Consider the following 576,716-nt stretch of genomic DNA (forward strand, 5'->3'; position numbering starts at 1 on the left):
AACTCTGCAAATAGAGTTTTATTGAATAAATTTTATTTTATTGCCGTACTAAAGGATATCCTCTTGGTCTGAACTAACATCTGCCTCAAAGTTCAGCGCCGCTAGACGACAGCCGGCACACACACAAGGTTATTGCAAATATTTGATATTTGATAATGCGATTGTTTTATGTTGTTATATGACTGAGTATCACTTATATTTGCTTTGATACATTCTGTAAATATGTTTTTGGAGAGAACTAAAAGATATCAACATATACATCATCAGCCGATGTCCACTGCTGGACAAAGGCCTCTCCCAAAAATTTCCACGATGATCGGTCCTGCGCTGCCCTCATCCAACGTATTACGGCGATCTTGACCAGATCGTCGGTCCATCTTGTAGGGGCCTACAAACACTGCGTCCTTCGGTACGTGGTCACCATTGGAGGACTTTACTACCTCAACGGCCAACTGTCTGTCGAATTATGTGCCCTGCCTACTCCCACTTCAGTTTCGCAATCGTTTGGGCTATGTGGCTTTGTGTGTTATGGCTTTGTCCATATACAGAGAATAATGGCAAACATAAGCCAGCGCAAATTATTGCTTTTCTTTTACTTGCTGAGGCAAGACACACATTATTGCTCTTTAATTTGTTAGCTTTACTTAACTGTTCAATCGAACAGTTTATTTCTCAAGAATAGAATAACAACATCCATTTTTCTTTATAAATTACAAACATGCCAAACTAAAAAATATTTAACAATTTGTTTAAACCCATGCATTTTAATCTACTTCATTATCATTAATCATATATTACAAGTTTGCGTTTTACACATATTTTAAACTTTACCATCGTTTGATATATTCTAGACGTTAGGTTCACTATTTCATCGCCAATTTCTAGGATTTCGCTTGAAAAGCGTTATAAACATCTCAAATCAAATGCTGTAAAGACAAAACTTTAACTCTCATAAAATCTACCACTCAGTTTCAAGTAGTAAAGTAATTGAAGCGGTAACTATATAAAGTTGTAGTCAGATTACAACGCCGTCTAGACGAGGATTATTCACTTTACGTCTGCGGCGAGGTAAACGCTGTCCGATGTTCCACCTGTCACGTTTACATATTCATGTGCCAACATCTTGTTATCCCCGTAAGGTCGATATTTGCTTTTTATGACGCCAGGCGCTCAATATTGAGGGAATTGTCTAACGATCTTAAGACATATTACATACTATATAGATGTTCATTAAATCACTACAATTTTAATACCAAGTCCCCAGCAGTGTCTATCTGTCTGTCTGTTCGCGATGAATTCAAAAACTGCCACATACTCCTGCCGTTTTCACCGATGGATAGTATGGTTCTCGAAGAAGATTTGCTAAGTTTTTGTGTACATTAACGTTATTTGTTGGAGGTGTCGGAAAAAAATAATCCATCTGGGAGCTTTCAACGAAAACACTGCCTAAACCCTTTTAGATATAACTATAACTATATAATTTATATAAATAAATAATGTATGGTGGAATTATGTATCTTATATAGTTCTATTGAAAAGTCGATGGCATATGTCTCTTAAATAAAACACTTTTAATGGATTAAAACGTGTGTAATTTTAACTGTGTTTTTACAGTACATTTTTGTGTAAAAAGTACATTTTTTATTTTTATTTTAGTTAACCCGACGTATAAAGACCTTTCCAGATCTCGTTCGGGAGATCAACATTTTAACAGTACCATATCAATACATATTTGAAAACCTAATATTTGTGCATAAAAATATAGATCGTTTTAAAAAAAACAGTGACATTCATAACTGCAACACTAGAAATAAACATAATCTTGCTCTGATTCACACAAGGCTAACGAAAATAGACAAATCATTCAGCGGACTATGTGTCCGTTTTTATAATAAAATCCCTGAAGAAATTGGCAAACTACAATTAAAAAAGTTTAAAATATTTGTTAAAAAGAAACTTTTAAAAAAGCTTATTATACAATTAAAGATTATATAACAGATAAAAGTGCATGGGATTAAAGCAATGTTAATAATTTTAAGTATATTCTCTTGATATTATTATTATTATATTGATGACAGGATGACAGAGGAAGACCTTGTAAATGCGCTATAATAGAAAGAGAGACATCGGACACGACATGGATCCCAGCCAGGACTGTTGTGGGTAACTCCCAGATTGCGATGGTTCCCGTGTTTAATCCTCATGAGGACAAGCAAATCATTAGGAAGGGAACAGTGATCGGAGCTTGTGAGGAGATAGCTTGGTTAAGAAAGTATGAAGAAGGGAGGAAGACCGAAGCTGCAAACCAGGATGAGAACATACAGAAACTTCTGGATGTCTGTAAGGACAATCTTACCAAACTACAGTTAATAAAAGCGAGAAATGTCCTGCTACGCTACTCCGGGATTTTCTCAAAGAACGACGGGGACATCGGAAGAACTGATTTGGTGAAACACAAGATCGACACAGGAGACACTGTTCCGATACGCCAAAGACCAAGACGTATTCCGTTTGCACGCGAACAAGAAGTGGAAGACATGATTCGGGATATGAAAGAAAATGGTGTGATAGAACCGTCGTCGAGTCCATGGTGTTCTCCAGTGGTTCTGGTGAAGAAGAAGGATGTATCAACTAGATTTTGTGTGGACTATCGGCGTCTGAATGATGTTACGAAGAAGGAAGAATTGCCAAGAATCGATGACACCTTAGATTCACTTTGTGGCATGACGTGGTTCTCTACTTTGGATTTGAAAAGTGGCTACTGGCAAGTTGATCTGGACCCTAAAGACAAGGAGAAGGCGGCTTTTTCAACCGGAAAAGGATTATGGCAGTTCAAAACAATGCCCTTCGGATTATGCAACGCCCCAGCTGCTTTCGAAAGGTTGATGGAGTATGTGCTGGCAGGTATATTGGGAGAAACCTCCCTTGTCTACTTAGATGACATAATCATTATGGGACGAAGTTTTGAAGATCATCTTAAGAAGCTCGAAAAAGTCTTCGCAAAACTGCAGGGTGCCAACTTGAAGTTGAGTCCAAAGAAATGTTCCTTCTTTCAACGTCAGGTGAATTACTTGGGGCACGTTATCTCGGAGCAAGGCGTTGCGACGGATCCTGCCAAGAAAAGTGCTGTCAAGGACTGGCCGACGCCGACAGAAAAGACACATGCGAGGGCATTCCTTGGACTATGCTCTAATTATCGACGCTTTGTGAAAGGGTTTTCCGATGTTGCTAAGCCCTTACATCGACTGACTGAGGAGAAAAGAGCCCTTTCCTGGGATGAAGACTGCGAACAAGCTTTCTTAGAGTTGAAGAAACGACTATGTGAATCACCTATCCTCGGATATCCTGACACGGAGGGAAGATTCATAGTAGATACTGATGCTAGCAATTCTGGAATTGGTGGAGTGTTATCTCAGAAGAGGGGAGATCAAGAAGTTGTAATTGCATACTTTAGCAAATCTTTATCGAAGCCGGAGAGAAACTACTGTGTAACTCGTAGGGAGTTACTTGCCGTGGTGAAGACATACAACATTTTAAAAAGTACTTGTTGGGTCGCAAATCGCCTTAAAGTGTTTACTAGAATTCAAGAATCCGGAAGGACAAGTGGCCAGATGGATTGAGCAACTTCAAGAGTATGACTTTGAAATCGAACATCGAGGAGGAAAAACTCATGGAAACGCAGATGCTTTATCTAGAAGACCTTGTCCGACGGAATGCAAACATTGCATTCGTCAGGAGGAGAAAGAAAATCCAATAATCCGACTGATCAGAACAGATTCGATCAATGGGAACTGGAGCAACGATGCAATGAGGAGAGCTCAGGAAAATGATAAGGATCTTCAACCACTTTCACATTGGCTAGCAAGTGGATCACTTAAACCAAAATGGTCTGAAGTGGCTAGACACAGTACGGCTACCAAGAGCCTCTGGGCACTATAGAATAGTTTGGTGATGCATGACGGGTTGCTCTGCCGGAAATGGGAAACCCCGCAAGGAAAGGATTGCCATCTGCAACTGGTCGTTCCCAGGGAGAAGGTGAACGAGATCCTGAGAGCTTATCACGATGGTTCTTCAGGTAGACATTTGGGAATAAGAAGAACTCTCATAAAATTAAAGAACGATTTTACTGGTTGCATTGCCGTGATGATGTGGAAGACTGGTGCCGTAAATGCAAGAGTTGTGCAGCTGTCAAAGGACCTCAAACCCGGAGCAGAGGAGCTATGAAGTTGTATAATGTTGGGGCTCCGTGGGAGAGAGTAGCTCTGGATATAGCCGGACCGTTTCCAGTCACCAAAGCTGGAAGCCGTTATATAATGGTGGTGATGGATTATTTCACGAAGTGGCCGGAAGCATTTGCTCTACCGAATCAAGAAGCAGTTACCATTGCGACGAAGCTGGTGAATGAAGTTTTCTGCAGATTCGGTGTGCCTTTGGAGTTGCACAGTGACCAAGGGCGGAACTTTGAGTGACAAGTATTTCAAGAAGTTTGCAAGATCTTGTGAATCCATAAGACCAGAACTACGCCATATCATCCACAGTCGGATGGGATGGTGGAGAGGTTTAACCAAACATTGGAGCGACATCTGGCAAAAGTAGTGGACAGTCATCAGGATAACTGGGATGAGTACATCCCACTGTTTCTTATGTCGTATAGAAGCGCAATACACGAGACAACAACGGTGACTCCTGCGTATGCCAATTTTGGAAGGGAATTGAAATTGCCAGCTGATTTACTCTCAGGCTGTCCACCGGATACTCCGAAAAGTATAACAGAATATGTGGATGAGTTACGGAAAAAATAGTTGACATCTACGAGGAAATTAGAACAACTGGGCTTAAGGCAAGTGAACGGATGAAGACCCGCTACGATCGAAGAGCCAATATTCCTAGTTTTGAAGAGGTAACCCTGATTTGGTTACACAATTCTGTAAGGTGAAAGGGGAAGTCTCCAAAGCTCCAACCAAGTTGGGAGGGACCATACAAAATAATCACGAGGATAAATGATGTGACTCTCAGGATCCAGCGTACCCCTCGAAGTCCCCCGAAAATCGTACATGTCGATCGGGTGGCTAAGTACTACGGAAGCAACGATGATCGGGACGATCATGTCTTGGGAGGGGACAGTGTTTCGTAGCAACCCTTCGAAGTATAATACGAGATTTGTCAAACTTCAAGACATTGTTAATTTCAACAGCTCCGTCAGCAATACTCGTAGCTCAGCGGAAAAGTGTTTTCTTTAGACGCTGTAGACCCGGGTTCGATACACCTACCAGTGTATGGATTTTTTTGGGTTTTGTAAAGTTAAAGGAAATTTCTAGTAAGTTCAGGATCAAATCGAACAGAAAAAAAGGGATGGAAAATGTGTAAGCAGGATAAAAATTGTTAAAAGAATTTTCTAGTGCAATTTAAATTTAAAGATGGAATGGGAGAATCATTTTGAAAATAGAACGGATCCGGGGGTATATAAGCCGTACTAAGCGTGGCCTACGGCAGTTCTAGTTCTGACTCGAAAGTATAAAAAGAAGAAGAAGCAGAAGAAAAGAAGAAGCAGTGAAAAGTGGAAGTGTTCCAAGAAGAAGAAGATAGAAGAGACTTAGTGTTCGGTGCGGTGTGACGCGTTGAAGGTACCGCCACCCACAAGAGGAACAGCGGCAGACCGGCGAAGCGCAAGTTCAGAAAAAGTGAACGCAAATAAGGACTCGTTCCTATAAGCGGAGTATTATTTCCAATCCCTGACTCACTCCCGTGTCAATATGTATATTCTCTTGACTTCAAAAAGTTATCCTATTTTGAGAAATAAACTATTTGGATTTGAATTTGAATTCGTTAATCCTTTAAAAGTGTTTTATTTTAATGTGTAATACTCGCGTTAATCAAGGAAATAGTATATGTATCTCTCTTTAGAATAACAATACTTTAAAAAAATGGCATTTACAAAGCAGTAATGTAAAATCTGATTACACATAATAAAGGATATTTAATCCTTCTGATTTTATTACTACATTTTATAAAATCATTCAGAAATACGTTTTAGTGTCATTTTTAACTCTTTAACTTTAATTACACTTTTCAGAACAGCGTCTGACGGGTCAGCTAGTATTTACTTAAAATAGAACTGTCTATCATTAACTTCAATAACAAAATAACTTGTATGACGTGTTTTATTTGAACGCTGATTGAAACGGTATATACAAGACTGTAGGAGCTGACTCTAAACTATAAGCAAACAACGAATTGCTAGTAGATAAATCATGTTCTAACATAAACTAATACGTTTATGTAATCTGTTAAGGTTTGTAGAATGAAGTTTGCTCACCTCTGAGACTAAACTCGACTTCGATTTTATCAGTGAGACAGTTTACGGTGCGTATCTAAGCCATCAATTGCCTTTGAAGCAATATAATACTCTTACAACTACCCTGGTATAAGATTGCTCATCGTAAGCTGATATAATTGTGCATTAATATATACCTACTTGGTTTTTTAATTTAGACTGCTGTAACAATAGTTTGTCCAAATATATTCCAGTAAAAAAATAAACTACGTTTAAAAACACCGACTTCAAAAACTGAAAAGTATCAAATAACTAATAATTTAATTTAATACTTATGCAAAACTTTACCTTTAATATTAATTAAATACTATTATTTATATGTGCTACCTATTGATAGGTTTTAAGTCAGTGTCAAGCCCTAAACAAAATAAAACTTAATATTATACACAGCTTACTGTATTGATTTAGGTTGTCTGGTCTTGCGGGTCTGTCCGCTTGGGCTGTTTTTTTGTAGACTAAGCTATCCCGCTCAAAGTCACGCGTGGCGAGTGTAGGTATCTTTATTACATTTGGCTTGGCACCGACTTCAAAGCTATCAATATGTAGCACATACAAATAATAGTATTTTATTAATATTAAAGGTAAAGGTTTGCATAGGAGGTGTATTAAATTAAATTTTTAGATATGTGATACTTTCCAGTTTATGAAGTCGGTTTTTTAAACGTAGTTTATTTTTTATTTTTTACGTTTTAGTATCAGTTAATAATAATATATAATCAACTTGAATAAAAACTCCAAAAAAAGCCGTACACAGAAAACAATTATGTCATCCAGATAGACGAAAATTTTCATATAAATGTTCATAAAATGAAAACTACTGGGCTAAACTATGTAATTTTTTTATGGGACCAAATGGCATCTATTTCGCATCAAATAAAAGAAGAATTACGTAAATCGGATCATAAATCTCAGAGTCATCGGTGTACATACATAAAAAAAATACCGATCGAATTAATAACCTCCTCCTTTTGGAAGTCGTTTAAAAACGGTTTCTACTGAACTTTAATGTGTCAATAAATGATTAAAAGTTAAAAAATAATTAATTTTGGTACCGTCCAAAGTATATCAAGTATCTCAATAAATTATAATATACCAAGCAAGATAGATAAATCGACACAATATTGGCATAAACAACTACTCCTAAAAAGTATCACGAGTGTCTGGTGGTGTCTGTCGAGTGGAACTTCAGGCGAAATGGTTCCATACGTAAAGCTATGATGAAGTAAAAGCCTTTTCCGTTGGTTTTAGTCGTATATTAGTAACCTATTCCAAGCAGTTGCTCTAAGGGACTATACCTTGGTTGATTGTGAATTTGTGGGGTCCCTCAGGGTTCTCATTTAGTTCCAATATTTTTTATTTTAAACAATAATAACATAGCTAATAATAAAGCCATTAATTCTAATCTATTTTTATTTATCAAAGTTACGTTTTATTTTTATAACCTAATATTATATTTTATTACTTCATATATACTAGCCATATTCAAAACAATGAAAACAATAATTTTGATTTGTTATAAAATTAGTTTATGAAACTATAGGAGTCTATTTAATAGATCAGTGTAAAATATTAGAACTGTGACTGTTCGACTTACCATTGCGATGTTAAAAAGTCATTCGTGGATGTAAATCTTGTGATGTATATTACCAACGGAACGTCGAGGGTTAAAAATGTTTAACGATACTTTAGGCTATATTACAGTCCCAAAAATTTAAACACAATGATCTCATGTTTAGTCGGTTACGTTTGATGTGTGAGTTAACAGTGAGAGGAAACAGTTGAGACAGTTCCGCACGAGTGATATGTGTTTATTGTTTGTGTACTCGATCCCGCCCTGCACTTCAACAACATATCCTCACAGATCAGATTTGCGCAACGCTCATTATATTATATAAACGACCAGTCAACGATGTTTTATAACAAATATACTACTAAAGTGATATTGCACACATTAATTTCAAAAATATAGTCACGTATTTGAATAATAGAAGAGTAGAGCGGATTAGTGTGTTTTTGGTCTTCAAGGCGTGAGTTTAGTTTTTTTTAGTTAGAATTGAAACCAAGAATTAATGAGTCGAATATCACTTCCCCTCCCAAGAAGAACAAGAAGTTCCTAGCATTCGCTAGAAGAGCTAGTGCAGCTGGAAGACACAAGAAGTACCTAGCACCCGCTAGTAGAGCTATTATAGCTGTCAGCCCCGAGAAGTCCCTAGCACCTGCTAGAAGAGCTATTATAGCTGTCAGCCCCGAGAAGTCCCTAGCACCCGCTAGAAGAGCTATTATAGCTGTCAGCCCCGAGAAGTCCCTAGCACCCGCTAGAAGAGGTATTATAGCTGTCAGCCCCGAGAAGTCCCTAGCACCTGCTAGAAGAGCTATTATAGCTGTCAGCCCTGAGAAGTCCCTAGCACCTGCTAGAAGAGCTATTATAGCTGTCAGCCCCGAGAAGTCCCTAGCGCCCGCTAGAAGAGCTATTGCTATTCCATGCTTTTAAGCATCCTCTCACTGCAGCCAGGAAACCTTTAGCCGTAAGTCGATTGGTATTGTGAGTTCGCTTGATCGGCATTGAGAAAATCCATCCTGTGTACATTGCACGACGTACAGACAGCCTCTCTCTACTACCCAACTACCGTCTGTTACCCCAGGTCTCCTGGTGACAGAGTATGCCGTACTTATCGATATATTTATATATTTTGTTCGAACCCTATGGTTAGGGCTAGGGCGTTAGGAACACAATAGGAGGGACCCATAGGAACACAATTACATCTCAGCAGGGCGTTTTCATGTGGGAGGTGTTTGTCGATGAAAAATTATATTTTTTTTTTGATTTAACAATCACGATGTAATTGGATAAGTCAAGTAGTGTATAAATAAAAACACGTTCGGATCTTGGTGTAGTCGTTTACGAGTGTGGCATAAAAGTGAAATAAGAAGGTTGATCATTGCCAATGCTACAGTTGGCAGTTTTGCCCCTCAAGATGAGAAGCAACACCAAAGCGAAACCATGTAGTGTTACAATAAATCATATCTAACTTGTCATATGAAGATCGTCTTTGAAGAGATAAGTGACTAGAGAAACATATTTCGAATTGATTCGCCAATCATCAACACCATTCAGAAAATTTATAATTTCCTTAACTTTCAAAATTTTTACTAATGTTTATTTAGTTTTAACAATTATTCTTACAGTTTTGAACATCCAATGATTATTATGCATTAAAATTGAATATAAATTTTACCTGTATTTTTTTTTTGAATTTGTGCTAAATATTAAGCAATTAAGAACAATACGAGTAAACGTTTGTGGACGAGCCGGTACATTCAGACGCGAGAGACAAAGCACACCACAATTAAAAGTTTCCACCACGTTACGAGAACTACCAACTTTACCATTTAATTTGTTAATTTGATTTGATTGTAACTAGACCGACTGTAATCAGAAGCCAGCATCCATTAGACGACCCATATAACCAAATGGTTAGTGACCCTGACTACTAAGATAGAGGGTTCGAATCCCGGTAGGTGCAATCATTTATATGATAAATATATATGTTTGTTTCCAGTAATGGATGTTTATATGTATTTATCTTCGTTCAAGTAAGTATATTGTATAAATTATATCGTTGTCTTGTATCCATAGTACAGGCTATGCCTAGTTTGGGGCAAGATAATTTGTGTAAAAGTGTGTCAATATTATTATTATTTAGAAAAAGACGAAAGTTCAAGAAGATGTAAAGTGTAAATAGCCTAATACGATACTTACATTAAGAAAATATTTAAGTTGATATCTAAGTATGGGTGCAAAGAATATTCCACTGTAGTTTGATTGATATTACCTTGCTTTTGAAGTGTTTGGGCTTGTTTATAAAAACGAACGTCGACGCTTTTGTTTTTAAACAAGCTAGCGCTTTGTTAGATAACATAAACAATAGATACTGCGTAATTTGAACACATTTCGTATAAAGATATAACGAAATAAAAGTATTATTATAAAAAAAAAAACTTTAAGTATGTTTGATAGTGTTGATGTTTTGTATGTATTATTTTTTCACACAGACACACACACATACACACACACACACACACAAAATGCAATTTTTTTAATACCCAGTTCTATGGATATAGAATAGCGAGTTTTCTGCTACAAGTATTTTTATATTTAAAGGGCAGACGATTAAATATTAGCTATATTTAACAACTAGGATTGTTATAATATATTTCCCTCAAAATTAGAAATAACCAAAATGAGAACTGCACAAAAGTGCTACTAACATCATCATGTTTCCACCTCAGGTGTCGCTTGAGCGGGCGGTTAAAAATAAAGAGACCAATTTAGTTTCAATCGGCGGCACATAACGCGATAAAGTTGAAAGATCGTCACTAAACACGATTACGCAATGTGTAAACATACCACCTCTTTATGTCGCCTTACGTGACGCGCGCTGAATTTTCCAAATCACTTAATTATATCGGCTAGGGCTCGGGAATATTTAGAAGGTATTTCGCATTTGGTCGAACTCTCACGTAGAGATATTCGATTTGTGGTGAATGAGGGATATTATGTGGCAGAAATAAAATGATTGGAATTAAATGGATTATAATGCTGTGTTCTAAATATATAAAGACATTTTTAATTTAAAAGAGTGCTCGTTGACTTTCTTTTGTGTTCTTCTCAAGAACTCTAATTTTTTTTTAATATATGGTATATTAAAGCCTATTTCAATAAAGTTTATGTGTCTTTGACTAAATTATTATATTCGTTCCTAAGCAAAACTCGTAAACAAAACGTTAATTTAAATAATTATAACTTAATCTTCAATCTTCACTCTATTTAATTGTATTTGATTAGTTGTTGAAACTGTCACAAAATTAAGAGGTAATTCAGCTATACTTTTTATATAAGAAGAATTATTGTTTTTAATATAATTATAATTATTGTTACACGAAAAGCAAGTCATATTGAGCTGCCAATAGCAAGAAGTGATAATGGAAAACAAGCAAAAATCTTTGAGGTATTTCAGATAAATGACAACCTACCCTCGGAAAATGGAAATGCCAAAACATTGACTCAATAATTATGAAATGTTTCAATAGCCTAAGTAGGTTATTTATCTATTTCCCTATCATTGTTTTGCATTGTATACTTACAAAAATCGTTGTTTGTAAGTACCTACTCTAATTGCTACAATGTTAATTTCTCATGTAAGTGACAATAAGTCTTAATGAAAGTAAAGTTTATTTAAACATAATGTCAAGTATTTACTTTAACTGAAGAGCCTTACACACAAATTTCCACGGAATGTTCGCATTTTTGTGTGAACTCTCACTGAACAAGTTTGATTCATTTTGAATCATCACGTTAGTCAGTATTACTAAATGATCAATGGAGTTCTAAAATGATTGGGCAGTTTCTGCATTTAATATTTTTAAATTTTCGCAACAGTTGAGCTACGTTTTATGCAAAGAAAAATTGAAAAACTCCCGGAAATTCGGATGCTATTTTGTATAAAATCTAAATGCAAGAAATGTTTGATGTTTGGTTACACAGTTTCATGTTTTCACAGGATTGAAAAATTTCATACATTTACTTTTTTTATTTTTTCTGCTTTTGGATGTCACTTTATTATGGCGATTGGACTTATTGTACATTTTTGATTGATTTTGGTTCGAGGCTAAAAATGATGACGATAAAGCTCACTTAGGGTTTTTCTGCAAAAACCAAAGATCCACCATAAAGTTCTGTTAGAGTAGAAGTAAAACCGCACAGCTGTCACTACCCTTTTTATTAAACAGCGTTCGCCACCTCAGTTCTGCTGCACCACCATCAGTATTGAGGCAGTTACCCTAGGTGCTCAAGGAGTTAATTCTAAATAAACTTTTTTTGTAAGATATTTCATGGTCAAAATAGAGCGACAATAAATACATAGGACACACTAAAAGTCTTGCACTTCTAGCAATTCGGGAATTATTTGAATTTCGAATGTTATATTTTTTGAAACATTGCAACCTTCTTAGCAATAAAAAAACAGTCAATTGTTTTTTATCACACATCAAAGTTCTGCATACGCAACGAATATGCAATTAAGTCGAAATTATTTTAGAGCAATAATTTTTTATGATTTTAAAAGTTCTCTCTCTCCGCAAGACTGTACCGCTCGTCTTCAAAATGCTTTTGGGAGAGAAGCACGTTGCTTAATCACCGTGAGGCGATGGCTTGCTGAATTTGATAGAGGCCAGGTTTCTTTACATGATGAATTTCGTGAAGGGCGGCCTTCAACTGCCGTCAACGAAAATAATGTGGCTATTGTTAAGCGGTTAATTGAAGAAAACCCACGGATTACTTATGAGAGAATTCGAGGACTATTGAAGATTGGTATGACCCAAATTCAGAAAATTTTACACGAAGAATTGAAAGTTCGGAAACATTGTTGTCGTTGGATCTCTCATGAACGGGCTCACGTGGAATGGTGCTCACAGATGCTAATGAAGTACGATCACAGACATTTTAATGCTGTTTATGACATTGTCACAGGAGATAAAACGTGGATTTATTGTTTTGAACCCGTAAATAACCCGATAAAAAGTTCGCGTTCTCCTACATCATGACAACGCTTCTTCACACACGGCCATCAAAACTAAGTCATTTTTAGCTTTCGAAAAATTACAACTCGTCACCAATCCTGCACCTAGCATCGACCTAGCACCCTGTGATTTCTGTATTTTCCCCAAAATCAGAGATTTGATGAGAGGTTTCATCATTACCAATTCCGAAGAGGCAGTGATAGCGTTCAATCAGCACGTAGAAAACATGCCTTCAGATCTGAGGTTCTCTTGTTTTAAAAAATGTTTAAAATGTAAAAGAGCGTATTTTGAAACGCAATAAACATAACATTTTGGTTATAACATGTTGTTTTTTTAAGTTACGCAAAACTTTTAGTGTGACCTACGTAAAACTGTATCATATGCATAATGTTCTCCTGTTAGAGATTAATTGCAGCAAATAAATTCATTTATTAGATGATTTAGAGGTCTATGAAGTTATAGCAATGAGTTTGTATCATGGTCATGAGCGTACGCAACCAAATCATCGTGCATAAATTCTAAAACGTATACTCTAAGCAATATCCAGGTTTAACTACCAAAACATAACTTATTCTTATTAAGAGATAATAATCTCCTTCTCTGGTCTAGCGCACCCCACTATCAGCTCGATCCATTTGACCACGTGCAAGGCAGAGCAGCTCGAATTGTCGGGGACCCAGTGCTCTGTGAACGGCTGGATCACTTGGCGTTGCGTAGAGACGTCGCTTCATTGTGTGTCTTCTACCGAATTTATGACCGGGTGTGTTCCAAAGAGCTGTTTAACCTGATTCCTGCCGCCGAATTCCACCTTCGCACGACACGCCACAAGTTAGGATATCATCCCCACCATCTGGATGTGTGGCGGTCCTCTGCAGTGCGGTTTTCAAAGAGATTTATTCCACGTACTACAAAGCTGTGGAATGAGCTTCCTTGTGCGGTGTTTCCGGGTCGATACGACAAAGGTAACCAACCTTCAAAAAAACGCGTACACCTTCCTTAAAGGCCGGCAACGCTCTTGTGATTCCTCTGGTGTTGCAAGAGAATGTGGGCGGTGGTAATCACTTAACACCAGGTGACCCGTACGCTCGATTGTCCTCCTATTCCATAAAAAAAAATCTCCATTAATAACCTACGCTTTCCTAAATTTGACCCATTTAATTCATCCACAAAATATATTTAAAAAAAACATTACTAAGAAGTGGTTTGATGTGTCTACCTAACTGATTATTCTTATTAATTGATTAATAATGGAAATACGATTAACATTTTTTTTCATGCAGCATCCACATTACTAAGAAGTGGTTTGATGTGTCTACCTAACTAATTATTTTTTACTAATATATTAATTGATTAATAATGGAAATACGATTAACATTTTTTTTCATGCAGCATCCACATTACTAAGAAGTGGTTTGATGTGTCTACCTAACTAATTATTTTTTACTAATATATTAATTGATTAATAATGGAAATACGATTAACATTTTTTTTCATGCAGCATCCACATTACTAAGAAGTGGTTTGATGTGTCTACCTAACTAATTATTTTTTACTAATATATTAATTGATTAATAATGGAAATACGATTAACATTTTTTTTCATGCAGCATCCACATTACTAAGAAGTGGTTTGATGTGTCTACCTAACTAATTATTTTTTACTAATATATTAATTGATTAATAATGGAAATACGATTAACATTTTTTTTCATGCAGCATCCACATTACTAAGAAGTGGTTTGATGTGTCTACCTAACTAATTATTTTTTACTAATATATTAATTGATTAATAATGGAAATACGATTAACATTTTTTTTCATGCAGCATCCACATTACTAAGAAGTGGTTTGATGTGTCTACCTAACTAATTATTTTTTACTAATATATTAATTGATTAATAATGGAAATACGATTAACATTTTTTTTCATGCAGCATCCACATTACTAAGAAGTGGTTTGATGTGTCTACCTAACTAATTATTTTTTACTAATATATTAATTGATTAATAATGGAAATACGATTAACATTTTTTTTCATGCAGCATCCACATTACTAAGAAGTGGTTTGATGTGTCTACCTAACTAATTATTTTTTACTAATATATTAATTGATTAATAATGGAAATACGATTAACATTTTTTTTCATGCAGCATCCACATTACTAAGAAGTGGTTTGATGTGTCTACCTAACTAATTATTTTTTACTAATATATTAATTGATTAATAATGGAAATACGATTAACATTTTTTTTCATGCAGCATCCACATTACTAAGAAGTGGTTTGATGTGTCTACCTAACTAATTATTTTTTACTAATATATTAATTGATTAATAATGGAAATACGATTAACATTTTTTTTCATGCAGCATCCACATTACTAAGAAGTGGTTTGATGTGTCTACCTAACTAATTATTTTTTACTAATATATTAATTGATTAATAATGGAAATACGATTAACATTTTTTTTCATGCAGCATCCACATTACTAAGAAGTGGTTTGATGTGTCTACCTAACTAATTATTTTTTACTAATATATTAATTGATTAATAATGGAAATACGATTAACATTTTTTTTCATGCAGCATCCACATTACTAAGAAGTGGTTTGATGTGTCTACCTAACTAATTATTTTTTACTAATATATTAATTGATTAATAATGGAAATACGATTAACATTTTTTTTCATGCAGCATGCGAGTGAAATAAATGGTGTCTTCAAAACAAAAGTGTTTAACACTATACGTTTTCCCAATAAAATAAAAGAAATAAAGATATTAGCTAGTTAGCTATTTTCAAGCATTGCAATTATTTTAATTACTGTAATTTTGTTAAAATTACATACACGTGAGGATCAACTCACAAAAGGAATTTCAGTTCTTGAGGATAAGTTTAAAATGTTATCAAAATTTCAGTTGCGCATTTTAAACCTTCTAAAAATATTTTATTTTAGCACTGAACATCTCATAGACTATAAGTATATATATTCATATTTTTATGGATTATAAAGTTACAATGCTGCTTTACGGTTGGGTATTAGCACAGAGTACTTATTGCTTAAAAATAGCTATGGTACTTAATTAAAAGCTTACAATTTCTCGTTAATTCTTATCTCATTCCTTCAAATGCATAACTACGTAGCATGCCATTTCAATTGAGACACACAATAGTGACACTAAATTTATCAAGTACTGCACAATGAAATCTTACTGTAAAGTTAGTTAGTTATAAACAATGTCGAGATAGAAGCGCGCAATATATTCATGTAATACGAGAGAGCAGCCGGCTGAGAGAATTACATGACGGCTTCAACCGTACACCCGCACAATGCATCACTGCTGTGCTGCGGCTGTCGAGAGGAAATCATTTGCATATAGAGACACACCACAATGTCGAATACATTTCGAATACTTTTTCATTAGCAGTTTAGTGTTGGTGATATGTGTTGATAGTAATTAATTTAATCCTTACGACACACATGAATATTTCATGAATTTGTAAGGAGAAAACATCGCTTTTTTAATCATCGAGTGAACCCTTGCTTATAATAACATAGCTGGCCTTAGTGAGGAATCTCTCACTCAGACTACTGTGAATCGAAAGGACTATCGACATTAATGTGATAATCTACTGAAGAATACAGTCTGTGAAGAGGCGCGTGAAACCCAATATTGGTTCTAGGAGTCGGTAGGTTGAAAGTGCTGTGCGTGCGTAAAGGTCTTTACGCACGCACAGCACTTTCAACCTTTCACAGGTCTGGCAGGAACATTGAGCGGCAAAAGCTCGAGAAGTTCGGGTCAAGTTAGGTCATACACACATATTTTTCTTAATGTGACTGAATCTATCAAGTGACGTCTTTGGCTTAGGAAAGTGTTTTGTATATTTTTAAAAGTTCATTGTAGTTAACCCTTGGTTATAATAGCAAAGGTGACCTTAGTGAGGAACATCTCACACGAGACTACTGTGACAAGGACTATCAACATGGCATAATGATTACTCAGAAGCGACTTGACCCATGATAATGTTTTTTTTATGGAAAAGGAGGACAAACGAGCGTACGGGTCACCTGTTGTTTAATGATCACCACCACCCAGAATCTCTTGCAACACCTGAGGAATCACAGGAGCGTTGCCAACCTTTAAGGAAGGTGTTTGTGTTATGATTAGGTTTTAGTCAATATAGGGGTGGTTTAAATGAACGTAAATAAAAAAAAAAAAAAATTGTGTGTTTCACAATTTACTATAGAGTTCTGCGTTAACTTCATATTTCCATAAATACAAAGTAACTGATAATACCTTAGGAACATAAATAGGAGAGGCGTACAACCCTATTTTAATGAAATTGGAAGATGATCAGGAAGTGACCCATTTATTCATTTGGGTCACATGACGGCAAATAATCACCACTTCCAACGTTTCTTTGCAAACATACTGGAATCATAGAAGCTTTGCTGAAATTTTCTTAAAATTCGTTTCAATTAAATCATAATAGACCAATTTTCTATTTCGAGACAAAAAATCTGTTGGTTTTACGGGAATTAAGTTTTTATTATTAGATTAATTTTTAGTTTGTCTACTACTTCTACTATTTTGGCTTTTGCTTTTCATACAATTATAAAACGAAGTTTTAAACTGAGCTTATTATTTTCTTTTAAAAAATCAGTTCTATTCGTTTTTGACACATCGCTTGATTATAATACTGACAGTGCCAAAATTTTTAATACAAAAATCGTAATAGTTTCCCTGATAATGCCAACTATTTAAGATAAGGAATACATGAATAATTCTACAAGCATGCTGTGTCTCTAGATTTAATATTAAATATCTTTGAAACGTCTGCATTGATTTGAATTCGGTTCCTACTATGTATGATGTGTCTTTTGGCAAGCCCCATTTATATTTAATGTTTCTTTAATTGTATTTGAATTATAAATGAAAAAGAGATGCGTTTAAAATTTTATTATGATCGGCTCAGATCTTTGTTCATATATGTGAGGGCGACATATTTTCCATTATTTCTTCAAACACTTAAAATCAACTGACACAGTCATAATTTCTAATTGAAATTAACACTTTATAATCTTTAGAGCAGCTTGTGACCTCCCTGCTCGAAATTGAAATATTTCATAACATTCAGTACTAAATTTTTTCTGGTTAGTTCAAATACTTGATTGATAAACTGTCATAACCATAATGTTAACACCAGGAGCAGACATAAACTTATAATGTCTACTACTCGGCTAAGTCGAGTAAGTAAGTCTTTTATGGGTTGTATATGCTATTACAACAAGATCCCAGATAATGTTCAAAACAACATAATATGTATGACGAAAATCAAAAGAATTGATAAAAAACGTTTTGTGGTAAAGGTAACTATAACATAAATGACTTTCTTAATGATACCACAGATTGGGAATAGAGTGACCACCCTCAGGCTATTAAATAATAAGTTTAATTTTTTATGAACAAAAAGAAGCCCGCTAAGTTTGTTGGCTCGTTCTTCTCAGGTATGTCATATCCTATTATGAATAAAAATATTTGTATTTGAAATGTATATAATAAAAATATCACCTTGATTTAATCTAAAAATTAATAAATAAAATAATCCGGCAATTGCCAACATTCAGCATCAAAACATTCTCAATAGTCGTGAGCGTCAATAAAAGCGATAAAATTTATATCTGCGTTTAACAGTAGAGAGAATACGTAATGAACATTAGGAACAAAGCCGTGAGGAAACGCCGATAACCGGTATAGGTGTGAATTAGATAACCTAGCGACAATCGATTTTATACTCTATTACTATTGCACAGCATCTCCATTTCACTTCAAGATTATAAGCTAAAATGTTACTTTTGTTACTATAGGCCAATATAAACGCTGAGTCTATGGGTTTAGGATAAGTTTGCTTTGAGAGCACACTGAAGTATCGAAGATAAGGCGAGCCTGAGATATTAGTGTTGTGATGGTTTTCTTTGGACTGCAGTGGACCTTTTGTCGCTACGATAGCTACAACGTAGCACAACGTTGCTACGAGCTACGAGTTACGGCGTAGATAGTAGAGCAATTGTTACTTTGATCTAGATGCTTTGTTTTTAATTTGTACTTAAACCTTCTTTGCACATTCAGAGATATTTTAACAATAGTTTATACAATACAATAGTTTATAGTTATAGTTTAGGCAAATATAGGTTTATTAGTCAGTACGTGTCAGGGTCATGTCAATGCTATGTTTTTATAAGAGGTACGATGATCCATTAAACGAAAAAAACCACATAAAATGAATAACATCCATAGAGTTGGAACCTATATTTTAGTTTTAATTGGAGTATATTAGAATACAACATTCATGATTATTCATATCATTTCGAGGGACTTAGCTCTGAAATTCTGCCTTATTTAAATTAATTGGTAGAAAATATTAAGCAGGAGACTAGTTGTGGAGACAAACATTTTTGATACATAAAATTAATTTGATAATTTGAATGAAAAATAAACTATATTATATTCTGTAGCTTTTATGTTTTTGATTGGTGTTTGGAAGAAAACAATTTTTTGTTATTTATGAAACAGGTATATTTATGAAATTAAAACCGTTTGGAAGTTGCACAAGAGGAGTATTATTTCTACATTTACAACCTCAAGAACTTAAAGACTTTCATGATAAAATCATACTCTCACCTCAAATTCTAGAAACTCTCTCATTAAATCAATTCTTCTTCTTCTCACTTCTTAAGACTTAGGCGTTTCAGTAATTTTCTAGTATTGTGATAGAGGAAGGGTAAGGCTATCACAGCCCAAAAAATGACTTTTAATATCGTTTATCCATAAAACTATAAAAAAAATTCTTCCACCTGCACATAAGGTTAGAAAAAATATGAGAATAAATACTCCAAGCTCTTGTTCAAAAAAGGAAAACTTCCCGTGTAAATCTTTGTCAAACTCGTTATTACAATCACAAGTTCTGTAAATAAATAAGTGATGTAAAGAGAACGCCTGAATTACATGAATATAGTAAAAGGGCTTTGAACTTATGCCCTTTGATGTTTAACTGTGTAGAAATGTAAAAAGAAATTTATCGAACCTTCGAAGCGAATTTACATAAGCATTCGATTCGAACACCGAGTTATAAATTAGCTCAGGGCGCTAACCACTTCACGAGACTGACATAACTCAGGATAACTGCGTCGTTCGGTGGCGGTGACTAATATCTGACTTAGGACTTAAGGTGAATCTCAGTCCCACGGCACTCGGCAGCCGGCACCCGACTTCCAACTAACAAAAAAAACCTTTTTTATTAGATTTTTATGTTCTATATTAAGGTCAGGATAGTGTACCCGAAAGCAGTTTGTGAATACAATATTACTATTAATACTTAAACATGCAACGAAGTATCCGGCACAACAAAAGTATAATTATAATAGATAAATATAATTTGCTCTTGCTACTACATATTATCCACTATTTAAGCGAGGAATGGCATATTAATTGTATTACGTCATGTCCTAGCTTGAGGACTACGATATTTTGTCTTTGATTTCCGACTTAATTTTTTTTTCGACATCTAAGATACATCGGTTGTATGTTTAACTGTTGTTCATCTCATCAAAGCTCAGTACTTTCCGTTGATGAACTGGTTTTTCGCGACTGTGGTTTAGGGGTGGGGGTGGCTGGGTCTAGGCGTGCGCAGCCAGCAGTAACATTTTGATCACTGACCCAAGCGGACGGTTTGTATCCCGTCCGCGTTGAGCGCCATTCGAACGTATTCCGTGCTGTGAAAGTGCTGTGGTGTAGCAACAGTCACTCTAAAAGTGTTATTGTAAGTGCTGAAAACTTGTGTTGTGCACGCCAAGGTTTTTAAGACGAGTAAATAACTTGTTCTAAGTGACAAAATAACTGTAAGTACTAAATCTAATGATGAATTGTATTATTAGTTTTAAAAGTATTAATTTTAAGCCAATTTTAATTATTTCTATTACCGACTAATCGACTGCAATTCATAAAAATATTTAAGTTTTGTTTCTTATAATATATTCAAATATTTATGAAGTTATTGTCATATTGCAAAGTATTTCAATTCTTATAATATATTTTTGAATTGCTCAAAAAGTCTTGACAGAATCAGGAAGAATCATTGTCTGCATATTTTGTGTTAATCTAATAATAAAAAAAATCGGAATAAATTTAATTACAAAAGTATGTGAACGTAAAGCTGTGACGTTACCGGGACTCCGTTCACTCGGAGTTCACGTCCAACTTTCTTTTGCGGAACAATTAGTCGAGGACTCTACGTTCCACGCAACCCCGATAGATTTATGAGCAATTACGGAAATTGAAGTTTTCATTGAATGGATTGTGAAGGATTGCTTTCATGTTGAACAAATGTTAAGGAAAGCTTCGTTGTGCTTGCTACTAGAACAAGCTGACCTTATTTCCGTTAGAAGCTAATTTCTATAAAGAATAATGTAATTATATTTATGCGTAAATTTTACTGTATACCTTACATAATTAACTGTGTACACTTGAATTAATAAAGAGATAATTACCTTATATTATGCTACGCACTGTGCGGATAATATATGAGAATTAATGTAAAATTTGCGTGATTTATAATATTATAAATTTTTGACCAAGCTATTAGAGAGGCTTTCTCCTGCTATCATTTCTTTTCTGAAAGTTTGCTAAGCAATACCCACTATTATAGATACTGATTTTTATATTTTTTAATAGTGTAAAGCGTATATAAACGCATGAAAAAAAGTATTAAGAGCTCTTTGTTTGTAGAATTGTCAATTTAAAATGGCATTGGGCACGTCAAAATATGAAATCATCGCAACAAATTTTCGCTCTAGGATTTCGATATAGACTTATTCAACAACACAGTTATTATTAACTTTTATTATCATTTCATTATTAAGCTTCATCTTCTGCAACTTTACAACTAGTTTCATTTTATATAAAAATGTCAAACGGGCAAGAGGCTTGCGTGAAGGAAAGGTGAGGCAACCGCTCATAGACATCCGTAGCACCAAAAATCAAGAGATGTGTTGCCGGCCTTTATGTTGCGAGTATACACTATGCTAAAAGGTAACTTACTCGTACTGGTTTGGGAAAACTGTTGCGTTAGCGTAGTAGTAATAGTAGGAATCTTACTGGTGATCTTTGTGAGAACAGTCCTGCACCAGCGAAAACTAAGTCTAACATTTAATGTGTGGCGAGTGACAGGAGCCCGTAAGATAGTGAGAGTGATACACCATTAGATTCGGACTAACTTAAACATTAAAACCAGTCAAGGGCAACAATTTTACATCATTATTTTAGTATCATAAAGCTATGTACTATATGGACACCCGATGATTTAAAAGTTAAAGTTAAATAATATTTATTAAATAAGGTTTATATTAAGCGCTTTCGGAAAAAGTAGAGCTCGTGTGAAGAATATTCAAGAAATTCAACGGCCTCATATCAATCAAATAGAGTATTTTACAATGGCAGTAACATACATAACAAATTAGTCTGTAAGATGCTGTATCCAATATATGTATATTTTTTTTATGGAATAGGAGGACACACGAGCGTACGGGTCACCTGATGTTAAGTGATCAGAGCCGCCCACATTCTCTTGCAACACCAGAGGAAAGGAATCACAAGAGCGTTGCCGGCCTTTAAGGAAGGTGTACGCGCTTTTTTTGAGGATCGCCAAACATCCAGATGGTGAGGATGATATCCTAACTTGGAATTTGGCGGCAGGAATCAGGTTAAACAGCTCTTCGGGACACTTGATGATAATATATGATAAATGCGGTAGTAGACACACAATGAAGGGACGTCTCTACGCCCGTTATCTATAAATCCGTTTGTCCAACGTTTAGGAAGCCGTCGGATAGATTGGGGTGCTTGGAATGCTCTATATAACATCATCACAGGTCATGGAAATTTAACAAACAAATTTCGAACATGAAACTATAAAATTAATCAATAAACTTGTTTAAAATGTACTGTATGAACAAAAACAAGAGACATTACAGTTACAATGACCTATAACAACAAAAACTTACAAATGTTTCAACTTAACAGACATGATTAAATTTTACAACCCCATGTCAATGATAAGTAGTTATAACTATTGGATTAAAATAATTCTGTATTTTCTTAGGAGTGGCATTGTAATCGTGACAATAACTGTATCATAAAAATGGACAGTATTAAAATAGCCATAATATCGATTAATTATATTATATTGTAAAAGATTAGCGATATCGATGCAACATAAATCTTCAACACTAATTAATATTGTGTATCCATTTATAAGCTGAGTTTTACATGTAAATACAATTTTAGAGTGTGTACACTCTGCGTAAGGACCGGATCGCATTTGTGATATTTTTAGTATGATAAAAGATCAGAGGCAACGATGCTACGTGGGTTCATTTTCCTTCTTAAACTTCAAAAATAATAAGCTATTTCATCAGTAATTGTGAATAAAGAAACTATATATTCCCTCCGCTTGTATGTATTAGCATCAACACTAGCAACAGATAATATTTTCACTATCCGATTACTTTTATAGGCTGGATAGAGCCAAATGATACGAGAATAAGTCAATATTATAAGAAACGCAACACCGGAGTATGGGTAATATCTATCATGAGATTAATACTAAGAGCTTTTTGCGGTGAAATCTCCATGGTTTTGCTTACATACGATAATATGAATTATCTCTTGAGGGAATGCCTTCATACTTTTTATTATTGATAGTGAGCGATGCTTGCAAAGATAATAAGCTGAAACTCGTGAAGTTTGATTGTTTTATGAAATAATATATTTTTTAATTAATTTAACTGAGATGAAATAGAAAATGTAAATAAAATTGAAAGGACAGCCTACTATTTTTTATAAACTTTACATTTTTATAAAAATTAAATATTAAATACTATAAAATTTTTGATATCAATAGATGAATGAGTTTATCGTGGAATGTTAACCAACATAATTCAATTTTATACAATTAATTTCAGTGAACCTACAGTGAATTGTATTCATTTCATTATTTCTCCTGAAAATATTCCTATATTTCTCTGCAAAAACATATCAATTCATTTTAACAAATTTACATTATGTTTTGAACACCAAATTCTCAATAATCAACCTTAGTTTCTCGCTAGCAGATGGGCATGTAACCAACTATTAAAGTTGTAAGTTGTATTAAAAATAAGAACATATAATAGCTAATCTATTTTGAAAATAGCAACCTTAGAGTTTTTTGGTCATTCTTCTCTAAGAAAATCTGCCTTCCAAATGTATGAAAAAAAATTACATATTGCTTATAATAGTGATTTTCATTATTATAACACTAGAAATAATGGATTGCTTGTAACTAATTCTAATAGGCTTCATAAGATACATATTAGCTTTAAGGGTAAATGTATACTACTACTACTTTTATAATAAAGTCCCAGACACATTTCAGGCATCCTATATATAAATTAAAAAAGTTTTTTTTAAAAATGGCTCTATCGTAAATCTCTCCACAGCTGAATATCAAGCATATCTAGTGATCAGACAGCCTGGGACTAGATTATGATTATTTTATAGCAATAATTTTGTATATTTTTACTAAAAAGAACGCAAAAAAAGAATGCTGGGAGAGTTTCTTGCACCGCTTCTTCTCTCGCAGAGTGCCATTTGTTTCCGCAGCGGTAGTAGTATCTAGTATATTAGAAATGACATCAAAAAGAATTCTAAAGGAATCAATTTTGAGAAAATAAATGCCTTTTCAATATTATGATTTCAGTCTGAATTTGAATTTGAATTTGAATTTATGTAAACCTTCCTTGAGCTTCAACGAATCTATTCCAAAAGATTTCATTGAGATCGGTCGAACAGTTTAGGAGTTATTAGGGAACATACAAACACACATTCTCTTATATATATATATAGATAGCCTATGTGTTATTCTGATGTGAGGGCCATATTATTGTAAAGTTTCATCCAAATCCATTCAGTAGTTTTTGTGTTAAAGAAGTTCAAACATACATCCAGACATACAAACTTTCACATTTATAATATTAATAGGATATTATTATAAATATAACGGTGAGTTATTAGGCTTCTGTTTTCCCAATAAGACTTCAAAACATAATGTTATTATTGGTTGGTGTAGTATTATACAATATAAGCTTACATACGATACAACCTTTTATTTTTTCAATCACATCTTAATATTTTTTGAGCCATTGATTGATAAATTTCCATTTCATAGACATAGTCTCATGTGAATGAAGTTGACATCACAATCTCAGATAATACAGAGTGTATACATACATTCCAATACCATTTATTTTCTTATTTTTAATTATCTCCAAAAGGAGAAAATACATATTTTATACAAATATTTCAAAAACTAATAAAATAAAATAAATAACTAAAAGAATACAAATAAATATACTTCAAGTCCGCCTGCATTCTAGCAATCTATAAGACGGTTTCAAATCAGATCCGTCTACATAATATCGGGTATTACTCTCATCTTGGCTCTAGTGCGCTCCAGTATCAGGTTGAAACATTTGATCGCGAAACCAGAGCTGCTCGAATTATCGACCATCCAAGCCCGATCCCGAATAAATCATAGATGTGATTAATGATATTGGATCTTTCTGTATTCTCTACCGCAAGTGTCCTGGGAAGTGTTTGAGGGACTATTTGACCAGATCCGTTCTGCTAATATTTCACCATCACACCATATGTCACAAGGTAAAATACCACCGTTACCAGTTGGATTATAAAAGTTCCTCCACAGTGAAGTCTTCAATATATCAATCAAATATATTTTAGTACATTTATGATATGCTATTTCCAGGTTTATAAGCGTGGAAAGTATATTTCTTTTTATGAAAATAAGGGACGAGATGAGCAGGATGTTGATCAGCTGATGGTAATTAATACTGCCTGCCCATAACAATGCAGTTCCACTCAGGATTCTTGAAACACCCAAAGATTCTTAGTGGCACTACAATTGCGCTCGTCGCCTTGAGACATAAGATGTTAAGTCACATTTGCCCTATAATTTCACTAGCTACGGCACATATAAACCTTAATAGCTATCCCTGTGGTTTTTCTGGTGTTGCTTGAAGGCATAGGCTGCAGTGATCACTGACCATCAGGAGATACGATGCTCGTTTATCTTGGCAATATATAAACATGAGTCTTTAAAGTTAATGCAAGTGCTTCACATATTTTGTCAAGAGTAGACAAAATCTTTCATTTAGCTATAACAGTACTTACAATAATGGTTAATAAACTTTAAATCCGTCCCTTAAATACAGTATTGTTAAACTAATCAAAACATTATTTCATAGCTCTGCACAGGAACATTAAGTTACCTTTCATGTGTTCACAAGCGGGTTCACGTCGTATACATACGAGATTGTGTTAAATGAGGCGCAGTACGTGGCTTGGTATATCCCCCCACCTCCTCTCCCCAACCCCGGTATCTCTCCTCGCACGGGCAGCATCAGTGCTGGCTCAGTGAGTCGACAACGCAACGTTCTCCGCGTCTGAAGATGACGACAACTTTCTCACATCCTCTCAGTTACCTCTTCGTAATGCTGAAACTTTAGTAACAGCTTTGTACACTATCAAAATAGGTTACTCAATTTTGAAGGTATCTTTGTAACAAAAATGTGCGAGGAACACACCAATGTAACAAGATCATGATCCAGCAAGTCCTTAATTCCAGCTTTGAACAATACCAACTCTTGCACTTTTACGGCCCCAAAAATAAACTTGGTTTAAAGTTATATCTCAGAGTAAACCAAGAATATACAAAATATTAATTAAACGACAACAACACTGTCAATACAATGATAATTCTTAAATTTTCTGAATGTCAGGCAGCTTGCAAATAAACGCGAGAAACGTTATACGTCGACAAACCAATCATAAGCAAAATGTCTATTTGTAAGCATTTTGCACATCCTTAGTTTATTAACCGACTTCAAAAAAGGAGGAGGTTCTCAATGCGTCGGTATTTCATTATTTATTTTTTATTTTTATGTTTGTCCAGATATACAAAAATTTGGTCGAGATCTGACAGTTGCATCCATGAAATAAATCATAAAAGTCTTAAATTTGCTATGTACACGTATAGCAAATTGAATGATACATTTACGAATAAATAAATATCGCGCCAACCGATTTCGATGATTCTTTTTTTCTTGGAAAGGATATACTTCAAAGATAGTTTGGTGAGAGTTTGGTTAGGTTCTGATTACGGAATCCATGGCAAAGTAACGGAACTCGTCAATTCTTAGGAGCAAATCAACGATACTCGGCCGAATCTTTTTTCTGCTATCCGGATATTAAGTAGATGACTTAATTACTTGACCATAACATAGTTATTGTCGTAGTCGAATATGATGATCAATGGGATTCCTTAACGACTTACAGTAAGGGTGCGGATCTGTGGCAGAATTTCTAACTGTCTGTAATCAAATTGCAAAGCGCTTACGTTCATTGCTGCATTGAAAAATTTAGTATATCTGCACATATTTAGACAAGTTGTTAGTTAGTGTACTTCAATTTCACTAAAAATCAAAAAATAAAAAAAAAATAACAAAAAGCAACCGACTTCAAAAACACTATTCCAAAACAATAGATATAACTAAACTAAAAAGTTTAAAAATAATTACGTTTTAATTGTATACAATCTAATTTTAGTTACGATTATTGTAATTTTTGGACTCGGTGTCATCCAAGATTGGCTTGTAACTACATACATAGCTATAGGTGAGATGTGCTTGAGTCGTGAGGAGGTGAGAAGCGAGAGCGGGTCGCGGCGGAAGAACACCGATTCCAAACATTACAATAATCGTAACTATAATAAGATTGTATAAAAATACCCAATTATTTTTATACTTTTTAGTGCATGTTATATCTATTGTTTTGGAATAGCGTTCTTGAAGTCGGTTGTTGTTTTTTTAAAATTATTTTTTTCAGTCAGGAGATGCGTTTGAAAGAATTTTTTAGGTTACTGAATTTCATCAACTCACTTCAAATTGCTGAATTTTGCAAGAAACTTTTAGCCTCGTGGAATCATCTCTTCAAGAATACATCCGCTAACAACAAATACGATTTACAGACTTTCTAGCACAGAGCATGGTATCACTTCAAAAGTAGACAATACATACTTGACCTGTAGATATTGTCATGCAAATGTCCATTTTTGCAGTGGGCTGTGGTTCTAGTTTCAGACGAACCTATCGCCCACTCGCATAGCCACTCTAACATAAAAATATAAACTTTTTTTTAACCTGGTGTTAACTGATCATTATCTTGCAATACCAGAGGAATCACAGGAGCGTTGCTGACCTTTAAGGTAGGTGTACGCACTTTTTTGAAGGTAACCATGTCGTATCGTCCCGGAAACACCGCACAAGGAAGCTCATTCCACAGCTTTTTAGTACGTGGAAGAAAGCTCCTGTAAGTAAAGTACGTGGGATTCGGCGGCAGGAATCAGGCGAAACAACTCTTCGGAACACTCCTCGTGAAAAATGCGGTAGAAGACGCACAATGAAGCGACGTCTCTACGCAACGCCAAGTGATCCAGTCGTTCACAGTTAAATAAATGGCCTGTTAATGTGGAACTTCAAAATTTTTTAATATTTTTACAAAGCTTTCACTGGATGAGAAATCTTTTTCGATCATTAAATTCTTGTCAAGCTGGAAAACCTATTTTTGTTTGAAAAATATCGATTTCATTTCGTATTGCCATTCAGTCATTTGATAGGCTCTCTATTGCTCTATGAAATACGGCCCACTGGCTGTGATTTATAACCGAACTGTTTGAAAAATGAAGCATTTTCTGTTGCAATCAGATTTGAACCTTAATCGCTTAAGAGAAGGGTGACTGTTTTCCTATATCAGCATTTGGGAAATAAATTTAAACATGTGTTTTGTTCGGTCCTTGATTATGTTTTGTTCGATTTATTGTATTTTTTTCGGGAGCGTGAATTCTAAACGATTATTTTATTCCGATTGTATTGACAGTAAAGCAAAATAATATGATAAAATAATACCTACATTCTGTTGACTGTTGTCTGAAGTCTATTCAGATTAAGCAGAAAAATTTTTCAAGTGACTAATATAATTGTAATTTATTATGTTTTTAAAGTGATAACCCTCACTTCTAGGATTAATTCACAAATAAAATTTGAAAACAAAAATTTTACGAACCGTGCGGGACTCGAACCAACGACTTGCACGGAACGTGAGAGGTCCTGAACTAACCGTTCGAGTGACGTATTGTCATAAGTTCTTGTATGCTTTGTTCATCTCTCAGGTTGTGGCTTCATCTACAGTATCTACTTAACTGTTGATAACCTGCTCAACCCCAATATTTGCATGCTAGGAAATTGAATTCATTCAAATTTTATTTGTGTATATTATTAAAGTATTGAGCAAGTTTCCTTTGATTACTTTGTGGTTGCAAGAGAGCATGGGTGCGGAGGCCAACCTTTGAAGAGCATCGATCCTGATTGTGTAAAAAAACGAAATATGTAAGGAATTTGACAAATCATAAGCATATATATTTATATAAATGCTTAAGATTTTATATTTCCTTTCCTTATTCCTTATATAAGAGAGCATGGGTATATTTCCTTTCCTTTTTCCTTATATAAGAGAGCATGGGTGCGGAGGCCAACTTTTGTAGAGCATTGATCCTGAATGTATAAAGAAACGAAAAATGTAAGAAATTTGATAAATCATAAGCATTTATATTATTATACCTAATTATTGGAGAAATAAGCACTTAATCTGAGATCTGTTATGCATGTAAATGAGCTTACACGCACGCCCTAGCGACTGACTATTCTCATTGTGATGAAGCATTTATATTTAGTTTAAGAAGTATATACTTGGTCGTTCCCGCAATTAGTTTGCAAAGTCTTATCGCAATTGGATGTGCGGTATGTCGTAGTGTATTAAGAACAAAAAACACAGAATTTATAAATGTAAGCTTAAATAGTTCTTAGATCTTAATATTTCTTATTTTATAAAATGGACTCGGCTTTAAGTTTTTTTTTAATTTCACTGTCTTAAAATGAATTATAAGTTATAGTATATTACATTTATCAAATGCATTTTCTAAATATATTCACACAAGAAATTGAGTGCAACGTCATGAAGGGAACTTCATTACGTTGCACTCAATTTCTTGCCCAGATCACGCATTTCTGTATTTATACAACAGAATTCTCAACATAATTATTTTCCAGTCACTCCGTTAATACGTTAACGGCTAATCATCTTGTTTTTAACGCCATTTTCAGCTGTGAAGCAATAATGTGCAAGTATTATAATAGTATATCGCAGGTAGTGAAATTATTGTGCTCATCATATATTACATCTTATGTCTGAAATTGTCAAACGCAATTGCTATGCCTCTCAGAGTTTTGAGGCTTACAACAATGGAATTATTTTGTTGTAAATAGCAATATAGGACGTACTGCACTCCACACAAACCCAAGTTATAATACAGTGATATAACAATACTTTAACTTCATACTAGAGCGCCTGAAACGACGCACTCACACATACACACGATTTACACGGCCGCTAAGCAATCTTGGGGAGACAAAACAATTGAGTGTCACGCCGTTCAACTCGGAGACTTGGTGTAAGTTTTCTTGTATGTGCCAACCCTAGCGCTTAACGTAGAAGTAGGTATAAGTTTCAAGGATACTGACACTGCGTTACGCTACTGTTCCATAACTCGTATTGTGCCCAAGTAAATTTTTGTATTGTATTTTCCTTTATTTTCCTTACAATAAAAAAATTAATAAATAGGCTAGGCGTATTACGTACCATCAGGTCTGCTCTTCTCGTCACTTTCTCCTATAAAAAAATTTGGGTCACTTTTTCTCTCAATTAGCAATTTTAATGTTTTTGTTTCATTGGTATTATGAAGCAGATACAGGAAAGATAGTAAATCAGCTCCATCAGATGTCGTATCACTGTTTTCCCTTATATGAAAATACGATGTCAATCTGTCATCAAAATACAAACTTTACCTCTAAAATTCCTTGCAGAAAGGAATATAAAAAAATAAATAAAAGGGTAATTAGAAAAATTTCAACAAAAATCTAATAAATATTTCTGAATAACGACTAAAATATATAATAATCTACTTTTTTTTTTTAATTTTGACACACTTTTACACAAATTATCTTGCCCCAAACTAGGCATAGCCTGTACTATGATTGCAAGACAACGACATATTTGTTACTACTTAAATACTTACTTAAAAAACATAAATACATATAAACATCCATGACTCGGAAACAAACATCCATATTCATCATGTAAATGAATGCACCCACCGGGATTCGAACCCGGGACCTTTAGCTTAGTAGTCAGGGTCACATTCGGCTATATGGGTCGTCAAATTATAATTATTATGCTCAAGCACAGCCTAAAAAATCAAGCTTAGATACAAATCGCATCATCAATAAATAATGATGGAACAAATCAAAATATTCAGATACAATTTACGAGTATTTAATATTAAACTCTTATATTAAATAATAAATAAACTTCATTCCTTCAAATTCACTGGTACATCAAACATCTAACAGTGAATGATAATTTATCAATGACCACACCCATAAGTTACGTTATAGGTGGGCACTAAAAATAAATATATTTCTAAATAAAATACAGGAAAATCCGGCTCACGGTGAGAGCAATCCCAAGGCGTCAGGGAAATCTGTAAGTTCGTGATCCATGAGGAGTGGAGTGGAGTGCGTTGGTATTGTGGTCACGTGCACCGTCGATATTCTATCGAAGGAACCCTCACCAGTAATTTATGGAGCCGGAGAGGCGTGCCGTTATGAATTATGGCAGGAAAAGATAGACGCCACCTATGTTTACAAAGTTACATTTTTCGATACAGTCGTGTTTGGAATTGAAAGGTTAATGTTATGGCCGGGACAATATTGTGCGCTCTTGCTCCAAATATTGAAAATAGTTTCTATATTCCATAGGACCGGCTTCATTCAATGCCAATGATATTTTTATTATATCGCATACATATTCTCCGCTAAGGTTGAATTGGGGTTGAAAATTACCCGTATTTTTTTCAGTATTTTGAAAAATTACAAACGACCCATAGAATAATCTGTTGAACTATGTAAATATATTTTATTTTCATTACTTGAAACTTTCACAAAAGATCTCTAAGTAAAAAAAAAATCGTAAATATTTATTCAATCGTCATGCTGAAAAAATTCTAAAGATCTTTTCTAGAATCTCTTGATTCAAATTCAAATATTTTTATTTAAAATAGGATTTGACATCACTTATTGAAACTCAAAAACTATCCATTCCAAAAAGGATGCCTGAGAAAAATGGGCGCAACAAACTCAACAGGTTTTTTTCATCAAAAAATATGTTTATAAAATAATATTGTACAATTAAACTTATTATTTAATAGCCTGAGGGCGGTCGCTCCGTTCCCTAACTGTGGCATCATTAAGAAAGTCATTTATGTTATAGTAAGCTTTACCACACAAACGTTTCTTGAATTTAGATAAATACTCTATAACAAGCAGAACTGACTTGCCAAAAATGATTTTGGAACTGAATTTAATGTGAAATAAAGGCAACATATAGCAATGTTGGCTTATAAACAAACATAAAATAATAAATATGAAAAAATTATTCAACTCACCTTTAGAAGTTTAAGCTTGAAAAATTATGGAACTAAAAACATTTTATACAGATAGACTTTTTCGAGTAAATCATAACTCAAACAATCGCGTGTCCCACATAATAGCCATCATGTTTATAGCCCTGACGTTTTCGTCTGGAGCAACACAATAAGATGAACATGATTAGTATATAATTACGTGCCAGTATAGTTTTCTTCTTTCGTTGTCATATAAAAAAAGAAAAAAACGTCCAATTATAGAATATAACATACTAGTCTGAGGCAATTATTAGTGATTTTCTTTTTTTTTTATGGAATAGGAGGACAAACGAGCGTACGGGTCACCTGGTGTTAAGTGATCACCGCCGCCCACACTCTTTTTTTTTTTTTTTGAGAGGAGCAAATACGGGTACGTATTTACGCCCCGGAACGGGGCGTAATATGTCGGACTCGAGTGTCCGCGTAAGCGGACACCCCATACCGACTAAAACCTCCTCTGTGCTGTTAGCAGCCCTGGCTTTCACAGCGAAGTAGGACGTGGGCCGTGGAGGCTGCAAAGACTACGCAACAACAGTCGCGGGGCGTCTCCTAAGGAGACTCGAACCTCAGACCGGCTGTGTCCTTGTGGGAAGGAGAGAGAATGAAAATGAAGATGAAAGATGAAAAGGTGATAAGAACACACTCACCGGCGAGTGTGGTGATGTTTTGTGTAATGTATGTAAGTGTGTATGTATGTGTTTATGATTGTATGTATGTGTGTTTGTAAGTATGTACGTAGTGTAAATGTTTGTGTGCATGTATGTTTGTGTTTGTGTCTGTTTGTGGAGTGTGTTTGTGATTGTGTAAGTGGTGTATGTCAGTCCGTCAGTCAGTCCGTGTGTGAGTGAGTGTAGTGAAGCGATTACAGGACGAGGACTAACGTCTCGTCGAGTATCAAAACAATGTGTGGTGTATCTAGGGTGCGGGCCGCTGGCCATCGTCAGAGCGACAAGTGCCAGTGGTTTGCGGTGGTTGACCGCGCCTACGCCTGCGAAGGCGGTGTGTGCGTGTCTGTGTCGGTGTTTGTGTGGGTTTCGCGTTCGCGATCGAGATGTCGTCATCCGGGTCTACCGTTACGTGTCTGGGACGTCTTATTGGGTTGAGACTATGGTGAAGGGTGGTGTACCCGCATGCCTTCCTAACCAAGATGTTGGGATGGTTAGGCGCCTTGTCAAAGAAGCGTCGCGAGATCTCTTTAAAGTGTTGAGCTATTGTCGGAAGCTCTAGGTCGCGGTGAAGGTCAACGTTTCGGATGAACCACGGGGCTCCGGTTGCCATGCGCGTGAATTTATTTTGAACTACTTGCAAACGACGTAAGTAGCTCGGTCGGGTGTGCGCGAAAACGACGCTTGCGTATGACAGTATGGGCGTACGATGGTTTTGTACAGCGTCACTTTGTGTTTAAGCGGAAGTTTGCTTCGCCCACACACAAGTGGATAAAGGCGACTGAGGACAAATCGGGCTCTATTGCATACCGTATCAATATGTTTCTTGAAGTTCATATTGCTGTTGAACGTGACTCCTAAGTATTTGTAATCCTTCACCCACGGTATGGGTGTTTCATAAAATTTAATGACGTCGGTCGGTCGTTTTTTAGCGCGGATGCTATTCGCGTTACCGAAGAGTACCGCTGCACTCTTGGTGAGGTTCACTTCAATCCGCCATTTTCTGAACCAGTTGCCTAGTTCATCGACGGCGGCTTGAAGCACTTTAATATTCCTGCTCAAGGTTGAGCGGTTCCATAGAGCGGAGCCAAAGTAGAGTGCCGTATCGTCAGCGTACTGAGCGAGCTGGACACTCGGAAACTTGGGAATGTCGCTCGTGAAGAGCGAGAAAAGAGTGGGAGAGAGGACTGAACCCTGTGGCACGCCAGACCTGATGGGTCTGGGTGAGGATAGGGTGCCCTCTACTCGGTATCGGAAGGAGCGATCAGTAAGGTAGGCTCGTATGATGCGCACGAGCCTGTCTGGCACTCCCAATTGATACAGCTTGAATACTAAGCCGTTGTGCCATACCTTGTCGAATGCCTTCGCGACATCGAAAAACACGGCTGCCGTGGTAGCGTGAAGTTGACGCCGTTCGAGAATGTACTCGGTGAGTCGGTGAGCCTGCTGGGGACACGAGTGAGCGGTTCTGAATCCGAACTGTATTGTCGGGTATCAGGTTGAGCTCCGCGATGTAATGATTAAGACGCGCGAGAATTAATCTTTCGTAAAGTTTCCCGATCGAGTTAATTAAGCTAATATAGGCTATAAGCTAATAGGCTTATAGCTACTCGGATTAGCTTTAGGTTTATTGGGTTTTGGGATACCGATAACAATGGAATCCTTCTGTTGTTCGGGGAACGCGCTGTTAGACAATAGAATATTAAAAATGGTAACCAATAAAGTAATAAGAGTCGAGGGTAGGATTTGAAGAACCCTATTGTTTATAGTGTCGGGCCCCGGGGCCTTCTTGGAGTTAAGCTCCTTAATGATTAGCTTCACCTCTTCGTAAGAGGTGGGTTTTACTACATCGCCTGAAGGGCTCAGAGCGGAGCGACGTTCAACTTCACGATCAACTTCGTCAACGTGTGTCGGGTCGGCTGCTGCATTTGGAGAACACTGACTCTCGAGACTATCGGCGAGGCATTCAGCCTTCTCATCGTCATCGAGCGCCGGCTGCAGTCCCGGTCTGTCCAAAGGAGGCATGACAGTGGGCGGCTCCTATTTGAACGCGCGAGGCAGCTTCCAGAAAGCCACATGTGATGGCTTAAGGTTGCCGAGCAAGCGGTCCCAACGTTCGCCACGGTGTTCCGCGATACGTTCCCGTACCAGCCGCTGTAGGTAGCGGAGGTGGCGCCTATTCTCGACCGACGGATACCTATCGTAAAGTCTAGTGGCTCTGTGCTTCTGTGTGAGTAAGTTCCTGACCTCTGGAGGCAGGTTTACGCGATCCGGTTGCATCGTCAGAATCTGCCTGGAGCAAGCCTTGATCCTATTCTGTATATGTGACGTCACATGAGAGATAGCACTGTGAGCCGTGTCGACCGAGTCGATGACGTCCGGTATAAGGTCAAGGTCGTCGGACTTGATAGACTCGAGATCCTTTTCCAGCCATTGCCAGTCGATCACCAACAGTTGAAAGTTAACCGGTGGGCCTAGATTTAGGACGACGGGCCGGTGGTCTGACTCTAATTCGTGAAAAACCTCGATTGAATTTACATTGAGCGTTACGTTCTTAAGTAACGCAACGTCTAGAATGTCGGATCGGTGCGCGACGTTATCCGGATAATGTGTTGGTTCGTCGGGTGCTATTACTGAAAAGTTCAGCTTGTCTGTCAGCGAATCTAATAAGATTCCGTTTCTATTTGTGGCTCTACTGTTCCAGCTGGAGTGTTTGGCGTTAAGATCGCCGCCCACTATGACTGTGGCCCCGTGGCCGAGTAATGCTTCTATATCTGTGTATAATACTTGTTTGTTGGGCGGAAGATAAGCTGAAATAACAGTGATCGGCTGGTGATTCGCCATACTGACCCGGATGGCAGAGGCCTCGATGTTAGTGAGGACCGGAGGATCTATAGGTATACAGTGTAGAGACCTTTTAAAATAAATGAGGGTGCCGCCCATACGGGTGGTGCGATCATTCCTGACTAAGTTATAATTAGCGATACGCGGATCGCGTATACGTGGTTTTAGAAATGTCTCTTGCACTAAGAATAGGTCTAATTGATGTTCGTGAGCGAACTCCTTCACCAAGTCTAGTTGAGGCTTAAGGCCTTGGGCGTTAAAATACGCTATGCGGAGCGTATGTGGCTTAACCCGTCCGCTTACGTAATTAGGCATCGCGAATGTTTTTATACTTTCGCCCTATATCGGTGAGGGCACGGAATATTTTACCGTTGTCTGCCATAACTTGCAGGAGCGACGGCGGGTCGTCCCGGACAGCCTTGATCCTGCTGGCCAGGGCGATGATTTCATCTATGTCGAACAGCTCTGACAGTTCGAACATGAAGGCAAAGGTGCTGCCGCCTTGGTTAACTGTTGCCGCGGACGCGGGCGCCGGTGGCCTCGGTCGCGGGACCGATGCCACCGGGCGGGACGCTAGCGATGGCCGGAGGGGCGTGGGGGCCGCGAGAGTGGCCTCTGTGGCAGCGTTGGCAGCCGGAGGAGACCTCGCCCAGGCGTTTACCTTCGGAGGCGGCGCAGGTTTGAAGGTCGGAGTGAACTCCACCTTCTCTGCTCTGCCTTGCGGTGCCCTGGGTGACGCTTGTGTTTGGGTGCCTTGGGACACCCGCGATAGCTCGCGGGGTGCCCCTTCTCCCCGCACAAGACGCAGGCCGGGGGCTCCGCGCATTGCGCTGGTCGAGGGCACTCCGTGCCGTGTTTGCCGAGGCACTTCACACACCTCGGGGTGTGTTCGCAGTTGCGTGCCGAGTTGGGTGGCACTCCATGATTTCGGAGAGTAGGGAGGTAATAGCAATAGGCCTGTAGTTTGCCGGATCTGAACTGTCTCCTTTTTTTGGGATCGGATGGACAAGGCTGACTTCCATGAATCAAGGACTACGCCTTTTAAATAAGAGTGCCGGAATAAACGCGTTAGCACCGGCGTTTACTCAGAGGCACACGTTCTAAGCACGATTGGAGAAATGCCATCCGGCCCGCTCGACTTCCTGACGTCCAACGAAAACAGAGCTCGCCTAACAGTTTTCTGTCGCAACTGTACTTCAGGCATGGAGCTCTGACACCACGGGATGGTCGGCGGTGTTTTTCCGTTGTCGTCAAGAGTCGAGTTGGAGGCAAAAAGAGTGCACAGGAGATCGGCTTTCTCTTTTGCCGTATAGGCCAGGGTGTCATTCCTCATGTGCAACGGCGGCATGGACGGCTGGTTGAAGTTACCAAGAGCAGCTTTCGACAACGACCAGAACTTGCGTGTTCCAGTCGGGTAACTGGAAAGCTGCTCGCCAATTTTGACGACGTGCTTCGATTTCGCACGGGCGATTTGCCGCTTAAAAATCTGGGGGCACGGTTATATTTCCTCTTCAGAACTTTGCAGTTCGGATCCTTTGAGCCCAGCGCCGCCACCCAAGTTCTATACGCCTGTTTATTGCAGTCATCTGACTGCAATAGCCGATGTGATAGAGCAAAGCAGCATCTCTGCTTTAACTGACGCATCGAACCAGGGCTGTGATCTGCCACCGATCGGTACTACAGAGCTTGGTATAAAAATATCCATGCCCTGCAGTATCACATCGGCTATTGCAACGGCGCAGGTACTAGGATCATCCGAAAGGAAACAAACCCTGCCCCAAGGGTAGGATGCAAAAAAGGAACGCATCCTATCCCAATCTCCTGACTTGTAGTGCCAAACGCGGCGGGTCGCTGGTGGTCTACGACGTTGACGTCTGATAGGCACTACACTCCTGACCAGACAATGGTCGGATTTTTTTCTGGAAGACAGCGACGAGACAACGGTACAAACAAAATATTTCGTCAGTTTTATAGTTGTAAATAGTAATAACATTCTTTTTAAATCAAAGAATCGATACTCAAACAAAACTCTCAAACTCAAACTAAATGAAACACTCAAATGGCTCAGTACCAATTTTGGCCACGCCCCAAAAGACCCTTGTGGCACTGTAGTAGAGGTCAGTGCTGACAACACTGTCAATACAATGATGATTCTGAAGTATTTCCAATGTCAAGCAGACTTGCAAATAAACGCGGGAAACGTTATACGTCCGAATAAACCAATCATAAGGAAAATTTGTAAAATATTTGCAAATAATTGGTTTATTCTCAGGTACTACATTATATCAAGTTTATTTTTAAAGCCGAAATTGTTTGGCTTAGATCATTTATACGTCTAGAAAGACTGTGACAGCTGTAAAAACGTCGAAAAAAAATTAAGTTATCAGTTAACCTCTGTTTTGAGCAATGCACGCACGCTAACTGAATAAAGTAAAAACCATTCACGGGTGTAAGACACAGCTTATCACACACACTAAAGTAATAAACCTGGGATGTTTTCATGGGACATCTAGCAGCAAAAGGCTCTTTCTAGATGTATTAATTATCTAAGCTGTTTGGATTTGAAATAGCGAAATCTGAAGTAAATTTCCAGAAATGCAATAATTAGGATTGATCAGGTTATCGGTAAGGTAACCTTGTAGCTGGAGACACAGTTGGAAAGTTATGTTAGTAGGTAGGACAGTTGACTTAGTTATAACACCCACTGGGTAAATTGTTGAGTGGTGGAGGCGTAAGATCCATAGACACGTGTTTCAATCGCATCATTGTTCATAAGTTTTGGTGCAATTAAAATACTGTATCTCAACATAATAATGCTCAACCTTATTCAAGTCAGACTAATATATATTATACTGGCTGTTACCTGTGACTTCATCCGTATTTACCATGTAACCATATTAGTTGGTGGTCCAGTGCATAAAAAAATAAAGATAAACCATTTATTCAAATTGGACAGTGACGCTTATGAATGTCAAAGATTTTACCACAACTTTGGAAATGATGAAAAGAAGTGGCAAGAAACTCATTGCCACTATTTTAATTTGTATTTACAGTTTCAGCATTATATCATTATATTTTATACAGTGTACGTAAAGTGATGATGATGACGATACAGACAATTGAACAAGTAATAGAAAAACACAGAGAATTTAACAGACCACTCTATGTGGCGTTTATAGATTTTAGAAATGCCTTCGATAGCATCAGTCACATCTCTATCTGGAACGCGCTTTACTGTTTAAATATCGACCAGAAATATATTAACATAATAAAAAACGTGTATGAAAATAGTACAAGCAAAGTTAGACTGGAGACCAGCGGAGAACCATTCAAAATTGAACGAGGTGTAAGACAAGGTGACCCATTGTCTCTAAGCTTTTATAGCGGTTCTTCAAGACATTTTCAGTAAAATATATTGGACACACAAAGGAATTCTGTTAAATGGTAAATACCTCAATCATCTGCGATTTGCAGATGACATTGCGATACTGGCTGAATCACCTAAAGACTTAGAGGAAATGGTAACAACACTGGACCAAGAAAGTAAAAAAGTTGGTCTTGCAATGAACACAAACAAGACAAAAATAATGACTAACCATTACAGAAGGCCAATACAAGTAAACGGACACAAAATAGAATATGTTGACAGTTTCATCTATTTGGGGAAACAAGTCTCATTCAATACAAACAGCAACTTAGAAGAACTAAAAAGGAGAATAACATTATTGTGGAAAAAATTCTGGTCGCTTAAAGAAATATTAAAAGGCAACTATAGTCTGCATATGAAAAAAATCGTGACGGACAGTTGTATTATGCCATGCCTGCTATATGGCTGTCAAACCTGGGCATTCACAAAAGAAATAGAACAAAAAATAGAAAAGACAAAATAGCAATGGATAGAAGCATATTGCAGATCAGAAAACTACAAAACATTAGAAAGAAAACCAAGCTTACCGATGCACTAAGACACGCGCTAACATTGAAATGGCAATGGGCTGGCCTGCAATGGCAGGCTTCACAGGCAGAAGGTGGACAATAGAAACCACCAAATGGAAAGGACCACCAGGTAAAAGATGCACTGGTAGACCAAAGCAGAGATGGGCAGATGACATTGTGCAGTCGGTGGGGAGAAACTGGATCGATCAGGCCAAGGATAGGGAAAAATAGAAAAAGTTGGGGGAGGCCTTTACCCAAAATGGGGTCCATAACCAAAATTATATATAATAAATAATTAAACTGGTCACCTTAAATAAAATTAACACTAGATTTTAAGAACTTTATGGAATAAATGGCTTATTATTATTATTAATACGTAAAGTGATGAAACAAACGTTTTGACTTATTGTGTAAGTATCAAAAAGGGGAAAAAGATGTGATTAATCATAGAAAAAGAAAACAAAAAAAATAAATAATGCAGTAGAGGTATCTATTTGCATACAATTTATATGCGAGCAATTGTATATTTAAACAAAAAACTCTAAATGATATATTATCAATATAAAAACAAAAAATAAAACCCCCGAAGATAAAACTGACCAAGCACCAGAAGCAACGCTCATTCGCAAACAATACATACAAAACCATCATTTATCTCTCATCATTAGGGTAGCGTCATAAGAAACGGTTTTGTTCGACAGTTTCTTACGAAAGTTTGTCTGACTTACTTTGAAAATCCGAAAAAGAACCTCGAAAAATTCAGAAATATAGCCACTCTTAATTATAGAAAATTTTTTGAAGTAGGCGTTACCTTACGGATATCCATAATTATCCAAATGATTTGAGTTTTCTTTAGTGTTAATTCCGCCAATATTTGTCTTTAAACAATTTGACACGTGTTTCGCATCTACATCTACATCTACACGAGGCATTTTATATAATTGAATTGTCGTTGATTGCCATCACCAAAATTATTAATTTCACCCCATTCACATTTTATAGATCTAGAAATGTAAATGTAATTCTTCCATCAGCAAATTGCTCAGGAGGATTCCGAATTATAATTAACACTTAGAAACAGTTATGAATAATAATAATTTATCAAACAAGTGAATACAAAAAAGCTATTTCCACCAGCGTAAACTACAATCACACGCACACACGGGATATTATTTATATAATATAGCAAAGCTCACTTTAACGAGCACACATCGTTTGCGTAATATCCGTCCAATTAGAGCGCGCTGACGGGACCGCTTTGTCTGTGCATTCATTGATCTGTGGTCACCGTGTAATGACTACCGCCCGGCTAGCTTCCTATAATCCTTCAGATGAGCGCAAACTCTGTTTTATATTTATTCACTCTGCAGACACAGCTGATATTAATGTCCATGTTTACTGTGAACTTCCTTCTTGATTACTATTAAAACTACCTGAATTTTATATTTAATATTGCTCTCAATGTTTTTCTTCCTAGGTTCTGTACAAACATAATGAAATCGGCGATAGAAAGATTAATAATATATTCTGTCCGGCAATAAAATGAGAAAATTATCTTATGCATCAACGATAAGCCCAAATTAGTAGCATTCATTACTATGTAGACGGCAGCACGGCTTTGTTTCTTACACCAGCCTTGTCAAAATCTATCGGGGGATCGTAAAAGAGAACCGGAATAAACTTAAGTCTAAAATTTAAACTGTGATGTACAAAGCCGGCATCACATGCTCCAGCTTAACGATAAGAAAGAATAGGTTACTGCGTTCACTTGTAAAAGACCAGTATTTTTTAGTTTTTGATTTTTGTTGTTAATAGTAGGTCAAATTGCCCTCTAAAAACTTGGTTTACTGAGTAAGGTTACATATTTCCTCACTTCAAGCAGGCAGGACTTCAGGCAGTGGCCTGCAATTAAATAAAGTGGAAATTCACCCTCACACAGATTATTATTTTCACCTCTGGTCAAGGGCTTCCCAGTACAAGGGTTCTTCCATTTGACTGCATATTCAAATCATCAATCAATAAGTATTCATCTTCCATCGGCTTCATTCTTTTGTTTTGTGAAGAAATGTGAAATCTCTATACATCTCCTATCGTTTTAGGCTAGATAATACTATACTTCAAGCCAGCCAGGCACAATTTTTGTAGTTGTTAAATTCTATTTTTTCTCCTTTTTTGTGCATTTATCTCACACTATAAATGTAAGTTGAATTTATATTTATATCCTATAGTATGCTAATTTATTGCATTATGTCAAGTTATAAATAAAATATCCTACACCTTTAGGTTACCAGGAAGAGATCGCTAAATAGCTATAAGGTCGCCAAATTGTGCTACCATAACTGTTATACGCAAATTGGAACTTTATGTATTTTTTGCAAAACAACGTATTTTCATTCATTGTTCTCACCCCTGGGTAGAAGTACCAAATTTTCCCATTTGACCGCATACAACTGGCTCGAATCATTAGATCCACTGTTAATAATAATAATTATTGACCTCACATTTCATGACCGGGTATTACTAATGTATATGGCTGGTTTTCTTTTATTATCGTTTATGTGAGACAATTTCTCGTTTCCACAACTATAAAAGTTAAAATGTTTAGAACATCTGATAATACTTATTATTATAATATTTACTTGGAAACAGAGAGATGAAAATATCGTATTTTAAACTAATATTTGTAAGGAATAAACTAACAACAAACTCAACAGTAAACCACATAGTAAATATCAATAGCAAATAGAATGGTATGGGATCGTATCATCTCATAGATACACTAACGTGCCTCTGGAGGTTTGAAATCTAAAATGAAGGAAATTTTCTGTGTTCGGAAAAGAGCGAGCAAAGAGTGTAGCGGGCGAACTGGGGGCAGCTGTGACAACGACTCTCAACGGACTTTGTACCCTTTCTATTTGTGTCTGTGATCGAACGTGCTTAACAATAAAATATTATTGATATCTCATCATCGGGAATTAGTAATTTGTGAAAAATTACAGACTTTTAAAGTAAAACTAGCTGATCCAGCAAACGTTGAATAATAATAATAATAATATTGACACACCTTTCACACAAATTATCTTGCCCCAAGTTAAGCATATATAGCCTGTGTTATGGGTTACAAGAGAATGATATATTAAATACAATATACTTACTTAAACATACATAAATACATTTAAACACACATCTGAAACAAACATCCATATTCATCATATAAATGCTTGCACCTACCGGGATTTGGGAACCACTCGGCTATACTGTACTGCCATATAAAGTAATAAAAAAAAATTTTGGGGAGTAAAAAGTAGATAATAATAATAATAATAATAATCCTTTATTCAACTAATAATATGTGGTACAAAATGTTTTTGTGCCCTACCCTCTGTGATAGGATACCCTGAGTTGCAGAGGCTAGGTCCTTCCGAAAGGCTATCCATTATTAAACATAATTAGCAAACTCACTAAAAAGAGGTATGTGGGTGTGCGTGTATGTGTATGAGTGCGTGTGTGTGTAAGTGTGTGTGTGTGTGTGCGTGTGTGTGTGTGTTGCTGTGTGTGTGTGTGTTTTTTTTTTGTTTTTTTTTTTAAGTATTTGTTAGTATGTCAAACTGTGCACAAGATTAAATAAATGTTAGTAATTGAATATTAAGTTTTAATTTTAAGAACATTTTCTGTATCTTCGTATTTTAATACTATTAGCCATGATTTTAAAGATTTTGTTAACGAGAATTTATTTACTTTACTTATATTTTTATTATATTTACTGAAGTAGTTGTAAGCGTATGCCGAATTAAATTCATACTGTGACTGAGCAAAGCCTGTTTTAGTGATTGGGGTACGAAATGTGTTTATTCTGTTATTATCATTAGAATTTATATTACTTTTTACATGAAATCTTGAAATTATTCCATAAATATATTGCTGACGGACACTAAGAAGTTTACTCTCTTCATGTAATTGGTTGGTTGGGTACCTAAACGGCTTATTGAAAATTGTTTTTAGTAGAGTTCTGTGCGCTCGTTCTAACTGAAGCATAAACGTTTTGCCAGCTCCACCCCACGCACAAATGCAATAGGTCATGATTGGAACACAGAGAGATTGATACACCATCATAGTTGTCTCGACTGGTTCCACGTCTCTTAGGTTTCTAAATAATGGAATGAGACGTTTTATTTTATTTTTTGTATTATAAATGTGGGCCGTCCAATTAAGGTGTTCGTCTAGCGTAACACCAAGGTATTTTATGGTTTCCTCTTTGGCTAGGATGTTACATTTACAATAAGATCGATTGTTTTTCCGGTTACAAGGATACGTGTGTATTGGGAGAGTAAATTGTCCGTCAGGATTATTTCTGTTGGAGATATTGAAGCACATATATTTAGTCTTAGCAGTATTGACAGTTAGTATACTATTTTCCAGCCAAGACGTGATTTGGCTCAATCCTTCTTCAGCTAACGATTTCACGTCATCCCACTGATTTCCATGAAATAAAACCACAGTATCATCGGCAAAGCAAACGATACGTCCTGATGTGGGAGAAATCTTACAAAGAGGGTTGATGTAAGCTAGGAATAGTGTAGGGCCCAAAACACTTCATTGGGGAACTCCATAGTCAATGGTGATAAGATCACTAGTAAGATCGCCTATCTTAATACACTGCTATCTTCCATTAAGATAATTTTTGAACCAGTCCAAAGCTATTCCTCTTATTCCCAAATTGGAAAGTCTGTTGAGTAAGATAGGAATTGAGACTGTATCGAATGCTTTTTGCAGATCTAGGAAAACGCCTATGCATTTATTGCCACTATCTAGGGTACTAGTGATATATTTAGTAACCTCAAGTACTGCATCTAGAGTAGATCGATTTGACCGAAAACCAAATTGGTTTTGCGCAAGTAGCTTGTATTTTTCAAGAAACTTGGTTAATCTGATATTAACTATTTTTTCCAAGATCTTACTAAAAACACTCAGCAATTATATGGGTCTATAGTTTGAAGCAACTTTTTTGTCACCACTCTTATGAACCGGAATTACAACTGCCTGTTTAAAAACCTCTGGGAAAATGCCACTAGAAAGACTTAAGTTAATTAAATGAAACCGATTCTCAGACCTACCACATTTATCGTTCTACAATAATTATTGTAAGTATTGATCCATTGCCATCTTGCAACCCTATAGCGGATTTGTGGATGGAACAGAATAAAATCGCGATACAAAATTAGGGGTTGATCGTAGAGGGTTGAAAATTTAGGGTTATATGTATTTTTTAATGTCGTATCATAAAAAAATAAAAACAAAAAATTACGCCCAAAAAAATATAAAATAAATTTTGGAGTGGACCACCCTTAACATTTAGGGGGATGAAAAATAGATAGTAGCTGATTCTCAGACCTACTGAATATGCACATAAAATTTGGTAAAAATCAGTAAAGCCGTTTCGGAGGAGTAAGGTAACTAACATTGTGACACGAGAATTTTATAAAGTAAAATAAAGTAAGCATTCATGATACAACACTAAACATATAATAATGGCACAAAGGATCCGAACTGCACAGTTCTTAAGAGGAAATACAACCGTGCCTCCAGATTATTTAAGCGGCAAATCGCCCGTGCAAAGTCAAAACACGTCGTCAAAATCGGCGAGCAGCTTTCCAGTTACCCGACCGGAACACGCAAGTTCTGGTCGTTGTCGAAAGCTGCTCTTGGTAACTTCAACCAGCCGTCCATGCCACCGTTGCACATGAGGAATGACACCCTGGCCTATACGGCAAAAGAGAAAGCCGATCTCCTGTGCGCTCTTTTTGCCTCCAACTCGACTCTTGACGACAACGGAAAAACACCGCCGACCATCCCGCGGTGTCAGAGCTCTATGCCTAAAGTACAGTTCAGACAGAAAACTGTAAGGCGAGCTCTGTTTTCGTTGGACGTCAGGAAGTCGAGCGGGCCGGATGGCATTTCTCCGATTGTGCTTAGGACGTGTGCCCCTGAGTTGACGCCGGTGCTAACGCGTTTATTCCGGCACTCTTATTCTAAAGGCGTAGTCCCTTACTCATGGAAGTCAGCCCTTGTCCATCCGATCCAAAAAAAAAGGAGACAGTTCGGATCCGGCAATCATGGAGAGCATAATTAGCCGTCAGCTCTTGGTATACCTAGAGGGTCACCAGTTGATCAACGACCGACAATACGGCTTTTGCCATGGTCGGTCGGCAGGTGATCTTCTGGTATACCTAACACATAGATGGGCTGCGGCTATTGAAAGCAAGGGGGAAGGCCTGGCAGTTAGCCTGGATATAGCGAAGGCCTTTGATCGTGTATGGCACCAGGCGCTCCTCTCTAAACTTCCATCATTTGGGCTTCCCGAGAGCTTGTGCAAGTGGACCTCCAGCTTCCTCACTGGGCGTAGCATACAGGTCATTGTCGACGGACATTGCTCGAACCCTAAGCCCGTGAATGCTGGAGTGCCCCAAGGCTGTGCGCTATCTCCTACGCTGTTTCTTCTGCATATCAATGATATGTTCGACACCTCCAACATTCATTGCTATGCAGACGACAGCACCGGTGATGCCGTAGACACGGGCCATGCAGGTCTCTCTCGGGAAATCGTCGACCAGTGCATGGGGTAAATTGAACATTGTCCAATTTAACCCCCAGAAGACTAAAGTTGGCGCGTTTACCACTAAAAAAACCCCATTTGTCGTATCACCGCTCTTCGACAACACCTCCCTAAAAGCCTCGCCTAGTATCGGAATACTGTGTCTCGAAATCTCGAGCGATTGCCAATTTTGTGGACATCTGGAGGGCAAGGCCAAATTGGCTTCAAAGAAACTGGGCGTCATTAATAGAGCACGGCAATACTTCAAGCCGGCCCACATTCTAGCGCTGTACAAAGCGCAGGTCCGGACTCACATGGAGTATTGCGGTCATCTCTGGTCTGGCGCACCCCAGTATCAGCTCGATCCATTTGACCGCGTGCAACGCAGAGCAGCTTGAATTGTCACCCAGTGCTCTGTGAACGGCTGAATCACTTGGCGTTGTGTAGAGACGTCGCTTCATTGTGTGTCTTCTACCGCATTTATCACTGGGAGTGTTCCGAAGAGCTGTTTAACCTGATTCCCGCCGCCGAATTCCACTTTCGCACGACACGCCACAAGTTAGGATATCATCCCCACCATCTGGATGTGTGGTGGTCCTCCACAGTGTGGTTTACAAGGAGCTTTCTTCCACGTACTACAAAGCTGTGGAATGAACTTCCTTGTGCGGTGTTTCCGCGACGATACGACATGGGTACCTTCAAAAAAAGCGCGTACATCTCCCTTAAAGGCCGGCAACGCTCCTGTGATTCCTCTGGTGTTGCAAGATATTGTGGGCGGCGGTGATCACTTATCAACAGGTGACCCGTATGCTCGTTTGTCCTGCTATTCCATAAAAAAAAATACATATTAAAATTAACAAAATAAAAATATGATGTCGTGGATAGGACTATATTAGCGTTTTTGGAATTGTGATTAGGGTCACCCCATTTCCAACACTGATTCTCAGTAGGTACCTACAAAGTCGAACTGTTGACAGCAGCCGTAGACAACACGATTCCTTTTGAGGTCTTAAAAATAGTAGAAAAGAGAATAAAAAAGGATTAATTTCAATTAGAGTTTTATAAGATTTAATTTAATTTTATCAAGTTCTATTTAGAACACAATATTATTTTGAGTGAACAAACTTTTGTTATACTTGGTATGAGTGTGTCTCGTTAACCATTTGGTGATTTTTGATAATGACGTTGAGCACCTTAAATATTTGTCCTATTCGAATATTTTTATTCCACACTAGCTGATACCCGCGACTTCGTCCGCATAGACACAATGTGACTGAGCACGTAGTGCTTATAAATATTGTTGATTCTTAAAACTTTCGTTGTCAAAGAAGCCTTAATATATTTCTTAAATAAGTGCTCAGTGAGTCCTAGTATACTGTATGGTATTTAACTGTTAAATAAGAAACCAAGACCTATTTATTTTTCTAAAATTATAATCATATATAATATGTATTCTGAGAATAAGTATTCAATATTTTGAAGACACAAACCCATATTGCTTAAATTGGTAAGTTTAGTAATACGATAACCTATTTTATAAACATCCTGCACATAGCACAGCGGCAGGACGACATTATATGCGGAAACTGAATTTCCTGCGGCTCAGCTTAGAAACAGCGGGGATATTTCCATCGCGTCGTTATGTTACACAACGTCAAACAAGTTTATTTGAACAAGGTAAGAGGTCAACTGTTTGTCATTACCATAACTTATTTTATGTTGCAAAGATATTATCATTTACTTCTTAATAAAATATATTATGCACCTAAGCAACACGAAATCAGTTTGCAATCTTTGCAGTTGCAACGGAGCATTCATGTTGAAACTCCCTCACTACGAGGTACTAACTAAAGTTACAGTTTAATAATCTCTAACTAAAATTATTAGTTAATATACTTTAGAGTATAAAATTAATTAATGTAAGGCACTCTAGTATGATATGGTGGTTATTCAGAGATAACAGAATTCAAATCATAACAATAATAAATACTTATATTATCTTTTCTTTGCTTTCTCTGGTGTTGCAAGAGAGTAAAATACAAATGTCATTAGATGGTTAGTGTATCAGCCGGGGCTACTATAAATTTTGTGACATAATAACGGAAACTGTTATTCTATTACGTTTAATTATTAATTGACATTTCCGTCCTTAAGTATGGCAAACATAATACATATATAAATATCTTTTGTTCCACAGTTATGTTCGCGTTCTTGATAAATTTTAATATTTTTACACTCGTAACAGTATCATGGTCATTTATTTATATTACTAGCTGACCTGTCAAACGTTGTTTTGCCATATAAATTATATATATAAACCTTCCTTGAACTTCAACGAATCTATTACAAAAGATTTCATTGAGATCGGTCGAATAGGAGTTATTAGGGAACATACAAATATACATTCTCTTTTTTATATATATAGATTTATTTATTTATTGTTAACAAGGACGACCTATAATCAATTATAAAAAAAAAAAAAAAAAATAAAATGAAATCGTATTCACAATAACATAAAAACGTCAAAACGTCAAAATATCAAAACTAATAAGAAAATAATATTACGCACCTAGAGAGAAAAGTAGGTCATTCTCACCCGCGGAATATTGATGGTGACAATCGCAGGTGGCAATGTTCTACTTATTTCGCGTGGTGCGTATACGAATTTTTTTCCACCTGGATGAATAGCTCGCTTTTAGCACTGGTACGAGGGACAAAGTCGTCTTGCCGGGAGAGCCGGCAAGACGTTTACCTGAAGTTTTCACCAAAGATGTTCTTTAAGTACTTATAAAACCTATTCACAAATAAAATTTTCTTGATATGAATTGTTTAACATCTGACATAAATGTCCCTGCAAATTGAAAAGCCTCTTTTTCTTTATATACAACTACTATTTAATATTTATAATAAAAACTCACCAAATAGATGTCAAAACTTGTCAAAGTCCAGAATACAAAATGACGAAGAGTTTTTGCCTAGCTCTGAGCTGAAAACTTATAACTTAATACAAAGTTATAAACAATCCGACTTTCAAGTGAAATGTTACGTTGAAGTTAAGGAATATCTCGCGCGGAGTTCTTTTGTAAAGAGTTCAATAGAGTTTGGAAACATATTAATGTTGAACAGCTGTGCTCGTATTCGTGTTGGCAAAACTATTGTCACTCCCGCGACATTCATGTAACTAAAAGTATTCATCTGCATAACGTTTAATAGACACTAACCTACACAGCTCTAAGTAATGTTACCACGCAGCACTGCACTTTTTGAACTAACATCCTTTGCCAGCATTACCAGTTCAATGCGACCTGGCTACAGTAAAAAACATCCAAAGCTTACCAAGGTCGGTCCTGCTATATCTTTGGTTTTACATTTCATCACTAGTGATGATCACATACCTAAGAGATTTTCTTGCATATTTGCCTTCTTCTGTTCTTCATTTTATAATTAATTTATTTTGTTAGTACTTTTCCCTTTTTTCGTCTACAATAAATCAAAAAAGTCATTTTTCAACAGATTGTTTTTGTAAGTTATTATTGTTTTCATATTCTTCTATTTTTTTTTAAAGTTCTTAGTTAGTTAGTGACAACAAATTTCTCATAAAGTGATCCTTAAATTATACTAAGATACTCGGTTTCACCAGCCTACCTTACCTTAGATAGAAATTTGTAAGCAATAGGAAATTTACATGGCTCTGAGCATGGGTACTTGTCTGATTTTTCGTATAGACCGAGTTCCATGATACAGAAGGAGTACAAGCTTTCAAAAAACCACTCCATGTGTCCAGTATACACGCATAAAATTTACAAAAACTATAAAAAACCTCCCGGAACCAGCGAGCAATATGAAAAGAGTATTGAATGTAGGTGAGGCTTGTAAGGATATAAGCAAGTGCGCGTTCTGTTGTCTCTGCCTACCCCGTCGGAAAAAAAGCCGTGATGAATGTGTTATGTAAAAAAACCCTACGAAATTTTTATGTGTTACGCAAACAAAAAAAAACAATAAACCCAATGGCCATGAAACTATAGCCAATAGTATTTTTATACAATTCAGCTATAAAAAAATAATTTTTTTCACTTTGCGACTGATATCAAACAATTGTTCAGCCCAATTACATTGGCAACCTACAAAAAATATAATGTATGTAATTCTATGTAAATAAAACTGTATTAATGTTGCGCTGCGTTTTCTTTTCCCAGTAGACATTAAGTTAGCCATGAACTGCTCATTAGATGTAAGTTTCGCTTTTTTTTTTGTTATGGACATACCTAAGTAGCACTTTGTGTCCTACGGGTAAAATAAATATCGTTGCATTTTTGAATTAATGACTTATCTACGAATCTATTACTTTACTAACGGCTGTTTTCAATTACCTATAATTATTATAAACTAGGGTTTAACTTACTACACAAAGACAAATCTATCCTTTTACGCTTACTTACATTTCAAAAAAGGATTGGTGATTGGTTTTATGAAACAACGGTAAAAGTAAAATTTTTTTCACATTCTAGACATTTAACTTATAACAACATTTATTTAACTTATAACAACATTTACATTAAACACTAACAAACAACATTTACACTAAACACTCACAAAAACAAACAAAATAGCTTGGAACACTAAAGGCGAACTAAAAGCGCCGCCCGACCGTCACGCGACATGCAACACACAGATGAAAAAGTTTGAGACGATGTAATAAAAGTTTCACTTTAATAACCTATTGACAGATAGCATTGGTCTATAACTATATTGGACATAACTATGGATAGATAAATCTAAAAAAAATAAATAAATCTAAAAAAATCATTAAACGGTGACAGCAATGTATCCGTAAGTTAAACTAAGGTTAGATAGATCATTGAAAGCGGCCGTAAGTTGACATGAGACAAGAAAAACGTAGTTTGAGGCATGTGATGCGTAAATGGTATGGATGTGCAACACTTGCGTGATGAAAGCGATGGAATAGATAAAATGCAGAGATTTGTTTACGTAGTGCGAAGTGATCGATTATATCGTTTTATCGCAGTTTAAACAGTACTGGATCCCCGACCATTCTTGATTCTATTGCGGAAAAACAATTGCAACATGTTTCATAGAAAATGTCTAGTCAACTCAAACTCAGAGCTCACTTTAATTTCCGTCTCTCCTCAAATTTACTTCCGCTATCTCTTTGACTGATCTGAATTCTGCATACAGCCTCTCAAATATCATTTGTACTGAAGTTTATTTTAGATAAGCCTTTGTAACATAAATGTGGAAGTCACGGAAATTGAGTGGAAAATATTTGATGTCGCTTGTTGTTATTTCAACTGGATAAATACATTAATATAGAATACAATTTTATTATAAAAGCAATATCAAATAATAGTTTTGGATTTCCTGAGAATAAATTAGCATACTTTTTGTAGGAATCTCATTGTGAAACACTGAATTGTTAAATTGGTTGAATTGGAACTCACCAAAACGAACTTTATAATATTTGTTGGTGTAATTTAAATCAAAGCTGCTTTATTAGCAGCAATGTAAATAAATGCAGTTGCAATGCAGCTGAATCTCTGGTATAGCAACATTCTGGAAGCCAGTATAACGAGGCGAACAGGGCAGACAAAACGCTAGGTTAGAAAAGCGGAGGGTTTTGCAAGCCAACGTGCTCGAGCACGCGATTTGCATGTTATAACTATGAAACTAATGTTAGGTATTCCATTATTAAATTGCTGAGCTTTTGTAACTGTTTTCATAATATACTGAATTGTTGTTTAATGCATCATTTCTAGTACAGCTTAATTGCGAAAATATATGGGACTCGGTACGAGACTTAGAAATATTAAACATTTAAACAATATGTTATGTTTTTAAAGTGATAACCCTCACTTCTAGGATTAATACACAAATAAAATTTGAATAACAAAATTTTATGAACGATGCGGGAAAAAAAAATTAGTTTTTCAAATTTTATTTGTGTATTAATCCTAGAAGTGAGGGTTATCACTTTAAAAACATAATATATATTGTTTAGATTTACAAGATTGACATCTCAAGTCAATTTCCTAATATGCAAATATTGGGGATGAGCAGGTTATCAACTGTAAAGCGAATCCTGTAGATGAGGCCACAACCTGAGAGTTGAACAAAGCAAACAGAATTTTATTACGAGGCGGTACTCGAACGGTTAGCTCAGTTGGTTAGAGCACCGGCACAGAACGCCGGAGGTCGTGGGATCGAATCCCGCATCGTTCACAAAATTTTGTTTTTCAAATTTTATTTGTATATTAAACATTTTCTATACAAATTCGTTCGTTTGTGTAAGTATAATATAATACAAGATTAATTCTAAAGTAGACACAATATGTAATTAAATTATGACTACATTTCATTATTATTCTCTTCATAACTTGCAATTTCACGAAATATGGTGACACGTAATTCGCATGTTGCAGTAAGCCGTAATATTTGAGGTTATGTTAACATTTGCATTGGGATTGGGACGATTCGCTCGTGTTTAATTGTTACTACTGACATATTTACTTAGGTTGAGGTCCTTAACCTTCATTTCGCTTACATTTACCTAGTCTTAAAAGATTAGTTACTTACTTGAATTAATATAGAGATTATATAACTATTATTATATAACTTCCAATTTAATATAGAGATAAGTTAATAAATGGCCACGTCAGCTGATATATTATTTTGACGAAGTAAATATAAAATTATTTTTAAGTCAAGACAAAGAATTGCAATGAGAAGAAACTTTGATCAACAAATAATGAAAGGAAATATAATTTTCTATTTTTTTAATGCTTGTCCTTGAAAATGTTTTTAAAAATAAAACATATAGTACACTTACTGTTACAGAACTAATACAATTATATCCTGATTTACTGGTATTTCTGCCATACGCGAAAGGGGTTACTGATAAAATAGTATAGGATACTGAAGAAGAAATTTCCTGAAAGCCAGTAGAAACCACTGGATCAAGCACAACCCACGAGTGATGTCTGTTGAACGCCAATACATCCCACGGCTTGTTAGAGAAACTATTGAAATTATAAAACGTCCTAAGAATTTTAATAAGGAGGATGGTTTTAGACTTGCGCAAGCATGGAATCCAGTGGTCTCACTCTGCCATACAGATACAATAAAAAATACTCGAATGTATGGACACGTAGTGTATGGATTCAGTGATCTTACTCTGCCATACAGATACAATAAAAATACCCGAATGTATGGATGTGTGATAGATAGTGTATGGAGTGAATTAGGGAATCAAAGACCGAAGTGAATAAGACGCCATGTGGACATATTGATGTACTATTAGTGTCAAGTTGTCAAGAGTTTCTCGCCGCCTCCGCTGTCCTTCCGTGACCACCATTCATCGATCGAAATATCGCTTTCAAATATTTAAAATACTAGTTTTTACCCGAGACCTTGTCCGCGTAGTATTTTAACGATTCCAATTCATTTGGGCAGCAAATTTTATTTTTTAGAATACTTTGCAAATAATACACATACAAACTGCTGCGGCTAACTATAAATTGCTTATTTTAATACATTTTATTAACTACTTTATTATGTTTTTCCATCTTTTGCGGGTAGTAAAAATATTGTGGGTTTGATTTGATAAAGTTTCCCATGTGAGAAATATTTTCTTCTTAAAGTACCTACTCCTGTTAGATACTTTTTAGCGTTATATTTCAACCCCTGCAAACCTCTTATTCGAGATAAAAGGTTCTTTCCAATTTCTAGTCTACATCTGTACTAAATTTCATTAAAATCGTTTCAGTAGCTAAGACGTCACAGCGTAACAAACATATTTACATTCGCATTTATAATATTAGTAGGGATATGTCGTGAGTACTCGTTATAATAATAACTATGACCACGGGAAGTGTTTTGGGAATACCAGTCAGTATAACCACCAAACATAGTAAAGAAACGGCGCCTATTTCTGCCATGAAGCAGTAATGTGTAAACTTTACTGTGTTTCGGTCTGGAGGGCACCGTAGCTAGTGAAATTACTCAAGGTGACAAGCGCAATTGTGATGTTGCTCAGAATTTTTCGGTTTTTCAAGAATCCTGAGTGTCACTGCATTGTAATGGGTAGGGCGTACTATTTAACATCAGCTAAACATCCTACTCGTCTCGTCCCTTATTTTCATAAAGAAAAAAAAACAAAAAGAAAGTATTCGAGCTTTTGGTCGTGTCAGATTTTCAATACAACACGCTCTAAGGCAAAGAATAAAACAGTTCGAATACACTTCACTAGAAGCTCATTCTCATCGTAATAGTATCTTCAAATTAAAATAAAATAATAAAATAAAAATTGCTTTTATTTTTCAACTATTATGATTTTTAATTAATTGATATGATTGATATGAAAAAGAAAATTTTACGAACGATACTGGTATTCCGTGCCAGTGCTCTAACCAACTGAGCTAACCGTGCGAGTGACGTATCGTCATGAAATCTTGTATGCTTTGTTCAACTCTCAGGTTGTGGCTTCATTGGTTAAAGCACTGGCACGGAACGCCAGAGGTCCTGGGTTCGACTCCCGCATCGTTCATTCAAATTTTATTTGTGTATTAATCCTAGAAGTGCGGGTTAGCACTTTAAAAACATAACAAATTGCTTAGATTTAATAGGTTATTACTATAATTTTATTAAAATTTAAAAGTAGTTGTCGCTTCTGTAGCGTAGGCCTCTCTTAAATCTTTTCAAACTTCTCTTTCCCGTGCCGTCAAATTACTACCAATTGTCAAATATAAAAAATGGGTACTACAATATATTGTAGCCCATCGCCAGCCTACGACGTAGCGTCGTATCCTTCCGTTCAACTTTTGTTATATTCGCTTGTTCTTGAATTATGTAAACAAGGGTTGTTTATAACTTTCACTTTGCTGCGACCTTCATCAGGCTACAGTTTCCTGAACCTTGTTACAAACATCTATATTTATATTTCATCTACAAAAGAGTAACGAAGCCGCGTCCGTACCCGAATAATATTTCGTATGAAATTTTTATTGGAAAATGGATTGAAAATGTGCGTTGAAATAGAAATATCTTATATTTAATATTATTTCTCAAAGGTGTGTTTTATGAATGGTGATTTTTTATTGTTCATCATGAAATTTATTAATATAAACACAATTTTAAGACTTGTGTTTTGCCACTTTAGTCAAAATATAACAAATTGTATTAAAATAAATAGACAGATTTTTCAAACTAAATTTTTGAAAAATTTCAAGTACAATCTGTTGTTAGTATTCTAGTTTTATATATCATCCATATTTTCTTTTTATGTTTTTATATTTTGTTAACAATTTGTTATGTTTTAAAAGAGATAACCCTCACTTCCCTCACTTTTGGGATTAATAAAAAACATAAAAAACAAACATAAATAAAACTGCAAACAAAATTTATGAACGATGTGGGACTGGAACCCGCGATGATCCCAAAAGTGAGGGTTATCACTTTAAAAACATAACAAGTTGTTTAGATTCGCAAGAGCGACATCTTATGTCAATTTCCTAATATGCAGAGTTGAGTAGGCTATCAACTGTAAAGTAGATCCTGTAGATGAAGCCACATCCTGAGAGTTGAACAAAGCATACAAGATTTTATAAACGATACGTCTCCTTGATCGTTTGGCTCAGTTGGAAAGAGGGCTCGCACGGAACGTGTAACTACGGAATAATCTGCGTAGGTTTTAACAATTAAGTGTTAGCGTTGGTCTGTTACTGTAGCTTAGTGTTACATTATCCTCTCATTATTGAACAAGGCCTTTTTATTTCCCATTAACCCTAAGTTGAACTCATTATTACTTCGATGCTTCTACAAAATAGCAACTCGGCGCTCTAACTTTGCATGACAACAGATTTGTTAACCATAAGAAGTTAACACAAATTAACCCTTGACTTCATTAGCGTCCTTTAACAACTTTTCGAAATTTCTACCAAGCGGAACGGTCTGGGAAGCCCTCGCCTGATTGTTTTCGATAAATCTTCGCATTTCGGCCGTCCGCGCCCCCGCGTGCTCGGAAACGATTCAAGTTCATCAGTCATTATTTTATCAGTGCTATTCATAATGAGATAGAGAGACTCGTTATACAAGAACATAAATAGTTAAAAATAATGTACAGAATTATTTAGATAGCCGAAGAAAACCTGGAAAAGTGCGAAATATTTGAATTAGATTGTATCAACTTCAATAGGGCTGCTTCTAGTAATTTTTTTATAGAATACTAGCTAGACAGACGTTGTTCTGTCAATAAACGGCACGAGAGATATGGTAAATGCGTGGGTGGGATCGTGACACAACAAACTATATATGTAAACCTTCCTTGAGCTTCAACGAATCTATTACAAAAGATTTCATTGAGATCGGTTGAATAGTTTAGGAGTTATTAGGGAACATTCCCTTTTATATATATAGAGAGATATGTATCATATATAGAATATAGATGAGTGTAGAGCTATCATTAAAAATTATCAATATCCAAAATAGAACCTGATAGTTGAACAAGATATACCAAGATTTACGATCGATGCATCACTGGGACGGTTGGCTCAGTTGGTAAGAGCACTCGGACGGAACCCGAGAGGCACGGATTTGAGCATCGCATCCTCCATAAATTTTTGTACAAATTAAACTATTTTGTATCATAGAAATTTAAACTTTATAGACATATATCTTGTGAACAATATAACATAAATTCACATATTCAAACTTGTGCAATCCACCAGAAGACTCGAGGTTTGAGTTTTTTGAGTTGCATAGTACCTCAAAAGCCCCCAAATGTCGTATCACCGCATTTTGACAACACCCTCTTAATCACATGAGTTGTATCGGCTTACTGGATCTCAAAATCTCGAAGGATTGTTGGTTTTGCGGTTATCTGAAAAGAAAATCCAAGTTGACTTCCAAAAACTGGGAGTAATAAAAAGATCATGGAATACTTCAAGCCTATATTATAGCGCTCTACAAAACGCAGTTTCGCACTCTTGTATTAGCTTAAACCACTTAACAGTGTGCAACACAGACCTGCTCAAAATGTACATGTAGATATCCAGTGCGCTGCGAATGGTAAGATCATCTTTCGCTGCCTAGAAACGACGCTTGATTGTGTGTCTTCTATCGCATTTATCACCATCAGAAATGTATCAGGATATCATCTGGATGTCTGTATTTCTTTTATGTACAAACAAACTATGGAAGCAGCTTCCTTATGCGTTGTTAAAAGGACCATACGACATTTGTACATTCAAAGAAAGCGAAAACACATTTTTTAAAGGCCAGGCGGTAAAATTTCAGTACAATTTTAGGCGGTGGGAATCACTTAACACAGGTGAACCGTACGCTCGTTTGTCCTCAACCGCCATAAAAAAAAACAAATTGTTATATATTAGCAAAGTAATTCTATAGTGAATATAAGCACGGAGAAGATAATATTAAAAGAAGAACTATAATCGAAGCATATAACTATAAAAGGCGGTTATAGAAACTTATCTCTACTAGCGAAGTTCATACCTATAAAGTTTGCTGGGACACTTAAGGAAATGTGCCGATTTCTACACCGCTCATGTCGAACAACTAAGTTTTGACTTATTGCCGATCTTACGTCGACCCAGTAAACATGTTAACGGGATATTTTTATCGGTTTTCTGTGACAACTAATTTGGGAGCAATTCATCTGAAAAAAGATAATTTATAGCGAATCCAAACTTCGAATGAAGTTTGCGATATTCATAGATATTACATTAATATATTTGCACCTTTATGTGACCGCTTTTCGTACGTATTATAAATAATATTTGCAGGCAAATAAAATAGACACATAATTTATTTATCAGTAATGTAAATTTTTTTTTCTTGCTTCGGCAACTTATTTCTATATAAATGCTATGTCTACCTATCCTCCAAAATGTTTATTTTACTCCCGATGTCCGATTTTATTACAAAAGTTTTTACCAACTGAACTTGAAACTGAACTGAAATGCCACTTCAGTTTTGCAATCGTTTGGACTATGTCGGTTACTTTGGTTCTCCTACGGATCTCCTCATTTCTGATTCGATCTCGCAGGGAAACTCCGAGTATAGCCCTCTCCATTGCCCTCTGAGCTGATCTGTTTAAGGCGGAATAAAACAACAACTCAGTCGAACGGATCGTTTATTACTGAATCACTTATGACTTTATGACTAATAAGTAATGAATGGCGATTGTCACCGGCCGGGGTGCAGGAGGGGCGACAACAATCATACATATCACCAACCCAACCAAAACCAACGCTAAGTTTTTAACTAAACTTATGTTTTTTTATATAGTAAGTATTTTACTTATGCAACATATTTTCCCTGAGGTAGGTACAATATTATACACCCAATATCATGATTTGCCTGTGTGTTAAAATACAACGCTTAAAGGGCGTATCTGTTTATTTGACCTATGTTTATGCTCCTGAGAAAAACGATATTGACAGGCAGACAAGGAAGTAATCCCCTATGTGAGATTGCTTTTTTTATTACAGTAGTGCGTCACCTTAATATATTCATAACAAAATAAACTGTATATCATTAATGTATTTTATTTATATATGTTTATCATTTATACTATTTTATAAAATTAGAACACCGCCACTAATTATCACATTTGTTACATTTCAATTTGTTACATTTTAAAGTGATAACCCTCACTTCCAGGATTAATACACAAATAAAATTTGATAAACAAATTTTATATGAACGATGCGGGAATCGAACCCACCACCCCTGATTTCCTTGCCAGTGCTTGCCCAACTGAGCTAACCGTTCGAGTGACGTATCGGCATAAAATTTTGTTTTTCAAATTTTATTTGTGTTGTTACGTATCAGCTACACAATTTGTGAAGCACTCAGAAATTTTATTTTAATAAATTATTAAAGTTACAGCATACCGTAGTTTATTAGTTACAGCCATCACACATAGCTATTAATGATAAGCATAACGTCAATAAAATTAAATAAAAATAGATTAAAAAACTTAAAACACGCTTTAGTCGAAAAGACAATGGTCGCAATTTAAAATAAACATCAACTCCTGCCTTATCGACGATAGATGATAAAATTATATAAATTAACAAAAAACCTATCTTGCAAATTGAAAAATGGAATTATGTTATCAATTCAATGTATTGTCCACGGTTCTCGATAAATCTACGAAGTTTGAACCAAATCTGGGCGTTTAAAGTGGCGCCCAAATGAGTCAGTTACAAACAAACATACATACTGTTGAAGCTAATAAAAAGCGTGTAAAATGTGCCAATCACGCAAGAGCACATCTAGATTTCTAGCCGTCTTTTGTCTTTTATATCAACTCACAATGAATTGAACACTATACTAAAACATTTCTTAAAATACTCTCTCGATTATGATTGATTGAAAAACCGTCTCGACAACAATAACTAAACATCAAAATATTCAATGGAAATTCTTAAAAAAATAGCAAGTATTTACGTTTACATCTCCGATTGTCATTATCGTTACAATATAGCTTTAGAAACATCAGCCGAAGAATAATAATAGACACTGATGGTCCTTTGAACAGTGGACTTTTATAAATGTTTTAATTACTTCGTCCGAACTCTAGACCCCGGGCGTTGTGAAAGGGGCGGTGAGGGGGTGCGGCTAGAGGGGAGAACTGATCGAAACAATATCACAGGTCCCGAGAATTCGATAAACTTTATAAACTGTTGGTCACCAAGCTATCTCCTTAATATCAGATTTTGATGAACATTACAGTCTTATATTGGTAAATTATTTAAGGGATGAGACGAACAATACGTTCAGTTGATGGTAATTGATACACCCTGCCCATTACAATGCAGTGCCGCTCAGTATAAATGAAAAACCCAAAAATTCTGAGCGGCACTACAACTGCGCTCATCACCTTGAGACATAAGCAGTCAAGTCTCATTTGCCCACTAGCTATGGCGCCCTTCAGACCGAAACACAATTAAGCGTACACATTACTGCTTCACGGTAGAAATAAGCGCCGTTGTGCTACCCACAATCTAGCCGGCATCCGGTGCAAAGGAGCCTCCCACTGGCGAATTTTTTTATTTATTGTCACTCTTTCTTCGCATAGTTTTTATACTAAGTAATTATTGATCACTGAAAAACACCATTATAAAAATATTACAAAATATTTAGTGTATTTCTATAGGTACCTACAGCTCAACACTATTACAACAAAAAAATTAAGCTGTAATATCTCTAGTAGGTGCAAACATTAATAACATAATATAGTATAGTTATACAGCATGTTGCTACAAGGATGACATTAAATAAACCGACGGGTAGTACTTAACCGTAATCATAAAACATTCTAAAAGAAATTATGCATCATTCACCTAAATAATTCAATTTTCCATAATATCATTTCGGTACATCCTGTAAGAAATCTGGTAGCCAAGTGCTAGTGTAGGCACTGCCACCTTCGTGCTGTCTTTTGCGACCACGTAAGGTTGATTAAAATTTTGATTTCTTAATAATATATGTATATATACGAGTATATACTTTTGTTTGTTTGAAAATTTCGAAATTTACATTATTTGGTATTTTAAATTTTAGAATTATTTTGTTTCGATTACGGTTAGATAGCTCTACTTGTGTGTTGATTTAATGTCGCCCTTTTTTTATGAAAATACGGGCCGAGACGGCTGAAATAGGCGCCGTTGTGGTACCCATAATCTAGCCGGCATCCTGTGCAATGGAGCCATTATAGTGCCACACTCTATAATATGTTTGTTTCAAAATGTTGGTATGTTTATAAGTATTTATATATTATGTTTATCGCATTAAATATTGTATAGAATCCATAGTATGGGCTATGTCTAGTTTTGGGTAAGATAATTTGTGTGAAATGTGTGTAAATATTATATTACCTTCTCTCTGTGTATACAACCAATATTCCTATCAGAATTGGATCACGCCGGAGATGAGTTTTCCTTGTTGAATGTGATCTTCTAATGCTGCAATATATGTATATCAACCACTTGTAGAGAAATAGCAGGTTGAACTGATAGAAAAATAGTGCACACTTAACCTAATCACATTATCTGGAATGGAAAAGAATTCTGCATCATTTTTCACTTCTGTGTTGATCAAAATACATATTTGTACTGCCTTCTGCCACTAAATACCGGAATGCACTGAATACAGTAGGAGGCTCCTTTGCACCGGATGGTTATGGGTGACAGTAATGTGTATGCATTACTGTGTTTCGGTCTGAAGGGCGCCGTAGCTAGTGAAAGTACTGGTCAAATGGGACTTGATAACTTATGTTTCAAGGTAACGAGCACAGTCGTAGTGCCGATCATAATTTTTGAGTTTTTCAATAATCCTGAGCGGTACTGCATTGTCATAGGCAGGGCACTAGGTTTTTCAGATATACCAAAACCGAGAGTGCCGTACGGCACACTATTCCCTCACATAGTTCTGAGCATAATTATGTTTATGAGATGGTTTATTTTGCATGGTCTTTTAGCTTGTCTCAATAGCTTTCAGATACATTCACTCAAATCATCCTGATTATAAGCAATCTTTTAAAACACGTACAATAAAACGCATCGACAGAACGCTGCGCGAGCGCCAAAATCACACCGATGTAAGGCACATCGCGCGATCAGTGTTTCCTGGAACGAAAAGGTTAATGGGTGTCATCACAACCTGTTATTTCTGTTTGTTTCATTGCGAGCGAATGTGTGCGGTGATCATTTAACATCAGGTGACCCTTACGTTATTTCGTCCTCCTCTTCACCGCAATGCAACATATTTTATCTAAATTTTTCTATATGTATTGTAACAGACGTCACTAACATGAATTCATATTTTACTCTCTAAAATATTAGTTTGACTGCATAACATTTTTATAAAAGTATTGGTCCAATTTAATTGTAAAGTCAGAACGTGTTACGTGTTTTAGCTGTTAGCACGCGAAACAGCTAACGAACCACTTGCCGCAAATAAAAACCCTGAATTTTATTTAAAAAAAGTTATAATGTTGGATATAGGTTTGATAACTGACCGATTGTCACTTGAAGTTAGGTCTATCATCAGAAATCTCTGCCTTTATGGAAGGATAAAAAAAAATTATGTGATTACGATTATTCATTTTATAATGTTTCTGGATCTTATGTGTATTTCTATAATTATAGTTTTTATATTTATTATAATCGAAAATAAAATGCTCGCATAATACCTTTATTTACTTACAGTGTGTATGGATTGATGCATCTACTGTACTCATTAACTTTTGTGTTTTCACTTATTTATATTTTTATTTTACTTATTGGTATAAGGCATTACTTTACATATATTGTAAAGTAAACTAGTTGTTCAACAATGAACGTGATTGTTGATTTAAAAGAGTAGCATTGAGTTTCTAGCTACTTCTTCTCATTAACACTCAACCTTTTTCGAAGTGATGGTAAATGCAAATAAATTCATATAAAAGCAAACTTTGGGCATATGTATTACATGAAATTGCTGTATCAGCAATTTTATGTAATAAATTCCTTCACTACATACATAGTGTGATCACTATGATGATATTCTTAACTTTATCAAAAATTTACTCCTCTGACTGTGTTGTCATACTCGGGGTCAATATATAGTGACGTTCAGTTCCGTGTTCACTTGGAAGAAAAGGCATTACTGGCCTCTGACGAGACAGTACACACTATTATGGTACAATCCACCGCCCGCAACAATGTAAGGCGCAGAATTTGTCTCAAATTTAGTACTGTTTTCACCTCTTGGCGGGCGCTCACTAGTACCAGATTCTTCCATTAAACCGCATACAACGAGTAGCAGACCGAACCGATACGACTCAGGGCCCTTCAAAAAAAAGGGCATTCATACCATATTATAGGCTGAAAATGTATCTCTTGATCCCTGGTCATGGGCGATTGGTTCACCACAATCCATCAAGTGAGCCTCTTGCTCGTTTGCTCATAATATTATAAAAAACATAGTAAAATACTTCCACTCTATAAATCCGGTAAAACAATCTTTACACTAACCATACCAGACTTATATTTATGAAACCTTAATTATTTTTTTTTGGAAAAGATAATGCAAAATCAATTGTTCCATCATTTTTGTGAGTCATTAACTACATCCTAAAGTTGCTTGAATAGAAGGGCATTCAACAAGCGAAGCTGGTGAGTTGCTTGAAACTGGGAAGAGTCTAGGGATGCAGTTGGCGTTTTATCTGGTTTATCGAAGGCTATTTAAAAGGTTTTAAAAGTGACAAGACCAGGAAGACTCCACCTTATGGTGGGTGATGAGCCCTGCCAATTATATATAGGAATCTTGGTTGAAATTTTAAGTCTATTAGCCCCCTATTTTCATTAGCTACAGCGAAACAGAATAATCGTTTCACATTACTGCTTCACGGTAGAACATGGCCCCTCTGTGGTCCAACATATCTCGTTGAATCCTGTGCAAAAAGGTATCCCACTGGTGTGAATAAATTAAAAACAATATAACGAGGTATGTATATTGTGTGCCTACTGCCTAAATTATAATATTAAAGAGTCGAGAAACATGTAAATAGAAACTTGAAATTCGCATCTCATCTTTATGTTATACAAAGTAACTTGTAACTTTGACGTGAAAGTTTAATCATTTTATCATTTTGGGCAGAGTGGGCACAATACTTGTGTACGAACAATTGTGTAAATTCAACTGTCAACGGAAGGTGGTGGCGGGGGACGAGGCGAGGCAAGGCGGGGGGATGTGCCTGCTCCACTCCGGTAGTGGCCGTGCCTCGCAATGTAATTAATTTAAACCCTACCACCGCAATGTATCTCATTGTAGCGCTGTCTACGAAAATCAACTTTATTCGTTTTGTTACATGATTTACTAACCTACTCCTACAAATTATATTCTTGTGGAGTTCCCATAGTTCTATTTTGCGGCGACGCATTTTGTAATTTATTATAGGAAAGGTAAAATGGAGAAAAGCATTCGTTACGGCATCAATTTAGTTCGAGTCGTGATTTAATTAGAAAACAATTACTTTGGGAACATATTCTATCACTTATTGTTAGTTATACTTAACACCAAAAGCATTAGTGTTTAGAAAGGATATGTTGATAATTTTTTTTGCATGGATTTGCGACTAAAGATAATTGTAAGGCATGTAGCGTGCGTAGATAATCCATGAACGAGTATGTGAATATCGAGTATCAAGCAAGCAGTGTTTTCACTCGTGTGTTCTCGTGATTAACATTATATATATATTATATATATATATATATATATATATATATATAACACAACAACAAAGACACGAAGAAGAGATATGGCCACCGAGCACTAGGTAAGGAATAATACACGTTAGCTACAGATAAAATGTAATTGAAATGATTTCAAACGATGAAAATATAAATCTTGATTTAAAAAAGTGACAGTGAGTTGGCAAAGACGAAGTAGTGGTAGATTCAATAAGAAAAAATATTTTTTCACTTCTCATGCTCTGAAATTGCTTATTTGTGAACGATATGGGCTGCACAAAATCGATTTTTGTGCACAAGTGCACAAAAGGATCTACTCATAAATGTATCTATATTAAGGCAAAGAAAATGAGCCATACAGCCAAACACAATAAAAAGTTCAGAGATAGAATTTGTTATTTTATAATATTTACCCCGAAATTACGATCAGCCAACGAACCATTTTTTATCCGAGGCTAAAAGTCTCGTAAATAAAAAATGGTTCGTTTGTGCACTCGTAAAATCTACTATTTTTGACATTCATAAGTGTCATTTCCGTGACCTACATGAATAAAGTGATTTTGATTTGATTTTGATTATACATGTATTGCCTTTTACAAAGTTGACAGGTAAAATTATAATGAAATAATAAGTACTATATAATAACTATTATTACTATTATGGTAATTCTATAAAAAAATGAAGAAGTCCTGAATAATGTGCGCTTGTGATACATCATTATTAACCCGTCAGTGGCTAAGCTGCCACAAAGCGCGTGGCGCCCATGGCAGTCTTAAGCCGCCGCGGGTTATCGACGCCAAGGTCAACGGGCTCGGGCTACAATAAAATTTATTGCTTTTGAAGTGTTTCGGCTTGTTTATAAAAACATAGATGTGCGTATAGGGTGCAAGAATAGTAGTTTTCTGAATATGTGAGAGTGTTATGAATTGTGAGTAGTGTGTAGCGTTGAGTCGACATGTACATAGTATGTTAAGTTGAAGCATTTTATAGATAAGTTATTTGATTTTGACGACCAATATAGCCGAATGGTAAGTGACCCTGACTACTAAGCTAGAGTCCCGGGTTGGAAACCCCGTAGCTGCAATCATTTATACGATGAATAATATGGAATATGTTTGTTTCCGAGTCATGGATGTTTATATGTGTTTAAGTAAGTTTATTGTATTAAATATTTCGTTGTCTTGTACCCATAGTACAGGCTATGCCTAGCTTGGGCCAAGATAATTTGTGTACGAGTGTGTCAATATTATATTATTATATTTTAAACTACACGTAACGTCAAATAAGGCTTGAATCCTCATGAGTATTCGAACAAACGTCGTTGTGTCTTGAGTCATTTCACTCGTATCACCTTTTACTTGACAATATGAACTGACATTACGACAGTTAAAAGCATACAAATCCAAGAAAGTTTTCAAAGCTATATTCATGTGTTCATATGAGTAGTTATTTTTTTTTTCCCTGAAAAACCTTGTAACTACAATTAATAGATGTATAAGCTACTTATAAAAATATTACTGTGCCTGAAAATCTCAATAATTAAATATTTTTATGTAATACTAACATTTTAAATAATGAGTAAATAAATTTGAATTTAAATTTTTTTGATTAAAAATAGGATTTTATAATCATTTACTGATTGAAAAATCTACAAAATTTATGATTTTTTACTGTTCTTTAATCCGATTTAGTAAAATATAACTACAAAACTGTAGAGATCCTATTAAACCCTTTGTTGATTTTGCACGAATATAATATATTGGAGATAATAGTGTCAAATGAATAAGTTAATACTTAATTGAATACAGTTTCAAAAAAAGCCTAAATCAACACACATTTTCAGACTGAAGTTTGAATTTTTCATCTAATTTCCATTTACCAATCGGATAAATAATGCGCAAATTAACAAGAATCTAAATATATTGCGTACATTATTCTTTCTCGATTACAACGCTATGGCGGCTAAAGGTTCTAGAATATTGTTTTTAATTCATTCTAATAGAAATTTTGCCAATTAAAACGTAGTCAATAAGAAAATATGGCTCTTCCGTTATGGATTTCGTAATGGCCATGGGCGGCGTCTTTTTCTGCTGTGAAGTATTAATGTGTAAGCATTATTGTGTTTGGGTCTGAAGTGCGAAGAAACTTGTGGAATACTGGGCAAATGAGACTTAACATCTTATAAAAAACAGTAATGGTATCTTATATATCTCGGGACGCCAAGCAGACGTGATAACTTAAACTAAATTAAGTTGAACTATTTAATATTGAAATTGTTTAACTTGAGAAAAGCTTAAGTTATTACATAAATTTTATATATATTAAAATGATAATGTGAGGAAAGGTTAATTAATAAAATCTTTTATCATATAAATATATTTTATTCTTAGCTACAATTCTTGAATATGTCCTTTAGAAAATTTGTATTTGAACATTATTAGCATTATTATTTAATCCTATAAAAGTATTAATTGGTAAGAGTGAGAGAGAAGGAGCCTGCCTGCAGCTGTCGTATACGTGAGAGAAAGGGAAGCCAGATAAACTGCCGCCGTAACGCGTTACGTTACGAAACGGTATACCCTAACATGAGAAGTTATTACTTCAGAAAAGTCTCTATTACAATACTGTAAATTTAACATTTTTAATTAATCCTTGCGATGGACATACGACCGGTGATTACTCACACTCACGTAACCCACACTCTGGTAATGACCGCAGGAAGTTGCTCTGCGAGTGATTCTGACCGCCAAGTGAGCGTCAATATGTGGTATCAGTGATAGTTCTTATTACTGCCATATGTAAAAAGAGTTTTCACTAGAGTGTGAACAGTCAGCCATCAATTATTAACATTAACCTACAATATACTAAGTATTCTACTAATCATTATTACTTTTTATCAAATATTTGATTTACTTAAACACGACTCATATATTAAATGCAGCATCTTATAAACTAATTTATTATGTATATTACTAAGGCTGTCATTGTAAAATACTCTGTTTGATTGAAAACATTGGGCGTTGAGTTTCTTGTATGTTCTTCTCACGAGCTCTACATTTTAGATTTTATTAGATTCTGTAATTAAAATGAAATATTTATAGTGACGATTTAAAAGCGCTTTGCTGAAGCCTAATTGAATTCAGTTTATTTAACATTGACATTTAATTGCGTATAGACAAATTAACCAATGGGAGGCTCCTTTGAACTGGAAGCCACCAGCCACTGATACTACGGCGCCTATTCCTGCGGTGAAGCAGTAATGTGTAAATATTACTGGACAAATGAGATATAACATCTTATGAATGAATATACTGTAGATATAGATATATATATATATATGTGTCTCTTTTATTCACACGGAACATATATAGTATGTTCTCCTTTTAGTACACGGGAAAATAAATAAAAATAATAAACAATAATATACTTTTCTATATTACGAAGATAAAATCCCTTAGAAAGAAAACCGAGACGAAATCTGTGCAACGATTCCTTGGAATTATTTTTATAGAACAGGAGAACAAACGACAGTATAGAATTTATGTATCACTTAACATCAGATGATCTATAAGTATAGATTAACGGCCCAATATACTATATACAGATAGAGATAAATAACTACCTTCTACTGTCAGTAATTAGCTGTCAATGATCTGAAGCTGTCCCAATATACCCGATAACTCATTCTTGTCGCCTTATGTTGGGAAATTCTATCGCTGGTAAGCTATACGTTGTCCCATTGACAGACGGCGTGTACGGATAAGGTGAGTTACCTGATTTCTGACCTGGTTCATCGGCGAATTTGGTTGCGGGTCACGAGAGATTATAATCAAATGTAGAATAACACCCGGACCACCTCGTTAGTTGAAATTAGTCTGTATTTATGCAACATTATAATGTAAATGAATGCGGGATGCAGTGCCGCTGATAGCGGGGATAACATAATTCACAAACACGACCCGCTCCACGCGCACGAACCGGATACCGCCTCAGAACCGGTTACCGGTAACTGGTTCATCACGATGATGATGGTTTAGTTTAGTACGTGGGTGGCGCTGACTCTCACCACGGAGCTCCCGGTTCAATCGTCCCCCGCCACGTACCAATGTATTTTCAGCTTTCGATTTCATATGTACGTTAATTTGATACTTTATAAGGTGACCACTTACCATCAAGTCACCCGTATGCTCGTTTCTCGTTTCATGTCTACCTCTTCCATAAAATGTGACAGTTAATCTTCTTTAACCAGACCAGGCCGTCTCAGAAAGTTACAAGCCTTTTCAGAGTGATGCTGAACCTATATACATAGGTTGTTTTACAATTTACAGTGGCAGGTTGATGATAGTGTTGATGAAGTGATGTTTCTGATAAAGGCATAAAAGACATTTATTTTCTGAAAATTTATTCCTTTAGAATTCTTTTTGATATCATTTCTAATATACTAGATACTACTACCGCTTCGGAAATATATCACGCTCTGAGAGAGAAGAAGGGGCGCAAGAAAACCTGCCAGCAATTTTTTTGCGCTCTTTTTAATGAAATTTATAATATTGTACTGTGATTGCTATTGCTATAAAGTAAGCATAATCTAGTCCCAGGCTTTCGGATCACTAAGATTCAGCAGTGGAGTAGTTGGACTTACGATAGAGCCATTTTTAAATAAAACATCTAGATTTGTTTATAGATAATGCCCGAACAGTGACTGGGACTTTATAATAAATGTTTATACATTTACCCTTAAAACTACTATGTATCTTATGAAGCCTACTAGAATTAGTTACAAGCAATCCCTTATTTAAGAATAAGAATAATTTATTGAAGTACCATATTAGTTACATAGATTTACAAAATATCTGTTACAAAGTATACGTTGGTTTAATGTAAGTAACGTAAATTTTACAAGTATTCTGTCCTCACACTAGGATTCCCTGTGTCGTGAGATCCAGTCTCTTCCCCTATAATAGTACAAAATGAAAATAATATAAATTTGCGTGTATGTGTGTGTACGGATGTGTGTGTATGTGTTTGTGCTAAGTAAGATAAGAAAATTGCTAACGTTGGTATAATAATTTAAATTATTGTTTTTTAGTTTACAACATTTATAAGTTAACCAATCAAATATTACTTTTTTACAACTGCGTTTGGTCTTATCTATAGAACTCCTATTTTGTTTGTATAATTTACTGTACAGGTAAGGCCCCAGAATTTCTAGTATTATAATAATGAAAATCACTATGGAGAGCATAAAGGTGACGATTTTTGTGAAAGTATGTTAGATTTACATAATTGTACTGACAATGAAGAGTCATAATATTTATTTCTTTAAATTTTTCTTTGAGAGACTATCTATAACCAAGCTGATATATAGCATAAACAGCTCTCTCTCTCGGATTCAATAATGCCACACAATAATTAGATTTAAAATACACGTGACATTGCATTGTAACTGGCAGGGTTTCACTTACCATTAGGTTTCGTCACTTTTTCTCTCAAAAGAAATCGCCATAAGCTACGTAAGAAATGTATCACTTTTTATACATATTACTTGAGTTAAAAATTATTTGTTGGTACATTCATGAAGGCTGATGAATGGTGAAAGCAGATGGTGTGTGATCATGTAAAATCGATATATTTGTTACTATCAAGGAATTCATTTGCTATGTGCATAGTTTTGTGTATTCTATGACTTGCATTTGTAATTCTTAATTGTTATAAGACTCTTTCAGAGTGAATTTTGATGAATAATTTCCGAAAAACCAAGTTCTCCATTCTACCATATCACATGTCTTACGTCGTATGTTACGATGCATTTTGTGACCACCTGGTGATAGGGTTATCTACCATATCTAAACAAAATAGAGTATAGTACTAAATTTCATGAATGTGTGCTTTATAATCTATAGCATTATAAAAGTATCTTTAATTTATTTATTTATTACACTTTTTTGACACCACATTAACAAAATATAACTTAACTACTTACATACATAATTACATGATATGGTGCAAATGGCGGCCTTATCACTATATAGTGATCTCTTCCAGGCAACCATTTGTAATACAATAAAAGAGAAAGACAGTACATTAAAAGGGTAAGAAAAGTGTCAAAAATATAGACACACATAATATATATTATACTAAAATATAGATCAATTTATAAGAAAGTAAAATAAGTAAAAAGTAGGAACAATAATTAACATTGCAGAATTGTTGAATTATGTTGATGGATACAATACATACAGATAGATCTATCAAATAGAGGACAGATAATGTTTTTTAGTTGATTTTTTCTTTGAACATTATTTTTATAAAAGCTGATTATTTTAGCGCACGCCAGTCACGCTCAAAAGAAACGTAAAAAGAACTTTTTATTTACTTAACTAAATATACTGGTTGATAGCCAAAGCCATAAACTCGGACAATTTAAAAAAAACATGTTATTATTAATCTGTGTTCCTTATTTACCCGCCTTTAATAATATAAATTAATACTCTACTTTTTCGAGAAAGGTTGAAAGCCCTATCTGGCTAAGGTATAATCCCCATCAAACGATCTATTTATTCGGACAAAACACTCAGAAATATATGATAAAAAATTTAAAATATTGAAACAATATCGCGATTAACAATAAAAGACATTTACGCCGTTTCAGAAAAGTTGCCGATTAAAGAGAGTGTTTCGCGATCGAATTAATGATTTACTACGAACCACATTAATCTAAAACAATTTAATAGTATTGCAATGCAATATAGCAGAGTTTTTCGCCACGGCGTCGCTTGTATACCCAAAAACCAACTTGCATGGTTCATCGTACTGTACTGTACTTAAGTACAGCTCGTCCCGATTTCAAGTAAATAGTGAAGGGGGCCTGGGGTGGGCGGAACTGGGTTCTTGAATTTATATCATGGAGCCGTTACAAATCTTCGGTAAGCCACAACCGAAACAGTTCACTTTGCGAATTTCATTACGCCTCTAAACACAACTCAGATCCGTGTTGGATGTCGTATAGCTCACGATGTTGTACTGCCTGTCTTATTTCTTGGCTTTTGCTACGGAACCTCTTTGTGTCGCTTTTAATCTATATCAATAATTTAAAGTGAACTTCTTATACCACTTTGTAACGTAACGCGTTACGGCGCCACTCTGTCTGGCTTCCCTCTCTATCTCACTCCACTCAATTGTTACTTTTAAAGGACCAAATAATGATACTTAAAATATACATATAGAAAATTCTAATGTAGGTTAATATGCAAAAATTGACTAAGAATAAAATACATTTTATAATTAATAAATGATTTTTCACATAAATAAGCTTTCCTAACATTATCATATTATAAAATTTAAGTAGTTACCCAAGCTTTTCTCAATATAAACAATTTCAATATTAAAAAGTTCAACTTAGATGTTTTTTCATTCGATTTTTGCGTAAAAGTCTATTTATTATTAAAAATTATTACATTATTATCTATAAAATATTTCAAATTATTAACATATGACTTAATAATTAATAACGCTATTTATATAAATAATAATAAAATAAAACTTAAATAATCTAACAAAATTAATAAATTACAAATAGAAAATATCATTAAGATCGCTATCGGCAGGTAAGGTGCCCATGAAGCTGGCAACGTTACCTCTTTGTATAGCCAAACTTATCCTTTGACAGAGGTACGTCCCAGATCTTGGGTCACCTGTTAAATGGGTTAGACGCCTGGATTACTTAGATTACTTAGTTTAAGTTATCACTTCTATCTTTTTTTTTCAGAAAAATGAAGGGACGAGTGACGTAACGTAAGTGATATTTAAGTAATGCATACTAAAATGCATATGACTTTTGTTTGTACTCAAGATTTTCAGCGCAATCTTATACATAGGACAATAAAGGTCGCCCTTTTTGAACCACATAAATGTTTGCACAATGCTATTGCACAGTAGCAAAATCTGCCACCGTTGATAAATAAAAAGCCATCTGTCAGCATCCTAGAAAGAAGAGAAGAAGAGCTGGTTCAATGCTTATATCATTTTATAAAATGAGCAGATGTGATATTAGTGCGTGTTTAGAGTATATCTTTAATATGTGTCGCCCAGGATACAGACCATGGCCTTGTGTGACTAATTTATAATGAAAAACTTTCATATAGTTAGGTATTTGTAAATTCTATGCGTAATATTATCATTGATGTTATTTTAATAAGTTTTACTCAATTCAAAACGTTATTTTTTATACCATTTCATGGCTAATGTCAACGTTTGTTCTAATAAAAAAATTTTTAATTTAACTTTAAATACGGGTCACATACTCTCATCAAACAACAGTGGAATCACAAGAGCGAAGCAAACTAAATAGAACATGAAATTAACGGACATATTATGAATTTAAAAATCATAACTATTGGTACGCAGCCGTGATGGAGTCAAAGATTCTTCCTGCCTTGGTGGCGGCACCAACCCTTGAATAGATACCGATATTTGAAATGAAATAATGCTATTGTTTCGCAATTATGAAGTTCAATAATTATACATTTAAATGAATGCACAAACAGCCTCAGTTAAAATGAAATTAAGTGAAGCTTCTTGGTCGTGAAGAGTTCGCGATATCTGCCTCAATTTGTTGCCAGAATATAATTACACTGCTCGTAAATAACAGACAACAGAATTCCCGCAATGTTGGATAATAATTACTTCACGTGATTCAAGATTTATTTGTTTACATTCTAATTTAAACATCTTCTCATGTTTCCTATTATTTGTATAATTTGAGTACACAAGGAATCTTTAAAACACTAAATACTTAACTATGTGAGTGTTGTTGATGTTACAAATGAGCAAGTAATTGAATATTCGTTATCACAATATACGGTGACAGCAGAAATAGTCATTTAGTTAATTAAATTAATAAACATTCATTACGCATTTTAAACATTAATTCATTTAACGACGTACATAACAAATTAGTTATGTGGTTTTACGAAATGTCTAGTTTTATATTTACAAATGAATAACATACATTATGTCATAATTATTTTGGGATGTATCACTTCAGTATGCAAGGAAACCAGTTGGAGTAGCTTTTTTTACCTTTGTATCTTTGATGATCCATGCATTCTGTTTAGAAGATAGTATTAAGAGCTCTTAGTGATGAGTCTAAGATTTTCTTTAGAATTTAGATCTCCTGTGAACTCTCCGTATCCTGTGTCAGATCTTGTTTTTTTTATGTAAGAGAAGGACAAACGAGCGTACAGATCACATGATGTTAAGTGATCACCGACGCCCACACTATTTTGCAACACTAGATGAATCACAGGAGCGTTGACGGCGTATTAGAAAAGTGTACGCGTTTTTTTTGAAGGTACCCATGCCATATTATTCTGGAAACACTGCACAAGGAAGTTCATTCCACAGCTTGATTGGACATGAGTGAAATCTCCTTGAAAATCGCACTGTATAGGAACGCAATACACGCAGATGGTGTGATTCGGTGGTCGGAATCACTTTAATAAGGTCTTAGGAACACACTACGTGATAAATTCAATAGAAGACCCACATTAAACCGACGTCTCTACTCCAATGCCAAGAGATCTAGCCATTTAATTTGATCAGCTCTATGTTGCACACGGTCTAATGATTCGAAATGATACTGGGGTGCGCCAGACCAGAGATGACAGCAAAACTCCATAATTGACCGGACCTGCGCTTTGTAAAGTGTTAGAATTTGAGCTAGCATATAGTATAATCGTGTTCTATTTATTATAGCTAGCTTCTTCGAAGCCAGTTTAGTTTTATCTTCCAGATGACCATGGAATTGGCAATCGCTCGAGATTTCAAGACGCAGTATTCCAATACTAGGCGAGGCATTAAGGGAAGTGTTGTCGAAGAGCGGTTATTCAACAAATGTTGATTTTATTGGTAAACGCGCAAACTTCAGTTTTCTGGGGGTTAAATTGTATTCATTTTGCCCCATTCCGAGACATTCTCAAGAGAGTAAACGTTGTTTTCGAAACGTCAATGAAAATCGTGAGGTCTTTTATATCGAGACCTCCATCTAGTTCTTTGTGCTAACGGTTTTAATTTTTCTCTTCAATTATACTTTGGAAATCTGTCACCTACCGCCAATAGCAATGGTTCTTCTTATATCAGCTCATTTAGAATATCTGCATGTAAATTTGGAGATCACATATACTTTTACGGTATTATTAGGTAACCCACATCCTAGATTGTCTTCCAATCCTTTTAAAATACTTTAATACCACTGCATTTCTCGTGCTCTCCGCCAGCTTAACGTCACTCATTATAAGAGCAATGTACTCACGCACCTCGCAAGCGATCGCTCAAATATGAAACACTTTTCCATTTAAAAGTATGAAAGGATTACCGTCTGAATATATTTACAAGCTAAATACATCGAGCTGACAAGGCGTAATATTAACTTGTGTACTGTTTGATAAATGAGTCACGCAAGAACCAGTAACAGTCGCTACCGACTACCAGCCGTGCAGAACCTACATTTCACGCAATGTATAACGTTTTCACATTTACGACAATTAGTGTTGATATTATTATGACATTATGCCTGAAAATGGACATTGTGTTCAAAATGAAACACGCAATTGATAACCATAAAATATTCTTAGTTTGTTAATTAATAATATAAAATGGTAAAGTTTAATTTAGTTACGAATTACTACGGTACTAATTTATCCAATTCACAAATTTATTATGATGGAATACGTACATACGAAAGTAATTTTATTTCATGAAATTAGGACACGAAAGGAAAAGATTTACAAACTCGTTACATACACATATAAAGTCATTATTTACGTAAATTTCCTCAAATTTCTGTTCTTAAAAACATATGCAGAGGAGACTAAAATGAATATCATTAAACTTATACCCACTGCAATAATATCAACCAGCTGGGCCGTAAGTTTTAAAGATAGTACAGTTCGTTGTGGTTCTGAAACTGTTTGTAAAAGAATGAATGTTCATATTTTTACATAGGTTATATTAAATTAAAAAATAAGATGTTGAAATAAAAATTTAAAGAGATAAGTATTTGAGATTTATTTTCTAAACAATTTGTTATTTTTAAGCAAATATTCCAAACTTCTGGGAATAATTATTATATAAATTAAATTTGTAACCAAAATTTATAAACGAGCTAAACTCGAACCCGCGACCTGAGAGTTGAACAAGATATATCAAAATGTACGACCCTTGCGTACTCGAACGGTTGGCTCAGTTGGAAAGAGCGCTCGGACGGAACCCGAGATGTGGCGGGCTCAAGTCCCGCATCGTTCATAAGTTTTGGTTACAAATTTATTTTGTATTTATTTTATTGTTAAAATATAAGGCTCATTGGTTACATGAACCATTCAGGCTACAACATCGACATGCGTTGTATGAAAAATTCAATTGATCAATTTTGTAAGTATTTAATTGTACACTGTTCTATCGGTGGAAATTCTGTTTGTAATTTAGTTGAAGCACGTGTTAGGTGTCATCTGCCGCGCACCGTGCGGATGAAACGCCGCGCCGTCCGCATGATATATGCGAGCTACGTGCTCGGTGTACGACGACCCGAATAAACATCTCTTTAAAATTTAATATTTTTCATATTACTCAAAATGTGATAAGTTTGAATTTTTATACGTTTGTTTTAAAACTTACCACTACTAAGACCACGCGAACTCTCATATTTTTTGTTAACTTAGAAAAAGAAGTTGGGTTGTGAAATTTAAAAGTATTAACCTAGTAAGCATAAATATTGAAATAATCAGTGATCATACTGCTACACGCACTATCAATAGAATTTCTTTATTCTTCTCCTTTTCGAGTTTTATCTGACGTTTTTTTTTTTTACTATATAACGATATTCGGCAATGACAATTTTTATTTAACATGTATAAAAAAATATCATGAAATACCAAGTAAAATAGACTGCCGCAATAATCATTAAGCCTCCAATTAACTCTTTTGGGGATAAAAATGCAAATATATTCATAAATATATAATACTTTCTTAGTGTTAACCTGCGTCTTATCAGCTTTTCTTGTGTACAATTTCAACTTTGTAGTGTGACTTAGGCGTTGAATAAAATTTATTGCGTAAGTTCAAGTAATTATATATATTTATAATTATATAATAATTATATAGATACCATGGGTTCCAGGACATGCACAGATCGTGGGCAATGCATGTGCTAACGAACTTGCACGAAATGGTTCCAAAAGCACTCAAATTAGCCCTGAACCTTTCTGTGGTGTCCTAAGGAATCGTGTATAATTAATCCTTGACACATCATGTTTACGAGAGTGTTGTAAATTCTGTGTTGTAATGTCTGCACATGAGGCAGTAGGGCCAAGTAGGGAAATCTTACCTCTAACCTGGACCCAAATGGGGCACCGCAGATCAAACAAATAACTCTTAATCCAAGTGTAGATTCTGTAATAGTGCAAATGAAACCCTGTAACATATCCTCTCTGAATGTGGTCGTTTAATATGTAAACGTAGCATCACTTTGGGAAGACCAATTCTTCAACCACTTGAGATACGTCAGCTTACACTAAAAATATAAAAAGATTCACACTAGATCACAATAGATCACATTGGTCGCAATGAAATAGGGCTGCACTGAACTACTAAAGCCGCTTTTCCAACCATCACCATATGCATAGATATAGAAAGTTATATGATATTACCATAATACTGTTTCTATATTATATTGTACTTTTAGTTAAGACGCTAAACCCCACTCTACGGACGTATAACATGACAAATACCTCCAGATTTTATCGCAGCTCTCTCAATCAACATTAGCTGGTGTTGCCTTATTAATTGTGACATAACAGGCAAGTCCTTAAGTCGTTGGCTAGAAGAGGTGAGGTAGGCCATTCATCATACATTAACAAAGCGACTCGAGACCTCTCCCCCCCCTGCCCCCGGCAGCACCCCTACGCCGGCGCTGTACGCTGACGCACCATGATTTGTAACTTCTGAGCAACTCCAAGATGAGAAATTACCCTTATTTAAAGTTATTTATTCATTTATAAGTTTATATAATACTTGGGAACATTTTTTATTCCAGCCAATGGAATGGGCGTAATCTCTCTTCCCTGTTATGTAATTATATCATTGTTAACAGTTTGTTATATTTAAGTAATACCCCTCACTTCTGGGATTATTTATAAAAATTTAAATTGGACCAAAATTCATGGACAATGCAGCCCTCGAGCCTGCGCCTCCTGCGGTTCGAGTACCGCAACCATCTAAACCAACCGTCCTGTTGGCAACAAATTAACTTTGTATATACAATAAATGTGACAATAAGGACAGGCAAAGGGTTCAAGCCCATACAGCCGTATTCATTATTTAATAATAAATCAAATCTTATAACTATATTTACAATACTATGACTAATTACATTACATTACTAATGACAATAAATATTTATTAGTTCATAGTATATTTCAACTACTAGCTCTGATGAGATTCATGAGCTGAGGCTGAACATTACGCAATACACGAAAATGACTTATAAAATGTGGTTGATTACCATAGCGGCCGCACATTTAAAGCAACATCCAAATTTGGATGAACAGATATACAATGTGGCCAGCCGGGATTTCCTGCCAACCAGATTCCAGACAAAAAGACTCTTTTGACTTGGCTATTATCTAAAACAAGCCTACAATATCCAATTTTCTAACATATAAAATTCTCATATCGCGGTGTTTGTAGTTAAACTCCTTCGAAACGGCACGACCGATTCTCATTAAATTTTGAATGCATATTGGGTAGGTCTGAGAATCGGACAACATCTATTTTTCATCCCCCCAAATGTTAAGGGTGGTCCACGCCATTTTTTTTTAATTTTTTTGCAATTTTTTTTAAATTTGTTTGATTATGAGTCAACATTAAAAATACATACCACTTCAAATTTTCACCCATCTACGATCAACAGGTACTTTTGTATCGATTTTAATATCGGCAATACGTTTGCTGGGTCAGCTAGTTCAATATATTATTTAACGAACTATATTTTAAGATACATAAATTACACTTTTATATGTATCTCGTTCTAGCAATACTATTCTTATTCGTTTGTGATGAAAGACAGTAACCTATCTCTTACATCTGCAGTGGTCTCACTATAATTCTTGCTCAGTTATTTAACTGACTAAAGTCGATTTACAGTTAAAATTTTTTTAGTAATTGTAAGTGTTTTTACATTAGATTTTGTTAAAAAATACCTTTTTATTATTATTTTAGTTAACCCGACGTTCCAAGACCTTTCCAGATCTCCAGTCTCCTTGAAAACGAGATTCAAATCTAAATATAACTCGCGATAATCAAAGAAAATACTATTTCAAAAGTTTTAAACAATTTGTTATTTTTTAAAGTGATGACCTTCTGGGATTAATTACACAAATTAAACTTGAAAACAAAATTTGAAGTAGTGGAAGAGCGCTCGCTCGTAACGCAAGAGGACGCGGGTTGGAGTCCCGCATCGTTCATAAATTTTGTTTTCAAATTTAATTTGTGTAATTAAAAGTATTAGTTTCTGGGTTACATATATCTTTTAAGTGATCACAAATCTGTGATCGCATTTACCTTAATAACCGGAAAAGCAAACTTAAAACTTCATCATATCAACCGCTGAAGTACAGGATATTTTACTTTATGAGAGAATAATAAAAACATATATATAATTTGGACAGCGTAGATAATAGAAAGAATAAGCAATTCAAAAATAGTGGTTACAGTTCATTAAATAATTTATAATAAGCATTATTTTGTCAATGTAAATTCTACTCATTAACATTAAATTATTTGTCACTACAAGAAACGTTAACGGCCGTATCATCGGTTTGCGTGAAAACTACGATGCTAATTATCCATGCCCTGGAAACACCACACACTGCTATTTTCCTGTATTTCTATAGAGTCTATGTACTTATACTAGTGGGTGGCTCCTTTGCACAAGACGCCGGCTAGGTTATGGGTACCACAGCAACAGCAACAGCAGTAATATGTAAACATGACTGTGTTTCGATCTGAAGGGAGCCGTAGCGAGTGAAATTAGTCTGAGACTTAACATCTTATGTGTCAAGATGGAGAGTGTAATTGTAGTGCCGCTAAAATAAAATGGGTTTGTTAAGAATCCTGAGCGGCACTGCAATGTAATGGGCATGGCGTATCAATTACCATCAGCTGAACGCCCTGTTCGTCTCGTCCCTTATTGTCATAAAAATATACGTACTGGTACTAATTAACATAATGCACCATCAAACTCGTAAACATTTGATAACTTGTACCCGCGCTATTCGCCAACATACCTCCATTTTAGATTATAATCTTTATGTTGCTACACGATTCCCTGCTTAGTAATATTACGTTGTGGCAAATTAGCAAAGTCAGCATAAATTATAAGCCGCGCTGTAGTACAGTCGGGTTTAGCGACACTGTTTGCTTTTTAACCCTCTAATAGCTTCATCGTATCGCGATTACGTTCCACTCGAGTGTGGATAATGTGCCCATTAATGTATGAACAAAGCAAATTACTAAAACTCTACTTATTTATTCATGGGACCTTTTTACAAGTGTGTGAAATATTCAGTTTGCTTGGATGCTGGTGTGCTGAGATTTAATATGCGCTAGATTTTATTGATTGTTGAAATATTAATAAATAAATAAAAAAAAACAACCACTGATAATCATTTATTTATTTAATGGATCAACAACATTAGAAATAGTAGTCACATTGTTAATAATTACATTGCATTCATTATAAAATCTAACTTTTCCTACAATTTAATGTAATAACAGCATGCTTTGAGTTACAAAAATTATGAATAAGGAGAAATCTAGAAAAATATCGGTTTAAAGATCATTTATTCTCATTAAAAACATTACAAACTGTTACTTACATGAGAATAATATCTATATATATATAAATGAATTACTGTTAGTTAAATTTAGTTTTAATTAAAAGTAGTAATTAAAAGTCTCGCTAAATCTCGAGAAGGGCTGGACCGATTTAGCTAATTTTAGTCTTGAATTATTTGTGGAAATCCAGAGAAGCTTTAAAAGGTGAATAAATATGAAAATTCTCGGAAAATAGTATATATATATATAAAAATTTGGTTGAAAACATGAACAAACAAATTGAAAAATATAACAGCTGTTTCGAGATGACATCTATTTTTCATACCCGTACATGATTAGAGTATTATATAACCTAAATATATTTTTTGACATTTTATTTTATTTACATTACATTAAAAATACCATACCACTACAAATTTTCACCCATCTACGATCAACATCTATTTTTGTATCGATTTATTTTTATATAATTCTGTTTCATCCACAGAAATAGAGTTGCAAAATGCCAAGCGAATATAATAATTATTGTAGTACGATACATTTTATGTATATTTGGTAGAGAATCGGTCGACATCTAATTCTTATACCCCAAAAGATTTAAATATTAGTTTTGTTTCTTATTACTTTATATAGCAAGCTATAAATTCAATTAAGCTTATAAGTGAACTAGTTTATAAATATTAATCTATGAATCGTCCGTATGATAAACAAAGGTTTAAACCTAAATATAAGTGTGTGCACCAGACAAAGGAAGTATCATCTGTAATAGATTTCGCTAATCGAAGCTTGAATAAATTAAAAGTGCCTGCATCTTTGATATCCGAAGATAGTCCATTGTACAGTTTAGCACTTTCTTAAATATTTTTTTTTCAGTCCATAATTGGTCCTTGACTTTGGTAGTATGAAGTGGTCATTATTGCGTCTATTTTGTATTTGTTTATTTTTTGTAAATGTTAATCCTAAATGTATCTTTTTGTCAATAATTTTCCTAATTAGTATGCAGGTTGTGTACTATTAACTAAATATTGCTTAAATTAGTATATTACGAGTTATTTATATTAATTACAGTTCTGTGAATGCAATATTCCAACCCATTTATTATTTAAGAATACCTAAGTATTAAATTCTACAACTTAACACTTAATGAGCATATATTATGCCCAAACACAATCGTATCCCACACACACACAGAAGTAATATGCATACTAAATTTTCGCTCTTTGTCATATCTGTCTAATGAATTTTGTTTTACCTGTATAATAAAAACTGTTGGACAATGTTAATAGTTACTTTACGCAGAAATTTTTATTTTTTAATATACTCACTTTGCAAATAATACACAACAAACAGCTGTGGTTAGCACATTTTTATAAGCTGTTAACTTTCATCCCCCTTTTTCATCCCCATACAGGTCTAAATTTGAAAAACGCTAGAACAAATATTTATTTATTTCTTATCAAGTGCCTAAATACAAATTTTCATTGTGTTATCTTCGATAATAACGAACTTTCATACTTTAAATTTTCACCCTCTATTTCAACCCCGCCAAGCCTTTTATTTTCAACAAAATATAGCCTATGTACTTTCTCAAGCTCTTGTCCATCTCTGTACTAAATTTCATGAAATTCAGGCGTGAAAGCGTAACAAACAAACTTACATTCACGTTTATAATATTAGTAGGGATAAAAATAAGCGATGCCTATATTGCGTAGTGCCTTTTCAAGTCTCAGTTGTGACCCACGACCTCGAGGAGAGTCCTTGGTAACCCCACGTGTTTGTCCCGGTATGTGGCCATACTCTCACTTTAGAATAATGTGCACCTTCATCTCTTCTGCCTCTATGCAGACCCTGTACAGAAGACTGTCGGTGACACCTTTATTAAACAAATGTTTATCACCAAAATGTTTATAAGCAAGGCAGTCCAGTCCAGGCCGACACCAGTGATGAGAGACTTGAGTTATTTTACGTATCCTAATTTCAGGGTAAATTTAAAGACTGATAATCCAGCATTTTAATAAAAGAAAGCAGATCCATGATGATACAATAATAACACTTTTATCAGTCCTCACTGCTCGTTACAGCTACTAAATATATCTCAAATATTTATAGATAAGAAATACACGAATAAACGCAAAACATTTTAAAGAATAAAAAAAACGTTCATAAACTTAAAACAATGAACAAGTTTGTGTGAATTGAAGTGATTTAAACTGTGAGTAGCTTATTTAATGATGTCGTAGAATAACAAAAAAAATCAGTTCAACTAATTATATTAGTAAACATAAACTACATAAGACTCTACAAATATGAAAATTTATCACAAATAAACGGACTAGTAAAAAAAAACGACTCCGCGCCGTGATATTAGCAAGTGAAGCACCTTTACGCTAGTGTGTGTGCGGTTACGGTGTATACCAGTTACACAATTTTTCTCGCTTAAATAATCATATATCCACAAATACTTTTATAGTATTGTTTTTACAGTTTTTCACAACGCACGACGGCATTTTTAAAATATTTTATTGCGACGCAAACTGATCTGTCACAGACGATGTCAAATCTCATAATGGCGGCCGATCGGCTTGTATTAGTGTAAGTGTATGCGTGGGGCTATCTATGTATTTACACGTTTACCGGCTTGTTTCGGTGCCTCACTGTTATGTAAGGTGACACGGCCTTGTTTTTTACTCGTCCTTGAACAAATTTAGGACTTTTCTATTTTGAAGTTTTGCTACTGAATGCTAGTATAAAGGTTTCAAATTACATAAATGTTAAATTATTAAGCTTAAATAGGGTATCTGTGGATTGGGTAGATTTCAAATTAAGCCTATCGTTCTATTTACTTGTCTCTACACTCTTTTATATTTTCAACTTCAATTTTGGTCTCCATTTCGCAATAAAGCCAATTCTATAGCCATAGTACTATGGCATAAAACAGCCAAATGTTCTTATTTATTGTAACTTGACTGCCTTGATTATCTGAAGCATTTCAAGTTTACCTGTATATACTATCTGATCATAATGACTGTGGCGATACGGTACCGTACCGTTCCGCTGCGTGACACAACATGGCAACTCTCAGAACATATATTTCCGTGATATCAGCAGCTCCCAGCAATTAGGATAGTTTGCAAACGGTCTATTGCCAAATGATCTGCGAGTTACGAGCCAGCCTAGCTGCGCCCGTACCTAACGACAATGTAATGCTGACATATTTATCGGGGTGACAACACACGCTCCGACCCGCTCTCTCTGCAACTTTACGAGTGAGCGTTTTATGTAAAGTTTTGTTTAATGAAAGGTGTATATTATGTACTTAGATTAAACTTTGTTAGTTATCAGTAGCTACTCTCTGGGTTTTGTATTTTATCATATAATTTTTTATTCAAGTTCAGGTTTCGGCCGAATACATAATATAGAGAGTGATTCTCAAAAACCTCAACAATTTTCGCTCCGTTACATTTCAGAATATTTTTTCAGTATATTACACTTCCCTTACAGCCTGGCCTAGGTATCGAAATACTGGGTCTCGCAATCTCGAGCGATTGCCAATTTCGTGGCCATCTGGAGGACGAAGTCAAATTTTCACGTCACGGTACAGAAAAGGACATACATACATACATAAAGAAAAGGACAAAATGTTTAATCAAGAAAAATAAAAAGCGTGTAACTTACAAAAATAAACCAATTAAACTAAATCAAATAAATAACCAATTAAAATAAACCAAACAAATCAAAATAAACTGAAATTTTTAAATAAAGCAGTTTTTTACTGTTTTCAACGCGAGCGAAGATAAAAGCTAGCAATAAATGTATGTAAGTTTAAAACTATGCAACATCCTTCTTCCATTAAGTTAATGAAGTTTTAGCTTTTATCCCTACCATTCTAATTACTTCGTTCCAAAGCAAACTTCCCGAGATTCCTTATTTCGTTTAACTCAAAACAAGTGGCACCCAGCTCGAGGTAGAATAAGTTATTTTGTTTACGAATAACAAATACTCCAGGTGTGATTTTTTGTTGATGCCAATTAAAAGTTCGGGTTTTAAGTGCTTAAGACATTTAAATATTTTTAAGAGACAACTTGGGAGATATTCAATTTATTTCTCGTAAATTGTTTATCATTTGTTCTGGACTACTAAAGATTAACCCAATACTCACAGCTACAATAAAAAACAAATGAGCAGAAATTATGATGTATACGGCGAATAATCACTTACATCCCATTATGAATTAAAAAATAAAACAGTGTGTTCTTTAACCACACGATAGCAATAAAAACTTCACATACCACTTAGTTGAACCGAACTGACTCTATCCTAATAAGAGTTACATAACTGAGCATAACTGTAAGCAAGCTGAGTAGTAGGCTTCAATATTTATTATTATTTACTTATACTATTAATCATTTACAGAAAGAGTCTTAAGCTAATATAGACCCGCAAAACAGTTTGGAGAGTTTGGCGTGGGATCAAGTCTCTTGTTATACACAGATGCATAAATGAACATCGATTTAATACATGTGTTTTCAACAAAATTATTGATAACAATATAGAAAAAAATCTAATTTTAAGGCAGTGTTGATAAGAAATATTTCTGTTCTAGCGCATCATTGAACTTATTCGTCACATTTCATCCAAACTCCTTAAATTTATGTGTCGTTTATATGGTGAGGAACGCTTCCATGTATGCATTAGACAACCGTATCGCAAAGTGGTAAGTGAGCCTGTCTACAGAGCTTAAAGTCCCGGGTTTGAATCCCGGTAAGTGCAAACATTTTTATGATGAATATGGATATCTGTTTCCAAGCACAACAGCACAGGCTGTACCAAGTTTTTGGCCAGATAATTGTGTAAAATTGTATGAATATTATTATTATTATGCTTCTCTTTGTAGGTCAGGTAAAATCATGGGACACCCACTTTTCAAAGCTTTTCTATTTTACCGCTTTGATGGAAATGGATCAGTATTGTTGGGATGCTGTTATCAAAACAAGTCACTTATTCCTTGCTAGTTTGATGTGACTCGGCTTCTACCAACTTATTCAATTCATCATTATATTTTATTTTAGATGCAACTCAAAATTTTCTCATTTGAAGCGATTAAACCAAAAAATCGCGGTCTGCTTAAAAGTCACATCTCCAAATATTGATGTAGCGAGCTGTTTCTAAAGCTTTATTTTCACGCCAGAGCTAGTTTTCAAAAATTCCTCAAATTTTCAATGTTCTTACTTAAATTTTTGAAGCTCAATAAAAACAATTAAAAGTCAATCAGTCAAATGTTGAACATTTAATTTAAATCTATAATGATCTATCTATCCCATGAATCTATCACTTTGAAATCTACACCAAAGATGTCTCATGCTAACCATAAATAGCCCAAAAATGTCTATTATTTCTCCAATTTTTTTCTCACTTGGTAAAAAATTTTAAATATCGAAAAATACATGCATGCACTAAAAATTTGGATTAAAATAAAAAAGCTAATTTTATTTAATCCTTATAAAGATTCTACCCATATAATTAAGCTAATAAGTAAAACGGATCAAATCATTCGCAAAATTAAGGCGCTATTAATGTAGTTTATTTTTTTAGGACAATACAGTCAAAGAAAATGTATAATGGATAAGAAGAAATGCGTCTTATGACAGACCCAATAAGCTTTAGTTTTGAATACATGGTCTTACAAGGAGGTTCGATGCCTTCCTTCCGGCTTCATTACCAGATGAATTCGATGGAATTAATTCAATTAGAAGCCATTCAATTTGACTGATAATAGTCGCTTAACTATCTTGTCGCTATCTATAAAATACTATAATTATATCTATCTATATATGTAGGTATCTATGCAGATATTGAATTTTGAAAAAATCGCACGGAAAAATGTAAAATCTGCATATTTCTGTTACAGTATTTAAAGAACAGTAATGCCGTACAAATTGATCCTGGTCACGAATTTAATCAAGTAGCAAAATTGCATTACATTACGTAGGGCATTCAATAAAAAGGGAAAATGCATATGTTTCCTATACATTTTTGCAATCAAATGTTTACTTCGATATGTATATATAAATTAGGCATATCTTTTTCCAACCATGAAACTAATTTCTTTAAAAACTCTTATCCTGCACACCTAAGACTTCCGAAAGCAGCGACAGCGGTATTATCATTTTTGAATATCTGTCCTTACAAATAATCTTTTAATCTTGCAAATTCCAGAAATCACTGGGGCTTAGGTCGGGTAAATATGTAGGATGTTCAAGTATTTTGAAGGTAGCATCTCGAATTCCAGCCATTGCCATAACAATTTTTTACATGAAATTTAAATGAAATAAAATTTATTTCAATGACTCAAGGTAATATAGTCCATGAATGACATTAACCTATTTATTTTATAATATTAAACATTAGCCAATGATCTTTGCGGCTGAACCTTAAATATATTTAATAGTTTGGAGGTGATGGTCTCTTCAAGCTCATGAATTTGTTTCTAGATCATAATGGTGAAGCCACCTATCATTAAAAGTTATTAATTGAGATAAGAAAAGTTCAGGATCTTGTTACAGTTTAAAAGAAGCTCGAGAAACAGTCTCATTTGTTTTTGTGCTTCGGTAAGCATTCTGGGAACACAGTGCACGGTAACTATTTTCATCCCTGAGCATTCGTGTAAAATGCTATAATATTGACTACCTGTTAAAATCTTTGTTCCGTCCGCGTCGGTAATAAAAAGGACGATCTACTAAAACAATTTTTTCTACTATTTTAACCACTCGTTTGGTCACTAGCATTGTGCGCTGACCCGTGGAAGGGTTAACTTTGGTTGATGTTCTTCCACGCTTAAATTTGGCGTACCAACGTGTATCTTGTAAATTTTGATTAACTTCAATATTTCTATTTAGATACAATAACCGCATACAATTTTTTTTAATTTTGGACAATACGATTCGACAAACTGAAAAGAAAAGACTTTCATTTAATATAATGTTTTTCTATTCTTTATTCTAATTTATATTCCAACTTTACCAGTTTGTTTTTAGTAGTTTTGGTTCCAAAGATTTCGAATTTCATTTTCACTATTTTTTAAACGCCCCTCGTATTAAAATGTTTAATCGTCGTGTTTTGCATTACAAGTACATTACATTATAAGTAAAATAGCAACAAATAATAAAATGCACTATTACCCACTATATATAAAGGTGGAATAGTACTTTTGAGCTAGTTTGGTGTTGAAGCCAGAAGTTATCTATCATAACCACTTTAAAACAATGTTTTCTACTGCAATTTTATGTAGCTGCTGCTAGATTTTCTATACGATCCTAGACGCCTAGTTTTAACTATATATTTTACTTTAGACGTTAATCAATAAGTAATTAAAAATCGGCTTCGAATACATTTCCATATCTATACTATACTAGCTGTTCTGCATAGCTTTGTCCAGAATCGCGTAAGTACTTTAATTTGAATTTATACTATTTATATAACAACCTTTATAGTATCCCATAGGTATTAATTTTTCGAAGATCTTGAAACAAATATTTAATCATGTCTGTTTAGGAAGCTAAATAAAAGTTATCATTGGGGTTTTTTAAGAATCGACAGATTTTCAAACTTTCAAGTTAGGGGGTTGATTTCAACAATTTACAACTTTCTATTTCTTTATGTCTTTTCAAAAAGCTAAATAGTAGAATTTATAGTTCAAATTCGCCGTAGATTAAAATAAAATTACAACACTTATATAAAAATCCTATACGATTATTTTCTCCTGGTCGTCGGATTGACCCACGCTGTAGAAGAACATACTTATATGATTGCAATAGAAAACAACACGCTGTATTGTTATTAAGTCAGTGGTCTAATTTCCCTTATGTCTTTCAAAATTATTCATTATACCTAAATAGTCATGAATAGTTTATGCTCCTGGTATTTCGGTTTACAAGTGCCGTGAGAGTGCCAAGAAAACTTTCTGAAAATTTTCTACCATTCCCCAATTGAAAAAATTTAAATCAGTACTGTCAACTGTACAGAATTTTTTAAACCAATTGAATTTTTTTATATTTTAACATGCATTTCATATAGCTTTAAATTGGGGAGAACAAATTCTGTCGGTTAATTTTTTACATTACTACATTTATTTTGGAAAGTTCCTGTGGTCTTTTGTGGTTTTTAGATGTACCTTATAATAATACTTTTATAAAAACACATACAAAATAGGACATGCGTTACGTACGTATAGGATCACTCAATTTCAACCTGACTGTAGCAAACCTAACTAGATAGTGACTCGGTATAAAAGTATTTCAACAGAGAAGAGTGGAATCCTTCCTGAATATTCTCGAATATTCTATCAATTGACAAACTATTCACGAAGCCCAGAGCCCTAGCTACTTCACCGGTTTTCATTATTCGTTGCCCCGTAGGATTCGTTTTGATTGTGAACATGTCATGAAAGAAGCTGTGCAGATGTTATTACAAGTTTTAGTAATTCGATTAAACTTAATAAACTAAATTATGATTGATGCATTCAAATGTTGATAGATATCAATTTTAATACTGAGTTATTTCTGAACAGTTTGTTGTAATTTCCTTTTTTTTTAAACAAGGTCTAAAGTACAAAGTGAATTAACATTTATCACACATTCTAAAATTAACACAAATTTTAATTCATATATAAATTAATAGCAATGATCTGTGCTGGTGCGCAATATTTAATTCTAAAACTGATTGTGGACTATATCTTATTGTAAAAGTAAAATATACAATTATAAGGTTTACATTGTGTGGACACAGCCTTTGTGTTTTCAACAAAACATAAAGTAACACTTTATTTTGTGAGGGGCGTTAGCGCGTTCGCGGTCTGTTGTACAGTCTCTGCGAAAATTATTATTTAAATATTTTATCATGCATACATATATGTACGAAATCCATTTACATATTGTACAATACGAGGTAAGTAATAGATATCCTTTTAAACGGGTCATCTGCGTTTCATAATTTAATTTGTGAATTACACTGGCCTTAAAAAGTAAGTATCACACTTTTAAAATTGGGATAACGTTTTAAGTTCACAAGATATACTTTCGAAATAAAAAAGACTCCAAAGAGAATTTAATTTTGTATATAAAAACTTTATAGTCGGTAATCTTCTCTTAAGAATCGGCTGAAAAAAAACAAAAAAACAAAACCATTCCTTTTTCAAAGTAGACGTTTCCGAATTACAATTTTACCATTCACATTTTTCTTTCTGTTTTAAATTTTTTTCAAGATCGATGGGTCTTGTTTTAAAAATTTATGCTAAAAAGCACATAACATTTATTTATCATGCCTCTTTTAGTTAAAGAATGTGCTAGGATCATGGCTTTTCTGGAACTAGGCATCAGTATGCGTCGCACTGCAAGAATGGTGGGTGTGACGATACGAACGGTCCAGAAGGTAAAGCGAAGGTACGAAGAGACTCGACACCATCTGAGGAGACCTTGTAATGGCAGACCCAGGTGTACCAGTGCCCGAGAGACGGCTCATATCGTACAAGAGTATATTCTGGAGGTCGGTATCAGCGTGATGACTTGGCCATCAAGAAGTCCTGATGTCAACCCGATTGAACACGCCTGGCATGAGCTTGGGAGGCTAGTCAGAAATTGCTGACCACCACCTACTACCCTCAAGGCACTAAAGCAGGCCCTGGTAGAAGAATGGGAGAATATTCCCCAACATCGGCTCCGAAACCTAGTGTTCAGTTTGCCAAACCGGCTCGAAGCTGTAATCAGAGCTCGAGGAGGCAATACCAGTTATCAAAAATTAAATAACATGTAATACATTTCAGTTGAATTTTTTTACTCTAAACTAAAAATGTCTATTTTCATTGTTTTATATTTTTTTAAGTTTAAAATGTTACTAATATATAATTTTAGTTTCTAAGAATTAAAGCCTATAAAATTTGCAACAAAACGTTTTTAATCTTAAATCTCTACCTTCTATAGTTAAGAAAAAAAAATAATTTGTAAAGTGTGATACTTACTTTTGCAGGCCAGTGTATATTGTTTGTACCAACTGATACTGCTCCAAAAGCGAATAACTAAATAACTATTAAGTAAGGTAGGTACCTCGCTAGGTACTTACCTTATTTAGTAGTATTATAGAGTTATTTATAGAGTTGCTTGAGTAGGTAGTCAAAATGTGATCACTTCTCTAAAAGTAAATTCAAAAAATTCTAAAACATGCATGGTTATAAACGTTTTCAAGACCAAAACGGTTATAAAGGATTCCGCGATATTATCTGAACTGAGCACGGTGATTATGTTTTTTTTCTAGTTGTAAAACCTATGTACGGTACGTACATATGTGGACACAAAACTTTCGAAAGCACTTGCATTAACATTACATTTATATAATATAGTTATTTATTTTGTATCTGGGAAAATGAATGGAAATTAGTGAAAAGTATGGCTATTCCGTTTCGCAGTATCATAATATGAAGTTCCGAGAATTTTTGAATGCATGATATTTATGATTCGAATTTTTGCTTAAATATTTTAACCAAACGTTAACTCCAACCAAAAATCATTAGTCAGCCTGTTTTATTGTCTGCGGTTGAAAATATATTAATGTCTTTTAAGGTATTTTTTTGTTGTAATGAAGAGATCTACTTGATCAGAGATACTTATTTTGAAAATAATGGTGCGGATGATCTATTTATATCACTCCTTTCATTTTTAGGGGTCAACAAGCAATGACAAATTATATCCCATTAGCTCAAATTATTAAGAAATATGAAATGTATCGCCTTGTATTATTAAAATAGTACATTCGACATAAGTGTCGTGGTTCCATAGATGGAGTATCTAGGTGGGTAAATCTTGACTGGTCTACTTTGGTATTGTTCCACTTGTACCAATATTGACGGTATTATATCTTGCTTGTAAATTATTTACCTTATTTATCGTAAAAGAAAATACATACCATCTTTAGCACTATTATAAAGATAAAAAAAAGAAAGGTAAAAACCAACTTTTCAAATTAAGCTCACTGATAGACGGAAAATAAACGATATGGTATTTTTATTCAAACTCCTAACCGTACTCCACGGTCTCCTACTTCACTTTTTCCGCACCCAAACCACAGGATCAATTTCGGTCATCATTCTTCATTACCCCGATTATGCAGACTATATAATGTATTTATTAGTAGAGATGTTACGGGCATCGTGATTAACTGGGCATTATTAATAAGGACCGGCCATTATTAATCATGCCCAAGAGCGATGGACAAAGTGATTAATTTATCATTATTAATAGTGCCCGGACTTATCAAATTGGCCGTAATAGAGATAAGTACATCGATCTTTTTAGCGACAATATTACAAAATTTAAAGATAAATTAATTAAAACACTCAAATCTGCAGCAGTAGATGTCACACAGATAATAAGACTGTGGATATTTTATTATTTTCTTGTATTTTTATTTCTTATATACCTTTAATTTTATAAATTTAACATTAACATAACATTATTTAGCATTTACTTATTACATAAATTTTAACTTTTTGTACGATTTGTATTTATGTACAAGCTGTAACTGCCTATAAATTCACAATTCAAAAATTCAAAATCACATGTAATTCTTTTGGTAGGTTTTTTTTTTTTTGGAATCGGAGGACAAACGAGCGTACGGGTCACCTGGTGTTAAGTGATCACCGCCGCCCACTCTCTTCTGCAACACCAGAGGAATAGTTCATAAATATATAAATAAGTAATTATTATTTATTAAGAAGAAATCTTGAAGCTTAAATTATAAGCACAAAATCTAAATTATAATAAGTTACCAAAAGAAAAACATCGGCTAAAGAGCCAAATTATTCTGTTTGGTAAACCATAACATTTTCTCGTCTCTCTTCATTAATTTCTCAATTTAAGCCTTTTTATTAGAAAAAAACCACAAAATAATTATATCAGCAATCAAAAATAAGAAACCTTGTTGCTTCTTATTGTTGTTTCCAGCGAACATTGTGTATGTTATCACTGCTCTTCTCGTATCGTTCAACATTTACCTGAATCTCGGTAAATATTTTGTTTTCCTGCCGTATATTTACTCACCCGCGGTATTATGCTTATCGCACTAACGTTCCCGCGGCGAATACAAAATAGAGGTAAACTTTCTTACTGATAGCTACTTACAGTTTTACAATAACGCCAACTGGTCGGTCTGGAAAACAAAATTCCATTTCGAAACAGAATGGCCCGATAAGGATTAATAACAATGAATTTTATGACTTTTTTTTTTCTATTTACAAAAACGCTTAGCTTATTACAATTTAGTAGTATTTACGATTTTTTCTAATCGGTTCTATGGCTCATATTAGCCTTTTTAAGAAAACCTATAGTATGTATAAAGTCTTATGCTTATAGCAAAGAGCCACTCGATCCTCACCATAGCTGTACGTTAGTGAGAAAAGACAATTAATATTAAAATATGAATGACGCACCGCTGACCCATACCTAGGTGAAACGTGCTGGCAGTCGAAAACTATGAATATATAATTAACTAAAAACTATAATTCATAGAACAGTAGCGTAACTCCTTCAAATTCATGCCTACACCTGAGCGGAGCGCTAGGGTTGGTACATACAAAAAGAGTAACGACGCGGACAGCGTGGCGCAGCTAATTCAACTTGGACAGCGACCAGTCTCAGTGGCGTATGGCGTGGCACACAAGTTTTGCCATCCCAAGATTGCTTAGCGGTCGTGTAAATTGTGCGTATGTGTGCGTGCGGCGATTCGGGTGCTCTAGTATGAAGTTAAAGTACTGTATTTTGCGCATTGCAATGGTGATGTCATCATTGTGATCAACGTTGACGTGTCGAGGACTGGCTTGTAGATCTTGGGAGTCAGTATTACTACAGTCTCATATATTGCTCCCGAGCTTTACGAGTTAGATTAAATAGTTACTGTTGCAGGCAGAGGATGTTACTTAATGCACTGACTGGAACTTAAATCCCTTTCAAATTTTTGACATTAAAAGTACTTAGACTGCTTCGTAAAAAATGATACTCTGATTCCTATAAAAAATTAAATATAAAAAGATTAACCGAAGAACTTTAACAAGAATAACAATTTCAAAAGAACTTTAATTAAATACATATTTCCTATTTATGGTTGTGACGTCGACTGTACTCCTGAGCCCGCTCACCGCTCACCGCCTTGCGTAATTGGTATTCTAACGACGCGCGCGGACGGAACCGTAGCTCAGGATATTCGCTGTGTAAATGATGAAACTATTATATTCTTATCAGCTGTTCATTTTATTCTCATTTCGAACAAAATACAACGTTCGCTGTTGCATACTCAATGTTGTGATATCGCTTACAATGTTTATAACTTTAAACTCGATGTCAACACGAACGACGTGCAACACACTACGAGTACATTGTAGTAATAAAGGTTAAATCGCATCGAACTTTCGTCATAAATTAGATTACTTTTACGTAGAGCAGGGTCTTACTAAGATGTCTTATAAACTTTATACAAAAATTTATACAATTCTAGCTCTTTTTAAGCTGATATCTCAAATTAAACCCGTGAAACATTTGTCTTAGAAAAGTTTAGTGGCGGTCTGGTTAAATAATTTCACAACCGAAACAGGCGAAGAATTAAAAAAAATTTAAATTAGTTGCAGCTCTAATGGAAAAAAATGAACAAATTCTACAAGCCGCGGCACACAAAAACACCACATTTTTGCATTTAAGCAGAAATCAACTGTAAGCACAAAAATAACCTAGAATGACGAATTTCTACAAAGGACATCTTTTTGAAAAACGGTATGCAATTGTCTATGAACGCTGAAGTCGGCTTTCATAGGTTTCATACGGATATAAAGTCAAAATACAATGAAATTGCTAGGCCTTACCTAGTGGTACTGGGTTCAGAACAATACCAGGCAATGGAGATAGCATGTGCGTCAAACCAAGGAAAATCAAAAATATCGAAAGCGAGAATCAACATTTTTTTTCGATTTGTGATAATAATAACCAAATGAGTGAAAATTTATTCTTGTATATTTTAGGTAAAACAGGATCAGACCACTAAATTTAAATTTTAGCTTCAAAAATTGCGTTTTTTAGTTGAGAAACGGTTAAAAAGTGCAGAGGCCAGCTTCGGTGTTTTTTATAATACATATTACAAAATATTATATTTTTCATCTTTTGTATTATTTATAACGAAGTAAAAAATCATATAGCTATAAAACAGACTTGTGGGCAAACTGCATAGTGAGAAATAGAAAGAAACAGGACTGAGGGTCAGATAAAGAAGCTTGGTTTTTATTTAAAACAGAATATAAAAATGTACAAAAACTGTTGGGTAATATAATAATAATGAAATAGAATCAACAGATAGAATTATCAGATACAACTCTCAGAAAGCAAATACCAAAGCGTATACGATGGAAGTTTCACGAATCGAATATCTACCAATATTTGCAAGTAAAATAAACTAACTAACCGCAGTATCTACACCAGCTGATTGTCTGTGGTTCCCTACAATAATAGTTATTAGTATGAACATAATTATTGAATTAATTTGAGCGTTCAAAATGATCTGGTAATAAATTGGACGAGGCTATATGGGCTGATTGTGTATTACACGCCCCACCACACATGCGTGCTCCATCTATATATATTAAGCTATTATATTTTTAAGTTTTATGTAGAACAATGGAAGTCTCTAGACTTTTACCAAGTAGATATCACACAATATTGGAATCTAGTTCTAATTGAGAGTGTTCTCTTTGTGTAAATTAGAAAAATCATTTTGCAGTGAAATGTGAACTAGTTTTTTCCTGATTCACATCACATTGATTTCACTTTCAAATAAGAAGGTATTTGATTATAACTTTAAATACGTGTCTTTGAATGATTAATTAAATTTAAATCTAACAGCTTTGGTGTAGTAGCCGATATTCTAAAGACACTTGTATGAATTGTTGAACAATGACAAATTTAAGAGAATTTAAAAATATTTCGATTTGCCTGTTAGAGAGAGAATTCGGGTGTTAGACTAGTTGTACTAAGAGTGAAGTCAAAGGTAGATAGAATCTTTGGTTTTTGATTTGTGGCAATATTAAATCTTTTAAACAATTTTTTTTTTGTTTAAATTTGGAAATCGAGGAATTAATCACTTATATAAGTAACTGGACATTATTTAAAGAGACATTTTAAATAGTTTACTTTGTTGCGATTTTTTGCAATAAGTGTGCATGTTACAGACTAAATTGTGATTTGTGATGTGAATGGTGATATCTTATGTATTGAAAAACACGAGTTGAGAAACTTTCATATTTAAATGTTGCGTGGAGCTAAGTACCTTGAAAGAAATGAATATTATTAGCACAGAATAGATAATGATTCAAATGTTAAGTAGTAAAGCAATCTAGATAATATATTCTGTTTCATATATACTCTACATAGTATGAAATATTTGGTTTCCTGTCATTGGTATTATAGCCACTAGGCCACCGCTAAACAATCGCGTGGGTTGCTCGATATTAATAACCCTCGGTGAGAATTATAAAGGGATTTGGGGAATCTGTACTGGATTGTGGGCCATAATCGCTTCTCCACTCATCGTGCCACTTGACTGTTCGAAGTGTTTGGCAAATTATATTGTATTGTGAGGTATTACAAACTCTTAACCCTTTATGATACTCTCGCAGCTTGTAAATGTAATAATAGTATGAGGAACGATACGACAAGACAATATATATAAAGGACGCTTTGTTTTATAGAAACCTCAAATTTCACTTGGAGATGTTAATGACCTGTTAAGACAGTCAACAAGATTGAATATATTATGAACTTCATTTATTATTATAATCAAAATCCAAAAATACTTATTGTGTGTTTTACTCTAAAATACAATAGGTACGTTATTTAAAAAAGTCTTATTGAGTTGTGCTGGTGATGTTGCCACAATTACCAATTGTACTTTGGTGACACCGAGGACTGCGTTATATGTATCTAGTAGAAGCGAGTGTTCTATGTAACAGTGATGTATCAAACAGCAAAAAAATTAAGAAATCGAAGTATCAATTAACATCAAATAAATGTTTTGCGTCATGTCTTCGCAAAGAACAATTGCAAGTCTTGTTGATAAGAAAATAAAATTAAGTAGGCGTTACTTTGCGGAAATCCATAATTATCATAAATCGCCAAAATCTGGCACGAGACTCGTGTCAACACGTCCTGAGGATTCCTCGTGTAGAGGCGAAACACGTGTTGGATTGTTTAAAGACAAATATTGGTGGAATTAACACTACAGAAAACTCAAATAATTTGGACAGTTTGTTTATAAAAGTATTTCAACTCGCCAGTACCACTTTCTTTCAAAATATACAACAGCCCAAAGATAAACAAATCAAAAACACGTTACACGTGGTTTTTCATGCAATTTTCCTGAGCGAAGTGGTTATCACTCTACAAATAGTATTTTACACAACTTTTGTGGCCGAGTAGTAGTGCGAAATAAATGACGCTTGGGCTCAGTTGCTACATTTGCTGGTGTACGGCACTTTCCGGGAACGTTATAACGTTCCTGGATGAACTCCCTCGTATCCTCACATAGATTGATGGAACCACACATGACAAATACTTACTGCGTATGTAAACAAATGTCGCTATGGTGTGTGTATCAGCGCCAACACCACCACAATAGATAAAATTATATATTGCAACGACCCGCGGTAAATACATTATCAAAGCAAGCATGTGTATTACAAATGAAATTCCGTGTTCAAATAGTTAATCACGAAATTATAGTGAAAGGCTGACGTCACGAGCAGATGGCTCGCGTTAATTGCCCCCGAGGGGCAAGGGGGGGCGGTGAGTGTGGAGACACGAAGCAGGGGAGGGGGGTCGTGTAATAGTTCACACAATGCGACACGTTCGCGGTTAAATTGGAGAAGACGTTGCTAGCCCTTGTGCAATTCATAACTCTATCCAGATAAAACAGCAATGTAAAGATAAATAAAAATTTTACTTATAATTAAAGTATCTTTCTTCTACACTAGTAGTCTAATACTAAAAAATCTTAAATGTTTATCAAATTATTACTGTTATCGTTCCAACTATATTCTTCCAAAAACAAAATTATACAAATATAATAAAATTGTAATAAACATCAGCTGTTTTGATATTTTCTTTCTTTTCTTTACATTGTGTTTTTTGTGGAAAGGTGACCACAACTAAGAAATAATGACTTTCTACACACATATAAAGGCATATCATTTGCAGTCTGATAGCAGAACGGCAAAAGTGTGCTTAAAGACAACGTAAGCACACTTTTCTCCTTAGTCGTGTGTCACTGTCCGAATCAGGTTCTAAATTCAACATACGTAACCTAAACTGATTAAATGTTTTACATTACTGCTTTTTGACTAAGAATATATGGCTAGTCTATGTATCAGGCGCTTCTTGTGGTGCCAGGCGTGGTCCTGTCCCGGGGAATTTTTATTTTCAAACTGATAACATACCATTTAAAATTGTTAGTTTTGCTCACACAATTCCTTTACAGTGTGAGTATCATATAAGTATTGATACATATAAGTGAGTATCATATAACATAACATTATTATGTACATACATAACAGAGGGGGTCTTGTAACTGGATGTCGCAAAATCCTAGGGCTTTAGAACTATAGAATAGACTTAAGACGGGAGCCTCTTATGATTCACCGATGGGTAAAAAATGGAAATTCAATGTTTGCTGTGGGGTCTATAGTAAACGCCCCAAGTTTAAATCCGGCACAAACCTGGGGAGTTTTGCCTCCATATTTCAAGCAGAGATACACGCCATTTTAGAATGTGCGGAAACCAATATCTAAAATGGCTATTTCAACCAAAACATACACATTCACTCTGATAATCAGGCAGCATTGTTGGCTATAGACGCTGAATTGACGGCTTAAAAAAAAGTCAAAAATTGCATTGAATGCCTTAATTTATTAGGCATGAAGAACAAAGTTCTCAGGTGGGTCCCAGGGCATGCCGGAATCAGCTCACAAGAGCTGGAGATAAAGCAGTCCAATACGGTCCGGAACCTATTTGTGGACTGCCTAAGAGAGCCATTCGTCACACCTTGAGAAACCCATGTCAACAAGAAGCATTTAAACGCTGGAACAACTCAATTGGTTTAAACCATTCCGAAGCACTGAATTCAATCATTCAAAAACGATAAAACTTGCAGATTTTGCCTCGAGGCTGATAAAACGCCTCTTTATCTACTTCGTGATTGCGGCCCACTAATGCATAAGCGAAACACCATCCTTGGTAACTACACCCTGCTCCCAGATGTTGTTTGTAATACTCGCGTCAAGAAGATACTACGGTTCGTAAAGGCGGCAGGGCTTGATGACGTGCTATAGGTGTGAGTGGCGAACACAATAGTTCAATTTTGGACGCGGTGTTACTAGGAATCATTAGGACTAGACAATCCATCCTCTTCAAATAATAATAACAGTTCTTAAAAATAAGGTAAAGTTTGTCATATTTCAAACAAATTTAAAAATCTTTATTCTCCTTTGAAAATAAAACAGGTTTTATATAACTCCCACAGTACCAGATTATCATTCAATTTTTGAACACGATATATTCATATAATTATTGCAAATGATGATAAATAGAAATATCATAATTCATACAAACAAGTAATTAAAATGTTATAATTAATTTTTATCTGCTTTGGAGATACAATAATTAAATTTCTCAGTTAGGTTGTTTTAATGAGAAATATTTTACGTCAAACGAAACGTCAATTAATATTGTTTGACGTCTTAAAGGCCAGAGTAAACAGGAAATCAAAAGCAGGTGTACAGGGAAGCAGTAAATCCGTTGTGATCGGAACGGAATCAATCGACAGGCTATAAACCGCTGCCAGTATTGTCGCAGCGTTCTTATTGTACTTTATTGAGATCATAAATTGTGTAATAACCAAGAATTTTGTAAAATATAATACGTTTTGTATTTCTGTTCGTGTTTTATTTGACGAGTACGATACGCGTTACCCATAAAGATACCTGAAAAATCAACGGAATTAAAACATTACTAAGACCAGTCTTTATTATTATTATTTTTATCGTTCGCTAGAGGAATGGTTGATAATAATGCTTCTTTAGATATTTTCATATTGTACGGCTTAATCTGTGTTATATTTTTTTTAACCGACTTCAAAATGGAGGAGGTTTTCAATTTGATTCATGGTCATGATTCATGATCCGATTCACATAATTCTTCTTTACTTTGATGCGGAATGCTTGCCATTTGGTGGGACCAATATATATATATATACCTTTTTTTACATAATTTGGCCCAGTACTTTTTATGTTGTGAACATTTTTAGTGAATATTTTTGTTTAAGTGGATGATATAGTTATAGTTTGTGTATGGCTTTTTTCGAGTTTTCATGTAGGTTGATTATATATTCAGGATTAAGGCGTGTCCCAATAAGTGGACCTGTCATTCAAAGATAATAATCGTCTAAACTAAACTACGTCGCTAAAAATCGTCACGATATTTCAGTGTCTCACAAGAACGAAAATTAAAGTTTCGAACAGCATTTTTTCGGATTTTATTTTTTTTCAGTTTTCGTTTCAATCAACAAATCAACCCAATCGTGCCCGATTTTAACCCTATCAATATGTAGTATTTTATTAATATTAAAGGTATTAGGTTTGCATAAGACATGTATTAAATTAAATCTTAATTAAGTTATTTTATACATTCCAGTTTGAATCTTTAATAACACTTTTAAAGATTTTGATTGGAATTTAACGCTGATGTAGATTTAAACAGAGGAAGTAAAATAATACTCTTGTAAATTAACATTTTCTTTGGCATTTATAAAATTGATATAAATATTTTTCAAAGGTCGAATCTTTGAGAATTTATATTTATTGGTTTTTTAAATATTTTAATAGTGTATTGTTTTCAATTTATGACGAAAAATGAAAAAATACCTTCCTCATACTTTTTCATAAGTATACGTTAGTTTCTAATATGTACGTAATCGATGGGTTAGCCCGACTCGCATTGGTTTTTTCTTAAACAAGGTTAGCACTCATCTGTCAAATATTATTATTATGTGGATTATTTATTTTTAGCAATTTAACTCACAAATATGTTGTCATCTCATCGTAAGTATTTTGGATCACTTTCTTATTTTATATCTATATTTTTGCGAGCAAATCGTTCACCTGATAAGTGATACGCATTGGCCATTACAATCGAGTGCCACTCAGGACTCTTGACTGAACCTAAATTTCTAAGCAGGATCGCAATTGTGCTCACTTTGAGACAAGATGTTAAGAGGCCCCTCCCCGGTCCTGTCTATCGCCAAAGCGAACATGGTCAAAATGCATGCAGTTTCATCCAACGCATACCAACTGTTGACGGAAAGAAAGAGAAAGCGATAGCATTGAATGAAAAATAGTGTGCAGAAATTCAATTAAACTTCTGAAAGGAAATACGTGTTATTGAGTACTCCTTACAAATTTGTGTAATAAATGTTTTTCATATAGAATCTCTATTATTTGCGCTATGTTTCTATGGAAATGTTTTCATTACTTTTGCTTTTCTTTTTTTTTCAGATCATAGGAGGCTAATACTGAATTTGTTGCTTGAAATATTGTATTTTCTGCTTCCATAGAAACCTGGACACAATGCACAGTATCAGTAAAAATTTTTTTGGGAAAGATGCGTTAAAACGTACGAATTTAATGACGCTCGAGCATTTGTATGAAAATTATGACGGGTTGACCTATCTTAAGTCTTATAAGACCAATAACTTCACTAGCTACGGCGCTCTACAAACCAAAACACAATCAACTTCTACCGTAAAAGAAGTCACATCTATGTTTGCACATAATTGTAATACATTGATTCCATTTGTTCAATGACAAGTTAGTATATTGAAATGTCGCGTGAGAGTCCCTTCGGCCTCCAAATAACAAGTTCGGACACATGATCATTGTTCAAACATGAACCCGGTCCCTTTCAATTACGCGTACTTAATTAGAAGTGGTGGAAGGTTTGTTGGGGACGCTAAATTAGAGCAGCATTAAGTCGAAATGCTCCGATTAGTACCCGTCTGTATAGAGGATGTTTACACAGATCCGTTTTAAAATTGTATTATCCTGAGTGGGTTTCATTGGTTTTATTTGATTGTTGGGACCCCGCTCCCTTTGTTCCGTTCGGGACTGCTGTTGCAAACGACATGGACGGTTCTGTTGGTAACGACTTGAGTTTCATAATCATTGGCCACGGGTAACTGTCATAACTTCATGGTTCGATTGCCTTGTAGGCAAATGTTCTTTATTTAAATTTATGAATCTCGTTATCTATCTGAAACATCTTAATTATCTCTGGGCACTTTTTCAGTTTACAAATTCAAAAGAAATGTAGAGATGGTTTGATCTTGTAGGTATGGATAAAAGAAGATTAGTTCCATAAAATTTATAGAGATAATGTGGATGGAAGTGTTCGGAAAGGTCCTTCTAGATTTATGCTTCAGGACTGTTAATGTGAGAGTCCAGATGTAACGATCTCATATAGAAATCAATGTGTGTATGAGTATAGTTCCTAATATAATACAAACGGCTTCAGTTTTTTGTTTGAATTTGAAAAATAATATTTATAAAAAAACAAAGGTCATTACGTAGGATGCTTACGTATTAGCTTATCTGTAATCGTAACCAAATCATATGAATATGAAATTGTTGGTTTGCTCGTTTCATTCTTTCGACTTAGCGACTCATCCGATTTTCGTGAAATATTTGCACATCTTGTCAGGAATCTTTATCTATATAAAGATACACGGCGTATTTAATCGTGTGTTAACCCTATTGGAATATTCTGAAAGGAGCGTGATACGTATTTAACGCTAATGACTTAGAAATATTAATTCAATGGCATATTGGTGTCAATAAGTGTAATTGGGTGAAACCTTGGGCACGATTTGAAGCCCTTGTATTTGTTTCACCCAATCATGCTGTAAGCGCGAGTGTATGCAGATGTTGAGTCCATTCTCCTGGAGATTTGAGAGAACTTTATACATTAAGCACTCAGTTACATTAGCTTTATCCTCGTTCTTGTATATCTTTAGGTATCCTGGAGGAGATCGTTGGGTAGAGCAATAATTGTACTTACAAAGCTATTTTGTTTCAATTGAAAAATTATTTTTAGTGCATTGAAGAATTTTCATTGATTTACTCTCCGTTTTTATATAATACTAGCTAACACAGCAAACGTTGTATTGCCGATATTACAATCGCGATACAAAAGTAACTGTTGATCGTAGATGGGTGAAAATTTGAAGTTGTATGTATTTTTTAATGCTGACTCATAATCAAACAAATTTAAAAAAAATATCAAAAACTAAAAAAAAAATCGTGTGGACCACCCTTAACATTTAGGGGAATGCAAAATAGATGTTGTCCGATTCTTAGACCTACCCAATATGCACTCAAAATTTCATGAGAATCAGTCAAGCCGTTTCGGAGAAGTTCAAAGTTAAACACCATGACACGAGAATTTTATATATTAGACTAGCTGACCCGGCAAACGTTGTTTTGCCATATGAAGTATAATTCACGCGATAGTTTTATAAGTAATAAAATATTGCCTATATTATAGCATGTACATCATTTTGTTCTATTGTCAATAGTTTTTGAAGCGCACGCAAAAATAGGTTTTCGATTTTACACCTTGTGTTACAAAATAGCAATTTTATTACGGATCCCTAATTTTGAAAAAAAAAAACATAGCCTTCCTCGATAAATGGACTACCCAACACTGAAAGAATCATTCAAATCGGACCAGTAGTACCAGAGATTAGCGCGTTCAAACAAACAAACAAACAAACAAACACTGCAGCTTTATAATATTAGTATGGATTACATTACCGAAATTTAGTTTTAAGATCGCTATTATTATTGTTTTTTAATAGTAATTTATTTCTGCTAAACGTGCTGTGTACACACCCTCGTAGTTGCAGCCTATCTTGCATTACGCTGATAGTTTACTTGTATGTTGCTATGTGTTTGTTGTAATTCTGTTGTGTGTACCGTACCTATTAAAATAAATAAATAAATTCATATATTCAATTTCGTTAAAATCTGGAAAAGTCTATTCTAATGGCCAATGTCCAGGGCAAATAGATACGTGCTTGCTCTGGAAGAAGTAGGAGAGAATAATGACAACTTTGGTTTGAGATACCAAGCAGCAATCAAGAAAACCTGAAAGATTATTTAAGTAAACAGTCTGTTATCTAATATTTACGCACCAGTTTATTCAAAAATATTGTACAAATAAATAATAATCCACTTTCAATATATCTACATATAAATACCTTCCCAGAATTTCCAATTCACAGCCTACTCATATTTTCCTGTGTTTAATCGAATGTAACCAAAGTAACAATATGCTCAATATAGGCTTACATTGCTTGCGTGAGTGAGATTTTCTGAGCACAGCACTTGTACGGTATAAGGAGCCTTATTTTGATATGCATAAGCAATACTTTAATGTGTACAATATCGGATACTCGTAGCAGCGTGCGCCGTCGTAGCGTACATCGTTCTTCACTTATTTTACAAGTATCGCGTAATGGATTTACGGATTAGTTGGTGATACACAATATGTTCCGCTCGATTGACGCCGACAAATATCATATACATACGATACTCGCATTACTGACGAGCTTGTTACTGAGATACTCCTGCCGCGTGCGACTCATTGTCAAATGAATCACTTATTAATCACAAACTTTGCAAAGCATAGTCTCGATTTCAGACACAAGTTTGTTTCGGTTCTTGTTGACGCTATCTCGGGATATGTTGGCACGGCCGGTGTGGGAAGCACATCTTGTGCTGTCGTCTGCATAGCAATGACTACTACTGATTTGCAGAATATTATTGATATGCAGTAGAAACAGGTAGAGGAGAGCACACAGTCTTACAGGACACCAGCGTTTATGGCTTTTAAGTCGTAGCATGCACTGTCCATAAGAACCGTGATGCTCCGATTGGCCAAAAAGCTAGTGAACCATTTGCACAACCTCTCAGGAAACTCATAGGATGAGAGTTTCGCTATAAGCCCTTTATACCACACCCGAATGAAGGCATTCGTTATAATACCTATATTATATAACAAACGAAATTGTTTTATAATAAACATTTTATATATTTGATGATACTATAAGGACACATTCATCTCAGACCCTAATACATGAGTGATAAGAGCTAATTATTTTGATAATGCGACACATGTTGGTTAATAGACAAGTTGAAACTAAGAAGTTTAAGTAAAGACACGCGAGGGAGCGGGTGGCAGTCAGGGCGGCTGCATCAATTATTTAGGAAGCGATTATACGCCACATTACAGCCACTCTTGCTTTCACCCAAAACTTAAAGCTTTGCAAGCGATTTTTACACTTAACACATACATTTAAGGATCATTATACATCATGGGCTATCTCTATTTAAGAATTCAATCTAATGATACTTAGTTAAACTACAAATGTTCAGGTGCTAGATTTGTTTTGTGAGAAAAAGTGACAAGACGAGCAAGACGTTCACCTGATGGTAGTTGATAAAGAGCGCCATTGTAATTGCACTCGTCACTTTGAGACATAACATGCTACGTCTCATTAGCCCAGTAATTTCACTAGCTACGGCGCCCTTTAAACCGAAACATAATAATGTTCCCACAATACTATTACATGAAAAAATGTGCACCGCTGTGGGACCCTAGCTGGCATTCTGTGCAAAGTATCCCGCATTACAGATTAGTAAAAACAGTAGAAAATATAATGAGGTCATTCGTATTAATTTGGTTAACCGACATAGCCCTGATGTTTGCGAAACTTAAGTAGCAGTGGGCAGGGCACATAGTAGTTAATCCCTCGAGTGGCGACCACGTAATGAAAGACGAAATGTTGGTAGGCCTCCTACAAGATTAACTGATGACCTGATATCAAGATCGCCGGAATACATTGGATGAGGGCAGCGTAGAACTAACGGTGGTGAAGTTCTTTGGGAGTGGCCTTTGTCCATCAATGGACGTCTTTCGTTCGTCATTTTCGTAGTAAGCAAATAAAGAGCGCCTAAAAACCATTGCCATGTCCGCCCAATCTATCTTTACCTTTCACTTGAGGCTATAATTAGGTGTGACATATTAATTATGCCAAATAGTAAGTTTAGTAGTTTTATAAGAAGGATGCTTTACTGGATAGGATGTCAGCTATATGGACACAACAACGTTGCCTTTTCTGCCGTGAAGCAATAGTGTGTAAGTATTATTGTATTTTTGTTTACCATTACGGTGTAATTACTGGGCAATTGATAATTTACATTTTATGTCTCACCGTGAATGATAAATGACTTGCGTTGTTGTGATGCTGATAAGATTTTTGAGATTTTCAAGTTTCTGATCGGCACTAGTTATTCAGCATGAGTAAGATAAATAACTAATTTGATTCTTGGATTCATTTGTAATAAACCGATGTAAGATCATTTATTCTCAAACTCTCCAAAATCACTCATATAGATTTCGGAGGCGTAAAAAATTTCACAGTCGTATAGTTTGGAATATTTTTTAAATAAACGTGATTTAGAAGATAACTGATAGGAAATTTAGTACTCTTTTGAGAAGTTACGTTGTAATTCCCCTTCTAACAGCTTTCTAATAGACTTCGGCGCTTTATGTCTGCCGAATCAGTCGTCCTATAGATAACTTAATTATAGGTTGTTGAATAAACCTTATGTTGTTAATTAGCTGAAACTAAAATTAATAGGTCAGACTGCTTTCATTGAATCAACCTTAATTCAAATTTGCTCAAAATAAGTAACTCATCTTACTCTTATATCTATATCAAAAAGATTAGGTTATATTGAGAAGAGTATTGGGACTCATTGGTTTTCCTTGTATATAACATTTCAGTTACGATCAAAATGAGTGACCAGAACCCTCAAACACTCTTTTTAGATGAGTTTTTGAAGTGAAACTTCTTTAGAATCGTTGTGATTTCAAACCGGATGCAACGGAAAAAACGACAGGTAAGAGACACAAATACAAAAATGAGTAGGATGAAGCCGGCAAAGAATGAGACAGAAATATGCATTGAAGTGATAACTTCTTTAGCATCGTTGTGATTTGAAAGTCGATGAAACGAAAATGGGCGACAGTAAAAAGAGACAGACACATAAATTCATAAGAAAAGTGGGAGAAAATGAGATAGTAAGCATCATACAGTGTTTTGGTACCAGGCGATCATAGTTGAAGAAGAGATTGTCATATGTATGACGCGAGTACCTTAATAACGTCATGCGCACAACGTATTACTACATAGACACCAGGAGAACATAAATTTGGTAGCGGTAATAGTAATGTCTTTCATAGTCGTTGAAATCATATGTCATTCTAGCGACATGTACCAGGACTTCATATGCAGTTTAGAGGTTTATGCACAATGCTGGTTTCACTTCTGACTTGTGTACTTTGTACGCACGCATTTTTTTTATAATATATATGAGGAGACGAACGGGAAAGAGGACTCACGTGATGGTGCGACATCCGCAACACCAGGGGTCAAAAGATGCGTTGCCGGACTTTATCTAAAGGGAATCACGAAGTTATCAAGTCATGAATTTTTATGTTTGAACCTCAATACTACGTACTTTAAGAGCTGATTTGATTTTTTATTTATTTAAAACGGTCTCATTTTAAGACTTGGATCTGAAGATGAATTTAAAAAGTAGTTGAGATAACTTCTCGTTATTTAAAGGCATAGTGTTTTTTTTATATTTTTCTATTTCAATGTTAACTTATTTTATATATATGATTCCGAACCCGTCGTTCAAGGCCGCTTTTTATCGAGAACGGGATTTAATCAAGTTGTATTGAATTACAAATATCCACCTTCTTGACCCAAAATTATTAAATTTGCAAAAAGGCAAGTCCTTCGTAGTTATATTATATAAAACTATTATTTGAATAACAAATTTTCCCAAGAACAAAGTTCAGTTTGTAGCTTATCTTAACCGAGTCAACCTGGAACTGTAATTTAATTTTGCATTATTCTATATTTTATCTAAATTCAATATTGGAGAACTTCATTGTTGTAGACCAGGGGTGCTCAAACGGTCGATTGCGATCGACGGGTCGATCGCGAGTGCTTTTTGAGTCAATCTCGAGAAAAAATCCGATATAGAACTATTCATAGATTTCGTTTTAGGTAAATAAAACCAGTAATTATGAAAAGTATGCTCAGGAAATGAAATGTCATGCAGATTTAACATCCAAAGTCACTCTTTAGTTAAGTTTAGACCTTTAGACACTAGAACGCGTTTGGTTTCTAAGAACTAATTACTCGCAATTTTGAATAATCATGACTTTTTTCAGTGACATTTTAGAGCAGACCTACACTTACCTTGACTAAAAAACAGCATATTTTTGTGCACAAAACTAATATTTAAGTCATCGTGATAATCTACCTAGGCCACAATCCATCATCTCACATATTTGAAGCCTCTCAGAGTCGATCGATCGTAGTCTAACAATTTTGAGGTAGATCGGCAGCTGTTTAAGCTTGAGCACCCCTGATTTAGACAAAGTTACAACTACAATAAACGATGTTATTAGTTATCAAAAACCACATTATTAAACTAATAATAAATGGAGAGCCGTTTATTGCTCACTTATATTGCGAAACTAAAAAAAAACTAAATAAATCTTATACTATAAGATGCTGCATGATTGTAGGTTTTTAGTGTGTGATATGTTGGTGATTACTTATTCGGAACCTATATTACAATACAAATAATTCATTCGATGACATTTCATTTGCATTAAAAATAAATAAAGGGTCTGTTATAATATGCAAATACTTATTTTTGTGTTCGTAATTACGAGAAAGATTTTCTTTCCGTTATGGTTAACTTGGATAGATGCGTTGCAATTTTATTAATAGACGTAGATATTTGCGCGGCTTCGGGCGTCAGACGTGATCTACCCTCACTTATCAATCATCCATAATTTGACATAACAAAAACGTTGAGGCAAGAGGGGGGTGGGGGGTGGGGTGCTACCAGTGTACGCGGGGGATGTGCTCTCTACAGTATGTAGTGACGTAAAGAGGAATTATGTTGATGGGAAACAAAAAGATCGCTTCATTTTAGAGCCTTCAAGGCAGCCACCCTCCGGTCCAACTTATCCTATTTGTCATATAACCTAATGTAACTTTGAAGATGATAACTAATAAACGAGCTATTTTGTATACAAACTCGATAAGTCACGGGTAAACAAAGTCAAAATTTTAAGCTCTTTGTGAGTACGTCGGCTGCTTTTTTTTTAATGTGTTTCTACGCTGTGACTGTGTTGAAGTAATGTGGTGTATGAAAATTATTGTTAAAATAATTGTTACATTTATCTTTTTTCATTTATTGGCTTCATTTACCGCTGTTTTGCTGAATAAAGAGTCAGAATATCGGATTTATTTATTTATGAAAGATGAAAAAACAAATGAGCGTACAGGTCACCCAATGTTAAGTGATCACCGCCACTCACAGAGGAATCACTGAACAATTTCCGGCCTTTTAGAAAGTCTTACGCGCTTTTTAAAGGTACCCATGAAGTATCTTCCTCCATCGTCTACGCACAATTAAGCTCATTTAAGTGGGGTTTTACGTGGAAGTGAGTTTATTGAAAACGCAGCGTAGAAGAACGCCAGACATCCAGATGGTAGATATGATATCCTAATTTGTAGCATTTTTTTTATGAAAAAAAGGGACGAAATGAATAGGAAGTTCAGCTGATGGTAATTGATACGCCCTGCCCATTACAATGCAGCGCCAATTAAGATTATTGAAAAACTCAGAGATTCGGAGCGGCACTACAACTGCGCTCGTCACCGCTTTCACTTGCTACGGCGCCCTTCAGACCGAAAAACAGTAATGCTTACACATTACTGCTTCACGGCAGAAATAGGCAATGTCGTGGCACTCATAATCTAGCCGGCATTCGGTGCAAAGGAGCCTCCCATGTCGTGCGATGGTGGAATTCGGCGGCAGGAATCATGTCAAACAGCATGAAATATCCAAATGATGTTCAATCAATAAATATTGAGTTATCCGTAACTTTTCTGACGAGATCAGTATGACAGCTATCGTCGGCTTTACGAAATAAGAGTAAGCTACGAATTTTAATGGTGTCAATCAAATTGATTGTTCTTGACAGTCCACAGAAGCGTGTTAATTTAACGAGTATGGTTTGTTTGAGTATCCACAGCGCTGCCGGCTGATTGAGCTCCCGTTGTTGTTACAGTACGCGGCACAATTTGTTGAGGTTGTTGTGTTTGTTGCATTACTTACTTCATTTGATTAAAATACTTCTTAAATGATAAAAACGCGTGTTATTGTATCTATATCATTACAAGTATTCATAGTGACTTATGACAATAAGTGACGAGACGAGCAGGACGTTCAGCTGATGGTAATTGGATCGGCCTTGCCCATAACAATGAAGTGCCGCTCAGCATTTTAGAAAAAAATCCAAATATTCTGAGCGGCACCACAATTGCGCTCGTCACCTTGAGACATAAGATGTCTAGTCTCATTTGCACAGTAGCTAGTGAAATATCACTAGCTACGGTGCCCTTCTGGCTGAAACACAATAATGCTTACACATTACTGCTTCACGGCAGAAATAGGAGCCGTTGTCGTACTTATATTCTAGCCGGCATCCAAAGCAAAGGAGCCTCCCACTGGTAAAATTGGGCTGACAATTGCCTAAACCTGCACATTTTTGTCACCAAATGTCGGGATAAATAAATGGTAATAATAATTAAACTTAATATAAAAATACATTGGTTATAGTGACATGCGTTTTAATCCTTTTAAAAGTATTTTATTTAAAAATGTGAAACACTCGCGCTAATCAAAGAAAATACTCTGTTACGCACTTTATTTTAAGTTACATGTTATATTATGTGTTTAGATGTTTATTTTAGATACATATGTTTATGAGTATTGAAGTAATTCATTGTTATTTTAAGCCTATTTACTCTGTGGCTCAAGTTATCGCTCACCGTGTCTCTTGTAAATCACATCCACTCACATAAAATGAGCCCATTATTCGAGTGAAATATCATAGGCGTATATTACTGTTAACGAACTGGATGGTGGTTGGATTAAAATTCAAATATTTTTATTCTAAATAGAATTTCAAAACACTTCTTGAACGTCACAAACAAATACATATTCAAAATTTTATTCCTTAGACGAAATATCATATGAAAAGAAGGGGCGCTAGAAATTCAGCGGGTTTCTACTTTTTTTTGAATAAAATTTCGATAGAATTAAATGTATTATTTAGGTAGCATGGGGGCTGTCGCTCCATTAGCTTAATCGTTAACAAATTTCATATGTAGCAATGTCATTTATATTACACTGGCCTTCAAAAGTAAGTATCACACTTTTAAAATTGGGATAACGTTTTAAGTTCACAAGATATACTTTCGAAATAAAGAGGACTCCAAAGAGAATTTAATTTCGTAACACGTGTTACTAAAACATATACCTAAATCGCCTAGCAAAAGACTTTCTATCTCGACTAAACCGGGTAGTAGGCATAAGAAGTTTGATTCAATGATCCCGTCTGTCTTCGATGAATCTGCTTTATGTTTTCTTTATAATTGTTATTACGATACTCGACTATACAGTACTTTTGTGTTGTTTTTTTTACTACTTTATATTTACTTTTTATCTAGATCGTGTCTGTCATTATGTTTAAGCATTTTTGTTGCTGTTACAATTTTAATTATAGTATTTTATAAAACGATGCTGCTGCAGCATTAATTAAGCTGAAGACTTTACGAAGTGATTTTAATGGTCAAATGTGATAGTATTCATAACTCATTCTTTGACCCAAGGAGATAAAGTAAATTTGATTACATTTGAACTAATATGAACTGTAGTTTAGATCCACGCTAGGAACATTACATATTAATAAAATTAGTATGTGTCGCTAGTTGATTATAATATTGTTATGGTGACAACATTAATTGATTAGTTTAAGTTGAGCAACTTCTACGCATCCCCAATAAGTGTTCAAAATATCGTTTTGTAAATAGTTTCTCCTCAGTATCTGCTTATAGTACGCCGGCCATTTTCTCCTTAACTTGGATGTTAACCTGAAAACTCGATGGACGGCGCATTAAAAGTATTACAAGGGGTGGAGGTAATCACCCACTCTGACATGAACTCCATCCTCGATAGGATACTTATTTAAAAAAGGACCCATTCCGTATTCTTAAGTTAATGCGTCGTTACTATATTAGCAAGCAATTCCTCAGATTGCACTTCGATGAAAGTAAATTGGAAGGTACATTTGTAACGTTATGTGGTTGATCTGATACTACCCCCATTTACACATTACATTTCTCCTCACGAGTGACACTAGGATATTTTGATAATAAGATCTTTCTGATAAAAAATATTGATAAGTTTGCAGAAACGTGTTAAGATATAACTATGTACGCCTATTAATAATATCGTGTAATTAGTTTTCTCGAACATTGTTATATCTAATTGTGTTTAATAATTTAAAGAATTAATTTTTAAAAACAATATTTCTGCATATAATAAAAATAATTATTTATTGTCACCCGCCAATCTTTCCATATTGTTTGATTGTTACTTATTGAAATAGTGAGTTAGCGGATATCCTGGTTAATATGAAGCTCCCGATATTGCAAGTGGGGGCAATATATGCGGCGTGACTAGATATTACCGGTGTTATGGAGGGTAGAGGTAACTTTCTCCGTGTATCCATATATGTTTTATATGTCATGTTTGTTGGGTCCGGTGTTATTAATCTATTAATAACTCACATTTTTTTTTATTCCAATTCGGCTCAACTCTTTCAGGCTTTAATATATTCCAATAATCAGCGAAGCTCGGTGAGATTCAAAAGTAATTAGTTCTGAATTTATCTGCGATTTAATAATTGAATGTCGTGTTCAACTGTATGATGCCAGCAATTCACGGAACAATATTTGCATAATGATAATGGACGATGTATTAATTTTATACAATAAAAAATTAATATACCTACTTATTTTTCACTAATATATTTATTAATAATTAACCGACACAAATAGGCCAGCAATTAATGGTAGACGATTCTTATGGTTTCCCTCGTCGCAAACCTTTTATTTTCCATGCATGGGTGTAGTATCGCGTGGTACGGTTTGATAAGCAGCTTATTGTTGAATGAGTTACTTTTAATTCTCTGTTAAGGACTTGCGAAGGTTTTCAAACAACCTCTTTGTGTTTACAACTTTTTTCATTTATCTTCAAAACGCGTACGTAACAGTACTTTGGGGCTATTTCAATTGAATTAATATTTCTGAAGTCATTGACTGATATAGCACGTGAACTTTGTTAATTATAATTTTCAAAAAATTATACTTTAATTATGGTGGATTTATTGATACCCATTATTTTAACACACAAAACACTGTTTGATTCAGCAGTTTGCTTTCAATAAGCGATGCTTGTGTTACCTTTATTCATAATTTATTTGATTTCGGATACTAATCTTGAGTGTCGCCTAGCATCACCTGTGATTTATCCAAGCCTTCTTATTGTGTTGATCATTAAAATTTGTCAGAAGAATTCAACATTCTGGAATAAGCAATACAGCTTTGGTTATGATGATTTCCTACTTAAGCTGGAAGTAACGAGTGGTGAAGGAGAACTGAATGCAACTTCTGGATTAATTATAAAAATAGAAGTTCCACAGGGCTGAATTTAAGGACCACTTCTCCTCCTTATTTACATAAATTACCTACATTTTCTTGTTCATGAAAACTATATACTTGTATTATTTGATAATAACACATCACTTTACTAAATTCGCTTAACGTCAAATGTTGCAAACAAAAACATTTTGTAACTTTAAAGAAAAACTAGCTATAGTAGTCGAACAGACTTTACTATGCATAATACACATTAAGAAATTTAAGTTTATTAAAAAAGCTGTTGTTTATCGAACACTAGTTCTACGTTTACTCTATAATAATTCTCTGATAGCGGATTTGCATTCATTCTGCATTCATGGCAAGTAAAACTAACAACTCTTATTAAATTACTTAAACAATGTGAAACTGCTCGAATTTTCATTCAAAAAGAAATACATTGGGCAGCTTAAGCACATTAACAGGCTCTTTTTAACTTACAATTTATGATAATTAAATCCCCTCACGTTTGTAAATAATTCCCGGAGTCGCTTTAATTCCGCGGAAAATGGGAAAATACAAAAATCCGATGCACCCCCCTTCCCTCTTCTGTCCCACACTTCCCGCAACCCTCGGTGTACATAAGCTCGTTATAAACAAGGATTAACGGACACGCTCGGATCTGGCAGCTTTTCTGGATATTCCTGATAAAACTTTAACATATCCACAGCTCACTTACCTGACTTTCAGGAAATTCTTATCTTCATATTTTATTCTAAGATATTATCAATAAAAACATTCAAGACGTCTTTAACGTAACATTTGGATATTTTTCATATTATTTTCATTTCACTTGAAGAATTTCAGTCGTATTAATCCGATAGTTAACCATACATTGAGGACTATCTTTATCTATATCTATCTATCTATATCTTTAATATTTTTCCATCAAACCTTTTTACAATTATGATTATCTTTGGGATATTCCGCTGTGCATTTTTGGACTTCTTCATTAGTTCCACTTCATTACATTATTATTTTTATATGACGTGACAAGGCTGCTTAATACTGAAATATTTTAATCAATGATATTGTTTTTCTATGTAATCACAAAAAATTAGCTTAATATTTCTTGACACTTCTTCTCAGCTGAGTCGAGATAGTATAGCTTTAGTAAATTTAGAAAAAAGGAAATTGAAAGCTTATTGAAACAATGTATTTGTTTCTCTGTTTCTGTTGTTAATAGTCAATTTTTTAAATTTTAGGTGCCACCAGGTGCCGTACCTCGGATAGAAAAATATTTCTTTTTAGGATTTAATGTTGAGCTTTCCTTAAAAGAGTTCATTTATCGCGTATGTGGACATTCCCTTTTTGGCTCTAGCTTCAAAAAGAAATACCGCTTCTCGAATGATTTCAAGTATTCTGTCATGGCGGTATGAATAATGACCCCTATCAATGAGCACCTTACATCCCACTAAGTACCTAGCTGTGTCAATAATCTCTCCACATGGATAGCAATTCTCTGAGTTTCCCCGATACTAGGAGATTGTTTTGATGGGATGGGGGTAATTTGGAAGGCATTTACATATAATTTTAAGTCCACCATTGTTTATCAGCCGTAAGATTTGCGAACTGAGTGTCAGTGGATTGCCAAATTCAGGAATGGTAGTCCACTCATTCTGTATTGCAAAACTGATAGCATACACTGTCTCGGTCTTATCTTATATTTCTTCACTCTTGGTTTGCCTGAGTTCCAGCCAATAATTATTGTTAATGAAATTTAATTCGTGATTTAAGTCAAAGTATGATTTCAAAGTCAAAGTTAAATACTGTATCGAAAAAGGCATGAAATAAGTGCATTATAAATATTTGTTTTAATTACTGAATCTACCGTATAATTGGAAAAAGTAGAGCTCGTGAGAAGAACCTACAATAAACTCAACAGTCACTCTTTTAAATCAATGAGTATAAAATACTCATATAAATAGTTATAATAAACTAAACGAATATTTTTCTAAGTGCATCTTCTATATTATAATTCATTTGCAAAGTAATTAAATTAAATTAATTAAAGTAATTCATAAAAAGCAATAAAAAAATAAACTGATCAAATATAAGTAATCGTACTTTGAGCTTAATTTCTCAAGTTCTGTGGATGCATTTGTATTTGGACGGTGAAATTATTTTTAACTCTGGGATTTCTCTTTTTTTTATGGAATAGGAGGACAAACGAGCGTACGGGTCTCCTGTTGTTAAGTGATCACCGCCGCCCACAATCTCTTGCAACACCAGAGGAGTCACAGGAGCGTTGCCGGCCTTTAAGGAAGGTGTACGCGCTTTTGTCTTATACATGTAAAATAAATACACGTACATGATTCAGTTCTTTGTTAAAACTTTAGTAAAAAGCGAGTGTGTGTTATATTTACTATCAAGGTTTACAGATGGAACAAATGTGCGGTGTGCGCTGTTCCATAAACTAACTTAGCCGCTCTCAAAGGAAATGTAATTTTCCTGAAACCAATGCAAGATAGTCGTCGCAAAGTAATCCTGAGTGGAATAACTAAATATAAGGAGATCTGTTGTGAGTTGTGAGAGCTTTTTGTGTTGACATTAATTTTATCGTTCGTATTGTTATTCCTGTTATAAATATTGTTCTATTCGTCGTACAAACTAATGTGATTGAACTTTTTTAATGACAAGCAAATTAATGATTAATGACTACCAGTGGGAGGCGCCTTTGCACAGGATGCCGGCTATAGACATAATAATATATTATGGGTACCAAAACGGCGCCTATTTCTGCCGTGAAGCAGTAATGTGTAAGCATTACTGTGTTTCGGTCTGAAGGGCGCCGTAGCTAGTGAAATTACTGGGCAAATGAGACTTAACATCTTATGTCTACAGGTGACGAGCACAATTGTAGTGCCAGAGTTTTTGGTTTTTTCAAAAATACTGAGCGGCACTACATTGTAATGGGCAGGGCGTATCAATTACCATCAGCTGAACGTCCTGCTCGTCTCGTCCCTTATTATCATAAAGAAAATAACAAAAAAAATTAATAATCAAATTAATTTTATCCATATTCGTATTTTTTTTATAATTAAGCATGTCCCTATCCAATTTTTGGTGTAGGATGATCATCAAGTAAGGTACGAAGTAATATATTAACACGGCTTGCACCATCTGGATGTGTGGCGGTCCACAGTTCGGTTTTAAGGGAGTTTTCTTACACGCACAACTATGATAAGCTGTGGATTTAGCTTCCTAGTGCGGTGTTTCCAGGTCGATACGACATTCCAATCCTTCGAAAAAAGCGCTTATAACTTCTTTAAAGGCTGGAAATGCTCCTATGATTCCTCTGGTGTTGCAAGAGAATGTGGGCGGCAGTGATCACTTAGCACCAGGTGACCCGAGTGCTCATTTTTTCTCCTTATCCATAGTAAAAAAGAAAAAAATTTGGATTTGCCTTCCAGATCACTGCAGCTTCCAGAGCACTGCAACTTCCAGACACTAACCTCATAAAAAAGGTGACCTAGACAGTTTCTGCTTAAACCTTAGAATCTGGCCCGTCGTGGCCATTGAATGATTGGCCATGGTGAAAAGTGACAGTAAGGCTTTTACCATGGCAAAAGCCGTACTCATCGTCATCAACATACATATTATACTTAGATTGATTGTTGGACATTGTATGATTTGACACATAGAGCAGACGTCGTTATGCCTCAATGTCGCGTTTTTGGTGTGGTAGAGTCTACCAGTTCCAGGATGCTATAGTGAGTCTTCCTTAATAAAAAAATTATAAGGTATTGTGTAGTTAAAGTGAGGGATGAAGTATTCAAGTCAATGACAATACCGACAGTTGATAGGCTTTATAGCTGTCTTATAAGTTTATCTCAGAATGTTTTAGAGATGGAATATAATTATTTTTTACCTTATTATTCGTCATCCAGCAAGAATTGGTGTTCCCTATCTTATTCAGATATTTTCAACAACCTGTCACAAAATGCGACACACATTTTCATGTGCATTACCGAAATAAGTAAAAAGAAATAGGTTCTAAATAAGTAACGTTGTATTATATCTCTTAAACAGTAATTAAATTTCAACCATTCGGCACTGCACACTTCTATTATTGTTGAACAATAAAATAGATTCATTGCAAATAATCATAAAAGATATTTTTGTGTGCTGGATTTCAGCATTATCCAGAATGCAGCAGAGAGCAGTAAACAGTGCACCGTGAGCAGACGTAGTTTACACAAGTGATTTACGGAGAGCAGAGAAAATAAAATTTTGTTACTGATGATCTGCGTGCAGTGTGTTTCGAGATTAAGAGCTGGCGAATATTTGCTCAACGTGTTTTAATGCGAGTTGCGAGAGAATAATTGTGGAAAATTTATAATGTTATTGCTTTCCAGTAATTTATACAACTTTTTTCACTTCCGTGTTTTATGTGCCGCATTATCCTAAGTGAAGAATTATGAAAGAGAACATTCAATTTATTAAATTGTAAAACTGCTTTGCTTAAAGTGGAATTTCGATTATTTTTGCGAGAAAACTTTGCAAGTTGCAGGAAATTCTGTAACTGGTGTATTTATTTCATCTTGTCTGGATCACTCAGGTCATTATATTATTTTTAAATAGTTGACAATTAATCAGAACATGTACAATAAAAATATTTCGAGGGACAGTTTTTTTCGAAATATTGCCACCTAATTCTACCTTCCCAGTAGTAAACGATTTATATGACGAATACGACGAGTATGATTATCAATTTTCCAATGGCTTAAAATATTAATTTATAAATATATATATTTAAAAAAATCATACACATAACGACAGAAAAATCCTCTCAAATCAAGTTACTTTATTAAATTAAGATACAACTACGTATTACTACCACATTCTAGCGCTCTACAAAGGACTGTTCCTGCCACATAACGAATGTTGCTGTCATCTCTGGTCTCGCTCACTCCAGTATAAGCTCAAACCATTTGACCGCGTGCAACGCAGAACTGTTCGACTTCAAATCTGTAAGCGGCTAGATCGCGTAGCGTAGAGACGTAGCTTCAGTATGTGTCTTCTACCGCATCTATAACGGGGAGTGTTCCGAAAAGTTGTTTGAACTGATTCTTGCCGCCAAATTCCTCGTTCGCACGACACGCTACCAATTAGAATATCATCTCCAACATCTGGATGGGTGGCGTTCCTCCACAGTGCGGTTTTAAAGGTTCTTGTGCAGGGTTTTCGGGATAATACGACAAAACCCTCTTTAAGGACCGGCAACGGTTCTGTGATTCCTCTGGTATTGCAAGAGATGTTGGTGGCGGTGATCACTTAATATCAGGTGATCCGTAGGCTTGTTTCTCCTCCACTTCCATAAAAAGGTAACTATAGAGATCGTCGGCATCTACAGTAGTAGCATATCACAAGTTTGCTCGCGTAGCTCTTAAGCTACATCACAGGTGTAAAAATATCGTGTATAGTATCTCGTTGCGCAACAATAAGTTACAACAATGCAGAGACTGGGCCGCGACGCTGACGGGCGCAGAACAAGGCACGCGATACCCGCGTACTCTCTTACACGTAAATTGTTGCACACTAAATATATTCTGTATATAATATTTTCTACTGAGTTGAACGTTTTATGAAGGATGCTACAAAATGAAATAGCTTGAGATATTTCAAGTTTTATAGCTTATTGAATATGCTTGCAGGATGTAGAGACATGTTTTGTTGAGTAAACGATATTAGTATCAAAAGGGTTCGTGGAAATTCATGTCCTAAATAATATTGTTAGTTGTAGAGAGAATGTTGTAAGTTGCAGCAGAGTTGCTTATGAAACTGTGACACTCATTATATTTCAATCGATTTACATGTATTTGTGACAACACTGGTTGTTTCTGGAGCTATGATATTATATATTATTTACTGGCTAACCCGGCAGGCTTCGTACTGCCTAAATCGATAAATAAAAGACCTTAACTTTTGTATAAAATAAACTCAAAACAAACAAAAGGAATCATTTTTTAAGAGTTACCCGTGTTTTACGGAAGTATATTTTTTACCTCCTCAGAAAGTTAGAAAGATATAAAAATTCTTATTCGGTTGAAAATCAAAATTGTTGTTTTTATATAAAAATGGGGATTTTCATGTTTATTCAAACCTTTTAAGCCTTCCCTGGACTTCCGCAAATAATTCAAGACAAAAATTAGCCAAATCGGTCAATCCGTACTCGAGTTTTAGCGAGACTAACGAACAGCAATTCATTTTTATATATATAGATTAGGTTACCTCGTGTTTTTGAAGTTGGTATATCTGAAATTGGCCTGCATTTTAATTTCATACTTATGATTCATCATATGAACGGCTGGTTTTACCCTATAGGCACAGGTTAGAGTTACGCATCGTCCATAAGTCTTAGTACCATTCATATTTATCCACGATTATTCTGTCATTTCAATATATTTGGTAAAAAGAATAACCGCAATTTTCGTGTAGTGATTATAATTAAATTAAATTTGAAATTATAATTCAGTAACCGTCCTATGTCTTTAAAAATTCGACTTGTTCTTTTCTCAGAATATAAGCTTTGTTTCATGAACTAAATCCTACCTTAAAGCACTAGTTGAGATACCCAAATGCTTAACTTAAACTTAGCTCTGAGGTTTTGAATGAACGAGTTCTTGGAACTCGTGAAGTTTTGACCACTTTATTGAGTAAATAAACTTGTTTGCTCGAAACTTAGCTGCTATAGATAATATACAGCTGCATGTGTTTAATATTGTAAATGTATCCTGAATTGTGTAAGTATTAGAGACACGATAAAGATTGTTTTAAACTTATGAAACTATGTTTTAAAATGTCTTCTAATAAACGTTACAATATATAAAAAATCTATTTATAAATTCACACCACATTATCTAAATTTGAATTGAATTCAGATGTAGCAATTAAACTGTTGCTTCTCATTATATTGTTCACAGTGTGATGTATGTTTTTAGACACATAAATAAAAAGAACAGTTTTCAAGGAAATTTCTTCCATGAACAACCAGACTGTGGAATAAGCTTCCTTGTGCGGTGTTTCCGGGACGATATGACATGAGTACCTTCAAAAAGCGGCGTTGACCTTCCATAAAGGCCGGCAAAGCTCCCGTGATTCTTCTGGTGTTGCAAAAGAACTTAGCATCAGGTGACACGCACGCATGTTTGTCCTCTTTTTCCATAAAAAAGGAGGCTTTGGTGTTGTTTTTGAATAAAGTTACTTTCACGCAGATATGATACAAGACGCTTCTCTTGCTTCCATCCTATGGGCTTTCGGAGAGTTTTTGCAGCAACAAGTCTTCTTACGGGATGCACCATTAAGGTTGTTTTCGACGCTTTCTGATCAGAAAATAGCCTCGTGGATATCTATTTCCCAACGTTTCTCTATGCTATCCTTTAAACATAAGTTTAAACAACATTTTTTTTTCTTGTTAGTGAAAAAGTAACTTTATACAACTTGTATAAAGTTACTTTCGATACAGCAATATGGACTTTTATCGTGTATGATCACTTAAAAATACATAAATCTTTATCGCCTTAAAGAAAAATATATAATTAATAATATTTCATAAATTACCTACGTTATAAGTACTCCATACGTTGTCAAGGTATTGTATAGAATAACGGATACAAATTGCTGTTAACATACACATTACTTTGTTTTTTCAATCGCTTGCCAGAAAACACTAATAAATCTAGGTCCATAAATGCACACGAATTAATAAAGTCAACTTCATTCATCTAAAATACCTCATATTAAAAATTCAGCGAGAATTTAATTTAAATTTTCTCACATGAAAAATATTCCATAGAAGCTAAGTTTTAAAAGCTCAAATTGAAGAGCGCAGCACTCAACGACGCGGTCGCGTTAATAGCGTCTTTTTAAAAGGAAACGAAAATAATAAATTATTGACATCAGCCTTTTGCGCTGTACCACTTATTTTATTTTATATGTCGGTATAACAATTTTACTTCACGACCACGATACGACGCCGATAATGGATGGAGTACTTTGCGTCAGGAATATCGTCGTAATAGTGTTGTTAATAAATTATTCTTTGAAATGAATTCTGTGTTGCGGCAGACTGAAATGAATATAAATCGTTTTTTTTTTATATACTTGAATCATTTTCACACGAAGGTAAGGACATCATTTAGCCGCAGATTCTTTCTGTTTCTGGGACCGTACCTTTATAATAAGCTACACAAGGTATTTTGTTTGTATGGTCTAAACATGTACAAATGTCGGTCAACTGCACACGAATGGCTCCTTTTGCAAGATTACTGTCACACAGAGTTACTTCTGGAGGTCTTGGATAGTTAGCACACCTATAAACCGAGAACACCCTATCGTACGCAGGTTTGCACATACACCCTCTCTCTCTCTCTCACACACTCACACATACACACACACACACACACACATACACACACACACACACACCTCTATCCTTTGGAATTTCAAGCTTTTTAGTCACTGTGTAAAAGTGGAATCCTGGTGACCAGTAATACAGGTATTTTATTACCTACCACAGGCACCAGCGATCCACGACCAAAACTTATGTATCCCCTGTATTTTTAAGTTTTTCGCTATATTGTAATTTTGGTTGTTGGTGAGAAATAAAAGTTATTATTATTATATTTGTCTCTGTGTGCTTTTCAAGAATTGAATACTTGAAAATTTTTGTAACTTATTTATTTATTTATTTAGCGCACCAATAAAATGAGTTGTTGTCTTTCAAATACGGTAGTTAATAATTGAACTTTAAATAACGTTCAAATAAAAATGATTTGTGAAAAAAATATTATTTTCCAACTCCATCAAAATTGATAATTGCAATTCAAATATAAAATACAATGTAAGGGTGTTTTTTTTTATGCAAAAGGAGGACAAATGAGCGTACGGGTCACCTGGTGTTAAGTGATCAACGCCGCCCACATTCTCTTGCAACACCAGAGGAATCACAGGAGCGTTGCCGGCCTTTAAGGAAGGTGTACGCGCTTTTTTTGAAGGTACCCATGTCGTATCGTCCTGGAAACACCACACAAGGAAGTTCATTCCACAGCATTGTTGAACGTGGAACAAAGCTCCTTGAAAACCTCACTGTGGAGGACCGCCACACATCTAAATTGTGGGGATGATATCCTAACTTGTGGCGTGTCGCGCGAAGGTGGTTTTCTTATTTAACTACATTTTTAATTAATAATTTTTGTATATTACAATAAAAATTGTAATACTTAGATAATATAGGCCATGTTGTGCTAGTCACGTGACATATAAAAATCGTAATGAAGTCAGAAGCGAGGCTCGGTCGTAGCGAACGGAGGTCACCGAAGTGGAAAGACACGGCGAGTGTGTGAAATACTAATGGCTTTTCCGCCAACGTGTGATTTATTTCAAATTTTGTGTTCATTTATCTTGATATAATTGTAAAATGGTGGAAGAAATGGAAACGAATAATATATATGGTACAATTTAAATATTCTCATTTGAGAGAAATGGTTCTATTAAAGCGTATTTGCATTCTCTAAGAGTTATGTGATTATAATTTAGATATCGTAGCAGAACGAGGTACGTGTCCTCTGATCTCTATTATTGCCTCCAAAAGCCTTTTTTGGTTTTGTGAGCTTTCTTCCACGTACTACCAAACTATAGATTGAAATTCTTTGCGCAGTATTTCCAGGACGATATTACATGGTTAGCAATCCTGTTATTCCTCTGGTATTGCAAGTCAGTATGAACAATGATGATTTAGTTAATTAATAGTGAGTTAAACTTTATTTTTTTTCATCTTATATCTTAAGGTGACAAGCGCATTTGTAGTGCCGCTCAGAATTTTTGCGTATTTCAATAATCCTGTGCGGCACTGCATTGTAATCAGGAGGGCGTATTTATTACCATCAGCTGAGCGTCCTGCTCAACTCGTCCCTTATTTTCATAAAAAAATATGCTGCAACAATGGCTTTGCAATTGCTTCATGCAATCCTTTGCATGAAGGTTAAAGAATGTCTGTTACATCTATCGTAGATAGATGTTTATCAAAGGGACAAGGTAGGTGGAAAAACCAACAATTTTACCCCTGTGTAGTTTGATAAGATTGCGGGCAAACCTTTTTGATAACGATGCAACTGCATTCTTTGTCTGCCTGCATCCTTTACTGCCTTTCTATTCATTTAGGTGGGTTTGTTACGTTTTATCTGCCCTTTGATCCATTGCAGAGTGACTGTTTGCGATGGATTGCAGTGCGTTATGACATTCCAATATAAAGACGGACGTTATGTACGCTTGTTATTCTGTAGTGGTTGAAGTACGGATGCACTGCTTGAAATATTTAAGTTAACAAGTCTGAAATTGCTAGCTGCTGCCATCTTTGCCGCTCTAGTGATACCAATACATTTTGCTTGAAATGTTGTATTGAAGTTGTCTACTGTTCCTGACGGCTGACTCCGGCTCCAGCACCCTGTAAGGGTTTGGATCTTTTATATCGTATCTGTAGACGGCGAATTTGAACGCCATTGATAGCTTCATTACTTTAAAAATTATTTTACCGACGATCTTTGTAAAGCAATGCAATGACAATACTGAAAGGTCATGACTTACAAGAGCTAATAAAGAAAAACATAAGAGTTGTTATGCAAAGTACAGTACAGATCCATCAATCCACATACACTTCTTCAAAAACAATCCAGCTAACTTTAGTAAAGGAAGCAATCTGTTCCCAATATTCAGTCTATTTCTTGCTTGAGATAAAAATCGTAACTATCGTTGACTTTTCTGTCCCAATAAACTTATCGACGGTAACTCACCTTAACCGTATACGCTGTCTGTCAGTGAGACGACGTATAGCTTACCAGCGATACAAGTTTCTATGGAAATTGCAATTCACGCGTCCCAATATAAGGCGATAAGAATTACTTATCGGGTATATTGGGACAGCTTCAGATTATTAACAGCTAATTAGTGAGAGTAGAAGGTAGTAATTTATGTCTATCTGTAGATAGTATATTGGGAACCGCCATAAGTACGCATGTCAAACGCTACTACAAGAACTTAACCAAATAAGAAGTCATAACGTGTATCTACATTCATTATATAATGCTCACCGCTCGAGATTTGATTGAAAAAAATAGTACAATTCACACCGTAGCTTAATTGTCACAAAAATATACCTTTTTGTATTGTAATCGGTTTATTCTATAAATATTTAAGATTATCCATAAATTAAACAAACTAATATAAACTCAAATAATCATAAAACAGTACATTTTTCTCTCAGTATCATTTCGAAATATCTAATTGTTTTAACCATCCTATTAAATTTACTGACGTATTATTTGAACGGAACTTTGATCTTTCACGGACTTTCGGAATCGTTAGTGCGTAAATATCCCAGCCTAATCAACTTACTGAATCAATTTATAACTTTATTATATTTGCCCTATTTATAATATTAAGCTAAATATTTCTGTAAAATTATTTTTTGAACTTGGTGATAGGATAAATCTAATCAAAAGACATCGTAAAGCACTTCAATACGATTCAAAAATAACTCAATTTTAGTTAAAAGATAGTAGAGTGATTTTACTAAGAAGTTACAATTGGCTTAAAACGTAAGTGATCTCAAGGCGCCATTCCGAGTCCGTCTCTGCGATCGCTACAACGTAGTACCGCTCGTAGTTAGTTTGCGCTACGAGTAGTTAAACACGTCTCGCATCTGTTCCACTAAGACCCGGGCGCTCGTAGGCGCTCGTAGGCCCAAAGTGCCGCACTGTTTGCACTATTAGTGTTCCTCAACAGTTTTAAGTAGTGTTCGCAAACACTGGAGGGACTCGTGCGTTTCGTACGCGATACTATCTTTTAATGTAGTTTCTTGTTAGTTGTTGGGAACTGGGGAAATAACTAGTCTTAATCACGGCTCTTATGCGCGGCTGAGAAAGCCCCAATATTTACAACTCTTCTGACTGCACCTGTGTCTTTTGATTGCTTTTCGACTAGTTACATAACCGCTTGCATGTTTATTTTTCAAACTATAAAGAATATTCTCTGTTCATTGTAAAATTGTCAGGATGTGCTAATAAACACCATGATTTCGCTTGTTTGTTTTTTGCTTGTGGTCGCGTTGTTGAATAATCCCCTTCCCTAAAATTTGATGAGGGGACTGATATTTAGTTTATGTTATATATGTAAAAGTTAATTTACTCTGTATGAGATACAAGTCCGTCTTCTTAAGCAACTCCTTTTTAACCGATTACAAGTATCAACAGGATTTCACAACTCCACTATGTATAATCTTATACGGAAACTAAAACTTCCTTAGACGAGTTGAGTGCGTTTAAGTAAGGGTAACTTACGGGTGCTCGTCATGTTTTTATCTTGACATGTTCGTGACGTATAAATCGTAATAGAGTGGTCATCTCTATGTCCTCAAATGTATTTCCACGTCTCCCATCTGTTATTTAACAGAAATTTAAAAAATGAACCAAATGTATCCGTTTATTTTAGTTTATAAATATTTGTTTTTAAAACAATGATATTAACGCGGGAATTATAATTATTTCGATGAAATATGTTGAAAATCCATCATTTTATATACACATGATTATTTTATATACACTTTTATAAAATAACTAGCTGCCCGGACAGACTTCGTTCTGTCAAAAGTTAATAGTAGAAATTGAATAAAAATATCAAAGTTTATTCCGAGTAATCCCGTTACTTAAGACTCAAAATGCATTTTAAATCTGTAATATCTTCTAAAATATTTAATCGGAACTAGAATTAGATTAATTAATTAGATTGTATAAATATAATCAGAACTTAACCAAACTCTTACCATACTACCTTTGAAGTATATCGTTTCCAATAAAAAGAGAATCATCGAAATTGGTTGGCGCGATATTGAGTTTTCTCATGGATTCCAATGTCAGATCTGGACCAAATTACAATGGAACCACACGGGTAGCACCAGCTTTCAAATACAAATAGAATCATCAAAATCGGTTCACCCAGTCTAAAGTTTAGAGGTAACAAACATAAAATAAAAACATACCGACGAATTGAGAACCTCCACCTTTTTTGAAGTCTGTTAAAAATTATCAGTGTTTCTCTACTATATTATGCATGTATTATACATACAAAACTTCCTCTTGAATCACTCTATCTATTAAAATAACCGCAGTTTAAATCCATTGCGTATTTCTAAAGGTATAGTAAAGGCATACATAGGGACAGACAGCAGGAATCGATTTTTACTTCTATACTATTTCGTTAAAACCCAAGAATGACATAAATTGAGAGAAGCTTAGAAGTTTTTATTTCCGAGTGCAGTCCTACGACTGACATTTATTTATTAGATGTTATAATTTCAGATTTATGAGATCCCATTACCTTTGATAATGATATTTAGATTACATATAACGTAAGATAACCAAATAGGTTAAACTATAAATATTTTTATAATATACATATTGTCTATCTTGTCACGACAATGATGCAGTTTTTATGCATGCTATTGTTAATAAATACTAGCTGCCACGACAGACATTGTTCTGTAGATAATAAAAATATACTGTTGTATAGGAATTTGCAAATAATATTTCACATCTAGAACATCAAGAACTATTTCGTAAAAAATACTCCCTGTTGTTATAATGAAATTGTTTTACAGCTGAACTGTCTAACCGTGCGTCACTGAATTCTCTCATAGAAAATATATCCATAAAAAACAAATATTGAAAATAAAAATAATTATGGGTCCCAAATCGAAATAAAAACTATCCTATCTCTCAAGTTGGACCAAACTGCACTCCATGAAGTACTCCCCATTAAAATCCGTTCATTAGTTTAGGTGTCCATCGCGGACAAACAACGTGTCACTTAATTTATATACATATATTAAGATAAGATATATCGCACAAGTAGAATATGTAATCTGAAACTTAAAGACAAGTGCTCGATAATTTTATTTATTATATTTTAGAACGTAGTTAAACTTTCATTTTATTATTTACTTAAGCTAGCTAATGAAATTTCTCTTAAATTTTATCTACCCTTGCGGAGTGAACCAAATACTTTCAAAGCCTTAACATACAGCTATGTATTATAAGATGCTTCTGACGATACTTGAGAAGATTCTCATCATGATGTGTGGGTCTATGAAAAATATTAATTAAACTGGAGCTTAAACCAGAAAGCTTGGAATATATTTTAATAGATGTTAAGGTACTTTCACGTTTTATGATTATCGCGGTGCTAGTTCCTTATAGTCTGTGGAAGATATTTAAAATATTTGGTCAAATAGCCTATTCTAAGTATCCAACATCCATCCCTACCCTGTGCTATAACTATTCTCGGCAAAAATCTCTAAGACTAACCGTCTTGAGGGAAATACAGATGATGGTACTTTGCGCGTTTATATTTATCTAATGCGTATGCTGAAATGAATTATTCTATTGGACTAACAATGCTCCTGTCATTTTCATTCATTCCTCATGTATCATAAGTAGGCGGTGATCACTTTTAATCAGGTGATCCTTACGCTCATTTAAATTCATAAGTATCCCATTTAGCTATTCTAAATGCGAGTTTTAAGTTTGCACTAACAAAATTGCTATGTAAAACATAATATTAATTAAATAAGCCATGAATTTAAAATCTACAAATGACAAAACCTGTTTTGTGCTTAGCATATCCATTTGATAAAGTCACATTATTGCCCAAATAACAAACTTAAAGCTATACGAGAGTTGAGACACAAACATAATAGTAATTAAACAGTGCAAGCCATGAAGTGACCGAAATTGAACAATTCTAAGTGGTTCTGTTTTGTGGACTTAATAAATTTGGTGGAGACTGACAAAAAATCCTTGCTCGTGCCAAGTGCAGATCAGGCACTAGGAGGAGACGGGGGACGGGAGACCGAGTGGCGACTAACAATAATCGCACTTTGGCACCGCGCCGACAAAAGCTACCCGCTGCCCGATGTACGCTGTTCCTCCGCTGTACGCTACCGCTCAAATAGTTACTGTCTCCAATTTCATATGTTTACTTCACTGAGTGACGAATACAATTCCAATCTGTCCATTGAAGTCATCTGTCATTTGAAGGAGTCAAATCTTAGCCCCTAAAATTTAGATAGTTTTTGCAAATATTATATATTCGTTTGTTGATTGTTGCGTTATATGTTTGCACATTTGTAAGATTTTTCTTTATTGTTAACGCGAATATAAGATTTGAAGTAAAATATTATAGTGAGAAATACTGACGTAACAATTAAGTTTGTGAAGATTTCTTTAAATACTTAAGTTATCTTTTACTGTTTTTTCTCGAAAAAAATAAATAATCTATATATCTAACTAATGAGGTATGAAATTATGAACCTATATATAGAATATACTTAAAATTATTAATGTATAAAGTATATTCTAATGATTGTAAGCAATCCTTATGCTTAGCTCTTAAATTATAAGAAAGCTGTAAGTAAAATAAAAATTAAATAATAAAAACTTTTTAACTAAAAATTTTTTTCATTGATAATACAATAATACCCATCGGTACTTTCAAAAAAAAGAAGGTCGGTCCAATCATCCCGGAAACAAAAATATAATCAAATATTAAAATTTCATGTTAAAATAAAAAAATAATGGTGAAAAAAATTATAACAATTACCTGCGCATAATGTGTCGATTAAATTTATATTTCTTCTTGTGAGTACTAACACTGTTATAAAAAATACAGTTTAATTTCCTAAATTAATCCCATATTAATTTTTAGTATCCACTATCTTACATTAAATACCTATAATAACTATCTATCTATACTATATCTATACTATATAATATTATAAAGCTGCAGTGTTTGTTTGTTTGTTTGAACGCGCTAATCTCTGGTACTACTAGTCCGATTTGAATGATTCTTTCAGTGTTGGGTAGTCCATTTATCGAGGAAGGCTATAGGCTATGTTTTTTTTTTCAAAATTAGGGATCCGTAATAAAATTGCTATTTTGTAACACAAGGTGTAAAATCGAAAACCTATTTTTGCGTGCGCTGCAAAAACTATTGACAATAGAACAAAATGATGTACAGGCTATAATATAGGCAATATTTTATTACTTATAAAACTATCGCGTGAATTATACTTTATATGGCAAAACAACGATTGCCGGGTCAGCTAGTATATCTATAAAAATTTACGATCACTGACGTCTTAATACGAACCTTTAATTAACTCTCTGTTTTAATGAAGACTGTTTTTCTCAAACGGAACGTGGGGAAATTCAAGCTGAAACTATTTTAAAAGATACAATCAAGAACAAGGTTAAGTCGATCTAATTGAAGTAATGCTGAATACAGATTTGTGAATCGAGTGGTCGTTTTAATCAAAAAGCTCTTGAAACTAATAGCGGGTTCCACTTTATACACAAATACGGTCGGATAGTAATCGGACGGATTAGGGCGATTTGAAGAGGTCAGCTGATGAATCTCGACGGCAGAGCTTGTGACATGGCGGCGGTAATGGATCGAGATATCGCTAGTTGTTTCACAATTCATTACAACTCCAACTTTGACCGCTCGTGTTTTGAATACGGCCCGAGCAATTAAATAGATATTTCGATAGCCTTCAGCTTGTTCACGGGCTCATTTCGAATTTTGATGAATGTCTTAGATCATTATGTTATGAGTAGATTTATTTAACTAAACATAAGAAACCAAATGTTCTGAGTTTTCTTGAGTTGATAAAAGCACTAGTCTGGTGCCAGAATTCACCGAGTCAACATCATCTAAGGAGGCCTTGTGTAGAGGCGAAACACTTGTCGAATTGATAAAAAGACAAATCATAACTGAATTTACGTTCAATAAAGCCCACGACGTTTATAGATTTTCACAAAATAATGATAATAATAAATTTTCAACATAAGAAACTAAATCATTATAATATATTACTATTAAATAAAAATTTACCTATCTGAATGTTTAGTTTTAGTTTCATTCAATCTTTATATATAAAAGAGAATGTATGTTTATATGTTCCCTGATAACTCCTAAACTATTCAAGCGATCTCAATGAAATCTTTTGTAATAGATTCTTTGAAGCTCAAGGAAGGTTTACATATATAATTTATAAGACAAAACAACGTTTGCGAGGTCAGCTAATAGATATATAATAAAGTGCACGCTGTACGTGCCATAAGAAGTTTTCGATTCAAAAATATATATAATCGTTTTTCAATTTGGCACACAATATATTTAATTGCTACGAGGTGTGTACATTAAAAATCAATCATTAAGCATCAAATGCTAATATATATGCTGAGTTGGGACACTTTGTGACGTATAGAAAATAATATTTCTCAATGTTTTATTGTGCTATATCGTCATGAATAAACTTTTTTCTTTCTTTCTTTGTTTCATATAATTAACAAATAAAATTATATACTAACCAAACAGCTAATTCATGTCAAGAGCAACGTTATATTTGAATTACAAATCGGTGGTTGTTAAACACTATTAATCATCAGATATGACTTTAGAAGAAGATAAAATGCAGAAATAGTAAAAAAAAATAATTCAATAATGTAAATGTTGAAGATCATAGAATTATATAAAAAAAATCAAAACAAACTAACAAACACTTTATTTATTTACTGGATAAAGTGACACTATGTTTGTTTTGTAAGATTTCGAATGAAGATCATATTGTGTTCTGTTTAATGTGTCTTCACACAAAGGTGAAACTGCAATGAGTTCAAATGTATTTTACTTAAACGCTCTATAGAAGGATTAAGTTAAAAGGCTAACGACTGCCTAAGAAAATACTTCGGGTGTTGAATCCGATTAAAAGGAACGTTTTATTTACTGGTCCCTAATTCCAAGCCATTGCAGCTACAGCTTCACTTTGTATTTCGTTCAAAGATTTTCCAAAATCTCCATTTAAAGTTATTTTGTTGGCAGTGCATTTTGTGAATAATTATAATTTTTTTTCTTATTCTAAAATTTTGCAAACTGTCACAAATCAAATATAATATATATAAACTTCTCGTGTCGTGTTTGTAACCAAACTCCTCCGAAACAACTATTTGTATAAAATTTTGTTTGCATATCGGGGGCCTGACCAACATCTTTTTTATAGCCTATTTTTTTTAAGGTTTCTGGGTCACGTTTGCTGGGTCAGCTAGAATTAGATCAAAATAAAAAACGAAAGGGAAATCAGACAAGAATTTACTTTTTATATTTAACAATATTTTTAAATTCATGTTTAATAAAAATAATAAATATTATTGTTCGTGTTTGTTTGAGAGTAAGTTGAAGATATCTTCACAGCACAATCGTCTTTTGATATCGCTGTTGTATTCAGCAAAATTGTAATTTTGGCTTACAAATGACTCGAATTAAAATCAGCTTTAGATCATGGCGAAGCATAATCAATTATCCGCGCGTCAACAATATAATATTGATAACATTACAAAAGGGAATTACACCGTGAATTACTGAAGCATTCGTATTATAATTCAATCCAAACTCAGATAATTGGAGAACTAAACCAATGCGACGTCTCGTCAGCGTAATAAATGAAGCGCGCCATTCCTCCAGAGAAAGTAATTAATTTCCCTAATTTGTCCTTCGAGGCCTCAAGTTTCTTTTCAAAGAGAGCCTAATCCAGTATGGAGCATCTCGGTAATCTCTTGAATTAAATTAATGTGCCCCGAATGTTTAATTTTTCAGACGCAGAATTGCAGACACTTAAAAATATAGACAGAATGTTTTCGCTACACTTATATATCAGTCATGGACCGCAATCACCACCGTACCGATATACACAACAAACGGCCGGCCCTGTTATGGATAATATGTTCAAAAATATTTGTACAACTCTTGGATGAAGAATGGATACCGCTTTGCATACACCAACAATACTGTTAAGAAGAACTACATCTCTTAACTAGTGATTATCCTCCACGATTACACATTCTCACGAATGATTGACCTCAACGATACACAATTTCAGATATTATTATCCTACAGTATACATAGTCTCACAGGCGATTATCGCCCACGATACACTCTCACGAATGATTGATGTCCACGATACACTGTCTCTGACTTTATTATCCTCCACTATGTATAGTCTCACAGATGATTATTGCCCACGATACACTCTCACAAATGATTGATCTCCACGATACACAATTTCAGAAATTATTATCCTCCACTATACAAGTCTCACATGTGATTATTGCCCACGATACACTCTCACGAATGATTGATCTCCACGATACACAGTCTCTGACATTATTATCCTCCACTATACATTTACTTACATATTTTTTTGCTAGGTTGGCAACTAGTTATAGACAGTCTCTCAAAGAAAGATTTAAAGAAATCAATATTATGACTGTTTCATTGTCAGTACATTTATGAAAATTTAATATACGTTCACAAAAATCGTCACCTTTTTGCTCTTAATAGTGATTTTCATTATTATAACACTAGAAATAAGGGATTGCTTGTAACCAATTCTAGTAGGCTTCATAAGATACATAATAGCTTTAAGGGTAAATGTATACACTTCTATAATAAAGTCCCAGCCACTGTTCAGGCATTATCTATAAATAAATTTAAATGTTTAATAAAAAAATGGCTCTGTCGTAAATCCTATTACTCCACTACTGAATATCTAAATGATCGGACAGCCTGGGACTAGATTATGATTATTTTATAGTGATAGAAATGACTGTACAATATTGTATATTTTTATTGAAAAGAGCGCAAAAAAATCCTGGGAGAGTTTCTTGCGCCGCTTCTTCTCTCTCAGAGCGCCATTTGTTTCCAAAGCGGTAGTAGTATCTAGTAGTTATCAGAAATGACATCAAAAAGAATTCTAAAGGAATCAATTTTGAGAAAATAAATTCCTTTTATGCCTTTTTACATAGTCTCACAGGTGATTATTGCCCACGATACACTCTCACCAATGATCAACTTCCACGATACACAGTGTCAGAAATGATTATCCTCCACTATACATAGTCACACAGGTGATTATCGCCTACGATACACACACTCACAATTATTAATCATCTCTCTTAATAGATATAATATAAACAATTATTATTTTCCATTCCGTTAACAATATTGAATATTAAATAAATTAGTGTAAATGTGACTATTACAATAATTATGTATTATTGAAGTGTTATACTGTAACAGTTTATAATTGGTATCGTTAGATTACATGTATAAGCTTAGTATAGCGAAACTAATGAATAAATGTTCACTGGTTTACTCCTTGAAACGGTTAATGGTGAAGTCGGAGCGGTATATATGTATCTTATTTCCAATGGTTTATTGGCGAGTTTGTTTGACAAATGACGATATCCGACCTATACGTGTACGAAAGACTAGCGAACGTACGAGTAGCTGGCCACAAGTTTAAGACCAGCTTAACTTGATCCTACCTTCACATTTCACCTTCACAAAACTGTTGAGGTAGACGATGATGCGGCTAATCCGAAAGGTCAGGAGTTTCTGGGAGGCAGCACCGACGTCAATAACGTAAATGGCCCACATTTGCTACACGAGATTGTACCGACGTAGATCTTTATGGTGACGATAATGTTATGGGTACAAATGTTCCGTTTCTTCGATGTGTACAAACGAGTCTATTATTGTTGCTACGACTCGCACTTTACAGTTTGTTACTTACTAACTACAATTTGGATTTTTTTCTTTGTTAACAAATAATATAATCATAAATTGCAAATTTGTCATTTTAAATAAACAAAAATACTGAGTTATAAAACGAAATACGAAAGATTTCAGAGTAATTTATTACTGCAATTATTTATTGAATGCACTAGTTTAAGTATTTTAGAGTATACTTACGTAGTCTTGCAAAGACTAGAACACATAAAAAGATACTCACTTAATGCTTGGCAAATAGGGCTCAGTCATTTTAGTACTCTCGTCCAAGTAATGGTTTTATATATTGTCCTCAATTATTAGAAAATGTTACATTTGAAACCATTTTTATATAAAAAAAAAGCCCGCTGAGTTTCTTGCGCCCATTCTTCTCAGGTCTGAGGCAGTCTCTTTTGAATGGGTGGTAGATTTTGACTTTCAAGAAGTGATTATAAATCCTATTTTGAATAAAAATATTTGAATTTGAATTTGAATAACAATATGTCTGAATATAACCTCACATAATATAACTTATGTTACGATATAAATATAATACACTTATTTATTCAGACAAAACAAATCTTATAACTATATTTACAATAATATGACTACATAAAATTAAAACTATCATTACGTGGAAGCGTACCTAAAATACTGGCAGCATTTTCTAGTTGGATAGCAAGGCTGATCCGTTGACCGAAATAGTTGCCAGCGCTTGGGTTTCCAGTAGCCTTATTGAGGCGCGAAGATAGTATTTTTAACATTCTCCGCCCCTCTGGGCCCCACGATATAAATCATTGATTGACTGCCATATATTACTTAGCTTGAACTTTTCTCTTAGGATTACTTAGTACCTGAGGATTCCTAAGATAAATCATTAAACCTAATTCAACATTTAACAAATTGTAAGCACCTTAAAGCAAATAAATGACATAAATTTATGTATATACGAGGTGACTACGATATCATGAAATTGATTTGAAGTGAAATGGATTGAGATGACTGTCTCGTATAGAAGAAGCGATAGAATTATTTTCGTCTATATAATGACATTATTGATAAACATAAACATATTCCTTACAAATTTTATTCCTCCACTTACTACACCATGGTACCGCACGGCGAAAAAAAGTCCTCAAAGAAAATTTAAATTTCTTCAGAAATACAATATACTTAGTCTGGCCATAAGTACTGAAACAAAGAAAAAAATTATTACTTTTACATTGTGTTAGTTTAATATATAAATATAAAACAATTTAAAATATTAAAAGCTTATTCGAAGTGGTCTCCATTGGCTGCAATACAGTCCTTTAAACGTTGAGGCCAATAGAAATTTCTATGGGAGAATCCTTCACTGCCATCTTACAGATTTTTTAGGGACTCCAAATTATCATGGCGTTTAGAGCAAGCCGTATTCTCTAAAATTGACCATATATCATAATCCCCCTGGATTAAGATCGGGACTAGACGACGGCCAGTTTTCAGCTCCAAGACTGCGTAGACCGAGCTTTATGACCCGACGAATGGTATCTTCATACAATTGTCCCGATGTTTTGATATAAACCGTAAAAGAGTGAAACTTTAAGAAGACCCTAGTTATAAAATCTACATGGAAAGATGCGAAGAATCAATAACAAAAATCCTGAATTATTTTGGTCCTTGAACTAAATCCATAAAAAACAATTCTAACACTCTGCCCTCCCGTCTTTCTTATGAAAATCAATCGTCAGCCACAGGAGAACACAGAAGTTTGCCATCTCTTCTCAGCTTATTTTCAACTGTCCTTTATTTCTCTCACTACCAGCCAAAGTGCTCAGAATAGAGTTCAATCTGATGCTAGTTTCTCTAAAAGTAAAACAGAAATAATATCAAACGCACTAAATAAAATGTTGTAATCTCTTCTTATCTTCTTAATCTTAAATTCCTCCCATAATTGTTCGCAAAACCAAAGATGTACCAACTAAGCCTCTTACTATATTATTTAAATGCTCATTACAGGAAAAATCATCCATATATATCCCCGCACAGCATGGATTCATTGGAAAACGCTCTACTACGGCTAATCTGTTATGACTGCACAGATTTTCACAAAAGCCCAGTTTTTAAGTCGGAACCAAGGGTCACTTATACAGGTAGTTTATCTCGTATATTGATCGCAGGCTGTATATACAAGTGCTGACCCGAACGTTGTTTTGCCATATAAATAAATTACCCTGCGCCCGCTCATTGTATGAATTGACATATGTATTTAAAGTCATCTGCAGTCCTCCTGAAAACGAGATCTGGAAAGGTCTTGGAACGTCGGGTTAACTAAAATAAAAAATGTAACTTTTACGCAAAATCTAATCTAATGTTAAAGCAGTTACAATTACATGCGTTTTAATCATTTAAAAGTGTTTTATTTAAATGTGTAACACTCGCGTTAATCAAAGAAAATACTATTTTCATATGTTATTAAAGGTCTTGACTGAATTGTTTGTATTGTGAATATATAGATATTTCTAAGTCAATAAATATAGGCTCCGTAAAAATCAAATCAAATCAAAATAACTTTATTCATGTAGGTCACGGAAATGACAGTTATGAATGTCAAAAAAATATTTTCTTATTGAATCTACCGCTACTTCGTAAAGGGTTGAGCTAATGAGAAGAAGTAGCAAGAAACTCATTGCCACTCTTTTATATCAAGATTTACATTTCCATCGATTTACAAATGATTTCAATGACAATATAATATGTAAAATGATGCATCAAACACACTCAAACAAGTCAAAAAGTCAATTCCTTACACGAGTAAGTCGAAAAAGTAAATGTAAATTAATACAAAAGTTATTGAGTACAGTAGCTGCATCATCCACACACGCCGTAAATAAATAAAGGTAATCTGTGAGCATTATAAGCGATTACAATTATAAGTAATAATCAACATATGATTAACTTAAACCTTCTCCGCAACACGCTGCATCTTATCGTATAAGTATTTTTCCGATTTTGCAGTAAAACCAAAAATAAAAAATGGCTCTCCATTTATTAGTATAGATACGATTCCAATTAATTAATAAGGAAATTGTATAATGGTAACACTAAGTTTTCCAGATAAATAAAAGAGAATGCTCAAGTATTTCAAATCATATCGTCATCCATTTCAATGTATCAATTGCAGCAGTAGCCACAGCGGTCATAGGATCCAGGGGCATTATCTTGACGAAACAAAATAATCCATATAGTTTATTTATTTATTTAAAACATCACAAAATCTACAGAACTTATATTAGGTTATAATAATACTATTTTGTAGGGCTTACATCTAATAAGTGATATTTATAATAAGACATGATATTTGTGCGAATGTGGTTTGGTGTGTGTGTGTGTGTGTGTTTGTGAATTACTCTAAATTTAACCTTCCTTTAGATTTTTTATTAACACTCCTTTTAAAGATTTACTGTTATTAAAAAGTTCAGTACTATTGAATTGCTTATTATGGTTGCATAGATTGCGACAGGTTACCGAATTTTCATAATAATTAGTGTGACTCAGCGGGACTTGGAATAGAAACGTGTGTCTAGTGTGAACTGACGGCACTCGTAATTGTATCAATAGTTCAGTTAGCTCTGTACTGTCGATCCTACCATGAACTATGTTATGAAGGAACGAGAGATCCAGAACCTTGCAAACATTTATAGGGCTCAAATGTATCGAGTAAAAATAAATAAGTAATAATAATTAAACTCAGCCTCAACAATGCTTATTTTCAATGAGTTACTTTAGATTCATAAATATTAGGCCCAACGTAGCCATACAAGAGTCGACGACTGAATAAATACGCATAAAACGAAATTGAAAATCCCAGCTCGTATTATAAAAACCTTTTTTCATTCTTTATTCATCCGCGCCATTACTATTTACGGCTCAATAACTAAATGGCAATTTTTATTAACTATTCAAAACCACCAATGAAATACCGATAGCGATCCGAAATATTTTTCATCAAAAATATTCGTAACACACGTGAATTGAACACTTAGTTTGTGTTTCGCCTAGGCTTAATATCGTGCCAAATATGTCCGAGGAATTGGGTCATTGAATTTGCAATATGTGCCCTGTGGGTCCATGACATTTGATTGGAAACATTTATATTAATTCGGCTCCTCGGGTTATTCATGAGGTGATACTTCACGTCGTCTTCGTAGACGCTCTGCATCTTCGTATGGTCATTATTCGGCCAGTTTGAGTATTCTCTGCACTGTATTTCAGTTGCAAGGCAGCGATAAATAATAACCACGTGATCACCAATATATTTTACTTTCAGTGTATGTAGCGTGTTTAAATGCAAAGTCTCTTCAATAACGTTTCTGTATTTTTTGACGAAATTCTAAAAGTAGCAATTTTCGTACCATCGAAATATAAAAACTCTAATTTCGAGGGTAAGAATTAAGTACCTATGTAGGTAGGTTTACTGTCACCAACTTTAAAATATTGTATAGACCAGTTGTTTTTTTTTTTTTACTTTTTAACCGACTTCTAAAAAAGTTTGTTACCTGAAAACTTTCGACTGTGTGAACCGATTTTGATAATTCTTTTTTTATTTGAAACCTGGTGCTTCCCGAATGGTCCCATTATAATTTGGTCCAGATCTGACAGCGAAATCCATGACAAAACCATAAAAATCTTAAATTTTGCTATACATACGTGTAGCAAAGTGGATAATAAATTTACGAATAACTCAATATCGCGCCAACCGATTTCGATGATTCTTTTTTAATTGGAAAGCATATACTTCAAAGATAGTTTGATAGCATGACAAAGTAACGGAACACTGTCTGTAATCAAATTGCAAAGTACTTACGTTCATCGCTGCATTGAAAAATTTAGTATATTTTCACATATTTAGACAATTTGTTAGTATTATTAGTATTCCAAATTCACTAAAAATCATAAAATAAAAAAAAAATAAGAAAAAAACAACCGCCTTCAAATACACTATTCCACAACAATAGAATTGTAATGTGCACTAAAAAGTATAAAAATAAGTGCGTATTTTTATACAGTCTAAATTATTAACCTTATTCTAATTACGATTATTGTAATTTTTGGAGTCGGTGTCACCCAAGATAGGTTTGTTACTACATACATAGTTATAGGTGAGATGTGCTTGAGTCGTGAGGAGGCGAGAGGTGAGAGCGGGTTGCGGGCGAAGGACACTGATCCCAAAAATAACAATAATCGTAACTAGAATAAGATTAATTAATTAGATTGCAATTATTTTATACGTTTTAGCGCACATTTTATCTATTGTTTTGGAATAGTGTTTTTGAAGGTGGTTGTTTTTTTGTTATAAATTATCTAATACGGATTTTTAAATAGAATCAAGAATAATAAAGCCCACACAGATTAAATATCTCTATAAATAGAACAATGAACCCGGAAAACACTATAAAAATCTAAAGAAAGGGAATTTCAATATAGAAAAAGTAAGTCTCATGAAATTTCGTTTAAGTTCAAACCTTAGATAATTTATACGTCTAGATAGAGTCTCTTGTTGTTAGACAACCGATAAAAAAAGACCCGGTTTAATAGTTTACTGTGCGTGTCAAGCGACGTCTTACACTCGCGATTTGTATGACACTTTGTGTTAGTCAGCGTGAATTGCTCAAAATAGAGGATAGTTCTACACTAAATTTCTTCTGACGCTTTCGCAGCCGTCTAAGTCTATTTAGACATAATATAAATGATCTAAGATTCAAACTTTACTATTTATAACGCGCATAGCGCTAGAATAATATACATATCCTTTTTTTTAAATAGGCGCCGTTGTACCCATAATCTAGCCGGCATCCTGTGCAAAGGAGCCTCCCACTAGTGACGGATAACTCTTGTTTAAATTGCTGTCATTGCATTGAAATGCATTAAAGTGTAATTTTAAATAAATATTTTTAATAAGAAAGTAGAAGATCAACCACTACTCTATAAAATTATTAAACGAACTATTATTCTTTCATTTCAGGTAATAAGAACAATAAACAATAAAATGTGAAAAAAGCTGTCAAGCATGGACGAGAAAACGCGGAAAAGTGTGACAAAGAAGGGACGATATGGGATGAGAGAGAGTGAGTGAAGTAGAAAGAACAATGACGACGAAAATGTTGCTGTCGCTTTTGTTGCATTGCTTCTACGTCACAACGGCGTCGAGCCCCGGCGGAGGTGAGTAGCACTACATAGGCTATATAGAAGTGTCCTACCGTCTATCTCTTCCATAACACGTAAACGAAAATAATTTCAGGAAAATTTGATTTAATACCTAGCAATATTATTGTATTTAGAAAAATTTTAATATAAAAACAACCGGCTTCAAAAACACTATTCCAAAACAATAGATATAATATGCACTAAAAATAATTGCATATTTTTATACAATCTAATTAATTAATCAAATTCTAGTTACTATTATTGCAATGGGACCACAGGAGCTGAACAGGAGAAGCACGAGCTTTTAAATAAAAATAGCATTATCAATATTGGTTCACCAAGTCGAAAGTTTTCAGGTAACAAACATAAAAAAAAATACCGACGCCTTGAGATTCTTCTCCTTTTTTGAAGTCGGTTAAATATATATTGTGACAATACATTTCCACTCGAATTATTGATGTGTGGAACCTTGATTTCCGGGAATGTAGATTGCAGCACGTTTTTCATTGTGGAACATTCTATATACAAATGGATACTGTAACAATGATGTTCCGGTCCATAAAAAATAGAGAACCAAAAATCCTTATAAAATACAATACAACTTTATACATTCTCTCACCCCCAATATTGACAAAGTAATTATAAATTCTTAGATAAAGGATTGGTCACCGCTGCGCTCCAACTACATACCGTACTCAATAAAAACAATAGCTTTTTTATTACGGCAACTATAAGATGCTTGTGTGCGTCGCATCTTGACACTTAATAATAATAATAACATTGACACACTTTTTATACAAATTATCTTGCCCCAAGTTAAGCATATATAGCCTGCGTTACGGGTTACAAGACAATGATATATTTAATACAATATACTTACTTAAACATACATAAATTCATATAAACATACATAAATACATTTAAACATCCATGACTCGGAAACAAACATCCATATTCATCATATAAATGCTTGCACCTGCCGGGATTCGAACCTCTAGCTTAGTAGGTAGGATCGCTAACCACTCGGCTATACAGGTCGTCAATAATGGCATCTTTAAAATTTTGTAACATACGCTTCGTGTTCTTTCACATTAAAATTAATAAAAGACGAAATACTTACTAATGATATGTGATCCCAGTGTCTTTCTTATTTCTTTTTATTTTGTTCTGGCATTTTAGTTAGAATTATTAGCAAAGTTTAACAGAACATGTAGCACGTCAGCATCACATATTGCTCGAAAATTAATACAGGGCGTAGTATTAGTTGCCGCACTTTGTGACTACGCCTGCGGTACTAAGTTGAAGCGCGGCGGAGAACAATCCTTAATATAAGAATAAATTCCATAACATAATATGTCCACTCAATACAGATCAGTGCAAATGAAAAGTGTTTGAGTTCCTTTAAAGTCTCACTTATGACGAGACTAAAGAGCTCCTGACCGTATCAAGATTGAAAGGAAATATTATACTTATATAATTACTTACTTTTACTCAGAAATCTGTATCTCAGTCATTAATATGTCCATTCAAAAGGTGCCACATATCACACTTTTTTTTAATGAAAATAAGGGACGAGATAAAAGACGAGCAGGACGATCAGCTGATGGTAATTGATACGCCCTGCCCAATAGCATGCATGCCGCTCAGGATTCTTAAAACCCGCAAAAATTCTGAGTGGCACTACAACTGCGCTCGTCACCTTGAGACAAGATGTTAAGTCTCATTTGCCCAGTAATTTCACTAGCTACGGCGCCCTTCAGACCGAAACACAGTAATGCTTACACATTACTGCTTCACGGCTGAAATAGGCGCCGTTGTGGTACCCATAATCTAGCCGGCGTCCTGTGCAAAGGAGCCTGCCACTGGTAAACCTTACCCCCAATATAGACACACACCCTTTCACAATCACTCATTCACCTAGCATAGGACACAAATAGATACTCAGACCACAGATTACCATTAAAAGGTCCTATAAAGAGTACATAATATTCAATAGTACAGTAAATCCAAGAATTTAACTTAACTATCTAATTTAATTAGGATTAGGATTGGTTCTGTAAGCCAATGTACAGGTTCCTACTAGTTCGGCTCCTGATGGTAAGTATTTTGAACATTATTCTATTCATTTAAAATTATAATAAGTACGTTTGTGACTGTAAATAATTTGTTCAGCATTAATCAGCTTGGCAATTTAATGAGGCTTACATTTTATACAAACACGTCCCAGTAGACTGTGTTTATAAGTAAACCTCATAGGTACAATGAAGGAGTAAGGAATATTTATCAGGCATCAAATATTTCATGTGATATTGTACGTGAAGCCACAGATCGGCGCGGAATTGGCACTCTAAGTCGTCTCACAGACATCCGGCGTAGTCATTCGCAGCTCGTCGACATCGCGTCTCTTGGCTGCAACACTCTCTGAAATCCGTGTTCCTCACAACTCTTCACAGTTCCGTTCAGCCTACTTACATAACGTAATGTATCAATGTGTCAAACACACTCACACGCTACATATTCGCTAGTATTTCACTAGTTAAAGTTACAAAATAATAATATTTTCTCGCTTGCAATAAGCACTTGTGCGCTGGTTTTCGACTACGATATTTTGTTTTATACACTCTTATAATATTTGAAACAAATCTTATAACTATACTTAAAATACTATGATTTCATAAAATGAAAACTATAATTACGGGGAAGCGTATCAAGAATACTGGCAGCACTTCCGCGTTGGATAGCTAGGCTGATCCGTTGACCGAAATAGCTGCCAGCCCTTGGGTTTCCAGTAGCCTTAATCATTAGATAATTACGTTTAATAACTAGTGGGAGACTACATTACTGCCAAATAAAATCAAAATTACTTTATTCATCAAGTAGCTGACATTTAAGAATGTCAAAAGCTTTTTTCTTACCAGTTAGTATCACTTCGGAAAAGGTTCAGCTTTAATGAAAAGAAGAGGAAAGAAACTCATTGTCATTCTTTTAAATCAACATTTAGAACTTCATCATTTTGCAGATTATTTTTACTTCAGTATAAAGTGATATAAAAACTTAACAAAAAACAACTTACATCAAAAACACTATTCCAAAACAATAGATATAATATGCACTAAAAAGTATGAAAATAATAACGTATTTTTACACAATCCAATAAATTAATCGAATTCTAGTAACGATTATTGCTATTTTTGGAATCGGTGTCCTTCCGCCGCGGCCCGCTCTCGCTTTTCGCTTCGCCTCCTCACGTTGCGTGTGTGACTCAAGCACATCTCACCTATAACTATATATATGCATGTAGTTACAAAAATAAGAATAATCATTACTAGAATAGAACAACTACTTTGAATACAAATTTTTTACTTACATAGAAATAAATATTATTCAATTAAAATATATTTTTATGACTTTGATAGGTTTACAAACAGTTTTTTTAATTAGTACTAAGCCGAAATATTTTTTTTATATAAGGAAACAAAACCTTTTTACTAATCTTTTACTAATTTACCGATAAGGTAACGTGGTATCAAAATCTCGAAATCTCGAATTTAATTTTTATTGATATCTGTAATATTTAAGGTATAACCTATCACCCTGTATTTCAACAAATCATATCATTATCGGAGCAATTCAAATCTATTTTTTACCAATATAGTACTGGATCGGCAATGACGAAGGAAAAACCAATAACATGTTATCAGATAGAGACATCAATTCACTACGAATATCAATATCAAAGAGTGAAATAAATTTTCACAATCTACATATCACATAAGACATGCCTTATAAATACAATCCCTCTCACCCTTTACTAGAACCCGTCGTTCATTTACAGAAACATACATAATACATAGTATGTCAGAGCGCGCCACAGAGAACAATTCTTCATTCTGAATCACGCTTAAATATTCCCTCTAAAAACCTTTCCCCGAGATAAAAGAGAATAATATAACCATTGCTTCTTTCTGCTGCGCTTCGAAATTATTATGAGCATTGATGTGCTCCGCCGCGCGGCTCTGTCTATCTACAAGTGAACATATAACGCGGGGATCTTAATACCGGGAGCTCTTTGCGACACGTGAGGAATCGTCATACGAAATGTTTAAAGGCTTCTTGACAATAGTACAATAAGTCTAGGTTGCATCATAATATTAGCTGCTATAGTTAATGTTAAAGTCAAATGTAACGTTAACACTAACTGACTTTAGCATAGACTGAGGAATGTGTTGCACCATCCTATTCCTTGGTATAGTTAACTATAAAGTTAAATATCAAATCAATTTCGAATATTTATTTGACACTTTGGACAGGTGGCTATTTAACAGTAACAATAGCTTTAACCGGCGAAGATTGGGCGGTTACAGGTAACAAGTTATGACGTCATCTAAAAATTATCAAATACATTTTTTCCCCGTGGGTGCTTTAAGATGTTTGTCATTGTTAATAGTTATTTATGCAACTGTTGTATAATAATACCTAATTATCAACAGTTGCATACAAGACTTTATCTACACCCAGAATTTGAATCCTCTAAAACATTCTGAAACAGCTTACTGCTAACATTAAAACAGCCAGTCCTAGTAGTAACCTAATATCATCCATCACTGATTATAAACAAATTAACTAAGTATTAAGAAATAATTATTTATTTTTGTAGTAATTTACATTTTGTATAGTGCAATAATTAAAATTCATTTGAATATTATGTTCTTTTGCAGCGTTTAAAATGAATCGCTCATTTTTTGTAAACAAAACAATAAAAATATCGAAGAAAAATGGCGGGGATTCGAATAACCTACTTTTTTTTACGGCGCGCGACGTTCTGGTAGTGTGGAACGCGCCTAAACGAAAATGTTCTTTTTTTGAAATTCATACAGATACCACGCATCGAGCAATAAGAATGTGGCTGTCTGCTAAAACTCTTTGAGCGTGAAGGGATTGAAAAAAAAAAATAGGAGTGTTGTTATGAAATTCAGTACAACATTACAACACTCGTTTGGATGATGTAATGGTTATTAGAACATTGGGTGTTTTAATGTTGGCAATAAGCTAACTGTTTCAGAATCTTTAATAGAGAATTTAAGGCATGGGTGTAGATAAAGTTAGATGATGCAAACCATTATTACTATTATAAGTCTGACTTTAGTAATACAAGAGTTACACTATCACATTTGACACAGAGCCGCCCTGTTGTATTCTATCTTTATCATCAACATCATCAGCCACTGCTGGACAAAGGCCTCCCCAAAGATTATTTTGCCCTGTGCTGCCTCGGGGCGTAAAAAGAATAGGGTAGTCCCAGGTCCAAGGGTGTCGTAAGAGGCGACTACGGGCTTTTTGAAAGTGGGAGAGTCACGCTGCTGCCTTATGACGTCAGCACAATCGGGCCAGACTCGTCCGGGTTACTTACCACACTCGCACAGAATACCGGCGTGAAGTAGCGGCCTAGTGCCACTATGTTTCGCATAGGTTAGTGTCGAGGACCGGAGGCCATTCCCCCCCGTCCTTCCCCCCCCCCCCCCCAACAACATATGAGAGCGGTCCTAAAAAATAAATTACCCCAGGAGGGTACCGGCTCTTATAGAGCCGGAGAATCCCTCCCCGAGCATTCGCGCTCGGGCTGCCCCTCGTATTCTGGGGAGGGCACAGTACCGCGTATGTCACAGGACAAACAGGGCAGCAACACCACGGCACCCCGCTCCACTCTTAATGTGGACTTTTGTAACATCCGGGGAATTCACTCCAACTTAAACGCCGTCCACCACCACCTTGAGACGGCGCAGCCGGCCTTGTGTTTCCTTACGGAGACGCAGATATCTCGACCTAGCGATACGTCATATTTAACGTACCCCGGGTACAAAATTGAGCATAATTTCATGCCTCATGCCGGGGTATGTGTGTACGTTAGGGAGGATATCTGCTGTCGCCGTCTCGGCAATTTTGAGGGTAGGGGCCTGTCTACTCTCTGGCTCCGCGTAGATTTAGAGGACCGCGTCCGCATCTATGCGTGTGTCTACAGGTCCCATAGTGGTAACGCAGAAACGGATCACCTCATGGGCTGCGTTCAAGCGGCATTTGATGACGTGCTTGCTCAGATCCCCTCCGCTGAAATCGTAGTCTTGGGTGATTTCAACGGGCACAATGCCGAATGGCTTGGATCACGTACCACAGACTACGCAGGGCGATCTGTGCATAATTTTGCATTGGCGTATGGTCTGTCCCAATTGGTTGAGTCACCGACGCGGCTCCCGGATGTGGATAGCCACATGCCGTCCTTATTAGATCTTCTGCTGACTACACATCCCGATGGTTACCAGGTCTCTGTCGACGCCCCTCTCGGAACGTCCGACCATTGCCTGGTCAGGAGTGTAGTGCCTATCCGACGCCAACGTCGCAGACCACCAGCGACCCGCCGCGTTTGGCACTACAAGTCAGCAGATTGGGATAGGATGCGTTCCTTTTTTGCATCCTACCCTTGGGGCAGGGTTTGTTTCCTTTCGGATGATCCTAATACCTGCGCCGTTGCAATAGCCGATGTGATACTGCAGGGCATGGATATTTTTATACCAAGCTCTGTAGTACCGATCGGTGGCAGATCACAGCCCTTGTTCGATGCGTCAGTTAAAGCAGCATCTGACTGCAAAAAACAGGCGTATCGAACTTGGGTTGCGGCGCTGGGCTCAAAGGATCCGAACTGCAAAGTTCTGAAGAGGAAATATAACCGTGCCTCCAGATTTTTTAAGCGGCAAATCGCCCGTGCGAAATCGAAGCACGTCGTCAAAATTGGCGAGCAGCTTTCCAGTTACCCGACCGGAACACGCAAGTTCTGGTCGTTGTCGAAAGCTGCTCTTGGTAACTTCAACCAGCCGTCCATGCCGCCGTTGCACATGAGGAATGGCACCCTGGCCCATACGGCAAAAGAGAAAGCCGATCTCCTGTGCACTCTTTTTTCCTCCAACTCGACTCTTGACGACAACGGAAAAACACCGCCGACCATCCCGCGGTGTCAGAGCTCCATGCCTGAAGTACAGTTCCGACAGAAAACTGTTAGGCGAGCTCTGTTTTCGTTGGACGTCAGGAAGTCGAGCGGGCCGGATGGCATTTCTCCAATCGTGCTTAGAACGTGTGCCCCTGAGTTGACGCCGGTGCTAATGCGTTTATTCCGGCACTCTTATTCAAAAGGCGTAGTCCCTGATTCATGGAAGTCAGCCCTTGTCCATCCGATCCCAAAAAAAGGAGACAGTTCGGATCCGGCAAACTACAGGCCTATTGCTATTACCTCCCTACTCTCCAAAATTATGGAGAGCATAATTAACCGCCAGCTCTTGGTATACCTTGAGGGTCACCAGTTGATCAACGACCGGCAGTACGGCTTTCGCCATGGTCGGTCGACTGGCGATCTTCTGGTATACCTAACACACAGATGGGTGGCGGCTATTGAAAGCAAGGGGGAAGGCCTGGCAGTTGGTCTGGATATAGCGAAGGCCTTTGATCGTGTATGGCACAAGGCGCTCCTCGCAAAACTTCCATCATTTGGGCTTCCCGAGAGCTTATGCAAGTGGACCTCCAGCTTCCTTACTGGGCGCAGCATACAGGTCGTTATCGACGGTTATTGCTCGAATCCCAAACCCGTGAACGCTGGAGTGCCCCAAGGCTGTGTGCTATCTCCCACGCTGTTTCTTCTGCATATCAATGATATGTTGGACACCGCCAACATGCATTGCTATGCAGACGACAGCACTGGTGATGCCGTATACACGGGCCATGCAGGTCTCTCTCGGGAAAACGTCGACCAGTGCCGGGTGAAACTTGTGTCTTCTATCGAGTCCTCTCTCGAGAAGGTCGCGGAATGGGGTAAGTTGAACCTTGTCCAATTTAACCCCCAGAAGACTCAAGTTTGCGCGTTTACCACTAAAAAAACCCCATTTGCCGTATCACCGCTCTTCGAGAACCCTTAAAGCCTCGCCTAGTATCGGAATACTGGGTCTCGAAATCTCGAGCAATTGCCAATTCCGTGGCCATCTGGAGGGCAAAGCCAAACTGGCTTCAAAGAAACTGGGCGTCATAAATAGAGCACGGCATTACTTCAAGCATACAAAGCCTACTAGCGCTCTACAAAGCGCAGGTCCGGCCTCATATGGAGGATTGCTGTCATCTCTGGTCTGGCGCACCCCAGTATCAGCTCGATCCATTTGACCGCGTGCAACGCAGAGCAGCTCGAATTGTCGGGGACCCAGTACTCTGTGAACGGCTGGATCACTTGGCGTTGCGTAGAGACGTCGCTTCATTGTGTGTCTTCTACCGCATTTATCACGGGGAGTGTTCCGAAGAGCTGTTCAACCTGATTCCTGCCGCCGAATTTCACCTTCGCACGACACGCCACAAGTTACGATATCATCCCCACCATCTGGATGTGTGGCGGTCCTCCACAGTGCGGTTTTCAAGGAGCTTTCTTCCTCGTACCACGAAGCTGTGGAATGAGCTTCCTTGTGCGGTGTTTCCGGGACGATACGACATGGGTACCTTCAAGAAAAGCGCGTACACCTTCCTTAAAGGCCGGCAACGCTCTTGTGATTCCTCTGGTGTTGCAGGAGAGTGTGGGCGGCGGTGATCACTTAACACCAGGTGACCCGTACGCTCGTTTGTCCTCCTATTCCATAAAAAAAAAAAAGATTTTATCGACGATCGGTCCTGCGCTGCCCTCATCCAACGTATTCCAGCGATCTTGACCAGATCTTCGGTCCATCCTGTGGGGGGCCTACCAACACTGCGGCTTCCGGAATCTTGATTCAAATCTTTTTCTTATTCTTCTTTAGATCTAATGGATATTTTGACCCCAATTTTCATTCACTTTAAGACACCCGATTTAATGAATGCACTCGTATCAAGATCGGGTGGCAATTTTATCTTATATATCATATAATAGAATAACGCCATAAAATAAATTATTTAATGATGAAAATCTTAAAATTTCGTAGATATACTCGATTAAGAAAAAAAAATAAAAATGTGCAGTTGTAGAGACTGCCGATACAATTGAAAACTTAAAACTTTTACTATTAAAATTTGAAATTTCATAATGTTTCAATTAATATTATCAACACCAATCTGATTTTGAAATCTACTGACCCTCCGAGCAATAATTATATGTATGTTTATACGGTTTTTTTTAAATTCAAATATATTATATAATATTATTATTATATATTAATATACACACATATTATTTATGGAAAATATTTGTATTAACATAAATATCAATGATTTTTAAACATTGTCATCATTAATTTCAAAATTTTCAAACTCCGAAATAAATACGAGGATTTAAAATAATTTTCTGTTATTTTTTTTATCTTAAAACTATCAGTTAATTTATTTGGTACTCACTATTGTACTGCACAATGATTCTACAATTCAAATAATAATAAAATATAACACTATTTCAACAATGCACACTATATTATTGAAATTTTCACTAAATCCATTCAGTTTTACTTATAAGATATACACAACACCAAAACGTCAGCTGTATAGCTACAGATATACTGCTATAAGCATTCCAGTGACGCGAACTCACGAGATTACACCCATCAAAAAGTGACCAACTGTAGCCTATACGTATTCTTATTTTTAATTATCCATGTATCGCGTGCGCCAGTCATGAGCATGTCAGTGACGCGAACCCATAAGATTTTCCATCGATCAAAAAGTGCCCAACGCGGCTAATGAAGTTTTCAATTCAAAATTTGAAAAATAAGGTAATAAAACTGACAAAAATAGATCTGCGGTGAAATCCAATGAAAACCTTAATTATGACTTGAAATTACGACACGAATGTGTACGTTGTATGCTACCAGAAACCAGTTAGTGTATGAAGTTCGCGTGGTTTGTGTTCCAGCTGTATAAGCATGGCTCAGTGCAGTGTTGGTCGCTCCGATGCTGCCGGTCTTATAAAGCACGTTCTCCAACTTCCTTATGAGCTTTGAAGCGAAACTAATACAAGTGCAATATCGGGCTGAACTTTGTTCCTACTGTACCAAGTAAACACACGCCACTAAATTGTTTTAATTGACTGTTGAGCCAGCTATTACTTAGTCAATCACTTTATAGAAGGTATTACTCGCCAATATGGTCACATTTTAACCGACTTCGAAAAACGAGGAGGTTCTCAATTCGTCGGTATTTTTTTTTAAGGTTTGTTACCTCATAACTTTCGACTGGGTTAACCGATTTTGATAATTCTTTCTTTATTTGAAAGCTGGTGCTTCCCGAGTGGTCCCTAAGTAATTTGTTCCAGATCTGTAACCGACGCATATAGTAATTTTGGGAGTCGCTGTCATCCAAGATAGGTTTTGTTACTACATACATTATATGTAGTAACAAAACCTATCTTGTTATAGGTGAGATGTGCTTGAGTCGTGCGGAGGCGAGAGTCGAGAGCGGGTTGCGGCGGAAAAAGGCATAAAAGGCATTTATTTTCTCAAAATTGATTCCTTTAGAATTCTTTTTGATGTCATTTCTTATACTACTAGATACTACTACCGCTTCGGAAACAAATGGCGCTCTGAGAGAGAAGAAGCGGCGCAAGAAACTCTCCCAGCATTCTTTTTTTTTTGCGCTCTTTTCAATAAAATATACAATATTGTACAGTTGCTATAAAATAATCACAATCTAGTCCCAGGCTGTCCGATCATTTAGATATTCAGCAGTGGAGTAATAGGATTTACGACAGAGCCATTTTTTTATAAAACATTTAAATTTATTTATAGACAATGCCTGAACAGTGGCTGGGACTTTATTGTAGAAGTGTATACATTTACCCTTAAAGCTATTATGTATCTTATGAAGCCTACTAGAATTAGTTACAAGCAATCCCTTATTTCTAGTGTTCGGTGTTAAAGACACCGATTCCAAAAATAACAATAATCGTAACTAGAATTAGATTAATTATTTATATTGTATAAACATACGCAATTAGATTTATACTTTTTAGTGCACATTATATCTATTGTTTTGGATTTATGTTTTTGGAGGCGGTTGCTTTTTTGTTAATTTTTTTTATATATTTATTTTTACGGAACATGAACATCATGTTATATTTAACAATCAATGAGACTTACTTTATAAAGGAACAAACACTGATACACATGACTATGAGAGATGTACACAGTTTGGTTAGTTAGTAAAATTTAAATCAAAAACATAAAACTAAATAACAGTAATGGTTATAAGATCAACTAAAGTAATTTAATTTTTGAAGGTAATAAGGCTAAAAATTATCAGATTTTATTTTCAATTTAAAATTAAAAGAGAAATAACTTAATGTAAAAATGAATAAAAGTGCATCTTAAAGATTACAGTTAAAACAAATACTTAGGAATTGAATGAATTGAATGTCTAGATGTCATGTTCAACGCGTCAGGCACATAACATTAGGACACTTTTCATATATGTTTCACAAACAGATTGCACCGGGCATATTTATCTTGATCTGACTTTAAAAGAAGTATGTTATCCATTTATGTGTTTGCTACCTCAGAACTGCGCCGCGTATGAATCTATTCGGTTATTTTTTAGTTTTGTAATTGTTTAGTTTAGATTAGTCTCATAACGTAAAAGCTAATGGATATCCATTATACATATAGAAATTATATAATTTTTTTATTATTCGTGCCAACTTCCATAAATTGTGAAATATATTCGGCTTAAAGCCTATGCACATGGAGTTTCAATTGCGCACAAAAGCCGCGTGTTTAATGAACGCGTTAATATGCGCTGTTTTTTTAAATGAAAATAAGGATAATTGATACGCCCAGCCCATTACAATGCAGTGCCGCTCAGGATTCTTGAAAAACCCGAATAATTCTGAATGGCACTACAACTGCGCTCGTCACCTTGAGACATAAGATGTTAAGTCTCATTTGCCCAGTAATTTCACTAGCTACAGCGCCCTTCAGACCGAAACACAGTAATGCTTACACATTACTGCTTCACAGTATTAATAGGCGCCGTTGTGATACCCATAATCTAGCCGGCATCCTGTGCAAAGGAGCCTCCCACTGGTTCTTTACTAGACTGAATCGTTTTGAATAACGTCTTATTTTTTTGTGTGAGTTACCCCTTAATTCCCCGTCATTTATTCATAATTTTTTCATTTGAAAGAATGCTCCTATTTGTACTAAAACTGTTCTGATAATATTTTCATTAGAAATTGAAGGAATTCTTGAAATGTTGTAAGAACATAGCATAGATAATTTATACGTCTAGATAGAGTCTCTTGCTGTTCGACAAATGATAAGGACAGGCCAGGAATATTAGATTTTTATGAAATTTTGTGTTAGTGTGCGTGAATTGATCATAATATAGGTTAGTTCTAAATTCATTTCGATGTTTTCACAGCTGTCATAGTCTATCTAGACGTATTAATTATATGAAGCACACACATAGCAGTTCATGTATTTCTAACAATAAATGAAAAATATCATTAGGAAAATGATAAATAATTGATGAAAATGAGGCTAGTTCTAACGCAATGATAAGTATTATGAGTGGCAATAATATCTTATTGTGATATCCACAATAAATTTTTACAACAATTGCTTAATCATTTTTATGGTAACAATTTAATGAGCACTAAACAATTTGGTTTTTCATGGGGTCGCTCAACAACAGATGCTGGTGTTGAGCTTATTCAGCAAATTTTTGAAGCCTGGGAAAATTGTCAGGATGCCGTTGGCATTTTCTGTGATTTATCCAAGGCATTTGACTTTGTTCATCATGAAATCTTAATCAGGAAACTACATCATTATGGTATCAAGGGAGAAGCACTTGGCCTTCTGAAGTCTTATTTGGGCAACAGGTTTCAGATGGTTGAAGTGAACAGTAAGAGGTCAGCTGGATCTCCCATTACCATGGGCGTTCCACAGGGTTCGATTCTTGGGCCATTCCTATTCCTTGTATATATAAATGATTTACCATACTTTGTACAAAATAAACATGAGATAGTATTGTTTGCAGATGATACTTTTTTACTTTTTAAACTACATAGACAGCATACTGCTTTTGATGACGTGAACAATGCTATCTCCAAAGTAGTGGAATGGTTCACTACGAATAATCTCCTTCTTAATGAAAAAAAAATTTTCCCTGCATAATGTTAGACAGGTTGAAACAAATATGGTAGTAAAAGACGATGAGTTGAAACCTGTAGATACAACCGTATTTTTAGGGATTACCTTAGATATTCATATTATGAATTTGGCGAAAAAGCTTAGTTCTGCAGCATACGCAGTTAAAAAAATTCGGCAACTTAAGGATGAAAATACCGCGAGGTTGGTCTACTTCAGCTATTTTCATAGTCTGATGACATACGGTATTTTAGTTTGGGGACATGCTGCCGATGTTAACACCATTTTCACACTGCAGAAGCGAGCTATTCGTGCCATCTATAAATTAGGACCAAGAGTGTCACTAAGGGAAAAATTTAAGGAAATAAAAGTTTTGACTTTGACATCGTAATACATATATGAAAACCTTGTTTATGTAAAAAAAGATATAAATTCGTTTAAAAAAATTAGTGACACTCATAATGTCAATACTAGAAATAGAGATAGGCTTGCTGTTCATGTAAGTCGACTCCAAAAAGTCACAACTTCATTCAGAGGTCTGTGTACACGTTTTTATAATAAGATCCCTATTGACATTCAGAAGTTACCTTTAAATGAATAAAAATCAGTGCTAAAGAAAAAGTTGTATACAAAAGGGTACTATAAAATATCTGAATATCTGGATCTAAAGAAGCCTTGGGACTGAGCTGCTGGGCTGTTACATGTCTGTCTTAGTTTGATAAATGTCATTATAGTTATTTAAATATTAATATTGTTTCTGTTGTTTAATCAATTTTAATAATCATTATCATGAGTTATGTAATTTGAAACAAAATTGTAAATAGAGGCATTTAGTAAGTATTGCATAATATGTAGATGAACTTGAATTGTTTTGTTATTCGTTAGATTTCTCGTGGCAGGTATCGTCATGCTCGCTTAAATGCCTCTGCTTGTGGCGGCGACGTGGGGCGGGTCGTTCCCTTCCCTAAAATATGGTCGAGGGAGGCGATGGCTGGTCCATGCGTCATGCTCGTGAACGGGTGCTACTCGTGGGGGCTGGATGATCTTGTTACCGGGAGGTCTGCTTGATGTGTTTTTTTTATTATTATTATTTCCTTTAAAGTTAAAGTTATTATATATTTTATTTAATGAAATGCTCACATAATGCCTCTATTTATTCACGGTATGTGTGGATTGATGCATCTACTATACTCAATAACTCTTGTGTTTATAAGTATTAATTTACTTTTTTTTTCTTTTTTTGACTTACTCATGTAAGCCTTTCAGTTTTTGACTTTTGAGTATTTTTGTTGCGTCACTTTGCATATATTGTAATTGAAATGATTTGTAAAACAACTAAAATGTAAATCTTGACTTAAAAGAGTGGCAATGAGTTTCTTGCTACTTCTTCTCATTAGCTCAACCCTTTACGAAGTAGCGGTCAATTCAATAAGAAACAATATTTATATATATTTTTTGACATTCATAAGTGTCATTTTTGTGACCTACATGAATAAAGTGTTTTTGAATTTGAATTTGAATTTGAAAGATATCTTCTCACCGCTTCTCTTTAATTAATTAAGTGACTAACTAACCAGCTGATGACGTGGTCTAGGATCCGATCTCCCTTATGAAACAAAGAATCTTAGTCTTGTTGGGGGCTTATCGTAATTCTAATGACGCATACTTCTTACAAATGAAATAATTCAAAGTCAAAGTCAAAGTTTTTATTTGCATAAACATGTTAGATTGATGTTACATAAATATTATAAAGTACATGTTTGCCACATTTATGACGTGCAAATTTTATAAAATACATTTCTAAATCATTAGTAACAACAATAACAATTTAACAAAAGATTAGTAGCAGTATTATATAGTATATAGTCAAGTTTTTAGTTGAAAATATTCGTCTAATGAATATAAGCAGTTTTTACTAAGTTATATTTTCAATTTAGATGAGAAATTCCTATTTGACGATACCTCTCTTATTATTTTTGGGATGTGATTATAGATTTTTATGCACATACAAAAACAGTTTCTCTGAAATAATGTAGTTCTACAACAAGGTACTTGTGGTTTGGTTGGGTCCCTGGATGGGAAAAGAGAAGTGTTTTCCTGTTTACTGAATTCGCTAAATTTTTTTCGAACAAACATACAGCACTCAAATATGTATAATTCAACAATTGTTAATAAGTTATATTTTTTAAATACGGGTCTGCAGCTTTCAAGGGGTCCTTTTCCCGCTGCAGCCCTCAAACATTTTTTTGCGCTATTAAGACTCTATTTATTACTGTTGAGTTACCCCATATTATGATAACATTAGGTATATTATAGACTCCACGTAAGCGTGGTAAGCCGTTAAAGCCGCTTCTTCTACTTCCGATATAGTTTTTTTTATTCTCCTCATTGCAAAAACAATTGTTAATATCCCGCGTCATAATAGTACAACAGGTAAATCAACTTGATTCTCTTCAACGACAAGTTACCCCACTAGTTCTATTTAGATATTCAATCCATATGACAAAGAACAAAGGTTTTACATAAAGAAGTGATAGAAGTAAGAAATAAATATTTCCTAAAAAAGTGAACAAGATGATTCCTATTAAAATTTTGTCTTTAAAATATTGTAGTCCGGTCACTTTAGACCAAAAAATGAGAGTGAGTATAAAAGTTGTTATCGTCATAATATGTACACGTTTCCACGCCACCTATGAGGCTAGTGTACTTAGCGCATTTTTTTATAACTTTTTGAATCGTTATATCTCAGAAACGGTGGCTCGTAAGAAAAAAAGTGTTGATACATTTTTTATAGATAATTTTATGATTTCCAATTTTTGTCTAGGGTACTTTTATGATATAACTTACCGTTCTGCTGAAAATCGCGAAAAACTCATTTTTTTGACCTTTGACCTTGAATATTTTTTTTTCCATACATGGGAATGATGGGGAACTTTAAAACATTGTTTATAATTATGTTTTGAACAATTTCACTGATTTTCAGCTTGTTGGGACTTTATGTAACTTTGATTGTTAAATTGACCGGACTATTGTAGGAAATGTTTATTTATTCCTTTTTCAGTTGCCTTGTTTATATTTTATGTGATAAGAGAGAAACAGACTCAAAATACGCAATATATTTAGTTTGGCTGATTACACGTGCACTCGTTCAAGAGGTTCACGTAATGGGATGGAAAAGTAACCGCTCATAATCTCTAACAAATTTCAAATACAAATATTTTTATTCAAAACAGGATACGATATCACTTATTGAGTGTCAAAAACTACCACCCATTCGTAATAATACGCTTCAGACCTGAGAAGAACCGGCGCAAGAAACTCAGCGGATTTCTTTTTTTTTTCATAAAAAATATGGTTATAATGTAATATCATACAACAACCTCTTGGGTTCCGTACGGAGGTCGCAGGTTCTATAAACTAATAACTACTAATAGCGGGTGTATAATTAAGCCCAGAGGTGAGAGATGTCACTTTTAAAATAACAAATTGTTTTGATTTGAAAGAGCGACATCTCAAGTCAAATTCCTAATATAATAATAATAGTATTTATATTCTGTCTTGATGCCATCAGGAGCTGCTCAGCCCATCAAAAGTAGGACTATGAAGCAATTCTAGAATTAACCGTTAAAATCCCAGATTAGATTATAGTTTCTTACTTCTTTTTCTTATTGTCATAAATTACAAAATTATTTTGTAAAACAAAAATCTGGTGTTTATGGTATCCATTTAGACCCAGGCTTAAAGCGCAGTTATAAAAAAAACCAAGATTCATCTCTTTGGGCTTCCCTGTCACTTATCAAGTAAACAACCTCGATATACATTGATTGTTTAAAGCGCTCATTCAGGTAAAAACAGAGGTTAAGCGAGACGGCGGCGGAACGAAGCTCGGGCCATCAAAGGGAATGATTGTCGAAGGGTCCTTGAGCGAACGTTTTTGTCGAGTGTATTAATGGGTTGCGAAAGGTCGCTAAATGCTTTTGGGGGTTTATGGGATGGAAACTTGGTGCTTATATCCTTTACCTGTGTAGTTTGAATTGTGGCCCAGTAATTGTTGTCGGTTAGAGCGGCCGGCACGCAATATTATTCCTCGTTTTATATGGTCGAAGCTGGTATTTAATAAAACGAATATTATTAATGAGTGTTTCCAAAAATTGTGTGTGTACTTATGTGTGTACGCAAGAAGTTATACTTCTTTGGCCTAACAAAGAAAAAATCCTTAAAATTATTTATTCCTCGTGCTATTCTACGTTTGTAGAAAGAACAATGTTGTAAAAATCTTGCAAAGATGGCTCTGACAATTAATTCTTTAAATAACGAATACGGCTGTACGGGCTTGGACCCTTTGCCTGTCCTAATAATGGACGAAGAAACCAAAAAAAAAAGGAACCAACTTCAACCTGAATATATCTCATATTTTTTTATAACTTTCCTAAAGAAGTATAACATCAACAAAAAAATAAATTCACTTGTAACTTTTCTTGTACCTATAGTCCATGCTATGCAGGCAAGATAATTTCTGTAAAAGTGTGTCAATATTATATTATTAAACTGATTTATTAAATGTCAAGTTCTTCAGCAACGTCTTCATTATTATTCAAAGCTCGCGGCTGTGGAAGACTTATGTCTCAAACTGTGGTCAATATTTCCGTACGAAAGGCTCAGTTTTCTGCATCTCTCAAGTTGGTTGTAGCTTGGTTATACCATTGGATAGAGTATCAATGTTGCGGTCTTCTTTAGATTTTTAGTTTAATACGAAATTTTATGCTATTTTTAACCTATATCGATAAAATTTTATCGATATTTCCAATTCCCAAGTATTTTATTTATTTTATTTTATTAGGAAAACAAACAGTATTACATGACATAATAGGTTTATACAAATGATTTGATCCTCAGGACGTGAAGTCTCGCCTCGTGATGCCTGGCGTAGAGGCAAAACACGTGTCGAATTGTTTAAAAACAAATATTGGCGGAATTAACACTAAAGAAAACTTAAATCATGTGTATAATTATGGATTTCTGCAAAGTAACGCCTACTTCAATAAAATTTTTATTTATTAATATATATATAACCTATTGGTTTTAAAAAAGTATACATCTGTTTACCATTGACAGTTTCCGCATATAAGAAACTATAAGAGTATTACAAATAATGAAAAAAATACAAAAATAAATCAAAAAGTAATATAATAATATAGACGACCTATATAGCCGAGTGGTTAGCGATCCTACCTACTAAGCTAGAGGTCCCGGGTTCGAATCCCGGTAGGTGCAAGCATTTATATGATTAATATTGATGTTTGTTTCCGAGTCATGGATGTTTAAATGTATTTATGTATGTTTATATGAATTTATGTATATTTAAGTAAGTATATTGTATTAAATATATCGTATAAGCGCGTACACCTTCCTTAAAGGCCGGCATCGCTCCTGTGATTCCTCTGGCAAGAGATTGTGGGCGGCGGGGATCACTTAACTTAACAACAGGTGACCCGTACGCTCGTTTGTCCTCCTATTCCATCACATTCCTATCCTACACAGGCTATAAATGCTTAACTTGGGGCAAGATAATTTGTGTTAAAAAAGTGTGTGTCAATGTTATTATTAATAATGGACAAAATGAATGGAAATTATGGTATTCAGGTATTCAGCACTCAAAATAACACGCACTCATCCAACGCCTCGTCAATCTATACCTCGTAACGCGTTTGGTGACATCTTATAAAATATGAATGTTGCCTGTAATTAGTACTGCAATGACGAACGTATATTGTACATTTTGTCCTGGTGTAGTTATTGGGCGCTTTGATACCAATTTGTGATGTTAATTTAGAAGAATCTATCTTAGAGTGAAGTAACTTAGAGTAAAAAACAGTATCAGCCATTTGATGTCTTATTTGTAATGGAAGTATGCCTTATACATCATTTTATTATCTGTATCATATTTAATATTTATTACACTTATATTGTAAATGTCTTAAGAAACTAGTTTGAATATTTTTTTTATAATATAGCTTAAACTCTTTATCTTTAAACAATTTTATTTATATTATTTATTAATCATTACAATCACATCATTACCAAAACAAACAGAAAAAAAATATGTTTAAACTGTCGTGGAAATCTATGCTTTATTAAGTCACTACTGGTAAAAGTTTTCTTTAAATTAAAGTGTTAGTTATATAAAACAACATTGCTAACACAGTAATAAATAATAGCAGTTACATAAATTGAAATATCTTATGGCGCCCCATGACGTTGGTAGCCATTTTAACATATTTTTTGTAAAACCATGCTTTAAATCCTCTATTAAAGATTCTTAAACAGCTTATTGCAAACATTAAACACCCAATGTCCTAATAACTATTACATCATCCAAACGAAAGTTGTAATGAAATTCAGTACAACATTACATCATCCGTTTTCATAATAACACTCCTTTGGATGATATTATGGTTACTAAGACTGGCTTTTTTAATGTTAGCAGTAAGCAAACTATTTGAGAATCCTTTATAGAGGATAAATAGTATCGGTGTAGATAAATTCTTGTATGCAACTGTTGATAATTAGGTATTTAAACCCACATTCGTATTTTAAAACCCCTTATATCAAACATAAATAACTATTATATTAAGTAAACAATATAATATTATTTATGACATGTGTTAACTGTCATATCGCCTGCAGTCATTCGGATAGTCACCCACGTATTTATATAACGCTGGTCAAAGGCAGTAGAGATCATTTCAATTAACTCTAGTCTCGAGAGCGCACTCTGGCCTCTGTTCGATCGTCATCTCGGATATAATCGTGATCAATACGAGCCGTGTTTGCGTTCAGCGTCATCTTCGACGTCACCCAATATGCGGTATTAAGGCTTCGAGGTTTATTTGTGTTGGGGTACCTTTGAAGTACTTCTAGATGTATTATTGGAATGTTCGCAACCTATACAGGGGATGATTTTATATTATCTTTACCTTTATTTGAAGAAAGAAACAGATTGGGAATCGATCGATAGGAGCGACCGATGTAGGCTTTTTTTTGACAATATAATCATTTTATTATATTAAAATAATTTCGCACGAATTACTTTATTTATCAGTATAAAAGTACTAGCATTTATGTGGTTAAATACAATATTTATTAATTGCGCTATCGTACACAATAATGACAATTTATATAACATAAAAAGTTTAACACTTCAGAACCATTACAATTATTTTACATTATATAGTTTATCTCTCAGAAAAATTTACTTTCATCCATAATTTCAACGACTACGACGACGCGAGTTTAACATTTTATACCCATCTCAGAAGTGCTCAACACCGCTAAAGACGTTTTCACTTCAAACAGAAGAAGTTCGCTGAGGTTTTTACACACGTTCTTCTCGGGTCTGAGACATTCATTTCCGAATGGGTAGTAGTTTTTGACTTTCAAGTGATCACATAACTTATTTTTAATAATGTAAAATATTTGAATTTGAATTAGAAATATTCTCTTCTTGAAATTAAATATTCGTGGTTAGTAATAATATTATATATAGCTTTAACTGGACGTAATTCCAGAAAAACGTTCCAAACCACAATCATGTCGAAATTGAGTTAAGAACACAAAACTGGTCACGTGATTTATATTAACGGATTCACAAAAAATGGCAGCCCTACTCTCACTCTCTATATGTCATCACTTGTTAGTAGCCCAACCCACATGTATGAAATATACTAATATTTATTAAAATTTAATCACGAATTCCTTAAAATGTGATGATTGTGGCTTGGAACGTTTTTCAGTTACTAGGTCCAGCTAACGTTCTGTAACAATTTAAATAACTTTTAATTATTTTTACGTAAATAATTTAAATTAAACACACATTTTACCCAAACAGCGTCCAGTATTTTCTTTAATTAACACGAGTGTTACAAATTTGTAAATAAAATCCTTTTTAAAGAAATAGAACGTGTGTAATTAATTATAGATGTATTTACCACAAACCCTTAATAACGTGAGGTCACAAAGGTCACTAAAAGTCGAATTTATTAAAAGCATTGTCAGCTGTTGTAGGGACTGCCCATAGAAGTGAAAACTTATAACTTTTATTATTAAAATTTGAAATTTAATAATTTTTAAAAACAACGAAATAATATCAAATTATTTTCAATAATATATAAATCAAACAAAAACATTATTTCAAGGATGCACTATTCAACCATTCAATTTCTCTTATAAGATATACACAGCACTAATATTGCACAATACGTCAGCTGTATAGCTACAGATATACTGCTATAAGCATTTCAGTGACGCAATCTCTCGAGATTTCACCCATCTAAAAGTGTCTAAGTATATATATTTACATTTATTTTTTAATTATTTATTTATCGCGTCGTGTGCATGTTAGTGACGCAAACCCATAAGGTTTTCCCCTACCAAATTAACAATGCAATGCATAACGCCGTTAAAGAAGTTTTCACTTTAATAGTAATACACTTACAATAACACGCATTGAAATCGTACACACAAAATAAATCATAAAAATACCAATATAACCCCAGTGGGAGGCTCCTTGCACAGCATGCCGGCTAGATTATGGGAACCACAACGGTGCCTATTTCTGCCGTGATGCAGTAATGCGTAAGCACTTTTATATATGTTTCGGTCTGAAGGTCGCCGTAGCTAGTGAAGTTACTGGGCAAATGAGACTTAACATCTTATGTATCAAGGTGACGAGCGCAATTATAGTGCCGCTCGGAGTTTTTGGGTTTTTCAAAAATCCTGAGCGGTACAGCATTGTAATGGGCAGGGCGTATCAATTACCATCAGCTGAACGTCATGCTCGTCTCGTCCCTTACTGTCAAAAAAAAATCCTCTATTTTTTACTACGCCATATAATACAAAACTTATATAATAATGTTATTTTTTATTTGTAATTATTTATTAATGTTACCTAATTAATTAAGTAATGTTATATACTTACTTCAATACAAAATGTATAATAGACGGTTTATTCCATCTAAAATAATATATTTTTATTTTTAAAACTGTCAACATACTAACTTGAACATAAAACTCTGACAATATAACACACATAATATAAATATAAACCTGTTATGCACAAATAAAATTTGAAAAACAAAATTTTATAAACGGTGCGGGACTCGAACCCACGACCTCCGGCGTTCGAAGAAGCGTATCGTTACAAAATCTGTTACAAATTGTTTAAACCTATTGTGCTAAAGAATAATAAACAAAACTATCGATGTCTTGAACTAAAAAACCCTGACAATAGAACTCACCAATTTCAAAGTGGAAATCTGTCATTAGCACTCAATGTTAGTATGAATAATGGGACGCAAGGATATGTGACGCTTGAGTATCTTGAGATCAGGGCTGGTTATGACTGAACTTCATCAATCACATCCCGCATTTGTGAAAGTCATTCACGGGGAAGCACACGACTACCAAATAATTATTTTTTTAATGGAAAATATCATAAGACAAAGAGGATGTGCACCTAAGTAAGTGAAACGCCCTGCCCATTACAATCGTATTTGCGCTCGTCACTTTGAGACATAAGTCTTAGCCTAGTAATTGCACTAGCTACAGAGCTTCAGAATTTCTATGGAGAAACAACGCAATTTGTTTATTTCCACGAGCACTTATGGTCATATCTCACATGTAACATGTAGCTTATCAGTTGCTAAATTATGAATTGCGAGATGTTAAGACCGTCTGTGTCTCCGACTGTCTTTTATAAAAATAAAACAGAAGTTTCCAGATAGGGGGTGGGTAAGCTTTACCGCAGATCAAATGTAAATGATCGAATGGATGGGTAACTCTTTGCTTCCTCTCTGTATTTTAGAATATGCTTTTTCAGCTAATGATTGGTGTTCAAGCGCGGCTTTCAAAATGAAGTTGGCACTGGCTGTACAATTTCAGAGGCAAGAAAAAAGATTTGCGCAAATTTCTTTACAAACGATACATGGCCGCTATTGAAATTTGAAAGAGTTTTCGCCCAAATCATTATTTTTTGTACTTTTTTTCGGAACTGTATTCTTGAAAAATCTTCCGCTTTACGAATCGGTATCGTATATAGATATGTGTGTTGTTTCATAACAATATTTTAAATAAGTAAACAATAATTGCACAATACAAACTTAATTGGTCAAAGACGCGGAAACTTCTAAAAAATTATTTGATTGCTTAGAAGAGAACAGTGCCAAAATTAAAGCTATCCTTACCTTATGTATCGCTTTGTCTAATTATATACAGCGGCAAATTTCGCAAATGATTTATACATTTACTTATCACATATTGCACCGCACTTTTGTGTCGTTAATAACTTGACATCTCAATATGTATATTTGGGAACTATTACTTAAAATTAGATATAAGTCGACTTGTCAAAGTATTCACGCCGTGTACGGAAATATAATTACGGTAAATATAATATTCTGATACACATTCGATCACCAATTTAAAGGATACTAATAATCAAAATATTTAAATTATTCTTTTTATTTTAATAAATATGCCTTTATTACGCAGGCATATATTTAATGAAGGTGAAACATTATAATTTATATTTAAAAATAAATTTTGAAAAAGGTTCGGATGATTGCGATTCTTACGAACACAAATCGAGGGTTGTTATTGAAGAAATATATTTACGATAAACGAATAGTAGAAATAAATAATTTGCAAATATTTTTCTATTATTAGTACATTGAGATCTATTATCGATAATTGGTCAATTAGTGAAATCTGTACTCTGTATATGTTTATGTTTATATTGCAAGTTTAATTGTAAGTTTATTTGTAATTCTTCCAAAGACTTAGAGCGTTTTCACACTACGTCCGATCCGAATCCGATCCGTACCCATGAAAAGACAGTCCGGAGTAGTCGTAGAATATCTAGTCCATTTCAATGGTACTTTACTCACTAGATCCGGCTTCCATCACCCGATTTCTTTCCGTCAACCGTTACAAATATTTCTACGACTATACCGGACCGTATTTTCACGGGTACGGATCGGATTCGGATCGGACGTAGTGCGAAAGCTCTCTTAGTATCTGAACATAATTTCCACTTGGTATGGAATTCAGTTCTTGAGAAATTTGTCGTAACATATTGATAAATGGACGACGAAAGGTATGGGAACCTAAACAAATTCAATGTAAGCAATACTTACGGCTTTAAAGCAAATCGTAGGTACCTATGGAACTTTCTTCCACGTACTACAAAGCTGTGGAATGAGCTTCTTTGTGCGGTGTTTCAGAGACGATACGACATGGATACCATCAAAAAAAGTGTGTCCACCTTCCCTAATCAGCAACGCTGCTGTGATTCCTCTAGTGTTGCAAGAGAGTGTAGGCGGCGGTGATCACTTAACACCAGGTGACCCGTACGTTCATTTGTACTCCCTTACCATAACAATAACCTATTAAATATCAATAAGATGCTATAATAAGCGCCGCACACACATCTCCAACACATTAATTACAAAATAGATAACAATAATTAATGAAGTAACAGATTGAATACTCTGAGCTATACAGAAACAGCTACATGATCTTTGTGTACATCGCTGTACGCCATCTAATTAATGATTCATTAACTTGTCATTAAATTATGCTCACAGTTTATAATGTGTGGTATGGTTTTATTAATTAATTCTTATCTACATGAACGATACAAATAGGAAATTATATCAATATTTAATTCTTTCTAAATGTTCTAATACTTACAATTAATACTATTACTAAATAAAAAAATGTGTGTGTACTCATGTACGCACTTACAAATACCGTTCGACCAATAGGTTCTCTTAGGTTATGAGCTATGGTAGCCTGGCAGGGATAGATTCTTGTATCAGTGAATTTTAGGTTGTTGGAAGTCATAATATTAGTACAAATATCAAAATGGAATATAAGCGCGGGAAATACGTTTATTTTGATACTAAGTAGGTTCACAGGATCAATATAATTGTGCGCATATTCTTATGATCATAGATAATAAAGCACCACACCTTTTACTTTAGGAAACCAATCGTCAAGCGTATTTGCTACTTATTTCATTTTACTTTTTGGTTATGTGGAGGATGCAGTTCTCGAAAATTGGCGAAATTCTTAAAAGAAAAGCTGTATATGGGGTTGCACTAATCACCACATTATGTCAACAAAGAAATATCGCCTTTCTGACTTTTAAAATGTTGGAGTTTTTCTTTGGTTAACACGCATGTTATATATATTTAAACAAACTACTAAAATTATAATTAAAGGATTAAAACGCGTGTAATTGTAACTCGAATTTAGCATAAGGATTTTGCGTAAAAGTTACATTATATACAAAATGTTTATGATGTATTATAAGTAATAATCATGAAATATTTATATTGAAAGAACGATCATAATATACTCAAATATAGTATATTATTTATAAATCTTTTCAAATCATAAAGTTAACAGAGACGGATCGCTGTTATAGCAAACTTCGTCGTTCTTCGTGTAACTTTGTAATATTATAACAAAAATATTTTCATTATCAAATGAAGCAATAGTTTTGTGTTCGGATCTTAAGAATAATATAAAGTTATAATGAAAGAAGAAGTAAAAAATAGTTCTATCGACTTTCTTGATTAAATTAGTAAAAAAGAACTATTTACAATAGACACTTCAAAACATAACTATTTTACAAGTTTTTACAAAAATAATACCTATATTTTTTTTTAATATATTACGTGTGTTTTTTCATGGAGACCGGCAAACTTTGTGTGCATGACAATTAATGACGTCTTATACTCGCGATATGTATGTTACTTTGTTATAGTGTGCGTAAGTTGGTAAAAATAGAGGTTAACAGTTCGTCGCTATTTATTTCGACGTGTTCACAGCTCTATCTAGACGTATAAATTATCTAAAGGAAAGAAATTTTGTCAAATAGCCCGTAAAAACTTTTATGAACTCTCAAACATTCGCTTCGCTCTGATACATTTATATAAAACAAGTAAACTACAAAATAAGAATCTCATAAAACAGGCAAAGTTATGCGCATACACGAGTCTCCAGAGATATTTGGCACAAGACGGGCTTTATAGGCCTCTGCGATCACAAATAATAGCATACAGTCGGCTCGTCTAGCGACGGCTTAAACAGCTTACTGTCTCGTGTCAGATGCTCCATCTACGATGCAATATGTTGCGATGTCTGTGGAGACTTCAACTTGCGTTTTATTAACTACTATCCGTCGTTCAACAGTTTATCTAAGCTGAATCTACCGTAAGTTATATTGCATTCGTGCGAGTATCGAAGGAGTGGTTTTCTGAAAAAATACTGGCTTTGTTTTTTTTAGCAATATTACAAAAATATTAAAGAAGTTTTTTATAACGTAAGTACTCTGTTACAGAAACGTTCATGAAAAATTTAGAGGACCCATATGGTCCAGTGATTATTGAAGCTGACTTAATATGCTTCGGTGTAAGCATTTTTATTATGATGAATGTTTATTTCCGAGTCATGGAGTTAAGCAATAGAAAGGAACACATAATATGAACATAAAATGAAAGCATTAATTCTATATACATGATGGGAGAAGGCCGGTCATTGTCAGGATCTTCGCGGTTGTCTATTGTTGTGGGTATTTACATGACAGCAAGTAGAACACAGTTTTACTAACATACGGTATAATAATCAGCATTTCACTTCACAAAAGCAGCTGCTATAAAATATAACGTCATAAGAACGTGGTGTCCCCGAGATGCGCTTCCGACACAACCGTCTCGCTCGATAGTTCTTCCCTGACTGCCTGCTCAGTGCTCACCCGACGTCTGCTCTCGCCCGTATTCAAACCGCACTCTGATTACAAGTGAGCTAAGACGAATACCGAATACATATACAGTGAAACCTGGTTAAGTGAGACATCAAGGGACCAGCAATGTCGTTTCACTTATACAGGTATTCCACTTACCCAGTGTCTCAGATATACAGGTATAAATAAATATCTGTCGCATTTACAGAGGGTTCCATTAATAGAGGTGAGAATACAGGTTATTTCAGTTATACAGGTGCGATCGTTAAATAAAATAACGTGTTATGTATGTAAATGAGTTTTAATAAAAAAAATATTATGTACTTAAAGGTAATCATACAAATGTAATCAACAAAAATATTCAAGCACGTTTTTACACGTAATATGTATGTACGAATATGGAAACAGAATGTATCAATTATAATTTGCTTAACCCATGTTAGCAAACACTATTCAAGTTCAGGATATTCTGATAAACGTACACGTTTTAGTTTTCCTTGTCCTTCAGAACATTGTGATTCAATTTTATGTTTACTCTGAATTATTCTACAAAGAGTAGATTTTGGCACATTAAATTCGGCACAAACTTCTTCGCGTGTCTTCCCACTTTCATAAACCGATATTAACTTCAGTTTTTCACGTAATGATAACGATTGTAGCTTTCGTTTTGACATTTTTCAAATAAACATCTGTATGATAGTAAAGCGAAACTAAAACTGAAGGTAATTGAAGCTCAAAATTTGTACTTACGTACTTGGAATTACGTGTGGAATTTGTGGGTAGAATAAGAATGAGTAAACAAACAATGTTATCTATGATGATAAATAGAAAGAACAAATCCCAGATATAGAGGTTTACCTCGTCCCACTAACAGAGGTAATTGGTGCCAAAGTGTTGGGACCTCAGCATGAGTTCCAGTTATGGAGGTTTCTCACTTATCCAGGTCCCACTTAACCAAGTTTCACTGTATATATATATATACTAGCTGACCCAGCAAACGTTGTATTGCCGATATTAAAATCGCGATACAAAAGTAACTGTTGATCGTAGATGGGTGAAAATTTGAAGTTGTATGTATTTTTTAATGCTGACTCATAATCAAACTTTAAAAAAAAATGTAAAAAAAACTAAAAAAAAAATCGTGTGGACCACCCTTAACATTTAGGGGTATGAAAAATAGATGTTGGCCGATTCTCAGACCTACTCAATATGCTCACAAAATTTCATGAGAATCGGTCAAGCCGTTTCGGAGGAGTACGGGAACGATCATTGTGACACGAGAATTTTATATATAAGATATATGCGTTCGTATGTGTATTGTATTAAATACATCATTGTCTGACATCCATAATACAGGACATGAGTAATATTTATAGGGCTAGATAATGTCTGTGAAGGTTTCTAAAATACATTTTATTTATTCAACAACAAAAGACGTACGTAAAGGAGGAAACCCAACGTAACTAAAGTGCCTCGAACCAAAACAACGCTACAAGTTTGCTAGCGCACAATACAATAGTCTATCAGCTCAAATTTATAATAAAATAAATAAGAAGCTACATATCCACTCAAAACAATATAACAATTGTAAAATAATCGTAGAGACGTGGTTAAAGTCTCTCGACGTGAGGCCACGGAGATTTTACTGCAACAACTTAAATAATGTAGATAATATTATAAATTAACCAATTTTTACATAGATTAGACAGAAAATAATTCAAACGCACATAACATATATACACATGCACACAACACTCACAAAAACACACACTATCGCACGCATACATACACACACTCACACATAGGTACATACATTTATCATTTAAGTTTATAATAATTAAAAGTACTTACCTGTTCTTTAAGAATTAAAAATTGTAATTGTAAATCTATGTCGCTGTAGTGTTAAGGTGTTCAAAAATAACTTGCCAAATATTGAAATTTTAAATTTTTATTCTTTCATAACCTTATTATATTCATTTCATAACTTTATTATTATTTTACTCCCATGTTAATAAAACTTTTGTTATATTTTTAACACACATTGCTGAAATAGAAAAGCGGAGACACCTGGTACAGGCATTATTTGCCTAAAAGGTTACTAGCTCCTGTATACCTATGTTTTAAGAGATTCATTATTAATATTATTATTATAAATCAAATATATTAATTATTATTATAAATCAAATATATATTATTTATAAATTACAATAAATATTTTTTGGCAAGGGAATTAGATGACACCTTCGTGAATACGGTCTCGATTAAATGTCGGCATTCGACGGTAAGCAAGTGACAGGTGCGATAGTGCTATCACTTTACATAACAGATAACAGCCAAACTAAACATATTCAAACGTAAAACGGGGTCATGAAAGTTTAGGCGATAAAGTAGCACCAGGTGCCAACTATCGACTTGAATATTTAAAGAGAAAATCTCGTGTAGGACAGGAGTCGGCGGGTTATTCATGAGCAGATGCACCGCCGGGAGACAAATGACGTGTGGCTCTGATATGCGCGACATTAGTGTCCTCTCTCGCAGGATAGCATCACCACTGACTGCCACTCCATCACTTTCACTGTGGACTATATATTTAGTGTTCGTGTTATGAGTTGCCTATGTTGCTGGTCTTTGTATTTCGTGTTAATTTTATTTACACAACGAATACATAGTTTTTTTAAGAAAATGAATGATTATTTATTATAGAGTGCAAATGGTGCTGAACCTAATGACAAATTAGGTAATACCGGAGGTATTAGACACACATTATCACCCTATGTCGAGAATTAATAATGATGAGAGCTTAAAGATTCCTAAGTCTTATCGGTTTGTTGTTCAGGTGTTTTCTCGAAGTTTCTGTGCAAGACAAAAAATGTTTCTTGTGGATTGTGTGGTTGTGTCATAACAGGGATTTCACATTTAAATGTGATGTTCAGTAGTTAGACTTAGGTGCTATTATAAAACGCACAATACCTCCAAACAACGAACGGTGGTAGTCTAAAACGAACAACTTGTTGTAGGAATATGCAGGGAGCACACGTTGCAACACAATATTTAGTCTGGAAGTCAGTCACTGACGATTGTCGTTAAAATTACTTTTTTATCACACAGCACTTATCATTGTCCTGAACAACTTTCGAAAGCGCATGGTTGGTACGCATCAGACGAATAACTGACCCTTTAAAAAATTTATCAATTTAATATTTTGTGAATCTTACCCATATTTTTGTAAACCGCCAAAACTTGAGTTTTGGCCATTGCGAGAGATTGCAAAAAGAAGATAGATGCTCTGGAAATATAGTGCTGGAGAAGGATGCTTCCTGTGTCGTGGACCGAATTTCATACGAACGTTTCGATATCCAGAAACTAAAAATCAAACAGCGTATATTTTCCATGGTGTAATCCTTCGTTGAACATGTGTCGAAACGAGGCAGTCTGTCCATAGAACGCCTTATCGTGCAGAATAAAATGGAAGACATCAGACTATGGAAATGACTAGAGAGAGACTAGACTATGTAAGATGTTATGTACCGATCAGACCAAATCTACTGTGGTCGGCCCTGAGTCCACTCGAATGACTTCTAAAAGAGAGAGATGGGGAGAAATTGTGAGGAACATAAAATCTGCCCGTATTGATACTCCTAGGAAATTACCACCGAGTCAAGAGTCTATCGACAAAAAAAAAAGAATCATGAATATAAGTTTGTTATGAAATTCGTTTATGCATTTATGCTATAGTAACCTTTCCCACACAAACGTTTTTTAACAATTCTTTTAAATTTCGTAACACATTTGTTTTGTACATTTTCTGGGATCATATTGTAGAAGCATATACATCGATAAAAATTAAAAATTGATAGTACATTTTTTTTTGTCGAAGTATTACGGCCATAACATTTTAATATAGAATCTGATCTAAAAAGCTCTCTCTTGCACATAAAAAATTTGACACAATGAATATTTGTTGCCAGTACTTGTTGAACTTCAGTTTCATATTTAACCCTCTTTTATTAAAATAATTTTTGATATTATATAATTAAATCGCATAGCCATTCAAACATGCATCGACATATTAAGTAGAAAATATTGGAGGTGTAAAGTGTGAAACCATCCCTGCATAGTGACATAAAAATAGACTGAGAATATAAGGAGTACTTGGCATCTAAATATTAGATGTACTTGCCTGAACGTATAAAAGTCTATTTAATAGTAAATAAACCTTTTCATTCGAATCTAAATGTTAAGATATTCGTTCTAAATGTCCGGTCACAAATACCACTTATACTAAATATATCTCTCGGACATAAATAAAGTTAAGGGTTGAAGGAAATTGTAAGTAAGTGGTTGGGGCGAGGAGGGGCTGTGGGGGGCAAGGGGGGTCGACTCACTATAACATAGCCTACGTCCGGTCAGCGCCAGATCAGGACTTATGTGCTTGTAAACCTTTTAGCTAGGGGCTTTCTTGCGATAATATTAATATTAAATAAAACTAATATTCTTGCACTCTACAACATGTCTTTATTAGTGACCATAAATTACTCGAGGGTGTGTGTCCTCTTGAGCTTATCCTACCGGCAAGAATTTACTATTAGTTAATACTAATTCTATTTTCATTAAAATATCATGTTAACGCACACCTTCAATTTTGTATGTCAAAATCACCCCATGATTGAACTACATGGACATCATTTGCAATATCTCATAACAATAAAAGAATATCAATAAAGCTAATAATAATGTCATATGTATATTTTCAAATCCGTGATATTAGAATTAAACGGTAGATTATCAATCGACTTCATTTCTTACAATTTAAGAAAATCATTGCAGAAATATTCGAATGCGATAGAGGTATACACATTATTGCATTTTTATACTTACTTAAATTTAGTTCTTACAGTCGTATTTTAAGTAGCCTGAGCTGGCCATCGTGGCAGAAGACCGTGCTCGCGGCTGCGCCGACACCAGCAGCGGCTTATCATTTTATCATGTGTTTTTGGTTTGCGAATTCGTATGTAGGTACGTCTATTTGAAAAAAAAAAAAGACATGTGGCACTCGGGGACTGTCACGGTAAAGCTATTGCATAGCATATTTTATCAACTTATGCAATTATAATTATTTATTTATTGTATTTATGCAGTATTTATTTATTTGATAAAAGTAATTTTAAAAAAAGCAAACGGGAAGTGAATTATTAACTTGCAAGATTGCAGACAACGGCACATATGAAACTAAATAAAAATGCTTGGCATAATAATAAAAATTAAAAAAACGTGATAAAAAAATAAAGAAATTAAAAAAAATCAAGATGTATCCCAGGCTCGAACCTGGGATCTTCTGCACGAAAAGCAAACGTGATAACCGCTGTTCCACGGCAACTGTAATAATCGTTGGGAAATATCTATATACATCTAGTAAGTAAGTGTTAGGTTATTTTCGTTACGGAATTTCTGGATTCGGTCTCCACGCTCAAGGAAGCTATGCAATAGCTTAAAATGTATAATTTTCTTGCTATAAGGTTGGCAACACTCTTGTGATTCCTCTGGTGCTACAAAGGAGTTTGGGCTGGTGATTACATACCATTAGGTGACCCTTATCCTTGTTTGTTCTACTATTCCATAAAAAACATATCTAATCCTTTACTGTGCAGAGTATTTAAACTAGCAGATGCCAACAATATTCATAAATATGTATGAGTTTGTGGGGAGCAGATACTTTGATCGTTACCGGTACTGAAGCAACACACGTCACACTGGCTGAATCGAGCCACACTTTTGTAGATGCAGTTTTATTTTTATTAATACAGGCAGCTCGTCCCGGCATTGTCCACTTGAAATTTGGAAAAAAATAGAGGTGAATTTAAAGCTACTGCTTTTGATGATAGAATTTTTCGTTACATAATATGACTATTTTTTTTTGAAAGTGATATGCGAGAGACCACCTTATTGCAACAAAATTATAGATTAAATATAACCTTTTAGAGCACAACAGATCTCCGTATTGTGGCATAGATAGAGAAGGTAAATTGGACATTAAATGAAATTTTTTGGGGATTTTATCTGTGGGCGTAAATTTTTAGTGTTCAGCCTTCATTACAATAATCAAAGTCCCTAAAAGAAGTCATTACTGAGTCGAAGTAAATATCACATAGGCAGAATTGTAGAGAGACTTGCGCGCCTTCCCTCAGGAACTCATATGATGTTCGGGGTCTTTCACCAAAGTTCTCGAAGGAAACTTCTATAAGCCTGCTATTTTGCAAATCCACAGGGACGGAAATTGCTGGCTCATGACGCAATAGAGAAATCTGATCTTCTGGCATCTCTTTTCGCATCCAACTCAACTCTGATGACCAAGGTTCCACTACACCATGGCTTATTTGCGGTACGATCGGATGTGAAGTTCATGCTAGAGGTGAATTTATTCCCCCGATAGGGCTAAGGACATGTGCTTCTGGAATGGCATCAATCAGTACACGTCTCTTCCTGCTCTCCTTTATATCAGGTGTAGCCCCAATATTATGAAGAGTGACTTTAGTACTCCCGATCCCTAAGAAAGGAGGAAGCTCAGATCCATTAAACTGCCGCCTAATTGCCATCACTTAACTTTTCTCCAAAAGTATTGTGCTTACCATTCACCAGCTGTTGGGATACCTAGAGTACCACCAGCTAATCATCAGAAATTTTTATGCTGTCCGTGGGCGGCAATGATCTGGAAATATGTGATAGCAGTTATAGATCAATATCTCAAAAAAAAAAGAAACAAAATTCAAATTACAAAATATGTATTCCGCGTAACGTATTATATTGTAGTGAAAGGAAATATCACACACAATTTAGCGGACGAAAACGTTGTGAAAGCGAAGCTAAGTATCCACAATTACGTAAGTTTCTAAAGACCAACTAAGATTACATAAAAATGCGCGAAGGTATTTTTATTTTATTTCAAAGCAAGTGCAATTTGAGCCGGCCGAAGCGAGCTCGAGGGGCGAAATCCCGACTTTGCGACTCACGAACCTGCCCTCCCCCCGTTCACTCACACACGTACACACGTTACCTCACCCCCCATCACCTACGCAGTCACTACCACTTAAGAAGATTTATGTTTCATGGCATATATATTGCTGAGATTGCAGCTCAATTAGATTACTTATAACCTGCAATCTGAAATTATTATAAAAAAATTGTTTGAAATGTTAGACTGGGCATACGATTCTCTGCGGAGCTCACGTCAGTAGTCAACGCCGTGACAAGTCGAGCTCCCCCGCAATATCAGCTAATTAAATTTGAAGTAACCTTTGTGATAGAAATATTTATATAAGAAGAATTCATAATCTTTATATTTCAAACATCGTTCGCATTGTTATATTAAGGACATAATAAAATAACATTAGTACATTTAAAACCATACTAAATGACTGTTTCCTTTGCCGTTTGGCAGTCACAGAGTATTAAAATAAAACACTTTTTAAAGGATTAGAACGTGTAATTGTAAATTTGTTTTTACAGTAAATTTGACCTTACAGGTTAGCTAAAATAATAATTAAAAATGTAACTATTACGCTAAATCTAATGAGTAACACTCGCGTTAATCAAAGAAAATACTTTGTGCACAAAGTATTTACGAGTAGAAAGTGGTCGCTTTTTAAGTATTAATACGTAAGGTTTTAAAACGCCAATTTCATATGTAAGGAACCAATTAAATTGGCGCTTTTCGTATTGGCCACTATGATATGAAATATATCCTCTTTGGTTAAGAATTCCAATTTCATATCTATAAATCCATTTAGCTGGTACAATTTTGAGTTGCGAAAACAATCATTCTTGACGTGTGTTTTCTTTGACGACGCACGTATTACCAAATACAAAGATTGCAAAATCGTTTTGTTTACAAGTATGAGTTCTACCGTGAAACAAGTACTGCGGAAAAAACAGCTCGAAGAATGAGCGCTGTTTATAACGCTGGTGGTATAATCAGAAATGAGGAGATCCGTAGGAGAATCAAAGTTACCGACATAGCCTAGATGATTGCGAAACTGAAGTGGCAGTGGGCAGGGCACATAGTTCGTCGGACAGATGGCCGTTAGGGCAGTAAAGTCCTCGAATGGCGACCACGTCCCGGAAAACGCACTGTTGGTAGGTCCCCAAGATGGATCGACGATCTGGTAAAGATCGCTGGAATATGTTGGATGATGCCTTTGTCCAGCAGTGGACGTCTTCCGGCTGATGATGATAAGGCTGGTGTCACGTTTTTGGTTCCAATGTTTTCGTTATGGAAATTTCGATCTTCAGAACAAGCCCCGTCAATAACCGGAGACTTACATTTATTATTGTTAAGCAATATAATAAATCGTAACCGTGGGATCTGTATTTTATTCCGCTTCACTTAACCTAAACTTCGAGTCCCAGTAAAGATGTCGTAGTTAATTATAAAGATGCAGATAACAACTATATTATTCTATACAATGATTATAGTTTTAATAGAATAGGTATAGAAATAAGTATTAGGGTCATCTGATAGGAACTGATCACTGCCAATGTTGGTAGTAGAGGCTGATGAACAGCCTCTAAATACTGCATAAGGAAGTCAAGTCACATGTTCGTTATATGTGATTGAAAGTTCTTAGAAAACCTTACGGTACCGAAACACCACACGTCTAGATAACGAATACAATATTCAAGTACGTGTCAATCATTTTTTGGCAGCAGGCATCAGGTCAAGCAGTTCATGGAATCACTTCCGATGATAAATAATTCTGAAGAAAAAAAAGTATTCCCGCTAGGAATCTTCATATCTCGCGATAAATATTTTAGTTTTTATTTGCAAGATTTCCGCGAAATCTGGCGTTAACAGCCTTTTAGTTCTAATCTCATGGGACCCTAATGTTTTATGGTCTTCTACAAAGGATTTGTTGGTAAATCTATAGATATTACGATATGGGAAAATAAAACTGATTCCTAGCTTTTGAAGTAGCTTAGTATGACTAACGGCTCCATACCCACTTCGTGTATCGCAATCTCTGCAATTCTGTTTTTTCAGACTCTCCATTTACCATCTTTGTCGTTTAAAATCAATGTAACACTGAAAATATCAAGAAAATGAAAAACGGCTTAATGTAGAAAGTTGCCAATACTTTAATTGTTTTTCGAAGTAATTTCCGTTCCTCTCTACACATTGCATCGTCGCATTCGATGGAACCACTGAGAAATGCACTGGGCCCATTCTTCCTTAGGGGTCTCTTCTATGGTATTTTCTTACACTTTCACCGCATCTTCAAGGCTCGTAAAGCGAATATCTCGAACATTATCATTAGTTCTTGAAAATACTGTATGGCTCATGACTCATTATCTCGACATCAGTCCATGCGATGGTGTTTCTGGTCGTCGGTTAAAGTATGGAGAATCCATCTGGTACAAAGCTTCCTGACGCGTAAATGTTCGTGTAATATTTTTTGAACTTGACTCATACGAATGCGTAGGCTTGCCCGTATCTGCTGATAGGTCACTCTCTTATCTTCCTCTATCATGCGTCGCACAGCACTGATGCTATCTTTAGTAGTCGCTGTTAAAGGATGTCCCTCACGCGGATCATCATTGAGATTGCTACGTCCACGCTTAAACTCGTTAAAACAATTGTAAATAGTGGCACGAGATGGGGCTTCATTAAGAAATGCTAACCGCAGCCTATCATAGCTTTGTTGTTGAGTAAGCCCACAACGAAAGTCATAATAAATCATTGACCGAAAATTTTCTCGCGTTAGGTTCATTTTCACAAGTTTTAGATTTGCCGTCAATTCAAACAAATGACAAATGAATGCAATATACTACATTAGGTTATCAAAGAGTTCTAAAATTGTAATTCAAAAAAGTTTTCATTAGCAATGTTTCTAACTGGCCAGTTCTAAACATTTTCAGTGTTACCCACGTATTAACATCGAAAATAATATGCAAAGTGGTGGGAAATGATGGATATGCCTGATATAACAAACGCGTTCTGAATTTTAATTTAAGGCTGCTTTTAGTACTCGACCGACGGTGAGCGCTGACGACGGTGCAGCGTAGTGCGTGTCTGTTATCCGTACGCACTGGCCATGTTGCGTTTAATGCTCAGCTGAGAGCAAACTTAATTGCCTGTATAAAATTGCACTATATAATCACCATAGCGCGTCAGTGGACCGACGAACTCGACTGACGTTTCTCGTCAACATGAATCAGCTGTACGCGCGTAGCGATACATCAGTGCTGGACTATGCATTCATATTTTAATAATAATATTGACACACATTTACAAAAATTAATATCAGATCGGGTACAAGACAACGATATATTTAATACAATATACTTACTTAAACATACATAAATAGATATAAATATCTATAACTTGGAAACAAACATCTTAATTCATGTAAATTTCTTGAAGTAGGCGTAACTTTGCGGAAATCCATAAAAAATAATTGAGTTTCTTTTTGTGTTAATTCCGCCAATATATGTCTTAAAACAATTCGACACGTGTTTCGCCTCTATACGAGGCATCCTCAGGACGTGTTGTCTCGCCAAAATCTGGCACGAGACTGAATCAAATGAGCCGGAAACCGCTCTTTTATACCCTCGTCCCATGAAATGACGCGCTGTGATTGGTCGGCTGTTGTGACGTATTACCCCCGGAAGAGATACGTAACAATGGTGAAGGGACCAAATTTGTTTGTTCATTCAACAATTTAAAGATATTGTTATTTTCGTTTTTTATGATTTCTAATTGCTCTAACACATTCAAGTGAAAAGCTTTTTCACACGTATGTAAAATATTCAAATTATAATTGTTTCCGAGTGAGTGACCGGTGTCAATTAAATCTATATTCATCATATAAATGATTGCACTTACCGGGACCTCTAGCTTAGTACTCAGCGTCACTAACCATTTGGCTATATGGGTCGTCAATTTTATGTTTTCATTGTTATAGCTACGGTTGACTGATGTCAGCATTGACCATCGGTCGAGCACTAAATTCAGACTAAAAATAAAAATTAAAGTTTTAGTTTTAACCAAAGAGAATTTAAACACTACGTGTTTTAACAATATAGGGCCTGACTAGTTAGGTACTTATGATGGTGTTTTTTAATACTCACATGTAAATTAAATTCTATAGTTTCAAGAAAATAACTGATATTCTATAAAAATAAATATTCCGAATAGATTTTATTTAATTATTTAATACCAGTGGACTTTATATTGATAAGGAATGAACTCTCTATATTTCAAAATTAGATTCTGTTCTTAAAACATATTTCTTATACTATAATCTATAATGTATCGGCTGATTTCCAGGAGTAGGCGAAAACACCTTTGAGAATAATTTCCAGAATAAAAACATGGTCTTAATAATTTTACAAACTATTATTTAGTTCACAAATAAAATTTGAAAAACAAAATTTTATGAACGATGCGGGATTCACGACCTCCGGCGTTCCGTGCCAGTGCTCTAACCAACTGAGCTAACCGTTCGAGTATAGCCTCGTCATAAAATTCTGTTTGCTTTGTTCAACTCTCAGTCGCATCGTTCGCAATACGCATCGTTCATAAAATTTTGTTTTTCAAATTTTATTTGTGTATTAATCTTAGAAGTGAGGTTTATCACTTTAAAAACAAAACATATTGTATTATTTAGTTTAATAATTAAAAATCACAAAATATTTTTGCAGCAAGATACACGATTTAAGTGTTTAGTATTATTTAAAAAAGTATCAGTTAAACTATCAAAGATCAAAACAAATATAAATATGTCCAAGAAAGCGTCTAAAGTAAACTTATCATTATTTCAATTAAAAGTTACCTTTCATCTCATAAACTATACAAATGGCATAAAAGGCATTTATTTTCTCAAAATTGATTCATTTAGAATTCTTTTTGATGTCATTTCTAATATACTAGATACTACTACAGCTTCGGAAACAAATGGCGCTCTGAGAGAGAAGAAGAAGCGCAAGAAACTTTCCCAGTATTCTTGATTTGAGCTATTTTAAATAAAATATACAATATTATACTGTCATTTCTATTGCTAAAAAATAGTCATAATCTAGTCCCAGACTGTCCGATCATTTAAACATTCAGCTGTGAAGTAGTAGGATTTACGACTGAGCCATTTTTTAATAAAACATTTAAATTTATTTATAGATAATGCCTGAACAGTGGTTGGGACTTTATTATAAAAGTTTATACAATTACCCTTAAAGCTATTATATATCTTATGAAGCCTACTAGAATTAGTTACAAGCAATCCCTTGTTTCTAGTGTTATAATAATTAAAATCACTATTAAGAGTAAAATGGTGACGATTCTTGTGAAAGTATATTAAAATAAATTATATGTTAGAAGGTAGTGTACCTACTAGTGTACTAACACCATACAATATTCAACATAAAACGTGACGCCCTCACACAGATAGTGTTGTAATTTTTGTGCCCAGTGGACTGAATAAAAGGCCATAATTCACTTTTCACAAAAACTCTTCGACAATGAACGCTCCAGATAGCGCTCAAAGAACAGAATTGGACACATTTCCGCCATTTTAACTAAGCATAAATCACAATTTTCTATACTCGTGTAGCGGGAGTTGGTGAGGGCGAAACGGGACTCACCTCACAATAATAATGGAAGAGCTCTTAGCCCGGCCAGCTACATGGGGGACATTTTTCCGGGAGTTTTGTCCCTCACTTAGATTATGATCGAAGAACAGATTATTGACTCCTGCTGTGTTATTTAATATGTTCCAATATCGCCCTCGCATCCAGATTGATCCATATCTCATACATAACTCTATATAATATTTATTGTAACCTAGTATAACATAAACTCTTGACACTTATTGTACATATCAATTTGACAAGATATAAAGAGAGTAAATAAACTACTTATTTTGTGTTAAATACACCAATCTTATAGAGATAAATTTTGCTTATGTAAGTATGTCAATCGATTATATATAAAAAAAATCTAGACACGTACCCCAGGCTCAAACCTGAGACCTTCTGCACAAAAAGCATACGTGATAACCGCTGTTCCTCGGCAACTGTAATGACCGTGGCGAAATATCTATATAGATCTAGTAGGTAAGTATTAGGTTATTTTCGTTACGGAATTTCTGGATTCGGTCTCCACGCTCAAGGCCCGCGATAGAAGCTATGCAATAGCTTAAAAAAACGTACTTGTTTATACTGAGCCTTTTGTAATAATAATATAAAGAAGGGAGAACACGGACAAGGCTTATTATATATTTGAACATTTCTGCAAACATTTATTATGCTGTATGAACTTGCCGCAGCAGTATCAGAAGTGGGATGATTAAAGTATTCATTATAATAATAATACTAGTGTCTATATATTTTGAAGATTTACACTTTACAATATATAACTAAATAAATTATTTACTAAAATACTGTGAAATGTACTCACTAAATATGCCGGTAGTTTAGAATCTAAATGTTATATATATTATATAATAGGAGATGACTTTTAAATCCTAAAATAATACAACTTTTCTGTTTGTCATTTAATATAATATATAATATTGACACTCACTTTTTACACAAATTATCTAGCCCCAAGTTAAGCATATTACAAGACAATGATTTATATTTAATACAATATTCAAATTCAAATATTTTTATTCAAAATAGGATGTGAAATCACTTATTGAAAGTCAAAAAACTACCACCCATTCCAAAATGAATGCCTCAGGCCTGAGAAGAATGGGCGCAACACACTCAGCGGGCTTTTTTTTTCATCAAAAATATGTTTTACAATTAAAGTAACACAATAACATTGTACAATTAAACTTATAATTTAATAGCCTGAGGGCGGTCGCTCCATTCCCAATCTGTGGTATCATTAAGAAAGTCATGTATGTTATAGTAACCTTTACCACACAAACGTTTTTAACAATTCTTTTGAATAACGTAATACTTTTGTTTTGAACATTCTCTGGGATCCTGTTGTAAAAGCATATACATCGCCCCACAAAAGACTTGTTAACTGTGTCTGTTCCTGGTGTTAACATTATGGTTATGACAGTTTCTGGCAAATTCACTTATGTGCCTATGAACATACATTACATTATCAAGAATATATTGAGAATATATTGTTATACTTACTTTAACATACATAAATTCATATAAACATACATAAATACATTTAAACGTCCATGACTCGGAAACAAACATCCATATTCATCATATAAATGCTTGCACCGGGATTCGAACCCGGGACCTCTAGCTTTGTAAGTAGGATCGCTAACCACTCGGCTATACAGGTCGTCGGATTTAATATAAACTAATTAAAAAAACTATTGCTATATATTATATATATATATATATATATATATATATATTCGTGGAGGTCGCTGGAATTTGTTCTACGTTTTAAACCTGCAAAAGCAATATTGTTTATTTTTAAAACTGATAGTACAGACAACACGTTCTATTTTTGATTATAATTATTTACAAAGAACAAATACATAAAATAAGTTTATGTACCTTGGTACTAGTAAACATTTTACTAACGTTTATTGATCAAGCAGCTTTTATTTATATCGTTATCCCCTTATTCATAATAGTCTGCTAACTTAAAGCATTGCTAATTCTCACTCTGTCTTCTTCTATTGACCTAAGTCTGAATGAGAAAAAACACTCCTAAGCAGCTGTTTAAAGTTAGCGGACCATAAGGGTTATGAATAAGGGGGTATATCTTTAAACGAGCAATTCATGTATATTATATTTATAATCTGAATCTCGGAAACGGCTCCAACGATTTTAATAAAATTTTGTATACAGGTAGTTTTCGGGGCGAGAAATCGATCTAGCTAGGTTTAAATGTTTTTAATGTCGTTTCATCCGTGTTTTAATGAGAAACTGCTACAATAACAGAAGAATACAAAGGTAAATTTCGCCACTATATACAAGACTATAATAGCTCACATGGGACATTGGGTGATCTGGAAAGCAGAAGACGCCGATTCGAATCCAGATGTCCTATTATTTTTTTTTTGTTTAAGTTTTGTACCTTCTTTAAAACTCGAGCAGGGCTTGCTCATCCGGATATTTTCATTTAATCAGTATATTTGACAATTATCACACCACCACAGGTCGCATACCGGACCTGCGCTATAATGACCAGACCCACTGGACTGAATGCTCATTAGCAATTATATTCTAACATTTCAAGCTATTAATTGCTTGTACATTCTCAATGGTTATTGCACACGCTCGCTTTATTCATAATTGTATTCTAATTGAACGTAAACCACAAACAGATACATTGTATTCGAATTTAACAATCAAAACTTTGGTATCACATTATGTAGAGCCCTTGGCTCTAACCATGGCGCTCCCAGTTAGATTCTCGTCCGCCACGTACCAGTGTTTTCGGTTTTTGTATTCATATGTATATTTATTGTCGCTTTAAAAGTTCGGCAATGCTTTACAGATATAAATTGAAGTGAGAGTTAGAATTTTGTGTTTAATAAAATAGAAAACATATTTATTTGGTTCAAAAATATATTTACAAATATAATAATACCCAAAGACATAAACTTTGAACTAAAATGTCTTCTGCTCATAAATATAAGCAGGTTGTGAAACTATCCACAACGGTGGTATTCTGCAGACGCCTATGGGTTGGTTGCTACGCAAGTGAATATAATAAATCAGTTCTCAAAAACAAAATTAAAATTATAAACAGAAATCAAATTGTGAACAAAAATATAGTAGAAAAACGACACATAACACCTAATTCTTGACACGAACCCAATAATTTCTAATTATTGGGTTCGTGTCAAGAATTACAAAATTACTAATGACAAATGAAAAATTAAAATAAAAACATGGTAATTAAATATAATCTGAACATTATAAACGGAATATTTTCTAAAATTCTGATACATTTTTTCCATTCGATATTTTTTTTACAGTTTTTCCCCATAGCAAACTTGTGTCTTTTCTTTGTTAGAGGGTTATCAAACTTGAGACCAGTAGCAACATCGTGGTGATTAATAAAACCGGTTACTATAATTATATTCGCATATAAAAAATCATATCTTTACTGCTGACCTATGAAGAATTCCTCAATGGAGACCTTAACCTGGACTTTCAGATCTTGCATATAAAAATCTATTGTCATTGGATCTGAGCCAACATGCATAACTTTTGCTTAATGAGAACAGGATAACAGATAAAAAATTTAGCTGCCTGATTTATGAATAACGACTTGAAATATATAATAATTATTATCTAGAAAGGAACAAAAAATAAACTTTTTGACATTTATATTAAGTACTCGGTTGAAAACAAAACTTTTAAAATCTTGAATCTCTATATTTAAAAATAGAAGAAATTAATTTATAGGATTGCCGGATAAATTATGGGTACCACAACGGCGCCTTTTTCTGCCGTGAAGCTGTAATGTGTAAATTATTGTGTTTCCGCCTGTAGGGCGCCGTAGCTAGTGAAATTACTGGGCAAATGAGACTTAACATCCGATGTCTGAAGGTGACGAGCGCAGTTGTGGTGCCGCTCAGAATGTGGTTTTTCAAGAATCCTGAGCAGCACTGCATTGTAATGGGCAGGGCGCACAAATTAGTGGGAGAGTCACGCTGCCGTCTTATGACGTGAGCACAATCGGGCCAGACTCGTCCGGGTTACTTACCACACTCGCACTTATGTCGCTACTTCAGGCCGGTCAGAAGACCGGCGTGAAGTAGCGGCCTACCGCCGCTATGTTTCGAATAGTTTAGAGTCGAGGACCTGAGGCCACCCCCAAACAAGATTATGAAAGCGGTCCTACAAGAGATACCCAATATATATGATACCAGCTCTACCAGAGGCGGGGAATCCCTTCCCGAGCATTCTCGCTCGGGATTCCCCTCGTATTCTGGAGAGGGCACAGTACCGTCAAACAGTATGTCAATGGACAAACAGGGCAGCAACACCACGGCACCCCGCTCCACTCTTTATGTGGACTTTTGTAACATCAGGGGAATTCACTCCACTTTAAACGCCGTCCACCACCACCTTGAGACGGCACAGCCGGCTTTGTGTTTCCTTACGGAGCGAAGCAAATGTTTGAGAGTTCAAAAAAGTTTTTACGGGCTATTTGACAAAATTTCTTTCCTTACATAATTTGTACGTCTAGATAGACTGTGATAGCTGTGAGCAAGTCGAAAAAAATTGTGACGAACTGTTAACCTCTATTTTCAGCAACGCATGCAAACCAACACAAAGTGACAAACATATTACGTGTATAAGATGTAACTAATTGCCATGCATACTAAAGTAATTAACCTGGCCTGTTTTCATGCGTTGCCAAATAGCTACATGCTCTATCTAGACGTATAGTTTTTATCTTAGTTACTTTCATGGAAATGTTGTTTGGAGAAGAAATGATTTGAATGATGAAAATTTGCACTCATTTGAAATACCTCAAGCGGTGCAATTTTTTAAAACGGAGACAAACTTTTACTAATACTTATATAATTACCAGTGGGAGACTCTTTTGCTCAGGATGCCGGCTCGATTATGGGTACCTCAGCGGCGCCTATTTCTGCCGTGAAGCAGTAATGTGTAAGCATTATTGTGTTTCGGTCTGAAGAGCACCGTAGCTATTGAAATTACTAGGCAAATGACACTTAGCATCTTGTCTCAAGGTGACCAGCGCAATTGTAGTGCCGCTCAGAATTTTTGGATTTTTCAAAACTCCTGAGTAGCATTGTAATGGGCAAGGTGGATCAATTACCATTAACTGAGCGTCCTGTTCGTTTCGTCCCTTATTGTTTTCTTGTTATTAAAAAAAAAATTTTCAAGCATATGGAACAGCCTGTCCAGTGGTATTTATACAGGTGAGTGTATAGAGTACATACCCTATTTTACAGTGCGGTTGGCAACCCTACACTCGGATGCCAATTCTACAAACAAAACCTATAAGACAGCTATTATGTTCGTATTGCAATAACCACAGTGACGTATCTGACAGCTGACTTTAGAAAGTCAAGTGCTAATCTTAATATATCTAAATTACGTGACACGTTGTTTGTCCGCGATGTACTCCTAAACTAATGAACGGATTTTAATGGGGATTACTTCATGGAGTGCAGTTTGGTCCAACTCGAGAGATAGGATAATTTTTATTTCGATTTGGGCCCCATAATTATTTTAATTTTCAATATTTGTTTTGTATGGACATATTTTCTATGACAGAATTTAGTGACGCACGGTTTGACAGTTCCGCTGTGAAACAATTTCATTATAATAACAAGGAGCATACGTTACGAAATAGTTCTTGATGTTTTGAAATATTATTGGCAAATTCCTATAAAACAGTATATTTTTTAGCTACAGAACATCGTCTGTCGGGTCAGCTAGTAGTATATAGTGCATATCGCGACCGCAGAAATGAAAATATTTAAATTCGGCCGTCACAATGAAACAGGATTACTTCGCACATTATGCCCCCTTTTTATAATGGTTGAACAATGTGTTAATAGTGGATAAAATCTCACGAAGAAGATTTTATGTTACTGTCAGCTGAATGAGTAACATTTGACTTATTTGTCCTTCGTGTGGTAGCCTTGGGATTTCCCTTACGATGTAATTAAAAAATCACCTTCACTGCTAGTGTTACTCTCACTGCCTAGCGAAATTCGATGCCATATAGTGCTTTTCACAGAGTAAAATCTTTTACATGGATGTCGTGAGAGCTACCCATATTTCGTTAAGTCGTATGTAAGCTTATAGAACCTACTTTTCTACTTTCAATTTGTGGTCCTCAAGTATATATTATTTTGTTGTGTACGCGAGCTCTTACTTAGTAACGTATTTTTAAATCAAACGATTTTTTTTTCATATCGAAACGGTAAAATAACTTTAAGTTTTCCAGTATCCATGAAGAAACACACACATATATTTTGAACAGATTGGCATTATTTTTGTAAAAACTTAGTGTAGTAAAGTGTCTATTGTAAATAGTACTTTTTTCAGAATTTAATCAAAAAAGTGGATAAAACTGAGTCTTACTTATTTCTTCTTTAATTATATCATTATATTATTCTTTAGATCCGAACACGAAACTATTACTTCATTTGATAATGAAAATATTTTTATTATGATATTACAAAGTTACACGAAGAACGACTAAGTTTGCTATAACAGCGATCCGTCTCTGTTAACTTTATGATTTGAAAAGATTTATGAATAATCTATATATTACTAGCTGACCCAGCAAACGTTGTATTGCCGATATTAAAATCGCGATACAAAAGTAACTGTTCATCGTAGATGGGTGAAAATTTGAATTTGTATGTATTTTTTAATGCCACATTATAAAAAAATAAAAACAAAAAATTTCGTCCAAAAATTTAAAAAAAACTTTAAGGGTGAACAACCCTTATTACTTAGGGGTATGAAAAATAGATGTTGGCCGATTCTCAGACCTACTCAATGGCTCACAAAATTTCATGAGGATCGGTCAAGCCGTTTCGGAGGAGTACGGGAACGAACATTGTGACACGAGAATTTTATATATAAGATATATAAGAGATTTCCACGTATATAGTCACTCATCACGATATCTCTGGAACCATTAGGCGTAGAGACTTGAAATTTGGTAGGAATATTCCTTTCGCCGAGTAGAGGTCAGCTAAGAATGGATTTTACGAAATTCCACCCGCAAGAGTTTTTTTTTATATGAACAGAACAACGTGTGTCGGGTCAGCTAGTATACTATATTTATTTTTATTATGTACGTTCTTTCAATATAGATATTGCATGATTATTACTCGTAATACAACATAAACATATTGTATAAAATACAACTTTTACGCCAAAGCCTTATGCTAGATTCGAGTTATAATTACACACGTTTTAATCCTTTAAAAAGTATTTTGTTTAAATTTATAACACTCGCGTTAGTCATAGAAAAAATCCAATTTTATTCCTCCAACCTTTTACAATTCAGAAGGGCGATATTCTTTTCTTGACATAATGTGGTTATTTGCCCATCCACATGTGAAGGTTTTTTTTAAGAATTTCGCAATTTTTCCAGAACTGCATCCTCCACATAACCAAAAAGTAAAATGAAGTAAGTAGCAATACATTTGACGATTGGTTTCCTAAAGTAAAAGGTGTCGTGCTTTATTATCTATGATCATAAGAATATGCGCATAATTATATTGACCCTGTGAACTTACTTAGTATTAAAATAGACGTAATTCGCGCGCTTATATTCTATTTAATATTTGTACTAATATTATGACTTCAAACAACCTAAAATTAACTAATACAAAAATCTATTCCTGCCTGGCAATCAACTAAAGCTCAATGTTTAAGTTACGACTTAGTATCTTGTATATTGTATTAGAACATTCAGAAACACTTAAATATTTATATAATTTCCCATTTGTGTCGTTCATGTAGATAAGAATTAATTAATAAGACCATACCACGCATTAGAAACTGTGAGCATAATTTAATGACTAGTTAATGAATCATTAATTAGATGGCGTACAGCGATGTATATAAAGATCATGTAGCTATTTCTGTATAGCTCAGAGTATTCAATCTGTTACTTCATTAATTATTGTTATCTATTTTGTAATTAATGTGTTGAAGATGTGTGTGCGGCGCTTATTACTCTTGTTGATATTTAATAGGTTATTGTTATGGAAAGGGAGTACAAATGAACGTACAGGACACTTGGTGTTAAGTGATCACCGCCGCCCACATTCTCTTGCAAAACCAGAGTAATCACAGGAGTGTTGCTGGCCCTTTATGAAGGACACACTTTTCTTGATGGTACACATGTCGTATCGTCCCCGAAAAACACCGCACAAGGATGCTCATTCCACAGCTTTGTGGTACGTGGAAGAATGTTGCATAGGTACCTACGATTTGTTTAAAAGCCGTGAGTAAGAATTGCTTACAATCAATTTGTTTAGATTCCCATACCTTTTGTCGTCCATTTATCAATATAATACGACACTTTATCTCAAGAACTGAATTTCATACCAAGAGGAAATTAAGTTCAGATACTAAAGGTCCGGTGTAGTCGTAGAAATATTTCTAACGGTTGACGGAAAGAAATCGGGTGATGCAAGCCGGATCTAGTGAGTGAACTACCATTGAAATAGACAAGATATTCTACGATTACTCCGGACTGTCTTTTCATGGGTACGGATCGGATTCGGATCGGACGTAGTGCGAAAGCGCTCTAAGTCTTTGGAAGAATTACAAATAACCTAACAATTAAATTTGCAATATAAACATAAATATATACAGAGCACAGAGTTCACTAATTGACCAATTATCGAAAATAGATCTCAATGTACTAATAATAGAAAGATATTTGCAAATTATTTATATCTACTATTCGTTTAACGTAAAAATACTTCTTCAATAACATAACCCTCGATTTGTGTATCATCCGAACCTTTTTCAAAAGTTATTTTTAAATAGTAATTATAATGTTTATTATTATAATGATTTGAAGAGGGTGGCTATTTCCTAGTCCTAAAGATTCCTAGTAACACCGCGTCCAAAATTACGTCAAGCCCTGCCGCCTTTACGAACCGCAGTAATTCCTTGACGCGAGTGTTGCAAACACTATTTGGTGGCACAAAGTAGTCGCCAAATATTGTTTACGCTTATGCATTAGTGGGCCGCAGTCGCAGAGTAGATGAATAGGCGTTTCATCATCCTCAAGGCAGAATCTGCAAGTTTCGTCGCTTTTGATGCCGACCACACTGAGGTGCTTGTTTAGGCGACAGTGCATAGTGTTTAGCATCCTAGTGAGTATGCATAGATTTTTCCTGTTCAAAGATAGGGCTTCATTTGCATAGCTGCTGTTGAATGCCCTTATCAGTGCTTAAGAGTGGTTTAAACCTGAAGAGTTGTTCCAGCGTTTAAGTGCTTCTTGTTTATATTGGTTACTCAGGGTGTGTCGGATGGCGCTCTTAGGCAGTCCACAAATGGGTTCCGGACCATATTTAGCCCAAGCTCTTGCGAGCTCATCGGCCATTTCATTGCCTATGATTCCGGCATGCCCTGGGACCCATCTGAGAATCACTCTGTTTTTCATGCCTAATGAATTCAGGCATTCAACGCAATTATTGACTAACTTAGACGTCGTCAAGTCAGCGGCTAAAGCCAACAATGCTGCCTGACTATCAGAGTGAATGTATATGTTATGATTGAAGTAGCCTTTTTGGATATTGGTTTCCGCGCATTCCAAGATGGCGTAGAATATGGCTTGAAATATGGAGGTAAAGCTCCTCAGGTTTGTGCTGGATTTAAGCCTGGGGCGTTCTCCATAGACCCCACAGCCAACTTCATTTTCCATTCTGGAACCATCGGTGAACCACATGAGGCTCCCGTCCTTCCACGAGACTTTGTTGTTCATCCAGTCGTCCCTGGAAGGTAGTTCCACGATATGGTGTTTAACAGAGATTAATTGTGGAATCATCTGATCAGGTAACATGCCTAATATGTGGTCTCGCAGAACTGAGTCTTCTAAAGACTTAAGAGTTTGCGACATCCAGTTACATGAACCCCATTGGGTGATTGCCCTCAGCATGCTTGCCTTCGTCTCTTGCTGTATAAACAGTGGAAGAGGCGGTAGGTTTAGCATCGCTTTAATGGCCGCACCAGGAGTAGACGTCATGGCCCCGGTTAACAACATACAGGCAAGTCTCTGCAGGCTATTTAGTCTGTCTGCAATTGTTTTCTGGCTGGCTTTGTTCCACCACGCAATGGAGGCGTATGTGAATGTTGGTCTCACAATTGCTGTGAATAGCCATAGGAGGATCCTTGGGCGCATTCCCCAATGTCTCCCTAACAGACGTCGACATACACCCAAGGTTGTTTTGGCCTTTTTACGGCTTTGTCGATGTGAGAATTCCATGTGAGTTTCTGGTCGAATGTGACTCCCAGATACTTAACCTCAGCTGAGAATTCTAGAGTAGAGCCGTTCAAGGTGGGAGACTTCAGTTTGTTAAGTGTTCGTTTCCTCGTGAATGGCACAATAACAGTCTTTCCTGCGTTGACTGACAGTTTGTTGGCTGTACACCACTGTGAGATGGTGTTTAGCGCCTTTTGCAATATAGAGCTTAGTAGGCTTTGGTAGAAACCTCTGACGATAATAACTAGGTCTAACTAGCTAGACCTTACCCATTTGACAGTGGTGGAGTATATGGTTTTGTTAATTAGTCCCTTTACTAGCGTGTCTATCGGGGTATTGTCAAAGGCGCCCTCAATGTCTAGAAACGCACATAGTACAATTTGTTTGTCTTGTAACGCTTTCTCGATTCTATCCACAAGTTGTAGAAGGGCCGTTTCTGTGGACCTGCCTCTACAGTAGGCGTGTTGAGAACTATGATTGGGTTTAGGCTTAGAACATCCCCTCTAAAGTGTCTGTCCAAGACTTTCTCAATAACCTTCAGGAGAAAGGAGGTAAGGCTTATGGGTCTGAAGGAGCTTGGCAGGGAGAAGTCTTTTCTGCCTGCCTTAGGTATAAATAGTACTTTAGCCTTAGTCCATTGTTCTGGAAGATAGCCCCAAGCAAAGCTTACCCGGTATATCTTGACTAGTAGCGGTACCAGGATATCCAAGCCTTTTTGAAGAAGCGCTGGAAAAATGTTGTCTAGACCGCTTGACTTATAGGGTTTCAGAGTTTTGATGGCGCACCTTATATCCCGGGGTCTGATTATCTTTGCCGCTCTACGCCAGTCCTCGTCAAGAGGCCGTTGTGTAGGCGTTGCTACAGGTGGTTGATGGGTAGCCCCTGGAAAGTGGTGGGCCATCAGTACTCTTACGTTTTCTACCTCGTCGGCTGTAAAAGATCCATCTGGTCTCTTAAGCAGGCCGATTTGGCTAGGTTTGTCCTTGGCGAGCAGTTTGTGTACTTGCTTTGCTCCTTGGGGAGTTTTAGATAAATCCTCGTAAAACCTCTTCCAAGATACTCGTTTGGCCTTCCTAACTTCTCTGTTTTATTCTGTCAGGGCTTCTTTGTAGGGTTCCCATTCTTGGGTCCTTTTAGCCCTCTTAAACAGCCTTCTGGATTTCTTCCTTAGTTTGTTCAAGTTTGAATTCCACCAAGGCACTTTCCTGTTTGAGTGTTGTAAGGAGAGAGGGCAGCTAGCCTCGTAGGCGTCAGTGATGCCATCCGTGGTTAGGGATGTTCTCCAAATTACTCCTGAGTTTCTCCAGACAGTCCAGTTTGTTTTCTTTGGATCCCTAAACGTATATGTTTGTTTTTTCACCTTGACTAAATATATGCCTACGTAATAAATATATATTTTATTTTAACAATTCATATTTTTTTAAGTGATAACCCTCACTTCTAGGATTAAACACAAATAAAATTTGAAAAATAAAATTTATGAACGATGCGGCATTCGAACCCGCAACCACTGGCGTTCCGTACGAGTGCTCTTCTAACTGAGTCAACCGTTCGAGTGACGTATCGTCATAAAATCTTGTATGTTTTGTTCAACTCTCAGGTTGTGGCTTTATAGTTCATAAAATTTATTTGTGTATATTTTATTTATATAAATAAAAAGAATATTTTTAATATTTTGAGTATTGTTTGTAAGTGCCGTTTAAATTTGTGATAAATGTTTATCAGAACTATATTATATAACCTACCATAACATATTCTCTTATAAGCTTGTGGCCAAGTGGCGTACATTTCAGTTATCGAACACCCGAAGCCGAGTTCGAACCCCGTTGGGAACATCGCATATTTTTTCACACTTATCTCTTGTACATAGACATCGTAGATAATATATCCGTCTCTTACTGTTAGGCAACACATGACAACAGGCCTGATTTTTATTTTTATTTGCGTGACAGCTACGTCTTACAATCGCGATACGTTAGTTACTTTGTTTTTGTATGCTTGCATTGCTGAAAATATAGGTTAGGAAAGGCGCGATTTTTTTTAAATAAAATACTTTTTAAAGGATTAAACGCATGTAATTGAATTTTACATTAGGTTCGCGTTTCAATCCTTTAAAAATTATTTTATATAAGTAAAAGTAAATACGCAGTATTCGGAATTTTGTAGATGTCTTATGTAAATGCCAGAGTGGCTCCTTTTTGTGTCCTGTGCAAGAATTATTCTGTTTCGATTTGAAGGACTCCTTAGCAAAATTTTCACTGCATTGTAATGGGCCGGGCGTATCACTTACTTACAGGACGTGCCTGCTTGTCTTGTGATATTTTCCATTAAAAAAATAATTATTTGGTAGTCGTGTGCTTCCCCGTGAATGACTTCCACAAATGCGGGATGTGATTGATGAACTTCAGTCATAACCCACCCTGAGCTCAAGAGACTCAAACTTCACATATCAAGGATTCCCCGTCCCATTATTCATACTAACATTGACTGCTAATGACAAATTTCCTCTATGAAATTGGCGTGTTCTATTGTTAGGTTTTTTAGTTCAAATATGTACAATAACATCGAATATTATGTTTATATAATATACTAGCTGAACCGACAGACGTTGTTCTGTACATAATAAATAATAAACTGTTTATGAATTCGTGAATATTTCGTAATATCAAGAATTATTTCCTAAAATATGCTCGCTGTTGTTGAAACGAAATTGTTTCACAGCACAACTGTCAAAGTGTGCGTTTAAATTCTTACATAGAAAATATGTCCATACAAAACAAATATTGGAAATAAAAATATTTATGGGTCCCAACTCGAAATAAAAACTTTCCTATCTCTCAAGTTGGACCAAACTGCACTCCATGAAGTACTTCCCATTAAAATCCGTTCATTAGTTTAGGAGTCCATCGCGGACAAACAACGTACCACGTAATTTATATATATATTACTAGCTGCCCCGACAGACGTTGTTCTATAGATATTAAAAAAAAATACTGTTTTATAGGAATTTGCCAATAATATTTCAAAATATCAAGAATTATTTCGTAAAAATGCTCCCTGTTGTTACAATGAAATTGTTTCACAGCGGAACTGTCAAACCGTGCGTCACTAAATTCTCTCATAGAAAATATGTCCATACAAAACAAATATTAGAAATAAAAATATTTATGGGTCCCAAATCGAAATAAGAGCTATCCTATCTCTCAAGTTGGACTAAACTGCACTCCATGAAGTAATCCCAATTAAAATCTATTCATTAGTTTAGGAGTCTATCGCGGACAAACAACGTAACACGTAATTTATATATATTAAGATATTTATGTGCATTCTATTGTCAGGGTTTTGTGTTCAAGTGAGTATGTTGACAGTTTTGTATAAGATTCTATGGCGTAGTAATTAATAGAGGTTTTTTTTATGACAGTAAGGGACGAAACGAGCAGGATGTTCAGCTGATGGTAATTGATACGCCCTGCCCATTACAATGCAGTACCAATCAGGATTTTGAAAAAACCAAAAACTCTGGCACTACAATTGTGCTCGTCACCTGTAGACATAAGATGTTAAGTCTCATTTGTCCAGTAATTTCACTAGCTACGGCGACCTTCAGACCGAAACACAATAATGCTTACACATTACTTCTTCACGGCAGAAATAGGCACTGTTGTGGTTCCATAATCCAGCCGGCATCCTGTGCAAAGGAGCCGGGTTATATTGGTATGGGGTTATATTGGTATTTTTATGATTTATTTTGTGTGTACGATTTCAATGCGTGTTATTGTAAGTGTTTATTTTGTTTACATTTCCCGTTCTTTCGTGTTTTGCGCAAAAGTTTCATTTTATTACTCTTGAATTAAAAATTTCTTTAGTCTTTATTGGTAGGGCATATTTTCAAAATAGGATAAGTGACCATTTATTGAAAGTCAAAAACTACTACCAATGCAATGTCTCAAACCTGAGAAGAACATGCGTAAGAAACTCAGCGGGCTTCTTCTTTTTGAAGTGAATAATTATTCAGCGGCGTTGAGCACTTTTCTGGGAATGGGTATAAAATGTTAAATTCGCGTCAGGACACGCGACCTGATCTTAAATTCGTAACTATGAATTAAAATTGATTTTTCTGAGAGATAAACTTTTTAATGAAAATAATTGTAATAGTTCTGAAGTGTTAAATTGTTTTTGTAATGTAAATTGTCATATTTGTGTACGATATTATAAATGAATATTGTATATAACGGCATAAATATGTACTTTTATACTGATAACTAAAGTAATTAGTGGGAAATTATTTTATTTTAATAAAATTACTATACAATGAAATATATAATTTAAATAGCCTTACAGCGGTCGCTCTTCAATTAAAGGTACAGATATAAAATCATCCTCTGTAGGTCCATAGGTTGCGAACATTCCAATAATACATCTAGAAGTACTTCAAAGGTGCCCCAACACAAATAAACCTCGAAGCCTTAATACCGCATATTGGGTGACGTCGAAGATGACGCTGAACGCAAACACGGCTCGTATTGATCACGATTATATCCGAGATGACGATCGAACAGAGGCCAGAGTGCGCTCTCGAGACTAGAGTTAATTGAAATGATCTCTACTGCCTTTGACCAGCGTTATATAAATACGTGAGGGACTATCCGAATGACATAGCAGGCGATATGACAGTTAACACATGTCAAAAATAATACTATATTGGTTACTTAATATCTAAACGATTTGTTATGTTTTAAAGCGATAAGCCTCACTTCTGGCCATAACCCTACTAATATTATAAATGTGAAAGTTTGTATGTCTGGATGTATGGATGGAAGTTTAAACATATCAATGATATGTTGGATACCTCCAACATACATTGCTATGCAGACAACAGCACGGCCATGCAGGTCTCTCTCGGGAAATCGTTGACCAGTGCCGGGAGAAACTTGTGTCTTCTATCGAGTCCTCTCTCGAGAAGGTCGTGGAATGGGGTAAATTGAACCTTGTCCAATTTAACCGAGAGAAGACGCAAGTTTGCGCCTTTACCACTAAAAAAACCCCATTTGTCGTATCACCGCTCTTCGAAGCTTCCCTTCTTTAAGCCTTCCTTAAAGCCTGGCCTAGTATTGGAATACCGGGTCTCGAATTCTCGAGCGATTGCCAATTCTGTGGTCATCTGGAGGGCAAAGCCAAATTGGCTTCGAAAAAGCTGGGCATCATTAATAGAGCACGGCAATACTTCAAGCCAGCCCACATTCTAGCGTTCTACAAAGCGCAGGTCCGGCCACACATGGAGTTTTGCTGACATCTCTGGTCTGGCGCACCCCAGTATCAGCTCGATCCATTTGACCGCGTGCAACGTAGAGCAGCTCGAATTGTCGGGGACCCAGTGATCTGTGAACGGCTGGATCACTTGGCGTTGCGTAGAGACGTCGCTTCCATGTGTGTCTTCTACCGCATTTATCACGGGGAGTGTTCCGAAGAGCTGTTTAACCTGATTCCTGCCGCCGAATTCCACCTTCGCACGATACGCCACAATTTAGAATATCATCCCCACCATCTGGATGTGTGGCGGTCCTCCACAGTGCGGTTTTTAAGAAGCTTTCTCTCTCCTGTGATTCCCCTGGTGTTGCAAGAGAATGTGGGCGGCGGTGATCAATTAACACCAGGTGACTCGGTTGCTCGTTTGTGCTCCTATTCCATTCCAATAAAAAAAATCGTACATAATAATAATATCTCCGTTAATGAGGCTTTTTATGAAAATTGGCATTTAAATTCTAATTTAGAATTAGTAAAGTGCCTGTTTGAACTCAAAGCTGTAAGTAAAGTAAAATACAATATACTTCAAACATTCAAACACTCAGTAAAAGCCGATAAGAATTGTTTTCTTTGCAACTTGTATATAGTTGCACGCTATTTTATATATTATTTCTCACAAAATTATTATGCAAAATTTCCTAAATTTTATATTTAACAACATTATTATAATGTGATGTCTCACGCTCATTATCATAAACCCTAAATCCCAATATTTGCATTTAGAAATAATTATACATTTACCAAATTTTGAAATGAAACAAATATTTAATCCGGCGAAGCCTCGGCCGTTAAGCGATGCGCGATTGCAACTATCATTAGTGGTATTATATAAACAGCCTGCATGAAGCAATTATACCTTTAATTAAAACATATTATATTCCCCAATATATTGCACAATATTGCAACAAAACATGCACATTAATGTAATAGTGGCTATAGAATGTAATTTAATTCAACAATATATTTACGTTCAAAGATTGTAATACAAAACGAAAACAAAGTGTTTGAGACAGATTATCGTATTATGTGATGTTTGGGGTTAACTTAGATAAGGCTAATTGATGACTATATTTTTTTTTCAATTTCATAGAATATAATTTTATATTGAATTTATAAAATATACGGTTTATGACACATTTTTTTACACAAATTATGTTGCCCCAAGTTATGCATATATATAGCCTGTGTTATGGGTAATGATATATTTAATACAATACACTTACTTAAACATACATAAATTCATATTAACATACATAAATACATTTAAACATCCATGACTCGGAAACAAACATGCATATTCATCATATAAATGCTTGCACCTACCGGGATTCGAACCCTTTATTTATTTATTTATTCTGCCTTTTAACCCAGGAACGTTGAGAGCTTTTCAGTATGGAAAACCAATCTCTTACTTCAGGGATATATCGCTCGTTTTTCTTTAATTTCACATTATACCCATATTGTGAAGGATCAGCTTTAATATTGTTTGATCAGAACGCAATTTTGAACAAGAGTAAAGAATCCACATGAATTTAAATTATATTGACAGAGAAGCCTTTGAGAATATATTGTAACCTAGAATGGTTATTTATATCACTGTACAACCAGAACTATATGTTGTAATAAACTGCATGCTTTACTGGTAAAGAAGATCTGAAGAACAACAAGACGATGCGGGAATCAAACACGCGCCTCTCGAGTTACGTTGTAGTGCTCTTACCAACTAAGTCAACAGTGAGTTGTCTGAGTTGAACAAACATACCAATATTTAAAGAGCATGCGTCATGCGAATGGATGACTTGGTTGATAAGAGCGCTCGGAAGTTACTCGGGAGGTGCGAGTTTGAATACCGTATCGATCATTAATTTTCGTATAAATTAAATTCGTATAATTAATCCCAAAAGTGAGGGATATCACTAATAAATAACAAGCTTGTAAGAACCAAAGCCTATCACTGGCTAAGCTCGCCACAAAGCGCGTGGCGCACATGCCCGTCTTAAGCCGCCGCGCGTTACCGACGCCAATTTCAACGGGCTCGTGTTACAATAAAATTTATTGATTTTGAAGTGTTTCGGCTTGTTTATAAAAACGAACGTCAATGCTTTTGTTATTTAACAAACTAGCGCTTTGTTCGATTACATAAACAATAGATAGTGCGTAATTGAAACAAATTTCGTATAAAGTAGGGCTAAACATCTGACCGCATTTTGACGGCTTGTCGTATTTACACAGATAGAGTTTTAAAATTAAATATTCTTATTTTTATAGTCTGTTAAATTATCTTTCTTGTGGTATATCGTGAAGCTTGTCTTACTCTGTGTATATTTAACGAAAAAATATCTGCTACCGTTGTGTGCCAAGCAGACGTACGACGTCTGGTTTGGCATTCAACGGTAGTTTTGATAGCAGACGTCAGACGTCTGATTGGCAGCTCGAAAGAATATTAAATCAATTTAATTTATGTTAAATTATTCATAGAGGTACTTGCAGCGTAACGTTACAAATGCAAAAAAGATATTATATTATATTATAAATGGGTCAAGGAAAGACAGAAGACAATGCTCGCACACCTTGTTCAAGAGTGTGCCGTTGCACAATGTATTGGCATTAAAGGCATTTATTTTCTCAAAATTTATTCCTTTAGAATTATTTTTGATGTCACTTGATAATATACTAGATACTACTACCGCTTCGGAAATAAATGGCGCTCTGAGAGAGAAGAAGCGGCACAAGAAACTCTCTATTGTACGAAGCATGCACGAGGGGTCATTGAAACAAAGCTCGAAGTCATGCGTGAAAAAAGTTTCATAAATGCCAAGATTTGAAATTGCTCCACAGATTAAACACACAGCTAATATCGAGTTAAGGGAAATAACCCGAGAATACATTTAACTATAACGAACCCTTAACAACCATGTCTCATCATAAAGAGATTCTTCTATCTTGCTTCTTCAACCTTGATCTACCCAATACTGAGTAAAGGTCTCTTCCATGTCCTGCGTTTTCGGCATCGAGTCCTTCCCAGCCGCTCACACCAAATCGTCCGTCCATCTTGCTGGCTGTCTCCCAACATACCTGAACCCTTTTCGTGGTTTCAACTCCAACAACTTTTTCCCCATCTTCCATCGACAAATGTGGCGCGTCCACTTCCAATTCCTAGAGATTATTCTATTGATTCACTTAAAAATCTTGTTCGTTACTAAACCACCGTTGTAGTAAAAATCAACCCGGCGCTCCACTGAACGAACGTGAAATAATGGACGTGTAAGCCGACAACATCCAGATGTTCGATGAGATCTTTAAAGTTCTCGAATTAATAATATGCTAATTCAAAGTTTATAAAAGTACAATAATTGTAATATATTGCAGAACGTTCTGTCCAGTGACGTTTAATTCAAATTCATTTAGCACAATGCTTAATGCTTCAATTAATGGATAAGGATCGTTAATATTAATTTTGTGAACGCATTCGGCTCAGGGATGTAATGCCGTTAATAAATAACAGGAATTGCCTGACACCTGCATTCATTAATTAAACCCGTATTAAAGAGATGCAAATTCTTCACGTGATATACATCTGAACTCATTATCTTTTAATTAAATTTTGTACGGTGGTAATTTAGTTGTGAAATTTGATGACACTGTTGAAATTACTGAAGTTTTCTGAATTCATTATGGAATTATGTTAGATACTCAGCAGGACACGCCTTTAATATTAAACTTATCTAATAATAATACATCAAGCATTTTAATTGCAAAAATGAATTTGCAACTGACAGTATAAGATACGTTTTACAAAAACGAATATAGATTGTTCTGTCTGTGTTTTGCCTTGTGCTTCGGCGGTGCGGTTCTAGAATGCCAGACAACAGCGTGATGCAAATGGAATTTTGTATTTTCACCGAATATCTGGTGGTGAAACTCGGCTGCTGGTATCAAGCTGAAAATCTCCTCCGTCCCACGTACAATAACCACACCACCACAACAAATAATCAAGCCAGTACACCAGGGATAGAAAAATGTAGACATTTTTGAAGTGAGAACTTCATTAGCATCGTTGTGATTTGAAAGTCGATGAAACGAAAAAGCGCGACAGTAAAAAGAGACAGACATATAAATTCATAAGCTTTAACGAAGAAAAAAATGAGACAGGAAGCATGATACGGCGTTTCTTATGTTCGTGGTTCTCTTTTTTTTTAACTTTTGCCTCGGTTACGCACAACGTGTATTAAATTGTATTTTAAAAAAATACACAACTAGGCAAGCTTACGTTTTATATATATTATATTACAGAAAATTTTGTAATCTTATGATATAATAACATCCTAGGTAGGTATAGGTATTCACGGGCTACTTTCCGCAACTCGACGACTGCTTTGCGCCTATTTTGCGTCATAGGGTTGGGTTGCTAATCTTGCCATCCCAACTCCTCAAGGAAGTTACTCAAACCTCTGATGTCACCTATGACCTCAGGGAGAGTCCTCGGTGACCCCAGGTGTTTGGCCCGGTGTGTGGCCACACCGCAGCACTCCAGGATGAGGTGTGTGGCCGTTTCTTCTGTCTCCGTGCAAGTGCTGCACAGGGGACTGTCAGTGACACCTATATTAAACAGATGTTTGTTAAAGGGGCCGTGACCCGTTATTACATGAGTTATCTTACGTAATCTTGATCGTGTGAGTTTCACCAGCTAACGAGAGAGCCTCTGATCTATGCATGGTAGAGCCTCTTTTGCCTGTCTGCATCCACTCATCTTCGTCCAGTATTTATTATGTAGCTCCTTGGTGTGCTGCCTTATGACTGATGTGGGCCAACCAGAGGGGAGAGGGACTATTGGTTCCGGTCCAATGGCTATCATCTCTGAGCCCCTCCCTGCTAATTCGTCAGCGGCATCATTACCTCTGGAGCCAATATTACAATTCATATTAATATACCAATATTACTATTCATATTACAATCATAGGGCCTAATACTGAAAAAACAGTATCACTGTTCCTATGTATATATACATCTATCTATTTTTACCATAATATCTATAAATCATAACTGAAAGTATTAAAATATACACATGATGCAAAGAGTTTCTCTAAACGAACATTCAATATGCATTTGAAGCTATTTTCCATTTACTAAGAAAATATTGCGAAAGTTTTCTTGACTCAAAGTTGTCTCACTCCATCTCACAATTAGGTCGATATACACAAGTCTGGCAACAAAGCAAAATTATAAACGAACTAGCAAAACAAATAATGAGTTACTTTCTGTTGCATAATCTTGAAAGTTGGCACAACGACTAACAATCTGCTCTCGATAAATCTTGCTTGAAATGTTGCTCAAGTTTGCTGCTGCACTGTGCAGTCTGTAGTTCTACCCGGCCCATTCAAAACTGTAACTGCTACGATGGAGTACAAGCCGGGCCTAACAAAAGAACACAAAGTTTTAATTAATCGACGCTAACTTACAAATCCACACGAATTGATATAATGAGGCGAACCGGAATCTATCCCGTCGCTGGACTACGGCCAACTTTTAATGAACACTAAATTATACACATAATGGAATAACTAATGAGCTAAATAACAGTGTACATACGTTAATACAGCTCCACAGGATTTGTGAATAGACGCCTCACCACTTTGTTTGTAACATCCAACATACTCGCACAAATGTAAACAGTTTTGCTGAGTAGTTGCATCGCAGAAGCTGTTTTCAAATTTAATTTGCTAAATGAACTTTTTGAATTACGCAAGTTATGACCGAGCATAATGTTGAAATGAATGCAATCTGTAAAATGTAAGTTGCTAATATGGCTTTAGAATTGAAATTCAATATTCATTTAGCTACTGGTTCATGTTCTTTATTTTTATTTCAAGGTTTTTCAATTTTAAGTAAAATTTAGATGTAATTCACTCGTCTAATTTTATTACTATAAAGGGTTGATTATATAATACAAATTTTCCGGCAGTTTTGGATGGAAATATTATATAACTTAGTTTTAGTTTTCATTTTCTTCATTATAGAAATCGGCACGTGACTAACCGTTAAATACAAAACTCATATGCAAAAAAAATGAAAGTAAGCTTAATGATAATTAATAATATTATCAAAGTTCCAAGCGTCAACAAAAAGCTTGTGAGTACCACTCATGATATCTATGTCTATATTTAATTTGGATATAGATAATTAAATAATTAACTCACCATTTGCGTGAGAGTAACTTGAATTGAATCACTTGTCAAATGAGACGTGACCCATACGAGGTCACTAGTATGGGTACCAGTGCAGAAAGGCATTTAATTAAGCGAAATAGGTGACCAACTAGCTAAGGAACATATCTCCTCCCCTTTAAAGGGCAACCCCCTTTCTGTGGTGCTGAGAAGACTATACGCGGATCCCTAAGCAATATGAAAACCTTGATTAAACAAGAACTATTTCAAGCTAGATGATGGATTTTGTTACCAGGCCCTCAAGCCATTGAAGGCGTATTAAAATGTGTGCGTGTGCAGAGTACTAGGCGACTACTAGGAACTCACCGATTTCCTCTCTCGCATTTACAAGCTGAATAGGCACCTAGCCAGACCAGACTAGTCTATGATACCACAGATTAGAGATGGAGCGACCGCCCTCAGACTATTAAATAGTAAGTTTGATCTTACAGTATTCCATTGTAAACAAAAGTGATATAATATCCTATTTTGAATACAATTATTTGAATTTGAATTTATGCAGATTCTTCTTGTAGGTCTTTCAAGACCTGTCATATTCTGTTGTAGTATAAGAGCATTGACGATGGAAGAGTGATGTGAGGTGGGAAAGTTAATAAGGTTCACACCCCAACTGAACCTCTGAAAGTTAAGTATGTGGCTTAACACTCCACTAGAGCAAAATGTAAACTACATCACTCATAGCTTCGATCTCCTCACATACGAGCTTCACCAATTGTGTGTTTAATATGCAAAGCTGTGAATGAGTCTGCATGATGTACATAAAATATGAATTTAAGCTGCAAAATGCAAGTATTGGATTCAGTTGAGGGTAGTGAGGGTATAATTATAAAATATCATAATTAATTAATAATACAACAGTAATAATGTCGGGTACTTAATTTTAACCTCATAAGAACAATTTTATGATCCAAGCCTATTGATTTATGACAAATTTGCTAAAGATCTTTATATTAATATGTAAAGCGAAAACTTTGTACCCATTTAAATAAAAATTAAGCGAACAGACGAACGTGGAATTGAAGACAGTTAAAGTTTGTATAGAGAAGTGCGTAAGTAAAGCAATTTTTCTTACTTACTAATATAAAATGCCTTTTAAATACATATTTTAGTGAATTAAAAACACACACTACTGCTTGAGTAACACACAACACGTGTGTGTGTGTAACACATACATAATAGACGTATTTGACAAGTAAACCTTAATTATGTTCAAAGTTAAAATTAAACGAATTATGATCGAATTTCTACTTATTTTGAAATAATAAAAACAGGTTTATAATATATAATTATAAAACTAATAAACTCAAAATAGTAATGTATTTGGGAAATATAACATGTTCAAGGGAATTTCGACCTAAAATCGAAAATGACATTAAGGTGGGTCACGATGCAATTTTTCGATATTATATCAGGCATGACCGAAAAATCGACTTTTTCACAAAAAAGTTCCAAATTGTTCGGCATTCTAATACAAAAACCCATATGAAGGCGGGGGGAATGCTCAGCGGTGGCGCTCGCGGCGGTAATCTAATTCAGATGTGTCCGCTTCTCTTTTGTTTTGCAATGTCGTTTTCATTTATATTCGAAACTAGGTTTGCTCATGAATCAGTTCACTTCAACGGGATAACTATCTGACCTACTTCCAGCCAGGTTCCACCGTTCGCGTAGGAATATAACTGTAAGGTGTGGTCTACACTTTCTTAAGTTTTGCCGATAACAAGTTTTGTATGGTGTTACATTTATTGACATCTGAAATATTTCAAATTCCTAAGTGAGTGATCCATATCTTAACTCAAAAACAAAAAACTTATCCGTTCATCTCCAATAGGAGGTCGTTCACACATAGAAGCAGTAACATATTGTTACCACCTATTTTTCATTTGTTTTCTTCCTGTTAACCCGGCGAGCATGAGCCAGGGTATTTCACACCCTGGTAACATTTTAAGGTAGTGTATTTTTTTTAATCTTTGTCTGGCAACCCTCGCTCCCTCAGTAGCTGGAGGCAGGGGCGTGAGGGAAAGGATTAATTGCAAAAACTGTGCTGATCTGGACTGTATTAATTAATCATATGTCTCAAATAGTTTACGTTTTACAACGAACAGAATTTTATTATCTTTTGTTTTTCATGTTGAATTACAATCCAAAAAATAATATTTTTCTTATAGTGTTGATTTTTGTGAACCTCAAAATTAAAGTTTCTATAATTACTTAGTGTAAGAAAAACATTAATAATAAAAAAATATTTCATGATTAAAAACTTCTTTTACTGAATTTCATTAATTTATTCATTATGTGACTAAATAAGGTCAACAAAATTAAGAGATAAATTATAAATTCTATATCATGGTACATCAAATTATGGGTATGACATACCCTGCCTCATTCTATATGTTACTCTTTTTCACCTCATGCTGGCCGGGCTAAAATGCAAAGGGTCTGATGTAAAAATCCGAAACTTTTCATATATTATTACAAAAAAGGAAATGCAACGCAAGCCGCAAAATTATAACGTTTATACAACGAATGCAGTGTCTATAAAAGTAGCGCAAAGTTGGCTAAAGCATTCAATTTGGTGATTTTTGTTGTCAAATGTGCACCTCGCTCTGGTCGCTCCGTTGCAACTAAATGGAAATCAGTTTTTGAAAAGTGAAGTAAAATTGATAGTTTCAGTAATTACATATTGCTGAAGAGCTTAGATAGTTTATACGTATAGACAGAGCCTCTTGATGTTATCCAACGCATGATAACAGGCCAGTCTAACACTCGCGATACGTATGTCGCTTTGTTTTAGTGTGCGTGCTTTGCTCATAATAGAGGTTAACTCTATACTCAATTTTTTTCAACGTTTTTACAGCTGTCATAGTCTATTAAGACGTATAAATGATCTAAGGTTTATACGTGTAGATAGAGCCCCTTGCTGTTAGGCAACGCATAACAATAGACCAGGTTTATTACTTTAGTATGCATGACATGTTACATCTCACACTCTAGATACCTATGTCAATTTGTTGTAGTGTGTGAGTGCTGCTGAATATAGAGGTAAACAGTTCACCGCTATTTTTTTCGACTGGTTCACAGCAGTCACAGTCTATCTATATAATATATATTGTATAAGTTATATGAGCTGGGAATAGTCGACAAAACCGTTTTCAAATATTTGAAAAATGCTACGTAAAGGAAAAATCTCGATATTTGGGTTCGACACGGGCTCACTGAAAGAAACCTAGTGAACCTTGAACTTATTGGCTATTATATATTGAACTGAAATATTTTTGAAAGGATTGGTAACTGGTGGTGAAAAGTGGATCACTTTTAAGAAGAATCTCTGGAAAAAGTTGTAAGCAAAGGTGGGTTAGGTCTTAACTGTTGCAAAATTCGCGTTTATACAATAAGATATACATGTTTATTATCAGCTTTTATTGCGGGCAGAGCCTTCGATTGGAAACTTTTCAAATTACAACTGATGAAATAAATGCAAGAAGTTGAAAGAAAGCGATCGGAATTGATCAAAAGAAAGGTCGCGGTTTTTCATCCACACTTCTTTAGCCCCTTCAGATTTCCACTACAAAAATAAAATATTCAAAAGATACGATATTCTTGTTTGCTTTGTTCAACTCTCAGGTTGTGACTTCATCTACAGTATCAACTTTACAGTTGATAACCTGCTCAACCCCAATATTTGCATATTAGGAAATTGACATGAGATGTCGCTCTTGTAAATCAAAACAATTTGTCATGTTTAATGCTTTAAAGTTATAACTCTCACTTCTAGGATTGATACACAAATAAAATTTGAAAAGCAACAAAATCTTTTTGAAGCCACAACCTGAGAGTTGAACAAAGCATTCAAGATTTTATAACGAGACGTCACTCGAACGGTTACCTCAGTTGGTTAGAGCACCGGCACGGAACGCTGGAGGTCGTGATCTTCTTGCTTTTTAATTCGTTATAGACCCCGGTTTGAAGCTTACCTCCTTAAACTCTTTTTATCTCACATCCCAAAGAAACATAACAAGAGAGTGTTGTTCCCGGAAAGAGCAGCATTAAGTACATACTAACGGCCGTTCGCAACATTTTATCTACAGATAGAGATAAATTACTGCCTTCTAAGTCAGTAATTAGCTGTCAATAATCCGAAGGTGTTCCGATACGCGGGAAAGGTGAATTGTGATTTCCATACAAACTTATATCTCTGGTAAGCTATATGTCCTCCCATTGACAGACAGCGTGTACGGATAAGGTGAATTACGTCGATATGTTTATTGGGACAAAAAATCAACGATAGTTGCGACTTTTATCTCAAGTAGGCCACAACCGTAGATAGACTGAATATTGGGAACGTCCGTAAGTCTTCACGTGACTCAGTGTATACTGCAGTTGTGGGTCGAAGGTAATACATACGATTTATAAATATTCATTCAGGCTAGCAATACAATATAAAACGCTCATTTATTTATATAATCACCGAATTGACGAAAATAACCTGAATACCATCGCGTGTTGCCGTCATTCATCCGTGCTCGAGTCACTCCGCAGCGAAAAAACCTGTTTTAAAAACTTTCTCGTACACATATACACAAGTATACCTAATACTTTGACGTCTTTTTTGAACTATAATTAAACGCCATTCTATTGTTCTATCTGACAACCCGAAGAACATCAGTCAAGAAAGTATGCCCGTACGGCCGTGATGAAGGTTAGCAATATTTCGTCACCAATTATAAAGATCTGTTAAAATTTCTATTGACTAAAATTAATAAAAAAAGTCACATAAATACGTACAAATTAAAACATATGTGGGCAAAATCTAGGATCTTATGTACCGTACTGCTATAAGAACTTAATCAAAATCATTTTTTTTTTATGGAATAGGAGGACAAACGAGCGTACGGGTAACCTGTTGTTAAGTGATCCCCGCCGCGTAGTACGAGGAAGAAAGCTCCTTGAAAACCGCACTGTGGAGGACCGCCACACATCCAGATGGTAGGGATGATATCCTTACTTGTGGCGTGACGTGCGAAGGTGGAATTCGGCGGCAGGAATCTGTTTAAAACAGCTCTTCGGAACACTCCCCGTGATAAATGCGGTAGAAGACGCACAATGAAGCGACATCTCTACGCAACGCCAAGTGATCCAGCCGCAGCAGTGGAATGGCCACCGGTCCTCGATACTAACCTATGCGAAATATAGCGGCCGCTACTTCAGGCCGGTATTCTGTACGAGTGTGGGTAATTAACCCAGACGAGTCTGGCCCGATTGTGCTGACGAAATAAGACGGCAGCGTGACTCTCCCACTTCTAAAAAGCCCTAAGTCGCCTCTTACGACACCCATGCGTCTGGGACTCCCCTGTTCTTTTTACGCCCCGGGGAAAGTACAGGACATTAAAAACAAAAAACACTATTCATTTAGGTGAAATAAAAAGTCTAAATTATACATTTTACAGATCAAATATACCTAATATTATACATAAGTAAAAAGATAATGCACACTTCTTATACATATTATTCAGAATACTAATTGCTGAAATTTCGCCTTATGTATTATTCTGTAAGCCCCTGTTACTCTCTAAAATTAATGACTTGATCAATTGACTATTTAGATTTACCCAAGTGTTACAATATTATGCTGAAAAGGTTGTATCTTGTAATTGGGTTAATTTAGATGTATAGACCCCTGAAAAATAGAACTGATTAAACAAAAGATATATAATATGTTAAAGATGATTATAAACAAAATCGTATAAGAATTTTATGTCTGAGTTTATATAAAATATTAAATTATAATAAACAAAATACCTGTGATAAATCTTTGAAATAAAACAAACTCTTCAATCAAAATAGGATTTCAATTGAATGATCAGTTTTGTTGTTTGTTTGTTGGAACAATACAAAGCGTAGAATGGAGCAGGCGTGAAATGAATGAGGAATGAACCGCAACTGGGACGTGCTGGCGTAGTGACGTAGAGCTGACACAGAGCGACACAGCCGACTCCGTCTGATACAAAGAGAGCCGATAACAAAGGTAGGCTGGATTGAAGTATGCATTGATACTGCGTCGATCCATCTAGACGGAAATTCGACAAACGAATGTGAAAATAATTCCATTTCAAGCCCTTTCTAATTGGTTTACCAGTTGGCTACACTTCACTGATTTTGTACAAATACGTATGTACTGTACTGTTGAGCAGCTCTCTCTTATAGGTTCGTGTATTTTATGGTTCAAAGGTGTAACTTCTACTTATCATATTCTTTTGTCTCTAAATAATTTAATTTTAAGCTAGGTTCCGCTGTTTTTATATAGTTTTAGGACAATAAGGTACGAGACGAGCAGGACGTTCAGCTGATGGTAATTGATACGCCCTGCCCGTTATAATGAAGTGGACTCAGGATTCTTGAAAAATCCGAAAAACTCTGCGGAGCAACAATTGCGCTCGTCTTCTTGAGACATAAGATGATAAGTCTTATTTGCCCAGTAATTTCACTAGCTACGGCGCCCTTCAGACCGAAAAACAATAATATTTACCCAATATTACTGCTTCACGGCAGAAATAGGCGCCCTTGTGGTACCCATAGTGGCATCCTGTGCAAAGGAGCCTCCCACTGTTCAAAAGTCACGCCAATTAAAAGTATTTAAGGTGGCATGAGAGAACTTTATGCTTCATATAGAATCCTCATAAACAATCAAAATATATAACCAAGCAAGTTGAAGTTAAGACGCACACTTAGCCTACTTCGGGCTCGGTTCATACTGCGGTGTGCATCTTAGTTTATATAGCACATACATCAAATCTTAGATTAGTGATGGGTCTCCACTGCGCTCCAATTAGATATCACAAGTGAAGTCGCAAAGTGCTACGCCAAATGAGCGTTCTCAATCCAGTTTCGAACAGTGAGTCACGTTGACGTGCCTGTTATCTGTTAAACTTAGCTGATAATTGAAACTAAAATGCCTTGGTTGCGTAGGAATACTTTGTAATAAATAATACTACAAGAAATGAGAAAGACACTGGGATCATATCATCAGCACGGACTAGTAAAAAAAGAAAGACTCCGCGTCGTGATATTAGCAAGTGAAGCACCTTTATGCTAGTGTGTGTGCGGTTACGGGGTATACCAGTTACACAATTTTTCTCACTTAAATAATCATATATCCACAAATACTTTTATAGAATTGTTTTTACACTTATTCACAACGCAATGACGGCATTTTAAAAATATTTTAATGCAACGCAAACTGATCTGTCACAGACGATGGCAAATCACATAATGGCGGCCGTTCGGCTTGTATTATTGTAAGTGTGTGAGTGGGGCTATATATTTATATGTTTACCGGCTTGTTTTGGTTCCTCACTGTTATGTATAGTGACACGGAGTCCTTATTTTTTTACTCGTCTGTGATCATCAGTAAGAATTTTGTATTTTATTAAATTCAATTTAAAAAGATGCCATTTAGTGCCTAGATTCCACGCACACAACCATCTAATAGTTGCTGTTATTAAAAAGCTATTTTTCGTAGGTAGTGCGGTATCCAATTGGAGCGTAGTGGAGACCAATCCTTAATCTAAGCATCAAATAATATAAATTGAACGTTGAAGACGTATCATAGTGAAGATTCAATAGGAGTCAGTAAACTGTCACGCTACCAGCTGTCATGTCAATATAATATAAATAATGACAGCTGTCAAATATTGAACTTGGTAGATGCGTATTAATTTACTACGGCATATTATGATACGGTAAAGAGATCTCTGAAAAAACGTAATACCGGTGATGTCGATCATATTATGGATGTGGTTTTCAATTGACGGTTCAATTGTGCAAAACTTTTAATATTTTTTGCTTTTATATATATATATATATATATATATATATATATATATATATATATATATATATATATATATATATATATATATATATATATATATATATATATAAATATATATATATATATACTAGTGGACCCGACAGACGTTGTCTTGTGCACAGGTCTTAAATTTGAAATATCTGTCCAGCCGTTAGGAGGAGTTCACTAACATACACATGAGCAGGAGCATTATATTATATGGACGGAATTGAGGATCAAAACCAATCTCAAATTCACTGGAACACACAAAAAAATCATCAAAATCGGTCCAGTCATTTAGGGGGTATTTCAATTGTGAATCTAAACCATTCTCAAATCCACCTGAAGAGACAAAGAAAGTTTCATTAAAATCAGTCCAGCCGGTTAGGAGTTCAGTTACAACAGACGCACATAATAAATATAAATATTAAGATTTTTATAAAAAAGTCCTATAAATAAGTTAAGTAAGATTATAAAACATGCCCAAAACCTTAGATAATATATACGTCTAGATGACGCCTCTTGCTGCTAGACAACTAATGAAAACAGACAGTTTATTACTTTAGTGTGCGTGACAAGCTACGTCTTACACTCGCGATTTGTATGTCACTTTGTTATAATGTGCGTGCATTACTCAAAGTAGAGGCTAACTGTCAATCGCATTTTTCTGCCAAATTGAATTTTTTTCGACGTTTTCACAGCTGTCACATGTCTTACTAGACGTTATTAACTTATCTTACAAATAGAATATCTTACAAAATGGTTAATAATTCCGGTTCCCTTACAATTATTTACATTACCACTATAAACCTTATTATTAATGCCTTTTCCCATATTATTAATAATTATAAAGGCCTAACTACAGCTGGAATATACAACAGGGCGGTGATAGCCTCGAATTACACAAAGACGCGTTTAATTAAAATATTTTTGAAGAACACATAATATTTTTCACGTTCTCTACGCAAGAATGCTTTTAATTTTTGTATTTATATGCTCCTGAGGCTGGCCCCCGTTTCGTAAGGGTTCGCTATAGTTTTGGTAAAATACAGGTATTGTTATTTTTCATTATAATTCTTGTTAAAGAACACAATGCGGTTTCATTTTAAAGACAGCTTGCTTTTAGTGCGCGCACGCGAAAAGATTAAATTCTTTAAAATATTGCGCCATTATCCTGTACAAAATGTTTTCATGTGCTTTGTATCGCTCACTACATTTTTAACTATCTTGTTATTATTATAGCAGAAGTTTGCGATTAAGGCAAGTATGGTAGAAAGGGGGGGTGAGGTGGGGAGGAGTTCAGGAAACGCTTTCATGCGATCACAATGTTAGTAAAAGATCAGGTCAAGATTGCCAGAATACGTTGGATGAGGGCAGCGCAGGACCGATGGTCGTGGAGATCTTTGGGGAAGGCCTTTGTCCAGTAGTGGCAGTCTTCCGGGTGATTGGCAGGTGGCAAGTTATTTTTATTTCATTTCATTATTTTCTGTTTGTATGTAAGGTAGCCTTAAAAGGTATAAAAAGTCACTGAAGGTTACGTGTGTCTTAATTTTATGTAAGCAAAGCTGCGAACAAATTGAATTTCTTGAAGATTAATTGTTTCTAAACGCGATGTGGACATCTCTAGGTACCAGATTTATCTTCTCACATTCCAATCTCTATAACATCCTCTCCTGTCTCCTTCACCAACGTTGCTAAGTCATTTCTTTAAGAGAACGTTTAAAAATTTAAACTAAAACTCATTTTAGTACTCGTAATAATCAAAACTCTGAAAACTAGACATGAAAAAATCTGCTGATGTTTGGGTTATTTATTATTATTATTCACATTTTTATAATTTCATCTTATTTTATATAAAAATATATATAAAAAAACAATAGTACAAATATTAATATAAAAAATAGAGTCCCGCCGGCGTTGGTTCACGACAATTCCGCCGGTGGTAAGGGCGACAGACTAAGGAACTTCCGCACGATGCGTGCTCTTCCCAAAACAGCTGCTTTCTGTAACTGACCCTTTATACAGTTATTAAGCGAGAGCCTCTTAAGATGATGGTCGAGGCTCTTTTCTATTACACCGTTTACGGAAACGATTATTATTATTAGAATAATTAGTTCCATATTTGATATATGGCTTGTTTCCATACAGCACTTCTGCCGCGAGTAACTATCGTCCTGTTACGATATGAAAATTTTATCAATATTTTTTGAAAAAAAATTATTTTAATGCATGTAAGCATTTTTACAATATACTCTAACTCTTAATTTGCTTAATATAAAACAGTTTGACACCTTTACTAAGAGACGTTCAAGTATGGATACAGCTGCTGCGCTTTTCATAAATATTTTTGAAGACTGTTACTGGGGGTCACTTTAATTATACCATACCGTGGAAATGTAGCGACCACCCACAGGCTATTGAATGAATAAATTTACTTGTAATGCAATTTTATTACCAAGGCCCCCCCGGAGCTTCTTGCACCCGTTCTTTTCAGTCCCAGGCATATCTTTTAAATTAAATCGAATGGGTTTGACGTTCAATAAGTGACTTTAAAATCGTAATATGAATAAAAGTATCTGAATTTGAATATGAATGAGTAATATTGAACTTAAAAGCTGTTGGATAAAGCTGTTTAATTAATATCCATTAGTATTAATATTATATGAAAGAGATTTTTGTAAATAGGTGTATAGTATCGCGGAGTCTTTTGATAATCTCTAATTTGGACTCAATATTTTTAATAATACGTTATTTTTGCTTACGTTAAGTGTCACACTCGAATAGTGCAGTTTTAATGCACTTTTTTCTAGTATTAGTATTAAATTCTAGATGAGCAGTGCAACCCTGTCACAACCAAATCACCTGACGCATGACTAATTTTGATTTGTCAATGTGTGGTTTAGCTATTTTAATATTCGAAGTACTAATGAGCTTATACCAAACATGGCTGACTATTTACAACTTGTCAATCAAAATCAGTTACGAGGTGTTCTTCTTTCTCGAACACTTTGTTTTTTCAGTCTATGTTGCAACCCTTAGATTAAGCATTGGTCACCGTTCTGCTCAAACTAGATACCACAGGTGGTAGCAAAGTGCTGCAACTAATACTACGAACAATGTTTCACGTTAACGTACCATATGTTCTGTTAAACTTTGCTAATAATTGAATCTTAAATCTGCCGGGTTGTGTAGTAAAACTGCAAAAATAATACTACGAGAAATAAGAAAGACATTGGGATCACATAACATCCGTTAGTATTTTCTATTTTATTCATTTCAATGTAAGATAACTACGAGCGTATTTTAGAAAATTTAAAAGATGCCATTGAGTGTCAAGATGCCACGCACACAAGCATCTAATAGTTGCCGTAATAAAAAAACAACCGACTTCAAAAACACTATTTCAAAACAATTGATATAATATGCACTAAAAAGTATAAAAATAATTGCGTATTTTTATACAATCTAAATAATTAATCTGATTCTAGTTACGATTATTTTTGGAATCGGTGTCCTTCCGCCGTGACTCGCTCTCGCCTCTCGCCTCCTCACAACTCAAGCACATCTCACCTATAACTATGTATGTAGTTACAAACCTATCATGGTTCACCCAGTCGAAAGTTTTAAGGTAACAAACATAAAAAAACAACATACCGACGAATTGAGAACCTCCTCTTTTTTTGAAGTCGGTGAAAAACTGTTGTTTTTAGGTAGTGAGGTATCTAGATGGAGCGCAGCGGAGACCAATCCTTAATCTAAGTTGCAACCTAATAATTAATAGTACATGCATACAATCATACATTATATTTATACAGTATCAAGCTTGTCTTCCAGGGTTAGGCAGAGAATATGGGCTATCATTTGCCAAGGTCCTGACAAGCCAAACCAAGATAATTGAAAATTATACTATTATTAGAGATGTATATTCTTTTTATGTAAGAAGAGGCCAACGGACAAGGGGAAGATAGGTGAGGCAATCTCCCAGGGATAACAACAGGTGTCAAGAGATGCGTTTCCAGTCTTTAAGGTGTATGCTCTTTTCTTGAAGGTCCCTAAATCTTATCGGTTCGGGAAACACGGCAGCCTGTAATTGATTCCAGAAAATGGCTATGCCTGCCAAGAAATTTCTTGCAAAACGTGTGGCTGTGGAAACTAATTTAAAAAGAAAACCAAAATAATTCTAAAGCAATAATTATAAATATGTTTTAAGTTATTATATATATACGTTACCATATATTATGCAAAGGAATAAAGAACAATAAAAAAACATTACATATAAAAACCCAAAAAGATGCTCTTTCGTAAGTAGACCGAACTATATAGAAGAATATGTTTTTTTTTAATATTACAAGTCTATTCTTTACCGATATAAAGTTAACTGAGTTTTTATTATAATAAACCGGTGCACTTTATATCGCTATAAAACGAACTTTCCATACTTAAAATTAATATTCTATTTTCATTGGCTAGTTATTGTAGTGTTTTTAACCTCTGGTTTTCTTTTTTACTTTCAAAACAGCATAAAACATAGAGATTAGATTATAATTAAATAACTTGAATTATTTTTTTATAGTATGTGAGTCGATAGTTTTTATTATCTTTGTGATATCGGTAAAGAGACAAGGCTAAAGTTATGATTATTATATTGGATTCACATCGATCTATAACACGTGTGAAAATTGATGGAGTAAGGGAGGCATTTGAAGGTGGTAAAATTACGTTGACAGATAATATATAACATATGAGTAAAGCTTACATTAAAGCGAATAGGATAAATATAACATGTATGTTTAAGTCTATGCCAAATAATATTTACTCAAGTTGATTGCTCAATACACAGTTGGTTCATCAGTTAAATTTCCTAATACTGTCACTGATTCGTAATGCAAATGTCAGAGAAACACGACAGTAATTGCAATTTTAAAAATATTATCCAAATAAAGCTGCAAATTATTATCCAAATGTAATGTGCTAAACCTGCTAAGAAGCATCTTAGCGGAATTAGCATGGAAGAAAGCATTTATATAATTGTATACTTCAAATTAAAACCTTATTGGATAAACTTTTAAAAAATTATTAATAACGAAAACGTAGTGTTGGCAGGCCCCCTACGAGTACAACATGGACCAACGATCTGGTCGCCGGAACAGGATGTATACCGCAAGACCGACATAGCGATCGGGTAGGTGTTTCCAGCAGTGCACGTCTTCCGGCTGATATGATGATGATGATTAATTATGGTAATTGAAACGAAAGTGGTGGACTGCAGCAGCCTCGGCCGCGCCCCGCTCCTGCATGGAGATTCCGAGTAGTTCGACAACTACCGTTCCCATTATCGAGAGCTATTTTACTCGCAGCATTGTTCTTTAATGTATCGACTCGATAAATACTAGCGCTATTGTTTCAATGAATGACTCACTCCTTTACTGTTTCGTGATTGGTGACTGTTAATGACAGCGGATTCGTTGCTACTTCACTTATCGACAATACTTTTGTATTTCTTCATGTTTTTATGTTGTCATGAATATATCTTGAAATTTAATTCACTAGTTGGTAGCAAATTCTACCACCGCACTACCTCAAAATGCGAAATTCCACGAAATTTCTTGCCTCGCACAGTCACTTTGTGGAATCAACAATCGGCTGAAATTAATTAATTAATTAATTAATGGGCAGGGTGTATCAATTTCCATCAGCTGAACGTCCTGCTCGACTCGTCCCTTATTTAAAAAAAATGCGTCTCTAAAACCCCTGGTATTGCGGATATACATAGGCTTACCATGCCTCTTTTATAAAAAATCATGGCATATGTTTAATGTTTAGCGAAATATCTATCATCTACATTCCAAATCAAATTATATCAGCCATTAGGTAAATAATAAAATATAAGGTCATTTTTTCACTGCGTCAAATATTTTCCATTTAAAAAATATTATTTTATTTGTTGACTTGGAGAAGCATCCATGCTTGTTTATGTCTTGTATCTAAATACATCTGCGACTGATATTATGTATTCTAAAAAATCATCTTCTGTCCGTGACCAGTGTAACAACATCTCCAATATTATAAACAATAAAAATGTACATTGGAGAATGAGATGTAAGTCGTTACCTGCGAGTACCTGAGAGGTGAACAAAGCATTCAAGATTTTAGAATGGTTAGCTCAGTTGGTAGAGCACTTGCACGGAACACAAGAGGTCGTGGGTTCGAGTCCCGCATCGTTCATAAGATTTTGTTTTCAAATTTTATTTGTGTTAATCCCAGTAGTGAGGGTTATCACTTTAAAAACATAACAAAATGATAGTTATTGTTAAGAATCAAAAATAGAATCAGAGATACCAAATCACTGATACGCTCTATAAATAGCATGCCATTAAAGATCAAAAAACTTGAAAATATTTTATATTTATTAACTTATTTTTTAATAATGGAATAAACTGCTTTTAAAATGAACTACAGTATTTTCCATCAAGAAAGTTAATAATTATATTTCATTATGAAGTTGATTCTTTGATAAAATTATTTTTGTAATTAATGAACGCCACTTAGCGTCACTCGCGGTTCGTGATTGGTGTTGAGCGGTGACGTAGCAATATGGCGGATAAAGCGGGCTGTGACGTCACAATAACCCGTCCACTTGCCGTTATGTTTAGAATGCAATTAGTATTGTTGTCGCAGCACAAACGACCCTTAATGGAAAATTAACTTTGATACGTGTCGGCTGCGCGGCCTGCTTGTTTGTGAGAAACATTTTTAATAATTTACTTGTATTTGATTCTGATGTTGACATTCGTTTAAACTTTCACGTTTCGTTTGGATTATGCTCACATTTTTATTATTTTTACACTGAAATGTCTTTTTCCTTAATTTACGAGTTCTATAACTTTTAGGCATCAATAATGCGCAGTGCATGACCAATAACGACACTTATAAGTAAACTTTTGATACTTTGGACTACATTATTGCAACTATCGTTCAAACACAATAACTCTTTTAATAAAAGAATTACTTAGTTATGTATTTTTCTATAGATGAAAAAAAAACTAATCTCTTTACGATATAAATTAACATAAACAGTTTTCAATAGTACCAACTAAATCAGGTAGAGCCTGAAAATAGTATGTCATTTACTTTAAACTTTTTTGATGCAGAACAAGTGATTTGATTTCAAAAAAATTAAATATTGCTTTATTTAGAGTTAACGACTTATTTTTTAAGGCGATAATAGGAAATACATATATTTTAAAAGTGCCAATTACCGCGATGGTGTCACAATTTTTTATTCTATCTTAATAATAATAATTGCCTTATTTATAAATAAAGCAATTCTAATTCTAACTTATCCTATTAGCAACATTCTAAATCAAACTTAGAAATTATTCTAGAATTTGCTGCTTTTTTATTTTCTGTAGATCTGTTTGCCAATCGGCAAAGTCCTTCTCCAATCTTATCTATTCTGATTTTTCATCAACCACTCTGTTCCACATCGCCCTGCCACTTCTCTGTTCATCATCCCACATTTATGGAATAGGAGGACAAACGAGCGTACGGGTCACCTGGTGTTAAGTGATCACCGCCGCCCACACTCTCCTGCAACACCAGAGGAATCACAGGAGCGTTGCCGGCCTTTAAGGAAGGTGTACGCGCTTTTCTTGAAGGTACCCATGTCGTATCGTCCCGGAAACACCGCACAAGGAAGCTCATTCCACAGCTTTGTAGTACGTGGAAGAAAGCTCCTTAAAACTGCACCGTGGAGGACCGCCGCACATCCAGATGGTGGGGATGATATCCTAACTCGTGGCGTGTCGTGCGTAGGTGGAATTCGGCAGCAGGAATCAGGTTAAACAGCTCTTCGGAACACTCCCCGTGATAAATGCGGTAGCAGACACACAATGAAGCGACATCTCTACGCAACGCCAAGTGATCGAGTCGTTCACAGAGCACTGGGTCCCCGACAATTCGAGCTGCTCTACGTTGCAAGTGGTCAAATGGATCGAGCTGATACTGGGGTGCGCCACACCAGAGATGACAGCAGTACCGGTGCCATGTGTGACCGGACCTGCGCTATGTAGAGCGCTAGAATGCGGGCTGGCTTGAAGTATTGCTGTGCTCTATTAATGACTAGCTTCTTCGAAGTCAATTTGGCTTTGCCCTCCAGATGGCCACGAAATTGGCAATCGCTCGAGATTTCAAGACCCAGTATTCTGATACAAAGCGAGGCTTTAAGGGAAGTGTTGTCGAAGAGCGGTGATACGACAAATAGGGTTTTTTTAAGTTGAAGTTTTGAAGTGAACTTGAGTCTTCTGGGGGTTAAATTGGACAAGGTTCAATTCGCCCCTTCTCAAGAAAGGACTCGATAGAAGACACAAGTTTCTCCCGGCACTGGTCGACGATTTCCCGAGAGAGACCTGCATGGCACGTGTATACGGTATCACCAGTGCTGTCGTCTGCATAGCAATGTATGTTGGAGGTGTCCAACATATCATTGATATGCAGAAGAAAATGCGTGGGAGATAGCACACAGCCTTGGGGCACTCCAGCGTTCACGGGCTTCGGGTTCGAGCAATATCCGTCGACAACGACCTGTATGCTGCGCCCAGTGTGGAAGGTGGAGGTCCACTTGCATAAGCTCTCGGGAAGCCCAAATGATAGAAGTTTCAAGAGGAGCGCCTTGTGCCATACACGGTCAAAGGCCTTCGCTATATCCAGGCTAAATGCCAGGCCTTCCCCTTGCTTAGAATAGCCGGCGCCCATATATGTGCTAGGTATACCAGAAGATCACCAGCCGACCGACCATGGTGAAAGCCGTACTGTCGGGCAACGGCGCATGCACTGAGATTATTCGAAGGGAAACAAACCAAAAAAAAAACAAAGAAAAAAAAGGGTAGGATGCAAAAAAGGAACGCATCATATCCCAATCTGCTGACTTGTAGTGCCAAACGTGGCGACGTTTGATTGTGACACGTCGCTGGTGGTCTGCGACGTTGGCGACGGATAGGCACTAACTCATGTTACAAAAGTCCACATTAAGCGTGGAGCGGGTTGCTGTGGTGTTGCTGTCCTGTAGGTCCTTTGACACGCGCGGTACTGTGCCCCCCCCCTAGAATACGAGGAGCAGCGCAAGCGAGAATGCTAGGGGAGAGATTCTGTGGCTCTGGTAGAGCCGGTACCCTCCTGGGGTAATATCTCTTTTATGATCGCTTTCATAATCTTGTTGGGGGGGGGATGACCCGGACGAGTCTGGCCCGATTGTGCTGACGTAATAAGATGGCAGCGTGACTCTCCCACATTTAAAAAGACCGTAGTCGCCTCTTTCAATACCCTTGGGCCTGGGACTGCCTTATTCTTTTTAGATTTGAGGCTATTAGAAGATGAAAATATACTATAACATTTCAATAATAATAATAATACTGAGACATTCTTACACAAATTATCTTGCCCCAAATTAGGCAAAGCCTGTTCTGTGGGTACAAGACAACGATATATTTAATACAATACAGTTACTTAAACATACATAAATACATATAAACATCTATGACTCGGAAACAAACATCTATATTCATCATATAAATGATTTCATCTACCGGGATTTGAACCCAGGACCTCTAGCTCAGTAGGCAGGGTCACTAACTGGTCTATAAATTCAAATTCAAATTCAAATATTTTTAATTCAAAATAGGATTGAAAATCACTTATTGAACGTCAAAATCTACCACCCATTCAAAAGAGACTGCCTCAGACCTGAGAAGAATGGGCGCAAGAAACTCAGCGGGTTTTTTTTATTTTGAATATAAAATATGGATTACAATGTAATATCGTACAATAAACATTTATAATTAAAGAGCCTGAGGGTGTTCGCTTCATTCCCAGTCCGTGGTGTCTTTAAGAAAATCGTTTATGCTATATTAACCTTTCCCACACAAACGTTTTTAACAATTCTTTTAAATTTTGTAACACATTTGTTTTGTACATTTTCTGGGATCATATTGTAGAAGCATATACATCGCCCAACAAAAGACTTACTAACTCGACCCAACCGAGTAGTAGGCATAACAAGTTTATGTTTGTTCCTCGTTATGTTTGTTAACATTGTGAATGTCACAGTTTCTAGAAAATTCCTCAATGTGCTTATGAACATACAAAACATTATCGAAAATGTATTGAAAAGCAACAGTCAAAATGTTTATTTCTTTATATTTTTCTCTTAATGATTCTTTAGGACCTAGGTTATAAATCGCGCGAATAGCCCTCTTCTGCAGCACAAAGATAGTATTAATATCGGCCGCACTGCCCCATAACAATATACCATAGGACATAATACTATGAAAATAACTAAAGTATACTAATCTCGCCGTATCTATGTCAGTTAACCGTCTAATTTTCTTAACCACATATGCTGCAGAACTAAGCCTATTCGCCAATCCTTCAATATGGGGGCCCCACTGCAATTTGGAATCAAGAGTAATGCCAAGAAATATAGCAGATTCCACTGGTTTTACCACCTCTCCATTTAATAAAATGTTCGCATCTACATTTTTGACATTTGGCGCGGTGAATTTAATATATTTGGTTTTATGATTATTTAACAATAAGTTATTGGCGCTAAACCAGTACACGATGTCAGATAGAGCATTGTTTACTTCGTCATACAAAACTTGGCTTCGTTTCACTTTGAATATAAGTGAAGTGTCATCAGCAAACAATACCACCTTGTGTTTTTTTTCTACAAGGTTAGGTAGATCATTTATATAAATTAGGAAGAGGAAGGGTCCAAGAATAGACCCTTGTGGTACCCCCATACCGAGAGGAGTCCCAGGAGATCTCCTACCATTCACCTCGACCCTCTGAATCCTATTATTTAAATATGAGATCAGAAGATCGAGTGCAGATCCTCTTATACCATAGTGGCATAGCTTCCTGACCAGCGTTGAATGCTATACACAATCAAAAGCCTTAGATAAATCACAGAAGATGCCAAGTGCATTCTGTGATTCCTCCCAGGCCTCAAAAATATTCCCAATGAGTTCAACACCTGCATCCGTAGTCGAGCGTCCCCTAGTAAAGCCAAATTGCTTTATATGAAGTAACTTATAAGTGTTAAAGTGAGTAAGCCTTTGGCTTAAAATAATTTTCTTTTCAGAAATTTTACTAAGGGTCGGCAACACCGAAACTGGGCGATAGTTATTCGGGTCAGAAGTGAGTCCCGATTTAAATATTGGTGTAATTTTACTATACTTCAGAAGGTCAGGAAACACGCCATGATCAATACAGCTATTAAAAACTAGTGCTAGATGCTATGACGTCAATAACAGAACTTATTATTTTTACAGATATATCAGCAGTTTTTTTCATTTCTTTGTCTGAAAGTTTTAATTATTTCTGCTGGGCTAACAACACTGAATTTGAAATTTTGTTTACATTTCTCAACATTTTCCAAAAGAAGTGACTCGGCAACACTGGTGGAGGAGACAAGGGTGCTTGAGATGGAAACTGGAATGTCAGAAAAAAAATTCTCAAAAGCAGAAGCTACTTCCTGCTTAGAGTGGATTTTTGTATTGTTTATTATTAGATTATATTCAAACTTGCAGTCTTTCGCTCTTCCAGATTCCCAGTTAATAACTTTCCAAGTCATTTTTATTTTATTTGAAGCATTTTTTATTATTTCTCTAATATGCATTGACTTAGCAATAGTACATACTTTCTTAAATAATTTTGAATATTTTTTCGCATATGCAAGGAAAGATACATCATGATTACATGATGATCTCTCACTATATAGTTCATATAACCGTTGTCTGCTCCTATGAATACCAGCTGTTGCCCAGTTGTTAAATGACAAGAGACCACCCGAGTTGACTGTCTTTGAAGTAAATATAGAAGCAAACTCTGTTTTAATTATTTTAAGTAACTTACCATACATCTCATTTGGAGTACTGTTATAAATCAAATACAATATTGAGAGTTTTTCTGAAACATTGCCTCTATATTTCTCCATTCGCCTATTGTTTACCGGAACAAACATAAACTTTTTAGTTGAAGTACATTTGTTTCCCTCAATATTAAAAGAGGCTAATTGACCAAAGTGGTCTGAGCTCAGTTTACTAATTATTGATTGAGAAATAGGTTTATAATTAGTAAAAATATTATCAATACAGCTTTAAGAGGTGCTGGTTACTCTAGTAGGTTCTAAGAAAATATTTGATAAATTATATGATTTAAACAAAGATTTGAATCTAATACTCGTGATGGATTTTTCTAATAAGTTAATATTAAAGTCACCACAAATCATAATACATTTCTTAGATTCTGATAATTTTGATAGAACCTCCTCCAATACACTCTCAAATAACTCATATAATGCATCGGGGGGTCTGTATATGCTTACAACAATGGCACACTCAAGCTATAGGAGTCGTCTATCTATTTATTAATATTTATTGATTATAATCCTATAATATCTTTGTTTATGTAAACCAAATATACTACGAAGATGAAAAGCATAACAGATATTATTCATCGATATCCGACATAGCAAACGTCAACATCACTGACGTTTGTGACACCGACAGTACGATCAGTGTTACCAACCACAAAAATAAAATATACGGTTTCCTACTGTCATGTTTCAATATACGCTGACACAACTGCATAACAATATTATGGTAGATCAATTAAAAATATTGCTTTACAAAATGAAACCTGAGAAATTTATAGCTAAACTGCTGAATTTTAAGATCCTATCATAAACTTATCTCTCTTATGACTATTAATTAAATTTACAAATTGATTCACAAATAATTATTTATAATACAGTAATCGCCCCTATAACGTGATACCCTTATAACTTATTACGCGATTTCGAATATCCATATAACGTGGGGCGTAAATCCCCACATACATACACATTTCAGTAGTTTCTGTGAATTTTATAATGATTTGTTCAGTTCATAATTAGCTTCGCGTACCTTTGTGCGTACGTGTGTCAATATTATTATTACACGAATATATTATTTTAGAAATTTGTGTATGAAAAACCTTAATAAAAAATTGGAAATTCTTGTTACGAATTGTGATTAATTATTATTATAATTACGAATTTTGAGGTCGTAAAAACACGTCATACGAAAATAGCGCGGTACCACTCTACCGTGTATAAAGTACAATAGTATATGGCACATTACCTGTATACCTACATATCAGCAATACGTAGCGATAAGTAATAACACAGCAATTCGTGAGTACACCTACTTGCTTAAAGAATTCCAATTAACGTAAGTCAAAGAAATAATAATGAAACGTCTATCAAAACTCAGTAATTACTTTCAAATTTAATAAACCTCAATTTTCTCAATATCACTTCACAATATCGACTTTTATAACTTTATAGATACGAGATTTTATCTTAATACGATAACGCACTCCTAAGGGTATTGTTTCATAACAAATTCAATCCGAGAATAGCTTGAAATATACCTCACAATATCTAGAGAAACTTTATTAACGGCATGAATCTCTGATTAATTGTAGCTTCAGTGCTTGAGTAGAACCTAGATCTTATACGAGCTTAAAATAAAGAAAGAGAAACACTTCAGCATGCTAGTGAAGTGAAGGATATCCAACTTTTGATTACTTGAATCGAATAAAGTTTTGAGAACAAGAAACAGATTCACATGGAGGCAAATAATTAGCAACGCACTCGTAACAACCAGTGAACGTATTGTTTTTAAGCAGTTACTGGTATCAACACGTAATGAAAAATAAAGGATCCGTTATATAATCCTGTTTTTTTAAATTCTAAGAGGTTTCATGGATTGCCTTTGCTTGCTTGCACACACAGATATTCTTGGTTGTTCCCAGACAAGTAATTATAGGCCCTTTTATGTAATGAATACCAGGACCAATTTGAGTCAAAACGGCTTGCTCATGTTTCACAGTATACATATTTTTTAACTAAATTTAAAAGTAACTTATATTCAAAATTTTCGTAATGGTTATGTTACTGTTGGCAAACCTTATAAATAAATAAATAATATACACTTAATGGTCTCTAATATACACAGAAGAATAGAATATTTAAGAATAAATGGATTCGTAATAGAACTTAAAATAGATATCATTTTGGCACTAAATGGGTCAGTTAAAATAGCAGCTGTTGTGGCGCTTAACATGAGAAATCCAAACTGTTAAGTTCTGAAAGTCCAATAAAACTGTTACCACCATTTCAAAAATAAATGGCATTTAACACTTCTGGATTTATATTCTATGCTTTATTGAAAAAAAATACTATTAGTATAATTATTATGTTATTAATAACCTTGGTACTAGCATTCTGATAAAGTGTCGTAATACCCCGACACGAAGTTTGAAATATGCATTTGTCTCAACTATCGTGGACAATAATATGTGGGTGGTAATATTATTATTATTATTTTAGAAACAATTTTTTGAATAATGTTGAAATTGAGAGAACAAGCCTTTGTTGTAAGACAAATCTTTGAAAAATGCAACATCTTTCTCTCTAGGGATTCAATCAAACTGCTATTGCAAAATCATTATTCAGTGTAGTGCATTATAAAACACCTAGATTGAGCTCCCGCTCGAGATACTCGACTCTACAACAGTACTAGGCTGACAGAATCTGAGGGCTCACACATCACATCGTGGATATCAATTAACTTGTGGCTATGAACGGTGTTTGACGTCATGGATTGGACAGACTCTATTCTAGCGAGAACTCGCTGTGAGCTGTCATTGGTCACTCATCGAGTGCTCGGTCTGGCTGGCATTTACGAACTTCTTTGTCCTACATGTTCCCCTAGTCCCTTGTATGCACATATTACAAATAGTTACCTTAGTACTTCTATTGAAAAAGTTAATTGTGTAACATAAATAGGTGTGAAAGTAGATACTATTTTCAAAGTTTTATTATTATCAAATTGAGAGTTTTACTTGGAAAATTATGCCGTCTTAGTTCTTAGAATTGCAGCCAATACATTAAAGTGCTAATACTTTGCGTTGCTGGAATCAATAGTGGATTATGCGCTTGGAAGCTATGGACTTACTTTTAAAATATATAGAGATAGATATCGAATCACTTCGAATATAATTTTTAAAATTTCTCGTAAGTAAAAAGTTAAATATAATTGTAGAAGAAATTATAGAATATTATTTAAAATATGTAAAGTATTGCCAGTAAGCTTAAATTATTAATACTTATAAGTAATGACCCAGTATATAACCAATCCCTAATTATGCATAATCACGATACTCTATCGCTGGTAAGTCCGAAGCACTTACAACTAATAACTACAATGATGATAGAACTTCTAAAAACGCCTTCTCTAATTAATGAACAGTTTGCCTGAAGAGATCTAACTAGAAACCAGTAAATAAAATTATACCAAACTTAAAATTTGTATTATTAACACTGCCATAATTTTTTTTATTACTATTATATACTATAACATTGAAATAATAATACTAATACTGAGACACTCTTACACAAATTATCTTGCCCCAAACTAGGCAAAGCCTGTACTATGGGTACAAGACAACGATATATTTAATACAATACAGTTACTTAAACATACATAAATACATAATATAAACATCTATGACTCGGAAACAAACATCTATATTCATCATATAAATGATTTCATCTACCGGGATCCGAACCCGGGACCTCTAGCTCAGTAGGCAGGGGCATTACCCACTGGGCTATAGGAGTCGTCTATCTATTTATCAATATTTATTGATTATAATCTAATAATATCATTGTTTATGTAAACCAAATATACTACAAGATACTTGATCCTGCAGACAAACAATTTAAGCATCTTTGTGGGTACCACATTATTTCTGTTAATAATTAATAATATTGAAGGATTAGAGAACAGACTTAGTTCTGCAGCATACGCGGTTAAAAACATTAGACAATTAACTGACATAGATACGGCGCGACTAGTACGAGTATACTTAAGTTATTTCCATAGTATTATGTCCTATGGTATATTGCTATGGGGCAACGCTGCCGATATTAATACAATATTTGTGCTGCAGAAGAGGGCTATTCGCGCTATTTATAACCTAGGTCCTAAAGAACCATTGAGAGCAAAATTTAAAGAAATTAACATCTTGACTGTTGCTTCTCAATATATTCTTGATAATGTAATGTATGTTCATAGGCACATAAGTGAATTTGCCAGAAACTGTCATAACCATAATGTTAACACCAGGAACAGACATAAACTTATGATGCCTACTACTCGGCTAAGTCGAGTTAGTAAGTCTTTTGTGGGGCGATGTATATGCTTTTACAACAAGATCCCAGAAAATGTTCAAAACAAAAGTATAACGTTATTCAAACGAATTGTTAAAAAACGTTTGTGTGGTAAAGGTTACTATAACATAAATGACTTTCTTGATGATACCACAGATGGAGTGACCGTCAGGCTATTAAATAATAAGTTTAATTGTACAATATTACTTTGTAACCATATTTATTCGATGAAAAAAAAAGCCCGCTGAGTTTCTTGCGCCCATTCTTCTCAGGTCTGAGGCATTCATTTTGGAATGGGTAGTTTTTGACGTTCAATAAGTAATGTCACATCCTATTTTGAATAAAAATATTTGAATTTGAATTTGAATTTATAAATAAATTAATATAAGAATGGCTGCTTTTCAATATGTATTATAGATCAAAGTGTAATTTATTTTAAATGTAAATTAGTAAATAATCAAGTCAATAGTGATCTTTTATTAACTTCATTTATGAAAACTACACAATCGTTAAGACAGAAATTGTAACCAAACTCACAGTAAAACATTGTTTTGACAGATTACTCGTTGAAATGCATAAAATAATATGTATTCAATCATGTTCGTATCGGCTTGGTCGTAACACCGCGAGAACCTCATCTTGACCACGTATTATATATAACTTTTTGTTATATGTCTATTAAAATAACATTTATTTTTTATAATATCGTTTCTCAGAAGCACAAAATGCTATTGTGAAGCTCTCTAATGTTGTTTCCTTAAGCTTTGGCAAAATTCCAAAATAGTTCGCTTTTATCACTAAAGAACCGGCGTTTATTTTTATTTTGATAATTTACCTAAATAACTCGTTAGAAGTTCTATGCGAAGCGGAATTAAGATGATATAAGTTCTGACTACTCACTAATTAAAGTCCACTTAAAAGTTTTCTGAGCCAGTGCTGTGCAACCATTGTGCAAATGTGTAAATTAAGCTATGTCGATTTGAATTTATTTTTATACAAATGATTTAAGTTTTTTCTTTAGTGTTAATTCCGCCAATATTTGTTTTTAAAACAATTCGACACGTGTTTCGCCTCTACACGAGGCATCCTCAGGACGTGTTGTCTCGCCAAAATCTGGCACGAGACTGATTTTGGCGAGACTACTGGATTATTATGGATTTCCGCAAAGTAACGCCTAATTCAATAAATTTTCTGAATATATTTATGGCTTATGAAAGGTTATCAAAGTACACAGCATTTGAAATATTGTATCGATTTAGAGGTGTATATTACAATTTCTACACAAATAATTTTCTTTCGCGTGCTATTGATGATTTTCCGACTCCGCGGGCACGCTACTTCACCTGGCTACGCCAATCTGCTACACTGTGCTGCTACGCGTGTCGTCTCCGCAACCGTGCTACAAGGCGGTACGCTACATAGTTATCAATCACACCCACAAAGGTAATAAATAATAAAATATGGTTTGTAAAAAATCGTTTGTTTTGCTGATAGCTGCTCTAAGAAAACAGCATAATAAAGTATATATTATAATATAATAAAGTATATAAAATAGTATAGTAAAGTATGTTAGATAAAATAAAAACAATTCTTCCATCAAAACGCAGAAGTATTATCAAAATATTTTTTATTTCGTATCGGTATACGGTACTCCAGATTAAGTTGTGTCCATCCATCACACAGTCGACCGTTGCGAAATTAAACAAGTTTCAGTGATCAAAATATCTATTGAAGTAAGGAAGAAACGAAAACGATTTTATTAACTTTGTCCAATATTAGAAACCTCGACTTTAAATTTCAGTCCAACGTGACGCAATATCGTCACCTGATACCAAATGACGGCCGAAGATTTTCCGTGAAAAATTCACAAGGCTCACAGGCTTTATAAAGAGAAGTCTAATTCTATTGAACAAGGTTGATTTTTGCTTAGCTACAGGTTCATCAATTATAGTTTTTGTGAAAATGAATACACCTAGAACAAAGTTCCTCGCATTCTGGATCACCTTGCGACTAGCACAGAGCTGGTTCGCCATTGAGTCGGTTATCACGTTACTTAGTTAAGCACATTCCAAACTCAACCTTACTATACTTTCGTCCCTTCTCTAAAGCGTAGCAGCCTCTATACTTGGAACACTTGTTCTGTCAAGTACAATACTTGTGCCTGATTTATATCTAGAAATACTGACAAACCCATCGACTATATTGCTTTTTGTCACATAGTAACATACCCTTACTGGCGGGATTATACATATAATCCCTCCAGTGCTAAACATAAACTTTTTTTCGTTTGCCCACATTCTCTTGCAACACCAGAAGAATTATAGAAGCGTTGCCGGCCTCTTAGAAAAGTGCACACGCTTTTTTTGAAAATACTGTTGTATCTTCCCGGATACACCGCATTGGGAGCTCATTCCACAGCTTGGTCGTACGTGGAAGAAAGCATCTTAAAACCACACTGTGAAGGACCGCCACTCATTCAGATTCAGGACGAATCAGGTCAAACAGCGTCATAAATGCGTTAGAAGACACATCTAGCCGTTCACATAGGACTACGGATACCCGACAATTCGAGCAGCTCTGCATTGCAAACGTAAACTTTTTAATTGTGTTTTAAATTAACTACGAAAACTTATATTTTCTCACAAGTAAATTAATAACTGTAACTTTCGGTGATTACAACAATATGAAGTGAGCTTGTGTGTTGAGTTTTCAGCGTACACTCCAGGCTATGGCAGATCCCACGTTATTATTCCCGTGTAAGAGCGTACGAGATCGCTGTCATGACACAACATTCAACTTACAGTCCTCTCACTTCCATTAGCGTCGCTTGTCATATTTGCATTTTATTACATCCTGGTACATGCTCGTCGCAGTTATTACACATTTTAATTCAACTTAATTACTCTCTCTTATTAATAATCGTAAACGATATGCAGTTTCTCCGGGTACGTTAACATCAAATATTTTTTTAACGTTAACTACAAAAATTCAATATATTTAGCTATGCCCCTTCCAAACCATGGAGCTTTATTTATGCCCGTAGAAAGTTATATCAATATTTTTCATATGAGTCGTTGTTACTCATATTGATAAAATATAATATCCTAAAAACTTGTCATTTGACACAAATTAACATATTCAAATTAGAATTCAAATATTTTTAGTCAAAATAGAATTTAAAATTACTTATTGAACGTCAAAAACTACCACCCATTCAAAATAGTATGCCTCAGACCTGAGAAGAACGGACCCAAGAAATCTAGCGAGCTTTTTTTAGTTACAATTAAGTAATAAAATATAATTATAAGCCAATAATATATAATTAATAATTATAAGCCTATAATTATAGCGTTCGCTCCATTCCCAGTGTGCGGTATCGTTGAGAAATAATTTATGTTATAGAAACTTATAGCATTACCATACAAACTTTTTTTTAACAATTCTTTTGAATTTGGTAACACTTTTGTTTTGTAAATTTTCTGGGATCATGTTGTAAAAGCATATACATCGCCCAATTAAAGATTTACTAACTCGTCTTTACGAAGTAGTAACCGAGTATCATGCCACAAACTAGGCATAGATGAAGAATGGGTACCAGAAAACAGACAAATTTATTTCAGAAGTCCAACTTTCCAAAGTCTTTAACAATTCAGCGTACAAGATGTAACACTGTATATACATATTGTATGATGGTTCTTAACTATGTGTGTGAGTCCGCCTCACAATTTACCAGTTTATTTTATTATTACTACAAGAACGCAAGTCGGTCAGCGATTAATACTTGTATAAAACTGTTAGATTAAAAATGTATGACATCTATTTTTTTCCGAACAAAACAAAGGTTCCATAATATATGAAAAGAAAGTAATAACGATTTAAAAGAGCTTAATTTTAGCTGATTTTATATAGCTTCTTTGTTTTCGTGCTTCTTAGTTGTAGTAATTGTTACTATCGATTGCTGAAACCAAAGATATATTGCTTGCTATTGTCTCAAGTAGATCTTTCGATGAAACACTATTCTTCCTATTTATGATTAATAAAGAATTCTGCTTTTCAATAATTTCCGATCATATTTTTTATTAGAAAATGTGGCTAAGTTTACTAGCTACAGTGAACTTCGAACTGAAATCATTTCTGCTTCACGACGGAAACAGGCACGACTGTGGAACTCAACTGGCCATCATCATCCTGTTCAAAGCAGCTACTTGGTACAGAAAATAACATTGAATATTAATACTTTTGAACAAAGTAAAATGAATACGTCGAATAGCGGCGGTAAAAAAATAGCGGTTCACTGTGAGCCTTTATCTTCAGCAACGCACGCACACTAAAACAAAGTGACTAACGTATCGCCAGTGAAAGACGCACACTAAAGAAATAAGCCTGGCCTGTTGCCATGCGTTGCCAAACAGAAATGGGCTATATATATATTAATAATAATAATTCCTTTATTTCAGGCTACAAGGCCCATAAAATAAATACCTTATAGTCTAACATACAAATGATATATAACTTAAATCTACGTCACATTTTCGCGGCGATGTGAGGCGCGGGTTCGGTAGCTTCCGGCGGTCGGCGACGTCCGCGATACTTGCGGAACACGACCCCCTTCGGCCAGAGCTGCACGTGCAGGAAGATTGATATAAATTCTTTCGGGACGCGAACAAAAAAAGTGTTGAAGTCTACTGCGTGACGCGTCACCAACTTTTCGACCTCCAACCGGAACCTTGTCTTCTCCACCAAGTACTGAACAATGTCGGAAGCCTTGAGGAGGAGGTGTGGTTAAAGCGAGAGACGTAGATATACGTCGCTGGGATTACGGGACGCAGGAGCTGGTTCTGTCCTATCGGTGCTGTGCCACATTGGTTATGACTAGGTTCTTCCGCTCCACCTTGTAATCCATCCTCAGAAATGACCTGTTCACCAGTCTTGCAAATCTCCTCGCATTGATTTCTTCTGATGCTGCATCAATTTTTGGCGCAATTCTGTTACATTTTGAATTGGTTTTGAGTAGACCTTTTCTTTTATGCATCCCCAGTAAAAAAAATCTACTGGATTCAGGTCTGGGGACCGAGGGGGCCATGAAATTGGTCCAAGGCGTCCGATCCATTTACCGGGATATAATTCGTTTAAATATTCTCTTACAGGCCGGGCATAATGTGCTGGGCAACCATCTTGTTGATACCACATTTCTCTGTAGATGTTGAGTGGTACATCTTCTAGCAATGTGGGCAAATCATTTTGAAGAAAATGCAAGTAGGTGGCGCCATCTAAATTTTCAGTGAATTCAAATGGTCCAATTATTTGACCATTTAATATTCCTGTCCACATGTTGACTTTAAATTGGTATTGGGATCGATCCTCACGCTTCAAATGCGGGTTTTCCGTATGCCAACTATGAAGGTTATGTAAGTTTAAATAACCATCTCTTTTAAATGTCGATTCCTCAGTCCACAAAACTTTATTTAGAAAATCCGGATCTTCACGAATTTTCGCTGACATGGTTCTGCAGAAATCAACTCTGAGTGCGTGATCACGTGGTAACAAGCTCTGCACACGTTGTACATGGTAAGGATGAAAATCGTATCGTTTTAAAATTCGATGTGCGGTACTCTTCGCCACACCCGTTGCAATTTCAATCGAACGTACTGAGGTACTGGGGTCATTTTCAACTTCAGCGTCGTAGTTTCTTTGAGGTCTCCCACCAGATGTACGAGCACTGGGTAATCGTCCTTCCGAGTATGATGCGTGCACATTTAGGAAGACACGATAATCTGGGTGCCGCTCCACATTCGGGTACCTCTCCCGATACAGTCGAGCTGCCGCAGAGGCATTACAATGGCACTCACCGTAGATAAGATGCATATTTGCATACTCTTGCGGTGTGTACAAATGCGGCATGTTGTTCACACACAGTTTGCACAGCACAAAGTCCAAATAACAAAGCCAGAGTCGTCAAGTACGGATAGAGTATCAAGTCCAGGGTAACACAAGCCAAAGTCGATAGTACGAAAGTAACACGATTACGAGAGAAGCGCAGTAAACGAAGAAACGATGCGTACTAAATGTTATTGTTTAAATTTTATTATGAACGACTGATGAGTCGTTGTGAGTGAGACGGATAGTGACGTCTCGTTTTGACAAATACCATAACTACTATCCATTTCTTTTTATCATTTTTGTTCATTACAAACAATGGAGACTTCGAACTTTTCAAACAAAAGAATATCAGGTATTTTTTTTTACTGAGGGATCCCTACGCATATCATACGAAATAGCAGGTTTATTGGCAAGAAAAGTGGCAAGTGTTGTACTATTTTGAAAACTAGACTAAATGGGCCATCTTTTAAAAAAACTTGCCATAGGTAGTGTAATACATTTTTTTTCCAACGTAGAGTGTCAAAGTTGACTGACATAAATTTTATAAACCATAACTCGTCAAAATTTAATTTATTTTACTTAGTTAACAATGATTATTACTTGCATTTGTGGTTACCATTAGTAGCACTGTTATTTGAGATAACATTATTAAAAAAATCACTATTAAATTGTGAAAATTGCGATCACAGTACATAAAAATGCGACAAAGGGTGTCAAATTTTTAACATTTTCGAAAAATGTCTATCATCGCTTGACTAAGTGACATAGATTTTTTTTCTTATTTTTTTCATAACTGGTATACCTTGGCCTCTCGCCCGGTACCAGGTTATCGTTGAGTTTTGGGACACCCTGTATATATATATATATAAATATAAAGACATAAAAATTATCTAAGTGATGCACATAGCTCACGTACTACCATTTTACAAATGGGTTTACAAAATATAATTCCAAATAAGGGATCTGTCTGTCTGGAAAGTTTCGCCAGTTTAGTTTCTTATTCAGACGGTTTTTCCAAACAGAGTGATCACAATTATTAGATAAGATCAGTCAACGAAAGTTGCGAGTCTTTATCGAAAACTGAGTTGGAAACTTTTATCTTGTGTTTTATCGTAAGTTGCGACCGTCGTACACTTAACGCAGACCCGAATGAACAAAGAATAAAGAATAGTACAGACTCATCAATTGAAATGTATCGAAATGGATTCTGTTTCACATTCTCCAACATTAAGGAGACATGGATTCTGTTTCACCTTAAGGACACATTCCAACATTAAGGAGACAATCAATATACGAGACTTCAGACTTGATTATTTATCTTATTTTAATCATAACAAAAACAGCGTACAGTTGAAAATTATTACAAATAAGCCCAAATACAAGTTCCACCTTATGCAAGAGTTCAAGCGAAGAAGCTTCTTTTTATGGAAAAGGAGGATAAACGACCGTACGGATAACCTGGTGTTAAGTGATCACCGCCGCCCACATTATTTTGCAACATCAGAGGAATCACAGGAGTGCTTCCGGGCTTTAAGGAAGGTGTACGCACTTTTTTTGAAGATACCTATGTCGTATCGAACCGGAACACCGCAGAAGGAAGCTCATTTCACAGCTTTGTAGTAAGTAGAAGAAAGTTCCTTGAAAACCGCACAGTGGAGGACCGCCAAGCAGCCAGAGAGGGGATGATATCCTAACGTGTGGCGTGTCGTGCGAAGGTGGAATTCGCGCGGCAGGAATCAGGTGAAATAGTTCTTCGAAACACTCCCCGTGATAAAGAAAAATGAAGAAGGAAAATTATAATAGAATTTGAAAAAGAAACACATAATAATTTAATAATATTAAGACACAAAAAAAAAACTCAAAAAAAAAGCCGTACACAGAAAACAATTATGTCATCCAGGTAGACGAAAATTTTCATATAAATGGTCATAAAATGAAAACTACTGGGCAAGACTATGTAAAATTTTTAAGAATTACGTAAATCACATCATTAATCTCAGAGTAATCGGTGTACATATATAAACAAAATACCGATCGAATTGATAACCTCGTCCTTTTTGAAGTCGTTTAAAAAACATAACAAAGTGGTGGAATATAAGTAGTTGACATTAGTTGCATTCTTGCTTGCATGAATGTCCCACAGATGTTATTAGTCTTGATAAATCTTTCGAATAGATTTTTGTTTGAAATCGCCTTAATCTTGTTATCACACAATATAAATACAATTTACTCTATATATGGATATATAGCTGTATAAAACTTTAAATCACACTTTTGGCTATATGTTTCTACAATCGTTTATTTGTTCAAAATTTAAATGTAATTTCCCATATTTTGGGTATAATTATTACTAATATGAAAACTTGGCTGCATCAGATATATAAAAATACACAGACTACATCCCCAGGACTGTGGTGATTGAATTAAGATTCTCATTTCGATTCTATTTCCAAAATAGCCACCAAGACCCCGGCCATCTTGGCCACTTGCGTATTCTACAAACAAACCATTGGGTCGACACTAACAATAACCATTCCCGTATTAAGACAAAGATCATCAAGATAGAGGGCACTCGCTGTATTGGTCAAGTTTCTTCAACTTCAAATAAAATCTTTATGTTTTAACTATTTTTAAGATATTATATTCTTGTAAAGTTTTGCCAATTTCAGCAAAAACTTTTAACAGTGGCTCCAAAGGAATCCCCTAGCATGTCCTGCAGAATAATGTACTAGATTTTTAAGTGACCACCTATCCATCACTCCATCGAGTAGATTGAGATCAACTTAATACTGTCTTGTAAAAATATAATTGTTTATACTTATGGTATTCAGGATAATATTCACAATATCCAATAGTCATGCAACAATTTCCGTACTGTACTCTGATGTATACTAATGCCATTTCTAGATCCTGTTTATAAATTAATTTAACTAACAAGCTTAATTGACAGGTTTTTAGAGTTCAAAATCATTCTGAGTTCACCTTAATCCGTAGCGAGGATCGTTCCATTCCAAAGATTGCATTTATTTTACCTACAGTTATGCAATCGAACGTTTTATTGAAGTTATCTCCAAGAAGAATTCATGGTAGATATCTTGTGGGAGGATGTGAGCTATATGTAATCCAAAGAGAGGGATAATTATGCCTTCTGTGAACTGGAAACTTCATTGAAATGCAATAGCCTTGTTGTGTAGTTTGTAGTGTTCAACTCTAGTTGTTAGTCTAGAACCTGTCAATGTTTCTATTTCTAAAGTTCTCTTCGTATTCAACGCAGTCTCTACTCATATCGCGTATAAAAAGCTAGACAGTTTTATCAGTAATGCAAGACAACTGCCAAGTCATTAAGGAAATTAATACGTTACTTTAAATTGATACAGCCACTATGAAATACTAAATTAATTAATAATTAGGTAACAATTTATGACAAAGTTGTTTAATGAATGGTCCCTCACAAAAGTAATTAATATTATTATTGCTATATATATTATTTATCTCATTTATTGGTAATCCTCATTTTTTAGTTTCTGGTAATATTTATCTATGTCAACTTGGAAGGCTTGTCCAAGAATTTTTGCCATCAGTATAAGACATAAAAGAGGCATGGAAGGCATTTATTTCTCAAAATTGATTCCTTTAGAATTCTTTTTGTTGTCATTTCTAGACATGATAAGACGTGAATACTGAAGACAAAGATATTATACTCAAAGGCAATATTACTTTGTTTTATAGTCGCTTATTAAATCAACGCAATATATTCCGTATAAATGCTTTTTTTTTGATAAATTTAATAACTGGATATGAATAGCTATTACTTCATCGTATCAGATTTTCTTTCGCAATGAAACCAATTCGAAAGTGTACACACAAAAAAAAAGTCCAGATCAATTTATTAACGAGGTTACAAACAATCAAAATAAATGAATTTAATTCGTCATTCTTTTTGAAATCGATCGAAAAGTGGAAAAAGTTCAATCTAATAATATGATACATGTGTATTTATGTATGTTTAAGTAAGTTTATTGTATTAAATATATCGTTGTCTTGTACACATAGTACAGGCTATGCTTAGTTTGGGGCAAGATAATTTGTGCAAAAGTGTGTCAATATTATAAGATTAAACAAGTCAACAACAAGACAATATTATCAGAAATTGAGAGACGCTGATATGAACACAACTGGGAACAAGAATTGGTGAGGAACATTGAGAAATAGTAATAACCCGAACATGGCTGTCGCGGACAAGCCTCTAATCTTTGTTCCATATCTTCACAATAATTGTGTTTCAATGAGCGCGCTATTTGTCGAGCCATTGTTAACGGGACAAAGGTAAATCACAAGAATTATCCCAGCTTTTAGATTTTTTCCCATTGTAAAGGAGATCTGGTCTTGCCCGACAATAGTCTATTATTAAAAGCACTCGGGATTAACTTGACTTCGCTGGGCTTTTAGAATGGCATACCTAGAGACATTTAGAATTATATCTGATGAACTTCCCCGTCTCTTTGTGCGAAAATATTATTCAATGAAACAATCTTAACATATTGAACAATTATTCCAAGAAACGTAAAAATTTTTGCTTCTCATAACACAACATACAGAATCTACCAAGCGTATATTAATAAATACCTAAATATCGTCAAAGTATAATAATTTCTTTCTTTGACTTATTCTTTTTTGTTTCTGGGAATATCATATAAATTATCAGAATATAATGCAGATAACACAAACAAACATTGTCTCTATTTCTTCTTTGATGTGATTTATTTAAAATTATTTAATAAAGCCCACAGAGACAGGACGAGGTCTATTGGAGTGGACTTTCCAAGCTGATATAGATAAATTATACCTAAAACTAAAAAATGAGGATTACCAATAAATGAGATCTCACGTCTCAGCTTATACAGCAATAATAATATTCATTACTTTTCTGAGGGACCGTTCATTTAACAACTTTGTCATAAATTGTTACCTAATTATTAATTTAATTAAATTTTATTACAACAAAAAAATTGTTTAGATATACAAAATAATTATTGAAAAATATACTAACATTATCAACAATTTAACCAATACTTTTAATAATTTTAATACAAATCATCCTGTATTACACACAAAAAACACCGACATCTTCATCTTTGTACCGTTTGGTGTCGAGACACTTGGCCCAGAGGCACTGAGAATGTACAAAGTACTATCTTCTCAATTGGGCTACTGGAAACCAAAGCGCTGGCAGCTATTTCGGTCAACGGGCCAGCCTGCCAGTATTCTTGGTACGCTTCTCCGTAATGATAGTTTTATTTTAATGTAATCATAGTATTGTAAATAAAGTTATAAGATTTGTTTTGTTTGAATAAATATTATAAATAATAACACTGATTTATTAAAATTTAATTTATTCGAGTTTTTCAGAATCATTGTTCCTATATTGCGTTAACTGACCTATACATTCTGGCAGACCTAGACATACTTCAGTTGGAGAGGACGTTATTACTATGAATATCTTTTATTGGCTGGTCGACAAGTCGTTAGAACAGTAAAGTTATTTTACAGACACCTTCAATTTGTGCTAAGCTTTCATTTAAATTAGTTCTTCTGTTTGAGTTGAAACCGTAATTTATAACTGTGGGGAAATTTTACGCTAATTTTGGAAGAAACTCTCGCTTACCACTAACTTTACCAATTAAACAGGCTTCGATTTATTTTGCTTAACGAATTCCCGAGCGCCACAGCCCACGGAGCCTCGTAATAATTAAGTTTTAACTCAAACATCATAACTCTATACAAAGTGGGTTCCTATAACTTTGAGGAGATAATAAAGCTTCGGTTAGTGCAAAATATGGGTGATATGCATTATATATATAAATAAAAAACGCGTGGCGAGTGTAGGTATCTATTATTACATTTGGCTTGACACCGACTTAAAACCTATCAATGGGTAGCGCATATAAGTAATAGTATTTTATTAATATTAAAGGTAAAGGTTTGCATAAGAGGTGTATTAAATTAAATTTTTAGTTATTTGATACTTTTCAGTTTTTGAAGTCGTTTTTTTTAAACGTAGTAGTATTTTATTTTTTAAAGAGCGAGAACGTGTATTCTATCTCATTTCCTCCCCGGCTGAATCCTATAGGATACCTGTTTGTGTTTCCATAGTCTCTCGTTTTCGTTTCATCTAGTTTCAAATCACAATTATTGTAAAGAACTTTAAAATTATCGCAATGATATAGTACCAGAAGCCTATTGCATAAGTTTACTAATTATATTTGTGTTGCAGAACAATTTTAGTTTTTGATACAAGAATAATACTGTTATTTAAACTGCTAATAATTTTACTAAACTACAAGTTATGATATCAATTTACTAGTACTAATGTATTCTGTTGCATAAAGTATTTATCCGAACTAGAAATATTGGTGCTAATATTATCAGCAAGACAGTGGAGACTAGTACAGTAATACAGTTGTTATCTAAGAGAATGTTCACCACCATTGCTTCTTTGTTGAATGTTAAGACAAATTGCTTGAAAAATACGCTTGGCTAACACCACATTTCATAGAAGTGTGCACTATATCAAAAGTGAAATTTTTCGCTGTCGCCGTGTTTGTAGGTGCAATAATTATTCATCTTCTTTTGCATCTGCTGATGAATTCAATAAACTATACATTGTCGCTCAATGAATACCTTAATAATATTGCGCCCCTTAGGTACGCAGAAATCTTTACAAGTTTCTTATAACAATTTATATTTTCAGCTTCATACTGCAACAGAAACTAGTAAATTTCACTGACTATTATATTAGTTATTAGTACTGTTGCCTAGCCACTATCAAAACTACTAATAGTATTAGCTTGTACTTTGTTATGCAATAGGCCCCTGATGAGCTATAAAGTGTACAAGGACTAACTGAATTTGTAAGGTTTGCTTTGATTGGTACTGAAACCACTTTTCGTAGAAACTTAGCAAAAATAACAAAATATCATCTCATTTCACGGTACTAATACTAATAAAATCTTGTAAATAAATTCCGACCGTACCGTATGATTTATAATCTTATAAAACCTTTTATTTCATTCGCGTTTCATTGTTTAGGAATTATATTATACTTTATCGTTATAAAGTATAATTTTTTTTTGCAAAAATTCATTTACTCTTTACTCTAACTTTAAAAAAAACATAATATTCCAGTATTCTGATATAATTTCTCATTCATTTTATCTCATATTTGTTAATAGCAATAATTTTAAGAAGTTAACACAAGTATAAAGACTTATTATTTATTTTATTAGCTTAATTTAGTAGATATTTACCAACCAGTTTACCAGGAGGCTCCTTTGCACAGGAAGCCGGCTAGATTATGGGTACCACAACGGTGCCTATTTCTGCCGTGAAGCAGTAATTTGTTAACATTACTGTGTTTCAGTCTGAAGCGCGACGTAGCTAGTATAAGTACTGGGCAAATGAGACTTAACATCTTATGTTTCAAGGTGACGAGCGCAATTGTAGTGCCGCTTAGAATTTTCAAGAAGCCTGAGCAGCTGAGGGCGTAACAATAACCATTAGCTGAACGTTCTCGTCTCAACCCTTATTTTCATAAAAAAAAATTAAACATATATCATATGTCTCCGTTTAGTGGTTAAATCAAATTGTAGGAAAAGAAATTCATTCAAAGGTTTACAATTATATAATGTCGCAAAGATTTTAGAGCAAATAAAGGAAGTTTTTGCAGAATACGACAATTAAAATTGTATAGAACCATTTTATAGCAAAAAGCAAGAAGGTCGTAAAGCAGAGAGGCACGTTGCTAGGCAACCGTTTATACAGAAGTATCCGAGGAGCAAGTCCGTAGGCACTCATTTCCCGAGGAGTCACATTAATTGTGCTCTTGTCCGTTTGTACGTTTAAATGTCGCGATTCACTGAATTTTTTATTCAAGACGTACTTGAGAGCATCCAATTAATATTTTACAAAATATTCATGTTATAATTTTATTGCGACTTTATATCCGTGATGAAATTACTAAGTTTTTTTAAAGTTTTGTAGTATTACAATTGCTTATTAGAAATTTGCCAACTTTATTCACCATAAGGTGAGGTTAGCTACACATAGAAATATATATCTCGCATTAGATTTAGTGATTAAAACATTTAATCTGTTCGAGAGAACAGCGGGCCTACCATGAACTCTTATTGCGATTCAATTGACAACCTAATATGATCTGCTTTGCTTCAAAAACACTATTGCAAAACAATAGATATAATGTGCACTACAAAGTATAAAAATAATTCCGTATTTTTATACAATCTTATTAATTAATCTTATTCTAGTTACGATTATTGTTATTTTTGGAATCGGTTTCCTTCTGCCGCGGAGCGCTCTCTCAAGCACATCTCACCTATAACTATGTATATAGTAACAAACCTTTCTTGGATGACACCGACTCCAAAAATTACAATAATCGTAACTAGAATTAGATTAATTAATTAGATTGTATAAATATACGCAATTATTTTTATACTTTTTAGTGCACATTATATCTATTGTTTTGTAATAGTGTTTTTGAAGTCAGTTGTTTTTTGTTAAGTAATTTTTTATTTTTTGTGAATTTGAAGTACACTAACTAACAATTTGCCGAAATATGTGTAGATATACTAAATTTTTTAATGCAGCAATGAACGTAAGTGCTTTGCAATTTGAGTACAGACAGTTAGAAATTCTGCCACAGATTGCACCCTTACTGTAAGTCGTTAAGGAGGAGTAGATGACTGAAATATCCGGATAGCATAAAAAAGATTGGGCCGAGTGTCGTTAATTTGCTCCTACGAATTGAAGAGTTCCGTTACTTTGTCAAGGATTCCGTAAGCAGAACCTAACCAAACTATCTTTGAAGTATATCCTTTCCAAAAAAAAATCATCGAAATCGTTTGGCGCGATATTGAGTTATTCGTAAATTTATAATCCACTTTGCTATACATATGTATAGCAAATTTAAGACTTTTATGGTTTTCTCATGGATGCCATTATCAGATCTGGACCAAATTACAATGAGGCCACACGGGAAGCACCAGCTTTCAAATAAAAGAATTATCAAAATCAGTTCACCCAGTCGAAAGTTTTGAGGTAACAAACATAAAAAAAAACATACCAACGAATGGAGAACCTCCTCCTTTTTTGAAGTCGATTGAAAATAATAAAATATTAATAGAAAATTACTAATGTTTTTAAGTAATAGTTACATAAATTTTAAAGTTAGTTAAGAGATGCAATATTATTTAATACAAATAAGAATAATTAAAACTAAGACATTTTCTTAATTTGTTCAATCAATTTCTGTAACGAACCTGAAAAGTAATCAATTGTATTCTTGTAACAGTATTCTTTGTCGTACAATAAACAAGAACGAAAAATGAAGCCATTTTGAGCATAGTTAGTGCGTGTATCTTGTAAGTTAAATAATGATTTAAGTCGCGAATATTGTCTTGGACATCGGAAATTAAGGAAATAAAGAAATATATTTTGATCCATTAAAAAATATCCACAAATGATCAAAATTAATCACGAATGTAAATGCATAAAGTTTTCTAAATCAGCTGTATTTTATTATGACGCTGTGGTATCAAACGATTCAAAGTTCAACAACTCGGAACAGAGTCTGAATGTTATGTCTGTCTGTGTTGTAGTCAGTCGATGAACCCTAATGATGATATCTCACATACCCCACCTCCTACAATCCGGGCAAGTCACACTGCACCCCTCACCCCCTAAGCACTGACCCCTCGCCCGTCCAGTCAGACCACAACAATCTGCAAATCCTCTTTATTTATTTTTTCGTCTCAATCTTATATAATTATGTTGATGGTTTCTTTTGATTCCTATTTTAGATTTTCACGAAATCGACTTTGTACGGGGTCACTCTGCTTGGTTAGGTTCAACTATTTTCTATAATAAGTCAAATTATATTTATGATAAGTACTTTATTGATATATGTTTACGTACCTTATAGATCGCTCACTTTACTTATGAGGACATTGTAAACTTAAACATAAGTCCTTCTTACACTGACTTAGTATGTACCAAGGCAATATGTACAATATGTTACAGATAATATAATTGGAAGCCTAGCTCTGATAACTGAATCAATGATAAAAATCTATACTATAATAAAACTGTAAAGTCGACTCTATGTACATTGAATATTATTTCCAAAAATCTGTAGGGTATTAAGGGAGTCAAGCTGTAAACAAAAATACAAATTAAAAAGCAAATGTACGATGTCTGTCTATTGGTTGGAACTAGTAGACAGACTTTTATGAAATTTCTCGTATGCCTTCGGCGTAAACTGGAGCAACATTTAGGTTTTATTTGATCAAAATCAGTGTACGGTAAATAAGTTATGTTGAAAACTTAATTAACAAGAGGTCGGGGAACATAAAGGCAACATATTTTTCACGCTAGATGCAGATTTTTTTTTTTACATATATATCTACAAATACTATAGCTTGCATAGCGCTTGGATACGCAATGGTATATTATACTGAAAATTATTGATGGAGTACCCGTGAAAGAATATTAGAAGTTTTAATTAGCATTGTGATATATTTTGTCTCATCATCATCAAAGGTCTCCACGACGATCGATCCTGTGCTACCCTCATCTGAGATCTGATCTCTCCCATCAGTCCATCTTGTAGACCTCCCAACACTACGTTTTCCCGATACGTGGTCGTCATTCGAGGACTTCCTGGCCATCTATCCGTCGAGCTATTGCCCACTGGCACTCACTTTATTCTCCTACGGATCTCCCCATTTCTGATTTGATTTCGCAAGGAAACACCGACCATAGCCCTTTCCATTGCCCTCTGTGCAACCATGAGCTGTCTCATTGATTTTTTGTCTGAATCCGACGATTTCCCTAATAATCTGACATCATTTTTCCAATTGTAAAGGTGTGTGAAAGTTGTTCGGTGAATGTATCCAGCCAACGTAATCGTAGTTCGTAATACTTTCGTTCATCTTTCAACTAGTTTGCCGGAACGTGTTTTGATTCACAACAGCCACGAGAGGAAATATTGCTTAACTTTAATAAATACTTCTTGCTTCTAACGTTTTAACTTTACCGCTATTGTATTCAGTTGATGACTCAATTGCTACGTTTTATTTTTCCTGTACAAATGCAATTATATAGTTTATATTTTATGAAACAAGCTTGGTCTGTTACTTATTAATACAATAAAGTCTCTGATTTCATTTGATATAAATCCACATGAGAGAAAAAATATAAAATAGGGTTTAATGGGATAAAAGTCATTCCTTTTGTGAGGAGAGGCTTGATACACTGTGCGTCCTTTGCACAGGAAGCCGGCTAGATTATGGGTACACATATTTCTGCCGTGAAGCAGTAATGTGTAAACATTACTGTATTTTGGTCTGAAGGGCGCCGGTAGCTAGTGAAATTACTGGACTAATGAGACCTAACATCATATGTCTCAAGGTGACGAGCGCAATTGTAGTGCCGCTTAGAATTTTTGGGTTTTCCTAAAATCCTGAGCAGCACTGCATTGTAATGGTTAGGGCGTATCAATTACCATCAGCTGAACGTCATGCTCGTCTCCTCCCTTATTTTCAAAAAAAAATCACACACACTCACTCACTCATATGCACACACACACACAGTTTTCAGATTTGTTTTAATTGTGGGATTTTTGTAAAATTTTGTTTTTAATCAATAAATATAAATTTTTTGTTTATTTCTATATTGTTTATTAATTATTATGTATCCGCTAAGCAAGTTGCGAGATATTACCAATACAAGTGTCCTATGACAACATAATGAGAAGCCTCAACCATAAAAATGTATATGCAATGTTTGAAATAAACGAAATTTACTATCTATAAATTATTTTAAATTTAAATCTATTTGGAGTATTATACAGGTTTATATGATATGAGCAGGTGTTGGATGAGGTCTACGAATCATTTTCGATCAGGTAAACAACAAATAGATATTTCCTATTTATAGAAAAAATATTCACAGTCACATTTAAGTGAATTAAGTTAAACCAGGGCGCACTGCTACGCAAATAGAAAGTTTATGTAATCTAATAGAAAACAGATCATCTGTAAAGCAGGAGTGAGCATAATAATATCAGTAATAAAAAAGGGACCGCGTCGTAAAATATAGCAACTCGTAATAAAATGCCTCTTCACATAAACCGCCGCAAAATTCTGTCTAACTTTAAATTGTCCAATGAAACGCGGTGGTTATGCCTTACTTATTTCTTGTAGTTTACAGACAGCTTTGGTTTGTTGATTCGGACTGTATTTAAAGCGTTGCTGTTGACGAACTGATATATAAATATTTGTCACTAAATACTTTCAAATAAAATTGTATGAAATAATAAAATGTGAAATGACGGGGTTGAGGGCATTGACTCGGGTTTGCATTCAAGTACGTGTAAACTTATATGTTGTAAATATTTTTTTTATGTAAAAGAGGACAAGCGAGCGTACCGCGGGTCACCTGGTGTTAAGTGATCATCGCCACCCACATTCTCTTGCAACACCAGAGGAATCACGGAAGCGTTGCTGGCATTTAAGGGAGGAATATGGATGTTTGTTATCCGAGTCATGTATTATTGTATGTATATATTTTAAATATATATATCATGTTAAATATATCGTTTTCTCGCACCCATATTAAACCTACTCAAAGGGTAAGATCATGAATTGTATAAATTTGCTCGCGCGTACAGTTGGGTGCAACCAGAACGAATGCGAATTTGTGAAAGGCGCTGTAGAGACACAAATCAATGAATCTCTAGTATGCTATTGCTTTGTAGTTTGACAAGCATATCATACAGGCCTTTGGGTGGACGGCATTCTGCAAGCGTTGCGCTGTTGTAAGAGTTGCTGTGTTGCTACAGTATGTAATTACAATCAGCTCTGTTCAGTGCCTCATTGCGTGATGGATTTGTGTTGAACAGAGCTTCTAGATTATTCTGGATTTTTTTTTCGAGAGGAGTAAAATACATTTACGTATTGGAGACCCCGAAATGGGGCCCATATGTCGGGCTCGGGTGTAAGCACCCCCTACCGACTAAAAACCTCCTATGTGCTGATAGCCCTGAAGGCTTTTACAGCGAAGCCGGGCGGGGGCCTTGGAGGCCGAAAATGCAGCTCACAGGCGCGGGGTGTCTCGGAAGGAGACTCGAACCTCGGACCGCCTGCTCACTAGGCTGGATGAAGAGAAGATCACTAACGGTGAGACTTCGCACTCGCCGGGTGCGGTTATATATGTATTATTCTGGAGATAAGATTATTAAACGTATTGAAGTAGAACTTATAATTCACATTGACGTGTCTGTTGATTCTTACTAGAGGTCACCCATAGTTCATTCAACCGTAGCTTATTTAAAATATGAAAATATAATATTCTATGAGGTTTATTAAACTTTTTATTAGTTAATTCCAAAGTCTTACATCATACTGGTGTACAAAGTACAATTTTGATTGCTGAAATTTAATTTGTATTATTAATCTCAGAAGTGAGCGATATCACTTATATATTATGTGATTAATAATTTAACTTTTGATTTTGAATTAAAATTAAATCTCATATAACTTGTACTACAACCCAAGATCCTGTCTTGAGTTGTTACTTTGTATTTACTAATAATCTCGTTACTCATTTATTGTATTTGTTAACCGTCATTTGCTTTTGTGATATATCACTGTCTCCTCACACTAGATTATTGTACATATTATAAACCACTAACCCTTATTCATAATGGTCCGCTAACTTTAAACAGCCGCTTAGGAGTGTTTTTTCTCATTCTGACTTAGGTCAATAGAAGACAGAGTGAGAATTGGCAATGCTTTAAGTTAGCAGACTATTATGAATAAGGGGGTAATTCTTTATACTTACCACATATTCATACCGGATAAGTAATTAATACTAACCTTATTTTTTATTTAACTTATCTCTAATGCTAGTGACCTTTTTTGTCACAATGGGAAAAGAATTCCATAAACCAAAATTACGAATATAGAACAGGTATTGGTACGTAAGGCGCGTGTGGGTACAACAAACAAAACTATAATCGGCACACAGCCTGCGGGCGAGAACTTTCAGCCCTCGTCGGCACGTAGTGGCACGGTCCACGCTCCACGCTCGTAAATAAATTCCAAACTCGCCAAATTGTTGCGATTGCTGGACAAATACCTACATTGTTTTAAATATACCTTGATTTTATTTTATTTGCAACGCACATTTTAATGACTATGTCACCCATTTCGGAATGTACAAATACAACTGTTTAAATTCAAATATTTTCATTCAAAATAGGATACTAAACCTTTTCGAAATAGTATGCCTCACACCTGAGTATAACGGGCACGAAAAACTCAGCGAGCTTTTTTTTTTGTTACAATAAAACGTACACTAAAATTTATAATTAAATTGCCTGAGGTCGCTCCATTTCCAATCTGTGGCATTATTAAGAAAATCATTTATACTATAGTATCCTTTACCACACAAACGTTTGTTTTGTACATTTTCTGGGTTCATGTTGTAGTAGCATATACATGGCCCAACAAAAGCACTAAACTCACTCGAGTAGTAGGAAATAAATACTTCGAGATAACAAGTTTATGTTTATTCCCCGTGTTAACATTATGATTGTCGCAGTTTCTATCAAATTCGTTAATGTGCTTGTTGAAACTTGGAGTAAGTTTTTAGATTCATTTGATTGTTGTCCAAAAGTGTAAAGCTGAAATGTGACGGAGCTACATAAATAGGTGGAAATAGTAATAATTTTTCTCCATGATTTCTTGAGAAACACTTCTGATGAATTTCAAATTATAAAGGAGGAAGTTCAGGCACTACCAGACCAATGTACTCATTAAGACGATAAAAATACCCCAATCTAGTTTGATTTAAGATAATTTTACCAAACTTACGTTTTAGCAAACTACATGTTACCAAGAACAAAAACTAAAATAGTAAAATAAGTGTATATTGGGGTAGGTAGCATAGACACTAATAACAAAATCTATAATAAATAGTTTATAAGAGTTAGCATTTTAATAAATTGCTTTTTAAATGTGAGGTACTTATCTAGAATTATATTATAATATAAATACATAGTGTTATAGTCTGGTTACAAATATTATTGCAACATCCAACATCATACAAAAAATTGGAACCTGTTTATTATGTTAGAAACTTCTCTCAACTCCCACCATTTCAGAAACTTTTTTGAGGTGAATCACAATAATATAATAGGGTGTTAGAGAAAAGAAAATAACAGTGATTGCCTTGTACAAAGTGGCTATGAGCCACTATTTGGTCATTTTCAAGTTACTTGAAAAACTAAATATATTCGCAAATAATTCTATCGATATATATACCAAAACATACTCTGTCGAAGATCATTAAAGATCGGGGTGGCCACGAGTTGATAAAACTAAATAGGCTGAGCCAGCGATAAGTAAGCAAGTTAATTGTTTTATGTTCGAGAAAGTGATATGAGTTGCATACGAATGTAATATCTATTTCAAAGTTATTAGTTCACCAGATAAAGGAATTTCGTTACAGCGTCCTCTTGGGTTTAATGGTTGTTTTCTGTGTATCACAATTACATTTTAATTTGTAGATGTGAAAATTTTGGCGATATTTTTTTATAACAATAAGGGACTAGACAAGCAGGACGTTCAGATGATGGTAATCGATACGCCTGCCCATTACAATTCAATGCTGCTCAGGATTATTGAAAAACCCAAAAGTTCTGAGCGGCACTACAATTGCGCTCGTCACCTTGTGAATCAGGATGTTACGTCTCATTTGCTCTGTAATTTCACTAGCTACGGCGCCCTTCAGATCGGAATACAATAATGCTTACACATTACTGCTTCACTGCAGAAAAAGGCACCATTGTGGTACCTATAATCTAGCCGGCATCCTGTGCAAAGGAGCCTCCCACTGGTCAAATTCCATTGATTCCCGTACTTATTATTATTACATAACAGTTATTATTACATTTGACTGTGTGTTCAAACTTAATAATGTAATAATAACACACAGTCCGAAATCGCACGATATATCGTTACGTATGTAGCGGGCGTTATTCAAATAAGGGTACTTCCACATGTTTTTTCTTTTTCATGAATTGTCTTGTACAATGCTTGTGGTGTAAGTAAATGTATAAGTATGAGTTTCATAAATATAATTAGTGTAAAAGAAACAAACTAGATTTAAGAAAAGGAAACTGACTACATAAATAGATTATCTCTGTCATTTTGAAGCAACTTTACAAGCAGTCAATTTATTACATGTTTTCTGAACTAAATTAAATCTTATGTTCGCAGAGAATCGCTGGCGGACATTATAAATTATGTTTACGGGAAAATTTGTTGCGGAATTACGACACGCTACGTACCCGTCCTTTGTTTCTTCATTTTAAAATTTACTTTTACATCTCAAGAAAAGAAAAAATGTAACATAATAGTATTATTTATACGCCTACTCTTTGAAATATAACGAAGTGGCTGTTGCAAAATATTTATTTATATCAAAACAAACAAGAGCTAAGTTGTTAGTCATTTAGCCATCAGCATATTTTAATGTAATATACTATATTATATACTGCATATACTCAGCCTAGCGAAACAATCTAAGAAAAAAGCTATTCACTCGATTGTATTAAACATGCAGTCATTGATAGAGGTCACTCTATCTTCTATCCACTCTTCTGTCAAGAAGACGGCTATAATCTTGTAAGAAACGGGGATAGCCGAACAAATTTCAAACTAAGCTGGATTTATCGCCATACAGTAATTAATACATATCAAACTTATGTGAAATGACTACACGTTTCATACTAAACTAATTTTCAATTTTTACCTTATTTATTTATTATTATTTTAGTCCGCCCCTTATTATGTATTATTTAAATCCTCTTTGAGATACTGGTACATACTATGAAAATATTTGCATAGTTTAAAGACTATCGCTGATGCTATATCGTCGAGTCGAACGGTGGGTGTGAACAAGAAACAATCAGATATCCAGCTTACCCTGTCGCAGCCTCATTTGTTAAAAATATATTCGTTACATAAAGAGGCTATTTTTCCTTTGTTGGTCAAGATTTTCTAATTGAGCAGCTCAAAAGGGTTTACTCAGACACAAATTGCCTGGCTTGTAATTACCCTAATCGGTCCCGCTGCGTTTTTCTCTTGAATTAAATAATGAAATATTTTAAGTGTTGAACGTAAAAGTTGTTTAAGTTAGAGTAACCCCAATCTGAAAACTTTCCTCCTCCACAGTGTGGTTTTTAAGAAACCTTCTTCCACGTTCAATTAAGCTGTGGTATGAGCTTTATTGTGCTGTATGTCTAGGACGGGTACCTTCAAAAACATCGCGTACACCTTTCTAAAAGGCCAGCAACGCTCCTGTGATTCCTCTGGTGTTGTAATAGAATCAGCTGACCCATACGCTCAACTTTCCTCCTCTTTCATAAAAAAATATTTTTGTATTTAATCGATAATAAGTACCTTTCTGCCAAAATATTAAAATTTTAGTATCAGTAGCTTTTAAGGAAGGATCACTGATTTTATTCTCGCATGAGAACACAATACATCTGACTTACGATTTATTTTCATCTTGAAAAAAGCATTTTTTATAGAATTTGGGAGTTTAACAAACCACTTCATACAAATGTAGGTGAAGGCGTGAAGTGCATATTACTTGGGCGTATGTTTCTTCCCCCTACTCGAAGCAAACTAAACCATCTTATGCCAAATACACACTTACGCAACGTAACATGAAAAAAGAATAAAAAATTGGTTGTCTGTAAAGTCGGTTTACTGACGATAGTTGAACGTGACAACGTCTTAAGAAAATACTGATGGAATGGGAGCATTTTTCAAAAGAAAATTTTAATTTCATTTGTTTAATAGATTTGTATGTATATAGAGAAGGAGGTAATTGGAAATCACAATGAAATTGATCAAGTTAGATTTATTTGTACGCATAAATACAATTATGTCAATTTTTTTTTACAATTTAATAGTTTTTACAAGTATAAATGTGCGTTGAGCAATTGTTTTACAACTTTTAAACATGTGTAATATTTAATTTCTTACAATCTGTGTTATTCTGATGTCGAACGCTGCCGAACGCAAAGGCCGATTGTACTTCTTTGTCGCTCGTTCCACGCTCTCGCTTGCACTTCAAGCGTTACATGGAACGCCTCAGAGCGAGGTAACGCCGCATGAGTCATGTTTTTTCGTGCGTGCAGCCGGCTCTATCGAATTATAAGACATTTTCACGTCAAAAACTTGTCAACAGGAGTCCAAATGTACCATGCAAAACGGCACAATGTAACAAATTTTTACGGTCTTACAAATAATCTTGGTATAAAGTTATACCTGCTAACAAACCAAGAATATACAAAATGTTGACTATATCGCTGACAATACTGTCAATATAATCATAATTGTGAAGTTTTCCAAATGTCAATCAGCCTTGCAAATAAACGCGGGAAACGTGGTACGTCCAAATAAAATAGGCAAAATTTCTATTTGAAAACAGTTTACATATTCTTGGTTTGTGCTCAGGTATAACTTTGTGCTAAATTTATTTGTAAGGCCGTTAGAGTTTTGTGCTGTTTTATGACTACGCTTCAAGTATTTCAAGGCATTCCGTGATTTGTCGGCTTTTTGAACGAGCACAGACACGAGAATTGACGCGCATGAAGACAGGTTATGTTAAATATGAAACGAAATAAATGGACACCACTGAAATCTTAATGAATGTAGTAGTAATGACAGCCGCGTCAAACATGTCCACTGACAAGTGATTTATGGATCACCAGCGAGTACGAAGTGATTTAAAATTAATAGGCAACAATTTGTTATGTTACTAAAGTGATACTGCGATTAATTACACAAATAAAACTGAAAACAAAATTTTATGAACTATGCGGAACTCGAACCCGCTACCCCTCGCTCGTTCCAGACAAGGCAATGAGGGAACGCTAGTACATCAAACTAAATCCCGTAGTTAATAATAAAATAAAATTTGAAAGACAAAATTTTATGAACGATGCAGGACTCGAACCCACGACCTATGGCGTTCCGTGCCAGTGCTCTTACCAACTAAGCTAACCGTTCGAGTGACGTATCGTCATAATAGCTTGTATGCTTTGTTCAACTCTCAGGTTGTGGCTTCATCTACAGGATCTACTTTAGAGTTGATAACCTGCTCAACTCCAATATTTGCATATTAGGGAATTGACTTGAGATGTCGCTCTTGTAAATCTAAACAATTTGTTATGTTTTTAAAGTGGTAACCCTCACTTCTAGGATTAATACAGAAATAAAATTTGAAAAACAACATTGTATGAACCATGTGAGACTCGAACCTACGACCTCTGACGTTCCGTTCGAGCGTTCTTTCCAACTGATCCAACCGTTCGAGTGACGTCTCGTTGATAAAATCTTGTATGCATTACTCTACTCTCAGGTTGTGGTTTTGTGTTGTACTCTAATCTACTACTACTAGGGTTCGAGTTCCGGGTCGTTCATAAAATTTTGTTTTCAGTTTTATTTGTGTTATTATTTGGAACGGCTTACGTGAAAAATATTAATTTCATGTCAATTATACCAATATATACCTAATATTACATTTTATCAGACTTTAGAATTTGAATTTGATCGTCATGAAATTTTACCTGCACGGTGGCAGGGGTTCACTTATCACTACAAAAGCAACTGACTCGTAACTTACGAGAAATTTCCTCTTCAGCGTGTTAATAAGTATCAGCCTGACCAAACTATGCTGTATTGATTTTTCATATACAATACAGAACAATAATATATTGATTTCATTACTAATGTACTAATTAAGGAAAATTCTTACAGCTTTCTGGGGACATTATGTGTAATTGAATAGAAAGTTTAGCGCGGATATTCCGGTCACCTACATTGTAAGTAAGTGAGGATCAGGTTTCAAATGGATCGCAGAGTGGATGAAAGGGTTGGCTGACGCTGACATGATGACACACATTGTGTGAGCTTGTGTGTGTGTGTGTGTGTGCTACTAACACTTGCGTGTCTGTACGTTGTTATCATATAGATGGAGGATCGGATGAAAAAGAAACAAAATGTATCAATCAATACATATTATGTGTATTATTGAGAAGAAAACGTAATAAATAATTCGCGATGTAATTGGAAAATACCATCAAACTGGACTAAGCGAAATAATAGCGTTGGAGATCCTTAAAGCGAAAGATTTTCTTAACTATTTTTAACTCTATTAATATAGAATACTTTAAACAAAATTTGACATCAGCTCTGTAAATCCATTCAATAAATCTGTTCTTATTATAATTATTATAGTGATTTAGACATTTTTCATAGCAGTTATTGAAAGTTTGCCAATAAAATGTGAAAGAGATGTTGTTTAATAAAAAGTATCAACATACTTCGTTTAATAGTTACACAAGTTATCAATCAATCTGCTTTGTTTGTACTTTTTTCTTTTTACCTATTTTTGATTATACTGAAATATTATAATATTTATATAATTTATTACATAATCGTGTTTATAATATTTGCCCCTAAAGATGTTTCATTTTTAGTAAAGCCTTCGATATTATTAGCACTAAGCTTTTCTTTATTTTCAGCTAACTTTTATTATATTCCATTTGTTTTTTATAAAGGTGAGGATTTTAATGCACAAACATTGGTAATTCTTGCGTAAATGTGCTAGGAAAATAAAAGTTAATTAAATGTATTTAAGGGATTTATACACACCTATCTTCTCCAATTATTCGGGCAACAGACATTCAAAGTTTATGGTTCTAATGAAACAAATTAAAGCACTGTCCAAATATTATTTCAAGTTCCGTATTAAGCATTCCCTATGGCCGTGCCGTCTTAAATAAAATCTTAATCACGTTATTCGATTGTAATAAAGGCTCACAGATGTGAGGTGGCTGGCTCCGGCCGTATTTCTGAATAATAGCCGTCAAATTTGGGTCTGTCCTATTAAAAGTTGCCAACATTATGGGTATTAGCTTCGAGGGAAAAATTTAACTTTGCCATAATACGGGGAATATTTTTTCGTCTATTCATCGACGCCGGGGAACTAGGGACGGTGAGGGTTCATTGAGTTTCTTTTGTTATTTTATATAATGTCTCCGACGTTTTTGTCGAAAAATTACATTTTACACCGAACCAGATTTGATCCAGTAAAAATTGTACTCAGTAATTTGATACAGCAAATTACTGAGTATAAATAATATTGCAATAATAAAAGGTATAAAAGGCATTTATTTTCTAAAAAATTTGATGTCATTTCTAATACTCGTACACTAGATACTACTACCGCTACGGAAATAAATGGCGCTCTCAGAGAGAAGAAGCGGCGCAAGAAACTGTCCCAGTATTTTTTTTCCGCTTTTTTAAATTCAAATATACAATATTGTATTGTCGTTGCTATTGCTATAAAATAATTATAATCTAGTCACAGGCCGTCGAATCACATAAGATAGTCACTGTGGAGTAATAGGATTTATGACAGAGCCATTTTTTAATAAAACAATTAAATTTATTTATAGATAATGCCTGAACAGTGGCTGGGACTTTAGTATAAAAGTGTATACATTTACTCTTAAAGCTATTATGTATCTTATGAAGCCTACTAGATTTAGTTTAGTATAATCAATTCCTTATTTCTAGTGTTATAATAGTGTTAGTGTTATATATTATAATAATGCAACGCAATAGCGTGTATTAACATGATAACCGTTTCATTATTTTCGTTCCCCCTTTCATCGTTCTATTGATTCATTTTGTTATATTCTCATCACTCATAACAGGCACTTGTCCACATCATGGAGAAGGATCGACAAAAAAGCTTGCCAGTATCAAAAATTTTAATATTGGATTCCGGATTCCAAGAGTTGAACATATCGAGGAATTTGACATTGCACGGTCAGCTAGAACTTAGTGCGATCAGCGTTGGCATACTGCAGGCTAAATATGAGATGAATACAAGAGTACTGTACGCTGATCGCACTAAGTTCTAGCTGAGCGTGCAATGTTGAATTCCTCGGATTGTTCAACTGTTGAATCCAGAATTCGATATTGACATTAATATTGATAGCTGAGAGCAGTGGGTCCCGATGGTGGTGGATAATGCTCCGCTTTTAACTAGATACCAGTTTCTTCGAAACTGAGTTTCTGTTACGTTCCAGACAAGGCAATGAGGGAACGCTAGTACATCAAACTAAATCCCGTAGTTAATAATAAAATAAAATTTTAAAAACCAATTTTTATGAACGATGCGGTTCTCGAACCCACGACCTCTGGCGTTCCGTGCCAGTGCTCTTACCAACTGAGCTAACCGTTCGAGTGACGTATCGTCATAAAATCTTGTATGCTTTGTTCAACTCTCAGGTTGTGGCTTCATCTACAGGATCTACTTTACAGTTGATAACCAGCTCAACCCCAATATTTGCATATTAGGAAATTGTCTAGAGATGTCGCTCTTGTAAATCTAAACAATTTATTATGTTTTTAAAGTGATAACCCTCACTTCTAGGATAAATACACAAATAAAATTTGAAAAACAAAATTTTATGAACGATACGGGACTCAAACCCACGACCTCTGGCGTTCCGTGCCAGTGCTCTTACCAACTGAGCTAACCGTTCGAGTGACGTATCGTCATAAAATCTTGTATGCTTTGTTCAACTCTCAGGATATATCTTCAAAAGATAGATATGCAATATTTTATTAACCGTAAGTTTACTAAGATTCTTTAATTAACAATGAATGATAATCATTATAATTAATTTAAACCCAACCAAAAAATGAAAATTTTTTAAAATGAAAAACAATTTAAACACTCTTTAATCTTTTACGGCCGTTCCCAATATTCAGTCTATCTCTTACTGGAGTTAAAAATCGTAAGTATCATTGACATTTCTGTCCCAATAAACTTATCGACGGTAAATCACCTTATCTGTACACGCTGTTTGTCAATGGGACGACGTATAGCTTACCAGCGATAGAAGTTTGTATGGAAATTGCAATTCACGCGTCCCAATATAAGGCGATAAGAATGACTTATCGGGTATATTGGGACAGCCTCAGATTATTAACAGCTAATTTCTGACAATAGACGGTAGTAATTATCTCTATCTGTAGATAGTATATTGGGAACGGCTGTTAATAATTTTAATCTAGGTTCGCGTTCATTTATATCTCTAAATTATAGTATTTTAGTTTTATCAGAGTCAAAGTTATGTTGATGTGAGGTGAATCGTATAAACGTAAAACCAAAGCAAATTATACGTTTATTTTTACCGCTCAACTGACGTAATAAATATGTTCCGAGCACTGACGTCATATTGTTACAATGTTACAAATTCATTTGTTACAAACCAGTCAACATTCAGCTTGCGGCCTCGTTGATTTTATTTGTTATATTGCCATTGTTTTAATGGCTTCAGCGGGAATCAAAGGTATCGTCCATCACATTAACTGTTCGCTAAAAGAACCCCAAATACATATTTATCTTTTTTAAATGATTATTTTAGACTAACATAACACACAGATATTTTTTACCAAATAATTACCTTTATAAAATAAATTTAAGGATTAACACACATATAAATATAATTATTAATATTACATTAGGTGTACTTCACTAATGTCCATTAAAAGCATTAAAAATTAAATTTACCCACTGATACAGCTATAATGACTTTGGAATGGCTAATTTTATTATAATTGCAGAATAATTTCATTATAATGGATATTACAACAACTATTATTAATTAAATTTAGGATTATATTTAAACGTTGTGATGTAAATAGAGTTTAGCATCATGACAAATTGATCTGTGATTCCAATCCCACATCAACCCATTGAGGTTTATTTTTTAAAGAAAACGTGGATAAACGAGCATACGTGTCACCTCATGTTACATTACAAGAGCGTTGCCGGCCTTTTGAAAAGGCAAAAGAATGGTAATAAAAGGTACGGTTAGGTTGAAAGAGATCTTTGATATCACTATTTTTAAGTAGGTTATGCACAAATTTAGGACTTATGGACATCTCAAGAGGACCAGGGCACTAGATTTCTGGCACTAATCAACGATTTTCCGAGAGAATTTGCTTAGTTGGTATATTTTGAATGTCTAATACAATCACTGGCATATTGGAGGCATTCAAGATTTTTTAATGATGACACGAGCAGGATGTTCAGCTTATGGTAATTAATCAGTGGTACCTATAAATCTGTGCAAAGAAGCCCCCCGTTACTGGTAAGTGCCCTAAATCGCCTCTTACGACACCCTTGGGTCTGGGACTTCTCTATTCTTTTTATGTCCCGGGGAAGCACAAAGCACATTCATTATAATTCAGGAGAAACAGTGAAGGTTATCTCTTACACATGGCTTTGATGATCTCTAACGTTCACTCGGGCGTCGAGCAATACCCGTCCACAACAAGGTCGAATACTGCGCCCAGAAAGAATACAAATGATCCACTTGCAAAATCTCCTTCGTGATGGAAGTTTCGTGAAAAATTTATTCTCCCTTGCTTTCAATAGCCACCATCTATCCATTTATATCTATCCATTTTAGGTATGCCAAAAGCTGGTGGAAGTAATAGCAAAAAGCCTGAAAGTAGCCAGATCCGAGCTGTTGAATTTTTTAGGACAATGACTGACTTCCATGGCACTTGGAAGTACCTTTAGAGTACTAATTCTGTAAGAAACACGTTAACACTTAGGAACAATAAAAATTAAGCTTGGTTAACAGTTTTCTGTACGAATTTACCTTCAGGCATTGAGCTCTTATACCGCGGGATAGTGCGCGTTATGTTTTCGCTGTCTTGAAAAGACGAGTTCGACGTGACGAGAGTATAGTGGTAAGGGCCAGGAAGTCATTTCCTGTGTACACCATATATTTATGTATTACTGAAGAAAATTCTTACAGTGTAAATAAAGCTACACAGCTTACAAAACATTACAGGATCAAATACACCGACAACAAAGCTAAGAAAGCCGTAACAATAAAAAGTGTGGCAATTTCGTAAATCATGAACGTAACTAAGATGACAATAATTCCGGCTAAATCGTAAAGCTGCAATGAAACAGTCAAAGTTAGTCAATATCGGGCAGTGGCTCTACACTCGACTCCCGGCGACAACCAATGTCCGACAACTGGAACACATTATAGTCACATTACACTCCATTACTACTTCCTAACTATTTTATACCGCTGTTTTATTCTATTTGTGTTGTTCTCTCGACAAGTTTTTATAGATATTACAATAAAAACGAACATTTCTTTATCGGCCTGTAACATCAAACTCTCTTTGTGAGCTGTTGACTTGAGCCCCACTCGATGGTGGGTCACCATCGCATCTGGAGTTACTTCAGTAACCTCGTATTTCTGTAAGGTAGATCCTGTAGATGAATCCATAACCTGAGAGTTGAACAAAGCATACAAGATTTTATAACGATACGCCACTCGAACGGTTAGCTCAGTTGGAAGGGCACTCGCACGGAACGGAGAGGTCGTGGGTTCGAGTCCCGCAACGTTCATAAAATTTTGTTTTCAAATTTTATCTGTGTATTAATTCCAGAAGTGAGGGTTACCACTTCAAAAACATAACACATTGATAATATTGTTTTTTTTTTTATTTATAATTAGTTCACTGTTATGAAGGTTCATAAAAGCATTCAGTATAAAATTATATAAGAAATAAATAATCCTTTACAGTCGAAGTTTATTTTTTACACTTAAAAAATGGATACCATGTCAATGCCAAGTAAACGGTTTGTAATTAATTAAATGCTGAGTTTTACAAATTTCAGTTTGAACTTATCCGAACACAACTCATAATTGCTTTGGTGAACAAAACAAACGAATCGTATAACGAGAGCTAACGAGCTGCCGCTCAACACCAAAACAAGGAATCCATCGAAACTCCCAACTTCCACGGAAAAAACCTGAACAAGCGAGAAAGTTCCGGCGTCCACCGCGCCCGCGCCCTGCTGACTTCACTAGACTAATGATTGTTGCATTAAGTGCTGCTCGACACTTAATGAGATTAAGGATTGTTTGACTTGTGTTTGTAGGCCACTTGTTTTCATTTACAATTCAACAGGTCTTTCATGGTTGAGATCCGATGGGGCTTCTTCCTTGAGTCCCTCCAACGCACACTAACACGGTGTGTTCGTTAAATTTTTAATTGTTTTCCTGTTGGATTTCCTCTACTTACTAAAGCTATTTTTATTGATGGCCAACGATGAAACAACCGAGTATTCAAATGTTCCAAGATGATGCATTCAGCTGGTTCATAAAAGAACTTAAAACCGGTCCCAGAGCGGAACCGCGATAGCGCAGGTCGACTTGAGACACAATATCATTAATAAATGTGTGAACATTCAATTTTTTAATATGTCGCTATCATGCTAAAGAGTAATTGTTCTAAATGTGAACGTTTGATTCAAATATCTAAAAACTTCCGTTCCGTTCCGTTCTATCATAAAAAATGTAACGATAAGTAATTTTTAGACTGCTCGGGTTCCGTCCAGACGCTCTGACCAACTGAGACATCTATTTGAGTGACTCATGGATCGTAAATCTTGATATGTCTTGTTCAACACCCAGGTTGTGGCTTTATCTACAGGAACTACTTTACAGTTGAAAACCTGCTCAACCACCATAATCGCATGTTAGGAAATTGACTTGAGATTCCTTGTTCTTTGCTCTTTCTTTCGTCACTGGTTCAAGTCAATTTTGTTAATTTGTTTAATTGTAGTGAGGATATCACTTTAATAATAACAAATTGTTTCATTTTTTAATAGTATTTTAGTCATATTGGTAGTCGCCAGTTTTTTAGTATTTTTGCTTCAGTAATTATAATACTTATAATGAATTTTCTCTCAAAATTTCAGCTATTTAGCTTTTGCGATTTACGACACATACAGACAGACGGATGGATAGCAGAATCTCAGTAGAAGGGTTCCAGTTGCGTCCCCTTTGGGTTATTTACTCTATTTGAGTAGCATAATAGTGTAGAGATACATAAATTTCGCAAGGGTCGGACTTAACACGGATAACCCTATATTGGTTCTACTCCTGAATATTTTACTCTTCAATCACACCATCAATGTATGTTAAATCAAGGTTAGATCTTATTGTGTCTCGTATTGGCGTTTTATGTCGAGGATAAACCGATTTGATAGTAAAACTGTTTTAGGTTATGACTGATAATACTGTTTGTTTTTGAGCTCTTCGAGCTCAAAAGTCTGATAAAAGTTTAATAAAACACTATTTTTTCAATTTTCGATTCAAGCAGTATTTGAGCTTCATTAAGAATCTTTCAGTATCAATTAACCGAACTCGGATCTTTTGAGATTTCTTAATATCTGCCGGTCCGAATTGGTCCGAATTGTATTCAAAATTAAGTATACTTAAGCTCTTTCAAATGGTGCCAATTGCTACACACACACACACACACATACAGACGTACGGACACGATCGCGGGAATAGTCAGGAAAGCTTCCTAGGTCCTTAAAACAACGAGATCTGGTGAAAACTTGATTTTCGAAAATCGGGGTTAAACCTATATTTTGTGAAAAACTATATTAATTTTCGAAATGTTACGAGTCTTCTTGAGTGTTAATTGGTTAAAGACAAAGTTTAGCTGAGTTTAGTAGAGGTCATGGTTTTAACCAGGTTTCCTCGGCTTTCCGTAGGGCTGTGGTCACTTTGAGGCCAGTAAGATACATACATAGGAAACATAATCCGCAGTGAAGTGAGTGGCCGCTTGGTCGTTTTCCCTCTACCTTACCAAGCACCATCAATTAGTTCAGGCTGTTAGGTTGTCTTAGGGCTATGTGACCGAAGTAGCGAAGGACACGATGGTAGCAAAACATTGAAGTCTATTTTTATGCCAAATCCTTACAGGACATTGGTTCTCTTGGCCGTCCACAGTATACGCATCATCCTTTGCCAGCACCACTTTTCAAAGGCATCAATCTTCTTCGTCACCATAGAGTTACCGAATTATTCATAAACCAAGCCACAAAGAAATATGGTAAATACCATTTGCACCAATTAAGTCATAAGTGCGCAAAATAATAACTTTCCGCACACTAAACACACATAGAGAAGTTATTTTTGAGCAAATGTATTAAAGAAACTACTTCTTTTTTCTTTTTTATAAATATCAAGTTCTGGTCGTGTCTCTAAGAGGAAATGAGTGAACCACGTTACGTCATTAAAAAAACAAATGCATTCTATTTATAACAGAAATATATTATAATACCTCCATGCACACGGAAAGAAACATTTCATTCTTTAAGAATTACGATATCCTGAAGATTTGGTAATGGTAAAGTTCTTAAGAAAAACATCATCCCTATAAGCGTCGTAGACATAGTATCCACCAACAAATCTTCGATCAATCTTTTTGTTTAAAGTTTCACTTACATCAAATCTATGAAGACACATGTAAAGTTCAGCAACTTTTAATACCTTCTTATTACAAAATTTAAACATACCTACGATGACATTTAAAAGTAAATTTGACATTTCATTGACAATTTGTTTTTTCATAATTTAATTACTGAAAGTGCTCGCAACTGCTCCCACTCACGCAGTTATCTATTTATTTATTTATTTAGACAATTCAAACAGATTACAATAATTTCTAACCTAAAGTCTTAATTAAATTACAATTTAATCTTATTGCAATCCTATAGGGTCGCACAGCTTGAATAAAATTTTAATATCAAATCAACTACAAAATACCTAATCTAGTTAATGATTTCACTTAGTTGTCTGGGTTATAATACGAGGTTTGAATGTAGTACTTTATGGAGGGTCAACAAATCATGTCGTTTACGACTGGAGTGGAGTCATATGAAAATTTGCAAGACGGTCAGCATAGTAGGTAATTTGCTTGTACGAGTATATACTACAACGGTAATACAGTATTCTCGCTATTATCTCTTGTGTCGCCTTATGATCACAAAGATTAATACTTACTTTGGTAATGGCGACCGCGTTAAATAAATATGCATCTGTGTCTAAGACAAGATGAGATTATGTCCCACGGAGCGTCCTTTGTAGCAAATTACATAAATTAAGTCACAGGTAATAGATAAAGCTTAATGTCGACTTAATCGATTACGGCAAGTTTATCTGGCTTAACTTGGGCTCACAAGATCCCACTCGGTATTATGTTTACGTTAAACCTGGGCTTTATTAATTAATACGATTATTGTTGATGACTGCGACATAAATACGCTTTTTCAACAAAATAATTGCAAGTTGTGGAATAACATCTCTTCTGTATTAATAAAATGGGACTATTAAATGTTAAGTGAAGCAATAATTAACAGCCTTGACGAATGTCGCAACTGCGCAAAAAGTTTAAACATTTTTCAATTGCATTCTAAAGTGAAATTGTGACTTTTATTTACTCGGCCTTTTAAAATAATACATTTTAATATTTTTTTTCATTATTCACTAATAAGGCAATTCTTATTGCTCTACATATTAATACTGATATCAAACAGGTGTTATTTTGTTTGTTTTTAAGCTTCAATTAGGGAGTCTTGAATATGGCTTAGCTAAACATATTATTATCTAAACTTATACTTATAATTTTATTACTACATATCATAAAATCATTCAGAAATGCGTTTTTTTTTTTTTCTTTTTTAACTCATTCACTTTGATTCCATAATTCTGATGGCTTTAGACTTCATCATTTCCATATACTTACATTTTATTTATTTTTTCTATTAATAGAACAGCGTCTCTCGGGTCAGCTAGTTATACTACGTAAGGTACAACAAGAACTTATTCACTTTAAATTGAAAAGTAAGAGTCCTTCTTACAACATTAAAATAAATAAACTCTTTCTGTGAGAATGCTTGGTATAGTGTTCGATGCAATAATTACAATATTTTAATGCATCAGTAGACTAAAATAATTCGACGTGAAGAACTTACATCTGGATTTGAATAATTTAATATCGTATTTGTGCTAACAGCTTTTACATTCTCGCTTTATAATTGCCAATTTTTTTAAGTATTAAAATATAGAAAAATGTAAACAAAACACAAAAAAAATATATACTACAACCCTTCTCGAGAACCACGCTATCCATTGGTGTAAACAGAATGAAAATCAGTGATAGTTATTGAGCTCATCGCGAACAGACAGACAGATGCGGTGGAGGACTTTGTTTTATAATAAACATCATCATCATCAGCCGAAAGACAGCCACTGCTGGACAAAGGCTTCCCCAAGATTTCTACCACGATCCAGCTCTGCCCTCATCCAACGTATTCCGGCTATCTTGACATCTTGTAGGGGGCCTACCAACACTATGTCTTCCGGTACGTGGTCGCCATTTGAGGACTTTACTGCCCCAACGGCCATCTCTCCGTCGAACATTGTGCCCTGTCCACTGCCACTTCAGTTTCGCAAACATTTGGGCTATGTCGGCGACTTTGATTCTCCTAAGGATCTACTCATTTCTGATTCGATCTAGCAAAAAAGCTCTGAAAATAGCCCTCTTCATGGCCCTCTAAATTTAAGAAATAAGATTAAGTAGTACTTAAGCATATATGAATACTGGACACACGATAAATATTGTCTAGCCCCAAGTTATAAATAATATTAATTTCTACGTCAAACTTGAAAAAATGGCATTAGCAATGTATTTGTTTAAAAAAATATTTTAGTATTTCCATCGTAGGTGTAGTAGTATTAAGCACTATCACTTGGGAGAGAGTGCGATTCCACTGTTTGACTTTCTCTGTGTCTCTTACTCTCAGCCTATATTACTGTGGTAATATTAATTTTCCCTGAATAGAGGCAGGCACACGCTATGTTTCAGGCACTACAGCTGACTTACACTATTACGCTTCGAGGGTCAGATATAACGCTCCCTTAATGTTCACTCTTAAAGTTTGATAAGTCCGAGCCAGTTTACTCGAAACCAATTTGATCCCTCCAATTATGTAAACGTTCGGCGAAAGCTCTCCTACATTATTTCTCTCCAAGTGTCAATCACGCTTCGTTTAGCCTGCAATATTACAGAGAATTTTCTTTTCGCTGTCTGAATCTTTTCTCTTCTTCGAGTTTTGCTTTTTCCAGGAATTTATCATACTGAATTCAAATAAGTCTTACAAACATATTATTTTCTTTCTAATTTATATATAAACTAATAGGTACATAAGTATTTAAGAACGCTTCTATCTCAGGTTATGTTGTGATTAACTAATTACTTTTAAAATAATTCCAAGACAAGGATATCACAACTGGTTTTATTAATAGCTTTGTCCTAATAGCATTGGGAGGCTCCTTTGCACAGGATGCCGGCCAGACTATGGGTACCACAACATAGTCTATTTCTGCCGTGAAGCAGTAATGTGTAAGCATTACTGTGTTTCGGTCTGAAGGGCGCCGTGGCGAGTGATTTTACTGGGAAAAAAAGACTGTGAAATCTGTTATCTTACGTCTCAAGGTGACGAGCGCTATTATAGTGCCGCTCAGAATTTTTGGGTTTTTCAAGAATCCTGATCGGCACTACATAGCAATGGGCAGGGCGTATCAATTACCTTCAGCTGAATGTCGTGCTCGTTTTTTCCCTTACTGTGATTCAAAAAAATCAAATTTCCTTCCACGTTTTCCTGCAATATGAGAGGAATCACATAAGCGTTGCTGTCTAAAAAAGTGTACGCGCTTTTTTTGAACGTACCCATTCCGTATCGTCCTGGAAACACAAGGAAGCTCATTCCATGGTTTGGTTTTACGTGGCAGAAATTTCTCTTAAAACCCTACTGAAAGAGGACGCCACACATCCAGCACATGATATCCAAGCTTGTGGCGTACAGCGTACATTCGAATAGTTCTTTCGAACACTTCTCGTGATAAATACGATAGAAGACATACAATAAAACCTAGCTGTTCCATGATCTAACCGTTCACAGTAACCGCACGATTAGGTTGTTTTGTCACGTGCTACGGCTCAACCGTCAAAAAATACATCAAAATAATATTATGATTATATTGTTGAGATTTGGTTTCGCTTAATAACAGGTGGAGCATTAGCTACTTTTAGTTTAGTTAGAAAATATTTCAAATGACACTACTTTATTTTTTAATTTGAATAGAAAAATAATTACCTAATACCGTATGATCACAGCATGAGAGTATGAAAGCTTATATAATTTATTATTACGTCTAGATACAGCCTCTTGCAGTGAGGCAACGCATGAGAACAGGCCAGGTTAATTACTTTAGTGTGTGTGACAGCCATACATGTATTTTACTGAAGTAGGAGATTGTCAATGTGAAAGATAATAATATAATAATATAGTATAAGTGTGTGTTAGAGTGAGATAGACAGACGAGACCATATCTGTACACGCTAACAGCCTGATACGGCCTGATGTATTAAGTATAAGAATAGGTCTAAATCAGATTTTGGTATCGCTTCATGATTTGCATTACCAATCTACTAACGTCAGTGGGATAATAAAATATTTATGGTGACAGCTACGTCTTACACTCGCGATACGTCAAGCATTTTGTGTGTACGTTTGTTGAAAATAGAGGTTAACAGGTCGCCGCTTTTACAGCTTATACTTTTCGACGTGTTTACAGATCACTAGATCTAGATGTATAATTTTATCTAAGCATCAAAGAATTAAGAATTTAGAGATTAAAATCTAGCATAATACACCAAACAGCAATCTGTTACGATCAAGAATGATAACTATAGCAGTTCACTAAATCACATTTCACCCACAGCTGGGCGTCATCGACTGTTGTAGTAAAAGCTAAGTGATCTTTGAGATTAAACGAATAAAATAGTGAAGTGATTGATAATAATGAGGCAATCATGTCCGATGCTGCGTGAAGTGCCGCGCCATTACCACCTAATGGCGCATAAATTAACTTACGATAAATTGAAGAAGAAGGCGGCTAGATGAGGCAGGGGGAGCTAGGGCTGGCCCACACAAATGCCGACATCGATAAACCTGCGATAAGACAACTTATTTCATACATTTGGACAATCCTCCGTGTACTGTTGTCAACTACTACTATTACTATTCAGTATGTCTCAAGAAAAGGACTGAAACGCGTGTAATTGTAGCAGTATTTTTAGATTAGGCTTTTGATTAAAAGTATTTTTTTTTGTTATAATTAAACTAACCCGAAGATTCCGTGACCTTTACAGGATCACATTTTTAGAGGGATTTAGGTTAACATACGTCAAGATAGTTTTCATACTTGTATTTGTCAAGTTCTACGCATTTTTGTTGACTTGGTATTTGCTGTAGACACTTGCACGCGTTTTAAGCCTTAAACAAATGTATCACACAAGGAAAATACTATGTGTCATTAAAGTTAAATTAAAGGGTTCGTATAAGTAATTGATTGACTAGTTAAGAAAGTTATAGTAATAAAAAACATAATAAATATTGGTTTTGAATTTATTTTAAAATACTGTACATCGATACAATTATAGTTTCTGAATTATCTGTTAACCATTTGGATCTTCCATTTTTAGATGAAATCAACAGGGATTAACATTTTTTCCAAAGACTCCATTGTCATTTTCGATTTTTTGTATGGTATGGGTGTGTGTAAATGCCACAGATCAATGATAACGTTATAATATATAGCCATATTGTGCGTTTTTCGTGTGAACGGAATATATTCAAGTCAGAATTTTCTTTAAAAAGGCATCGCAAATGAATATGAATTCATTTGATTAGATTGCGTGCTAGCAAACCAAATAATAAAACAGTGTTGTTTCGACTGCCAGAAGGACGCGACCGGCCAGAGATTTACTTTGTTTGTTTGCAAACAACTTCATTAAAACGCAATGGATGACTTCCTCGCTCCACTTTATTGCGCAACATAATATATTACTATCATATACTGCCTTTAGTTAGTTTCAGTAAGGTATGCCTAAAAAAGAATAGTCTTACTATTAAGTTTTCTATTTAAAGTAACGTAGAAGCAAATTACCGTAATTTAATATTAATTGTTAGTTATCGTATTTCCATGTTCGCTTACGGCCGTTCCCAATATTCAGTCTATCTCTTGCTTGAGTTAAAAATCGTAACTATCGTGTACTTTTCTGTCCCGATAAACTTATTGACGGTAACTCACCTTATCCGTACACGCTGTCTGTCAATGGGACGACGTATAGCTTACTTATAGATAGAAGTTTGTATGGAAACTGCAATTCACGCGTCCCAATATAAGGCGATAAGAATGACTTATCGGGTATATTAGGACAGCTTCAGATTATTGACAACTAATAACTGGCAGTAGAAGGTAGTAATTTATCTCTATCTGTAGATAGTATATTGGGAACGGCCGTTACATACACCTTAGATTGAGTAAGTTTTGAACAAGAAGAAACCATTTAAATAGAATCAATTTTACACGTACACAAACGTGTTATGTGCTTTGTGAAACTTTTTTTTTGTCTCCTTTATTTAAGGTCGCTTAGAACAACAAGGTTATCAGCGACCACAAACACAAATACAATAATTATATCAAACTAAAAAGATTACAAAATTTGAGGAATCGTAGAACATTACAGTACATATCAGGATCACTTAATATTAGGTATCTATCACTACTTAGGTTAAACATTTTAGAAATATAACTAGCACATTCGAACAAAACATGTTTGACTGTAAATGGTGAGCTACATCTAAGGCAAGACTTAGGAGTGCTTTTCGTGATATAATGTACATGAGATGCATTGTTTTTTTTTTATGGAATAGGAGGACAAACGAGCGTACAGGTCACCTGGTGTTAAGTGATCACCGCCGCCCACATTCTCTTGCAACACCAGAGGAATCACAAGAGCGTTGCCGGCCTTTATGGAAGGTGTACGCGATTTTTTTGAAGGTACCCATGTCGTATTGTCCCGGAAACACCGCACAAGGAAGCTCATTCCATAGCTTTGTAGTACGAGGGAGAAAGCTCCTTGAAAACCGCACTGTGGAGGACCGCCACTCATCCAGATGGTGGGGATGAAATCCTAACTTGTGGCGTGTCGTGCGAAGGTGGAATTCGGCGGCAGGAATCAGGTTAAACAGCTCTTCGGAACACTCCCCGTGATAAATGCGGTAGAAGACACACAATGATGCGACGTCTCTACGCAACGCCAAGAGATCCAGCCGTTCACAGAGCACTGAGTGCCCGACAATTCAAGCTGCTCTACGTTGCACGCGGTCAAATGGATCGAGGAGATACTGGGGTGCGCCAGACCAGTGATGACAGCAATACTCCATGTGTGGCCGGACCTGCGCTTTGTAGAGCGCTAGAATGTGGGCCGGCTTGAAGTATTGCCGTGCTCTATTGATGACGCCCAGCTTCTTCGAAGCCAATTTGGCTTTGCCCTCCAGATGGCCACGGAATTGGCAATCGCTCGAGATTTCGAGACCCAGTATTCCGATACTAAGCGCGGCTTTAAGAGAAGTGTTCTCGAAGAGCGGTGATACGACAAATGGGGTTTTTTTAGTGGTAAATGCGCAAACTTGAGTCTTCTGGGGGTTAAATTGGACAAGGTTCAATTTACCCCATTCCGCGACCTTCTCGAGAGAGGACTCGATAGAAGACACAAGTTTCTCCCGGCACTGGTCGACAATTTCCCGAGAGAGACCTGCATGGCCCGTGTATACGGCATTACCAGTGCTGTCGTCCGCATAGCAATGTATGTTGGAGGTGTCCAACATATCATTGATATGCAGAAGAAACAGCGTAGGAGATAGCACACAGCCTTGGGGCACTCCAGCATTCACGGGCTTCGGGTTCGAGCAATATCCGTCGACAACGACCTGTATGCTACGCCCAGTAAGGAAGCTGGAGGTCCACTTGCACAAGGTCTCGGGAAGCCCAAATGATGGAAGTTTTGAGAAGAGCGCCTTGTGCCATATACGATCAAAGGCCTTCGCTATATCCAGGCTAACTGCCAGGCCTTCCCCCTTGCTTTCAATAGCCGCCGCCCATCTATGTGTTAGGTATACCAGAAGATCACCTGCCGACCGACCATGGCGAAAGCCGTACTGTCGGTCGTTGATCAACTGGTGACCCTCTAGGTATACTAAAAGCTGGCGGCTAATTATGCTCTCCATGATTTTAGAGAGCAGGGAGGTGATAGCAATAGGCCTGTAGTTCGCCGGATCCGAACTGTCTCCTTTTTTTTGGATCGGATGGACAAGGGCTGACTTCCATGAGTCAGGGACTCGCCTTTGGAATAAGAGTGCCGGAATAAACGCGTTAGCACCGGCGTCAACTCAGGGGCACACGTTCTAAGCATGATTGGAGAAATGCCATCCGGCCCGCTCGACTTCCTGACATCCAACGAAAACAGAGCTCGCCTCACAGTTTTCTGTCTGAACTGTGCTTCAGTCATAGAGCTCTGACACCGCGGGATGGTCGGCGGTGTTTTTCCGTTGTCGTCAAGTGTCGAGTTGGAGGCGAAAAGAGCGCACAGGAGCTCGGCTTTCTCTTTTGCCGTATGGGCCAGGGTGTCATTCCTCATGTGCAACGGCGGCATGGACGGCTGGTTGAAGTTACCAAGAGCAGCTTTCGACGAACCACCAGAACTTGCGTGTTCCGGTCGGGTAACTGGAAAGCTGCTCGCCGATTTTGACGACGTGCTTTGACTTCGCACGGGCGATTTGCCGCTTAAAAAATCTGGAGGCACGGTTATATTTCCTCTTAAGAACTTTCCAGTTCGGATCCTTTGTGCCCAGCGCCGCAACCCAAGTTCGATACGCCTGTTTTTTGCAGTCAGATGCTACTTTAACTGACGCATCGAACCAGGGCTGTGATCTGCCACCGATCGGTACTACAGAGCTTGGTATACAAATATCCATGCCCTGCAGTATCACATCGGCTACTGCAACGGCGCAGGCACTATGATCATCCGAAGGGAAACAAACCTTGCCCCAAGGGTAGGATGCAAAAAAGGAACGCATCCTATCCCAATCTGCTGACTTGTAGTGCCAAACGCGGCGGGTCGCTGGTGGTCTGCGACGTTGGCGTCGGATAGGCACTACTAGGGGGTAAGGGATGGCCTCCGGTCCTCGACACTAACCTATGCGAAACATAGCGGCACTAGGCCGCTACTTCACGCCGGTATTCTGTGCGAGTGTGGTAATTAACCCGGACGAGTCTGGCCCGATTGTTCTGACGTCATAAGACGGCAGCGTGACTCTCCCACTTCTAAAAAGCCCTTAGTCGCCTCTTACGACACCCATGGGCCTGGGACTCCCCTATTCTTTTTACGCCCCGGGGAAAGTACAGAGCAAAATGGTATGGCCTATTCTCAGACGTGTTAATATACATTGTTCTTTTCTATTAAGTTTTAAAATATATTTGGTTTCACCTTCAAAAACATCTCGCCTAAAATAGTGCAATTTAGAAGTTTCAGTATTCCAATTTTGGTTCCACGTAAGATTTATTACATTGTATAATTCGCGTTTGGCGTCAAGAAGTATGATAGGTATTTCATTACTATTGTAGGGCATCAAACTAGCTTCCCTGGCCACTTTGTCGACTTTTTCATTACCGTCTATGCCCTGGTGAGAGGGTACCCATATCATTATTACATCAACTGATAGTTCTTTCAACTGAAAAACGACAGAGTGTATCAATTGTATTAGAGGGTTTTCAGAAAAGCAGTTTTGAATAGCTAAAAGGAACGACTTCGAGTCAGTGAAAATCGCATATTTTGGGCTTTAAGGGATTTGTTAAAATCATTTTGATGGCACAGTAAATTGCATAGGCTTCACAGAGAAATATAGAAAATTGTTTAGGTAAACTAATTGCGCTGGAATCAGATTCGAGAATAATGGAGCAGCCGGTTCCGTTATCAGTTACAGTTCCGACTGTGTATATTAATTTATAGTCACGGTAATTTTCAAGTAGATCAAAATATTTTTTACGATAAACTAAAGCTGGAGTCTTTACTAAAATTGCTGAGGGATAAATCCACTCTTACATTGTTTTTTGTCCATGGGGGAATAGGATGAATATGACGAGCAAATAATTTAGGTAGGGAAATATTTAAAGTATCAAGTATTTTTTAAGGCGTAATCTTAGTGGAAATGGCAGTCTTACTTCTGTCTGAAGTAAGTTACGTAGATGTTCGACCGAAATAATATGGTTAACAGGATTTAACAGAGTTGAAGAAATATTATACGCATACGAAAGACAAAGCTTGATTCTCCTAAGCCACAGAGGAAGTTCACCTGATTCTACAATTAGGCTGTGAGAGGGACTAGTTCTGAATGCCCCTAAACATAACCTTAAGGCCGTATTTTGAATTGAATTTAAACTATTTAATGAATATTTATTGGATGAATCATAAATTATTGATCCATAATCAAACTTAGATCTTATTATAGCACGATAAACATTTATTAAACAATTTTTATTAGAACCCCACGTGAAAGACGACAAAACCTTAATAATATTTAAATGTTTTAAACAGTCGGCTTTTAACTTTTTAATGTGGGCTTTCCACGTATGTTTACTATCAAATAACATACCGAGTATCTTAATACAGTAAGTTCTAGTAAGCGGATGGCCATCAAGATGTAGTGTTACATTATCGAAGGGATTATTTTGTCTAGAAAATATTATGAACTCTGTCTTAGATTTAGAAATCTTGAAGCCATTTTCGTGAGACCATTTCTGTATTGAACTGAGAGCATTTTGAACCATTTGTATAGATGTATAAATATTTTTACCAATGCAATACAAAGTTAAATCATCAGCGAAAAGCAAACCTTTGACTGGAGACTTTATGACAGTAAGGACATCATTAATAGTTAAAATAAATATAATTACACTGACTACAGAACCTTGAGGAAGTCCATTATCGATTTCAACAGGATCCGAAAATTTGTTGTTAATTTTAACTTTAATTTTTCTATTGGATAGAAAATTATTTATAAACATTGTTACATTGCTTGTAAATTTAAGACGTTTTAAGGTACGAAGCACTACCTTTTTTGAAACCCTTCTTCTTTTTCGTAAGCCTTCTCAACGTCCATTGATACTGCTAATAGGTGACCCTTTATAGCTAAAGCGTCACAAATAGCTGAAATTATACAAATGATACATTTATTCTGAATGTGATTAGCTGTTCAGCAACAAAAAAGTCGTTGTGTAATAGTGCAAGTAGGTACAAGTAAACATATTTATATGCATAATAGCATGTATATATATTACCAGAGATTTATTCGGGTTTTTTAAGTTGTGACGTTCTTCAGTCCTTCTAACAACGTGTTTATAAAAGATACGTGCGAAAGATAAAATGACATTATACAATATTAAGTTATAATACTTGCATGACATTTTGGGATGAGATTGCAATAAATTCTGTTTTTATAGCGAAGACTTGTGAATTTGTTATAAATACATTATTTTATCACACCATATAATTTAAATTACCCCTGGGAGGCTCCTTCGCACAGGATGCCGGCTAGATTACGGGTAGGTTACGGCTAGATTATGGTATGATTACGGCGCCTATTTCTACCGTGAAGCAGTAATGTGTAAGCATTATTGTGTTTCGGTCCGAAGGACGCCGTAGCTACTGAAATTACAGGGCAAATGAGATATAACATCTTATGTCTCAAGGTGACGAGCGCAATTGTAGTGCCGCTCAGAATTTTGGGTTTTTCAAAAATCTTTAGCGGGACTGCATTGTAATGGGCTGAGCGTATCAATTACCATCACATGAACGCCCTGCTCACTGTCATAAAAAAATATTCTATAGGTAAGTAGGTAGTTCTATAGGATACACATTCCACTGAACGAATCCCAACCTAAATGCAATGGTACTCAGAGTGACACAAACGTGACTAGCGTTCAATTGATTTATTTTCTCTGGCACACTCATGTCTCGACACTCTACAAGTACTCCAAACATGACGTGTCGGGCGAATCTCGATCGCGGAGTCGTCGAATGTCGAGAAAGTTCCGCGGCCGAGATTCACTCACTCGTTGCAAGTGACTCGTAAATGTGTGAAGTGAAGAGTTCCGCGATCCATTGTTGCACTCAGCTTTTATGAAGCTGTTCAAGCGTTGCTCATATCGCTTGTGACGTCTATAATTCTTGTCGACTTTATCAATATTCACTTTCCAAGAAATTTTGATACAGAACTTTTTGCAAACTAAATAAAAGAAATACTGTCTGGTAAAGCTGGTATATTGATTTGATTAAAAAAAGAAAAAACTATTAAAATATCCTTTGATTTTTAGGAATTGGAGTTTTGTTTTCAGTTTGCTTAAAACGTGGTGAATTTCGGCTATCTCCGTTTTTTACAAGATTATAGCCGTCATCTGCCAATCTGTCAATGACTGCACTTTTCATACAATCGCTTTTCTCTTAGAGAGTTTCGCCAGGCTGCATGTTGCCGAAAATGGATAAAATTTAAAATCGTGCAGTTGATAATTGTAGTATATATCCTTGAACAATTTTAGTATGGAATAAGACCAAGATTTACATCATAATTTCTATGCAAATGTTCCACAGTATTTCATATTTGCACTGAATATTTCTCGAGCTTCAGGGAACAATTACAACAAGATCCTGCACATTTCTTAGCTCAATTTATAACCATGGATGACCTGTCCCCAACCCCTATGAAATCAAAGTCGAGACATTCGTCGGGAAACATGGGCTTGGCTTGCTTTTCTGGAAAAGTTAAAGAGTGGTCATGATTGAATAGATTGACCATGGAGTGACTGTCATAGGCTCTTTATGTGCAAAAATAAATTAAATAAAACTATTTAACACAGTTCGTGAGAATCACCGAAGTGAACTAGCAAAAATTGGGTTATTCCGTCATTTTAATGCCCGGGGAATTACAGGTCCGCCGTTGCAATTCGAAATGCTGGCTGAAATATAAAGCTCTCTTTATACTTATCCGACATAGCCCCCTGTGATTTCTATTTCCAAAGTTGAAGGATTATTTCAAGGGAAACAGATTCGGATATGATAAAATTGTAGTTGCTGCAATATAGGGATTAGGGAGTTTTAGGTGTGGAAGTAATACAAATGGGGCGACATTATAATAATTATATTGTTATGTTCCCAAGTGGAAATAAAATTAAGCTCTATACGTACAACAGTCTATTAGTCATTAATACACAATTCCTTTTTATACACAAATAAGTATTCACTTTCAGAAAAATCCTTTCGAGTTCGGCGATCATTGAGGTAAATGAGGAAGTTGATGTCACGCCAAATACTTTTTTCCGGGTCACCTGATGGTATATGATCACTTTGACCAAATGTTTTTGATACATTAGAGGAATCACAAGAGCGTTGCTAAACTTAAGTGAACCTGCTCTGTGAACGGCTGGATCACTTGGCGTTGCGTAGAGACGTCGCTGCATTGTGTGTCTTCTACCGCATTTATCACGGAGAGTGTTCCGAAGAGCTGTTTCACCTGATTCCTGCCGCCGAATTCCACCTTCGCACGACACTCCACAAGTTAGGATATCATCCCGACCATCTGGATGTGTGGCGGTCCTCCACAGTGCGGTTTTCAAGGAGCTTTCTTCCACGTACTACAAAACTATGGAATTAACTTCCTTGTGCGGTGTTTCCGGGACGATACGACATAGGTACCTTCAAAAATGGGAGGTGCTTCCTTAAAGCCCGGCAACGCTCCTGTATTTTCTCTGATCATGCAAGAGAATGTGGGCGGCGATGATCACTTACCCGCACGCTCGTTTGTCCTCCATTTCCATAAAAAAAAACCTCGAGTAAAATTACATTTGATATTAAACAAACAAATTGTTAAAATCCGCGCGAGGGTCACACCGGGGGCTCCCTGGTGAAAGTTCAGTGTTCTATCTAATGCGCCACCTACGTTGGCTATCGAGACACATGCTTGTGGGACACACAAACGCGAAGGTTATAAAAAGTACCTACAAACGACGTTGCGAATGAAATGTTACGAAATAAAATATCACCAGAATACAAATTCAATAATATTATTATATTGATATTAAAAGCAAAAAAGCATAAACAATACTAACTTAAGATTTTAAAGAATTCCACAGTACGAAATTAATTAATTTGTTCAATGTACTACTATCGGCTAGATAGTTAAAAGTGACAAAAACAAACATAATGTAAAAACAGTGATCCCAAACGTGGAACTGTGAGATCAAAACGCAGCACTCCCACAGATTACAAGATATGAAATCACTCACTCCCCTGAATGGCCTCTGAAGAGGACCATTAGAGGAAATTTATAGTAGTTTGGAGCAAGCCGTCGACCCCATTGTCCAACTTCCAAGACACTTTTGTAAGCACTTCAGCGCTTAATGTGCTATCAAAGTTATTGCAATAGAAATGAATATTATTCTATCTATTTTATTACAAATATTTCCGTAAATGTTTAACATTTGACGGTTAAATTTTTTAAAGATTTTCTATTTTTATCTTTTTTGGTTCATTGTTTCATCATATTACTTTAGATTTGTGAAGCCCTAACCGAAAAATTCCATCACTCTTTGTGATAACCAATGCTCCTTTGTTTAGGAGCATATAGGTATTAAATTCAAACTGTTGACGAAAAAACGGAAAACCAACGTAGAGTTTGGATGACTGATGAAATGATCAATTCAGCTTCAAAACAACACAGTCTCGCGTTGACTATCGAAGAAAGATATAAATAATGAAATGAAATATAATCACTGTTATTATTGTCTTATACAATATATATTGTATTGTAAAAATATTGCCTATTTTTTTATGAAAATAAAGGACGAGACGAGCAGGACGTTCAACTGATGGTAATTGATACGCTCTATTACAATGCATTGCCGTTCAGGATTTTTGAAACACCCAAGATTTCTGATCGGCACTACAAATTGCGTTCGTCACCTTGAGACATAAGATGTCAGGTCTCATTTGCCCAATAATTTCACTAGCTACGGCGCCTTCCAGGCCGAAACACAGTAATGCTTACATTACTGCTTCATGACAGAAATAGACGCCGTTGTAGTACCCATAATCTAGCCGGCATCCCGTGCAAAAGAGCCTCCCACTGGTTAAGTACTAATTCATTGCTTCCATTTTCAATATCAGGAGGTAACAGATAAAAGTGAAGGCGAGGAGCGTAAGTAAAAAACTGTCATGTTTTTTCTCAGTCAGCTTATATTTGTAATAGAAGGTAATAAAAACTAGTTGCATTCTTTTAGCACACACACTGCGAATAAGACAAGGTCATTTTTAGGTTTATAATGTTTATTCCTGACCCATAAAACATATTTTGATACCTTTACTGGAGGAAATCACAGGTAAGATGTATTAGTTTGCTAATGTATTATTTTAATGAGCTATGCTTGCAGCATTAGACATATTTAAATAAATTTGAAATCAAAATCACATCTGTTACATACCTTTATTAATTTTTCTATTTTGTTCTTTGTCTTATCTGGGTTTTTTCAAGAGCGTTCTGCAGACTCAACTCTATTTATTCAAGTAATAAAATTATTAGAATTATTTATTTCTACTATTATAGATATTACTAACTATACAATTATTGTAAATTAATACTGTATATAAAGATGGACTAACAGGCTTTCCCAAGCCCATTGTAAACTCAACAGTTGGTTTCTCTCACCTACTGCTACTCTCTTCACCCGATTTGTAAGTAATGTGTGAAGTAAATGGCATGAAGTTACAAGGATACCTAATAGCGAGCAATAATTCCTCACCGTTACCTCAAAGACAATTCTTACCACAGTACATCACAAAGAACTTTCAAGGAAATGCAGCGTCACTCGAAACGCAAAACAACTTTTCTTAAAACTTGAACGTTGCAATATGACGATATTGTAATATCGAAGTGAGATTTTCAGTCGTCGGTGCGACCTTTGTTTTCTGCATTTTTCAAGCGACATTTTATTGTAGTTGTTGCAAAGGTTTGCACCTTCAAAAATAAAACATCAGTCTGTTTCGTTTCCTTTGGTTGTTTGCAACTTTACATTGTAGTCACCTGAGAAGCATTTTTAATAATATTTTTTTTTTGTTTTACAGATTTCAAAAGCTATCATAACTATTTTATAGTCAAGCTATATTAGTTTTTGTAGTGACAACTTTTTAAACCGTGTTGGGCACTTTATGGTAGGGATAAACCTTATCGGTTTGCGTCACTGACATGCACATGACTGGCGCACGCGATAAATAAATAATTTAAAAAAAATTATATATATTTTGACACTTTGTAGTTAGACACTTTTTGGATGGGTGAAATCTCGTAAGTTCGCGTAAGCGAAATGCTTATAGCAGTATATCTGTAGCTATACAGCTGACGTATTGCGCAACATTAGTGCTGTGTATATCTTATAAGTGAGATTGAATGGATTTAGTGAAAAGTTCAATGTGTAATATATACTGGGCATTGTTGAAATAGTGGCTTTGTTATTGTATAATATTATTGATGATAAGTTTCAAAATTAATTGAAATTAATAATTTAATTCAAATTCAAATATTTTTATTCAAAATAGGATGTGAAATCACTTATTGAAAGTCAAAAAAATACCACCCATTCCAAAATGAATGCCTCTTGAATTGTTTTTCAATTCTCTTGGCAGTCTTTTTTGTACCGTAGCTATTGGCGGTATATATATATACCACCATATTCATTATTATGTATAATCAGTGGAGCTCATTAAACGTAACTAAGAAACAACCTTTAAGATACTATTCCGATTATTTCTGAATAATATTTCTTCTTTCTGAGAACTCTGAAATATTACAAAACGTATTTATCACCAAGTCTCTACCCCACGCTCTCGGAGTGTCGTATATTAAATTCCGTGCATTCAATATTTAAGTGCTAGTATTTGAGAGAACTAACTTAATATTTTAAGGTATACTTCATTGCGAATAGTCGCTTTGAAAGAAAGTAACGCACTCTAATACTCAAAAAGTGCATTAATCGGAAGATAATTACAATAGCTAGATGTCCAATTGTAAACCTTAATATGTATAATACCAGTATCCTGATGTTTGTTTCCAGTGAACTCCTAAAATAATGAACGGATTTTAATGGGGATTACTTCATGAAGCGCAGTTTAGTCCAACTTGAGAGATAGGATAGTTTTTATTTCGATTTGGGACCCATAATTATTTTTATTTCAAACTAGCGGACCCGACAGACGTTGTTCTTTAAAAAAAAAAACTCTCGCCGATGGAATTTCGTCTCAAGAATTGGCCTTGAGATTTGTTAATGGTCATGGCGAATGCAAGACGGATCGGAAATTAAAGATTTGCGGGCTAACTCGATATGCAAAATGTTCATGAAGTAGTTGCTGCAGATCATGAAGAATTGCTATTATCATTGCTGCATTGATCTCTTCATGTCGTTGTTCCTCCATGGTGCCCATGAAATATAATTGTTAAAATTTATGGTGTGCATCTTCGAGAGATTGCAATGATCCAATTCGATGGTGAATCTGTCCTTGTATCTACAAAATCAAAAGCAAAGTCCGTATAACCGATTTGTAAACCCTTATTTTAAGAATTAGCATACATAATACATAGGAATAAGTAAAGTAGGTATGTTATTCTTCTACTGTATTGTGTGTAAGAATATAAATAAATTAATTCCTTGAATATCGGATTAAATCGTCGTTCTTAGACAATGTCTGCCCCAAATGACACACACACCCACCCAATGACATTCTGTACATCTTATGTATAGAATGTTATATTACGTCATTGCACCCACCAGTCAACTTGACTAACATGACGTGCACTGTCAGTTGTATTTTATTACTCATGTAGCGTGAAACTAACAAAAAACTTCATTGAATTCTTTCTATTCTCGAGATGTCATGAAAATGTCAATCCATACAAAATGTATGAGAAAATAAATGTTTTTATAATAATATTTTTTTGTGATTTTTTCGATATTTTATTACTTATTATCCTATTCCGGACTAAGAGAAATCCAAAAAATCAAACAACAGAAAAAATGGTCTAGCCGTTCTTCAGTGATTCAGTATTTAAAAAGCACTAATCTGTTCTATCCAAGCTAGTTCAAATTGATCGGGTACATCACTACGTGCAGGAATCCCCAAGTTCGTGTCGACGCTGCCAGACATATTTTAACATCAACACGAATACTATTAAGACGTTTCCGCTTAAATTCTCTGTTTGAGCTACAACATGTCAGGAAATAAATGCTCGCGGAAATATTGTGAAATTCCATTGCACAAATAACCGAATTCAAAACAGGCATGGACAGTTAGACAATGTAAAAATGCCTCGTAACGACCGATTGTACTTAACTAATAATTTAGGCCTTTCTGAGGCACTTCTTGTAACGCATTCACCGTCTTTTCAATGCTTGTAAATTGTATAACTCTTAGTTTATCTTTATTTTTCGGAAATATAATGTACATACTGTAAAATGGATGAGTCATCAGTTCTATTTTTGAGGCCTTCAAGACCTTAGCGGGAGGAGTCCTTGTCGTAAAGGACAAATTTGCTGTGAGGGTGTAGTCGGCAAATGTTTTCAATAACTCCAGAGTTTCACGTATCTATATGCCTAATCGACAATCATTTTTGTTTTGGTTTTCAAGCGTTACTGTAATGTCCCGATGACTGAAAAGGACTAATCATTTTCTTACCAATGTAATGAATTTTCTTAACTTTCATATGCAAATTTTGAAAAGAAAAGACCCATTCCGCCTTATTTATTATCTTAACATTTTCTTTCAGGTTTAAAGCAAAGTACCCAGATTTTGTACCAGTAATAATATTATGTACAGCCATTATTATTAATATTAATCATTTAACGGCACTACTCCACAAGCAGTCGATTCTCGTCATTCTTTTAATTATGTGGTATCTTCTATGTATTCTATTCAAGGGATCATGAAAAATATTTTGCTCTTGGTTCGTACCACTACCTAGCATAGTACATCTAAGTTTTTTCAAATTTCAGTAAATCCTATCGATCAAACCGACCTTCTTTAAAATCTTTTTAATTCACTGAACAAGAACTACTCGGCACTACAAGATGGAACTTCATAATAAAATTATAACTAAACTCACTGACAACCTTCATGTTCAATCTGCCCCTACAGAATTTTCAAAGCGATGCTACAATGTTAAATCAAATGACAATCAAACAAATAAAAATGTTTTCTACTTTTGGAATGTATTCCATTCCATTTTCAAATACCGAAATTGTTATTTAATAACTTTATTACAAATCTAGTCCATATAGAAACTTTCAATATTTCCCACATCTGAATATATATAAATTACGTGACATGTTGTTTTTCCGCGATGGACTCCTAAACTAATGAACCGATTCAAATGGGGATTACTTCATAGAGTGCAGTTTAGTCCAACTTGAGAGATAGGATACTTTTTATTTCGATTTGGGACCCATAATTATTTTTATTTTCAATATTTGTTTTGAATGGACATTTTTTTATGCGAGAATTAAGTGACGCACGGTTTGACAGTTCCGCTGTGAAACAATTTCATTATAACAACAGGGAGCATTTTTTACGAAATAATTCTTGATGTTTTGAAATATTATAGGCAACTTCCTATAAAACAGTATTTTTTTTATTATGTACACAACAACGCCTGTCGAGTCAGCTAGTATATAATATAATAGAGATACTGCGATGCTCTTATAAGTTTGGCAACGATAATAGCACAAAGGCGTTGTCGATCTGCAGTGCTGGTGAAAATCTCTGCGAGGGTTGAAAGTCAAGCGGTGCGACGTGTGGCAACACAGAAACAAAAGAACATGCAAGTGGGAACATGGCAGCTGTGCCCGGAGCCGACACAAAGAGGACTCTAATATCTACCTGTTTTGTTCTACGTCTGTTGACGGGCCACTAACAAAGCTGTTATAACACAAATAAAATTTAAATATTTTCTATGATCTCAATAGATTCTCAAAAAGTCAAAAAACTGCAAGCATGGCATACTATTAATCACAATATCGACGTGGACTATTTTGTGAAGCCTTATTTGTTAACAAGACTTTATATTCAAATTCAAATTAATAAATTTTATATTCAAAGGAGTGTAAAAATTCTGTGTGTATTTTGACTTCATATGTGTATAAAACAAAAGTTTTAGTTTTTGGTATATTTTTCATTTGTAGTAACAAAACATAAATAGCTATTATTAGTTGCTTTATTCATTTAGGTCAACAAATGAAACATGATATTTAATGAGAAGGTTGAGCTTTCATAAGCAATAAAGGAACAAACCCATTGTAGCCCTTTTTAAAAAGCTCAAATATCTAGACTTACTTCATTAGTATCAGAGATAAAAGTGTAAATTACTAATAAATGAAACTACAAGATTTTTTAAGTACAGCATTTTCATTAATCCACACACATTGTAAACAAATAAATGTAGAAGGAAAGTTCTCGATAACAGAATCATTCAGCGCATCAAGTAACTACCGTACAAGACCTGACCTGACCAATTGAACAGTCATCTCCTTCTTCGACGATATTTTGAGGAAACACCCGCCCCATGGCTTGCCACAAACAATGGCATGCACGCAAGCATGACGATGTCACTACAAGACACAATAAAGAATGTTTATGTACATATTTTACAATTCTCGCAAAATTTCAATAAATCTCTATTACTGTAATTTATTTTAAATAAGTTCAATTATTATATAAATTAATTGAAGGATGTTATCGTTACCAAGCTTTATAATTCTTTAAATTTAATTAAATTTTAATTTAAGGTTCATCCAAAATGAAGCGATATCAAGCTTCGCTAGTTTAATATAAATTATACCCGTATCTATTAATAAAGTATACATAATATATATTCAAAAACAAAATACAATTCACGCTCATCATTATATCGTCAACGCGCCAAATAGTATAACTTCAAAAAATATAAATAATTATTGAAAGGCATAATTTAATCTCTGGTTTGATGGCCCCATTTGTCACGTCTACTTACATGAGCCCTGGTTTCTTATTTCCGCTTCGATTCGCGCCTCGTTTGCTAACAAACACTGCACCATGCACTACAGCCAGTGATAACAATGACACTTCGCGGCCGGAATGTGCCAGCAGTCGTAACGCGCACCGCTCACTTTTCGCTTCTTGTAGCAAAGCTTACTTGTGACAAAAGACTTGTATTGTTACATTATTTCTCATTTTTTGGGGAAACTGTTGTTCATTATTAGAAACACGTATGTAATGCGCGGTATTTTTCACTGAGTTTCATGTAATCTATCTATCTATATATATAAAAATGAATTGCTGTTCGTTAATCTCGCTAAAACTCGAGAACGGCTGGACCGACTTGGCTAATTTTGGTCTTGAATTATTTGTGGAAGTCCAGAGAAGGTTTAAAAGGTGAATAAATAGGAAAATACTGCAAAATTAAATAAAAACAACAAATTTGTTTTTCCTTTGATGTGTCCATACATCATTTCTATGAGAGAATTTATTGACGCACGGTTTGACAGTTCTGCTGTGAAACAATTTCATTACGACAGCAGGTTGCATATTTTACGAAGTAATTTTTTCTATCGAGGATAAATTCTGTCATGGTACCAAATGCAGTAAGGTCTTTAGAGAGACGTATAAACTTATGCATTGGAGTCAACGGAAAGCATTTAGAGCAACTTATGAGTTAGGTAAAAGTGAAATATTATAAGCAATTTGTAAAATCTTTCAACTTGCCTACATTTTTAGTAATACATATTTTTGCAAAGTTTGATCCCTATCAGCAATAGAGTCCATGGGTCCAATTATGTAATTTTTTTGAAAAAGTTATCGGGTTGATTTCCGACAAAAGTTCAAGAAATATTAAAAACTAAATTTGTAGTTAGTTTCTTATAAATCGAGGGTATGACTATTTTCACGACTTTCCTCTAAGTCTCGTAGTTTCCGACTTGGCCATCACCGCCCTTCTCAAAAAACCATCTTTTATAATTAACTAGCTATCAGCAACAGAGTCCATTAGTCCAATAATACAGGATGTAATTTTTTGCAAAATCATTCGGGTCTATTTCTTTCCAAAGTTGATGAATATTAAAAAAACTATAATATATGCAAATATTAGTTTCTTATAAATAGAGGGCATGACTCATTTCACGCCTTTTCTCTAAGTACTGTAGTTTCCGACTTGGCCATCACCGCCCTTCTGAAAAAACCACCCTGTATATTACACGAAGAAGCAAGCAGCTGTTACTACCGCTACTGTACTACGGTACATGCTCTCAGAATGGAGATGTTGCTTGATATTATTTAGCTATTATGTATCTGGTGTGAGGTACTATCAGCTACCAATACAATTAAATATAGGTGGACATAGTTTATGTACAAAATAAATGTTAATGTTCGTTATGAGAAAAATTTGTCGAAACGAGCATGATGTTAACCTGATGGTAGCTTTATGGGACAGGACTTGATTGAACCCAAAGTTCTGAGTGAACCATTTGACCACTTTCAACTTGCTGCTCGAATAGCCAGGGCTCATGATCTCTTTTAAACGGCTCGATCGCCTGGTGCTGAGTATAGACGTCGCCTTGTTATGTGTCTTATTCATGTAATATTGTGAAACAAAAAGTCAGCAGCAAACACAAAAACATCTCATATTCCCCTTTTTTTAAATTAAACCCGTTCGATGCTGAGATGGGTCACTATTTAAGTTTTAAATTTACATAAGATAGGTACTTATGACGTCATCTCACTTTAATGTTGGTTGTGTGCAGGTGCAGGTGCTGGTGCAAGTGTAGGTGTGGGTATGGGTGCACTCGGGGGGGAGCGGCCTTACTTCGATGACGTATCGCCGCGGAACGTGACCGCCGTGGTAGGCCAAGCTGCCGTTCTGCGCTGCCGAGCCAAGCATATTGGAAACCGAACCGTGAGTACATCTTACTTACTTACCTAGCCTGGCCATGCCAGCTTCAAGTCTTTTCGTCTTTGTGCATCTAAATCATCATTATGGCATAGTGGTGACCTTGAATATAGACCTTCTACGTCTTCTTCATCTATTTGAAGAGAAATATATTAAAATAATTAGTATCTAAGTCTGTAATCGGAATCATGACTGAGACCATGAAAGATTTAAGCCACATGCTCGATGACCTTACTACAGCTTGCCAGTAGATCTCAAAATGAACATGGACAAGACGAAGATAATGTCTAATGTTCTTGTCATGAGAGAGAGAAGAATGAGGATTTCCGTAGGAGAACCAAAGTCACTGACATAGCCCAGATGGTTGCAAAACTGAAGTGACAGTGGGCAGGGCACATAGCTCGACGGACAGATGGCCGTTGGGACAGTTAAGTTCTCGAATGTCAATTACTTACCGGAAGACGTAGTGTTGGTAGCCCCCACCGATAATCGTGGCGATCTTTGGGGGAGACCTTTGTTTTGCAGTTGACGTCTTCCAGCTCAAATGATGATGATGTTGATGATGAATGAATGGTAAAGTATTGGCCTGTTATTCACATCCAGTATTTCATTATTGTTCTTAGTATTTTTAATATAAACCCTCAGTGTTCACTCGCATGTGTCTGTTTTTTTTAATTATTACATCACTGAAGACAGATAAGTCTTAATAGCCATGCCGATCGTCCGGCTGATCATTTCCCGCTGCCCGCTTTCCGCAGTCAGCTCTGAATGCAATTGTCAGGCACCACATGATAGATGAGCCCCGTTTGTCAGCCGCGTCTACTGAATGGTCATCTTGCCAATTCTATAGCCCCTTCATCAATTTAAGCGTGACCATAAATCTTCAGAAGCCGTTAAACCAGTCCGGGTTTATTATTAAATTATGTTTCATATAAACTCTGTTTTACTAAACCCGTTTTATATAAATAATCACCAAAACGCAGCTCGATTGCTGACGTCATTTTGTCTGCTTCTACAGGGCTCGAGCTTAGTAATGCTTATTTGAATGTGATTAAAAGTTTTACAGATAATTAAAGAAGGGGTCATTATTACACCACTAACCCAAAGAGTAGTTACAACATAGCTGAAGAACTGGGAAATAAGCACAAAATATTTTTGAACTATTTAAGAAATAAGAAAACTGTATTCCATGCCACACACATAAAAATACAATCTAAATACTTAATATATATTCCTAATCCTAACTTAACTAAATATGCTGCAAAAGAAACTGCCGATGCTCAGCTTGTGCTGTAACCCAATACTGGCTGCAGCGCTGATTTACAGCATCTACCTGGTTAACTGTCAGAGTGCCAGTAAACAATAAAATTTAAAAAAGAAAAAACGCTTACATGTCTGCCATCTTTCATATGAAAATAATTGTGTAAACATATTATGTACGTAAAATACTATAACTTTAATTAATAGAACAGAAAATATATATGTATTTATACTAAAGTAGTGTACAGTGTATCTGCGACTAAGGTGTGTTCTTGTACTCGGTATATATAAGATTATTTATACAACTCTAATGATATTAAAGCATTAAGTTGAGAGAAAGCGGCCTGAATTGATTAATATAAATGTAGTTTTTATCACAATAACGCTAGACCACACCTCATCTTTAGCTACTCAGCAAAATTAACGAGAGTTTGGCAGCTGTTATAGCACCAACCATATAGCCCTGACCTTGCACCTTCAGACTTTATTTGTTTCGATCTCTTCAGTATTCTTTAGGCAGTGTCAGATTAACATCAAGAAAGGACTTCCAAAACTTTCACGTCTTTTTGATCGTAACTTAACCTATAAGATATGTATTCATAATATGTACTATTTTTAAATGTAAATAAACTGAAAAAAAACTTAAAGTTTTCAAATATATTGCGATGTTTTCCCCAACTTATTATTATGTTTACATTTATTAACAAATTCGTTAATTACTTTACAGCTAAATTGGTCTAGTTATGGACAGTGGAGATAATTTTGTACTTTTTATTTTTATTGAATTACTAATGCATAATTTTGCTTATTTTTAATTTAAATAATAATTATAATTAATTAACTCTGATTTTATTCTTTACTTTTTTTTTATAATATTTCTGTAAAATATAGGTGAAGGGAAGGGATGTCCATACTCATGCTCGTAAAGGGGCTATTTCGTATTTATCGCTTCATGAAGTTATTATTTTGTATTACCGTTAATGTACTGCTTCAAAAATTCTACAACTCTATTTTATGCTTAGAATAAATATAGATGAATTATTGACAATTTTTCTTCCTTTTCTAAAAGAGCTGTTTAACCTGATTCCTGCCGCCAAATTCCACCTTCGCACGACACGCCACAAGTTAGGATATCATCCTCACCATCTGGATGTGTGGCGGTCCTCCACAGTGCGGTTTTCAAGGAGCTTTCTTCCACGTACTACAAAGCTGTGGAATGAGCTTCCTTGTGCCGTGTTTCCGGGACGATACGACATGGGTACTTTCAAAAAAAGCGCGTACACCTTCCTTAAAGGCCGGCAACGCTCCTGTGATTCCTCTGGTGTTGCAAGAGATTATGGGCGGCGGTGATCACTTAACAACAGGTGACCCGTACTCTCGTTTGTCCTCCTATTCCATAAAAAAAAGAGCATTCAATTCTTAGTAAGAAAACTTACTGATGACTTGCCAGTAGTTATGTGAGAGGCATTTCCATGCTTCATGATGCTTCTACTCAGCATTGCCAACGCACGAAGCAACATTTCCATATTCCTGGTGACGTCTCAAATATGAAGATATACAAACAAGCTACAAATATTAATATTGGTAACATTTTAACATTCACGTAAAACTTCAACCTTGACATTATAAAATATTTTCTTACTCGCGAACGCTTTGAAACTTTTAGCCATTCAAGTTAAATTAAAATTTAGTGAGAGTTGTAAGACGGATGGCCCTAGTCGCCTCTCCCCCTGTCGCCCAGCGTCTCCCGCAAATCCACGCAGAATTAATCTCAACCTAATTGTATTTATTTATTTACTTTGTTAAACATTTGTAACTTTTTAAAAACTTCGAAATTTTCCAAACTGCTTGCATAACTTTACTTTTTTGTCGTTGTCTCGATTCGAACTCAGTTTCTACCAGATCTTTAGCACATTATTGATTCCAACTATCTTCGAATACATAATTTTATCTTAAGACTACGCGTATAATATAAAAGTTATGTTATTTGAACCCCACTCTGGGTATAGGTCTCCTCCAGCTTACTCCATGTATCCCTCTTCTGTGCTTTTCCTCTCCATTCTTTTCCTGCAATTTTTATTATATCATCAGTTCTACCCATCTGTTTCTTGCGAGGCCTCTTTTTCTTTTGCTAGATGGTCCTTCCCAAATAGTCGTTTCAGCTGTCCATCTTTTGTCATTTAGCACATTAGTTCACTTTATATTATAAGCTGGTGACCGCGCAGTGTGCGCTTCGCTTCACCTATTAGTACCATCACCTATACAAATTTTTATTATAATAGCTGACCCGGCAAACGTTGTTTTGCCATATATATTACTTTTATCATTTCCTAAAACTGTTTTTCTACAAAGTAATATTCCCTTGTGTGAAACTCGCAAACAATTGTAATCGAGTATATTGAAAAATTATTTAAAAATTTTTCTTTGTTGTATTTTGTTTTGTGCAATATAAGGAACAATATTTACGGACAGACTTAATAATTTCCGTCATGATCGTAGTCATCAAGATGAATATTTAAATATATTTTCAATATACTCGATTACAAGAAAAACTCCCGCTATGGGTAAAAAAATTGATATTGGTTAGACCTCCATTTTGACTTTACCCGTAAATATTGTAATTAATAAAACAACCGCATGAAGTTTTTTAATGAGCCGGCAATTTCCTCCTTACGCGCTTTTTTTGAAGGTACACCTTACCTTTTTTCGAAGGTGTCGTATCGTCCCAGAAAAACAGCACAAGGAATCTCATTCCACAGCTTTGTAGTACGTGGTAGAAAGTTCCTTTTTTTTTTTTTTGTTTTTATTATGAAAAATATAATTACAATTTATAATTATATAACAGGCCAAAAACCACAGAGGTTTGTCCGGCATGTTAGAAGAAATACCATTATCGATTACAATTACAATAAATATTAATATTAACTTATAAATACACAATTTAATAATATAGGTACAATACAAACGAAAATATTAATGTAGGTACAACAACAGTACTTATTGTAGCACGGGTGAGTCGCATGGCCTGCCACCGCAATGTATTGAATTTTTCAATGACCGTCTGTTTAGATATATTAATTAAAGTAAACAATACTCAACTTTATAACGAATAGTTAAGTACTCAATTGCGGATAGCACATCACGCTACGCACTAATCATGGCTTCGACAACTAAAGGCAACTCAAGACATAAAGTTATGACCAATATACAGGTTGTTTAAAAAGAATAACTTTAATTTAGTTTTAATATTTTTTGTATTTATCTTGCTTCTTATTTCAGGATTGATTGTATTAAGTAGGCGGGGTACTAAGTATGCTGTAGTTCTCTGACCGTATACATTTCTGGCTTTCACCGTTTTATAAAAGTTATTTGTTTGATTGCGTGTAATGGTTTCATGATTATATTTTTGTATAATGTTCTCATTGAACATTTGTTCTTTTAATATATTGTAGTAAAATTTAGATTGTACTGGTAGCAACTGTTGAGGACCGCCACACATCCAGATGGTAGGGATGATATCCTAACTTGTGGCGTATCGTGCGAAGGTGGAATTCGGCTATTGATCGCTACTATGAAACCTTCTTCGTTTGTGACTGAAAACGATCTAACCGTCCACGTTACATTCGTATTATAAAACTATCATTTAAGGAAATAATTTTAAGAAATGATATCCGAAAGCAAAATATTTTATTTAAACAACTTCTAAAGCGAACTGCAAACGGTAGTTGGTCACAGACAAATTAATCCAATAATGAGAAAATTTAATACAGAGCAATATATTAAAAATAACTGAGTTCGTATAAAAAGCTCTAAAGAACCTTCTCAATCAGTAAACAGAGTACAACTTGGTTTTATCTGAGTTCAGATATGGTTCGTGTATGTGGAAAAAAAGTTCATGTATGGGGGCCAAAGCATCAGAACAATTATATCATGGTACGATCAGTATTTATCCTCTTAACAACACCATGTTCGAGAAACAAGAATAATCCTTTCAGAAAGACTTAGCATCAGGTCATAATACTTACTGTATAATTAGAACTTAAAATTACTTTGGGACCTCCACACAAAATATGTCTCGATAAAACCTATACACTTACCTACAACCTACAACTTAGGGACCTTCAAGAAAAGAGTTTACGCCCGCCTTAAAGGCCGGCAACGGATCTCTTGATCTCCCTGGTTTTGCGGATGTCCATTGGCGGCTGCTTCACCACTCCGTTTACCAGTGGGAGGCTCTTTTGCACCGAATGCCGGCTAGGTTATGAGTTCCACAGCAGCGCCTATTTCTACCGTAAAACACTATTAAGATAGCATTACTGTGTTTCGTCAGTGAAATTACTGGGCAAATGAGACTTGACATCTTATGTCTCAAGGTGACGAGTACAGTTGTAGTCCCGGCAGAATTTTTAGGATTTGCAATAATCCTGAGCGGCACTGCATTGTAATGGGCAGGGCGCATCAATTACCATCAGCTGAACGTCCTGCTCGTTGTCGTTTTTGCACCTATTATATAAAATATATTATCGTTTAAATATTTCTCCAAACTACGATCATTGTAACTGCTGTTTAATATAATCGCATGAAAAGCGGCGTGACAAGCGTTTAATTGTGAGCCCGTGGAGAGGACGCTGAACGTGTTGGACGATAATTAATCAGAAGGTTAGACGTCAGCTGTCAACAATAAAACCAATTAATATGAAAATGTCAAGACTCAAACAATACACAACTGTACGTACAACCTGAGTTCTAAATTAAAATGTAACATCTATGTATCTCTGTATAGGATACCTACGTCCCAGGTCCAAGGATTTCGTAAGAGACGACTAAGGGCATTTACATGCTCCTTATTAGTATTGTGTTTCGGTGTGAAGGGCGTCGTAGCTAGTGTAATACTAAGAAAATAGGACTTAACATCTTATGTCTCTAGGTGACGAGCGCAATTGTGGTGCCGCTCAGAATCTTTGTGTTTTTCAAGAATCCTGATCGGCACTGCATTGTAATAATATTGATATTTTTTTTATATTGACATACTTTTACACAAATTATCTTGCCCCAAACTAGGCATTGCTTGTACTATGGGTACAAGACAACGATATATTTAATACAATATACTTACTTAAACATACATATAAACATCCATGACTCGGAAACAAACATCTATATTCATCATATAAATTATTGCACCTACCGGGATTCGAACCCGGGACCTCTAGCTTAGTAGTCAGGGTCACAAACCATTAGGCTATATGGGTCGTCGAAATGGGCACGGTATATCAATCACTATCAACTGAACGACCTATTCGTCTTGTCTCTTATTGTCATAAAAAAAAAATATAATTATTCGTGCTGTGGCGTGACTGACTGTTTACGATTTCACAATTCAAAAGCAGTTTCAGTAACAATAGATCCGCTTACCTTCTCTATCTTGCTGTATCTCCGTTCGAGATCTTCTTCTCTCTCGTACGCATTGTTTGTCTTTACGATCGCATATTTTAAGTCTATTATTATTTTCTGATGGATACGAGTACATATCTTCTGCCTAGCCTAACATACGAAATTCAAGCATGCGTTTACCCAAATAAAAAAAAAAAACAACAAAATAACATCACCACAAAGAGCAATGGAACGAATCATCCTAAAGCTAAAGAAAATACAAAAAAATGCGAAATTATAAGAAAAAAAACCAAGCTTTCAGATGCTCTTGAATATGCTTTAAAGCAAAAATGGCAGTGGGCTGGACATATCTCATCTGAGTAAAAGACAAAAGATGGACGCTGAAGGACAAAATGGAAGGGGCCGATAGGAAAAAGACAAGTCGGAAGACCTAAGAGACTGTGGGTTGATGACATAAAAGCGATAGCGGGGAAGGAATGGATGAAAACAGGGTAGAAAACGGTGGATAAATATGGAGAAGGCTTTTACCCGCACGGGGTCCGAATTAAGCCTTATTGGTTCACTTAGCTTACTTTAGAATTAACTGTTATTTATTTATTTATAAGCCAACGTGCATACAACTATCTTAATATCTATAGATACATATAAAATTATTTTATAATATTGTATACTCCACTTACAGGCTTACTCGACATGCTTAATAGTATTATATACATTCTTTGTTAAACTCAAACCTTTGAAAACATTTTTTGAAAAATTTTAACAAATTAAAGCCACAGGCAAAAGGCTGATAAAAAAATAACTATGTTCGTACTTAATAACCAAGAAAAACCAAAGAATAAAACAACAATGACTAATCTTGCAGTACTTTCATATTTTTTTTTTGACTTCTTTTTTAAAACACGGGGCAGAGTGCTGAAAAATATCTATACCAGCTCTTTTAACCAAGTTGTTGTAGGTGACAACTATTCTACACAAGGGGGTGGATCTGCCTAGATTCGATCTAGTTAATCTAGGCCTGACCGTTAGTTTTTTGATAACTTGTGATCTAGTATTACGCTTTGGTACCGCCAATTGAACCCTACTCAACAGATTTGGGCAATCGACCCCTCCATCTGTTATGTTTTTATTCATGTTTAAAATCTTATTTATACAAAAACAAAATGTAAAAAGTGATTCGGAATAAATAAAGCTTTATTAGTTATTATTATATTAGTTTCAAAGTTAGTTCCATTACTTTATTTATTATTAAATTGCGAATTTAAACGCATTCACGAATTATCGGACTGTCAGTTCGTTCTAAGTCTAAGATTACAACTATGTGAAGCACTTACAAGCCCACTTTCAACCCCTCGCGCTCGTCCTGTTGCGTCAGTACGGTTTGCAGTTTCATTACCGTTAGGTACATGTCGTGATATTTTCATACATCACTGCTTTGTTTTTGAAGGTATCAGTGTTACGTTTCGACTTTTGTTGTTAATTGTGTTAATAGTTCTGTTGTTCTGCGAAAAATAAAAATAGGCAGAAATAAAACTTTTTTTACTTAACCCACAGTCTTTCATTAATATTTCATCATTATCTCAATAATAATCAGCATCACAACACAACATCGTTACATCAATGTATAATACTGAAAAAATAAATCGTTTATTTATTAATAATAAGTATCCTAGTTTGCCAAACATGGAAATTCAACAAAAAAACAAAGGATAAAATAATTGCATGTCAGCGGTGTATAGAACGCAGTATGCTGAATATTAGAAAAATGCAAAAAATAAGGCATAACAAAATTAGAAACACAACCAAGGCAAGAGATGCATTAGAACACGCTCGGTCACTAAAATGGAGGTGGGCCGGACATGTGGCGCGTCTACGTGACAAGTGATGGACGAAAACGGTGACCACATGGGCGGGTCCACAGGGAAAAAGAAAAAGAGGTAGACCTGTAGCTAGTTGGGAAGCTGACGTCAAAAAAACAGCTAGCCCCAACTGGATTCAAGTAGCCCAATCTAGAGAGGACTGGCTATCTTTGGAAGAGGCCTTCACCTACAGAGGAGTTCTTACAGAATGAAGAATAATAATATAGGATTAAGGAAAAACTAACACAAGTAAATTGTAGGAACCAAAGTTAATTACTAACAAAACTAATAATCGTATGTAGGTAAACTAACTTAATCTAACATAACTTCATGTTTTATAAGCTGTAAAAAATATAAGGCTTTTTTATTTTATTTTAATTTTTTATTTAATGTGATGCTTGTTGTGCACACCGTAAGAAAGCGACGATGTGACGTCATCGACGTGAGGTCCAGAGATAATGTAACCGGATAGTAACATTCCAAGATCTGGTAAATGTATTGTTAATATCCACCACGATCCAAATAGGTTCCGTTCACGCTAGATCGCGACCCCTCGCCCGCGGCGTGTCCGTCGCGCCCTTCGCGTAATAGTTCGTCAAATTTGAACCCTTCTCTTATCGTCACCTGCCGGCCGTTACGTCATTTTTCATTGTCACTGGAGTGGCAGGCGCGGGGCAAGAGGGGTGGGGGGATGGTGAGCCTTTCTCGTCTCGCTCCACTGACCACCATATTAATGGTGAAAGGATCAGGACATCATGCGAGATTGCCCCTTCACGGAGTCCGCAACGCATTCAAATATATAGCTTTTTGTGGTTTATTTATACGCGTTTGTATATACAGGTTGTATAATAATCGAAACAAATATTTATTTCACGTTTTTCAATACTCAAATCCTTCATCGCGTCGGCGAGAATGTTAGAAGCTATTTGCGCGTCAAGATTTATCTAAATTCACGTTGAACCAACATTTTTTCATCACATGTTACCTACACGTGACGGATAAAAATATTTGTTTTATTTCGTACCTAAGTACGAACGCATTAAGTACATATTCTTTGGCGTAATAAAACAAAAATTGTTAAAAATATTTATAACTCGTGATATTTTACGTTTGTAAAAAAAACAATATTGTAATAAAGAAGGTATTAAATATATCCAATGAAAATATTATTATACCGCATAATTTAGTTAAATAACGTGTAGTTATAAATCATTAAATTATTTGAAAATAAATTGAAATTATATATTGAAATGTATTTAATTCAGTCCATTGGTCGTGATTTAGTAGTAGCAAAAGTATGATACAAAGAGACTAGTAGATCAGGGTGTCGAATTTGCAAGACGTTGTGCGCGCGCATCATAAAAAATCACTCTGATTTTTTTCCATAACGCGCCAAAATAAGTATAACTCCAAAACCTCGGCACCTTCAAATTCAACACAATAGAATCTCGAAGGTAAACAGCTTTGCGTTCAATTATCAGATTGGTACGGAGCTTCAGAATAAGCCTGTAATTTTATTATTTAAAAGCTGTAAACTCGGAGGCTCCATCTTTCTTAATTACGCCTCAGTGTCGGCTCACTACGGCTTTCTCTAATTACATACAAAAACAAAAACTCAACAAAGCCATGAATTTATTTCCTAATTTCCGTGCCCTTCCTATAAAAATATATCTCATCGCTTATTTTTACTTTAATTATAATCAAAGAGTTTTGGTGGAGCGCATCTTGAGAGATCAGAATTATTATTGCGAATTGTAATGATGATTAATATGAAGGGTTTTAATTAAACTCACAGCTCGACGCTAATCGTGTTCAAACACTTATTATTAATACATTTTATATTACGAATGAATGAATTAAGATTCTTTACTGCAGAATTAGTAAGGTACTGTTTGTACATAAGAGTTATGGTAGCATAATAAGCCGTTTTTATCGCTGTTCAGCGATCTTATTCCAGGTAACCTAAAGGTGTAGAAGTATTAATTATAACTTGACATAAATAATAAAAAATAAGTTAACATACTTCAGGATAAATATACAACAAGTGACATAGCTAATCGAAAGCGTGCCAGATAGGTTCATGGAGTGTATACGGAATATAGAAGGCCCTACTCGCTACTAACTACCGCATTGATTTAGCAACAGCAATGGATAAATATTGTTAGGTTAGATTTTTTTCATTAGCACTTTTCCTGTAAATTTCATGAAAATGCGTTTTAATGTTTTTTTTACTTTTAAAATAAAAAAAATTGATTATTGATTGAGTTGAAATAATTTCACATATAATTTTAAGAAAATTTATTGATGTTGGCGTTACTTTGCGTAAATCCATAATTATACAAATGATTTGAGTCTCGTGCCAGATTTTGGCGAGACAACACGTCCTGAGGATGCCCGGTGTAGAGGCGAAACACGTGTCGAATTGTTTAAAGACAAATATTGGCGGAATTAACACTAAAGAAAACTCAAATCATTTGTATATAATTTTTAATTAAGATAAATATTAATAATTTTTGCTGACAGCCTAAAAACAAAGTGGGCCCTATTTTGTTTTGACGAGTTTATATTGTGTAAAATGATTACCACCATATTGATAAAATTGCAACTTGCACACCACATAATATCTAGCCTACATTGCAAAGCTTCATCAATACTATAATCTTATAAACCTGCAGTGTTTGTTTGTTTGTTTGAACGCGCTAATCTCTGGTACTACTGGTCCGATTTGAATGATTCTTTCAGTGTTGGATAGTCCATTTATCGAGGAAGGCTATAGGCTATGTTTTTTTAATTCAAAATTAGGGATCCGTAATAAAATTGCTATTTTGTAACACAAGGTGTAAAATCGAAAACCTATTTTTGCGTGCGCTGCAAAAACTATTGACAATAGAACAAAATGATGTACAGGCTATAATATAGGCAATATTTTATTGTTTATAAAACTATCGCGTGAATTATACTTTATATGGCAAAACAACGTTTGCCGGGTCAGCTAGTATGTAATATAGTCCGTGTATATGTATTGTGATTTCGGAACTGTCCTTGGAATCTGGAGGCCTGAACCAAATATTCTTTTGCTGTCCTATAAATGGACGAACATCTTTTTAAGATAAGTTCAATTGCATCCCTTCTGCTTTATCTAAAGCACTTCATTTTTATCCTTTCAATACTTGCATAATATTTAGTATACTTTCTAAATAAATAAATGAAATAATATTAAAATTATAATATAAATACGTCCATTATCAAATTTTTTTCAATAAAAAATTTCATTTTTTTTACGAATCTATTTAAGTACCTAAACAATTTGTTATGTTTTTGTTTTAAGTGATAACCTTCACTTAACGGTTAACTCAGTTGGAAGAGCCCTCGCACGAAACGCGAGAGGTCGTGGATTCGAGTCCCGCATCGTTCTTAAAATTTTATTTTTCAAATTTTATTTGTGTGTTAATCCTAGTAGTGAGGGTTATCACTTAAAAAAAACAACAAATTGTTTAGATTTGCAAGAGCGACGTCTCAAGTCAATTTCCTAATATACAAATATTGGGGTTGAGCAGGTTACCAACTGTAAATTATATCCTGTATATGAAACAACCTGAGAGTTGAACAAAGCATACAAGATTTTATGACGATACGTCACTCGAATGGTTAGCTCAGTTGGAAGAGAAAATTTTGTTCTCAAATTTTATTTGTGTATTTAAGTACCATAGACTACAATTGGCCTTTCACGATAGAGCACCATCTCGTTTCACTGTTTACAACTTTTAGTTTAATCGTGGTGTTACTAATCTCACCGATGATCTGTGTAATGGCTTTCTACGGTGGCGACTGAAGATAATAAATATCAGTCCTATGCGGCATATAAAAGAGACCATGCATATTAATGAGTGACCTATCAATGTCAAAGTCAAAGTCAACGTCAACGTCAATCACAAAATATACAACTCAGATAGGTACATATTATTTACTCAAAACTTTAAACATATTTTCAAAACAATGCAAACCAGTGAAACAACACAAGGCTGAACCATATAATCCATAAAAAAACAACTATAATACTTACTATTTAATTCCATATTGTAATATCGTTTACGTAATCTTCAATACTGTAATAAGCCTTCGACATAAGTCTGCGTTAAATAAAAGATTTAAATTTATTTATTGATAATTCAGATACACTTTTTAGTAATTTATTATAAAATTTAATACTATCGCATGCAAAAGAATTGTTTATTTTACAAAGCCTAGTACTATAAGCTAGTAGTTATTTCTCGTGTTCAAATTATGTTTGTCGCTTATTTTTATCAGCATATTTGGTTAAGCTGAGGCATACAAGTCAAGCGCACAAAATCCTTCATGAACATTTAGCGATCAGGATGATTTGCATTCTCACTTTCTTCGGGCATGTATCGCGACATGGAAGCTACTCCATAGAACGCTTAATAGTGCAGGGTAAAGTCGAGGGCACTAGACCACGAGGCAGGTCCCCGATGAGGTGGACGGACCAAGTGAGGCAAGCTGTCGACGGTACTCTGCATGAATGCATGAGAAGAGCGGCAGTTCGCGACGAGTGGCGTCGCATTGTGAAACAGGCGACTAACCTCGACGTGACGACCACGACCACTCTGACAAGAGTGTAACGCCAAAGAAGAAGAATGCTTTGTGCCCAATAAGGACAAAATGGCCCAAAAACTCCGTCGTGTTGATTAGTGGCTAAATTTTAAAACAGAGAACATCTATCTCAATCTACTTATATGATTGGTCGATGGCTTTACCTACTGTATACTAATCCCCAGCCAGTAACCATTAAACCAGTTAAGTTATTATTTTTAAAATGTGTTGCCAAGGGTTACCTAGCTTTGAAATACATGTATGTTTGAAGTCGTTCTCTTTTGAATTTTTTCTAAAACCATCCTATCCTACAAAAGATTTTATTTGTTATTATGTAATATTCGTACCGTCTACACAAAATAAATTGTTAACATAAAATCATTCGTATCAAAAGCATTACGTAATATTATCTGAGCCCTCAAAGGTCTATTTAATTCCGATGTCTTTTATATGAATAATAAATAAATTAACGAAATGGAAATGCTCTGTTCAACACGCAATAATATTATAAAGCTTCCTTTTAATAGGTTCCTTGAGGGTAACCTTGTAACGCCAGAATCTTATAGTGTACGGAATCAACTAACTCATTTTAAGAAAAATACTACATTTGTTTCGTAAATCGTATAAATAAATATGTTTAAGTATATTTAATAATACGATTTTCAAAATTATACAGTGGCTCTTTATATTAGTTTTTATAGAACTGTCCTTAAACATCGGCAATTTCAGGCTTAAATCGACGATTAAATCTTTTGACTCAAATATACAGTCGCGAGCAAAAGTTTGGAATCACTTACGTCGTGAGTCCTTCACTTAATCCGGGATAGCTTCATAAATACTGGCTTGATTTTAATGAATTTGGTATCAGTTTAAAGTTAAGAGTTGAACCTTTAAAATGATGTCATTTTTATGATAATTAAAAATTTATTTAGTAGGTAAGCAAGATAGCGCAGAACGAATTTCAAGTAAGTGATTCCAAACTTTTGCTCTCGACTGTAGTTCTCGCAGCCACCGCTGAGTTCTATCTCTTATCTCATCATACCTTTTATCCTAACTGAGTACTGAAATGAAGATTAAATTGCCGGATTAGGTGACTTCGATTCACTAGAATTTTCACTCACATCTTAAAATTATATTAATTTCCATCCATATTTTCCGCATTCAATAAAGATCGGCCATATTGTAGTTCATCGTAAAAAAGGCATTAATATTCTCAAAATTGATTCCTTTAGAATTATTTTTGATGTAATTTCTAATATACCAGATACTACAACCTCTTCGGAAACAAATGGCGCTCTGAGACAGAAGAAGCGGCGCAAGAAACTCTCCCAGCATTCTTTTTTTGCGCTCTTTTTAATAAAAATATACAATATTGTACTGTCATTGTTATTGCTATAGAATAATCATAATCTGCGCCGTTGCAGTAGCCGATGTGATACTACAGGGCATGGATATTTTTATACCAAGCTCTGTAGTACCGATCGGTGGCAGATCACAGCCCTGGTTCGATGCGTCAGTTAAAGCAGCATCTGACTGCAAAAAACAGGCGTATCGAACTTGGGTTGCGGCGCTGGGCACAAAGGATCCGAACTGCATAGTTCTAAAGAGGAAATACAACCGTGCTTCCAGATTTTTTAAGCGGCAAATCGCCCGTGCAAAGTCAAAACACGTCGTCAAAATCGGCGAGCAGCTTTCCAGTTACCCGACCGGAACACGCAAGTTCTGGTCGTTGTCGAAAGCTGCTCTTGGTAACTTCAGCCAGCCGTCCATGCCGCCGTTGCACATGAGGAATGACACTCTGGCCCATACGGCAAAAGAGAAAGCCGATCTCCTGTGCGCTCTTTTCGCCTCCAACTCGACTCTTGACGACAACGGAAAAACACCGCCGACCATCCCGCGGTGTCAGAGCTCTATGCCTGAAGTACAGTTCAGACAGAAAACTGTTAGGGGAGCTCTGTTTTCGTTGAACGTCAGGAAGTCGAGCGGGCCGGATGGCATTTCTCCAATCGTGCTTAGAACGTGTGCCCCTGAGTTGACGCCGATGCTTACGCGTTTATTCCGGTACTCTTATTCCAAAGGCGTAGTCCCTGACTCATGGAAGTCAGCCCTTGTCCATCCGATCCAAAAAAAGGAGACAGTTCGGATCCGGCAAACTACAGGCCTATTGCTATTACCTCCTTGCTCTCCAAAATCATGGAGAGCATAATTAGCCGTCAGCTCTTGGTATACCTAGAGGGTCACCAGTTGATCAACGACCGACAATACGGGTTTCGCCATGGTCGGTCGGCAGGTGATCTTCTGGTATACCTAACACATAGATGGGCTGCGGCTATTAAAAGCAAGGGGGAAGGCCTGGCAGTTAGCCTGGATATAGCGAAGGCCTTTGATCGTGTATGGCATAAGGCGCTCCTCTCTAAACTTCCATCATTTGGGCTTCCCGAGAGCTTGTGCAAGTGGACCTCCAGCTTGCTCACTGGGCGCAGCATACAGGTCGTTGTCGACGGACATTGCTCGAACCCGAAGCCCGTGAATGCTGGAGTGCCCCAAGGCTGTGTGCTATCTCCCACGCTGTTTCTTCTGCATATCAATGATATGTTGGACACCTCCAACATTCATTGCTATGCAGATGACAGCACTGGTGATGCCGTATACACGGGCCATGCACGTCTCTCTCGGGAAATCGTCGACCAGTGCCGGGAGAAACTTGTGTCTTCTATCGAGTCCTCTCTTGAAAAGGTCACGGAATGGGGTAAATTGAACCTTGTCCAATTTAACCCCCAGAAAACTCAAGTTTGCGCGTTTACCACTAAGAAAACCCCATTTGTCGTATCACCGCTCTTCGACAACACTTCCCTAAAAGCCTCGCCTAGTATCGGAATACTGGGTCTCGAAATCTCGAGCGATTGCCAATTCCGTGGCCATCTGGAGGGCAAAGCCAAATTGGCTTCAAAGAAACTGGGCGCCATTAATAGAGCACGGCAATACTTCAAGCCGGCCCACATTCTAGCGCTGTACAAAGCGCAGGTCCGGCCACACATGGAGTATTGCTGTCATCTCTGGTCTGGCGCACCCCAGTATCAGCTCGATCCATTTGACCGCGTGCAACGCAGAGCAGCGCGAATTGTCGGGACCCAGTACTCTGTGAACGGCTGGATCACTTGGCGTTGCGTAGAGACGTCGCTTCATTGTGTGTCTTCTACCGCATTTATCACGGGGAGTGTTCCGAAGAGCTGTTTTACCTAATTCCTGCCGCCGAATTCCACCTTCGCACGACACGCCACAAGTTAGGATAACATCTTCACCATCTGGATGTGTGGCGGTCCTCCACAGTGCGGTTTACAAGGAGCTTTCTTCCACGTACTACAAAGCTGTGGAATGAACTTCCTTGTGTGGTGTTTCCGGGACGATACGACATGGGTACCTTCAAAAAAAGCGCGTACACCTTCCTTAAAGGCCGGCAACGCTCCTGTGATTCCTCTGGTGTTGCAAGAGAGTATGGGCGGCGGTGATCACTTAACAACAGGTGACCCGTACGCTCGTTTGTCCTCCTATTCCATAAAAAAAAAAAAAAAATCTAGTCCCAAGCTGTCCGATCACTTAGATATTCAGCTGTGGAGTAGTAGGATTTACGACAGAGCTATTTTTTAATAAAACATTAAAATTTATTTATACAGAATGCCTGAACAGTGGCTGGGACTTTATTATAGAAGTGTATACATTTACCCTTTAAGCTATTATGTATCTTATGAAGCGTAGCGGAGAAGAAGTAGCGTATCGTAGAATCTCGCACTACCAAATCGATCCATGGGATTAATTAACTATCGATTTATATTGCTTCAAAAACTTTATAATTTACAGATTCAGATTCAGACACATACAACGGCAATATTGTCGTTCAATTTGCTGTTGATGCAACAATCTAACGATTATCAATGCTGTTTTTACGTTTTAGCAACATTATTTAAAATTGTCTCTTTGTAAGTATCATCTTTGTAACTAATTGGTGTAGCCGTTCTCGAGTTTTGCGCTTGAAAGCCTTTATCGATTCATAATTTTTACTTTGATAAATACATACATTGAAATCTGTCAAGCATTCAAATTTTATGGTGAACTAGCTGACCCGACAGACACTGTTCTGTAAATAGAAAAAGTATATAATAATATTGACACACTTTTACAATAATTATCATGCCCCGAACTAGGCATAGCCTGTACTATGGGTACAAGACAATGATATATTTAATACAATATACTTACTTAAACATACATAAATACAAAAATAAACATCCATGACTCGGAAACAAACATTTATATTCATCATATAAATAATTAGTCAGGGCACGAACCATTCAGCTGTATGGGTCGTGATGATCACTTATTTTTTTACTTAAAAATGAAACAAAACGGTTTTTTGAATGATCATATCCTCCTTTACTACCGTTCCTTATTTGTAGTAGGCAAGTCGGTGCGGGGCGGGGGGGTATGTTATCCTTAAGAGATAGATAAATGCTATCGCGGACTTTTCTGTAGACTTTTATAAGATACACAATCTCACCATTATTTGTTATATCTCAATAATTTTAGACAGCGATTTCGTTTTCCTACACCTCCAACAAATATCGTTAATATATATAAAAACTTTAACAAATTATATACTAAAACCTTCCTGGAGAACCATGTTCTTCATTGGTAAAAATAGCATGAAAATCGGTGCAGTAGTCTTTGAGTTTATTGAGAACAGACAGTCAAACTGCTTTTTTTTATGAAAATAAGGGACGAGACGAGCCAGATGTTCAGCTGATCGTAATTGATACGCCCTGCCCATTATAATGCAGTGCCGCTCAGGACTCTTGAAAGACTGAAAATTCTGAGAAGCACTACAACTGCGCTCGTCACCTTGACACATGAGTTGTTAAGTCTCATTTGCCCAGTAATTTCACTAGCTACGGCGCCCTTCTGACCGTATCACAGTAATGCTTACACATTACTGCTTCACGGCAGAAATAGGCGCCGTTGTGGTGCCCATAATCTAGCCGTCATCCTGTGCAAAGGAGCCTCCCACTGGTGGGCCGGAGGATTTGTTTCATAATATGTAGTGATGTTTACGAAGAAATGTTTGTTATAATATTAGAGCTTTAATCAATGTTACTTATTTTAAATGCGTGTTCTTTTTTGCTGGCAGGTGTCATGGATGCGAAAGCGTGACCTGCACATCCTGACGTCACACATCTTCACGTACACGGGAGACGCGCGGTTCAGCGTGCTACACCCCGAGCCCTCCGACGACTGGGACCTCAAGGTGGACTACGTGCAGCCGCGTGATGCGGGCGTCTACGAGTGTCAGATCAACACCGAGCCTAAGATTAACATGGCAGTCGTGCTCACTGTCGAAGGTACGCTCTATCACGTAATGTCTATCCCACGCTCTACACACAGGCTTGTGACGAGTGCTCAGCCAAAGTTATACGTCATAGTACTTTTTGCTTACTTACGAGTATTTGAGTTCCTGTAAACTCTAGCTGGGGCAAAGCATCCCGATCGCGAGACCATATCCTAAGGTTCGTTTTGTTATGAAAATAAGTGACGTGACGAGCAGGACGTTCAGCTGATGGTAATTGATACGCCTTAGCCATTACATTGCAGTGCCGCTCAGGATTCTTGAAAAACCCAAAAATTCAGACATAAGATGTCTAAGTATAAGTCTCATTTGCCCAGTAATTTCACTAGCTACGGTGCCCTTCAGACCGAAACACACTAATGCTTACAAATTACAGCTTCATGGCAGTAATAGGCGCCGTTGTGGTACCCATAATCTAGCCGGCAATGGAGCCTCCCACTGGTGAATCGTATCCTAGCTTTTTCAAAATCGACTGTAGACGTTAAGAATACCTTTAATATATTAAGACCAATGTTTTAGTTACTGTGTTGCTCAATAGTTCTAGCAATGGACATAATATAGGGTTTTTGGTAATTTGACGTATTTCCGTGAAGAGGTGAGAGAGAGACTTTTTGCGATAACTTTAACCCCCATATGCATTACGCAAAAGTGACAAATTTTAAGTTATCCATGTTTTTTAGCTCTTTACAAAATAAGTAAAAAATGCAACTTCATAAACTTGTTTTAGAAAATACATACCAATTTTAATCTCATTTTTTGTTCTGATGTATAAAATCGATTCAACACTGGCTATTTATCAATAGTCCAAAATCGTTCCAAATTTAAAAATGCGAGACAAAGAAGAATATTATTTCAATATTTTTGAGATTTTAATCCACAAATATTCCTTAAAAACAAAAACAAAAAAGTAATGAAACTTGCCTTGCAAATTATTTGAAAAACATAACCGTTGTCTGAGCTCACCAACAATGCATAACAACTAAGAACTAATTTCAAAGAAACTGAACAAAAGAAGCAGGCGGATATTCGTATTCGAACTAAACGGGAATACGTCGAATTACCAATAACCCTGTATATTGCTGACTTCCTGGGTTCAATTCTACGGGGAAATCGTTTATATAAAATCGTCTCTAAGCTCCTCACTTGGTGTCCGGTCCTCAGTTTTTGGTCTCTGGTGCAGAAATTATCCATGATGATGAGATCTACATTCAATGTAGGTGGCTTTCACCACCTATGAAAGTATACCTTGAAGTGTCAATTACTGGGTACTTCGACTAACTTATATCATATTATTGTCCTTCACCACCACGGTTTACAGATTAAATCTGTAGCCGTTCATTAGGGATTAAGATTTTGGTTTCAAGTTCTGTATTTCACCTTCACAAAGAAAATGAAACAGATAATCAATATAGACTTAAAAGAGAAACGGACCAAAGACTGAACCCTGTGGCACGCCTATCTACATCGGAGCCTTTTGATTGTATATCGCAAATCACAACAAACTGTTTACGACTCTTTAAGTAAGAAGTTATAGATATGTATCATCAACCTCCAATGATTGAGTCGTACATCCTACCGTCGAGGCCCATTGAGACGATTAACTAGATATAAAATTATCCGGAATAAAGACATGCCTTAATATTCAGAGTAACTTAGGTAACAACTAAGTCGGGGGACAGTATTTACGACTGATATATTAGGCACGTATCTACCCTTGCCTCTATAAGATCCAAACTACGTGATTCCCGGCGAAATGAATAGCCTTCTCCTCGAAAACCTTTGTAATATAACTAAATCTACTCCACTATTATTCCTGAAAATAATTAAAAGGGTAAAGTATACCTTCTTCCAAAATATAAAAAATATTTTAAGACAAAAAATGAATTCTTAACTCGCATTTATATAATTTCATTTGTAAATTTTAAATAGAAAAGTGATTGATAATTTTAGTTTATTTAAAGAATTTCGTGAGAGGCTGTAGGTTTGTGTATGTGGCGTACCCAAGTGGTGCAACCATCCAATCGCGACGCTGGCAAGCAGTTCAACTACAACATAAACTATATACCCAAACTATCTTGTATTGTTTGCCGGATTATGTAAGAGAATTTAGCATCACTCGTTTGTTAGACGCATGACGCAGTAAACTCATATTTGTAGGGCATTTGTGAAAAGTGGGCAAAGTGTAATCTGGCATTCATCTCTCGTCATATTAGGGGAGAGGCTAATGCCTTGATACAAAGTACGGGCCATTACTCTAAGTCGGTGTATCGCTGGGTAGATGCCAGGCCGCGTATCATACAGCGAGCGAGCGACCGAGCTCCGACGTGATGTATGCCCAAATATCTTGTTTCTCATATTTTAAATGTTGGCTTTAAGGAGCTTGTTAACTTCGCTTGCAATAAGAACGTATTTGATATTCGTGTTAGAGAGCGCTTTTGTTATCTCCCCGACAGTATCAATCAACTCGTTCATTTATTAGCTTCTGCAAAAGAGTAATTTTTGTACGAATTTTATTTACAATTTACCATAATGTTATTTTTACAAGACATACGATTCATCTACGTTTCCAGAAAAATATCAAATTATAGATTAGATGCTTGCCTGTAATTTTTATTAGCCCTGTAAGGTAATGAGTGTACTATGATATACAAAATACAAAATGTTTATTTTCTATATCAAGTTTGTTCATAAATCAATACTCATGATTGGAGCCTCCTTTTAAGCACTATAGCGCCTGTGTAAGAAGACTCCGCTCTTCCATAGCTTATTAATACTTATTATATTATTTACAGACAATCAAACATATTCTAATTACTAAGAAGTATGTTATACTAAGAAATAAAGTGTATGTGTGCATTGGGTGTATTGTGATTGATAAGTAAGGTGTGAGTCAGTTTGTATTCATCCACTTTTTCCTTACTTTCTATTTCACTTTATAAATTATTATTTAAACTTTTTAATCCGTCACGTAATTAAAAACAAATTTATTTATTTAAATATCCCGGAGTAAACCAAAAGTTGTATGATGACGTTGACAAGGAAGAGTCTATGTATGATATATAGCCCGCTTCTTAAGAACAACGAAACGCGTTGTTTATTTAGTGTTTAATTATTATTATTATGAGGTATGCTTTTCAGCGTATGTTAGAGAGCGCTTTTGTTATCTCCCCGACAGTATCAATCAACTCGTTCATTTATTAGCTTCTGCAAAAGAGTAATTTTTGTACGAATTTTATTTACAATTTACCATAATGTTATTTTTACAAGACATACGATTCATCTACGTTTCCAGAAAAATATCAAATTATAGATTAGATGCTTCCCTGTAATTTTTATTAGCCCTGTAAGGTAATGAGTGTACTATGATATACAAAATACAAAATGTTTATTTATTTATTTATTTGCCTGGCCCATAAACGCCAGAATTAAGGCTTGGGTTACCCACCAGAAGGCAACAATTAATGACGCTACCAAGGTTCCTGTTACTAGAGGCAAGAAACAGCTCTTTCGTTCAGCGTAGTCATCATAAAACCGTTAAAATTTTCTATCAGAACGTCCGCGGTCTGAAAACGAAATTGCGTAGGTGGCGGAATAATTTAGCAATGAATGATTGTGATATTGTAGCTGCTACGGAAACATTTCTTGATGGCTCTGTGGAGACTTCTGAGCTTGAATGTGCAAATTGGAGTATTCTACGCAGAGATAGAGACACGCCATGTGGTGGTGTGGCGCTTGCTGCCCGTTCCCCTGCCATATTGAGCAGATGCCATGAACTGGAGACCGACAATGGTGAGGATCTCTGGGCATCCTTTTCCCGGCATGGTCTTTGGTTTACGAGTGATATTATCCGAGATATCAAGTGTAAGATGAAGTTGCATAGATTATGGAAATGTTATAACTCACCAGAAATATACAGAAGATTCTCAGAACTTCGAGCAGATCTTAAAACCCGAATAGAGTCATCCTATTGCGAGTATATTAAGTATATTGAAGTTAACATCAAAGCCAACCCTCCCGGGTTTTGGCGTCACGTTTCAAGCCTCCGCACCAAAGGTGGATTTGAACCTAGTGTGACTTTTGAGGGGCAAACTTTTTCGGGTGTTGCTGCTGCAGATGCTTTCGCCAACTTTTTTTCAAGCACTGTTTTGCCAGATATACCTGTAGTCGATACAGATAAAGCTTATGGTTTCGATAGGACGTATGACAGCAATTATATAAACATCTTTCATATTACACCTGATGATGTCATAGGTGGAATCAACAAGTTGAAGCAGAGCAGTTCCGTCGGACCTTTTGTATGCCTCTTTGTCATATTTTCAATCTTGCCTTGGAATCGGGAGAATATCCGTCCCAATGGAAGTTGTCGAGAGGTACCCCAATACCAAAAAGCTCTGATAAATCGAAAGTTGAAGAGTACCGTCCTATTGCAGTGTTGTCTTCGCCCGCAAAGGTATTTGAAAGCATTATTCACAACTACATTTACGCGCAAGTGGACAAATACATTTGTGACGAACAGCATGGTTTTAGACCGAAAAGATCTGTAGACACTAACTTGTTGTCACTAGTTGATTTTATCTCAGACAAACTAGATCGTGGTTCTCAGGTTGACGTGCTTTACTTTGACTTCCAGAAAGCATTTGATATTGTTACAAAAACTTAGCGCTATTGGCTTTGCACCGAGACTTCTCCGACTTATCGCAGACTTCTTGCGTGACCGTCAACAATATGTCCGGCTTGGTCTGTTCGAATCCAATCATTACCACACGCGATCTGGGGTTAGTCAGGGATCGATACTGGGGCCTCTTCTGTTTCTTTTAATGATAAATGATCTTCCAGATGTGCTTGATAATTCTCGGTGTCTCCTTTATGCTGATGACCTGAAACTCTTCAAAGAAATCAAATCTGATTCAGATTGCATGGCACTCCAAAATGATGTGCAAGCTGTGTTCCAGTGGAGCTTGAGGAACCGTATGGCATTTAATACGTCCAAATGCTATGCCATGACATTCGGTCGAAAGTGATGCTCAATAGAGTTTGATTATAAAATTGGTGGTGATTCGATATCTCGACCAGAAACTATCAAAGACCTGGGTGTCACATTCGATCGAAAGTTAACCTTCCGTGATCATATTACCACTCTGGCCAAGGAATCCTATAGAATTTTAGGCTTTGTTTTGAGGAATTCTGGGGATTTCACATCTGAACCAGTCATAAAGCTTTTATTTGGTGCTTTAGTGCGCAACAAGCTAGAAATAGCTATGTGTGTGTGGAATCCGCATGAAAGTACTTATGTACTCCTTCTCGAAAAGGTGCAAAAAGCTTTTCTTAGGTACCTTTACAAACGTACGCATGGATACTACCCCTATATGTATCCCGCAAAATTTCTTCTGGGTACATTAGGCTACAACTCCCTCGAGGTTAGGCGAAAACGACAGCAGCTCACAGTTATGTGCAGAGTTCTCAGAGGTGATATAGATGCGCCGAGTTTGCATGTTGAGCTATGCAGAATCTTTGTACCGGACAATTACTGTTCGAGGCGCAGGCATAGATTGTTCGCGAGTCCGACACATCGAACTGTGGCTCGCACCAACTCACCTATACCGAGGTCTCTCTCTGCTCTCAACGCTCTTCTCGAAGCCAACCCTGCTTGTGATTTATTTGCGGATGGATGGCAGACGATTTTAACAGAGTGCTTGCGTTTTTGTGAGAGGAATGGATGAACGGTAGTTGGATGTTAATTAATTGTTAGTTATTTACAGTAAACTTTGTATTTATTAACTATTGTGTAATATGTTTAGTTTGTAATTAATTCTTACTTTAATATTGTAATTGGCTTTCGCCGTTTTATTAAAGTATAAATAAATAAAATAAAAAATAAATAATATAATAAATTACGAAAGTTAAGCCAAAAAAAAAGAAAGAAACTTGAAAAGGACTATTGAATAAGATGAAAAACTCAACTGTAAAAGTAATAAAATAGATAATGTCCAAGTTCGACATATTAACTTTAATGCAATAATAAATGTGAATTGATAGACTGTCTGCGCTGCTTGTAAGTAATTTGAAATAATGTTGTACGAGCGAGCAAGATGCCGACAGTTGAATGTTATGGGAAGTGAGTATAAAAAATTTCCTCAGAGACTTTTATACGATAATGGTTAGACTCGAACTAGATGCCACAAAGTAACGCAAAGTGTGGCAACTAATACTACGTCCAAGTGGGCGTACTTGTGCCAGTCTCGAAAAATGTGTGACGTTGACGTGCCACATGTTCTGTTAAACTTTGCTCATAATTGAAACTAAAATGCCGGGTAGCGTAGTAAACTTTGTAAAAATAATACTACAAGAAGTATCTATATAATACATATATAGGGATCACATATTATCAGTAAGTATTTCGTATTTTAATAATTTCAATGTAAAATAGCACGAAGCGTATGTTACAATTTTGAATGTTTGAAAGATGCCATTGAGTATCAAGATGCCACACAAGCTACTAGGTTGCCATAATAAAAAAGCTACTGTTGTTAGGTAGTGCGGTATCTAGTTGGACTGGAGCGGAGAATAATCCTTAATCTATGTTAGAACCATTGATTTCATTAATTTTTTTTAGGGCCATACCTCAAAATGTTTACTTACAATTTTTAATACAAAAGAGTCCTAAGTAAATATGCATATTCTTGTTATTCACCTGTGGATTTAAAGTACCTACCTAATGTTGAAATTAAAAATATGATTTAGATACGCTATAAGTACTCAGAGTTACCACTCTAGCCCCTTTTGAATGCTGGTGTTTTGAAAGCTATGCTTACAGCCCTTAAAATGGTTCTGTGTATCATATTTCTCCGGGTTTTATAGTTCTGCTGACGACATCACTGAAGATACACCGTTAAAAGCTCTCTTATGAAACCGTTAACATGTCGGCAGACACACGTGCTTCGCTATCAAATGCTAAAAATGAATAATGGTATTTTTAAGATTTAGACTACCTGCGATCAACCGGAAAGCAAATCGAAATTTTCATTGAATAAACTAGGTGTCAAAAATACTGCGGAATAATTCTTCATGCTAGTCAATGAGCTCTAAAAGGAGTAGCCCAATACATTTAGGAAGTATATTATCAATAACAATTTGAGTGCGTTCTATGCAGAACTAAGGCTGCATTTGAAGCTCGATCAACGGTACGGTCGGTCGAGCGTAGCGCGTATCATACGCGCAAACCATGTTGAGTTTAGTTCTGACAGCAAACATGATAGTGCGTTTACAATTGCGAAGCAAAATGAATCCATTTTAAATCTCTTTAGTATGTGCGTAGTACTTCTGTAAACAATTACGGAATAACAGACGGAGAAGATATCATGTTTACCCAATCATTATAGAGCGTCAAATTGAAGAGGAAATCTATATCAATATATTCGAACATACCAGAACACTAATTTTGCTTAAGATTTTTGATTACGGTGTTATGCACGCGAGTATGGTCGGTCGGTCGGTCAGTGTCGCACTGAACGCTCCAATTTATGTCCATAGCGCGTCAGCGTGACGTAGGTCTACGCGCGTAGCAATTAATCAGCACTGAACTGAACGCGTTCATATGCTTTCATAGTTATAGCTACGCTCGCCCGATAACAACGCTGACCGTCGGTGGTTCCAGCAGCCAAAGTTCAGCATCGTACTGCACCCAACAATTCATTCATTTCAATTGCTTGGAAGCCGTTGTTTCTCAACTGCTGTTTTCAAGAAGCTTCACTGCACGGTCAATGAAACTGACTGCATGGTTTCGATATAATATGACAATATAATCGAGATCGAGATTGTGTATCAATTATAAAAATCATTCCATCAATTGAATTATATATTTGATATCCATTTTACAATCTTATTTAGTATTCGGAAGGTTCTTTGAAAACACAGATTACTATTTAAACAGATAATCATCAAAGGGTCACGATGCTTTAAAATTAAATATAAATGGCTTTGGAAAGCTTGAGACGAGGGTCATAGATATCAATTATTTACTTCAGGGCCGCGCGCTTTTAACAACTACCATAATTTAACCATTAAATATTATGCTCTAAACTTAATTTTTGATATTAAACTTCATCGCCTAAGTAATCATCGGCACACCTACTTAACGTTGGTCATAGTTCTAAGTGATATGACTGAACCATTACAGAAATAAATTCGAGCCTGTTAATGTTTTTCAGGTGCTCGTCGCTATTCATACGAGGATAAAATCATGCTAGAAATTGTACAGAGGAAAGCTACCATGACACCAAAGGCTAGAGTCTCGACATCGGAATGGGCGGAACGGGGTAAATTGAACCTTTTTTACCCCTAGAAGACTCAAGTTTGCCCGTTTACCACTAAAAAACCCTATTTGTCGTATCACCGCTCTTCTACAACACTTCACTTAAAGCCTCGCCTAGTTTCGGAATACTGGGTCTCAAAATCTCGAGCGATTGCCAATTTCGTGGCCATCTGGAGGGCAAAGCCAAATTGGCTTTGAAGAAACTGGGCGTCATTAATAGAGCACGGCAATACTTCAAGCCGGCCCACAGTCTAGCGCTCTACAAAGCGCAGGTCCGGCCACACATGGAGTATTGCTGTCATCTCTGGTCTGGCGTACTCGAGTATCAGCTCGATCCATTTGACCGCGTACAACGTAGTAGCTCGAATTGTCGGGGACCCAGTGCTCTGTGAACGGCTGGATCACTTGGCGTTGCGTAGAGATGTCGCTTCATTGTGTGTCTGCTACCGCATTTATCACGGGGAGTGTTCCGAAGAGCTGTTTAACCTGATTCCTGCCACCGAATTCCACCTTCGCAAGACACGCCACAAGTTAGGATATCATCCCTACCGTCTGGATGTGTGGCGGTCCTCCACAGTGCGGTCAAGGACGGTACTACAAAGCCCAATAAGGGCGTACAAGATTTTAGCCAATACTACAATCTACCTAAAATACAAGATATCCTACTTAATAAAAACAACCAACGACCTATTCGTGTACAAAAACAACGTTTGATGCAATCTAATGCTAGCGATTGCTCATCATTTCTTCAGTACCAGAGTGGTTTGATATTGGAAATCACTTCTATAATTATTTTCAAGAATAGTCTTAACAACTAGCTAAGGTTTAGAAAGCGTTACTTAAAAAAGTGGCATAATTAATACAAAGATTATAGATAAAATAGACTGGATGAGAATAAATCAGCTTACAGCCGTTTTGAACTTTGTCAGACAGTGGTCTAGACTCTTAGCTATGTGGTTGTTTACAACAGTATGGGACCAATTACCGTTGAATCAAAATATATCGAAATTTTTTCAGGGTCAAGTACATTGTCATTTTAGTTCTTAGAAGTTCTTTAATTACAAGGCTTATTGGCAACCATAATTCTACTTATGATATATCAGTTCTAGTCATACTTATTACGGCTGTTCTCTAGAACTAGATAAAGAGCAAACCTAATGTGAGGTATCTCAAAATTTTTACAATTGAGCAACATTTTAACAAACAAAATTACCGTATTTATGCTAAAAGCTCTGAGGAAGTTTCCCAATTAGTCGACAGAGTGCAACGTTGGCACTATCCGACTTCAGTGACGGTTTCGTGGGAAGAGACTGCGCCATACTTTTGTGAAACCGGTATAAATACATCGGCACAAGTGTATCAAGATACCATTTTTGAGAAGGTAGAGAAGCCCCTTAACTCCATGTTCAATAACCAAGAATGGTCCTTCCAGTAAGACTTTTTTTTTATGGAATAGGAGGACAAACGAGCGTACGGGTCACCTGTTGTTAAGTGATCACCGCCGCCCACAATCTCTTGCAACACCAGAGGAATCACAGGAGCGTTGCCGTCCTTTAAGGAATGTGTACGCGCTTTTTTTGAAGGTACCCATGTCGTATCGTCCCGGAAACACCGCACAAGGAAGCTCATTCCACAGCTTTGTAGTACGTGGAAGAAAGCTCCTTGAAAACCGCACTGTGGAGGACCGCCACACATCCAGATAGTGAGGATGATATCCTAACTTGTGGCGTGTCATGCGAAGGTGGAGTTCGGCGGCAGGAATCAGGTTAAACAGCTCTTCGGAACACTCCCCTTGATAAATGCGGTAGAAGACACACAATTAAGCGACGTCTCTACGCAACGCCAAGTGATCCAGCCGTTCACAGAGCACTGGGTCCCCGACAATTCGAGCTGCTCTGCGTTGCACGCGGTCAAATGGATTGAGCTGATACTGGGGTGCGCCAGACCAGAGATGACAGCAATACTCCATGTGTGGCCGGACCTGCGCTTTGTAGAGCGCTAGTATGTGGGCCGGCTTGAAGTATTGCCGTGCTCTATTGATGACGCCCAGTTTCTTTGAAGCCAATTTGGCTTTGCCTTCCAGATGACCACGAAATTGGCAACCGCTCGAGATTTCGAGACCCAGTATTCCGATACTAGGCGAGGCTTTGAGGGAAGTGTTGTCGAAGAGCGGTGATACGACAAATGGGGTTTTTTTAGTGGTAAACGCGCAAACTTGAGTCTTCTGGGGGTTAAATTGGACAAGGTTCAATTTTCCCCATTCCGCGACCTTCTCAAGAGAGGACTTGATAGAAGACACAAGTTTCTCCCGGCACTGGTCGACGATTTCCAAAGAGAGACCTGCATGGCCCGTGTATATGGCATCACCAGTGCTGTCGTCTGCATAGCAATGAATGTTGGAGGTGTCCAACATATCATTGATATGCAGAAGAAACAGCGTGGGAGACAGCACACAGCCTTGGGGCACTCCAGCATTCACGGGCTTCGGGTTCGAGCAATATCCGTCGACAACGACCTGTATGCTACGCCCAGTGAGGAAGCTGGAGGTCCACTTGCACAAGCTCTCGGGAAGCCCAAATGATGGAAGTTTGGAGAGGAGCGCCTTGTGCCATACACGATCAAAGGCCTTCGCTATATCCAGGCTAACTGCCAGGCCTTCCCCCTTGCTTTCAATAGCCGTAGCCCATCTATGTGTCAGGTATACCAGAAGATCACCTGCCGACCGACCATGGCGAAACCCGTATTGTCGGTCGTTGATCAACTGGTGACCCTCTAGGTATACCAAGAGCTGACGGCTAATTATGCTCTCCATGATTTTGGAGAGCAGGGAGGTAATAGCAATAGGTCTGTAGTTTGCTTTTTTTTTGGATCGGATGGACAAGGGCTGACTTCCATGAGTCAGGGACTACGCCTTTAGAATAAGAGTGCCGGAATAAACGCGTTAGCACCGGCGTCAACTCAGGGGCACACGTTCTAAGCACGATTGGAGAAATGCCATCCGGCCCGCTCGACTTCCTGACGTCCAACGAAAACAGAGCTCGCCTAACAGTTTTCTGTCTGAACTGTACTTCAGGCATAGAGCTCTGACATCGCGGGATGGTCGGCGGTGTTTTTCCGTTGTCGTCAAGAGTCGAGTTGGAGGCGAAAAGAGTGCACAAGAGATCGGCTTTCTCTTTTGCCTTATGGGCCAGGATGTCATTCCTCATGTGCAACGGCGGCATGGACGGCTGGCTGAAGTTACCAAGAGCAGCTTTCGACAACGACCAGAACTTGCGTGTTCCGGTCGGGTAACTGGAAAGCTGCTCGCTGATTTTGACGACGTGTTTTGATTTTGCACGGGTGATTTGCCGCTTAAAAAATCTGGAGGCACGGTTGTATTTCCTCTTAAGAACTATGCAGTTCGGATCCTTTGTGCCCAGCGCCGCAACCCAAGCTCGATACGCCTGTTTTTTGCAATCAGATGCTGCTTTTACTGACGCATCGAACCAGGGCTGTGATCTGCCACCGATGGGTACTACAGAGTTTGGTATAAAAATATCCAAACCCTGTAGTATCACATCGGCTACTGCAAAGGCGCAGTCACTAGGATCATCCGAAGGGAAACAAACCCTGCTCCAAGGGTAGGATGCAAAAAAGGAACGCATCCTATCCCAATCTGCTGACTTGTAGTGCCAAACGCGGCGGGTCGCTGGTGGTCTGCGACGTTGGCGTCGGATAGGCACTAAACTCCTGACCAGGCAATGGTCGGACGTTCCGAGAGGGGCGTCGACAAAGACCTGGTAACCATCGGGATGTGTAGTCAGCAGAAGATCCAAGAAGGACGGCATGTGGCTATCCATATCCGGGAGCCGCGTTGGCGACTCAATCAATTGGGACAGACCATACGCCAATGCAAAATTATGCACAGATCGCCCTGCGTAGTCTGTGGTACGTGATCCAAGCCATTCGGCATTGTGAACGTTGAAATCACCCAAGACTACGATTTCAGCGGAGGGGATCTGTGCAAGTACGTCGTCAATTGCCGCTTGAAAGCAGCCCATGAGATGATCGGTTTCTGCGTTACCACTATGGGATCTGTAGACACACGCATAGATGCGGACGCGGTCCTCTAAATCTACGCGGAGCCAGAGAGTGGAGAGGTCCCTACCCTCAAAATTGCCGAGACGGCGACAGCAGATATCCTCCCTAACGTACACATATACCCCGGCATGAGGCAAAAAATTGTGCTCAATTTTGCACCCGGGGTACGTTAAATATGACGTATCGCTAGTTCGAGATATCTGCGTCTCAGTAAGGAAACACAAGGCCGGCTGCGCCGTCTCAAGGTGGTGGTGGACGGCGTTTAAATTGGAGTGAATTCCCCTGATATTGCAAAAGTCCACGTTGAGTGTGGAGCGGGGTGCCGTGGTGATACTGCCTCGTTTGTCCTTGGTCATGCGCGGTTCTGTGCCCTCCCCAGAATACGAAGGGCAGCCCGAGCTAGAGTGCCCGGGTAGGGATTCTCCAACTCTGGTAGAGCCGGTACCCTCCTGGGGTAAAATCTTTTTTTTTAGTACAAAGACTCGAGGCCGGGTCATAAAGCTCGGTCTACGCAGTCTTGGTTGGAAACGAACGCTGCGGACTTCATCAGAGCTGAAGACTTGCCGTCGTCTAGTCCCGATCTTAATCCGCTGGATTAGGATTTATGGTCAGTAGAGAGTTTTAGAGAGTACGGCTTGCTCTAAACGCCATGATAATTTGGAGTTCCTAAAACATTCCGTACGATTGGCAGTGAAGAATTTTCCCTAGGAAAGAGTGGGTGCTTCTATTGATAACTTGCCTCAACGTTTAAAGGACTTTATTGCAGCCAATGGAGACCACTTCAAAACAGCTTTTTATATTTTTAATTGTTTTATATTAAAGTAACACACTGTAAAATAATAAGTGTTATTTGCAATAGAAATTTTTATTTCTTTGTTCTAGTATTTATGGCAAGACTAGGTATTTCCATGGAATACAAAAGCTCATTGAACGAAACAATTATTGTGAAAATTAAATCCATATAATAGCATTATATGGCGTTAATTATTTGCTTAGTTGCTATAAAATTCTTTCCTTATGGTCATGTGTTTTATTCTCTAAAACAGTACACGTCTAACAATTGATCAGGCCGGATCAAATTCAAAAAAATCGACGGAATTTTAGTAAATCATAATATAAAGCTCATTAATTATGTTCACCAGAACATACAAGGTATCTGAAGTAAGGAATTAGAAATTGAACTGTTTTTGAGCTGCTGTAATATAGATTTATTATGTATTACAGAACATTGGCGTAAAATTCATCAGCTCCAGTTTAGTTTTAGAGAACATAAAGTAGTCAGTTCGTTTTGTAGAAGTAGGGCAATATATGGAGGTTCCCTAATTATTATTAATAATAGATTAAAATGTAAAAATAGAAGAGATTTTGTTAATCTCTCTATAGAACAACTAATTGAGATAGCTTGTATAGAACTAGTGCAATTTATTATTCCAGCATAGAATGGAGGAGGTACTATCAAAATTTAGAAATCCCAGCAAGTCAATTATAGTGTGTGGAGACTTTATTATAAACTTGCTTGAACCTTCGGCCAATTGTACTAGCCTTAAAAATTTATTTCAAAGTTTTAATTTGTTCAATGTATTTTGGGAACCTACTAGAACCACTTCTACAACAGCAACCTGTTTAGATAATATTTTAACAAATGTTACTATTACTAGTAAACTCATAATTAATAATCCTCAGTCCGACCATAGTGGTCAAATTATAAAGTAAATATAAGATTCCAGTTACGGGTAGTCTTCTTGAGAGGTTTAGAAATAATTTGGTAAATACGATACCATTTTTACACTGTTGAAACTGCTAATTTTCACTATAACTTAGTCTTCAATTCCTTTTGTGAGGAATTTGATAGGATTTTTACTCCAGTAATGGTAACAGTAAACAACAAACATTGTTTTAATGATTGGGCAACAATGGGTATCCACAAAAGTCGTAAACGCTTATATGACCTTTATTATGAGAAACATTACAATAATAGTGCAGAATTTAAAATATATGTAAAAAAATACCCCGAGCTCTTTAAAATAGTTTGCCATGAAGCGAAAACACGTTTCATTGCAGGTAAAATAGTAAAAATAGTAATAAGGAGTGTATTTAACAATGAAACTGGTAGGCCGAATTGCCGTAACACCTCTATCTGTTTAAATATTAATAATCGCGTTATAAATTCGGAAATAGAAATTGCAAATGAATTTGATAAATACTTCTCCGAAATCCCGATTATCACGACCAAAGACCTCTTCACCAAAAGCAGCACACGATATGCTTAAATTACACGTACCAGTATCTTCCACTGATTTAAAATTTAATTATGTTACAGGTAGCGATATAATAAAAATCTTCAAATTAATTAACCTAAAAATACAAAAGACCTATAGGGCCATTCGACTAAAAAATGTAAAATACATACTTGAATTAGCAATAATATTTAATGAATGAGGGTGTGTTCCCTGACCTCATGAAATACAGCAAAGTTATACCTTTGTGTAAATCAGGCAGTTCTTTTGACCCTTCTAATTTCAGACCTATTTCAGTGCTGCCTGTTTTAAGTAAAATTTTTGAAAAACTTTTGCTTCAACAGCTACAAATGCATTTTTGTAAATTAATGAACAAAAATCAATTTGGTTTCACTAGGGGCTTATCAACAATTAATGCGGGTACTAGACTCATTGAGCATATCTTTGTCGCCTGGGAAGAGTCACAGGATGCATTGGGCATTTTTTGTGATTTGTCCAAAGCATTTGACTGTGTCCACCATGAAACTTTACTCCTAAAACTAAAGCATTATGGACTGAAAGATAGAGCCCTTCATCTGTTAAAATCATATTTAAGCGAATAAATTCAGATAGTCGATGTAAATGGCAAACGGTTTTCGGGTAAACCTGTGGGAATAGATTTTCCACAGGGTTCTATTCTCGGTCCTTTCTTGTTTCTTATATATATTAACGATCTACCGTTTGTGGTAGATGATAGCCATGAGATTGTATTGTTTGCTGATGATATTTCACTTATTTTGAAGCGACGTGCAGATATTGATGGCGAGGTAAACAATGCACTCTCAAAGATAGTGAGACGAATAATCTGCACTTAAACAGTAAAAAAAACAAAGTATTTACGGTTCATTACACCAAACACAGCGGAGGTACAAACCAAAGTACTTATAAATGACCAGGGATTGGAACTTGTGGACACTACGGTCTTCTTGGGTATTACGTCAGGTAAAAAGCTTCAGTGGGGTCCACATATTGCCCATCTAGCAGATAGACTCAGCTCGGCGGCATATTCCATTAGAAAGATTAGAGAGTACACGAATGTTGCGACCGCTAGATTAGTGTTCTTCAGTTATTTTCACAGCATCATGACGTACGGTTTTTTACTAGGAGTTATGCTGCTGACATTGATATAGTGTTTGCTCTGCAAAAGAGAGCTGTTCGTGCTATATATCAGGTTGGTTATAGACAGTCTCTCAAAGAAAAATTTAAAGAAATAAATATTAATGTTTATGAAAATTTAATATACGTTCACAAAAATCGTCACCATTTTGCTCTTAATAGTGATTTTCATATAACACTAGAAATAAGGGATTGCTTGTAACTAATTCTAGTAGGCTTCATAAGATACATAATAGCTTTAAGGGTAAATGTATACACTTCTATAATAAAGTCCCAGCCACTGTTGAGGCATTATCTATAAATAAATTTAAATGTTTTATAAAAAAAAATTGCTCTGTCGTAAATCCTATTACTCCACAGCTGAATATCTAAATGATCGGACAGCCTGGGACTAGATTGTGATTATTTTATAGCAATAGAAATGACTGTACAATATTGTATATTTTTATTGAAAGAGCGCAAAAAAAGAATGGTGGGAGAGTTTCTAGGGGAAGCGGTAGTATCTAGTATATTAGAAATGACATATAAAATAATTGTAAAGGAAACAATTTTGAGAAAATAAATGCCTTTTATGCCTTTTAAATCACAATTAACCCTAGGTGAGGAGATTGCTAATTCATCATTAATTCAGATTCAACTTTTCAAGTTTAAGATTTAATGTAGCTGACATTCCGATATGACAATGTGTTTTAGTTTGATTTTGAGTATTATAATGTATCCAGGTAAGAATCTAAAGTAAATATATATAATACACTTGCTGACCCGACAGACGTTGTTCTGTAGATAATAAAAAATATACTGTTTTATAGGAATTTGCCAACAATATTTCAAAACATCAAGAATTATTTCGTAAAAAATGCTCCCTGTTGTTATAATGAAATTGGTTCAGAGCGGAACTGTCAAAACGTGCTTCACTAAATTCTCTCATAGAAGATATCTCCATATTCCTCCTTATTATCTCCAAAAAAATATTGAAAGTAAATATAATTGTGGGTCCCAAATCGAAATAAAAACTATCCTATCTCTCAAGTTGTACCACACTGCACTCCATGAAGTAATCCCCATTAAAATCCGTTTATTAGTTTATTAGTCCATCGCGGACAAACAACGTGTCACGTAATTTATATATTATTAAGATTTTAGAAAATTTATTGAATTAGGCGTTACTTTGCGGAAATCCATAATTATACAAATGATTTAAGTTTTCTTTAGTGTTAATTCCACCAATATTTGTCTTTAAAACAATTCAACACGTGTTTCGCCTCTACACGAGGCATCCTCAGGACGTGTTGTCTCGCCAAAATCTGGCACGAGACTCGAATGTCTCGTATGTAAAATACGTAGTGTAAAATGGGAACCCTGTATGGGCGACCCGGTGTATACCGGCACACCGCTCTACATCATTAGTCAGGCACGCCCTTCTCATATTCCAGCGCCTCTCAGATTCTGCCCGCGGCCAATTACGGCGCCTGATTCACTGAATAATGCGAGCGTAAGTTAAATTTACAATATTTCATAACGTAATAATATGTTACAGCTATACCTTTCACGCTGCGTTAACTCTTTTATTTGGTGGGTTAATGAGCCTTGACTTATTATTACATAAATATATTTATTTGCAGATCATGACACAACCAAGGTGAAGATTAAGATTGTATTTCAGGATCAATCAATGTGTTCAAGTAGATTCATAATCTATATACTGTTATATAATAATGGGGAGATGAACTTTTACACTACACATACTGTTGTGAACACTAGATTATTATCTACGAACACAAAACAGAGTAAGACACGGCAAAGAACATGCTAATGCAGCAAATTCCTAGTTCTTCTAATTCTTCTTCCTAAGTCTTCTCATTGTTAAACTGTTCATACGCCGACTGTCGCAGTCAATGTATCGCAAAAGGCAATACTCGACCGTGTATGGGTTCTTGGGTCTCAGTGCACCGTATTATCGTAGATGGTCCGAAGATTAGGGCTGTCTTGGACATTGCAAGAGGCTAGGATAGTAGGCAACGGGACTTCCAAAGGACTCTCATAATTGATGTCTGTATCCGTCTACCATTCACCGAGTTTTGGTTCAATCCATGGCAAATTTGCATCTGGCTGGTTGATTTCCGACCTTATGGATCTGTTGTTGGGTTCGCACATTGTGAGTTTGCTGGTGTTAAGTGATCCAAAGATGTTCTCGCTGCTGTTTTGGTGACTGGTAGTTTCAGTTTCTTCGGTCCAGTTGTATTATTATAGATGGAAAACCAGATTTGGGCACCAAGGGTTCATATATGTTGCAGCAGTTTTGGAGGTAAGAGAGCCCTCTCATCCTGTTCAAAGAATCTCTTATAGCAATAGTGCAGATTGATTCACCCAAATAGTGCTGAATTAATATACCTTGACCGTCAGTCAAGGTTGGCTGACGTTTTTGACGGTGGAATGACGCATGCAAGGTCAGAAACGTATTAAATAAAACTCACAATTCCAACGCCAGTTTTATGCATAGTAAAAATAATGGTTTGATAGCCTGCCTAATGTTAGAGTTAATCATTACTAAAATGTTATTCCAGAATGTGTATATACTCTGGTATTAATTAAATTAAAGCTCACATTTATAAATATTTTTTTTTATTGACACACTTTTACACAAATTATCTTGCCCAAACTAGGCATAGCCTGTACTATGGGTACAAGACAACGATATATCTATTACAATATACTTTACTTAGACATACATAAATACATATAAACATCCATGACTCGGAAGCAAACATCCATATTAATCACATAAATGATTGCACCTACCGGGATTTGAACCCGGGACCTCTAGCTTAGTAGTCAGGGTCACTAACTATTCGGCAATATCGTTCGTCATATCGGCTTTAGTGGCCGATATAGTAATAAATCTCGTAGAGAGCCGATGTATTGATTACTAATCAACTATGTGATAATTAAAGAGCCGAAAATTAGTTTTTACATTAAAATATGCAGGCGTAAATGTTACCTGACAATCCATTAGTATAATGCTCTTTATTTGCATTTTTTGTGTTTAGATTTTAAATATTTACACGGACTACGTACTGACTAGTTTCAATTTACATATATAGTATTTGTTAGCTTTACGTCCTTAAAACGGCTACCTAAAAGACATCAATCGCTACCTACATTCAATTTGTAAAATTTATATTTGCAAAATTTATCCACTCGGCGGAATTGCGAAATCATTTCTCTACTATACATAGTAAGAGATACCCTACAATCTATCAACCCTTTACAAGATGTCCCCGACTTCATGCCTACAAATTGCCGCTGCCTCTCCCCCCTCTGGTGAATCTACTTCTGTAATAAATAATTAACATGAAAGTATAAATAAATGATAGCATTCCATTTCGGGAGCACAGTTCCTCTAAAAAACAACAGCTTGAATCCAGTGCTTTGACCACTTGGCTAACGTAACGTATTTCTTACATTTGGTTGAAATTATGTTTATCTATTTGTTAATTATTAACTAGTTACTTCTTAATTAATGTTTGTTTCATGTTGTTAGAATTTGGGGCAGAGCAAGCATCATTCATGATCACATTAATATAATCGCTACCTAACTAATGTTCTCCTTATTCTATGTTGCCGTTTTTTTAGTGCCGCTTTTCGTTTCATTGAGTATCAAATCACAAATACGTGTTCAGTTTTCGCATTAAATATTGAGTTGTTTTAATGAAGAGGAAGAAGATAACCTTTGAAAGCAATTCGTTCCAAAGTTCGGTATGCGTTCGATTATTACTTGCGAATCTTACATGGCAGAACATTGAGGCCAAACAAAGATTATGGAATGCAGAATAAATATTGGTTAGATATGCCAGTTACAAGGAAAATAATGCAAGGATTAAAGACTTATTTTGGTGTTGAATAGGTGAAGATTTAATAAATTATGCAGTTACTACTACTAGTTATATTACTTACTAATCAAATAAACACGCATATAGCAGAAAAATAAAAATTTACTTCTGCAAAGTTGTGTCCAGATAAGTCTACTCACTTTTATGAAGTAAATAATTTGAAATGTGTCGTTATACTCGTATCAGTAGATTGGTTTCGAGCGCCAGTTTTCACAACTTAAGCAATAATATTATTCAAATAGACACAATTCCACGAGTTGTAAAACTGTTTCGAATCTCAATTGTTCTTACTTTTTGTTCTTGCGATTCATTGTTTACGGGACTTGGTTTCTTACTGTTGGTAATATCGTTCTGGTGCTTGCAAATTCTTTTAAAATGTATCATATTATTGGAGAAGTTAACGTTTTTGAAATAATCGAAGCAAACTTTTTACTTTCTTGGTTATTCTAAATTATTTACATTGCTAACATTTATTATTTAATAATTCTTGATTCTCAACGACGGCGACATTCAAGTGACGGCTGTAATATTTTTTGGAGTACTACTTATATCGAATAAGAAAGCTGTCTTCAGTATTTTTTCATTGGTAGATTTTTTGTTACATGAAAAATATTCTAAAATTTACTACATACTTGACTCTGTGATGTAGAGACCGAATGGCGATTAATTTATATTCGGCTGTGATTATTACCGCATAGATAATTGTTGAAATGATTATTGGCCTTTTTCTTAGAATTTTCATGTAAATACAGTTGAATTAAAAATAATAAATCAAATTTAATCATTTTGCCAGTCACTCGCTCGCCGTCCCGTCTTAGCTCTCTCTCCTAAGACGTTGTGTTGTACATTCCAGATGAGTCCTTCACTCCCGCGCCCGCCGCACCCCGACCCTCAGGTACTCCTGTTTATTCATTAGCCCAATTTGCTTTGCACGCTTTCCTTTCTCTTTCATTTGCCTAATCAACTTTTCTGTAGCTTTTTAATTCATTTCCACAAAAAGATGTGCGCGATTGTTATCTCCCTCACGTTCCAATGTTCCAGTCGCATGCTCTGTTTTAATTCCATGTTCATGTTGTAAATGACTGTGATGAAACAACGAAACATTAGTGGTTTCATTTATGCATTCATTTGTAAAAGATGTACAGTTCAATAAGTGAAACACAAGAAGCGAATTTCTGTATGGCAAGCTTGATTATATGAAATTCATTAATTGACGTTTAATATATAGATTTTTATGGGAAAAATCAGTTGGCTGAGTCGCGCTTACTATATCAAACTCTTTGGAGCTGTTAGTTCTAATCAAAAATATAGCAGAAATACACGTAGAAAACTTCTTAGAAATAGTAATTTTAGTAGCCGTCAACGTTCGAGTACGGGATTCACTTAAGTAGATATCACCCCACAATTTGCATCATTGATGATGCATCACGGAATTTGAAAATAATTTAACCCTTCGCATTCCGGCCACCTCTCCATCACCATGAAAATCTGCAAAACGAAAGTTAAACGTATATTGTCTTCGTTGCTACTACGAGCATATTGCGTAGTTAAACATTGGAACTGAACGTCAAAATCTACCACACTTTTGAAAAAGTATGCCTCAGACTTAACTTATTGATTTATGCTATCTGGGGGCATTTAGTAAAAAGTGAGATAGAGGTACAAGATTTTTGTAATCATAATTCAAGTTAATACTGGCTGATAAAGCTGAAATATTGTATAACATATGAAATAATATATAAGATTAAAGAAAATGTAATTAGAAAAATTTCAGTAAGACAAGTCTAATAGAATACTTCAACATGTTCTGCAGTTACACATTGGTACGTCAAATTTAATCGTGAAAACACATCCACCAAAGATGACCCTCGCTCGGTGGGCAAAAAAAAAGGAGTGACTTGTGTAAATAGTTGTAGAAGATCGTCGCGTTTTGTTAACGAAAGTTCGCAGTGGAAGATGGGGGCAAGTTTAAATAATCTAAATGAAGCAATTCCAAAAATACTAGAGAAGAAAGAAAATTGTATAAACCTATTTTGATATTGAATATTTACAATATTTTAGTGGATGTTAATTAATCAGTAGTCAGTATCAACATTATAAATACAAAGTATGTATATGTATATTTGACTCATTCTATTTTGAATCTTAATTAAATTTTGAATGAACATTACATAAAACCTGGAATCATAAATACTTTTTTCAATGAACTTGCCAGTCATGCAAAACAATATTCTACGTACTTCAAATTTATAACAATCATTAATAGAATATTCAATGTTAGATAAGATCAGTATCCCGAAAATAAAATCCCAACAAAGCACAGAAAACCACACCGGAACAGAAACTATACCCATCTTATTTGTTAAATTGCCCTTAATGTTGCATTAAACTTTGCAAACCAAACAAATTCCAGCGCCAACTTTCGTTACCCAGACTCTACTTCACCCTTTAAGAGATTTACTATCACGAATAATCCTTGTAGTAATTGAAAATTATCTGAGAAGAAAATTACTTATTCATTATAATAATTTACTAAATGTTTAGAATAATGATTAAAATGAAATACAAACTATGAGATCAATCATTATTAAGCCGGAAGTTAACTTACCTTGTACAAACCTAAAATTATAGATAACGTCAATAGGTCAGTATTTATAATCACGACAAAGAATTAACTGAGCCCGTATCAAACTGAATATATGAAAGACTGAATATAAGAAAAATTCTTAATATAGGAAAATATTTAAAAATCATTACTTTTAAATATTTTATGTAATACACAGATAAAATTTTGTTTTTCAAATTTTATTTGTGTATTAATCCTAGAATTGAGGGTTAAAAAAACATAACATATTGTTAAGATTTATAAATGCGACATCTCAAGTCAATTTCCTAATATGCAAATATTGAGCAGGCTATCAACTGTAAAGTAGATCCTGTAGATGAAGCCACAACCTGAGAGTTGAAAAAAGCATACAAGATTTTATAACGAAGCTAACCAACTGAGCTAACCGTTACTCGAACGGTTAGCTCAGTTGGTTAGAGCACCGGCACGGAACGCCGGGGGTCGTGGGTTCGAGTCCCGCATCGTTCATAAAATTTTGTTTTTCAAATTTTATTTGTGTATTAATCCTAAAAGTGAGGGTTATCACTTTAAAAAAAACATAACATATTGTTTATATTATGTAATTCTCGTTAATACTGATATGGCGATTTTTGAGAAACTAACTCGAGCTATATTTTCAACAACTTACAATGTGGGTATGGAACAATGAGGGTGGTCGCTCCATTGCCAATCTGTGGTATCATAAGAAATGTGTGGTATATAAGAAAGTCATTTATTAACATAAATTCAAATAAAGTAACCTTTACCACACAAATTTTTTAAGTATATATTTGTATCAAACATTTTCTGAGATTGTTATAAAAACATATACTCTCCACAAGAATCTTACTAACTCGACTTTCCCGAGTAGTAAAGGTATTGACTCAACCTTGGACTTATCTCGTGTGGAACGGTCTCATAAAATTGAAAATCTTCATCGAACCTCGCTGATTTAAATATAATAAAGTGAAAAACATATACACCTCCCCACAGGAGTCTTACTAACTCGACTTTGCCGAGTAGTAAAGGTATTGACTCAACTGTGGACATATCGCATGAGGAACGGTCTCATAAAATAGAAAATCTTCATTGAACCTAGCTAAATAATAAAGTGATTTTTGTTTGCAGCTGCTGCAGCAACTATCTGGGGCTCCCAAGACGTGTACGTGAAGAAAGGCAGCACGATATCGTTGACGTGTTCTGTCAACGTGCACTCTTCGCCTCCGTCCAGCGCTTCTGTTCTCTGGTGAGTGGCATAGAGATAATGCACACTGGAAACATAGTAGTGGATGAGGATTAAGTGAGGAACAACTGTGTCAGAATGCCACGCTCTTCCATATCAATTATTATTAACAGTACCAAAAACACAATCTAAGTTTATGAAAACTTATGGCAAAAGAAAATATTATAGGAATAGGATATATCTGTATCTGTGTGTGTGTGTGTGTAAGTGCATGTATATTAAATATACGTTAATAAATATTACTATCTGACCCAGCAAACTTTGTATTGTCATATAAAGTAATATAAAAAAAATACCTCTCAGACCTACCAAATATATCGTACTACAATTGTTGTATTCGATTGCAATCTTGCAACCCTATAGCGGTTTTGTGGATGGAACAGAATAATATAAAAATCGCTATTATATCGCTATATTACTATGCGAATAATGAGAGTTTATAATGATGTAGGACCTACTTTATGTTTTTCTTATTAAATTTGATGAGTACCGGAGATATCCTCCCCCGGGACGGGCGGGGCCGCGCTGGATCACCAGAAACCAATTTGTATTTATAAACCCTTACCAAAGCCCTTAATATGCCAATAAGGGACAGAATAATTTCAAAATGTTTTGAAAATGAATTTTCTAAAGTTTTTCAATCAGTGGGATTGATGTGTGTCCTTGTATTGACAGGTACCACGGCACTTCGGTGGTAGACTTCGACTCCCCGCGGGGTGGCATCAGCCTGGAGACGGAGAAGACGGAGGGTGGTACCACCAGCAAGTTGCTGGTTACTAAGGCGGCGCTCACTGATTCCGGGAATTACACGTGCGTTCCCAGCAACGCGCACCCGGCGTCCGTGGCCGTGCACGTGCTCAATGGTACCGACTGTAATATAGTCTACATAGAAGTTTGAGGGTAGCGAGTAACCAGTAGGGGCTCCTTTGCACAGGAAACCGGCTAAATTATGGGTACCACAACGGCACCTATTTCTGCTGTGAAACAGTAATATGTAAGCATTCTTGTGTTTTGGTGTAAAGGGCGCAGTAGCTAGTGAAATTACTGGGCAAAATAGGACTTAACATCTTATGTCTCAAGGTGACGAGCGCAATTGTAGTGCCGCTCAGAATTTTTGGGTTTTTTTTAAGAATCCTGAGCGGCACTGCATTGTAACGGGCAGGGCGAATTAATAACCAACAGCTGAACGTCCTGCTCTTCCCGCACCTTATTGTCATAAAAAAATTGTATGTGACACATAGTGACAAGTTACAATGTCTCCAGGTGAGCACCCGGCCGCCATGCAAACTAGTAACCGCGCCTCATCCTACCTCACCTCGCCACTGGGCTGCGCGCTGCTCACCTACCTGCTATCCTCGGTGGCCTGCAGGTGATCACCTACGACGTCAACACTCCCAGCAGCTGGAAATTTTGCCGTTGACCACTCCCTACTAATCAAAATTGTTAACCTAATTCCCCAGCCATCCTTATTTAAATCAACATTTGCGACATAGAAACGCTTATAATATTCTCAAAGATCTTTTATTGTAAACGAACATAATATTTATAAGTTAACCGTGAATTTTTTGGGTACTAACTCATCTATGATTGATTGTGGTACTGTTAATGTACGTGGGCTAAGCGATGCATCTCGATTTATATTCATCGTTATATTGGCAGGAGACTGAGGAGTATACTCCTCAATATTCCACCAATATAATATTATGTCCTCATGAACCATCAATGCTTTCAACAGGTTATGGAGTTGTAAATGAGTTTCTCTTATTTACGAGAGCCACTACTATGGTTATAAACAGATGTTACATTTGAATATAAAGCTCAATATCAGCTTATATAAAGCACATTCATTGTCAAATGTCATATTAATTATAAATATCTCATACATAATATAATTATTAATGACTGTATCTTAAATTTTGCATCATTTTGTATATTTTAATTGTGTTATTTTTATGACGCTGGTATTAAAGGAAGTATTGTTACTTAATGGTTGTAAATAATATTTTAACTGAATGATTGTTTATAAAAACGAACTATTTAATATAAATTAGTATAAATAAAAGTTGATAAGTTATATTAATAAGTTAGGTATAATAAAATAGAAATATTTCGTATTGTATTACTAAAGTATAGATAAACTTATGAATTATGATATAGAGGCGTCCGACTACGTCATTTAGAAAAAAAATGCAGGTTTGGTACCCGCTGTTTCCTTTGAATCATGAATACGGGGATAGGATGAATGGGTTACATAGTCGGAACAGAAGATGAAAATAATAAATTTCAGGATAACAGGATGGTAAGTAAACCAGCTCACTGTTATAAAGCTCAAAATGTCGAATAAGTATTACTTTTTCACCAAAAAACTGATAACTAAAACCTAAAAAAGTAATACGGTCATATATTATGAATAATTTGGCTGCTTCCATTAAATATAAAACTTGACAGTGTTTGTAAGTCACTATAACACACACTTATTCAAAATGTTTGAGGGCATCATATAAGGAATGACTTATTCGATTCTCATGCCCTAATAGTCCATTGAAATATTACAATTTAAGGACCGAATATTGCATTAATTAGAGAACGCAATTTTTTTTTTGGGAAATATGTGGGGGGTCAATAGGATCTTAACCCCAAGTTTGTGAGTTGCAGCCCTTGTACCCCGGCCGCCATCTTGGAAAAAGGGATGTAAACACCTTTTTCGCGATATCTCGGAAAGTCTGCGTCCTACATAAAATTCGTAAAGACAATTTGTAGCAAATCGCTTTGCTTACAAATATGTTCAATAAATGTTGCCCTTAACTTAAAATTAAAGAAGCCACTAACTTGGCGTTAAGCTTCTATTTTTTGTTTTGTTTTGTAAAGTTTTGGGACACATGTCCCAAAACTAAAATTGCGTCCTCTGAAAAATGCAAAGGTCATGTAACATTTCAAAGGACTATGAATAATAATAACAGTCTAATACTAATTAAATTATATAAACAACAAACATTCCAATTATTGTTAAGTTAGATCCCAAATATTTCAAAGTCATTTTCAAATAACAGCGATGAAGGCAATGCGGATATGATTTTCTATTGAAATAAAATATCAAATAAAACTAAAATTAAAATGTTTTGGTCACGACTACTATTATTTTACAAAAAAAATAAATGAGAACAAGCTATTAAATAGGAATGGATTGAAATGTTGAGGGTCAGTATAACTAACTATCTCACACACTCACTCGGGATATACAACAAGAATATAAAGGCATAAAAAGACATTTTATTCTCAAAAGTTCTTTAGAATAATTATTTTTTTATGTCAGTTCAAACACTACGACCACTTCGGAAACAAATAGCGCTCTGAGAAAGAAGAAACGGTGCAAGAAACTCTCCCAGCATTCTTTTTTGTTTTTATTGACAATATTGTACTGTCAGGGTTATTGCTATAAAATCATCATAATCTACTCCCAGGCTGTCCGACCGCTTAGATATTCAGCTGTGGAGTAGTAGGATTTACGACAGAGCCATTTTATAATAAAACAGTTAAATTTATTTATATATAATGCCTGAACAGGGACTGGGGCTTTATTAAAAAAGTGTATACATTAAAACCTTAAAGCTAGTTACTATGTAACTTATGAAGCCTACTAGAATTAGTTACAAGCAATCCCTTTTTCTTGTGTTTTAATTATGAAAATCACAATATAGACGCCAAAAGGTGACGATTTCTGAGAACGTACATTATATGTTCATAAATGTACTGACTATGAACAGTCACAATATTTATTTCTTTAAATTTTTCTTTGAGTGGTTGTCAATAACCAAGCTGATATATAGCACGAACAGCTCTCTTGCAAAGCAAACACTATATCAATGTCAGCAGCATGACCCCACAGTTAAATACTACTTCATTATATTATGTATGTAAAAGATTATATTTTCTAGTCCATACCCTCTGTATATGTAATGTTAAATAAGTAAATAGTTTGTTAAATATATGAGGTAGTAAGACCGCGACGTTTTAACTTAAAATAAAGATGACAAGGAAGCGGAGAAGAGGAGGAAAAACGCTTACAGTTACACTGCTAATGTAAACCTTATAGTCTAAACACATAGTCGGATTTGGTCCGCCCGAATTATCGGCATGATCTGGTACCGGACCGTAATCGATTTTATGTCACATTGTCCATGGCACATAATTGGGCAAAAAAAAGGATAATCAATTTTGTGCGACGGACCACGCGACGTACTATCTAATATGGTCCGATACAAGACCGTGTCCAATGGTTCGCTTATACCAAATCCGATCATGTGTTTATAGTTTTACTGTCCACTTTGTAAATATAACAGTGAAACAGTTGTGATGTACATATTTCTAAAGTTGGTGTATATATTGTTCATTAGAATTATCATAGGCGAGTCTCCCGACGCGGGCGACGCCGCCGTGTTTCCAGAGTCAGATTATGAAATGGTTACTTTGTTCTTAGAACAAACTCTTGTCTATAATACGTATAGGTAAGACCTTGTTTCGTTTAAAATAAAGTGAATTTGAATATTAAATGTGTTTTATTAATGTACCGTCCTAATTCGTCCTTTTTTAACATGTTAACACTTTTGTAACATTTTATGTGAGTGAAAATTAAGTACTTAAATTACTTGCGTAAAATAATTTGTTATTAAGGTTTCGTAGCAGGAAGACTTAGATATTTCTTTCGCTACCGACATCATTGCCAGGCGAATATCGAACTGGCGAGTCAGTGATGAAATTTTGGTATCGGATCACCGACATATTATAGCATTTGACTTCTTGGCTAGCCTTGAAAATCACATACATACGTTTAGGAATCCATAGAAAACAAAGTGGGTTGTCTTCAAAGACATATTCAGGAGTAATTTGGAGAACATCCTCAAGTGTATCAGAACCCTGGATGAACTAGAATTGGCAGTGAAAGCAACCACGGATGGCATCACCGATTCCCACTTTCACACAGCTCTCGAACAGGAAAGTACCTTGGTGGAACTCAAACTTGAACAAGCTCAAGAACAAATTCAGAAGGCTCTTCAACGGGGCTAAAAAGAGCCAAGATTGGGAACCCTATAAAAAAGCCCTGACAGAATACAATAAGGAAGTTAGGAAGGCCAAACGAGCATCTTGTAAGAGGTTCTGCGAGGATTTTTCAAAACTCCTCAAGGAGCCCGAATACACTAACTGCTCGCCAAGGACAACCTCACCAGATCACCCTGCATAAGAGACCAGATGGATCTTACACACCACTTTCCAGGGGCTGCTCACCTACCGCGTACAGAAATACCTCAGAACGGCCTCTCGTCGAGGACTGGCGTAGAGCGGCTAAGATAATCAGACCCTGGGACGTAAGGTGGGCCATTAAAACTCTGAAACCCTATAAGTCAAGCGGTCTAGACAACATTTTTCCAGCGCAACTCCAAAGGGGCTTGGACGTATAGTACCGCTTCTAGTCAAGATGTACCGGGGAAGCTTCACCTGGGGCTATCTTCCAGAACAATGGACTAAGGCTAAAGTACTGTTTACACCTAAGGCAGGCAGAGCGGACTACTCCCTGCCTAGCTCTTTCAGGCCCATAAGCCTTACCTCCTTTCTCCAGAAGGTTATCGAGAATGTCTTGGATAGGTACATAAGACAGGATGTTCTAAGCCCATTCCCAATTCTCAACACGCCTACTGTAGAGGCAGGTCTACAGAAAAGGCTCTTCTACAACTTTTGGATAGAGTCGAGAAGGCGATACAAGACACACAAATAGCACTTTGTGCGTTCCTAGACATTGAGGGCGCTTTTGACAATACCCCGACAGACACACTAGTCAAAGGACTAATCAACAAAGACGTAGACTCCACCACTGTCAAATGGGTAAGGTCGATGCTCCCAAATCGCAAAGCTCTAATTTCTCTTCATGGGACATCACTAGAGCTATACACTACTAGAGGTTGCCCACAAGGTGGCGTGCTATCGCCACTTCTATGGACACTATCAGTCGATGAACTACTCAGTAAGCTGGCAGAACTCAGGATTGATGCACTAGGGTACGCAGATGAGTTAGTCATCATAGTCAGAGGCTTCTGCCAAAGCCTACTAAGTTTAATATTGCAACAGGCGCTAAACACCATCTCAAAGTGGTGCACAGCCTACAAACTATCAGTAAATGCAGGAAAGACTGTAATTGTGCCGTTCCCCAGCAAAAGAATTGCTGGAAAAATTTAATAGGTATAAACCATTCCAAAGCACTGATAAAGGCTTTCAATAACAGAAACGCGAATGAAGCCCTATCATTGAGCAGGAAAAACCTATGCATACTCACCAGGATGCTAACTGGGCACTGTCGCCTATATAAGCACCTCAGTGTGGTGGGAATAAAAAACGAAAGAACTTGCAGATTTTGCCTTCAGGCCGATAAAACGCCTCTTCATCTCCTCTGCAATTGCGGCCCACTAATGCATAACACCATCTTTGGCGACTATACCCTTCTCCCAGATGCTGTTTGCAATACTCGCGTCAAGAAGAAACTGTGGCTCGTAAACGCGACAGGGCTTGACTACGAGCTATAAGTATGAGTGGCGAACACAATAGTTCAATTCTGGACTCGGTGTTACTATAGGACCCAATCAGGTCTAGCCATATAGCCACCCTCTGCAAATAATAATAATAATAAGGTTTCGTACTGCAAAAGGAAAAAAACGAATCCGAGCGTAAGGGTCATCTGGTGTTGAGTAATCACCGCTAAACACATTCTCTTACAGCACCAGAGGAATCACAGGAGCATTGCCAGCCTTTAAGGAAGAATATGTATCCTTATACGATCACCTTATTGTACGTCCATCCGCCAGTCTGTCTATCTGTCAAGACCCTTTATGTCGAAATTAACCTAACCTAACCTAACCTAACCTCACCTAAACTAACCTACTCGTATGAATTTAGCACATGTAGGATATTGGCAAGCTTACCCTACATTGCCTACCCTGCAATTTTTCTTTTATATAATAATTATTCATACCAGGTTGAAGAATTCAATAGGTGAACAGCGTTACGTATAACATAAATCAAACGGAAAGATAATGAACTTAATATTGTCACTTACGTAAAGTTTAAATAATATTTTGTCGGCATAAGAGCAATAACAGTTATAGGTAATATACTACACTATACGAAGTAAGAATGATCGGTAAGATTGTTAATAAAGAGCGAATGTAATAATAATAAATAAACTGTTTGTTTATTTAAAATTAATAATTTATGAAAAAAATCGGTTTCCAAAAAATTTGCGCTTTTAATGGAAAAGGAGGACAAACGAGCGTATGCGTTGGGTCACCTGGTATAGAATGATCACCGCCGCCCTCCATTCTCTTGCAACAACAGAGGTATCACAGGACCGTTACCCGCCTTTAAGGATAACAATAAATAAGGTATACGTGCCTTCTTTGAAGGTACCCATGTCTTATCGTCCCGGAAACACCGCACAAGGAAGCTCATTCCACACCTTTGTAGTACGTGAAAGAAAGCTCCTTGAAAAGCGCACTGTGGAGGACCGCCACACATCTAGATGGTGGAATTCATCGGCAGAAATTGGGTGAAACAGCTGTTCGGAACTCTCACCGTGATAAATGCGGTATTATATATTAATATATTAAGTAAAAGTCAGCACGAATTAACAATTGTTTTGACAGTCCCAACCATAACATTAATAATCGAGCAATTTCTAAATTAATAGATTAAAAAAACATCCAAGATCATTTATGACTTATACATGTACCATCAGAATAGAAACATCTTATCTATGTAAATAACGGAAAAGCTACTTGATAGATTTTAATTAAGTTTTATTTCTAAGACACATGGTTCTTATCTAAAAAAAAATTTAAATATTGCGATATCTTCATGTAATATAAGGTTATTAAAGTTTTAAGAAACAATGATTATTATTAGCACTATTCGTGTACGCGGACGAAGTAGCGGGTATCAGCTAGTATTTAATATTAACGCTCAAATAACCAGACAAAAGGCAAATTTATCTATCAACAGCATTAATAGCAATCAGATAAACACAAAAATATAATATTTTATGATTGAGGTTAACCATTCAACTATGGTTTATTAACTTATATTTGAATAAATGTCTAAGCAAACCCCTCCTAAGTTTAACAGCAATAACGCATATAAGAGCCCTACTGTACACCTCACATAACTTGCAAACTTTCACTTAAGTCAGGCAGCTTAAGCTAGAAATCATGTTTAAGTATTAAACGATAAACATATTCGACTAATTTTTTGTTCAACGCTTCACAAACGAGGAAGAAAATGTATCTTCAATGTGCTAAAAATATATTTTTTTCTCGAAAATCAACACGTTTCTCGTTATCTCATTCACCATTATCGCGAAAGAAAATGTTTTTCCCTAAAGTGAAGTAATTATTGTGGAAATTTTCATTTTCACATACGTAATGTTATTTGCCAAGAGATACGAGTTTTATTATTGGAGTTAATAACGTTTTTAGATTCCCGCTCAAATTCCGGGAAGCACAATGTTTTGATAAAACATTTTGATAAAATTCATATAAATAAGTCTGTGCCTATTATATTTTAATGACAGCTTTTGCTGTTTGCTTTAACAATACCCTGTAGTACTTAGTGCAGAGACTGTCTAGCCGAGGACGAAACGGTCACTCATGTAATCCTAGAATGGACAAAAACCTTAGTAAGAACCAAAAAACTTACAAGGTCGCTCTAAGAAGTCTGCGAACGCCCCAGCAGTGTTCTGACCTACTGGAAGGAGCTTGGCTGGTTGGAATGATTGGCCAACACTGCACGCAAAATGGACCCAACGTAGTGGTCTAATTGCGGAGCCTGTCTACCAATACCTTATATTATAGTAACCAACGAGTTAAAGAATAAACTATCTTATATACTTGCCCACACACATTTGCCTTATTTCTTTCTTTAATCAAGACAGTGTGTAATACTCGCGCTAATCAAGGAAAATAACTAAATTAAAAGTAATATTCCTCTAAAAATTACGAAATCCAAGAGTATCCTTATTTTTTTATAATAGAATCTATGGATGGCAGCTCAAATTAGCTTATCCATCGTTATCCATCACCAAATGTGTTATAAGTGAACTAAGGAAGACGACGTAAGGCGACGTCTAAACAAGTTAGTATGTGCGGGTGTGTAAGGATGTGTGTGTGTGTGTGTGTGTGTGTGTCTGTGAAAAATAATTGGAGGGGATTTATAAGTATATTTCATTTTTCGTTTTTAGCTGTACCATGGATAAATAAAACATATCTCAATCATAATAAGCTGGTAGTTTATTTATTTATTTTACACACAAAAAAGTATTTTACAATTTTACTTAAATGTACTTAAGTACAAACAAAAACCCATTCGGGGTTTACCGTGTACTAGACTCGTCGCATGTTATAAATAATTAATTAAGAGAAAACGGGTCGACAGGCGATGTTGCATTTAGGTACAACCAGAAGGTGCGTGTGTCGAGTTCTAAATTATGAGACGTTTAATGACAAATTCGCTAATAACAATCAATCAACTATAGATATGTGCCTGCAAAAGCCATGCTTGGTTTGTTTTTAGAGTTAGTAAAGATTTGAAATATAATACCACCATGATTCTTCTATTCTTCTTCTTCTGTACTTGAATGTTGAATCCTCATTACAAAGTCCATATTCAAGAAAAAATATAAAAAATAGAGAAGATTCAAACATTAACGAAGTTAAGAAAAAATGTGTGCAATTCTAATACCAGGAAATGCATCTTTCATATATATTGCAAGACATTGAAAACACTAAAATATTTTATCTTCAAATTAAATTTTAACTTGCTCTTTGAACTGTACAGTTCTTGTCAGAATTCTTCGCTAGTGTTGCGCGGCTCATAAGCGAAACGTAGAGATAGTGCTCTGATCTCGACATATCAAAAAAGGCTGTATCATCTTCTCGCTTTTCTTCATCCTTTTACAAAATCAAAATTCTACTTCCTCATGGTAGCGCTATCAGACATTTTTATTTAGTTTTTATTCTATTTAATGTCATAATTGCTGTCATATCAAAGGAATGAACATATTGAAATTAAGTCAATTCATGGCAAGCTTCTCGTGAAATTGTTTTTTTACCTCAGAATTTGTTTCTTTGGCAAAATGATGACAGAAGACTAAATGATTAGTTTTAGCCTCTTTTATAAAATGTCGATTAAATTTTCTCTAATTTATTATCAGTTTTCATCAGGCGATCCATTTAAACAGACTGAAAGCGTAAGAAATTTATCTTGCTTTTGAATTCTGATATTTACACGATACATTTCACAGAAAATATTTTTCCGAGACATCAAATTTAGTTTAAAATTCTTTAAAGCATTTAAGAGATTACTTTGCTTCCACAGCATGAGAAGCATAATTAACTTTTTCTAAGGATTCTATCACTTCCAGCGAATTATTTAAGAGGGATTTCACAGTAACAGGTTTCACCGACTATCTCGTCTCACTGCTTCCTTTTATATTGGTTTCAACACAATAATATGATTCCTCAGTATCTCACAGAGTAAGGAAGCCTACAAAAAGCAATATATACTGACATTGCCATAAATATTGTAGAGGTCTGAAGACCTTAGGAACAATAAGTTTTTGCATTGCAAAACAAATTTTACTATCGTGGCTCTTACTTTATGGAATAACTAGCTGACCCGGCAAACGTTGTTTTGCCATATAAAGTATAATTCACGCGATATGTTTTATAAGTAATAAAATATTGCCTATATTATAGCCTGTACATCATTTTGTTCTATTGTCAATAGTTTTTGCAGCGCACGCAAAAATAGGTTTTCGATTTTACACCATGTGTTACAAAATAGTAATTTTATTACGGATCCCTAATTTTGACAAACATAGCCTATAGCCTTCCTCGATAAATGGACTACCCAACACTGAAAGAATCATTCAAATCGGACCAGTAGTACCAGAGATTAGCGCGTTCAAACAAACAAACAAACAAACAAACAAACACTGCAGCTTTATAATATTAGTATAGATTAGGTAACATTAAAAAAAATATGAATCTCATTCAAAATTATCTCCATTGCATTGAACACGTTTTTAATCGGTAAGACTATCAATTTAAATACACAAATTCTCTTTGGAAAAATTCTGGAATACCAATCTTATGAATAGTTTAAGGGAGTCCTAATTGTCATGGCATTTAGAGCATGCCATTTTCTCCAAAACAGCAGATTAGGATCTCGGCTAAATGACAGCTAGTCTTCAGCTCTGATGATGTTCGTTTTACTACGTCTACCTGGATGACATAATTGTTTTCTGTGTACGGCTTTTTTTTGGAGATTTCATTGAGATTGATTATATATTATTGTTAACTGACACTAAAACGTAAAAAAAAATATAAACTACGTTAACTACGGTCGGATGGATAAGGGCTCATGAACGTATGGAGTTCGGGACTGTGCGGGAATAATTGCATCAGCACCGGATTCAACTCAGAAACAAACGTTTTGAGCTCAAAAAAACTACGTTTAAAAAAAACGACTTCGAACATTGAAAAGTATCAAATAACTAAAAATTTAATTTAATATTAATAAAATACTATTATTTGTATATGCTACATATTGATAGCTTTGAAGTCGGTGCCAAGCCAAATTTATTAAAGATCTCTCGCCACGCGTGACTTTGAGCGGGATAGCTTCCTTAAGAAACAAGCGGCCGCTTGACACGTGGCCAGACAACCTGAATAATTACAGCAAGGAAGCTGTTTATAATATTAAGTTTCATTTTGTTTAGGGCTTGGCACAGGACTTAAAACCTATCAATAGGTAGCACATACAAATCATAGTATTTTATTAATATTAAAGGTACAGGTTTGCATAAGAGGTGTATTAAATTAAATTTTTAGTTATTTGATACTTTTCAGTTTTTGAAGTCGGTTTTTTTAAACGTAGTTTTTTTGAGCTCAAAACGTTTGTTTCTGAGTTGAATCCGGTGCTGATGCAATTATTCCCGCACAGTCCCGAACGTATGGACGTGAGCCCTTATCCATCCGACCCCTAAAAATTTAGACGGCCAAACACAGGCCTATTGCTTTTATCTCCCTGCTGTCCAAAATAATTGAAATCATAACTTATCACCAGCTCTTAGAAAACAAGACACCAGTTGATCAACCACACCACGTTTTTCACTACGGTGGATCAGTTTTTCAAATAGTACTTATATTACACAATAAACATAAATAACATTCGGCAATCTCCGGTCATTTTCGTTTAATTGTCGACATTATACGCAAAAGTGTAGTTTTAAGCAGATCTCATTGAGCGGTCCTCTTGAAATTACAAGCGTAATCCTAACCATCCTCCATAGGGCAAACAAGGAACTTTCTAATACCTACTACCAAACTTTGACGTGATCATTTCCCATCCGGTGACTCGTACGCCCTTCTATCCTCCTCCTGGATAATAAAATAAAGAATCTCTCTTTTCACTTGCAATAGAACTGTACTTAATACCTAACCTTGTACCTAATACTTAAGTATCTGCAGTACGACGATGCAATAGTTGTGTTCACAATATTCGTATGCCGTGTACTACGCCAGACTTACATAGCTCACGTAGATATTTGCTTGCAGCTTACACATTGCTCACCGTACCACTTTAATTCTTTACATTTTCATCGTCGTACGGAACTGCAGAAGCCATTCCGGTAAAATGCTTCAAAGGATTTATTACATATTTTTTTAAATATAGATTATATATGATAAAACTTCGACGCATTGCAGCTTCAATGCATAATAAATACCATAGATTCTGTAGAACTTTAACAGATTCGACGAATTCTTTAGACATGTAATATTCATTTTAATTATTAACTAGCTATTACACTAGACTAGAATCACCCTACGTAAGATGCCTAGACTTAAACTTGGGGCCGTAATAAATAAGTAATTGATATATAGTGTGTTAAAGGCATTCGACATGATATATTTAATAAAAAACAGCATTAAGTAAATAAAAGACATCACAGTCGACATAGAACATAAATCTAAGAAAGTAAGAAGAAATCTGGTTGAAGTTTCCTGGCCTTCGAAAACAAAGCAAAACTAAATTAAAATGAGAAATAGTTTACAGATAGACTACCTATAGACCTATTATAGTATGTTATATTATATTTCGTAACTACATGTTAGTTTATCTGCTTGATTGTGATTTCGAGAGACTTCCTACAACTTAGTAATATCTTTGATGAGCGCGAGAGCCTATCTGCCACAATATGTAAATGTAATGACTATCTACTGAATTAGCAGGATCCTAAAAAGAGCTTCAATTAATACCATTTTCAAGTCACACAAGAAGATCCAGCAATTCTTGAGACCAGTAAAGTATAATATTCTGTGGCCTGTCTTACATTACTGTCTGACATCAGCAATGGTTATGTGAATCAAGCACTATGACCGTGTTGAGTCTTGTTGAAAGATTTTGTCTAGATAAAATAAAAATATAAAAAAGCCCTTTATTCATCCTTAAATAATAACTTGCTTACAAATATATAAGTTTTAAACTTGCACTTTCATTAAAATTTAATAATTGAAATCCACAATTATATAAATTAATTGAGTTGCCATGTAATTTTTATTAGTTAATCTTAGAATTTACTAATGTTATAATATTATAATAATGGTATAATCCTAAAATATAAATGTAATAATAATTTGCATGTCAGTTTATCATTATTGTTTTTATTTTTATAGGATCTCTCGACGAGTAAACGCCTCCTCCAGATTATTCCAAATCTTCCTGTCTAGAGCCGTTTTTTACCAGTTTGTCTAGATTATGGAATATATTTGTCACCTTCTCAAGCATCATATATGTATATTCACCTGGGCTGTGGTATTTAACACCATTTTCACAAAAGTATGTCTTAGTCACACCTTGATAGCTAACATCCCACCAAACCACCACTGGAGTCGGCAGAGGGGTGTAACTAGAATAGAGTCCACTTTGAACTTCGCTAACTAATTTAGAAAATTTAAGAAAGCTTTAAGCATAATTCTATTCATATTCGTAAGTAAAAAAATCTCATCTGTAAATAAAATTAACCGCGGTCCTCCACAGTGCGGTTTTCAAGGAATTTCCTTCCACGTACTACAAAGCTGTAGAATGATCTTCCTTGTGCGGTGTGTCCGTGACGATACGACATGTGTGCCTTCAAAAAAGCGAGTACACCTTCCTTACAGGCCGACAACGCTCCTGTGATTCCTCTGAAGTTGCAAGAGAATGTGGGTGGCTGTGGTCACTTAACACCAGGTACGCCCGTTTGTCCTCCTTTTCCATAAAAAACCAAGTGAATTTAGCCTTCATTGAACAGGACAAAGCCGGTACAAATCACCTCAAAGGCCGGAAACGCTATAATGTTTGTAGTGGCGTGGTAAGACATTATAGACAACGGCTCACCAGCACAAGACAAGTTTATACAATATTATATTTTTTTTATTGAATAGGAAGACAAACAAGCGTACGGGTCATCTGGTGTTACGTGGTCACCGCTGCCCACATTCTCTTGCAACACCAGAAGAATCACAGGAGAGAGAGTTTTGATGATCTAATGGTTATTAAGACATTGCGTGTTTAAATGTTGGCAATAACCTGTTTAAGAATCTTTAATAGAGTATTTAAAGCATGGGTGTAGATAAATAAAAGAATATTCCACCTTCGCACGACACGCCACAAGTTAGGATATCATCCCCACCATCTGGATGTGTGGTGGTCCTCCACAATGCGGTTTTCAAGGAGCTTTCATTCCTCGTACTACAACGCTGTGGAATGAGCTTCCTTGCGCGGTGTTTCCGAGACGATACGACTTTGGGTACCTTGAAAAAAAGCGCGTACACCTTCCTTAAAGGCCGGCCACGCTCTTGTGATTCCTCTGGTGTTGCAAGAGAAGGTGGGCGGCGGTGATCACTTAACACCAGGTGACCCGTACGCTCGTTTGTCCTCCTATTTCATAAAAAAATAAATAAATATTACCTAAGTGTGCGTGACAGCTACGTCTCACACTCACGATACGTCAGTTCTCTATGCTCAGACAGTAAAGTGTAAGGTTTTTTTTTTGGTTCCGTTAAGAAGACGAGTCGACAGAATGACATTTATTTTATAAACCGACTTCAAAAAGGAGGAGGTTATCAATTGGATCGGTATTTTATTTTTATGTATGTACTCCGATTACTCTGAGATTTATGATCCGATTTACGTAATTCTTCCTTTGTTCGATGCGAAATAGATGACATTTGGTGGTTAGTATAAAATTTTACTACTACGTCTACCTGGATGACATAATTGTTTTCTGTGTACGACTTTTTTTGGAGATTTCATTGAGATTGATTATATATTATTGTTAACTGACACTAAAACGTAAAAAAAATATAAACTACGTTAACTACGGTCGGATGGATAAGGGCTCACGAACGTATGGAGTTCGGGACTGTGCGGGAATAATTGCATCAGCACCGGATTCAACTCAGAAACAAACGTTTTGAGCTCAAAAAAACTACGTTTAAAAAAAACGACTTCAAATATTGAAAAGTATAAAATAACTAAAAATTTAATTTAATATTAATAAAATACTATTATTTGTATATGCTACATATTGATAGCTTTGAAGTCGGTGCCAAGCCAAATTTATTAAAGATCTCTCGCCACGCGTGACTTTGAGCGGGATAGCTTCCTTAAGAAACAAGCGGCCGCTTGACACGTGGCCAGACAACCTGAATAATTACAGCAAGGAAGCTGTTTATAATATTAAGTTTCATTTTGTTTAGGGCTTGGCACAGGACTTAAAACCTATCAATAGGTAGCACATACAAATCATAGTATTTTATTAATTTTAAAGGTACAGGTTTGCATAAGAGGTGTATTAAATTAAATTTTTAGTTATTTGATACTTTTCAGTTTTTGAAGTCGGTTTTTTTAAACGTAGTTTTTTTGAGCTCAAAACGTTTGTTTCTGAGTTGAATCCGGTGCTGATGCAATTATTCCCGCACAGTCCCGAACGTATGGACGTGAGCCCTTATCCATCCGACCCCTAAAAATTTAGACGGCAAAACACAGGCCTATTGCTTTTATCTCCCTGCTGTCCAAAATAATTGAAATCATAACTTATCACCAGCTCTTGGAATACAAGACACCAGTTGATCAACCACACCACGTTTTTCACTACGGTTGATCAGTTTTTCAAATAGTACTTATATTACACAATAAACATAAATAACATTCGGCAATCTCCGGCCATTTTCGTTTAATTGTCGACATTATACGGAAAAGTGTAGTTTTAAGCAGATACCATTGAGCGCTGGAACTGTCCTCCTGAAATTACAAGTGTAATCCTAACCATCCTCTATAGGGCAAACAAGGAACTTTCTAATACCTACTACCAAACTTTGACGTGATCATTTCCCATCCGGTGACTCGTACGCCCTTCTATCCTCCTCCTGGATAATAAAATAAAGAATCTCTCTTTTCACTTGCAATAGAACTGACACTAACATATGTATAATACTTAAGTATCTGCAGTACGACGATGCAATAGTTGTGTTCACAATATTCGTATGCCGTGTACTACGCCAGACTTACATAGCTCGCGTAGATATTTGCTTGCAGCTTACACATTGCTCACCGTACCACTTTAATTCTTTACATTTTCATCGTCGTACGGAACTGCAGAAGCCATTCCGGTAAAATGCTTCATAGCATTTATAACATATTTTTTTTAATATAGATTATATATGATAAAACTTCGACGCATTGCAGCTTCAATGCATAATAAGTACAGTAAAAACTCTTTATTCGCGGGATATATGTTCCGGGAATACAGAAATCGTGAATATGGAAGGGTATTTCATATGGGTATGCGTTCCTAGGTTATAAATTAAAATTTTAATTGAAGTTTTTAACGACGTTGATTAATTATTATCTTCAGGCTTAGGAAATGGTGGAATTTTGTAATTTTTTCTTGCTTCGCAGATTTTAAAAGCCCCTTAAAATGGAAAATATTGGATTAGATACCTATTGGAATCCTTTTCATTATGTATGCAACGATTAGATCCGCGAAAAATGAAATCTTCAGCCACGAATATAGGAATTGAGTCACATTTTTTTAATCCGCGAATAGTGAAAACGCGGATAAAAGAAGCGCGAATAAGGAGCTTTTACTGTACCATAGATTCTGTAGAACTTTAACAGATTCGACGAATTTTTAGACCTATAATATTTATTTTAATTTTTAACTAGCTATTACACTAGACTAGACTCACCCTACGTAAGATGCCTTGACTTAAACTTGGAGCCTTAATATATAAGTAATTAATATATAGTGCGTTAAAGCCTTTCGATACGATATATATAATAAACAGCATTAAGTAAATAAAAGATATCACAGTCGACACAGAACACAAATCTAAGGAAGTAAAAAGAAATCTGATTGTAGTTTCCTGGCCATCGAAAACAAAGCAAAACTAAATTAAAATGAGAAATAGTTTACAGATATAAGGCCTTCTATAAAATAAATTATATATAACTGACCTATAATAGTATGTTTTATTATTTTTCGTCACTACATGTTAGTTTATCTGCTAGTATTTAAAAGAAATATCAACTGTTATAGAATATATTTTTATGTCACACGCTCGAACTATTTCCGTACCGAGTTCAAAACGGTTTTCTCGTTTTAATCTCAACCGGAGGTCACTCGCTCCCTATTGTCTCTCTGTCAAGTGCACACTCACACACACTCTATATCTGTATTTCTCTGTCTATTATTCTTACTAGCTGTTCTCCGCGGCTTCGTCTATTTATCATTGTAACCATATTATTTGGTGTTCCAGTGCTGCCACATACATAATATATCTTTCATCGTTAAATCAGCGTTCATAAAAAACGTTTTCTTTCTACCGTTTTTTTTCGGACTGAGTTGCAAGTCCGACTACCACAAAAAGTCTTGATTTTTCGTGTTGCTATATAAGTCTATGATACACAAAAATAATGAGACTTTCTATTGGTAATTGAATTTTTAAAATCGGTTCAGGTCAGATTCAGAGATTTCGAGAGACTTCCTACAACCTAGTAATTTATTTGATTAATGCGAAAGCCTCTCTGCCACAATATGTAATGGGTATTACATACAGAATTAGCAGGATCCTAAAACAAGCTTATTATGGCCTATTAATAGTATTTTCAAGTCACACAAGAAGATCCAGCAATTCTTGAGGCCAGTAAAGTGTAATATTCTGTGACCTGTCTTACATTGGGCAAACCAAACGCAATATTTTAAGGCGACTTAAAGAACATATTGCAGATATCAAACACAGACGTGACTCTAAGTCAGCTGTATGTAAACACATAACAGACCGTCCAAACCACTTCATCTGGTTCGAATAACCAAAAGTTTTGGTAAAAGAGAATAGATTTCTTCCAAACTTCAATAGAGAAGACGGTCTAAAATTATCTAACACCTGTGATCCAATAGTAACAATTACACGCGTTTAAATCCTTAAAAAGTGTTTTATTTAAATTCCTACAACCTCACAATTACCTCTTTATATAATTGGTAAAGATAATAAAACAGGAGGTTGTATAATTTTTGAACAATGATTGATATTTATTTATCTTGTAAATATACCATCGTTAACTACACCATAATTTTCTTTCTGTAACGTAGACGTTTCAAGTTTGCTAGAGAGTAGAGTAGAGAGAGTTTAGCTAGAATTCGAACCAAATACTACTACGTGAAAGGGTATATGAGTTGTATAAATGAATTGATATCATTTTTGAGTAACAGAATCAATTAAATAAAATACTTTTAAAGTATTAAAACGCGTGTATTTGTAACGGTTTTACATTAGCTGTTTGCGTAAAAGTTACATTTTTATTTTAGTTAACCCGACGTTTCAAAACCTTTCCAGATCTCCTTTTCAGGGAGACTGATCTGGAAAGATCTGGAAAGGTCTTGAAACGTCGGGTTAACTAAAATAAAAATGTAACTTTTACTCAAACATCTAATGTAAACCCGTTACAATTACACGCGTTTTAATCCTTTAAAAGTGTTTTATTAAAATGTGTAACACTCGCGTTAATCAAAGAAAATACTAACAGAATCAAGTTTATTCTAAGGAATATCTTTCCCGTATGATTGCTAGCGAACACGGAAAATAAAACCGTTTATATTAGATTTGGTGTTTATCTATGCATTGATTGTGGTGCGTACATGTAAGTTGTTTTAGAAATTGAAATGTTTTTATTAGTTACATAGTTTTAAGTTAAAGGGTTAAAAAGTTAATTTAAAAGGGCGTCGTAAGTAATGCTCGTGAACGGGCGCTGCTTGCGGTGTCTGGTCAATCCTGTATTCAGCGATTTTAAATTTTTATTTTTATATTGATAGTTTGAAGTTATAAGTTTAAATAATGGCTCGCATAATATGTACAAAGTTTTTCATTTTGAAGTGAAAACTTCTTTAGCTGCGTTGAGCACTTTTCTTAGTATGGGTATAAAATGTTAAACTCGCGTCAGGGCACATGGCCTGAGCGAAAATTCGTGAGACGGAGGGCCTTGAGTCTTTTGTGACAATTATAAATTATATATAATATAATAAAAATATATAACTTGTTAGTTGAATTCTGTAATACAAATTTTCATTTTTGTGTACTATAGCGCAACATATGAATATGCTAGCTCCAGTCCTAGCCTACTTAATAAATCTATCTTTTGAAGAAGGTACTTTCCCATCAAATTTAAAAAAGGCAAAAAGGTGTTACACCTTTACTCAAAGCGGGTGATAAAAAGGATATTAACAACTATCGACCAATCACACTCATTCCTGTTATCTCAAAAATTTTTGAAAAGATACTGCACAAGCGATTAACATCTTTTTTAACTAAACATAATATCATTTTGGAGGAACAAAATGGTTTCCAAAAAGGAAAATCAACAACTTAAGCCTGTTTTTCGCTAATAAAAGAAATATCGGAATGCATGGACACAAAAATTCCAGTAACATCAGTATTTTTTGATATGAGCAAAGCTTTTGACAATGTTTGTCATGAAAAACTATTAGATAAATGCGCTCAATATGGTATTCGAGGTCTAGCAAATGACTGGCTTAAAAGTTATCTTTCAAACCGTACTCACTACGTTGAAATTGCTAAATTAAATAATAAACAAGAAGTAATAATACCTTATCGATCAGAACTTAGACTTAAAACAAAAGGTGTACCACAAGGAAGTATATTGGGTCCACTTCTATTCATAATCTACATAAACGACTTACCTAGCATTACTACTAATAACTGTACTCTTTTTGCTGATGACATCTCTATTGTAATTAAATGTAACAATGAATTGACATATAATATAGAAATTAATAAAACAATAAAGGACACAATTGAATGGCTTACTGAAAATAACCTGACTGTGAATATAAAAAAAACAATGTATATGCAGTATTATAATAAGAATGGGAAAGGAAAAGATATTAATGTTAATTATCATAATGAGAATATTAAAGAAGCACAACTTGTCAATTTTCTTGGTATTTCTTTAGACAGCAACTTGTCCTTCAAGTCACATGTTGACAAAATTAGCAAAAAAATTAACCAACATGTATTTGTCCTCAAACGCGTATCAAAAACAATAGGTGAAAAAACAGCGCTAATGGCATATCATGCATTCGTGGTTTCAGCTTTAAGATATGGATTGGTCATATGGGGCAACTCGGTGAGCATAGGGCATTTATTTATTGGACAGAAGAAGTGTATCAGGGCAGTTTGTGGAGCCGGCCCCCTAGATTCTTGTCGACCACTATTTAAAAAATTGAAAATTCTATCGCTGCCATGCCTATACATTTATGAAATAAGCCTATTTGTTCAAAAACATATGTGTGATTTCTATACAAAAAAAAACCAGAAGGTTTTAAACACAAGGTATCCAAATAAACTCATAACGCCCTTCTGTAGAACTGCATCTTTTAGTAGAAATTGTTTCAGCATATCTGTGAAAATATATAATAAATTGCCCAATGAATTGAAAGATTTACCGTTCAAAGTTTTTAAAAGAAGACTGCATCAGTGGTTAACAAATGAGTGCTTCTATAGCTTAAATGAATTTTTCAATACAAAATGAATTAGTCTATTTGATAATAATATATGTAAATTAATATACTTTTATGACATTGAATTTGTTAATATTATACATAGGTACTAAATGAATTATTAAGTTATTTACGTCTCATATTATAATATCTTAAAATTTCATTTTATAAATATTTTTGATATCATTGTGAAATCCGACATGTTTCAATATAACAGTACGATTAGTGTTTAGACAATTTTGTAACATATTTTGCATGTCAATTGACGAAGCATATTGGATTATCCATTATATTGTTAACACCTTAAGTACAATGTTTCCTGCAAATAAAAATTCATTTCATTTCATTTCATTTCATTTCATTTCATTTCATTTCATTGTATTTAACCACATTAATGCTCTAGCAGTTACTTTGTACTGATAAATAAAGCAATTCGTGCGAAATTTTTCCCTTACCATTCCAAAATATTCAAAAATGCACAATGTAACTTAATAATGTTCAAGTTTTCACTTCTGCCAGCACTCCCGGAGTGCAACCCGTTATTTTTTTGATGATTGATCACTTCTTTTTTTTATTGAATCTTACACGAGTAAGTCAAAACGGTTGAGTAATTTTGGTGTATTACTTGACAGCCCTTTTTTATTTAAGTACACTTTATTATTTCTTCTTGAATTGAATGAATTAAAATCACAATTTTTCTTCAATAAATATAAAAACATGAAATTCGCAAGTCGAGTCGCCGACCCCGTCGCTAGTCAGACAGTCGTCGTTATTAATATTGAAAGGGTATTCGTTAGCGTGTGAATGAGTGACGAGTGCTGCGTGGGACGATGACGTCACGATGCTAATAAACTCAGCGCTGAAAGCCTCCTCGTCTAAAGAGTTAATCTTAAAAAAGAACTTCCTTAATGACAGCTAATGAGCTCCCTTTATTTGGATCGCACAAGCCAGTCTTGTTATGTCGTATATACACCTAATTGTGCTGGTTTTTTCCTTATTTAATACCGTAGACGCATTAATGTCCTTATGAATTAGTATTTCTTTGTAACCGACTTTAAAAAAGGAGGAGGTTCTCAATTCTTCGGAATGTTTTTTTATTTATTTTATGTTTGTTACCTCAGAACATTCGACTGGGTGAACCGATGTTGATAATTCTTTTTATTTGAATGCTTGTGCTTCCCGCGTGGTCCCATTGCAATTGGGTCCAGATCTGAAAATGGAATCTATGAAAAAACCATAAAAGTCTTAAATTTCGTATAAATATATGGGTGACCAATTTACGATTAACTCAATATCGCGCCAACCGATTTCGATGATGCTTTTTTTATTGGAAAAGATATACTTCAAGGGTAGTTTGAAGAGAGTTTGGTTAGGTCTGATAATGGGTTCCATGACAAAGTAACGGAACTCTTCAATTCTTAGGCGCAAACTAACGATACTCGGCCAAATCTTTTTTAAGCTATCCGGATATTTCAATAACCTACCGTAACATCGTTATGGTCAAGTAACTGTTGTAGTCGAATATGATGATCAATGGAACTCCTTAAAGACTTACAGTAAGGGTGCTGTCTATAATCAAATTGCAATGCGCCTACGTTCATTGCTGCATCGCAAAATTTAGTAGACCTACACATATTTAGACAAATTTATTAATTATTGTAGTTCAGGTTCACTAAAAATCTAAAAATAAAAAAAAAAATATCAAAAAAACAATCGTCTTCAAAAATACTATTCAAATACAACATAAGATATAATATGCACTCAAAAATATGAAAATAATTTTTATGCAATCTAATTAATTAATATAATTCTAGTTACGATTATTGTTACTTTTGGAGTCGGTGTCATCCAAGATAGGTTAAGAACGCTCGACTTGAGGAGGCGAGAGCCGAGAAGACACCGATTCCAAAAATAACAATAAACGTAACTAGAATTATATTAATTATTTAGATTGTTTAAAAATACACAATTACTTTCATACTTTTTAGTGCATATTATATCTATTCTTTTGGAAATTTAGTACATTTTTGTTTTTATGACAATAAGTCAGTCAGTAAATGATATGCCCTGCCCATAACAATGCAGTACCGCTCAAGATTCTTGAAAAACCAAAAAAAATTCTGAGCGGCACTACAATTGCACTTGATACCATAAGACGTTAAGTCTCATTTGCCCAGTAACTTCACTTGCTACGGCCTAACTACTCTTCAGACCGAAACACAATAATGCCTACACACCACTGCTTCGTGGCAGAAAAAGGCGCCCTTCCCTAGCCGGCATCCTGTGCAAAAGGGTATGTGTATAGATACAAAAACTAGTTATTATATTTGTCTCATGACAATTCCATACTAATATAATTTCCAGAGTTGGTGAGTTTCTTCATTACAAAAGCTACAACATCTTATTTTTTCCTCGTATAAGGTGACCAAGTAAGTACAAGAGTACATAAATTTCAAGTGATAAAGATTTCTTTCCGGTCATGTGTCGTATAATTTTCAGTAATTATTAGTTTATCATTTTATAGTTCATTCATTGATTGAACAATGAAATATTATCAACAATAACTACGTCCATTTATAGGTAGCGGGCGATGATCAAGCGTGCATGGCGTGGTGTAAGTCATGGAAAAATAAAAAAAACACGCCTAAGGATTAGATGCAAGATATTTAGGTAAGAAAATAGTTATGTTATGTATTGTTCTTATGCTCTCCACTCATAATTACTGCAATATAAATAGAATAATTTTCTCTATAAGTGAAAACGGTGAAATTCATTAGTGAAAAAAAGTTTCTGAATCGTAAAATTTTAACCCATTCGAAAAACTATTTTTAACGGAAAGAAAGAACGAGCGAAAGGAGAAAAAACGAGCGTACGGGTCACCTGATGTTAAGTGATCACCGCCGCCCACATTCTCTTGCAACACCAGAGGAATGATAAAAGCGTTGCCGGCATTCTAGGTGTAATTACAACAAATTGGATAACCTTATAATAAAGACCTACTAGAAATCGCAGATTCCCTTTGATTAGTGCGAGTGCAAGTGAGTTATTGAGGATGATTAGGATAGGTGTATAGTGCAAGTAGTGTCCAATTCTTGTTTAGTGGCTCTGTTTCGTACATTGAGTTTTTAGGTGTCGATCAGCAAGTATGGACGAACATAGAGCAGCGCGTTTGCAATTGCAAGAAGTACTTAAAGAAGTATTAGACGTGACGGTATCTGAAACTGAAGGACTTTTAGAAGCTGAACATGCAAGACGAATTATATGGGCACGAGAATGGATGAATAGATGACCCATTCATGGTGCAAACTATCAATTATTTAAGGAATTCGCTGCTGAAGATACTACGGAATAATATTTTGCTTTCGTGGAAGGCTCGCGGGACGTGGCTACTCGCACTTCACTCGCAAAAAATTAGGGCACACTACTCGCACGTTACTACGCAGCCAACTAATCACCTGCACTAATCAGTCGCTGTCCATACTTATTTTCTCCTAAACACTAATCACCTGCACTAATCACTAATCAAAGTGAATCCAGGCTTTAAGTACCAACACGTAAAAGTAAAATAGTACAGGAGGTCACTATTATTATAGGGCGGTCTATCGTAAAATTGTAAGAAAGGTCACAAACAGACATCCATGTAACGTAATGTCCATTAGTTGTAATAAAATGTTAACGAGCCGCTCGCAGCAGCCAGTATGTTGTACTACAATAGTACAGAAGTACAATCCTACTGTTGCTAACTTGTACGACCCGCTATAAAATATTTATGAGTCGCGACATATTACTCAGTTACAACTTACTGAGAGGTTTTAATATATTATGAACCATTAACTGATCACTTATAGTGTTCTGATTTAGGTGATACGTCGCGTGTGTTTGTATGATTGTAACGGCCTACCGGAATTACTTATAAAATAAATTCTGCAGGTTATTCTTTTGCAACTTTACAATCCTTATTTCTAAGCAAATTGGAAATATCTTTAAATTTTTATAATTCCCTTTAACCAGAAACACTGATTCTCCTTCTTCCTCGTGCCACTCTTGGCAGAGCGGTCGTGGTCGATCACTTCGCCACTTTTTCCTGCCTGACAGCTTGGTACACTCGTTCAATGGACCGCCTATTTGGACTTAATTTGGTCGGTCCATCGCCTGGGTGACCTTCCTCGCCCTCTGGTGCCCTCCACTTTGCCCTACGTCGTGTAGGCGCTCATGGACTAACTCTCGGCCGGGAGTCGTGTCCGAAGACCTTAGAAAAACTCATCTATGACAAGTATAAATAATAATATGGTATAATAATATAGCGCTCTGCGGGTCCAGTACAATAAAACATTGAGGGTACTTTTGCACCTGTTGTAACGCATCGATCATCATTTGATGAAATAACTGTTTTAAATTATTTTTTTGTACTTTTCATGTATCTTTGTGTTCAAATATTCCTCTCGTAATTGATATTAAAGTTTACTTAAATTTCGTCCTGCTTTTATGTTGTTTTATCGAATTAGCGAGAAATTTGTCTTTGAGTTTGGTTTGATTGGGATTTAATATTTTAATCTACCTCTTTTTTTCTTATTCATCATTTGATTGATAAGTATGAAAGTCACATTATACTATAATTATGACTTGAGCTTAGTTACTATTCATGTATAAGCTTACTATGTACTACAGATGCTACCTTTTATTTATAATTATAATTTTAAATTAATTAGTTAGTAGTTAATTTATAATTAGTTAATCATTCACAAAAAATGCCTTTCACGCTAAAGTATTGTATTTTATTATGAGGGAGCAAACAGATAAGTATCTCAAATCAAATCAATTTCTTAATTCATCTAGTTCAAGTAAATGGCAATTATGAAATTCTAAGGTTTCTTTTCTTTTTACATTTATCACTCTTACCTGATGTTGTTGCTTTCGTAAGATCCAGCCGCTATTGGACATCCGTAAAGGTGCGTACAGTGCGTATCATTCCAGCTTTCATTGCATGTTCGGTGTAACCGAGGACGCATACCGCGCATTCACTATGAACCTCCCTTGTACGTCTGTTTCCGCCATTCAGCCGCGAACGCGCCCGTTTATGTCCGTTCGAAAAACCAACAAATCACGGGTCTAATAATAAATCTAAACAATTTGTTATGTTTTTAAAGTAGTAACCCTCACTTCTAGGATTAATACACAAATAAAAATTGAAAAAGTATTAATCCTAGAAGTGAGGGTTATCACTTTAAAGACATAACAAATTGTTTAAATATATCTAAGTGTACAGATAACTTACAGGGTTACACATCAAGCGGTCACCTTTCTAACTATATTATCTTACTTGGGTTACAATAGTGAATAATGTTAGATTAGAGTGTTAACAAAGTATATAAAGTATAGGAATATAATGTATCCTAATAATATAGTTATTCACAGCTTGCATTATTATACTTTAATTTTAGAACCATTTTATGTTATGTTTGTATATCATTAGTTTATTAGTAGGTTATGTATAAAATTAATGAGCGCATCTCACCGATAAACGTAACGTTTGGCGAGTAAATAAATGTAATTTAAATGCAAATCCACAGCCAATACATATCAACAATATTTACGTCTTATGAATCTTAGAACATTTAGATATAAATGTTTCGAGTCCATCTGCACCAATTCCAAGTCTGTTTTATATTTTATTTAATTACTTATTATATTTTTTACTTAATTATTCAAACAAAACAAATCTTATAACTATATTTACAATACAATACTGAAGACAGCAAGCGTCGCAAATATGTTGGTCTCACTGAGTCATACATCTTTGTGCCGTTTGGTGTCGAGACACTTGGCCCGTGGCGCCCAGAGGCGCGGAGAATGTTCAAAATACTATCTATGTTCGCGCCTCAATAAGGCTACTGGAAACCCAAGCGCTGGCAGCTATCTTGGGCAACGGAGCAGCCTTGCTATCCAACGCGGAAATGTTGCCAGTATCCTTGGTACGCTTCCACGTAATGATAGTTATATTCTTTTGATATTCGCTAGATTGGATAATTTTTACCGAGGTTTGTATTTACTTTCATTAGTGCAAGAAATGGACGTTGGCTTCGAGGTACATTCATACACAGTTCGCAAGCAAGTCTGGGCTATCAATTATATTGTGAAACAGTATATGTAAGAACTTTAAGTCTGACAATTTTCGACTCTCTACGAAACTCTGTATTTTAAATAACTCTAGCCGGCCATAGTAGCTGTCCAGCATTCTGGGTGTATGAAATTTATAAGTAAAATATCGTAAAAACTTTTTTGAAATCACGGAGACCACAAATGACTACAATACTCGAGCTTCTCAAAGTCAAAGACAAATAAACCTTTTTCAATCAGGCTTGGGTTGTCACTACAAATATTTCATTTTAATTACTGCATTTACCATATTATATGCGCAAAAAGTTGAGCTCGTGAGAAGCACATAATATAAGAAACCCGGCCACTATTTTCAATCTAATTGAGTATTTTACAATGGCTGTAATACACATAACAAATTAGTTTTGTAAGGTGCTGCATCCAATATAAGAGTTGTGTTTTTAATAATTTAAATTATTTCATAAAAAGTAATAAATAATTAACTGTATAAATATATGTTATCGTATATTGGATGCATCAACCTTTAAAGCTTGGACTCATTGTCGTGATTACTGTCACAATTAGTAATTGCATTCAACAAATACAATGATTTATTTACTATAACAGGTCTACCTGGCACCACAAGCAGCCATCGTTCCCTTCGTGCATATTTCAGGGAAGGAGACGACCCGGCATAAGACGCCGCTGCAACCTTCATTCAGTGAGCATGACATATCATCCTATAGCTTGCTTCGTACAAGACTAGTATAAAGCGTGATAAGAGTAGCTGGCTTCTTGAATTACTTTCCTTGTCGCAACCAGTGTATCGGGTGCTGAATTGGCAATTTTATCTATGTGACTGACAAATCCTAATTATTTTTCAATGGTAATACCTGACTCTCTGATTCCATCAGTAGTTGTTAATATTTGTTAAGAGTTACATTTACCAGTAACCAATTGTCTATGACCATTATCAGGGCTGGTCCGAGTAACCATTACAACTATTCTAACCAATTTATGGTCCTTTGAGAAAAAGTTCGGCTCGCGAATGTATTCGTGTGTAACTGAATTCAATTCAAGAGCTGTCGTTAGGAGTTTATAAAGATAGATCAATCCATTTTAATTTATTTTAATTACTCTATGAAAAATCTTTTTGTGAACCAATCAGAGATATTTCAGGTATGAGTTGTCTAATGTTGAAAGTCCCTAATTTGTATCAATTGTGGCAGTATCAGTAGATGATTCTACAAAGTAGTCACTGAGGGATGCACCCACACACATACTACGACATGCAGCGACAAGACTCGAGATCCACTTCTATTAACATTATAGCGATAATATCTAAAAGGCACAATACAATAACCAGCGCCATTACGAGGCCATTACCAAAACTCCATTTGGGCCTGGGTCACCCATAAATTGGTAAAACTAATCGAAATTCAGTGCGGGTGCTGCGTTAAAATCTCGATAATACAATACATTGACACCATATATATATATACGACAACATAATATACCAGAGATCCAATTGTAGAGTGGGAATAAAAATGTTACGTAACCACAAATATATAATACACCATTGTGCAGGTATGCGATTTAATTCAGGATTTCATTAATAAGTTGAATTCGTTCTAACTGAGCTAAGCACGAAATGTGTGTGTATGTGCTTTTTTGAATGTACACAATATGGCATATTCTCTTCGAAACACTGCGCAAGGAAGCTCAGTTATAACTTTGGTTGTACGTGTCAAAAAGGTGCTAAAAAACAGGTACATATCGGATTATGAGAATGTTAGCCATTTTGATGGCGTGTCGTGTGAAGGTGGAAGCGACGGAAGGATAAGGTAATGTAGCTTCTCGGAATAGTCTCGTGATAAATACGGTAGAAGAGATACTAAGAAACGACGCCTTTTAGCAATCAATGCTAAGTGATAGAGCCGCTTACATATTACTATTATTATATCAACACATTGGTTGCACCGACACCAGAAATGAGAGAAATGCCATCTGTGTCGCTGGACCTGCGGCTTGTAGAGCTTTAGAAGGTGGGCAGGCTTGAAGTATATAGGTTAAAGGTTATCACCGGCTACTATCCGCAACTCAACGACTATGGCGCGCCTATTTTGCGTAGTGAGGTGGACAGCTAATCTTGCCATCCCGCCAGCTCCTCAAGGTAGTTAATCAAACTTCTGATGTCATGACCTCGGGAAGAGTCCTCGGTGACCCCAGGTGTTTGGCCCGGTAAGTGGCCACACTTCTACACTCCAGAATGATGTGTGCGGCCGTCTCTTCTGCCTCCATTCAGGCTCTGCACAGCTGGATGTCAGTGACACCTATACAAAACAGATGTTTGTTAATAGCGCCGTGACCCGTTATTATGGGCATGCATGGGTTAATTTACGTAATCTTTGGCGTGGGAGTTTTAGTAGCTTGCGAGAGAGCTTAAAGTCTATTTGGAGTAGGGCGTTGTTTGCTTGTCTACACCCACTCACTTCCGTCCAGTATTTACTTTGTAATTCCTTGGTATGTTCTCGTATGACCATTGCAGGCCATCAAGAGGGGAGGGGGACGATTGGATCTGGTCCTATTGCTGTCAACTCCGAGCGTCTCCTGGCCAGTTCATCCTCAGCAACGTGGCCGCGTGAGTCACTGTGACCCTTTATACATTGAAGAGTTACTTGGTTCCCATTTGCACATAACTCCGTCAGACACTGGTGACAGTCGTATATTAGCTTTGAGGTGATAGTGTCGCTTTGTAGAGCTTGTAGTACTGATTTGCTATCTCAGAGGATGCGGATTGAGTAATTCTTTACCTTTCGTGCCAAAGTAGCTGTAGCCGCTTCTATGATACCCATGCACTCTGCTTGGAAGACAGTGTGCTGAGCTCCTAGTGGTGCGGCTATTTTTATATTTAGATATTCCGAGAACACTCCGTATCCCGTGCCAGACCTTGTTTTCGAGCCATCGGTGAAAATCCTGAGGTCTATAACATTCAAGTCCTGTTTTGGTTCTTGGTACAGCTGTATTCTGTATTTCTTATCGAACATGTATTCCTTTGGAAACCTGTCACTTACCACGAGCAGCAGAGGCTCCTTTTCAATCACCTCAGTTAGGACCTCTGGGTGTGAGGGTTGAAGTATTACCTCGCTCTGTTTATATTTCCCTCTCGATAATAATCTCTCTCGAAGCCAACTTGGCTTTGCCTTCCAGGTGATCTAAAGAGTGACTAGAAGAGCAAGACGTACACCTCGGGTGAACTTGATGGTAAGTGACGCGGCCTAACTAAGCCGGGCACGCTTTCCTACCATTATGGGAGAAATGATATCTGACCCCTTTGAGGTCCCACGAAAATAGAGCGCTAGAGAGAAGAACTTTCTGTCTGAAATGTTTTTGAGGCATAGAGCTCTGGAGGCATATTTCCATCGTCTTTTGAAATCGGAAATGTTTTCTTCGTTCTGTCTGTCTTTCAAATGCTATCTATATTCATGTACAGCTACAGTAAATTATAGCTTACTAAAGAATTTACTTCAATGACTCATAGTGTAACTTTCGACAACGCCCAGATTTTTTTTATTTAGAACGGGTCAATAGCCGTTCCGCAGTTTTAAAGGAGTCTATATATTTAGGTCGAGTGATTTGCGGATTAAAAGTATCTGAATGTAGGTGCAGTGACATTTTCTCTTTATCACTTTGCACCCTTTAGACCCTTTGTGTACAGCTCCGTAACCCAACTTCGATATGCTTATTGAAACTCATGACTTGAGATACATACATATAATACTTACAACTTAAGCTCACTTGGTGAGCTCATAGTATTGTTTGTGAACATACGTATGTTATATAAACTCGTTCCCAATCTTTAACTCCAACTTATATCACAAGCACCAAATACAGAACCTCAACACATACAGTATTGTAAAAAGAGGAAAAGCAAGATTAATGGGCCTTTGAAGGAATGGGTCTATAAAATCATTATTTTATATCTGGGTCTACGTATAGGTGGCGTGGTTAACGTCCCGGTCATTAATCGCCGGCTCTGAGAGCACTCAACTAACAATAAAGGACTAGTTTTCTGTTACATAAATCAGTGGCGCCGTACGTCACCGGCTACCGTCGCCAATGTCGCGCCCCTTCCGCTATTGTTTCGATCATTCTCTCTCTCCACTTTTTCAACGTCGAAATGTGTGTCAGTTAATAGACTTTGAATCTCAAAACTAATAAACAAATGAAATGCCTTCACTAAAGCACGTAGTTTTTAATGTAAATTTTGTGATAATCATTATCAACAGACGTACTACTACAATCTACAGGACATATTGTTCGGATATATTGCTTGTAAAGAGGTTCACAATCTTGAACAGCTGATGGTGACAGGCAAGGTAGATGGCAAACGTCCCAGAGGACGCAGTCCCTCGACATGGTCGGACCAAATACGATCTTCTCTGGACATCAACTTCCACAATGCTTATCATTAAGCTAAGGATCGCAGCAGATGGAGGGAAATCGTACGGGAAAAACTGATGCAGCGGGGGAGTCACGACCCTCAGTAATGATGAAAATGACGCGAAGAGGAGGAGGACTATAATCAATGACGTATGTATAAAGAACATCATTGACTGTTCGAAGTAAATCCATCGAACAGCATTATATTACAAGTATTGCTCAGTAGATAAAATAAATTGTAATAAAACCATGTGTTGTCTTTAGTAAGGCAGTACGCGGGTGACCATTGATCGAGCCGGTCCTAGTTACCATTAACCATTACAGGACCGGCACGAGTAACCATTTTAACCATTATTACCAATGCATAGTAGAGAAGCAGTACGCGAGTAACCATTGATCGGTCCGGTCCTAGTTACCCTTAACCATTTGCCTATAACCATTATAGGACTGGTCCGAGTAACCGTTTTAACCAATTAATAGTAGAGATCCGCGTACTCACTTGTAGAATCATTAATTATAGTTATTTAGCAAGAGTCATAGATAAATTTAGTATCTTAAGTAAATAAATACTTTTACCAATAAACCAATATATGTATCTACCCCTAAGTGCACCCCTTTTCATTGACTATAATCTATACTCTGCCTACCATACTTACACCCACTTCTCTTGTGTAAACTGTGTTACTAATAAGTAAAAGAACCTAGGATATAATATTTTTGATTTGTAATTTTTTAAATCAAAACTGAAGATAAAATCTAATTATTTGTGTTATTTTATAATCGTTGCCTAGCGAAACTGTTATCATTAAGTTACTATTTTGTATGTGACACGTTTTTGTTAAAAAACCAACTATAGTCTGACATCCCAAGACTCGAAAGATAGGTTTGTTTAGGAACTTGTAATGTTACTATTAAGAATCGTAGACCTATTACGAGACAATTCAATCATTGTATTTTCTTTGACTAACGCGAGTGTTACACATTTAAATAAAACACTTTATAAGGATTAAAACGCGTGTTATTGTACAGTACAGAACAGACTGCAGATGAAGTCATCTGCAGTCTCCCTGAAAACGAAATCTGGAAAGGTCTTGAAACGTCGGGTTAAATAAAATAAAAATGTACTTAAATGTAAAAAATAAACTTTTACGCAAACATCTAATGTAAGACCGTTACAATTACACGCGATTTAATCCTTTAAAAGTGTTTTATTTAAATAATTTAATCAGGTCTTATATACAACATTTATGAATTTTGTATCTAGAGACTAGTGGGAGGCTCCTTTGCACAGGATGACAGCTTGATTATGGGTACCACAACTCGAAATTACTGGGCAAATGAGACTTAACATCTTATGTCTCAAAGTGACGAGCGTAATTGTAGTGCCGTAGTTTTTGGATTTTTCAAGAATCCTAAGCGGCACTGCATTATAATGGGCAGGGTGTATCAATTACCATCAGTTGAACGTCCTGCTCGTCTCGTCCCGTATTGGCATAAAGAAATCATTGCTTGAGGCGGCTTCATGGGCCGCTCATTCTCTACATTATGGCGAGGGAAGCGATGGCTTACCCTGTTTTGCATGAAGGAGCGATTGTTGTGGTTGATCGAACCAGATATCGTGAATTCTGCTTTTGGTAGTGATGATTAGTTAAAGGTTTTCATAATATTTATATTACATAAAAATATTTCACATATTAATGATATTTTACTTGGTTATAACGCTTAAATACAATAACTTTTGTATTAATTTACATTTACTTTTTTGACTTACTCGTGTAAGGCATTGACTATTTGACGTCATCATTTTACATATTATATTGTAATTGAAATTATTTGTAAATCGAAGGAAAGTTTCTTGCTACTTCTTCTCATTAGCTCAACCCTTTACGAAGTAGCTGTAGATTCTATAAGAAAAATATTTTTTTGACATTCATAAGTGTCATTTCCGTGACCTACGTGAATAAAGTGATTTGATTTGATTTAAAACACTTTATATATTTACAGAGTGTGCAACTCCACTATGCTCATAACAGCTTACATACAGCTCATAACTTTATAAAATGCTCGCTTTATTTATTTTTGTTGTGTGTGGATTGATGCATCGACTGTACTCAACAACTCGTTTTATTAATTTACTTTTTTGAATTACTCTTGAAATGCATTGAGTATTTGACGTTTGAGTATTTTTGTTGCATCACTTTACAAAAATTGTAGTTGAAATGAAATGATTTGTAAAACGATAAAGCTGTAAATGTTGATTTAAAAGAGCGGCAATGAGTTTCTTGCTACTTCTTCTCATTAAAGCTCATGCCTTTCCAAAGTGGAGGTACATGTAAAAAGAAAAGAAAACTTGACATTGATAAGTGTCATTTCCTTAACCTACATGAATAAGTGATTTTGATTTGTTTTGATTTATAATATACTTAAATAAGTTCAAACGTTTGAGTATTTTTTGCATCAGTTAACACAGATATTTAGTTGTTAAGGTTATGATGTTGTTTAATGTACAACACTATCGGGGTAATTCTATCGGACACGCTCGATTTATGAATGAAAGCTGAAAGGCGCCAAAAGAACGGTACCGTGCGAAATTTTACCTCTGGCTTGTATGGAGTCGTACCGCGATATAAGCAACCGTTTAGCACCTTGGTCATCAAGAATCGAGTTGGACATGAAAAGAGAGCCCCGAAGAGTACACTTGCTAAAAGGCAGACTTACAGAAAAAAAAATAACTCCTTGCGCAGCCTTGTCAAGTGATTAGGACGTACAGACCTCCTTTCGGTGGCACGCAAGCTCAGCTATTCGGCGTAGTGGGAGTTGAAATCTCAGAATCAATCTCTGCGGTTCGTATCTGCTCCAACACAGAATTGCAATTTTGATGTGCTCAAGCCGTTGCAATCTGAGCCGGTCAGCCTCGAAGTTACCACTGTGGGACCGATGTGTAAATTTGCAGATGGTCATCATATAGAGAAAGTGTATTTCCTGTTCTTCAAGGAAACTCAGACGTTGAGAACAGTGGGAGGCTCCTTTGCACCGATTGTCAGCTAGATTATGGGTACCAAAACGGTGCAGTTATGTGTAAGAATTACTGTGTTTCGGTTTGAAGGGCGCCGTAGCTAGTGAAATTACTGGGCAAATGAGACTTGACAACTTACGTCTCAAGGTGAAGAGCGCAGTTGTAGTGCCGCTCAGAATTTTTGGATTTTTCAAGAATCCTGAGCGGCACTGCATTTTTATTGCGTATCAATTACCATCTGGTGAACGTCCTGCTCGTCTCCTCTCTTATTTTCATAGAGTAAAAATAAAAAAAAAATAACAGGCATCTCCCTTAACATAAACGCATACATCAGCGCGTTATATCATAAAGGAGTGCTTCAGTTTCTACCCCGGGTGTCTGTGGTTCGATATTAAAGTTCAAGGCTGTCTCCGCCTTACCCATGGGAGTAGAACTAGCACAGATAGGAGTGGACAGTATTTAGATTAGTACGAAGCCTCCGATTCGAAATATTGATTTGTATATGGAATACAGACAGCTACTAAGCTGAAGTTAGAACTGGATTTCTGCCTGATGCATTATACAATTATATGCATTACACATGAGATGCAATAATATTTTATGAGTATACATACAGTAAATAATATAAGAATCGTAGCTCACGCGAGAAAACTGAACACTCATTTATCTTCACCCGGAGTTCTCACAACACCACGTTACTGCTGCAGTAAAAACTCGTCTGGATATCGTTTAAGAGTATTGAACTTACACTTTTTACTATCTCTCATAGTAATTATTAGTATCCCTAGCTTTAACTTTTTATTTTGCACACCGTTGTCTTATCTCTAAGAACTATGTTTTAATATCAAGTTAAACATGAGTGACTAATTTAGAGCAACATCTCTCGGATAAGCACAAGTATATATTTTAGCTCCAGCATGCATAATATTATGATAGGTTTCATTAATGTGTTGAACTTGCCACCCACTTTAAAAAACAAAGAAAACATTTTATTTTATTTTTCAGTAAAATTGGTATTGTAGTGGTAGTGGTATTTACTGTACACAGAAAAGTCGGGTTAACTAAAATAAAAATGTAACTTTTACGCAAACACCTAATGTAAAACCGTTACAATTACACGCGTTTTAATCCTTTAAAAGTGTTTTATTTTTAATTTGGTATTTGCCACAAAATTTATGATGCAATTAATGTTCCACATATCAACAGCACTAAAATAAACCACCAGACATGCATTATAATATATAATGCTCTTATTACACCTCAAGACAAAATAAAAAGCAGAATTCGCACCAGCTTACATTTTACTGTCTTGGGTTTCGAATTTCTTTATTACAAACTTAGGGAAGCCTTCTACTTTTGCTAGTATTACTTGAATTTGAGTGAAAATACGAAGCAGGCTCAAAATTGTGGGTTTGTATTGGGTATTTTTGGCTAGGTTAGAACATATGATATATATTATAAGATACTAGCTGACCCAGCAAACGTTGTATTGCCGATATTAAAATCGCGATACAAAAGTAACTGTTGATCGTAGTTGGGTGAAAATTTGAAGTTGTATGTATTTTTTAATGCTGACTCATAATCAAACAAATTTGAACAACAAAATTTCGTGTGGACCACCCTTAATATTGAGGGGGATGAAAAATACATGTTGTCCGATTCTCAGACCTACCCAATATGCACTCAAAAGAATCGGTTAAGCCGTTTCGGAGGAGTTCAATGTTTTACACCATGACACGAGTATTTTATATATTAGAAGATTAAGATACAGAAATTATTACTAAAATGTATATGACAGGTAGGTACAACTAATTTTAACAGTTCCGACTTCGAATTTATTATATAAGTCATATAAATGATCCAGAAATGCGTGTATGTTTTATTTTGAACAACGTCTACATATAAATGAGAATAACAACATGTGATGCATAAACTCAATGAAGTAATTAAGTATACATGTAGGAACAACGCAGTAATAATACAAATGAAATGTGAACTTTACACAAACTACGATACGATTATAAAATATTCTCAGTTAGCGGGAAATATTATTAAATTCAACACGGCGAGACGTTGATGGAACGCTCCCGTGACGTCACACCTCTACTGCAGGAGCTCGATTGAAGAATAACAAACGCCTAGGGTACTTTTCTTCGTCATAATTATTTCGCTCAGAATAAGAAGGTTTCGATATTTTGTCGCCGTTATATCTTGAACTAGTCTAGATTTTGAAATAATTTTCGATTCAATCTGGAATGTTGCGTAATATTTCAAATTTTTAGTAAATAAATAGAACGCTGCCGTGACGTCACACCTCTACTGCAGGGGCTCGATTGAAGAATAACAAACGCCTAGGGTACTTTTCTTCGTCATAATTATTTCGCTCAGAATAAGGTTTTGATATTTTGTCGCCGTCATATCTTGAGCTAGTCTAGATTTTGAAATAATTTTCGATGCAATCTGGAATGTTGCGTAATATTTTAAATTTTTAGTAAATAAATAGTACCTAGTTATTAAAACACGCTTTTATAGAAATTCGAAATAAAAATTGAAAATTTATTTTGAAATTTAACATTAACATCAATTCCTGCCCTAACGAAGAACGCTGAAATACTAGATTTTACAGCGAGTGCACAAAACGAACCATTTTTATCCGAGACATTTAGCGGCCCGAGCCGAAGGCGAGGGCTGATAGTAAAGTCGAGGATAAAAAGGTTTTGTGGACGAGTTATAAACTCTGCTTTTCATTTCGATTGCGAGGAAATAAAACAGTGGTATAACATGGACATTTTTAACAACTTTAGCAAATTTGAAGAAATTAACGCTCGAAAAAACAAGACCTGTTTCCCGCCGCTTTTTTTTTTAATCTTACGACATTGATATTAGGCTTGGGCTCCAGACCTATACAGCCTACTATTGAATTAATTTGGTAATATATATTTTTTTTAATTAATTAAATAACCTACCGCATTTTAATTTTAATTTAAATATCTTTTATGTCTTAAAAAACACATGAGGCAAATAAATTACAGTTTATTAAGTTAAAAAAATAATAATATTTATTAAAAAATAACAAATTCTATCTCTGAACTTTTTATTGTGTTTGGCTGTATGGCTCATTTTCTTTGCCTTAATATAGAAACATTTATGAGTAGAAAAATTTGTGGACTTGGGCACAAAAATCGATTTTATGCAGCCTTTATCGTGCTCAAATAAGCAATTTAAGAGCATGAGAAGTGAAAATTATATAAATTTACAAAAAAAATATTTCGCATTAATGTATTTTATGTATTATTTTTTATGTATTATTATCAGTCCTCGATAAATCTACGAAGTTTGAACGAAATCTGGCCGGAGTGGGTCAAAATCGCGCTAAAATGAGTCGGTTACAAGCAAACATAAATACAGGTGAAGCTAATAAAAAGCGTGTAAGAACTATAATGAAATGAAAACATAAGTTTATTGTATCACAAAGCTCCGTATTGGCACAAGTTACTTCCTCCTGGTATACACTAAATTGTTCGTCTAATTGGCTCTTGTGTCTTAAGAGGACTCTAATGTTATAATCATTAAACGAAAATTGTTATTTTTTTAAACTTCAAACAAAAATGTAGTTCTTTAAAGTATAAAATATGAAAAAAACTAAACTAGATAATGATATATATATACTAAACACTGAAGCAGTATTTATAAATAAACGGGACTTTTTCATGGCGACCAAAATATCTGTTTGTGACTTCATTTCTTATGATAATTACTTTGGAATAAAATTTAAGTTCCTTGTATCCTCACCAGTGGGAGGCTCCTTTGCACAGGATGCCAACTAGATTATGGATACCACCTGTACCGCCTATTTCTGTGCCGTGAAGCAGTAATTTAACATTACTGTGATTCGGTCTGAAGGGTGCCTCAAGTTCGATCTTTGTCTCAAGGTGACGAGCGCAATTGTAGTGCCGCTTAGAATTTTTGGTTTTTTCAAGAATCCTGACGGGCACTGAATTATAATGGGCAGGGCGTATCAATTACTATCAGCTGAACATCCTACTCGTCTCGTCCTTTCATTCTTTTACGATGCATTTCTGTTAAGCAAGCCAATGTGAAGATTTCATTACGATGGTATTATGGTTTCAGTATCCATTTGTGTCAGAGCTGCATATTTTGAAACTCCTGGATTTATAAAATCTGGTTATCATCGAGTGGCGTTGCCTTATTTTGTGGCGAAATGCAGAGTGTGGTTTGTGTGTATCGTGTACAGCTATCAGTCGGAACTATTGGAACGGTCAGCGGGAAAGGGCATGCTAGAGCAGCAAAAGTATCCAATTATAGGCATCGACTATCTTGCAATCTCAATGAAACTTAACGCAGAGAATAATTTCATCTTAATAATAATATTTCGCGGATGCCTATTTAGGTATACTATGCAAAAGTTCAGATTTTGTTTAAATTATAAAACCTCTCCAAGACTAAAATACGAGTGTGCTATGGACCACAGGAATGATGTTAAACAAAATATTAGTTAATGTAATTGTTCAAGAACGAAATTAGATTACGAAATCATCAAAAAATCATCGTTCACGGCATTTTTTCGTTAAGCTCAATAGCACAATTAATCGTAATGTAAATTGTGAGTACCTGATCAGTCGTATTGCAATTAAGGTCCCTTATCCGAAATTAAGTATCCGAGAGCTTAGTTATCTAAAATTTTCTATATCTCTCCTTGTAGATCGAATATATGCTTAAAGACCCCGGTCAAGCGCATCCTCGAGGAGCACAATATAATAAATGGTCGCATTGAGTTGGACGTCTTTCATAACTCTTTATATAGTTTTAAACGAAAGATTTGGGAGCATTTAAAAATTTAGTTTATATTATTGTAAATAGTTATTGTAAAATTTAATGTCATTTAGTATTATTATTTTTTTAGGTGTTTTGGCAAAGCTATGTACACTGTAATTGTTGCACATATCAAGCAACTTACCCTGTATGTATAAAACTACGTTTGTAGGGATAATATGTGTAATGTTTGTGGACAAACACATAGTCCTTAATAAATTAAAAAAAAAAGCTCTCGTCATGTATTCACCAGCAGATGATTACGACCTAACCACAAAATCATTGAAATACACGAGAATCAGTTCCTCCAATAAAAGTCAGGTCGAGACATTAAATAATAAATACATTTGATTCCAGTAATCTATAAGATTGCTGGGAGTATGGGACAGAAGACCTTCAATCGGCCGCAATCTCTAACAAACATTGGAACCAAATAAATGAAATAGCTAGCTAGTTTCCTAAACTGTGGTTACAGCCATATCCAACTGACATAGTAATAGTCTAAACACATGGTTGGATTTGGTACGGCCAGACAATCGGACGGTCCAGCGTCGTACTCGGTATGTTTAGGACGGTAATAATAATAATTTTGTTCTATGGACAATGCGTCAAATTCCACCTTCGCACGACACGCCACAAGTAAGGAATCATCCGGTTGTGTGGCGGTCCTCCACAGTGCGGTTTTCAAGGAGCTTCCTTCCACGTACTACAAAGCTGTAGACTGAGCTTCCCTTTGCGGTGTTTGCGGGACGATACCACATTCAAAAGAAGCGCGTGCACCTTTTTAAAGGCCGCTCCTGTGATTCCTCTGGTGTTCCAAGAGAATGTGGGCGGCGGTGATCAGTTAACACCAGGTGACCCGTACGCTCGGTTGTCCTCCTATTGCATAAAAAAAATCGAACAGAGTCCGATACTAGACCTCGTTCAATGGTTTGACCGTACCAAATCCGATGATGTGTTTAGGCTATAAGAAAATAAATTGAATTTCGAGTCAAGCAGAGGCGCGGTTCGCGGCCAGCCTTCCCCGAACGGGTTTACGGTTATATTTTAACATCCCACGTCGTAAATTTTTCGAACCTATAAGATAGCGGATAGCGCGGGCGCTGAGATAGGATCGACCAATTCTTTACAAACATAAATCGAGTAAAGCTTACTACAATACGTACTGTCTTCACAATTTACACTCGCCACTGGATCGTTTTCGATATTTATAAGTTGCCCAATATGGCTTCTGCTTGGCAGTAGATACATTCTTTAAAATATTTATTTCAGATCATTTCTTTATCTAAATTGTAATTGAAGCTATTATAATTGAAGTGTTCCAATTAACATTCTCATGCACAGAATAGGCAAAATCAATTTTTTTCTCTTATATATATATATTTTTTAATGAAAATAAGGGACAAGACGAGCAGGATGGTAATTGATACGCCCTGCCCATTACAATGCAGAGCCGCTCAGGATTCTTGAAAAACCCCAAAAATTCTGAATGGCACTACAACTGCGCTCGACACCTTGAGACATAAGATGTTAAGTCTCATTTGCCCAGTAATTTCACTCGCTACGGCGCCCTTCAGACCGAAATACAGTAATGCTTACACATTACTGCTTCACGGCAGAAATAGGCGCCGTATAATAGTTCTCTTATATGCTTAATAAGTTTTAATACCACAGTGTATTTAAGTAATTTGCAAGCATTACTGAGTTTCGGTTTGAAGGGCGCTAGGATGACGTCATTACTAATGAGACTTAGCCTAATGAGATATAACCTCTTATGTCTCAAAGTGACGAGCGCAGTTGCTACGCTGGCGCAGCTCAAAATTTTTGGTTTTTCAATAATCCTGAGCAGGGCTTCATTGTAATGGGCAGGACGTATCACTTATCATCAGTTCAAATTAAAATATTTTTATTCAAAATATTTTAATATGATATCACTTATTGAAAGTCAAAAATCACCCATTCGAAAAAGTTTCCCTCAGACCTGAGAAGAACGGTCGCAAGAAACTCAGCGAGCTTTTTTTTTTTCATTAAAATAGTGTTACAATGTAATATCGTACAATATTTATTATTACTATCCATTTTCAATTTGTGGTATCATAAAGAATGCCATTTTACAGTAACCACACAAACGTTTTTTAACAACTCTTTTGAATTTCGTTATACATTTGTTTTGAATGTTTTCTGGGATATTTTTGTAAAAGCATATACATCGCGCCACAAAAGGCTCCCTAACCCGACTTATCTGAGTTGAAAGTCTTGTTGGTCTCGTAAAAAAATAACAGTCCGAACCACGTTTTCGGAACACCACACTAGTTTACACCAGAGTGTAACCAAGTTTGGTTACTACTGCTGGTATTGAGGTATCTTTGTGGTTAATCTTGGTGTCTTGGAATACCAGAAATGATCCGATATCGGAACCATTATCAAGTGTTCCGTCTTTTGTCCATGTTTCACATAGAAATAGTACACTAATAGAATACTTATGCTGGCCTTCGTGTTTCATTACAAATACTACTTGCAAAAGTTTAAGAAACCTACAGATAAGTATTACAGTAAAGTGAAATTGTCACGAATCCATTTTATTTATATCCGCCACAAGAACTCACGGGTTTATGTCTCAACGTTGCGCAGGAAGTGAATTTTGATTCGGGAGTTTTTATGTGTTGGGAACAGTAACAGTCCCCTTTCAGGCTCCGTTCTTTGTCTCCGACTAATATTGCCTATTCTGATTTCGCTTACTGTTTAACTAACGTTATTGAAACCTATTTTATGAACGGATTCCAGAAATACGAGCAGAGTCGTTACAGAATAAGTGAACTGAGTTGTATTGATATAATTTCGCTCAAAATTGTCAAAATAAAGATGGGTATTATATGTTTATATTTATGTAGATAACATTATTGTGTTTCTTTCTGAAGGGCGACGTAGCTAGTCAAAATTACAGGGCAAATGAGAATTGTCTAAAGAATGGCCTAGAATTTTTGGGGTTATTCAAGAATTCTGATCGGCATAACATTGTAATAGGCAGGCCGTATCAATTACCATCACGTGAACGTCCTGCTCCAGATCTACGCTCCTCAATAGGGCTACTGGAAACCCAAGCTATTCTGGGTACACTTAAGTACTTCGATGTGATAATTTTAATGTGATGCTATCATAGCATTGTAAATATAGTTATAATCTTGTTATGTTTGAATAAATATTTTAAAATTAAAATAAAAACGATAGCATACGAAAAAACAAATCTTTTCCCTTAATAATATTAACCTAGATAATATTCATAACATTATGAATAGCTTACCTAACAGACTGACTCTAGTGTCGTGCACAACCGTTTCATCAATTTCTCTCAACCCTCGAGGTGATGCCGAATTGACAGTGTGTGCCAAACAATGATAAAGATGGGTCGGTTACAAAATGCAAACTCTAGACAATATGTACAGTGAAAATGATTGTAATGAATTGCAAATTGTTTAGTGTGTGCGGAGTTCAGTTATGAACTTGTGAACCAACTACACCAGTGGGCAATGGCCACAGCCCGACTCTAACGCACCGAAGACAACTTTTCTGGCAACGTTCCCCGCAGAGATACGAGTACGCCACGTCAAATTTAGACAAACACCAATTCAACTCATGAATAAAACATTGTCTGGTCGAACGATCTGACTATTTGATGCTGAAACACTTCCAACCTTATACCCGTGGAATACGATTTTATTTGATGCAGCAGCTATCGATGTACGGGATGTATGATAATTTTACAATATTCTTTCAAATGTTGAGACTCATTTGTTACGTAGCGCATACAATATATTATGACCGTACTTTGAATTACGTCGGGAATGATGTATGGCCGTCAGCACCGGGTCTCAGAACAACTCCTGGTCGATTTACTGATCAGTTAAAAGGGCAATGGTGACTTAGTTAAATCCTTACTTAAAATTAACAACTAATGGATATACAAATTATAAACAAGATTTATGAACAATGCGTGACTCGAACCCTTGACTCTTCCACTGACACAACCGTTTGAGTGACGTATCGTTGATAAATCTTGTATATGTCCGGTTCAACTCTCAGGTTGTGGCTTCACATACAGGATCTACTTCGGGTTCGAGTCCCGCATTGTTCATAAATTTTGTTTATAAATTAAGTCTGTGTTTAAGTTGTAAATTAGCATTATGTTCAACATTACGTTCGTGACTTAAGCTATAAATACATGATTGGATTTGGTACGGCTGAACTATCGGACAAGGTCTGCTATCAGACCAAATTCGCCTTTTCCATCGCACAAAATTATTATTATTATCGTCCGGACCGTACTGAGTACAACGCCGGAACAATTGTCACGAGGCGCCCACCCACGCCCACGGGATCATCCGATGCTCCGGTTCTACCAAATCAAAGTCAAAGTCAAATAAACTTTATTCAAATAGGCTTAAACTAAACGTCACTATAAATAAGATTCTTATAAATTACTGAATTTACCATATCTTCGTAAAAAGTTGAGCTCGTGAGAAGAGCATAATATAAGAAACTCAACGGCCACTCTTTTCAATCAAATATAGTATTTTACCGCGCTGTAATATACAAAACAAATTAGTTTTTAAGGTGCTGCATTCAATATATTATGAGTCGTGTTTAAATAATATAAATTATTTCATGAAAAGTAATAAAGAGATAACTGTATAAATAAAATTATCGTTTATTGGATGCATCAACCTTTAGAGCTTGAACTCTTTGTTTGTGTAAGGATGCTTCGTGAACATGATGGTCGTTATTACTGTCACGGTTAGTAATTGCATTCAACAGATACAAAATAATGATTCATTAACTATAACAGGTCGATCTGGCACCACAAGCAGCACCCGTTCATCCGTTCCCAATCGGATGTTCAGTGTACTTACGCTATAACAGGTTTAGTCTCAGAAAAAGTTAAATAAATAAATAAATAAATAAAAAATAAAAAAGCCTTTTATTCCCGTACTTAATTACATAATTAAGTTAAACTAAATTTAAAAATTAAAACAAACTTATAATTATTGTTAGTAAACTTAACTTAACCCTAATATTATAAGAACTTAAAAAGGGGAATAGTTTTATGTTAGTAATTTTTTTTTCTATTTCTTAATAATTAATGTTTATTATTAGTATGGGCCCCTCTTTGAGTGAAGGCCTCCTCCATTTTTTCCACACTATACGGTCTTTTCCCAGTATTAGCCAGTCTTTTCCAGCGTATTCAATAAGATCATCAGCCCACCTCTTACACGGTCTTCCAACTTTTCTAATACCCACTGGCCCTTTCCTTTTCGTTGTCTGTATCGTCCATCTGTTGTCTGAGAGTCGTGATATATGACCGGCCCATTGCCATTTTAGTTTCAATGCGTGGGTCAGTGCATCTTTTATTTTTTATTTATTATGCAGAAGAAGTAAGTAAGTATCAATTTGGCGAACAAACCCACGCGCCGCGCCTGATCCTGGCCGATTCGATGGTAAATATTCATTTAGATTTGCTGCAATTTTGTTAAGAGTAAACAACCGTGTTTACTCTCTGACATTAATTTCCTTTCATCCGACCCCCTCCCTAATTCATACATAAACTTAATCAACACAAACTGTTTCCAAAGTTCTAATAACCGAGGTGTGTTGAATATTTGTTAAGGCAATCTAATATAATATTGATTAATACGGAAAATTAAATGTTTAGGTAGCGTCCCATGTAACTGGTAACGTATAACAACACTCAATAAAAAAGTGTGTGTGTGTATAAGTGTGAACGGTTGCACGCAAGAAGTTATACTTCCTTGGTGTAACAAAACAAAAATCCTAAAAATTATTATTCCTCTTACTATTCTACGTGTGTAGAAAGAACAATATTGTAAAAATCTTGCAAAGATGGCTTTGACAATTGATTATATCGGCGCTAATACTACAACATATACCATATATATACAATAAAAACGAGAAAAATTAAGATTCATAATTTTAGACTAAAATTAGTATATAAAATCATCATTTGATTACATTGTAATGTGAAATTATTATTAAAAAGCATTAACCAAAAATACATGCACATGCACCGTGCCTTATAAATACGTCTCCACTGTCGACACTCGGGGCGACCCGTTTGTGATCAGCCTACTGATGTTACAATTCCTTATTAGACAGCTCCTACAGTACTATATCCAAGCGGAACTTTCAAGGGAGTGCCACTTGCGCCTCTCTCTCTCGCCTCCGATGAAGGCTTAGCAGGCACTTGCCAACGCCCTCTCCCTTTGTCTGGACGCAAAAAAGAGACTCTCGGGGCATTCGTGCTCGAGCTGTCGTACGGTAATGTCACACTTTTTAAAAACATTACGAGGGCCCTTACTCCGACATTTACATAAACTTTTCTGTACCTCCTGACAATATGTGTGTAAAAAATCCCATGATTATTGGTAGAATAGTTTAGGTATAAAAGCGTAAAAAATAAACTCACGTTTATATTATAAATTAGGATTTGGACGTCTGCTGGCAGGTAATTTGCGGCTCTCATAATCTCTTGCTTAGGCGCATCCAAGTAGAAATTTTACGAGGCCTTTTACGCCTGTAGAAGTTAGTACTCGATTTTAAGATCAGCAATCAAGAATTCCTAAAAAAAAAGCCTCTAAACATCGCTATATATACGAGGATATTAATAAACGATTATGTCAGTAAAGTTTAAGTATTGAAAACATTTTTTTTATGTGATATCCCAAACTTCTGGGATTAATTATGCAAATTATTTTTGTAACCAAAACTTATCAAGTCGAAATCCAATGGTTAGCTCGGTTAGTAAGAGCGCTCATACGGAAACCATGAGGCGCAGGTCCGGGTCCCACATCATTTATAAATTTTGGCTACAAATTTAATTTATATAATTAAGCACTTGAATGGTTGTAATTTTGTTTAAAGATTACAAGTAAGAGTCGACTATTGTTGAGAAAAACATTTGGCTAAAGACGTTTGTTCACGTACGCGGACCGCATAAATCGTTAGCAATCTGAGCGCGAGCTCTCCCGAATATGGCCTCGATGAGTTATGTACAGGGGTCTTATCTCGTGGCGACCTGCGCCACACCGCTCGCTTCCACATGGGCCTCCACGGATAGTCTCTACCGCATCTTTTTACTTACTGTTGGTGTATAGACTCAACTATTATTAATTTCGATGTTTTTCTGGGTTAAGAGTGAAGTATTCCCCGCGGACCAGACCATGAACTTCTGTACTCCAACTTCCTCGGCTTTACTGGATTCCGTTGGGATTTTATGTGCTCTGGGATAGGTCCATGGGACGACAGAATCTACATCTAGGGCACTCATTGTGTTCTACACTACTACTTATGTAAAGTTTATTATTTCAATAGTATATTTCTATGCTCAGATTATTTTTATGAAATCGACCCTATTAAATGACATTTTTTGCTACACATGAACATACTTAAGACAAGACAAGTTGGCAATACGACGGTTAATAATCACAATAACGTGAGTTTTCATTTGTAGGGATATCTCAATTATTTTATAATATAAATGTCGATTTTATATGAAACATGTTTTATAATTTTAGTTTCTTTTTGTATTCTGAATTCAAATCATCGAAGATATTACTGGCACACTTAAGACATAATTAAAATTAAGGACATTCAAAAATAGCAGAGGATTGTTGCTAATTTGTTCGTTTGACCATCGCGTGCAGTTAAATCAATGAGGGATTACTGTGATCCATCAACTATTTATTATACATGGTATGTCAAGTAACAAACAAAAAGAACAAGTTAGCTATAAAGTGCAATGGGGAAACAGCGGTTACAATCGCGGTAAATTGGGCACGTATCTAGAACATTACCGGCGGGCGCGGTGTATCGCTTTGTTCATTAATATTTCCTGCGCTTCTTTTTGTATTATACCATGCTGTATATATTATTCCTATAATTTATAAGGCTATGTTTATTAGTATATTTTTAAAAATAATAGGAAGCAAAACACTCACGTGATGGGAAGTTGTCAGGCATCCTCCCATGGACATCCCCAAAAACTAGATCGGTTCGGGAAAAGTGCGAGGCAAGAAGTTCCTGGCAACATGCGTCGCTGTAGAATGTTAGACGTGAATATTGTGCGGGTGGAATTTTGAATCTTGACCTAATGTCCCGTGGTGGAATTCGGCGGCTGGCATCAACCCTAACAACTGGTATGAGTACCCCCCTTCATATATATGCGGTGGAAGATGCAGAGAGAACCCACATCTCTACGCAACGCCAAATAATTAATCCGATTGATTTGAACCGCTCTTCTTTGTATGCGAACAAATGGATGAAGCTGGTACTGGGGAGCACCCGCCCAGAAGAGAAAATAGTACTCCATGTGAGGCCGGATTTGCGGCTTATATGATTGCAGACGGTGGCTGGAGGTGAAGTACTGTCTCGCCTTACTGTGTACACCAAGCTTTAAGAGGCTTATTTGGCCTTCTGCAACCATGGAGGATTTGGATAACGGCTCTCACACTTGTGAGTCTAACACAGAACTGTGAGTGAAATTTTAAGATGCACACGCATCACTGTAACACAAAAGTAACAGGGTGTGAAGTGGGTTCCCAAAATTTTTCGTCTATCATATAGGATAGGCAAAGGGTTCAAGCCCATACAGCCGTATTCGTTTTTTAATAATTAATTGTCAATGCCATCGTTGCAAGATTTTTATAATATTGTTCTTTCTACAAACGTACAATAGCATGAGGAATAATAATTTTAAGGCTTTTTGCTTTGTTAGGCCAAAGAAGTAAAATTTCTTGCTTGCATATAAGTACACACACACTTTTTTTAAATCGTCCAGCGAGTGGCAGCATTGCACTCTATTAGAAGCTCGAGTCAGATGCAGAAGCGAATCGCTGAATCTCATTAAGTAATGAACTCTATTCAGCGCTAATGAATTAATTAAAACCTGTTGCACGAGAATGCACTGTATTCTGGTATTTTTCACTTTGACGAAGTATTTCGTGAAGCTACTAAGTACGGTCACTTTGCAAAATTAAAACTATACGGCGTGGAGAGCAGTGAACTGTTTTTTTATGAAAATAAGGGATGAGACGAGCAGGACGTTCAGCTGATGGTAATTGATACTACGATTACAATGCAGTGCCGCTCAGAATTCTTGTAAAATTCTGAGCGGCGCTACAATTGCGCTCGTCAGCTTGAGACATAAGATGTTAAGTCTCATTTACACATAACTTTGCTTCACGGCAAACAAAGGCGCCGTTGTGGTACCCATAATCTTGCCGGCTTCCTGTGCAAAGGACCCTCCCACTGGTGAACTGTGACGAGATTGATCGCATTTGCATTTGCTCTTCTATAACATGTCGATGCTATTAAATTTCAATGCAAATAGTTCCCATGCAAACGGCGTCTATTGTACAAAGAATTATCGGTCCGCCCAATGCTGCTACTGTTAACACACAAGTATCGAAGGACTGGTCATTCCTTCTATAAATGTCCTCACTATTGATTTAGGTCATTATTAATAACCATTGCTTGGATGGTAAACGTTATTTACCAATTAATTATATGAGAGTAAGAAAATATACACATTATCATTTTCTCACGACAAGCCACAAGTTAGGATATCATATGATCCCCACCATCTGGATGTGTAGCGGGCCTCCACAGTGCGGTTTTCAAGGATCTTTCTTCCTCGTACTACAAAGCTGTGGAATGAGCTTCCTTGTGCGGTATTTCCGGGACGATACGACATGGGTACCTTCAAAAAAAGCGCGTACATCTTCCTTAAAGGCCTTTAAGCCTTTTTTTGCCGTCCGGCAACGCTCTTGTGATTCCTCTGGTGTTGCAAGAGAATGTGGGCAGCGGTGATCACTTAACACCAGGTGCCCGTACGCTCGTTTGTCCTCCTATTCCATAAAAAAAAAATATAATTTGATTTTAAAATGCATTATTGTGAGAAATTATATGTATAGTTTGTTCGATAGCGATATACGAGTCTAGAATTGTCATAAATAATGAACTTACCCGTGATTCCAGAATACTTTTAGATAATGCTGCTGTGCTTATACAATAAATATATAGTTTTAAAATACTATTTATATATACCATAGACATAAAATATACTAGCGAATATACCACATTACCAAAGCAGCGTAAGAAAGAGAAAAACATTTCTAACGGAGATAGCAAGTTGCAGTTACTATAACCGATTTTGATTGACGAGTTTTAAACAGTCACTTGGAATTATCTATATATATAAAAATGAATTGCTGTTCGGTAGTCTCGCTAAAACTCGAGAACGGTTGGACCGATTTGGCTAATTTTGATCTTGAATTATTTGTGGAAGTCCAGGGAAGGTTTAAAAGGTGAATAATAAAAAAAAAAAAAAAAAAACAAAAATTTTTTTCCTTTGATGTGTCCCGTCGTTCAGAAATCAAATTGAAAGAATAGTATATAATGAATAACTAATTAGAATCTTTCTATTATCTTTCTAACTTTCTCAGGAGGTAAAAAACAAAACTTAATTTTATCTAACTATAGTTGGTAGATTAACAACAGATGTTAACTATCTATCAGATTGTTTTTATGAAGACTGAATGACTAGAATGCAACGAGTTCGTGCATATCAAACAGCCATAATATTGTCATTCGAGCTGACAAAACACCTGCCGGTGAGGCACACACAAGGAGGTTTAATTCACCCACCATTGACGAAGTGGCTGTTGTGATTGTGGGAGAAAATTTACAATCTAAAGCAATTATTCTTATTTCAAATATTTGTTTTGTATGGACATAATATTTTCTATTATTGGCAAATTCATAAAAAACATTATTTTATTTATTATATACAGTACAACGTCTGTCGGGTCAGCTAGTTTTTAATATTATACCAGCTAAATTATTAATGCGAGCTGTCAGATCGTCTAAAGGCGACTAGCTGACCCGAAAGACGTTGTTCTGTTCATAATAAAAAAAAACTCTTGCGCATGGAATTTTGGAAAATCCGTTCTTAGCTGACGCTCGGGTCGCTCTACTCGGTGAAAAGAATATTCCTACCAAATTTCAAGTCTTTAGCTCTAATGGTACCAGAGATATCGTGATGAGGGACTATATACGTGGAAATCTCTTATATATATATATATATATCTATATATATATATATATATAAGAGATATATATGTATATATCTTATATATATACATAGATATAATATACTGGCAGAACGAACATTGAACCCATCGCTAGAGATTTTCTCTCTCTCTCAACTCTCGTTCAGAGTTTGATAATATGGCCAGTGTCTACTTTGTTCTAAGCGTTGTTATTTTTTAATCAACCCTTGCCCTTTTAACGGACTATTTTAAATATTAATTGTGGGACTCGTTGTGGCACAAACATCGCCTCGGGGAGTTCCTTCCTCCTCTGTGAGGCGATGGATTATTCAAAATGCTATCATATCACGGCGTGGCTGTTTCGTGAAATATTTACAAAATATTGTTCGTCGTATATTTGATTTGTATCACATATGATGGAATAACTTTCTTGCCACTTCTTTTAATTCAAGCTCAACTTTCCGAAAGTAATGACAGATGGACAGACATGACTTTGGCATTTATAAGAATGATTTTTTGACCTAAGTGATTAAATAATTGTTGATTTTTAACTTTGAATAATGAGCTTTATCACTCACGGTTCTTTCTACGGTTTTGTGAATTTCAGAAAGTAAAGTGATTGGTCGTTAGAGTTATAAATAATTGTTGAATATATAAATTAAATTATAATACTAACGTTTTATTTGAATTCCGAAGACCACGTACCGAAAGGCGTAGTGTCGGTAGGTGTACCCCCACAAGATGGACCGACGATCTGGTGAAGATCGCCGGAGTAGGTTGGATGAGGGCAGCGCAAGACCGATCGTCGTGGCGATCTTTGGGGGAGGCCTTAGTCCAGCAGTGGACGTCTTCCGGCTGAAATTATGAATTATCATGATGATGATCAATTTCACGCTGAAAAGTACACAGTGAATATTTCTATAGAAAAATTTAAGAAGTATGTGTTCATATTTATTCAAGTGAGTTTTTTTTCTTAAACATATCTTGCCGGCCTTTTACGAGATAAACTGTACAATTTTGCTAAGTGTGTCTTTAGTTTTCTACAACAATGGTTTCATGTGTTTTGTTAGGGATTTTCGCATGTTCTTTATAATAAGGGCCTTGACTGATGTATAGGCTTGAAAACGAAGTTATTCCATAAGACTCTCATCCTTTCCTTTAAGTATATACGTCTATTAAAATGGTATAATATGAACACTGTAATTGCCCTTGAATTCAAAACCGTAACTGCAGTTATTTGTTACTTCACACACAATATTCTTCTTGATTCTGAAAGTTAAACATCAAAATTTTCAAGTTTTACAATACGATACATTAAAATGAGCCAATCCTCAATTGCCAAAAATCAACTTAACAGCGACAAAACTATCGAGAGACGAAAATACACCGACTGTATTGACTATATTTGTTGTCAAAATTTAAACAAATCTGCATGAGTACGAGCAGTAGGTAACAACACAATGTTCGCATGTTTCCAATTACAAAGCAATCCCCATCAATGTACATGAATAATAAATCCAAAGTATGAATTGCTCTTAGCGTTTTCATCAAAATCATTTTCGACTGATGTACTTGGATGAAATATAATAATGAAATTTTCGTATGATATTTCAATGTTTGTAGTTGTGTTGATATAAAATTTTGATTTGACTGACTGCCTTTTAGCTATGTATCAATTTCACCGAGCATAGCCCTCTCCATTCAATTCAATGGAGAGAGCTATGCTTTGAGTTTCCGTAAGAAATGAATGATAAATCAGAAATGAGTAATGATTGTGAAACTCAAGTGGCAGGGGCATATAGCTCGACGGACAGATGGCAGTTGGGGCAGTAAGGTCCTCGAATGGCGGTCACGTACCGAAAGGCGTAGTGTCGGTAGGCCCCCCACAAGATGGACCGACGATCTGGTCAAGATCGCCGGAGTAGGTTGGATAAGGGCAGCGCAGGACCAATCGACAAGGCGATCTTTGAGGGAGGCCTTTGTCCAGCAGTGGACGTCTTCCGACTGAAATGATAAATGATGATGATGTTGATCAATTTCACGCTGAAAAATACACAGTGAACATTTCCTTGAAAAAAGGTTATAAGGATTTTATAGAGACTTTTGTAGGCTTCGTTAAGTATTAGGACTTACAGCTAGATATGTTGACGGTCTTCAGAAGACTCAAGGCAGAATCCATACAGACTGATCTCACTGACATCAATTTTGGTAGATCATTAAGCTTACAATAGCCAGAGTGGGTACCAATGAGGTTTCATAGTTGTCCGCCGCCACCATGCTTAAAAATCACTTAAAACTACATTTTAATGTTGGGATTTGTACAGAGCCAGCAACCTATTCTGAATGATTTATTAGTTTAGTTACTGTGCAGTTCTCACAGTACAAGAATAACCTATTGTTTCAACAATATTGTAGCTTAAGATATTGTAATGTTCAAGCTTGTATTAATACAAGTACAAGCTATAAGGCTTTTCGATAACACATTGTTTTCATGTAAATGGTACTTCTTGGACCGAAATTACAAATCAATTGTTATAATTTAACCGTTTAAAGTTTATTAATATGTGAACTACTTATAGGTTACGCCTGTCGCCAGTTAAATCTATGTCAGAAGGTAAATTGTTCTATATTTTAACAGACTTCACTAAAACACGACTTACAGATACTTATTGTAATTTTATCTTAGGAACATTCCACTATTTAAATAATGGGTAGTTTTAAGAGGTATAAAATATAGTAGGCTTAAAAACAATATATGAAATATATTCTATTCCCCCCGGACCGACCACTGCACGGTGCAGACGTGTAACAAGATCATTTTAAATTTGTGTTTAAAATTATATTCATACAAAAATCTTAAATCAATTACGCGTAATTAATGTGTCTCAGGTGATACTCTAGACGTTGCCAACGGCGTAAAAGTAGACGATCTATCAACACCATTCCCTGGCTACACATCGTGAACAAGATTGTGTACAATAATACAACTAAACTATAAAATAACAAAGTTAAAATGAACGAGCGATCCGTATAATCCGATAGTATTATCCCTGTGTACTCTGTCCTTGCACGTGTGTTCGGTGAGCGGCCAGCACACAGCTGCAGTACAGGAAATCCATTCCACTGAAGACTCGAGGCCCTAATTTCCGGCGCCGGGAGCTCCCGAGTCGGCCGGCGCTTCGGGCGGAAATCTTCAAGGTGCTTCGATCAATTAGCTTCAACACTATAAAACATTTTTATTGCTCTCGCTCCTTTGCTTTGTTTAGCTTCAAATCAAGGCCGTCGGAACTCAGAGCACATTTGTGTTTACGTGTTGTTACTTATAATATTGACTCTTTCTTTGACACTTTATTTAATGACTTTTGGCTCCAAAATAAATGAAAACTCAAATATATCACTGACCTGTATAAATATCATTGGACAGGTTGTTCCATATGTTTGACAGCAAATTTTTTGTGCCTATTTGAAGCGCCACTCGCGAGCATCTAAGAGAACTAATTTTGACGTATAATACAAATGGCTGCGAAGGAACGTACAATAGTCTGAAGTATTTTTACATTTTCAATTAATTTCGTTCGTTTTCCGTGTTATTTATACTTCAAGAATCAACGTAATAAAGTACTTTTTTTTTGGTAAATAGTTTCTCACCATCTATCTATGTTTGCTGAGGTTGTCATCACTAGTTTTAGTACCGCAGACTCTCGCTACATGGCCAACAGCGCCAAAATGGCAAATACCAAACAGGCACATAAGCATTTTGACAGCCGCTAGTCCAGTGGTATATATATAGGTGGTGTTTAGTGGGTAGGCACCTAGGTTTTCACGTGAGTCCCACATAACCAACGCAGACTTAGGCTGCGTTGGTATGCATGAGCATTCACCACCTCCCTCCCGTCGTTATCCCGGAGGGTAGCCCATTCCCTTGCTTGGGCGCAAAAAAAAAAAAATGAGATATATACATGTTTCAAAGTGTCAGTGTCTATTATGATTGTTGACGTATGATGTTGCTGAATATATTCTGATTCAAAAATACATTAACTGTTATGTAGGTTTCTCTTGTTTGTTGGTTGTTGATTGTCAAAGAAGAATTAACAATAAAACAATATGCTTGTGGAACAGTTTGTGAATACTGTCCCTCCTAACGATGTCACAGAGTGCAACAAAAGACTAGTGTTAGCTTCGCGCAGCGGAAATTAGAGCCTTAAGTCTCTCCGGTCTCAGTGAGGGAAGTCGGGCGGAAGTGAGAGTATCTGCGAGTGAGGACGAGTAGGGGAATGGATGTGGAGCGTCGGGGTTATACGAGATGATACAAACAAATATAATATTAATATAAAACGAATAACAACTGACTGAATCGATTAATACGTATTTACAAAGACTTCAATAGTATTTTATACAACCCAAACAACTTGAGTGGTGTGGGTTAGCGATGTGAGCCGCACGCAAACATCGCAATGAAATACACCACGATTGTTTTTGACGTAGTTATACAATACTTTTCTTCTACTATCTAATTTTAAAAGAAACAAAAATAAAACAAACCGAAAGCATAAGTTTTGAGTTGCCGCTTAAATGGGTGGGAAATATGTATGGCTCTATACATACTTATCTCTGGTGACTGGTTTTATCTTTACTTCAAGGGATGGCAAAGGTACACCCATATAGCCAACGCGGGAAACATGAAAACCACAGAATATAGATTATATAATATTACCGATTATATAATATTATCAGCATATTGGCATACGAGGGCTGCACTAAAAGTATCGGGATTGGATTATTTCCACTGTTCCTGTCATATTAAAATCTTTTTAATTGAAAACTCCATGGTTTTAAAAATCGAACAACATTTATTTTTTTTAAAAAAGATTCTCGGACTTGTCACAAGGTCTTTTCAAACTTGTTTAGTCGTTGAGATAATGGAATTGACTCGAGAAAATTCTAGAGCGATGATTTATTATGGCTTTCGAAGTGGTTTAACACAAAAAGTCGTCCCCGTCAAGGTCGTCCAAAAACTGCAGTCACCAAAGAAAACGTTGATGCTGTACATAATCTGATTGAGAAAGATCGACATGTAGGTAACATACCGCGAAATTCAGGCAACTTTAGACATTTTCATGAGTCAAATACAAATAATCTTGCATGAACAATTAGGTGTAAAAAAGTTGTTTTCCCGATGGATACCGCATTTGCTCTGTGAAGAGCAAAAAGCGGCTCGCGTTACTTCTTGCGTCAGAACTCTCGAAAGATACCACGCAGGCTCCTCAAATGCTGTATACAACATCGTATCAGCTGACGAATCCTGGATATACGCGTACGAACCCGAAACAAAAAACCAGTCACGAGTTTGGGTGTTCGAAAATGAGTTAAAGCCAACAAAAATTGTTCGCTCAGGGAGTGTTGCACAAAAAATTGTGACCACGTTTGTCTCCAAAACCGGCCATGTTGCGACTATTCCTGTTGAGAGACAAAGAACGGTTAATGCAGAATGGTATGCTAGCATTTGTTTGCTACAGGTCGTTTCTGAACTCCGTAAAGAGAACTGCAACCACCGCATCATCCACCATCACGACAATGCTAGTTCTCACACCACGCACAGAACAAAAGAGTTTTTAGAGCAAGAAAACATAGAATTATTAGACCATCCGCCGTACAGCCCCGACCTAAGCCCTAATGATTTCTATACTTTCCCTAAAATACAGAATAAATTGCGTGGTCAGAGATTTTCATCACCTGAAGAAGCTTTGGACGCCTACAAAACGGCCATTTTGGAGACCCCAACTTCCGAATGGAATGGTTGCTTCAATGATTGGTTCCATCGCATGGAAAAATGTGTCAAATTTCGCGGAGAATACTTCGAAAAGTAATAAATACATTTTTAAATAGTAATGTTGTGTGACTTCCTTGATTCCCGAAATTATCAGTGCCGCCCTCGTATTATATAAAAAAGTTTATTTTCTTAAGATGACATTAAAATGTTTGGTCGAATGATAACATCGAAATTTAATAGAAGTACAACGTATTAGTATTGCTATGAACCTATCATAACCAACTTAGATTTAGTTGTATATGGCACAAAAAAAAACTGTGCTTTTTCAAAACATGAAAGTACCATAAACAATGCTTTATTATTATTATTTGAAGAGGGTGGCTATTTCCTGGTCCTAAAAGATTCCTAGTAACACCGCGTCCAGAATTGGACTATTGTGTTCGCCACTCATACTAAAGCTCATCGTCAAGCCCTGCCGCCTTTACGAACCGCAGTAGTTCCTTGACGCGAGTGTTGCAAACACTATCTGGTGGCACGAAGTAGTTACCAAAGATTGTGTTACGCTTATGCATTAGTGGGCCGCAGTCGCAGAGTAGATGAATAGGTGTTTCATCATCCTCAAGGCAGAACCTGCAAGCTTTGTCGCTTCTGATGCCGACCACACTGAGGTTGTTTAGGCGACAGTGCCCGGTTAGCATCCTAGTGAATATGCATAGATTTTTCCTATTCAATGATAGGGCTTCATTCGCATAGCTACTGTTGAATGCCCTGATCAGTGCTTTAGAGTGGTTTAAACCTGAAGAGTTGTTCCAGCGTTTAAATGCTTCTTGTTTACATTGGTTACTCAGGGTGTGTCGGATGGCGCTCTTGGGCAGTCCACAAATGGGTTCCGGACCATATCGGACTGCTTTAGCCCCAGCTCTTGCGAGCTCATCGGCCATTTCATTGCCTATGATTCCGGCATACCCTGGGACCCATCTGAGAATCACTCTGTTTTTCATGCCTAATGAATTCAGGCATTCAACGCAATTATTGACTAACTTAGACGACGTCAAGTCAGCGTCTAAAGCCAACAATGCTGCCTGAGTCATCAGAGTGAATGTATATGTTATGATTGAAGTAGCCTTTTTGGATATTGGTTTCCGCGCATTCCAGGATGGCGTAGACCTCTGCTTGAAATATGGAGGTAAAGCTTCCCAGGTTTGTGCTGGATTTAAACCTGGGGCGTTCTCTATAGACCCCACAGCCGACTTCATTTTCCATTTTGGACCCATCGGTGAACCACATGAGGCTCCCGTCCTTCCACGTGACTTTGTTGTTCATCCAGTCATCCCTGGAAGGTAGTTCCACGACATAGTGTTTAACAGAGATTAATTGTGGAATCATCTGATCAGGTAACATGCCTAATATGTGGTCTCGCAGAACTGAGTCCTCTAAGGTCCTAAGCGTTTGCGACATCCAGTTACATGAACCCCCCTGGGCGATTGCCCTCAGCATGCTTGCCTTCGCCTCTTGCTGCATGAACAGTGGAAGAGGCGGTAGGTTTAGCATTGCTTCAATGGCCGCACCAGGAGTAGACGTCATGGCCCCGGTTACCAACATACAGGCAAGCCTCTGCAGGCTATTTAGTCTGTCTGCAGTTGTTTTCTGGCTGGCTTTGTTCCACCACACAATGGAGGCGTATGTGATTGTTGGTCTCACAATTGCTGTGAATAGCCATAGGAGGATCTTGGGGCGCATTCCCCAATGTCTCCCTACCAGACGTCGACATACACCCAAGGTTGTTTTAGCCTTTTTCGCGGCTTTGTCAATGTGAGAATTCCATGTGAGTTTCTGGTCGACTTCAGTTTGTTAAGTGTCCGTTTCCTCGTGAATGGCACAATAACAGTCTTTCCTGCGTTGACTGACAGTTTGTTGGCTGTACACCACTGTGAGATGGTGCTTAGCGCCTTTTGCAATATAGAGCTTAGTAGGCTTTGGCAGAAACCTCTGACGATAATAGCTAGGTCGTCTGCGTACCCTAGTGCATCAATCCTGAGTTCTGCCAGCGTACTAAGTAGTTCGTCTACTGCTAGTGTCCATAGAAGTTGCGAAAGAACGCCACCTTGTGGGCAACCTCGCGTAGTGTATAGCTCCAGTGATGTCCAGTGATGCTTTTTTATGCCATAGAGTATAGACTTTTCGAATACTCAATAAAGTATGTACTTATACTTATATTACTGATCACACATAGGTTATTAGGTTTTCTTGAACTGAAATTCAAAACAAGCCTTACTTTTGAAGCTCATTTTTATATTTATACGATATTAATTTAAAGATATTTCCATTTCGCTGTATCAATGTGAGGAGCAAAGCGTAGATAGAGGCGTCAATAACGATAGAATCAATCAAGGGCGGCAGTTTCGGGGGTTCCGGATTATTGTGAACCTATCTATTTCTATTTGCTGGCGTCTCCCGACTCCCGAGTGTCCATTATCATAATGTGATGGGTCCACCCTCCCCTCCTCACCCCTCCCCTGCCGACCCTTACATTTTTGGCCCACCATACACTATATTGGACACACATGCGAGATACGAGAGCGCTACGCTGTTTTCCGATCACAGGCTGATATATGATATTTTATGTTATTCATGGTACGGCCGTGTCAGGCAGGAATGATGTACATACCCACTAGTAGGACTTTTATAGATTTACGAAAATTATATAATATGTAGATATTACTTGCTTAGGAACAACATGCTTAGGAATTTGAGCATTATATTGAGAACCTTATTCGAGATAATCGAAATTGGTGTGCCTGTCGTGAGACAGGCCTACCAGTACGGGGACTGATCCCCATGTAAGTATCGAAATCGTTAGGACGCGCGGCGGCCTCTACAGAGAGGCCAGTAAGGACTCACGAGCGAACAGTGACGAACGCGCGAGCTTTGTGCATATCTACTTCAGCGGTCCGACCGGTTATTTGAAAATGATGAAACATAAAAAAAGCTTAAAATTATATTAGAGGTCATTGCGATCCAAAAATTATTTTAAGCTACCTAAACACGCCGAAACAATATAATTTAAAGTGATTATTACCTTTCCTGACAGCTACCTTTTTATTTCCAATACTTGTAGGTAGTAAGTAGTAGGTTTGAGTATGTCATGATCTTCCAACGCATATATTACTATCTGACTAATGAAGGTTTGACAACGAAAGAATATTGATTTAAAATTACGGTTATATACTTACTTGTATTAGAGAAAAAACTGAGCTATTTTTATAATTTGATCTTATACCGTCTAGGTACGTACAGTTTAAGGTAAAGAAGTCAATCCTACTGTCGTCAGAAGAAGTAAGAGTCACGCGATAGAAAGAGAGGCAGCTTCTAGTTGAATAAGAATGTTGGTTAATAGCGCTGTGCGATCTGAATTACACCGTATTGTACGGCCGCAAGGGTCCCAACTTCTTTAATTGATTTTGCTGAGTGAGACTTCTGTACTTGTACTATAACAAATTCTTTGGTTCTGGCTAAATACATACAAGCAGCGGCTGGAAAAATTGTATGAAAATCAATATCAGTCGTGGTTTAGAGGCCACATAAAGCTGCTGCACCAATGTACTATTTCCCAAGCAAATATCGTAAGTTATGAATTTTAATAGTACATTACTGCAGCGGCCAGCAAAAGAGTCATTAATGGTCGAATGTGTAAATACGTAAGTCCATCAATGCCTGTATGGTACTTGTAGGCAAGGCTTGTATGGTACTTTTCTCAAATAATGAAATGCCTCTTAAATTATAAGTGGCACTAAAGTAAGTTCATCACACTAAATGTCTTCACTTGAACTCATTTTGTCACATACTATTAAAAATCAATGATTAACAACGAACAACAATAATTGTTCCGGCGTTAAACTATTCATTTGCTTTTTTTTTTCAATAAACAGCTTTCTATTTGCAAGCCGGTTCGAAATTTAAGTAAAATCTTTGATAAGTTACCTCCTTGGTTGCCATGTTTTGGAGTAAAAGAGATCGTTCCATTCTTAAATTACATGATAGGTACGAGTTTTCTATGCAATTATTTACATCCTGTTTGTTACTATATGGATTTTCATACAGCTTTTGCCGGCCGCTGCAGCATGTATTTGGCCAGTACCTACATCAATTTCGATTTATCTCGAAGAAGGTTGTCAAAATAATGCTCAAAATATATATTATTCACATGATTATTTTTGGGAAGCTGTAAAAGACACATTGAACTTATTTGAATTATTTATTTGACCTTAGATTAAGGATTGGTCTACGCTGCGCTCCAACTAGATACCGCAGGCGTAGTCGTAAACTGCGGCAACTAATACTATGCCCAAGTGGGCGTACTCGAGCCAGTATCGAACAATGTGTGACGTTGACGTACCACATTTTCTGTTAAATTTTGCTTTGAATAATAAAAAAATAATTGAAACTAAAATGCCGGGTTGCGTAGTAAAACTATGTAAAAAGAATACTACTAGAAATAAGAAAGACACTGGAATCACACATCATGAGTAAGTATTTTGTATTTTATTAATTTCAATGTAAAATAACACGCAGCGTATGTTACAAAATTTGATAGATGCCATTGAGAGTCAAGATGCCACCTACATCAGCATCTCATAGTTGCCAAATAAAAAGCTATTATATTATAATAAAAAGTTCTTAGGTAGTGCGGTATCTAGTTGGAGCGCAGCGGAGACCAATCCTTAATCTAAGTATTCGGCGTTTAGCTGTAATTAATTATATTTGTAATTTAAAGAGTGTATGGTGTGCGTTGTTTATTAATTTGACTGGAGCGATTTATTGGATAATTTGTAAAGACTTTAGTTGAGACCTTAATCTACAACTCCTGTATGATGGACTTCGACTGTTCCTTCGAGACGAAGGCCGATCCCGTGCCTCTATTTGGAACATACTTAATAAATTTAAACGAAGCGAAGTTGGAAGAATGAAATACCACTTATGATAAAGCTGATCAAAGAATGACGACACATCAGCAGATACAGACAGCTGGTGTCACACTGACTGGCAACTGTCGTGGAGGAGCAGGCATCAATCACGAGCCGGCAATTAGTCAAGGAGCATGTGTCCCTTATTTTCCGCACCACTTGCTGTAATTAGGTTAAAGGACGAGCGGCAACCGGCGAGGGTCGACCCCTGCAGACCCTTCGCTCATAAAGACACCTCACATCGCTGGTCGCTGGGCACACCTGCAAACTTTTATATCAATTTAAATCTTGGTCAATATTATCTAGTGGTTTACTAGAATTTTCATAAGAGAGTTTGTTTCATACATGAATGATAATTAATACATTAAAATCAGAACTATGCGAAATTGAAAGCCCAAAATTATAGTATAATTCACTTGATGGAAAACGATTACCGTCACCAATACTCTCCTGTAACAACAGAGGAAGAATAGTAGCAGTGACAGGACCACATCATCTGGAAACACCGTAAAGGTAGTTCAGATTTTAAGAAATTTATTTAAGTTTTGTTTAATACGTAATTAGACATCCCTACTCTGTGGTTTTGTATCATTAAAGTGTTGTTATAATGAAAATAAAACAAATGTGTCTTATATATTTTTGGAGATTCCAAAAATTTCTCTATCTTGGTTTTAGAATCACAATATTAGATTATCACATGAAATAAATATTGTTATGTAGTTCAAAATGTGGCCCAATGTTCCTGCATTTGCTTAACACATGTTGCCAATAGTCAATTTCATACAATGGGAAAATGGGAAATGTATGCCTAAAGAGCGCAAGAAACTCATGAGTGGGCTTTGTTTAAATAAAATCTCGAAATAATCAAATTTATAGTATAAATACCAGTATCCTAACGGCGATTGCCCGATCCAGATGTTAAGAATATTATTTACGTTTTGTAAAATTAAAACATGTGAAAATAAAATTTGAAAAACAAAATTTTATGAACGATGCGGGACTCGAGCGGACGACCTCGGCGTTCCGTGCCGGTGCTCTAACCAACTGAGCCAACCGTTCGAGTGCAAGAACATATGTGTCTGAGATATTTTTGGAGATCTCATAATTTTCCTCTCATGTTGTATTAGAATCACAATATTAGATTATCACATAAAACAGTTTTCAGGTATGTTGTTTAAATGTGTCCAAAATCCTTTGTGCATGTTGCCAAGGAATAAAAATGCAAATTTTGACAAAGCGATCAAATAAGCAGACGAAAATATTATATACAGTTGAAGAAGAAGTTGGTTTATAGCTATTTACAAAATAGAAAAAAAAACAGTGCCATACATCAGTTATTTTTTAATCACAGAAGAGGACAAATGAGTGTACGGGTCACCTGATGTTAAGTGATCACCACCGCCCTTCCAAATTCTCTTGAAACAGCGGAGGAATTACCGTTGCTTTTAGAAAGGTGTACGCACTTTTTTTGAAGATACCCATCTCGTTTCGTCCTAGAAGCACCCGCACAAGGAAACTCATTCCACATCTTGGTTGTTCGTGGAAGAAAGTTCCTGTACCTGTCATAATATTTACTATGAGCCAATGATCCTTGTAAAGATCGGCGGCTTGAAGTGTCCTTAAAAAACTATTCATGTTTTTAATCTGCAAGGGAAGACTATTAAGAAAATATGTAGGTGTATGATTAAATATTTGATCTTGATATCCCTTTCCATAAATAGATAAACGCAGCGAAATGGAAATCTTCGCTCGGGATGTTTCAGAAAGTTTTGTTTTAAGTAACTTAATTAAGAGTGAACTGAGAAAACAAAAAGTTAAAGGCAACTTGTATAAAATAAAAGTTATTCAAGTGTGAAATACGTTCGGCACAAGGAGACCCCTACATTTGCATATCGTATACGTTGATAATAAATTTATCTTCCTACACAATATAGGATGTGATCTGATCATGCTTATGGAGCAATAGCTAGTTTCACATTTAACATTATCATCGAGAAAATCACACAGGGGTTGAAAACAGAAAACTTGTCACGGCCTGGGCTTTATGTAGGAGACAACACCCAAGACAGCCTGATTTTTAGTTAAGTGTGTGCGTTTATTTTGCGCTGTCATAGCAGGAAGTGTTATGGAACTGATAGTAAACATTTTATTACTACGATGAAATTATACATATTTTTTCCTAGATTAACAGTAGTATGATATTTTGGTCGTTAGATATAATATATTTCATTCATAGTAAGATTTTACGTTCGTTTCAATTTGGGGTTGGTCAACTGTTCCATCAAGATACTTAGTTGAATTAATTCTAGTAATTGCGTCGCAATGACAAGATAAATACAATACTCATGGAGTATTGCTGTCATCTCTGGTCTGGCGCACCCCAGTATCAGCTCGATCCATTTGACCGCGTGCAACGCAGAGCAGCTCGAATTGTCGGGGACCTAGCGCTCTGTGAACCGCTGGGTCACTTGGCGTTGCGTAGAGACGTCGCTTCATTGTGTATCTTCTACCGCATTTATCACGGGGAGTGTTCTGAAGAGCTGTTCAACCTGATTCCTGCCGCCGAATTTCACCTTCGCACGACACGCCACAAGTTACGATATCATCCCCACCATCTGGATGTGTGGTGGTCCTCCACAGTGCGGTTTTCAAGGAGCTTTCTTCCTCGCACTACGAAGCTGTGGAATGAGCTACCTTGTGCGGTGTTTCCGGGACGATACGACATGGGTACCTTCAAGAAAAGCGCGTACACCTTCCATAAAGGCCGGCAACGCTCCTGTGATTCCTCTGGTGTTGCAGGAGAGTGTGGGCGGCGGTGATCACTTGACACCAGGTGACCCGTACGCTCGTTTGTCCTCCTATTCCATACAAAAAAAAAGTGTATGCTTTGACAGTAAAAGAAGTTGAGAGGGTTCTGTATTGGCGTTTATGAAAATTATAAGAAATTTGAAGTTACTGAAGCAAAACCTTCGTTCACTGCTTCCCCATTTTTTTCTATACATTTGAACTAAATGGTAAAAAGGTACCATCTTCAAATATTATTTCTTAGGCCTTTCCGTAGATTAAATTGCAAAAGTTATAAATTTATAAAAGTAGAATAGTTTAGGGCCCATAACACTACCCTGAGGCACACCGTAAGTTAAATTTTCCTCCTGCCTTAAGCGGGAATCAATTTTAACAAACTAAAGAGTTGCAATGGAATTCCTTGAATACCCAATTTCGCACATTTTTTAAGGGGACAGAAATAGTAACTTAATAATTAATAAATAAATATTATATCCAATTGTTCGGCAAAATAATTGTTGACTTTCACAAATAAATAAAATCACAATTCACTCACAAATAAAAGAACTTATATAAAATACCATAAAAGTAAATAAAGTCATTTTCACGAAACATGAGATAACATAATTAGTTTCACATAATTTGAAGCGCACGCGTGGCAAAATTTTATGCGGGTCAAGGACACCAGCCCTTTAGTCCACTAGATATTATTTAGTAGAAACATTATGATTCGAATGTCAGCACCTGTCTCGGCGCTGCTGAAAAAACTTCCGGGAGAAACAACGTGCTGATCTGTGACCTTGATACCTGATGTTTGGGATCTTTGTTCAAATATTGTTCTGATATGATTTTATGGAAAATTTATTTAATTTAATGAAATATGTTTGTACATTTATTCGTATCGTATTTTTTAAGCTATATAAAAAAAAGGTTCCTAAATGTATCCTATTTACTATAAGTGCAAGAACACAGAAATTGACAACATCCTAGAAAAATATACTGTTCACTATGGGACCAGGCTGCAAATTTTGTAATAGTTTTGGAATTGAAAGATCGCTCGGAGCACCTTATACTTTTTTCGCAGCTTCTTTTTATTTAATATCGTTTTTTATCGCACGTTCTTACATAAGGTCTTGTTTTATTTAACGAAATGTTATTATTTTATTAATAATAATAATAATAATAATTCTTTATTTGCATAATGTGTGTATACAAGTTAGCAAAATAATTCTATACGAATCAACACATTAGCCAAAAAGGGCATGCAAATTACATTACCTCCATGTCCTTATATAATAATAAAATTCTAAGATTACAGCACATAATATTTCATTGTTACATTACATTAGCATCTTCACAAAATATACATGTCATATCCATACTATGTAGGCAAAGTTAAACACAAGATTATAAAAAAAAATAAAATCACAAATTTAAAAAGTCGGATACAGCATAAAAATTGTAACTAATTAGCCATTGATATAATTGAGTTTTAAAAGGACCGATATTCAACATTTTAATAGTATTGGGAAGTTTATTAAATATTTGAATACACATGGCATGACAATTTTTAGTAAACAAAGTAGTCCTGGGTGCTTTTTTGTAAACAAGTCTATTTGGATATCGTTAGTCGCGGTCATACATTTCCTTGGCAGTGGTGAAAAGATATTTATGCCTCTTTACAAAAATGATTATTTCGTATATATATAGGCACGTCAAGGTTAACAATTTCAGTTTAATAAACAGCGGTCTACACGATTCGTACGGACCTACCCCACAAATCGCACGGATACATTTTTTTTTGTGCAATAAATGCTTTTTGGATGTTTACGCCATTACCCCAAATTATAAGACCGTATCTCAAGATAGACGCAATATGCGCATGGTAAGCTGACAGTGTGGTACCTAAATCTGTAATTTTTCGTAGCCGCCTCAGGGCATAAACAAATTTATTTACTCTACCACAGACCTCATTTATGTGTGATGTCCATTTAAGTTCATTGTCTAAAATAGAACATTTGAAAATGTCATGTAGTTCGATTAAGTTAGATTTATTTTAAGATTATTCATGCCAAGCCATTTAATCATTTTGTCCATATTATTTATAATGTCATTGTTAAATCTCATAATATCAAAGTTTTTAATGTCGGATTCAAAAATTATCGAAATATCATCCGCGTATACAAATATTTTATTATTTGTAACGTCTACAATGTCATTTATGTAAAACAAAAAAAAGAATTGGCCGCAGGACACTTCCTTGAGGTACACCACACTGGTTAAATGTATATTCAGATTTGTATGTTTCTTTCTCACTAATTTTATTAGTCCGAGTAATAATTACACTTTGTTTCCTATTTTTTAAATATGATCGGAACCAATCTAACACAAGCCCCCGTATTCCATATGCCTCTAATTTTTTAATAATAAGTCATGGGACACTCTATCAAAAGCTTTTGACATGTCAAAGTACAATACTGTAGTCAATGTTTTTGTGTCAATATTTTGAGCAATTGAATGTGATAAAGAATAGATTGCATCATTAGTAGATCTATTTTTCTGAAAGGCAAATTGTTCATCTTTAATTAAATGAAATTTATTACTGAACTCCTTTAACCGTAAACACATACATTTCTCAAAGATTTTTGATATGATAGGTATGAGAGTAATGGGTCTGTAATTTTCAATGTTATTTTTATCTCCGTTCTTGAATAGGGGGCTAATTATGGATATTTTAAGTTCTTCAGGAAAAGAACCACAAGAAAAGGATATGTTAATTAAATGTGTCAGCACGGGTACCAATTCTGCTTGACATTGTTTTATTACTTTTGTACATATCTCGTCATATCCTTCTGCAGTGGTATTATTTAGAGACATAATTTGTGTATATACTTCCGGTTCAGACATGGGTCTCAGGTACATAGAAGAGGGATTCTGACTAATGTTGAATAGATTTTGACAGCATTGATTTTGATTTGCATTGAGTATACCAATATTATTGAAGTAGTCATTGAAAGATGTACCTATTTGGGTAGGGTCTATTATTGTTTGATTACCTAGTGTAAGTGAATCAATTTCGGTACGTCTACTCTGAGAATTTAACTGGTTTTTTATAATTTTCCAAGTTGATTTACATTTATTTTTACTTTTATTCAAATAATGAATATTGCAATTTTTCTGTGCCTTGTGTATACAATTACGCAAAATTTTGGAGTATTTTAAATAATTAGATTTATTTATATCCGATTTCATTTTGTAATAACGGTATCGTAAATTTCGCTTAGTACTGCAACTTACTCTTAATCCCTTTGTTATCCACTTATTGCTGTTATTTCTCAATTTAATTTTTATAAATTATTATTAATTTTATTATATAATAAATAATAATTTAATATTATATTATAAATTTAATATGACCTAGTATTTATTTATCAGTTTGGTGTAATTACTTAAAAAGTTTTATGTCGTTACCTATGTCATAGTCAAATGTACTAATAACTAACTACTGCTTAAATATTGCTAACTGACTTTAAAGGCTACGTAAATACGATTTCAGGAAGAAAATTGTAATGTTGTCTTACCATTAGAGAATATGTTGATACTTAGCAACAACCATTTAAAATAAGCAATTGTGTGATTTATGAAACCACGATGCAAGTGAAACTTTCGTTCATAAAATAACATTATTAATATCAGCATAATAATCGAAAAAAAATAAGCAAATATATATTCTATAATTTACTTATTCATAATAAAACGAAAATATGTGATAAAAGAAACCTTTGTCGAGTGTCAATCTTTCGAGAACTACCTACCTGACTTGAAAGCAATAGTTCAAATTAACGATTTAACTTCACCCCTACACCCTATCCCTAACGCGACATGCGATAGATGAACGAAAAATTTGAGGCATTGTAAATAAAGTTTCACCATCGAAATTAATTCTGTTTTTCTACTGACATAATATGCTATTGTAAAATTTACTGACATCTACGTAGTAGTCTTTTACAGAAATAAAGTAGGTATTAAAATATAAACCTATAAATCTGTATTAGTTTTATCAATTATTAGCTGAACCGACAGACACTGTTCTGTTGATAATAAAAAAAACACTTGCGGGTGGAACTCCGTAAAATCCGTTCTCAGCTGACCTCTACTCGGCGAAAGGAATATTCCTACCAAATTTCAAGTCTCTACGCCTTAGAGTTCCAGAGATATCATGATTGATTATTTAAAGCATTGCAATGACGATGACCCTAAGATTTCTATACCACACTAATATTCTGTATAGCCATTCGATAGATCCAATGAGAGCTAACTACTGACTACACTAGCTTCTACTGACCTCACAACATTACGGCTTATTTCATTCTTTAGCTATCGAGTGGTACATTTCAACAACTTCGAATATGGATCATAAATTTGTTGTTTTTGTAAGTTTTTATTGTTTTTGGATTCATTATCATCATCAGCCGGAAGACGTCCACTGCTGGACAAAGGCCTCCCCCCAAAGATTTCCACGACGATAGGTCCTGCGCTGCCCTCATCCAACGTATTCCGGCGATCTTGATTGTTTTGGATTGCTTCCTCCTATTAAAGCGCATTAAAAGAGGTATTCACATCAGTAACTCAGTTCAAGTCACATTTAAATTTTAGTCCAGTATTTTCATCAAAACAAGGGAGTGTATTATATTTTTTTTATATTTAAGCATATAGATTACGTTAAGCTGATAAATGAGGGATGAAAATTATACTTAACTTGAGTAAATGGTTATCATCAAAAGATTGAGCCAACACCATATGAAATCTATTAAGATGAACATTAATATTGAATCATGTTTTCTATTCATAATATAACTGTTAAAATCAATAACAATTGGGGAATAACATTTAAAACAAACATTATATCTAATGAAATTATATATGTATGAATGTACGCACACAAGCCAACTTGTATTCGAATATTCACCAACTTTATACTGACTCGTACGTCTAACGTTACCCAAAACTTCTCCCATGTAATTAAATGTTAACAAACCTTAATATCAGAACAAACAAAAACCAGAATTATGTTCTACATTTTAGATTAAGGCTTTTCATTTTAATTATAGATACATAATACACACCGCAAAATAAGGTGAACGATATATGAGGCTTACTTCTTTAGTTTTTGAGGTTGCTTTCACGATTCGTTCTTATTTACATTTTAATATAATATATATGGCCATAACTGTAAGTTATTAATGCTAGTCTCATAAGTATTTGTTCAGAAATTGAGCTTAGAAGTCATTATCATTCATTTCAACCGGACGACGTCCACTGCTGGACAAAGGCCTCTCCAAAGATCTCCACGACGATCGGTCCTGCTGCCCTTATCCAAACAGTTCCGGCGATCCTGACCAGATCATCGGTCCATCTTGTAGGAGGCCTACCAACACTGCGTCTTCCGATAGATGGTCGCCACTCGAGGACGGACACACCTTACTGCCCCAACATCTGTCCGTCCAGACATTCCCACTGCCACTTCAATTTCGCAATAATCTGGGCTATGTCGGTGACTTTGAGCTTTGTTTGAAAATTATGTAATTCAATGGTAATAGTTACATAGATATTAATTTTAATACTTTTGTTATACGAAAAATGTTTTTGAAACCTTATAATTTGGATCTATTAAAAGTGCTAAACTTACAATCTATATCTTTATATATATAATTCTTGTGTGCGTGTGTATGTCACTGAACTCCTTCTAGACGGCTGGACCGATTCTAATGAAACTTTCTGTGTGAGTTCAAGGGGATTCGAGAATGGTTTAGATTCACAATTGAACTACCTCCTAAACGGCTGGACCGATTTTGATGATATTTTTGTGTGTTCCAGTGAATTTGAGATTGGTGTGTATCTTCAGGTGGATTCGAAAATGGTTTAGATTCACAATTAAACTACCTCCTAAACGGCTGGACTGATTTTGATGACTTTTTTGTTTGTTTCAGTGAATTTGAGATTGGTTTAGATTCTCAATTCCGTCCATATAATATAATTCTCCTGCTCATGTGTATGTTAGTGAACTCCTCCTAACGGCTGGACCGATTTTTCAAATTTAAGACGTGTGTACAGGACAACGTCTGTTGGGTCCACTAGTAGGTATATAAAAGAGAATGTATGTTTGTATGTTCCCTAATAACTCCTAAAGTATTCGACCGATCTCAATGAAATCTTTTGTAATAGACTCGTTGAAGCTCAAGGAAGGTTTACATATATAATTTATATGGCAAAATAACGTTTGCCACGTCAGCTAGTAATAAATATATGCAACGCGGTGCATATGTAAAAGTTAGATATATACCTAAGTATTAAATATAAGTAATTTAAAATTATCAGTAGTCATAGTATTAATTGTAGGTATATTGTATCATCTAAACTCTAAAGCAAAATCAACTTATGAACTTTACCTCTTCCTTAGGTAAATGTAGGTAATGATTATATACAAACAACTTCATGTCAACAAAATATGTTTATTAACATTGTATGATAAAAAATATATAAATAGCTATTTACAACTTAATGTACATTTGCAGTGTTCAATGGTGGCAACGCGCGCGTAGTCACGTGACGGCGAGCGAGCCCGCGTATGAGAGCGCGAGTGTGAGAGAGAGAGCTAACGCGTGATGCCGTCTCTGTCGGGGAGCGCTACTCACACGCGCCACTGCCTGGTCGCGCTGCATCCACTCCACACCGCCTCCCGCACCCTCTGCATACACACGTGACTAGTAAGTTTATTGTGCGTGACTCTTAGACCCGGCTTCCACCACTCTTCGCTTGATCCATTTCCACCGAAGCTACGCAGAGAAGATGAAGAAATAACGAAATCTGATTGGTTATCAAAATACATTTTTTCTCCTCTCCGCTTTGGTGGAAACCGGGCCTTACTGTAGCGTTACGCCGAACGCGTGTACTGTGAAGAGAGATATATGTATTTTACGACTCGCTTTCAAATTAAACACCACGAAAACATTTTTTATTTATTTATTCGGGAACAAATTGTGTATATCGTTGTGACGTAATGGCGTAAGTCGCTCACAACTACGCACCTGTGATATCGGCCCCGTCTACGTGCAGGTGCAGGTGCGCACTGGCCCCGTGCGCCGCACACGTGTAGCGGCCGGCGTCTGACGCGCTCAGCTGCGCCAGCGTGAGACGCGACACGCTCCGGCCCGGCCACCGCTCTGTCTCCAGCGATATCCCGCCACGACTACTCTGTGGACACACATTGGAACATTACAGCAATATATACAAACCGTTAAAGAGAAAAGAATATCTGTAACGGAGATACTGCAAGTTAGGGATTTTGATTGACATAAGTCGCACACGTTGACAAAAGAAAATTGGTCACGCATCATCGGGCTGTAAACACACTGTTCTTCGTTACACTCTTGGCAGAGCAGTCGTGGTCATCAAGAAGTGATATCTTTTGGGGCAGATTCGATTCGCCCCACGAGCATTCGTCACTTTTCACCGCTGGCGAACAATCTGGTAAACTCGTTCAATGTGCCCACAGCAGACTTAATTTGGTCGGTCAATCGCATAGGTGACCTTCCTCGCCCTACCTACACTTTGCCCTGTACGACAAGGCGCTCAGTGGACTCACTGTCGCGCCGGGAGACGTGTCCAAAGAACTTAAGAATGCGACTCTATACTAACACCGAAAGGCGTTGTTTAATACCAAGTTCTTGGAGAATGGAGATGTTGGTGCGAAACTCAGTCTTCGAAACTCCCAGCATTCTCCTCCAGCACCACATCTCCAGAGGGAAAAACAAGTGTTTGGACGAGCCGGATTTTCGTAGCTTTTGATATGTTTCTGTTCTTCCATATTTTTTTCAATTTGTCCATAGCAGTTCTTGCTTTCGCCATATGGCGCTTTTATTCTAATTGTTTAACAATATAGACTATGGCAATTAGAGAAGTGTTCCCAAATGGAGAAGATACGTTAATACGACATACTTTTTTCGGTCAGTGAAACCAATGTCAGGGTTAGGTTCGAATAAGTTAAGCCGGCACCATGCCGAGACATTGCATAGCACAGTCTCGATTTTAGAAATACAATTTTTCCGGTTTCCTTTTTAAATTGGAACCTATAGTAAATACCCTGTTTGTACTCAGAAGTAGTCGGGTCTCTTGGAAAGTGCTTTTTTGTGGACCTGGGAGTGTGGCCTCCCACGTGTTCAACGTCGATAATCCAAATAAGTTCCTAAAATGTTTGTTCGATTATTGAGTGGCCACTGAGTCTAGATTGGGTTACAGGGAAGTTCGCTCGCTCGTTGTGAACTATTGAAAATTAACAATCTTTGTTTTTATGTAGGTATATATAAAATATTTTCAAATATATATTGAGAGTAATCAGTCACTATTTTTATTTCTTTCAATTAATGTCTTAGAGACTCACGTGGGCAAATTCATATTACATTTGGTATATATATTTATATTATACTACTCATTGTTTAAGTAAGATTTGAAATATATTCTAAATCATTTAAATAATATTATTTAATTCCTATTAATATCTAGCAGTGTAAATACAAAAGTAAGTATTAAATAAATAAAAATAGCCCTATATCTTCCCTGACTGTTTCATAAATTGATTATTACCTAGGTAACACTGAAAATGCTTACAAAATGAAAAACGGCTAAATGTAGAAAGTTGCCAATACTTTTATTGTTTTTTTTGAAGGAATCTCCGTTCCTCTCTACACATCGTCGCATTCGATCGATCGACCACTGAGAAAAGCAGTGAGCCCATTCTTCCTTAGGGGTCTCTACTATAGCATTTTCGTGCGCTTTCACCGCATCTTCAGGGCTCGTAAAGCGAATACCTCGAATTATATCTTTAGTTCTTGGGAATAAATAAAAGTCGCAGGGCTCCAGGTCAGCACTGTATGGCGGATGACTTATTATCTCGATACCTGCCATAGTGAAATATTCAACAGTCCGTTTTGCGGAGTGCGCTGAAGCATTGTCGTGGTGAAGGAGGATCCTGCTTCGAGGTCGCTGCTGTCGATTTTTTTCCAAGACAACAAGCAAACAGCGATTTACATACCATTCTGCAGTAACTGTCCTTCCATCTTCTAGCACAACTGTCGCGAAATGAGCTTTCCGACCAAAGAATGAGGCAATTCTTTTCTTTTTTCGTAGATATCCAGCTTTCAGCTTTCTGGTACAAAGCTTCCTGACGCCTAAATGTTCGTGTAATGATTTTTGAACTTGACTCATACCAATGCCTAGGCTTGCCCGTATCTGCTGATAGGTCACTCTCTTATCTTCCTCTATCATGCGTCGCACAGCACTGATGTTATTTTCAGTAGTCGCAGTTAAAGGACGTCCCTCACGCGGAGCCTATCATAGCTTTGTTGTTGAGTAAGCCCACAGTGAAAGTCATAATAAATCATTGACAGAAAATTTTCTCGCGTTAGGTTCATTTTCACTTGTTACAAGAGTTTTAGATTTGCCGCCAATTCACAAAAACTAATGACAAATTAATGCAACATTTACTACATTAGGTTACCAAAGAGTTCTAAAATTGAAATTCAAAAAAGTTGTCATTAGTTCTAACTGGCCAGTTCTAAACATTTTCAGTGTTACCCACGTAAAATTCTTAAGCTAAATCTTATTCTAGTTATAAAATATTAATGAAAGTAGGAATTAATTGGTATTAGTTGCCAGGTCAGGCTGTCCTGTGACATAACTCCTCTTACTCATTTTATTTACCGCAATTCATTGCCGCTATTCACTAACTTTTGGGCAAATCATCCTCCCATCTTTTTATTTGTCTCGCCCTTCCTGTTTTCCATTCATTGGACGAAATTCTGTGACCATTTTCGTCCGTTGTTCTCTCCTACTTCTCATCATGTGATCTGTCCATTTCCATTTTTAACCGACTTCAAATAAGGAGGAGGTTATCAATTCGTCGGTATTTTTTTTATGTTTGTTACCTCAAAACTTTCGACTGGGTAAACCGATTTTGATAATTCTTTTTTTATTTGAAAGCTGGTGCTTCCCGTGTGGTAATTAATAAGTAATTGTAATTTGGTCCAGATCTGACATTGCAATCCATTAGAAAACCATAAAAGTCTTAAATTTACTATGCATACGTATAGCAAAGTGGATGATAAATTTACGAATAACTCAATATCGAGCCAACCGAATTCGAGGATTCTTTTTTTATTGGAAAGGATATACTTCAAAGATAGTTTGGTGAGAGTTTGGTTAGGTTCTGATTACGGAATCCATGTCAAAGTAACGGAACTCTTCAATTAAGCGCTTACGTTCATTGCTGCATTGAAAAATTTTGAATACACATATTAAGACAAATTCTCAGTTAGTGATGATTTTTAGTGAAGTTGAAGTAAGTAACTTCAAACTAACTTCTTCACTAAAAATCAAAAAATAAAAAATAAATTAACAAAAAAACAACTGACTTCAAAAACACTATTCCAAAACAATAGATATAATATGCACTAAAAAGTATTAAAATAATTGCGTATTTTTATACAATGTAATTAATAAATCTAATTGTAGTTGCGATTATTGTAATTTTTGGAGTCGGTGTCATCCAAGATAGGTTTGTAACTACACATATAGTTATAGGTGAGATGTGCTTGAGTCGTGAGGAGGCGAGAGGCGAGAGCGGGGCACAAAAAGCACGAGCAATCAGTTTCGGTCCACGTTTGACAGCTTTACAATACACATGGTAGGACAATAGGTAAGTAGTCCAATACGACTTTTTTCATGTGTAGTTTGTAGTTGCCTTTTGAGATTTCTTTTAATTACCAGTATCTATTCCAATCTATTAAAAAGCTATCAATATCTTTCTTGTTTCTCCGTCTGCACTATTAGTAGTTGTGGAAATATATCCGTTTGCCATAGTAAATATAGTTTTCGACATAGATTGTGTCTCTTCATTATTGAAGTGGAGAAGAATTTAAAGGAGTGAGCGTTATTGGAAATCTGTTTCACCATTGCTCCGCTCCAAAGTGCAGCGTCATTGCGTCTGTCGACATACCTGCGTGTCGAGCGCGTATTCCTCGTGCTGCCAGTGCACCCTCAGCGGCGGCAGCGCGGCTAGGGTGTCTGAGGAGAGCTCCCCCCAGCTCACGTAGCGCGCCTCGCACGTGAGCTGCGCCACGCCCCCCAAAGCACCACGGACGTCCCTCACCGCTGCCGACACCTGCACGGTAGGCAGCTCCGTGTCTGAAAATCAACAATCAATTTCAAACACAAAATATTTAGATTTCAAATTTTTTAAATCAATGATCAACCATCCGCTTCTGTCATTTATTGGAGGAGCATTACATTCGATTGAAAACACTTCATTACTTCGAAATTACGATGGAAGATAATTCTATCTTATTTTCTTTAGGATTTAATTAAATTAATGAAAGAAAATCTTTTGCAATAGACACGTCTCATGAAACAAGTGTCAAGTTTACAAGAATTCTATTTCTTTTCTCTCTCTATAATGTTGATTTTAATTTCAAAATATAATAATAGTATGAAAACCAGTTCCCGGAAGTAGTCCCAGCATTCCATCGGTAGTAAGATATTTGCTTGCACAAGACCTCACCGGCGAAATCGTAGTCTTGGGTGATTTTAGCTGGCATAATGTTGGGATATGGTACGCGACGCGACGATAGACTGCGCAGGGCAATTTATGCACAATTATGCATTGGCGTATGGACTGATTGGTTGAGTCGTCTGCGTGGCTTTCAGACGTGGATAGTCACATGCCATCCTTATCTTGAGCTGTCTAGATATCTAACGCAACTATTGCCTGGTCAGGATTGCCTATCAGATCACCAACAACTCGCATGTGGTACTATAATTGACTGAGACGCTACGATGTATTATACCAACCTATGACAGTAAGATTGAAGAAGAGGCTCATCTTGGGCTCAGTGTTGATCTGACACTCGTACCGGCCAGAATCGCTGAGCCGCAGCCGCTCAAGACGCAGCGTGTGTACTTTTACGGGTCCCTCCCACTCCTGAGATGCCGCTGTGTCATCATCAAGCATTTTCTCAGAATCATCTGCTGCAGCATCAGAACATGAGACTCGAGAGTCAGCGGTGAACACCACCCCTGCGTGCGTCAGGATCTGAAGGTCGTTTGATCGAATCCACGACACCTGAAGACATGAAAATAATAATAACCAATCAATAACCAAAGCAATATATATACCTAGTCTTGTCACAAAATATTGAAACAAATAAAAAAAAATCTATTTCAAATAATATTATTTCTTTTACAGTGTGTTAGTTTAATATACAATAATTTTTTTTTTTTTATGGAATAGGAGGACAAACGAGCGTACCTGGTGTTAAGTGATCACCGCCGCCCACACTCTCCTGCAACACCAGAGGAATCACAAGAGCGTTGCCGGCCTTTAAGGAAGGTGTACTGTGCTTTTCTTGAAGGTACCCATGTCGTATTATGCCCTGTGCTGCCCCGTACGCCCCGGGGCAGCACAGGGCATAAAATGTAAAAAGCTTATTCAAATCAGTCTCCATAGGGTGAAATAATCCTTTAAGCGTTGAGGCCAGTTATCAATAGAAGCACGCAGTCTTTGGCAAAATTCTTCACAGCCAATCATATGGATTGTTTTAGGGACTCCAAATTATCATGGCGTTTAGAGCAAGGCATACTCTCTAAAACTGACCATAAACAATAATCCAGTGTTTTAAAATCGAGACTAGACGATGGCCAGTCTTCAGCTCTGATGAAGACCGAAACGTTCGTTTCAAACCAAGATTGCGTAGACCGAGCTTTATGACCCGGCGCGGCGCCGAGTCTCACTGTAAGGACCATTCAACCATTGAACATGGTGTTATTTAGGGGCTTCAATACCTTCTCAAGAAGGATATCTTGATACACTTGTTTTGTTTTTATTTGGTGCTTAAGTAATTTGGTCCAGATCTGACAATGGCATCCATGAGAAAACCATAAAAGTCTTAATTTTGCTATACGTATGTGGATGATAAATTTACGAATAACTAAATATCGCGCGATTTCGATGATTATTTTTTTATTGGAAAGGATATACTTCAAAGATAGTTTGGTGAGAGTTTGGTTAGGTTCTGATTATGGAATCCATGACAAAGTAACGGAATACTTCAATTCTTAGGATTAAATTGACGATACTCGGCCGTATCTTTTTTATGCTATTAGGATATTTAAGTCATCTACCATAACGTAGTTATGGTCAAGTAATTGTCGTAGACGAATATGATGATCAATATGTCCTCCTGAACGACTTACAGTAAGGGTGCGATCTGTGGCAGAATTTGTAACTGTCTGTAATTAAATTGCAAAGCGCTTACGTTCATTGCTGCATTTATAAATTTATTATATCTTCACATATTTAGACAAATTGTTAATAAGTGTACTTTGAATTCACTCAAAATCAAAAATAATTTAACAGAAACACATAAACACTATTCCAAAACCATACATATAATATGCACTAAAAAGTATAAAAATAAATGCGTTTTTTTATTGCATTGAAGTACAATACGAGCATCGTTCTCATTTTTGATGCATCTGGTGCATCCCAGTATCAGTTCTAAGCATTAGGTAAATCACGTGCAACGCGGAGTTACTCGAATTGTCGGGGATGCAGTACTTTGTCAAAATTTCCATCACTTGTGTATTTACTAAGCAACCAAACCACTATAAAACACATTGTTATTTATTCTCTAAAAATGTAGGTACTTATTTGATACCACGTAAGTGGCAAAAAAAACGAATTTAAGAATGAATTTTGTGTAGGTATTCTTAAAAACAAGAAATGTTAGTATGTCATTATTATATCAGTTAAAATAAAGATACTGCAGACAAGACATGGACACAGGAATCAAACCCGCAATCCTTACTTTCAATGTGTTCCTGTTTATGTAATTTATTTATTTACTCATACTAAGCCTGCGATATTTATTTTTATTTTAGGAAACAATCTGACTATCAGAAATTAAAAAATCTGAGTTAAAAGTAATGTGGTTATATAATACTATGATTAATAACGGGACAAAATTTGTGGTATCTGGTATCCCCCGTAACTGCACACACACTAGCATAAACGTGCTTCACTTCTTAATATCACGGCGTCCTTCTTTTGAAGTCGGTTGCTTTTTTGTTTAATACCCACTCCATTTTAATATCGCAAAATCGCGCCAAAATGAGAAAACTCAATGAACAATCATATAAAAATGACAGATTCCAAATTCAAAAGTAATATTACATTATTACTTAATGCTTGTTTATTTTTAATTGTAACAGTATTTATGGCCAGACTAAGTATTTAATTATTGTAAAATAGAATGAAATATCTGTTTGCTATTTAAAAAAATATTTTTATACCGGATAATTTAGTCTGATTTATGATACAAATAGTCTATTCTCCAACGTCAGGGTGTCGAATTTGCGTGACGGTGTGCGCGCTCATTGTAAGATTCACTTTACAGATAATTTTTCCGTAACGCGCCAAAAGAAGAACAACTCTAAAAACCGTGTGCTAAACGATATTCTTTACTATGTATGTAGGTGATGTGTGTGAAGCCACTGCTAACGGAGCGCACGTGGATCCCCGATGACTAACCCCCGCACCGACACACGTGCCTGTCGTACCATTTCCGCGCGTACATTCACGCATCAGATATTTTGGCAGATTGTCGCTGGGCGCTATTTTTATTGTACATTGTATAGTGTCAATTCCATTTCGCGGTCTTGTTATCCGTGTTTCACGTCGGCTAAATATACTTTTGACTTCCTACAGATCTGAATTCCGAACAACGGAATTTGATTTTAATTTTAGCTCTCCGGTTCAAAGACAACTATGTTGAGATGTGCCTATTTTTGCAAGACTATTAGTAATAATAATGTAGCATAGATATTATGTATTGTTAGAATTACAATTTTATATTATTTTATGAATTCGGACTTAAGAACGTAAAAAATACTTTTATTATTTATTTTAATATCACTTATTATAATTAATTATTACTTATTCCACTTATTACTTTATTTTACTGAACAGAATTACCGCGTCGCTAATCACAGAACAGTTTAAAGAGATCTGTTCTGTGTCGCTAATATTATTAGTGCACACTTGTAGAGGCACACTAGATTGAACCGTATCTCAAAAATCGCAAAAAAAATAATTGTACTAACAACCCTGATTAAGCAAATAATACTAACAAAAACTAACAATATGTCAAATGTAATTTTTTTAGAGATATGGAATAAATGGCTATATTATTATTATTATATGGCTGATCGACAACAATTTTAGGTTTCAGCTATATATGTATTAAAAACTATTATGTAACAAAACGCCATGCGTACAAAAAGTAATATATGGCTAGATTAATTAATAGAGAAAAACACAGCCATATTAGGAGCATCCTTAGAATCCGTCGGCATACCGTTAAAAGTGTCCTGTTGTATTAGGCATCCATATTCATCAATTACCTATTTACAAGCAGTTCACTGAAAGCAATCCATTTTGTTACTGTACCGCAATTGAGCAGTGCGTAATATAGTAATGCACAATTGCGAGATCACCAATAAGCTCCATCTGTACAACGGGTAATGCCATGCCTTGTGGCGTGACGTGTGCTCAAAGATCGTCCGATGGACGTGTACAGAGATCGTACAGCGAGTGACAGCTTCACGTCCGAGATAGTTACGTGGCGGTCGTTGCGTGCCATTGACCGTCACCAGATATTTATACTGCGAGGACCGATTGCAGTACAACGTGCAGCACTCGTGTCTGCTCCGGCCCGTCCACTTATCTCCACATATACAAAACTGTCTGCATTTAATTTGTCTTCGAGTAAAATACGTCGGCCAATTCATTCATAAAATTGTTGCATCGCATGCGAACAAGATAAGCTCATCCAGTAGGTACGTAGTATGCGTGTACAATCAAATCAAATAAAAATCACTTTATTCATGTAGGTCGAGGAATTTCTACGGCCAGTCTTCAGCTCTGATGAAGTTCGACGTTCGATTCCAACCAAGGCTGCGTAAACCGAGACTTATAACCCGGCGCCGAGTCTTGCTGGCAGGACCATTCTTAGTTATTGAACATGGTATTGTTAAGGGGTTTCACTACCTTCTCGTCTTTTGGTACCTTTTTCACAAAAGTTTGGATCAGTCACTCCTTCATAGCTAAGACCCTACCAAACCATCACTGAAGGCGGATAGTGCCCACGTTGCACGCTGTCGACTAATATTGGGAAGCTTCTTTAGAGCTTTGAGCATAAATACGTTCATTTTGTTTGTTAAAATGTTGCTCAATTATAAAAAAAATCTCATCCGTAAACATAATTTTTTGTGACCTACCTTTGCATACCGCTTTAGTAGTTGTTTCAATTTACGTTTGAATTTGCGTACTACAAATCGAATCTAAATCACTTTATTCATGTAGGTCAAGAAAATGACACCTATGAATGTCAAAAGATTTTTTTCTGTTTATATTTACCGCCTCTTCGGAAAGGGTTAAGCTTTAATGAGAAGAAGTGGCAAGAAACTCATTGAAACTCTTTTAAATCAAAATCTACAGCTTTAACTTTTTACAAATCATTGCAGTTACAATATATGTAAAGTGATGCAATAAAAATACTCAAACGTCAATTACACGCTCAATTACAACCCTTACACGAGTAAGTAAAAAATTAATAATAGTTTAAAAAAGCTAAAAAACACGCTTTTTATAGAAAACCGAACTAAAAAATAGAAAATAAATTTTAATAAATTTAAATTAAGAATAGTGTTTAAAATTTCAATAAATATAAATTAATAATAGTGTGAATAAAAAAATTATTTTATTATAAAAAAAGCGTGGGGTGCATGGTGTCAATAGTTATAAATATTTTATTGACAGATATGAGTAGAGTGATTATCATTTTGATAATATCTTAAGCACCCCACGCTTTTTTTAAAATATAATATTTTTTTTTATTCACACTATTATTAATTTATGTTTATTGAAATTTTAAAACACTATTCATAATTTAAATTTATTTTCTATTTTTTAGTTAGGTTTTCTATAAAAAGCGTGTTTTTTAGTTTTTTTTAACTATTATTTTTTTATCAAATTAGTGTCATCGGTCCTCGATAAATCTACAAAGTTTGAACGAAGTCTAGCCGTTTAAAGTGGGTCAAAATCGCGCCCAAAGAAGTCAGTTACAAAAAAGCGTATAAAAATGAGGATGTGGCACGATCATCCTGCCACCACAAGCGCCCATTTACGACCATGACGCATGGGTCAGCCAAGTCAGTGTCCCTCAACCATATTTCACGAAAGGGATAAATAATATAATAAAAAGAATGCACTAAATAACTTATTAAGTTTTACAGTGAATAAAGATTTTTTTGACTTTAAATAAATACAAAATATAAAGTTGAGACAGTGGATCATGTCACGACCCCGGCTCAAAATAGACACGAGAACAAAATAAAGAAAACTTGTTAAAGCTCAAATTTCCGAAAGTAGTGGTAAGATACAAATTATTAAATTTGTTACTAAAATTTATGAAAGATGCGCGACTCGTACCCGCGACACCTCGGGTTCCGTCCAAACGCTCTTTTTTTTTATATGAGAGGGGGCAATGGGCAAGAGGCTCACGGGATGGGGAGAGGTGAGGCAACCGCCCATGGACATCCGCAACAGCAGGTGTGTCAAGAAATGCGTTGCTGGCCTTTAAGGTGGGAGTATGCTTTTTTCTTCGTCCCTAAGTCGTATCTGTTCGGGAAGATCGCTGCCGGTAGTTGATTCCACAAAGTGGCTGTGCGAGGCAAAAAATTTCGAAGAAAACGCGTGGTTGTGGAATGCCAGACGTCTACGTGATGCGGATGGTACTTTGCACGTAATGTCCGATGGTGGAATTCGGCCGCTGGAATCAACCCAAACAGCTCCTCTGAGCACTCCCCGTGATAAATGCGGTAGAAGATGCAGAGAGAACCCACATCTCTACGCAATGCTAGAGAATCAAGCCGATCGGAGATGACTTGATCGTCGATGATTCGAGCCGCTCTTCGTTGTATGCGGTCAAATGGAAGAAGCTGGTACTGGGGAGCACCCGCCCAGAGGTAAGTACAACAGTACTCCATGTGAGGCCGAATTTGCGCCTTATAAAGTTGCAGGCGGTGGCTTTTAGTGAAGTACTGTCTCGCCTTACTGAGTACACCAAGCTTTTTAGAGGCCAGTTTGGCCTTCTCTTCCAAGTGACCACGGAACTGAACGTCGCTCGATATATCGACGCCAAGTATGCCAATACAGGCTGTGGCAGTTAGAGGAGTGATCTCGAATCGAGGGGATACGACAAAGGGAGACTTTTTAGTGGTGAACGCACAAACTTGTGTCTTCTTGGGGTTGAATTGGACTAAATTTTGTCGGCCCCATTCCGAGACTTTGCAAAGCATAGTCTCGATTTCAGACACAAGTTTGATCCGGTTCTCGTCAACGCTATCCCGGGACATGTTGGCACGGCCGGTGTAGGAAGCATACCCCGTGCTGTCGTCTGCATAGCAATGAATATTGGTGATTTGCTGCAAATCACCAATATTATATCATTGACATGCAGAAGAAACAGCGTAGGGGATAGCACACAGCCTTGCGGGACACCAGAGTTTATGGGTTTTAAGTCGGAGCATGCACCGTTGATAACAACCTTGATGCTCCGATCAGCCAAAAAGCTAGTGACCCATTTGCACAACTTCTCGGGAAGCCCATAGGATGGCAGTTTCGCTATAAGCGCTTTATGCCACACCCGATCAAAGACCTTCGCTATGTCCAAACTCACCGCCAACGCCTCTCCCTTCGACTCAACCGCTTGCGCCCATTTATGGGTGAGGTACGCAACAAGATCACCAGCTGAGCGACCCTGACGGAAACCGTACTGGCAGTCGCTGATCAGCTGGTGCCCCTCTAGGTATCCCAAGAGCTGGCGGTGGGTGATCGACTCCATTACTTTGGAGAAAATGGAGGTAATGGCAATGGGGCGGTAGTTGGACGGATCTGAGCGTACACCTTTCTTAGGGATGGGGTGCACTAAAGCCGCCTTCCATAATTTCGGGACTACGCCTGATGAGTAGGAGAGCCGAAAAAAGACGGGTAAGGACCGGCGCCAGTTCCGGAGCACATGTCCGCAGCACTATCGGGGGAATGCCATCGGGCCCGCTCGATTTGTGAATGTCCAAGGTGAGAAGCGCCTTAGGCACGGCACCATGCCGTATTTTTACCTCCGTCATATATGAATCGCACCGCGGAATATGCGGTGGTGGTGCACCTTGGTCATCCAGAGTCGAGTTGGACGCGAAGAGGGAGCCCAGGAGATCAGCTTTCTCTTTCGCGTCATGGGCCAGTGAGTCATCATCCCTGTGCAGTGGCGGAATGGCTGGCTGGCAGAAGTTTCCTTGGACAGCCTTGGCGAGCGACCAGAACGCACGAGTTCCCGAGGGAAGGCGTGCAAGTCTCTCGCCAAATCTGCCAATGTGCTTCGAATTCGCGTCAGCAATAACTCTTTTGAATGACCTTGAGGCATGATTGAAGTATTTTTTTAGTTCGCTGGAATTCACATCCTTAGATACCACCGCATTGACCCAAGCCTGATAGCACTCCTGCTTTCGGCGAGAGGCCATTTTGCAGGAGCGGTCAAACCATGGTTGGGACCTGCCACCGATCGGCACAGAGGAGGATGGAATGAAGAGTTCCATACCTTGCAGTACCACATCAGCAACAGCATCACCAGCGGCATCTGGATCTCCCAGCGAAAAATAGATCTGCCTCCACGGGTAGGATGCAAAAAAGCACCGCATCTCGTCCCACTCTGCTGACCTATAGTGCCACACGCGACGACAGCCTAAGAAGCGGGGCCGTGTTGGGCGCGTGATCGGCACGGTGCTCCGGATCAGGCAGTGGTCCGACGATCCCAGAGGAGGGTCAACGGAAACTAGGTAGCCGTCCGGATGTGAGGTCAACAGAAGGTCCAACAGTGAAGGTGTATAATCTTGCACATCTGGGATTCGCGTTGGCGCAATAACCAGTTGCGTCAGACCATATGCTAAGGCGAAGACGTGAACAGATCTCCCTGCATGATCGGTGGTACGTGAGCCTAGCCATTCGGCGTGGTGGGCGTTAAAATCGCCAAGAAACACGATCTCTGCAGTGGGGATCTGCTCCAACACGGAATCTGTAGCCATTTGGATGTGTTCGAGGAGCCGGTCAGTCTCTGCGTTACCGCTATGGGACCTATACAGGCATGCGTAGATTCGCGAATGGTCATCGCAGTCTACACGCAGCCAGATGATGGATAGGTCCTGTCCTTCAAGAAAACTCAGGCGTCGAGAACAGACATCCTCCCTGACGTAAAGGCACACGCGCACAAAGGAGTGTTCCAAATTATACCCCGGGTAGGAAAGGGAAGATGAATCAGCCAGGGAGGATATCTGTGTCTCGGTTAAAAAGAGCAGGGTCGGCTTCGCCGTCTCCAGGTGAAAGTGGACGGCATTTAAATTTGAGCGAAGCCCCCTGATGTTGCAAAAGTCCACAGCGAGTGTGGAGGAGGGTGGTTTGAGCCTCCTGCTCTGTTTGCCCCGAGTCAGCGCAGATTTGCCCCCTCCAGAATACGCGGGGCAGCCTGGGCAACCACTGTTAGGTACAGGCCCTAATTGTGGACGCCCAGAGACGGATTCTCCAGGGCTGCATAGCCTGGTACCGTCCTGGAGTAGTTTCGTTTTAGTCTGTGCTGCCATTTGTATTTGGGAGGGGGGGTGTAGGCCTCCGGATACCCCACTCACCAGTCGAAACACAGCGGCATAGCCGCTATTTCACGCCGGTTTCGAGTGGGGGAGTGGTATTTCTCCGGGCGTGCCGGCCCAATTCGGTTGTGTCCGTGAGGACCCAACATGGCACTACCACTCCTAAATTTTCTCTTTCCAATTGATCCAACCGTTCGAATACGCTTGGGTCATAAGTTTTGGTAAATCTTGTTCAACTCTCAGTTTGTGCCGCATCGTTCATAAATTTTGGTTGCAAATTTAATTTGTATAATTAATACCAGAAGTTAGGGATATCACTTTAAAAAATAACAAATTGTTTGGTGACATTCATAAGTGTAATTTTGACCAAATTTAATCATTGGCGTACAATAAACAGCTAGACTACCATTCGCCTATTAAAAGGTCGTCAAAAAATGTCCGAGCGGCGTCGTATATACGCATAACTTATACCTACGTAACATTAAAACATTCATTGAATTTACCATCTTCTTACGTGGCAGTAATGTTTAGTCTAAATATTTGTAATCGCTCATTAGAAGCTCGGACGCGAACACGAGACAAGAAAGTTTTGTTTAGAAATTGAAATATATTTTTGTTAATTTAAAGGGGCACTTACCTGTAATATGACACTCCATTATTTTAAAGTTTGAATATGCTGTTATTTGGACAGTATTTCACGAAAGACACAGTCTACTTTATCATTGCGTGGCGTTGAATTCAAAGCGCAGTCGGAACACAACTGAATGAAAACTCTGCTTAATACACAGGGAGGCATAAAAGGCATTTATTTTCTCAAAATTGATTCCTTTAGAATTATTTTTGATGTCATTTCTAATATATTAGAAACTACTACCGCTTCGGAAACAAATGGCGCTCCGAGAGAGAAGAAGCGGCGCAAGAAATTCTTTAAGGCAGAGTTTTGCTTCAGACAATTTTGAGTGTGATGGGAGTCTAGTTCTTTATTGTACGTTAATGAATTGAATAAATGATTTTTCTATCTTTATCTTTATCTTGAACTGCCAACATTAGAACATCACTTTTAGAATCATATGATCGCTACAGCTACAGACACGTGTAGTAAACTCTATCTTCGGAAATGTTCATATATCTGTTGTTAGTGTTGATCAAGCAGCAATTTGTATTGGAAGATATTTATCTTCCAATCTTCTGTCCTGTAGCCCCACTTCCCGTATTATAATATACATATTATTTTATGTAAATAAGGGACAAGACGAGCAGGACGTTCATCTAATAGAAATTGATACGACTTGCCCATTACCATGCAGTGCCGCTCAGGATTCTTGAAAAACACAAAAATTCTGAGCGGCACACGCAAATTAACAAATAAACCTTGGTCACTCATTATCGAGCTCTCAGCTTGTCATAATAATTGTTTGTTGTATGTGTTATGTGTGTGTGTGTGTTGTATAAAATTGTTACATACTGCTCTATGTATGTATTGTATAAAGATGCAGATACTGCTCTGTGTGTGTGTTGTATAAAATATTTACATACTGCTCTGTGGCTGTACTCACCGCGCGATCGTGAAGCCTAAGCACGGAGCAGCGTAGTGCGGCGCTGTCCCCCGCACGTGCCACCACAGCCGTGCGCTGCCGGGAGGAGAACCCCGGCCCCGGACCTGCCGACAATACCAGCGGTGACTACAGGGCACACAGTGACAGAACATAGGCATCTACTCCGTCTACTTCACCCACACACTGAACTGCAAGCTCTGTATTTTGGAAGGTGTTTCATGGAAAGACTTCAGCCTTTTTAAAACTCTTGGGTTTTTTCTTCGTAACACTAACGCTTTTACATCAAATATTTTGCATAAGATACAACACACTTCCCTTGTAAGATCTCATGTTAAATACAATTCGGTGGTCTGTTGCTACTAAATTATTACTATTACAAAAAGCACTTCACTCTGATTGAGTCAATTCAAAAGAAATGATATCCAGGTTGAGTTATTACACTATAAGATAAACTACATTATATTATGATAAATTCAATAGTTTGGCAATTATAAGAAATATGTTTTGGAACCCTCATAATTTGGATTTATCTGAACTGCTAAACTAAAAAATAAATAAATAAATAAATGCATCGTTTATCCATCTTAATCGTTCCTACATGTGGATCTGAGAGACACCTGCAATTTGAGCCAGTGTCCATCTAAGAAATCAGGAATCGTGTGCTCTATCAACAGCTCGATCGCTTAAGAGTTTTAAGGCGACACTAAATGCCAGCGACCTTCAGCGATATGAGTTCATTTAACGTCCGCCCGCCCGTATGTAACAAAGTTTTAAGACATAGCAAAACCGTAGAACTAATATAGTAGCATTTTGTAACATTTTATCAGGCGCAAACAGTTTATATGCTTACAATCCTTGTTATATTTATTAGATTACTAATCTGAATAAACGTACCTACACAAAAAAAGTTCAAGCTATAACAATTAACTCTTCTGCGTTTCGTACTAAAAAAATGCGTCATGCCGAAAAAAACTTTGTTTAATTCTAAAGAAAAATCGTAGTTCAGAATAGCTCTGAAGTGTTAACTATAACCAACAGCAAGTATTGGAGCCTACAAATTAGACTTAAGAGTATATGTAACAGGATAAATAAGTGTTTTAAGCTCCAAATGCTATATTTTCACCATAAAACTAGTTTAAAAACACCTTATTTGCGTGTTTTCTGCCATTAGAGTTACTGCGGGTCCAATAAAACAACGGATGCAGGATGTTAATGGGGCTGCCCCGTTTCTGCAGTACATCTGGTATACTCACGCGAACACAAGTCGATGGTGTCAATGCCATCATTCGAGAGAGTCTTAGCGCGTATTCCGTGTTAGACTGCTGCTTTAAATCAACTTACATCTAGTGTACAAAATTCACACGTACTGAATTCCAAGGAATATCAATAACTATATACTAGGATGCCGCAATCGCAATAAAGATAATCTTTTGGAATTTGGCGCCATATTTCAACATGAGGAATTAGCGCCTTATTTGGTCACATGAGAAACTTGTGCTGATGTGCAAATTCAATAACTAACGAACCTGGCAGTCGAATCACTCTCGATTGATTGCAGTGTTACAATTAATTACAATTAAAACTTATTGTGATTTGATCAAAGCGGATCTACATTTACTCCTTGTGTTCAACTTCTTAACTTTACTGCGATCAAGCATTCAACATCAAGATTGCCTTGGAGTATTCTGAACCTTAACTTATATACCAGCTTGCAAACATCTTGTATAATAGCTGCAGTATAGGACTTGGCATGCAGTAATTGACAGTAAAAATAAAAATAATTAATATTACGCCATTCAGCGTACGTCTCACTATCTTTTTGTTTCGTCAGATATTCCACAGTATGTACGTTCTGATCGTGTGACGTTCCCGAGTTGTAGTAGTAAATATTTTTAGTATGTAATAATAATTTGTTGCAAAATATCGGATGTTGTGTGTTTGTGTGAGCGGTCGACCTCGAATTATTAACATTTCAACACCTCAAGCTGTATTTTCTTTAAATAAATTTATACGATTGATAAATATAGGTAAGTAAAGGTACTCGCCCACTGTCCGGGTCAACCGAAAACTTAGTAGTGTTTTTTTATTCTACAATCTGAGTACAGCTCAATGAAAATATCACTTAAGGGGTTTTCAGTTTATTCGTAGTAATTATTTCGGGGTTTTAGCATAGCCATCCATTTTAGTTGATGTTATTAAAGGTTGTAACAAGGTGGGAAATTGTTTTGTGTCATAGCGGTTCCCGGGCGTTCGTCACGTAATTCTGAACACGCGCAAGAACAACGCGGTGTGGCGGCATCCGGAACCTTACTGTTGGTTTCTCGTTTCAATCAGCTACGGTTAACATCTCGAAACGTTTCCGTCAATATAAAAGTATACCGACGTTACGTCCGCGTCACACCACACTCATCCTACTTAGATAGCAATAAGACCTATATTCGAATGACTACGTTTAGTTACATTTTAGTTAAAATCTTATGGCGTACGATTACTTCAACTATTTATAGGTATTTATGTAAAATCGACATTTATGGACTATTTAATGGAATTATGGAGTTGGATAGTTTAGGGAGGAACTAAATTTGGAAATGTTCCAAGTTAGATTCTATGCAAGCGTGATTTTATTATATTTACTTCTACCTGGCAATTGAGCTGGGTATTGCGAGGGCTGTTGATCGTGTATGACATACAGAGAGAAGATTCGTCTCTATACATTTGCATTTGCATATTTTACACAAAATTCAGCACAGGTGTACCAGCTATCTCAGTAGGCGTAGCATATTTTCTATATAAAAGAGATTTCACTCATCACGATATCTCTAAAACCATAAGACCCGGAGACTTGAATTTTGACAGAAATTGTCCTTTCGTCGAGTAGAGGTCAGCTAAGAACAGATTTTACGAAATTTTTTCTTTAATTCAGTCCCTTTTCGTGTATGTTATGCCACGCGAAGTGAGCGATGGACAACTAGTATTATGTATATAATCTCTAAGGTCGGAAACTGCTCAGTCCCTCAGGTCGTTTGTCCACCGCTGCCGGGATGTGGTCGAGAATGAGATGTCTGCGCCGAAGTGACGATGCGTACATTTGGTAGGACGATATTTTAGTTTTGTCCCTGCACAGCGGTTACCTGAAATCGATATCCCGGCCGCCGAAAATACGCACCACACTATCAACATTATAACACTGTACAGTTGGTAGACACCTTTCCTCTATGTGGTGGGATAGTACATCAGGGCCAACATTTCAGTAGGTGTTATACGTACTCTGTAGATCGTGTTTTGGAGACTGGTGGGATCTTTTATGTGAGTGGAAATCATATATTAATAGAATACATAGAATATTACACAATTTAAGTAGTAAATTGAGTTCAGCAGCTTTTGCTGTAAAAAGGATACGGGAACTTACTAACATAGATATTGCAAGAATTGTCTATTTTAGTTATTTTCATAGCGTTATGTCGTATGGAATTATACTATGGGGTAGTGGTAATGTGCAGCGGAAGTGCAGCGGAAGTCAATAATATCTTCATACTTCAAAAAAGAGCTGTACGTGCCATATACCAAATGAGCCCACGAGAATCTCTAAGGGAAAAATTTAAAGATATTCATATTTATGACCATGTACGGCCAATATATTTATAGCAATCTCCTGCACGTACATAAACATTATAATTTATACAGTAAAATAAGCGACAAACATAATTTAAACACTAGAAATAACTGTAAGCTTATAGTACCCCCTACTAGGCTCTGTAAAATAAACAATTCTTTTGCATGCGATAGTATTAAATTTTACAATAAATTACCAAAAAGTGTATCTGAATTATCAATAACTAAATTTTAATCTTTTATTAAACGTAGACTTATGTTGAAGGCTTATTACAGTATTGAAGATTACGTAAATGATATTACAATATGGAATTAAATAGTATTATAGTTGCTTTTTATGGATTATATGGTTCAGCCTTGTGTTGTTTCACTGGTTTGCATTGTTTTGAAAATATGTTTAAACTTTTATGTAATTAATATGTATGTAACTGAATTGTATTTTTTGTGATTGACATTGACGAGCAGTCTTTTGATTTTATGTCAATAAAATATTTCGACTTTGACTTTGACTTTGATTTAAAATGAAAAACCGTACGACAGGAGTGAAAACTTCATCAAGTTGAGGTTGATAATAAAAAGTACAAATATTTTTTCATATATTCGAAATGTAATAACATTTAGGCTCGGAAAATTTATTGAATTATGCGTTACTTTGCGGAAATCCATAATTATACAAATGATTTAAGTTTTCTTTAGTTTTAATTCCGCCAATATTTGTTTTTAAAACAATTCGACACGTGTTTCGCCTTTACACGAGGCATCCTCAGGACGTGTTGTCTCGCCAAAATTTGATTGAGTCTCGTGCCAGATGACACTAAAGAAAACTTAAATCATTTGTATATTTAGGCTCGGTTCCATCATACAGGATAAAATATTATAGATAAAGCTTAAGTCAAATTTAACATCGTTTTCCTTGGCATAGCTAAAGTTAAACATGAAAAGTGAAATATCAAATATTTAGTCGAAGCTTTGGACAGGTCGCTATTTAGCTATTAACATCAACAATAGCTTAACCGACGAAGATTGGACAGTTACGGTTAAAAATTAAAATTATGACATCATCTAAAAATACAATAAAAACCGTGCAATTAATTTTTTGCTTAACCGGTACTTTAGCATGTTTGTTATTGGTTAAGTTAGTTGTTGCAACATAATTGTGTATCAATTACTGTCATAAATTATGCTTTGAGTGACCGCACACCCTTATAACGACTAACCTCTATATAATTCGATCCTAATCCTAAATTGATGAGCCGAGTCTGATGTTTTAATACATTTCCTACTTTTGGCATTTTAATAATAGATCTATGGAACATTTTTTATTACTTTTGACAGTCCATCTATTCGTAACCATCTATCACGGATTGGATTTTTTAGATTTTTATTTGTATGAATGTGATTGATTTTAAATTTGAGCAAGCGTTTTCTGTACTGAATGGATTTGGAAATTATGATCGACATATTAAAATGAAGATTCAGGATTGACTATCTGATGACAAAAAGCTGGATTCTAATTAATCTTAAAAGGCATATCGAATTACGTAGAAAGTGGTCGTTAGTCGACTGAAGATGACTTTACATGAACAATCGTTGTATCTTCAGGTGTTACAGCTCAGTCTCATTTAATAACAAAACAAAGTGCGCAACGCTAAAGAAGTGTCAAGTTTGTATACTTCTCTTCAACCAAATTTACCGACATAGCCCAAATGATTGCGAATCTGAAGTGGCAGTGGGCAGGGCACATAGCTCGATGGACAGATGGCCGTTGGGGTAGTAAAGTCCACGAATGGCGACCACGTACCGGAAGACGCTGTTTTGGTAGGCCCCCCAAAAGATGGATCGACGCTCTGGTCAAGATCGCCGGAATACGTTGGATTAGGGCAGTGCAGGACCGATCGTTGAGGAAATCTTTGGGGGAGGCCTTTGTCCAGCAGTGGACGTCTTCCGGCTGATGATGATGATACTTTTCATCATGCTACCCTAACTCGTTATGAATTAAATAAAACGCTCCTGTGATCAATCCAAAATAACGGTTTGCATTGTCATCACCTTTGAATGTCGCAGAAGTATATACTGGTACCAGTTTTTACTTAACCATTTCCCAGCCACGGGGATCAGTTCGATCACGCACAGCAGCTGCAACAAAGTCCAACACCGAGATCTAAGAGACCATCAACTTGCTCCGAAGTAATCTGGTTCTAGTAAGTATATTTGTGATCTAGGATTAACAAAACTGACTTCAATGATGCTGGGCAACAACAAAAGAGCAAGACAAGAATACTTCGCACTCAAATGATCGGAGGCCCCCTTCAGGAAAATTTCTTTCGGCAATGACTTCAATTGGTGCTTCCAAAAGCAGCAAATATGCTCCAGCTTTGCAGGACATTGATGCGACCAGTTGACGCGAATGTATGAGATAGCCTGTATACCATAAAAATAGTATTTGGAGGAGCGTGCGTCGTGCTTTACTTGTGTGCGGAGGAGAATCGCTCTGATGCTCTGATTAAACAACATATTGACATAACACTCGACAATGGTGGCGATATACGGGCTCGGGCCCCGAAATCGGTGCGCAGCTGCAACGTGTCGTGTTACCCTTTGTTTGGAAAGTAGACGCGCGGGGGGGCTTAGTGGGGGGTCGTGGATCCTTATGTAAGTAGCTGTAGCGAGGATAACAATGAGAATGGAGTATCTGACTTGCTGTGTGTGTAAAGTGTAAAATTCCACCATATTTGAACGAGTTGCTAAACAATAATGTTATACATCTATATAGCTATATAGACATCAAATACATATTGTAACCCTTTGCAGTGGGTCGGTGTCCGGACTACTTTTGTTGCAGCTGATTACTGTTAATAATTTGGAGAGTTATGCAAACGGTCACGGATTTTGTAAAAGTTTTCAACGATGAGCCATCCTCAGCGAGGTATACAGGATCTATCTCGTGCAGCACCAGACTGATTAACTCACCTCAGAGGCGGCCGCGACTCGTCAATGTGGTGTACGACCGGTAACACTCTCGGATCGTGCCAGTGTTGAAATACAACTCGAGCGGTGGTGACAAGTTACGTAGTGCCTTCTGAAGTCCGTTCTGAGGTTAAACCCCACCAGCAGGGAAGCGGACTCGTTCGAGAGACGTTGACATACACGTGACGCTGAACGGAGATGATCGTGTCCAATTGGCTTACCATCGGCAGGGACCGCTGTATAATAGCCTAAGCACATGATCGGATTTGGTACGGTAGAACCTCAGGACGCGATCTAGTAGCTGACCATATTCGATGGTTTGTCGCGTTGTTCATCGCACAAATTTATTATTATAACCGTCCGGACCGTACCGAGTACGACGATGTGTTAAGGTTATAAGCGTGCGCACGCTCGCGAGCCGCGCTCCAGCGTGTGTGTGACTCACCGATATAAAGAAACATCCCACAGAGGCCAGCAGCATACTTTTCAATCAAAATATTATAATTTCCGTTCGGTATGTCACCTCAGTTCCAGTGCCAAATGCTTTTATTTTAACGGATGTGTTTATTTGTGGAGCGCACTCCGCGGACGGAAGCTCGCTGGCACTCCGGCCACGTGTGCCCGCGAACGAGCAGCTGTCAGCCGCGACCGCACCGACTTGTGATTCATCGACATCGCCCGCTCGTCATTGTCAATAATGGTCATTTGTGATGGAGTTCACCTTAGTGACAACACCACCTCCACAGACAAAGTCACTGATATATTATATTATGTAAGAAGTCAACTGCGTGATGCATTACTAAGTACTAACCAATGACCAATGACGTTCTACACACATATAGACAACTAGCTGACCCGGCAAACGTTGTTTTGCCATATAAAGTATAATTTACGCGATAGTTTTATAAGTAATAAAATATTGCCTATATTATAGCCTGTACATCATTTTGTTCTATTGTCAATAGTTTTTACAGCGCACGCAAAAATAGGTTTCGATATTACACCTTGTGTTACAAAATAGCAATTTTATTACGGATCCCTAATTTTGAAAAAAAAACATAGCCTATAGCCTTCCTCGATAAATGGACTACCCAACACTGAAAGAATCATTCAAATCGGACCAGTAGTACCAGAGATTAGCGCGTTCAAACAAACAAACAAACACTGCAGCTTTATATATTAGTATAGATTAATGATGTTGACAAGACAAAGTCGAAATATTCAACATGCCACAAATTACACCATAATAAGCTTCGACATACATTGCCGCATTTACTCCAGTTATTAAAATACTCTTGTACAATGAGCAACAATGTAAAACATTCATTTAGATTCGGCCAGAGACAGTTGACACACGAGTCAGGAGAAAACTGTGCTTACATTGTATCCTTATGCACACTTGCCGGTATTCTATCAAACTGCGAATGATATGTCTATACATGTGTAGAGAATGTCATTACTACGAAGATTAGATTTGTCCGACGGCGGTCGACAATACTGACACTGATAGTAGTTTTTATTTTTTTTTAATAGAAGAGGAGGCCAAATGAACATAAAGGTCACCTGATGGTATGTGATCTCAGCCCATACTCTCTTGCATCACCAGAGGAATCAAAAGAGCCTTGCCAACCTTATAAAGTATCGCACATATTATAAATTCGATAACCGAACACCTATTGGTACGTGGTGGAGGAGAATTGAACCGGGGGCTCGGTGGTGAGAGTCAACGGTTCAATCTATTACGCCACTGACGCTTGAAAATCACAAAGCTGTTTTCACGTTACATCAAGTGGTCAAATTATAAGAAAATTTGATTTCACGGTTTTTCTGGTTAAAGGATATTCTAACCACGAACGGTGAACCTCACAGTTGAAAGTGTCGCAGTTGCTTTCAGGATTAAGTAACCTTCTTTGCCAATTTCCAAATAACAGATGACTGGCTAATACTATAAGAATGATATTATATACTATAGGAAACACGTATACAACCAGCAAGTGTTTAGATTTTTCCACGTTTATCAGATGTTTTATGAAATGGTACTCGTAAAAAGCATCTTCATCTAACGCAAAGCTGACCAACGCGACCCAGGTCCACACTCCCATGAAAATCGAAATCCATCCTCAACACGTTGCATTTAGCTGACGGACTTATGGCTGATAGCGGTCCGATCATGTAGCGTTACCTTTATATTTAAATGTTTGTATGTACCGTGCTCTCGAAATAAAGTAATTTCAAATATTCAAAACAAATTAGCCGCTCGTAGAAAATAATTATAAATAGTTGGCAGCTCTCCTTCGCTTGCGCACCATTAAATAAAGTCGTTTGGGTAGCGAAGCGCCCCACTTTCCGGATTATTAATGAGTTGGATAGGAGTGCTGTGCACGTGGCCCGCCTCTCCCTCCTCAGCCCTCACTATGTTCGGCACTTACAACTGTACGTCGCAAGTCCAGCTCCAAGAATCATTAAGTTAAAAGTCCGGCCGCAGTCAATGTCCGTACTAAATAATAACCCCCTTATTCATAATAGTCTGCTAACTTAAAGCATTGCTAATTCTCACTCTGTCTTCTTCTATTGACCTAAATCAGAATGAGAAAAAACTCTCCTTAGCGGCTGTTTTAAGGTAGCGGACCATTATGAATAAGGGCGTAAATATTTACTTAAGGCCGCTATCCCTAAAAATCGCCAAAATAGCGCATAATTGAATCCATTTCTTAACAGTTTATATAAAGCTTTTATACTTAAGTACAAAAAATAATTATATTTCTACAGAATATGAGAAGAAAATTCACTTTTTCTTTACAAATCAATCTTTAATAGATTAGAATTGCGAAAAAATATCATCAAAGTACCAACTCTTACAGTTGCAGCCATGCTAATCATTCAATCTAGATTAAAATTGTATGAAAAATTATTAACTGTTTACCAATACCATTTAACATGACATATTTTTGTTGTTTTTGTATAGAAAATTGTATTATGTTTGCAATAAATTAAAAATGCTTCTAATTATGAATTAAAACTATGGCGATCTTGTGATTATTTAAAAGAGATAACCTAGCTCCGGCCGATTCGTCAAGGCCGTTGGCTCGGTCCCCAGCCTTAATTATAACTTTTAGCTATCGATTTCAAAACAAATCTATTACCAATGACTGTAACCTTATAAATGAGCTTATGCGCTCTTATAGAATAGAAATCCCAGAAATATCTTAGAATATACTGACAGTTCTGATCGTCAATAAATCATTGTAGGCTCCAATATTGATTTAAATATTTGAATTTTAATGGTTATCGACGTAGGTAATTTTATAATCATAAAATACTTCTTTGTAAACCAATTGATTATTTTTTGTCAAATGGAAACGAACGATCGCTCAGGTCAAATATACTTCGGTAACACCAGAGGAATTTCAAGAATAGTTTTGTTCATTGTCATGAACAGCGTCATCTGCTAAAGCTAAACAGTAATCACGTCAGCCTGCTGTCGGTATTATGTTTGTAAACAATTAATATACTTGCTTATCTTATTATATCTCTACAAATTTCTGTCACCTTGCCTGTTTCTTCATATCGCTGAGGGAGCTAAAACTTTTTAATCTGTTTATTACCAGAGGCTATGGATGAAAATTTTTTAAACGAAAATGTGGCGTCTTATTCACAGCTATTTATATTAATGTATTTGTACGCTGAAGATAGATCGCGACCTTGTTTTGGAATGGTGGCAATGACGATTCAATTTGAGGCATTACTGTCGCCGGTCTTTACCGTATGTGGCAAAAGCACCGGCTCGGGAGTTGTACGTTATAAAAATGCAGCAGTTGTGAACTGCTTCTTTCAGTCGATTAATAGGTCAAACCTTTCACCTACCTTCACGTGACCCAAACTCACACTGGACTTGTATCTCGTACAACACAGTGTGAGTTGAGGTATTTGTACCTTTTCATAAAATTAAGAGCTCTTCCATTTCTCCTCATAATTCTCTCACATTGTCAGTCCAAATTTTTTCTGCTGTTTTTAAAATTTTATCGTGCCATCTCTACACATATTTGCCGATTGATTTGACCGAAATGGAGCTATCTCCATTTCGGTCTTTTGCTGTGTTATAGAACATCAACTAACTTTGTTGGTTTCTTATATCCGTTCAACTCTCTTTGTGTCTCAATTTTCGATTTACAATCCGTACCATGGCTCTTTGTGTTGTTGATAGACTAGAGTACAAATATAACAATGAAATACTAAGTTTGAAAAGACTATAAATTAAACAGCTTCTATTGATTTTTATTTTTATTACTTGTCAAACATTCGATCGGCAATCTGCTAGACACCGTTCCGAACACCTATTTCCTTAATGCAGTAAACGTCTCAATGCGCCATCTTCTATCAAACGTTTTGTTGTCTCTTTCAGGCACAGTTATGAAGACAGTGACAACAATACACGTGGGTTCGTTGATTACAGTCACCTTCTGAAATACGGATCAGAGAATATAATAAATATTGCGAGGACGTTAGTCGATGACGCATCGCAACCAATTTAAATATTGTGTTTCTTTCAATAGAATTGTTTGTGTGTTTTTTTTTTCTTTAAATTTTTTTTATTTGGTGAAGGACGGACTAGTTTGGTGAAGGACTGGACACGGATATTAAAGTGTTTCACAGTACACGCACATACGAGTGTGTTGACTTGCGTGACGTATCCGCGCGAGTTTGATGGGAAATAAGAAAGTTATTATAATTAAAGTTATCAACAAGTAAATGATACTTAGGGATTCCCACTGGCCAGTAGGTAGGTCCGACTAACACGCATCATAAGCACATTATATATAATTGCTAAAACAATAAGAAAACTACGTACAAAAATTCTCAACACAGCACGCAACTAACAGCACTGCGATGTCCGTTTAGGGCCTTCTTGAAACCTGCGTCAGTGTGCGTGTGTCGTTTCAATCGAGTTTCGAATGTTTAACTTCAGTTTATAAATGTCGTAGGTATATTGTCAAAGCCGTGATATAATTTCACTAGTGATATCTTATATCTTCAAACAAGCAATACTTGTATATATACCCCCTTATTCATAATGTTCTGCTAGCTTTAAGCAGCCGCTTAGGAGTGTTTTTTCTCATTCTGAATTAGGTCAATAGAAGAAGATAGAGTGAGAATTAGCAATGCTTTAAGTTAACAGACTATTATGAATAAGGGGGATCTGAATCTCGGGAACGGCCCCAACGATTTTAGTGAAATTTAGTATACAGGTAGTTTCGGGGGCGAGAAATTTTTAAAAATATAGTTTTACCCGTGTTTTAATGTGAAACTGATACAATAACATTAGAATATAAAGGTAAATTTCGCCACTATATACAAGATTATACTCGGATGGGACATTGGGTGATCCGGAAAGCAGAGGACCCCGGTTCGAATCTAGATGTCCTATTAGTTATTTTTGTTGATTTTTGTACCTTCTTAAAAATCTGAGCCGGGCTTGGTCGTCCAGGTACTTATAAATAAACGGTATATTGTCAATTGACTTCATATCTTACAATTTAACGGAATGGTTTTATTGACATTTTAATGTCACGGGTCACATTATAATATATAATAAATCTAGATATATCACGAATGAAATTATTGGTCTAAATATCAACACTGGAGAATTTGTGATTCATATCTAAATATATAAAAATGAATTGCTGTTCGTTAGTGCCTCTAAAAGTCGAGAACGGCTGGACCGATTAAGATAATTTTGGTCTTGAATTATTTGTGAAAGTCCAGAGAAGGTTTAAAAGGTGAATAAATATGAAAATGCTCTTAATTTATTATTATATTATTTTTTTCTTTGATGTGTCCCCCGTCGTTCAGAAATCAAATTAAAATAATAGTTTAAAAGTAATAACTAATTAGAATTTTTATATCTTTCTAACTTTCTCAGGAGGTACAATTAAACTTAATTTTAGGTAACTATAGTTGGAAGATTAACTACAGTTGTCAACTATCTATCAGATTATTTTAATGTAGATTGATAAATCTTATAAGTTTTTTCAAAAAATAAAATTTCTGACCTAACCGCACCACTAAACAAAACAAAAAATATAGTTGATCCTTAGAATATTGACACTAATTCTAAAAGCTTTTCAGAAAGCTTTAAATTGATAAACATACTATATAATAATTGTGTATGTCTGTCAATATCAAATTGAAACCTTATAAATAGCCAGTATATCTGGAAAACTCTGTTTTGTAAGTAAACAACATCATGTGTAATTAATCGAAAATAACAATAAAATTTAATTCATACCGAGCATTTTTTTATTTGCTTTTATAAAAAAAGGATTCCTTTTGTTTGTTTTAAGTTTATTCCATACAAAAGTTTAGATCTTTTATTTATCGATTGAGGAAGTACGAAGTTAGCCGGGTCAGCTAGTCGTAAATAAATATGGGGATCACGTAGCGCTTCACGTCTGCTTACCAAGGGTACACACATACTATAAAACAGTATACGAAATATGATGAATCGTGGAGCGATCCTCCACCCAGCAACGGCATTACACATAAGGGTACAATGGATCGTGTGGAGCAACTTACCGGCCAGTGACGATAGCACTAGAAGCATCAGCTGCACCAACGGCGCCGCCCACACCATCACCGCTGCACCCACACCCACACCCACACTATAGTATCCACACACCGCCAGCTACGGTAAAGTTCACAACTATCGCTTAGTGTACCTCCACCCTCACTCCCAGAAGGAGCGGCGGGAATGACCACGGAGTCTGTTTGCACCCCATCACTTTTAGCGCCTTCGTCCTGAAAATATACACATGGTTTTAAACATTTATTCCAGATAAATATAGACATGAAGGCCCCACCGCATACCAGATGGTTGACGTGATGAAATTGATTTTACAACCGTGTGAGATATGACCAGCGACAACGATACGTCCTGTAATTGAAAACTGAAACATTGAACAAATAATTTTTTATCTTAATATAAAGTAATGCCACTTTAGTGATTGTAGTGAATGTTATAGGTAAGGGTCATGCCACCAGTGCTAGCTTTAATATAAACGACCGATAGTGAGTGCGACTGTTGACAGGCTCGGGCCCGCTCTGGCCATGTGTCATATGACACAGCCACTCTCCGCGCTGTTATCTGTACGAGCCGCTACGTTCACAGGACGGGGAACACGTGTGGCGCATGGAGTGACGTCATCATACAACACGCGCCAACGACTGGCGCCAAATTTGTATAACTTCCTTTCTTTTTAAATTAATTTATTTTTGAAGAAAAATATAATATGTATTCTACAGCGAGCATACGGGTCACCTAATGATAAGAAGGTAACTTTCTGACCTTCACTCTCAGCTCAACAAAGCTTTTCGCTTTTTATCTTACAGACGTCAAATGGCCGCAGTTAGAAGTTCAGTCCGACATTTGATTGAAAGCGAATGAAAGATCACTGAATAATGCACTAAGAATGAACAATGATAACTCTGATGAAGACACCGTGTCAGTATAATTCTCCACGGCACGAGTAAACGTACGACCGTCTTCAGAGACAACGACAGCAAAACAGGAAGTCAACATTGTTAGACATCGTATCCAATATTTATTAGCAAAACAGAGTGCTTCAAGTAGCGAAGCCGTGTTTTGATGTAAGATAGATACAGTTAGCACGCGGAGTCAACGTTAATCTGCGTTTAATCTGTATTAGTTAGATTGTTTATTCAGCACACGCTGTGTTATGCACACTGTGTCGTTTGTTTTGGTAAGAAATAAGGTTTTAATTTAATTCACTAACATTTTCGGTTAGTACAGGTTCTTTTCTTCTTTAACTGACACAAAAAATTTTTTCTGCGTAAATATGCTTGTTCAATACGTAATATGCTGAGAACAGATGTCCAACTGACACTATGGAGCTCTCTTTGGGAAAACGACGATGACTGCAGACGGTCTTTGCTGAGTCAAGTTCGCTAAATAGGCTACATTAAAATTTAACCCGCAGAAGTAAGAGATTTAGTCGTTAACCATTCCTGGTATCAATTCGAAAATATTACCGCATCCGCAAATATACAGGCGAATCTCAAATTTTCGAGCCTTAAAGAGTTTAGAGACTTAAAGTATAAATTATAGGATACAGGTAAGTATATAAATTAAGTATTTGTAAATAGTTCGGGCCAGTGTAAACATCGCACACAGACGCGAGTGGGGACACATGTTGGATATTGTTCTTATCTGTGGTTTGGTGCAGCTCAGTTTATCTCTACAAGTTCAATCACTTATAAAGCAGGGCTTTTAATTTGTCAGCAATCCAGTACTCCGTGAAAGATGACACTTGGCGGCCGTAGAGACTTCGCTTCACGCGCACTATCGCAAATATCATGATCTGGAAAACTCTTTGATATTCTTAAAGTGACATCCATCTTTGATAATAACGTGATATTGAATCCCAGACTTCTGGGATTCCATAATGTGCTGGGATGTAATCCGAGAGGCGCGGGTTCAAATCCCGCATCGTACATCCCGCATAAAGTAGTACCTACAAATTAAATATGTATAGCTCTTAAAATTGATAATTTTAGCCCCCGCCAACTGGGCGTATAGCGTTCGTTCTTCCACAATAAGGGTGAACTCTCATACTCCTCATAACTTCGACGATCCGCTATGCAAGAATCTCCCTGTTTGCGGTGCTCCAGCTAGTTATGATGGGGTATCATGAGAAAGAATGCTGGGAGAGTTTTTTGGGCCGCTTCTTCTCTCTAAGAGTGCCATTTTTTTTCCGAAGCGGTAGTAGTATGTAGTATATTAGAAATGACATTAAAAATAATTGTAAAGGAGTCAATTTTGAGAAAATAAATGCCTTTTATGCCTTTTATTTGTCGGGCTGTCTGACGGGCGACGCTGGTCGTTCACCAGCAGCAGACCCACTCGATAGTTTGTCCATATCTTCTAAAAAACGTGAACTCCGCCGGAGTGCAGACGTCCGCGTTGCGGTGATTATTTTCACATCACACATAACACAGAGCACAGTGCTCAGACCACCAAATCTGCGCAAATATCTGTGTGTTCGCCGAGTGTCAGAGACGTGATCGTCTGTAGTCGGAGTCCGCCAGTCCATAAACAGTTGCACAACATCTTAATGGACGTATACGTGAACAAAGAAGTAAACGCAAATGTTTGTTTAGACAGTAAATGTAGAGCCGCTTCTGTTGCCGCCCGCGCAATGTTGATGGCTTTGAAGCTTTTCTCCTGCGCTGTGGACTGCGGAGTACTCAGAGTGATTCAGTTGTTCTCTTTGATCTCGTGGTCATTACTTGTCTATTGTATTCAAATGCTAGCTGCGCACAAATGGGTTGCCGTTGGCCGCTTGCCGCTCGCGATGTTTGTATACATGAAGGGCTTGCCTGCGTAGGTAGTGCGTGTGTGTGCGTGGTATATTTTTGTTCGCCAAGACGCAAATAGTTCGCTCGAAATACCATCGAAAGGTTACCGTTGCTTCACTACAATTGTCACCTGTCACTTGCCACCACAATTACACACTCATTTGCGACTGTCTATCTAGATGTTATGCCATTTATAATGATATTATGGCACATTAAAAAAAGCAACAGCAAATATTATTAGCACTATGTATAGAACGTCATTGAGCACGTGGATCGTGTCACTCGAAAGTGTCCTGAAATCGAATGATACTGATCTGATGATAGGTATACTGTCTGATATATAGCATTAGGCATGATGATTTTATTTTTTACTTGGACTTTAGATTACAAAAGGTATTGGATCAATCGTTGAAATGAGTTCCACAGGGTTCATTTTAGGACCTTCCCAATTCCTTATTTATATTACGCGTAATCTGATGGTAAATTATCAACGCTGCCCATATTCTTTAACAGAAAAATCAGAGAACGTGTCCTGCTTTTAAGGTATGTCGCATACACCGCGCAATACAGCATGCTATATTTTGCCAAAATATTGTAATTATTACACATGCGAAGTTAGAAATTGGCAACAAGAATCAGGACAGGAATCAAACATCTCTTCGGAACACTCCCCTTGATGAACATACTGAACCGATGTCTCTACGCAACGCCAAGTGTTCAGTGTCTAGCCGTTGTCAGAGCACTGGACACCCGGTTCACAGCTGAATACTGAATAGTTGGAGCTAATACTGGGGTGCATCAGACCAGAGAGTCATAAATAGAGCAAGGCAATACTACATATGTGGACATGGAGAGCTGGGATTTTAGAGAGTCCTGCAGTATTGCTTTGCTCTATTTATGAATCCTAGATTTTTCGAAACTGATTTGGTGCAGTCTTTTATATGGCCGCGGAATTGCCAATCTCTCAATTTCGAGACCCGATTATATTTGTGGTCTTCTTTATCTTGCTAAGCATAACTAACGAATTGTGTTGTTGTGTTACTCTACTGTATATTGATTTTAAAAAGTGGCAATGAGTTTCTTGCCATTTCATTTTATTTAAGCTCAAACGTTTCCGAAGTGGTGGTAAAGGGTAAAATGTAAACCAATTGACGTTCATTTGTGTCATTAATTTGATTGAGATTTTGACATAAATGAATAAGAAAATTTATTGAATTAGCCGTTACTTTGCGGAAATCCATAATTATACATATGATTTAAGTTTTTTTTAGTGTTAATTCCGCCAATATTTGTGCTCTGCGCAGTCTTGTGCCATTTTGGCGAGACAACACGTCCTGAGGATGCCTCGTGTAGAGGCGAAACATGTGTCGAATTATTTTTTAAAAACAAATATTGGCGGAATTAACACTAAAGAAAACTTAAATCATTTGTATAAATGAATAAATCAATTGATTAGATTTAGATTTAAATTTAATGTCACGTATCTAAAAGCACTATGAGCCCTGCGAACGAAGCCTAGGGTTGGCTCTATCTCTTAATCTGAGAGTTTTTACATTAAATGTTTTGTTGGACTTTTGTTTTTGCAATACCTCCATTTGATACATACTGAAGTGGAAACTTCTTGAGACGCGCTCAGCACATTATCTTATGGGTATTGAACGGGATTGATCGATCGCGCTCAGCTATGTAACGCTCGTTGGGCTAAAAATCTATTTATTGCACGTCAGCTATTCATGCTTTCTTAGTTTGCAACAAGAAGCAATCAGGGAAAAATTAGCTTGCATTCAGCTGCATGTTGTTAATATTTGTTTATGCACCAGTTTCTACTGAACTATTTAAGTAAGTTGTATAAAAAAAATATCACAAACATGAAAATATTACTTGACCATTAGAGACTAGTTTGGCCTAGTGGTGCAAGGGCAATGATATAAACGAGAGTATCTATATGTATGTTACACATTCTTAGCTTGCTATAACATATTCTGACATTTTCAGATGTTTTTTTTTATACAAGATGAGGCAAACGGGCAAGAGGATCACGGGATGGGAGCGTTGAGGTAACCGCCCATGGACATCCGCAACAAAAGGTCTCAAAAGATTTTTAAGGCCTTTGCTAACTAACTTTCCGTTATTTTCAGATTATCATCATGATCCATACCTAAATTATAACGAATCGCGAATACTCAACTACTTCGACACTTACTGCTAAATCCAATAAATGAATTTGTTTGTGTGTCGCTCTCTCATTTCATCCAGTTTATTTCAAAGGTGCATTAGTGGCAGCTAAAAGGTAGTTAAGCGACAAAGGGTACTAATGACCATACATAGGACAATCAAACTGATTTTTTGGTCAAACGGGCATCGGAACTTTTTAATGAAACAATATATCCTAGCTGTGTTTCGGGCTTATTAGAATTGTCATGAAATGCTCAAAATAAATGCGTACCTAATCAAAAGGTATTTAATATAATATAAAACTGACATGAAACATACAAAGTAACTAAAACTTAAAAGTAACATTGCAATAACGAAAGTAAATACTGTAAGTGAAATACTTTAAGTAAATCAAATATCAGATGATTCCGCTTCCAGTTCCATTACCTTTATAACTATAGTATAACTAAATATTAACATTAAAAATAATAAATAAATATTTTAGCAATATTAAAATAGAATAGAAAAATAATTAAGCGTAAACAGTCATTACCTAGTCAATGCTGTAGATAGAAGATAGTTCATGTTCTATCTACAGCATCATCCCAGAGCAGATAGGACCTCAACCTCATCAAGTAATTTGAAAAGCCGGACTTTTCGATAAAATTCCGGACTTTTAAGTTGATCTGATTTAGATGTCGTTTTCGTAAAGATTACAGACTTTTTTGACAGTAGTTAATATGTAGTTTTATTGTTATATTCTATCTTATCAAAATAAGATCCGGACTCGTTCGAGAGCCGAGAGGATTTGAGTCTAAAAGCTCGGATATACCTATCCTTTAGCGTAATGACATTCCTTCCCTATGAGTTCGACTATGACATTAAAAAATGATTTTTCAAATCCTAGCAATGCTTGCAGAGATTAGCCCCTCCGATTAACTCTACTTACAGCTTGCTAACGTTATTAATTAAAATATACTGCATACTTAGACACTTAAAACTATAGTTATAGGCATACTAAGTGTGTGCGTTTCATGAAATATGTCGCGGACCGCGGTCCGATACTTACAGCAGTCGGCACACGAGCTCCGCACACACTAACGTCTCACCGGTACAACACACACTCACTCACACACGCGCGCTTCTAACACGTGCGCACGCGTCCCTCTCCCGGCACATACTGGCTGGCCATAGCCACTAGTCACCAATATCCACGCTCACCAGTCACCAGAGTACATAGCACAGTAGGGTGACGGTGCTCGGCGCTCGCGATGCTTCTTGATGTGGGTTCTTCTCTTCCACAACGCCTCTTGACACATAAGCAAGCCAGACGCAGACGCAGGCGGCACTCAGCAGTGTACACCTGGATTAGCTCGCCGGGCCTAACCTCTAACCAATATCCCAATTTAACTCGTGCCAACTAGCTTTCCTACAAGATATAAAAAAGCATCTATAATGCCTGAAGAGCGAATGGAATTTTACTAAAATAAAAGTGTTTAATAATTTAAGTGTATACATTTACCCTAAAAGCCCTGTTATATATCTTATGAAGCGTCAGTACCGGAAGAGCATGATCACACTTATCTACACCTCCTTTAGGTTTGCTATCAGTCTAAAATCAGTTTTTAAGTTACTACTTCCTCATAACTACCTACTTACTACCTCATAGTCAGGGACAGACAAACACGTCGCCGACAAGCTATAACCTCTGCATTCCCGTTCATTTCGTATGATTTTAATTTAATTAACTTCTTTAGAGGACAATACTTACCACAATTTAGTATACCTTACCAGCTTTTAGTATACCTAGAGGGTCACCAGTTGATCAACGACCGACAGTACGGCTTTTGCCATGGACGGTCGGCGGGTGACCTTCTGGTGTACCTAACACATAAATGGGCAGCGGCTATTGAAAGCAAGGGGGAAGGCCTGGCAGTTAGCCTGGATATAGCGAAGGCCTTTGATCGTGTATGGCACAAGGCGCTCCTCTCAAAACTTCCATCATTTGGGCTTCCCTAGAGCTTTTGCAAGTGGACCTCCAGCTTCCTCACTGGGCGCAGCATACAAGTCGTTGTTGACGGTTTTTGCTCGAATCCTAAGCCCGTGAACGCTGGAGTGCCCCAAGTCTGTGTGCTATCTCCCACGCTGTTTCTTCTGCATATCAATGATATGTTGGACACCTCCAACATACACAAGTTAGGATATCATCCCCACCATCTGGATGTGTGGCGGTCCTCCACAGTGCGGTTTTCAAGGAGCTTTCTTCCACGTACTACAAAGCTGTGGAATGAGCTTCCTTGTGCGGTGTTTCCGGGACGATACGACATGGGTACCTTCAAAAAAAGCGCGTACAACTTCCTTAAAGGCCGGCCACGCTCTTGTGATTCCTCTGGTGTTGCAAGAGAATGTGGGCGGCGGTGATCACTTAACATCAGGTGACCCGTACGCTCGTTTGTCCTCCTATTCCATAAATAAAAACAATTGCCATATATTGTATTAGTTTCACATTGATTGTGATGACCAGCTGTAGTAATTGTAGAAGGTAAGACATCATCGAATGCTGATGAGTCCAGGCGTCGTACGAGTTTAACAATCTCTTGTACCTAACTGTCAATGACTTGTAGATAACTGTCCTCATCCGTTATACTTGTACTGACCCCTCTGTCCCGTAGTTGGCTCAATATAAGATAATAAAGTTCTCCATGTGACATTCACATCATCGTCGTACAAAGTTTATAATTTTACATGCGCCGTCAAACTGTATAAAGCAAAAAACACCCTTTAGAAACTGTCAACTGATTAAAGCAGATATATTTTGATATAGAGCGGACAACATACAGCACAAAATCGTTTACCTCATATAAAGTGTACATTATCATTGGTTTTATTATAATAAACTAATTATTGCCGGCCAATTTTTCGGACGTTGTGTTGTAATGAGTAAGTTATAAAGGTGTTTATTAATTAATATATTTTAGGGTTCCGTGCCTCAAATCTCGTGAACGCAAGGTATCGAGTTCAAATAATATACTCTAAAACGATATACTCTAGTCTATAGTCTCTTGAAGCTGTGAAGGAATCAAACCTCTAAGTTAACGTAGAAAAATGATATGACGGGTTATGCCACAAAAAACGTATATTTCGATACTCTCACAAGAATCAAAATTTATTAGGTATTTTCCGTATACATAGAACTATAAAACTTGGTAAGTAATACCGCCTTATCCTACAAGTACCTATAAGTAAAATTCTGAAAACTGTACATTGGTAGATATTTAAATAATAAAGAACATGGTGTTTATGCAAGAAACGGCGATCCGAATTATGAATTGAGTAAACCGTGTCATCTGGGGTATCGTATGAAATAATAAAAATACCAAATCTCCTTGTTGCCCCACATTCCAGAGAGAACCTGTCACATTCATAATAAAACCTTTATTACAGGTAACAAATTATTAATATTTACTTAATAACTAGTACACACAATATAATCCATTTTAATTACTTAACTACTTAACTTACATAACTATAATAATTGTTAATTATGCGCAGTATACTTAAAACCGTCTGTGTCCTATTTCTGTTCACTGTTTGTCCTTCGACAAAGACCTCCTCCAGGGTCTACCATTCTTTCCGGTTCCTTGTTATTCTAACTAGTCCATTGCGGTCCTCCTATCTGTTCCAGTTCATTTTCCCACCGAAAGAATTATCTTCCTCTATTCCTCTTATCTCCGTTCGTTTATTCAGTTACTGCTCTAGTCCATTTTGGTGTTTCCTCCCTCATAAGGTGGCTACCCATCTCTATTTTAATGTGCGTATTGTTTTCTTTATGCGTTCGAACTTAGTTTTTCCTTTGATATGATCCAATCGCACTTTGTCTTGGCGCTTTACCCCAACTACACTTCGATCTATTGAATTTTGGCAAACTTTTAACTTAGTTAGTTGTTTTTGGGTAAGGCCCAGGTCTGACAGCCATAGGTAAGGCTAGGCAGTATGCAAGAGTTGAATACTTTTCTCTTGCCTTATATAGAGATTTCCGTATTCTTCATCACTTCTTTTAATGACCAATACTTTTTCCAAGTGTTTGTAAACACTTCAAATAAAATTATAACATTCTTATTTATTACTAAAAAATATTCAACGTTGGACTGTATGACTTTCAATTATTTTTTCATTCGACTCTAAAAAAAAAGATAATACGAGTTAGAACTCGTATTATCTTTTTTTTCACGCTAGAGCGTGGACTTAACGCCACAGAAACAGCTCGCAATAATGATGCTGTGTATGGAATGGATACGGCGGATGAACCCAACGTACATTTTTCGTTCAATCACTTCCGTAGAGAAAACTTCGACTTGAAGAGGAATCGGCTCCCGCTGAATTCTCGACTGAACGACCGGATTAATTGTTAATGTGAAATCCTGTTGAAATCGACCCTTGTTAACTCGCCGAACGCTGGAATGAGAGTATCTCATTTCATTGTTATATATGATAAGTTCGATAATTGATGTCATAGCACGATATCTTTCAATAGTTTTTCATCATCATCATCAGCCGGAAGACGACCACTACTAGACAAAGACCTACCGAAAGATCTCCATGACGATCGGTCCTGCGCTGCCCTCATTCAACGTTTTCCGGCGATCTTCACCAGATCGTCGGTCCATCTTGTGGGGGGCCTACCAACACTGCGTCTTCCGGTACGTGGTCGCCATTCGAGGACTTTACTGCCCCAACGGCCATCTGTCCCTCGAACTATGTGCTCTGCCCACTGCCACTTCTGTTTCGCAATCATTTGGGCTATGTCAGTAGCTTTGGTTCTCCTACGGATTTCCTCATTTCTGATTCGATCTCGCAAGGAAACTCTTAGCATAGCCCTCTCCATTACCCTCTGAGCGACCATGAGCTTTCTCATAAGGCCCATAGTTAGCGACCACGTCTGCGTACCGTAAGATATCACTGGCAACACATACTGGTTGAAAACCTTCGTCTTCAGACTATTTTTGAGGTTTTAGAATAGTCTTTAGTTGTATTAAAAATGGTGTGTTTCCTGAACTTCTGAAATAAACTAAAATAAACGAAAATTTAAGAAAAAAATAAAAATTTTAAACCAAATGCCTACACTTTAACTCTCATAAGTTACACCAAATGAACAGTTTAGCTTTACTAGGAGACAATCAATTAGGTACGGATTGAACTCATGAAAAATATTTTTAAGGCCTAGGGGAATCACAGAATGCACTGGGTACGCATATTCTGTGTTTATCTAAGGCTTTGATTGTGGTCAACATTGAACTCTAGTCAGTAAACCATGTCACTATGGCAAAAAAGAAGCCTGCGCTCGAACTTCTGGTTTCAAATTTATACAATAATATTCAGAAGGTAGATGAGAATGGCAGGATGTCTCTGGGTAGGTACTCCTTTAGTATGGGGGTAACTTAAGGGTCTATTCTTAGACCGTTCCCCTACCTTATTGTCGTTACATTAATGATATTTATGTACATAGGCACATAAGCGAATTTACTAGAAACTATGATTCCCCGTTCCTCACCTCCTCCCCTCTCAGAGGTGTCGCCTGCTGTCGTTACGTCAACACCTCAACATGACTATGTTGCTGCCATCCGCCAGCAACCCAGAAAGCGGACAATGCTGAGGACAGAAAGTGGAAGCGGGCACGCCCGCAACCAACCCGCTTGTAGAACTGTGTCGAAGGGTCAGACCGACAAGGATGGCTTCAATAAGGTGGAGCGGAAGAAGAGGAGGCCTCCTAGTTACAACCAATGTGGCACAGCACCTATAGGACAGAACCAGCTCCTGCGTCCCGTAATCCCAGCGACGTATATCCACGTCTCTCGCTTTCACCACACCACCAAGGCCTCCAACATTGTTCAGTACAGAAAAGGTTCCGGTTGGGGGTCGAAAAGTTGGTGACGCATCACGCAGTGGACTTCAACTCTTTTGTGGTTCGCGTCCCGACAGAACATATATTGACCTTCCTGGATGTGCAGCTGTGGCCGAAGGAGGTCGTGTTTCGCAAGTATCGCGGACGTCGCCGACCGCCGGAAACTACCGAACCCCGCGCCTCACATCGCCGCGAAAATGTGACGTAGATTTCAAATTCAAATATTTTTATTCAAAATAGGATGTGACATCACTTATTGAAAGTCAAAAACTACCACCCATTCCAAAATGAATGCCTCAGACCTGAGAAGAATGGGCGCAACAAACTCAGCGGGCTTTTTTTTTCATCGAATAAATATGTTTACAAAGTTATATTGTACAATTAAACTTATTATTTAATAGCCTGAGGGCGGTCACTCCATTCCCAATCTGTGGTATTATTAAGAAAGTCATTTATGTTATAGTAACCTTTACCAAACAAACGTTTTTTAACAATTCTTTTGAATAACGTTATACTTTTGTTTTGAACATTTTCTGGGATCTTGTTGTAAAAGGATATACATCGCCCCAAAAAAGACTTACTAACTCGACTTAGCCGAGTAGTAGGCATCATAAGTTTATGTCTGTTCCTGGTGTTAACATTATGGTTATGACAGTTTCTGGCAAATTCACTTATGTGCCTATGAACATACATTACATTATCAAGAATATATTGAGAAGCAACAGTCAATATGTTAATTTCTTTAAATTTTGCTCTCAATGATTCTTTAGGTCCTAGGTTATAAATAGCGCGAATAGCCCTCTTCTGCAGCACAAATATTGTATTAATATCGTATATATTGCCCCATAGCTATTGCTATGGGGCAACCATAGCAATAGCTATGGACATAATACTATGGAAATAACTAAAGTATACTAGTCGCGCTGAATCTGGCAGTTAATTGTCTAATCTTTTTAACCGCGTATGCTGCAGAACTAAGTCTGTTCGCCAATCCTTCAATATGGGGGCCCCATTGTAATTTAGAATCTAGAGTTATGCCAAGAAATATAGCAGATTCCACCGGTTCTATCACCTCTCCGTTTAACAAAACATTTGCATTTACATTTTTGACATTTGGTACGGTAAATTTAATGTATTTAGTTTTCTTGCTATTTAACAATAGGTTATTAGCTCTAAACCAGTACACGATTTCAGATAAAATATCGTTCACTTCGTCATACATAGCTTGGTTTCTTTTCACTTTGAAAATCAGTGAAGTGTCGTCCGCAAACAATACTACCTTATGTTTTTTCTCTATGAGATTATGAAGATCATTTATATAGATAAAGAAGAGGAACGCTCCAAGAATAGACCCTTGTGGTATCCCCATACTGAGAAGAGTCCCAGGAGATTTCTTGCCATTCACGTCGACCCTCTGAATTCTATTGTTTAGATACGAAGTCAGAAGATCGAGCGCAATTTCCTTTTATGCCATAGTGGTATAGCTTCCTGACCAGCGTTGAATGTTGAACACAAACAAAAGCCTTAGATAAATCACAGAAGATACCAAGTGCATTCTGCGATTCCTCCCAGGCATCAAAAATATTCTTGATTAGCTCAACACCTGCATCCGTTGTTGAACGTCCCCTAGTAAAGCCAAATTGTTTCAAATGAAGTAACTTATGAGAGTTAAAGTAAGTAAGCATTTGGCTTAAAATTATTTTTTCAAAATTTTTACTAAGGGTCGGCAAAACCGACACAGGACGATAGTTATTCGGGTCAGAAGAGCAACCCGACTTAAATATTGGTGTAATTTTACTATGTTTCAGAAGGTCAGGAAACACGCCACGACTAATACAATTATTAAAGACTATTGCAAGATATGGTGGTATATATTTAAGCTATATATATCATATGTATGTTAGACCATAAGGTATTTATTTTATGGGCCTTGTAGCCTAAAATAAAGGAATTATTATTGTTTAATGATCACCAGACACAAACATGAATATGAAAAATGAAAAAATATTTATTTGAGTAACAAAAATGGTACAAACATAATAGTGAATGTGACCTTCTATTAAGCGAGGAACACTTGCGCCAGAAGGCCACACTCTTCCGTATCAATTAATATTAACAGTACCAAAAACTAGGGATCACAAATATATAAATCTAATATATAAAATTCTCGTGTCATGGTGTTAAACTTTGAACTCCTCCGAAACGGCTTGACCGATTCTCATGAAATTTTGAGTGCATATTGGGTAGGTCTGAGAATCGGACAACATCTATTTTTCATCTCCTTAAATGTTAAGGGTGGTCCACACGATTTTTTTTTAAATTTGTTTGATTATGAGTCAGCATTAAAAAATACATACAACTTCAAATTTTCACCCATCTACGATCAACAGTTACTTTTGTATCGCGATTTTAATATCGGCAATACAACGTTTGCTGGGTCAGCTAGTAGTCTATAAAAATATAATATAACAAAAGAAAAATATTATACGCAGTGTGTCCGTGTATGTGCATGTGTGTGCGTGGTTTGATGTGTGTGATTGTTTCGTAAAACACTAATTATTAACAAGGTATACCTAAAGTTTACTCCGTGTTGTTAAATAGCACTTCCATTAAAACATAATTCATAGATCTCAACCATGTGGTTAAACTTCGTCTACATTCCACTTTATTAAGAGTATGAATCTCGAGTTTTTCATTCATAAGGTTATAAACATGTTCCGATTGTTTCGTGAACTGTCGCATTGCAAAACTGGTCTTAACACTAGTTGTCTCAATAATAACATGTTTTTTCCATTTTTTTAAGGTATGGAGGATCAGGGATTAACGCCTCGAAATTTAGCTAGAATGTGATTATTTGTGAAATCCAAGATGGCCGCTGCGTAAAACTATAATAACTACATAATGGATATCGTTAGCAAGGTTCTTGGAGTGGTTGACATCGAAATTATTATATTGATTTTTGAAATGAAAACTTCTGTAGCGGCGTTGAGTACTTTTTGGATGAGTTAACGTTAAACTCGTCTTCGTTAGGATACGTGACCTGATCGAAAATATCGTAAACTTTTTAATGTAAAATAAGCGTAATAGATCTGAAGTGTTAAATTTTTTATGTAATATAAATTCTCATTTCTGTGTATGATAATTGATAAATTAATATTGTATTTATGTACTGATAAATAAAGCAATTCGTGCGAAATTATTCCCTAACTATTTCAAAATATTCAAAAAAGCACAAGTTAATGTTCAAGTTTTCACTTCTGCCGGAGTGCAACACGTTATTTTTTTTTATTAAATATACATGTGGGCAAGACTAGGTATAGGTACGGAAATAAAAAGATTTTGTTCACAATAAAGTATTATAATTTATCAAACTTCATTCATCACATACAATAATTATATTAATCTTAAAACTAAGTCGGTAGTGTAGTGTGTCATCACGCGAGGCGCGGGTCGGCGTGGAGTGTGCGTCAGGCCGACAGGTCGCCGTGGTCGAACAGGTCCTGGTCGTAGAGCGCGGCCCGCACGGTGCGCCCGCCGAAGTAACGGCCCTCGAGCGCTGCGGCCGCCGCGCTTGCCTCTGTGGACGCGACACGAGCGGACGTGAGTACGATATAGGAACACTAGAAATAACTACAAGTTTATAGTGTCCCCTACTAGACTATAAAATAAACAATTCTTTGCATGCAATAGTATTATATTTTACAATAAATTACCAAAAAGTGTATCTGAATTATCAATAAATAAATTTAAATCTTTTATTAAACGCAGACTTATGTCGAAGGCTTATTACAGTATTGAAGATTACGTGAACGATATTACAATGTGGAATTGAATATGTATTATAGTTGTTTTGTTTTATGGATTTTATGGTTCTTATCTTGTCTTGTATTGTTTTACTAGATTGCATTTTTTTAAATATATATGTTTAAACTTTTGTGTAATTAATATGTATTTGAATTGTTCATTTAGTGATTGTCATTGACGAGCAATCTTTTGATTTTTATGCCAATAAAATATTTTTGACTTGACTTGACTTCACCGCTCACCTTCCGGCTCGTTGAACTCCACGAAGATCTTGACATGCGCGTGCAGCGGGTCGTCGTGCTCGCTCTGCCGCTCGTTGTAGATCACGACTCGCGCCACGCGGCCCCACTTGGCACACTCGTCGCGGATCTCGTGGTGCAGCGCCTCGTCCACGTCGCGCGCCGACACCATGTTGCGCAGCAGCACGGTGCGGGACGCGCGGCGCCGCATGAGCCGCTGCATCACCAGGTGGCGCGCCGACTGCCCCGAGATGGACAGCGACTCCTGCTGCTGCAGCGTGTCGGGCGACGCGGCCAGCAGCTTGCGCTGCAGAGCCTGCTGCTCCTCGGCGCCGCTGTCCACTGCGGCCGCCGCACCGGCGGGCACGACACTGGCGCCGCTGGCCCCGACCGGCGGTTCACCCTGAAGCATGCATGATAATGATGTGCATATGCTTTGAAGAATCAATACACAGTCATAAAATAGGTTAAAAATTAATAAATCTATTAATAAAAAATTGTTTTAGTAGCTATAGACATATGTTGCTGTATGCTTTTAAAGAACCAGTTTATCCACAAACTAGAACGTTCTGAATAATGCTGTAGGTGCTAAGTGACAGGATTTCAAATCATTATATCGACCGAATATAAGTTTTCGAACAATATATGGAGTGTTCTTGGAAGATTTAAACAGGAACGTATCTGCATCACGGAGCTCATGGCACTGTCTTTCAAGGTAGAATATTTAGGCAATATTGAAATGGCTACAACCACTTTGACACGAAAGGTATAAATACTCCATCCAAATCCTTTCAGATAGCAACACAGAACGTATAAACTGTATAAAACATCATTATCATGTCCTACATTATATGCAACTGTCACTGTCCTGATGGAGGTATGTGATAACAGTAACGAAATAACTATGCAGTTGATCGAACATCATAGCAGCTCAAGAGGTAACAATGCTGCTGACAAACTAGTCAGGAGAGAGGCTCGGTAATGACAGAAATTGGATCTGAATAAATAGTACCCCTTCCGTCTGGATGGCCAGCTTCTAGTTATAAGGCAACACACCAAGGAGCTACATACTGAATGAAGGTGAGTAGACACAGGCAGGCGAAAGAAACTCTACCATGCATAGACCACAAGCGCATGTTAAATAACACAAAATAATATGGGTCACAGCATTTTTTTACAAGCATCTGTTTAATTATGGTGTCACAGACAAGGCTGAGTAGGGGTTGTATGTATATAGAAGAGACATTGTTGAGTGTGGAGAAGTGGCAACTTACCATAGCAAATATTTTGAGGTCACCAAGGACTCTCCCCAAGGATATGATTGACTTTAGAGGTTTGTACAAATACCTTGAGGAGTCGGAACGGCAAAATAAACCCCAGAGAATAGACCCTGAACACCTCCTGCCTATAGACATTTGTTTTCATTATTCCATGTGTGTGTAGGCTAGTGTATTTGGATTTTTTTATTTTCTTCTTCTTCTATTTAGTCTTACCAATAAAATATTCAGTTACATAGTGACATTAGATTGTAGGTCAAGCGAACAGATACTTTGTTTTAGTTTACAGATGATTTGCAGCACAGGAGATTTGTGTTTTCAACTCTCTGTCAGTTACATTAAGATAGGGTTAGGGTCTTTGTCACTAAAATCGAAGTGTTAGTTGTTAAGTACCTTGTACGGCCAAGCAATCAATGTGTCAATCCTTTCACAGCTCAAGATAAAAACCCGTCTGTCCACGATATGCCACCCACGAATTCTTTCTAATTTGGCCACATAAGCCTAGAGAAATTGATCGTAGTTGGGAACACAAATGGCAAGCGAGCCCGAGTTTGATTTCCTACCAGATGGACAGACCAAATAAAAGACTCCAGGTTTAACTCCATCGTCAGGTCCGCGATGGGCAGAAGCCGATGGAAACTAATAGTTCACTATAAGTGTGGACCACTTGTTGATGACCACGATCCTCAGTCACGAGGGAACGACTAGAGAGAGAGTTATACAAATGATTTAAGTTTTCTTTAGTGTTACTTCCGCCAATATTTGTTTTTAAGCATTCAACACGTGTTTCGCCTCTACACGAGGCATCCTCAGGACGTGTTGTCTCGCCAAAATCTGGTAACTTTTTGATAACAAAGAGACAAATATAATTAGGGATTTCCGCAAAGTAACGCCTACTTCAATAATTTTTTTTTTTGGGAGAGAGTTGTTAAGTCCGCACCTGGTTGAGCGGTGGCCGCGCGACTGGTGGCGGCGGAATGACAACGCCGGGCGGCGGGATGACGGCGGGCAGCGTTGGCAGCACTGCGGGAAGCACGGCGGGCAGCACGGCGGGAAGTGCAGCGGGAAGTGCGGCCGCCAGTGTGGGCAGCGCGGCGGCGGGCGGCACGCCCAGCGCCGACAGCTTGGTGAGGCCCAGCGCCACGGCGTTGCTGGCCACGGCGTCCATGGCCTGGATCTTGGCAGTGGCAGCGGCAGCGGCCACGGCAGCCGCGGTAGGCATGGCGCCCGCGCTAGCTGGCCCCAGCAGTGCATTAGGCGGCGTGATGGCGCGCCCCACGCGCAGGTACTGGCCTGCACACACGAGACACTCACGCTACAGGCACTGCAAACTTCATAAATTAGTTGAAAATAAAGTAAGTTATATATGTAGTCTTTATTTGCGAACACTGTCACCAAATATTTGTCCCACAATTTAGTTCAACACCCTTTGTATCAATACGTTTGTAGCACTAGTTGTATGCTGTATGTCCAAATTGACTTTAGTTTTTTTTTTTATAGATGAGTATCTTGTTATCAATTGACAACTATGAGTGTCTATCCACCACCCATTGAAGACATCTATACTTTAAATTGATCTTATCATTTTTTCATGTGTTTCTGCCAGGTGAGTCTGCAATCCAGATGTATACATTCATCTTCCACTCCTAGTCAGAGTGGAACTATACAAATTTGGTTACACCCCAGAGGCAGCAATCTAGCATTTAGCAAGTTAATCCTCTATCTCAATAAGGCTGTTCTGAAGAATTCGAGATGCTTGAACCGGGCATATATTTGAGGCTATCGACTGCAGTATCGTTGGATAACACTGGACATCTATAACTTGGTAACATCTGGATTTTGTGGTCGGTCTGTTTGTATAAGACAGGTCCTAACACGGATCCTTGGCGCACCCCTGCAGCATTTTCATAAAATCGTTTTCTCTTACCTGAAATATTCTGTAGGAAATGAAGGACCCGGGGAATTCTTTTTTTATGGAAAAAGAGGAAAAACGAGCATACGGGTCACCTGGTGTTAAGTGATGAATGTCGCCCATATTCTATTGAAACACCAGAGGAATCACAGGAGCGTTCCGGCCTTGAAGGAAGGTGTACGCGCTTTTTTTGAAGGTACCCATGTCGTATCGTCCCGAAAACACCGCACAAGGAAGTTCATTCCACAGCTTTGTAGTACGTGGAAGAAAGCTCCTTGAAAAACGCACTGTGGAGGACCGCCACACATCCAGATGGTGGGGATGATATCCTAACTTGAAGCGTGTCGTGCGAAGGCGGCAGGAATCAGGTGAAACAGCTCTTAGGAACACTCCCCATGATAAATGCGGTAGAGGAGACACAAAAAAGCGATGTTTACGCAACGCCAAGTGATCCAGCCGTTCACAGAGCACCGTTTCCCCGACAATTCGAGCTGCTCTGCGTTGCCCGGGTTCAAATGGATCGAGCTGATACTGGGGTGCGCCAGACTAGAGATGACAGCAATACTCCATATGTGGCCGGAGCTGCGCTTTGTACAGCGCTTAGAATGTGGGCCGGCTTGAAGTATTGCCGCCGAAGCCAATTTGCCGCGAAATCGGCAATCGCTCGAGATATCGAGACCCAGAATTCCCATACTAGACGACGCTGTAAGGGAAGTGTTGTCGAAGAGCGGTGCTTAAGACAAATGGGTTGTTTAATGGTAAACGCGCAAACTTGAGTCTCTGGGGGTTAAATTGGACAAGGTTCAATTTACCCCATTCCGCGACCTTGTCAAGAGAGGACTCGATAGAAGACACAAGTTTGTCCCGGCACTGGTCGACGATTTCCCAAGAGAGACCTGCATGGCCCGTGTATATGGCATCGCCCGTGCTGTCGTCTGCATAGCAATGTATGTTGGAGGTGTCCAACATATCATTGATATGCAGAAGAAACAGTGTGAGAGATAGCAGACAGCCTTGGGGCACTCTGGAGTGCCTCACGTTCACGGTCTTGGCATTCGAGCAATGATCGTCGATAACGACCTGAATGCTGCGCACAGTGAGGAAGCTGGAGGTCCACTTGCATAAGCTCTCGGGAAGCCCAAATGATGGAAGTTTTGCGAGAAGCGCCTTATACCATACACAATTTAAGGCTGTGTGTTAGGTATACCAGAAGATCACCCGCCGATCGACCATGGCGAAAGCCGTACTGTCGGTCTTTGATCAATTGGTGACCCTCTAAGTATACCAAGAGCTGGCGGTTAATTATGCTCTCCATGATTTTGGAGAGCAGGGAGGTAAAAGCTATAGGCCTGTAGTTTTCCGGATCCAAACTATCTCCTTGTTTTTGGATCGGATGGACAAGGGCCGACTTCCATGAGTCAGGAGAAATGCCATCCGGCCCGCTCGAATGCCTGACGCCAACGAAAACAGAGCTCGCCTAACAGTTTTCTGTCTGAACTGTACTTCAGGCGGTGTTTGTCAAGAGTCGAGTTGGAGGCAAAAAGAGCGCACAGGAGATCGGCTTTCTCTTTTGCCGTATGGGCCAGGGTGTGCAACGGCGGCAGGTGGAATTTACCAAGAGCAGCTTTCGACAATGACCAGAACTTGCGAAGCTGCTCGCCGATTTTGACGACGTGCTTCGATTTCGTACGGGCGATTTGCTGCTTAAAAAATCTGAAGGCACGGTTATATTTCTTCTTCAGAACTTTGCAGTTTGGATCCTTTGAGCCCAGCGACGCATCGAACCAGGGCTGTGATCTGCCACCGGTCGGTACTACAGAGCTTGGTATAAAAATATCCATATCAATACCACATCGGCTACTGCAACGGCGCAGGCTCTAGGATCATCCGAAGGGGAATAAACCTTGCCCCAAGGGTAGGATGCAAAAAGGAACGCATCCTATCCCAATCTGCTGACTTGTACTGCCAAACGCGGCGGGTTGCTGGTGCTCTGCGACGTTGGCGTCGGATAGGCACTACACTTCTTAGCAGGCAATGGTCGGACGATCCGACAGTTCCGGCGTCGACAGAGACCTAGTAACCATCGGGATGTGTAGTCAGCAGAAGATCTAATAAGGACGACATGTGGCTATCCACATCCGGGAGGCGCGTTGACGACTCAACCAATTGGGACAATTAACAGACCATACGCCAATGCAAAATTATGCACAGATCGCCCTGCGTAGTCTGTGGTACGTGCTCCGAGGCAGTAGGAATTGTGACCGTTGAAATCACCCAAGACTAAGATTTCAGCAGAGGGGATCCGTGCAAGCACGTCGTCAATTGCTGCTTGAACGCAGCCCATGAGGTGATCCGTTTCTGCGTTACCACTATGGGACCTGCAGACACACGCATATATACGGACGCGGTCCTCAAAATCTACACGGAGCCAGATCAAGCCAATATTATAGATCGTAAGGTGTAGTAAGTAATTAATTTAATACAAGAGCCCTTCTGCCTCATGTCAGACTTGGTGAAAGGCTTGTTATACATGCAGAAATGCAGATGAACAGTTTTTTAATGTTCTGTTTCTTTTCGAATTACTTTTTAATTGTCCTCCATATTATATAACCGTACTGGTGCTCGCAGAGCATGGACTTTTCCTTAAGGTTAATATTAAATCTAGAAAATTTTATTAATTTAATTTTATTCCTTGTGTTTATTTGTGTGTATCGGCCTCACCTCCCAGGTCAAACAGATTCATGGAAGCGATGGCTTCGAGCGCGGCGGGTAGAGTCGCGTACTCGATGAACCCGTAGCCCTTGTGTTTGTGCGCAGACGAACCGTAAGCCAGCTTGCAATATGTGATAGGACCAAATGCTTCAAACACGCTGAAAATTTTTAATGTATGTTATAAGTTGTTGTGTTTAGTACTAGTTGCTCAACTGTTCTGGAGGGAAACTGGTTTTGATCGGCAATATAAGACTGAACGCTTCAAGCACTGGGCACTGAAATGTACTATCGGTAAAATAAGTTTGTAATAATATAAATAAACTAGCTGACTCAGCAAACATTGAGACTCGAAAAATTTTTGGGGTATAAAAAATATATGCAAACGATTCTCAGACCTACCAAATATACGATTATTTAATCCGATTGTCATCTTGCAACCCTATAGCGGATTTGTGGATGTAACAAAATAATATAAAAATCGTGATACACAAATAGTTGTTGATCGTAGAAGGGCGAAAATTTTAAGTTGTGTGTATTTTTCAATTCTGAATCATAATAAAATAATAATAAAAAAAATCTAAAACAAATTAAGTATATTTAGGGATGGGTTTAGATATGGAAAAGAGATGTTGGGTGATTCTCAGACCTACCCAAAATGCACACAAAATGTCATACAAATCGGTTCAGCCGCTTCAGAGGGGTAAGGAAACAAGCACCGGGACACGAGAATTTTATATATTAGAATTTAGAAGATAAAGTATAAATAAATAGGTCGCCATACATTCTTTTCATATTGTATCTACAAGTGTAGACTCACTTTTTAATGTCATCCTCGGTGAGTTCAGGGTGAACGGACGCCACATAAATGCGATTGTACTGCTTGGCTTCTTCCTGGATCTCGTCGATGACGGCCTGTGCTTGCGGCATGTTCGAAGGTCGACCCACCACTTTTATGTTGCTGCACAAGAAACATTTCTACGACATTACAATATCAAACCAACCTCTACTTATGCAGTGTTTCAGGTTATTTGGAAGCTTATAGCCACAAACACAATACCATTAAACCCTATGAATAAACACAAGGCCAATTAAAAGCCATATGGAATGATATTGGAAATTATATGATAAGAACTAGCTGACCCGGCAAACGTTGTTTTGGCATATAAAGTATAATTCACGCGATAGTTTTATAATTAATAAAATATTGCCTATTATAGCCTGTACATATTTTATATACATTTTCATATACATCATTTTGTTCTATTGTCAATAGTTTTTGCAGCGCACGCAAAAATAGGTTTTCGATTTTACACCTTGTGTTACAAAATAGCAATTTTATTACGGATCCCTAATTTTGAAAAAAAAACATATAGCCTATAGCCTTCCTCGATAAATGGACTACCCAACACTGAAAGAATCATTCAAATCGGACCAGTAGTACCAGAGATTAGCGCGTTCAAACAAACAAACAAACAAACAAAAACTGCAGCTTTATAATATTAGTATAGATTTTTTGAGTGATATGAACATTTGAACCTTAACAAAAAGAAAATATTAGTATATTTATTTTATAGTCTGTCAGTAAGAATATGTTATGTTTTTAAAGTGATATCTCTCACTTCTAGGATTAATACATAAATAAAATTTGAAAAACAAAATTTTGTGAACGATGCGGGATTCGAACACACGACCTCCAGCGTTCCGTGCCGGTGCTCTAACCAACTGAGCTAACCGTTCGAGTACTGTTCTAAAATTCTGTTTGCTTTGTTCAACTCTCAGGTTGTGGCTTCATCTACATGATCTACTTTACAGTTGATAACCTGCTCAACCCCAGTATTTGCATATTAGGAAATTGACTTGAGATGTCGTTCTTGTAAATCTAAACAATATTTTATGTTTTTAATCATTACCAGGTGGTACTCGAACGGTTAGCTCAGTTGGTTAGAGCTCCGGCACGGAACGCCGGAGGACGTGGGTTCGAATCCCGCATCGTTCATAAAATTTTGTTTTTCAAATTTTATTTATGTAGTCTGTCAGTAGTTACCTAACCGCCCACAGAACAAATTATAAAGAGTAACGAAAACAAATGAGTTTTCTCCTGTCACGAAACAAACAAATTAATACAGAATCGTAAAATTATATTACAGTACCAATAGTTACATTCCACAGTTATTTAGAGATACTACTGAGATAATATAACGGAACACTTTGTAATTTATAAGGAAAATGTATTAAATCGAAGAGCAACCTGCCTGCTTAACGCTTGTAACTTATTTATATCCTAATAAAAGAGGACTCATTATTACAAGTAAACATTGTCTTGGTTATTTGCTTTATCATTGAACAGATTGTGATATTCCTGAGTAGATTTAGTATTTTAACAGTGTGAGGCTCCATTGGACAGGGGCCGGCCGGATTGCCGGCTAGATGATGGGTACCACAACGGCGCCTATTTCTGCCATGAAGCAGTAATGTGGAAATATTATTGGGTTTCGGTCTGAAGGGCGCCGTAGCTAGTGAAATTACTATGAGACTAAACATCTTGGTGGCCCATAAATTGCAATTGCGCAATTGTAGTGACGCTCAGAATTTTTGGGCTTTTCAAGAATCCTGCGGCCCTGCATTGTACTGGGCAGGGTGTATCAATTACCATCAGCTGAACGTTCTGTTCGTCTCGTCCCTTATTTTCATTTAAAAAAAAAGTAAAAGTAGAACCTCACCGTCCACCCAGCATGACGCCGTTCATCTGTTCCAGGGAGAGTTGGGCCGCCTCGGGGATCTCGTACTCGACGAACGCGAAGCCCTTGTGTTTCTGGGTGACTGGGTCCCAGGACATGTTGATGGACTTTATGGGCCCGAACGGCAGAAACGCTTGCCGGATGGTGTCCTCCTTCAGCTCGAACGATATGGAGCCCACATACACCCTGCAACCCGCGAAGACTACAACCCACCAGCACAACCAAACAAACAAACACATGCATCTAACTCTACTTGCTCAGATCTTTTCAGCTATAGACTCATCGACTCGACCCTGCTGTCGGGGAATCTCTATGTATCGCTTTCATCATATTTATTTATTTGTGATTGTGGCCCCAGACTGGGAATGTCGCCTCATATCCGGGAGGCGCAGGTTAAAGGTATTTTCTACATATTTTTCTGACCCTAACATTGTTGTCGTTCAGCTGCTCAACTCTATTACTCCTACTTCTATTGCGTGAATATAAAGTAATCAGTGGAGTAATAAATCATTAATAATATTTAATAATAGTAATCATTTATTCAAGTAATAATATATGGTACAAAATGTTTTGTGCCCTACCCTCTGCGATAGGATAACCTGAGTTGCAGAGGCTAGGTCCTTCCGAAAGGCTATACATTATTAAACATAATTAGCAAACTCACTAAAAAGAGGTATGTGTGTGTGCGTGTGTGTGTAAGTGTGTGCGTGTGTGTGTTTGTTTTTTTTTTATTAAGTCTTTGTTTGTATGTCAAACTGTGCACAAGATTAAATAAATGTTAGTAATTGAATATGAAGTTTTAATTTTAAGAACGTTTTCTGTATCGTCGTATTTTAGTATTAAAATGGTTAAAATATTTTAATATAAAAATTTAGTACAAAAATCTTTAAAATCATGGCTAGTAGTATACTAGCCAGATTATTTATTTTAGTTATATTTTTATTATATTTACTTAAGTAGTTATAAGCGTATGCCGAATTAAATTCATATTGTGACTGAGCAAAGCCTGTTTTAGTGATTCGGGTACGAAATGTGGTTATTCTGTTATTATCATTAGAGTTTATATTACTTTTTACATGAAATCTTGAAATTATTCCTTAAATATATTGCTCACGGACACTAAGAAGTTTACTCTCTTGATGTAATTGGCTGGTTGGGTACCTAAAGGGTTTATCGAAAATTGTTTTTAGTAGCTGTGCGCTCTAACTGAAGCATAAACGTTTTGCCAGCTCCACCCCATGCACAAATGCCATAGGTCATGATTGGAACACAGAGAGATTTATACACCATCGTAGTTGTCTCGACTGGGGCAAGGTCTCTTAGATTTCTAAATAATGGAATGAGACGTTTTATTTTATTTTTTGTATTATAAATGTGGGCCGTCCAATTAAGGTGTTCTTCTAGCGTAACATCAAGGTATTTTATGGTTTTCTCTTTGGCTAGGATGTTACATTTACAATAACATCGATTGTTTTTTCCGGTTACAAGGATACGTGTGTATTGGGAGAGTAAATTGTCCGTCAGGATTATTTCTGTTGGAGATATTGAAGCACATATATTTAGTCTTAGCGGTATTGACAGTTAGTAAACTATTTTCCAGTCAAGACGTGATTTGGCTCAATCCTTCTTCAACTAACGATTTCACGTCATCCAACTGATTTACATGAAATAAAACCACAGTATCATCGCCAAAGCAAACGATACGTCCTGACGTGGGAGAAATCTTACAAAGAGGGTTGATGTAAGCTAGGAATAGTGTAGGGCCCAAAACACTTCCCTGGGGAACTCCATAGTCAATGGTGATAATATCACTAGTAAGATCGGCTATATTTATACACTGCTGTCTGCCAATAAGATAATGTTTGAACCAGTCCAAAGCTATTCCTCTAATTCCCAAATTGGAAAGTCTATTGAGTAAGATAGGAATTGAGACTGTATCGAATGCTTTTTGCAGATCTAGGAAAACGCCTATGCATTTATTGCCACTATCTAGGGTACTAGTAATATATTTAGTAACCTCAAGTACTGCATCCAGAGTAGATCGAAATGACCGAAAACCAAATTGGTTTTGCGCATTTAGTGAAGGTGTGGATAGGTAGATATTTTTTAAACACATAAATAACCTGTAAACTGTACACACCTGCTATTCAAAGTGTTGTGTGTGAAGATGAACAACTCGCACTGGTGCCAACTGCCAGAAGTCCAACTAACAGTCCGGGCTTAACAGAGCTTGAGCCCAGGACTGTTTTGCGAAAAGTAGCTCGTGAACAAATATCGGGAATTCTTAACGTGGTCATGTTAACCATTCTCAGGGTACCTGCACATGAGCGCGAGCGCCTGCTGTCGCTGCACCTGCGTCCGCTGCGACGCCATCTGCTGCTGCTGGTGCGCCAGTGTCTGCTTCATGAGCACCATCTTGATGCTCTGCTCCATGGCGTACTTCTTGGCGCGCGCCACCGCCTCCACCTGGTCGCTCGACAGCCGAGGCAGAGCACCTCCTAAGATGGCGGGCAGTGCGGACCACCTGGCGCCGCCGCCTGAAACATAATACCGCCGGTCAACAACCTTACCACCCTCTCGTATTGTCACTGGTGGCTAGCGGCGGCGACATGGGACGGGTCGTCCCCTTCCCTAAAATATGGTTGAGGGAGGCAATGGCTCAGGCTAGGCTTCAGGTTCTTAAAAATTATTCAATATTACTTAATTTATAATCGCTTATAAAATTCTCACATAATACATTTATTTATTTACGGTGTGTGTGCATGATGCAGCTACTGTACTCAATAACTTTTGTTTTGTATTAATTTACATTTACTTTTTTGACTTACTCGTGTAAGGCATTGACTATTTGACGTTTCAGTATGTTTGCTGCTTCGCTTTACATACTAAATTATAATTGAAATGATTTCTAAAACGATGAAAATGTAAATCTTAAGTTAAAAGAGTGGCAAAGTGGTGGATTCAATAAGAAAAATTTTTTTTTTTACCTTTATAAGTGTCATTTCCTTGGCCTACATGAATAAAGTGATTTTGATTTGATTTGATTTGCGCTACGGTACTCACCAGCATGCACGTCGCCCACCTGCTGCAGGTCGTACACAGGCGCGGGCGCAGGAACTGACGCCGCAAGCCCTGCGGACCGAACGTGCTGGTTAGTATGGTCTGCAGCCAACTGTTCTGTAGAGATCACTCACTCAGCCTGCCTCGTGTGCCCAGGCGACACTCATGCGTGCATACATTTCCTGCCACACTCAGGTGCTTTCAAGGTTTATACTTATTGTATATACATTTTCTAGACAATTTAAAAGAGATTAAATAGCTATAAAAATTATACTTGAAACAATTATTGAATATCAAAATCCATACAGGTATTCTGATAACCATTTTATTGGGGTCTGCATTATTATTTCTAAGATAAAGAGTGGAAACAACATTGTGACTCTGTAAGAAGCACCCACTACCTCCTTTCGTACACCATGTGTGGCTACACGAGCGAGGTCTCAGTCAAGCATCAAAACGTCACAATATAATAATGAGTATGTACATTGTGAGGGGCGTAGCGTCGCGCGGCTGCACCGGAGAGCGCTCCCCTAGCCCTCCGAACCTAACTTATATCTAGTCTGAAACAGAAAGCAGAACGGATCACTGTGACCACACTCTCCCCTACATTCAACAGCTTCTACACTACACTGCGTGCCTGTGTCGCGCCACACCGCTGAACGCTATGTCTCATGCCTTGCGCGCTGTTGCCAACCCGCAACCACGTTACACTTGCCTCACACCTGCATGTCATTACTTCAATTAATGTTATGGAATTCTTTTAAAAACTTAAGTACAATAATTTAGATGTGTTCTGGCAGTCTATATATGTATCGTAGATATTGGGTTGGCAACTAACAGCACGTGGGAGGCAGACAGGCTGGCACGGGCAGGCGCAGACGCGGGGCGGACGAGGGATGCTGCTTCGGCCTGCGACATGCTTGCGGCGCCTGCAACATCGAGCACAGAGCGGGACCGTTAGAGCAGCCGAGCACACTCTCAGGAGGATGTCATTAGGAGGATCAGTGGTGAAGCTACTCACCTGGCACCGCACTGCCCCCCACCGCCATCGCCACACCAGTCTGAACCAGGGGCGCACTCTGAAACTATCAATTAAATTATCAGAAAATCTCAAAACTTGTTACCTAGATTTGAAACACCAAGTTGTCTTGAAAACGGTGTATTACATATTACAAGGTATGTAATAAGAGTGGTAGCATTATAATCATAGACTACAGTATTTTTTATCTCCAAATTTGGGCTAAGAGATATTAGAAGAGATATTATTATCCTCTTCTTCAATATTTGAGATATTTGTATAATCAGCTAAATTCCAAATTAAAGATGTTTGGATATTAATATCATATTTTTTCAAGTTTGAAGATAATATTTTCTCTAATTTGATATCCAGCAATTAGAAGGAGATTATAAAAAATGAAGATTACCAACATAATTTCTTCCTTCCAATATGAGTTTTTAATTAAGCTACCTACTTTTTTATAGAAGTTTAAGCAATTATTGGGCAACAGCATACTCCTTCCTTCAAGGCCGGCAACGCTCCTGTGATTCCTCTGGTGTTGCAAGAGATTGTGGGCGGCAGTGATCACTTAACAACAGGTGACCCATACGCTTGTTTGTCCTCCTATTCCATAAAAAAAAACAGTCATGTCTATACCATATTACAAGGTTTGATCTAAGTGTCTACTTATCCCTACTAATATTATAAATGTGAATGTGAGTTTGTTTGTTACCCTTTCACACCTATCCCACTGAACTGATTTTGATGACATGAAGGCATAGTCTATTTTTTATTGCAAAAAAATAAATAGAGGGGTTGAACGGTGATGGAAGTTTGTATGGGAATTTTTCATTTTTGGAGATAAACCATAAACTTATATTTAGGAACTTGATAAGTAGTAATTTATAAACATTTATTCAAGCATTTTTTAAACTTTGACCTACATGGGGACAAAATAGGATATTAAAGTTTGTAGGGAAATACTATTAAAGAGCCTGTTCACAATGCCAAGGGATATCCGCTGTATCAATTTGCAAAGTATAATAAAAAATTAAAATGCTGCCTATTCCTAAAACTATTCCATGCGGACAAAGTCGGGAGTAAGAGCTAGTCTGACATAATGATTTTAAAGGCATTTGTAGATAATATAACATGCATAATTACACTATATCTCAAAACAGGAATTTTATTTTATTTACAATAAAATATACTAATGTCAATGGATCTTAATATTATATAATTACTAGCTGACCCGGTAGACTTCGTACTGCCTCAATCGGTAAAAAAAGACCTAAACTTTTGTATAATATAAACTTAAAACAAACAAAAGGAATCCTTTTTAAGTGTTATTTATCCGTGTTTTAAGGAAGTTTATTCTTAATCTTCTGAGAAAGTTAGAAAGATATAATAATTCTAATTAGTTATTCATTTTAAACTTTTATTTTTATTTGATTTCTGAACAACGGGGGACACACACAAAGGAAAATCAAAATTGTTGTTTTTATTTAATTCAGAGTATTTTCATATTTATTCAACCTTTTAAACCTTCTCTGGACTTCCACGATTATTTCAAGACCAAAATTAGCCAAAACGGTCCAGCCGATCTCGAGTTTTCGAGCGAGATTAACGTATAGCAATTCATTTTTATATATATAGATTATATTTTATAAGTACAGTTTGAAAATATATACAGTGGGAATTGTTGAATAATAATATTGCAAATAATATACTTTCCTGCTTAAAAATCATACAAATATGTGATTTCATAGTGAATTGTGTGGAGTACTTATAAAGATATGTGTAAATATTATTAACACATTAATGTTTTGTGAAAATTCAGCCTCAATTTGGACTCTTAATTAAGTCTTCAAGTGTTGAATCTCAATTTTGTTAAAGTGAATATCCACTCAGGGATATATATAAAGGGAAGGAGTTGTATATCTCCACACAAGAGATATATATCCATATATAGATATCTATATTTCCGAGCAGTGTCTCCATATACACAGATGGTAATTTGGGCTTAATCTAATGTAAATATACCTAATATATATTATAAATATATCATCAACATTGCATTGCATAAAACAAATCTCAATTAAAATATATGTCAATGATACTCCATATGCATGAATTTTAAAAATGTCACAGAAATAAATCATTGTTTGTTTTGGCCATTCAGAGTTCCAAATGAATAATAATAATAATAAATAGCAAAAACTGTGTGTATTTCAGGACTACTAACACCCGACCGAATCTATTTTCAAAAAAGATATTATTATATCATGTTTAATGCAAAAATTTAAGGATCATTTGGACCTGATTTGGTTCATAATAATATGTATTTTTTTAATGACATGGATGAATGAATGACTTTTAGATAATCCATCGTAATTTTCTCCGGAAACACCCTATTTTCATCTTTCGAACATAGTAACTCTTCATCTACATAATATCGAGGAGTGACTGTTCCAGAGTTACTCATGCCTCACTTGTAAATTGTAATGACAAGTGTTTCTGCTGCCTTATTTCCATAACTAGTTATAAAGTCGAGCAGGCCATAAAAATATTTAATATGTTTCTGCATCATACATAATATTATAATTAAAAACCACTTTCGGATAGGTTATGAACTCCTATGATATTGACAGTAATTTTATCAATAGAAGTCCATTATTGAATTATCAAATTATGAAAGCATTTACTTACCAATTCCATCTTTGTCTTACACTTTACTATATTCTATAGTTTTCAGTTTCACCATTCGACTTTAAAAGTTCAAAATATTTAATAATAAAATTAAACGCAATGTAAGCTCGTTGGAGGAGTAAAATGTTCTGTGGTTCTGTGAGTGTTTGATTTTTTTTTTTTGGGATTTTATGACCTGGTAACTAAGACCTTTAAGTCAATCTTTTTTTATTATCTAAATATGTATACTTTTCATTTCACAGTTCAGTTATCACTTCACTTTATTTTATATTGTTAGAATTGTATCCTAATATATTTATATAATGGTTTATAACTTCTTTTGTCTCTTTATAACTGATCAAGTGGAGGCGGGCGGGATGAAGTGTCACATAAAATTTTGGAGTCACTGATTTCACTAGCCAGCACAAGTCTGTCAATCAGAAATGTTTGGCAGTCGAAAATAAGGTGGTCCATAGTTCCTTCATTTGAATTGCAATGTGGGCAAATTTTATTCTCAACAATACCCAATCTTGCAAGGTGTAACGGTGCAGTATTATGGCCAAAACGCAATCTATTTATCGTGGTAATAAAATCTCTGTTGCAATCCTTGAATTGATTGTACCAGGGTCTGACAGGTATGTTTTCTTGTATGCGGCCACACCATTTTCCTTTATTATCTTGGTCTTTCTCGCAAATGTCTAACCATAACTTTTGAATTTCTTGGTCAATTTGGAGACAATCAGTCATAGGAATCTCTGTAACATTTTTTACATCAACTGAATTAATACCTTCATATCCAGTCTTATCAGCCATTTCGTTACCTGTTATACCTTTATGTGATGGCACCCATAGGAAGGCCACTTGAATATGCTCAAGGTGGTATTTATATATTATTTCTTTTATAAAAAAGAGGATATAGTTCGATTTAAAATTAACTGTAAGATTAGTTAAACCTTTTACTAAGCTCAGGGGGGCAGACGCCTTAAAGTGACGTTTTCAAAAGACTGTAGTGCCATCTGTTAGTTGGCCCGAAAATAAAAGCTTTGTCAGCTGTCACTCGCTTTGAAACCTTTCAACTGTTGAGTGAAACTTGTCACTGCCAACTGGTCATAAAATGGCGGTTACTATTAGCGTTTGCGCATGTATGTAGCTCTCGTGTTCCATTTTGCATATTTACACTACTAAATCTATCCTTTATGTTCTATGTTGTGACTTTACTTTATTAAGGAACTAACTCTACGCGCAATTTCAACATGTTAAAAAATTGCAATACCTACATTAAAAAGTAGAGTTAGTTATTTAATTGCGTCACAACATTAAAAATGAATTTTATAATTTCGAGCATTTCAACACAGTAAAGAGTATAATAATATATAGGGAAGTTCCATACAAAATAATGAGAAATGTCGCTTGTATTACGAAACCTTAGTAGACTTAGGTTGGCAATCCTAGCTGCTCGACAGCCAATCAGGAACAAGCTCTTATTGGCTGTATTGACTTTTAATTACAATTGAGCTATAGTGCGTTTCATCAAATAGTTCTATGCCGTCATTTTGGTAGCACTGGTTGCCAAAAGTGTCAACACGGTGTGCAGCTGCTCCAGATTTTCACAAGTTAAATTGAGATTCAGTCATAAATCATGCCGAAAACATTAAAAAGTGGTGAAAGAATGATGGTGTTGAAAGTGAAAGACTTTTGTGAGCGTGAAAAACGTAACGAGGCCCCACTTATTCCATTCAGATGTGTACAAGCTTGGGTCGCCGCCATTACAGGTAAGTCATATAGGAAAAATTTATTGAATTAGGCGTTACTTTGCGGAAATCCATAATTATACAAATGACTCAGGCTTTCATTAGTGTTAATTCCGCCAATATTTGTTTTTAAAAAACAATTCGACACGTGTTTCGCCTCTACACGAGGCATCCTCAGGACGTGTTGTCTCGCCAAAATCTGGCACGAGACTCAAACGGGCTGCCAGTGTCAGGGCCCCAATTCTCGCGCCACCCGATATAAATATCGTGTGTGATATGACGTCCTGTCACTATCGCGCGTGCAGGTTTCTCCGTGCACGCAAACGAGACCGGACATTATATCGTATGTGATATACTTATCGGGTAATTCGAGAATTGGGGTCCTGATTACCAGGTCCACGACTGAACTCAAATTATTGTGTCTTAACATTCTAATATTCCTATTGTATTTTATTCTAATTACCTATAGTATTTTTAGTGTTAATTCACTTGACCTTTTTAATAATAAGGTACAAAAATCTGACAATAGTCAGGGTCTGAAATATTTGTCATCTATTAATAACTAAATAATAATTGTTGCACTACAAAAGTAGAACTAGCTATCTTCTACCTATTGAAAGAAATAATATAGGAGTAATGTGCTCTTGTTATAATTTATAAAATTGAATTTTGTTTTAGGAATATCTGAAAAGACCGTGACGAAAATTACTAAAGAAGGTAAAGTGGCAGCTTCAACGTCGACTAAAGTGACTACTCCTCGCAAAAGTGGCCCACGACGAAAAACCCACGAACTGGACGATTTTGAACTGTGCGCTATAAGGCATATTTATTCTGTAAGAAAGGAATTGCCTACATTAACAAAACTATTGCATGAAATGCGAAATGAGATAGATTATAAAGGGAGCCGCACCACTTTGTGGAGAATTATAAAAAGTATGGGATTTTATTTCAAAAAATGCAAATCCAAGAGAAAGGTTTTGATGGAACGATACGACATTGTTGCCTGGCGTCATCGCTACCTGGAAGAATTAAGAAAAAATCGTCTTGAAACCCAGCGGCCAGTTGTATATCTATACGAGACATACATACATGCCACATATTACGCTGGAAAATGTTGGCATATATCGATATTGAGACATACATCTGCTTCATAGCAGATGTAATGTTAGAAGAGAATGGCCATAAAGTATTTAGACTTCCGCCTTATCATTGTGATTTAAATCCAATTGAGCTTATATGGAGTGTGTTAAGAACACGAGTTGCTGAAAAAAACATTGGCCAAGAAGCTAATAAAATAGTGCAAATGACTGAGGAAGCATTTGCAACTATTACTGCAGAGGAATGGAACAAAGAATGCGAGCACGTCATAAAAATAGAAGACCAATACTACGGCGACAGCCCAGTAATAGATAGCGAAACGGAAAGATTCATAATCGAAGTAGGCCAAGATACTGATACTTCTGATGATAGCGATGCTGCGGATAATAATATGTCAGATGTAGATGAACATAATTATTGTAAAAAATTATGAAAATAAACATTTTTAGATTAAAATCGTGTTTTGTTCTCATTGAACCTGTAATATTTTTATTTTTATTCTATATATAATTTTTTTATTAAATGAAAGATAATATTAATGCTATTAAAAGTTATTCCCACGCCTTTAACAATAAAGAGGACTGAAATATTGAATGCTAGTAGTTAATAGTGACACGGGAGTGGGTCAGGGATTGGAAATAATACTCCGCTTATAGGAACGAGTCTTTATTTGCGTTCACTTTTTCTGAACTTGCACTTCGCCGGTCTGCCGCTGTTCCTCTTGTGGGTGGCGGTACCTTCAACGCGTCACACTGCACCGAACACTACTTCTCTTCTGTCTTCTTAGAACACTTCCACTTTTCACTACTTCTTCTTTTCTTCTTCTTCTTTACACTTTCGAGTCAGAACTAGAACTGCCGTAGGCCACGCTTAGTACGGCTTATATACCCCCGGATCCGTTCTATTTTCAAAATGATTCTCCCATTCCATCTTTAAATTTAAATTGTACTAGAAAATTCTTTTAACTATTTTTATCCTGCTTACACATTTTCCATCCCTTTTTTTCTGTTCGATTTGATCCTGAACTTACTAGAAATTTCCTTTAACTTTACAAAACCCAAAAAAATCCATACACTGGTAGGTGTATCGAACCCGGGTCTACACCATCTAAAGTAAACACTTTTCCGCTGAGCTACGAATATTGCTGACGGAGCTGTTGAAATTAACAATGTCTTGAAGTCTGACAACTCTCGTCATATACTTCGAAGCGTTGCTACGCAACACTGCCCCCTCCCAAGACATGATCGTCCCGATCATCGTTGCTTCCGTAGTACTTAGCCACCCGATCGACATGTACGATTTTCGGGGGACTTCGAGGGGTACGCTGGATTCTGAGAGTCACATCATTTGTCCTTGTGATTACTTTGTATGGTCCCTCCCAACTTGGTTGGAGCTTCGGAGACTTCCCCTTTCGCCTTACAGGATTGTGTAACCAAATCAGGGTTCCCTCTTCAAAACTAGGAATATTAGCTCTTCGATCGTAGCGGGTCTTCATCCGTTCACTTGCCTTAAGCCCAGTTGTTCTAATTTCCTCGTAGATGTCAACCATCTTTTTCCGTAACTCATCCACATATTCTGTTATACTTTTCGGAGTATCCGGTGGACAACCTGAGAGTAAATCAGCTGGCGATTTCAATTCCCTTCCGAAATTGGCGTACGCAGGAGTTACCGTTGTTCGCTCGTGTATTGCGCTTCTATACGACATAAGAAACAGTGGAATGTACTCATCCCAGTTATCCTAATGACTGTCCACTACTTTTGCCAGATGTCGCTCCAATGTTTGGTTGAACCTCTCCACCATCCCGCCCGACTGTGGATGATATGGCGTAGTTCTGGTCTTATGGATTCCCAAGATCTTGCAAACTTCTTGAAATACTTGTGACTCGAAGTTCCGCCCTTGGTCACTGTGCAACTCCAAAGGTACACCGAATCTGCAGAAAACTTCATTCACCAGCTTCGTCGCAACGGTAACTGCTTCTTGATTCGGTAGAGCAAATGCTTCCGGCCACTTTGTGAAATAATCCATCACCACCATTATGTAACGGCTTCCAGCTTTGGTGACTGGAAACGGTCCGGCTATATCCAGAGCTACTCTCTCCCGTGGAGCCCCAACATTATACAACCTCATAGCTCCTCTGCTCCAGGTTTGAGGTCCTTTGACAGCTGCACAACTCTTGCATTTACGGCACCAGTCTTCCACATCATCACGGCAATGCAACCAGTAAAATCGTTCTTTAATTTTTATGAGAGTTCTTCTTATTCCAAATGTCCACCTGAAGAACCATCGTGATAAGCTCTCAGGATCTCGTTCACCTTCTCCCTGGGAACGACCAGTTGCAGATGGCAATCCTTTCCTTGCGGGGTTTCCCATTTCCGGCAGAGCAACCCGTCATGCATCACCAAACTATTCCATTGTGCCCAGAGACTCTTGGTAGCCGTACTGTGTCTAGCCACTTCAGACCATCTTGGTTTAAGTGATCCACTTGCTAGCCAATGTAAAAGTGGTTGAAGATCCTTATCATATTCCTGAGCTCTCCTCATTGCATCGTTGCTCCAGTTCCCATCGATCGAATCTGTTCTGATCAGTCGGATTATTGGATTTTCTTTCTCCTCCTGACGAATGCAATGTTTGCATTCCGTCGGACAAGGTCTTCTAGATAAAGCATCTGCGTTTCCATGAGTTTTTCCTCCTCGATGTTCGATTTCAAAGTCATACTCTTGAAGTTGCTCAATCCATCTGGCCACTTGTCCTTCCGGATTCTTGAATTCTAGTAACCACTTCAAGGCGGCATGATCAGTCCTTACGAGGAATTTGCGACCCAACAAGTACTTTTTAAAATGTTGTAATGTCTTCACCACGGCAAGTAACTCCCTATGAGTTACACAGTAGTTTCTCTCCGGCTTTGATAAAGATTTGCTAAAGTATGCAATTACAACTTCTTGATCTCCCCTCTTCTGAGATAACACTCCACCAATTCCAGAATTGCTAGCATCAGTATCTACTATGAATCTTCCCTCCGTGTCAGGAAATCCGAGGATAGGTGATTCACATAGTCGTTTCTTTAACTCTAAGAAAGCTTGTTCGCAGTCTTCATCCCAGGAAAAGGCTCTTTTCTCCTCCGTCAGTCGATGTAAGGGCTTAGCAACATCGGAAAACCCTTTCACAAAGCGTCGATAATAAGAGCATAGTCCTAGAAATGCTCTCACATGTGTCTTTTCTGTCGGCGTCGGCCAGTCTTTGACAGCACTTATCTTGGCAGGATCCGTCGCAACGCCTTGCTCCTAGATAACGTGCCCCAAGTAATTCACCTGACGTTGAAAGAAGGAACATTTCTTTGGACTCAACTTCAAGTTGGCACCCTGCAGTTTTGCGAAGACTTTTTCGAGCTTCTTAAGATGATCTTCAAAACTTCGTCCCGTAATGATTATGTCATCCAAGTAGACAAGGCAGGTTTCTCCCAACATACCTGCTAGCACATACACCATCAACCTTTCGAAAGTAGCTGGGGCGTTGCATAGTCGGAAGGGCATTGTTTTGAACTGCCATAATCCTTTTCCGATTGAAAAAGCCGTCTTCTCCTTGTCTTTGGGGTCCAGATAAACTTGCCAGTAGCCACTTTTCAAATCCAGAGTAGAGAACCACGTCATGCCACAAAGTGAATCTAAGGTGTCATCGATTCTTGGCAATGGATAACTGTCCTTCTTAGTAACATCATTCAGACGCCGATAGTCCACACAAAATCTAGTTGATCCATCCTTCTTCTTCACCAGAACCACTGGAGAACACCATGGACTCGACGACGGTTCTATCACACCATTTTCTTTCATATCCCGAATCATGTCTTCCACTTCTTGTTCGCGTGCAAACGGAATACGTCTTGGTCTTTGCCGTATCGGAACAGTGTCTCCTGTGTCGATCTTGTGTTTCACCAAACTAGTTCTTCCGATGTCCCCGTCGTTCTTTGAGAAAATCCCGGAGTAGCGTAGCAGGAAATTTCTCGCTTTTATTAACTGTAGCTTGGTAAGATTGTCCTTACAGCTATCCAGAAGTTTCTGTATGTTCACATCCTGGTTTGCAGCTTCGGTCTTCCTCCCTTCTTCACACTTTCTTAACCAAGCTATCTCCTCACAAGCTCCGATCACTGTTCCCTTCCTAATGATTTGCTTGTCCTCATGAGGATTAAACACGGGAACCATCGCAATCTGGGAGTTACCCACAACAGTCCTGGCTGGGATCCATGTCGTGTCCGATGTCTCTCTTTCTATTATAGCGCATTTACAAGGTCTTCCTCTGTCATCCCTTGGTAGGACTACCGGGACTAGGGTCTGCGATCTCGGATTTAAAGTAGTGTCTCTTAAGCACAACACTTTCCCAACAGTTCCGCCTTTTATTGGAATTTCTTCACTTCCATGCTTCAATACACCATGTTTCATGTCAATGGTACACTGATGATTTCGAACAAAATCCAACCCAATGATGCAGTCATCTGTGATATCCGCGATTACCACTTTTTGCCAGTACAACGTATCCCCGATTTTCATGGCCACGACCTTCTCTCCCTGGACTGGTATGCACTGGCCGGTAGCTGTTGTGAGTATTAAGTTTACATTTTCTCGCATATGTCGTCTTCCGATGCTCTCTAGTCTTCTTTGGCTAACGACTGTACGTGAGGCTCCCGTATCCAAAGTAAAACGGCAAGATTCTCCATTTATCATTCCTTCTATAACTTATGTTTTTCCGTCACATGTCTGCTTAACGAAGATCCTTGGGGCTTTGCTTCTACCGGCCAGCGCCCACCCCACTGCCCTGGCCTTTTCTAGTTTGCCTGCTGCTCCAGCGGTGATGTTGAGACCGCCGCATCCTTCCTAAGTTGCGTTATGCTCTCACGCCTGGGGCAAATGCTCCTAATGTGTCCTCGCTCCCCACAACCATAGCATACTGGGTTATATGCTTTCCTTCGGCTGGAATCTGCTGGTACAATTTTGCGGAGTCTCAACGCCCGAGAATCGTGGCGAACCGCTTCCACTTCCAACGCATGTGCCACCGCTTTCTTCAAGCTGGTATGATGACTCAATCGTACGGCTGCTCTAACTTCGGCGTCCCGTATTCCATCGATGAAAACTTGGAGCAACATTTCTTCTATTGCAGCTGGCGACGACTGATATGCTTTACGCACTAGTTTCTCGGCTTCCACGGACCACTGCTGTAGAGTTTCGCTGGCCCTTTGACTGCGGTCCTTAAATTGCGCCCGGTACACATGTTCGAGGTGTTTATCACCATAGCGTGCCTCCAACGCGTCAATAAGGTCTGTGTAGGTCACTTCCTCCTTTCCAGCGCCGAGTGCTTCCAATACGGAGAGTGCTTCGTCACGGAGCGCTAGTGTGAGGGCAGAGTGAGCTTCTTGGTCACTCCAACCGCAGGCTCTTCTGACCGTCTCCAATTGTAGCTTAAAGGCAGCCCAGGAAGACTTGCCGTCGTAGGGAGGTACTTTTAAATTTCTGCTCGATGTGGTTCCGCAGGAAACTCCTGTGTTGGCTGAAGGACACACGACCCTCCCACTGAGCTGATTAATGGTAACTTCCATCTCTCCCATCTTCCGTTGAAAGTTCTCTTCAACTTTGTCCATCTTCTTTTCCACACTATCAATCCGGGTGATCTCTTTTTCCACAGCGTCAATACGGGTGGAGTTTTTCTGCACAACGGATAAAATGTCTTTGGAGAGACCTTCATGCAGGCCTCGCAGCTGCTCCTCCTGTCGGCGTGCTTGTTCCTCCTGTCGGCGCGCTTGTTCCTCTTGTAAGGCCCGCAGCTGCTCCTCCTGTTGGCGCGCTTGCTCTTGCATCATGGCGGCCATCTGCTGCATGAGCACGCTGATGTCTACGGCAGGAGCCTGCGGTGCTGACACGGTCGCACTGAGTCCAGAGCCGGATTTTTCTGACTCGTCCTCTGCCGCTGCAATTGCTCCCGCTCGCGTGGTCACTCCCTTCTCGTTCCTGGGCACTAATGACATCTTTCCAATCCCACTTCTGACACCAATTGACACGGGAGTGGGTCAGGGATTGGAAATAATACTCCGCTTATAGGAACGAGTCTTTATTTGCGTTCACTTTTTCTGAACTTGCACTTCGCTGGTCTGCCGCTGTTCCTCTTGTGGGTGGCGGTACCTTCAACGCGTCACACTGCACCGAACACTACTTCTCTTCTGTCTTCTTCTTCTTAGAACACTTCCACTTTTCACTACTTCTTCTTTTTCTTTCTACTTTTTATCTTTTTTATCTTTCTACTTTCTATCTTTCTTCTTCTTTACACTTTCGAGTCAGAACTAGAACTGCCGTAGGCCACGCTTAGTACGGCTTATATACCCCCGGATCCGTTCTATTTTCAAAATGATTCTCCCATTCCATCTTTAAATTTAAATTGTACTAGAAAATTCTTTTAACTATTTTTATCCTGCTTACACATTTTCCATCCCTTTTTTTCTGTTCGATTTGATCCTGAACTTACTAGAAATTTCCTTTAACTTTACAAAACCCAAAAAAATCCATACACTGGTAGGTGTATCGAACCCGGGTCTACAGCGTCTAAAGTAAACACTTTAGACGCTGTAGAGTAAACACTTATTATTAAATAATTACGTAAAAGCTTAATAAGATTAATAATCCAACATCCATTTTGTGATGCTTTAAATAAATAAATAAACTCAGAGCAGCTCGAATTGACGGGGACCCAGTGATCTGTGAACGGCTGGATCACTTGGCGCTGCGTTGAGACGTCGCTTCATTGTGTGTCTTCTACCGCATTTATCATGGGGAGTATTTCGAAGAGCTGTTTAACCTGATTCCTGCAGCCGAATTCCACCTTCGCACGACATGCCACAAGTTAGGATATCATCTCCACCTCCATCCATCACCATCTGGATGTGTGGCCATCCTCCACAGTGCGGTTTTCAAGGAGCTTCCTTCCACGTACTACAAAGTTGTGGAATGAGTTTCTTTCTTCGTTGTAGTTTGAGGACGATACGACATGGGTACCTTCAAAAAAAGCGCGTACACCTTCCTTAAAGGCCGGCAACGCTCCTGTGATTCCTCTGGTGTTGCAAGAGAGTATGGGCGGCGGTGATCACTTAACAACAGGTGACCCGTACGCTCGTTTGTCCTCCTATTCCATAAAAAAAAATAGGTATACCAAAAGATCGACCATGGCAAAAGCCGTACTGTCGGTCGTTGATCAACTGATGACCCTCTAGGTATACTAAGTGCTGGTTAATTATGCCCTCCATGATTTTGGAGAGCAGGGAGGTAATATCTATAAGCCTATAGATTGCCGGATCCGAACTATGTCGGTCTTTTTTTTGGCGCTCATCCGCGAGCCACGTTCGCAGCGACTCAACCAATTGGGACAGACCATACGCCAATGCAAAATAAAACACTTAAAATTAAAGGGATGCTGGTGTGCTAAGAGCAATAGTGTTATTGGTACTCATCCGTGGTTTCACCACACCTTCCTTAAAGGCTGGCAACTCTCCTGTGATTTCTCTGGTGTTGCAAGAGAATGTGGGCGGCGGTGATCACTTAACACCAGGTCACCCGTACGCTTGTTTGTCCTCCTATTCCATAAAGAAAAACAGTGCCAGAAGACGAAGGTTTTCAATCAGTGTGTGTTGCCAGTGACGACTTACGGTCGCTAACTATGGGCCATATGAAAAAGCTCATGGTCGCTCGGAGGGAAATGGAGAGGGCTATGCTCGGAGTTTCCCTGCGAGATCGAATCAGAAATGAGGAGGTCCGTAGGAGAACCAAAGTTACCGACATAGACCAAATGATTGCGAAACTGAAGTGGCAGTGGGCAAGGCACATAGTTCAACGGACAGATGGCCGTTGGGGCAGTAAAGTCCTCGAATGGCGACCACGTACCGGAAGATGAGGTGTTGGTAGGCCCCCCACAAGATGGACCGACGAACTGGTCAAGATCGCCGGAATACGTTGGATGAGGGCAGCGCAGGACCGATCGTCGTGGAAATCGTCGGGGGACGCCTTTATCCAGCAGTGGACATCTTCCGTCTGATAATGATGTCTAAATTAATTAATAATCATACTTTACAAATAGTTCCATATCACAGGCCAATCTATAACAGCTCTACAACAGAAATAGATAAGTACTCTAAAGTTTGTTACTTGTATTGGATATGAGGTCGATAGTCAATCCATATATCTTTTTCTTTTTCTAATATCCTTCCTTTTCTCATATGATCTAGAGTCTAGACTATACGGCCCTCTGCGAGCGCGAGAATACTCGCGACGATATAGGAGTTCCTTAGTTGTTAAGCTATTTCAAGTCAGTGAGTGGGAACAGGTGAATCCATATTATTCTAAGTGGAAAAAATTAATACACATACAGCGATCTTTATTAAATTTTATTAGAAAAATATTGTATTTACAATCTCTTATAAATTAACAATTATAGTAATAACATACAAAATATCATCCCTAACACCCCGCGAACAAATCACTGCATGCTGAAACACGTAAATTAGCCAAAACTAACGGCTATAAGTTTGTTTGGGTAAGAAGTGGCAAAATTTTTGTTAGAAAAGAGGAGACAAGTCCTGCTAAGAACATATTGAGCTCTGAACATCTACATCAATTATTTAAGCAACAATAACTATAATAGAACTCATATATTATAGTATTTAGATTTTAATTATTTTAATTTTTCTCTATTTTTTGTGTTCCATCTTATTCTTTTTATGAGTTTTTCTAAACAAACTAATAATGAACTCATTAGCTATGAGAACATGCTATATTACCAAAATATTACGAGAATGAGAACTAAGCTCGACTATATTAATAAAAATGTTTTAACACAAAATTACAAGATTATTGTGCTGGTTGAAACCTGGCTCAATGATAACATATTAGATGGAGAGATTTTTGATAACCGCTATGAAGTCTATAGAAGGGATAGACAGTCCAATCCATTGCTTGGCCACAAGGAGGGGGGAGGTGTTTTGATCGCCGTGCATAAATCTATAAAATCGCACAGGGTTCCAAAATTCGAAAGCAAAGCCGAAGATTTGTGGGTGGAGCTAGAGTACTCTAACTTTAAAGGTCGATCTCAAAACATAAAACTATGTGCTGTTTATATACCACCTCCAATAAACACAGTGATACTTGAATCGTTCATGACAAACGCCTCAAATATAGTTAATGACTCGGGGAACCATCTTATACTGGGGGATTTTAATATGAGTAATATTATTTGGACAAGAGAATATAATAATAAGTTTTTAACACCTACGGCTCCTGATAGTTCCATAGGCATCTCATTTATAGATTTTATGGCTCTTTGTAATAGCATGCAATTTAACTCTGTGATCAATTGCAAAAACAGAATATTGGACTTAGTACTATCAAATATAGAGGACGTGACAGTCTGTGAATCTTCGGAACCTATCGCGAGTGCCGATAAATATCATCCACCTTTAAATATCTCTTTGAACTTTATGCGTTACAGTTATTTAAAAGAAAATAGGGAACCAGTAAACAAGATATTTAATTTTTATAATGGTAATTACGAAGCGATAAAACAGACACTATCTTCAATTAATTGGTCAGATATTTTAGGTACATGTCAAGATGTCGATGACATGGTTTTCGAATACTACACAATTTTAAAAGACCTGATTAAACAACATATTCCTAAAAAATACAAACGAAATAATAATTACCCTCCTTGGTTTAATAATAAACTTATACAAGTATTGAATGAAAAAAAATATCGAATACGTTATAAAAAATATAATAATGGAATGGACAAAATACAATACAATATTTTAAAAGAAAGAACACGTAAAATTATAGATACATCTTATTCGGGCTATATTGTAAAAATACAAGAAAACATTAAAAGCAACCCTAAATCTTTCTGGACATATATCAAATCTAAACGTAACAACACTAGTACCATTCCATCCACGATGCAGTTACATCATAATTCAGCCAATGGAGGTTTCGAAATTAGTAATCTATTTGCGGATTATTTCTCTTCGGTTTATAATAAGCCACTTCATACAAATAACACGGAGTCAGTAAATAAATCAAACACTAATCAAAACACGCAATTTTTTACGGTAAAGGACGTTGAACTGAAGTTAAAATCACTCAATAAAAATAAAGGTGCAGGATGCGATGAAATTCCTCCAATATTTTATAAGTACTGTGCTAAAGAATTGTCATATCCACTAAGTTACATCTATAACGCCTCAATAAGTAACGGGTTATTTCCGAGGGAATGGAAAAAAGGCATAATAGTGCCTATTTTTAAAAAAGGTAATAAATGTGATGTTGTTAATTATAGACCGATAACTATTTTATCAACTCCTGCAAAGATCTTTGAATCAATTTTATATCCTCACTTGTTTTGGCAAACTAAGCACCTTTTATCTGACAAACAACATGGCTTTATAAAAAAAAGATCTACGACGTCAAACTTGTTAAACTTCACTAATAGAATTATAAATGAAATGAGTAATAATCATGAAGTTGACGTCATTTATACCGACTTCAGTAAAGCATTCGATAAAGTGGACCATTTCCTACTAATAAAGAAACTTAGGGACATCTATGGCATATCGGATGAATTACTGACATGGTTAACATCTTATTTGGCTTCTCGACCACTTATGGTTAAGGTTAGTGGTTATCATTCTCGGGATTTTTATCAGCTATCCGGGGTACCACAAGGCTCACACTTAGGCCCCTTATTATTTACCTTATACATAAATGATATCACTAATTTAATAAAATCAGAATATGAACTATACGCAGATGACCTAAAATTATACAGGACGGTAATATGTTTTGAGGACCAAAAAATGCTTCAAGATGATATCGACTATATCTACTTATGGTGTCAAAATAATAGTATGGAACTGAACGAAGGCAAATGCAACTTTTTAAAATTTTCCAGAAAACATATTAAACTTAAAACTAGTTACAAGGTAAATGACGTGTTCATTGCTGAAAAAAAATATTTTAAAGATTTAGGCATTATATTAGATAGTGAACTAAGATTTAACAAACATATAGATCACATTGTTCGTAAGAGTTTTAAAATGCTAGGTTTTATTTTCCGTAATACGAAAGATTTTAGAAGTATTTTACCACTCAAGATACTTTTCAACTCTATTGTCAGATCTAATCTAGAATATAACTCAGCTGTTTGGTGCCCATATCACAAAATATATATATCACGAATAGAATCTGTACAAAAAAAGTTTCTTTCAAAGTTAAGTTTTTTTGCAAATAAATATATCCGTAATGATAGCTATGAGAATAGATTAAGTACATTTCAAATGAGGTCTTTGCGAATACGTAGAAATGCTTCACAATTGCTGTGTTTACATAAACTTTTAAGCTATGATATGGACTGTCCTTCGCTTTTATCACAAATCGGTTTGCATGTTGCAGGCCTTCAATTGTCGGCTTAGTACTTTTTCCCCAATGCACATTAAATTCCACCACAGTAATTATGGCTTAAACTCTCCTCTACAGCTAATGTTACAATTATATAATTGTATTTTTAATATAGATGAAAACACTGATATCTTCTTTTCAAACTTTCTTAATTTTAAAAAACAAATTTATATTGCTCTCCAAAATTTATAGATTTTAGATTTTAAAATATCACATGTATTTCTTATAGTAATGTTGTGCCTACCTATAATTTAAGTACATTTAAACTATTTTATTATATTTGTTTAATTCTTAGTGCATAAGTTAATAAATTGTATTTAGTTGGTAAGCCTTTATAAATAAATAAAAAATAAAAAAAAATAAAACACAGTTTAATTGATTGTTCATTGAAGTTGGCTAAACAGTATCTGTAGCTTTGAAGCACCAACAAGAACCTAAAATGAAAAATTATTACTTTAAAATGAGCATTTTCTTATTGCGACATCGGTAGGCACTGGGTAATTGATTTGTTTGTGAACACAGCTATTGCGGGGCTTGTGACCACTGAGTCTGTTCATTACTTGTGTTTGCCTCATGGGGAGGCACGTTCTCTTCCCTATAATATCCGTCAATTAAGGCCATAGTTACTCCATGTGTCAAGCTCTTGAACGGGCGCTACGGGTGCTGTGGTGGTAAATCCTGTCGTGGATAACTCTGCTTCATATTGTAAAAATTAAAGTAAAAATAAGTCAGTAATAGTTAAGTAAAATAATAAAAATATTTATAGCTATTATTTACATCTTAATAATAGTTAATGTAATACTCGCATAATACCTATATTTATAGTGTGTGTGGATTGATGCATCCACTGAACGCAATAACTTATAAACTTAGGCTGCTACACCGGTTTTATGTGTGTCGTAAAATCCAGTCGATTCTGGCGCGTTTGTGCTGTCATTGTTAGATAGCAAGAAAAGACTACTTCAAATCAAAAAGGCCAACCCCGAGGAAGCCAAGGTAAATCTATTTTCAAGATATCAATTTATTTACTGATGCACCAACATGCACAAATTACTCATGTACTACATTATTATTTGCAACAGATAGCTAGGTACAGAGATTTATTTTTAAATTTTTACAGTCTTGTTTGATTGTTATTGAGAGCTTTGGGTCCATGGAATGTTAATAAAGCAAGGTTTCAAACCAGAAAGCTTGGATAATCTTTAGTAATCCTTTCCAATTAGTATTCTCCGAAACTTAATGACCTGTCAACTATTACAACTCAATTATGCTCTTTATTTTATGTAGTTGGTGGAACCGCAGATAGTGATTTTCGGCAGATATTTTTTTCTTGATTAGACAATAAAATTGATATTTATATTAAAATAATTTTATTAAGGCTGCAGCAGTTATTTACCCTGTTCCATTTTTCGTATAATATTGTTTAATATCAAATCATGCCCAAATATCTTATAGTTTAATTTTAAACCATACGCGAAAATCTGAATAATTAATAATTTGATGATCAGCTATTACGGCTTCTGTGAGAACAGAGTTACCTCGGTGTCACTACACTCAACACATGTATATTGTGCGGTCAGACATAGTTTGTATATCCTGTAGATTGGCGTTGCGTAGAGACATCGCTTCATTGAGTGTCTTCTACCGCATTTATCACGGGGAGTATTCCGAAGAGCTGTTTCACCTGATTCCTGCCGCCGAATTCCACCTTCGCATGACACGCCACAAGTTAGGATATCATCTCCACCATCTGGATGTGTGGCGGTCCTCCACAATGCGGTTTTCAAGGAGCTTTACAGCTTCTACAAAGATACGATATGGGTACCTTCAAAAAAAGCGCGTCTACCTTCCTTAAAGGCCGGCGACGCTCCTGTCATTTATCTGGTGTTGAAAGAGAATGTGGGCGGTGGTGATCACTTAACACCAGGTGCACTCGTTTGTCCTCCTTTTCCCCAAAAAAGCATACCTTGAGGTGTTCAGGAGTGTTGCGATGATGGTGGGCAGGCGGCAGCGCCAGTACAGCGAGCAAGGCACGCGCATCATCAGCTGACCCGGGCTGGCACTCGGCTGCGGCGAGGGCTCGCCCCGCTACCAGCAGCGCGGCCTGTCTCGCCTCGTCGGGTGTTTCTTCTCCTCCGTCGTCTGCGCCGGCCGCGCTGCGTCGCCAAACGTCGCGGACACACGCGATCACATCTCGCAGCGATACCACGCCGCGCCGCTCTATGTCAAGCCTGCAACCGACCACCAATATAAAAATAACAATTTCAAATACAAATATTTTCATCAAGATAATTTTAAAATACAATTGGTCGGTCTTTGTTAAATTTATTTTTCAAAATTGATTTTAAAATACTTATAATACCTATGCAATGAAAATTGTGTAAACTTCTTGATTTTTTTAATAAAAATATCTGTTTTTTAAAATAGCATAAGTCCTTGAATTAAAGGCCGTGCATTTGCTAAGAAAGTAGATTTTACATTACCCTTCGCTTGAAACACACCAAATTAACACGGGCTTAATACACAAATAAATGCACACTTTAATTAGAAATATCGTATGGCATAGCGACGCATGCTGTACCGTGCTGACTGCCTCACAAGTAAACAAGAGATATTTTTTGTAGCTGCCGAGACTATTTTTTTATGAAAATAAGGGACGAGACAAGCAGGACGTTCAGCTGATGGTAATTGATACGCCCTGCCTATTACAATGCAGGGCCATTCAAGATTATTGAAAAACCCAAGAATTCTGAGCGGCACTAAACTGCGCTCGTGACTTTGAGACTTTACTCAGAGATAAGATTTCAAGTCTCATTTGCCCAGTAATAGCTACGCCGCCCTTCAAACCGAAATCCAATAATGCTTACACATTACTGCTTTACGCCAGAAATAGGCGCCGTGCAAGGAAGCCTACCACTGATCGCCGTCCATGTTAAATTAGCGCATGCTGGGTGCGCCGTCAATCTTTTTGTATGTACCAACCCTAGCGCTCCGCCCAGACGTAGGTATAAATTACAAGACTACGGCTGAGTTAGGCTACTGTTCTATTACTTGTACTGTGGCCACATCACGAGCGCACGCAGTACACACCAAAGAGTATAATAATATATAGGGAAACGAGAGCCCTCTCTACGCATTATGAGCTGTATATTTAAAAACTAGCGCCATCTAGAGATTGGCCCCGAAAATAGCTATATATAAGCTCGGAATTATAAAATTCATTTTTAATGTTGTGGCGCAATTAAATAACTAACTCTAATTTTTAATGTAGGTATTGCAATTTATTAACATGTTGAAATTTCGCGTAGAGTTAGTTATTTAATTTTGTCACAACATAGAACATAAAGGATTTATTTAGTAAGTAGCCGCCATTTTATGACCAGTGGGCAGTGACAAGTTTCACTCAACAGTTGAAAGGTTTCAAAGCGAGTGACAGCTGATAAAGCTTTCATTTTCGGGCCAACTAACAGATGGCACTACAGTCTTCTGAAAACGTCACTTTAAGGCGTCTGTCCCACCCCTGGTGTGTACACTCACCTCGCGGGCGGCGGCGAGAGCCGCGCCAGCGCGCAGGCCAGTAGTCGCTCCGCCAGCAGGCGCTGCGGACGGAGCGGGCCGAGCACCGCGTCCCCGACACGCACCAGCCACGCGGGGGACGACAACGAACGCGCCACTGCCGCGCCTATCGCTGTCACCTGCGGAGAATATTTATTAATTAAATACTACAGCAAAACGCGAGCGAATATTTTATAAACTGAACTCCTTGTATGAAAATCGATTATTGACATTTTACACTTAATACTTAAATACTTGGAATGGGCCGAACTTCGTTTTACATTCGGTTTAACCGAAGTTCGGCTAATAAGCCGATATCCAATAGGATACAAGAAAAAAAAACAAAAAATCAGCACTTTTTTATTGAAAATATTAGAACCAAAAGTGTGTCATATTTCTAAAATATGACCAACCTTTAGTCCCTTGCAATAAGTCCGCCGACCGGTCCAGACTCAACAGGTGTGCGCGGAGTGCAGTTTGAGCGTAGGTAACCGCGATGCATAAACAAGACGCAATCAGTTACTCGCGAGAAAGCGTGACGAAGACCAATCAAACTTCGGCCCTAATTTTTTACCGAATCTTACAGAATGTTCGCCTGAATTCGAATTCGGTTTAAACCACATTCGGCCCATCACTACTTAATTAATACTTTAAGTTTGTTTTGATATTTACTTAGTTTTTCTTTACATCGGGGTAAAAATATCTACGCATAAGCCTAGACCATGAAAATCAAATATCTTCTTTCTTCCTTAAACACCCACATAACTGGAGTTCACTCCACTATTTGGGCGTGTCCCAAATATCCCAAAATTGTCCTCTGCTACCCTAACAAACATAATTTTGCACCGCGGTGACCTTTTATTTCAAAGCTTATCACATGTCTGTTCCGTTCTATACGAAATTGATATTTATATTTTAGCAATGATAATTTTGCGCGGCGGTCAACTTGGTTTTCAAACTAAGAACATCTCCGTAACAATCTCAAAGTGACATAATCACCGCCGCCCTCGCCAACAGCCTCCCTCATGTCTCTCTCTATAATACACCTGGTGGTCGCTGGCTCCCCGCAGCACCGCCCGCAGCAGCGCCCCCGCCGAGGACACCCGCGGCGCTCGCCACACGGCGGCCGCCGCCAGCCAGCAGCCTGCGACCACCACCTCGCCAACAGCCTCCCTCATGTCTCTCTCTATAATACACCTGGTGGTCGCTGGCTCCCCGCAGCACCGCCCGCAGCAGCGCCCCCGCCGAGGACACCCGCGGCGCTCGCCACACGGCGGCCGCCGCCAGCCAGCAGCCTGCGACCACCACCTCGCCAACAGCCTCCCTCATGTCTCTCTCTATAATACACCTGGTGGTCGCTGGCTCCCCGCAGCACCGCCCGCAGCAGCGCCCCCGCCGAGGACACCCGCGGCGCTCGCCACACGGCGGCCGCCGCCAGCCAGCAGCCTGCGACCACCACCTCGCCAACAGCCTCCCTCATGTCTCTCTCTATAATACACCTGGTGGTCGCTGGCTCCCCGCAGCACCGCCCGCAGCAGCGCCCCCGCCGAGGACACCCGCGGCGCTCGCCACACGGCGGCCGCCGCCAGCCAGCAGCCTGCGACCCCCCCCTCGCCAACAGCCTCCCTCATGTCTCTCTCTATAATACACCTGGTGGTCGCTGGCTCCCCGCAGCACCGCCCGCAGCAGCGCCCCCGCCGAGGACACCCGCGGCGCTCGCCACACGGCGGCCGCCGCCAGCCAGCAGCCTGCGACCACCACCTCGCCAACAGCCTCCCTCATGTCTCTCTCTATAATACACCTGGTGGTCGCTGGCTCCCCGCAGCACCGCCCGCAGCAGCGCCCCCGCCGAGGACACCCGCGGCGCTCGCCACACGGCGGCCGCCGCCAGCCAGCAGCCTGCGACCACCACCTCGCCAACAGCCTCCCTCATGTCTCTCTCTATAATACACCTGGTGGTCGCTGGCTCCCCGCAGCACCGCCCGCAGCAGCGCCCCCGCCGAGGACACCCGCGGCGCTCGCCACACGGCGGCCGCCGCCAGCCAGCAGCCTGCGACCACCACCTCGCCAACAGCCTCCCTCATGTCTCTCTCTATAATACACCTGGTGGTCGCTGGCTCCCCGCAGCACCGCCCGCAGCAGCGCCCCCGCCGAGGACACCCGCGGCGCTCGCCACACGGCGGCCGCCGCCAGCCAGCAGCCTGCGACCACCACCTCGCCAACAGCCTCCCTCATGTCTCTCTCTATAATACACCTGGTGGTCGCTGGCTCCCCGCAGCACCGCCCGCAGCAGCGCCCCCGCCGAGGACACCCGCGGCGCTCGCCACACGGCGGCCGCCGCCAGCCAGCAGCCTGCGACCACCACCTCGCCAACAGCCTCCCTCATGTCTCTCTCTATAATACACCTGGTGGTCGCTGGCTCCCCGCAGCACCGCCCGCAGCAGCGCCCCCGCCGAGGACACCCGCGGCGCTCGCCACACGGCGGCCGCCGCCAGCCAGCAGCCTGCGACCACCACCTCGCCAACAGCCTCCCTCATGTCTCTCTCTATAATACACCTGGTGGTCGCTGGCTCCCCGCAGCACCGCCCGCAGCAGCGCCCCCGCCGAGGACACCCGCGGCGCTCGCCACACGGCGGCCGCCGCCAGCCAGCAGCCTGCGACCACCACCTCGCCAACAGCCTCCCTCATGTCTCTCTCTATAATACACCTGGTGGTCGCTGGCTCCCCGCAGCACCGCCCGCAGCAGCGCCCCCGCCGAGGACACCCGCGGCGCTCGCCACACGGCGGCCGCCGCCAGCCAGCAGCCTGCGACCACCACCTCGCCAACAGCCTCCCTCATGTCTCTCTCTATAATACACCTGGTGGTCGCTGGCTCCCCGCAGCACCGCCCGCAGCAGCGCCCCCGCCGAGGACACCCGCGGCGCTCGCCACACGGCGGCCGCCGCCAGCCAGCAGCCTGCGACCACCACCTCGCCAACAGCCTCCCTCATGTCTCTCTCTATAATACACCTGGTGGTCGCTGGCTCCCCGCAGCACCGCCCGCAGCAGCGCCCCCGCCGAGGACACCCGCGGCGCTCGCCACACGGCGGCCGCCGCCAGCCAGCAGCCTGCGACCACCACCTCGCCAACAGCCTCCCTCATGTCTCTCTCTATAATACACCTGGTGGTCGCTGGCTCCCCGCAGCACCGCCCGCAGCAGCGCCCCCGCCGAGGACACCCGCGGCGCTCGCCACACGGCGGCCGCCGCCAGCCAGCAGCCTGCGACCACCACCTCGCCAACAGCCTCCCTCATGTCTCTCTCTATAATACACCTGGTGGTCGCTGGCTCCCCGCAGCACCGCCCGCAGCAGCGCCCCCGCCGAGGACACCCGCGGCGCTCGCCACACGGCGGCCGCCGCCAGCCAGCAGCCTGCGACCACCACCTCGCCAACAGCCTCCCTCATGTCTCTCTCTATAATACACCTGGTGGTCGCTGGCTCCCCGCAGCACCGCCCGCAGCAGCGCCCCCGCCGAGGACACCCGCGGCGCTCGCCACACGGCGGCCGCCGCCAGCCAGCAGCCTGCGACCACCACCTCGCCAACAGCCTCCCTCATGTCTCTCTCTATAATACACCTGGTGGTCGCTGGCTCCCCGCAGCACCGCCCGCAGCAGCGCCCCCGCCGAGGACACCCGCGGCGCTCGCCACACGGCGGCCGCCGCCAGCCAGCAGCCTGCGACCACCACCTCGCCAACAGCCTCCCTCATGTCTCTCTCTATAATACACCTGGTGGTCGCTGGCTCCCCGCAGCACCGCCCGCAGCAGCGCCCCCGCCGAGGACACCCGCGGCGCTCGCCACACGGCGGCCGCCGCCAGCCAGCAGCCTGCGACCACCACCTCGCCAACAGCCTCCCTCATGTCTCTCTCTATAATACACCTGGTGGTCGCTGGCTCCCCGCAGCACCGCCCGCAGCAGCGCCCCCGCCGAGGACACCCGCGGCGCTCGCCACACGGCGGCCGCCGCCAGCCAGCAGCCTGCGACAACCACCTCGCCAACAGCCTCCCTCATGTCTCTCTCTATAATACACCTGGTGGTCGCTGGCTCCCCGCAGCACCGCCCGCAGCAGCGCCCCCGCCGAGGACACCCGCGGCGCTCGCCACACGGCGGCCGCCGCCAGCCAGCAGCCTGCGACCACCACCTCGCCAACAGCCTCCCTCATGTCTCTCTCTATAATACACCTGGTGGTCGCTGGCTCCCCGCAGCACCGCCCGCAGCAGCGCCCCCGCCGAGGACACCCGCGGCGCTCGCCACACGGCGGCCGCCGCCAGCCAGCAGCCTGCGACCACCACCTCGCCAACAGCCTCCCTCATGTCTCTCTCTATAATACACCTGGTGGTCGCTGGCTCCCCGCAGCACCGCCCGCAGCAGCGCCCCCGCCGAGGACACCCGCGGCGCTCGCCACACGGCGGCCGCCGCCAGCCAGCAGCCTGCGACCACCACCTCGCCAACAGCCTCCCTCATGTCTCTCTCTATAATACACCTGGTGGTCGCTGGCTCCCCGCAGCACCGCCCGCAGCAGCGCCCCCGCCGAGGACACCCGCGGCGCTCGCCACACGGCGGCCGCCGCCAGCCAGCAGCCTGCGACCACCACCTCGCCAACAGCCTCCCTCATGTCTCTCTCTATAATACACCTGGTGGTCGCTGGCTCCCCGCAGCACCGCCCGCAGCAGCGCCCCCGCCGAGGACACCCGCGGCGCTCGCCACACGGCGGCCGCCGCCAGCCAGCAGCCTGCGACCACCACCTCGCCAACAGCCTCCCTCATGTCTCTCTCTATAATACACCTGGTGGTCGCTGGCTCCCCGCAGCACCGCCCGCAGCAGCGCCCCCGCCGAGGACACCCGCGGCGCTCGCCACACGGCGGCCGCCGCCAGCCAGCAGCCTGCGACCACCACCTCGCCAACAGCCTCCCTCATGTCTCTCTCTATAATACACCTGGTGGTCGCTGGCTCCCCGCAGCACCGCCCGCAGCAGCGCCCCCGCCGAGGACACCCGCGGCGCTCGCCACACGGCGGCCGCCGCCAGCCAGCAGCCTGCGACCACCACCTCGCCAACAGCCTCCCTCATGTCTCTCTCTATAATACACCTGGTGGTCGCTGGCTCCCCGCAGCACCGCCCGCAGCAGCGCCCCCGCCGAGGACACCCGCGGCGCTCGCCACACGGCGGCCGCCGCCAGCCAGCAGCCTGCGACCACCACCTCGCCAACAGCCTCCCTCATGTCTCTCTCTATAATACACCTGGTGGTCGCTGGCTCCCCGCAGCACCGCCCGCAGCAGCGCCCCCGCCGAGGACACCCGCGGCGCTCGCCACACGGCGGCCGCCGCCAGCCAGCAGCCTGCGACCACCACCTCGCCACCCGCCTCCCTCATGTCTCTCTCTATAATACACCTGGTGGTCGCTGGCTCCCCGCAGCACCGCCCGCAGCAGCGCCCCCGCCGAGGACACCCGCGGCGCTCGCCACACGGCGGCCGCCGCCAGCCAGCAGCCTGCGACCACCACCTCGCTGCCGCCCTCGCTAACGCCCTCCAGGATAACCCCCTCTATAGTTGACACTATCTGAAATTATTGCGTCAGCTAAAAACAATATCCGCTCATGGCCTCTTGACTGAGGCCACAAATTATAAAATATTCAATAAAACACTTTTTAAAATGATTAAAACGCGTCTAATAATAACTGTTTTTACATTCTTTTTTGCTTAAAAGTGAAATTCTAATTATTATTTTAGCTAATCCGACGTTTCGTGACCTTTTCAGAGCACATTTTCAGGGGGACTTGCGTTTGACAGAAGTCTCAGCTACGCATTTCAGTTTAGTTTTGGCGACTTTTTTTATTTTAAAGGGAAACATAAGTTTAAATGATTTCGCTACTGAAATTAATAAAAAAATCTTATACGAGATTATTTAATTTAGTTCATTCTGATTCTTTTTCATACTGTTAATTTTGCATTTATGAATTTAATGTAGCTACATATTTGTTTAAGCATTTGCTGACGATACACAAAAAATGAACGAAATCTGTGCACTACTTAGGTCAAAATGTAGACTTTAAATTTTGAGCGAATATGAAAGAGCTGTAGAATTGGGTCACTAGGTCAACGATTCAATGAACTTTAATCTTTGCACACCAAATGCGACAATGCCTTCGAGCGCGCTTCAAGTTCAAATTCGCTGCTCGTTGGTCGGACAGGACAGAATCTAATTTTTAAAAACTTACCAATTTACCCGTGCTACTCAGGATTTATTTTAAATGGAGAAATGAGCGTACGGGTCACCTGATGTTAAACGCCGCCCACATTCTCTTACCATAGGAATCACAGGAGGGTTGCCAGGCTTTTAGAAAGGTGTACGAGCTTTTTTCAAAGAAAAGTTCTTTGAAAACGGCACTGTAAAGGAATGCCAGACATCCTGATGGTGGAGATGATATCTTAATTTGTAGCGACCGTGCGAAAGTGGAATACAGCGGCAGGAATAAGGTCAAGCAGCTCTTCGGAACACTCCTAGCAACGCCAAGTGATCTAGCGATTCATAGAGCAGTGGATCCGCGGCAATCGGAGCAGCTATGGGTTGCACGCGGTCAAAAGGTTCGAGCTGATACTGGGGTGCGTCGGACTAGAGAAGACAGCATTACAGGGAGTATGTGGTGCGCTATTGGAGAGCGCTAGAATCTAGGTCGGCTTGAAGTATTACCGTGATCTATTAATGACCCCAGCTTCTTTGAAGCCAAATTGGCTTCTTCGACACCTTCCAGGTGACCTGACATGACCTGACGTGGTCCTCAAAATCTACACGCAGCCAGAGACTACATCCTACCCTCGAAGTTGCCGAAAGTTGACAGCAGATATCCTCCCACACTATTATGCACGCCGGTTTTTTGTGCGAGTGTAGAACTTAATCCGAGTCCAGACGAGTCATTCATTCAATTTATAATTTGTTAAAATTATCAAAACATTCGAATAACACAAAAATAGTTGTATCCTTGCCTTCGATTTATCATCACATGATGAACATAGTGAATTTTTATTTCGTCGGAAATAATCAAACGAATCAAAGGTGAAGCCGACGACTTGCCGATCTAGCGCATCTTTCCAGAGGTCACTGTATGTTTCTGTACAGTACTGTATACTCTTTTTAAATTTAAAGTTTTTAATTAAATAATTAATTTAGCGATACTTCTGTGGGCTATATTACTAATATTTTTATTTATTTCATATATAAACAATAGTCCATAGTATATAGTCAATAGTCACATAGGACTTGGATGAAAGGACTGAAATCTTCAAATGAAACAACACAAAATAGAAATGAAATACTTCAAGTTGCAACCAATTTCTACAAAAAATTGCACAGTTTTGAAAATCAGGAGCTACCTCTATCATTACCATTTTGTACAATACCAAGTGAAACACCGTGTGATGTATTCGATATAGATGAGGAAGAGGTGATACAAGGAATCAATAAATTGAAGTCAGAAAAATGCCCAGGACCTGACAAAATAACCAACGAAGTCCTGAAAATAGGTGGTACTCTTTTAGTGAGCCTTTTGCAACATCTCTTTAACTTGGTATTGAAAACAGCAACTACACCAAAACAATGGACTGTCAAATATTATCCTATTGCATAAAAAGGGAGATCCAAATAATATTAGTAATTACCGACCGATCAACCTATTATCTACATTATATAAGTTATTTTCATCAATTCTAGAAAAGAGAATAAGAAAAACTATCGAAGAGCACCAGCCCGTAGAGCAGGCAGGATTCAGGAGAGGTTTCTCTACTGTCGATCATATATACTCTATGGAAATACTTATAGATAAATATCTAGAGTTTAACAGGCCACTTTATCTTGTATTTATCGATTATCGAAAAGCTTTTGACACTTTGTATCATCATTCAATATGGCAGACTCTCCAATCCCAAAATGTAGAACCAGTGTATCTTAAAGTTTTACAATATCTGTACCAGAATTGTAACAGCAGAATTAGATTGGAGACCATACCCATCAAAAGAGGAGTAAGTCAAGGGGATGTCATCTCTCCAACATTATTTATAGCAGTGTTACAACAAGTCATTGGACAGTTAAACTGGAAAAAGGTTGGTTTAAAAATAAACAATCACTATTTAAGCCACTTAAGATTCGCTGATGACATTGTTTTGCTGTCTGAGAATACCACTGAAATGCAGTCTATGATAAATGACCTCCATGCGGCAAGTCAACAGGTAGGCCTTGAAATTAACCGCAATAAAACAAACATTATGACGAACTCCAAAAAAAATCCTGTATACCTTGAAAATGAAACGCTGGAGTATGTCAACAAATACATATACTTGGGTAAGCAAATATCGTTCAATAAACAAAGAAACGAACATGAAATAGAAAGGCGAATCTCAAATGCTTGGAAGAAGTTTTGGAGCTTAAAAGAAGTTATGAAAAGTGACATGTCGATTAAAATTAAACAAAAAGTTATGGATACCTGTATACTACCATCATTAACCTACGCAAGTCAAACTTGGAAGTTCACTAATAGGATTAAATCAAAAATTTGGTCATGTCAAAGAGGAATGGAGCGAAGCATCCTGAAAATTAAAAGAATTCATAAAATTATAAGAAATAAGACAAACGTTATTGATGCTGTGTCTCACTGTAGAAAACTTAAGTGGCGATGGGCTGGTCACGTATCTAGACTTGCAGATAATAGACGGAGTCACAAGATATCAGGTTGGAAAGGGCCACAAGGTACTAGAAGTAGAGGTCGACCACCAACCCGGTGGTCTGATGATATCATACAAGTGGCCGGTAAACAGTGGATGGAGACTGCAAGGAACAGGGATAGTTGGAAATCTCTAGAGGAGGCCTTCACCTTTGAAAACGAGGGGTTCTTACTATAAAAAATTATTTTTAAATTAAAAGTTATAGTAATAAGTTTATTTTGTATATAATATGTTAATATTTAAGGAATATGTACAAATTATTTAATTTAGTAAGATTTTTTTTTTTTATGGAATAGGAGGACAAACGAGCGTACGGGTCACCTGTTGTTAAGTGATCACCGCCGCATACAATCTCTTGCAACACCGGAGGAATCACAGGGGCGTTGCCGGCCTTTAAGGAAGATGTACGCGCTTTTTTTGAAGGTACCCATGTCCGTATCGTCCCGGAAACACCGCACAAGGAAGCTCATTCCACAGCTTTGTAGTACGTGGAAGAAAGCTCCTTGAAAACCGCACTGTGGAGGACCGCCACACATCCAGATGGTGAGGATGATATCCTAACTTGTGGCGTGTCGTGCGAAGGAGGAATTCGGTGGCAGGAATCGGGTTAAACAGCTCTTCGGAACACTCCCCGTGATAAATGCGGTAGAAGACACACAATGAAGCGACGTCTCTACGCAACGCCAAGTGATCCAGCCGTTCACAGAGCACTGGGTCCCCGACATTTCGAGCTGCTCTGCGTTGCACGCGGTCAATGGTGGATCGAGCTGATACTGGGGTGCGCCATACCAGAGATGACAGCAATACTCCATGTGTGGCGGACCTGCGCTTTGTAGAGCGCTAGTATGTGGGCCGGCTTGAAGTATTGCCGTGCTCTATTAATGACGCCCAGTTTCTTTGAAGCCAATTTGGCTTTGCTTTCCAGATGACCACGAAATTGGCAATCGCTCGAGATTTCGAGACCCAGTATTCCGATACTAGGCGAGGCTTTGAGGGAAGTGTAGTCGAAGAGCGGTGATACGACAAATGCGGTTTTTTTTGTGGTATACGCGCAAACTTGAGTCTTCTGGGGGTTAAATTGGACAAGGTTCAATGTACCCCATTCCGCGACCTTCTCGAGAGAGGATTCGATAGAAGACACAAGTTTCTCCCGGCACTGGTAGACGATTTCCCGTGTATACGGCATCACTAGTGCTGTCGTCTGCATAGCAATGAATGTTGGAGGTGTCCAACATATATTTATTATTTATTATATAAACAATCCATACTGTTTATCGATACCTCAGTTCTAAAGTGTAATAAATCGATACATGAATGCAGTTTTCCAAGATATTCTATATAGTAACAGTTGTTTATAAAATTATGTTTGAGAACCCTTTTCTGAATTGATACTTTTAAGAACTGAAGTATCGATATATTTTTAGATACTCGCACGGCTACCCGTGCCTAGTAAAGCAAGGGCGAAGGGGAGACGCGCAGACCAGAATTAGTCTTAAAATTTGTTGTATATGAATTCCCCTCTCTCACCCTCGTAAAAGTCCTTAAAACACGGAAGTTAAGAATAGAGGTTAAGATTTAGTCTGAGGTCAATGATCAAAGGCAATCCGCAAATAGCTTGCACACCCTTTTAAAAAGTAACCTAACATAACCTCAAATTAAAATAAGACTACTGCTTTCCACGCTTTGGTGGTTGACCGTTGAAAGGGGCTCTATATCTTTCCCCCTCCTCCTCCTTAAATAAGGAAGCGAATTTCTAATCCAGACCGACCATGTAGGTATATTGCGTCTGGAAATGATTTATTAGAGTCGGACACTGTTTCAGCTTGGTCTTGACGTAATGGATGGAGGATGTCTGCAGTGAAGAGTATCTAAAATCATGATCTTATCTATTTCTATACCTGTTATCTATCTAGACTTTGGATATATTTAGATCAATGGTCCCAGTATGATGCCCTGATGTATTCCTAGCCGGAGTTCGTAGAGATCTTATGTTTCATTAAACAATAAAGCATCTTTAGTCCAAATAGCTTCTCATTTCTTAATTCTTATGTGTGTCATGCCCAACATCATCAAACTTCTGACTTGAATCTAAGAAGACAAACAAACAATGCAGTTTATTTTCTACCACCTGGCAGATGATGATACCAGACAGATTAAAGGAATGCATTAGCACCAAAGGTTAATTTGGAATAGATTTTATTTATATATACGTGGATAGCACTGAATATGTTTAGAACAGGCCAGTTAGAAACATTGCTAATGAAAACTTTGTTTGAATTTTAATTTTAGAACTCTTTGGTAACCTAATGTAGTATATTGCATTCATTTGTTTTTGTGAATTGGCGCAAATCTAAAACTCTTGTTATACGTGAAAATGAACCTAACGCGAGAAAATTTTCGGTCAATGATTTATTATGACTTTCGTTGTGGGCTTACTCAGCAACAAAGCTATGATAGGCTGCGATTAGCTTTTATTAATGAAGGCCCATCTGGTGTCACTATTTACAATTATTGGTTTAACGAGTTTAAGCGTGGACGTAGCAATCTCAATGATGATCCTCGTGAGGGACATCCTATAACAGCGACTACAGAAGATAACATCAGTGCTGTGTGACGCATGATAGAGGAAGATAAGAGAGTGACCTATCAGCAGATACGGGCAAGCCTAGGCATTGGTATGAGTCAAGTTCAAAAAATATTACACGAACATTTAGGCATCAGGAAGCTTTGTACCAGATGGAATCCCCATATTTTAACCAACGACCAAAAACACCTTCGCATGGACTGGTGTCGCCATATGTAAGATAAGTTCAACGGCGGTGACTCACTCGGTTGCCTCTTTCTTTGGTCAGAAAGGTAAATTCGCGACAGTTGTGCTAGAAGATGGAAGGGCAGTTACTGCAGACTTGTATATCATATATATTTATTCCCAAGAACTAAAGATGAAATTCGAGGTATTTGCTTTACGAGCCCTGAAGATGCAGTGAAAGTGTACGAAAATGCCACAGAAGAGACCCCTAAGGAAGAATGGGCCCACTGCAATTGTCAGTGGTTCCATCAAATGTGACGATGTGTAGAGAGGTACGGCGATTACTTCGAAAAACAATAAAAGTATTGGCAATTATATCATAGTAAGTATTGTTTTGTACATTAAGCCGTTTTTCATTCTCTAAACATTTTCAGTGTTACCTAGGTATTCCCTCCTTAGGTAGGCCCTCATCTATCCCAGATCTGACTACAAATTAAGTTCAGTTTCCTCTGAATGACATGCCGACATGAGAGTGATCTGGTGTTCCAAGAGAGTATGAGCTGAGTTGATCACGTACCATATGCTTGTTTGTCCTCCTCTTCCAAAAAAAAAATATGTTTGATCCCAAAAATGTTCTGAACTTCTAAAAAAACTGAGCTGGCCGGAGTATCTAGCCTACACTGCATGCAAAATTATCCCAATGAAGGAGTCCAATTGCGAAAAGGGGGCCCCCATAGCATACATTAATATGTTCTTGTGACGACAAAGATGCAACTTGTACCAAACAAATAAGTCTGAAATATCTACAATTGAAAAATTTAAATGAAATTTACAGCAAATATGGCAAAATTTGGCTCTAAAAAGCTTGGTGTGGTCAGTAAGGCAAATGATAGTATTAGTTAAAATATACTAAATTCTGCCATGTTAAATGTTACTTGTTACAAGTAACTAATATAAAATGAAATAACGAATATAAAAGTTTCAGATCATGAAAAATGATATATTTGATTTAAAAACTTACTTCATTTGTAACTGAACAAATTATGTCTTGTTTCTTTGTGAGTAAAACTTCCAAATATTGAGGCAGGAATATTGTATCATACTCAATAAGTTCATTTGCAAGTTTAGCAATAATTTGGGCTGCATCAGGTTCTGGGGTGGTGGAGCCAGATGTGACTCTGAGTGCATCCACAGCTGCAGTAAGAGAGGCCTCACTCTCGGACCCACTTGAGTCACAGCCCACAAGTCTTACTGTTGCCTCCTGTTTCTCATATTGCAAGCGCAACTGCCGTAATTCCTCCTCACACTCCTCATCCCGAGCGCGTTGAGAAGCCAGCACCTCAGCAGACGGCATACTAAATTGCCTATACAGTGTAAAGAAAACATCTTATGATTGCATTGTATGGAGTACAAGGAATAATGCCCTTAAAGGGCAGGCCCAGTCGGAAGTGTTCACTTCTCACATTCCACCAGTGACCGTATGAAATCAAATGATTCATGTAGGTATCTATTTACTCTATTATGTGAATTATTAGAATTAAACATGAATATTTTAAAATACTATTTGCGCTAGCGTTGTATATTTACTCACAGTACAGATTCTCGTAATGTCGAATTTACTATAATCGGTGGAAACTCGTCACAATCATCAGCCATGATAATTTTACTGTGTAAATTTTAAATTAAACTCCGAATTCCGAAACCAAATATCAAAGTAAATAAATAAATAATATTTACTGTTTATTTTTTTTTATTAACGGCTTTGGACACAAGTCTTTTACGTCAAGTCCAGTTTAATCTTTTTTGAATTCACAGTTCAAATTATCCAAGTCTTCATTTAATGACAAGGCCGAAGTCAAGTCTTTCTTCATTCATGTATAAAGTTTCAAATCTCAAGTCCAGTGTTAACCTTTTGAGATGCAAAGTGCCAATTTTATTGACGTAATAAATTTTTATAATATCTTATAAGTCGCAGGGTCCCTTAAAGTGTCTTGAATGTCGCGCGGGATGCTTTCCACTTTATTGTAGATAATGTAGTAAGCCGTTAGCTAGTACCCTGTTGAATATTAAATGCCGACCATTCAAATTATATGTGGTTAAGAGTCTGAACCTGGCTCGAGTTGCATTCCGTGCCAATCGAGGAGGAAATGATGCGCATTCTTTGTAAGCGATATTTGTTGCGGCAATGAGCATGTCTCAGACTTGTTAATGTGGTATAGAAATTTCTGCTGTAATAATATTTGGATCTTGTAAACCACGGGTGAGTACCAATAACACTATACTCTTAGCACACCAGCATCCCTTTAATTTTAAGTGTTTTATTTTGCATTGGCGTATGGTCTGTCCCAATTGGTTGAGTCGCCGCGAACGTGGCTCGCAAATGGGGATAGTCACATGCCGTCCTTATTAGATCTTCTACAGACTTCACATCCCGAAAGTTAGCGGTTCTCTATCGACGCCCCTCTGGGAACGTCCGACCATTGCCAGGTCAGGACAACAGACCATCCCGCGATGTCAGAGCTCTATGCCTGAAGTACAGTTCAGACTGAAAACTGTTCGGCGATGGCATTTCTCCAAACCTGCCTAAAACGTATGTCCCTGAGTTGAAGTCTTTGCTAACGTTTTTATTCCGGCACTCATATACAAAAGGCATAAGCCCTTGTCCATCCGATCCAAAAAAAACGGACACAGTTCGGATCCGGCAATCTACAGGCTTATAGATATTACCTCCCTGCTCTCCAAGCACCACCTTAACCAGCACTTGGTATACCTAGAGGGTCATCAGTTGATCAGCGACCGACAGTACGGCTTTTGCCATGGTCGATCGGCAGGTGATCTTTTGGTATATCTAACACATAGATGGGCGGCGGCTATCGAAAGCAAGGGGAAAGGCCTAACAGTTAGCCTGAATGTAGCGAAGGCCTTTGATCGTGTATGGCACAAGGCGCTTTTCGCAAAACTTCCATGATTTGGGCTTCTCGAGAGCTTATGCAAGTGACCTACCTCCAGATCATCACTGGGCGAAGCATACAGGTCGTTATTTTATTCATTTATTTATTTATTATACACACCAACAAGCTATTCTAAACTAAACAAAAATAAGACAAATATAAAACGAACATTATGAACATAATAGGTTTCTTGCAGGAATGTAGGTACAGCTCTGTTCTTCTTAGCTCTTATTAAAAATAATATTAGTACAAAAAACGCACAGTAAGTACTTTAAAGGTTAAAACTACAAATTATTTCTTGTGTTCAATATGATTAAAAGAAACCATATAATTTAATTATTTAAATACTATTATAAATAATACTGTTGCAAAGTCTTTTAAAGTGTAGCACCGACATCCCAAACACATCCATTGAGTCAAAATAATTATTAAGGAGCTCATTAAATAATCTCATAGAGCGCTGAAGTGGAGAGAGACCAATATTAGTTCTCGGAATAGCAATATGAAAGAATTCACGATTAATAAGCCTTGCACCGGGGCGGAGTGTATTGAAATAAATTTGTCGTAGTATTTCTGGGGCACCAACAGTATCATTACATAATTTAAATAAAAATAGCAAGTCTTGAATACGACGACGATTTTCGAGAGATTTAAATTTAAAAATATTTAGCCTCTGGCTGTATGATAAACATGAACCACTATGTTTTGTGTCTTTGTATACCAGAAATCGAGTAAAAGACATTTGAATTCTTTCGAACATGAATTTTGTAAAAGGGGTTCCAAATCACACAAGCCTATTCACAATGCGACCGAACAAATGCATTGTATAAACAGATGACCGAATTAATCTGTTTAAAATCTTTGGAAGTACCTTTAATAAGCCCGGCCATTTTCGTCGCCTTTCCAACAACTTCCTCTATATGTGGTTTGAACGAAAGTCTAGAGTCAGTTAATATTCCTAGATCTTTGGCAGTATTGCCTTCATTGATGGCAAGGTCATTAACAAAATATATTTTAGATATTACATTTTTCTTCCGCGTGATTTTAATATGAACACCTTTATGAGCGTTGAGGATCATTTTGTTACTTCTGGCCCAGTCGCTGACAGTGTTAAGATCTTCTTGTAACAACGCTCCATCATAATGCGACGTAATTAATCCGTACAACCTTAAATCACCAGCATACAGTAGCGCTTTGCTATGCTTCACAACCGAAACTACGTCACTATAAAAACTACAAACAGCAAAGGCCCCAGGAGAGATCCTTAGGGAACGCCAGAAAATGTGGTGAAACACGTGGAGGTAAGACTCTTTGAGACCTACCTACTATACTTAAGTATGACTTAAACCAAGATAATAGGGGGTTAGAGATACCGTAGTTGAAAAGCTAAGATATGATATCGGAATACTGGGTCTCGAAATCTCGAGCGATTGCCAATTCCGTGGCCATCTGGAGGGCAAAGCAAAATTGGCTTCGAAGAAACTGGGCGTCATAAATAGAGCAAGGCAATACTTCAAGCCGGCCCGCATTCTAGCGCTCTACAAAGCGCAGGTCCGGCCTCACATGGAGTATTGCTGTCATCTCTGGTCTGGCGCACCCCAGTATCAGCTCGATCCATTTGACTGCGTGCAACGAAGAGCAGCTCGAATTGTCGGGGACCTAGCGCTCTGTGACGGCTGGATCACTTGGCGTTGCGTAGAGACATCACTTCATTGTGTGTCTTCTACCGCATTTATCACGGGGAGTGTTCCGAAGAGCTGTTCAACCTGATTCCTGCCGCTGAATTTCGAAAATTCTTCTTGAAATTTGACACGCCACAAGTTACGATATCATCCCCACCATCTGGATGTGTGGCGGTCCTCCACAGTGCGGTTTTCAAGGAGCTGTGTACTACGGAGAGCGTATTACGAAGCTGTGGAATGAGCTTCCTTGTGCGCTGTTTTCGGGACGATACGACATGGGTACCTTCAAGAAAAGCGCGTACACATTCCTTAAAGACCGGCAACGCTCTTGTGATTCCTCTGGTGTTGCAAGAGAGTGTGGGCGGCGGTGATCACTTAACACCAGGTGACCCGTACGCTCGTTTGTCATCCTATTCCATAAAAAAAATGATAAGTTATCGACGGTTATTGCTCGAATCCCAAGCCCGTGAACGCTGCAGTGCCCACAGGCTGTATGCTATCTCCCACACTGTTTCTGATATGATATTATGTTGGACACCTCCAGCATACATTGCTATACACAAGACAGTACGGGCGATGCCGTATACCAGTCGTCGACCAGTGCCGGGAGAAACTTGAGTCTTCTATCGAGTCCTCTCTTGAAAAGGTCACGCAATGGGATTAACTGAACCTTGTCCAATTTAACCCCCCGAAGACTCAAGTTTACACGTTTACCACTAAAACAACTCTATTTGTCATCACTCTTCCTTACAGCCTCACCTAGTATCGGATAACTGGGTTTCGAAATCTCGAGCGATTGCAAATTCTGCGGTCATCTGAAGGGCAAAGCCAAATTGGCTTCGTGTAGCGTAGTTTTATAAAAATGTAATTAAATATTAACACTAGACTGCGTCAGATTTTTTTTTTGAGTAAGTATGTCTAAAAAGTTTCTTTGTTAGAATAAAAAAAAACTCCTAAAATATGAGCTCGATATCTTGAAAATTGAGTTAGCGCATGAGGGGGATCCCCTTTTCCATTAAAATAGCATTGATAATAAAACTTTTTCTTTATTTTTTTCAAATTTTCCCTTATCTAGTAGGAAATTAAATTTTCTACAAAAAAGGTCTCTATCATTTTTTCGCTTAAACGCATAGGAAAAAATTATGACACGTGTGAGTTCACTGTGTTGTCCAGATCCAGGTTCAGAAAAGTAGGACAGGTATACAAGTCGAACAGTGTTCCCTAGGGAACACTGACTTTATTTATAATTTGTTTATTTAAGTTAATCTTAATAACGTGTATAAAATATTTGTAAGTTGAAATTATTCAAGTATTATAACGGCACGAGAACTCTACCAGAGCATTCTCGATCGGGCTTCCCGTCGTATTCGGGGAGGGCACAGAACCGCGCATGTCCGAGGACAAACGGGGCTGTAAGACCACGGCACCCCGCTCCACGCTCAACGTTTTGCAATATCAGGGGTATTCACTCCAATTTAAACGCCGTCCATCAACACCTAGAGATGGCGCAGCCAGCTCTGTTTCCTTACGGAGACACAGATATCTCGACCTAGCGACACGTCATATTTAACGCACCCCGAGTACAAAATTGAACACAATTTTTTGCCACATACCGGGTATGTTTGTACGTTAGGGAGTATATCTGCTGTCGCAGTCTCGGCAATTTTGAGGTTAGGGACCTGTCTACTCTCTGGCTCCGTGTAGATTTTGAGGACCGCGTCCGTATGAAAAAAGCTGTCAGCCGCGACTGATAAGTTTGCACAGTCTTTTGGGACGTGGCTTGCAGATGCGTTCCTTTGCCTATTCCACAAAGAACTGTTGACCAAGAAACATGTCGAGTAGTGAAAGTGAGGACGAATTTTTCGAATTAGCGGCAGCTGCTTTATGTTGTCCGCCTAGAAAAAAAATAAAAAGAAGCGTTTGGGTCCATCAAATAAATAAAGAAAGAACGCAGACTGGTGAATTCCACACTTTATATCCACGTTTATTAAGAGATGAGCGCCGATATAAACTTTATTTGAGAATGAATGAAGATCAATTTAATGTTTTGCTAAATTTAATCGAAAATGACATTGAAAAAGATTTAACACAGTTTCGGACTCCTATTTCAGCAAAAGAGCGTTTAGTCGTTACTTTGAGGTAAGTAAATAATACACTAAAATGATTAAGATATTCTTTATTGAATCAGCTCAAAATTATTTAGTTAGTAATTGTTATTTTCAACATTTTTCATTATTCATTTATTTATTTTTTTAATAATTAAAAATTCTTTGAGAATTGTATTTGCTGGGCCTCGATGATAGTTGATAGCGCCCTGGCTGTGCGCCGATGTCTTCTGACTTGAAGGATGAGTGTTTGGTGGAGAAGCTGTACGGTATGTCATCTGTAGTGAAGGTGTTGACTGAGGTATTGTAAGGTAAGACTTGTTTTTGTAGATTGATAGTTCAGCTATACGCACTTGTTTATTAAAAAATATTAAATTTCGTAATACATTTACTGCAACAATGCCTTTTTTACATCATTTCCTAAATTGTCCTAAAATATACTACCTCGATCATCCCACAGCAGACCCCTGTCTGTCATTATAGCGCAACTACCCTTAGTTGCGCTATATTCCGAGTATTATCGTATCGTTCCAAATTTGTCGTTGTCGATTTTGCGAGTAGACTTCCTGGTACGTTACATACATTCTAAGATTAAGTACTAATAAAATATCAAATAGCCTGCTATTACTAATCTCATTCTATACCACCTTTAATAGAAGACTTTGAAAGCCAGAACTTTTTATAATCATCATAATATTATTTAAGAAAGACACACTAACTAACAAGGAAACCGCAATCAAGCGGTTACGAACGCTATGTATTCTGCCTACGATTTCACTTCTGAATGATTAATCTATGACACATACTATTTGTCCTTGTCGTGCTGCAGTTGACATCATAATCTCTATCTTGCTCGAACCACAACGTTAATAATTCGAGATTTATTTGTAAATAAGATATAAAGTCGTGATAGAATACAAATACGACGTTCTTTTATATACTTTCGTACGGTATGAAATGCCTTCACTCTTATATATCTTGCAAACATAGTGTTTACATTTTCTTAACACACAGTTTGGCATTTTAGATTATTATTGTCACGCCACGAAAACGTTCCGCTTAGGTCGCTGCTATTAGCCGACTAAATGAAATTACGACAATTGTCTGAATTTGTCTGCAACATTTTGCGCGCGCTAGTGTGAAATCTACCTCTTTGTTGTATATAATATCATTGATTTTTGATCCATCGTCGCCTATTTTCAGTAAAGGCCTTGTCCAGAAGTGGTCATTTCTATTTTTAACTAGATAAGTGAAAGTTTTTTAAGATTTAGACCTTCCAATGAGTAGCTTTATTTGATTATTACAACACCTGCGTTTTTACAAAAATCACTAATATCTAAAAGTCACTTTTTTAGTATTATTTTTGATATGTATTCAATTAATTTATTGTTTTTTTTGTAGAAATAACATTTACTGTTTAGAACATAGAAGAACGAAAGACTAGGTGGTATGGTCTATAGACTATAGCCTGCCCGTTATGGGCGAATAAAAAAAATTATAAACCGAAAGTAGGTACGAAGTTGTAACTTGTAAATAAGTTTTAAAATATAATCATATAATTTAATCATTTAGTAGGTATCTATTATTTATATGAGAAGCTATAAGTTATACGGTAGTTAACAAATTAACCTTTATTAGGTATGTCAGCCCGAATATTCCAAACATTGATTAATAATTGTTCGCGTTTCAATCTTACACAACGTGCGATTTTTACATTTACAGGTACCAAGAACTTTATCTAGATGTGTTAATCTAGTTTTTCTCTCAAATTAATAAGTAGTAGGTTATAACCATAAAATGTGCCATCCTTGTTGGACCCATGTTTTATGTAGCTACAAATATATTATCTTAGTTAAATACTAGGCATACTCTAACTAGAGTACATGTAATAATTGTTTCATGTTTGATCTAACATAATAAATTTTCAGTTAGTAGGCTACAGAGAGCCCAATTATTAAGGATGAGTACTGCCATACCTATAGTAGAAGAATGTGAAAAAGTTGACAAACAGAATACTAGATACATGCGGCGTAAGAGACAGTGGGAGACTAATGAGAACAAACTTGAGGATGGTGAGACTGACCAAAAAAAAACATGCGAAAATCCTGTTGAAAGAATTAAACGGAAAAAAGTGGCGATGTTGATTGGATATTGTGGTGTTGATTACTATGGTATGCAAAGGTGGGTCAGTGAGTGTCGGAGAGCTATATTGAGAAGATTTTTCTAATAAATAGTAGGTGATTTTTTTAAGACTTTTTCTAGTTCTTTTGTGGGAGGCTTGTTTGCACGGGATACCGGCTAGTTTATGGGTACCACAATGGCGCCTATTTCAGTGGTGAAGCATTAATGTGTAAGCATTACTGTGTGTTTGTGTGAAGGGTGCCACAGCTAGTGAAATTACTGGGCAAATGCACAGCGCGAGCGCAGTTGTAGTGCCACTCAGAATTTTTGGCGTTTTTCAAGAATCCTGAGCTGCACTGTATTGTAATGGGCAGGGTGTATTCAATAACCACCAGCTAAATGTCCTGTTCATCTCATCCCTTATTTTCATGTAAAAAAAAGTCCTAGCCCACATTGAGACATGAAACTCTTTCTTGTAACTATTAGATCTTATCCAGTGCTATTATTCAAACAGAGACATAGTATGTATGCCTTTTTAAACTAATTAGGAATCAGCTATTCTAAGACTTACCAGTAAATGTGTATGTTTCAAGAAATCCTGGGGTGAAGACCATAGAAGAGGATCTATTGATATCACTGAGAGAGTGTAATTATATCACAGAAGCTGATTTTGTGAAGCAGCAGAATGCAGATTTCCAAAGAAGCTCTAGAACCGATAAAGGTGTATCTGCTGCAAGACAAGTTGTGTCACTTAAACTACGTAAGTATTATATATCACACACATGATGCTAACTTCTTTAGTTTTTTCATTTGCTGTAGAATATTCTCACTAGGAATATACAATATCTATTTCTACACCCTATTCTACAGAAAAAAACAGCAGCTGCACTGCCAATACTTACAAATCTTTTAAAAAGATCAAATCTTGATATATTGGTTTTCTAGTAACCTTTCTGAATCGTTTGTTAGATTGTTTCCATATATTTTTAATTTAAAATCATTAATTATTATTCTTCTGTTATATTTTATAATGAGGTATATTTTCTTATAAAGTTATTATTGAATGATCTCAAAATGAATTACACTCTTAATGCCATACTAAAAATAGTCTAGTCTTTTTGTCTAAAGTGAAAACAGGTGACATGGATTGTCTCAAATTATTGTTTTAACAAAATAATCAGCAAGTATAAAACATTTTAAAGTATACATCCAATATTTTTATGAAGTGACATTATTACAAGATTTAGGTATTTGTTGTTAGTATATAATATTGAGTGGAAATAGCGAGTGTTCAAAATTACTATCAGCTATTGGTCATGATATGAGCAATCAGCTGTGTTGTCTTAATATTATTAATCTTTTATTTTGTTTGGAATTTGTATAAAATTATAAAGTATGTAGAATATATTATATTTTGTTAAAATCTGAATTATATATTTTCTACCAGAAAGCAAATGAGTACATCTTAGATACTAAAAATCTATGAATGATGATGAAGACATTTTTTTTAAATATGGCATGAATACCTTCGATTTCTGTTGATATGGGTGTGTATGTTTTTGCATGAATATATTAAATATTACTAATTAACAATACTAAACACAATGCATCCGGCGTTGATCGGGGATCTCATCTAGGTCATTTTTTTGTCCAATGGAATAGCAGGACAAACGAGCGTACGGGTCACCTGGTGTGAAGTGATCACCGCCACCCACAATCTCTTGCAACACCAGAGGAATCACAGGAGCGTTGCCGGCGTTTAAGGAAGATGCCCTTTTTTTGAAGGTACCCATACTTTTATCATCATACTTTATTTGTAGTTCTTATGAACAATATATCAGATTATTTAAATATAGTAACCACTCAATCTTTGCTGACAATAAAGATGGATAGATTAAGATAGAAATAATGTTATGCAGTAACTAAAATAATGTAATGGAGTAACTAGAGTTAGAAAAGATTATTTTAAAATCTTGTAACACTCTAATAATCTTTTAGAATCATATAATTATGTGAAAGGTAGTAAATGCTCATTGTGTATAGTGCCTAACCGCTACACAGTTGTATATGAAAAATGTATAAATTAGATTTTGTTGACAGTTTGTGAGGGATGGATATTTTGATATTATCAAGAAACTGGGAGTGAGCTATCTTATCCTCTACCAATATATAGAAGCAACTATGAACGAAAAATCTCACAGTGCCTTAAATACTCATATGGTTGCAATATGTTACTTTGTATATTATTTCCCTTCCCTATAATATGGTCGAGGGAGGCGAAGGCTGGCTCATGCGTCATGTTCGTGAACAGGCACTGCTTGTGGTGGCAGGATGATCCTGTTGCCGGAGACTTGGTTTCAGATTCTTAAAAGTTATTATATAAATTTTTTATTTATTTATAATCGCTTATAAAATGCTCACAGAATACATTTATTTATTTATGGTGTGTGTAGATGATGCAGCTACTGTACTCAATAACTTTTGTACTTCTTCTCATTAGCTCAACCCTTTACGAAGTAGCGGTAGATTCAATAAGAAAAATATTTTTTTGACCTTCATAAGTGTGTGTCATTTCCGTGACCTACATGAATAAAGTTATTTTGATTTGATTTGATTTATTAGAACTGCAGTGATTTGCATAAATCTTTGTTACAGCACTTGAAGCAGACATAGAAGAGATCAATAAACACCTTCCCGCCTGCATCAAAGTGTTTGGCGTGAAGAGAACTACTAATAAATTCAATTCTAAATCCAAATGTAATGCACGCACATATAGCTATACTCTTCCAACTTATGTATTTGAACCAAAAGCCGTCACAGAGGAAGAGAGAAAGAATTACAGAATAACTGCAGAAAAGATGAGCTTAGTCAATGAAATACTGAGTTATTACAAAGGCACTAAAAGCTTTCACAATTTCACGGAAAAAAAGTGAGTAGAATAATATTGTAACAAATATTTTGTATTTAGATATATTTGATTCATCAATGACTGGTTTTGTGAGTGTTTCGCAAAAAATTAGAACATATTTGTTTGATGTGATTGCTAATTATGGCTTAAGCCTCGTTTATCGCGGCTGGAGAGGGCGGGGTGCGCCGGTGGTGATGACGTGCACAGAATTTTGTGGACACCAATAGTGACATAGTGATAGCGATACTCTCTAAGACAAAAATGATTCACTCGATTGTATGAAACGTGCAGTGGTTGATAGATTGACAGATGACGGCTATAATCTTGTAAAAAACGGAGAAGGCTAAAATCCCCTACGTTAAAAGCAACTGTTCGCTTTCAAACTTAGCTGGATTGTACTTCGTCGCCTAATTGTATCGTTGAGCAGGTTATCAACTGTAGTAGTAGATCCTGTAGATGGAGCCACAACCTGAGAGTTGAACAAGACATAGTGAGATTTATGAATCTTACGTCACTCGAACGATTAGCTCAGTGGAAGAGCGCTCGGACGGTACCCGAAAGGTCGCGGGTTCGAGAACCGCATCGTTAATAAATTTTGGTTACAAATTTAATTTTTTATTATGATGTATTAACTCCGAAATGGTAAGCCCGACTGCTTTACTGACACTCACGTAGTGAACGTCCTGTGCTCCTCAGCCCCCACCGCAACACCTCTTCGTGTGTCGACTATTTATCGCGAAGATTCAGCCTGTATATTTTTTTACATCGTTTGTGTATTGCAAAGAATTGCGGCAATCTTAATTCGCGCAGTCGCTGTATCGACTTTAAAACAAAGTCAATGATTGTAATAATAATACAGCCAGTAATAATACAGTAGGACTTGCTACGTTTCGTTTTTTTTATTATTATTCTTTGCCATTTCGTGTGTTATCCGATTTCCCTTAGTTACGGCACGAGTCGGAAAATCCTTCTATGATTACACAAATAAAACTGAAAACAAAATTTTATTCACGATGTTGGACACGAACTCGCGACCTCTCGCGTTCCGTGCGAGCGCTCTTTCCAACTGAGCAAACCGTTCGAGTGACGCTTCGTTTATGAAATCTTGTATGCATTGTTCAACTCTCAGGTTGTGGCATAATCCCAGAAGTGAGGGTCATCACTTTAAAACATAACAAACCCTATAATGATGTTAAATATTTCTGGTTAGTTATCCATTGGTTTTTGTTTGAGACTTTCACCACATAAAAATACAATAATAAATATATCTGCCGCATACCGAGTGTTAGTCGTACAGATTATGGCACTAACCACTGTTGCAACTTACAGGCACCACAACGACCCGTCCGCATCCCGCTACATGATGTCTTTCAGCTTGGAAAGGGTTTTCAATGAATGTGAGATGGAGTTTGCTGAACTATGTGTAAAGGTACTTTGTTATTCTTCTAAATATATTATAATTACTACCATCTACTTGTATATCTCAATATATATAAATTACGTGACACGTTGTTTGTCCTCGATGGACTCCTAAACTAATGAACAGATTTTGAGAGATAGGATAGTTTTTATTTCGATTTGGGACCCATTATTATTTTTATTTCCAATATTTGTTTTATATGGATATAATATTTTCTATGAGAGAATTTAGTGACGCACGGTTTGACAGTTCCGCTGTGAAACAATTTCATTTTAACTACAGGGAGCATTTTTTACGAAATAATTCTTGATGTTTTGAAATATTATTGGCAAATTCCTATAATTTTTTTTTTATTATGTAATACAGAACATCGTCTGTCAGGTCAGCAAGTTTATTATAAAGCATGATATGCAAACAAAACACTTCGTTGGTATGTATATATTATGTTTGTTTTGACAGGGTCAGAGTTTCATGCTGCATCAGATTCGCAAAATGGTAGGGTTGATGATAGCGGTAGTGCGACGACAGGCGGGATTGGAGATGATGCGCCGCGTGTTCGGAAGTGAGAAACTGATGCTGCCCACCGCGCCAGGTTTGGGTCTCGTGCTGGACAAGGTGAGTCGTGTTCCAGTAGGTAATGATGGTGGCAGGTGGGACTTCAGCTCCTCGAATATAAGATTAAGTGCGTTAAGCTATCATCGTATGATCTCCAGTCAGACGTGTCCTTTTATATAATATGTTTGTTGTGTCCGTTTGCAGGTGCATTACGAGAGATACGACGCAAAGTTTAAAGACAGTCACGAGAACCTAACGTGGGAGGAAGTGGACCCACTCGTGGAGGCGTTTAAGCGAGAGCATATCGTAAAAAGCATCGTGCGCGGGGAGGTGGAAGAGTGGGCGTCCGCGCGATGGCTGGAGAAGCTTTACGGACACTCTTTCGAACCCGCCGCCGATGTCGAAGAAACAAAGGAAGATACCGACGAACGCCTCGAACAAGGTGTCGAACGGTGCGACCAAGGTGACGAACGCTGCGACCAAGTAGACCAAGTTGATGCATGCCTCGACAAAGCTGACGAATGTGATGGTGACGATGAGGGTAAAGAGAAGTTAGTGATTGACGAACAAGCTAATGGCGGTGACGTGATAGATGGCGCACTCATTGAGAAGAGCGAATGTGTGAAGGAAGTTGGTGTTGGGCAGTGACCACGTAGAGTATTCTTTATAATGTATCTGTAGCAGGCATGCTGTCTACCAGTGTATGGGCAGTGATCGACAGAGGCGCCACGGCCGTTAGTACACCGACACGTCTGCCAACCGGACATTGAAGTGATTTAGCTGGCTCACCCTTCACGATGGAGCGTACACTCTGTCGGCTTTGGTGTCGCTATTTTAGTATGACAATCATACGATACATTATGTAACATAGGATTGTGCATTGTAAATTATACCTCTATAAGAATAATATTTTATATAATAAAGTCATAATCAATTATTTCGATCGTTTGTTTATGATGTGTATATATTATGCCCGTCAATTAGTTGACGTGGTCGTGGGGTTCGTCCACTAACCTGTGACACCCCAAGCCAACTACACCAGCTGTGGTTCCCAATGAGACCAATTTAAAAGAATTTTATTAGTGCCATCAACTTGCCGACTGTCAAGGTGGGTTGACTGCTTACGATTTTGTATTTTCTTTGATTAACGCGAGTGTGATGACATTTAAATGAAACACTTTTTAAAGGATTAAAACGCATGTTATTGTAACTGTGTTTCAACATTATATTTTTGCGTAAAAGTTAAATTTTTATTATTATTTTAGTTAACTCGACGTTTCAAGACCTTTCCAAATCTCGATTTCAAGGGAACAACACAGCTACAATTACACGCGTTCCTAATAAAAAACTACATTAAAGAAACCGACTTTAAAAACAGAAAAGTATAAAATAACTTAATAAAGATTTAATTTAATACACCTCTTATGCAAGTCTAATTTTTATTATTCATATAGACCTTTAATATTAATAAAATACTAATATTTGTATGGGCTTACCTATTGATAGGGTTTAAGTCAGTCGTCTTAATCAAAGAAATACTAAATAACAACTTGGATAATTTTTAATGGGAGGGCCCTATCCAAAGAGCCTTGCCACGAGCATCAGATTATGGAACGTACAATTACGCCACTGCATATTTTATTATAAATATTTACACGCACCACAATTTTTTGAGCACAAATTTCTACCTTGGGGTAGTCGAATTCTGATGAGGTCACGAGATGAAAACAAAGAGATGCCAAATTTAGTGAAGAAATTAACATTTTTCTTAAGAAATTCTAGCTTCAAGCACATATATTTCAAAAATAGTAAATATGTTTAGATTCACAATGAGAGGTATGCTATCGAAAAGTCCTTTACGGATCGTCTTGTCCCGAATTTTTTTGAGCAAGTAGAACTCTGTCTATACTTATGGAGTTGCTCAATAGAAAGTTGTCTTCAGAGGCAGACTGTATTGCAGATTATTTTGAAATTGAAAGATTCAAAGTTATTTAAATTAAGTTGAAGGAAATTACTTCGAAAACGTTTTAGTCGTCAATATAAAACTACGTTGTGTAGATTTTTTAAATAAATACGTTTTTCGGGGTAATATTAAATACGCTGTGTCTTTTGCTCTTGCGCCGACGCCGATTAATAAAAATAATCTATTTATTTACGGCCGTTTTAAATAACCTATCTATCCTTTAACGCTTGCTTATATTTCAATAACCTATTGACAGATAGCATTGGACTATAACTATATTGGACATAACTATGGATAGATAAGATCTTGTCATTAAATGGTGACAGTAATGTATCCGTAAGTTAAACTAAAGTTAGATAGGTTATTGAAAACGGCCGTTATTCGACCAACCTGGGCCGAAACAGATTAGGTACTAACATTGATTTATTAAATATATAAAAGTCATTACTAAGTTATACTTTAATTTAAATACCTGAGAAGAATGGGCGCAAAAGACTCAGCGGGCCTCTTTTTAATAAAACTTAGTTGCAATGAAAACGCCTGGGGGCGGTCGCTCTATTTCCAAGATGTGTCATCATTTACATAAAATGTAACCTTTACTATGAGGATGATAGCAAAACTAAAGTGGCAGTGGACAACTCGAAGGACAGATGGCCGTTGAGCCAGCACAGTCGTCGAATGGCGTACACGTACCTACTAGAGGACGCAGTGTTGGTAGGCCATCCCAAAGTTGGACCGAAGATCTGGTCAAGATGGGTGGAATAGGTTGGATGAGGTCAGCGTAGGACAAATCGTCGTGGAGATCTTTGGGGGAGGCCTATTTCCACCAGTGGCTAAAGTGATGAAGCTTTATTAAAACGTTTTTTCATAAATTCTCTTGAAATTCGTAACACATTTGTTTTGTACATATACTGGGGTCATGTTGTAAAAGCATATACAGTATTTTAAAAATAACGCAAGCAAAATAGTGTTTCTTTGAGACAGTAGGTCATTCATATTAACGTGGGATTTTGTGGGCATAATGTTAGCTCTAAAAGACATTCTTAAATTCTGCATTGTCTGTGTAGTTGGAGTCGAGTTCCCTGATGTTGTAAAAGTCTACGTTATATGTGCAGCTGGTAGCTGTAATTAATAACGTAGTCACGTTTATCCTCGTCAAAAAGTGAATCCATGTCTTTCTTATAGCACACTACTGAAGTGTCTTGTAGGACCGCTATCATAATTTTGTCTCGAATGTGTGACTCTCCCACATTAAAAAGCTCTCCGACCCTATTCATTTTACTCCCCAGGGTTCACACACACGACCGTAGTTATAGATAGCGAGAATAGATCTCTTTGTAATACCTATAGTTAAGAATACAAACAATTTTTCAACATTTCAGTGGCCGATAGAATGTGATGCATAGCAGGGTTTGTGTTTTGTGTGTACTGAAGGATCTATACACACCTCACATATGGAGATGTGGGCCTGCTCTTAGAAATCTACTAATCGTTTAAGTTTGTGAATGAGTAGTCCCCTAGTGAAAAGTCCACGTTTAGGGTGGAATGTGCGGAGCTGTAATCACCACATAATACAACGGTCAGCCGAGAAGGCAATCGTCATGAGACGTCAACTTATTAGAGGTCCTTGTTCGTCACCCACAGATCCAGGTGGGCTCTATGATTATATTTTATTTCTATATACGGAAGTCGCAACAATATGAAATAGTGGGTTCTGGCACATTTTAACTTCTTGTCGATGACTCAACACCGCAACTAGATCTGTTATTCAATATTTATTCATGAATGAAGGCGCCGCGGTGCGCATGCGTTGGGTTGGCGCATGGCGAGGGGTCCCCTGCAGTCTTCGGGCGGCGGGACAGGCGTCAGTCATGCGCGGCGCGAGCGGCAGCTCGGAGCGTTTGGTGGGCGGTGCGAAGAATGTTCGGGGGGCGCGGGCCCGGCTGACGCGGCTGTTGACGGCGTCGCTAGCAGCCGTGTTGGGCGGCGGCAGCGCAGCGCTGCTGTTCCTGGTGCCGCTGTACGCGGACCCGGCGCTCAGTGCGCTGGCGGCCGACTTCGCTCCCGCGCCCGCCGAGTGTGTCACCGAGCGACGCGACGAGCGTCTCGGGCTCGACAACTGTACGTGGGCCTCGTGCCGCGAGGGCTGCACCAGCGACGCCTACAGGTCATACCTACTCCCCCGCACCATATAATAATAATAACCTAAATAATAAACATTTCACCTGGTGGAAACCATATCAGCTGATCGTATTATTCTTGTTAGAACCGCGCTTTCTAGTTAAAACGTTTCTAGAATGCCGATATATACACACTGCATAACCTAGATGAAACTACACACTATATATTTATCCAAATACCAACGTAGCTCATAGGAGTTCAGTTCAATTTAATAGGGTGGCTATTCGCTGTACTCATTGACCCAGAAAGTGTAGATATAGTTATCCATCGTCGATGTTCGGTGGCAGCGTGATAACAATGATCTCTCGGCAGGTGCCTGCAGCTGCACGTCAAATATCGGCCGCGGTCGCAGGAGGACTGGCGCCCCGCCGTGCTCTACGTAAACATCAAGGTAAGCCGTGAGGAGCGATCAACAACACACAAACAACAATTTCATACTATGTCTGCAACGCGACAGTGGAATCTCACTAGTGCACAAGAAAATAATATTTTGACTGTTTTACATGGCCGGTTCATTACTCAATGAATCAATAGGGAATCAATATGTACCTATTTCGTCTATGTATAGGTAAATATATTATTATAAACTACTAGCTAACCCGACGGACGTTGTTCTGTATATAATAAATAAAATAATGTTTTTATATGAATTTGTCAATAATATACCATAACATCAAAAATTACTTCGTAAAATATGCACCCTGCTGTCGTAATGAAATTGTTTCACAGCAGAACTGTCAAACCGTGCGTCAATAAATTCTCTCATAGACATTATGTATGGACACATCAAAGGAAAAACAAATTAGTTGTTTTTATTTAATTTAGCAACATTTTCCTATTTATTCACCTTTTAAACCTTCCCTGGACTTCCACAAATAATTCAAGACCAAGATTAGCCAAATCGATCCAGCCATTCTCGAGTTTTAGCGAGACTAACGAACAGCAATTCATTTTTATATATATACAGGATGTCCCAAAGTTATGGGACATGAAGGGAAAGTACCTTAAATATCGAAGATAGGCTTTTTTACTGAAAGAAGACTTTATGTTATTTTTAAAAGTTAGTACTTCTGCATTCAAAGATTTTCTAAAAAAATACTTGCCTCGTCTGGGAATCGAACCGACTGAAATGTTAAAAAAAACACCCCTACTTTTATAATGCCAATCGAAAGAATGGCCAAGAACTAATAACTCTTCTTAAGTAACATAGTATTTTAAAAGAAAGGAACAACGAAAAATGAATGTTTTCCTACTTGGGTTGGTACGAATGGACCGATTAGATGGCCGGCCAGATCCCCGGACCTTACACCATTAGATTTCTTCTTTTGGGGATACGTGAAAGATATGCTATACAAAAAACGATACGAGAACGTGGGCGAGTTACAAACAGAATTGTGCCATATCATATCGAGTATTCACCATAAAATGATAAGAAAATCAACAGGCAGCGGACTCATTAAAAGATTGGCGATTTGCGTAAGACAAGAGGGATCACATTTTGAGCATTTAATTAATTAATTTACAAAAAAATACCCACTTAATTGACTACTTTCTTTTAAAATACTGTGTTACTTAAGAAGAGTATTAGTTTTTGGCCATTCTTTCGATTGGCATCATAAGAATAGGGGTGTTTTTTTTTACATTTAAGTCGGTTCGATTCCCAGATGAGGCAAGTAATTGTTAGAAAATCTTTGAATGCAAAATTACTAACTTTTAAAAATAACATAATGTCTTCTTTCAGTAAAATAGCCTATCTTCGATATTTAAGGTACTTTCCCTTCATGTCCCATAACTTTGGGACACCTGTAGATTTTGAGTAATTTATATTAAGTTGGAAAAAAAGTTGCGTTTCATTTTATATGAAATCAAGTCCGTCAAAAGTCAAGTAGTAAGACATTTAGTTTACTGTAACTAAATGTCTTACAGTAACTACCTTCCTATATCGAAGAAGCTAGGAACCATAAATAGAGCACGGCAATACTTCAAGCTAGCCCAAAGCGCAGGTCCGGCTACATATGGAGTAATGCTGTCACCTCTGGTCTGGCTCAACCAAATATTAGCTCGAACCATTTGATCGCTTGATGCAACGCAGAGCTGCTCCAATTGTCGGGCATCCCGTGCTCTGTGAATGGCTAGATCATATCTTGGCGAGACGTAGAGATGTCGCTTCATTGTATGTCTTTTACAGTATTTATCACGGGGAGTGTTCCGAAGAGCTGTTTGACCTGCCATTGAATTTATTTATTTATTTAATTTTGTTTTGAATTTGAATTCAGAAGAAGTTCGCCAAATTGTAGACCACATTATCTTAGCTTCTAAATTATTATTTCTCGATCATATTATTATCAATTTTTTATAAATCTTGCAGTTAAAGTTAGTTAAAGTTTTTTTTGGGTCGAATTAAAATTGTTCATAAATGATTCCTTTTTTTTCTTGACAATTCACGCAAAAAAGCTATATGTAACTCATTTTAAAATTAATTTACTCGATTAAGATCTTCGATGCCGATGCTATCGCCGATCAGATTTTTCTGTAAAGTGCCTTGGTCTTCTGGGGAGTCCTCCGTCGCTTGAGATGATCGATTTTGTAATCGCTCGTTTTTGTGTGAGGTCAGTAAATTTCCGTCCCTGTACTGAGAAACATTTTAGGACTAACATTGGTTATTATAGTATGATGCCAAGAATTTGTCGGGGTAATAACGGATATATAAATATGATAAGGTTGATATTCGAAGACATTAAACACATATCTTCATGCATAAAAAACCAATGCTGAAGCCTTTGAAAATGATAAAAAGCGAATAAGAAAATGGTAGGATAGGACCCATTGGAAAAGGAAAAGAATCTAATTGATCGGCGAATCTGCAAGTCCGATGGAAAAAATAGCAAAATTGTTGGTAATAAAAAGATCTAGAACATTTGTTTTCACACTTTTTGCATATCACCTCAAAATTTATGTGAAAAATTTAAATAACCAACCCTAATTTTCAATTGAAAATTCTCAGGTCAAAATTTCAGCTATTTCAAAAAAGTCGGTGGGGTATTTGTTCGTTGAAATCTACTCCTCAATGGTGTGAAAAAATATACATTTCTATGTTAATGTTCGGAATATTTTATCTTAGTTTAGATTATCTGTGATTTTATCCCATCAAAAGGCATTTCATAGAGAATATAGGTACTGTTATTTCGTAGCAGCAAACATATGGATTATAATTAATGGTTCAGGCAATGACATTCTATACATATGGACATATCATTCGCAGTCTGACAGTGGAACGGCAAAAGTGTGCTTAAAGACAATGTAAGCACACTTTTCTATTTAGTCGTGTGTCAATCAACAAGTCTAAGTGTGCTATAAAAAGTGCTTAAATAGTACATTAACGACTTTTTATTTATTTAATAAGTACACACAACAGAATTACAACAAATACATAATAAACAAAAAAAACTATCAGCTAAATACAAGATAGGCTGCAACTCCACGAGGGTGTGTACTCAGCATGTTCAGCATAAATTATTACTAAACATGCTGAGTGACTCAAAAAAAGATGGTGTGACTTATCATCGGTAAGGTTATTTTATTTATATAAGATTGATATGCCAAAAGCTTAAGTCATTTAATATAATGAATATTTTTTCATTTAATATTGTATTAATTATTGACAGGTCCCCAGACAAGACCACAGTCAGAAATGAAAACAATAGAGTCGTTATTTTTAACCGACTTCAAAAAAAGTGGAGGTTCTCAATTCGTCTGTATGTTTTTTTTATGTTTGTTACTTTCGACTGGGAGAACCGATTTTGATAATTATTTTTTTATTTCAAATCTGGTGCTTCCATGTTCTATCTTACTAGAATTAGATCTATTAATTTGATTGTATAAAAAAACGCAATTATATTTATACTTATTAGTATATTATATCTATTGGTTTGGAATAGTGTTTTTGAAGTCGGTTGTTTATTTGTAATTTTTTTTAAAGGCCTAGTGAACAATGATTAGCAATATTACATTTTGTGTAATTAGAACGGCTTACAAGAACGTAAACGCTTACATACTAGTGCTATTTACACGTTATCAGGGAAGTATGTACCTAGTGATAATTGATACTTATTTACATCGCAAATATGTAAAAGCTAATATGTTTCAGCTTTCCCGTACACGAGATAATGAAATAAATTGGCGCCAGCTGGTAGCAAGAGAGAGATGTGAACTAAATAAGCATATTTATATATCATCACTAAAGAATTTAAGTTTTTTGGATTTAACTTCATTTAAATTTGACAAAACCTGTCATACAAACAAATGCTGTTGTCCGCTTACGCTATATACAAAAAAGATACCCTGGAAAAGATATCTAAGTCCAAAAGACAATTTAATTTAATTTCATGGTACTCAACATTTAAATAACCAGTTTAACTAATAATTATAAGTAAATAATAATATTATATTTGAGTATTAGTTTCTTTCATTAAACCTAACCTTAACTTATTAAATCCAAATCCCTTTAGAACGTAAATAAGTAACAAATATAAACTCAAGCCAATAAAAAAACATACAAACTTTCCCCATTTATAATATGAGTGTTATTTTTGATTAAAAACGTTAAAAACCTCTGACTGAACAGATCTTGATCGGAAAATGGGACAGACTGGCGAACGTAAAACTTATAGCAACCCACGTTTTTGTCTGGATTTAAAAAAATACCTAACTGCTACTCCACTGATACCACTGTCCAAATCGGGTTCTAAATACAAAATACGCAGCTGAAACTGAAATAGTGTTTACATTGCTGCCTACTGACCAATTATATTTTAAACAATTGGAGTAAACGCAGAAATGTATAGACATAATTTTATTTATTTTTATTTATTTAATATTTTTAAGAAAGCCATCAGCTGGTTTTACATACATTAAAATAATTAACAAACATAATTCTTTCGAGCTAATAATAGGCTTCCACATGTACATAGGAACAAGTATAATATTATTAAATCTAACATATTAATTACAAACAAACAACACAAGTATAATTAAAAATTATTAAATAAAACTGCATAAAATTATTAAATAAAATCTTCTCGCACTCCTATCGTCAGTTGAGAGCATGATCAAAAAAGAGTAATTTCATTCCTAATGTTAATTTGTTAATCACTGCAAAATTGTTTTACTAAATGAGCTCTAATTGAATTAATACTGGAGTTAAAGAGATCAATATTATCCGTGTCACAAAAATGATTGAATGACTGCATAGCTCTTAAAATAAATGTGTTCCTTCTTTAATTTGTGCGACAGAATGGTACAGCAAAGATATGCTGTTGTCTTAACATTCTACTAGGGGCTGCCAGACAGATTTGGTCAGTAATATAGAACAGTCAATCATACTTCTTAGTATTTTGATTAAGGTGAATATATCAGAAATATCTCTACGAGCTTTAAGTGGTAGAACGTGGAAGCGCTTGCAGCGTTCTTCATAGCTTAAATTAGGTATTTTAAACTTAAAGCCTAGATATCGTGTAAACTTCCGCTGAACCCTTTCAATTCGATTAATGTGTTCAGCATACATTAGGTTCCAAATTTGTGAACATATTCTAGATGGCTGCGAACGAAAGAACAGTAGAGAATTTTTAATGTTTTCATACTTTTGAAAGGTTTGGCTGTACGTATTATGAAACCTAGTGCTTTAGACGCTTTAATGATAGCCTGATCAATATGTGGTACGAAAGTTATTTTGCTATCATGGACAACACCTAGATCTCTTGTTTTGTTTACCACAGATAGAGGTTCCTGTTTTAAAATATACGTATGAGGGAAAGGGATAGGCTTAGTAGTGTAATGCATGTAGAAACATTTGGATACATTTAGGTCTAATTTGTACACGGTACAATAGTCATCCAGTCTATACAAATCTTCTTGAATGCGTAATGCATCTGTCTTATTATTTGCTGTACCAAAAATTTTCATATCATCTGCAAACAAAAGGTAATTCGAATTTTTAATGAATCGTCCGATGTCATTTATGAAAATTATAAAAAGCAGAGGCCCTAGTAATGATCCTTGAGGGACCCCAGAGGGTATATTTTTCCAAGAAGAGCAGTAGCCAGTTTTCTATCAGAGAGATAAGATTTAAACCAATTGTATAAATCGTCACGGATACCAAGTGCTGTAAGCTTTTTGAGAAGAATACAATGGTCAATTCGGTCGAATGCTTTCGTATAGTCCATGTATATAACATCAACTTGATTACCCTGTACCATTTGTTCAGATATGTAGTCATTTAGCACTGCTAAGTATGTGACGGTAGAGCGTGCTTTTAAAAATCCATGTTGACATTGATCAAAAGCCGAACTAAATGTTTTGTACACTTGCGTGAACACAAGTCTCTCAAGAACTTTTGCAAATAAGCTAAGTTTGGATGTTGGCCTGTAATTTTCTACATTTTCCCTGGAACCTTTTGAACCAGATGAAGTTGGCTGGTGAATATGGTGTAGGCCGTGCAACAATTTGGGATATAAAAAAGAATCGTGAGAAGATCGAAAACTTCGCCAACACGGCTGACGCCGGGACGAGTTTTCGACAAACTATGAAGGTTGGAGAGTATCCTCTTATGGAGGACGCGTTGCATACGTGGTTTCTTCAAGAAAGAGCCCGTAATACGCCTCTTACTGGAGATATTATTCGTCAAAAAGCTTTAACTTTTTATGAAAAAATATATAAGAATGTCAACTTAAAAGCTAGTGATGGATGGTTCCAGAATGGAATCCAGATATGGAATCTTCAAATCCAGATATGAAATACGTTTGTTCATTGTAACCGGCGAAAAATTATCTAGTGACACATCAGCCGTCGCTCCATTTGTCGAGAAGTTTAAGAAAAAAGTTGACGACCTTAGTTTAACATCAGATCAAGTTTATAACGCTAACGAAAGCGGCCTGTTTTGGAGAGTTTTACCTAACAAAACTTATGTTTACAGAAAGGAGTCAGAAGCTCCAGGCAGGAAAGTGTCAAAAGACATGGTCACTATTATGCCCTGTGCAAATGCTAGTGGCACTCATAAGCTTAAGCTGCTGTTAAGACTCCTAGAGCATTCAGAAATGTTAGTCTTCCACTTGTGTATAAAAATCAAAACAAGGCATGGGTAGCTAGAGAATTATTCATTGATTGGTTTCACAATGATTTTGTGCGTGAGGTACGTAAATTTTTGAAAAGCAAGAATCTTCCGCCTAAAGCTGTTCTGTTCTTGGATAATGCACCTGCCCATGGACCAATTTCTATCATTTTATTATTTCTTATCATCTAGGGATGGTAAGATTCAAACACTTTTTATGCCACCTAATTGCACACCGTTACTTCAACCTATGGACCAGAATGTAATTCAGATGATAAAATGTAACTAAAAGAAGATACTCTTGTTGAATGCAGTTATCCGCGATGATGATGCCACTAAAACACTGAAGGACATGAACCTTAAAGATGCGATCTTTAACGTAACTGAAGCGTGGAACATGGTACCTCAAAAAGCGATTCAATCGTAGTGGAAAAAATTATGGCCTTCACTAAACCAAAATTCTGAAGAAGAAGAGTGGGATTCAGAAGACGAATTACCTCTTGCAGAACTGAAGCAAATATTCCAAAGTAATCAGACAGAGTTGACTGAACAAGATATTGAGGAATGGTTTGCGGAAAACTCGGAATCTCACCCTGTAATGACCGATTAAGAAATAATAAATGATGCTGTTTCTAGCTCTGAACAAGATGATTTGGAAATGACCTTTCTTAGTCCCACGAACACCTCAGTGAAGGCTGAAGATGCCCTGAAATAACGCTATTAACGACATTTTACTGAATTTGAGAAAATTAAGAGAAATGATAATTAAAAAAATATAAAATAGCAAGAAGCAAGGGAAAATCGACAATTATTTGATCAATACGTCATCTTACTCTTCCGCAACTGAAAATGTCACAAATGATGAACATGTGTAATAATGTATATACATATTTGTGTTTTTTATTTTTATAATAAATTCACATAACCACATTAAAATAGTCTCTTAGTGTGATATATAGATCTATGATATGTAGACTTTATTTTACATTGTACATGTGTAAAAAGCTCTTACTTCCTATACAAATTCGATAATCCGGCAGTTCCGACAATCCGGCATAGAGGGAAAAAATCGGGTGCTGGATTATCGAGCGCCTACTGTATCTACCGTGACTCATAAGGTAGGTGACCCAACGCAAGCGTTTCATAATAATCAAAACAAACCCTGTTAGATATAGCACAGAGTTAGGATGGATACTTACGTGCTATTATATTTATTCTTCGGGCCCTAAACTTACATTTTCGAGTTCATACGTAAGAGAGTAAAGTAGTTCAATCTATCGGTCCCTAAAAGGCCATATTTTTGTATCGTTATTGCATGTACATGTCTGTGCTCTGGCAGGGCTGTGGCTACCCACCAGCTGTCAACTGCGCCAACTTCACCCGCGACCATGGACGCGTGGGCGCGCGCTACGCGTGCTACTGGTCGCGCGCGGATCCTAGCGTCGTGGTGCCAGAGTGGTCGCGGGCAGAGCAGGTACGTCTCCCACCACCATTACTATGGCTAACACACATTATTTTAATTCTTTATGTATTTTATCATATTGCTATCCAAAATTCTGCGGTTCGACAAAATTTTTTTTTTGTGCCTAGGTAATTTAATTAACAATTTCATCACACTCCATACATTAGTGCTACTATGACATACTTATCAGTTGTTGTCAGCAATTACATTTCCAGCTGAACACGTAGTGCTCCCTCAAGGGTCTCTATTGGAACCGCTCTTGTTCGTCATTAGTTGCGCCTTTCTTTTTCGAAGTTTTATCCAAAGAGCAGGGCGTACAACTGATTGTAATTGATACGCCCTGCCCGTTCAGGAACAACTTCGGATTGTGAGCGGCACTACAAATGCGCTCGGCACTCTGACACATAAGTTATATGTTGTCTCATTTTTTTTTTCTTATGAGCCACCCTTTCTGAGATATAACGATTCAAAAAGTTATAAAAGTTGTTATCGTCATATTATGCACACGTTTCCATGCCACCTATGAGGTAGTGTACTTAGCGCTTTTTTTATAACTTTTTGAATCGTTATATCTCTGAAACGGTGGCTCGTACGAAAAAAAGTATTGATACATTTTTTATAGATAATTTTATGATCTACAATTTTTCTCCGAGGTACTTTTATGATAAACTTACCGTTTTGCTTTAAATCGCGAAAAACTCATTTTTTTGACCTTGAATAAAAAAAAATCCATACACGGGAATGATGGGGAACTTTTAAACATTGTCTATAATTATGTTTTGAACAATTTCACTGATTTTCAGCTTGTTGGGATTTTATGTAACTTCACTCTCATTTTTTGGTCTAAATTGACCGGACTATTATTAATTATATCCACGAATATATCAAAACAAAACTGCTCTGTTTTTCTGATGACATAAAATCTTTGGTCTGCATCAAACATTCAAGTGACGTGAATCATAATAAATATGAAATGTCACGTTTTTTTATCTAGTTCTGTATTTTCCATAGAAATTTAAATAAGAAATATAATATATAAATATATATTTTAAATGCTAACTCCTTGGTAGGAATCTCATCCCTTGATCACTTGCAAAGAGGATGTAAATACTACGTAAAAAGAGGCGGGATTGCCCAGATTAAATTGAAATTTAGTTTAGCATGAAACATGCAGTGATTTGACATAAGTTTGAAATAGTAGCAACTACAGTATGGCTATGGGCGAAGAAGTATAATCAGATCCGTCTAATTTTGAAATGTCGAAATGTCATAAAACATAGTGGATTTCGGATATCTCCGTTTTTTACAAGATTATAGCCGTCATCTGTCAATGACTGCACCTTTTATATAATCGAGTGAATCGCTTTTTTCATTGAGAGTTTTGCTAGGCTAGATCGTATAAATGATTTGAGTTTTCTTTAGTGTTTATTCCGCCAATATTTGTCTTTAAACAATTCGACACGTGCTTCACCTCTACACGAGGCATCCTCAGGACGTGTTGTCTCGCCAAAATCTGGCACGAGATTCTAACTCACTCGGAAACAATAACAATTTTAATATTTTACACACTTGTGAAAAAGGATGTCGCTTAAATGTGTTACAGCAATTAGAAATAATAAAACACAAAAATAACCTGTGTACATTGTTGAATGAACAAACAAATTTAGTCTCATCACCTTTGTTACGTATCTCTTCCGGGGGTAAAACGAATCTCATGCCAGATTTTGGCGAGACAACACGTCTTGAGGATGCCTTGTGTAGAGGCGAAACACATACAAATATTGGCGGAATTAACACTAAAGAACATTCAAATCATTTATATAATTATGGATTTCCGCAAAGTAACGGCCTACTTCAATAAATAGGCTAGATCGTGGGATTTCTTTTTCAGCTCCTAAGCTTGACCAGGCCTGACTTTTTAGTTCGCGGGGTGACATTCAGCACCAAAAACCTCCCATGCTGGAGGCTCCACAGTGTTGCAGTTGTCAATCCCTTCGTTACGTAGGTATTTGACGCAGCTAAGTTTCCCCCTTTGTGCTGGCAGTCATGGCCATGCCGCCATTGTTGTGCGTAGTATTACTTTAATGCCCCGCAGCGAGTGTACGGCCTTATTGAGATCTAGAACGACTAATACTAGATTTCATTCTTTTATTTTAAAATAAAATTTAATTCATTTATACGTCTAGATAGACTATAACAGCTGTGAAAACGTCGAAAAAAATTGAGTTTAGACTTAACCTCTATTTTGAGCAATGCACGCAGACTAACACAAAGAGTCATACAAACCATGAGTGTAAGACGTAGCTAGTCACGCACACTAAAGTATTAAAGCTGGCGTGTTCTTATCGGTGGTCTAAAAGCGGCTGTCTAGACGTGTGAATGATGTAAGAGATATAAGTCGTCGTTGTGGTGTGCAGGTGGGTACAGTGACGCGCACGCTAGCTCTGCCTCTGTTCCTGTCGGGGTGTGCAGGCGTGGGGCTGTGCGCCCTGCACTGCGAGTGCCGGCCCAGGGCGCGGCCGAAGGCCCGAGCGAGACCCCGCGAGCGCCCGGGTCCGCCCGCCCCAGACGTCGCCGCGCCCGGCTACCGGCTGGCGTAGCGCCTTCGCCCGCGACACACACAGACCTACCGGCTGGCGTAGCGCCATCGCCCGCGACACACCGACCTACCGGCTGCCGTCACATCGCCGACAGTTTGTACAAATGGACGCACACGCGCGCAAATTGTTTTCATGCACCATTGTGCGACACACCGACAAGTTACTAAGAAGAAACGATTTGAGTAACTAAAGTTATTATTAGCAAATGTTTTCCAATCTCTAAATATATACTTACAGTTCAGTAGTAGCTACCTAGAGTTTCGTCACATCACAAATCCAGTCGATGATCTCGTTACATTGACTTATGATATATACCTATGGGCAGAAGTGCCGGTTGCCAATATTGCCGTTTAACACTGTTTTTTTTTAAATACAATTTTATTTTATTCTATCTGCAGAGTGAATTGAAAAGAGAACTATTTTAGGTAACAATTTAAGAACTATGTAGGATTTACAAGAGGCGTGGGGATATTCCTTGTAATTTTATCACTTTAATATTATACAGGTTAAATATATTTTTATGTACCTACAGATTTAGAATAGTTGGACCATAGAATGTTACAAGTGAATTATTGTTTCTCTTTTTGCCATATGACGCTTATAACGGGGCCTCAAATGGCGCCTTTAAAATACTTGTAGGTTGGAAGGTTAAACTATACCTATATGATACTACGATTATATATGATACCTACAAAACTACTAATGGACAAAAAAATCATTCATATAAGAGTGGACACGCACTTGAAAACATATTAACTGATACTTTTGATTCATAACATGTGGGTAATACTTTCAGACAATTATATTTTATGATCGATTACTTAAACTACAAAGGAATATAATATTATTAATTATATACTGTCTGAAAGTATTAACCACATAATAAGAAACAAAAGTATCAGAGCGTAGGTTATGAACGCACCTATGTGTGAAAGTGTAACTATCCGATATCCGAACATGTTAAAAATAAAATATTTATTGTCTATGGTGTAAAGATTATGTTGTTCACAGAGTAAAGTAGCTACAGGGTAAAAATATCCTAAGGCCTAAAATTCTAACCACATTTAAAAAATATGTTTTAACTTTAGGATTATATTTATTACAAATTATATTTTAATAATATATTATGTATTAATATTGTAAGTAGTATTGTATCAGATAATCTAGCAGTTTAACTGTATATTCAACTATTGTTATAAAATTTAATATTGTCTTGACGCACATTAAACACTTCTACTTAAAAAAATCGAAACACCTTTGAAGTTTGGTTGCTATGAGCTTTTGTAGTTTTTCCTTTTATACAAGAATAATAAATATGCCACATACACGGACGAGTAAAAAAAGAAGGACTCCGCGCTGTGATATTAGCATAAATGCTAGTGTGTTTGCGGTTACGGAGGATACCAGTTACACAATTTTTTTCCCTTAAATATCATATATGGCCACAAATACTTTTGTAGTATTGTTTTTACACTTTTTCACAACGCACGACGAAATTTTTAAAATATTTTATCGCGACGCAAACTGATCTGTCACAGACGATGGCAAATCTTATAATGGCGGCCGATCGGCTTGTAGTAGTGTGTGTGCGTGGGGCTATGTATTGACACGATTACCGGCTTGTTTTGGTGCTTCACTGTTATGTAAGGTGACATGGAGTCCTTATTTTTTTACTCGTCCGTGGCCACATATGAGCTGTCGTAAAACGAATATTGACGTATTAAATTAAAATTAAATTCCGCCTTCATGTTTAGTTCAGTAAATATGTTATAACCCTTTGAGAAGAATTTTTAATGTTAGAAAATGTTTACTGAGTATCTCGTATTCCCCCGGGCTTTAAGACGGCTTCCATGCGGCTCCTTATGGAACGGAGAGACACATGCTGTGTAATGTTATCCCAGTCTTCTTGTATGTCTGTTTTAAGCTGGCTAAGCGTCTTCAGAGCAGGACTTGCCTCTTCAACTCATCCCATAGGTATCCTCAATGGGATCTACCATATGTAGTCTTCTTGCTGGCCAGCCAAAAAGCGTAATACCGACATCGCTCAAGTATTCATTTACAAAGCCTGCCGTATTGCCTTACATAAAAATGACATTAAAAAACTTCTCCAGTAAACTATTCGCTGTATCGTAGCCAATCGATGACGGTAAGCGAGATCCAGATACAAAAACAAGTTTGTTTTTTTTTATCGGCGCTTCGATCTCCCCAAACTGTCCATGATCCGCCACCGCAACTGAATTTCTCCAATATTGCAGCACTGTTCAAAACGCCCTGAATCTCTTCGATACACGTTTCTTCCCTAGTTATCATATAGCATGACACACGTCAGCAATACAAAAATTGCTTCATTGAAAGTATAACCAATTGTTAACTACTCACGCCCAAAATTTAGCTTTCAGACCACGCTCCACCAATCATACAACAGACAAACCTCGAATCTCGCGTAGCCGCTGCTGTAGTTAGTACAATAGAAGGCCATTAAACACGAGTTTTTAATACCCTTCATTATAATGTGTATAATCACAAACTACCATTTTGCAAAAAATGTAAATTAATGCAGATATTCCAACAAAATAAACAAGTCTCTACATTTATTTATTAGACGAAATTTTAAATAAAGTACTTAGTTTTAATAGTGGTTCACATTTTTTTTTATTTCAACCCAATTTTGTATTTAAATGCCTAATACTTCCAGGACTGTTTCGATTTTTTTGATGAGAAGTTTAGAATTTATTTAAGGTACAAATTGTGTGAGCATTGTAATAATAATGAACGCAGGATTTAACTAGTTTAGTGAGTGAAGTGTGAGTTGTTCTATGTTAACGTTTTGTAGGTAGGTGCTATATGTTACACTCACCACTGCAATGTTGAGCGAAGTGCATTTAAATGTGATTTGGTCTTTCCCGGTGATGTCCTTGTTTGGTGCATGAGCAACGGTCGATCAGAAACTGAGTCGCTTAATAATTGTGTTGATTAGGAGACAGGTTTCGTATCGTTGTTCATTTTGCACGGACCTTATAACCTCTTTTTACTAGAGAAACAACAGGAGTACAGAACAGTTCTGAGCATTTTCTGACTAATGTGCAACGCCTAAGACTTTGCCATTGCGAGGAAATCCTTTACGACTAAACCCAAAATTTTTTTTTATAAAACACCGTTTGAAGGATTAAAACGCGTGTAATTAATTGTAACTGTTTTTACATTCGTTTTTGCGTAATGTATTTTTTTTTATTATTATTTTTATAATCCGACGTTTTGTGACATTTTCAGGGGGTTGCCAAAAAGAATTTAAACACTACGTTCCGTGGGGGCTGCGGTTGACAGTAGTCGAGATAGTTTTTGTCACAATTGTCATTATGAAGTTTAGCGTCATTTTTTGCCTCGGAGGTGGTATTTGTTGTAGGCAGATGGTTTTTGGCACAATATACTGACGGTAGAAGAGAACTTCTACTTATGTAAAAACAGTTACAATAACACAGGTTTTGAATCTTTTAAAAAGTAATTTATTTAAATGTGTTACACTCGCTCTAATCAAAGAAAATATAATAATTTTTATTTAAGTGTATAATTTACGTCCAAGCCAAACGGCTTGGACGTAAATTATAGCTAATTTATTCTCTTGCAATTTTAACAGCACAAACGTACTGTTAAAATTGCAAGAGAATTTAAACATTATCAGCGTGATCGACATCGCACAGGTATTATTTCTTTAAAGAGGTAGCAGGGAATGTTCAAACAGTACCTACTTGTGAAAGCACTGGCTAACACCTGCCACCGCCATCTCATCATTGCAGGGCGAGCTTTTATACTTCCATAATCTCCAGGAGTTGTTTACAATAAAACACATTTTATAAAGTGATCAGTTTTATTTCACGTCGCCCAGTCCTCCCTGCTCGCTACACTATGTCTCGTGTCAACACGTGTCATACACAGTAGTTATGTCGATCAGTCTTAAGTCCACAATATTATATTGTGTATCGCTCGCTACTCTCAATTATATCTAAATACATTCTGAGGGCGGGTCGGCTCATGTTTTCTGCTAAATTGATGGTATACTTAGTAAATTATTTGGCCGTAATAAAATTATAATCTAAATTGAAAGACGAGCCGGCCCGCGTCGTCTCTTATGCGGTCTTCCGCTCGTGTTAATACGGTCGCTGTGTGTACACACACACACACAGCAATCATATTGAAACAATAAGCTCGACCGCGCTCACACACACACGCACGATGGATGGTAACACATGTTATAACTTGGTCGGAGCCCGGAGCCCGACCATTAACAATATTAATTTAATCTAATACTTGTATACATCGCGACGGTCTGTCCGCGCGTTCACATTTATAATGTGTTGCGACGAACATAATAAGTTATAAACAATCAAACACAACATAGTTTATACCACAAACTTATAATATACTAGCGTATAGTCAAACAATGCGTTTGAGAGACTGTGAGAGAGAGAGCAACATCTATACCGGAGACAGCAAGAATCTTTAGAAAACCGATTTTGATTGCCATGTCGTAAATAGTTAACCAAACTTGATATGACTTTAGTATTATGAATAGTTAACGGACAGCTAACACACACATTGACAATTATATACAAATGATTTTCAAAATCTGGCACGAGACTGCCAGATTTTGGCGAGAGAACACGTCCTGAGGATGCCTCGTATAGAGGCGAAACACGTGTCGAATTGTTTTAAAAACAAATATTGGCGGAATTAACACCAAAGAAAACTTAAATAATTTGTATAATTATGGATTTCCGCAAAGTAACGCCTGATTCAATAAATTTTCTAATTATAGTTAGTCCAAATTATCGGAGTGTCAGTTCGTCTATACGCTAGTGTACTCTAAGTGTATGGTTTATACACAGTAGGCTCACCCGCAACGCGATGAGCGGAGATCGGTACATTATCCTACACAATAAATAACTTCGCTCTGTAACCATATATACATACAAAACAGTCAACAGTCTAGTCATTATAACATACAGGGGCGTGCATTGGTTTTCCGGCAAGGTAGGCACTGTGGATCTAACTAGTCGTAGTTGAGCTTTGAAATATGCAAAGATTTCTTACCGTAGCTATCTAGTATCTAGCGTAAGGAAAAATTTTATGAGTGGATGTTCAATAGAAGTTTTAGTTTATAGAAAATTTAACTAAATTAACTTTTTTTTTATGGAATAGGAGGACAACCGAGTTAGGGTCACCTGGTGTTAAGTGATCACCGCCGCCCACATTCTCTAGCAACACCAGAGGAATCACAAGAGCGTTGGCGGCGTTTAAGGAAGGTGTACGCGCTTTTTTTGAAAGTACCCATGACTTGAACAATATTTATTTAGGTTTATAGCGAGGTAGGCACTGCCTAATTGCCTATATAAAATGCACGCCCCTGATAACATAGTATTATGTACAACACACAGCGTATCGATACGATCGCCGCTCGCAGCGATAACATCTGACACAACTGTTATCTCTTATCTCCCGGGGTCAGGCACCACCCCATACATCTCGATATAACGATCAACACTGCATCAATACATTTTTGATAACAACGCAATTTTACCTAACTTAACTAATAATAGACAGAACAACAATACAAATTAATTCACACAAAATGAGCTACAAATGTTACATAAGATCACAAAAATAAATATACTCGTTGCACATAATAAATATCTATTACAGTTAACAGGTTAAATGAATAACATTTATTCGACATTGAGAGGCTTTCATTAGTTGTAATGTGTTACACAAAACTAGCTTGATATCCTGAAGTACAACCTCAAAATTATTTGGTTACATTTGATCCAATAAATTAAGCAACATAAGTCGCACTGGACATATGTATAAATACAAACAAAAAATGGTCGACCGCGATGAGCTGACTGTAGTACTGAGCCCCCACCACCTCCACCTGCACACAAACCGCTCGATTACAAAACAGTTTTTTTTTTATGAAAATATTGGATAAGACGAGCAGGGCGTTCAGCTATTGATAATTGATATGCCCTGCCCATTTTAATGCAGTGCTGCTTAGAATTATTGAAAAAACCCAGTAATTTCACTAGCTACGGCGCCCTTCAAACCGAAACATAGTAATGCTTAAACATTACTGCTTCACGGCAAAATAGGCGCTGTTGTGGTACTCATAGTCAGCCAGCAACCGGTGCAAAGGAGCACTGGTATTTATCACACATTTGCTCAATATTAACACAATACAAGTGATAGAACAGTAGCTTAACTCAGCAGTCTCTTTTTATTTTATACCAACGTCTGGACTGAGCGCTAGGTGTTGGTACATACAAAGATACGACACGACGCGGCACAGCTATTTTAACTCGGAACAACGTCCAGTCTCGGCGGCAGCGTACGGCGTCGCAATCAATACTTTTGTCTCTCCAAGATTGCTTAGCAGCCGTGTAAATAGTGTTTATGTGTGAGTGCATCGATGTTGTATGTGTTGCAGTGCCCCAGTAGAAACTCCATAGACAGTATAAACTCGATTATCAGGCCCTCAGTTATACGGATTCGCGATTATTCGGACTACCAGCCAATTACATACCTACAAGTCGAATTAATGCAAGCGTGAACGTATCGGAACTGGCATTACACCATCCTATGTGAATTCATCTCATGATGAGGCACTTCATGCCTTGGAAACAGCTCTGAAGTTGTTTGAAAAACAAACAGAGTAATACTGTGGGATAACTACAGCTGAAACGAATTCGTGATATAGCAGCAAGGAAGAAAAAGTGGCTTATGTCAAATAACAAATACTAAATATCGTAATCAAATTAAAGTTATAAGTTCATTTCATACCAATTACCAAATGAAAATTATGAAATACATTGTGAAAATAGATTATATGTATATACCTTAATATTTTATTTCATAATTAAGGCTGCTACTTTAAGGATACTTTAGTACTATGTATGGATGTAAGCAAAGAAAATATAAATGTACATAATTAGGTGTATACTTTGTATGCTGGAAAATGTACCTCTAAATAACTTCTTAACTCCCCAATCCGGCTGGTCACCGTGGGGATAGAGACCACACCCCCCAGTTTTGCTCACAAAAACCAGAAACGAAAAAAATAAAATGAATAAAGAAAGGAACACAAGTATATACATAGGAACTCTAAAAACAAGAACACTAAAAACACAAAAAAGATTATACGAACTAGAACATGCATTAAAGAACATTAAATGGGATATAATCGGCCTGAGCGAAATACGAAGATCTGACGAGCAAATCGAAGAATACAATGAATATATATTCTATTACAAAAATAAAACCCCAGGTCTTTATGGAATTGGGTTCTTGATAAAAAAATACCTGAAAAACAACATCCAGGAATTCATTGGAATCTCAGACAGAATAGCAATACTCAACATTGACCTGTTTAGTAATAAGCAACCTATTTCTATAGTGCAAGTTTATGCTCCAACAGAAAATGCAAAAGAAGAGACAAAAGACGATTTTTATAATAGTCTAAAACGAACTATGGAGAATTTACACAAAACAGTGATAGTAATGGGAGACCTAAATAGTCTAATCGGTAAACGCAACAGCAATGAAAACAAATGCTTAGGCTTATTTACATCCGGAAAACGAAATTCAAATGGAGAGAAACTAATTGAATTTGCTCAAGAATATAACTTACGGATAATGAATAGTTTTTACAATAGGAGACTTCAACATAAGTGGACATGGATTTCACCAAACGGAATTTTCAAAAACGAAATAGATTTTATACTTACTAACAATCCAAATATATTTTTGAATGTTAATACTATAAAACAGCTAGACTTCAACACTGATCATCGAATGGTGCGCGCCGAAATCAGGACCTGCAATAAAAAACACTCAAGAAAACACTTTAAATCTGGCGGACAGCGACCAAATATACCTGTACCAGATAACATGTTGGAATATGTTAAAACAACACTAAAAGAAAAAACAAACGCAATACAGAACGTACTAGAACAGTATGATGTTTTAGTTAACGAATTAAAAAAAGCAGAAAAAACACTCAGCTCAAATAACCTGATAAAAGATAAAATTGGAAAAGAAACCCACGACGTAACATAGAAATAAGTATACTAAGGATTAAGAAAAGCGATAGAATAAACTTAAAAGAAATAAGAAAAAGGACAAACATTGCAGACGTATCACAAACTATTAGTAAACTCAAATGGCAATGCGCAGGACACCTAATACGAGGCAAACACGAAAATGGGCCAAAATAGTAACAGAATGGTATCCTAGAGAAGGAAAAAGCCAGAGAGGGAGACCGAGTCGTAGATGGAGCGACGATTCAAAAGATGCTGCTGGTGTGACGTGGAGCAGATCATGTCATGACCGAGAACACTGGAAGAGCCTGGGGGAGGCCTATGCGAAAGCAAAACAATCTGTGCCGATGTCTACTGCAAACTAAATGTAAATCGAAAACTATGTAAAGATTGTTATTAAAGGCTATTATTAATTATTAAATCGAGTTTCTACTGTAGTTTGATATCAGAATTAGAAATGTATCCATATTTTTTTATGGAAAAGGAGGACAAACGGGTCTCCTAGTGTTAAGTGATCACTGCCGCCCACATTCTCTTGCTGGGCTTTGAGGAAGGTGTACGCACTTTTTTTGAAGGTACCCATGTCGTATCGTCCAAGAAATACCGCACAAGGCAGCTCTTTCCACAGCTTTGTAGTACGTGGAAGAAAGCTTTTTGAAAACCGCACTGTGGAGGGCCACCACACATATGGTGGGCATGATATCCTAGCTTGCGGCGTGTCGTGCGAAGGTGGAAGTCGGCAGCCATTCCATCAGGACGTCAACAATCAGGTGTTATTTCATCTGATGTATTATCATTATAAACTCTCTCTTCCAAAAAAGTCTCGTACACCTTCCCGAAAACCAAATGAGCCTCATTTCTCTGGTTTTGAAGAATGTGGGTAGAGGTGATCATTTGGACTCTCATACATACATCCATAAAAAAAAGAAATTTGACACAATTTTAGTTTTAGATAATACTCTCAAAATCGTTAGTAATTAAGGAATTTATTTAAAAATTATTTTAATAATTTTTGTTTATTAATACAAATTGTACATAATGTAATACTTAAAATCATACTCTGTGAATGATAAATAAGTTATTATTTTTCCTACTGTCAAATAGCTTATTACACAGAAAACGTAGTGGATTGATTTCTAAGCACAGAAATAGATTTAATACTTGACAAATATGACTAAATAATTATTTAGAGTCAAGATTAACTAAACTATATCGTATCTAAAATCTGGTAATACAAAACACCTCAAATTTTCATAATATTTGATTCATAAATTTTATTTTTACATTTATTTGTAATGGTGCAATATAGCATTTTAACTAGTTTTCTGATAACTTTTAACACGTATTCTTTGCACCCAACCTTTCTATCTTGAGTTATTTCTAGGTAAGTAACCTTGGAGATATTACCACTCTATTAATATTTACTTGTAAGCTACTGCTTAGCAAACTAGCCCTTGCATTAACACGGAATATAGATGGCGGCAATAGGCATGGCGGGAGCATCATACAACGGTGAGGACTCACATCGCGGTTACGCGCACAGTCACTGCACGGTCTGCGAGTAGTGGGCGTGACCGGCGACGCGATATCGTTTTCGCTCCACATCCATGTCCGCGTCTCGGCTGCGCTTCACCGCCAGGTTGGTCGCGGGTTCGATGCTAGCTTCGATCAGACGACTCGTTCGACACGCTGCGAAGTCGCTCTGAACCAAACAATCATTGATACAGTATATCAGTTCCCATCTATGACATCAAAAATAAGTGACAAAGTACTGCGAAGGCGGCGATGCATGATAAAGTGCTTCTTAACATCTTCATCCACATATTGTATGATGATAATCTCTAAAAGATTAAATTTCCAAAGAATTTCGCTTCGCTATCGCTTTTAAGCAATTACCCTAATGCCAATGTCAGAAAAAAGTTTAACATGCAATAGAAACAGTGCAGCACATAGAACACAGACTTTGGGAACTCCCAGGGTTCACCGGCTTCGGGTTCGGACGCGCAATACCCGACCACAACGACCTGTTTGCTGCGCTGAGTGATGAAGCTTCGAGAGAAGCGCCTTATGCCATAAACAATCGAAGGCCTACGCAAACTAAATGCCAGGTTGTTTCTCTATATACCAAAAGATCGGCACCCGAATGGCCACGGCGAAAGTAGTAATGTTAGTCGTTGATCAACTGGTGACCCTCTTGTTATACCAAGAGCTGGCGGTAAGGTATATTTTCCTGATTTTAGAGAGCAGGGAAGTAATAGCACGTAATACGCCATTTATTAGCCACATTCGAGCTGTCACCTTTTCTAGGGATAGGATGGACAAGGACTAGCTTCAATGAGATTGAGTCTACGCTTTTGGGCATTAAAATTTAAATTGTAAGGCAGATTTAAAAATAGTATTTTAGGTGTTTTAAATGTTATGCGTTCTCATATCTTTATTCTGCTAAGATTTGTTAGTTACTAATACGCGTCCTGCACCGAAGAATCGGCCCACGCTGAAACCCCAAACCGAACGACCGGTTTTATGATGCCAATTAACCCGGTCGTTCATTTAGACAATTATGGATTTTTCTCGCCTATTTCAATACTTTTCAGAGGGTCAGTTGCATAACTTAAAAAACTATTTAAGTGAAACACAGTGTAAGTTAAAATTATCACAATAAACATGAAAATATAATATAATGAGATAGAGACTCACTGTTGCGTCGAAGCGATCGTGCAAGTCGCGGGCGGGGGCCTGTGTTTGCGCGGGGTGATACTGGCCGTCTGACTTCTCGCGTGTCTTGATCTGCATCATCCTGCGTCACCAATGGAGGTCAGAAACATATACTTGTTTGGAGCAGAAAAGTTATACAATTAAAAGCACAATTTTATCAAAAAAGTCTTAGCAGCACGAAGGTGTGTCATCTGTCAGCAACAACCAGTGCGCTGTGGCTTATCTCTCGGCATACCGTGAAAATATGCGCTTAGGCCGAGAGGCGGTGCGTTTAATGGCACAACAGACACGAGGTGTCGAGCCACTTAAATACAGAACTGCACCGTGAGTTTTACCTTTGTTAATATTTAAGAAATATTGTTCATAAATTACTTGTAACGACGTTCACAAAGGGGCGAAATATACTAAGGAAACAGCAATTTCCGAACCTAATTCGATATAAAAAATTATATAAAACATGTTATAACTGATAAATAAAGTAACATTGTCAAGCTGAAATATTATTTGTTGTTGCTTAGACTTTTTTGATGTGTGTACGAAAAAAGTCCAATGGTGCTTCGGTGGGCGGTGGCTCAGCAGGTTCGCTTCAATTGTATAACCATGGTGCAGGACATCTACCCGAAGGGACGTCGACTGACTCTTGTCGGCCTTTGGTCATCATTGCCGTGCGCCACTTTAGCGGATGTGTTTGTGGGGGGAAATAGAGGTAATACTGTTTATGAAATACATGAACTATAGTAGTTTACAATGTGGATGGATATTTTGAAGTAATGATTGATGCCCGACTCAACTTTGAACACCAAGCAAGTGTTGCTTTTACTACTGATGCTTCAGCAGGTAGGTGTGCAATTTTATCAAGGCCCTTAGATCGGTGGCACAAAAGCCAGGACAAGGCATCACTGAAGTCATTGGTCGCGATTGTGCTTAGACATGGAGTTTGTATTTGGGCTGACGGAAAAAACTCAAGAAACAAGAAGAAAGATCGGATCAAGGTATAGGCTTTGTGCCTTTGGTGTTGTTAGTGATTTTCGCATCATGTCAGATACGCTACGAAACCCACCGATGCCTTCACGCACCTACATTCTCTGATTTGTCGCATAAATAAGTTGAGTAGGACATCAATACTCACTCCTCACTATCCATCAACATTAATATAACCCACTAACTCTTAATACATATTTATATGCAAAAACAATTCAGTTGAGGAACTGAGGTGTGCGGTACTGTACGATCATTGGTTACATCTTGACGTAACCTAAAAAAATACTGTTTGAGTATCGAACAAATAATTATTTTAATAATGTAATTTAAGTCGATTCGCCCGATCAGCAATCTTAACCGCGTAAGGTGAGCAGTTTACTCAGAGCAGCAACCGAGTGCTTCATTATATCAGCTCATATACATATTGACTTAATTTTGTAGTAATTGAATAAAGTCATAGAAATGTGCTAATTGTAACTATCTAGTAGCGACCTAATACAGTCTATTAACTAATATGTAAACCCTACAAATACAGTCAAAAAAATCAGTATATGAATGTATTTGATTTTCATAGTGTGGTGCTTTAAAGAGTTCGACCTTTTATAAGTTATAAGGCCGCTGTAAATATTGGATAAATAGTTGTGATTCTCTCTCGTTTGCCCCAACTCTCAGCATTATAATTTCAAACTGCTTTCTGCTAGAAATTAGCACTGCTTTGGACTTGTGTTCTGCCTATTCCAGACACTGACTGATTTTATACTTTATTGTGGTATTTCGCCAGCAAATAATATATTACACATGTGTTAGGATTTTAGGTGCGTAGGAGTGTAGGTGCGCAGCAGACGTGGGGGTGGGGGGTAGGTGCGCAGCCGACTCGGGGGTGGGGGGTGGGTGAGGAACTGACTTGGGGGGGGAGTGTAGGTGACGTGGGAGGGGGGAGTGTAGGTAAGTAGCTGACGTGGGGGGGAATGTAGGTGAGGAGATGACGTGGGAGGGGGGAGTGTAGGTAAGTAGCTGACGTGGGGGGGAATGTAGGTGAGGAGATGACGTGGGAGGGGGGAGTGTAGGTAAGTAGCTGACGTGGGGGAGAATGTAGGTGAGGAGATGACGTGGGAGGGGGGAGTGTAGGTAAGTAGCTGACGTGGGGGGGAATGTAGGTGAGGAGATGACGTGGGAGGGGGGAGTGTAGGTAAGTAGCTGACGTGGGGGGGAATGTAGGTGAGGAGATGACGTGGGAGGGGGGAGTGTAGGTAAGTAGCTGACGTGGGGGGAGTTGTACCTGTGCAGTAGGCGGGCCAGCGGCGCCACGCGGTCGGGCGGGCGGTGCGCGCGCGCAGCCAGCCAGGGCGGCCAGGCGGGCAGGCCGAGCGCAGCCCGCGTGCACGCCACGCAGGCGCTGCCCACCACGTCGCTCTCCAATACAGTCAGCCGCACGTCTGGAAAGTGCACCGTACATTGTTAGCATCGCCCACGACCGGCTATGACACTATTGACCATATCATACACTCGAACTGCTTATTATTTATCAACGAGTATATAGTGGGTGGGTCTGCCAATACATAATTTCGTGGTAAGAAAAACGAAGGAAAAATTATTTATCGTATTAAACCGTTATTTATTATGAAATAGAAGAATGAACGGGCCTATGGTGATCTAGCAGATGATGAGTGGATATTACCAGTCTCTTAGGTGCACTCTTTGAAGGTCTATTTGTCTTGAAGAATGAGTGTTTTTTCGTACAAAACGACAATTTCATATTTTAACCACTAAAGTCTTAGATATTTCTTTAAAAAAACAACTAAACAAATATCTAAAACTCAAATTAAATTAGTCCTATATAAAATGGATTGTGTCATCCCCAACTACTAGTCGACCACCTACTTATAGGTATCGACTGAAAATAAGTTTATCCTAATATCAATTTCAAAAATGTTGAGTTACTTGTTGGTGAGATATAATTTTTATTTTTTGCATTCTATTATGTATATATTAATAATAAATTCATTTCTCATATGAGGAAAAAAATGATGATCCCTGTATTCAAATCGGGGGCAGAAACAGTGAGCAGATGTTATTTGTTACGAATAATTTATGAAGGCAGACAGAACAAGAGTGTCCCAAAAGTTTCTTGAAAGCTGCAAATTTGTAATATATGTATTTAGATTTCGCATGTGGGTTAGCAGTCACCTGAGAGCGTCAAGTCGAGGTAGTCGTGCAGCAGCCGCGCGGCGTCACGTCGCAGGCGCGCGGGGTACGAGCGTGGCCCGGGGTCGTCGCCCCGCAGCAGCTGGGGCGCCAGCAGCGCCGCGAACGAGGCGGGCGTGGGCGCCAGCAGCCGCCAGCGCGCGTGCGAGCCCACCGTCCACTCCACCTGCCGGAACGTGCGCCCGCACAGCGACACGCCGCTCGCCTGGCACAGCGACTTCACGGTGGGCGCGCGGCTCATTTTCTCCTCGCTCTTGGCTGCCAAATGATACAGATTATAAATTATGTTTCGTTTTATTTTTTATGAAAATAAAGGCCGAGACGGGCAGGACGTTCAACTGAGATGGTAATTGATACCCCCTACCCATAAACAATGCAGTGCGTATAAGTGGTACAGTTCACTGAGTGAAATGATATATATAGTTGTTGTAATGCCAAACTAGGTGGCGCTGTTCAGTTTTACAACACGCTATTGAGATGTTAGCTTAAGATGCTGTGTACAGCAATTTTTATGTTCTTAATATTATTTGTAGTGTTAAAATATAACGATAGATGGCTCTTTCTGACAATTAGCTCGCGCCTTCGTTATTCTTTTTCTTATTAGTATAATGAATACGAATCTATGTGTTGTTGCGTCGTCGCATTCTCGTCTCGGCCCCCGCGCCGAGCAGACTACTTCACGCGCCTGTGCTCACGCTCCGCTACGCCGCCACGCTACGCCCAGTGCTACGCTACGCAGCTCCGCTACGTGTGGTACGAGTACGTATACTACGCCAAGTTCGACTGGTTACGTCGAATTCGTTCCGGCCCGCAGCTTGCTTACAGCAATTTTTGTTGTAGTAAGTGAGTTGCGTGCCATCGCGGTTGAGCTGAAGGATACCTAACGGTGACAACTAACTCGGCTAACGTTGACCCGGTGCGTTTCTCAGGCCTCCTGACCTGAGAGAAACCGGACGACCCGATCCCATTGCACTTGGGCTTTCCCAAGGGTGACGGTTCGCGGCTATAACCATTAGGGATAGCCGCGTCACCACTTCCAACCCCCGTTGCTCCCTGCCCTCGGCGGGGAGGCTTCTTCAACAGTATGGCTCCATCAAAGGACCCTCGCAGCGCCCTCATAGTCCAGATTGCGGCTTTGCTTAAAGCCGCAAATATCAAATTCGACCAATCGCTAGCCGATAGCCTCTCCTCCGTGGTCAACACTCCAAGTCAGCCCCTTGCTGACTCTCCCGCGTCCCCCGATGAGCCCTCCGCTCACAAACCCGCGCCCGAGGACATGGAGTTCTCCGACTCCGCCTCCTGCGGCCGAAAGCGGCCAGTCCAGTCCTCCTCTGAGGACTCTGACAACGGAACCGTCACTGGCTCCGTTGTCAACACCTCCCGTTGTCCATCTGGTGAACCTTTCAAACTGGTTCAATCCAGGAAGAAGCGCCAGTCCAAGCGCTCAGCAACCACGTCGGATAACGTACTCTCCGCGGTAACCCCTGTTCCTCTAATGTCTCTCGACATTAGCTTGCCCGAGGTCTCTGTCACCTCTTCCATGAAGCCAGCCACGCGCTGCACGCCTGTCCTCCCTGCTAATAAGCCCCCACCGCCTATCTTCATACGAGACAAGGCAAAGTGGACTTATGTTGCTCAGCTCTGCGCCGACAAAAAGGTGCAATACACCCGAGCCACAAACACGGGTGAAGCCATCCGCGTAGTCGTCCCGACTACGGAGGACTTCCGAGTCCTCACTCGCCTCCTTACTCATAAGAGTGTGGCTTATCACACCTATGCGCTCCCGGAAGAGCGCAAAGTGAAAGCCATCCTACGTGGCGTCCCATATGAACTCCCCAGTGAGATCATCCTAGAGGACCTGACCAAACAAGGGTTCAAGGCCGAGGCTGTACACAAAATGTACAGCCGATCCGGCAGGAAATACCCATTGGCTCTGGTCATCCTCACCAATGTCCCCGAGTCGAGGGAAATTTTCAAGAGAGAGCTCATCGTATGTGGGCTCTCAAACATCCGTGTTGAAGCTCCACACAGAAGGGGCTTCCCAGGGCAGTGCCATCGCTGCCAGCTTTATGGCCACGCAGCTGCAAACTGCTCAGCCCCGCCTAGGTGCGTCAAGTGCCTAGAGCCACACACAACAAAGGAGTGCAAACGCACCCGCGATGCGGAGACTCCTCCAGCTTGCGTCCTTTGTGGGCAGGAAGGACATCCCGCGAACTACCGCGGATGTCCCCGCGCCCCTCGTCCCTCAACATCGAAGCCTGCTAAGAAGCAGCCTCCAAAACCAGGGCCACCTCCGGCCACTGGCACGAACTTCCCTCAACTGAGGAAGAGGACAACCGGGCCTTTACTCTCCACTTCTTGGAGACAAGCAGCCCCGGTCTCCCAGACATCAAATGTCAATTCCCGCCCTGTGCAAGTCACCCCGAGTGGCCGCAGATGGGCAACACCTACGCAACCAGACTCAGGAGTGCAAAACCCCCTGAGTTTCTTGAAGAATGGAGAATTCGATATTAAAGAATTCAACATTCTCGCCAATAAATTTAAAGCAGCTAGGTCTCCACATGAGCGCCTTATTGCAATGATAGAGCACCAAGACCTGGTGAACTCTATGTATTAATGTCCCAATCGCGTAACGCTTCAACACCGAACATGGGGCGAGTGAAGCCTCAGGGCTTAACACTTGTCTCATTCAATACGCGCGGCCTGCGCACCAACCTCCCAGAGATTAAGGAATTTGTTCGCAATAAGGACATCGACCTATTGCTTATCCAGGAAACATTCCTTAAACCCGACGCTTCAAAGGGATTATCGATCCCTTCCTATTCTCTTATACACAATGGCAGAGCCGACGACCGTCGTGGCGGAGGCACAGCCATTTACTATAAGAGATCCCTTCATTGCTCGCAAATCGCTACTCCAGTGCTTACCAACATGGAAGCAACCGTCTGTCAGTTGGGCATGTCAGGTCATCCGTCTCTGATCATAGCCTCAATCTACCTCCCTACTCTCAAGATCCCTCTCCAGAGCGACCTTGAGACTCTCCTCTCTCTAGGTGACTCAGTCATCTTGTTTGGGGACTTCAACTCCAAACACACTGACTGGAAGTGCCTATCCACAAACGGGAATGGCATCAAGCTCCGCCGTCTAGTTAGGTCTATGGACTTAGACGTCCTAAGTCCCATCTCTCCAACACACTACCCGGATAACGTAGCACACTCTCCCGATATTCTAGACATCGCCTTGGTCAAGGGTGTCGCTCTTAATTTAAGGGCGATTGAACCACTCGATGACCTGGGCTCCGACCATCGTCCAGTCTCCCTCAAGCTCGGGCCCCATGCCCCCACTCCTACCGCCATACACCCTAAAACCCTCACCAACTGGGAGGGTTATAGGGAGTCTCTTGCATCAACTTTTGATGCCCACAATTCACCGTATGCAATCTCGTCCAACTATTTCGATAGTACGGATAAGATTGACATCACGGTAAAAGCACTTACTCAAACAGTGCAGTCCGCTCTCCATGACAACGAGCGGGTGGTTAAGGTTAACAGCCATAAGCTCCCGCTTGATGTCATGAACCTCATTAGAGCCAAGAATGCAGCTCTCAGAAGAGCCGCCAAGTACCCAACGCCCAACTATAGGTCACGCGCTAACTTCCTCCAAAGCCAAGTTAGGTTACGTCTCTCCGAATTGAGGAATTCCAATTGGGATTCACTCATGGAGAACATATCCCCTTCACACCAGGCGTATTACAAAGTGGCGAAAGCCCTTCGTACTGACGCAATACTCCACACTCCGCCTTTGATACGCCCCGACGGCAGTACAGCTTTCGAGGACAGGGATAAAGCGGAGTGTTTTGCTGAAAGCATTGCTTCACAATGCTCACCCAGCACTTCTTCTTTCGAACCCCTCCACGTAGCGTCGGTGGAGAATGAGGTCAGCCGTCTGAACTCAATGCCTCTCACCGACGATCCCATTCCAACTTCTGTAGAGGAGGTTAAATCCATCATCCGTGGATTAAAACCTCGCAAAGCTCCAGGAGCCGACGGTATTTCCAACCTGGCGCTCAAACACTTCCCCGAGCAGGTGATCTTCTTTCTTGTCCTTCTCTTCAACGCCTGCCTCGACCACTGCTTCTTTCCAACCGCTTGGAAAGAGGCCATAGTTATAGGGAGCCCTAAACCAGGAAAACCCCTCAATATCCCCTCCAACCATCGCCCCATCAGCCTCCTCAAGGCTATGGGGAAAGTCTTTGAACGGGTTATTCTGTTCCGTATGAGAAAGCATCTCTTTCCAACGGACGGCCCTCCCCTAATAATAAACCAACAATTCGGCTTTCGTGCTAAACACTCTTGTCCTCAGCAAGTCCACCGCATTGTAGAGTACATCTACAGCGGGTTCTATCCCAAACGTAAGAAGACAATCGCTGTCTTCTTCGACGTCGCCAAGGCTTTTGACAAAGTCTGGCACGAAGGCCTAATATATAAACTCCACGCTCTAGGCCTCCCATCCCGATTAGTCCACATAGTAGCTTCTTATCTTCACAAACGTACCTTTCGTTTCAGACACGAAGGTGTCCTCTCCTCCCCTCGCCTGCTCACGGCTGGGGTACCACAGGGCTCAGTGCTCTCACCACTTCTATACATATCGTATACCAACGATATTCCCATCCCTAGAAATGGAGTCCAACTCTCTCTTTTCGCAGACGATACCGCTCTCTACGTCCAGTCCCAACAGATTTCTTCAGTCCTCTCCAGGCTCCAACGCTCAGTTAATGAGCTAGGTGACTGGTTTAGGAAATGGCGTATTGAGGTCAACCCGGATAAAAGCTCCGCAGTCCGTTTTGATTTTAAGCGCAGACGCTTCTGCCTGGATCGACCCATTCATCTATTAGGCTCCCCTATCCCCTTCAGGTCCACAACCAAGTACTTGGGTGTGACCCTCGACTCCCAACTCACCTTCAGGCCTCACGTCAAGAAGGTGACCGGAACCGCCCGCTTCTATCTGTACCGCCTAAACAGTATGTTAGGTAGGCACAGTAAAATGTCTTTTAGGAACAAGCGAACACTCTTCAAGGTTTGCATTCGACCGGTTTTGACTTACGCTGCTCCAGTTTTCGCTCATGCGAAACCCAACATTATAGACAAATTACAAACAGTTCAATCCATTTTCTGCCGTAAGGCTGTCAATGCCCACTGGTGTGTTAGAAACGCAGACCTTCACCGGGACTTAGAGCTCCCCACCATCCAACAACACCTTAAGTGCTTGTCTGAAACTTTCTTTAAGTCCTCAGACAATCACCCAAATCCCTTGATTAAGGAGGCAGCGGATTATACCGCCTCCCCTCCTTCACGTCATCAAGTCAGGAGGCCCAGACACGCCCTCTCCGATCCCCCTAACAAACTATCGTCTGACCTGGAACGCCTCTTGGCATCCGGGGACAATCAGACGCACTCACCTCTATTTTGTGATCATCCTTCTGATGTGACTAGTCCCAATTAGATAGCACCCTCTGTGCAATATCCCAGCGGAAACTCCATAGGGAGTGCCGCTTGCGCCTCTCTCTCCCCATGAGAAGGTCGCCTTCGATGAAGGCTTAGAGGGCACCTGCCCAAAGCCAACTGCAGGTGGTGTTTAGTGGGTAGGCACCTAGGTTTCACGTGAGTCCCACATAACCAACGCAGACTTAGGCTGCGTTGGTATGCATGAGCATTCACCACCTCCCTCCCGTCGTTATCCCGGAGGGTAGCCCATTCCCTTGCTTGGGCGCAAAAAAAAAAAAAAAAAAAAAATGTGTTGTTGCTTCTGACCAGAATAGGCCAGTACTGTAAATGTGTGTACCATTCAACCCACATGTGGTTTAGTGCAATAGAGTAGTGCAGTGTTTAATTGTATATGGCTACTTCGCGAGTTTCATGTATGGTACTAAGCTACGGGTTGTACACAGTGCCACTCAAGATTCTTGAAAAACCCAAAAATTCTGAGCTGGGCACTACAATTGCGCTCGTCACCTTGAGGCATAACATGTTAAGTCTTATTTGCCCAATAATTTCACTAGCTACGGCGCCCTTCGGACCGAAACACAATAATGTTTACACATTACTGCTTCACGGCAGAAATAGGCGCCGTTGTGGTACCCATAATCTAGCCGGCTTCCTGTGCAATGAAGCCTCAGACTGGTGAAAAACTCCTGTTTCGTATGTTCAATGCGACAGCAATACCTGCAAGCGAGAGGCAGGCAAGAGCCACATGCGTGAGGCGGTCAGGTCGAAGTCGGTGCGCATCCATGAACAGGTCGAGCAACGCGACGGCGGCATGCAACGTGCCCACTCCCAGCTCTAGCTGCCGGCTCACCGCACGCAGCTGCTGAACCAACGCGCCGCGGAACTGGAGCTGCACAACACCAAATAAACAATTACTAATAGAGGTGGTCGTTAAATCAATAAACTGTTTTTATTAACAGTTTTATATTTGTTAATGAATTAACTGTTTTTCTTCAACGAAAAAACCTGTTGAACATAATAAGCTAATAAATTCAATCAACGTCTTCGCCCGTAACTCGCAATAAATGAAGAAATTGAATGCCTCACTAAAACAGCTTAATTCAAAACAGTTGACGAATTTGCGAACGAATACGTTGACTTGATATTATATTGACGGAATAGGTACAACATATAAATTAAATTTAGCAATGTTATTAATATAACATGAACCTAATAAAAACCTATTAATAAATGCATTAACCGATTTTTGACGACTTAACAGTTTTTCAGACTGTTGACCATTGACAAAAAACAGTTGAATTAAATTAATTTAAAAACCTTCAATGCAACACCTCTAATTACTAACCATATTTCAAAAGTTATTCATAAACTATTTGCTATTAGACTACTTATTACGCCGGTGAATAAACATTTTATTTAATATATTTTTGATGTTCCATAATTGATTTAAAATCCTGTTTATAGAAAGAAAATATAGTAATTTGAATTGCTGTTTTATTCTTTATAGACCTGTGCAGAAGCCTTTGAAAATGATAAAAAGTGAAAAATAATAATAATAGGATGAAACTTATTGGAAAAGGATGAGAATATAACAAAAATGAAAAGAAAAAGAAATTACAGGCGATCTGAGGTATGGAATTGAAAAAAAATTGGGGGGGTATTGTTTTAGGATTAACAACCATTTATCTCGATTTCCACCAAAACTACAAGTTCTTGCAAAAAGTTAAATTGCAAAGTTGTAGTTAAGTAGTGAAAAGATCTACAACTTTTGTGTCACACTTTTTTTCACATAACCTCAAACTTTATGTGAAAAATTCAAAAAGTTTCCAAGTACTTGGTTTTTTATTTTTTTCTTTCACAAAAAAAAATTTTTTTTCATAAAATATTGTAAAAAGGTCCTTTTTTATGTCCCAAATACACTGTAATTTATTTGAATTGTAATATATATTTTTTCACAGTGAAAACATGTTTTTAATAGGGCTGAAGTTCTCACAAAACAATACCTAAAATAATGATAAGGTACTAATAGGATCTACTTACACTGGTCGACTGGTCTTCTACGTAAATAATTGATTGGTTAATAAAGATATTTTAAAAATCAATTGAATTGATCCTTTTTAGGTAAACAGAAGGCATACCCAAGGCTCACTGCTTGGACCAGTGTTACACAATATTGAAAAAATAATATATGTAAGATCTATCAACCTCTACCATCAGATCTTTTTATCTGATGAACTAAACTTAGTGCAGTATATATGTGTATGCAGATGAAATATCACACCACTGATTTAGCAATAGTCTTTGCTGAGCGCTATCAACCTATCAAATAGAATACCAGATATAGCTCCACTGGACTTTTTTTTCACAATAAGGGACGAGACAAGCAGGACATACAGCTGATGGTAATTGATATATACATTGCCCATTAAAATGCAGTGCTACTCAGGATTCTTGAAAAATCCAAAAATTCTCAGTGGTACTACAATAATTGTGTGTGGCACCTTGAGACATAAGATGTTAAGTCTTGTTTGCCCAGTAATTTCACTAGCTACATAATACTGTTTTTCTTTCGCACACTTCTGACGGAAACACAATAATGCTTACACTGCTTCACAGCGGATATGTGCCATTGTGGTAACCATAATCTAGACAGCATCCTGTCCTAAATTACATTTACCACTTTGTGACACCTGTATTCATTCGGTAGAATATATAAAGGAGAATTTGCAACAATCACTTATCTCCATCCTTGAAAATATTATTAAATAATGTTTTAATGATTAGATTATTTGTTTGTGTAAGTGACTATCAAATATAGTTTCTGAGGGAGCTTACTTTGAAGGTGATTATAGTTCTTTACACATTACTATTTTGACAGATTATTTATTATAACTGTAAACTTTTAACCCCAATATTACAAGAGAGATTATTAAAAATAAAATTTTAAGTAGTAAAGTATTATATTCCTTGAAATAATTTGTCGCAAATATCAAAATCATATTTGTTTCTGACCAGAAACTGTCATTACTAATCCATCATCATGTGTACTTTGCAAATCATGATTGCTAGTGAAATTTCACATGTGAAATCATTTTGATTTTTTTTTTAATTTCATCAAATAAAATTTAATCAAAAGTAGCAAGTGATTCCCTGCCTCATATCCTTTTAAGTCCCATAGTATGGAGATGGATGATAAGTCTGGCTATTGTATTGCATAATATTAATAATTACAATATATTGTGAAAGATAGAATATGTTGCACAAATTTTATTTTATTATAATAATAATCAACTCAGCACATCATGCGTGCAAGAAAAATAAATTGGATAAATCCTATTCCCTTACCTGAGGTGACTGTAAGTGTATAGTGGGCCTCTCTGCATCTTGTTCTAAAAGGTTCTGCCAGATTGCATCATTGTATTCACACTCATAATCATTGTCAGGAACAAACACCGACTGGAACAAATATTTGAGTTTACTGAAAACGTAAATTAATTTCATTCAAATAATATGTAAGTACATTTTATAAGAAAAAATACTGAAACAGATGTTTGGAGCTAGTAGTAATTAGTTAAATACAATTTTAAATGTAAGCAACAACAACTATTTACGAATTAAAATAACAATTTTATTGAACTAAAAATCTTTACTTACAAAAGAATCATCAGGAACTTCAGCTTTAGATTTATTTTCATCAGATGCATGACCTCGCACGCTAGATAAATTCAATTTAGACAAATTTAACGACTCCATTTTCGGCTATAAAATATTTTCGAGTTTAAAATTAATAAATAATCGTAGTAAATATGAAGAATTGAAAACGTAGCACAAAATCGTGGCAGACACCACGTGGAGATGTGTCAAATTTTTCATAAATCTAAAAGCAAAACTTTTTGCTTAGAAAGGCAGTGTACACAGTAACAAATAAATTGGTTACTCGAACTTATATATTGAAGCGCTGTGACACGATAACTTTATATGTATAAAATAACTTGAATCATATTTTATGAATACCACTACAAAGTCAAAACTTAAAGTATACAGGCTACCAACAACTGTGGAGGTTTTACCGACACTGTTTCACTACACTGATTCACTCTTCAGTCTCTATCAATTATCATTTGACATTGACTGTTCACCGAGGTTCATACCCGTTCACATCATCCATACTTCTAACAAGCAACCAGGTTTATTAGTAGTAATCAGTAGGTACCTATTCTCTAAAGGCAGCTGACAGCTCTGCCGAAGTAAAAACAATCTCTGCCTCTGCCATAAAAGATAATCAACTGTTTGAGCTGGGTCACTGACTTTTGAAACGGCTGTTTATCATTTGAACAACTAAAAATCATTTAAAAACTTTATTTCAGGCTTGAATGTTTCATTCACTGAATAAAAGTATAGTTATCTAGCCATAATTTTGTAGTTTAAAAAAATAAAAGTTATTCCGTAATGTCAAACTCGTTGTCAAAAATGTCAATATTTGCACTTTACAATCCGAACCAGATACCAGTGACCAATCATAGATGTGACGTATTTCAAATTTGACATTGGATAGTTGTTACCGATTGGCTATATTAAAACAAATTTTTGGGATTGCTTATAGACATTGGCCGTGGTGAAATTTGAATATTTCAATTTTCAATGCAGCAGCAGCAGACCGTGGTTTTCAGCATTCTGACTTCTGATTTCCGAAATCTGAGCAATTCTATTTCCTGAGTTTCATTTTGTATTTTTTTATTACTTATTAGGTAGTTGATACTTCAAAGTTGTAGTTGTTACTTATTGTACGTATGTTATGCTACGAAGTTTTATGATATAATTATTCATATTATAGTAAAACTAGTTCTAGTTCAAGTATTATAGGAATGGAAACCAAAATGTCATATTCAAATAGTAAGTTAATGTGTGCTGTTATGGAAAATAGCGAAGTAGCTTAGAAAAAACATTAATATTTTATGATCCGATGCCATTGAGTGCTTAATTTAAACGTGTAACCATATTGGGCTTAGAAGATTCTTATTCGCAGAATACATTCTCGCGGCCCTACCGAGGACTCAGCGCGGAACTCCGCTCGTGCTGGGCGGCGACCCCAAGGGTAAGAAGTTTCTGTACACGAATGGGAATTCGGTGATCATCCGAGACATCGAGCAGCCGGCCATCGCGGACGTGTACACGGAACACTCGTGCCAGGTGAACGTCGCTAAGTTCTCCCCGAGCGGCTTCTACATCGCTTCTGGAGGTTAGTTGCCCTGTGCTATCATTTCATAAAAACAATATCAACTATCACAAAATAGTAAAACAATCTTACTTAAATTAAGTACTATGTATTAACATAATATTTTATTAAATACTTATATATTTTAATAATAGTTTATATGTATTAATTAATCATTATTTTATATTTAGAATTTTAGTTAGAGTGCTCTAACATCAAAAATGTAAATATCAAATAACAGGCATGACTCATAGAATACTGTTATCTCTGATTAATCTAAATTGTACTTTCTACCACATATGGTAATGTACTACACAATATAATAAACATTTTAGGTGTAATAAATTTTCCATTTAATTTATTGAAAGTATTTATGTAAGAAATATATTTTATTTAAATGCATGTTGGTAACCATTTGGTTAATGGAATTTATGTTGAATGAAAGCCTAAACATGGAACCATATAATAAATATTTTCTAAATGCTTTTAAAAAAAATTATAGGATTATGAGACTTTTTACCGATTTTCTTAAACATTGTGGATTTTTTTATATGTATGACCCTCAGAACATCATCACTGTCGTTTAGCCAAGTAAGGAGTTTGTAGGTTAACTAGTGTCTTGTTTTATAATATTATTGAAATGAGCGCTCACATCTCTGTCCTTTCACCTAGAAAGGTTTGTTTAGATTAACTTGTCTTGATGTGTATATTGTAGGAGTGGGCACAACACTTAGACCAATATGGTATGTGTTATTTATTTGTATGAGTCATGATTACAAAGATGGTACTTACATCTTATGCAGTTAGATATGGAATTATTTTAAGCATTTTTTAGACATTTATGTGCTATTATATTAATAATAATTTTAAAAATCATGCATCATATTTTCGGCATCGAACCTGAGACCTCTAGCTCAGTAGGCAGATTCCATAACCACCAGGCTATATGGGTTGTAATACTCCAATGAGGCTTCATGATCTTTAAATCCCTGTCTTTTCAAATAATGCTTCTAAAGTTGGAAATAAATACAGTAGAACTCCAATTATCCGAACTCCGTCTGTCCAAATTGCCGATTATCACTTTCAGAAAAAATTTGTCCAAAAAAAGTCTAAGTGCGCTATTATTCTTCCCCCCGCGAAGTCAGTGTTTACGCGTTCGCTCACTATTGTCCTTCCCTCCGCAAAGTCAGTTTAGGCACAACATGTGGTAGAGGTGGGCAAGAGAATTTTGCTAAACTCAATTTTTGATTTAATGACCACTTGCAACTGCTCACCGTCAAGCGAATGCGTGACCTGGCTGCCCGAAAACGGATGAAGACAGCAAAACAGCTTACATTGACGGAGATGTTTGAAAAACAATTTGTACATAAGTACATTTTATTTATATTTAAAACATGTGAAAATATCATGTTTCTTTCATTTAATTCAATAAAAAAATAGTGCGATATCAAAACGTAGCTTTTTTTCTCTCCAATGGCAATTTTTTTAAAAAAACTCTGATTATCCGAATATTTGATTATCCGAATGGGTCCCCGTTCCCATTAATTCGGATAATTGGAGTTCTACTGTAAACACTTGGGTTTAGCTCAGGTGAATATCACATGATACAGGTTGATACACACACTCTATTTTGAAGCATCTAAAACTGCAGCCTGCAATAACATTGGTGGACCAGTGAGCCGGGGCATTATTTGGATGGAAGAAAACAATTTGTCTAGATTTTTCAAATTTCATTACACAGTTTTTTAATTTGTTCTACAATTAAAGAATAACAGTAGCTCCATGGTCAACCCTTCAGTCCCAGTAAAGTGAGCCCTTTGTGCAAATCAATCACTGCAATTCTGGGCTCTTTAACACCCTTTTCTATTATTGTGATTTGATATAAACCTCAAAAGAAAATGTGAAGTTGCTCAAAGTGATGTCATGTTATCAGCAAAAACAGTTCTTTTGAATTTTTCTTCTAAAATTATGCTGATGTTTTTTAAAAATATTGGATTGTTTTAAAATTTAAACTTCATAGTACATTGATATGATAAATTTACAGGGCAATAATGGATGAAAAAGGGGACCAAGTATGGTATACCAGAAAATTATAGTTGGGTGCGATTTCCATCCCCATTTTCACCAAGTTTCCCCCTAACAGCTTTTTTACACTTTCAGTCCGCTTACTCAGTAGTGGATAAAAAATTCATGTTTTCATCATATATGCTTGCAACTTTTTCTCAACTTTCAACTTTCCAACTTTCTTTTCTAACTTTCCATCTTTCCATAATATTGTGGCCTCCCATTTCCCCATGACTTACGAATGTGGCTAGTTCTCTCATGATTCACGTTTTCTCAAAAGTAAGGACGGCCCTAGCCGCTGGTTGCGATTATTTTAGTATCCTCGTTACGCTCGTGTGATTACTCTGGTGTTGCAAGAGGCATTGACGGGTCGTGGTGATTACTTACCATCAGGTTACATTAATGAAACTAACCTGCAAATAAATTCTAATTTTCAAAATTTGGAATAGTCATAACATTTAAGCGTGTGTGCCTTATACCCAACTTATACAGTACAAGTGCACATTGTGACTTGCGATCAGACTGTGTCTCTCCGCAACGTGAATGTGAGGACCGCGGGCCGGCCGCGGAACTAAAATTAACTATGAAATAGCGATCGCGTACATTGAACGCTAGATCGCACATTTGTATTTATATTTTGTGTGAAATATCGCCAACGTCTCCTATAGTGCTCGTATTAATAGATGGCGAATTAAGCAGCGGCCGCCTACCACATTTACTTGTCCTGTGTACTGTCTCCATCATGGCCGCTGTACCAGTCTTCTATATGCGTTTCTTCCAGTTTGTGTCTTTGCTGTCACTGACCATATTTCCGTATTTCTCCAGTGAATTTTATTCAACGATCACACCACCCGTTTTGTTTAAGGCCGATTACAAAATATTTTCACATTTGTTCCTATTTTTTACAATAAGGCACATTTCTATAAATATTTGATTGATTGGTTTGGTACCTAGTAGGTGTAACTATGATTTTTTGACTCATGCGCTGGATCGTACAGAGCACGAGACCATTGTGCAGGCTGATAATTCAAATTCGTAAAAAAGCGTTTAGAAATTATATTTTATCGAATACGCTGCCCGCATATCCCCCTTGGGGACGCCAAGGGGGATATTCTTCGACACTCCCCATTCGATTACAAACTTTACTGAATTTCCGGCTGCATGAATTATAGTAAGAATTACTAATCGATTTAAATATAATTTCACATAAAAAACAAAAAACGTTGCAGACATAGTAGAGCCAACGTTGATAAAATTTGACTGTTACGACAGTGCAGATAATGTTGCATGTAATTAAGGGGTCATTTAAAGGGCAACGCATAATTTACAGCAAAATTACTACAGACGTGCTAAGTTTAATAGCAGACTATCTAGAATATAATGAGGGTTCTGCCGTTTTTGCGTTCTGGGTACTCCGGATTAAATACCTCTTTTGATATCTAGAATATTCTAGATTTTTTTTGAAGTCATATCGTCCTGGAGACACCATTGTTTATTCATTCGGTATTACCCACATTGTTTGAAGTTAGGAATTAGAATAGGTACCACGCACAGTATTGAACCATTTAAATCAAATGGGTTATATAAAAAACAACATGAAAAATAGATACCCCATCATGAATGGGACCTAAGTGTTGTCTTACCAGTTTGAACCGGCACAGAAACGAAGTGATTTTGGGACGTATCATGACGTGTGCTGAGGTGGATAGTGGATTCTATACGATAATTGTTAGCGAACATCGCAATGGCTGACTCCAGTTCCATCGTCGCAATAATACCCGCAGTTCATGGAGTAATTCACTGCAACAACCTCAGATTCGGTCAAGAAATTTAAATTCAATATGGATTTAAAATCACTTATTGTAGAACGTCATTTTTTTAAATAATATTTCGTTACAATATAATATCGTACAGTAAAATGTATTATTAAATAGCCTAAAGGCGGTCGCTCTATTCCCAACCAGTGATATAATTAAGAAATTCATTTATGTTATATTAATCTTTACCACACAAACGTATTATAACGATTCTTTTGAATTTCGTAACACTTTTTAATTGTTTTTTACATTTTCTGGGATTATGTAAAAGTATAAATACATCACTCAACAAAAAACTTACTTGACTTTACCAATAGTAGCCATAATAAGTTTGTTTTTTCCTGATGTTAACATAATGATTCAATTCTTCTCAAGAAGCAAAACAAAATGCCTTCATAGAGCTCGTTGAGTCTACCGCAAAGGCATAAATGACCTTCCCGTGAGATGGTAGAAATATATAGATCTTTTTAAAAAAGAGGCCCAAACGGGCAAGAGGCTCATGTGATGGGTGTGGTGAAGCATACCGCCCATGGATATACGCATTATCAGGGGAACAGAGATGCGTTGCCGGCCAAAGGACAAGGTGGGAAAATGCGATGCTTGAAGGTCCCCGAGTCGTATCGGTTCTCGAGAAAAACAAAAGCCGGTAATTGATTCCACAAAGAGGTTCAAAAAATTCTTACAAAACGCGCAGTTCTAGAAAAAATATAACGAGGATATATAATTCTAATAATGAACATATTTTACCTTACAAAAAACGGCAATTTCATACTTTAACCCACAGTCGTCGGGACGGAATCAAACAAGTTCATAATGAACTCAATTTTCATAACTATTGAACCCGTCTGACGCGTTGTGTGCTCCCGTTCTCAGACGTGTCGGGAAAGGTGCGCATCTGGGACACCGTCAACAAGGAGCACATCCTCAAGAATGAGTTCCAGCCAATCGGTGGTCCCATTAAGGACATCGCATGGAGCGCCGATAGCCAGCGATTGGTGGTCGTCGGCGAGGGCAGGGAGAGGTACGCTTACTGCCGGTGATTGTGAGTGTTAGTGTGACCGAGTGACTGGACGGTGATGCATTGCGCAGGTTTGGACACGTGTTCATGGCTGAGACCGGCACGTCGGTGGGTGAGATCAGCGGGCAGGCCAAGCCCATCAACTCGGTGGACTTCCGGCCGGCGCGGCCCTTCCGCGTTGTCACCGCTTCCGAGGACAACACGCTCGCCGTCTTCGAGGGGCCGCCCTTCAAGTTCAAGTGCACCAAGCAGGTAACATAGTTAATTGTCATTGGGAGTGGGAGGCTTCTTTGCAAAGGATGCCGGCTAAATAATGTGTAAACATTATTGTGGTTCGGTCTGAAGGGCGCCGTAGCTAGTGAAATTACTGGGCAAATAAGACTTAACATCTTACGTCTCAAGGTGACGAGCGCACTTGTAGTGCCTTAATGGGCAGGGCGTATTAATTACCATCAGAAGAAAATTAAATGGATTCTGCATTCGCTCAAAGATACAGTGTGTCAGCATGTCGACACGAGGTTTCAATGGTCCCCATTTTTTAAGAGACAAATTAAATTGATTCTAATTGTAACAATAAATTCTGATCGCTATACAACAATGTTACTCGTGTTCATTCTTCACCCAGCTGCATGAATTCGAAGGAATATGGTTTCAACAAGACGGCGCGACATGTTTAAGACTAACATTTTAAAAACACAATTAGCATGAAGGTACTTTCACACGCTGGCGTTAAGCGTGATTCATGAAATGGGCATTTTTTAACTTAACTTAGATTTTTATAAATATCAAATTTTATCGATAGGTTCGTTTATGATGCACATAATATAGAGTATCAAAATGTTTTTTTTTGTATTGTTTTGACAAGGATCCTTGTATCGATAATATATAATTAGTAAAGGTAAATGAACCATATTCGACTTATCGAACCTTGGTTCATTTAAAATTTTAATTTAAGTGCTACACATAAAAATTCATTTTATTAATTAAATTGGAAAGTATACATTACCTTGGTAGGAATATCATGATGAGATATTTAATTACAGGTATTAATTTTCACCGTCCGATAGGCGTAATTGTGTGATTTTTTTTAAAGAATTAACACTTCACTTGCCAATGACGGACTGATATCACTTGAGCCTTGAGTGTGTACATATATTTATTTATTAAGGCACACAAAAACTACAATAAAGTATGATTTATGTAATATAGTTTACAATATTTATACATATCTGTATAGTTTGGGATGTTGGAGGTTCGGGTATTGAATAATAGTTAGTGTGACTGCGATTATGAGCTCCTTTATTGCATTACAAGTGTTTATATACTAGGTGGATAGATGAGTGTGTGCATATCTGTATAAAGGTAATACACACACTACAAGTTGTAGTTTACTTGTAGCCTATACATAGGTAACAAAATTTTTACATCTCAATAAAGCTTAAACATTAAACAATAAAAAATATAGAAAACGCCACAAGTTAGGATATCATCCCCACATCTGGATGTGTGGCGGTCCTCCATAGTGCAGTTTTCAAGGAGCTTTCTTCCTCGTACTACAAAGCTGTGGAATGAGCTTCCTTGTGCGGTGTTTCCGGGATGATACGACATAGGTACCTTCGAAAAAAGCGCGTACACCTTCCTTAAAGGCTGGCAACGCTCTTGTGAATCCTCTGGTGTTGCAAGAGAATGAGGGCGGCGGTGATCACTTAACACCAGGTGACCCGTACGCTCGTTTGTCCTCCTATTCCATAAAAAAACATTTTAATTTGTACGCAATAGTGGTGGCAGGGTAACGCCCATATACTACTTCCACTGTTTTCTCTGTTCTGTGGTAAATAATTATTTCAAATTATGCAAAAGTGCATTCATATAGTCATAGTGCATTTCCAATACAAATCTGGATTATTGCGGTATATCTATATAGACGATCTGTATAGCCGAGTGGTTAGCGATCCGACCTACTAAGCTAGAGGTCCCGGGTTCGAATCCCGGTAGGTGCAAGCATTTATATGATGAATATAGATGTTTGTTTCAGAGTCATGGATGTTTAAATGTATTTATGTATGTTTATATGAATATATGTATGTTTAAGTAAGTATACTGTATTAAATATATCATTGTCTTGTAACCCGTAACGCAGACTATATATGCTTAACTTGGGGCAAGATAATTTATGTAAAAAGTGTGTCAATATTATTATTATTATCTATATTCTATTTAAAATAGCAATCGACTGTCTCTATAATCTATGTCGCGTGCGACAGGAGCACAGCCGGTTCGCGCAGGCGGTTCGCTATAGCCCGGACGGCTCGCTCTTCGCGTCGGCTGGCTTCGACGGTAAGATCTTCCTCTACGATGGAAAAACTTCAGAGCTCCTGGGAGAGGTAACTATAACTTTTATTCAATTAAATTAAATTCAAATATTTTTGCTTTAAAGTACGTTTCTAAATCTCATATTCAGCCTCAGTAACTACCACCCATGAATATTATTATGCACTCAAAACATTTTTTTGCAAGGACAAACGGGTGGATGGGTTATTTAATGATAAACTTAAGATAATATTTTATGCGTCTAGAATCTACATAGACTGTGACAGTTGTGAAAACGTCGAGAAAATGGCGGCGCACTGTTAACCTCTATTTTTTAGCAACGCAAGCACGCTAAAACAAAGTGACATACGTATCGTGATAAAGTAGTAAACCTGGCCCGATATCATGTGTAGCCTTACAGCAAGAGGCTCTATCTAGAGGTATAAGTTATCTAAGCGGTAAACGATTACCAGAGTAATGCCGGCCATTAAGTTGGTTTCATATTAGTTTGTTTTTAGTTCTTGATGCATATCTTACTGACTTAGATTTAATTATATTAGGCATGAATATTTATTGTATTGATATTTAGTTAATCTAATTATTACCCGTTCGAGGCTTCTTTGTACAGGACGCCGGCTGGATTATGTGTACAACAACGGCGCCTATTTCTGCCGTGAAGTAATAATGTGTAAACATTATTGTGTTTCGGTCTGAAGGGCGCCGTAGCTAGTGAAATTACTCGGCAATGATTGAGACTTAACATCTTATGTGTCAAGGTGACGAGCGCAATTGTAGTGGCGCTCAGAATTTTTGGGTATTTCAAGAATCCTGAGCGGCATTGCATTGTAATGGGCAAGGTCTCGTCCCTTATTTTCATAAAAAAAATATTAGCTTGATATAATTTTGTAAATGTATCCCTGTAGTGTATGTAGTACCATATAAAGATATACCTACTTTACGAAATACCTCTCGGTCGCGACTCGAGCTGAGGCTTATGATTTGTTGTGCATAAACAATGAAACGGAACACAATTTTAATAGAAAATAAAGTCATGTACATGTTAGTATGTTTGACAGACTATGTTTTTTCAACTCTCTGAACTTTAGCGTCTCACAGGTGTGATTTTTTATTAAAGCCTTCAATAAATAGTTAATTTACGGTAGTAGTTCTAGATATTTCATTAATCCCTTCAACACTTCCTTTAAAGCCTCGCCTAGTGTCGGAGTACTCGAACTCTCGAGCGATTGCCAATTCCGTGGTCATCTGGAGGGCAAAACCAAATTGGCTTCGAAGCTGGGCGTCATAAATAGACCACGGAAATACTTCAAGCCGGCTCACATTCTAGCGCTCTATAAAGCGCAGGTCCGGCTGACATGTCTGGTCTGTCGCACCCCAGCATCACCTCAATACATTTGACCGCATGCAACGCGGAGCAGCTCGATTTGTCGGGGACGGGGATGTCGCTTCATTTATTTGCCGCATTTATCACGGGGAGTGTTCCGAAAAGCTGTTTCACCTGATTCCTGCCGCGGAATTCCACCTTCGCACGACACGCCACAAATCAGGATATCATCCCCACCATCTGGATGTGTGGCGGTCCTCCACAGTTCGGTTTTCAAGGATCTTTCTACCACGTACTACAAAGCTGTGGAATGTGCTGGCAACGCTCTTGTGATTCCTTTAGTGTTGCAAGAGAATGTGGGCGGCGTTAATTGATCAAATTAACAACAGGTGACCCGTACGCTCGCTTGTCCTCCTTGTACCATAAAAAAATGCCTTCCTAGAGACCTTCAACCCTAACATAATGCGTGTGCCACAGATGGGTCAGCCGGCGCACTCGGGCGGCGTGTACGGCGTGGCGTGGTCGCCGGACGGCTCGCGCCTGCTCTCGGCCTCTGGTGACAAGACGTGCGCGCTGTGGGACGTGCCCGGGCGCCAGCAGCTGGCCGTGTTCCGACTGGGCGGCGCCGTGGAGCACCAGCAGGTGACCCGCGCACCGCCATCGCTCATTGCCTGGAGGTCTATTCATCATCAGCCGGAAGACGTCCACTGGTGGACAAAGGCCCCCCCCCAAAGATTTCCACGACGATCGGTCCTGCGCTGCTCTCATCCAACGTGTTTTTTTTTAAATAATAACTTCTATTTCTCACCAACAACCAAAAATACAATATAGCGACAACTTACTAGTATTACTGGTCACCAGGATTCCACTTTAACACAGTGACTAAAAAGCTTGATATTCCTTCCAAAGGATAGAGGTAAATGTATGTGTGTGTGTGAGAGAGAGAGAGAGAGAGAGAGAGAGAGGGTGTATGTGCAAACATGCCTACGATAGGGTGTTCTCGGTTTATAGGTGTGCTAACTATCCAAGACCTCCAGAAGTCTCTGTGTGACAGTAGTCTTGCAGAAGGAGCCATTTGGTAAAACAAATATTCCGGCGATCTTAACCAGATCGTCGGTCCATCTTGTGGGGGTCCTACCAACACTGCTTCTTCCGGTACGTGGTCGCCATTCGTGGACTTTACTGCCCCAACGGCCATTTGTCCGTCGAACTATGTGCCCTGCCCACTGCTGCTTCAGTTTCGCAATCATTTGGTCTATGTCGGTAACTTTGGTTCTCCTACGGATCTCCTCATTTCTGATTCGACCATGAGTGCTTTCTCATGAGTCCTATTACTACTAGGAGGTCTTAATAGATCGAAAGCCGTCAAAATCGAAAGCCAAAGTTTCGGTCCGAGACAAAAGAACGACGAACTTCGAATTAAATCCTATTACCAAAGTACTTCGGATCCGAATAGTGCTCATGGATTTCTTTTCGGAAGCATAGACATAACCATAAAAAGTGAAGTTGTAGTTATGATCTTATTAATGTTATCCAACGAATAAGAAAATGTCAAATGAATTTGGGAATAAGATTAACGAAAGACAAAATGTCTATGTATCGATCTTCGGATCCGAACATTTTCGTAATAGGAAAATGTACGATCCGTTAACAGAAACTTTGTCTTTCGATTTTGGTAATAGGGCTCCTGTAAAACGACAGGCCCTGACGATATTTTACGTGCTCTTTCAGGTTTCGTGTCTATGGCAAGGCGAGCACCTGCTGTCGGTGTCGCTGTCGGGCGACATCAACTACCTGGACGTGAACAACCCTGACAAGCCTCTGCGAGTGATCACTGGCCACAACAAGCCCATCACCTGCCTGTGTCTGTCGACCGACGGCCGCCGTCTCTACACTGCCAGCCATGACGGTGCCGTCACGGTCTGGGACGTCGACAACGGTTCGTTCAGCCCACCTGGATTTTTATTGTTTATGAAAATAAGGGACGAGACGAGCAGGACGTTCATTCAGCTGATGGTAATTGTTTCGCCCTGCCCATTACAATGCAGTGCCGCTCAGGATTATTGATATACCCCAAAAATTCTGAGATACAGAATCGGTAATTTTTATTTGTTCAAAGCAATACGAATGGTCATCACAAGTTTGATCACCACGTTTTCGAAACATTATTCTTTTTTTATTGAAATTTTATGGAAGAGGACGACAAAAATCATACATATGGATGACCAGGGTATGTCATCACCGCGGACCATAGTGTTTTGTAAAGCCAGAGGAATCACAAGAGCGTTGCTGACCTTATAAAGTGTTAAGTAAGGTAAATTCGAATATCGTCAACATATTGGTACCTACGTGGCGAACGACGATCGAACAAAGGCGCCATGGTGAGACTCAACAGTTCTACATATTGCGCCACGGACAGACCAAAAGTTTTACGACCCAGATAACCTAATGGAAAATGAACACCGCTGCTAATATAATTCATTTGATGCAATTAACGGGCAGTGTCCAGTGGTAGATGCGATAGAAGACGCATGTCAAGGAGACCTGGAATCTAGGAATGGGTGAAAGAATATCATCTCCGAGAAGAACGAGCGTAAAAATGAGATGAAACTTCTTTGTTTTAAATAAATTGCTTTTTGACTAATATTTATTTTCTGATAAAATCAACTAGTGAGAGAGGCTCCTTTGCACAGGATGCCAACTAGATAGAAGCAGTAATGTGTAAACATACTGTGTTTCGGTCTGAAGGGCGCCGTAGCTAGTAAAATTACTGCGCAAATGTGACTTAACATCTTATGTCTCAGGGTGACGAGCGCAATTGTAGTGGCGCTCAGACTTTTTGGGTTTTTCAAGAATACTGAGCGGCAGGGTTTATCAAGTACCATCAGCTGCGTCCTGCTCGTCTCGTCCCTTATTTTCATAAAAAAAGTTGCTTGAATATCGATGTAACGGTTTGTTTGTTAGGTGCGGGTGAGCGCGTGGTGGGCACGGGACATGGAAACCAGATCAACGGCATGAGAGCCACCGCCGCCGGGTTCCTGTCGGTGGGCATCGACGACACACTGCGAGCTGCCACCAAGGAGGACGGTACGTCCCTACTGTCCTACAGAATTATTGAAGTAATACTTCTTTAGGCGCGTTATGAAAAAAAAATATGAGAGTCTAATCGAAAGATGCGCGCGCATCACTCTAACACAAAAGTAACAGGTTGAAGTTGGATCCTATAATTTTCTGACGTTTGCCACATTCGTTATTTTTTTTTTATTTTTCTTCGTCTACTATTAGGTCAGGCAAAGGGTTCAAGCAAATACAGCCGTATTTATTATTTAATAATTCATTGTCAAAGTCATCTTTGCAAGATTTTTTACAATATTGTTCTTTCTACAAACGTAGAATAGCACGAGAAATAATTATTATTTTTTGCTTTGTTAGGCCAAAGAAGTATAACTTCTTGTGTGCATACATATGTACACACACACACTTTTTTATTTTAACTATCTCCTGCACGTGCATAAACATTATTAATTAAACAGTAAAATAATCGACAAACATAATTTAAAAATATTAACATAAACATAACATTAAGATAAAATAAAAAACCAAGTACTTGGTTTTTTGAATTTTTCACATAAACTTTGAGGTTATGTGAAAAAAAGTGTTAAAACAAAAGTCTACAACTTTAACTACAATTAATTGTAGCTTGTATAATTTTGTCATTTAACTTTTTGCCATAGGATTTGTGTTTTTGCCGGTAATCGAGATAAACCGGTTTTTACCCTAAAACACCCATCCTTTTCCACTTCCCGACCTCGAGATCGCCCGTAATTTATATATCCTTTCAATTTTGTTATATTCTCTTCCTTTTACAATAAGTTTCATTCCACTAATTTTTTTTAACATTTTATCATTTTGAAAGGCTTCTGCAACTGCTCTAATAATAAACATTTATAATTAAGGAGCCTAAACAATTCTTTTGCATGCAATGGTATTAAAGTTACCCAAAAGTGTAACTAAATTATCAATAAATAAATTTAAATCATTGATTAATCGTAGACTCGTGTCGAAGGCTTATTACGATATTAATGATAACGTAGACATTACAATATGAGATTAAATAGAATATTATAAGTATAGTTATTACTTTTTATAAATTTTATGGTTCAACCTTTTATTTTACTCGATTGCATTATTTTTTTAAATATACATGTCTAAACTTTTGCTATATCAGCATGTATTTAAATTGACAAGCAATCTGTTTATTTTATGTCAGTAAAGTATTTTTATTTTATTTTTTATATAAGAGGGGGCAAACGGGCAAGAAGCTCACGGGATGGGGAGAGGTTAGGCAACCGCAACAACAGGTGTCAAGAAATGCGTTGCCGGCCTTAAGGTGGGAGTCTCCTTTTTTCTTGAAGATCGCAGTCGGTAATTTATTCCACAAAGTAGCTGTGCGAGGCAAGAAATTTCTTGCAAAACGTGCGGATTTCAGAGAAGAATTTGAAATTTTGAATTTGAAAGAATATTGAATGTATTTATGATCCATCGTCTCATAGTGCATGTGTTGTAACGCAGGTGAGGTAGTGGCGTATGGCGGCGTGGCCGTAGCGCTGGGGGCGCAACCACGCGGGCTCGATCACGTGGCCGCCGCAGACCTTACCGTCGTGGCCACCGTCAAAGAGGTAAGACAATACATACCGATGGCACCCGACAAACGTCGCGTCCAAATAATAGGTATTGAACAATGATTATTTTTACATTACTTATTTACATCATTAGTATAAACTAATCGAAGATAAGAAAATCTAATATACTCTTATATTACTGCCTTTTAGTGCTATGTGTCTGATTTTATGTTATTCTAGTATCTTGTAGTCTTAGGGTGACGGACGCAGTGTGATGCTATCGGGGTTATATCATGATACCTTAGGTCGTTTTGTACTGTTATGTGTAGGATTTGACGCTTTGATTTTCGTGAGTTAGACGTTCCAATTTTAAATAATATAATATTAATTTATTTCAATTTTGTTTTTCTTTATCGTATCGTGTAACGGTCCTAAATCTGACGCTCTCGTATAACGCAAAAAATCTGACACTAAGCACGAATAGAGTCCGCACCCGAACGTCCGTATAAAAGCTTCGCTTTAAAAATATCTTTATTAAAAAGTTATGAATTTGATAAAGCTGCTTTGCTTTAGATAAAGTTCAACGGTCACGGTCATTATTTTGTCATCCGTTGATCGTTTTCAAAAAATAAAACACTACAACGTTTTACATGACCGTCCTATTTTGAGTCGATAGTAATTTTGAAATCATATATACTATTAAATTCAACCAAAAATTTTTGTATTTTCATTAACATAAATAACCAATTATGGAATTTTAGGTGTTAACAATTTACCATAAATTGGAACACAGCAAAATGGAGACTTCAATTTCAAAGAAACTATTCACTTCAGGGTCTTACAATAAGTAATAAAACCACTAACAATCACAGCTGTATATATATATATGAACTACTATATTAAAAAAACTCCAAACTCAATGAATGTAATGCCCAATAATACAAGTAAATCTCCTCAGGTCCTATAAGTTATTTCGCTATATCCGCAAGCAAATTTTCTGTTGGTTACGTCAAAATCAAAACTAAAAATTCGTATCGTAGCGTGATGTACATTGAAGATAACCCAGCCTCAAATGGTAAGGCATTTGCTTGCAACTTCTCTTCAATCTTCATTAAGCATATTGTTTTTCATAATAGGCCCCAGTAGGCCGTGAAAATATAAGTAGTATGTTATCTTCAGTTAAGCATTGGTTTTTCTAACAAGGTAGGCACTGTAGATCTAACTAGTCGTAGTTGCGATTTAGTCCGACAGTACGACATAAGTTGAATGAAACGGTGCTTGCTTCATAAATGCAATCTGTAACTGTCTACCGTATGTAGTAAATTAACTTTAACACTAGTGCTATATTTATTTAGGTTTACAACGAGGTAGGCACTGCCTAATTGCCTATATGATATGCACGCCCCTGGTTATCTTGTAAATTCCCCTTGCTAGGCTTATCCAGGTGTATTAAGCAACTAATGAAAATCCGACAATACACAAAATGTACCGAGAGAACTTACAAAAAAACTGTACTTTGATTGATAAAATATCATTATGGCACGGAATTTTTGCGTTTAATTTGAAAATTGGAAAATGATTATTATTTTTATTAGTTTATTAACAAGTATCAAAATTTTTAGCAACCTTTATGCTCAGATATAACTGACTATAAATGTAATAATAACACGTGAAGATGGCTGGCTATGAGAGCAACGAATCGGCTGCAATCCTGGTAACGTTACAGTTGCTGGTACTGGAAGGCGGCGTGAAGAAATCAGCGATGTCTGTGAAGTACGAGCCGACTTGTGTCTCTATCAACCCGCATAACAACCACGTAGCCGTAGGCGGTTAGTATTCACACACACACTCACATGTATTCATAAACACACGCAGGCAGACATCCACATAACACACGCATACACATAGAGATAAATGGTAACTCTCTACAGTCTACACACATCACTCGCCTTAAAGATTGTGTTTAACTTGTCTTGAGTGATAAGTAGGTCATTCGGTAACACACAGCCACGGTATTATTATCTAACAGTATTCTATCTGCATACAAACGTCCGTAACGTAAGTTATACCTACATGGCTCTAGTTCGGTAGACATTCTGTACACCAGACAGTCGAATTTACGTTACATAACTTGTCTTGAGTAATAAGTAGGTCATTCGGGAACAGACAGCCACGGTATTGTTATCTAACATTAATCTATCTGCATACAAACGGCCGGAACGCAAGTTATACCTACGTGGCTCTAGTTCGGTAGACATTCCGTACACCGGACAGTCGAACGAATGTTAAGGCGATTTGAGAATACTATTTAAGAATAATTTATATTTAACACCATATATTTCACGTTACATTGATACGGCAGGCGACGATAGCAAGGTGCACATCTACCGCCTGGAAGGCAGCAGTCTGACGGAGCTGAGCGAACTGACGCACCTGGGGGCCGTCACCGACGCGCGGTACAGCCCCGACGGGCGACATCTGGTGGCAGCCGACGTGCACCGCAAGGTGGTGCTGTACGACGCCGAGTACAAGGTAGGCTTCGATCAGATATGGCTTCATAAGATACATAATAGCTTTAAGGGTAAATGTATACACTTCTATAATAAAGTCCCAGCCACTGTTCAGGCATTATCTATAAATAAATTTAAATATTTTATAAAAAAAATGGCTCTGTCGTAAATTCTATTACTCCACAGCTGAATATCTAAATGATCGGACAGCCTGGGACTAGATTGTGATTATTTTATTGCGATAGAAATGACTGTACAATATTGTATGTTTTTATTGAAAAGAGCGCAAAAAATAATGCTGGGAGAGTTTCTTGCGCCGCTTCTTCTCTCTCAGAGCGCCATTTGTTTCCGAAGCGGTAGTAGTATCTAGTATAGTATAAGAAATGACATCAAAAAGAATTCTAAAGGAATCAATTTTGAGAAAATAAATGCCTTTATTAACCCGTGGACGTGTCCGCAGCTGGCCCACAACCGGGAGTGGGGCTTCCACTCGGCGCGGGTGAACTGCGTGGCGTGGTCGCCGGACGGAGGCCGCGTGGTGTCGGGCTCACTGGACACCAGCCTCATCGTGTGGAGTCTGGCCGCGCCCAACAAGCATCTCACCATCAACAGTGAGTGCACCGCGCCTAATACACCCCTTACACAACACTCCCACCGCGCATTCTATTTAAACAGATCATTTCCATAAAGCTTTGTTTTAAAACGGTTAACGAACCATCATTAAATAAAAAATAGTTATTTGTTGAACAAGTGAGCAAAATTATTTTTTGCTGCGAGCGCTGACTTTAAATCACGAATTGCCGAAGTAGTCTAGAATTAAACAATATGTTATGTTTTTAAAGTGATAACTCTCACTTTTAGGATTAATACACAAATAATATTTGAAAAACAAAATTTAATGAACGATGCGGGATTCGAACCCACGACCTCTGGCGTTCCGTGCTGGTGCTCTAACCAACTGAGCTAATCGTTCAACGTTCAAATTTTATTTGTGTAGTCTAGAATTGAATCACGAGTGTAGCGAGTAATCCTAATATAGACTAAGGTAGTGAGTGATTTAAAGGCACGAGACAAAAAAAAATTTGCTCTAGTGTGAAACATACAACTTTTCACCTCGACTAGCGAGAAAAGTGTTATTGGTTATAGTAAGAGAAACAATTAAGATAATACATTTTTGTGACAATGAGATAATACGCTAGGCTAAAATGAGTTTCAGAACGCACCGGATCGCATTGTTTTTTTTTTAACGCGGAGTAATTCCCGGATGTATGGTCACGTGGGGAAATCGAAATTTAAATCACTTTGCCTCACGCTCACAACAAAAACCGTTTTTACTGCGAGTTTTCACGTAGCAATAGCGGCCTTTTCGTGCTGGAGAGGTGAAAAATATTTTAGTGGGTCTTGTTTTAGCGTTCATTACAAGCAATTGGCATTTAATTGTATGCGTCCGTTTACAGACGCACACCCCCAGAGTCAGATCACGGGTGTGGTGTGGCTGGACGAGGAGACCATCGCCTCAGTGGGGCAGGACGCCAATACCAAGATATGGACCGTGCCCGCGCCGCGCTAAGAGTTGAAAACCCGCCTCCAGTCTGCACAGGTACCCCAATGACTTGAAACAATTGTTTTAAACCTTTGATTTTGTTTAACATTCAACGCTGGTCAGGAAGCTACATCACTATGGCATAAGAGGAACTGCGCTCAAACTTCTTATTTCATATACAATACAATAGAATTCGGAGGGTCGACGTGAATGGCAGGAGATCTCCTGGGACTCTTGTCAGTACGGGGGTATCACAAGGGTCTATTCTTAGACCATTCCTCTTCCTTATCTACATGAATGATCTTCCTTACTGCGGCGATATATTAATCGCCGAATTAAACACTACTATTTCGTTTTTGAATGAACAAATTCAAGAATATATTGAGACCAACGCCACTTTCGATTTGAATTAATTAATACGTGATGATGTTGCGAACTCGTCCTGCCATCTTTCTCGAACAAGTTTCAATCATATATCTTTCTAAAAGTATTAAGTCTACTGAAATGTATCTCGATGTACTCCTAACATGTGTACTTTTTATATTTCCAGTGCTCTAGCTGCCAGCCGTCTGTCCTGCTGCGCGGAGACGCCAAGTTCGTATGAGAACATTAAAAGCTTATTTACATGTTTCATTTTATACTTTCATAGATTTAAAATGCTATTTCTTGATTCATTTTTATAATTTTTGAATTGGTAGGTTTTCGTCGCTTCACTAATGTACTGAAACTTTATCGTGGAACTAACAAGTGTGCGATTTTTATGTTAAGTTTTAATAAAGTGCTCAATGAATTGATCGGTTGCGACCGAGTGACGTATGACAACCAGGACGACACCTATTATTGGAAGCGTGGCGGTAGTTGTCAACCCATTTTATTTATAATTATGCTTAAGTGTGTAAATTATTATTTAAATTTTTAGAGTGGAATTATGTATTTATTTTGATATTTATTAACTTAAATTAAAAAATCATGATTGGTCACTTCTACGTTGAGGCGTGTGTTAAGCCCGCAACGGTGGGCGTGGCCTGATCTCCGCATCTGATATTTGATTGGTTTTCCAGCCACAAGTGTAACGTAATTAACAAACGTGCAAATGGTTTACTATTAGCTATTACTCTTTGTATTTATTAATATATTTTTGTACTTTAGATGTGAACATTAACGTAATTTAAGACTTAATTCTAAAAGAATTTTATATAACCCAAGTATTTGTCTGGCATACCAGTAGATTATATCTGAAACGATGTGTCACGCCGGGAGCGCTCCGTGTCCAATATCGCAAATGTGGGATTGATTGGCTTACAAAGTATATTGATAAATCTAATTCATTTTTAGTAATGAACTTGAAACTTCTAACTAGTTTAACTAGTGCAATTAACTTGTAAAGGAATCCCTTGAGATTTCGTGTTGGATCAGTGTGTTGTTCTGCAGAAAATATAACGTCAAATTTTCATCAAAATATTTTATCGATAAGGGAAATGTTCTAATTCAAATATTTTTTAAGCATTATTTAAATTTCTGCCTCAGACCCGAGAAGAATAAGTTCATGTATACGATAAACTTAACATAAACGTCAATTTGACAATAAAGGAACTAACACACTACATACACGAAATCGCAACGTGGGCTACTACGGCCGTGAGAATTAACATGACAAGTGACAGACGGGCGCTCCCAGAGCTCCCAGTATTGCATTTGTGTTGAGATTATATTATTACTATTATATGTATATCGTTCTAAGCTATTTGAGCTGAATGTGTGAGAACAGTTGCATCGCTCCTGTACACTTCAAATGTTATCAATATTAAAGTCACTTTATTTAGAGTTTTGCTGGCTTCATAACATTTTAGTTAGTAACACATCGGCCAGTTGTTTGTATAAGAGCGCGGAAGAGCATGTTTGAGATGTCTCAGTATTCTGATGAATGAACAGAAGGTAAGTATAGTCAGAACGGCATCGTGTGGTGGGTCTCCTAGCGTGGGTCCGCCACTATCACAGAACAAACTATATATTGTTGATAGTATTTTTGTATTTGCCAATTTTATATTCGAGTTTTGTCGATACTAAGTGTTTCTTTTTCTACTAAATTATATATTTATTGTAATAAATTGTGTACACATGTATGTCTTTTTTTTCCTCACAGCTCTTTATGCCTACCAGCTACTATACACCTTAAATAATTTATACATCTAGGATAGAGCCTCTTGCTGCTAGAAAATCGATGAAAATAGGCCAGGTTTATTACTTCAGTGTGCGTTACAAGTGTCTTACACTCGCGATTTGTGTGTCACTTTGTGTTAGTGTGCGTGCATTGATAAAAATATAGAAAAACTGTCAACCTAATTTTTTGTTTACTATTACAATACTTTTCGACGATTTCACAGCTGTGACAGTCTATTTATACGTATAAATGATCAAAGCTATACTCTCTACTGCAGTTATCTACACCTACGGCTCGACGTCGGTGGCTCAATAGGTGGAATCGTTGACTCTTACCACGGTACCACCGGTTTGCTAATCACTACGTACCAACGCGTTATCGATATTGACTGAAACTGTGAGTAATAAATAATACCTCCAGGTGTTTTTTTTTTAATAAACGGTTTCGAACTGGCTAGGAATATTGATTATTCAAATTCAATGATGCAGTATTAATTTCTATTTTAATAAGGTCCCGTGGCTCCTTCAAGTTCGTTTAGCTAATCCTTACAGTTTCGCATTTGGCCATCTACACTCACTTGAAAATTTCACCATGTTTATATATTATGGTATTTTATAATACTTAATCTAAGCCTCTTATCTCAAATAAATAGGATTGTTAACCACTTCTTAAATGACAAAATCTACCTATGACCTATGCATATATAGCCTTGTTTTTTTTGCGAGAAGAGAACAATAAATAGTGTACGAGTCAAATCACTTCCGCTCACATTCCCATGCAACGCTACACGACTCACAGGAGCGTGTTGGCAGTTTTTGAGGATGCAGTTACGTTTCTTTTTTTGAAGTTATCCAGAACATAGATCCATATCGTCCGTGAGGCACCGCGTATGGAAGATTTTCATATTTTGGTTGTGCATGGCAGAAAGTTACTCTTTGAAAACCGCTCTTTGTAAACGCCAGACATCCAGATGGTGAAGATGTCTGAGTTTATAGCGTGTCGCGCGAAGGCAGAATTCGGCGACAGGAATCGGGTCAAAGAGCTCTTCGGAACACTAACGTATAGATGCCGTAGAAAGTTCGCGGACGTACGCTATGACAAGTAATCGAGCCGTTATTTGTACTGCAACTGTGCTTGTAGGGTGGCACAGTCGGTAGGCCTCCCTCGCCTTGTAGCTCTTCGAACGGTCTCTTGATTTGTTTTAAGATTATCTGTACTAGCATTCGAATCCTTTCTGGGAAATGCCTAGATTGATAAAAAAATAACACTCATAAATAGATTTCTTTTAATGAATATGTTATAGTAACAAAATACAGTATTACATTTTAATCACCGTGCCGTTTTGCATATATAAATTGTTCTTACTTTAATAACTTAACGCTAATCTTATCAGTGATTGCGAGACCGTTTGAGGTGTGTTATAGCCAACATACGAGGTACACGTGTCACGTCAGCGTGACGGGTGCGCGTAGGCCACGTGTTTGCGCAGTGAGTCCCGCGAGCGCGAAACGTGCGCGCATGCGCGGCAGGCGTGAGGGCTCGGGACATGCGTCTCCAGGTGCACGCGCAGGTTGTACCGGTTGCTAAGTCGCTTACCGCACACGCCGCAAACCGCACTCTCGATGGGTCTCACACGTCGCATGCGCTCCCACCACTGTGCCTCTCCGCCCCCGTGAGCTGAATGAAGCAAAAGGGAATGCAAATTGAGTGCTCGGATACTGTGTGACACATTTTCCTCTATTAATTTGAGATAACTCATTTTAACTGAAGCCTTTCCCACACTATATTGTTAAGAACGAATAAAGATGCTCGAAATAGGGCGTAAACAAAGTAAGATCATTATAGATTATCTATTTGTCACACCACTACAAGGGAATTTCAACTTTTTGCTCAGATCGCCCTTCATAATCTGTTGCGCTACTCAAGCATTTATTTCAACGTTATGCCCTTAAAGTCACTCAAGTCTACGAAACTTCACCGGAGAGAATCTTTATATATGCAAGAACGACATCGACTGCCGCTTGAATAAAGCCTATGAAACAATAATGACCCTGACCGTAGGGGTAAGGATGATTATTGTGATTGATTCAAGCCAAGAAATTAACCCAATTGGCCTCTTAATAAGAAAACCAGCCGCCCATCGACATCTCCTTACTTAGAGGACGAGATGCGTTGCCTCTGAGGTTGGAGACTTCTTATTTTAAATTCCCTAAGTCGTATTGGTTCGGGAATTCTGCACCCGGCATATGATTCAACAAAGTGGTTGTAGGAGACTTTCTGTTTTGGGGACACGAGAAGGCAGTCATAGCCAATATTTCATCTGATTATTCATCTCACCATTATAATAATTTTTATTTTCAAAAAAATATAATATGGTACAGACAAGTAGAGGTACCAACCAGCGGGCGTGTAGCAGAGCGCGAGTGCGGACATGTGGTTGGGTGGCGCCTCTGCGAGTGCGGGCTGAAGCCGCGAGCTGTACACGTTCTGAACAATCTGGTCCAGCTTCTGTCTGTCACTCATCAAAGTGTTCTTTCCGTTGTCTTGTATCAGCTGTTTCCTATGTTTGGTTTGATCAAGGGCCGAGTGCTCTGAGATGTGGCGACGTTTACATCCCAGAGGAGAGATAGTTGGTGAAGCAATGGGTGAGGGGGTAGGGGTTTTCGTAGGCTGGCCATTTGAGTTCTGAAATATAGAGTAAATAATAAAAGTGTAGAATTAGTGTGATATTATTGATATAAAGCAAAACTTTTTTACTTAGATGAATAGTTTTTTGATTCAGCGATGTTGTCACACAGGTCTACGTAAATACTTAAAGAACTTCGCTGTGGACGCAAAGACTTCCATTCTGGGTGCAGACTTCTCGGTTCAACACAAATTATAAGCTGATCTGCACAAGTGACCGCATCACTTTACATAATATATGTAACTGAAATGAATTGTAAAAAGATGAAGCTGTAAATGTTGATTTAAAAGAGTGGCAATGTTTCTTGCCACTACTTTTCATAAAAGCTCAACCCTTTCCGAAGTTGCGGTCAATGTATAAAGAAAAGAAAACTTTTAACATTCATAAGTGTCATTTCCGTGACATACATGAATGAAGTGATTTTGATTTGATTAGATTTTTCCACCACTATGAGTAAGATTTGAACAACAGAAGGTATTACTAACCACATCCGGCTCGGTGATCGAAGTCACGTGCAGCGTGCGCGCGGTTTGCAGTTTGCCGCTGTACATTAACCGGAGCAGTGCGCACACTCCACAACCACCGCCGTGCCACCACTCCCACCCTCGCCCTCCACCTCCTGCAAACTCTTATTTTTTTATATAGTAGGAGAAACGAACGTTACCTGCCTGTTAATGATTCACCGCAGCGCCCGAATATCACAGTATGGCTTGCCACCGCTGTAGCACAGCGGTGCAGTAGTCAGATGGCCACGCACTAAGCTTATACCGCAAGTTGAAATCAGCAGCGCATCCAAAAACTAGCCTGTATGGCTATCACAGGATAGGTATCTACGAACTTTTAACTATTGCCGTTTTACAAGTCAAGCTAAATCTGCAGGAAGGTTAAAAAAACAAAATCTTTGGAAACCAGCCAATGCCCACATTCAGAGTATCAGAAAAAGTGATTGAAAAGGAAACACAGCTGTTGGTGGTAAAACATTTTGGCACAGGATACATAGTGTTCTTGAAAGAATAAAACATGAACATAGTCGAATCACTCGGAGCTCATAATACTGTCTTCTAAGTGCGACTTTGACATAAAAGATAAATATTGTAATGTATAATAAATGTATAAGCAATTCAGTACCGCAAGCTAAACAGCGATATTATCACCTCAAAGCCGATACAACTCACCGTTCCCCGATAGCTCTGGATGGCCTGCATCAGTCATAAGTGTGCACACAAAGAAGCTAGTGGGTGGATGCAGACAGACGGAAGAAGCTCTAACATGCATGACCATAAGCTTTCTCGCAAGCTGGTGATAACCCTTGTGATAACGGGTCACGACCCTTTTAACAAGTATCTGATTAATAACACAACATAGATAACATGCATTAAACAGTCACAGATTCACATGTGCCCACAGAGTAAACAAGTACTTATTAAATCTAAATTAAACCACTCGTTGTCACAGACCGAGATAAACGGCGCAGCGGTATCTAATATATTATATTAATTAATTAATTACGGGCAAGTTTTTTTACTTGTTTAATTATTTCACTTTTTTACATGCGTTGATAGTATTTTTGTATTTGCCATTTTACATTCGAGTTTTGTCGATACTAAGTGTTTCTTTTTCTACTAAATTATATATTTATTGTAATAAATTGTATAAACCTATAAGTCGTAATATAGGTTCTCACCACAATGCCCCCGGTTCCATCCTCAAGGAATCACAAGAGCATTGCTAGCGTTTTAGGAGGATGTCTTATTGTCTAGAAAATACTGTATGGAATTTGATTTTATGTTTTGGTTGTACGTGGACTCAAGCGTACTCGTTAACCACTAAAAATACATTTTACTTATCACCGCTCTTCGACTACGGTATCGGGTTTTAAAATTTATTTATTTATTTAATAGGTACACACAACAGAATTACAACAAATACATAATAAAAAAAATAAACTATCAGCTAAATACAAGATAGGCTGCTACTCCACGAGGGTGTGTACTCAGCATGTTTAGCATAAGTTAATAACTATGCAAATACAACAGAAATAGCGATTTTAAAACTAACTTTAGGTAATGTAGTATTATAAAAGAAAAAGATAGAGAGAATATATATTTGGACAAATAGAAGTGAATAATTATGGTAGTTATATTAAGATGCTTTTTTTAAAAAATCTCGATCTATTGCCAATTTTTCGGTCATCTGAAAGGTACAGGCAAATTAGCCTCGAAGAAACCGGGCGTCATAAATAGAGCACGGCAATACGTCAAGCCGACCCGCATTCTAGCGCTCTACAAAGCGCAGGTTCGGCCACAAGAAGTATGCTGTCATCTGTGGTCTGGCACACCCCATTATCAGCTCGAACTATTTGACGGCGTGAAACAGAGAGCTGCTCGAATTGTCGAAATACAATGCTCTGTGAACGGCTCGATCACTTGGCGTTGTGTCACTCCATCTTGTGTTTTCGGTATCGCATTTATCACGGTGAGTGTTCCAAAGATCTCTTAGACCCTGATTCCTGCTGCTAAATTCCACCTTCGCATGACATACCACAAATTAGGATATCATGCCCACTGGACGTTGCTCTACAATGCGGCTTAGTGGACTATCTTACAACCGTACAACCAAACTTTGGAATGAGATTTCTTGTGCGCTGTTTTCAAGACGACAAGGCGCCTATATCTTACTAAAGGCCAGGTAACTCTTCTGTGATTCGTGTGGTGTTGCAAGATCACTTAACATCAGGTCACCCGTGTGCTTGTCTCTCCTCCTCTTCCCTAAAAAAACGCCACACGTGGCACAGTCCCTTCGCTTTACAACTCTTCGAACATCCTGATGATTTATTTTAAGCTTCCAGCTTATCTGTACTTTCTCCCTTTCAATATACATTAAGCATTCGAGATCTTTTTGGGAAGACGAAGATTGATAAAAAATAACACTCGTTAAGTAGGTATTTTTTATTGAATATATTATTGTAACAAAATACAGTATTACATTATAATCACAGTGCTGTTATTCATGTATAACCTGTTCTTTCTTTAAAAACTTAACGGTAATCTTATTGGTATGTGAGACCGTACGAGGTGTCTGTAACAGTCAACAAAGAGGATGTAAATACTACGTAATAAGAGGCAGGTCTGCCTGAGTAAAAATAAAATTGACATTTAGTTTTTTATCTTAGTTTCGCTAGGCTGACAGCCAAACGAGCGACTCGCGTCACGTCAGCGTGACGGGTGCGCGTGTCTATAGGCCACGTGTTTGCGCAGCGCGTCCCGCGAGCGCGACACGTGCGTGCAGGCTCGGCAGGCGTGACGGCGTGCGTCGTGCGTCTCCAAGTGCACGCGCAGGTTGTATTGGTTGCTAAGTCGCTTGCCGCACACGCCACACACCGCACCCCCGATGGTGCTCCCGACGGGGCCCGAACGTCGCGTGCGCTCCCGCCACTGTGCCTCGCCGCCCACGCGATCTGAAGCAAAGGGGAATGTAAATTGAAAGTTGTCAGATACAGCGTGCCACACCTTCCTCTTATAATTTGATATATCTCATATTCTCTCTCGATTCTCGAGATAAAGATTTCGTCAAGGCCTTGTAGTAAGGAATGACGTGGATAGCTCGTATTCGAAACATAATTCTAAAGCTAATATCTAGATATAAAAACAAGATGGAAACCAAAACAAAACAAAAATTAAGAAACTATACAGCTATTGTTGGGTGCGTAATTATACAGTGATGCTGCGGCAAAACGATAAATCGAAAATTATTCACATCACTTCTGAAGATTCGCTAAAACTAGTTTAAGTAATAGCTATAAAGTTATAAATTGGCCGACATGCATAGAAACCAAAATACAATATACGTGGGTAACACTGAAAATTTTTAGAACTGGCCAGTTAGAAACATTGCAAATGATTTTTTTTTAATTTCATTAGCATATAGTATATTGCATTCATTTGTCATTTGTTTTTGTGAATTGGCGGCAAATTTAAAATGAGTTTTAAAGTAGTAACAAGAGTTACACGTGAAAATTATGCTATGATAGGCTGCGATTAGCATTTCTTAATGAAGCCCCATCTCGTGTCACTATTTACAATTGGCTTAACGAATCTCAATGATGATCCACGTGAGGAACGTCCTTTAACAACGACTACTGAAGATAACATCAGTGCTGTGCGACGCATGATATAGGAATAGATAGAGATATAAGAGAGTGACCTATCAGCAGGTACGGGCAAGCCTAGGCATTGGTATGAGTCAAGTTCAAAAAATATTACACGAACATTTAGGCGTCAGGAAGCTTTGCATCAGATGGATTCCCCATACTTTAAACGACGACCAGAAACACCTTCGCCTGGACTGGTGTCGCCAAATGTTAGATAAGTTCGACGGCGGTGACTCAAATGCTGTATTTGACATCGTCACAGGTGATGAAAGCTTGATATATTGCTACGAACCCGAAACTAAAAGACAATCAGCTCAGTGGGTGTTTCCTTTCGAGGATCGACCAACTATGGTAAAGAAAGGAAGAAATTTATCAATTATTGACCCTAACAAAGGCTGTGGCCCAAACGGCCTTTATCCCCTCTTTCTCAAAACATACCTCTTACGCTTCTATTTCAGAGCTCCCTCAGATTGCCTGATATCTAAGATTTGGAAAAGATCCATTATAATTGTACCTATCCATAAAAGCGGCGATAAGCACAATATAAGGTATTACTGTGGAATTTCTAAGTTATCAGTCATTCCAAAATTGTTTGAAGAAATTGTATATGATGCCTTATATCCAGCAGTGCGACCATTATTACACCGTTTCAACATAGTTTTATTAATAAGCGTTCCATGGAGACAAATCTTTGCGAAATGCTAGATACAATTTTAGATAATGGACAAGGGATTTCGCGTTAATACAGTAATAGCGATTATTCAAAGGCGTTCGACAAAATTTCCCACAGGTTATTAATTGCTAAAATGGAACCAAAAGGTATTCACGGTGACCTCTTGAGATGGCTCACATTGTATCTGCGTACACTACATCATTTGTACCCATAACATCTGGTGTGCCACAAGGCTCCCATCTCGGACCATTACTCTTTGATTTATTCATCAACGATGCTGATGCTGATGGTACTAAAATATTAAAAGTTATAAACACGGAATTAGATTGGTTCAAAAGATTCAAAGATTTTAGCCGTAGGACACAATGTGCCACATAGGTATATCAATCACAAACGAGAATCGAAACTAATATATTCTAATGAGTTTACCTATTATATAAATTTAGGCTATTTATGCCATATATGGTATAGACAAGTAAAGGTACATACCAGCAGGCGTGTGGCAGGGCGGAATCTGCGCGAGTGCGGACGTGTGATTAGGTGGCGTCTCTGCGACTGCGGGCGGGAGCCGCGAGCTATACAGGTTCTGAACGATCTGGTCGAGCTTCTTCAGTCTGTCAGTCTTTGAAGTGTTGTTTCCGTTGTCTTGTGGCAGTTTCCTCTGTTTAGTGTTATCAACGGCTGGGTGTTCAGAGATGTGGCGACGTTCAGATCCCGGAGCTGGGATAGTTTGTGAAGGAATGGGTGAGGGCGGAGGAGGTGTCGTAGGCTGGCCATTAGTTCCAGCATCCTTCATAACTGGATTCGTTTGGGATATTGTCGAGCTCTGAAATACAAAGTAAACGTTAAAGTGTGATATTATTGATATAAAGTAAAACTCTTTTACTAAGATGAATAGTAAAAACGATTGTGTTTCAGAGATATTGTCACACAGGTCTACGTAAATACTTTAAGAAGTTCACCGTCGTGGATGTAAAAACTTCCATTTTGGGTGCAGACTTCACGGTTCATCACAAATTATTATATACATGAATAAAGTGATTTTGATTTGATTTGATTTTTGCACCACTTCGGGAAGTAGGACTGAACAACAGAAAGTTTTTTTAATGACAGTATGGTACGAGACGAGCAGGCCGTTAAAGTGATGGTAATTGATACGCCCTGCTCATTAAAAACTCTGCGCGGCACTAAAATTGCGGTCATCACCTTGAGACAATATAAGATGTTAAGTCTCATTTGCTCAGTAATTTCACTAGCTATGGCTCCCTTCAGACCGAAACACAATAACGCTTGCACATTGCTGCTTCACGCCAGAAATAGACGCCGTTGTGGTACCCATAATCTAGCCGGCATCCTGTGCAAAGGAGCCTCCCACTGGTACAAACTAATGGACCTAATAATACCCCTATGCCACCCCAAAGGATTTTTTTTTTTAAATTGGCGGAGGCTTAATTGCACAGGATGCCGGCTATAAACCACAGCAGCACTCTTTTCTTTGGACAAATAGTAATGTGCAAGCATAATTATATTTTGGTTTGAAGGGTATCTTATACCTCAAAGTGATATGATACTGGTGTTACTGACCACATGCGGCTCGGTGAGTGGAGCCACGTGCAGCGTGCGAGCCAGGCGCAGAAGTGGCGGCAGGTCAGTCCTCGCAGCCAGCAGCTCGCCTGTGTACATGAACCGGAGCAGCGCACGAAGCTCGCGCCCTCCACACTCCACCACCACCGCCGTGCCACCACCCCCACCCTCACCCTCCACCTCCTGCAAACACTCTTATTTTTTTATATATGAGGAGAAACGAACGGTACCTGCTGTTGATGATTCACCGCAGCGCTTGAATATTTCACAATGGCCTTACACCGCTGTGCTACGGCGCAGTAGTCAGGTGGGCACGCACTAAGCGTAAACCGCAAGTTACAATCTGCAGCGCATCCTAAAACTAGCCTGTATGGCTATCACAGGATAGGTACGAACTTTAACTACTGCAGCTTTATAAGACATGCTAAATCTTCATAAAATAAGATGCATTACGCTGCGGCCTGCAGTAAGGTTAAAAAAACAAAATCTTTGGAAACCAGCTAATCAGAGCATCAGAAAATGTGATTAAAAGGGCACCACAGCTGTTGGTGGTAAGTGACAGATTTCCAAAACTGTATGTTTTCGATAAGAAATATACCTTCACGAAGAATCTTCAGAATTTCCACTCACGGCTCTTAAACACTTTGGCACAGGATACGGAGTGTTGAACATGAACATAGTCGAAATCCTAGATATACGCTTTTTAAAAATTCATCTTGGACTTTCCATCAAGACTTTGCACCTCACAATCTCATCATCTGTCAAGTCACAAGGCATGAACTACCCAGGCTTGGCTGGAAGTCAAAGTTCCAGACCTGGCGCTCGTTATATAAGTTTTTTTAAAGTTTACATTTGGTACGGCATAAAAATATATTTTCTTTTTCTGTAAAAGAGCATATGGCCAAGTTCGTTTGTTTATTCTTGTAGTGTGGTTTCTGAAATATCTCTATAGTATTTACAATTATCTTATATACCTTAAATATTGTGGCGAAGTAGTCACTGCACGCCGCTAGTACCAGCCGATGGGCTCTCAGCGAGACGCCGTCGGTGGCGCTGAGCGTGACGTCACTCAGAGCACCGGAGCTCAGCATCCGGGCCAGAGCGCCCACAACACTGCTCTGTTATAATCATAGTTCCATCATTAGTTTGCTCGGTCTGGCATTTGTTATAGCTCACGGAGCGCCCTTCCCGTCGTCCATTGTCCTAGCCCTCCCGCCCCGGTCAGCCACCAAGATCCGTATGGAATCAGGCAGGCAGAATCTCATATAAATACATAAACTATCATCTCACGGATGTATGGTATGGAGGATCGGTCGGTTGCCACGAAATAGCGATTTATGGCGGATCGCGGACGTCGCTAATCATTTAAGGTTTTCAAGCGTAAGAGAAGCGTGAAAACACGGTCCGGATTTGTCGTAGAACTATCTATGATAGTCTACGCGCTAGATCCCTCATCCGATTTATTTCCATCAACTGTAGAAATTGTTCTACAACTACTTTGCACCGTGTTTTCACGTACACGGATCGGACTCTGCTCTAAGTCCCCTTTTATAGGGCGCGGTTGCCGGTTATCTGAGAAGTGTATGTATCTGGTAAGTGTTCATACGTACCTGCCCTGTGTGAGTGTAACTCAGTGAAAGTTGAGCGGGTTACTGGACATATTGCACCGGACTCGGGGTGCGACACATAATATGACAATGCACAAAGGTCGCCGGTACCTCCAGTAATTGACGCCTCCTCATAGAGACGTTACATGTAACCTAATTTTAGCCTAAGACATACTTATTAATGAGAGAATTAAAAACTAAACCGATGGCGACAATTACCTATAAATTTTAAAATTCAAATATCCACATTGCAAATAGGATTTACAATCCCTTACTTAGCGACACTACAATCTATCCATCCATTTGAAAAGATGCGCCTAAAAGATATGCCTAAGATTTGAAAAGAACGGGCGCAAATTACCAGGCAGGCGTTTTTTGTATAATACTTCATTAGAGTTGAATTTGTTAGTTAAATAAATAGTGTAAATTGGTTCTTGAGTAGTTCGGCGACACTTTGGTCAGACTTTATTTATTTATTCATTATCAACGAATTACCTACATATTTAAATATCAAAATTCTGACACTTAAACTCATTCGAGTTTTACCGTGTACAAAAAGTCGTCGGAATACATAAATATAATATATTATACGGAAAATAATAAAAATATTATATTTAAGTATATTATTTTCCAATGGCCCACAAGTTAAACACGTAATAGAGTAAAATGTAGTTTACGTGTGTGATAGATGTTTTGTAGTGTACAGACAGTCGTAATGTATTTATTAACACATAAAAGAACGCATTAGTTTCCATACCGAAACAGTACAACTTCTTCATCGTATTGAGTTTGAAGTTTGGTGTGAGTGAAGAGAGCAGCGTCAACCCCGTACGGGCGGCGGCGCGAGTGTGCCTGCGTGCGTCAGATTGCACCGTCCTCTGTGCATCTGAAATGTTCACAGATATCATTCCAACAACTTGACACATCACAACATAACATACAGCATACAGCCATTCGCAAACACACAACTCACACGCTGTCATTGTTAAATATTAAAAAAAACATCAGTAAGTAAAGTATATTCTTAATTTTGTATCTTATTAAAAATTATCGATTTTCGAAATTTTCAGAAATAAGGTTATTCACAAATAGTTGTTATGTACATAGTTCTGTGTATATATAGAAATTATTATGTACTTGACGTAATTTTGTAATAACTTACCTACCTGGTGGTTGTGCCAGCGCAGTGAGAATTGCTGAAGGTCTTCGTCTTCCATTTTTACTGTTAATGTTTCCCGTTCCCGGTGAGCCGAGTGAGACAGGTACGAGTCGCGTCGCGTAGCTACACGCCAGTCGGCACCCGCACAGTATCACAATAATATTGTTAAACGAGTCCAGGCACTTTATTTCGGTCGGCACGCCTGGAAAACCTGTAGCCGCCTATTTCTGGAGCTGATTGTATTTATAAATCCAATGACATTCACTGAGTGACGTGGCGATCGGCGACATACCAAAACTCATCCAAAAACAGCGAGTTGGCGCGTTGAAATGATTGGCATCATTGTCTCTCGTTTGCACTGATTTATTGATACGCTTACAACTTGTCTTGTGTGTGTGTGTCGAATACTGGGTTCGGTTATTATTACATTAATATGCATTGCGTGGCTGAATAGCACTGTTTGTTGCCTGTTGACCTATTTTAAAAATGATCAAGCTTAATCAATATAGTTATATCAGATTTTGACACTTGAAATTATAAATATAATTGGAATGCTATTGAATTCATAATTCGTAATTCTAGTTCAAAAAAAAACTATTTATTTAATTTTAGTCAAGACAATTTTTACTACAGAGCGGTGCGGTATGGTCAAAATACTATTATGGGCCAAAATATCAAAGCAGTTTAAAAAAAAAACTGTGTAAAAAATTGGAGGGAAAAAGTAGGTGTTTAGACGCGTGCAAACTACAATCACCTAAAATCTTTCAAGACGCAAATAATTATTGTTTTATTTAAAAAGCTATGAGCGCAGAAAATAAATTTTCAGAATATACAAATGATCCAATGGTGGATATTAGCAAATCGACGATCGAGAACAATCTCTCTGAATTACACAAGATCATAGACGAAATAAATCAAATGCGAGGTTTGTACGTGACATAATTTTTAAACAATTTGACAATTTATTAAAATTTTAGTCATATTTTGAGATATCATTAAATCAAATCAAAATCACTTTATTCATGTAGGTTACGGAAATGTCACTTATGAAATGTAAAAAAAAATATTATTTCTTATTGAATCTACCGTTATTAGTTTCTGATGGTAGGTACACTCACAGATGTATAACTTTTTTTTTATATGGTTGTATGATGATCAGTGGCCGTAGCGCGGGCACACAGTGACGTGCTGCTATCAGTGCGCGCGCCGGGCTGGCGTGACGTGGCGTATCTAGTGGCTGTCACTCCGGCGCCGCTCTGCCTGCTTCCCGGTTCTGATGACTGCTGATACCAGATACACGCCTCTATGACCAAATAAAACCTATTTTCCATCATATGTTTTATTTATTATAATATGTTTTTTTTATGAAAATAAGGGATGACACAAGCAGGACGTTCAGCTAATGGTAATTGATACGCCCTACCCATTACAATGCAGTACCGTTCAGGATTCTTAGAAAACCCAAAAATTCTGAGCTACACTACAATTATTGAGCTCGTCACCTTGAGACATAACATGTTAAGTTTCATCTGTCCAGTAATTTCACTAGCTATTGCTATGTTTACACATTACTGCATCACGGCAGAAATAGGCGCTGTTGTGGTACCCCTTGCCGGCTTCCTGTGCAAAGGAGCTTCCTACTGGTAAATTTGTATGTTTGAGTTTACAAACAAAAAACAATGTAGGTACCTACTTTATGGTAGCAAGAATTCTTAATAATGTCTGTCTGATGCAACAATAAAAATTAAATAATTGTAAGCAACAATAAACCACTTACATGAAATAAATCTAACGACTGCACAAATTCTTACATATTAACTTGGTATTCATAAATATGTTCCTCCTATTGCATTTACCTATTGTTTTTTTATTAGTGGATCTAATGGAAATTTGAAATAGAATAATTTTGTTTATTATTAATTAATATGATTTAATAACATGGGTAATACTACATCTATTGTATGGCAACATTGTCGTTGTCACTGTTTTCTGTTATGTTTATTTTGATTACGATACTGATTTACAAAAATTAGGTAACATGGATCAAAAATCAAAACTTTTGGAAATAATATTTCATACAAAATTTATTTGAGTCGAACTATATGCATATTTTATTGAAAACGTTAGGTAAAAAGTAATTCTTACGTGTGGAAGCTAACTCCTGGATTTTTATATTATCTACGGCTTTGGGAGCAAGACACACTACACCCAATCATGGCCTTAACTTTTAAAACTTTAATGGAAATAAAAAAAATCACGAAAATTTACATTTAATCACAAAAATTCTATTCGCAAGTTAATCGCCAACCGATGACATGACAGCTCTTGTTTGTTTGCGTCAAAGTTGACATTGGGACAAACAATGAAATTGGTTACGCGATAGAGATGCTAGATCAATAGCTTTGTCCCGTTCTATCTCAGCCTAAGTTGTATATCGCTTGTCCTTTCTATTTGTAATGAAGTTACCGACGCTACTTCTGTAGTTCTGTATATTCTAAGGTTTATATAATTTTTTTGTTCCACTAATACATTATTGCTATCTACTTGACAGGTACCTAGCAATTGATGGACACTTTGATTAAGCCTTGACGACATTGAACCTTCATAGGACCAATATTATAATAGGTATATAATTTTACTCTGGAAGTAAGTAGGTACTACTTTCCAAGTTCACACAGGTTCAAGTGATACTAGATCTTGGTATCAGACATTATTGTAATTTAATTTTATATTTAAAAAAAAGTTGGTTGTCTTGCGCCCGTTCTTATGTTTTAATTATATATTTTCGAATGGTCGTAGTTTTAGACGTTTAATAATTGATTTATATAGCTATTTTGAATAAAAATATTCGAATTTAATTTATACCAAAAATTACGAACGATGCGGGATTCGAACCTATCGGTTTCCGTGCGCTCTTACCAACTGAGCACACCGTTCAAGTGACACATGGACCGTACATCTTGGTATGTCTTGTGTAACTCTTAAAATATTCGATTTGAATTTATATTTCAACTATCACCACTTCAAGACGCGCACCGTGCAATGCAGAGCTATGAGGGCATTCTTGAAAGTCGAGCGCTCGAAAGTCTTGATTTCAAAGACGAATTGGTAATTGGAGTTAGCTTTAACATTGTGCTATTTTTCACGATTTTTTCCCCAACACAATTATAAGTATTTATTACATTACCTATATGCATTTATACGTGTTTCTTATGATATGAAAGCATATATTTGGTTAAATTGAGAGGACGATATTGTTTGACAGTTATTCTCCACCTCGTCTTTGAATTCGAGAGCTCGACTCACAACAATGGCCACATTGCTCTAATCATAGACCAAGTATAGTAACTAGACTAATTGATAGCTTCCGTCTCACTCACACGAGAATAAGAAAAACTTATGCAAGTCGTATGTAAAGAAATGAGATAAAGTGATTAGATTTTTTGTTTCGCCATGCGTGTCGATTTTTTCAAGGTGTGCTAAACAAACTTGACAGCGCTGCACAGATATTTTGTTTACTTTTATTTGCGTCTGTAAAAATAAGCTATTATAATTGTGAAACGTGTGAAACATTCAATATTTATTCAACATTAGTGACAATTTTATGTAGAATCGAAGGAAATATGGTACTATGTTGTGTTTTACGAAGTTAAAAGTGATAGTGAAAGAACACTTGTATTATATTATGTACCTATTGTACCTATATTTATAGGATATTATCTTCTTATGTTTGCCACGCCAAACCGATGTCTAGTTACTATACTTGGTCTATCGCTCGAATGGTCGACTATGCAGTACTACTACATGGACAGTTTATCGCTCGGCGTAGCGACGTCCTTGCATTTTATTAACTGCATTTATTTCGAGTAATGTTCCAAGAGACTGTTCGAGTTGACCCCCCAATATCCAATATTACAAACGCCACAAACTTATTCATGTCTAACCAAAGTATCGAATGATCTTCGGTATTTTCGCATATTATACACAACATGAGAACTTTAAACAACGCCTACATACCAAAAAGGCCGACGACGCTCCTGTGACTCCTCTAGTGATTGGTCATTACTTGCTATTAGGTACCCTTACGCTCGTTTATCATAATATTTTTATATACATATACTATCGCTCATAACATTAGATCAAAAATAATATAATTTTAATACAATGTCACGCTACATGGAGACGGCCACTGCGGAATATGAGAGCAGTATTCCACTTCCCAGGCCGCGATACACAGACAAACGAGTTCAAAGAGTTCAACGAAAGGAGATCACGGTGGACTGCGTCCCTCGGGACCCGAAAGCCAGAAGCTCTCCTCGTCACAGATCAACATCTTTATAACCGACCGCTTCTAATCTCTTTGACTTCAGTTATTTTAGTATTCCGAGCGAATATCGGCCACATTGTATGAATTTTTAGCGCCTGTGAGACCTGTAGCGGCAAAATTGGTTATGTGGGTAATAATTTTATTTGTTGAATTTTGATGTGAGAGTGGAGGCGATATTATAATATTATATTTTTATTATGAACGAGCAATATCTAAGCGTTTATATAAATAATAGTATTAGTTGCCTAATCCAGATGGTAATATTCGTGTGAGCTGGTCACGTGGTTAATCAGTGACATCACATAGGATCAATTAAAAAAAATGCCTTTTCATTAATTTTAATAAAAGAAAAGTAAATCAGGTAACATGTATCAATTATGTGCAAGGGGATTTCTTCGTGATGAACTCTCTTGTATGCTCCAATATTTTTTTATAAAAATAAGGGACGAGACGAGCAGGACGTTCAGGATGATGGTAACTGATACGCCTTGCCCAACCCCAAAATTCTGACCGGCACTACAACTGCGCTCGTCACCTTGAGACATAAGATGTCAAGTCTCACTTGCCCAGTAATTTCACTAGCTACGGCGCCCTTCAGACCGAAACACAGTAATGCTTACACATTTCTACTTCAAAGCAGAAATAGGCGCCGCTATGGTACCCATAACTTAGCCGGCATCCGGTGCAAAGGAGCCTCCCACTGGTAAGTATCATATTGTATATATACCAGTTTTGGCATAAATATTGTTGCACCTTTATACCTTTATTTTTTATTTTATTGTTATACCTTTTTAACAGACTTCAAAAAAGAGGAGAGTTTTTTTTTTATGTTTGTGACCTCAGAACCTTCGACTGGGTGAGCCAATTTAGTTGATATTTTTATTTAAAAGCTGGTGGTTCCTGTGTTCCATTGCAATTTGGTCCAGATCTGACAATGGCATCTACGAGAAAACCATTAAAGTCCTAAATTTGCATTATGTATGTGCGCGACAAATGGACGAATAACTCAATATCACGCCAACCGATTTCGATTATTCTTTTTTTATTGGAAAGGTGTACTTCAAGGATAGTTTGGTGCGGTTCCAAATATGGAATCCATGACAAAGTAACGGAACTCTTCAATGATTGGAGCAAATTAACGATACTCAGCCTTATCTTTTATATGCTATTCGGATATTTAAGTCACCTACCCTAACGTCGTTATGGTCGAGTAATTGTCCTAGTTGAATATGATGATCAATGGAACTCCTTAACGACTATAGTAAGGGTGCGATCTTTCGCAGAATATCAAATTGTCTGTAATCAGATTGCAATGTGCTTTCAATATAAATAATTAATCTAATTCGATTCTAATAAGGGCCAAAACTTCTTATAACTTAAAAAATCGAGCCTAGCGAAAACGCCTGTTTTTTGCCGTCAGATGCTGCTTTAACTGACCCATCGAACCAGGCCTGTGATCTGCCACCGATCGGTGCTACAGAGCTTGGTATAAAAATATCCATGCCCTGTAGTATCACATTGGCTACTGCAACGGCGCAGGCACTGGGATAATCTGAAGGGCAACAAACCTTGCCCCAAGGGTAGGATGCAAAAAAGGAACGCATCCTATCCCAATCTGCTGACTTGTAGTGCCAAACGCGGCGGGTCGCTGGTGGTGCGACGTGGGCGTCGGATAGGCAAAACATGTTAATAACTGCTTGAGATTTGACAATCGTGTAATATTCACATGACGTCATACAACTGATGCAGATATTCCAGGAAGGCCGGGTTGATTTTGTTTTCAATTAATTAAATTTGTATTTCATTAACAGATTAGAAGATATATAATTCAAATAAGTCAGTCTTACTTTGAAGAGGAAGTTAGTTTTAATTTATTAATGGCTGGAGGGAGGCTAACTAACGTAGGACGGGAAGTTATAAAAGTGAAATGAGAAGTTCAACGTAGTAAGGTTGTATAATTTGTGAAGTTCCATTTATAAAATGAAATAACTTGGAAGTTCAGAGTTTGTGTACTTGGAACGATACCTAATGTTAGTCACTCATTTACTTGATCGAAGGAGTTGTTTACTGTGCATTTCGAGGGGTCTGAGCTTGTGGGGCCTTTAACGGCCGTTTCTAATATTCAGTCTATCTCTTACTTAAGATATAAATCATAACTATCGTTGACTTTTCTGTCCCAATAAACTTATCGATGGTAACTCACCTTATCCGTATACGCTGTCTGTCAATGGGACGACGTATACGCTTACCAGCGATAGAAGTTTTTATGGAAATTGCAATTCACGCGTGTCAATATAAGGCGATAAGAATGACTTATCGGGTATATTGGGACAGCTTTAGATTATTGACAGCTAATTGCTGACAGTAGAAGGTAGTAATTTATCTCTATCTGTAAATAGTATATTGGGAACGGCCGTAAGAGGACACATTAGGTGATAGAGGCCTTTTATAGCGTCGCAATAACGCGGGCGTGAATATCATTAGTGTGATAAGAATAACTGCAGCTTCCACTATAGTCCGACAAATTCGTCCGTCCCACGTGGTGTCAGACGGTGGTGGGGATTGTGTACTAAGATGTCAGCGGATAGAGAGTGGTGTTGTAGTTCGATTCAGGCAGGCAACGCGAGCACACGTGCCGCGTTATCTGTCCTCCTTCGAATATTTTATTACCTGCGTTATCGCACTATCTGCTCAGGCCACCTGGGCTAGCTATTGTTGTCGCGCGCCATTGTTCGGGACTCTTTGAGTCTCGCACCTGTTACGTTCCTTCGCGGAACGTAGCTTAGTTATAATAAGTGTTAATTACCCGGTTTTACGATCGTGTTAGTTAGCACCTGTGCTGAGTTTCGTGATTCTGCACGCTAATCGTGTGTGTTGTGAGTGTTGCAGATCGTGCCGTGTGTGTCTTCTCCGTGGGGGCCTGCACAGCGTACATCGGGGTTCCGGCCCAGCCAGTCTACATCCAGCAAAGCTAAGTCTTAGGCTTAATTATTACTATTAATTTCTTTTAATTTTTGTATATTTCATTATTATTAATAGTATTT

At 37.0% G+C, this 576,716-nt stretch overlaps 9 protein-coding genes, 3 long non-coding RNA genes and 1 other non-coding gene across 23 annotated transcripts; 7 read left to right on the plus strand and 6 right to left on the minus strand.

The window, feature by feature from the left end:
* Positions 1–20,624: 20,624 nt before the first annotated feature.
* On the plus strand, positions 20,625–329,529 carry LOC126975570 (protein sidekick-2-like). Of its 2 annotated transcripts, XM_050823516.1 has the most exons (8): positions 20,625–20,814; positions 140,361–140,557; positions 282,791–282,942; positions 301,243–301,453; positions 321,985–322,026; positions 324,865–324,982; positions 325,655–325,842; positions 326,243–329,529. In XM_050823516.1, exons 2-8 carry the CDS (start codon positions 140,485–140,487, stop codon positions 326,350–326,352), a joined length of 894 nt encoding a protein of 297 aa, XP_050679473.1. In that variant the 5' UTR covers positions 20,625–20,814; positions 140,361–140,484; the 3' UTR covers positions 326,353–329,529. The 2 variants fall into 2 exon arrangements, with proteins under 2 accessions (XP_050679473.1, XP_050679474.1); XM_050823517.1 differs by lacking the exon at positions 321,985–322,026.
* Trnas-aga (transfer RNA serine (anticodon AGA)) lies at positions 52,864–52,937 on the plus strand. The gene has a single exon. It is a non-coding gene; the product is annotated as a tRNA-Ser (tRNA).
* Positions 329,530–395,661: 66,132 nt separating the features above from the next.
* Positions 395,662–430,912, minus strand: LOC126975569 (uncharacterized). The gene is made up of 7 exons (XM_050823514.1): positions 430,704–430,912; positions 424,682–424,903; positions 411,530–411,633; positions 401,070–401,340; positions 400,219–400,406; positions 396,254–396,419; positions 395,662–395,913 (listed from the first exon to the last, which is right to left on the minus strand). Exons 2-7 carry the CDS (start codon positions 424,737–424,739, stop codon positions 395,768–395,770), a joined length of 933 nt encoding a protein of 310 aa, XP_050679471.1. The 5' UTR covers positions 424,740–424,903; positions 430,704–430,912; the 3' UTR covers positions 395,662–395,767.
* Positions 430,913–438,873: 7,961 nt separating this feature from the next.
* On the minus strand, positions 438,874–455,134 carry LOC126975560 (poly(U)-binding-splicing factor half pint). Of its 3 annotated transcripts, none has more exons than XM_050823496.1 (11): positions 454,985–455,134; positions 452,300–452,363; positions 451,763–452,207; positions 451,282–451,350; positions 450,536–450,755; positions 448,201–448,404; positions 446,298–446,438; positions 445,490–445,638; positions 441,797–442,149; positions 439,583–439,982; positions 438,874–439,113 (listed from the first exon to the last, which is right to left on the minus strand). In XM_050823496.1, the coding sequence occupies exons 5-11, from the start codon at positions 450,649–450,651 to the stop codon at positions 439,004–439,006; spliced, it is 1,473 nt and encodes a 490-aa protein (XP_050679453.1). In that variant the 5' UTR covers positions 450,652–450,755; positions 451,282–451,350; positions 451,763–452,207; positions 452,300–452,363; positions 454,985–455,134; the 3' UTR covers positions 438,874–439,003. The 3 variants fall into 3 exon arrangements, with proteins under 3 accessions (XP_050679453.1, XP_050679454.1, XP_050679452.1); XM_050823497.1 differs by having other exon boundaries at positions 451,680–452,207; XM_050823495.1 differs by lacking the exon at positions 451,763–452,207.
* Positions 455,135–456,521: 1,387 nt separating this feature from the next.
* On the plus strand, positions 456,522–458,268 carry LOC126975574 (uncharacterized). The gene is made up of 2 exons (XR_007731754.1): positions 456,522–456,735; positions 457,393–458,268. It is a non-coding gene; the product is annotated as an uncharacterized LOC126975574 (long non-coding RNA).
* A 7,941-nt stretch (positions 458,269–466,209) lies between these two features.
* Positions 466,210–486,087, minus strand: LOC126975565 (uncharacterized). Its single transcript, XM_050823510.1, has 7 exons — positions 485,931–486,087; positions 485,361–485,703; positions 478,268–478,435; positions 472,825–472,982; positions 471,254–471,518; positions 469,651–469,721; positions 466,210–466,301 (listed from the first exon to the last, which is right to left on the minus strand). The coding sequence occupies exons 1-6, from the start codon at positions 485,993–485,995 to the stop codon at positions 469,671–469,673; spliced, it is 1,050 nt and encodes a 349-aa protein (XP_050679467.1). The 5' UTR covers positions 485,996–486,087; the 3' UTR covers positions 466,210–466,301; positions 469,651–469,670.
* Positions 486,088–492,513: 6,426 nt separating this feature from the next.
* On the plus strand, positions 492,514–499,018 carry LOC126975562 (pseudouridylate synthase 1 homolog). Of its 7 annotated transcripts, none has more exons than XM_050823504.1 (7): positions 492,514–492,585; positions 493,006–493,258; positions 493,792–493,958; positions 495,854–496,127; positions 497,436–497,535; positions 497,986–498,141; positions 498,286–499,018. In XM_050823504.1, the coding sequence occupies exons 2-7, from the start codon at positions 493,038–493,040 to the stop codon at positions 498,727–498,729; spliced, it is 1,362 nt and encodes a 453-aa protein (XP_050679461.1). In that variant the 5' UTR covers positions 492,514–492,585; positions 493,006–493,037; the 3' UTR covers positions 498,730–499,018. The 7 variants fall into 7 exon arrangements, with proteins under 7 accessions (XP_050679461.1, XP_050679459.1, XP_050679460.1 ...); XM_050823502.1 differs by having other exon boundaries at positions 492,533–492,648; XM_050823503.1 differs by having other exon boundaries at positions 492,565–492,589.
* A 2,897-nt stretch (positions 499,019–501,915) lies between these two features.
* On the plus strand, positions 501,916–517,247 carry LOC126975571 (protein tipE). Its single transcript, XM_050823518.1, has 4 exons — positions 501,916–502,211; positions 502,538–502,616; positions 510,670–510,804; positions 513,210–517,247. Exons 1-4 carry the CDS (start codon positions 501,916–501,918, stop codon positions 513,390–513,392), a joined length of 693 nt encoding a protein of 230 aa, XP_050679475.1. The 3' UTR covers positions 513,393–517,247.
* Positions 517,239–537,055, minus strand: LOC126975564 (cyclin-J). The gene is made up of 8 exons (XM_050823509.1): positions 536,539–537,055; positions 536,230–536,340; positions 533,602–533,773; positions 527,363–527,638; positions 526,455–526,611; positions 524,177–524,276; positions 523,004–523,181; positions 517,239–519,318 (listed from the first exon to the last, which is right to left on the minus strand). Exons 1-7 carry the CDS (start codon positions 536,635–536,637, stop codon positions 523,023–523,025), a joined length of 1,074 nt encoding a protein of 357 aa, XP_050679466.1. The 5' UTR covers positions 536,638–537,055; the 3' UTR covers positions 517,239–519,318; positions 523,004–523,022.
* A 487-nt stretch (positions 537,056–537,542) lies between these two features.
* Positions 537,543–557,448, plus strand: LOC126975558 (actin-interacting protein 1). The gene is made up of 14 exons (XM_050823489.1): positions 537,543–537,777; positions 537,911–538,123; positions 542,854–543,001; positions 543,070–543,250; positions 545,263–545,382; positions 547,128–547,292; positions 548,382–548,589; positions 549,615–549,737; positions 551,223–551,329; positions 552,999–553,101; positions 553,635–553,804; positions 554,243–554,393; positions 555,240–555,382; positions 555,876–557,448. Exons 1-13 carry the CDS (start codon positions 537,750–537,752, stop codon positions 555,350–555,352), a joined length of 1,830 nt encoding a protein of 609 aa, XP_050679446.1. The 5' UTR covers positions 537,543–537,749; the 3' UTR covers positions 555,353–555,382; positions 555,876–557,448.
* Positions 557,449–558,757: 1,309 nt separating this feature from the next.
* Positions 558,758–560,170, minus strand: LOC126975573 (uncharacterized). Its single transcript, XR_007731753.1, has 2 exons — positions 559,886–560,170; positions 558,758–559,163 (listed from the first exon to the last, which is right to left on the minus strand). It is a non-coding gene; the product is annotated as an uncharacterized LOC126975573 (long non-coding RNA).
* Positions 560,171–563,105: 2,935 nt separating this feature from the next.
* Positions 563,106–569,495, minus strand: LOC126975567 (protein bric-a-brac 1). The gene is made up of 5 exons (XM_050823512.1): positions 569,353–569,495; positions 567,554–567,697; positions 566,580–566,762; positions 565,485–565,821; positions 563,106–563,629 (listed from the first exon to the last, which is right to left on the minus strand). Exons 1-5 carry the CDS (start codon positions 569,401–569,403, stop codon positions 563,385–563,387), a joined length of 960 nt encoding a protein of 319 aa, XP_050679469.1. The 5' UTR covers positions 569,404–569,495; the 3' UTR covers positions 563,106–563,384.
* LOC126975572 (uncharacterized) lies at positions 568,902–570,678 on the plus strand. Of its 2 annotated transcripts, none has more exons than XR_007731751.1 (2): positions 568,902–569,193; positions 570,505–570,678. It is a non-coding gene; the product is annotated as an uncharacterized LOC126975572 (long non-coding RNA). The 2 variants fall into 2 exon arrangements; XR_007731752.1 differs by lacking the exon at positions 568,902–569,193 and adding an exon at positions 569,961–570,270.
* Positions 570,679–576,716: the final 6,038 nt, after the last annotated feature.

The sequence above is a fragment of the Leptidea sinapis genome, chromosome 36 (genome assembly GCF_905404315.1).
Source record: "Leptidea sinapis chromosome 36, ilLepSina1.1, whole genome shotgun sequence".
NCBI lineage: Eukaryota > Metazoa > Arthropoda > Insecta > Lepidoptera > Pieridae > Leptidea > Leptidea sinapis.

Excerpts from the sequence above, each read along its gene's own strand:
- LOC126975562 (XM_050823500.1), top strand. The coding sequence starts at position 492,718 with ATGTCAGCCCGAATATTCCAAACATTGATTAATAATTGTTCGCGTTTC. Across the intron at positions 493,259-493,791 it reads GATTACTATGGTATGCAAAG|AAATCCTGGGGTGAAGACCA; the intron begins GTGGGTCAGTGA and ends GTATGTTTCAAG. Across the intron at positions 498,142-498,285 it reads TGGGTCTCGTGCTGGACAAG|GTGCATTACGAGAGATACGA; the intron begins GTGAGTCGTGTT and ends GTCCGTTTGCAG.
- LOC126975565 (XM_050823510.1), bottom strand. The coding sequence starts at position 485,995 with ATGGCTGATGATTGTGACGAGTTTCCACCGATTATAGTAAATTCGACA. Across the intron at positions 485,704-485,930 it reads ACATTACGAGAATCTGTACT|GCAATTTAGTATGCCGTCTG; the intron begins GTGAGTAAATAT and ends TACACTGTATAG. Across the intron at positions 478,436-485,360 it reads TTTGTTCAGTTACAAATGAA|ATAGTGTCAACTATAGAGGG; the intron begins GTAAGTTTTTAA and ends CAATAATTTCAG.
- LOC126975560 (XM_050823495.1), bottom strand. Across the intron at positions 448,405-450,535 it reads GCGCTCGCGCTCATGTGCAG|GGTGTATGTGGGCTCCATAT; the intron begins GTACCCTGAGAA and ends CGCGGGTTGCAG. Across the intron at positions 442,150-445,489 it reads GAATCTGTTTGACCTGGGAG|GCCAGTACCTGCGCGTGGGG; the intron begins GTGAGGCCGATA and ends TCGTGTGTGCAG.
- LOC126975567 (XM_050823512.1), bottom strand. The coding sequence starts at position 569,403 with ATGGAAGACGAAGACCTTCAGCAATTCTCACTGCGCTGGCACAACCAC. Across the intron at positions 566,763-567,553 it reads ACTTCGCCACAATATTTAAG|GAGGTGGAGGGTGAGGGTGG; the intron begins GTATATAAGATA and ends GAGTGTTTGCAG. Across the intron at positions 565,822-566,579 it reads CACTCACCGAGCCGCATGTG|AGCTCGACAATATCCCAAAC; the intron begins GTCAGTAACACC and ends TTTGTATTTCAG.
- LOC126975569 (XM_050823514.1), bottom strand. The coding sequence starts at position 424,739 with ATGGTGTGGGCGGCGCCGTTGGTGCAGCTGATGCTTCTAGTGCTATCG. Across the intron at positions 396,420-400,218 it reads AATACGCGCTCGACACGCAG|AGTAGTCGTGGCGGGATATC; the intron begins GTATGTCGACAG and ends GTGTGTCCACAG. Across the intron at positions 395,914-396,253 it reads AGACGGGGCCGATATCACAG|AGGGTGCGGGAGGCGGTGTG; the intron begins GTGCGTAGTTGT and ends GTGTGTATGCAG.
- LOC126975571 (XM_050823518.1), top strand. The coding sequence starts at position 501,916 with ATGCGCGGCGCGAGCGGCAGCTCGGAGCGTTTGGTGGGCGGTGCGAAG. Across the intron at positions 502,212-502,537 it reads TGCACCAGCGACGCCTACAG|GTGCCTGCAGCTGCACGTCA; the intron begins GTCATACCTACT and ends ATCTCTCGGCAG. Across the intron at positions 510,805-513,209 it reads AGTGGTCGCGGGCAGAGCAG|GTGGGTACAGTGACGCGCAC; the intron begins GTACGTCTCCCA and ends TGTGGTGTGCAG.
- LOC126975570 (XM_050823516.1), top strand. The coding sequence starts at position 140,485 with ATGACGACGAAAATGTTGCTGTCGCTTTTGTTGCATTGCTTCTACGTC. Across the intron at positions 324,983-325,654 it reads TCCAGCGCTTCTGTTCTCTG|GTACCACGGCACTTCGGTGG; the intron begins GTGAGTGGCATA and ends TTGTATTGACAG. Across the intron at positions 325,843-326,242 it reads GGCCGTGCACGTGCTCAATG|GTGAGCACCCGGCCGCCATG; the intron begins GTACCGACTGTA and ends CAATGTCTCCAG.
- LOC126975558 (XM_050823489.1), top strand. The coding sequence starts at position 537,750 with ATGGAAACCAAAATGTCATATTCAAATA. Across the intron at positions 548,590-549,614 it reads GGTCTGGGACGTCGACAACG|GTGCGGGTGAGCGCGTGGTG; the intron begins GTTCGTTCAGCC and ends TTTGTTTGTTAG. Across the intron at positions 554,394-555,239 it reads CAAGCATCTCACCATCAACA|ACGCACACCCCCAGAGTCAG; the intron begins GTGAGTGCACCG and ends GTCCGTTTACAG.
- LOC126975564 (XM_050823509.1), bottom strand. The coding sequence starts at position 536,637 with ATGGAGTCGTTAAATTTGTCTAAATTGAATTTATCTAGCGTGCGAGGT. Across the intron at positions 527,639-533,601 it reads TGCCTGCCTCTCGCTTGCAG|CCAAGAGCGAGGAGAAAATG; the intron begins GTATTGCTGTCG and ends ATCATTTGGCAG. Across the intron at positions 524,277-526,454 it reads CTGGCCCGCCTACTGCACAG|GATGATGCAGATCAAGACAC; the intron begins GTACAACTCCCC and ends TTGGTGACGCAG.